Consider the following 448114-nt stretch of genomic DNA (forward strand, 5'->3'; position numbering starts at 1 on the left):
GAGATGCGCGCATTACCACTGTTTTTTGTATGTAATCAAAGAACATTAGTATTTAATTTTATTTTAAACAGTTTCATATTTGTACTCTTTTATATAAGATTGCATTATACACCACAGCTGTCCTGCGTCTCTAAGGAGGCTGATTTTAGTCGTAAGATCCTTATTTGTGTAGTAGGCAATTGTTTACTGTAGTAGGCCTGTAGTGGATATTTCCCCTACAACTACAACTGCCGTTTGTTGCTGACTAGCCGACCCCTTTTCGAATTCCCCAGCCAACGCCTCGTGGTCTAAGGTCGGCCCTTCTTCTACCTACAGCCACGCAGCACGCAACATCTCTGAGCACGCTCCTCACCAACCAGCTCTCTACTTCACGCTTGTAACGACGCTGCACCTTACCAGCACCAAGCTGCCCTGAGAGAGCGCATTGTGAGTTTCCTTTCTCCAACCCATCCTGAGTGTGAGACAACATCTCGAAACCCCATAGGCTCATAAGAGAAACAAAATTCAACTTAGGCTTTATTCTACAAGAATTCAATCATCCAGCATCAACAAAATGAAATGAAACAGTTACAATAACATCAAAACAAAGTAGAAAGATATACATATGTATATGTATATATAACAAATTGTTAATCCTTTTTTTCTATGATGACCTAGTGTTATGGGGTAAAACAATTAATTTATGCCTGTAATGGCTGATGCAGGAGCGTACCTAGACTCTATAGTATTTGGCACCAGGAGTGGACCCTTCCTTTGGCATATCAACACGGCACAGGTGGTATATTGGTGTCTTCTTCTCAACAACTTCACGGAAGAGCAATTATCCTCCTAACCGGCACATGTACTTGATAATGGACCCGGGAGGAACAGCACAGAGGCTAGGGCTGACAGTGTCCTAGCTGGCGATCTGACATACAAGGCAAGGAGTGCAGCAATTCACACAAACGTTACCATGAATAAAAAGCTGTAATAATACAGTACATTTAGAATATTGTCTAATTATTTTATTAGTAACTGTCAACATGCTATAATATTTGCACAATTCACACACACTAAGTTGTACATACATAGTAATTAACAAACAGATTACACAAGGCATCCTTAAAACACAAATATCACCATTGGAGTCATAAACAAAAAACGATAATAAATAATACTGAATACTCACAGGTAGCAGGTGACCAACTGGGTCAGAGGAAGGGGGTCAAGTGACACCCTGCACCTGCACTATGACTCGGTTCGAACTACCCTTGAGCACTTGCCTAGCTTGTACTATAGACGGGCAAGAGGAGGTCTGATTGAGGTGTACATGCATCTCCGAGGACACTACTCAGTCGAGTGTCCTTACCTGGAGCTGGCGGACGCTTGACCCACAAGGGGACACAGCTCAAGGTTAAAGAAGCCGCAAGTCCGGATAACTGTGAGAGGTGTGACCTCCTGGAGCAATATGCCAGAGAGTGTGGTGACGGCACCGAGTGTGAGCTCTTTCAAGACCAGACTTGACCAACACTGGAGCAGGTTCAGATACATTCAGGAGCCAGTGCATGCCTAGTACTTGCCAACAGTGCGTAACAGAGACGTAAACGAACGCCCAAGAGGCTAACAAGCCGATCAGTGGTACCCCGCTTGTGACAGGTACGGATGATGATTTCGTGCCATTAATCGCCACATACTGCTTGCGGTCATGTAGAAAGTCTTCTATCCACGCTAGGACATTTCCCCGAATTCCGTACCCTTCCAGTTTGATTTTCAGCCTTTCGCGGGGTACACTGTCGAAAGCCTTGGCAAAATCCAAGTAAATATTGTCGATATTACCACCCCGTTCCAGAATATGGGTCCAAATATCCATACCTTGAGCAATTGTGTTAAGCAGCAGCGCCCCGCCATAAAACCGTGTTGGCAATCCTTTACAAGGTTGTTTCGTAGTAGATGTTCCATCGCGGCATCTCTGATAATACTCTTAAGTACTTTACATAATATGCTGGTCAGGCTCACCAGTCTATAGTTGTTCGTGGAGTGACGATCGCCCTTCTTGAAGATAGGACTCACATAAACCACTTTCCATTCACTGGGGACCTTTTGTTCATCTAGGCATTTACAAAACAGGATCTTCAGGGGCTCGACAAGCTCGTTGCACAACTCTCTTAGCACTCTAGGATGCACCATGTCAGGGCCGGGACTCTTATGGACCTTTAGCTTTGACAGTTTATTTCTAATACCCTCTTCTGTGAACACAATGTGGGTCAGTGCTGTGTCGAACCGTCTGTCTTCAAACGCAGGAAGGTTAATTGCACCCTCTCTTGTGAACACCGAGGAAAAGCAGCTGTTCAATGCCTCAGCTTTATCCTGGTCAGAATCTGCGTAACTACCATCTTCAACCCTCAGGTCTGATACTCCTACTCGCGTTTTTAATTTCGACTTTGCATAGCTGTAAAACGTCTTTGGGTTTGACTTGACCTCGCTTGCAACCAGGCTCTGGAACTCCTTTTCAGCCCTTCTACATTCTATTTTTGCTTGGTTTCTGGCTCTTGCATACATCCTCCTGTCCTGCTCATCGTTTGACCCAACCCACGTCTTGAATTTCTGGTTTTTCTTCTTAACTTTGTCGACCGCCGCATGGTTCATGTGTAGGGATCCCCTCGTATTCCTAGAGGCACTGGGTTTGGTCTTGGGTATATATTTATCGATCAAATGGGTCACTTTACTAGTTATGATATTCAGTGTAGTAGCTGCGTTCTTGTACCTTAATGAGTCAGGCCAGTGGATATACCCCTCATCTCTTCCCTCATCCCGTTGTAATTTCCCTTGTAATATTTGCACCTTGGCCTGGCCTTAACTTGAACTAGGTAACAGTGGTGAGGTGTGACTGCTGTGTTACTGTGTAAACATATGGAATTGCAGACCACTGCCTGCACAGTCAGAGACGGTGCATACTGCAGTGCTGCACTTGCTTATTGGACAAAAGCTTATTTTGAGTTACCATATTCCATGTTGTGCATTGTATAATCTATTTAAATTTTTCATATGTATGTTTATAGCTCAGGTAGATAGTTATATTGTTTTTTAATGACTAGTGGGCATGAGCCCTTGTTGTACAGTAAATTACAGTACAGTACAGTACTTTATTATCGCCATTGATCGGATCATTACCCACTTGGGCGGTCGGTCACGTCTGTAAGTCCATTGACAATAGCAAGGTATCTTTATACCTTGGACGAGAGTACCCAGCCACGGTACCCATAACATAAGGTTAATTTTTATTTTACAGTTGTACATTTCGTATTATATTATTTTTTTGTAATTAAAGTTTTGTTTTAAGCATGGGCATTATTATTCATATATCATTATTGAATTAAGATTAATGAAGATGTCTATTCTGAAAATTAATGTTATTGGTTCTGCGTTCCTTTCGGGCCCCCTGAAGGAGCTGTAAAAAAATGTAAGGTTTATGATTATCAACATGACCTTGCTCCCAGTCACACTTCAATAAAACTGTCCCAATATTTGCAACAAGAATATAAAAATGCTGAAGTTGCCAGGGAACGCCTCTGATTTAAACTGTTACCATGATAACAACTGGTCAAATTTGGGACGATCTGTACCAAAAGTATATCGTGTAAACCTTCTCACTTGGTGATCAAATCTACCAAGGTTAATTATTTTGGGGACACACTGACAGACAGGCACACACACACAGGACCAAAAACCATACCCAGCCCCGCAGTCTCGGTAATAATAATAATAATAATAATAATAATAATAATAATAATAATAGCAGTAGTTGTAGTAGTAGTAGTATCTCAGTCTCCTGTACTGCACACATAAACAGAAGTACAGTAGGCCTACACCAGAAATGGTACTCTGTCTGATGTTCAGTTTACAAGAGTCTTACGCTTCTGTAAAAGTTAAGGGAACAATTAAAGACCAGATTTTATATTACCACTATTTATTGCGGAGAAAACATCAAATTAATTACAACCCAGAAATATAAGAGTGCAGGTTACAGAGGAAGATGTCGAGCATTGCGTTACACACTTTTTTGTGGTTCCTCCTCATCCTCAACACCCAAATTACATGTCAGGAACACAATAAACAACAGTTTTGGGATGTTCATCAACCGTATTTTGAAATAACATTTACATTCATGGGTTATATTACGTAAACTCAATTTAATCTGATTTTTCATTAGTCGTAGAGTGTGCACTACAACAGTCTGCATTGATCACTTAAATTATATCTTTTAGTTTTAAAGATTCTAAGTTTTGGTGGAATTATAACCACCTGCAAAGCTGGAGCAGTAAACTGACTCCTGCAGCTGCCACAGGACTCCATGTGTCTGAGGCTGCACGGAGCTCCACCCCAACTACAGGCAGAGGATCATAAAGGTCATATCAAAAGTTCAAAGATAACATAATGTACAGGAGACGTTAAAAGTGTATCTGGAGCAAAGAATCACTAATTTCACATCAATTGTGGACCTTTGTGGCGACTCTTAAGTTTCTTAACATACACAAATCACGTGGAATTAGGACACATACTGTACATCTTCCCAGTATAAATTATTTTTTCTTATCATCTAAGGGTTACCTTAAAGGTTCTCCTTCTACATAACACTTGTGATATGTTGTCACACAGACACACTGTAAATGTCTAATATATCCACAAAGGCTTTAAAGAGAGCTGCTTGCTATCTTTGAACCCCAGAAATGACCCCTTATATATAAAATCTTCTATACGTTCTCTCTGTGGTTACATAAATGATATGCGCGTCACAGATTAAGTTAATGTTATACGGTTCATGCAGATTATCTGAAAAAGAAAACAATAATGGCACTTGACAGAATATTGGTACCAGCAAACATGCAAACTCACTTGAGTGTGTAGTGCTCAAACAAAATGTTGCAGTGTGCTTGAAAGTGTAAAAAATGGATATCTACCATTATTAGACAATAACAACAGCCACTGTCGACGCAGGGCCGGGTTACACCACCACCACTCTGGGACTCTTGCTCAACTAGCCTCGCTGCTAATGTCCTCCATATAGGATGTTCCAACATCTGAATGTAATTTATTGGCCCACTGAAAAAGCGAATGAATTCTAAATTATTCCGTATATCACTATGCCTAAACTATAAAGAGAAGCATAATGGAAATCTGTTGACTATCACAATTGACATTCATGGAAGACATAAATGGAAAGGAACACGAGGATCTCTACTAATGATCCCTAAGCTAGGTGGTGGTACCCGACCCGCACATCCTCCACCCTTCCTGCACACTGGACCTGAGTGAACACAAGGGGGCACAAGTGGGCATATCACAAGGTCACACGGCACCTCATGGAAGACTCGGTACAGCTCCAACTGGACACAACAAACTTACGAGCAGGAGGTGAGAGACGCACCACCTCTTGTGTTGATAGTTGAAGGTGTGTGACAGATAAAGTATGATCAGGAATATGACAGACAAACGCTGAGCTGGTATAAATGACTTTAACCCCTTGAGTAAAATGAACCCCTCAGAAAGATATTTTAACGCTGCGAGGCCAATAATTTAGGTCGTCCTATTCAAGGAATTGATTCGTAGTAGGCCACTCAAAGGGCTAAGTCTTTGTATTCCGCTATTTAACGTGTTGTAATAAAAGGGCTAAGTAGTTGTACTCAATGAGTTAAATCGTCGTACTCAAGAGATTAAGTTGAAGTACTCAAGGGTCAAATCGTCACATTCAAACAGTTAAGTCGTCATACTCGAAGTGGTGAGTCGTCATAGGGGTTAAGTCGTGAGAGGGACAGGGTGATGATGAGGAAGCAGTAAGAAGGTCAGGATGATAATGAGCAAGAAGTAGGAGGGACAGAAAAAGGGAGGTGGTCGGGTTGTGGTTGTTGGTGACCAGGAGGAGCTCTGGGGGTGGCGGCTACGGCCTACCTACAACAGTACAACATTGTAACACACTCACAATTCTTTTTTTTTTTCTGATACACTTCTTAATGATTAGAAAAACATATCGTGAATTCACAGCATTTACAACCCTTACAGTGGAATAGCGTAGTGATTAGTAAAAAATGTCCTACATAGCGGCATTTTTCTAATATATTTTACCCCGCTGGTAGTCGATGCTTTTCACAATAAGTCTCATAACATACACAGTGAACCTGATGAGCTGCCTCCTCTCAGGGCCAGATGAATCATCTCAGAGCCAGCTGTCTCCTTTCAGAGACAGCTGCCTCTTCTCAGAGCTAGCTGCCTCTTCTCAGATCCAACTGCCTCCTCTAAGAACCAGCTGCCTCCTCTCAGAACCAGCTGTCTCCTCTCAGAGCCAGCTCTCCTCTTAGATCCAGCTAACTCCTCTCAGAGCCAATGGACATGGCACTGAAATCAACACAACTTTCAACAAAAGTGACGTAGAACAAAAATATTCACTTCGCCTACAGTATATCATAACTTATATGTATGGTATTTTACAACTTGCATGAAAGATATTTTATAAGTTGTGTCCCTATGTATGATGTTTTACAAGTTGTGTCTTTTGCGGGTTGAGGGTAGCAGCTCATCAGTTTACAGAAGTTTACGTAATGGCGCACTGTTGCCAACTCTTACAACCCAAAAAGTCGCATAAGATTGTTGTTATAATGTTATTACAGTACTGTGCTTCAACAACTAAGGTCTTTAAGTGCATAACAAAGGTTGGTAATTCCACTAGTCCAACAACTCTTAAAAAAATATGAGAGATAAAAGTCACAAAGATAAAAGTCCAAACTCATTAAACTTAATTAGTCAATATTAAATGGGTAGAATTTGTTAAACATTAATCCAGAAATCGATGAAATTCAGTAATATCATCCTGAAATTCCCTGAAATTATACTACAAATAAACCCAAAGTTTACTAAAATTACTCAAATCAGCTTATTGGTTGCGACTTTTCGCTAGGTTGGCAACACTGAGTCAAATAGCGCCATCATAACTCAGATCATGAGAGTCATTCATCCCATTTGGTGATGAAGGTACAATACAAAACACACAATCTGGTCAGTCGGTTCATCGTAATTTTCTTTCTACAGTCAATAAAAAAAGTCCTTGGTATTTTCTTGTTTTACTTATATTAATATTTCATTATTTCACAGTGAAACTTTTGCTATACAGGTATAACCTTCATTCTCAAATGGATGATGGATTCAGGAGACAAGAATACCTGAAATGCCTGTACGTGTGTAATTTGCCGGATAAGACAAATGTGGCAGCTCAGCTTAGCATGTTAAACTAATACAGTGAATAGGCTTGTATTTAATAATAATACCATGAAACTGAAAACCTTGATGCAGGGGTACCACAGCTCCTTAGCTATTTTTACACATGCCTAAATCAATACTTTGGTACGTTTGACACATGCCTAGATAAGTATTTTGATACATCGTGGCACCCCATTTGGTGTGAAGCTTATAAATTGTATTATCGTTCATCTTTTGATTTACAGTCACCATCAACATGACGCAAATTCAACATTTTTATCTCCAGAATCTAACATTGTTCTCTGCTACGCAAGATGGAAACCATTTCTGATCTCAAGCACTTTGTTTAACATTCTGTAAAGTCTGAAAACTTCAATGGCTAAATATCATATCAGCATATTTCTAGATTATGTTTTACTAATAAACGACCACTTATCTGAGCACACCGTTATCTGATGAGGTGAACTGGTCTCCTCTTGTCATACACTGTACGTGGACAACGGGTGTCCACTGACTGGAACGGCGGCATCTGATTGACAGATTTCCTCATGACACACGAGAAAAAGATTTAAATTTTTGGTAGAATTTTGTTTTTCTATCACAGATAATGATAATTTTCACTCGTGCGACATGAGTGAATCTGCCAATCACGCCGCCATTGCTGTCAGTATATACCCGTTGTCCATTTACAGTGTATGACAAGAGAGAGCCAGTTTACCATTGAGGCTCGTTATTGCTATACTGTATTTTTCCTTAACTTAAGCTACACTGTCAGATACATCCCCGTTGTTGATTCATTATTGCTATACTGTATGATAAATATTCATCAAATCAAATATACAACAAGAAAATATCAAACTGTTGCTTCTTGAATAATAAACCTTTTTAATCCTTGGGTCATTCAGTAAATGTCCTCTGAACGCTGCCAGAGAATTTTTCAAACTTTACAATTAAGGAAAATAAATACTTTCGCCTTTTAATATTTGTTTGTACTTGGCTTTTGAAATGTGATGGCATAAACTGATATGTTGGCGGATATGCAGCGAGCGAGTCTAGATGACACAGTTTAATACAACACCAAGACTGTGTTATTGCTTCAACAACCCCAACATACACACAGCCCCCTTCCCTTCCCCAATACACGCTGAAGTAACGTCTAGGCCAGGTCAGGGTAGGGTTACTGTAGGTTAAATTAGATTAGGCTAGGTCACGCTAGGTTAGTAAGGGTAGGGTAGGGTAGGGTAGGTCAACTAGAAAAGGTTATAGATTAGGTTGATTTACTTTAGGTTAGGTTATGGAAGGCAATGTTACGTTACGTTAAGGAAGGTGGGGTAAAGATAGGTTAAATTTGGTTAGGTTGGGTTGGGTTGGGTTAGGTTAGGTTAGCTTATGAATATTCCAGCGTTATTTATACACAAACAAGGGCTCGAGCGATAGCTGGGCTGCTACTGAGAATAACTGTTTTCAAGTTTCCACATTCACAATGTTCATCAACACGAAGCAAAGTAAAAAAAAAAAAAAATGATCATTATTACAATACATTATTTTGATAAGTAATGTAAACTATGTAGATTTTGGGGCCAAAAATCTTCGTTTCGATCTCCAGTTCAAATCTTCAGGACAAAAATTTCTGAAATAGTATTTTATCAAGTGCTGTTGCTTATATAATTATATTTTGTATCATTCTAAAGTTTGAAAACCTTTCTGGGTGATAATTTCTTGATTCCAAATATTTACCAAGATATGTTAGATATCGCATAAATATATAAAACGAAATCAGTCTCCATGAGCGTATATTCTTTTAAGTTTCTCTTTCTATCGTATCTCTGTTACATGTACAATACTTAGCTAATACTTCAGTTTAAAATACTTAAAGCAGTATAAAGTTATGTGCGATGCTAAATTATTCCTCCACTTTACCTAATGTTACAGATAAACAATAGTTAACTTCATTCAGGAGAATGACTAAGGTTGAGTCTGACGGGGCGACTCTCACTCAATTATACATGATGTTTACAAAATCCCTTGATGTTTGTGTTTACATAGATCCTTAAGGATGATACACATCAAGAACACTGTTATATAATCCATCACATTTTAAACCTAACTATATACGTATATTTCACCATGTTCACCGAGGCTTAACCTCGCAGGTGGAATTGTGAAGAACATATCTTGAACGTTCAAAATATGTTCTCCAGAAGTCAACCTACAAGGCTAAGAACAATACCACAGTTATGTTTCGAAAATGATGGAATACATAAACATTAGGGGGTTTTGTACTAAACATCGTGTTGCGTGACGAGGACTATGTTCCAGAGAACACAGCACTGAAGTATGACAACTCAGGGCTGCTGGTAGTGTGACAGATGACGCCAGTCAGAGCTCTACTTTGTGGTTCAGGTGTATGACAGGCTGACAGAGCACATACTGAGAAGATAACACCATACTGGTCAGATGTTTGGCAGAATTCGCGAGGGAGAGAACTTGTCAGGAAGAGAGCTCCTGAGGGAGAGAGCTCTTGGGGGAGAGATCTCGTGAGGAAGAGAACACTTGAGGGAGAGAGCTCGTGAGGGAGACAGTTCGTGAGGGACTCGGGGGGGCAGTTCGTAAGGGAGAGGGCAACTTAACCCCACTTACTTTTTTGCTGTTGTTAAAGAAATTCTCATATAGGTAAAGTCTTTATAACCACTGATCATTTAATACAATCCTAAGGTATTGTATTCACTAAGACTGTATGTTTTCCAAAACAAATTTTGCATCATCGGAAATTAACCCCAGCTTATTTCACTGAAGATTTACCACCCTAACGTTACATGGGTAGTTTAAGTTAGGCTTGGTTAGTACAGGTTAATTTAGCTTAGTACAGGTTAGTTTAGATTAAGTGAGGTGTTGTCCTAGTTTGTGTCATGCCTTCAGCCACAGATTCACAAGTGTCATCATCCTTCAGTGTTACAAAATTATCTTCCTCGTTCACATAAAATTTTACGAGTTAAATATATTCAGTACTTCAGAAACACAATAAATTCATTCGATAAGGCTTCGTCTAGGACATACATTTTTGGTACCATAGCAATACCTATTACTGTGGTATTAGTCAGTTTTCCAGAAGTCCAACACATGAGGAGGTCCTATTGATGCAGGGTCGTGCAGGAGGCGCTGGTGTCGAGGAAGAAGCCATCACTGCATGGTGTCATACTGGACCTTCTTCACCTTAAAGTACCTGAAGATGCCGTAGCCTATAACGGTGAGTAGCGTGGAGCCTGCCAGTACAGCTCCCACAGTCACGGGCACCATCTCGTCTCGGTGTACCCGGTGGATGCAATGCTTGGCTGCCCGGAGAGTAAGACTTTGATTAATGATGGGAGGGAGGGAGGGAGAGATGGATGGACGGAGGTAGGTTGGTAGGTAAGTACAGTAGATATATATTCAGCAAAATCATCATACAAGCTTACAATTGGTTCAGACAATGCTGGTATACAATTCAACATGTATATATAAACAACATAGGTTAAGGTTAGTTAGCGTTAGGTTTGGCTTGGTTAGGTTAGGTTAGGTTTGCGGTAGCGTGATTAATCTTAAGGTGAAAAAAGCTGGGGGTAATCATCAGCTGATCTCAATAAATTATACAAATCTAACCAAACCTAATCTAACCTATCCTAATTTATCCCAGTGGTGCATGGTGAGTATTACAACAAAGTGTGCTGTAAATAAGTTTTTAAGACAAATATAATAAAAAGTGATCCACAAAAATCTTTTATTTGTTTATTAAGTTATCTGGAAATGTCACTCTGTACTGCTCGTATTTTTCATGGTAAAGGTGGAAATTTTCTGGTCTAGAAAGTGAAAAATATCTACACTCAATCTACAAGCATATGCTATCAGCAATTTTGTAATATAACTGAAGTTACGTAAGAGTCTTTTTCCTCATCCTCTGCTGGACTTTTCAGCCTTTTATACCTTTGATCATCCGTATCATTTCTGGTGGGTACAGCAGAAGCCCACAAGTCGTCAAATCTCTATTCCCTGTCGTATTTAAGCTGCTGTGTAACATCGTTTACTTTCTTACAACAGTAATAATACATCATAGGTTTCACTTTATAGTACAGCCAAATTGTTTTGAAAAAAAAATAAAGGAACAGGAAGCTAAAAAAAAAACTATTATTTTCACAGTGGCATCAGTCCTAATTTTCAGAATTTTCATTAACATGCTGGAAAAATCCAATAAACGAGATGTAAAATTCCATCTAGTAGGCGCTACAGACGGCAGCTTTTTACTAATAAATTCATGTAGAGAGTGAACTCTTTTTGAAGACTTAAGAAAAATATTCTGCTAATCCATTTAGAGTTTGGAAAAAAATATTATACACTCCCAGATGTTAGAAAGGCTTTGCTGTAAGACTAAATTCAACACATGTACATAGCAGTGTGTAAAAGCAGCCAGAGGATAATATAGTCATAAGAACTTTGCTCATTACACTTGGTCCGTCATAGGTCTGTCCAGCCAATTTGTCTTGAATCTGGAATTCTTGAACTTTATTAACTACGTGTCTAAAGATCATCAGAGGTTTTTTCAGCACTCAAATCTAACAAACAAAATTACAACCTGAAAAAATAAATACAAATACTCACGTGTTCTGAAAATTTCACTATCACAAAAGGCCTGGACGCGGACCTCGTCAAAGTGCAGCGTAGCGGAGTTGTTGTAGCTGTCTTTCAGGGTGACGTCGTGTAGTAGGAGGCAGCGGAAGGACTTACTGTTGGTAGTCTGCCAGTAGGTGCGATCCTTCCTGCTCACCAGCGTCACCTCACCTCCACCTGGCACACAACAAGAGGCACTGTACATTTAGTATGGTGTTTGTGTTGGTCTGAGAGAGAGAGAGAGAGAGAGGGGGGGGGGATGTAATCAGGGACAAAAGAGAGAGAGAACATGGAGGCAGAGATAACAGGTAGATATAATATTAAATAAATCTACTTCTATCAGTGTGTTCAGATAATTGCTGTTACCTTAGACTTTTAACCACTTCAGAATGTCACTAAAGCATGTAATGTACAAATAGATATCCTCCCTCTATTGCAATTATTTAACGATTTCGATTCTAACAAATAATACTACAGGGTATTGAGTAAAAAAACAACAATCGTCACTGTTTTATATGTTTAAGTCTCTGAGGTTAGTACTCTTCAGACTGTCGCCCGTATTATTAAACATCTTCCTTTGTAGAGGGTCATCGTGTTTCAACCCGAGTTTTAAACTAAATGAGTCCTGAGGGACACCGCAGTACTGTACTTAACGGGGTGGTGTGGCGGTAAAATTAACTAATTCCAATAAAATTAATTTATAGTATTGGAATTTGTTAATTTTACAGCCACACCACCCCGTTAAGTACAGTACTGCGGTGTCCCTCAGGACTCATTTAGTTTAAAACTCGGGTTGAAACACTACGACCCTCTTCAAGGGAAGATGTTGTTTAATAATACGGGCATAAAACTCTTAATTAGTGAAGCAGTCAAGGTGCCATCTATATGTCACAACACTCACCAGGGGCAGCATCCTCGAAGTCTGGGTTACTGAGGTTGTAAGTAAGGCTGAATCTTGACACGAACCACGAGTCGGTGATATCATCCAGACCGAAGGTGAGTGAGAGGATGTATGAGGACCACAACACGTCCACCTGTGACACCTGGCCCACACGGTCACAGATGCCACCCACTCTGGCATCATCCGAAGGGGACACTTGATTAGTCTGCCGAGGAAAGTCATAGTGAACGATAATTTACCACCTTAAAAGGACATAATTACTGACAGTGGTGACGTGGAAGGTATGTACCGTAATTATTAATATACCATGTGATTACAAATTATCTTCACAATTTTAAATATTTAATATAAAAACTAATAAAGCTGCCTGATTATGTTTCGTTAATGTTCCTATAATAGTTGACAGAAATAATCTGAAAAGTGAAGATGGTTTACAAACAGCTGACAATGTGATAGAGGCATTGTGGATACAGTACACTGAACACTCACCCACTGATACACAATGTGGCCGGTACTACACTTGACTTTTCACTTCCCCATCTTAGGGTAGATACTAAATTACAACTAAACAGACTCTGGGTACACCCAGTGTGAACTACCGACCCCTTATGACAGAAGGCGAGTGCTGCAATAATGCTGCATCCACGTGTCCGCCGCACCACACAGAGATAATGTAGGTTATTACGAACCACTGATGGCAGTTGTGTTACCCTCCCACCTCTCAATGCAGTCAGTGTCTGTTTAATGTAGGTTCGGTTAATATACTGTCTGTAAACTAAACGCTTCTCAACCAACCTTGTATTCACCCTTCGTGTCCAGGTAGTAAACGGTGGCCTTGGACTTGAAGTAGGCCATGACGCAGCCAACACCAAACTCGTCCTTAACGATGTAAGTCCCATCATAGCGAGTGTAACCCACAGTTGACGACGAATCTGTTAGCCAAATTAACTCCAACATTAAAAGAGGGAAAACAATTATGCAGAAATACTTTTAGTCTGAACGCCATAAATGCAAAAAGAGAACTTGACTCCCATTCCATGTGTGTGTGTGTGTGTGTGTGGGCATGAATGTGTGTGTGTGTGTGTGCATGAATGTGTGTGTGTGTGTGTGTGTGTGCATGAATGTGTGTGTGTGTGTGTGTGTGTGCATGAATGTGTGCGTGTGAATGTGTGTGTGTGTGTGTGTGCATGAATGTGTGTGTGTGTGTGTATGTGTATGAATGTGTGTGTGTGTGTGTGTGTGCATGAATGTGTGTGTGTGTGTGTGTGTGTGTATGAATGTGTGTGTGTGGGCATGAATGTGTGTGTGTGTGTGGGCATGAATGTGTGTGTGTGTGTGATGTGTGTGTGTGTGTGTGTGTGCATGAATGTGTGTGTGTGTGCATGGATGTGTGTGTGTGTGCATGATGTGTGTGTGTGTGCATGAATGTGTGTGTGTGTGCATGAATGTGTGTGTGCGTGTGTGTGCATGATGTGTGTGTGTGTGTGTGCATGAATGTGTGTGTGTGTGTGTGTGTGTATGTGTGTATGAATGTGTGTGTGTGTGTGTGTGTGCATGAATGTGTGTGTGTGTGTGTGCGTGTGTGTGCATGAATGTGTGTGTGTGTGTGTGTGCTTTGCATTATAAAACTCAAGTAACAGTGACGAGTAGTTTGCTGCAGACATTTCTTCTTACACATCATAAACCCTAATCTTCAGCTGGTTCTGATACAACACAAGAGTCAACACACAGCACTTATCACAGCTGTCAACTCTCTCTCTCTCTCTCTGCTTTGAAACTTGGCTCCTTGGTAAAAAAATATCCTCTCAGCTGGGAATCATGTAGACAAAATTTGGGATCACTTCAAGATTAACCCCCACAGCATATTCACCTGAAGACTAACCACCCTAACACTAAGTTAATCTAACCCAACACAACATATACTTACTTAACATAATATAACCTAATCTAACCTAATCGTAAACCTAATCTCACCTTATCCCCTAGATATAGTTAGGGTGCTTAATCATCAGGCGAAATAAGCTGGGAGGGCTAATATTCAGGGAGGTCCATTTTTTTAAAAGCTTTGAAGTTAGTGTTAAAATCAAACCTAACATAACCTATCTTAATTTAACCTCCCCAGATAGCTTTAAGGTGCTTGATCAAATAAATAAGCTAGGGTTGGGATTAATCTTTAGCTCAGACCAGGAAACGGCTTCACTACAGTCTCTTCTTCGTCACTGTTAATAAACCTTCGACAGATCCATCTATCTCCCAAAAGTCAAAACAGCGATAAAACCTCACCTTTTTGAGCCATGGGTACCGGTAATTCCTCATACTCCATCCGGTCACTTCCTCCTCTCTTATAAACAACATTTCCTTCCGTGTCATAGTCGCCTTCATTATCACTTTCAGCATTATCACTTTCAGGATTAACACCTTCATCCTCAACAGCTTCATCTTCCTTCACAACAAGTGGATGGTGTAGTGTAGGCGGGGTGGTGGCGTAGACAACCACCTCTCTAGTACGAAGTTCATCCTCCACGTCGCCCCTCACCGCCTCCGCTTCTGCCACCTTCTCTTCATTATACCGTGACAGTTGAACAATTTCCTGTGGTTTTGGTTGTGACTGGTTGGATGTTACTTGACTGACATTTGATATGGTTGTAACATTTTTGGTGGTGAGAGCGGTGAGGGTTGTTGTGGGAGGAGCGACGTGTGTTGTAGTGGCAGCTGAGGACCCCGGCGCGAGCACAGCCACCACACCTGTCAGGAGACAACACATGATAAGACACTTAAGTATAATTAAGTTACTGTTTCTTCTAAGTCACTTGTCAGCTAACTAGCCAGTCATGTGGAGGTTGGTTCTCTGTTACACGCTGTGGACAAGTACTGGATATGTACTGATTCTCTGTATTGTCATGACAGATACTGACAGTAACAATAAGTTAATGTTTGCTTTAGAGACGTGTAGGAGGTTACTGGAGTGAGTCGAGAGGCGAGAGTAAATACCCTACAAGGAGGTGTGATCCAGGAAACACAATTCATTAGTACGGAGTGACTTGACAAGTGACTTAACACAACGATGACTCAGCAACTGGACACCACTAGACGTAACACAACGCTCAGCTGGTACAGTGTTGTGGCCAAGGTGTGAGAAGATTTGTCATAACCTGAGTGTTGGATGGTTTACCTCCATGAACCACACTGTGGATGGTTTACCTTCATGAACCACACTGTGGATGGTTTACCTCCATGAACCACACTGTGGAAGGTTTACCTCCATGAACCACACTGTGGATGGTTTACCTCCATGAACCACACTGTGGATGGTTTACCTCCATGAACCACACTGTGGATGGTTTACCTCCATGAACCACACTGTGGATGGTTTACCTCTATGAACCACACTGTGGATGGTTTACCTCCATGAACCACACTGTGGATGGTTTACCTCCATGAACCACACTGTGGGTGGTTTACCTCCATGAACCACACTGTGGGTGGTTTACCTCCATGAACCACACTGTGGATGGTTTACCTTCATAAACCACACTGTGGATGGTTTACCTCCATGAACCACACTGTAGAAGGTTTACCTCCATGAACCACACTGTGGGTGGTTTACCTCCATGAACCACACTGTGGGTGGTTTACCTCCATGAACCACACTGTAGAAGGTTTACCTCCATGAACCACACTGTGGGTAGTTTACCTCCATGAACCACACTGTGGAAGGTTTACCTCCATGAACCACACTGTGGGTGGTTTACCTCCATGAACCACACTGTGGGTGGTTTACCTCCATGAACCACACTGTAGAAGGTTTACCTCCATGAACCACACTGTAGAAGGTTTACCTCCATGAACCACACTGTAGAAGGTTTACCTCCATGAACCACACTGTGGAAGGTTTACCTCCATGAACCACACTATGTGGATGGTTTAGAACCACACTGTGGAAGGTTTACCTCCATGAACCACACTATGTGGATGGTTTACCTCCACGAGCCACACTGTGTGGAAGGTTTATGAACCACCATGAACCACACTATGTGGATGGTTTATGAACCACACTGTGAAGGTTTACCTCCATGAACCACACTGTGTGGAAGGTTTACCTCCATGAACCACACTGTGGAAGGTTTACCTCCATGAACCACACTGGAAGGTTTACCTCCATGAACCACACTGTGGAAGGTTTACCTCCATGAACCACACTATGTGGATGGTTTACCTCCACGAGCCACACTGTGTGGAAGGTTTGCCTCCATGAACCACACTGTGGAAGGTTTACCTCCATGAACCACACTGTGGAAGGTTTACCTCCATGAACCACACTGTGTGGAAGGTTTACCTCCATGAACCACACTGTGGAAGGTTTACCTCCATGAACCACACTGTGTGGAAGGTTTGCCTCCATGAACCACACTGTGTGGAAGGTTTACCTCCATGAACCACACTGTGCGGATGGTTTACTTTCATGAATGACACTGTGAATGGTTTACCTCATAACATAAACACCACGACCCTATATCTACAAGTAACAGGTAACACATGGTAAAATTTGCGAAATAATGTACACAGTTGTGCTTGAAGGAAAGATAGGTTGTACGTATACACAGGGTGGCTGATATGTACACATGGTGGCTGGCATGTACACACAAGATGGCTAGCTTGTACTTTATTCCCACCTACCGTGACGCACAACATTCCCTTTGTACATACTGAACGTGTGACTGAAATCAATAAACATTCTTCGGTAGTTTAAGGAGACATTTTGTCTTTACTGTCACACTGCCACGCCCCCTAACCCCCCTAACCTGCTCAAGGCACTGCAGGTCCCGGTAGCACAATGTTTTGTTGCAGAAATACAAACATTTATGTAAACTACTGGTTACTCCACTGACGGGTGTACTTACAACACACTATCCACATTTGCTCTATGCTGGGTGAACTACCACTGGGTGTACATATAACAGTACATGAACTACCACTGGGTGTACATATAACAGTGTGTTTACTGCCACTGGGTGTACATATAACAGTGTGTTTACTGCCACTGGGTGTACATATAACAGTATGTGAACTACCACTGGGTGTACATATAACAGTACATGAACTACCACTGGGTGTACATATAACAGTGTGTTTACTGCCACTGGGTGTACATATAACAGTGTGTTTACTGCCACTGGGTGTACATATAACAGTATGTGAACTACCACTGGGTGTACATATAACAGTATGTGAACTACCACTGGGTGTACATATAACAGTATGTGAACTACCACTGGGTGTACATATAACAGTATGAACTACCACTGGGTGTACATATAACAGTATGTGAACTACCATATAACAGTGTGGTGGGTGTACATATAACAGTACTGCCACTGGGTGTACATATAACAGTATGTGAACTACCACTGGGTGTACATATAACAGTATGTGAACTACCACTGGGTGTACATATAACAGTATGTGAACTACCACTGGGTGTACATATAACAGTATGTTTACTGCCACTGGGTGTACATATAACAGTGTGTGAACTACCACTGGGTGTACATATAACAGTATGTGAACTACCACTGGGTGTACATATAACAGTATGTGAACTACCACTGGGTGTACATATAACAGTATGTGAACTACCACTGGGTGTACATATAACAGTGTGTTTACTGCCACTGGGTGTACATATAACAGTGTGTGAACTACCACTGGGTGTACATATAACAGTATGTGAACTACCACTGGGTGTACATATAACAGTATGTGAACTACCACTGGGTGTACATATAACATACTGTGTACATGTGAACTGGGTGTACATATAACAGTATGTGAACTACCACTGGGTGTACATATAACAGTATGTGAACTACCACTGGGTGTACATATAACAGTATGTGAACTACCACTGGGTGTACATATAACAGTATGTGAACTACCACTGGGTGTACATATAACAGTATGTGAACTACCACTGGGTGTACATATAACAGTATGTGAACTACCACTGGGTGTACATATAACAGTATGTGAACTACCACTGGGTGTACATATAACAGTATGTGAACTACCACTGGGTGTACATATAACAGTACATGAACTACCACTGGGTGTACATATAACAGTACATGAACTACCACTGGGTGTACATTGTAACACACAGACGGCGGTGTTACCTTGGCCTGGAGACTAAAGGCATTATGTGAGGTGGACGGTGACAGTGTGCCGGGGTCATGTTGTCACGACAGCGGTCGTTATGCCAATAGTAAATCATTTTTTTATCACATGTATAAACATACAATCTTATGACGTGAAGCAACGCCCCACAACAGTTAGACCGCCCACAGGTCGTCCCATAGTAATTTGTGTTATATTTCTTCAAACTATAACAAAATGTTCTCCGTGTATTTATAGATTTATGGATAAAACTGCACCGACATAGCCGCGTCACCAGGGGTTAGGAAATGCCTCCTAACCTGACACACATAACACAAACTGTGCCACAGTCACCACCGTGGCTAGTGACACTGACAATCTTGCACTAAAGATACTAAATACCTAGATTCTACAATTTCTTACCTAAGGAGATGATCGCAGCCCACGTCGTCGCCATGTTGCCTCAGCTGTGAAAGTCAGCGGTGTGGGGGCAGAACACATGCGCCAACTGCTGCCACCAGACGAGCATTGATTTTATCTCTGGTAGAGTGGCGGCGGCGACGGCCTGCGTGTATTGCCGCTCTCCTCCATACAAACTATTGATGACTAGCAAGCATTAGCGTTTCTGTACTGTAGGAGAAGCTGTAGAAGCACATTCACCTGCCTATATAAATATACACACACTCCCTCTCTCTCTCTCTCTGTATATATATATATATATATATATATATATATATATATATATATATATATATATATATATATATATATATATATATATATATATATATATATATATATATATATATATATATATATATATATTGGGTAACAAAGGGACAGTGCTTCAACGTGTTGGACAGAATGACAGAATAATAGAAAACTAAACAGACTCTTATACAATAGTATAATACAACACACATGTATAACTATCACCATAAGTTACCACATCTAGAATAATAAAAAAATGGCAAATAGCAACAACGAAAAATGGCACCATTGATTAGGGTTGGAAAACGAATGAAGTTATTCCAACAGTCATTACGACAAGTAATTAACAAAGTTTTGACTCTCTGACCCCAAATCCTTAACCAACGTGTTAAGGATCACCCTTTTGGAGACTGAGCCAAATCAGAATTGTCATAATTTTCACAAAACGGCGATTATGGTCCAAAATACATTTTCTCTCGGAATTGAAAATTATCGTGGTTAATTGCATTAGTACATCCAGAACAAAAGAAAAAAGTCACCTTAAAAAATTTTCAGGTGACCTAAACCCTGAATTTTCACAAGCTTTATGATATCTGTATTAGCTATGACTATTACTTTTTATTTTTTAAATCATCCGGAATTGTGGCATATCTGGAATCAAATATACAAACAATAACGAAGATTACAATAGTAACTGAATGTGTTGATTAGTGTTGTGGACAAGTATGGTCTTTTCTTAACATTTGGCTTCACAACCTTTACTATTACTCATCACTGTCAGTCAAATCTTCCCTCAGTATACTGTATCTCTTTAGTTTTACTTATCTCACCTAAATTAATCTACCATGACAAACTAACTTAACTAAAACTTAAGCAAATCTAACATGCTCTGGTCTGGGAGATAAGCCACAATCGTACAATCATGGGTGGGCTAGAACTTGAGGATTGACGTATCGATTCTTTGCATGGGCAGGGGCTGGTTGCATACTGATAGTAGTAGGTATGTACTTAGGGAGAACAAGTAAACTACTAAACTTGAATTGTCTTATGAATCAGGGATGAAAAGTGACAGGCAGAAAAAAACGAGGCTAAAAGTGATAATTTAGCAGTTAAATAGGCGTTTTGAGGATCATATCAGACATATGAGGAGGCCCATGTGTTTGGTGGAGGGATCTACAGACAGGTTGGGTGCGAGATGCATGAAAATCTGTTTAGACAATTAATGAAGAAGCACCACACACATTGTAGTCAAATGAGGAGTAAGGTTGACGTAGACTTTTTTATTGTTCATAACTAAACAACCTCATGTCTACAACTGAGACTATTTTGTTGAATTGAGCAAGTTAATGTTACATATTTGAGTATAATTCCTCCAGGTTATTATGCCATTGAACGTTTTAGTGAAATTAATAGTGGAATTAATATCTGCAATGTTATGTGTTAACGATTATTATGTGACTCCATTTAATAAACTAACTGGGAATCGTACTCATTAAGTCTGGTACAGTTATCCTCTGAGTAGTAGTTGCTTGCTAATCAAAGTACTGATATAAGCTCATGAAAATTTAACTAAATGCAATTTAAGAGCTGCTGTAGTGGTATTAGCCTAGATTTAAAAACTGCTATAGTGTTACCTGCGAATTAAGAGTTGCTTTAGTTCCTCATAATGCTCTTTAAAAGTGAAGTACTTCCCTGTTTGGAGTACTATCACCCTGCCTGGTCCCAGAGATATATTAGAGACTGTCAGTTGATTAAAAATGTCCAAAGAAGGGCCCACCAGATTGGTGCCTGCACTACAGCATCTTAGGTACCCAGAGAGATTAGAACGCCTGAAGATGCCTATCTCATACAGTACTGTAGGTGAGTAAGGGGTAAATTACTAGACATCTATAAACATCTCAGAGGGCATGGTGTATTCCTGTCCCACTAGGGGTCACAGCTTAAAGAAGTCATATGTTCAAATACCTGTCAGGACAATCAGTCAGGGAATGTTGTAACAGCAGAGTGTGAGTTCATTCAAGACCAGACTTGACTAACACTGGTGCAGGTACAAATACATTCTGGAGCCGGTACATGATGCCCAGTACATGCCAACAGTGTAACAGAGACATGACCGATCGCCCAAGGGGTTAATGAGGATAAAGTAAAGTATTTGCTGGCGTTATAATCTATATATACCAAACTTAGACTTATCTACCTACCAGATAATTATTTATATTCTCTTTAAACTCTAATTAAGAGATAACTCCACCACTCTCTAAACTTCGCTTTGCAAAGTCTTTTGTTTATGGCTGGTAATTTAAAGTTTCTTATTGAAATATCACATTCTAAACTAAGTCATCAAACTCAGTCAGCTAGTCTACACTAATTAGATTCTCTCATCTGAGACGAGGAATTTATATTACAATACTTAAGCTCATTTATTTTAATTTCCACCATTTAAATGTTTTTATACTATTTGGAGAACATTGTAATTTACATAATTTTCAACTGCATCACATTAAACTCCATTTATTATTCTCCCTCTTAAGTTTGAGCATTTAATAGTTATCTGTATTGTCTGATAATTATATTCATGCAATAATTCCTTTGCCTTAACAGTAAACTATTCATGATTATTATTCAAATTGTCGTTTAAATAAGACCTTAAAAGAATTTGCATCTCTGTACCATATTGCGTGAGTCTCCCTTACAAATCCTCTGTATTGACAATATATAAGAAAATGTTAAAAGCGTAAATGGGAAACTAATTTGTTATGGCCTTATAACACTAGAGCATTACTCACATCACATTATAGTGAAGTTAACCACTTAATACTGAGACAAAATTCAGGCCAAAAGGCTGGTAGAAAGTCTTATATAAACTAATCCTTCAAAATATGTGAAATTACCTACAAATACAAGACGACCTAGAGGCTGTTGGCCTTAGTGACCACTTTATCACCTACTACAGCAGGAAAACGGTCAGGGGTAAGTCAAAACAAGACAAAGTAATCAAGATGCGGTCAAAGAAGAATCAAAATAAAGAAGAGCTCCAAAATACAAAAAATATTGATTGGTCGCCAGTGGCAAATTGCATGGGGAGGTTAACGAAGCCTCAGAAGAGTTCAAAACTAGTTTTACTGGCGTGTGTTGAGTAGCGGCACAATTTTGTTTGGATTCCCGAGGCGATCACTTACTGGATGTAATCTTAAAAGAAATAAATTCTGAAGAATCTCCAAATTACGTTCTTTCATTTCCATCTTAAGTTATATACTCAGTCCAACATAATTTTTATTTCCAACATTGCTATTTGAAATAGTCATGATTTGTTGAATTCTGCCACATAAACGTTCACTAATACTCATGTAGACATACTATTACTAATTAGAGACCAAGCGTAAGCCTAAGCAAAGGACCCTCCTGGAAATAAGCAACTGACAGCTTTGTCAGCTACCCTTGGTCAAGTTGCCTTACTGTTTACCATTATTATTCACCTACTGATTAGTTTATAAACATGCTTAGTCAATTGTAAATCTGTAGTCAATTTTACTGAATTATTATTATTATTATTATTATTATTATTATTATTATTATTATTATTATTATTATTATTATTATTATTATTATTATTATTATTATTATTATTATTATTATTATTATTATTATTATTATTATTATTATTATTATTAAAGCACGGTCATATAGGGTCTATAGAGCCGTCCTCGTGTGGGGTTCAATTGGGTTATGAATTATTATCGTCACTAAAATGTGATACATATTAGTGGCATAAACGGCAGACATTGTTTTATGTTAATAACAATATTTTATCTAAAACTGACAATAATTGAACTGCACTTAGTGTCTAAGTAGGGACCAGTTATTTGTAAGTGATGCGTAAAATGACAAACCATAATATAAAAACCATAATACTGGCACATCAGTTAGACTGCATTAGACCTATAACCAAACAGGAAATGCTTGCAGCAGGTGGAACTGCTGCCGACTGACTTATCATTGTCATTCACATATTAATGATATTTATAATAAAGGTAGTTTCCTACCTTCCTGGATATGTTTTTATTGCAAATTACACTATATTAATAGTCTGGTGCTTATGTAAATAGAATCAAATACATCCGTTATTTATTGAGCCATGAAAGTTACCCTGTCATAAAAGGACACCATATTGAGACTCTAGCCCATCCCCTATCACCCCTAGATTACGTGAGAGCTGCATAAATATGTATATATTGCTCAGACCTGTAGCACAAGCTAAGAATAATACTCTAATGTGCGGTAACACATTCTAAGCATAATTTTGTTTTGCCCTATGTATTTACAGGTATATCCTTGCTCAATACGCAATGATACTGTGTTATAACTGCACAAGAAACTCCTTAAAGCCCCCTATCGCTCTAGCCCTCAAAAACTCTCCTCAACACCCATAACCTGCCACTCCCTTACACACCGGCCTCTGTCGTCCCCCAGCCTCCCTCTTCCCCTCACTTGTGGATGGTTCGGATTTAGGAGTCGATACTCTCGAGGCTCACACCTCACGGAGAGGGTGGATTGATAACGCTGTGTACCAGTCGGAAAAGTCCCCAACTGTATTTCCAAAACGCGACGCCCTCATATAATGTTTTTCCATTCCATGTACCAATTTGATTTTGCGCTTGTTCATTCTTAAACTTTCCGTAGTTGTGCTTTATGCCCAAGTCTATAATTTACTCGGAGAGTACTTGCTAGCGGTCTTTGGCACATTGCCCACAAGCACGGGAGTCAATGCAGACCTTTAGGTGACGATGATCCAACAGGAATCCCCGAAAATCGTTTATTGCATTTGTTCATGGTTGTTCAAGGGAAAGGGGTGAATTTAGTGGTGAATTAATGCCCCAAACCTTTTCTCATCAGAAGACTAATTAGAGGGAGTAGAAAAAGTTGAGAATCAACTATGGGCTGTTGAGATCGCTCAAGCCTCACTCTGGTAAAAGACCCAGCCTATCACCTGCATCAATGGCGGGTAAATATTTATGGTAAGAGAATTATCAATTACGAACCTTGGAAAATCTTGCCTGTGACTCATCTTATTAAGCCCGTTTTCAGTCAGACTGGGAGTCGAACCTGGGGCTTCCGTCATCCACTTTATCATTGAGCCACCACACCACTACTGAAATGTATTTACGCTAGTGTCAGCACGTAAAATGTTTATATAACTACGGTTTTCGGGTAATATTAGCTTTGAAACCGTACAAATTCTGCCGGGGATAACCCTAGAAAGACGATAGAACCTTCAATATAGATAAAAAGAATTATTTCTTCATACACACTTGTCATCTTTCTTTCAAATTCTCATTTCACGTGAGAATGAGTTTTCTTCCCTTTGAGTTTATCAACGGTAGCACGAGTGGCTGACTCACTATTTCCCACCAAAAATATCCCTCTGGCAGAGCTCCCGGAGCCTCTATGCGGCGCGCATTGCCTCGCCTATTGCAACTTCCTGTAAATATTGTCATTGTCAAATTTAAAATAAAAATTTATCTACATTAACGAAGACACAGATCTAATATGATGTTACTGTAAATGATTTGTCTTAAGTGCTCATCACCACTGTGTTTATAGTCTTATTAACACCGTAACTCCTAAATGCGGATGATGATAAAGCAAAATTGAAGGGGGTAAAATCTTAATGGCTGAACAAACCGAACATATTATCATTCAAGTAATGCAAGTCTAATTAAAACCATTCAGGTTAGCTGCCAACTGATAGCAGAAGTATTAAACTCGAATTTCTCTCCGAGCAATGACTCTGTCACTCGGTAGAATTCATTCCTAACTTTCGTGTGATCTTGTACAGAAACAACTGATCTTGTCATTCTAAAGTAATGTTACGTTCAATGTACACCGCCCCCTATACCAAGCCATGAGCAATGTACACCGCCCCCCATACCAAACCTTGAACAATGTACACCGCCCCCCATACCAGGCCTTGAACAACGTACACCGCCCCCCATACCAGGCCTTGAACAATGTACACCACCACATCCCATGCCATGTAACAATATACACCGTCCCAATGTCATGCCATGAACAATGTACGTACAATGCCCCTCATGCCATGTCAATAAACAAAATATGAACGAAGCAAGGGTAAAAACAAAACAAAAAACAAACGGTGCAATCACTGACCCCATTTCGGTAACCACCTTTGATACCCGGCGATGCCACACTTCGTGCGACACTTATTTAAGGCGGCGTCACACTAGATTTTTATTGTCAACTTTTCCAATAATCGTCGAATTTTTTTCACGAATCGTCGACGTTGTCGTTGAATTTTTGTCAAACGGTGCAGACAAGTCTGCACTGACAACTTACGACAACTTACCGGCGTCAACTCAAGATCTATAATTGATACTACAAAGTTATAAAAAACAAACTAGTTTTTAATTAAAATATAAAGCTGAAATTATTATAAAGTAATTAACACTTTTCTTCCCAAGATTATTAATTATTAATAGGTTTAATTTCGTGATTTTAAAGGGATAAGAAAATGTCATTTGTTGTTTACATTTTGACCACGGGGGAATAACAACACGACGGAGCCAACAGATAATATAATTTCCCAATTGTGGACACGCCTCTCCGAAGAGTTCTTGGTGGAAACAGCCATGACAAAGCGTAAAATTGCTGTGCTTTCTTCGTCAGTTGGATCCATCTTGTTTGTTGACAGTTGTGGAACGAGGGAAACTGGCGAGTTGGTTCTAAACTCATGTGTGACGGTGCACAGCAAAAAGTTCGACGATTTTCTGAAAGTTGATAAAAAATCGACGAAAGAAAGCCAGCGTGACGCCGCCTTTGAGACGGAATGGAGAAGAGGAGAGATGGGGCGATGTACAATACTGTACATCCACACAGCGGTCGTGTTTGGCTTGTGACGTATCCCGAAAGGACGTCATGGTAAGTTTAATAACAACAAAAACAACAACTGTGTATTGCAAGAGATGGTATGACATCACGTTCGAAAAGTCTTCCTTCCATCTGAAATTGAAACTGAAACAGACTGTCTCTGTCTCTCCGTTTCTCTGTCTTACTGTCTGTTACTCTTTATCTGTCTCTCTGTGGCCACAAGTGCTTAAAACTTATAATATCGAAGACTATATTTGTCCCAGACTCTAGACCATTAATAATATCCTCAATATAACGCATGCTGTTGTTCTTGTGTTATAATATCTATCCAGGGTGTAATGAGGTTAGGTTAGGTAAAACATGAAAGGTTGGGAACGCAATTCGAGGGTCAGCGAAGTAGTTGAGTGGTTAGTGAAGTAACTGGAGGGTCGAGAAAGTAGTTAAACGGTCAGGGAAATAACTGGAGGGTAGGGAAAGTAGTTGAACAATCAGGAAAGTAATTGAAGGTCAGGGAAGTGTCTGCTTCTGATCCTTCCCAAATAATAAGGAACAGATATAGATAAATAAAACAGACAGAGGCAGATGAATATATAGACAGACATACAGATAGACAGGTAGACACATAGATATAAACAGATAGACAGGCAGATAGACATCAGATAGATAACTGGAAACTTCGATAGATAGGTTATGTACCGAGACCTATTTAAGTCCGTCATTGGCAGATACTTTATAAAATCTGTTTAATGTCATTAATTACAACACGACATCATCAGATTACCACCATCCATCCATGGCGACCACGAGACAAGATGAGAGATACTGTACAGCAATATAATTACATAACACGATTTATTCAGTGAGGATTTCAAATATTTGTTCACAGTTTCAGGCATAACTAAATACAAAGTGACGTCATGATGATTATACAGTATTGAACAATCGCACACATCAGTTGGTGCCAAGTAGGTTCCCCGCTCTCTTCCTCCAGCTGCGAGGGGCTTTTCTCGTCGCTGGCTTTAGATTGCCAAATTCCCTTGATTATCATTTATATACCAATTTTTCCTGACAAAAAATCCGTTCAATCTAAATCTTCATTAAACCAAAAAACGTCTTGTATGTCTTTTACAGTGAAGTTACATTGTTTATAATGTTTACTTCACGTGTTACACCATCTGGACTAAAGAGGATTCGTCAGTATGGGGGGAGCTGAAGCCTGCTCACCCGCAGTCACTCCTCACACCAACAGTTAGCATCCCGGACTTGACATAGCTGTGAGCGGGACCCACGGTGGCTCTCTGACGCTCAGTGATCTGTAACATTAACCAAGAGGTGAAGAATAAACTGTACGTAACTGTTGGGTATATATATAAAAACTGTTTTAGGAAGTGTGATTACAGGGTTTATGGTGGGGCGGTGAACTCTCTTTCATCCCTACCTTGCCCTCAGCTCCTTCTGCGTCGACAAGTTCCATCTGTCGACTAAGAATTCCACCCAACAAAAAGTTCCACCCGTCGACAAAAATTTCCAGGCGTTGACATCAAGTTCTAAACGTCGACACATCAACCTCAAGATGCCCGACAAAAGGTTTGCCGCAGCGCCTGAAAATTTGAACCTCAACTGTGCAGGAGAACCTGACACTCTGGAACCCCACATGGTGAGTGTTCCAACCCCACATAGTGTTCCAACCCACATAGTGTGTTGCAACCACACGTGGTTAGTGTTCCAACCCCACATGGTGAGTGTTCCAACCCCACATGGTGAGTATTTCAACCTCACATAGTGTGTTCCAACCCTCATATACTGTGTTCCAAACCCATATAGTGTGTTTCAACCCCACATATTGTGTTCCAACCCCACATTTTATTTCAACCCCACATATTGTGTTCCAACCCCACATGATGAGTGTTCCAACCCCACATGGTGAGTGTTCCAACCCCACATGGTGAGTATTTCAACCTCACATAGTGTGTTCCAACCCTCATATACTGTGTTCCAAACCCATATAGTGTGTTTCAACCCCACATGGTGAGTGTTCCAATTCATATTGTGTTCAATCTACATCCACATGGTTACAGTGGCACCTGTACTTGCCCAGGAACACTATTAAACAATTCACAGTTCTTCACGCCTGTTTTAGAAGCTCAGACAAACTTCAGCAACGGCCTACCTGTATATGTACGTCAGGAAGTTTTTTTACGCGAGAATACTTGATGATTAAACATCCTAATACTAAGCTAATCTACCCTGACCTAACATTATCTAAATAACTTAACCTAACCTAACCTGACCAAACCAAAACTTAACTAACCTGACCTAACCTAACCAAATCTAACCCCCATTTAACATTATGGTGTTTTAATCATTAGGTGAAATAAGCGAAGATTCCTAATTTTCGGGACATCTTTAATTTGTCTAGAAGGTCTTAATTCATATATAAATGATACTATAAACATCTTTACAAACAAGTTACGGAAACAGTATCATTACCACCAGCCTGGACAATATTTTTAAGACCATAGTTGTTGTTGATAACGTAGGAATGAATTATAACATCAACAAAACACCACCTTCCCAATACATATAGAGTGTCCCAGAAAAATGTCCCTGCCCCCCCCCCCAACCCCCTCACTTCCTGCCTGCTCCCTGCTTCCCTCCAATTCACAGTGTCTCAGGGAGCAGGCAGGGAAGTAGGGACATTTTTCTAAGACATCCTATATACGAGTAGAGGGTATATACTAAACTTCTTTTATATTTTCTCTCTTCTGTACGTATTTTTAATTATTTTTTGTCAAATTTCAAACAATATCTTGAGAATAGTAATATATAATGCTGAATTGAATATTTTGATACGAGATTCTAACATTATCCCAGTAAATTCGTTCACGGTGTGTGGTGTGACTCTGCTTGGTGTGATGTGACTTGTGTTGAATGTGATCCATGGATATTGAACTCCCCCCCCCCCCTATCCCTCCTATGAGATATAGGTTTGATCCATTTCTATCAACCCGGGGGATGGATTCAAGGGGTTCGGGGATGTATTGCGTGTTCGACTTCTTGTGTATGGGTAGTTTTGCTGCAGTAGGTAGATATTTAGGTGTTTGATTGAGCGTTGGCGGAGAGTTGCAGTATCGTCTTCATTACAAGTGATACCTTTAATTACCTTCACTTCCCTTAATTTAACCTCAGTTACCTTTCAATTACCTTCACTTACCTTAATTTACCTTCACTTACCTTAATTTACCCCAAGTTACCTTCAGTTATCTTAAATTACCATCAGTTACCTTCATTTACCCTCAGTTACCATCAGTTACCTTAATTTACCTTCAGGTTTCCCCGCAAGACTCAACTTACTAAACAATGTAGAGTGTTTGTCGCCGCCATAACACAGTCCATTAAGGTGCTGTCTTGCCAGGTGTCACACGCTGTTGTCGAGGTTGACGGGGCAGGTGTGTTGCATCCCTCCCCAATCAGTACCCCCTCCCCTCCATCTTCACCCCACTAAGAAGAGAAAGAAAAAGCGACGTGTTGACATATTTACTCTGGGCGCTGCCATGCTGGAGTCCTACCCATCTTACCGCCCCTTATTCACCCCCACCCCACCCCCCCCCTGCCTCACCTCCTGCCTCACAACAACACAACAAGATACTCGTACACCTTAATCTTGAGGGTACGACCTATCACTGTACATTTACACTCTTGTACGAATCTTCCAGGTTGACGGTGACGCTTCTAATCTAACAAAGGCTTGACTACCACCCCGTGAGGCATAAATAAATTGCTGGCAACCCTTAAATGATAAACTACGACTTTGTGTCTGTATATTCTTGGCCATTCCTGGGACAGTCACCCACAACACAGTATCTGGTGGCTGAGACACACACAGAAACTACTAAACGAACATGATAGGATAAAACTTTTCTACAATGGCTGTGATTCCTGACATAACCAACACCATTTTGTTTTGTACCCAAGACTAATGTATAGTAATAGTAGTCGCCGCAATAGAAAAGAATACGGACTCAGAAGTTGGCTCGACGCTGCTGAACCAACTTAAGTATGGCCCAAATCTCAAAAGAATTATGTAAAATACCAAATGTAGGTAAGTTGTGTAACCTTTAACATTCAACTGTTTGTTCCCACGCCAAGAAGAAGATGATGGATGAGCTCCAGTAGCGGTTTGTCAACACGTGTTGTGTGATCACGTCTGTATGAGGGTGTGAACCATCGCTCTACAGCCAAGGTTTTGACGTGTAACGACCTGACATTTCAAACAAAAAGGTGAAAACTTAAATAACTATCCCTGAGTCATTCGTTCAGCACAGAATTCAAAATTTTCAAGGTCACAAAATTCCTGCCCACGGAGACTGATATGACTGTGTGAGATTGGCCGCACATCAACACAAGTTTACTGTATCAGACTTGCCTACAGAAACTACTACACTGACAATTAAACAGCGTTAATACTCATCAACAACAATTAAAATAAGTCATTATAACTTTGGTGTTTAACATTTGAGGAAGGAACGTGATGTACTTTAACAGTTGTCAGGGAAGGAACATCTATTTGTGTCATAGTTTTTTACTGAAAGTCGTGATGGCGGAAGTGTTGACGAGAGAACAGACGGAGAGGTAAACGTTACCCGCCTCTCAGCACAACCTTCTACAGTAGTGTCGCCAGTCATAAAATAACACCATAGTTACCTGCCTCCGTTATGCTTTACCTCGTCTGTTTCTCTCCCTCACCTCAGCCTTACTCTTCCTCACTTCCTCCTTTCTAATTGTCCTTATTTCCTCACCGACTGACAACCAGTATATTATCTCATTTCCTCTCTCTCATATGTAAATGTCCTCTCACCTATTTTCTACTAATTCCTCCTCCCTTTTTTAATCATTCTCCTACTCCCTCCCTTCCTCTTTCCCCCCTTATACCATCTCTCTACCTACCCTACACCCCCCCCCCTCAGCACCAGGTGTAATAACCCCCCAGCCCCTTCTCCCTCCGATGTAAACATGCCGGATTTAACTCTTAACGCGGCAGGCACCACCCTCATCCTCACCCTGAGTGAGGCCCGCTTCACAAACCTGTCATACTATTGGTAGATGCGGGACTTCCGGGATGGACTGTGATTGGTGGACCCGAGATTATTAGAGAGGGACTGTGATTGGTGGATACGATATTTCCGGGATAGACTGTGAGTGGAGGGTTATTTCACAGGTAGTTGAGTGAGGGGTTAATTTTTATTTTTGTATTACTTTTTTTTTTTGCACCCAAAGCGATAGTGCTCAACTACTGTCATAGGGGTTGCTGCTTCGTGCTGGTAACCCCCTCCAACCCACCCAACGGTGAATGTCACCTGCAGCGCCGTCTACAAAACCTCTTTGTGTATCGGAGGTCTATGAGACTCTCTGTAACTGTGGTAAAAAACAAAAAGACTCATCACTCTCTAGTCTTATGTTGATCATACGATAATATTGTGTTTATTTTTGCTGTTTTAGGGGGGGGGTTTTTTGTGTGTGTGTGTACGTGAGTCTTAGCGGCTGTCTCGTCTGTTGTGTTAGCATCAGAGTGCACGGTGTTGAGGACATCCACTTCTCAGCCATACACATTAAAGTACGAGCGAGCAAGAGACGTATCAGAGAACACCACGACCTGTAAGAGACGTATCAGAGAACACCACGACCTGTAAGAGACGTATCAGAGAACACCACGACCTGTAAGAGACGTATCAGAGAACACCACGACCTGTAAGAGACGTATCAGAGAACACCACGACCTACAAGAGACGTATCAGAGAACACCACGACCAGTAAGAGACGTATCAGAGAACACCACGACCTAAAAGAGACGTATCAGAGGACACCACGACCTGTAAGAGACGTATCAGAGAACACCACGACCTGTAAGATAAGGTAAAACTATTGACGATAGTTTCCCGTGTGTATCACTGTGGGGTGGAGCAGAACACCAAGAGAAGTTGACTGCTCGCTCTGGCGATCTTTTATGGCACAAGTAAGAGGCTATTCTAACCACGTAGTTCTTGGTATCATTAAAGAATCAGTGTAGCTGGGTGGAGCTCCACCATGATTCACAACATCTGAACTGTGTGGTGCGTTTATGACCCTGACTACGACCTTCTTATAAAAGGAGTGTGAGGACTAAGGGGATACAGGCAGCTGTGAGGGGCTACAACCAGCTGTCACCACTAAGTTATTCGCAAATCCTATTTTATACACGCATAAAATTCCACAAAAATCTACGGCCATTACACTCCAACCTCACGATCACTGCCTTAACATATTTCAAGTGCTGAAACCAGGAAACTATGCGGATTCCGACATTTGCAATATAATTGCCCGGAAGAAGTTTGAATGTTTGTGTCCTAATGTATGTAAGGTTCCGCTCAGCCATTATTACATGTGCTTGCTATGGACTCGAGGTGTTCTGCTTGGCTGTACAGAAGTCACTAATACCAGGTTCATAAGATTCGCTTCCGTCACGTAAACTGTTGCCAACTCTAACGTCCCAAAAGTCACAGAGAAACTGCTAAAACTTGCCAACCTTGTCAAAATTACAACCCAAACTCCATCATTGATTGCTTAAATGAATCCAATAGTTTGCTTAACTACTTTAGTACATTCGTCTTCAGTGATAATTTCTTTTGATGTAACGACACTAAAATATTTCGATGTTCCAGTTATGATTCTTGTTGTTGTGGTTGTTGTTTTGTTGTTATCCCCGTAGGAAAATTAAAACCGCCATAAAAGTCTAAATGAGTTCATAATTACCGAGAGTGTTGGTGTGCACACAATGGGAACAATAACTTGATTTAACCAAAGATAACCGGAAATGCTTTGTTATAATGTTATGACTGCGCTTCAACAACTAAGCTCTTTAAGCTCGTAACAAGGTTTGTAATTACACTATGAAATCAGTATTTAAAAGTTATGAGAGATAAAACCCGAGAATGTTGTCGGAAACCTATTTCTATTGTGTTTCTTGCTGCTGAAACTCTACAGCTGTATTTGTATTGATATTATTGATGATGATGGTATAGTATATTATTACTGTTACAACAACTAAGGTCTTTATGTGAGCAACTAGTTTAGTAATTACATATTCATCAACTATTAAAAATTAGGAAAGATACTGTACATCTCTCTTATTCTATTATATTGCATATGTACACGTGTGCTTCCGTGTCAGTGTATAAAGGATATTCGTATATGCATTAGTTCAAAGGTACACTCACGTAATCGTATAAACTTGGGTAATCAGGAGTGCACATAAATGCACACGAGAGTATCATGTCTCTGGCTAGTAGTCATTGTTGTACAACATTCCGCAGCAACAAGTAAACACGCACACACACACCAATGTATGTAATAGTCATTTATGTCCAATGTATATTTTCAGCCTTCGGGCTGCAGAATTTTTTCAGTAAACCGTTAATTATTATTATTATTATTATTTACACACACACACACACACACACACACACACACACACACACACACACACACACACACACACACACACACATACACACACACACACACACACACACATACACACACACATACACACACACACACACACACACACACACACACACATACACACACACACACACACACACACACACACACACACACACACACACACACACACACACACACACACACACGAATGAGAGCAATGCACGCACATTCTCACTAAAATTGCAGTGGTTGCAAGGTGAACGTGCCGCTGTGGTATACTGTCAGATCTGGGGTCACTAAGTCTAAGGGGATAACTTAACTCTATTCTTAATTTCTAAGGGTTGCTGCCACCAGACCCCCTCTGGGCAGTATGTAGCTCGTTAGGTGGCGGGCAGAGTGGACTAGGCATTGAGTTAGGTTTTTCATTGACCAGCTCGATAAGGGGAAAGAAGGGTGAAACCATAACATGTCTTAACTAATTTATCCCTTATAAAACATACTGTAAAAACAATACAAGTGAGTTGGCCTTCCTCAGAAGAACAAAAAAGATGTTGGTTAGCCTGCTCGGCACCAGACGCCTTACATTAATTGCGTGTCATCCACATACTTATTGCATAACAATCCGTGACCTCCTTACCTGGGTCATTCCTTCTTACACTACCCCTTAACACGTCAGACTGCTCCACCTGTATGGAATATAGCACTGTAGGTTATCATACATAGTAGCACCATCTCAACACACCTGTTACATTCCACACCTGCAAGTATGGGACTCCTTGTAATTTCTAGGTATACCTCGTTCGCACACCGCCCTCGGTGGGTAGAGACGAGGGCTACACCAAGAGACATACCAGTATTGTTTCTATGCCTGGTATTATGTCGCTCCAAGTGACAACCGCGGAGTTTCTCAAGCGTTTCCTTATTTGTTCCTACTCATTTGGGGTGGTATGCTGGGAATCCACAGGTTCACAGTGGATTGGCATAGCTGGGAGTAGTCACCTCACATGGTGGGACGCTCACAGGGATAATGGCCGCCGCCCAGCAAGGCAATCCGACCCCGGGACCTGAGGTGGTGGTAGAACGGAGGACACTGAGAAATAATGCCTGATGGGCTGTTAACACCCACCCCAACACATCCCTATTTCACTTTATGCATCAAGCAAAGTTTTGAACTTTAATAACTGCTATATAAGCCCTTTTTTAGGGCGGGATGTAGCCAGATGGAGGACACTGACCTGAGGTGGTGGTAGAACGGAGGACACTGGGGGCAGTGTCCAGCCGCTCCTCACTGCATAGGCCTACAGTTTCCAATCTTCATTTTTACTTTTATTTCTTACAGTTCTCACATGAACACTTTCCTGTATATTGTAACCTCATGTCTTATAAACACATATTTTAATCCTAAATTACACACTAAGGTAAGGTTCTGGTTTGCTAGTTCGTGGGTAAATTCATTGGGTTATAATATCCACGTGGCACACTCGAGGCGGGTACAAAGGACGCTACCTTAAAACAAAAGCCGATGTTCATGGCGTGGGTATATCCACTTCACTTAAAACTGTAATTAGGGATCCTCCTCTCACACATGGCACTATTTGAACACAGACATAAGATTCTCTGATCACTGTACATGTCGTGGGTATACGTCATCCGAGGGTACGAGGTATATTCAGTTCACACCGATGCATACAAGATATTTCCTTTCAAATATAGTGTCTGGGTCACCTCCAACCTCTCACATAGTTCTGATACATTTACCCCTTTTCCAGATCATTGTTTTCATGTATTTTCATATGATATTTGTGGAAGTTATGTTCGCTACACGTTCACAGACGTAAATAATATGACCTTCAAACCACGATCCACACTTGCTCAACTGGACTTCCCTAATCATCTTATGTATACCTTGAGTTCTCCTTAATGCTATGAACACATACAATTAATATTATATTACTGTACCTGGGTACAATACAACACATGATTCAGTATCTTTGAGTAGGTGAGTTATCCTTTATCAAGGTTTCCCGTTCTCTGAGATTCTACAAGCGCGGAGGACTTGAATGTTATGTAGCGTAATATGAATTAAAGGGGGTTTTTAGGAATGACAATGATGTGCGCAGTACAGTGGGCAATGCTTATGTCAACAGGGCGATGGCGGCAGCCTAGGCAAGATTTGTTGCTACTTCCACAGTTTTCTTTTGTACTGACATAAAGGAACTTTCAGTTTAGCGTAAAAATATATGTTGGACTTCAAACACTAGTTGTGACATGTAGCTTCTTGCCATTTAAACAACGAAATACAAACTTTGAACCATTAAATGTTTCACAAAGAATTTAAGCCTATAATTATAGGTACTTTTAAACATATATAGACTATATACCATGTGGCAATGTACTACGGTGTCCATGGATTATGACTCATTTTAAAACTAATAACATCAAAAACATTATAGATAGAACACGTCGGTTTTATTATACGTCGAGCAACGAATAAGTTCTATCAATGGTAAATTTAAGATTATTAACTTTTAAAATGAGTAAGGTAATTTATGGCTCTACAGTATAACATTCTGGGTATAATAACAGTAAACACTTGAACAAAAGTTCAATGAACTTCACTTCATAAAACAAGTTCTTTATATAACCCGGAAAGGGCTATTTTATACCTAATTAGTGGCTGATATTAAAAGACAAACGATGTTTTTCCGCAGGAAAAACTTACCTTTTACTTCAGATAACGCTTATTATACTCACTGCCAGACCGTGAGCAATTTAACAGTAAAACTCGTCACATTATATTCGTAAATAAGGACTAATGTTGGATTAAAAAAATCACCTACTTTTGCGTGTGTGTGTAATAATAATAATAATAATAATAATAATAATAAACGGTTTATTAATAGAGTTGCAGCCGGTGGCTGAAAATATACAGACTTACATTTGATTTAGACATAATGATATAATATGTGTGTGTGTGTGTGTGTGAGTATGTGTGTGTGTGTGTGTGTGTGTGTGTGTGTGTGTGTGTGTGTGCGACCACCTGAAGATTGGGCACCCCAGCTTATATCACTTCATGATTAAACACCCGAACCTAACCAAACCACACGTACCCTAACGTAACCTAATCCAACCTGACCTAATCAAACATAACTTAATCTACCCTAACTTTATTTATTCTTACCTAACCCCTCTCCAGGAAGAGTCAAGGTGTTTTATTATCACGTGAAATAATCTGAGCGCGGCTAATCTTCAGGTAATCCGGAAAATTTTCAGTTAAGCAGAGCGAACCAGTCATTTATTTGTCTAAAGTTGTTATTCATTTTCAAATGTTCAGTGGAAGCAAAATTCATGTCGCTGTTGCCCAGTATAAGAATTAAGTGTATTTGATGTATGTTTGGTCGAATTAAGATTTTTCAAAGTGCAGGGCGAGTTTGTGGTGATGTGAGTGTATTGAGAAGAATCTAGTATGATGCAGCTGGTTGCTGGGCGTGCTTAGGTTGGCCTGCCAGCACCACCTTCCCACCCCACCCCACCCAGCCCAGCCCCGCCCTTGGCCCGCCCCGCCCCGTCTCGCCACACACCACTACCTTGCGAGTTCCAGTTGTAATCCACCTTTGTTTTTGTATTTTGAAAGAATTTACATTACGGTGAGAATTACCTGTTTCAGTTTAACAAATGGTCTTACTCTTACGTGCACAGAAGGCGTAAAATTACACTTCCTCGAGACCATCAATGCCCTGGATCCACCACAATATATATTATGTTAGTTCCTTCTGCTTTATATGCTGGGGGTCCGGGGAGGCGGACCCCCCCTCCCCTCCATTTATGAAATTAAGTAAGGCTAGGCAGGTTAGGTTCTGTTTGGTTCAGTACATTGTCGTTTCCATTCTCTTATTTAGTACCGTGCAAATAACACGTTTATGTTAAGCAACGCCACATACCCACATACAGGGTATGACTTTCATAAATATTCTTTTGCTAGTCAATCTCCACAGCTAAAAATACCCTTCCCGTTCTCTCTTACAGCGAAACTCCATCCAAGAAAATGACATTCTGATCTGGATCTACAATATGATCGACGAGGCTGCTAGGGTAGACTTCGAGTTTTTCCTGAAAGATGGCTGTATCCTTTGCAAGTAAGTATACTTCTCGCGATATCTCTCTTTAACTCACTAACTCAGAGAGAGAGAAAAAATTAAAAAGCACATTACATTGTGCTTAAATTCGGACCTTAAGTTTCCACCTTCTCTCCAAATAAGAATTCAGCTTGTGACGGCACCGAGTGCGAGCTCACTGAAGACCAGCTTAACCAACACTGGCTCAGGTACAGTAACATTCTGGAGCTGGTACATACCCAGTACTTGCTAACAGTGTGTAACAGAGACGTGACCAACCGCCCATTAAGCGGTTAACGGGCCGATCAAGGGGGAAGAGGATAAAAGTAAAACATGTACAAAAATAAATACGTAGCTATACGTCATATTGTTATTACTATTATTGTTATTACTGTTATTACAAAGATTATATTGTTTTTTAAGTGAAAATATATACCGGTGCTTACACCACGGTTCGACCTTCACAAGTGGCCTCTGTTTTTTGTAGTAAACAAAGTTATACTGTATATGTTACTACAGTATGTTTGGCGCGGGTATTTTCGTTCCCAGAATCCCTTGGCTCGGTTCCCTCGACTTGGGTGGATTCAACTGCATTATCTTGTATATAGAATCATATGATCAATTTAGTTTACATAATTATATTTATTAATTTTCTTTATAACATTTATGTTATCCTGTGAAATTTCTCCTTTTGAGTTGATTAATCATTTAGTGGCTATTATAATATCAGATGAAGCCCCTGGAAAATGAATATTACCGTCGTTTCATTAATATCCATATGTAATATTACATTCCATTACATAAATTATTATTCTTTATACATTTATACAATTCGACAAAAAAACGAAACAAACACTTTAATTAAACATAATAATTCACACACATTGACCCCAGCAAACACGCATGCTTGAACCCCACACACACACACACAAATCACCCAACATCGCAGGTAAAAAACACGACTTGACACACGCGAAAAAAGCATTAAGTGACGTAAAGAGAAGAAAGAGGAGGAAGAAACATGTTATTAATCTGTGAAAATTTACAGTGACGTATGTGTGTGTGTGTGTGTGTTTTATAAATATATGTATTGTCCCATTCTATGCGAACTTTTGTACATTATTTAGGGGTCACCTTAAAGATTAACAGTTGCCACCTGTGAACCCCTGATACGACCCCTGAACCACACACACACACACACACAGTATCCTGCCACCTGTGAACCCCTGATAGAACCCTTAACTCAGCCAACTCCTGTACGCACACTACTACACGTCCCAAACAACACCTCCATCCTTCCTTCAGGTTGATGAACCGCATCAAGCCCGGCTGTATCCCTGAAGACACTATCACGTGGGAAGGCGCCCGTAGCAAACAGATCAACATACGCAACTTCCTGCAGCAGGCGGAGGCGTATGGCGTGGCTAAGGCCAAGCTCTTCCACCTGGAGGACCTCCTTCACTTGAGACACATACCCAGAGTCACCAGGTGTATCTACGCTCTCGCTAAATTGGTGAGTTGTGAGAAGAGAGGGGGGGAAGGAGGAAGGAAAGAAGGGAGGCAAAGTGAAAGAAGAAGTGGGGAGGAAGGAAGAAAGGGAGGGAGGGAGAGAATGAATGTGGAAAGGAGAGTTTCTCAAAGTTACTAGGTGTAGGTATGTCCTCGTATAGGGAGAAGAAGGAAAAAAGCCAAATCTGTGTACTGTATATTGCTCAGTGGTTCGCTCCTACAATCACACAGAGTTCAGTCTTTTTTTTTTTTTTTTTTGCAAATTCGCTGAGTTGCCATGAGCCAAAGGTTAGCGTGAAGTTAGGCTAGGTTAGGTAAGGTTGGGTTAGGTTAGGTTATTTTAGGCTAGGATAAATGAAAGTATTTCAGATTAGGTTGGGTTAAGTTAGATTAGCTTTAGCTTAGGTTAAGTTAGGTTAGGTTTGGGATAGTTAAACTTCAGGTGGAAAAAAAACAGAGGGGTGGAGCAAATCTTCAGGTGATCCTAATACTAAAACATAATACACTATACAGGTGGCTCAAGATCCCAGCATGGGTGAGGACTGTCCCAAACTGGGCGACGAGCCGAGCTTCATGAAGGACGACCAACCCAAGAAGAAGGTGGATATCCCAGGACACAGAGATACGAAGGAAGTGATGGCCCAGCTGACGGCAGAAAAGCCCAAGGAGGAGAAGAAGGTGGTGAAACACTCCCTCTATCAGTGATGGGGAGGTGGGAAGAGAGGGGGAAGGGAGAAGAGGAGGAATGAGGAAACAGGGGAATGAGAGGTGGTGGAGAAGGGCTGTAGGAGAAGGCGGTGAACACTTCCTCATTTGTTTATTTATTTTAACTATGAAACAATATATCGTTAAATTAGTTGCTTATTTAACATTTTGTGATGATATTAATTATTAATCATAAGACTTATTACAGCAGTAAAGCTTAATAGCATATTATAAACTAACCTTAAACTGACTCACTGATTTTAGTTAACTAAGTGATATTGCTATTAATTACTGACTCTTAGATGTTAACTGACTGATACATACTTCATGGTTGCCTGACTTGCAACTTAACCAATAATTGACTCTCGTAACTCTTGATGGCTCGTAGTTTCATAGACCCAGTGGACGTCATTTTATCCTATATGTACAATCAAAGATAAAAGTCGTGTCGCGGTTTTATTAGAAGATTTAATATAACTCGTGAAACATTATGAGAGCCCTACCACAAGACAGAGCACACCAAAAGTTTAGTCCTTCGGCATATGTTTTCACCAAATTTCACGACACGACTTTTGTCTTTCATTGTCCGTGTCTCTGTCATCAATCCGGATCTTCATATTTCTCCTCCCAACTAACACATTATTTTGTTTCAGTCGAGTCCCAGTACAGTACCGACGCCATCTTGCCCTTTAGCTTTATGCCGTTAGCCTTAAATGCCATTTTTTTGTGTTCTTACAATACTAGTTAAGGGAGGCCATTTAATGTGCGCATTTCAGTGAATCCGGATGATTATCCTAAAATTCAATGTGAATTTTCTTGGATCCGGAGGAAATATATACTTTAGTTTTTGTTACAGTGAGTTTATGTGATACTAAAGCAGGTTGTATACTCGTACTTTTAAGTTTATTCTGCAAAGAAAATAGAAATATAAAAAGCATCCTGTCTGCCAGTAGCTTTAAGTTTATTTTAAACAGGAACAAATAGTAACATAAAAAATAATATATTCATTAGTCTTAAGTTGATGTACATGACAAAGTAAAAGTAGAGGAGAGAAAAAATATCTTAGATAATAGATCGTAAAGATAAGATAAAAGTTACGAGAAATCTCTCTGAGATTGTTTATGCTTAAGACTTAAATATAAGATGATGAACTAACCTTAAGATGACTCAGCTGCTGTAACACCTGAGTAAGGCGGACTCCTGGCTGGGGAAGATTAAAAAAAAATAATAAAAAATAAATAAAATAAAATAAAATCTAGATATGAATTAAGATAAGCTATAAATGCATATGATAAATTAAATAAATATACATATAGACACCACAAACAAAAGAAGACTAAACAAATAACAATAAAAGCCATAAGAAGGATAAATTTGAATATATAAATAAAAAAATTCTCCAGGAGTTTTAAAATAACTTGTGTTCTTCTGTGTGTGTGTGTGTGTGTGTGTGTGTGTGTGTGTTAGTCCAACAGACACACTATAAAGAAAAACACACATACTTCCCCCAAAAATGTCGTGTCAATTTTGAATCACTCACAAGACCGACCCCTTTGTATGCTGTCCTTATCATATGCCAGTCACTAGAAATATAATGTCATCAAATATGACCCCTTGTTATCATAATGCCAGGTGTCACGTGTCATATACCAGACTACCACAAACATTATGCCATATGTGTCACGTATTATATGCCAGCTATTAGTCAGACTGTCATCAATAAAATGTAAATAGCCTACAGATGTTCTTTGGTGAATTTCTCCTAACATGTAACCTCAACACATATTGATACATACAGCACAGGTAAATTACATCTACCAAATATACATATAGACTATTGTACAGTACATTTAGCATTATATAGGCCTACATATAGACACACATACATATACCATACATAGACCCACATATTGTACATCTGTCTATCTGTCTGAAACTTTGTAAACAAAAATGATAGAAATTACCTACATAATAAACATCACCAAATACATATTCACGTATGATAAATTTTTCTTTTTAACATATTAACTGGTTAGAAAAATATATAAATTAAAAGATAGGGATTAAAATTGACACGCCTGTAATTGTTTACAAGTTTTAAAGAAAATATTGAGTTGGTGATTAACAATACAGTTTATGATACAGAACTTATAAAGGAGAAGAAGAAAAAATTACAAGAAAATGGAGGTAAATAGAATAGAGTCAACATGGAGGAATTAAAAGAGTAAAATAAAATGGGAGAAATAATGAGATAAACTTAATAATTGAATAAAATAAATTAGCTAGAATGAAATAACATAATAAAACATAAGACCTAAATAAACACAACAAAATAAAATAACAATTAAAGAAAATGAAATATAGATACAAATAAAAATCAGAAATATAACTACTAGACGAAAATAAAATACTGTAAATGAATAAAAAAATCACACAAAAATAACAAATATATAAGAAAATGAGATAAAGTAAAAAATATAAATAAGAAATAATGAAAATTAAAATATCATAATAAAAAAGACAAAACACTAAACAATGGACAAAAAATAAAATAAGAATAAATCACAATATGAAAAAAAAAATACAGTAATAAAAGACGCGAAACATTCACAAAAATAATAAAAAATTAAAAATAAATAAAGGAAAATAATAAACCAATAGAAATTAAATATTGAAAGAATGATACTAAATAAACATACGAATAATAAAAATTTGAAAAGATAGTAACTATAATTACTCAAATTTGCAATATATAGATAGAAGATTAAAATATAAAAAGACAACAACTAAATATGAAGAAATTAAGAAAGATGATGATACTTAATAACGGATAAACGTGCGTGTGAAGTAAATAACATTAAATTGACAACATCTGGTACTCAAAAAAACAAACAGGTGTCTCTTCAACATCTGGTACTCACAATACTCAAAAATAGATGTCTCTTTAACATCTGGTACTCACAAGACTCATAAACAGGTGACCTTGCTGCTCACAACAAGTTAGTAGTGTGATAATCGTTCATGTGTTCACAGTTAGTTAATCTAAGGTGCACAGACAGTCACCAGAAGCCCCAAGTTGCAGTTAATTAGACAGTCAGCATCAGGTGGGCGCCATGACTACTTTATAACATTCATTAGAGTAAATTCATTATTCCACCTCTTCTGGTGATTGGAAATTCAACATTAAGAGACTTCACTGATTGCCTGAAGTGAATATATTCATGGTTTAATTACATCTTCTAATTACACGACTAATGGTGTCTGTAAAACCACTTCAGGCTGACTATTAAATGGATCCCCAAACACCGCGGTAAACTGATGCCTTTTACAGTGTTTCATCCTGTGAGCGATTCCGTTGACGCTGCTGTGTCAAGCTGATCACCTAATGCCACGCTGATGTTTCGCTTGATCTCTCCATATCAATACGTGATTATATAAACATATAACATATTAAATCACAACAAATAACACATAGGAAAAACTGATTGGGCATAGAGGACATTGTTAATATAGTACACTACTAGTCTTCATTACACGAGGAGGCACTGTGTGTCTAAATTCCAAAGTGGGTTTTTCTTTACTTTGTATCTACATTTATTTCATCCTGGCTAAATAAAATATTTCAATTTCAAACTGGCAAAAATTTTCTTTGTACACTAATTTGTACACTATATTTGGTTGTGGTGAACTTGTACTATAAAATAATTCAACAGAAAATAAAGTACTGTACTACATTTAGTATGTTTGTGTCTCCATCTTTGCTGGATTAAATTATAGATATTTTACCTAACCTAATACACTCTGGGTGTTAAGTGCTTATATACTGTGCACTCCTGGGCTGTCTGTTTAACTGTCTATTTGACTGTCTGTCTAAATGTCTTTATGGTTGTTTAGCTGTCTGTATAAGTGTCTGTTTAGCTGTTTTGTTTAACTATCTGGCTGTCTGTCTAGCTGTCTCTCAAACTGTCTGTATGTCTGTATAACAGTTTTTCTAATTTTCTGGCTATCTGTCTGTCTTTCTGGTTGTCTGTCTAACTGTCTCTCGGGCTGTCTGTCTGGTTATCTGTCTCTCGGGCTGTCTGTCTAACTCTGTGATAAAACTGCTTTGTCTTGCCTAAGTGTGTCTACATATATATCTCCATATTTAAGTGTCTTCATAGTTAAGTGTGTCGTCATTGATGAGTGTATCTCCACAATTTTTCAAGTACGTCTCCATGCACAGTTTAGCACTCAATTATTAGTGTTTTGACACCTGTGACATCTGTAATACACCTGTAACACTTGTAAGAAACGTGTGACACAGTCCTTAAGTGTCATTAATAACAGGCCTATATCCTTGGCCTTTTTAAAAAGGCATCTATAACTATGAAGATCCGTAACTATGAGGGTCCGTAACTATGAGGGTCCGTAATTATGTAGGTCCGTAACTATGAGGGTCCGTAATTATGTAGGTCCGTAACTATAAGGGTCCGTAACTATGAGGGTCCGTAACTATGAGGGTCCGTAATTATGTAGGTCCGTAACTATAAGGGTCCGTAACTATGAGGGTCCGTAACTATGAGGGTCCGTAATTATGTGGGTCCGTAACTATGAGGGTCCGTAATAATGAGTCCGTAATTATGAGGGCCCTTAATCATGTGGTTCCGTAACTATGAACGTCCGTAATAATGAGTCCGTAACTATGAGGGTCCGTAATTATGAGAGCCCGTAATTATGTGGGTCCGTAACTATGTGGTTATCTAGGCTCCTCCTCCTCCGAGATCCACCGCTACCACTGGCTGACACACTGGCGCAGGTCATGACGAGTCACCAGGTATATATATACAGTATATACTGGGCGAGGTGGCGGACAACATGCAGTATACAGGTTGGTGAATCATGGTAGATATCTGAGCTACTAACACCCGATATCTGACCTGCTAACACCCGATATCTGAGCTACCAGCACCCGATATCTGAACTGCCAACACCCGATATTTGAGCTGCCAACACCTTATAATTGAGTTGCCAACATCCGATATCTGAACTTCCAACACCTTATATCTGAGCTGCCATTATCCGATATCTGAGCTGTCAACACCTTATAATTGAGCTGTCAACACCCGATATCTGAACTTCCAACACCCAACATCTGAGCTGCCAACACCTGATATAGTCCAGGTGTTTCCCAACGCTACAACAACAAAGGCATGTACTGTATGAAATGGTTCCAACAGCATTTCTCTTATGTCGATTATTTCACGTAAAACCAACTTAAATCACAGTAAATGTAATGTAATTTTATCAGTCTTAATTAATTTCACCTGCTATATTTTGTCTTCGTGTTAAATCAGATAATAACTGTGAGGCTGATTTACCTAGAGAGATTAACAGAGAGATTAACTTATGTCCATGTGCCCAGGAAAACTTCGAATGTCCAATATTTTATTTAGGTAATCTCTCTCTCTCTCTCTCTCTCTCTGGCTAAAACTAACAAGTGTCTCATTAACTCTTCACTCAATATCCGGGTTCCAGCAGTCATGTAAGAGCTAAAAGCCATAAATAGAAGGTCCTGTCGCTCGATAAAAACTGTTAAATCTATACATTTTCTTATTACAATTTATTACTGCACTTCAACAGCTATTGTAAGGTACTGTATTTGGGGTATATACAATAGGTTAGTTCACAATTATTCCTACGTCGCGTAACACACACACACACACACACACTGATGGTGGTGGTGAGGACTCAGGTTTACACAGTTTACAGAGGTAGACCGTGGTGGTGTTGGTGGAGGGAAGGATGGCACGGCCGCTGTCGGAAATACTGGAGGATCCACAAGTGTACCAAGACCTAGAAAACAACCCTCACTCCTTCAGGTAGGTCTTCCTCCTGTCTCACCTGTCTCTCTCAACTGTCTGTAACACTTGTATCTAACCTGTGTCTCTCCTGTCTCATGTCCCTCACATCTGACTATCACACCTGTCTCTCATATGTTTCTCACATCTGACTATCTCACCTGTCTCATCTATCTAACTCACCTGTCTCATCTGTCACTCACATCTGTTCTATCTCACCTGTCTGTCTCTAGACTCTCGCCTGTCCCTCATTTCCTTTGCTAATAGTGTCTCTCGTTCAACCTAAAAATATTAATATTGTTCCTACGTCACCAGAAAAGTAAATAATATTGGGAACATCAAGTAATTATTTAAGGATAATGTAGTTATTTAAGGATAATGTAAGTATTTAAGGATAATGTGGGTATTTAAGGATAATGTAGGTATTTAAGGATAATGTGGGTATCTAAGGATAATGTAGGTATTTAAGGATAATGTAGGTATTTAAGGATAATGTGGGTATTTAAGGATAATGTAGGTATTTAAGGATAATGTTGGTATTTAAGGATAATGTAGGTATTTAAGTATAATGTAGGCATTTAATGATAAAGTAGTTTAGGGTCAAGATTAGCATACCTGTAAATTAGACTGATCACCACAGGTTCAAGGAAGGGGCAGTGATGATGGTGTCTACTGTACATCGGCCGCCTCACGTAGAGCTCCTCAAAGATCATCACGGCCGCCTGACAATAACAGGTCCTCTGGCTAACCTTATGGACGCTGTCGCTCACTCGCTTAACTTTACGTAAGTTTAACACCATAATTGTTGTTATTTTATGGCTGATGCTTTTTTGTTTGTATCTTGTTGATTTGTTGATGTGAATAATGAAGTTAAGACGTTAATGTTGATGTTGACAGTGACGTTGACTATGACGTGGACGTAGACTTTGACGTTGAAGTAGACGGTCACTATAATGTTAATTTAGGGAAAAGTTGGTTGGGTGAATCACGTAAAGAAGTTCATCGGTCTTTTTTATTATTGTGGTGAGACACAACAACAATCTTACTGATGGATGGAAGGGATTAAAGAAACAAGGTAAAATCTGGACTCGTGTTGAACCTTAGCGAAAAATAAAATATTACACAGAGCAACTCAAATTTATATTAAATTATATTGCTCCATCTTTTTATGCTTACACGGGTAGAGTACAGTGTAATAATAATAATAATAATAATAATAATAATAATATTAATAATAATAATAATAATAATAATAATATTAATAATAATAATAATAATAATAATAATAATAATAATAATAATTAACGGTTTATTGAAAGAGCATAGCAGCCGGAAGGCTGAAAATATACAATTACATAATTGGGGAATGGGTTTCGATTTACAAATAATATACAAGAAACATAAGTGATAAAAATAAGATATACAATAACTAGGTGGGGAAAAGCTCAAACTACGGGGCATTTCAACAAAGTGACAGTGCAAAAAGTAGGATTTACTGGGTGTGTGTGTGTGTTGTCTCCACTGTTACCGTCATATTCACCTTCATGTTCACCATCAGGTACAAGATAGTGACGCCCCCTGACGGCACTTACGGCACTCAGTCAGCTAACGGGTCATGGTCAGGCATGATGGGTCAGGTGGTGAGGAAGGTGAGTCTACCTGAGTCATGGTCACCCTAACTCTTACTCAACAAGGTGGGTAAACATACCTTGTCAGTTCAGTAAATATGTTCACCACGACAGGAGTTCAGTCCACGCCTCTGATAAAGTCACAGGTTCAGGAGCTTAATGAAACTGAAAGTGATATTAAACCATTTCATTATAAGAACACTCTAACTGTTCATCTGTTGTAATAATGGTTTACAGGGTAGCGTTTGAACACCTTTAGAATGAAGGTTTAGCGGCTATAGGATGATGGATTAATGTGGTTTAACATTTAAGTATGATGGTTAACACTTCACTACATCATAGTACTTGTGGCTACAGGAGGCTGACGTCTCCCTGGGACCCTTCGCAATATCGTGGAAGAGGAACCAGGCTGTTGATTTCGCTCATCACTACATCTTCGACTACGCCAGCATGATAAAGAGTAAAGGTCTGCCGGAGATTGACCCATGGGGCTTCCTGTTCCCCCTACAACCCAAGGTGTGGGCGGCACTATTAGCAGGACTGCTGGTGGCCTGGTTGGCAATACTGGTGCTGGGTCACAACCCCGATGGGTCCAGGAAGGTCAACAGGGCTTCTGACCTCTTTTTCCAACACCTGAGAATTATTCTTCGACAGGGTAAGACAACTAACCATTAATATAGAGAAATGTGAAAATGGTGTTGATGCCTCAAAGAAATCTTCTCGTGGCAGAACTATTCCTTGCACATTCTTCTGTGGCTGTGTTGGGTTCTGAGACTCACAGGAAAACCTCACAATGTGTCTTTAGAGTATCATTTGTGCACCATCAAATTTATTATTTCAAGCACTGTTAAATGTTAACAAGGCGAGGACGCCATAATACAGATGTTTGTCTGTCCCGTGAAGCTGGAAGACGCTGGCCACCGGAAAAAGTAGAGTGTGCTATGTCATCCTCATTAATAAAAAACAAAAAAACAATATTGTACTAATAGTTTCATTTTAATTAATCTTGTTTCATACAGACATGTCAGGAGTGAGGCGTGGAAGTGAGATGGTGTTGTTGGGGGGGTGGCTGGTGGTGGCCATGATGGTGACATGGAGTTACACAGGTAACTTGGTCTCCCTGCTGGCGGTGCGACACATCCCTCAACCCATCCAGACGGTGAGGGACGTAGTGCAGGATCCCAACCTGAAGGTCATCCTCGAACCAAAAACTATCGTGACGTCATTCCTCGAGGTAAGAAATACTGTTCAACATAACTGTTGTTACAATTTTTCCGATCGATATACCTGAGTTTTGTAGTATGGTGTGTGCCGGCCAAGTACTACGACTACTACTTCTAAAAATACTATTGCTACTGCTACTATATTTCCTCACTCACTAGAACATTGAATCTGGGGACCTGCGGGCGATGGGAGACTTGATGTACATAGGACGTGTGAAGTACCGCATCACCTCTACACTACTGGACGCTGTGGACACTCTGGTACGAGACGGTGACCACGTCCTCGTGACCATCAAGATCGGCTTGATCAAGTTTATCTCTGAACTCTCCTCCAGAACCGGTAAAAAATTAATTAATAGCTATATTGTAGTAGTGTAAGGTTAATTCTTCGGCTTGTAAAATACAGCGTAGATACTTTGGTTGAAGAATTATAGTAAAAATGTATTTCAGTTAGCAAGCTATTGTAAACAAAAAATAGTTCAGTTAACAAATCATGTATTCTTTGGTTGAAACAAAACAGCAAAATATTACTTGGTTGAGAAATTAAGACGAACAATATAATGAAATTTGGTCGTCGAATTTTAGTAATATCTTTATTACCAAATTATAGCAAAGAAAAACAGATAAATGTGAAATCTATAGTGTAATTTAAGAAGGAAATTAATAAACTCGGTAAAGTGAAATACTCACGTTGTGGACACTCTGGTTCGTGACGGTGATCACACCCTTGCCACCATCAAGATCAGCTTGATCAAGTTTATATCAGAACTCTCCAGGAAGACAGGCAAGCACAGTTGCCGAGATCTTAAATCAGATCTGTTCAATTGACGAAGATAATAAAAAAAAGTGACCGAAAACACAAATCAAACTCTTCGGTTAACAAAAGTTACTTCTATTAAAAAATATTCATGTATAATTTGTAATGTAATTTGTAAAACTGCTTGGCAATATTCTTAAGGTATGTTATTTATTGTTACCGCAGGTCGATGTGACTTTTATATTGTTCGCGAGAATTTGATCCACGTCTTCCAGTGTATGGTTGGCCAGAAGGGAAACCCCATAGTTCCTGCCATTAGTCACAGGTGAGTTATAACCAAGGTGGACCGGCTATCACTTCTTTCATGACTGTTTATAAAATGTGCAAAAAAAATATCATTAAAACATCGAATTTTACATTAATATCTGTTAAAATTGTTCTCTGCTTCCCTCAAGTGTCTGGCAATTTTTTTCTTAAAGCTTTTCTGTAATAACTGTGTAGTGTATGGAGCTATTTAGAGTCCATGTTTAAAATCCTTGGTAGTTGAAGCACAGAAACTGAATTCATAACACTGGATGGAAAATATATTCCAATAACAATTACAATTATGAGTTGACTATTGACCAGGGATTCCATATAGAGTTACCTAAGAAAGTTTGTGGTTCAGGATCCGCGCGCTGGTGGAGTCTGGCTTGTATGAGTACTGGCTTATGAGCAACATCCCCTTTATAGAAAACTGCCGCCGCTCACCCTCCAAGATCACTGTGGTGGAACCCCTGGCCCTCACCAACCTGTGGGTGAGTAGTAATATTACCTCACACACACACACACACACACACACACACACACATTAATACATGGTGTCTTACAGACTCTTAAGTTGTTATGTTATTATTTGAGAAAATCGGCCAGTGTATTTTCGGGGGTGGAGGACACAAGTTGTGCAAGTTATCAGGTTTACAGCAGATTCACATCAAGTTTAAAGCAGGTCTATACCATGTTTATAACAAGTTTACAGACCCTGTGTTTTTGTTATATTTCTTGAGCAGTGTAAGTAATCAGGCTTAAAGCAGGTTTACCGCAGGTCGAAAGTAAGTTTTACAGATTTATTGTAGTTTCACAACAGGTTTAAAACAGGTTAACAGCATTTGTCGTCCTTGTTATATTCCTTATTAACACTTTTGTATACACAGTAACTCATGTACTGTACAGTCTCCGTATGAACCTAACCTAACCTAACCAAACCGCTATCACTGCTGAGATACAGTAATTAACTCACCCCTGCAGCTCACTAATATTCGGTAAGTTCATAGTAATTTTGTTTACCCTTTATTTTGGTCGTCAGGGGATGTTCGTGCTGCTTGTGGGGGGAAACCTGCTGGCACTCCTCACCTTCAGTCTGGAACTCTGCATCACCAGAAAGGCTGGAGTCAAAGCCTCTTAGACGTCTAAGCCTCTTCCCCTGGATGCTTTACGTTGTACCACAAAGGAAATGTATATTAAAACTTGTATGGCAATGATTTTCGAATATTTACAAGTTTATACATGATGCTACTATACAAAGAAGAGGTCAGACTTTCTGCTGTGGCTACATCTGACCTTTTCTCTAATTAATTAAAAAGAGAATATCTTAAACCAATTTAAACCATTTTGGTGTACGGATATATATACATATATATATATATATATATATATATATATATATAATTTATATATACATATATATATATATACATATATATATATATATATATATATATATATATATATATATATAAAATATATATATATATATATATATATATATATATATATATATATATATATATATATATATATATATATATAGGGCTCCCCTGAATTTCGACTTAAAATTTTAATACTTCTTGTTGTTTAGCAAACGTACTGCAAACTCCTAAATCATAGTAAATATTGTATTGTTTCCTAACATTCACAATGTTGTCACACCAGTCGTAGGTCAAATGGGCCACCAGTCATTTACAGCCCAACCTAACCTGATCTAAGTTACTTGCTACCGTTATTATTGGAGCAGATTAAAAATGGCTATCAATATTACTGGGCCCTAATCCTACTGGCTAGGTTAAGTTGGGACCTATAAGAACGGTACACTGTGAAACTCTTACGTGCCAATTATAATAAACAAACTTAAAATAAATCCGGTAAGTAAACGCCTAAGTTCTCACAGCATTAATATTACCATGCACATCACTGCCACAGCTTCGCACATCACCAACACAGCCTCGCATATCACCAACAGCCTCGCACATTGAAAATACTGCTCCTCACATTACATTACCAACAGCCTCGCACATCACCACACAGCCTTGCACATTACCACACAGTCTTGCACAATCACATAAACACGCACACCTTGTGTGTGTCCATCTCCAACCTTAAGCCAAACCAACAAACATGGCAGACTTAGCGATATGTAATGAAGAGGGTAAACTGGAATCAAATGAGTTTATTAATCTTCAGGTAAATAGTAATTAAGCAGTTAATACTCACCAAAGTCTTTACTACTTACCAATTATACCAAGTTAAAGGCAAGAGTTATCAAGCGTTCTCCAACCCTCAGAAAACAAGCTGGGGGTTAGAGGAAACCTCCGTTTAACCAGTGATTGGAGGAAAAACGCACACGTGTGATTGTCCCTCAAGACGGCCTCACCACCCAATCAGCTGAGAAGTATAATATACAAGAGGGCGGAGAGAGCATCACCTGAAAATTTATCAGCCACGGCTTCGCAATGTACATAAGACGATTTCACGCAATTAACCGCCACACACTCCTTGTGGTCGTGAGTAAGAAAGTTCACGCTATAGAACGTTCCCCCAGAGTCTGTTAACCTTCCAGTTTAACTTTCAGCCTTTCATGAGAATGCCTTGGCAGTCTAGGTACAGTATATATTAAAACTGCCACCGCGCTCCGGATTCCTTCTACACAGCCAGTATCTTAAGTAACTGAGTCAAGTAGGGGCGTTCACGTTTAAAACCGTATTGGCATTCTTTTTTAAGGTTAGTTCGTTGTAGATCTCGTCAAATGCTCTCTCACCAACAGTCTCACACATTACCATCCCATCACCAACACAGCCTCGCACATCAACACAGCCTCCCACATCACTAAAATTTCGCAAATCAATTTCACAAATCAGCACATCACAAAAGTTATCTTGCGCTTAGGAAAGTTTTTAAATATTATTGCTGTAAATTAATGAAAATGATAATGACCCGGTCCTGAAAATATACACAATAGTAAAATATAAGTACAGTATACAGGGGTATATCGTACCTAGTTTGGACGTACGAGTACAAATTAATTAGATAATAAAACTATTTTGTTTATGATATCTGTCAATTTTAATAATAAACATTGTCGTACATTTTTTGAATTCATTTAATTTTCACAAAGCACATAATTTTATAAAGGTAGTTGTAGATGCTATAAAATAATACAAAAATACAGTTTATGATGTCATATCTAGAGGTGAGTTCTCATTATTTTGTATTGCTGTTGGACTAGTGTATTACTGACTTTGTTACACCCTTGAAGACCTTCCTTGTTGAAGCGCAGTAATAACATTATAACAGCAACAACATATATCTATTATACATCAAATTGTGTTTGTAATATGAGAATAAATGTTTTCAAACTGCATTTGTGTATTTACTATGAACCGTTTCCTACAACTGGGCAGACTTTTTGAAATTCTTAAAATTATATGTTTTACAGAAACCAAAACCTTGAGTTTGCTGTTTAATAATCTGGCAGTTGAAACAAAAACAAAACAAAAATGGATCATTGAAGATTAGCCCCCAGCTTATTTTACCTGATGATTGAACTCCATAAAGCTACATGGTGTTAGGTTAAATCTGGTTAAGTTTATTCAGCTTTCTATAATTTACCCTTAACCATACTTAACCTAAACATTAACAGTATATACATATTTATACAACATAAAACAATCGTGAAGCAAGGTGGAGGTGAGAGGCAATATAAGATTACAAATACTTAAGTGCGGAGCTGAGATGGCTGACGAGTAAGGCTGAGTATTGTAGAAGACGGTAGGTAGTCACTGTGCCGTAGGTTCCAGGATAGATGATCCTGTGGTCAATTCCCAGAGTGAACTGAACTCTCATCAAACTGGAGCTGATGAAGAAGACTTGTAGGAGGTGACGCAACAACCAGGATATGGAGAAGGGAAACCCCGGAGTGGTAACTAAGACTAGTCATACTCGTGTTTCGTCCCTAGATGGCGTTGCTCGTGGTGCTGGGTAGGTAGATCATGACAATTCGTGGCGTGGTTCGTAACAAATATAAGAGATAAGACTGGGAAGATGTTTACATGGCTGGTGTGTCACCAGCACACTGATGACATCTAGAGTAACACAGACAGGAGCTTCTAGGTCATGGGGTAATTTACTGGTATATTGTCGGAGGAATGATGATTAATATGAACAAGGATTTCGCAATGAAGATCAGTGTGGCGTATAAATGGGTTTCTACGTTTTTTGTTAGTTAAAGTTCCCAGTAAGGGAAACACTGTAAGGTGCTTGCGGCACTTCAAGTACATAGCGAATCATCATTAACTTAATATAATACAGTCAGACGAGAAATACAATCAGAAAAACGGGAAAGCCACACAGAAAAAAATTGGCTTATTACCCATTGGGTCAACAAGAACAGTGGTACAATATATACACTTATCTGCCCTTAACACTGGTACAATATATACCCGTGTCTGCCCTTAACAATGGTATAATATATACCCTTGTCCCCCTTAACAATGGTACAATATATACCCTTGTCCCCCTTAACAATGGTACAATATATACCCTTGTCCGCCTTAACAATGGTACAATATATACCCGTGTCTGCCCTTAACAATAGTACAATATATACCCTTGTCCCCCTTAACAATGGTACAATATATACCCTTGTCCCCCTTAACAATGGTACAATATATACCCTTGTCCGCCCTTAACAATGGTACAATATATACCCTTGTCCGCCCTTAACAATGGTACAATATATACCCTTGTCCCCCTTAACAATGGTACAATATATACCATTGTCTGCCCCCTAACAATGGTACACTGTATACCCACACACTTGGGACCGAGTTGTAGGACCTTGATCTAGTGGTTCCAGACTAACACACTGACACACATACACAACGATTACAATACCCTCCATCCTCGTCGTGGGTATCATTTCCCCCCCCCCCGGCCTTAACGTACACAGCCACAGCATACACAGCCTCAGTATACAGAACAGCATACACAGCCTCAGTATACACGGAGAACAACATACACAGCCTCAGTATACACGGGAACAGCATACACAGCCTCAGTATACACAGGAACAGCATACACAGCCTCAGTATACAGAACAGCATACATAGCCTCATTCTACATGGGGAACAGCATATCTCATACGCTGAAGGTGTAGAAAAGTCATTTATATGTTAATACGGTTGATCAGGTACACTAAAATCGTAATTAAAACACAAAGTTGAATTTTACGAATCCTTACATTTCCATAACTGTTGGTGAAGATAATAAGCTGAGTGCAGTAGTGGTGGGTGTGGTGGTGGTGGGTGTAGTGATGGTGGTGGTGGGTATTTAGTGAATGATGTGATTAATGATGGTGGTGGATTATTGGTGGTGGTAGTGTAGTAATTGTGGTGGGCCTTAGTGGTGATGGGGAAGTGTGGTGTTGGTGGTGAGTGTAGTGATGGTGGTGGGTGTGTGGTGGTGGTAGATTAATGGTGGTGGTGGGTGTAGTGTTGGTGGTAGGTGTGAGTGGTGATGGGGAGGTGTGGTGGTGGTGGGTGTGATGGTGGTGGAGTGTAGTGGTGGTGGGAGGGTGTGGTGGTGGTGGGTGTAGTGATGGTGGTGGGTGTAGTGATGGTGGTGGGTGTGGTGGTGGTGGGTGTGGTGGTGGTGGGTGTAGTGATGGTGGTGGAATGTTGTGGTGGTGGTGTGGTGGTGGTGGGTGTGAGTGATGGTGAGTGGGTGTTGTGGTGGTAGATTGTGGTGGTGGTGGGTGTAGTGATGGTGGGTGTAGTGATGTGGTGGTGGGTGTGATGGTGGTGGGTGTTGTGGTGTGGTGGGTGGTGTTGGTGGGTGTGATGGTGGGTGTAGTGATGGTGGTGGGTGTAGTGATGGTGGTGGGTGTGGTGGTGGTGGTGGGTGTGTAGTGATGGTGGGTGTGGTGGTGGTGGGTGTAGTGATGGTGGTGGGTGTGGTGGGGTGTGGTGATGGTGGTGGGTGTGGTGATGGTGGTGGTGTTGTGGTGGTGGGTGTAGTGGTGGTGGTGTGAGTGATGGTGGTGGGGTGTTGTGGTGGTGGGTGTAGTGGTGGTGGGTGTGTGTGGTGGGGTGTGATGGTGGTGGGTGTGTGGTGATGGTGAGAGTGTGATGGTGGGTGTGGTGGTGGTGTGTGATGGTGGTGTGTGGGTGTGTGGTGTGTGGGGTGTGTGGTGTGGTGGGTGTAGTGATGGTGGTGGGGTGTTGGGGTGTTGTGAGTGTGTTTGTAGTCACACACCCATACTCACCCATCCAACCTCTCCCACCAACCAGCACACATCCACCCTCACATCCAGCACCCATCCACCCTCACCCGCACCTATCCACCCTCACCCACACTCACACCCACCTTCCTCCTCCTCTTCACCCCACCGACTGTTTATCCCGGTCGGCTCCACCAAACTGATTATATTAAATCGTGCACTTTACACAAGCCCCCCCCCAACAGCACCCCAGAGACCGGGAGGGGACGCTAACTAACTGGGGTGATTTGTTCTCGCTGGACCTACCAACTTGGGGAGGGGGGTGGTGAGGGGGGTAGTTCGATTGGAAGGAAGGACTGTTAGGGAGAGGGGAGGGGGAGGGTATGTGGTTGGGGGATTCGGAGTGTAAGAGGGAGTAAGAAATTGTAGTTTGGAGGATTTGAATGATATATGGGAGGGAGTGGGAGGGGGAGGTGGGTGGTTAGGAGGGAGAGAGGGAGGGAAGGAAGGAGTTGGAGAGGATTAATTAGGAAGATTAGGAAAGATACATAGGTAGGGATTGGTAGAAGGAGATAAACCACTTGGAATGATTCGACTGGTACCGTAGGAGGGATTAGGTGTGAGGTGATTGGTAGAACTATAGCGAAAAATGGGATGGATGTAGGGAGTGATGGGGAGTGATGGGGAGGATATGGGGCGACAGACGTGGAGATTTATAGAGAGAGAGATTAAAATAAGAAAGAAAGAAGGAAAGAAGGAATGAAAAACGAAGAAGAGAGAGAGAGAGAGAGAAAAAGACATCCCCTCCCTTAACCAGTCAATTCTTAGTATAATTATTTGTTATTGGTCGTAATTTCCCTCATTCTACGTAACAGTAAGATTGTAAAATGTCTTGACTCTCTCTCTCTCTCTCTCTCTCTCTCTCTCTCTCTCTCTCTCTCTCTCTCTCTCTCTCTCTCTCTCTCCCGTATCTCCAGTGTCATATATCATACATTTTAAAATTCCCCGACCTGCAGGGAGCATTTCATAGTGCACAAAAGCTGCACATGTGACAAAAACACTCACTCCCGTTTACAACTAACCTCTGGGCCGTCACCAATCGAAAACAAATAAACAAATAAATAAATAAATACATAGATAAATAGAAGATAAAACAAAAATTGAATAGATGAAAATAGTCTAAAAATGTGTCTGTTTTTATTGATGTTTTCAATTGTTTGGGAATGGACAAACATAGGTGAGTTGAGTTCAAATACCTCTCTCTCTCTCTCTCTCTCGTTCTTCTTCGTCGTTTCATCCTTCCTCCCCTCTCCTTTCCCTCATCCCCTTCCATCTCCTCTCCTTTTCTTCCTTTTCCTTCTCTCCTCCTCCTCCAATTCCTCCTTTCCTTATTCTTCTTTTCCTCTTTATTATTAATGTTTATGTTTTTTCTTTGCCTTCCCCTTTCTCTTATATTATTCTCTCTCCCCCTCTTCCACCTCTACGATTTTATTCAGTTTACTTTCTCTTCTCTCTCTCTCTCTCTCTCTCTCTCTCTCTGGCAGCAATGATGGTTGTGACAATGGTGGTAATGATGGTGGTAGTGTGGTTGTTGATCATAGCGATGGTGGTAGTGTTAGTAGGAATATACTAACACGCTAATGGTAGCAACATCCCCTCTACCACCAGCATGATACATCGCCACTGTCACCACCACCACCAAAACCACTACTACCACTTACCACCAGTTCTTCAACCACTACCATAACCAGTACTAATCTTCATCTCCCCCCACCCCACCCCACATCACCATCACCCCCAACCCCCCCCCTCCCCACCCCTCGGCGATGGTAAACAACCGTAATGCAGTTTTTTACCTAAGACACCGTCAGTATCTCCCCCAGCAGCCTCACTGATCCCTAACAGAGAGTAAGAGAAGTTCCCTCACCGTCTGCCACCATACACAACTTGAGGTCGACGAGGATATAGGTGAAGTTCGTGAAGCGTTACAGCGTATTAGTGTAGTTTCTTGAGCTGTTACGAGCAGGGAGGGAGATGGGGAGGGAGGGAGATGGGGGGGGAGGGACATTGTTAAGGGGGACAAGGGTATATATTGTACCATTGTTAAGGGGGACAAGGGTATATATTGTACCATTGTTAAGGGGGACAAGGGTATATATTGCACCATTGTTAAGGGGGACAAGGGTATATATTGTACCATTGTTAAGGGGGACAAGGGTATATATTGTACCATTGTTAAGGGCGGACACGGGTATATATTGTACCATTGTTAAGGGGGACAAGGGCATATATTGTATTATTGTTAAGGGCGGACAAGGGTATATATTGTACCATTGTTAAGGGGGACAAGGGCATATATTGTATCATTGTTAAGGCGGACAAGGGTATATATTGTACCATTGTTAAGGGGGACAAGGGCATATATTGTATCATTGTTAAGGCGGACAAGGGTATATATTGTACCATTGTTAAGGGGGACAAGGGTATATATTGTACCATTGTTAAGGGGGACAAGGGTATATATTGTACCATTGTTAAGGGGGACACGGATATATATTGTACCACTGTTCTTGCTGACCCATTGATGTAGTGAAATGTTAACCATCATACTTAAATGTTAAACCACATTAATCCATCATCCAATAGCCGCTAAACCTTCATTCTAAATGTGTTCAAACGCTACCCTGTAAACCATTATTACAACAGATGAACAGTTAGAGTGTTCTTATAATGAAATGGTTTAATATCACTTTCAGTTTCATTAAGCTCCTGAACCTGTGACTTTATCAGAGGCGTGGACTGAACTCCTGTCGTGGTGAACATATTTACTGAACTGACAAGGTATGTTTACCCACCTTGTTGAGTAAGAGTTAGGGTGACCATGATTCAGGTAGACTCACCTTCCTCACCACCTGACCCATCATGCCTGACCATGACCCGTTAGCTGACTAAGTGCCGTAAGTGCCGTCAGGGGGCGTCACTATCTTGTACCTGATGGTGAACATGAAGGTGAACATGACGGTAACAGTGGAGACAACACACATTTCTCTTGTCCATTAGAACCGCAATATTTTGTACGGTCCTTCCATCCAAGGTATGACTGGAGGCGACACGGGCAACGATACACACACAGGTCAGACTGAAGCCAGCCGACCCACGCACAGCTATCTTGGTGTTGGCAAAACAATTACTACTGGCCGCCGCTACCCAAGCACCAGGCGGCAGGTAGTATAAATGTTCCTGACATACACGTATAAATGGTCAGTGATTGGCAAAAACGAACTGTGGTTGTATCTATCAATAAAATTAATTGCTGTGTGATTAATTAAACAATTAATCCAAATAAATGCATACAATAAATCCTTACAATCGACATAATATAACTTACATAAGTAGAACCTTATTGGTCATTAAACATGGTAAGTTTGGTGTAGATTTGATTACTCTTCATTTATTAGTTGCTTGTAGCCTTGAGGTGAACTGTTTACTGTATACCTAACTAGTGTACTTCTCTGCAACAGCTTTAACTAACAAAATAATTTGATTTTCTAGTGGACCACTCTCTTAACATATGCAGAGAGAAATCAGGAAACGTCTTTCCGTTGTAGCCTAATAATAATGAGTGAAAATTTTTGAAATGCTCTATTCTGGATGAAGAAAGATACGATTTTTTAACATAGGATATTTTTTTCTCAGAATATATTTAAAAAAAATAATCACATCTTCAGATGAAAAAATGGACAGGTCCTAGGTTTTAATTTTATCAGACTGCAACAGGCTTTCAGTAGAAGCTATTAATGCGGTACTACAAACTTCACAATGCAGATTTTATTTTTATGAAAATACTATAAAGCCAACTAGGTAAGCAGCAATATTGTTTAAACACAGAGATAACTGGACAGCATTGTAATATAAATATACTATTTATCGTCATCTCTCTGTTGAATTGAGCCCATAACCATCACAGATATTTTTTTTCTTCACTAAAGTTGCCTTGATATCAATCTCTGCATTATATACATAGCTGCTGGACACTATTAGTGTGGGTACTAATTCTAATGGGAAAATGTTACCATGGAGTACTTCCTGGATCAATATGCACTAACAATTTCTTATATGCAAATGGACGTTGTATTGTTATTGCAACCTCCCATGCTTTTTCTTCCTACGCTTTTGTATGTCATCAAAAATTTTAGATGAGGATAAGCACATGTACAGTACTTAATTGGGCATAAAGACTTAGCACGCTGTGAATGCACAGAATAAAATTCAGAAAGCCAGTCTTGCCAGCCACCACCTTGCATGTTTTGTCAATACCAACTTGGCCGTCATGAGTGAAGAGTGGCTTCTTTGTCCACGGCTGACGGAGTCTCCTCTCATAAAACCTCCTTGCTTCCATCCATCAGTAAGATTGTTTTTGTGTCTCACCACAATAATAAAATAGACTGAAGAACTTCTTTACGTGATTCACCCAACCAACTTTTCCCTAAATTAACATTATAGTGACCGTCTACTTCAACGTCAAAGTCTACGTCCACGTCATAGTCAACGTCACTGTCAACATCAACATCAACGCCTCATCTTAATTTTTCACATCAACAAATCAACAAGGTATAAAAAGAACATCAGCCATATAATAACAACAATTATGGTGTTAAACTTACATAAAGTTAAGCGAGTGAGCGACAGCGTCCATAAGGTTAGCCAGAGGACCTGTTATTGTCAGGCGGCCGTGATGATCTTTGAGGAGCTCTACGTGAGGCGGCCGATGTACAGTAGACACCATCACCACTGCCCCTTCCTTGAACCTGTGGTGATCAGTCTAATTTACAGGTATTTTAATCCTTACCCTAAACTACTTTATCATTAAATAACTACTTTATTCTTATATATCTACTTTATCCTTAAACTAATTTCATTATGATCTCAACATTACTTACTTCTCTTCAGTGTGAAAGTGAAACGTTAAAAGTTAAACAATTACGGAGGCTGATGTATACAGACAATATTTCTAGGTTGAGCGAGACATAATTGTGAGACAGACACGTGAGAGACAGGTGAGACAAGTGAGGGAGACAAAATAGAAATACAGGGGAAAGACCTACCTGAAGGAGTGAGGGTTGTTTTGTAGGTCTTTGTACACTTGTGGATCTTCCAGTACCTGCCACAGCAGCCGTGCCATTTTCCCCTCCAACACCACCACGGTCTACCTATGTAAACCTATTTAAGGCTAATGCAAACAGGTGTCTGAAAAATCATTAAGTTGAATAAATTTACAACTTTACATGAACGCTCAAAAACTTTACTGGATCTTAATTACTGTACTTTAAGTATTTTTTACATTATTTATACATATTTTAACTGTATTTTTTTAGTTACAGCCATACACATTAAAGTACGAGCGAGCAAGAGACGTATCAGAGAACACCACGACCTGTAAGAGACGTATCAGAGAACACCACGACCTGTAAGAGACGTATCAGAGAACACCACGACCTACAAGAGACGTATCAGAGAACACCACGACCAGTAAGAGACGTATCAGAGAACACCACGACCTATAAGAGACGTATCAGAGGACACCACGACCTGTAAGAGACGTATCAGAGAACACCACGACCTGTAAGATAAGGTAAAACTATTGACGATAGTTTCCCGTGTGTATCACTGTGGGGTGGAGCAGAACACCAAGAGAAGTTGACTGCTCGCTCTGGCGATCTTTTATGGCACAAGTAAGAGGCTATTCTAACCACGTAGTTCTTGGTATCATTAAAGAATCAGTGTAGCTGGGTGGAGCTCCACCATGATTCACAACATCTGAACTGTGTGGTGCGTTTATGACCCTGACTACGACTGTCTTATAAAAGGAGTGTGAGGACTAAGGGGATACAGGCAGCTGTGAGGGGCTACAACCAGCTGTCACCACTAAGTTATTCGCAAATCCTATTTTATACACGCATAAAATTCCACAAAAATCTACGGCCATTACACTCCAACCTCACTGTCACTGCCTTAACATATTTCAAGTGCTGTAACCAGGAAACTATGCGGATTCCGACATTTGCAATATAATTGCCCGGAAGAAGTTTGAATGTTTGTGTCCTAATGTATGTAAGGTTCCGCTCAGCCATTATTACATGTGCTTGCTATGGACTCGAGGTGTTCTGCTTGACTGTACAGAAGTCACTAATACCAGGTTCATAAGATTCGCTTCCGTCACGTAAACTGTTGCCAACTCTAACGTCCCAAAAGTCACAGAGAAACTGCTAAAACTTGCTAACCTTGTCAAAATTACAACCCAAACTCCATCAATAAGTACTTAAATGAATCCAATAGTTTGCTTAACTACTTTAGTACATTCGTCTTCAGTGATAATTTCTTTTGATGTAACGACACTAAAATATTTCGATGTTCCAGTTATGATTGTTGTTGTTGTGGTTGTTGTTTTGTTGTTATCCCCGTAGGAAAATTAAAACAGCCATACAAGTCTAAATGAGTTCATAATTACCGAGAGTGTTGGTGTGCACACAATGGGAACAATAACTTGATTTAACCAAAGATAACCGGAAATGCTTTGTTATAATGTTTTGACTGCGCTTCAACAACTAAGCTCTTTAAGCTCGTAACAAGGTTTGTAATTACACTATGAAATCAGTATTTAAAAATTATGAGAGATAAAACCCGAGAATGTTGTCGGAAACCTATTTCTATTGTGTTTCTTGCTGCTGAAACTCTACAGCTGTATTTGTATTGATATTATTGATGATGATGGTATAGTATATTATTACTGTTACAACAACTAAGGTCTTTATGTGAGCAACTAGTTTAGTAATTACATATTCATCATCTATTAAAAATTAGGAAAGATACTGTACATCTCTCTTATTCTATTATATTGCATATGTACTCGTGTGCTTCCGGGTCAGTGTATAAAGGATATTCGTATATGCATTAGTTCAAAGGTTCACTCACGTAATCGTATAAACTTGGGTAATCAGGAGTGCACATAAATGCACACGAGAGTATCATATCTCTGGCTAGTAATCATTGTTGTACAACATTCCGCAGCAACAAGTAAACACACACACACACACACACACACTGTCACTATGCTGAAATGCACTGTAGTTTGAGCTTTTCCCCATCTAGTTATTATCTATCTTATTTGTATCACTTATGTTACTTGTATTTTATTTGTAATTCGAAACCCATTCCCCAAATATGTAACTGTATATTTTCAGCCTTCTGGCTGCCAAGCTCTTTCAATAAACCGTTAATTATTATTATTATTTTTACACACACACACACACACACACACACACACACATACACACACACATACACACACACACACACACACACACACACACACACGAATGAGAGCAATGCACGCACATTCTCACTAAAATTGCAGTGGTTGCAAGGTGAACGTGCCGCTGTGGTATACTGTCAGATCTGGGGTCACTAAGTCTAAGGGGATAACTTAACTCTATTCTTAATTTCTAAGGGTTGCTGCCACCAGACACCCTCTGGGCAGTATGTAGCTCGTTAGGTGGCGGGCAGAGTGGACTAGGCATTGAGTTAGGATTTTCATTGACCAGCTCGATAAGGGGAAAGAAGGGTGAAACCATAACATGTCTTAACTAATTTATCCCTAATAAAACATACTGTAAAAACAATACAAGTGAGTTGGCCTTCCTCAGAGGAACAAAAAAGATGTTGGTTAGCCTGCTCGGCACCAGACGCCTTACATTAATTGCGTGTCATCCACATACTTATTGCATAACAATCCGTGACCTCCTTACCTGGGTCATTCCTTCTTACACTACCCCTTAACACGTCAGACTGCGCCACCTGTATGGAATATAGCACCGTAGGTTATCATACATAGTAGCACCATCTCACTTCCCTGTAGCACCACCTCAACACACCTGTTACACTCCACACCTGCAAGTATGGGACTCCTTGTAATTTCTAGGTATACATATCAGGCACCTCGTTCGCACACAGCCCTCGGTGGGTAGAGACGAGGGCTACACCAAGAGACATACCAGTACTGTTTCTATGCCTGATATTATGTCGCTCCAAGTGACGACCGTGGAGTTTCTCAAGCGTTTCCTTATTTGTTCCTACTCATTTGGGGTGGTATGCTGGGAATCCACAGGTTCACAGTGGATTGGCATAGCTGGGAGTAGTCACCTCACATGGTGGGACGCTCACAGGGATAATGGCCGCCGCCCAGCAAGGCAATCCGACCCCGGGACCTGAGGTGGTGGAAGAACGGAGGACACTGAGGGCAGTGCCCAGCCGCTCCTCACTGCGTAGGCCTACAGTTTCCAATCTTTCATTTTTACTTTTATTTCTTACGGTTCTCACATGAACACTTTCCTGTATATTGTAACCACATGTCTTATAAACACATATTTTAATCCTAAATTACACACTAAGGTAAGGTTCTGGTTTGCTAGTTTGTGGGTAAATTCATTGGGTTATAATATCCACGTGGCACACTCGAGGCGGGTACAAAGGACGCTACCTTAAAACAAAAGCCGAATGTTCATGGCGTGGGTATATCCACTTCACTTAAAACTGTAATTAGGGATCCTCCTCTCACACATGGCACTATTTGAACACAGACATAAGATTCTCTGATCACTGTACCTGTCGTGGGTATACGTCATCCGAGGGTACGAGGTATATTCAGTTCACACCGATGCTTACAAGATATTTCCTTTCAAATATAGTGTCTGGGTCACCTCCAACCCCTCACATAGTTCTGATACATTTACCCCTTTTCCAGATCATTGTTTTCATGTATTTTCATATGATATTTGTGGAAGTTATGTTCGCTACACGTTCACAGACGTAAATAATATGACCTTCAAACCACGATCCACACTTGCTCAACTGGACTTCCCTAATCATCTTATGGATACCTTGAGTTCTCCTTAATGCTATGAACACATACAATTAATATTATATTACTGTACCTGGGTACAATACAACACATGATTCAGTATCTTTGAGTAGGTGAGTTATCCTTTATCAAGGTTTCCCGTTCTCTGAGATTCTACAAGCGCGGAGGACTTGAATGTTATGTAGCGTAATATGAATTAAAGGGTTTTTTTTAGGAATGACAATGATGTGCGCAGTACAGTGGGCAATGCTTATGTCAACAGGGCGATGGCGGCAGCCTAGGCAAGATTTGTTGCTACTTCCACAGTTTTCTTTTGTACTGACATAAAGGAACTTTCAGTTTAGCGTAAAAATATATGTTGGACTTCAAACACTAGTTGTGACATGTAGCTTCTTGCCATTTAAACAACGAAATACAAACTTTGAACCATTAAATGTTTCACAAAGAATTTAAGCCTATAATTATAGGTATTTTTAAACATATATAGACTATATACCATGTGGCAATGTACTACGGTGTCCATGGATTATGACTCATTTTAAAACTAATAACATCAAAAACATTATAGATAGAACACGTCGGTTTTATTATACGTCGAGCAACAAATAAGTTCTATCAATGGTAAATTTAAGATTATTAACTTTTAAAATGAGTAAGGTAATTTATGGCTCTACAGTATAACATTCTGGGTATAATAACAGTAAACACTTGAACAAAAGTTCAATGAACTTCACTTCATAAAACAAGTTCTTTATATAACCCGGAAAGGGCTATTTTATACCTAATTAGTGGCTGATATTAAAAGACAAACGATGTTTTTTCGCAGGAAAAACTTAAATTTTACTTCAGATAACGCTTATTATACTCACTGCCAGACCGTCAGCAATTTAACAGTAACACTCGTCACATCAACAGCCAAAATGATTCACATATGAGATCATGCTCACACAACTAATTTCATATTGCTGAATTCGAATCTGATATTTGTTTTGTTCTATCAGACCAGGTTTTATAAAAAAATCAATAGGTACAAATATTTAATATTCCATCACGTGTCGTGCAAAAGATGAGATTATCTCATGTGACTGTGCTTTCATGACTAATTTCATATTAATGAATATTAATTGGATGTTTCATTCTACCATTAGACCTACTTTCTTAAAGAATAAAAAAAATAGTAAATATAGTAACATTATCGCGTCATGCAAGATACAATTTTAAACCTATCACAGATAAGCTCATAAAAAATTGTACCAAAAACATAAGTTCAAATCCTTTATAATGACAAAATATGAAGTTCTAAAAGTGCTTCTGAACTTTACTCTTTCTCTTGTACAGCTTGCTCTCTTCTCGTTGCAGTGTCCAGCAATTATTCGCCCATCATGTTAGGACTGAATTGTCCCTGATATCTGCTCTCCATTATGGCGATATCTTGATGAAATCTTTCGCCGTGTTCATCACTAACGTCTCCAAGGTTACCTGGGAAAAATTCAATATGAGAGTGGAAAAAATGCAATTTCAAGGACATCCTTGCTCCCAATGCATGATAATTCTGAAGCATGGTTGTTACGATTTCTTTGTAGTTGTCAGCACGATAGTTTCCAAGAAAATTCTTTGACACATTGACAAATGATTCCCATGCTTTTTTCTCCAGTGGGTTCAATGTTTTGGTGAATTCGCTATCATTAACTAGTATACGAATTTGTGGTCCATTCAAGACACCTGCTTTCAACTTGGCTTCGGAAACCACACCACCTAGTTTCTGAGATAAGTATAGAGTCCCAGCACCGAATTGATCCATAGCTTTGATGAAATTTTTAGCCAAACCGAGCTTTAGATGCAGTGGAGGCAAAAATATCTTTTCTGGATCTACAAGCGGATTGTGAGCACAGTTAAACCTTCCAGGCGCATCTCTTGGTCTTGTCGGCCAATCCTTTCTCACATAGTGCTCTGCATCAGCTCTGCTGTTCCACAAGCACAAAAAGCACATGTGCTTTGTGTAGCCACTCTGAAGGCCCAGTAGTAAACTGATGACTTTGAGATCGCCACATATCTTCCACTGGTGTTTCTCATACTCTATAGCGGCCAACAGAATTTTCATTGTTTCATAGCTCTCAGTCATTTTTGTTGCGTGTGCTATTGGGACAGATGGAAGCCGATTGCCATTGTGTAAAAGAACAGCTTTCAGAGAGTCTTTTCCTGAGTCTATAAACAGCCTCCAATCCTCTGTCTTGTATGTTTCAGACTTGCAGAGTTGTTGCATGAGAGATACTGCGTCCTCGCAATAACAAAGGTTGTTTGCCATCTTGAAAAATGCAGACAGCTGTCTATGTCGGTAACGCGCTGTAGTGATATGCACTCCATCTTCTAGCAGGTTACGCTGCTTTAGTCTGGATCCCAAAACTTCAGCCTTTTCTTTTGACAAGTTTAGGTCCCTGATGAGATCATGAAGCGCTTCTTGAGTAAATAGTTTAGGCCTGGTATTTTCAGAGTCATCCTGGTAGTCGTTTTCCATTGAGGTAGAGGTAGAATCGGAATCACTCAATTCTTGTTCAGTCGGTGGATTTGGGACTGGAAGTTCAGCACTGCGGTACTGGTCGGATTGCAGAAGCAATAATGGGGTACTGTACCTTGCCTTGTGTCTTGATTTTTATTCCCTTAATATTTGTGAGACAGAAGTAGCAGTCACTACTGTGCTCTTTAGGTTCACGCCATATCATTGGTACAGCAAACGGCATTCCTGAACTTCGTTTACCACACATCCACTCGCTCAGGTGGTTAACACAAGACTTACAGGCTACATGAGGTGCCCATTTCTTGTCTTGGTAACCCAAATGACATTTGAAGTAACTTTTGTAGTTCAGTCGAACAGCTTTTGTGATTGGTTTCTTGAGGCTACCAGGAGTGAAGGCACCACATGTAGCAAAAACTGTCAGCACCGTTCACACACTTGCGACGTTCCATGTTTTGTTAATTTCAGAGTAATTACAAATCATGCAGGTGTAGATATGCAATATCATGAATCAGCAAACTGAAACAAACAAAAAAGCACAAATCAGGACAAAATAATTGCATAAGTGGAGCCAATGAGCATATAAATTACTGTATGAATAGCATGGTACACTAAATATATAGATATGCTGGTTCTGGAAAACTGAGCCTGATACAGCTATACGAATGTCATAATTGAGTTCAGCACATACAATTACACTAGAATCAGACTGTTTTGATCCAGAACCATGAGAATTTTTTTTTTATGTTGACCAGTGTTATATTCGTAAATAAGGACTAATGTTGGATTAAAAAAAATCACCTACTTTTGCGTGTGTGTGTCTGTAGTAGTAATAATAATAATAATAATAATAATAATAATAATAATAATAATAATAATAATAATAATAATAATAATAATAATAATAATAATAATAATAATAATAATAATAATAATAATAATAATAATAATAATAATAATAATAAACGGTTAAAGTAAAAGTAGAGGAAAGAAAAAAATATCTTAGATAATAGATCGTAAAGATAAGATAAAAGTTACGAGAAATCTCTCTGAGATTGTTTGTGCTTAAGACTTAAATATAAGATGATGAACTAACCTTAAGATGACTCAGCTGCTGTAACACCTGAGTAAGGCGGACTCCTGGCTGGGGAAGATTAAAAAAAAAAATAAAAAATAAATAAAATAAAATAAAATCTAGATATGAATTAAGATAAGCTATAAATGCATATGATAAATTAAATAAATATACATATAGACACCACAAACAAAAGAAGACTAAACAAATAACAATAAAAGCCATAAGAAGGATAAATTTGAATATATAAATAAAAAAATTCTCCAGGAGTTTTAAAATAACTTGTGTTCTTCTGTGTGTGTGTGTGTGTGTGTGTGTGTGTGTTAGTCCAACAGACACACTATAAAGAAAAACACACATACTTCCCCCAAAAATGTCGTGTCAATTTTGAATCACTCACAAGACCGACTCCTTTGTATGCTGTCCTTATCATATGCCAGTCACTAGAAATATAATGTCATCAAATATGACCCCTTGTTATCATAATGCCAGGTGTCACGTGTCATATACCAGACTACCACAAACATTATGCCATATGTGTCACGTATTATATGCCAGCTATTAGTCAGACTGTCATCAATAAAATGTAAATACTGATGTTGTTTGGTGAATTTCTCCTAACATGTAACCTCAACACATATTGATACATACAACACAGGTAAATTACATCTACCAAATATACATATAGACTATTGTACAGTACATTTAGCATTATATACATATAGACACACATACATATACCATACATAGACCCACATATTGTACATCTGTCTATCTGTCTGAAACTTTGTAAAAAAAAATGATAGAAATTACCTACATAATAAACATCACCAAATACATATTCACGTATGATAAATTTTTCTTTTTAACATATTAACTGGTTAGAAAAATATATAAATTAAAAGATAGGGATTAAAATTGACACGCCTGTAATTGTTTACAAGTTTTAAAGAAAATATTGAGTTGGTGATTAACAATACAGTTTATGATACAGAACTTATAAAGGAGAAGAAAAAATTACAAGAAAATGGAGGGAAATAGAATAAAGTCAACATGGAGGAATTATAAGAGTAAAATAAAATGGGAGAAATAATGAGATAAACTTAATAATTGAATAAAATAAATTAGCTAGAATGAAATACCCACACACAACGCTTCCGTGACGCCTGCTGGACCACCACTCCACGACCCCCTCACGGAGACACGATGATCCTCCCCATACTGGCCAGATATTTTGTAAATAATATTGATTATGTGTTAAAGGAATATCCTTCCTTCCTTAGGCTTTAGTAAGCCCCTTTATAATATTTATACTGTATATACTTTTCACACTTGCCAGATGATTCTGGTGTCATTGTACAGGGGTACCTAGTGACAGCACTAGGATCCCGCTTCCTCTATCAAGGAATAAACAATTGAAATTGAAATTGAATTGAATGAAATAACATAATAAAACATAAGACCTAAATAAACACAACAAAATAAAATAACAATTAAAGAAAATGAAATATAGATACAAATAAAAATCAGAAATATAACTACTAGACGAAAATAAAATACTGTAAATGAATAAAAAAATCACACAAAAATAACAAATATATAAGAAAATGAGATAAAGTAAAAAATATAAATAAGAAATAATGAAAATTAAAATATCATAATAAAAAAGACAAAACACTAAACAATGGACAAAAAATAAAATAAGAATAAATCACAATATGAAAAAAAAAGAAAATACAGTAATAAAAGACGCGAAACATTCACAAAAATAATAAAAAATTAAAAATAAATAAAGGAAAATAATAAACCAATAGAAATTAAATATTGAAAGAATGATACTAAATAAACATACGAATAATAAAAATTTGAAAAGATAGTAACTAAAATTACTCAAATTTGCAATATAAAGATAGAAGGTTAAAAGATAAAAAGACAACAACTAAATTTGAAGAAATTAAGAAAGATGATGATACTTAATAACGGATAAACGAGCGTGTGAAGTAAATAACATTAAATTGACAACATCTGGTACTCAAAAAAAAAACAGGTGTCTCTTCAACATCTGGTACTCACAATACTCAAAAATAGATGTCTCTTCAACATCTGGTACTCACAAGACTCATAAACAGGTGACCTTGCTGCTCACAACAAGTTAGTAGTGTGATAATCGTTCATGTGTTCACAGTTAGTTAATCTAAGGTGCACAGACAGTCACCAGAAGCCCCAGGTTGCAGTTAATTAGACAGTCAGCATCAGGTGGGCGCCATGACTACTTTATAACATTCATTAGAGTAAATTTATTATTCCACCTCTTCTGGTGATTGGAAATTCAACATTAAGAGACTTCACTGATTGCCTGAAGTGAATATATTCATGGTTTAATTACATCTTCTAATTACACAACTAATGGTGTCTGTAAAACCACTTCAGGCTGACTATTAAATGGATCTCCAAACACCGCGGTAAACTGATGCCTTTTACAGTGTTTCATCCTGTGAGCGATTCCGTTGACGCTGCTGTGTCAAGCTGATCACCTAATGCCACGCTGATGTTTCGCTTGATCTCTCCATATCAATACGTGATTATATAAACACATAACATATTAAATCACAACAAATAACACATAGGAAAAACTGATTGGGCATAGAGGACATTGTTAATATAGTACACTACTAGTCTTCATTACACGAGGAGGCACTGTGTGTCTAAATTCCAAAGTGGGTTTTTCTTTACTTTGTATCTACATTTATTTCATCCTGGCTAAATAAAATATTTCAATTTCAAACTGGCAAAAATTTTCTTTGTACACTAATTTGTACACTATATTTGGTTGTGGTGAACTTGTACTATAAAATAATTCAATAGAAAATAAAGTACTGTACTACATTTAGTATGTTTGTGTCTCCATCTTTGCTGGATTAAATTATAGATATTTTACCTAACCTAATACACTCTGGGTGTTAAGTGATTATATACTGTGCACTCCTGGGCTGTCTGTTTAACTGTCTATTTGACTGTCTGTCTAAATGTCTTTATGGTTGTTTAGCTGTCTGTATAAGTGTCTGTTTAGCTGTTTTGTTTAACTATCTGGCTGTCTGTCTAGCTGTCTCTCAAACTGTCTGTATGTCTGTATAACAGTTTTTCTAATTTTCTGGCTATCTGTCTGTCTTTCTGGTTGTCTGTCTAACTGTCTCTCGGGCTGTCTGTCTGGTTATCTGCCTCTCGGGCTGTCAACTGTCTCTCGGGCTGTCTGTCTGGTTATCTGTCTCTCGGGCTGTCAACTGTCTCTCGGGCTGTCTGTCTAACTCTGTGATAAAACTGCTTTGTCTTGCCTAAGTGTGTCTACATATATATCTCCATATTTAAGTGTCTTCATAGTTAAGTGTGTCGTCATTGATGAGTGTATCTCCACAATTTTTCAAGTACGTCTCCTTGCACAGTTTAGCACTCAATTATTAGTGTTTTGACACCTGTGACATCTGTAATACACCTGTAACACTTGTAAGAAACGTGTGACACAGTCCTTAAGTGTCATTAATAACAGGCCTATATCCTTGGCCTTTTTAAAAAGGCATCTATAACTATGAAGATCCGTAACTATAAGGGTCCGTAACTATGAGGGTCCGTAACTATGAGGGTCCGTAATTATGTGGGTCCGTAACTATGAGGGTCCGTAATAATGAGTCCGTAATTATGAGGGCCCTTAATCATGTGGTTCCGTAACTATGAACGTCCGTAAAAATGAGTCCGTAACTATGAGGGTCCGTAATTATGAGAGCCCGTAATTATGTGGGTCCGTAACTATGAGGGTCCGTAATAATGAGTCCGTAATTATGAGGGGGTCCGTAATCATGTGGTTCCGTAACTATGAACGTCCGTAATAATGAGTCCGTAACTATGAGGGTCCGTAATAATGAGTCCGTAACTATGAATGTCCGTAATTATGAGGGTATCTAGGCTCCTCCTCCTCCGAGATCCACCGCTACCACTGGCTGACACACTGGCGCAGGTCATGACGAGTCACCAGGTATATATATACAGTATATACTGGGCGAGGTGGCGGACAACATGCAGTATACAAGTTGGTGAATCATGGTAGATATCTGAGCTACTAACACCCGATATCTGACCTGCTAACACCCGATATCTGAGCTACCAGCACCTGATATCTGAACTGCCAACACCCGATATTTGAGCTGCCAACACCTTATAATTGAGTTGCCAACATCCGATATCTGAACTTCCAACACCTTATATCTGAGCTGCCATTATCCGATATCTGAGCTGTCAACACCTTATAATTGAGCTGTCAACACCCGATATCTGAACTTCCAACACCCAACATCTGAGCTGCCAACACCTGATATAGTCCAGGTGTTTCCCAACGCTACAACAACAAAGGCATGTACTGTATGAAATGGTTCCAACAGCATTTCTCTTATGTCGATTATTTCACGTAAAACCAACTAAAATCACAGTAACTGTAATGTAATTTTATCAGACATAACCGACAATTCACCTGAGTCTTAATTAATTTCACCTGCTATATTTTGTCATCGTGTTACATCAGATAATAACTGTGAGGCTGATTTACCTAGAGAGATTAACAGAGAGATTAACTTATGTCCATGTGCCCAGGAAAACTTCGAATGTCCATTTTTTTATTTAGGTAATCTCTCTCTCTCTCTCTCTCTGGCTAAAACTAACAAGTGTCTCATTAACTCTTCACTCAATATCCGGGTTCCAGCAGTCATGTAAGAGCTAAAAGCCATAAATAGAAGGTCCTGTCGCTCGATAAAAACTGTTAAATCTATACATTTTCTTATTACAATTTATTACTGCACTTCAACAGCTATTGTAAGGTACTGTATTTGGGGTATATACAATAGGTTAGTTCACAATTATTCCTACGTCGCGTAACACACACACACACACACACACTGATGGTGGTGGTGAGGAATCAGGTTTACACAGTTTACAGAGGTAGACCGTGGTGGTGTTGGTGGAGGGAAGGATGGCACGGCCGCTGTCGGAAATACTGGAGGATCCACAAGTGTACCAAGACCTAGAAAACAACCCTCACTCCTTCAGGTAGGTCTTCCTCCTGTCTCACCTGTCTCTCTCAACTGTCTGTAACACTTGTATCTAACCTGTGTCTCTCCTGTCTCATGTCCCTCACATCTGACTATCACACCTGTCTCTCATATGTTTCTCACATCTGACTATCTCACCTGTCTCATCTATCTAACTCACCTGTCTCATCTGTCACTCACATCTGTTCTATCTCACCTGTCTGTCTCTAGACTGTCGCCTGTCCCTCATTTCCTTTGCTAATAGTGTCTCTCGTTCAACCTAAAAATATTAATATTGTTCCTACGTCACCAGAAAAGTAAATAATATTGGGAACATCAAGTAATTATTTAAGGATAATGTAGTTATTTAAGGATAATGTAAGTATTTAAGGATAATGTGGGTATTTAAGGATAATGTAGGTATTTAAGGATAATGTGGGTATCTAAGGATAATGTGGGTATTTAAGGATAATGTAGGTATTTAAGGATAATGTTGGTATTTAAGGATAATGTAGGTATTTAAGTTTAATGTAGGCATTTAATGATAAAGTAGTTTAGGGTCAAGATTAGCATACCTGTAAATTAGACTGATCACCACAGGTTCAAGGAAGGGGCAGTGGTGATGGTGTCTACTGTACATCGGCCGCCTCACGTAGAGCTCCTCAAAGATCATCACGGCCGCCTGACAATAACAGGTCCTCTGGCTAACCTTATGGACGCTGTCGCTCACTCGCTTAACTTTACGTAAGTTTAACACCATAATTGTTGTTATTTTATGGCTGATGCTTTTTTGTTTGTATCTTGTTGATTTGTTGATGTGAATAATGAAGTTAAGACGTTAATGTTGATGTTGACAGTGACGTTGACTATGACGTGGACGTAGACTTTGACGTTGAAGTAGACGGTCACTATAATGATAATTTAGGAAAAAGTTAGTTGGGTGAATCACTTAAAGAAGTTCATCAATCTTTTTTATTATTGTGGTGAGACACAACAACAATCTTACTGATGGATGGAAAGGATTAATGAAACAAGGTAAAATCTGGACTCGTGTTGAACCTTAGCGAAAAATAAAATATTACACAGAGCAACTCAAATTTATATTAAATTATATTGCTCCATCTTTTTATGCTTACATGGGTAGAGTACAGTGTAATAATAATAATAATAATAATAATAAAAATAATAATAATAATAATAATAATAATAATAATAATAATAATAATAATAATAATAATAATAATAATAATAATAATAATAATTAACGGTTTATTGAAAGAGCATAGCAGCCGGAAGGCTGAAAATATACAGTTACATAATTGGGGAATGGGTTTCGATTTACAAATAATATACAAGAAACATAAGTGATAAAAATAAGATATATAATAACTAGGTGGGGAAAAGCTCAAACTACGGGGCATTTCAACAAAGTGACAGTGCAAAAAGTAGGATTTACTGGGTGTGTAATAATAATAATAATAATAATAATTAACGGTTTATTGAAAGAGCTTGGCAGCCAGAAGGCTGAAAATATACAGTTACATATTTGGGGAATGGGTTACGAATTACAAATAATATACAAGTAACATAAGTGACACAAATAAGACATATAATAACTAGATGTGGAAAAGCTCAAACTACAGTTCATTTCAACATAGTGACAGTGTAAGGAGCAGTGTTTACTGGGAGTGAATACACTGATTTATTACAAGTTATTGATAATTTTTACAATGGTTGGGACTGGGCTGTTCTTATAGCGATCAGTTCGTGCACGTATGGGCTGAATGCGGTTGTGGTGTCGAACAGCAATTCTCGGACAAGGGATCTCAGGTGGTAGTAGGAGCCGGTGTCGGGGATGGTGTAGAAGCTTCTTACCAAATTTGCAGATGAGGTCGTGGTGATGGTCAGTGAGAGTCGAAAGGGTCAGTGTGTTGAGCGCTTCTTGATATGTGGAGTAGGAAGGGGAGAGAATAATCTTGCATGCCCTCTTTTGCACTTTTTCTAGGTGTTTACGTTGTGTGGTATTTAGGGAGGAAGACCAGGTGGGGGAGGCATAGGTGAGCTTGGGAAGTATGAATGTTGTGTAAACACTGAGGAGCTCGTGTGCAGGAACTCCGAGGGACTTGAGTCGGCGGAGGAGGTGGAGACGGAAACTGGAGGATTTGATGACTTCACTGACGTGTGGTTTCCAATTTAGTTTGTTGTCTATGGTGACGCCGAGGAGCTTCGTGGAATCTACAACCTGGAGTGTGTTCGGACCTAGAGTAATGGAAGGAGGTGGGACAATGTCGGAGGAGAGGTTGATGTGCATAACCATGGTCTTGGTATGGTTGATGGTGACATGGTTGTTGGTGGCCCAGTTTTGGAGATGTTCAATAAATCCTGAAGGGCGGTATAGTTGGGAGCAGAATTGTTGACGCTGATCCCAATGGTGGAGTCGTCGACATATTTCCAGCGAGCAGGGGTTTCTCTTAGGGCATCATTGATGAGCATAAGGAAGCAGAGTGGTCCCATCTTGGTGCCTTGGGGGACGCCACAGGTGAGTGACTGAAAGGTGGAGACAGCCCCTCGGAAGCGTACAGCTTGGCGTCGGTCACTGAGGAAGTCTGTAAGCCATGGTATAAGACTTCTCCGAAGCCCGAGGTCAATAGCTTTGTTGATGATTATATTGTGGTCGACTAGGTCGAATGCTTTAGTGAAATCAATGAAGGCGACAGCTACAGACGTTTTTCGTTTCTCGAGATGGCGGTATATGTAATCGAGAAAGCTGACAAGACAGTGAGTGGTGGAGGAAGTTTTCATGTTGCCAAATTGCTGAGGGTCTACGACTCCTGCAATATCAGCATAAGCCCAGTCGAACACAAAACTTTCACAGATTAGGCTGGGTATTGGGGTGATTGCAATAGGTCGTAGCTGATTTAAGGATTGTGGGCTGGTTGACTTGGGCACTGGTGATACATAAGAGGTCTTCCAGTCAGCTGGGCATCTGGCTTGACTGAGAGAAGCATTGATGATGGAGCATAGGGGTTTAGCAAGCTCCGGGGAGAACTCCTTGAAGAGTTTCATTGGTAAGTCAATGGGGGTGGTAGAGCGTTTTAATTTTAGTTTGTCCAGGCGTTTTGCTACTTCAAATTCTTCTACTAAGTCAGTGGGAAGGGGGGCTGGTAGGTAAGCAGGGAGAGTGGTTGTGTCAAGCCGGGGGAGCGTCTGGCATATAGTAGCGAAATGGTTATTTGTTTGCTCAGCTGCGTCAACATTAGTGAGATGGCTAAGGAAGGGGAGGGGGTGTGTCTTATTGTTTAGTCCACAGAGTTCTTTAAGCTTACCATACCATTGACTGATGTTGGTCTGCTTCAGGTGTTGTAATTTGGTTGGGTAGTGGGACTTCTTTGCAGTGCGTATTTCGCGGATGACTCGGTTGCGAAGGGACCTGTAGCGGATGTGGTCATTGAGATGAAAGGCTCTGTCTCTCTGTTGCATAAGTCTTTTGATCCGAGGTGTGATCCAGGGCAAGTCAGCTGGGTGAGATCTGACGGACTTCTCGGGGAAGAAGTGGTGGTGAGCTTCCGTGGTGGTGTTGGTATAATTTATCCATTTGGTTTCCACGTCATCCACGCTAAGTACTTCAGTCCAGGGATGGTGAACTATCCACTGCCCGAAGAGGCGCACTGCAGAGTCAGTAATCGGCCTGTAGGTCTTGATGTAGGGTCTCTGTACTTGAGTGGGAGTGGCAGCTGGGGACCAGAGCACTGATAAGTGTGTGCTACACCCGATAGGAGGCATTGGTTGAGGTGGTTGGTACTGGTCCGCTAAGTCAGTTAAGATAAGGTCGAGGGTATTTTGACCGTGTGTGGGGAAGGTCACAACTTGTTTTAGTGATAGCTGGTCCTGGATATCAGTGGTGTCAATTTCATTAAAATCCCCACATAATACTAACTTGGCACATGGGTACCTAACTCTGAGGTGGTCTGAGGTGGTGATGAGATGATTGATAAGAGTGTCTCTGGTGGGTGATCGAGGCGGATGGTATGCCACACAGATTATGATGGAAGCAGTGTTGCGCGGGTGGGCCCGTAGCACGACACGTACCCATAATGCTTCCACATCTGCTGGGACTTGAACATCCAGGCGTGACGGGCGTAGGTCATCTTGACAGAAGAGGGCAACGCCCCCTCCGCGTCTATGTGAACGAAGGTGATGAAAGAGTTGATATCCCTCAATATGACACGTTTCAGGCACAATTTGCCAAGCCTCACATATGGCAACGACGCTCGCGGCGGCTGACCTGACTGTAGTTGCCAGCTCGTCGAACTTGTTAGCTAGGGAAGTGACGTTGGATAGCAGTAAAGACGGGAGATCATACCATATCCGTGGAACTTCAGTGTGGTGGTATGGTCTGTCAGGGGTGGGTTTCTCCGGTTTCCTAGTGGAGGTTACGGTTCTAATGGGCTTATGTGTATGACGGCCTTGTCTACGGCTCCGCGCGTGGAATATGTTCAGTGACTTGAGTCGCGCGATAACACTGCCATCAGGATAACCGTTCCCACGCTTTAGATGGTACAGAGTGCGTCGGGAGTAAGTGATTGGTGGCCATCTGTTGAAATCTGTTGTGGGCGGACGGAAGTGTTTGTCACTGACGGCACTTTGAGGGCCACTGACACTGGTAGACATCTGTTAATGTTTGTCAGTCGTAAAGACCGTGGGTCCTTGTCCCTGGTGCTTGGGGTCGCCGACACAGTTTTCACGATATATGTAAACACCGCGGTGGTCCTTGTCACTGGCACTTTAAAGGTGACCGATAAAGTGCCCACTGTCTGACTTTTCCTTGGGGTGCACTATCGAGCACTGTATGATAATCACTTATTGCACTGATGACTTGAATGCTTTGCCGAGAAAGTTCCTTAAGTGCACTATAGGAACACTGCTCCGTAATCAATCGTTCACTAATCACTAGAATGTTTTGCTGAATAGATCCCGGTGTAGTAAGGCTGGTAGGGCGTTGGGGTATAGCAGGGGGAGTGGGCAGGGCCAAACAGACTCGGCCTGGCTGCTAAAACCGGGAGCGCCTTCCGGGCACGTCTTGTCTCACTGACGGTTGACAAGTGTGTGTGTGTGTGTGTGTGTGTTGTCTCCACTGTTACCGTCATGTTCACCTTCATGTTCACCATCAGGTACAAGATAGTGACGCCCCCTGACGGCACTTACGGCGCTCATTCAGCTAACGGGTCATGGTCAGGCATGATGGGTCAGGTGGTGAGGAAGGTGAGTCTACCTGAGTCATGGTCACCCTAACTCTTACTCAACAAGGTGGGTAAACATACCTTGTCAGTTCAGTAAATATGTTCACCACGACAGGAGTTCAGTCCACGCCTCTGATAAAGTCACAGGTTCAGGAGCTTAATGAAACTGAAAGTGATATTAAACCATTTCTTCATTAGAACACTCTAACTGTTCATCTGTTGTAATAATGGTTTACAGGGTAGCGTTTGAACACCTTTAGAATGAAGGTTTAGCGGCTATAGGATGATGGATTAATGTGGTTTAACATTTAAGTATGATGGTTAACACTTCACTACATCATAGTACTTGTGGCTACAGGAGGCCGACGTCTCCCTGGGACCCTTCGCAATATCGTGGAAGAGGAACCAGGCTGTTGACTTCGCTCATCACTACCTCTTCGACTACGGCAGCATGATAAAGAGTAAAGGTCTGCCGGAGATTGACCCATGGGGCTTCCTGTTCCCCCTACAACCCAAGGTGTGGGCGGCACTATTGGCAGGACTGCTGGTGGCCTGGTTGGCAATACTGGTGCTGGGTCACAACCCCGATGGGTCCAGGAAGGTCAACAGGGCTTCTGACCTCTTTTTCCAGCATCTTAAAGTTATATTTTACCAAAGTGAGCTGAGGGTTAATTTTACCGTCTCAATATTGGATATTGACTTTATTATATAAAATGAAGTTCAATACCTTCTGTGCTTTTTAATGTACAACTCTATGGCAGGTTGTTCCTTCATACAGATCTGACGATCAAGGTGAAACGTGGCAGTGAGATGGTGTTGTTGGGGGGGTGGGTGGTGGTGGCCATGATGGTGATGTGGAGTTACACAGGTAACCTGGTCTCCTTGCTGGCGGTGCGACACATCCCTCAGCCCCTCCAGACCCTAAGAGATGTGATAGAAGAATCTAACCTCAAGGTCATAGTCGAACCAAAGACTATTTTAACAGACCACCTTGATGTGAGTCATTATTGTGTCACTACTGAAACTTACCGAGCCACTGTATGTCATAATATGAACATGCTACTATTAATATGAACGCCACAAAGAGGTTGGGTAATAAGCCAATTTTTTTCTGTGTGGCTTTCCCATTTTTCTGATTGTATTTCTCGTCTGACTGTATTATATTAAGTTAATGATGATTCGCTATGTACTTGAAGTGCCGCAAGCACCTTACAGTGTTTCCCTTACTGGGAACTTTAACTAACAAAAAACGTAGAAACCCATTTATACGCTACACTGATCTTCATTGCGAAATCCTTGTTCATATTAATCATCATTCCTCCGACAATATACCAGTAAATTACCCCATGACCTAGAAGCTCCTGTCTGTGTTACTCTAGATGTCATCAGTGTACTGGTGACACACCAGCCATGTAAACATCTTCCCACTCTTAAATTAGTCTCTCTCCTTTAGATACAGTGGAACTTTCTGCCCCTGCATACCATTCTCTCCTTGAGTAGATAGATAGAGTCAGTAAAATCGTCATAAAAGTTCACAATTGGTTCAGCATGTATATTGGTAATGCATATCATATTCAATTTGTTTCCTGGTATCACAATTTCTCATTTACAGTATATGTTTATTTCAGAGTGCCAAGTCAGGCGACCTACGGGATATTGGAGACTTGGTTAATGTTGGTCGCATCAAGTATGAGGTGACTTCCGATCTACTTCACGTTGTGGACACTCTGGTTCGTGACGGTGATCACACCCTTGCCACCATCAAGATCAGCTTGATCAAGTTTATATCAGAACTCTCCAGGAAGACAGGCAAGCACAGTTACCGAGATCTTAAATCAGATCTGTTCAATTAACGAAGATAATAAAATAAGTGACCGAAAACACAACTCAAACTCTTCGGTTAACAAAAGTTACTACTAATAAAAAATATTCATGTATAATTTGTAACGTAATTTGTAAAACTGCTTGGCAATATTCTTAAGGTATGTTATTTATTGTTACCGCAGGTCGATGTGACTTTTATATTGTTCGCGAGACGTTGAACCACGTCTCCCAGTGTATGGTTGGCCAGAAGGGAAACCCCATAGTTCCTGCCATGAGTCACAGGTGAGTTATAGCCAAGGTGGACCGGCTATCACTTCTTTCATGACTGTTTATAAAATGTGCAAAAAAAATATCATTAAAACATCGAATTTTACATTAATATCTTTAAAAATTGTTCTCTGCTGCCCTCAAGTGTCTGGCAATTTTTTTCTTAAAGCTTTTCTGTAATAACTGTGTAGTGTATGGAGCTATTTAGAGTCCATGTTTAAAATCCTTTGTAGTTGAAGCACAGAAACTGAATTCATAACACTGGATGGAAAATATATTCCAATAACAATTACAAATATGAGTTGACTATTGACGAGGGATTCCATATAGAGTTACCTAAGAAAGTTTGTGGTTCAGGATCAGCGCGCTGGTGGAGTCTGGCTTGTATGAGTACTGGCTTATGAACAACATCCCCTTTATAGAAAACTGCCGCCACTCACCCTCCAAGATCACTGTGATGGAACCCCTGGCCCTCACCAACCTGTGGGTGAGTAGTAATATTACCTCACACACACACACACACACACACACACACACATTAATACATGGTGTCTTACAGACTCTTAAGTTGTTATGTTATTATTTGAGAAAATCTGCCAGTGTATTTTCGGGGGTGGAGGAGACAAGTTGCGCAAGTTATCAGGTTTACAGCAGATTCACATCAAGTTTAAAGCAGGTCTATACCATGTTTATAACAAGTTTACAGACCCTGTGTTTTTGTTATATTTCTTGAGCAGTGTAAGTAATCAGGCTTAAAGCAGGTTTACCGCAGGTCGAAAGTAAGTTTTACAGGTTTATTGTAGTTTCACAACAAGTTTAAAACAGGTTAACAGCATTTTTCCTTGTTATATTCGTTATTAACACTTTTGTATACACAGTAACTCATGTACTGTACAGTCTCCGTATGAACCTAACCTAACCTAACCAAACCGCTATCACTGCTGAGATACAGTAATTAACTCACCCCTGCAGCTCACTAATATTCGGTAAGTTCATAGTAATTTTGTTTACCCTTTATTTTGGTCGTCAGGGGATGTTCGTGCTGCTTGTGGGGGGAAACCTGCTGGCACTCCTCACCTTCAGTCTGGAACTCTGCATCACCAGAAAGGCTGGAGTCAAAGCCTCTTAGACGTCTAAGCCTCTTCCCCTGGATGCTTTACGTTGTACCACAAAGGAAATGTATATTAAAACTTGTATGGCAATGATTTTCGAATATTTACAAGTTTATACATGATGCTACTATACAAAGAAGAGGTCAGACTTTCTGCTGTGGCTACATCTGACCTTTTCTCTAATTAATTAAAAAGAGAATATCTTAAACCAATTTAAACCATTTTGGTGTACGGATATATATACATATATATATATATATATATATATATATATATATAATTTATATATACATATATATATATATACATATATATATATATATATATATATATATATATATATATATATATATATATATATATATATATATATATATATATATATATATATATATATATATATATATATATATATATATATATATATATATATATATATATATATATATATTGGGCTCCCCTGAATTTCGACTTAAAATTTTAATACTTCATGTTGTTTAGGATACGTACTGCAAACTCCTAAATTATAGTAAATATTGTGTTGTTTCCTAACATTCACAATGTTGTCACACCAGTCGTAGGTCAAATGGGCCACCAGTCATTTACAGCCCAACTTAACCTGATCTAAGTTACTTGCTACCGTTATTATTGGAGCACATTAAAAATGGCTATCAATATTACTGGGCCCTAATCCTACTGGCTAGGTTAAGTTGGGACCTATAAGAACGGTACACTGTGAAACTCTTACGTGCCAATTATAATAAACAAACTTAAAATAAATCCGGTAAGTAAACGCCTAAGTTTTCACAGCATTAATATTACCATGCACATCACTGCCACAGCTTCGCACATCACCAACACAGCCTTGCATATCACCAAGCCTCGCACATTGAAAACAACCTCGCACATCAACACAGCCTTACACATTGACAATACTGCTCCTCACATTACATTACCAACAGCCTCGCACATCACCACACAGCCTTGCACATCACCACACAGCCTTGCACATCAACAACACAGTCTCACACATTCGCCTATTTTTTTTTAAACATTCGGGGCAGTAAGTACAAGAGGAATCCCGAACAACAGGTTAGTTTAAAGCGACCCGGGAAATGGATTCATCAAAGCGGTTATTTGAGTTTAACAAATCCATTTGTCGGGTTACTTAAAAGTAACCCGATGTTCAGGATTTCTCTTCAGACTTGCTGCACTGAATGTTTAAAAAATGGGCTATTGACAACACAGCCCCTCTCACATCACCAACACAACGTCGCACATCACCAACACAGCCTTGCACATCACCAACACAGCCTCGCACATTAACAACACTGGGCTGAACTTAAGACAAAGGGGGTCCAGGGCTTTTTGGGTACATCAACACTTTTCGTAAGCCATGAGATCCAGTTCACCCAAATTTATATTTTATAGCGGAGATGGTAAACACTAAGAATAAAAATAAGATAATACTATTCATTTTACAGTTCAACTAACTTTATTCATCTGGATACTGAATCTACATACACGGATAGAATATATAGGAAAATATGAAAGACAACCAACATTACACAATCAAAGTAAAACCTTTTGAGCTTTCTCATATGGAAGTACAAGTAAGATTGGTGAAAGGCTTTTGCCTCAAGGTGGTTCGACTCAACTTTTTCAAAATATTCAATCTTCTGTGGTGGGTTAGAACGTCTCATTAGTTTTAATTCATTCAATCTGGACAGCTCCTAAAAGTATACACCAGAAAATCACAGTTATATATTCTTGTTAAAAAGCACAAGAGGTCACAATACAAACAGTTACATTTACCTTAATATATGTTGTTCCAGCTGTATGTTTACTGTGGGTGCACATCATAGAAAGTGGGATTTAGAGGTGCATTTTTATCGTCCCAGCCACCAGAAAATATGCCCATCTTTGTCGATCCCTGGGGGCCGACATAACATTCACAACCAAGGGCTATCACACAGTGCATTTGGTATTATATTGCATTTTCGCACCCCACATTCCTACCCCTAATCTATTACCATATTCGAATAAGACGTCTAATTATAAGATAATTTTCTTCTATTACATTACCGTCGCAAATATATAATAACGGAGATAGCATATCCAAAATTGTCTATTTTCTTCCATTAATCTTCCGTCATTATCGCCTAACTCACCACCCACACTGCGTGTCTCCTTCATAAATCATCACGCGCATGTGTTCCCGTACACGTCACCCGACCAATCAAAAGCTGGGATTTTTTGGCAAGCAATTACAATTTGTGGTTTAATTCGCTGTATTTTTTGCCCAATCAAAATCGATTTTTATTTTGGGTCTCTCATATTTCCAAATTCAAATTCATTTCCGTCCATGGAAGTGTGCGATGGGTGTCACTTCAATTATATAGAGCTGATTGCGAGTTTTTGGGGGAAAAACGAAGAAACTAAATCATTTTTTCCATCTCATGGTGTTCTCCCGACCTCAGTAAAGTGTCTTAAGTGAAAGAACGAATGTAAATATCGTCAAGACCAACATATGTGGCATTGTGGTAACTCGTCCCTTATCCCAAAGACAAAGAAGAGACGGCCAATTAGGTAAGATTCCATCTTATGGTGAGAGTCAGTTAAGTTTGGTTTATGTTTTTCCTATTGTTATTTTTTTATTCGCTTAGCCATTAATTTTTTTCGGAAAACGCCCCACGAAAAAAAAAATCGAGAAAAAAACCGGCCAATTTCCGACGGAAATGAAGGTCACATAATCGGTCTAAACACATAAATACACTGGAAAAAAATATTTTTTTTCTTTCTAACAGAGTTGGGTGCGCTTATGCAAATTTATATGCATTTTTTCTCCAACTTCCTTCCACCTTCCTCCAACCTTTGGTCAGATTTGCTTCTCAGAAAAGACAATCACATAAACACGCACACCTTGTGTGTGTCCATCTCCAACCTTAAGCCATACCAACAAACATGGCGGACTTAGCGATATGTAATGAAGAGGGTAAACTGGAATCAAATGAGTTTATTAATCTTCAGGTAAATAGTAATTAAGCAGTTGATACTCACCAAAGTGTTTACTACTTACCAATTATACCAAGTTAAAGGCAAGAGTTATCAAGCGTTCTCCAACCCTCAGAAAACAAGCTGGGGGTTAGAGGAAACCTCCGTTTAACCGGTGATTGGAGGAAAAACGCACACGTGTGATTGTCCCTCAAGACGGCCTCACCACCCAATCAGCTGAGAAGTATAATATACAAGAGGGCGGAGAGAGTATCACCTGAAAATTTATCAGCCACGGCTTCGTAATGTACATAAGACGATTTCACGCAATTAACCGCCACACACTCCTTGTGGTCGTGAGGAAGAAAGTTCACGCTATAGAACGTTCCCCCAGAGTCTGTTAACCTTCCAGTTTAACTTTCAGCCTTTCATGAGAATGCCCTGGCAGTCTAGGTACAGTATATATTAATACTGCCACCGCGCTCCGGATTCCTTCTACACAGCCAGTATCTTAAATAACTGCGTCAAGTAGGGGCGTTCACGTTTAAAACCGTATTGGCATTCTTTTATAAGGTTAGTTCGTTGTAGATCTCGTCAAATGCTCTCTCACCAACAGTCTCACACATTACCATCCCATCACCAACACAGCCTCGCACATCAACACAGCTTCCCACATCACTATAATTTCGCAAATCAATTTCACAAATCAGCACATCACAAAAGTTATCTTGCGCTTAGGAAAGTTTTTAAATATTATTGCTGTAAATTAATGAAAATGATAATGACCCGGTCCTGAAAATATACACAATAGTAAAATATAAGTACAGTATACAGGGGTATATCGCACCTAGTTTGGACGTACGAGTACAAATTAATTAGATAATAAAACTATTTTGTTGATGATATCTGTCAATTTTAATAATAAACATTGTCGTACATTTTTTAATTCATTTAATTTTCACAAAGCACATAATTTTATAAAGGTAGTTGTAGATGCTATATAATAATACAAAAATACAGTTTATGATGTCATATCTAGAGGTGAGTTCTCATTATTTTGTATTGCTGTTGTACTAGTGTATTACTGACTTTGTTACACCCTTCAAGACCTTCCTTGTTGAAGCGCAGTAATAACATTATAACAGCAACAACATATATCTATTATACATCAAATTGTGTTTGTAATATGAGAATAAATGTTTTCAAACTGCATTTGTGTATTTACTATGAACCGTTTCCTACAACTGGGCAGACTTTTTCAAATTCTTAAAATTATATGTTTTACAGAAACCAAAACCTTGAGTTTGCTGTTTAATAATCTGGCAGTTGAAACAAAAACAAAACAAAAATGGATCATTGAAGATTAGCCCCCAGCTTATTTCACCTGATGATTGAACTCCATAAAGCTACGTGGTGTTAGGTTAAATCTGGTTAAGTTTAATTAGGTTAGCGTTAGGGTGGCTAACCTCTGGAAGGGTTAATCTTCAGATGATCTGATAATGAGCAATAACAGTTTACACACAACTTCGTACTGTTCTCATACTTATAGTCTTAGTGTAGTTTGAAAGCCACTTTAACCACTTTCTTTACGTCACATCTTAAATGAGGTAATTAGTAGATATGTTTTCATTACCAGTCGAGCCAGTGATCATCGTACGAGTAATACTAGGATTCCCTAGATACGTTTGCAGTACGCGTTTGCGTTAAATTGCCCTAAAAAACGGACACCCCTGTTTCCATTTGCATGCAACCGTCTTTCTGTTAGCGGGAAAAGGACAAGAAAGATGGCTCCTAGTTCATCGAAGCTATGAGCCTTATATGAACAGGATGATTTGCTATTAAACATCCTGGGTTTGTATAAAATCATGCGTAAATCAAAGGAAAAACGGACAGGGAAACATTGATGGTGGGTTCATAGATTGCTGCTGAATCGGACCAAAATTGAGCCGTCAAAACTCTGGTGATAAGAAATAAAAACATTTGGTTATTATTGGATTAGCTTATTATCACACTGACTACTAAATACATTGTCTGGTGTATGGGAGAACCTTGTGAAGGGGAGAAGTCTGAAAATCTATATTACAACATCTGTCATTTGCTAGGCTATACTGAGTGACCTATTATTCCTGGCTATAGTCTCTTAATTTCACAGCTGCCTTTATGCTCATATTATCACATTGACTAAATCGTCTAATGTGTGTGTGTAGAGAAACCTTATACAGGGGGGGGGGATCGGAACAGCCAAACTGCGTGGGAAGGAACACATCCCTCGATGAGCTATACTAAATGACCTATTATTCCGGGCCATATCTTAATTTGTTTCTCATACAAGGATAATAATCATTCCTCTTTTTATCCTAGTCTCCACCTGATTTGGCAGGTGAGTGACTTTTTCGCCTTCAAGAGAATCATTAACCAATAAGAATTAGGATTATATGATGTTGTCATATCATTTCATTCATTTATGAGATCAGAATTTTTAGCTTGCATCTGTAAAAGAGACTATTGACTGTGCTGAGCTCTGAGTTTTTATCGCGCTCCATTTGTGTCTTTAGAGATTATATATAATTAGTGTTAGACAATGAGTGGTACAGACATCAGTAGTGATTTTCATGTCTCAGAAAATTTTAGTGATTACACACTAATAAGTGATAATGAAGGTAGTGATTCCGTCTTGTAATATGGGTAGGCATGTGTTTATACCCCAGAGGATTTTGCGGGGAATAGCCCACCCTTGCACAGGTCATCGACCCACAACGGGGCCTGGGTGGCGAAAAATAAGAGTAAAAAGAAATTAAAAATAGAAGAGAAAAGGACTAGATTTCATAGGACAATAACAGAATAGAAAGAATAAAACAGATCAATCGTGAGAAAAGTTATATATCTTGTGTTGCCAATAGTAAGAAGCAATTGAGACCCTGCAATTGTGTGTAAATGAGGCAGAAAGACAAATCAGCAACCTGGGACTTGGTCACAATTTTTGTGATGCCATATGGCAGCAGGGTCTACCATTAAACAACATATTATGCTTCTAATATCTTCCCAGGCGGTAGTACCTTCCACGTAATATGAGACCTAGGAATATACAGTATAATGCACACCCTCATTGAATATTCAAATATATTCCTGACCGATGTCATTCTCAATAAGATAGTGAAAGAAACAAATAACTACGGGGAATGTGCAGCCTTTTGCCTTTCGGGGAGGTCGCCCTATTTCCCAAAGAAGGGGAAACATGACTAAATATAGAATATCATCCCATTTACTTCTAATTAGTTAACATACATGCACATAGGTGAATAAAATATTGTATCGATGTCGCGCCCATTATCAGAGATAGGAAACAATTTTGTGTACTAAATTTTCCACTTACAATGTATTATTTGTTCGTCCACGTCTTATAAGGTAAGTTTATCTAAAAAATATATGTTTGATTTTGAAAAGAAATACTTTGTTATCGTAACTAAAGTAGAAATTTAATATAGAAATATTTAAGATTCGGGACCATGATAGAAACAGTTCAGAGGGCATTACATATTTCTTAAATTGCACTTGGTTCATTAAATATATCTTGTATTTGGGTTCATTCAAAACACTGCTGCAGTTTGAACACATTTATTACATCTTAATTACAGTTAACTGGACACATTGCATGATGCCTATCTGAACTTTTAGAATTATAAAAGGATTAAAGTGATCACTGCTAGGTTACACTTGCGGTCACTATAGCAGTTGTGCTTGCGTGTTGTCTGTACTGGTTGTTATCATGTTATTGCTGCGCTTTAACAATGAAGGTCTTTAAACGCATAACTATATAATCCAATGACAATAAAAACTTATGAGAAAGAACTCTGTAACTGTACTGGATAGTGTAATGAACAAATAAGGTGTAGTATGTGTGGTGGTGTGTGGATTCAGACAACACATACGTAAACGCGTTGACTGACACACAACTGATCAACATTTTACAAATAAAACTTTACTCCTATTTTGGAATAACATCAACTCTTAACAGATATAGTTCCTCTTCTTTGATTACATTAATCTTTTCTTCTTTTTTTTTACAATCATCAGTTTTGTACAGCCAGTTACCTATCTTTTATAAATAACTCAAACAAGATGATCAGATTGCCTTAACCGAAATACTATATATATTCGTCGAGTGAATTCCAAATATACGACACATTTTGCTTCTTAAAAATAAACAATATATCAGTCTTTTTACTTTAGATCTCTTTTTTTTTCTGGTGATTGGCACTTTGAACTTCACAGAACACCTTCACTAGTGAGGTGTCGAATACATTTAGAAGTTATATAACATATGCAAATAAGATATCTCCTGAAGATCAGCCCCTGTTATTTCACCAAATGGTTAAACGACTTATGGTACCTGCGGGAGGGTTAGGTTAGATTAAGTTGTTAAATTACGTTAGGTCAGGTTAGGTTATGTCAGATTAGGTTAAATTAGCATTAGGGTGGTTAATCTTCTGGTGAAATAAACTGGGGGCGAATTTTCAGGTGATCCCAAATAGGTAGCCCTTTATTCGATTAATTTTATTTAAAGTTTTTGGGGTTAACATATCGTAGACAAAAGTCACAGCGATACGAGAATGTTATCTTTGGTCAGTTATCGTTTGATTGAAAACATTGATTTATGTCAAACGAAGAGGTTTAGTTGAGACACTTTAATGGTAAAATTAAAACTGATAATATATCTGAATGAAACGTGACGTTATATTTTACGGTGAGGAATTCTGTCACCCGCTGAGATAGTTGACCCTTGGTGGTGACAGCGTGAGTTACTGTGAAGAATTAGTGAAGGTGTAATTATTAATTTGGTTCAGCGAAGTGTTCTAAGAGTCTGCACCGTCATTAGCTGCTGCGGTGAGGTGAAGATAGTTGAACGATAGCATAATGTTTTATCACCAGCTATCATGGTCATCATCTTCCCCGTGAAATACTGCCAGAGTCTATGAGGTCCTGCCACTGACACATCTGACGACGCAGAGTTCCAGGCAGAAGGTGAGGAGCGCCAACAGGTGTCCCACCCCCAGCAACACGCACATCCCCTGACGACCAAAACAAAAGATATATTTGTAAGAAATTTACTAGTGTAAACAGTGGGTAGGGATGGTTACGAGAAGACGAATGAACTACACATGAGGTTATGAACAATACAGAAATATTAGAGAATGGAACATGTGCGACAGTCAGTGTTACGTATAAGAAGTGAAAGTTATTTAGACGCCCAATTAAGGTCTTAGAAGGTGCACAGGTGTGTGTAAGATAACTTCATACAAATTTTACATGAATATGGACAATGCAAATACCCTAAATGTGTCACTATATGAAGGTCAGGGTATCAATAATGAATGTAAGAAGTACAGGACCATGAGCCTGTAGAAAATGCAATTATTTGATGCACTTGTGTGTGTGTGTGAGGTAATATAACTACTCACCCACAGGTTGGTGAGGGCCAGGGGTTCCATCACAGTGATCTTGGAGGGTGAGCGGCGGCAGTTTTCTATAAAGGGGATGTTGCTCATAAGCCAGTACTCATACAAGCCAGACTCCACCAGCGCGCGGATCCTGAACCACAAACTTTCTTAGGTAACTCTATATGGAATCCCTGGTCAATAGTCAACTCATATTTGTAATTGTTATTGGAATATATTTTCCATCCAGTGTTATGAATTCAGTTTCTGTGCTTCAACTACCAAGGATTTTAAACATGGACTCTAAATAGCTCCATACACTACACAGTTATTACAGAAAAGCTTTAAGAAAAAAATTGCCAGACACTTGAGGGAAGCAGAGAACAATTTTAACAGATATTAATGTAAAATTCGATGTTTTAATTATATTTTTTTGCACATTTTATAAACAGTCATGAAAGAAGTGATAGCCGGTCCACCTTGGTTATAACTCACCTGTGACTCATGGCAGGAACTATGGGGTTTCCCTTCTGGCCAACCATACACTGGAAGACGTGGATCAAATTCTCGCGAACAATATAAAAGTCACATCGACCTGCGGTAACAATAAATAACATACCTTAAGAATATTGCCAAGCAGTTTTACAAATTACATTACAAATTATACATGAATATTTTTTAATAGAAGTAACTTTTGTTAACCGAAGAGTTTGAGTTGTGTTTTCGGTCACTTTTTTTTATTATCTTCGTCAATTGAACAGATCTGATTTAAGATCTCGGTAACTGTGCTTGCCTGTCTTCCTGGAGAGTTCTGATATAAACTTGATCAAGCTGATCTTGATGGTGGCAAGGGTGTGATCACCGTCACGAACCAGAGTGTCCACAACGTGAAATAGATCGGAAGACACCTCATACTTGATGCGACCAACATTAACCAAGTCTCTAATATCCCGTAGGTCGCCTGACTTGACACTCTGAAATAAACATATACTGTAAATGAGAAATTGTGATACCAGGAAACAAATTGAATATGATATGCATTACCAATATACATGCTGAACCAATTGTGAACTTTTATGACGATTTTACTGACTATCTATCTGTCTACTCAAGGAGAGAATGGTATGCAGGGGCAGGAAGTTCCACTGTATCTAAAGGAGAGAGACTAATTTAAGACTGGGAAGATGTTTACATGGCTGGTGTGTCACCAGTACACTGATGACATCTAGAGTAACACAGACAGGAGCTTCTAGGTCATGGGGTAATTTACTGGTATATTGTCGGAGGAATGATGATTAATATGAACAAGGATTTCGCAATGAAGATCAGTGTAGCGTATAAATGGGTTTCTACGATTTTTGTTAGTTAAAGTTCCCAGTAAGGGAAACACTGTAAGGTGCTTGCGGCACTTCAAGTACATAGCGAATCATCATTAACTTAATATAATACAGTCAGACGAGAAATACAATCAGAAAAATGGGAAAGCCACACATAAAAAAATTGGCTTATTACCCAACCTCTTTGTGGCGTTCATATTAATAGTAGCATGTTCATATTATGACATACAGTGGCTCGGTAAGTTTCAGTAGTGACACAATAATGACTCACATCAAGGGTGTCTGTTAAAATAGTTTTTGGTTCGACTATGACCTTGAGGTTAGATTCTTCTATCACATCTCTTAGGGTCTGGAGGGGCTGAGGGATGTGTCGCACCGCCAGCAAGGAGACCAGGTTACCTGTGTAACTCCACATCACCATCATGGCCACCACCACCCACCCCCCCAACAACACCATCTCACTGCCACGTTTCACCTTGATCGTCAGATCTGTATGAAGGAACAACCTGCCATAGAGTTGTACATTAAAAAGCACAGAAGGTATTGAACTTCATTTTATATAATAAAGTCAATATCCAATATTGAGACGGTAAAATTAACCCTCAGCTCACTTTGGTGAAATATAATTTTAAGATGCTGGAAAAAGAGGTCAGAAGCCCTGTTGACCTTCCTGGACCCATCGGGGTTGTGACCCAGCACCAGTATTGCCAACCAGGCCACCAGCAGTCCTGCCAATAGTGCCGCCCACACCTTGGGTTGTAGGGGGAACAGGAAGCCCCATGGGTCAATCTCCGGCAGACCTTTACTCTTTATAAAGCTGGAGTAGTCGAAGATGTAGTGATGAGCGAAGTCAACAGCCTGGTTCCTCTTCCACGATATTGCGAAGGGTCCCAGGGAGACGTCGGCCTCCTGTAGCCACAAGTACTATGATGTAGTGAAGTGTTAAACCATCATACTTAAATGTTAAACCACATTAATCCATCATCCTATAGCCGCTAAACCTTCATTCTAAAGGTGTTCAAACGCTACCCTGTAAACCATTATTACAACAGATGAACAGTTAGAGTGTTCTTATAATGAAATGGTTTAATATCACTTTCAGTTTCATTAAGCTCCTGAACCTGTGACTTTATCAGAGGCGTGGACTGAACTCCTGTCGTGGTGAACATATTTACTGAACTGACAAGGTATGTTTACCCACCTTGTTGAATAAGAGTTAGGGTGACCATGACTCAGGTAGACTCACCTTCCTCACCACCTGACCCATCATGCCTGACCATGACCCGTTAGCTGAATGAGTGCCGTAAGTGCCGTCAGGGGGCGTCACTATCTTGTACCTGATGGTGAACATGAAGGTGAACATGACGGTAACAGTGGAGACAACACACATTTCTCTTGTCCATTAGAGACGCAATATTTTGTACGGTCTTCCAGGACAAGCATACACACACATACAACGCATTCTACCCGTGTAAGTATAAACAAGACGGAACAATGTAGTACAAAATACATGAAAATACATAGTATTTTTATATTTGCGTTGCTTAATTTAATGTCCAGAATTTCACTTGTTTCTTTAATTCCTTCCTTCCATCCAAGGTATGACTGGAGGCGACACGGGCAACGATACACACAGGTCATACTGAAGCCAGCCGACCCACGCACAGCTATCTTGGTGTGGGCAAAACAATTACTACTGGCCGCCGCTACCCAAGCACCAGGCGGCAGGTAGTATAAATGTTCCTGACATACACGTATAAATGGTCAGTGATTGGCAAAAACGAACTGTGGTTGTATCTATTAATAAAATTAATTGCTGTGTGATTAATTAAACAATTAATCCAAATAAATGCACACAATAAATCCTTACAATCGACATAATATAACTTACATAAGTAGAACCTTATTGGTCATTAAACATGGTAAGTTTGGTGTAGATTTGATTACTCTTCATTTATTAGTAGCTTGTAGCCTTGAGGTGAACTGTTTACTGTATACCTAACTAGTGTACTTCTCTGCAACAGCTTTAACTAACAAAATCATTTGATTTTCTAGTGGACCAATCTCTTAACATATGCAGAGAGAAATCAGGAAACGTCTTTCCGTTGTAGCCTAATAATAATGAGTGAAAATTTTTGAAATGCTCTATTCTGTATGAAGAAAGATACGATTTTTTAACATAGGATATTTTTTTCTCAGAATATATTTAAAAAAAATAATTACATCTTCAGATGAAAAAATGGACAGGTCCTAGGTTTTAATTTTATCAAAGACTGCAACGGGCTTTCAGTAGAAGCTATTAATGCGGTACTACAAACTTCACAATGCAGATTTTATTTTTATGAAAATACTACAAAGCCAACTAGGTAAGCAGCAATATTGTTTAAACACAGAGATAACTGGACAGCATTGTAATATAAATATACTATTTATCGTCATCTCTCTGTTGAATTGAGCCCATAACCATCACAGATAATTCTTTTTTTTTCTTCACTAAAGTTGCCTTGATATCAATCTCTGCATTATATACATAGCTGCTGGACACTATTAGTGTGGGTACTGATTCTAATGGGAAAATGTTACCATGGAGTACTTCCTGGATCAATATGCACTGACAATTTCTTTTATGCAAAAGGACGTTGTATTGTTATTGCAACCTCCCATGCTTTTTCTTCCTACGCTTTTGTATGTCATCAAAAATTTTAGATGAGGATAAGCACATGTACAGTACTTAATTGGGCATAAAGACTTAGCACGCTGTGAATGCACAGAATAAAATTCAGAAAGCCAGTCTTGCCAGCCACCACCTTGCATGTTTTGTCAATACCAACTTGGCCGTCATGAGTGAAGAGTGGCTTCTTTGTCCACGGCTGACGCAGTCTCCTCTCATAAAACCTCTTTGCTTCCATCCATCAGTAAGATTGTTTTTGTGTCTCACCACAATAATAAAAAAGACTGATGAACTTCTTTACGTGATTCACCCAACCAACTTTTCCCTAAATTAACATTATAGTGACCGTCTACTTCAACGTCAAAGTCTACGTCCACGTCATAGTCAACGTCAGTGTCAACATCAGCATCAACGCCTCATCTTAATTTTTCACATCAACAAATCAACAAGATATAAAAAAAATATCAGCCATATAATAACAACAATTATGGTGTTAAACTTACGTAAAGTTAAGCGAGTGAGCGACAGCGTCCATAAGGTTAGCCAGAGGACCTGTTATTGTCAGGCGGCCGTGATGATCTTTGAGGAGCTCTACGTGAGGCGGCCGATGTATAGTAGACACCATCACCACTGGCCCTTCCTTGAACCTGTGGTGATCAGTCTAATTTACAGGTATTTTAATCCTTACCCTAAACTACTTTATCATTAAATAACTACTTTATTCTTATATATCTACTTTATTCTTATATATCTACTTTATCCTTAAACTAATTTCATTATGATCTCAACATTACTTACTTCTCTTCAGTGTGAAAGTGAAACGTTAAAAGTTAAACAATTACGGAGGCTGATGTATACAGACAATATTTCTAGGTTGAGCGAGACATAATTGTGAGACACACACGTGAGAGACAGGTGAGACAAGTTGGGGAGACAAAAGAGAAATACAGGGGAAAGACCTACCTGAAGGAGTGAGGGTTGTTTTGTAGGTCTTTGTACACTTGTGGATCTTCCAGTACCTGCCACAGCAGCCGTGCCATTTTCCCCTCCAACACCACCACGGTCTACCTATGTAAACCTATTTGAGGCTAATGCAAACAGGTGTCTGAAAAATCATTAAGTTGACTAAATTTACAACTTTACATGAACGCTCAAAAACTTTACTGGATCTTAATTACTGTACTTTAAGTATTTTTTACATTATTTATACATATTTTAACTGTATTTTTTTAGTTACATCCAAATAATTGAATATATAACAAAACAATCTACAACAATCCATGTCAGATGTGAAAGCGGGTATCAAGCCTGAGGGGCCTGTTTGGGACAACTGGATGTAACACACTTAAGTCGACGGTCACATAGCGTGTTATAGAGTTTAGTGTCCACCAGCCACCTATACTGGCCTGACTGATGAATAATCTAAAACATTAACAGTGAAGATAATACAACAAGCGCTGGTGTTACGTACTGACGGGGTTAGCCTCCCTGTTTTTATTGCATATTTTTAGTATACCAGCTAGATGTTAGTAAATTTACAGCTGCGAGACATTTAACTTACGATCTTTTGAGATTGTGGGCCCCTTAGTGTTTCCCATAAAAGTTCAAAGCCTAAATATTCGTTGGTATTATTTGTTGTCTAGTTTACGTTGGCTCACCTAAATATTTGGAGCCCCAGATTATATCCCTTGAAGATAAACCACAAACGCTAGTTGGGGGGGTTTAGGTTAATTTAGTTTAATTTAAGTTATCTCCATTTAAGTTTATGCTAAATTAATGTTCAAATGAAATAAGCCTGGGTGCCTAATTAAGATGAAATAAGCGAGGATGATTAATCTTCAGATGATTTTTTTTAAGGGATTAGCCCACCAAGGCATAGGTCAATGACCCACATCAGGGCCTGGGGGCGAAAATAATAATAATAATAATAATAATAATAATAATAATAATAATAATAATAATAATAATAATAATAATAATAATAATAATAATAATAATAATAATAATAACAATAATAATAATAATAATAATAATAATAATAAAGTACCATAAATAAATACAAAAATTAAAAAAAGATCAATAGTCAGAAATGATATACGTATGTTGTGTTGTCAAAGAGAAACAATTGAAACCCTGCAATTACTTTTACTTTCATCCTCTTCGCCACTGATCGGCTTGTTAGCCGCTTGGGCGATCGGTCACGTCTCTAATTACTTTTCCTTTTCATTTATCCTCTTCACCAAAAGATCGGCTCGCTAGCCGCCCGGGCGATCGGTCACGTCTCTGTCACGCACTGTTGGCAAATACTGGGTATGCACCGGCTCCTGAATGTACCTGAACCCGCTCCAGTGTTGGTCAAGTCTTGTCTTGAAAGAGCTCACACTCGGTGCCGTCACAGCACTCTCTGGTAGATTGTTCCAAGAGTTTACAACCCTCACTCCGAAAAAGTTTGCCCTCACAGTTTTCTGGACTTGCGGTTTCTTCAATCTTGAGCTGTGACCCCTTGTGGGGCGAGCGTCCACCAGCTCCAAGTAAGGACACTTGTTTGTAAATGAGGCAGAAAGTCAGATCAGCAACCTGGGACTTGGTCACAATTTTTGTGATGCCAAATGGCAGCAGGGTCTACCATTAGACAACATGTTATGCTTCCAATATCTTCTCAGGTGGTAATACCTCCCTGTTTGATAGCTGCCTACTACCTACTACCTGTGAGTGCCCAATCTTCAGATGAAATAATCGAGGGTTCTTAATCTTCAGGTGATCCTTAACTTTAATTGGTACAGCACGATGAATTATCATCCTAAAATTTCAAATTTGCATTACCAATTAATGTGTCATTTACAAGTTTTATTCACTTTAGAAAAAATAATTCCCCAAATTGATGGTTTGTCCAATAAGCTTCAAGTTTAAACACCTCTTTTTGTTTTCTTTTTTTCTTTTTCCGGAACCTGATATAGTGTTAATTTATCTCACCGTATTACAGAATGGATATAGAATCCTTGGAAAGAATTCAGAAGGGAATGACAAAACTAATCCCGGGCATTAGGAACCTTCAGTACAGAGACAGGTTAAAGCATCTTAATTTGCACTCCCTCGAGAGACGTAGAGTGAGGGGCGATATGATAGAGGTGTATAAATGGAAGTCAGGGCTAAACAAAGGGGACATTACAAAGGTACTCAAACTATCCAAAAAGGAGAGAACTCGTAACAATGGATTAAATTAGACAAATTTAGATTTAGGCGCGAAATAAGTACACATTGGTTTAGAAATATGGTAGTGGACGAGTAGAACAAGTTACCAAACATCATCATTAACTCGATTACGATGGATAGCTTCAAACATAGGCTGGATGGATATATGAGCAATAGGGGTTGGGTGTAAATGGGACTGCCCAGTATGGGCCAATAGGCCCGCTGCAGTTTCTTCCATTCTTATGTTCTTATGTACAGTAAGTGCAGATCGCCCAAGCGAATACGAGCCAACAAGAACAAAAAAGTCTTTAATATCTCATTTCCTAAATAAAAATGGATGAAGGAATTATCTCCGACGTTACAAATACTGTACAGAAGCGTATAATTTACAAATGATCTTCCCGATTTTAAGCAATTACCGAATGTAACGAAATTAACTAACAAAGCTACTTTTCCTTCTGGCGCTATATAAAAAATAGTTATCGTTTCACCAATGCCAGCAGCTTCGGAATATTTGAAGAAAAGAATATGTGAGGCTTTTAGAAAGTTCATTATGCTACACAAAGTTTGGAAACAGAATATCGCTTTGATGTCTAGAGCTGCATAATTAACTCAAAACTGTGCTTCTGTCGCTTTCTTTTTATTAGAAATTCTTAAAATCGGGACAACCATTTGTAATCAACCAACATGGAATAAATTACTTTTGCGAGGCTCATCAATGGTGATTCATGGAAGACGTAACACGGGAGAACGTTTTAAGTAAATGTGTTTTCGCGGCAGCAACTGAACTCTCTCATTTTTTTTAGTGTTGCTGACTAGTGTAATCACTTATCTAGATTACTCGTTTGAAGACCTTAACTGTCGAAGCTCAGTAATGGGGTGTCCTATGTATTTCTAACACATTTATTTGTGTGATAAAGAAAAAAAGTTGTAAAAGAAAACTATAATTCCCGTGTTTGTAATTCACTGTGATTTAATAGTTATGTTTTTCTTTAACAACGTTGTTTTATTACACAAATGAATATGTCATATATACAATACTGGGACACCCTGTACATTATAATATCAACACTAGGATGTACCTGTGTGCTAGTCAAGTTAATGGAGCTGGTCGAGATTCACGAAAATCTTAGAGGTTAATACTGTTCTTAACTGTTTTTTAAAGAACGTATCTACATACTTAAGGCAGAAAACTAGAGTAATTCTGGGACCAATTGGGATGTTATCTCTGTCATAGCTAAAGTCCGCCACCAACAATATAATGTTTTTTGAGTCTCCAATTACAAAGAAAACTTGGTGTGCAAACCTTTGTCAAGAATCCGGGACCTGGATCGTGATAGCGTGTGACCAGCTCTGCCTTCAGCCTTCACTACCCACTTTCAGGACGACGTGCTGATGATGACGATGAGATGGAGAGAAAGAGAGCAGCAGCCGCCGCTCCGCCCTGTTATATACCCGCTGACTGAGCCGCAACTTCCTTCAAACGTGTGGCGTATTACCTGACATGCGCCTCTTGCGTCTCCCTTCGTGTCCTGTCAAGAAAAACATTTAGCAATACCATATAATTTTTTATCACTAAATTTTTATATGATTTTGTCAGAACCAAATCTGTGTCATTTACCCCAGACCAAACAGGGAGGTACTACCGCCTGGGAAGATATTGGAAGCATAATGTGTTGTCTAATGGTAGACCCTGCTGTCATATGGCATCACAAAAATCGTGACCAAGTCCCAGGTTGCTGATCTGACATTCTGCCTCATTTACGCACAATTGCAGGGTCTCAATTGTTTGTCTTACCTTTGACAACACAACATACATATATTGTTTCTCACTCTTGATCCTTTTTTTCATTTTTGTATTTATTTATGATTCTATATTATTATTATTATTATTATTATTATTATTATTATTATTAATTTATTATTTTTAGTTTTGTATTTTTTAAATCAATTTTACGTATCTGAATTATTATTATTATTATTATTATTATTATTATTATTATTATTATTATTATTACATTTTCGCCCCCCAGGTCCCGATGTGGGTCAGTGACCTGTGCCCGGGTGGGTTAATCCCCGTAAAAGAAAAAAGAAAAAAAATTAGCAATATCATCCAATAACATGAGAGAAAATGTGATCTTTAAGATCCAACCCTTGACTTGACACGATAATATCCACTATTTCTCTACCTAAATTTATGAATACCTACCACTTCGCCTATTTACAGATAGAAGCCTACAGAATCCACCAGCTACACGTATAACGTGCTGTATGACCTGGTCACTTGATAATAGTGTAAAAGCCTTTGATGACGTGGCAGAACTCGAAATGTCAACACTAAATATACGAGTTGTTGGAGGCGCAGTGTATACAACTGTGTAATGGCGCCAATACCTGCATCGCCTACACCAACATTTGCACCAACACCTACAATCCTACAATAAATCTTACACAACACTTATGCCAATTCCTGCACCAACACCTACACCAAATCCAACACTAACACCTTCAACAATATCCTTCACCAACATCAACACCTACACCTACAAGAAATAAGCAAACGTTCCTACTGCATAGTGTTCGTCGTCGTGTTGCCGCCTAGACGACACCAGGCAACACGTGAAGAGTAAGAAGTTACTAGGAACAACAGTGAGTACATTATCGCCACTGTTTACTATACTTATACTTTTTACTTTTATACTCTCTTGCTTGGGCGGTCGGTCACGTCTGTTACATACTGTTAGCAAGTACTGGGCATGTACTAGCTTATGAATGTATAGTATCTGTACCTGCGCCAGTGTTGGTCAAGTTTGGTCTTGAAAGAACTCACACTCGGTGCTGTCACAATTTTCTCTCCGAAAATTTACCCTCACAATTTTCTGGACTTGTGGCTTCATCAACCTTGAGCTTTGACCCATTGTGGGGCTAGCGTCCGCCAGCTCCAAGTATGAACACTCGACCGAGTAGTATCCTATGAGATGTTTCTCTCATTAATCTATTATACCTCTCTCTCTCTCTCTCTCTCTCTCTCTCTCTCTCTCTCTCTCTCTCTCTCTCTTTATATATATATATATATATATATATATATATATATATATATATATATATATATATATATATATATATATATATATATATATATATATATATATATATATATATATGGATATAGAATCCTTGGAAAGAATCCAGAGGAGAATGACAAGACTAATCCTGGGCATTAGGGACCTTGACTTTGCTTGGGAGATTGGTATCCCCGCATCCCCTGAGCAACGCTTTGTGCATTATACAGAATACCCGACAGCAGCACCCTTATCCACTACCTCCTAAGATGTCCCCACACACAACGCTTCCGTGACGCCTGCTGGACCACCACTCCACGACCCCCTCACGGAGACACGATGATCCTCCCCATACTGGCCAGATATTTTGTAAATAATATTGATTATGTGTTAAAGGAATATCCTTCCTTCCTTAGGCTTTAGTAAGCCCCTTTATAATATTTATACTGTATATACTTGTCATACTTGCCAGATGCTTCTGGTGTCATTGTACAGGGGTACCTAGTGACAGCACTAGGATCCCGCTTCCTCTATCAAGGAATAAACGATTGAAATTGAATTGAATTGAGTACACAGACAGGTTAAAGCGGTTTAATTTGCGCTCCCTCCAGAGACGTACAGCGAGGGGCGACATGATAGAGGTGTATAAATGGAAGTCAGGGCTAAACAAAGGGGACATTACAAAGGTGCTCAAAATATCCAACCAGGAGCGAACTCGTAACAATGGTTTTAAATTAGACAAATTTAGATTTAGGCGCGAACTTGGTAAACACTGGTTTAGAAACAGCGTAGTGGATGAATGGAACAAGTTACCAAATATCATCATTAACTCATTAACTCGAATACGCTGGATAGGTTCAAACATAGGTTGGGTGCTTATATGAGCAATAGGGGTTGGGTGTAAATGGGACTGCCCAATATGGGCCAATAGGCCCGCTGCAGTTTCCTCCATTCTTCTGTTCTTATGTTCTTATATATATATATATATATATATATATATATATATATATATATATATATATATATATATATATATATATCATGTAGATCCACAATGAAAACGTGGATAAGATATTACTAATATATTAATCAAGAATAGCCTAACCTTGAATGTAAATGGAAGTGTTTACTGCATTCCATGTAGCAAACGTAATGGAAATTATGTGGGACAGACTGGGAAAGCATTACAATTCAGAATTAAACAGCACAAGTACAATATCAGAACAGCTTCTGAAAGCAGTGCACTGTTCGTTCGTGTTAGGAACAATAATCATCCCATAGATTGGGAAAACAGCTTAGAAGTGTACAAATCATCATGTGTCACAGAAAGACTTCTGGTTGAAGCTAGTATGATTAGGGAATTGAATTCTATAAACCTTAGTGATGGTCAGTACAAAACTGATAATATGTTACACAAATTTATTTGTCAGTGGTCCAAGGTTAAAAATGCTTTGAAAGCATTGGAGTTAGATGAAGGATAGATGATTAGTGGGTCCCATATTTTTTACCTGACTTAACATGACTAGTCACGTCGCCCTTTCTTTTAAGCCCCCTTTGTGTGTGTGTGGTAGTGTTGGTGTGCGGATTAGTGGATGTCGTATTTATGACCTGACCTCATGTTTAGTAAGGTCACCCTTGATAAAATCACACAGGAAAAAGGAAAAATTTGAGCACCTTAGCTTTCGTCTTTATTCAAGACATCATCAGAGGCAACTGAATTACATGGACCAAGAGAAGCTTAAGTACACAGGGTGACCTTATTTCATGTAGATCCACAATGAAAATGTGGATAAGTTAAGTCTTGATAGAATCACACAGGGAAAAGGGAAACAATGGAGCACCTTAGCTTTCGTCTTTATTCAAGACATCTTCAGAGACAACTGAATTACATGGACCGAGAGAAGCTTAAGTACACAGGGTGACCTTACTAAACACGACCTTTATGTTTATGACCTTACTTTGTCAGGTCATAAACAAGACATACACTAATCCGCACACCAACACCACGCAAAGGGGCTTAAGAGAAAGGTCGACGTGACTAGTCATGTTAAGTCAGGTAAAAAATATGGGACCCACTAATCATCTATCCTTCATCTAACTCCAATGCTTTCAAAGCATTTTTAACCTTGGACCACTGACAAATAAATTTGTGTAACATATTATCAGTTTTGTACTGACCATCACTAAGGTTTATAGAATTCAATTCCCTAATCATACTAGCTTCAACCAGAAGTCTTTCTGTGACACATGATGATTTGTACACTTCTAAGCTGTTTTCCCAATCTATGGGATGATTATTGTTCCTAACATGAACGAACAGTGCACTGCTTTCAGAAGCTGTTCTGATATTATATTTGTGCTGTTTAATTCTGAGTTGCAATGCTCTATCAGTCTGTCCTACATAATTTCCATTACAGTTGCTGCATGGAACGCAGTAAACACTTCCATTTACATTCAAGGTTGGGGTATTCTTGATTAATAAGTTGGTAATGGTTGAGTCATACTTAAAAACAACATTAATATTTAATAATTTAAGGGACTTAACTAATGGGACAATTTCATTGCGATAAGGCAGTCAAAATCCTAGATTATGTTATAGTCTAAGATTGCTTTTCGTGTCCTTGTGGCAAGGTGGTAGCATTCCCTGGTCACACGCATAAGGTCGAGGGTTCAGTTCAAGTTAGAAGCTCCAAAAGTTGTTGGTAGCGAAAGGCAGAGCGGGGAAGATGACAGAGGAAGGAGCAGGAGGTTAGGAAGGGAATTGTAGTGGAAGAGATAGTGTCGTGGCTTTACACGACTGCGTTTATTTGGTTAGCTCTTAGCGCACGTATTTGGTTTTGTCTGTATTGGGTGTGTGATCCTCGGGTCACCACTCCTCCGGATTGTGTTAGTTCTCAAGTTTAGAAGCTCCAACAACTTTCCCTTAATACGAATTCGCAACCTTTCGATTTACAACAAGTACCTACTTTACTGCTAGGTGAACAGGGACCAAGGGGGCTAGGAAGAGAGTCCAAACAACTTCCGCTTGCCCGGGAATCGAACCCGTGATATCTTGCTTGCGAGGCAAGAGCGGCAAGAGCGGTACCGCTTCTACCACAAGCGCCCCTAGGTCGAGGGTTCGAGTCCTGGCTGGTGAGGTCGTTGATTATATGTTGAAAGTCCGCGTGCTATATGGACTAAATGATATATATATATATATATATATATATATATATATATATATATATATATATATATATATATATATATAGTTATTCGCGAAAATATTTTTTTACTCCGGGAACTTTGAACATTAGCCCACCCGCCCGGGCACAGGTAATTTTATAATGACCCACATCAAGGCATGGGGGGGGGGTGCGAAAATAAAATAATAATAATAAAATGAACAAATATAATTTTAAAATTAAATAATAATAGTAACAAAACAGTTTATACAATAGGACAAGATTATATGCAGATTGATTCGGATTGTTTTTATACTCAATTTATAAACTAAAGCATTGGCAGACGTTAATATAGTTATGAATATGATAAATTTGACAATGAACAGTAGACCGACAGAACAGCTGGACGGCCCAGTGACTGGTTCTTGGAGAGATGTTGCTTAGCTTTGTTTTTATTTTTAGTTTGTGGTGGTCTTGCGAGTGATTTATATAGAAACTCTGAAATTGCGACAGTCCAATTGTCATATCTTATTACAGTGGTCTGTTTGGGCGCCCTAGATGGTAAGTACATTAAAATTATGAGGTACAGTAGATTAGAACTCAAACTGAATAAGCATGAACTTTATCTCGCTTTCATTGGGCTCTTGTGTTTTTTTTTTGTGAATTCAACTTATTACATACCATTGTTTGTATACTTGCACTGTCTATGTACATGTTGAACCAATGTAAACTTTTATGGTAAAATTTCTAGAGAATAAACAGTAATTTGCCTAACGGCCGCCGTAAAAGACGTGGGTGGCCGTGACTGGGTAAAGTCTCCAATATCCTGAGTAGGATCCCTCTTTTTTCGTGATAGTCTTGACCAGGACTATTTTTAAGCCAATGTATCGGATACATTGTATCCAATTAGTTAAGTTTACGCGTCTCTGATGTGACAGACTCATTCTCAGTGACGCCAGAGATATAGATCTGAGGTGAGAACAAAACAAATGAATGTATTATTTTATGGGACAGATAATACTTAGTCGTGTTCGGAGTAAAACGTGTGTCGACAGTCGACACACGTATCCACTAACATACGGTACAGTATTTCTATCATTAGACGAAGTATAACATCAAGGCCAGGTCAAAGGTCAAGTAAGGTCACAGCTGAAGATCAAATAGTGTAATGATCAATCGTTTATACTATATATATATATATATATATATATATATGCAAGTAAATCACTGTGGGTGCGCGTGATCTAGGTATATGCTGATAGCAGTGTTTGGTTTACTAGTCACTAAAATGGAGTTTTAGAAGTTCAGAGAATTTGTTGTGGTATTTAAAAATTCGTTTAGTGCGCAGAGTGAGTTCGTATTTTGGTCACCATCAGTAGTGTAATTACAGGGTTTAATTAAACCATGAATAAATTCACTTCAAACAATCAGTGAAATCCTTTAATGTTGAATTTCCAATCTCAAACTGAGAAAAGTAATGGATTCCCAGTAATTTAATGAATACTTTAAGGTATCAATTACGTGCAGGTGATAATGACAGGCTAATTAATTGGAATTGTGGCTCCCTAATATTTATTACACAGTTAAGAGCGAATAATTAGTCACCAGAGGCAGGAACACTGAACCCGTGAACATACTGTACAGTTATATATAAGCATTCCTTGTTCGTCATCTAAATATTGTTCTATTACCGTCATAATTTGCCCTAATTGTAATAACTTAATCTAAGTTTTGTTTTTTATTTAAATGTAATATTTATTCACCTTAGTCGGATTTTTCCATATTGTAATAAATTACTGCAATCTAAATATCTTACTCCTCGCCTTTGTGTCAAATTTTCTTCGCTAGATTTTTATCCAAGCCTTGTAAATGATATGGCGATTAAGTTATGCAATAAACTGAGATTAGTTTTTGCAGAAAGTTAAGTACTGTACAATATTTTTTTTAAAGTGAGGTTAGGTTTTGTAGTCAGGTTAGGGTTTATAAAGTGAGGTTGACTTTTGTAAAGCGATGTTAAGTTTCGTACAGTAAATTTAGGTCTTGTAAAGTGAGTGTAAGTTTCGTAAAAGCAAGATGAGTTTTGTGGCAAGTTACCGTAGGCGTTTTGTCAAGTGAGGTTGGGTTTTATAGATAATGAAGTGTTTTTTAAAGTGGGTATAGGTTTTATAGTTAGGTTAAGTCTTACAAAGTGAGAGTTAAGTTTTTTAAAGTGGGTATAGGCTTTATAGTTCGGTTAAGTCTTACAAAGTGAGAGTTGAGTTTTTTAAAGTGAACTTAAGTTTTGTAAAGTGAAAAAAAATGAGATTTGGTCTTGTAAAGTGAAGTTGGGTTTTGAAGCGATGTGGGGTTGGGTTTTGTAAAGTAAGTTTAGGTTTTGCAAAGTAACATTAGGTTTTGTGAAGCTAAAATTTGTTTAGAAAGTGAGGTTAGGTTTTGTAGAGAGTGAGGCTAGTTTTTGTAGAAAATGAGGTTGGGTTTTATTGAGATTTGTAAAGTGAAGTTACTTTTTGTGAAATGGGGTTGGATTCAGTTAAGTGACGTTAGGTTTTATAGGAAGTGTGGTTGGGTTGTGCAGAAAGTGAGGATGGTTTTTGAATTGAATTGAAACAGTTTATTTAGCCAGAAAAACACAGATACAGAGTGGATAATAATTACAATATTAACATGGCTGAGCCAGTTGCGAACCTGATCTCTCCTGTAGGCATCTGACATATACTGTACTGTACATTTATCTCAAGGAAGTATTATGTAACATTTAATATCATCTGGAATAGTACACATTGCATGGTGGTAATAAGAACATCTCAGAATGTTACCACGGTTATCACTTCAATATTTATTTTTTTTATTTTTTTTACATTTATATTATAAGTATTATACATAAGCTACAGTGGAATTGAAAAATATAAATATAATGGGGAAGCAGTACAACATGGGTTGTACAGTATTAAGGTTGAACAAGAGGACAGAGCTGTCAGGATTTTTTTTTTTTTTTTTACGGGGATTAGCCCACCCAGGCACAGGTCACTGACCCACATCGGGGCGTGGGGGGCGAAAATGTAATAATAATAATAGTAATAACAACAACAATAATAATAATAATAATAATAATAATAATAATAATAATAATAATAATAATTCATAGTAAATAAATTTTATAATAAAAAATAAAAAAATAAAATAAAATAATAAAATAATAATGCTAATAATAATAACAACACTGTAATAATAATAATAATAATAATAATAATAATAATAATAATAATAATAATAAAGAACCATAAAAAATACTAAAATGAAAAAAGATCAAGAGTGAAAAACAATATATGTATGTTGTGTTGTCAAGAGTAGAGAAACAATTGAGACCCTGCAATTGTGTGTAAATGAGGCAGAATGTCAGATCAGCAACCTGGGACTTGGTCACAATTTTCGTGATGCCATATGGCAGCAGGGTCTACCATTAGACAACACATTATGCTTCCAATATCTTCCCAGGTGGTAGTACCTCCCTGTTTGGCAGCCGCCTACCAAATATATTTATTGCAATGATAATTTCTTATCTATTTACATGATAATTTCCGATAAAACGGTTTTGATGGTACAATAAGAGCCTAAATATATTTATTGCAATGATAATTTCTTATCTATTTACATGATAATTTCCGATAAAACGGTTTTGATGGTACAATAAGAGCAGGTATATATAGTAGGTATAACAAGAAATATCAAAACTTAGACAAAAGACATTTTTTTACTTTTTTACTTTTATCCTCTTCACCACTGATTGGCTCGTTTAGCCGCTTGGGCGATTGGTCACGTCTCTGTTACGCAATGTTGGCAAGTACTGGGCATGCACCGGCTCCTGAATGTTTCTGAACCCGTTCCAGTGTTGGTCAAGTCTTGTCTTGAAAGAGCTCACACTTGGTACTGTCACAACATTTTCTGGTAGATTGTTCAAAGAGTTCACAACTCTCACTCCGAAAAAGTTTGCCCAAACAGTTTTCTGGACTTGCGGCTTCTTCAATCTTGAGCTGTGACCCCTTGTGGGGCGAGCATCCTCCAGCTCCAAGTAAGGACACTCGACTGAGTAGTGCCCCTTGAGATGCTTATACACCTCTATTAGGTCACCCCTTGCCCGTCTGTAGTATAAGCTAGGCAAGTTCAGGCACTCCAATCTCTCAGGGTAGCTGAGGTGCCGAAGGGCAGGCATCAGTCTGGTGGCCCTCCTTTGAACATTTTCAACCAACTGACAGTCCCTAGCATATCTGGGGACGAAACGGGGTGACAGTACTCCAGATGGGGAAGCACTTCACTCTTGAAGATCGTTACGAGGGACGGACCGTCTAGATATCTGAACGACCTTCTTATAAGACCCAATAATTTATTTGCCTGATTTACCTTCTCGCAATGGCCCGAGAACTTCAACTCATTGTCAACATACACACCTAGGTCCTTCTCACATTCAGTCTCAAATAGTGCAGTTTCTTCATCCCGTTGGGACATATGATACGCCTCCTTACCGTTGGTACGCCCCAGGTGCATCCTCTTACTCTTCGTGACATTGAATCTCAGCAGTCATTTCTTTGACCATTCTTGGAGCCCACAGAGGTCCTTCTGCAGCTCTTCACAGTCCACTTGGTTCTTGATTACCCGAAATAACTTGGCGTCATCGGCAAACATTTATATGGAGGAGTGTACAACGTCAGGCATGTCATTTATGAAACAAACAAACAACAGCAGACCCAATACACTGCCCTGTGGTACCCCTTCTTGTGACAGGTATGGATGATGATTTTGTGCCATTAATCGCCACACACTGCTTGCGGTCACGTAGAAAGTCTTCTATCCACGCTAGGACATTTCCCCGAATTCCGTACCCTTCCAGTTTGATTTTCAGCCTTTCGTGGGGGTACACTGTCGAAAGCCTTGGCAAAATCTAGGTAAATAATGTCGATATTACCACCCCATTCCAGAAGAGATGATTTAAAGGAAGGGAGCGTAGTCTTTGCTCGGATGGGTGGGGGTAAGTTGTTCCACACCTTCACACCATGATATTTTATGGAGGTCTGGGACTGAGAGGAGCGCATGGGGGGTTTTGAAGAGTGAGGTTGGATTTTGTAGGTGAGGATGAGTTTTGTAGAAAGTGAGGTTGGTTTTGTAGGTGAGATTAGGTTTGTAGAAAGTGAGGTTGGGTTTTGTAGGTGAGGTTAGGTTTTGAAGAAAGGGAGGTTGGGTTTTGTAGAAACTGAGGTTGAGTTTTGTAGAAAATGAGGTTGGGTTTTGTAGAAGGTGAGGTTAGGTTTTGTAGAAAGTGAGTTTGGGTTTTGTAGAAAATGAGGTTGGGTTTTGTAGAAAGTGAGGTTGGGTTTTGTAAAGTGAGGTTTGGTTTTGTAAAGTGAGTTTTGTAAAAACTTGGTTGGGTTTTGTAGAAACTAAAATTGGGTTTTAGAGAACATAAGGTTGGGTTTTGTAGAAAGTGAGGTTGAGTTTTGTAGAAAATGAGGTTGGTTTTGTAGGTGAGGTTGAGTTTTGTAGAAAATGAGGTTGGGTCTTGTAGGTGAGGGTGGATTTTGCAGAAAGTGAGGTTGGGTTTTGTAGAAAATGAGGTTGGGTTTTGTAGAAAGTGAGGTTGAGTTTTGTAGAAAATGAGGTTGGGTTTTGTAGAAAGTGGGTTTGAGTTTTGTAGAAAATGAGGTTGGGTTTTGTAGAAAGTGAGGTTGAATTTTGTAGGTTAGTTTGGGTTTTGTAGAAGGTGAGGTTGGGTTTTGTAGAAAGTGAGGTTGGGTTTTGCAGAAAGTAAGGTTGGGTTTTGTTATAAAGAGATAATCTGTTTTGTAAAGTGAGATTGGGTTTTGTACAGAGGATGTTTTGTAAAAAAAAATGAGGTTAGGCTTTATAAAGGAGGGTTGAGATTTGGAAAGCGAGCTTAGATTTTTATAGAGGTTGAGTTTCATAGAGTAAGGTTTGTTCTTTATTGAATGTAAGGTTGGGTTTTGTAGAAAGTGAGGTTGGGTCTTGTAAAAAAATTTGGGTTTGTTAGGTTTAGTTAGATATACAAAAAAAAATTAGTTCCTTGACTGATCTTACTTTCCTACCATCTATTCTATTATTTTTTGTGCTAAATAAGTAATTGAAGAAAATTGTTGCTGCATATGCTAAAGCTTAAACAAAATAAATTGTAATTCAACTAAGTTTACATACTGTATAATGCAACACAGTGCCTCAATTCCTATTTGTTATTGATATTTATTGTTGACATCTGCACTTAAGGACCTTAGATGTTGAATTGAAGTGCAGTACAGTGTTACACTATGAGTATAACATCAAAGACCTTAGATAATGAGACTATATAATTCATAATAACTTCTTCATCAGGTCTATGCTTGGATACCTTACAATCTTAGATGTTGAAGCACAGTACAGTAATACATTGTAACAACATCAATATTAAATGTTCGCTTTAAGTACTCTATATGTTGAAGCACAGTAGTAATACATTATTGCACCAAGTAAATGTCTTTCTTACACTGTATTTGGTTGTTGTTGATGACCAGTGTAGGTAGCAGGTAGTAGGCAGCTATCAAACAGGGAGGGAGGTACTGTACTACCACCTGAGAAGATATTGGAAACATAAATGCATTGTCTGATGGTAGAACCAGCTGCCATATGGCAACACAAAAATTGTGACCAATTCCCAGGTTGTTGATCTGATTTCCTGCCTCATTTACACACAATTGCAGGGTTTCAATTGTTTCTCTTACTTTGAAAACACAACATACACACATAGATTGTTTCTCACTATTGTGTGTATGTGTGTGTGTTTCTGTGTAATGTTTGTGTGTGTGTGGGTGGGTAGTGTGATTTGTATGTGTGTGTGTGCGTGCTTGTGTAGTAGGTGTGTGCATGTGACGAAGTGTATGTGTGTGCAATGTGCATATACGATACAGTACTGTATATGTGTGTGTATTTATGGTATATATGTGTGTATGCATGTGTGGTGCATGTGTGTGTGTGTGTATGTGATATATGTTGTGTTCAAAACAAAATTGAATTTCTAATTCAGAAAAAAAAGACATTGAAATGTATTCATATAACTTTAAAATTGTTAGGATTATTGAAAGTTAGTTTCAAATTAAAGCCTTTATTTTGAGAGAGAGGTACACCTTGGATGTCATGGGAGTACAATGGTATATGCTATAGAGCAGCTGGCAGGAGTTGTGACACATCAAACAAAGCACCTAATAAACTGGCAGGACACCCTCAGTTCGGTCGTGATTTGATAAAACTTTGAGGTTAGAATTACTGAAATTACTGTAAACATTACGTTGTTAATCTCAAAAGCATTTTGAAAATTTAGTATTTTATTATAAACTTAAGAAAATCGTCAAGAAGTAAAGAATTGACAATGTCATCATATAAATGGAAATGGCACTTTTAGTGATACAATCTTTTCACAGTACAGTATATGGGGATGTTAATAAATGAATTAGTTCATCAGTTTTACCACATTTGAACACATGATGACAATAAAACTGCTTCACATGTTTAAAGAACAAAGGCTGACGACAGTAAAAACTATCAAATTGTATATATTCGGTCAGCCAACAAGTACATCAGTACAGCACAGGGTACAAATAGGTCAACCAAAGTCAGACTGTGCTATGTTCATACCACATGGTAGTGACATCTCAACACACAATTTACCTAGATGGTGATGACACATCACTAAATAAGTAGACCTCTGGAACCGATAACTATATCAACATATATCAATTGTGTTGTAATATTTATTAGCTGGTGGACCATTTAAGAATGATATTTTAATAGGAGGAAGAATAAATGGCATTTATAGCTTATAACCAGCAAGTAGACCATGTGGTACTAACAAGTGAATGATAAGCAGGCAGACCAGGTGGGTGCTACTGATTGATTAGCTAGTATACATAGAACATGCAGTATTATCAGTGTAACTAACACGTAGGTCATGTGGTTTCAATAATATATTAATATTCCAGTGCAATTGGTTACTTTGCCATCCAAATTAACTTCCAGTTATTAAAAAAAATATTAAATAAATAAATAAGAAATAAAAATTAATAACTTATGCACATTTAAGCCAAAAAATAATAAACATGAAGTATGGGTTTATTTAGAATTCAGCTGTACTTGTAAAGGTCAGTAAATATCCATGCATTGATGTGACAAAAGTTATCAACATATGTACAGTACATGAGCTGATGCTGATCCTTTGGAATCAGAATTATGAAACAGAAACATACACATATTTACAATGTTAAAAATATTTTATTTTATTTATGTAACTCCAATAAAATAAATAGTACAGTACTTGATTATTCCTCTCAAAATCTACAAAAGGAAATTAAGATTAGTCAAAAGTGTGAGCAATGAAGATATAAAATCTAATAAAAATTCTGCTGTGAAACTTGAATATCCTTGTAGTAAATATTAAATAATAGCTAATGATATACCTGTACACTAATGTTAAACAAATAAGGATAATGTGGGTGAAAAATCAGACAGCTATTAATGGATACTGTATTTTTAATAAAATTTTACTCTCCAAAACATGCTAAAATTTCCATAACTAATATACAAAATATACAAAATTAACATTTTCACACAACTGTTTCTCTCTTCCACTCACTAGACCTGTGACTAAATTAGTGATACAGTACTTTTAATAAAAAAAAAGAAGACATACTGTAATAGTATTAGGTTATTGAAAGATAAAGCATTCTAAGTTATAAAAATTATCTATAAGTGAATTGTCAGCATTTTCTTATTTGTTTTATCTGTGACAGATATACCATCATGGCTGATAGTTTCCTGTACATGAACATTTAAAAAGTGACAACTAATATCAGGTGAATATATAAAAGCTAAGGTGTTTTTATCACTGAGCTAAGAAACCAATGTTTGAGTTAGCACGAGGGTACATCAATCCGCATTATGAGAGGGCATATGGACAAAATATGTAGCTCTTCTTCTTCCCAAGTCTCTTAGATCTTACAAACCAATGAATCAAAATATGATTCAGAGCAAGACCTCAAAATAACCCACTCCATTATTGTTAAAAGAATGAATCAACTGAACCAATTGAGATTTGGAGTGACAAGAGCTAGCTACTTAGTTTATGCTCTGGCTAAACAACTATATACAAGGCTTGAAATTTAACAATAATCTTCTGAAACATTTAATAAAAACCTTTGTTATGCTTGTCACTAACTTGACTTTTTGTATTTCATTTCAATACAAGCCAGAGCGGAAAAAATCATCTTGATGCATATGGGTTTGAGAGCAATTCTCAGATACCAGTCTGTACCTGCTGTCAAGACTGACATGTGCACTCTAGCTATAAATTTTCTTCAAATATTACATAGTTATCACTTTAGTTTCAGTTCTTGAAACACTTAACTCCGTTTCATTCACACATCTAAAAGTTCAATTGCTGCTAAACTTTGTCAGTTGGAAGAAAAAATTTCTTAAATGGCAATTTGCTTTACCATCCTAAGTTCAAAGACAATTTTCATGTCCCTCTGAACATAGAGAGCATAAGAAGAAAGGCAAGAATATTACTATTAAATTTATTTAAGATTCATCATGATTCTGTATTCTTGTGAGATTCTAAAGATGTTTTCTCTTCTTCCTGTAGACTTGTAGGCTCAACAGGTTCTTGATCTTGTGATGTACTTTGTTCTTCACACTTGGGTGAATCTTTTTCAGTCTGTGTGCCAGCATCAACAGCAGAAGTTGCAGGCTGGAGGGAACCAGAAAGGCTGGCAATGTTGAGCATTTCCCTTAAACCCTGTTGAAAGAATTTTTTGTTTAGATGATTGATCCATTTGTGTGCATTATCATCACTGTATTCAGAAATTCACTTTTACTCTGATATGTTAATAATCCATAATAACCAGTTTTAAACAAAATATCTATTTATGTAACTGTTTGAAATTTCACACTAATCACATCATTTAACTGTGACAACCTTTACTTACACACACAAACACGCATAAAAAAAATTTTTAATTAAAAATCTTTTTTGCCCATCATGTTCTTTACCTGAATAATGTTTAGGTTTACAAACATTCAGTCCAAGGCTAAATTCATGAGTACCAGTGTGAAAAGAATGAAGATTTATCCAACAGATGTTGACTTATGAACTTTAGAAACATTAGGAGAGAGAGAAAGCAAATAATCATGAACAGAATACATCTGACAATAGAAAGAAAGAGAAAATGGACTGAGAATGATTGTTTGGGGTTCAAATTTTTTTCTCACTCTTGCAAGCATATTTCTCCATGGTAAAATGTGGATAAAAACAAGAGCAACACAAGACTCCCACCATTTACCATCATTCAGTTTTTTTTACCACTGTAACATACAAATATAGGGTCCCACTGAATGAGTAACCAATGTACGAAAATTGACCTAAACTGCACTTTTTCGGAAATGCATATCGCTTAAAAAGTGAGACTACATGTATTTGTGTGTTCTGCTATCGTGTTCACCTTTCACAATACACCTCAATGATTTTTTACTAGATTTTGTCTCTTACTTATTATAATTCATCATCCAACGCTCAGTAGCAAAGTTCAGCCTCAAATATTACTAGATAGATGATGTGCTTTCTGATCATACGTGCACACCAATGCTTCCAGGTTATCCTTCCTCTCTAGTCCAGTAATTTTCCCCTCTCCTACAACTCAGTTCTGCATTAAACACACTTTTTACCAAACTTTCATTCCTTATTTTCTCAATATGTTTACACAACCTTATCAAACCCTGATCACCTCTCTCTCTCTCAACAAACCTTACTTTATAATCTTTATATCAAATTCATCTGGCATATTATTCAGCCCAAAATGTTTAACTTATATCTTTTTATAATATTCAAAATCCATAATTCAAATCCATATAGTAATATTGGCTCAATAATGCCCCTATACTGTACAGTAAACCCTCTTCTAAAAGGGCTGTGCAATGAAACAAAAAAGTTCAAGTCCAAGAACCTTGAGATCATCCATTACAAAAATTCTTACCACTTACATATAATATAGTGCTACAGTACAGTGTATAGGCCTTGTATAGTATCGACTCCCCCAAAAATACTCGTCAAAAGATCAATAATTTATTAACGTCTTTCTTTGACACTCCCTGCTGCTGCTTACCACTTATTCCTGTTTCACTATTTGTTGTATACAGTAGTAAATTACTAATCAATGCACAGAATCAGATATAACTAGCATAAAAGAGTACATTCTGATGTTCAAATGTGACATAAGGAATGAGCCAGCAATTTACCTCAGTTTAATTTTTTTTCTTGTTTTTGTCAAGAGAGAGAGGGAACAGACTTGCAGAGGTCAACTCCTTTAGCAAGTTAGTCCAGAGCATTATGTCAAAGACTCTACAATCACAACCATCAAAAGGGATGCAAACAAATACAAATTATCATTCTAGTTATTGACACAAACTAACAATGTGTGTTATGTACCTCAAGTCTTTTTACTTTGTTTTCTTTATAAACACTGTGCTATAGCGTCATGGTAGATGAAGGTTTTGAGATGTTCATGCCATATTCTGTGGCAAAATCTTGTCTAGGACAATCAGTGGCTGAGGAGAGTTGCAAAAAAAAATATATTTGCTTATACAATATGTATGAATTCACAATTTTGTGTTGTACTTTGTTTACAAGTGTGAGTCATATTTCTCTGTAATATGGATTACCTTATTCTCAGTAGCCAACGCTGTGATGAGTCTCTGCTGCTGTTGACTTTCATCATCTCCGAGTGATGCAGCTTTCCTCATCACTGCCACCATTTCACTTATTCTCTCTATTTGTGCTGCAAGCTGAAGTATGGGGAAATTATTAAGCATTATTACCCTTGAGGCTGGTGGTCGCAGCCTATGGTGAGACATGCGTCATATTTATTCGTAAATGTCTTTCATAATCTGAAATTTTACCCAATATTGTATTACAAAAGTTTTAATATATATTTTATAACAGCAAAATATTACAAATATCTTTTTAAACCATTAACCCTTAAGCCCCGGGTTAGGGTGATGCTGGCAGTAACAACACCCATCCCCCACATGGGGATAAACCGATAAAAAATAAACTTTTCCCAAATTAATTACCGTCAACCCTCACTTTACGCGGTTAATTCAACCCACGGCGGCCCGCATAAAGTGAGAAACGCGTAAAGTGAACAACATAACATATGGGATTAATTGAAATAGAGACCGGGCCGACCCCCAAACTCCACTTTTTGACGACACACAACTATGTTGTAGTAAAAATATTATCTTAACTTTATGATGGTATGCACACAAAATTAATATAGAAGAGGTTAGGTTAGGAAAAATAAAGGTTAAGTTAGGAAAAATAAAGGTTGGGGTTAACACTTACGCTAGTAGAAGAGATGGGTCGGCGTACGGGAATGGAGGCTGGTTCCGAGGCAGAGGGCAGGCTACTGGCCCTCAGGTGAGTCACCATCACTGTCATCCACACTTGTCAGGGCCTCCCTGACAAATCCCTCAAAGTCATCATCACTGTCCCTACCTCTGTCACTATCACTGGCTTGGGCTGGCTGTGGTGGGTTGCGGGCGAAGAGCTCTGTTATGCTTTGCTGACGGCTGGTGTTTATGTTGTCGTGATAAACCTTGATGTAGGGCTCCATAGTCTGCAACAGCTGGGTAGTGAAGATTTCATACCTGTTTGCGTCAGGGTCGTCGGAAAGGAGGAGCTTGACTTTCTCGATACACTCGATGGCACCCCTAACATTGCTATGGGATAAGCGGTGTTCTTCTTGGGATGACGCACCACCTGCCTCTTCACTGACGTCATCATCATCTACCATCTCGTCGGTAGTCACATCAGGATCCCTTATCACCTCCAGGATGTCGTCGTTGGTGGTCTCGGAGAAGCCTGCAGCTGTAACACTCTGCGCAGCTTCTCTGGCAAGGTCCACTGCTACTGCAACAGTCTGAACCTCACCAGTTACAGATTGACTCTGCCTAACGGCCGGAATGCCTTGCAACACATATCTCCATGCGTGACGAACAGTTGCTACAGACAGCTGATCCCATGCCTCCACCAAGAAGTCCACAGCTTTCTTGATGTTGAATATTCTCCAGAATTGTTTTAAAAGTACTTGTTGCTCTGCCAACTGTTGATCCTCGTCGTCTTCGCTCTTGCTATCGTTGGTGGTGTCACTCAGGTTACGCAACTCTTCCCTGGTGTTGGTGTAGTCGTTCAGGAGCTTGAATTTTTTAGTAGAGAATGCAGCTTTTACATTACAGATTAACTCTTGGTCCATGGGCTGTAATATAGACGTAGTGTTGGGAGGAAGGAAGACCACTTTAACGTTGGGGTGACGATCTAACAGTAGGGGCGAGTGTCCTGGTGCGTTGTCAAGCAGCAACAAAATCTTGAATGGCACATTCTGTTGCTCACAGAATTTCTTCACATCGGGAACGAAACAGTCATCAAACCAGGAGAGGGACAGTGTAGAGAACATCCACGCCTTACGTGCGGTCAGCCAGTGGACATTTAGCTTGGTCATGTCCATGCTCTTGTAGGCGTGCGGCTTGCGTGCTGTGTGGATCACCGATAACTTGAGCTTACAGGTACCGGAGGCATTGGTGGTAAACAGGACGGTGATGCGCTCCTTCTGCAACTTCCAGCCCCGAATCTTGCTGGCATTCTTCATAACGAAGGTCTTGGAAGGTAGCTTTTTCCAAAAAAGACCAGATTCGTGCATGTTAAACACCTGGTCGTCGGTGTACTGTCCTTCCTCCATAATCTCACGTAAAAACGGAGGAAATTCCCTAGCCGCAACACGGTCAGCACTAGCTTCTTCACCACCATTGTTGATATTGGTGATCTTGTTCCTCTTCTTAAACCTCTGTAACCACCCAGAGGAAGCATTAAAGGGTTTGGGCTCTGTAATTCCTATCTTTCGTGACACTGCAGCATACAGTTCACGTGCGTACTCCTTAACAGAGCCCGTGTCCACCGCCATGTTCCGTCGCGCCTGATGCACCAAGTAGCTCACAAGTAATTTTTCCGTCTTGAGAAGCACCTGGTTGTGGAAATACTTGATCATAGAAGCACCTGTAGACTTTGTGATGTTCATGTGCTCCTTTATCTTGGCTGCATCCTTCTTAATTGTCCTGATCGTAGACTCGTTAACACCATGCTGGCGCGCGAGATCAACCTGTCTTGTTCCTTTCTCCAACTCTTGTATGATCTTATACTTAATTTCTTAGCTTAAGGAACGTCGTGTCTTCTTTGGCTTAGGGCGGCTGGGTCCAGGTACGGAAAGGTTTCTCTCTGGGGACGGTGGTCCAGCGGAAGCCATTTTACAGAACAATGGATGCACGATTACACGGTGTGGCCTGGAGGGATGAAACTGCCGCGGCTAGGTCAAGCGTCGTCTTTCCTCCCTCCCTCCCTCCCTCCCGCGGGTGGACACGTCATATCACTTTAAAACAATCACAGCTAGCAGCGGAGGGAGGTAAGGATGCATGGCCCAATTACAGTCCGATACGTCATATGACGTCACTGATAACGCAACAAAGACACACACTGCGCAACCTACTCGCGCCGCTTACACAACATGGCGGATGGCGGGAGAGGGCGGGAGAGATGGCGGGAGGTTTGGATCCAAAAATGGCGCGGCGCGAGATGACCGCCAGCCGCTCTCCGGGTAAAGGGGTACACGCACCGCGGAATGTGAGCATTCCGGTTTCAGCAGGGTACCGCGTAAACGTGGAATGTGGGACCGCGTAAAGTGAGGGTTGACTGTATAAAAAAAAAAGTGGCGAAAACAGGCGGACGTTTAGGAACGTCACCCGGGGCACGCTGGTCAGACGTTCTGGAATGTCATCCGGGGCCTAAGGGTTAAACAATTATGTTTTAAAAATGTTTTCCGTGCCAACAAGAAAACCAAACATGTTTTTAAGTTTGTATTTGTGAATATCTGTGCACATACACCCAGTCCTCGCTTAACATTGTTAACGTTGCCAATCTTTAGATACCCAAAATCCCGACAACGTTGTTTTACGACCCAACCGATTCGTCATAACGTCACCCAACACAGACTACTTTGTATGACGCGCCACCCTCTCTCATCTTGGCACGCTACGCTCTCTTGCGGAGCATCACAGCGTCCCCAAGCATTTTCTCCCCAGTCTTTGTTAAGCTTCCACAGCGTAGGTGAGTGCTTAAAGGTTTTTGCTATAAATGCTGCACTATAACCATTCAAAATGGTTAGTGTTAGTGATGCTAGTGAGGAAGAGCAAACAGCAGCCAAGGGGGAACCCCAGTCAGAGTGGGAAGGGGAGCCCCCTCCTGGTCTCAGTGACTCACCACCCTCCTCCTCCTCTCCACTACCCACCACACACTTGCTCCACCTCTGCCCATCAGTCAGTACAATACAAAATGATTGTATTATCTTATTAATTAAACATCAATTTAGTTCAATTATCTTTTGGGATGTATAATATATATTTTCTATAAAATTCCATTGAATTTATGTATACTGTATATGTAATGTATTTTATGGGGCAAAGGGAAGCTGGGGAACGTAACTAGCGTATTTTATCTCTTTCTTATGGGGAAAATTTGATTCAGTTAACGTTGTGTTTTACAAGAACGTAACCACGACGTTAAGCGAGGACCTCTAAAATTCAAGCTGATTGAGACCGAACCTCTTTTGATTTTTTAAATTATGGAATAAACTAACATATTATGTGTATACCGTATTTTTCGGCTTAGAAGACACTGCATCGTGGAAGGCGCACCCTGATTTTGGAAATGAAATTCTTATTTTTTTTTTCAGGTATTAGCCCACCTGGGCACAGGTCACTGACCCACATTAGGGCCTAGGGGGCGAAAATGTAATAATAAGAGGGCGTAGTAATAATAATAATAATAATAATAATAATAATAAAAATAATAATAATAATAAAAATAATAATAATAATAATAATAATAATAATAATAATAATAATAAATACAAAAATGAAAAAAAAATCAAGAGTGAGAAACAATATACAGTATGTATGTTGTGTTGTCAAAGTAAGAGAAACAATTGAGACCCTGCAATTGTGTGTAAATGTGGCAGAAAGTCGGATGAGCAACCTGGGACTTGGTCACAATTTTCGTGATGCCATATGGCAGCAGGGTCTACCAATATCTTCCCAGCCAGTAGTACCCGGTACCTCCCTACTACTGACACCAGTGAAACCGTTGCTTGATATACAGCCCTTTTGGCACAAGTACACACACCTCTTTGAATATCATCACTTAAGAACTGCTTATCAGTCGTTCATTTTCATCAATTTAAAAAAAAATCTGTATAAGAAGGTGAAATCTTTAATACAGTGCTCATTTTATACACCTGGTCACCTCCACATCTTAGGGGCTGTAGTGTTTACATTCTTTCTCTTGTTTTTGTCGGTATGACAACGATGGGAAATATTTTCCAACGGTAGAAGGTAAGCAAATGTAAACATGTATATCAACGTCTATATAAAACAGAAAATCTTTATTTAAAAACAAAATAAATGTAAAAAAAACAACGTGTTTTTTGCAAAACCAGTGACTGATTGGTTCTACATAATTATAAAACTGAAGAAAATAAGTCCTCCATTGTAGCTGTATTAAAATTAATGTAGAAAAATTAGTATGGTTGTTTTAAGTAATGTTATTTAATGTTAATAAATGGAACAATGGAAGTAGCTAACAATTAAGGGTAAAAAAAAAAGTGAGATCGCGTATGTAAGTGAGCACATGTGTAAACATATCATCATTACTCTACATAAGAATATGAAAGCAACACTTATTTACTGTTCATATATGTTTTAATTAATGTTTCTGAATTTCTTTTTGATTGAATTATTGTTTATGTGTGCAAATTGAACAATACAATTCATTAATAATACGAAAAATATTAAAACACATGGAGACAAGACGTCATTATTTTTGTTGTTTACAAAACCAGTGACTGATTGGTTCTACATATAAAACTAAAGAAAATAAGACCCTGGTTGTAGCTGTAGTAAAATTAGTATGGTTGTTTTAAGTAATGTTATTTAATGTTAATAAATGGAACAATGGAAGTAGCTAAAAATAAAGGGTAAAAAAAAAGAGAGATCACGTATGTAAGTGAACACATGTGTAAACATATCATCATTACTCTACATAAGAATATGAAAGCAACACTAAATTACTGTTCATATATATTTTAATTAATGTTTCTGAATTAAAAAAAAATATCTACCCACCAGTGGTAATAAAGTTGAAAACATAATGACAGCCAATGTTGTTGTGTGTGTGTGTTTTTACTTGGATGACGGTGTATTTAAATTTGGAAGATTTTACAGTCTAAATGGGAATCCAAATATGAGAGCCTACTGTAAATAGGTGTCCAAATATGAGAGCCTACATATAAAGAAACAAACATTCCTGCATTTGAGACCAGCAGACAACCTTTAGCAATTCCTCAATAGATGGCGCTGCCGCACCACTGCCATTAGTAAACAAACCACACAGCAGCAAGGGTTTATTTTTATTTTTTTGCAATATATCAACAATATTAGTTAAATCAATAGTTTTATAGTACTGTATAGAGAATACTTGTAATTGTTAAGTACTGTAATGAGGTAACAGTCTTTGTAAGGGGCTGATTTCAAAAACCTCTGCTACAACTCATCGACTAGCATCCTGGAAGACGCATGGTAATTTTCGAGGTATATTTTTGTCATAAAAAGTGCGTCTTTTAAGCCAAAAAATAAGGTACCCACTAAAAAATTATTCGGCACCCGTGTCATATTGTATCACGCCATAAGGGTGCCGAATAATTTTGTAGTGGGTGTACAATGTACTTTATATAACTGTACTGTATATTATGTGTACAACAGAAAATTTACCAACTTAAATAAACAAAGATAATAATTAATGCAGTGTATAAATACACTATACTGTATAATACACTACTGTACTGTAACAGACACAAGCATTGGAAAAAAATAATAATAATAGACAAAAGAAAAAATATGAGTAGTACAATAATGTAATGTGCAGGTGTACTGTACTTGTGCAATATTGGAATTACAGTACACACAAAGAAATTTCCAAGTTTTGGAATTTAAAGTCCCAGCCAGAAATCATCTGAATTTTATAGCTTTCCGATCTTTAGAATTTCAAGTATTCAGAGGTCCATCCGTATACACTACCCTGTATTCCATACAGTAATGCAAGCAAGTAATTGCCAATCCTTAAGTTTTTCCACCAATCCAACTCACTGATACTAATAAACTCACCTTAGCCTGTTCCTGAGTGTTGGGTTGCATCTGTTTTGAGTTAACTGTCACTAATTTAGCTACCTGTTGCCGGTATTTGGACATTATCAATTCCATAACATTCTGGTGTTCTTCAAGCGCTAGTCGTAATTCTTTATTTTCCTGCAAAAAGAAAATCATGTAGCATTTTTCTTCATATCATCCAACACTTGACAGCAAAAGTATCAAAACTTTAATTGTACGGGTAATTTCAACAAGTAGGACAGGAAGAGATCAGACAAGTGTTACTGTCAAATCTATTTACCAAGGTAAACTGATGGAAGTTATATGACACAGGAATGCACCCAACAGCAGGATATTACAAAAAGTGTTAGTTCAGGGTATAAATGAATTTTGGTTGGCAGCTTTGTGTGAAGAATAGACTAATCCAAAACTCACCTGTTGAAGTTGTCTGATGTGTCTATTCTCCTGCTGGATGGAGTGTATCAGTGCACTACGTGGTCGGTTATTAGCTGCCTCATTCAGCTCATTCATCTCCTCACAGTACTGCAAAAGTTACAATGCATCAACTACCTTAAGACAAAACTGCAGTTGAAAGGTGATGATTTTTAAACTGATACGACTCAAACCTAAGAGTCAATACCTTAAAGACAACAGTATGTTTCCTTTTGCTGCGAGATACACGGTGATGCTGAGAAGCTGTCATGACCAGAGGCGTTGCTGCAGGAGTGGTTGATGATGATGATGATGGGCATTGTGCTCCCTGGGATGGATGGGCAGGAGTTCCCCACCCTCGCATGATGGGTTACTTGTGCCACTGGAAGAGCTACCCATACACTCCTCCCTTTTAAATCCAGTTTTTACTAAATTTCAACTCACACTTTCTAAACATCATTCAAATCCTATGTCTTCAAAAACCTGAAATATTGTACTGATCTGTGTAAAAATAATCTTCTTTTTTTTTTAGTAAGTGAAATGAGCAAGCTACTCAAAATGAAGAAAAAACAACACACTAACTGGATGTCTTACTTTTTTATATTAAATATTAATAAGTTTAAGAAAAAAATGAGGTGAGAGAGATACTGTACAGGTATACAGGGTTTCACATAGGCCCCACACCATACTGTACAGGGTGTCTCATAAGTTGTGCACCATACTGCAAAGGGTGTCTCATAGATTGTGCACCATACTAATTATTTTTTTCAGATGATGGAATCATAACAAATCAACAAAGATAGCAGAGAAATTAACACTGAGGAAAAGCTTTATACAATATTTACTTATGGAAAACCAGTTGTTACACACCGATCACCTGCAAAAAATTTAATAAACAATGCTCATATGCCTGGGTATTGTCAATTAAATTATTTTGCAACTGTTTAGCATCTGACTTTCCACACATGACTAATAAGCCAATTCTTTCTGCTGCTGCTAATTTCTCTGCTATCTTCGGTGATCTGTTATGATTCCCTCATCTGAAAAAAGTAAAATGGAAGAGTATTAATTTTCCTTTCATAAGCAACCTATGAAACACCCTGTACAGTAAAGTGCATGACCTATGAGACATCTTCTGCATTACAAAAGAAAAGATAAAGGTCAAAGTAAACAAAGTGCATACTGTATTGGGAAAAGAATAAATGGATGAAAACAAAGAAGCGAGGAGATAAAACAGATATAATACACAAACTAAAGAAAAGAATAATGGAGGTACAATAATGAAAAAATAAATAAAAATAAAAGAGGATGAATGGAAGAATATGGAATACAGGAAGAGACACAGAGTACAGTGCAGGGGGTCCCTGACTTATGAAATCCCACCAATACGAACGGGGTTAAACTTGAAATTTACAGTATATTTTATTTACCCGAAGACTTATTTTTTACTTTCATTTATTGTATTTTGTCATTCTATTTCTTCTTTTGTCTTAAATTAAGTGAGTTTAGACATATATAAGGACTTAGACTATGATATGGTGAGATTTTAAACGTTGTTCTGTAAGTACAGTATGCACATAGCATGTGTTCCGACTTACATACAAATCCGACTTAAGAACGTCCTCAGGAATGGAACCCGTTCGTAACCCGAGGACCCCCTTTAATGGAAAGCTAGACAGTGAACTGAGAAATTAGACAGTGAAACAGGGGAAGAGAAAGAATAAAATAAGGGAAGAGGGAGTTGAAAAAACGAATGATAGGAGAAAGGGGGTAAGAAAAAGAAATACGAGTATATACAGTTTTGCACATATAGATATATACAGCATACACTATACAAATGGTCTTAAAGAACATGGCATCATTTGACAATTTTGCTTAAGAAGCAAATATCAAATTATATTACTCATTAGCACGGTAATGACTGATTGAACATTAAAACAAAAGCGTTAACAATAGCTGGACACATCAGTAGGTACAGCATAATACAGTATAACAGTACAGTATTAAGGAACGTTAAGATCAATCCACGGTCAACAATCAACTGACTTAATCCCTAAAACAACCCCCTCAGCAGGTTCTCCCCCTCCCCCCTTCAATCATTACAGCATGTTTCCCATACCCTTATTAAGTGTGAGGAAAACATGAAGAATCTGTAGATGGTAAAGAAAAGAGAAGATAAACATGGAAGTAGAAGAGGAAGAGGAGATAAAATTAACAATGGGTCCCACAAGCATTACCATTCATTAGGAGGAGCACTGTGGATACAGCACATTGTATAATAAGCATTCTGTGCACAAGGAGGCAGCATGGCCAACACTGCACTTGCCCAACTTCCCTTCTCCAACTATAAAACCAAGTACAAGTACTGTACTCATATACAGCTGGGTAACTAAGATTGCCCCGGGATTGAACCAGTGACCCTTATGACAGGAGTCAAGCCTTGTAACCACTCAGCTGCCACAATCAAAGATGAGATGAAAGGGAAGCTAATTACAGGTGAAGTGGAGGGGGAGGTGTGAGATATAAGGGAGGTGGGGTAGGAGGAGAGAGAGATACAGGGAATGAGTGTTTAAGAATAAAGCCATTAAGCATCATATTGGTAGTACAGGGTTGTATGTATAATACAGTACAGTACTCCTTCTACATGCTGCTGATAATAACAATACAGTGCATGAGGAGTGTAAGCAAGGAGGTCCATGTGATATTATTTAATACTCTACTGTTATTGTTATTATTATTGCAGTATATTTTTATTATATTAATATTATCACATCAGTCATAATAATAATATTAATATTACAGGATATTTTTATTTTTATTATACTAAGCCACACATACTGTACACATGGTCATTTTCATCTACAGTATATTGTACAGTATTTACAAACCACAAAACATTTGTAATATGGCATAGATAATTAATTATGGATCAGAGAGAGAGTGGAGGGAAGAGGGTGCAGGCTCGAGGACGGGAAGTGGAGGGAGAAGGTGAGGGCGTGTGTGCTAGAGCTTGACCAGTCATGAGGATACTAGGTGAAAGTTGCCTCCCTGCTGTCTCTTCCCACCACTACCACCACCCTGATGCCTCCCTCCCTCACTACCACCACCCTGATGCCTGCCTCCCTCCCTCACCACCACCACCACCCTGATGCCTCCCTCCCCTCACTACCACCACCACCCTCATGCCTCCCTCCCTTCCACCACCACCTGATGCCTCCTCCCTACCACCACTGATGCCTCCTCCTCACTACCACCACCTGATGCCTCCCTCCCTCACTACCACCACCCTGATGCCTCCCTTCCCTTGCTACCACCACCTGATGCCTCCCCTCACTACCACCACCACCTGATGCCTCCCTCCTCACTACCACCACCACCCTGATGCCTCTCCCACTACCCACCCTGATGCCTCCTCCCACTACCACCACCCTGATGCCTCCCCCTCACTACCACCACCCTGATGCCTCCCTCTACCACCACCTGATGCCTCCTCCTCACCACCACCACCACCCTGATGACCTCCCACTACCACCACCACCGTGATGCCTCCCTCCCTCACCACCCACCACCCTGATGCCTCCTCCCCTCACTACACCACCACCACCCTGATGCCTCCCTCCTCACTACCACCACCCTGATGCCTCCTCCTCACTACCACCACCACCGTGATGCCTCCTGTGATGCCTCCTCCCTCACTACCACCACCACCTGATGCCTCCCTCCTCACTACCACTACCACCACCCTGATGCCTCCCTCCCTCACTACCACCACCCTGATGCCTGCCTCCCTCCCTCACCACCACCACCACCCTGATGCCTCCCTCCCCTCACTACCACCACCACCCTCATGCCTCCCTCCCTTCCACCACCCTGATGTCTCCCTCCCCTTTACCATTACCTGGTTCCACCACCATCCAGGAGCCTCCCCTCTGTCACCACCATCAGCTACCAAATCTACTCCAGGTACCATCAACAAAACTACTACCATCACCACGACAACTACTACCATCACCACTACAACTACTACCATCACCACTACAACTACTACCATCACCACTACAACTACTACCATCACCACTACAACTACTACCATCCCCACTACAGCTACTACCATTACCACCACAACTACTACCATTACCACCTTAACTACTATCATCACCACCCCAACTATTATTCCACTATCACCAACATAACTACCAACTACTATTATTGTAGACCTTGATTCACTTTCAAATTCTTGCAAGGACTAAAATGGAAACTGATACCTGTACTGGATTGTTTAAAGAAAACAATGGAGACAATACATAATAACACATAATACTGTACGTGATAATTGTATTCTATGCCAGCGAATGTACACAGTTGCCGACCAAGTTCCCTGGACACTTGGCAATATGATAAATTAATCTGTGTGAGTCCATACACGTGGTTGTTTTATAGCTGATGATACACTACTATTTTTTACTATAAGTCATAAAAATAACAACACAACAAAACATTAATGTATATATTATTACACAAAATCTGAGTAATATATCTTAAAATCTCCTAATTCACCTTACCGAAATGCCTCTCACGTAGATGATCAAAAGAGTCGATTTTTATCTATAACAGTGCCTGCTGTTGTCTACGGTGAACAACAGTGTTATCCACTACTTAAAACCACAAATGTTCATACTGTATACTGTACATCCTTCACTATATCAACCAACATCACTCTGATCACACATCAATTTCAACTTCAAACAGCACCTTCATGTTGTACACACTCTTCACCTCACTGTCTTCTTCGTACAACAGTACCATCTCTGTTTCTATGCCACATATTGAACACCAAGTTAACTCCAAATTTCACTAGCACTGCAGCACCAACACCACATAAGTACAAAGTGCACGTGTCAGTCCTCTACTTTATATGCACAAAGTACCAGCACACGTACACCAACTGCATAATATACTGTACTGTTCAAGTAGTTTACAACAAGAAGTACCAGCACAAGTGTACAGTAACACCCACAACTAACATCATCTTCATTGTCATGATAATTTATCACCTCAATAATGATTAAAAACAGCTGGTGTGAACTACCCTATAGTGTTACGAGGATAATGACCACTCTATTTTGTGAGGATAACGACTACCCTATAGTTCTGTGAGGATAATGACCACCCTATAGTATCACTACATCAAGTGTGGGAGGTCAGCAGCATCACATGTTGTGGAGATGAACGTCCACCTCGTAACACAAGCACGCCAAACATGTTAACAGCCTGGTGACCACTTTACCAACTGCACACTGTTTTCACTCTTTTGTGATGAACAGCTCAACAGTCATAGACCAAATAAGAGGAGGTTAGAGGAACATTAGATCCAGTATGGTGAACAGTGAACAATAGGTGAGGTGAGGTGTGTGTGTGTGTACAGCACCAGCCCAGGAGCACCATCACCTCCTCGCCCTCTCACCACGACACCTCACACTACACTGACTCTTATGGTCAGTGTGTGTGTGTGTGTGTGTGCACACGCAGTCAGGAGCTCCCTCACTATTGCCTCCCAACGTTTTGTTCCACTTGCGATGATCTTGTGCAATGTTTCCACTACACCACCAGTGTGTGACTCACTACACTACCTAAAACACTGTGTGTGACTCACTACACTACCTTAACACTATATGACTCACTACACTACCTTAACACTGTATGACTCACTACATTACTGTAACACTGTGTCCCTCAGTACACCAACATTGATTCACTACATCACCTCAACAGTATAGGAGTCTGGTGACAAAATATGAGCACAGTACTATACAGTAATTGACTTTCACCATTACCTCGACAACCCCTAGACTGGTGCCACTATAGCAGTACTAACACCCTCCAGTACTGACACCCTCCAGTACTAACACCCTCCAGTACTAACACCCTCCAGTACGACACCAGTACTAACAACCCCAGTACTGACACCTCCAGTACACTGTCCAGACCACACCTCCAGTACTAACACCTCCAGTACTCACACCCTCCAGTACTGACACCTCCAGTACTCCAGTACTAACACCCTCCAGTACTAACACCCTCCAGTACTGACACCCTCCAGTACGTACTACCTCCAGTACTGACAGATTACTAACACCCTCCAGTACTAACACCCTCCAGACACCCTCCAGTACTAGTACACCTCCAGTACTGACACCCTCCAGTACTGACACCCTCCAGTACTGACACCCTCCAGTACCGACACCCTCCACCTCCAGTACTGACACACAACACCCTCCAGCTCCATTACTAACACCCTCCATTACTAACAACCCCAGTACTGACACCTCCAGTACAGACACCCTCCAGTACTAACACCTCCAACACACCTCCACTCCAGCACGACACCAGTACTGACACCCTCCAGTACTCCTCCATTACTAACACCTCCAGTCCATTAACAACCCCCCAGTACTGACAAGTACTAACACCCTCCAGTACTAACACTCCAGTACTAACACCCTCCAGTACTAACACCCTCCAGTACTAACACCTCCAGTACTGACACCTCCAGTACTAACACCTCCAACAATACTATCAGTACTACACCTTCCATTACTAACACCCTCCAGCACACACCTCCAGTACTAACACCTCCAACACCTCCAGTACTGACACCCTCCAGTACTAACACCCTCCAGTACTAACACACCCAGTACTAACACCCTCCAGTACTAACATCACTAACACCCTCCAGTACTGACACCTCCATTACTAACACCCTCCATTACTAACACCTCCAGTACTAACACCCTCAGTACAGTACTCCAGTACACACCTCCAGTACTAACACCCTCCAGCACCGTACTGACACCCTCCAGTACAACACAGTACTGACAACCCCAACTAACACCTCCAGTACTAACACCCTCCATTACTAACACCCTCCAGTACTAACACCTCCAGCAGTACTAACACACCCTCCAGTACTAACACCTCCATTACTAACACCTCCATTAACACCCCATCTAACAGTACTGACACCTCCATTACTAACACCCTCCATTACTAACACCCTCCAGTACTAACACCTCCATACTAACACCTCCATCTAACACCTCCATACTAACAACACCTCCAGTACTGACACCCTCCAGTACTAGTACTCTACTAACACCCTCCATTACTAACACCCTCCATTACTACACCTCCATTACTAACAACCCCAGTACTGACACCTCCATTACTAACACCCTCCATTACAAACACCTCCATTACTAACACCTCCAGTACTAACACCCTCCATTACTAACACCTCCATTACTAACAACCCCAGTACTGACACCTCCATTACACTCCAGTACTGACACCTCCACCATTACTAACCTCCATTACAACCCCCAGTACTGACACCTCCATTACTAACACCCTCCATTACTAACACCCTCCATTACTAACACCTCCATTACACACCTCCATTACTAACACCTCCAGTACACCTACTAACACCTCCATTACTAACACCCTCCATTACTAACAACCCCAGTACTGACACCTCCAGTACTAACACCCTCCATTACTAACACCTCCATTACTAACAACCCCAGTACTGACACCCTCCATTACTAACACCCTCCATCCATTACTAACACCTCCATTACTAACACCTCCAGTACTAACACCCTCCACTTCCACCAGTACTAACACCCTCCATTACTAACAACCCCAGTACTGACACCTCCATTACTAACACCTCCACCACCCAGTACTACATACTAGTACTAACACCTCCAGCCCACCCTCCAGTACTGACACCCTCCAGTACTACCAACACCTCCATTACTAACACCTCCATTACTAACACCCTCCATTACTAACAACCCCCAGCACCCTGACACACCCCAACACCCTCCAGTACTACACCCTCCAGTACTAACACACACCCTCCAGTACTAACACACACCTCCAGTACTGACACCCCTCCAGTACTGACACCCTCCAGTACTGACACTCTCCAGTACTGACACCTCCAGTACACACCTCCAGTACTGACACCCTCCAGTACTGACACCTCCAGTACTCCACACCCTCCAGTACTGACACCCTCCAGTAGACACCCTCCAGTACAACACCCTCCAGTACTCAACACCCTCCAAACTAACACCCTCCAGTACTGACACCCTCCAGTACTGACACCCTCCAGTACTACACACCACCTCCAGTACTAACACCCTCCAGTACTAGTCCAGTAGGTCCAGACACAGTACTAACCCTCCAGTACTTCACACCTCCAGTACTAACACCCTCCAGTACTAACACCTCCAGTACTAACACCCTCCACTACAACCTCCACTCCCAGTACTAACACCTCCAGTACTAACACCTCCAGAACTGACCAGTACTACACCCTCCAGTACTAACACCTCCAGTACTAACACCCTCCAGGACTACCACCTTCCACCTCCAGTACTAACACCCTCCAGTACTGACATCCTCCAGTACTAACAACCTCCAGTACTAACACCCTCCAGTACTAACAACCCCAGTACTGACACCTCCAGTACTGACACCTCCAGTACTAACACCCTCCAGAACTGACACCTCCAGTACTAACACCTCCAGAACTGACACCCTCCAGTACTGACACCTCCAGTACTGACACTCAGTACTAACACCCTCCAGTACTGACACCTCCAGTACTCACCTCCAGTACTAACACCCTCCAGTACACCTCCAGTACTAACACCTCCAGAACTGACACCTCCAGCACTGACACTCCTCCACTGACACCTCCACACTACCAGTACTGACACCCTCCAGTACTGACCCTCCAGTACTAACACCTCCAGTACTAACACCCTCCAGTACTTAACAACCTCCACTTCTCCAGTACTAACACCCTCCAGCACTAACAACCTCCAGTATTAACACCCTCCAGTACTAACACCCTCCAGTACTGACACCCTCTAGTACTGACACCCTCCAGTACTAACAACCTCCAGTACTAACAACCTCCAGTACTAACACCCAAGCAGGATATCAAAATACAGTGGAGCAGTTCACAGTGAAGGAAAGTCACTCAGTGTGAGAGTTGTGCAGACACTGGAATGAAGAGGGAGAGGTGGTGGGGGGTAGGTGGGGGTGGGGAGTTGGATAAGAAGGGGGTTTGTAGGAGGGTAAGAAAGGGGTGGAGAGGAGGATAAAGAGGGGGTGGGGAGGAGGATAAAGAGGGGGTGGGGAGGAGGATAAAGAGGGGGTGGGAAGGAGGGTAGGAAAGGGCAGAAAATGCTGAAAATAATAAAAATAACATACTAGTAGGGAAAAAACATAAGTAGCACACAAAGGCAGGAAGAACTTCTTGTCAACTACTCACTGTGGAAGACAACACAGTGTCAACTACTTGCTGTGGAAGACAATGAAGCACAGAGCAAGCAAGAAAGCACACAGCAGGAAATGCAACATACAAGAAAGGATTCGCACAACAAGCAAGGAAGCACAAGGGCTGTAGTGAAGCCACAGTGTAAAACAAATCACATAAACACTTAGGAAGTAGTGACAGAGATAGTGAGGAGAGAGAGGCAAGCACAGCAGAAATAAGAGTGAGAGAGAAGCAGCACAGTGATAGGAGACAGAGGCAGCAGTGAGGGAGATAGAGAGAGAGGCATTACACAAGACAAATACAATACTATAGAAGGAAGTAGTATAAAATAAGGAAACATATACACACAAGGGTAATAAATACGAGAAAAATTTAATATATGTAAGGAAAATGAAAGTGGAGAGGGATGGAGGGAGGGAGAATGGCACAAGTAGAAGCACAAGATGCAGACCAAGGCTGAAGCTACCATGTATGGAAGTGCTGTGCCTCCATAGTATGGCTTCCTGTACACACACACACACACACACACACACACACACGATAACCTTCACAAATAATCTCATTTTACACATGAAAGCCTGTGTACAAGTACTGTAGATCCTGTGTTTAATTCTTTTAAATTATTCCATTTCGGTTACTACTGTACTTCCATACCCACACTCTTTCATCTTTGAGTCACATCCTGACATCCTACATACACTTTTCACAATCATCCTGGGAATTAGTAAACATAAACAGTCTTCCTTGGAATCATTAAACATAAAGCAAGTGTTGCTAGCCCATTATTTACTATAGTCATATCTCTAAGAGTCACCTCCCATCTAACCTAACCTAACCTTCTCTAAACTGTCTCTTTATTACTTTGGTGTCACTACAGACTAAACACTGTCTTTGTGGGGCTTCTTTTTTTGTCTTTGATAATATTGATCGGAAATGTCGCACATTTATAGCCATGGAAGGATCAGCTTGGCTCGCTGACTGGGCCAAATTAGAGAATCTCCTATCTATGTCGTTCAATCATATACTAAATTTTAACATGTATATGGGTATATACAGGGTGTCCACAAATTATCTGAGCCATTATAAAACTTTTTAACCTCAAACAATGTCTAGCCCCCTCCAATAGCACAGACAATCAAGATACAGGTACAGCATTAGTCTTACACAGAAAGACATACAGTTCTGTATCATAAAGGTTTCCTTAAATTATCTTACATATTTTAAAACTTAAAAAGTAAACCCCAGAAATATTATATACAGTATAGATAGAACACAGTGCACATGATTAAGTCTACTAAGACAAGAATAAATTTATAACTTGTTCATCACTACTAAGAAAACTGGCATGTTTTATTTATTATATTTTTAAGGTTATTATGCTTTAAGAACAGTCAGATAATTTATGGACACCCTGATAAATCAACATTCACTTTATATTTACACTATTGGTGCAGTTCAGATATAATAAACACTCCTGGCACATATGATGACATGATAACTCATCTGGTTTAAAGGTACAGTACTTAGAAACACCCAACACCAATCAATACATTTAATGCAAATGACAAATTTAGAAGTTCACAAGTTACGAAATATAAAACACATTCGTAGATATGAAAAAAATTATGAACACTTGTTTCATAATTAAAAAATAAATACAAACAAATAAATAAAAAAAATCACCCTCTACAACTGCACAATAAGACTGTCCAAAAATAAGCCTGACTAATCCATTGTGGTGAACAACTAGGATCATGCAAAGGGCAACCAAGTACAGTACAGTTGCAGACAAAACTCCTTCAATTCTTTTGGCAACATTGGCACCAGCTTGAGGGTTGCCAAAGAGAGGGTAACTGGAATTTTATCACCAAAGTTATTTAGAATTATCTTTGAAATATATCATATAGTATTTCTTACTGCTACTATTAAAGGCATAATTTATCATGAAAAGCAACATTCACCAGCCCAAAACCAATCAACCAATCACTTAAATGAAGCCACAAATTTAGATACCAGATAACTGTCATGTACTGTATATAAGGAATTTGGGTTACATCTGTACAACCTTTATAAATGCAAACACTGATGTGGAAAACACAGATTACCAAGAAGGGAAAAAAAGCCAAGAGATATAAATACTGTAAATACTTTATACAGTAATACATTATTAAGTTGAAGGAATATATGAATAAAATATTGTGAAAAGAGGATATAAAAGACGTTATGTTAAAGAGTAAGAATAAGTATGTTGGAGAATGATAAGGATTACAGCCTAGGCACATGCATTAAAATGATCCTAATAATCATATAGGAAACACTGTTTCAGGGGACCAGCTCAATTAACTCTTATGACTATCTATTTGATATAGTAGATGCATACTGTAGTCTTGGTAATCAAAGAACCCAAACATTGCACTTCTCCGGTACATGTGTCTAATGTAACATTAATATACTGTATACTGCACTGTACATATACAACATGCCCTGAAAATTCACAGGGGTTAGGTTCTCAAAATGGCCACGAAAAGCCAAATCTGCGAATAATATTTGCTGACGGGAGGGGGGGGGTTGGTTGGTTGGTTACATGTTTACTCGTGTGCAAAAAAATGTACATTCCTTTCATGTGTTTGCCCTTAGGACAATTATTTCTTTACCTGTAAGTTATTGAAGTTTCCAATGTGTTGAGAGCATCAAGTGGTGAAATTTCATATTAAATAAAATTCTATATTGTTACAGCTATGATCAAGTTTTCATTAGGTGTAATACAGTACTATACATGTTATATTGTCCGTTTTAATCTTTGAAAGTGACTAGATGATGACCATGTAAAAAACACTATGTTCATGACAGAATACATCCACTTCTGTAATCATCCCCCAAATTTAGTGAACACTGAATGGTGGATCATGTCTGTACAATTTTTATCCCATCTAAGTGGAAATTCCAAAATTGGTATTGTAGAATTATGTAGTGTCTTTGAAAACATAAAGAACCAATCGCTCTAGTACTCGCCAAGCTTATTAATCAATGTGAATTATAGTGTGATTTTTTATTCGAAAACCCTAAATAATTCCCACACACTAAAAACTATTCACTTTCTCCAGTGTAACAACACTTGGCTGGTACATGTGTTTTTTAACTTTCATGCAGCCTGTTTCTCTGAACTTCTTCACCAGTTTTCATATCACTGATTTTGAAGGTTTCATACGACCACCAAAGCAACTGTTAAATGCAATTTGACATTCCCTAAAGGATGCATTCTTGATGTAATGTTCGACGAGAAACATGCGTTCTTCCACAGTGAGCGCCATGACGTGGCTGAGTAAAAACCATTAGACTACATTTATGCAAAACATTAGGTTCTTAACTGATATAGTTTTTAGTGCAAGGGAATTATTTTGGGTTCTAGAATAAAAAATCACCGTATAATTCAATTAAGAGCTTCAGGTCAAATATACGTACACTACTGTATCAATCAGCAATGTTTCAGAATAACTGAAATCAGATTTTCTTGTTCATTTTCTTTCATTTAATGTGCAGATGTACTTAACCAACCCTCGTGAATTGCATTTTACAGTACCAGTGCAGTGTAAACAAGAAGTAGCACACTTTCTTTCTGCAGTTGATATTTGCTATGGTGGGCATCAGGAAATATAAACAGAACTGTCCCAGCATAGTTAAAGCTGATACTGTAGTCCAAAAAGACACATTTTAAGGGTTCTGTCTTTGAATGGTTTTGGGTCATATTTTGACACAAAAATACTTCCAAATATATTGCTCTTCATACAAATGCTGATGCACTAGGTGAGAAATATTAACCCTTAGGCCCCAGGTGATGTTCCAGAACGTCCAACCAGCGCGTCTCGGGTAACATTCCAGAATGTCGGCCTATTCCCGCCACTTCTTTGGGGTGAAGAAGTTTTGATTTTTCGATTTATTTCCATGAAAAGGGGGGGGGGGTTTACTGCCAGCAGCACCCTAACCAGGGGCTTAAGGGTTAAGACAACGGCAATGTGATAGCTTCCTAATTTTTGACAGATAGTCTGTTATTTTAAGTGATAAAAAAAATCAAGACAGGATACATCAAACATACAGTACAAGAAATCCATACCAAAGCTTTCCTCACACTGCCAAGAGAACCTGAGACAGGAACACTTGTGACTTGAGTTATTGTGCAGATATTGTAATACCACACAAAGAGAATGTCAGAAGCATGTGATCATGTTATTACTTGTAGAGAAGGAGACTAAGAGAAATTCCTCCATTTAAGGAAGCAGCACTGGTGCAATACACAAAAAAGGTTCTCGATCAGGGAGGTCACATTCAGGGTCAGTCACTCACCCGTGCTCCCAAGGAAGCATCTCCCAGTGAGTGGGGATGGTAAAGTAACACCAATGGTGAATGGCAGCCACTACAGTCTCTGCTACCACAAGCCAGCAAAGTCCATTGAGAGCTGCTAAAGTTTGGCTGTAAAAATGGCTGCCAGCAGAGATGTAAATGTACCAAGGGTAGCCTGAAATGCACAGCACTCTGTCATTGCCACAGCGAGTGTTCAAGACAGTGCTTTAATTTATGAATATCATACATCACCTACATTAACACAAGAATTATATCATTCAATTAAAGTTTATTAATGAGAGGGTATTGTGCCTTTTGACATGTATCTAAGAGTGTCATATTATAATACAGTAATTAAGCATTTTGGTTATCATTAAAAAATGCTATGATCAGGCATATATGCTTTGGCCATCTTCTTGTAATGATTTCACACCAATTCAAAAGATGATGTGTAATGGCTTGACTTTTCTCAAACAAAGCATACAGTTCATAACTGAAACTGATATCAATTAACTGTGAGACAACTAACTACATTCATTACCTATTATTTCAACAGCCATCTTAATATAAAGTGATAATTACCGTACAAGCATCCTAATCAAAATTCTAAGTCACAAGAGTTTGTACACAAACTCAAATAAGTAAATTTCCTGTACAGTACAATACCTCAAAAGTGCAAATTATAGGTATTCTGATTGACAAAGGCTATTTTGATGCCCAAGTTGGTACCCTAAAAATATATTTACCTTGGTTATCTAACACCCTGCTAATTTTTAGTAGTATACAATACAGTACAAGTATACACTATGAATAGTGACAATAATGACATACAGTACAGAATTGGAGATTGACGGTGGAAGGTGACTAGATAAAAGTTCATACATGTGACCAGATAGATAGTGACTGTCAGTTATGAAACTTAAGGGTGATAATAAAAGTGGTTGGTTGAAGAGTAAATGTGAAGATAACACACTAGAGGGTGAAAACAGTGATAATAAGTCAGAGGTAGTAACAAAGGTAGCAGATTAAAGGATGGTAACAAAGGTGGGAAAGATAACAAGAGAAGATGCAAGATAGCAAGGGAAGGTGAAGAACAGATATTGCAAGATTGGGATAAAAACAAAAGTGGAAAAATAGGAGTTGATAACAGACGTGGTAAGAGAGGGGGACATTTATAGTATTGCAGTGGCAAGATGGAAGGACATAAAAAGGGGAGGTAACAAACATTGTACTGTATAGGGAACACAAGTCATCAAAAAATCACTTAATAAATGGCAAGGAAAAATTAAACCTTAAAACCGCACCTAAATTACAAGGTACACCCAGAAAAAAAAAAGTACAGTACAGTGATCCCTCGGTTAACTAACGCCTCGGTTAACAAAATTTCGGTTAACGAAATTTCGGTTAACGAATTACCTTCCATAAGATTCTTCACTTCGGTTAACTAATTCCTTACGAATTTTTCCCAACATCTTTTCGCCTGCTCACCGGCTATAGTATTGGTCCGCCAATACAGTAATCGGTTTTAGGGCTTAGTTTAGTCATTTTAACAATTATTTAAAATAATTGAAGTACAGGGAACTAGTTTTTAGCGTGCCAAACAGCCACTCAATCCACCCAAAATGGCGTCAGTGTGTCCCTGCTCAGTGGAGGAAGCTTCTTGCTTGAGACTCTCTTGAACATAAACTATTTTTACATTTTTACAGTACAATTATTGGTCATTCTGAAGTTTATTTTACATATTGACAATATATAATGCAGTGCAGTGTTGATTTAAAGAAAATAATCTTGAATTACACCAAGTGAACTAAAATTTTATGGGTGTGATGGCAGCATGGGGTGACTTCTCTTCCACCCCAATGCCTTCTCTTCTCCCTTCTCCTCCACCCCCATTCTAATTCCCAACATCATCATCATCAACCAGGAGCCTTCTACATGCACACCTCAAAGTAAGTGTACTTTACTGCATTTATTTTTAGTTTGTATGTAATTTTCGGTGAGCTGGAACCAATTACCCAAAATCCCATTGAAACAATGGTTTCAGTTAACGAAATTTTCGGTTAACGAATGACCTTCTGGAACGAATTGTGTTCGTTAACCGAGGGACCACTGGGGTCCATTGAAAATCGGAATGAACAATTACCTCAGACACATATGTACCTATTAGGCTGGTACCTCTGACTATAAGTGCCTAACATCCTTTATCATGTACTCTTCTTTGATTAAGACTAACAAAATAATACTAAATTTAATCTTTGTGTTAAAATCAATGGTCAAGAGCTCTGTTAATAGCACTGTAATTTAATGACAAATGATTTGGGAAATATTTGTGGCATACATTAGGAAAGGTTAGTTTGAGACCTGAACAGAACAGTTGCCATTTCCCAAATACTGTACAGTAATACTGTACAGTATGTATTTATGGAAGAAAACCAACATGTAGAAAAAAAGGCTGACTGAAATAAATGAAAACTATATAGTTTATCTCCACTACCCTTTTGTGGGGTCAATTTAATTCAAGGCCTTATTCTATACTAAATGGATAACCAAGCATATTCTCCTTACTCACAGAATCTTAAAGCATGAATGATCAAAGATTATATACAAAAGATAGGAAAGAGACTCCCACGACGTGTGACTGGGTCAACCAACAAGCAAATGCTCTGCCAAGGTTTGTTGTCTGACAGCGTTAAAATAATATTTGCGAGATTCAATGCACCTACAATATATTATTATTTTATCTAAAAATATGGCTGAACAAGATAGCAATTGACATCTTGAAGTATCTAGCAACAATAAGCATCTGGAAATACAAGGCATCCAGTCTCAATATAAGTAGTTAAACTGTGCTGGAAATTCAATAGATGGAATCACTGTTTGAGAGCACATTTTATGCTGTGCTTAGGGAAGACACTTTCCTATCTTCCATATATAATCTCTGATGAATGAGAGTGCCAGTTCATGGGATTCATTATAAATTCAGCTCTTATATTATGCAATTGAAACCAAAGTGGCATACTATATGTGTTGTAGCCAATTCATTCTCCAACAATCAGCCAACTCAAATGGTAGGCAGACAGAAATGAAACCACCAAGGAAACCCACTAAATGACTCATATCTCTTAAAATATGAAAGTATCTGGTAAGGAGAGCAGGTATACCAACACATTATCATACCCAGATATATCACAGCACTTCATCTTGTGTTCCAGAATGTAAAGTATGGCAAGGGTTGCAATACCTTTTTTGGTGGGTATACATGTACAGAGATAAGGAACATGAAATTCAAGAATACTGTGTTGAAGAATGGTGGCATGAATGTCATGCTGAATATTTATATATCTGAGGATGAAGGAAAGTGAAGAGAAATTAGAACAAGGAATCAACATCTCTGGTCAGAGGAGGCAAAAGAACCAACACATGACAAGCATTGACAGTGCCGACTCCTCTGTACAAAATAGGGGTACTTTACTCTAAGAGAATACAGTGTGTCTCAGAAAAATATATATTGTACACACTTCCTTACAGATTTTCGTAGCAATCAGGTGAATGGTTGTATTGCAACAGCAACTTTGCCCTTACTCACTGATGTGCAAAGTCTCCCACAAATGAGGACAATGTTGCTGTTGTAACAGAAATAACACAATCTCTACGAAAATGTGGAAGGCAGTGTGTATACATTTTTTTAGACACCCCTATTTATTAAGGGTACTCACCTCTTTCATGCTCTCAACTTGCTTGAACATTCCCTGAGCCTGGGACAACAAGGAGTCGGCTGAGGAGTCATGGTCTCGCAGGCGGGTGGCCAACTTACGAGCATCAGTTAGCACCTGCTGCAGCACCGACATCTTGTCTGCAACCAAGGCAATGGCATACTTAATAATTATTACAAATCATAGACATAATCTTTACTAATGTACAAATATACAAACTGGACCTCATGAAGATTTGGAACACACTCATTTCATCTGATGATTAAACACCCTAATACCTGTAGTACTAAGTTAAGTTAGGTTTGGTTAGCGTATTTTACCATCAAGTGAAATAAGCAGAGAACTGTAAATCTTCATTAGATCCAACAAGACTACTAATACAGTATAACCTAATATGCCTTGTGGTGGCAAATGTTTCCTTAAAATCAGTTTTGGTAAGAAAAGAACGAAAATGTTTCACTATGGTACCAGAGACTTCACTTTGGTGACCTGTAAATGGGGTGTTAGCCACATATACTGCACACTGTTGAAGAGGGTACAAGGAGAGATTAAGCTTCCAGAAAATGTTGAACTTTTTTTTTATTGCAAAATTATGAAATCTGGCACATATTCAGCTTAATTTCTTTGTGATTTTCCCTGAGATGAAGTTTGTGGAGTAGGAGCATACAGAACACCCTGTACAGTACTATATATCCATTTAATGTAAGGAAAGTTGACAGGTCTTGTTATCTTGGCCCTGGAGCATGTATGACAGCTTCATGCTTACATCAACAATTACAGTATTCATTTTGAAGCATAGAACAGAAATCTGGTGGGGAACAAGGAAGAATAACACTCTAAACTTACTTTTTAATTGGCAAATAAGTAGTGGTCTCTACCCTTCAATGTTTAAAGCAAACTGACAAAAAAAATGGCATTTAACTACAGTACACTATTTCTAATTCTAACAGGAATGAACCACTAAGCACTGCAAAATTTGAGTACAGTACAGTACAGTATACTCTACATCAATAAATGGTTCATCCCTGCAAAATTAAAGTGTTCAGTGATGGTATCTGTCTATTCATCAAGGGTGCAGAGTCTATGGCCTGTTGCCTCCTCTCAGGAATTTTTTTTTATTATTTTCCTTACTTTCTCACCAGATTTGCATTCTATAAATAATTAATAAACATTTTATTGAATATTCCAAAATACAGTAAATAAATCACTGTTATTATGAGCTACTCACAACTACTGTATGGATACTATATATCATAAGTCAAGACATTAATAAGGTTACAGTAAAATGCTTGATATCATGCATGCAATGTTTATAGCATTGTGGTATGAGTTGGGAAGTACAATACTGATGACCAAGACCTTAAAACACTGGCAGTTTTAAAACAACTGATATAATCTAACCAACCTAGCTTAATGTAACCTAACCACCCTAGATACCTAAGATTCCCCAGATGACCGAAACTAATACCATATAATCTTCCAACACAATATAACAACACATACAATCTCACAACACCATAATTCTCACAACACATACAATCTCACAACACCATAATTCTCACAACACACACAATCTCACAACACCATAATTCTCACAACACATACAATCTTACTACACCATAATATCACAACACATACAATCATACAACACCATAATATCACAATACATACAATCATACAACACCATAATATCACAATACATACAATCATACATAATATCACAAGTTTGAACAATAGTTGTACCATCACACCTGTACAGTACGGGTCCGACTAATTACCCAAATGTAGCCGCAATGAAGTCAAATAATGGTCCTACATGAATAAATCGGGTTACCAATCATTTCTCGACTAGTATTTGGTGTCACAAAGTAAAAAAAAATTGGAAAACGTAATTTAATTTGAGTTAATAGATCGCGTGCATGTACCGAGGGAGCGAGTAATTACCCAAATGTAGCCGCAATGAAGTCAAATAATGGTCCTACATGAATAAATCGGACTGCCAATCACTTCTCGACTGGTATTTGGTGTCACGAAGTCACAAAAAATTGGTAAACTTAATTTAATCTGAGTTAATAGATCGAGTGCATGTACCTAACCTAACCTAACCTAACACAACACAACTCAAGATTAAATTAAGTTTACCAATTTTTTGTGACTTTATGACACCAAATAATAATCGAGAAGTGATTCACAGCCCGATTTACGCTTGTACGACCATCATTTGACTTCATTGCGGCTACATTTTGCTACATTTGGGTACATTTGGGTAATTAGTCGGACCGGTACAGTACTATTAAAATTGCACTTATTTCATCTGATGATTAAATACCCCCAATGTTAAATGAAGGGGGTTTGGTTAGGTTATATTATATTAGCTTTGATTAATTTAGATCAGGCTAGGTTTGACTAAATTAGGTAAGATTAAATTGTTAGGGTACATGGGATTTAGTAAGGTTAGGTTCATTTGTTAGATTAATTTAGACAGGATTAAATTAGTTTAACTCAGGTTAGGTTAGGTTAGATTAGATTTGGTTAGGATTATAAAAGCAATTAATTTCATCATATAAAATACAGGAAGCCAAATATACTCCACACAAGATTCAGTTTCCATAGATTCTGGTCACAGCACACACATATCTAAGTAAGTAATATGTTGATCAGACACACAAACAAACACCAAGATAGTGTAAAGGAAAAGTAAAAGTTACTAATGAATGATCAACGTCATGGTGAAGGTAAGTTTAGAATCTGTCATTATCATAAGCTGTTGTGCATTATGTAATTATATAATTATATGTACAAATATTAAAATTCACTTATTAAAATGCCTTTGGTGACCTTGTGCTCAACCTTTTGTACTGCCCTCATTATTAAAGTCGTAATCTTCACTTCACCAAAAGTCTCTATTGGACATTAAATAACGAGAAAATTAAATAATATTGAGTGCTTAATGATAGCTCGTATGGCATTCATCTTATAACATAATTGTTTACTAAATATCCACCATACATACCGTACATCTGGATGCGATTACGTCAGGAGATAATATGGTGTCATGCCAGGAAATATGGAGAGGTGAGAGGCTGGTCACACAAGATGTCTGCTGTTGCTTCACTGTCAACACCAAAACAAAGCTAATTTGCTAGAGAACTATACATGTGCTAGTTTTATATTTTTACATCTTAAATACATGCGAGTTAATAATAATTGCTTTAGATTTCATGATTATAAGCTAAAAGTATCCATAGTGAATGTACAGATGTCTGATAACATAAATGATTCCCTCGATATTAAAATAATCATGTCGCATTCATATTTGCTTCATAGGTTTTACATTGTCAAGGTATGCAAAATTATGTTTTATTTTTCATTAAAATTAGTTTCAGAGAAAGAGGAAGAGACAATATCATTACTTCATTTTATCTTGAATGTTACAAATGTAAACATGCAGTGTTTTTATATTGTACAATAAGAATTAGTAACGTACGGGATTCCATTATACTATATATAGATATTTGTTTTATCTGAATCTCTCAAACTTAACTAAATGTAAAGTCAATGGACAGGGGTTTATAAGGATTTTAGACACTACTGTGGAGTATTGTTCGAATTCAAATGTTCATTTATATATTTCCGTACATTTGTTCAGACAACTCACCTGCCAGGATTCTATACCAACTCCCACTAGGGTAAGCCTCAACCCTTGGTGGATATATCTAAAGATGGCCAAGTCTTCTCAATTGGACCACTCTGGAAATGGCCCCCCAAATCCGCAGTTATCTTGAATACCGCTGCAAACCTTTAAATTAGTGCAATTCCAAGGTGTACCTGACCTTAGATTAACAAACATTTTTCTGTTGTATTTAAGTAGTTTACTGATTTAGAATTCCTTAGTTTTATTACTTTATGAATAAAATTATAAATATCATTAATTTTATAATTATGTGGTAGTCTTGACAGTATAATTCATGTAAATGCAGTACAATAATCTTATTGCACGACAACTCTTCTGTCAAAGTGTTAAAGTGGCTAATGTTATAAAATTACCCCAAAGATCATCACTAAATATTTTTCAAGTTATACACACTTACTAAATTTGTCCTAGCCTAACAAGACCTACAATGTAATTGTTAGGTTGGGTTAAGTTAGGTTTTGGTTGTCTTTTAAAAAAAAAACTTCCTTTACTAAAACTCATATGTTTATCCTCTTCACCACTGGTTAACTTGCAGTATTCAGAAGACTCAAACGTATTTGCATCGTTTTCAGTTCTTCACTTTGAATCTGCAACATTATAGCTAGATAGAAAGAAAAAAATATTTGTTGTCTATTATTAACATTAATCATTCATGTACAGTCGCGGTCAAAAGTCTTGAATACTTAGCAATATCCAGCATCTACGTCTGAGTTATACATATATGATTGGGTTATACGTTACTTGTCATCACATATTATGCCTGAACCAGAAATTGGGATAAAATTCTCCTTAACACCTAAGATATTCGGGTATTTAGTGTACACGCCAAATACTGTCAAGTGTTGAAGACTTTTGACCCAACTGTACCAAGTCCATGCTGCCTCCTGAAATGCAAAAACAAATTACAGCAAATGGAAGAAGTCCCTAAATTTATGTTTATGGGGTAAATTGTACATTTCATTCTTAGTTGTGTGATTTGAAGATAAGTTTAAAAAATGTAATACTGATAAAACAATAATCAACTCCAATACGGCCTCAGGTTATACTTTACCCTTTTCGTCCTATTGAAAAGGTTTTTGTTTTTTATTTGCAAGGCGAAAAGATAAAACTCCGAATTACCTGCACAAGTAAAATATGGATTTGTAATGCATATATATTAAGGTTCATTGAAATCTTCCCAATTCCTATTAGTTTAAATAATTTACGTGATTTTTGCTTTTCAGAAGGAGCTTATGAAGTGGAGTACTAGTCTTACAAGGAAGAGAAGAAATAGATCACAATGCTTGAGGACGATGACCCTAAGGAGTACCGCTGGGAGAGTGGATACGAGAAAACATGGTAAAGTAACTTACTAGATGGCATAGAATTAAGTAAAATGGGATAATATGTTATAACGGGTTCTAATTCTTTCACTAAGGTCCTTGCCTAGATGTTCCCTTTAGTCCAACATATAATGCTCCTCTTGGCGGTCTGACTAATTACCCAAATGTACCCGCAATGAAGTCAAATAATGGGCCTACATGAATAAATCGGACTGCCAATCACTTCTCGATTATTATTTGGTTTCATAGTCACAGAAAATTGGTAAACTTAATTTAATCTGAGGTGTGCTAGGTTAGGTTAGGTACATGCACTCGATCTATTAACTCAGATTAAATTAAGTTTACCAATTTTTTGTGACTTCGTGCCACCAAATACCAGTCGAGAAGTGATTGGCAGTCCGATTTATTCTTGTAGGACCATTATTTGACTTCATTGCGGCCACACTTGGGTACATTTGGGTAATTAGTCGGACCCCCTCTTGGTGTTATCTTGAACTCTGTTGTTAAGCAGTTCCTCTGGATTCCATCTCATATTGGTTTAATACACTGATGATTTTGACCAGCCAAAACTTGCTTTGAACAAGTTTCACTTATGCATCGGTCTTTGTTTGGATATTAAAATTATATCTTTCCGATGTTATTTGATGAGGTTCCAACGAATTTGATATTCAATCCAGCCGGAAATCAATAGTTTTTGAGATACCCCCTACCCTGCCGATCAATCTTAACTTTTTTGTGTGTAAATCACAAATAAAATACCAACCAGCAAAAGAAAACCTAACCTAACACTATTTTTCTGATGAAACTCTGCAATTGACATAAAATAATCTCTATCACAATGTTGGCACAGCTCTTTCCACCTGTTCAGCCACATCTGGTTATTCTGTTACTGAAAAATCGAATCTCCGCTCCCAACTCACCCACGCATTGTTCATTGGCTAAGACAAAAAACTCTTAAGAAAATAAGAAGTCTGCAATAGGTCGGTTGGCCTGTGCATGACAGCTCCTGTTAAGAGTTACTACCACTCTATCATTACTGAATCTATTTAGCCTCCTTTTAAAACTTTCCAGCATTCCAGCACTTACTACAAAGTTGCTAAGCTTGTTCCACTCGTCCACCACCCTATTTGTGAACCAGTTCCTTCCTATCTCCTTCTTAAACCTAAACTTATCCTACTTAAGTCCGTTGCTACGAGTCCTATCCTGCTCGGAGCTACAAGTCCTATCCTGCCCAATTATAAGTCTCTTATCGCTGTAGCCAAAAGGAAACTCCCACACCACCCCCCACACATGCACTCTAGACGTTTAAGAAGTCAATATAGCGGTTAGGAGCACCGTGATGGGTGGTCAGACCTTCTCAGTGAGACGTAAACAACAAATGGCGACACTTGTGACTGACCAAATCTAATAATATCGAAAATTAATATCTCGGTTATCCTTAATTTCCGGCGGAAATACCATAGAAGAAAATTTTCTTAGGATTGTCTAAACATTACGAAAAACAATTTAATAACAGCGAGAGAAAGACCGGTGCATGACAGAAATTTCACCCTTGCTTTTCCTGATGCTGGACCAAGGATTGCATCCCACTTGGACAATCGTCTGTTTTATGTAATTTTACGTAACGTAACCTAACCTGAGCTGACTTGACCTAATCGTACCCAACAACCTAACCTAACCTTGCCTGATCATGTAACTAAAATGGATAAAAATCACATAAAACAGACGATCGTCCAAGTGGGATGACACCAGACCAACACCTTCCCTCCTGTGTGGTCTTGTTCTCCCTGATGCTGGACCACCCACTCAGAGTGGTCTTAGGTTAATATCAAGAAGCTGCTAGCAGCTACTTATATATTGAGTCTTATATAGGGAGAAAGAAAAAACAAAACTAAAAATGCTATAAAATAAATTATTTTTAGTTTCAATTTCTCCTTCTCCATATAAGACTCAATATATAAGTAAGTGTTGGCAAATTCTAAATATTTACCTGGTCTTACTGTTCCTCCTCTGCTTCAGTCACTCTTCATCCCATTATAGTGATAAGAATGTGGCTAACAGTCTGTCCATCCAAAACTATGGTAAGAGCACTTTCCTTCTTGTTTCAGTATTATTAACAGACTTTTTTGTAATTTATCATTTCCACCACTTATTGGTTTACTGTGTAGTTGTTTTGCCTGTTCTTTGGTACAGCACCTTGTATTGGCCTTAATTGTCCAGTGCAGACATGATATTGTCTTGTGTCTCAATAGGCTGGGACACAGCTGTACTGTATATGGTAAGACTTGGAAGTAGATGTCCCACACTTCTCTTCGTGTGTATTGCTTATATTTTGGTGGTGCTAAATGAAATTGTCTTTGAATCTTATGAAGATTAGAAATCCCACATATTTTACCTGATGATAAGCACCCTAATGCTAAATAATAGGACAAAGTTAGATTAGGTTATGTTAGACTTGGTTATGGTAGGATATGTTGAGTTAGATTTGGTTAGATTAACATTAGGGTGTTTTAATCATTAGGTGAAATAAGCTGGAGTTCCTAATCTTTTGAGATCCTTGTCCCTTTAAGTCATAGTTGACCTTGTGTCCTCTACTGAGGTGTTTGCCACCCATTAGGTGTATTAAGTTAAGATACACCTACAGTTAATACTGATCAGAACTACAGTAATGCCTCAATTGTCCTACTGTGTGAAACCTCCAACCTCGTTAATCACAGTGTCACCTAATAATTTAGCATATACTGTATGTAATTCTGGGATGATAGCCAGATTGTAGTAATGTATTGCTACAGCACTCGCCTCCAGCTCTATGGGTCACCAGTTTGAGTTTAAGATACTCCCAGTTCACTTGGCTGTAAATGAGTTCCTGAATATATGATTGGGGAGGTGAAGACAGTTGAGTGTAGTGATGGCTCCACTGCCACTTGTGCACGGAAGGCTTAGTTTACAGAGTGCTGTATCCACACACACACACACACACACACACACACGCACACACACACAAATTTTTTTTTAAAGTTGTGTCTTAATCATGTTATGGGTGTAATGGTGATACAGTGGTTATACATACCTCTCAACATTGTGTGAAGAGTTCAGTCACCAGCCTGGGTCAGATGTGAGAAAGGTGTTATCCACTATATAACCATACCAATCATTTCCTCCGGGTACTCTGGTTTCTTCCTGTACAATAGTAACACTGGTCAATGAAGGTCATAGCAAAGTAATAAAGAACAGACTAACATTTTAAACTGCTAGTAAACTAATATGGAGTGAAATAATAAATTACAGAAAACTATGTCTTTTTTTTAAATAAAAATAAAACAGATTTAGGAGTCATTACACTGGTGAGTTATCACTCCAGGATAGATATTTATTTTCTCTTTCTCTGTCCACTCTTGAGGTATTCGCTTTTTTTTACTGGTTTTCTGTTTAATTTATTAGACCAAGTGCCCGAGCAAGACCAGGTCGGGGTGTGAGAAATAGTAATACACTGTATATGCATGTATAATAAAAAGAGAACTTAGTTTAAATTTTACAAATAAAATGACATGATGTTACTGTACCTAGCTTTAATAAATAACATGATGTTACTGTACCTAGCTTTAATAAATAAGTCTCCCCAGAAATTACTGTGTTATGATGTAGAAATTTTAATAACGTTCCTCACTATACAGGGAAGCAATACAAGAAGACGAATCTGGTCGGCTGGAGCCATCGGTGACTGAGATGATCCAGAGAGCAAAACGACGGAGACTGTTAGATCGTGAGGCCAGTGTGAGGCTGGGAATAATGCGTCATGTGTATATCATCCTCGACCTCTCTCAAGCAATGTCAGAACAGGACCTGAAGCCCACACGACAGATCTGCACTCTGAAGGTATAAATGTGATACAGTATTTGTATTTTCCCATTTTCCTCTTTGTTAATTCATACAAAAAATTAAACTGATTAACAAAATGAACACTATCATTGTGTTTGTGTGTGTTTGTGAGGCAGAGTTCAATTAAATAGAGAAGTGAAATAACATGATTAGTGTAGTCATTCAGAATACTTTAGCACTGTATTACCAACACTTTAATAACTCACCAGTACAGTACTGTACAAGGGGAACTTAAAAACTGAGGCGGGACATATATTCACAGTATTACACTCATGTCTGATATTTATAAGAAAGTGATGACAGTAAAAACTCACACTGCTTTAAATTGTGTTGCACTTTTCACCAATTAAAAAGAACAAGCGAAACTTCCATAAATGATGGCCACCATCCCTCCAGCTTTACTTCCACTGATGGTGACTGTCATTTAAGGTCTTTGGATATATTTTTCAGCAATTGAACCATTTTTTCTTATAAAACCAATTACATTCTATGTTCTGTTAATTGCTCATTCACATGAAACAAGAAAAAAGTGAAAATCTATTTTTTTTTTACAATGTTAAGTCATGCATTACAGTTTTCAATACAATCAACTTGTATTTTAGCCAACAAACACCCAAGTATAGTAAGGATAACAAAAATCAAACATCTTTCGCTTTATATTAGTGAAAGAAATAATCAATATGAGAAATAATAAGGCTGGAAAATTGTTCACTCTATTTTTTTCTAGTAGCTTTTGCCATATATATATATATATATATATATATATATATATATATATATATATATATATATATATATATATATATATATATATATATATATATATGTATATATATATATATATATATATATATATATATATATATATATATATATATATATATATATATATATATATATATATATATATATATATATATATATATATACATACTTTTTAATACTGTATTATAAAACTATATTTTAAAACAATTTTGCCTTTCAGTGTGATGGTAGATGCTCAGATGTTTATCGTATCCACAGAAGGGATGTTGTTACGCAATTCACACATGATGCTTAAATGTTTGAACAAGTGAAATATCTTGAAGTAAACTACTAATAAACACTCTAATAGACACTTATAAAATGCTTCAATACTTTTTGTCACTTTTTCAGGATGCAATCATTCTGCCAAATTCTAAAATAGACATGTTAGGCCTCACCATTTCTTCTAATATGTCATGAAAGCCACACATCCTCAACATTGCTAAAGCTGCCTCCCAAAATCTGGGAATGCTGTACAGATGCCATAGCTACTTCATTCCTGAGCAATTGCTTCAAGTTTATAAGGAATTCATTCGTCCTAATTTGGAGTACGTACTGCTCTCATATCTGGGTGGCTCTTCTTCTGTCCACCTGTTAGGTAGGGTGGAATCAAAGGCATTTCGTCTTATTATCTCTCTTCCTTCAGTTGATAATCTTTCTTCCTTTTCTCTTTGCCACAATGTTGCATCACTCTCTCTCTTTTACAGGTACTTTAACGGGCAATGTTCATTGGACTTGGCATCCTGTGTACCGCCGGCAAGGCTGTGGGCTCGTAACACTCGTCTTGCGTGCGGTGCCCACCATTTTTTGTGTATGTCGGTCAGACTAGAATAACCCGTAATAGTACATCCTTCTTTCCTCACACAGCCAAATTGTGGAATGCCCTACCTTTTTCTGTATTTCCATACTTCTACAATCTGTCTCACTTCAATAAGCTGGTTTTCCGGCATCTTCATGGTGTAGATTAATGTAATCTTTTTCTTTCTTTTTTTTTAATTTCTTTTTACTCTTATTTTTTTGCCTCCCAGGTCCAGTTGTGGGTCGATGACCTGTGCCCGGGTGGGCTATTCCCTGTAAAAAAAAAAAAGATAGCTCAGATATTTATAGTCACCACAGAAGGGCATTATTACACAATTTACACCCATGAGTTACAAATTTTTATACTGTAAGAAAAATATCGTAAATAATAAATAAATGAATTCTTTATAACCACTTACAAACACTTTACAGGTGAATATTACTGCACTATAGATAGCTCAAGTGCATGGAGTGGAGAGCAAGATATATTTTTAAAGGGGCTCATTCACTCCACCTTTTAGCTTGACTGCTAGGGTAACACTAACATTTTATGGCATCGTTCTATGGACAGTTGCCATGTAGCTAATTAGTGATGGATTACCATGAGACAGGAGGCCTACAGGAATGATGCGCCAAAATCTCAAACTTCAAACAGAATTACTCGATTTTTCATGAATTTTTTCTCGTGAATGGTGTGTCGGGGCATTTGTGCCTATGCGTGTAATGGTGTAATGCGTGTAATGGTGCTCAAGAGTGTTAAGCAATATATAGTTCATGTTTAAAAGGTATTTCCTCCTTAACCCAGGTCTTTTTTTCCAGCATGGTGTGTTACAATAGAGAAAGTCTCTCATATGATTTTTCTTTTTCTTAGATTCTTGAAGATTTTATCCAAGAGTTTCATGACCAGAACCCGATCAGTCAGCTGGGAATAATTACCACTCAGAACAAGGTGGCCAAGAGACACAGTGAACTAAGTAATAACCCACAAAGGCATCTTGATGTAAGTTTTTACTTTCTCTGATTTAAAAGACCTCAATACATACATAATTTTGTAAGGGTTTAAAGATGAAAATTTAACCAATGTTGACTTTTATTATAGGGCATGGGTCCTATGGTCCTGAAAGTAACAGTGTGGGTACAGCACACTGAATATACAAAGAGGCAACATGACCACACTGCTGTAATGTCTACTTCCTTCACTTCCCAAAGTACTGTCATCCACACTTGTCAGGGCCTCCCTGACAAATCCCTCAAAGTCATCATCACTGTCTCTGCCTCTGTCACTATCACTGGCTTGGGCTGGCTGTGGTGGGTTGCGGGCGAAGAACTCTGTTATGCTTTGCTGACGGCTGGTGTTTATGTTGTCGTGATAAACCTTGATGAAGGGCTCCATAGTCTGCAACAGCTGGGTAGTGAAGATTTCATTCCTATTTGCGTCAGGATCGTTGGAAAGGAGGAGCTTGACTTTCTCAATGCACTCAATGGCACCCCTTGCATTACTATGGGATAAGCGGCGTTCTTCTTGGGATGACACACCACCTGCCTCTTCACTAACGTCATCATCATCTACCATCTCGTCGGTAGTCACATCAGGATCCCTTATCACATCCAGGATGTCGTCGTTGGTGGTCTCAGAGAAGCCTGCGGCTGTAACACTCTGCGCAGCTTCTCTGGCAAGGTCCACTGCTACTGCAACAGTCTGAACCTCACCAGTCACAGATTTACTCTGCCTAACACCCGGAATGCCTTGCAACACATGTCTCCATGCGTGACGAACAGTTGCTACAGACAGCTGATCCCATGCCTCCACCAAGAAGTCCACAGCTTTCTTGACGTTGAATGTTCTCCAGAATTGTTTCAAAAGTACTTCTTGCTCTGCCAACTGTTGATCCTCGTCGTCTTCGCTCTTGCTATCGGTGTTGGTGTCACTCAGGTTACGCAACTCTTTCTTGGTGTTGGTGTAGTCGTTCAGGAGGTTGAATTTTTTAGCAGAGAATGCAACTTTTACATTACAAATCAATTCTTGGTCCATGGGCTGTATTATAGACGTAGTGTTGGGAGGAAGGAAGACCACTTTTACGTTGGGGTGACGATCTAACAGTAGGGGCGAGTGTCCTGGTGCGTTGTCAAGCAGCAACAAAATCTTGAATGGCACATTCTGTTGCTCACAGAATTTCTTCACATCGGGAACGAAACAGTCATCAAACCAGGAGAGGGACAGTGTAGAGAACATCCACACCTTATCTGCGGTCAGCCAGTGGACATATAGCTTGGTCATGTCCATGCTCTTGTAGGCGTGCAGCTTGTGTGCTGTGTGGATCACCGATAACTTGAGCTTACAGGTACCGGAGGCATTGGTGGTAAACAGGACGGTGATGCGCTCCTTCTGCAACTTCCGGCCCCGACACTTGCTGGCATTCTTCACAACGAAGGTCTTGGAAGGTAGCTTTTTCCAAAAAAGACCAGATTCGTCCATGTTAAACACCTGGTCGTCAGTGTACTGTCCTTCCTCCATAATCTCACGTAAAAACGGAGGAAATTCCCTAGCCACAACACGGTCAGCACTAGCTTCTTCACCACCATTGTTGATATTGGTGATCTTGTTACTCTTCTTAAACCTCTGTAACCACCCAGAGGAAGCATTAAAGGGTTTGGGCTCTGTAATTCCCATCTTTCGTGACACTGCAGCATACAGTTCACGTGCGTACTCCTTAACTGAGCGCGTGTCCACCGTCATGTTCCATCGCGCCTGACGCACCAAGTAGCTCACAAGTAATTTTTCCGTCTTGAGAAGCACCTGGTTGTGGAAATACTTGATCATAGAAGCACCTGTAGACTTTGTGATGTTCATGTGCTCCTTTATCTTGGCTGCATCCTTCTTAAATGTCCTGATCGTAGACTCGTTAACACCATGCTGGCTCACGAGATCAACCTGTCTTGTTCCTTTCTCCAACTCTTGTATGATCTTATATTTTATTTCGTAGCTTAAGGAACGTCGTGTCTTCTTTGGCTTAGGGGGGCTGGGTCCAGGTAATGCAAGGTTTCTTTGTGGTGGTGGTGGTGGTCCAGTGGAAGCCATTCTTATGGAACAATGGATACCGATATAGACGGTGTAGCCAGGAGGGGTGTAACTGACGCGGTAGGTCAAGGGGCTTGAACGCACCCGCGGCGGGGCACGTCATAGTACTACATTAAACCAATCACAGCTAGCAGGGAGGGAGGTAAGGATTCTTTGCCCAATCACAGTCCGCTACGTCATATGACGTCACCGATAATGCAATAAAGACATACACTGCGCAACCTACTCGCTCCGCTTACACAACATGGCGGATGGCAGGAGAGATGGCGGGAGGTTTGGATCCAAAAATGGCGCGGCGCGAGAGGACCGCCAGCCGCTCTCCGCATAAAGGGGTACACGCACCGTGGAAAGTGAGCATTCCGTGTTCGGCAGGGTACTGCGTAAACGTGGAAACGCGTAAAGTGGGACCGCGTAAAGCGAGGGTTGACTGTATCCTGAAAATCACTTTATCCGGCACCTTTTAATCACCATAGGTGCCGGATAACTGGGATTCTACTTTACTCTACTAAGGAACAGCCCTATCAATCAGTTCCCTAGCCCCATGAGTAGTGCGACGCTACCACTTGAGTAAGGATGGCATGGTAGGGGGTAATATCACACCTGGAGGCAACTGTATATAACGAGTGTTGCTGTGATCACTGCAATATACCGAAATGTGTTGTGCGCTAAAAATTTTACTGTACATACAGTGCTGCCGAGAGTAGAATATACAATACAAAGAAGGCGAATGATGTGGCAACAGTGCAATAAGTACAGTGCAGTACTATGACGGGAAGGGCTAACAGCGGAGAGGTGTTCCCATGGTGATGGGCTAAAGCCACACCTAAGAGACCCCTGTACTGGATTTGCAATACTCAGCAGGTAAAATTTTGTTTTACATAGGTTTTGACCATACTGAGTTGATTTCTGCCAGATTTTTTTTTTTTTTTTTTTTTAATTTTTTACATAGTGGTCACCAGGTTTTCTTGTAGTCACAGTTTAAGGGTAGATATTAGAGGCTATAATTCTAAAAAAAATTACAATATTTTCATATTATGTCAGCCCACATTAAGTCTCCTACTACATTATGTGCTGTGTTATCTGCAGTGTATCAAGAAGCTACGGGAGTTGCCTGCCAGAGGAGAACCATCACTACAGAACTCTCTGGAAGTAGCACTATCCTCTCTCCGCCACCTTCCACCACATACCTCAAGAGAGATCCTCATTATCTTTGCAGCTCTGACTACCTGTGACCCAGGGGAAATTGCAGCCACACTACAGGTACTGTATGTGGGTTTTATCTATAATATATTGAGGAACATCAAACAAATGTTATGTGTATTATATCAGTTCTTCAAATGTTTAATATAAGCAGGATTTGGGAAAACCATTGAAAAAATATTTAATCAGGCTCTGGAAAATATAGTACATACTCAGTGTCTATACTTGAACCTGTTGGTATGATACTGTAAATAAATCCATGTTATACAAACTTTGAACCCCCAAACTTATCAATAAACAAAAATCCAGATGTGTTTGGAGAAACATACTGTATATCCCACAGCCCTATCCTTACACCATCTTATCCATTACACAACCCTATCGTTACATAACCTTATCCTTGCACAACCTTATCTTTACATAACCTTATCCTAGCACAACCTTATCTTTACATAACCTTATCCTTGCACAACCCTATCTTTACATAACCTTATCCTAGCACAACCCTATCTTTACATAACTTTATCCTAGCACAACCCTATCCTTACATCATTCTCTCTTTGCATATCCTTAAACAACTTTATCCTTTACACAGTCCTATCCTTACCTAACCTTTTTCTTCTGCAACCCTATCCAAATATAACCTTATCATTACACAACCTTATCCTTACACATGCTTATCCTTGCACAGCCCAATCCTAACAGCCCTCTCCTAATACCACCCTATCATTACACCGCCCTATTGTTATATACTCTTATCCTTGCATATCCACTCACACTTCTCTCTTTGGCACTTCAAACTTTCATTAATCATCATCACTGCCTCCAGCATCTTTCCTCCTACCCATGTATTTTATACTATTAAGTTTTGAAATGTGTCAGATACTTTATGGACAATTTTTATTTCTGGTCCAAGTAGATTTAATGGTTTCATGTAAATACAGGTAACATGTTGTATCTCTTTGTCCTATTCAAATTCATGTACTGTAATATACATTACATGTGCAATAATTTCTCTGCCAGAAAGTGAAGGACGCAAATATTCGTGTGTCAGTGGTGGGTCTTGCGGCTGAGCTTCATGTGTGCAAAGAAATCAGCAAAGACACTGGAGGCTCCTTCTCAGTCAGTATTAATGACCTCCACCTGAAGGAGTTGATCCATGAACACTTAGAACCTCCGCCTGCATCTGTAAAAATGGATCACACGCTCATAAAAGTTGGCTTTCCACATCAGATTAATGCTGATGCTAAACCTGCTTTATGCATGTGGTAAGTAAGACCATTGATGCATTTACTTCTAGTTGGTAAATGAATTATTGACCCTTAGTAAGCAGCCTCATAACTGGAAGTAAGAAAGTGGAGACAGCAGCCATCATAACTGCAAATTGATTACCTGTATAAGGATGGCAGTCATCATCAGTGAACATTTCATGTCCCTTGAGTTTAATTTTTACACATATGAGCAGAAAAGGAAATCCTTAGTTTTTGGTTTAGGGTTAAAAGTTTATTGGGTATTATTTTTGTTAATTACTGTAATGTTGAAAAGGTAAATCAGAGCAGTTGCCAGATAAAAATGAAAAGTAAATAAAAATATCAATTTTTTTTTTTTTTTTAAAGAGTTGTTCAATAAGTCTTCTCCCCCAAGATACAAGAGGTACACTGTAAAACAAATTTATTATCTTAAAAATGCATAAAAAAATATATCAAATTTAAACTCTGGATTAGTCAAAAGACACACCAAAGTGCATCATTCTACCCATGTAGGGAAAGCTGTATGGCTTGTTTATAGATAATGGATATAGTTCTTAATACATTCAACCCCTTCACTACGGGGACACCACTTTCAATATTTTATATGGCTAATGCCAGACAGTTTTATTCAGCAGAGAGGGGACCCCATACACAAGGGGTTAAACGCTATTTGAAAATGTATCCATTTGGCTAACACTTTAAGATTTTGTTTCAGCCACCTGGATGATCTCCCTCTTCTTAACACTCGTGGCTATTATTGCCCCCAGTGTACAGCTAAATACTGTGACCTTCCTGCTGAGTGCCGTGTGTGTGGTCTCATGTTAGTGACGGCACCACATCTTGCCCGATCATACAGGTAGGACGAGTTCCTTCTTCTGTCATTTGTAGCAGTTAAGACTTGTTGGGTTTTGTAATAGCTGAGACTTGTAGGGTGTATACCAAGTGTCGTCATGGATTTAAGATGCTCCAAATTTTCAGGGTCATATGAATGCCTGGCAGCTGAAGTGTTGTCAGTAGTCCATAAGTAGTAAATTCAGTCATTAATTTTGTAGATGTTTGTGGATAGAGCAGAAGCACAGAAATAGAAGAAAATAATTTTAGATAAAGTATTGCTAAGAATGAATGGTGTTGTCAGAATTCACAAAAGAAATTTAAGAAGTTTCATTACTATACTGTAGATAAAAAAGAATGAAGAGTTTCATAATATTCTGTGTAGTAGGAAGAAGTGAATAAGATTTTTTCATAATATTATAGAGTGTGATGCTTATCTCTCCTAAACAAACAACTGCTTTGTCAGTGTGTTAGCCTTAATACATTCAGTAAAAGAAGTACAGGGTGTTTCATATTGGAACTAAACCGGTAGGGTTAGTTTGGATTAGTGAATAAGAGAATTTATTCATTTAATGTTTTGCAAATTCTCTTATTTCATAACCCTAACACCCTTAATTGATCAATAATTTATCTTATATCTAATCCAAACTTGACCCTAACCCTACCCTATTTAATTTCATTTATGTAGAACACCTGTAGACTTATAGCTTATAAGTACTGTCCAGTAATCTTTCAGTTAACCGGAATCTTCAATCCCCGCACTCTCCAATAGCCTAGGAAAAAATTGAGCATTCCGAAAAATTATGGGGAAAATCTCTCCATTCTGGGCATGGGAACGTATTTCTGAGGATTGCTTCATGCGCATTCCGAGATTTAAAAAAAAAAATCCTTTCTGGGCATGGGAACAAAATTTCGAGGAGTTCCAAGAGATTGCATCATGCTCCAACGTGTCCCCACGTGCCACTTGCGTGGGTGGGTTAGCTGCTTGGGTAACTTGAGCCTTGCTCATCCTTGGCATCCTTAAAAAGTGCTGATGGGTGCATCAGAGTGAAGTTTTTGCCGCCGAACACCACCTCATTCATACAGTCCATGGACCAGGGCATCATTGTGGCCTGTAAACATCACTACAGGTACTTCTTCTTGAATGTTGTTTTGGTGGTGGAACCAGTGTCAGAGGGGGAAAAAGACACTCTGAAGAACATCAAGGATTACAACATCCGGGATGCAGTGTTCAACTTCAAGGCAGCCTGGGACAAGATCACGGAGACAACACTGAGGAATGTGTGGAAGAAGCTCCTGATTGATGGTGGTGGTACTGCTGCAAAAGCTCTTTTACTGCAGGAGAGCGCAGACTTCAAGGGCTTCAAAGTGGAAGAGGCCCACACTCTTTTCCGTCACAGTGGTGACACTGCTGTGACCGAGGAGGATGTGGGCGAGTGGTTGCAGGTGGAAGCCTGGCTATGGTGTTCTCACCCAGGAGGAAATAGCAGCTGGTGTCATCAGGTCCTGTGAATACCGTAAGGACAGGAGAGGGAAGAGGAAAAGGATGACATAAGAAGAGATAGATAATTTACCCAGTACAACAAACCATCTATACTGATGACCCTCCGTTAACGAACTCAATCCGTTCCAGAAGGTTGTTCGTTAACCGAAACCATTGTTTCAATGGGTTTTTGGGTAATTGGTTCCAGCTCACCGAAAATTTCTTAAATTCAACAAAAATGGTAGAAAAGTTTACTTACTTTGAGGTGTGTATGTAGAAGGCTCTTGGATGATGATGATGATGATGGGATTTAGAATGGGGGTGGAGGAGAAGGAAGAAGAGAAGGCATTGGGGTGGAAGAGAAGTCACCCCATGGCGCCATTTCACCCATAAAATTTTAGCTTTCTGGTGTACTTCAAGATTATTTTCTTTAAATCAACACTGCACTGCATTATATATTGTCAATATGTAAAATATATTTCAAAATGACCAATAATTTGCTTGGAAACACAGAAAAAAAGCATTTAGTTGAAGAGAGTCTCAAGCAAGATGTTACCTCCAGTGAAAACAGAGAGAGACCAACTCCTGTTTGCTGTGCTAAGAGGCTGGATGCCGCGCATTAAACTAGTCACTTTACCTTCAATTATGTTCAATAATTGTTAAAATGACTAAAAAATTTAATATTAAACTTTTGAAATTATTGAATAGTATAAACTTCTTAATATTTACTAAAATAGTAAGTAATTTAAGCCCTAGAACCGATTAATGTATTGGCGGACTGATACTAAAGCTGGTTGCCCGGTCAGTGCAAGCGAAAACATGTTGAGGTCGGTTCGTAAGAACTTCGTTAACCGAATTGAAGATCCTTATGGAAGGCAGTTCGTTAATCGAAATTACGTTAGCCGAGGTGTTCGTTAAACGAGGGGTCACTGTATCATCATATGAGTACAGCATATAATGTATACAGTAGTATATTTTGTTAATTTACAATATATTGTATGTGTACAGAAGTGTTTGTATAAACAAATACAGCTCTGTGTCTGTCTACTTGAGATGTGTACTGTAGTTTAGACTCGGAAAACATTCCCCAGTAGTACTGTAAAGTACCCGGAAAAATTCTAAGGATGAAAAAAAATTTCTCCAGGCCCAGAAATTTCTCAATCCTGGAGCCTCTCTGCACCAATTAATGTGGCTAATGGGGAGATTACTATACTGTACAATATTTTCAGTTGGGATCCACAAATTCTAAGAACCAAAGTACAGTACAGTACAGGGGTACAGTATTTTCTGTGTTCAACAGGCATCTCTTCCCACTGAAGCACTTCGATGAGATAGTGGCAGAGGAGATCTCAACTAAGCATTGTTATGGTTGTCTGAAGCAGTTCACTGGATGCACTGCTGATAAAAGAGTAAGTTTTGTATTCAGATTTTAGATTAAAGCAATTTCTTAATCCCACTAGGACTGTATACTGTACATGACTTTCACCCCATACTGATGTGGTCAAAGAGGCATTATGTTTGTTTCCACATCCCACTCCATGGTGGTAACAGCAATCTTATGGTAGTGCAGCATTAGTCATGAGAAGGTACTGTAGTGGACAAGAACTTAGTGATCACATGTTACATTAGTTGCTCATATATCTCATCTACCTGTATTACCTCATATCATTAACTCTTTTATATTTTGCTTGTGAGTTTCCCCTTGCAATGCATATCATAAATGGTTGTTGGTCTTACACTTCAACATAAGAATATACTGATAATTATATAATGAATGCAAAGTCTCCTTGGTGATGGCTAATCTTATCTTACATTAGAATTCTACAGTACTTAAGAACTGTTAATTTTAACCTTAACCCTTTCACTACTGGATGCTACTTTTAATATCTTATTGCATTTGACTAATACCAGATGATTTTACTCAGCACAGAAAAACTCCTCATATCCAAGGGAGTTAATAACTTGGCTGAAAAGTTACATACAGTATCTTGGTTTGCTACTCCTTAACATGGTTCAACATGGACTTGTGGTATAGACAAACAGGTGTACACCCTTTATGAGAAAAAAAACATTAATTATTTTTGTTCAATACAAACCCACCAGATATTAATATGCAGTCAACCCTCGCTTTACGCGGTCCCACTTTACGCGTTTCCACGTTTACGCGGTACCCTGCCGAAACCGGAATGCTCACTTTCCGCGGTGTGTGTACCCTTTTACGCAGAGAGCGGCGCGAGCAGGGTGCGCACAAGGCCGCCCAGTCATCAAAACATTACCGAGTTCTTCACCCGCCACCCACCACAGCCGGCCCAAGTCAGTGATAGTGATAATGATAGTGAGGATATGGACTTATATGGACTTTGAGGGGGTTTGACAAAGAGGCCCTGCAAGCCTCTGTGGTGGATAGTGATACAATGATGTTGTGATACAGGTGAGGGCCAATAATCTGCCCTCTGCCTCGGAACCAACCCCCATCCCCGTGTGTCAGCCATCTTTTCTACTAATGTAAGTGTTAAAAACCTAATATTATTGATATTTCTCTTAATTATTAATTGTGTGTGCATACCATCATAAAATTAAGAAGTTATTTTTACTACAACGTAGGTATTGTGTCTGAAAAAGTGGAGTTTGGGGGTCGGCCCGGTCTATTTCAATTAATCCCATATGTTATGTTGTTCACTTTACGCGTTTCTCACTTTACGCGGGCCGCCGTGGGTTCAATTAACCGCGTAAAGTGAGGGTTCACTATGTAGATATAAATGTAGTATATGACCTATTTTGTAACCCAAGTGTTATACCCATTGTAGACACTAACACTAATACCTGTACATATATCCCTTCTAGCACATTTTTATTACAATATAGTAATGCAGTATTGTACAGTATTAAAATCTGTATTTAGTAGCCCTGCTGTTATGTTCATCCTTGATTCATGTGTGCTGACATAACCTACAGTACTTAGTCAACCTGCTGTAGGATAATGGAATTAAGTTCAGTGAACTAATTTTTTTTTTATGCACATAAACAATACTGTAGTGTCAATATAGCATTAAATACACTAATTTATCTAGAGTGCAATGTCTTACTGTTTGTATTTATATGTACAGTATGTATGTATGTATGTGACCATCCCCTTATTTTCCATTGAAACAAAACTGTAGTTTGCAAATGTCATTTTTCCTTGTGTAATGATTCTTCAGGAATGCTTATACAGTATATTATCATTATTGGTGAGGGACAACACTAGATCCTTTTTTTTTGGGGGGGGGGGGTTATAACCATATTTTCATTAATGGAACTGTTTATCTTTATGATTACAACAGTAATTTCCTCTCACTCTCTCACACTCACACACTTCTGTATACCATAAACATTACAACACCATTTTCCCTCTTCTTCCTGACTTATGGTATTCTCTCTTTGTATACCGGTACTGATGGCCCAAGTTTCCAAGGCAGACTCCGTCTGTTTCTTTGCTTCTTTTTAACCTCTCTACTTGAAAATTGAGAGGATTAGTTCTGTGTTCATGTTTTTAGAGCATGAGTCTCTAGACTGTTTTTACATTAGTCATCTGTGTACAGAACAGTTTTTTCTGTATGTTTATTAGTGTGAGAAGTATCATCTCTCCAGATATTTGACTGTTTATACAGGGTGTTCATAAATTATCTGATCCATTTAAAAATAAATAATCCCCAAAATATTATTTATAGAACATTGTGCATGTACGGAAATTTACTAAGATTTCTAGCTCTAATGCCTGGGCTGGGTCAGAAATGAGAAGAGTGTTATCCAGTGCGTCCTTATCAGACATCACATGTTTCTCTTGGTAATCCATTTTCCTCCCGTACTAACACTGGACAATAAAGGTCATAAAGTAATAAAGAACAGACCAACCACCCAAATTGCTAATAAACTGATAAGTGGTGAAATGATAAAATAAAAGATTACCTGGTATGACTAGTTCATCAAGTACTGTACAGTACAATATAATAAAACTGGCATGGTCTGTATACCATATAAACTTTTTTATATTAATAATTTTTAAATGTGGTCAGATACTTTAAATGTCACTCAGGAGTGGATGTTTACTATTGTCTTGGGAATTTGATTTGGTTCCAACAGCTTATTATTATTATTTTTTATATCACAAACAGTAGTAACTTTCATTTGATGAAACCTAAGTGATCACAAGGATTTTTTTTTTTTTTTTTAAGTTGAGAAACTTGGAAACTTAACATTGGGATATGTTTTTGGACTGTGTTGATGAGTTTTGTTACCTGGGTGACATGATCAGTGCCGGTAGGGATGCTGAAGCCTGCTCGGTTGCAAGGGTCAGAAGTGGCTGAGGGAAGTTTAGGGAGCTGCTGCCTTTACTGACAGTCATTCAGAATCACTAACCAGGAGTATTTTGTCAGCTGTAAATAATGGAGTAAACATCCCATACACTGCTCTCTAGTTTTACCCATTTATCTTGTAAGTTTTGGGTTAATAATGCCTCCAGCTATCATCAATTACAGTTCAGTATCAGCATATAGTTTAGTTAATTACAAAATAAGTTAAACAAAGGCAAAGGTTCCATATTTAAAAATATTTGTGAAAATACATCAGTTAACAAGAAAACTTATCTCTTTATTTTTCAGCTATATCATTTCTTGCAAAATGAACTTTAAAATAAATATTTCTTCGGCAGGTGTATGTGTGTAGAACGTGCAAACAAGTGTTTTGCTTCAACTGTGATATCTTCCTCCACGAAACAGTTCACTCATGCCCAGGATGTGCATCTAATCCTACAATATCCCAGTTTAATAGTAATTAGAAATATCCCAAAATACAGTACAGTACAGTAATTATATATCTCTGAGTTGTAAATCATTGATTATGTTCTGTATAGTCAACCAATGAAGAACTTCTCTTAATACATCTTAATACATAAGTCATCGTGTGCCATTGCAGGTTTAATATAGTGGAACCTCTAAAATTCAAACTGATTGTGATTGATCGGCCCTTTCTGAATTATAGAATAAACCAACAGAAATGATGTTTACTACAGTGTAACAATGTACAGTATATAAGTACTATACAGTGTTACAGAGAAACTTACTAACTTAAAATAAAGAAATGCAGCATATAAATACATTATACTATAACTGACACAAGTACTGATAATTTAAAAAATAAATAAATAAACAAAAGGAAAATTAAGAGTATGGTACATTACATTGGATTTACTAACAAAGAAATTTTCCAATTTGGGGGTATTTTCTGAGTTTTGAGATTTAAAGTAAATGGCAGAAATCATCCAAATTTTACAACTTCGACTTCCAAATATCAGCGGTCCTACTGTACGTATAACAATTAGCAAACTTAATGCTGGTGCAGCAGCAATGTGACATTTTATAAGAAAATATGAAAATATAAGTTGATTTTGGGTATCACATAACAGAAACAGTTGCTCTTGAATCCTGAATTATAAGAAATGATAATAATTAAAAGCTCTTTGGAAACTTAATTAAATACGAGGCAATGAGAAATGTAAGAACTGAGTTAGACACTCACTCACTGAAGATCATACGCTTACTTTAATGGAGAGAAATATACATCTATGCTAATGCAGTATATAACACACATCATCCCTTATACTGTTCTCTACTATTTTCCCACACATTTACCTTTTTTGTCTTCTTTCCTCATTTTCTTCATTGTTTATACTGTACTGTAGTTATTATGACAGTTATCATTATTTTCAGTAGCTATATAAATGATGGCAAAAGACAATTGTTTCACTATTATGAAGATACAGACAACATGGAGAGTTTACCGAAAATTTTCCATAATGTATGAGGAGGATTCTGTCTGTTGCACAGTACAGTACCTGTATTGATATACAGTACATAGTGACCATAGATTATCTGACCCATTTTAAAACTTAGTAACTTCAAGCTACCTCAAACAACAAGGGGTGCACTTGTGGAAATCAACTAATATAAGAAAAAGCTTTAGTTCTTTCTCATATAGTGTATATTGAAACCAGCATGTTCCATCTGCAATATACTAAAGGTTATTAAGTTTGGAAATGAGTCGGAAAATTTATGGACACAGTGTACAGTGCAGCTCTATAATGGGCTTACATTATTTAACAGTGGACTGTCAGTGTGAAGAACTGTCAAAGAGGAATGCATTACAGTATTGTACTGTACTGTGATTTGTATGTTTATTTATAAAACATTTTTCCTATCTAAAGTTTTATTATCACAAAGGACTATCCTGTAAATAAAAAAATCATCAACTTAAATGGGTGGGCAATTATCTGGAAGGTGGGACACATTACCATCTTAGTACTCTTGGGGTTTTCATGCACAAAATTGTGTTTGATCTAAATTATTGCTTTCAGGTTTTCATATGCAAATTTGCATGTGAAGTCTCCTTTTTGTGTCTAAGGACCCAGGATACATTGAATTACATTCCCACGCATTTTCTTGCAGCTTGTGCTGATTTCTTGTGTATCACAGTAATTTAATTTATTCATAACAGTGTTGTGATAGTTTTGAACCATGTCTTGTCTTGCAGGCAAGGGTGGAGGGGTGGGAAAATGTAAAAATGCAAGATTGCACCATTGCACCTCATAGTGACAGTGTTGTGCTTCTTGATGCCTCTCCCTCGCGAAATATTAATTTTTTCTCAGCTTTTCATCTATAACTACTGTTTCATAAATACAGTATGTATGCTTTATAATGGAATACATACAGTAAGGTTCATATTGCAGTCATGTGAAATAAAAAAGGTATAAAGTGGTATATAAACATTTTCATTAAGCTTAAACAAAAATTTTGTTCTACTCGCGCTTACATATAGAAATAATTATTTTATTGTGATTACTTATATAAAAGTGTTTGATGATAATTTATTTACAATGCTAATGCAACAACTCCCACCTTTTTATCTCAAATAGCAAGTTTAATGCCACTCATTACATACAATTATCTCTCATGTGGCGCAGTTAAGTGAGGTAAGGTGAGGAACGGGCCAGACCCCGAGTGTCTCACGGGAGAGCGCTTACTCAAAGCCAAGAGTGTTAGGTAAACTTTGCAGGCCATACACTTTTGTCGATGTAAAATTGTAAATGTTTAATTATAATTTAAATTAAAATTTTCCATTTTTTTATATAGGAAATAAAGGATACCTGTACTGTACTATACTTGAATGATGACTGTTATTTTGAAGTTAGGTTAAATAACAACAAATCGGTGTGCAGACATTTATTTAATATACACATTTACATAGCAAGAGAATTTCACGCTCTGGAAATAAAAATTATTTTTGTTGAAATGAAAAAATAACAAATTTAGCTGTTATATATTCCATATTTGATGAGACATGCAAGAAGCTCATTTAATGACAGTGCTTATGTGCTTTATTCAAACTGTTTAAGTCTGGCATTGACTGCGATGTTGTGTACCGCTCCAAGGTCGTCATCAGTCATCGCAGATCCAAGTTTTTATTTACTATTAATTTTCATCATAGGAAGTTTCTGTTCACATATGTATGTTAACCTGAACTACACAAATATCCTTTGACATGAAGCCTTTGATTTGGAAAATGCACAATTGTCAAGTTAGGCATAAAAATTTGTACCACTAACTTGAACTGCTTCAAAAACAATGGATCACATGGTAGGTCAATAAGTTGAAGTTGAAGGTCAATTGGGGATTTATCAACATCAAATGAAAAAGGAGACAGAACCAAGGACTTGTCGCTTAACTACTGTAGTTTGAAATCAGCGAGTAATTTTTTTATTTAAGTCAAGAGTACCAAAGAATGCTCTTTTAAGATGTTCATCACAAGAGTAATCTGCTGCAAAGTTGGCTAACTGCTTGTTATTACCTGACCAGATAAAAGAAGTAATTTTGTAAAAATATCTTATTGCTGTACTGTAATATAACTCCTGTACAAAGAACACCTTTCCTTGCAGTTTTGAATTCACTTCGTTCATATTAACGGCATTTTTCTCTTCTTTGATGCAGTCATTGCTGAATTATCATGCAAAGGTTATGGGTGATATCAAGATAAAATTAGCAAACTGGCACACAAAATATATACACAGGAGTGTAAAACAGATATATTGCAGTGAGAAGCACAGAGAAGAATGATGATATTTAAACTAAAATTACCTGTAAGTCTTGGAGAAAATACGTCATTTCAGATAAAGAATTAGCCTTCCATGAGTCACAGGCCATGACTTAATTATTAACTCTCAGCCTCTCACGTTGACCTAACGGGAAAAAATTTAAGTGCGTCTCGATTAAAAGTGACCCTAAGTAAACTGTGATCTGTTATTTGTTTTACGGTGTCCTAGACTACCCTAAATTATGGTTTGTGTCGGGTCACGACAGTCATATTAAGTGCATCATGCTGGAGACAGGTCTTGCTGTTATGACTTCCCAACTCCCACTCCTATTTAGGACTCAGAATGAATAATTTCTGGGATTAAAAAAATATAAACTTGCTAGACACAATGACAGACTGGATAGAATCATCTGACAGACTGTATTTAGCCCACCTCTGACCGCTGACACAACACAATTTTCATTCAAAATGAAGATTAAATCTATGCATAAAATCTTATGAAGAAAATAAAAGCAATTTTTTTTTTCAAATCTTTTCTTAATGCAGGGTGGCCAGAAGTGAGTTCTTAAATGCATTTTCTGTTCTTTCTTAATTAAGTCTTATTACTGCAAATGGTACGTTCTGTTATCGTATTCCAATTCCACAATAAGACCCCAACACACTCACTTTCTCAAGCAACAGATATGGTAGAAGGGAGGCAAAAGGTATGGTAATAGAGAGGCAACAAGCATGGTAGGAGGAGGGAGGCAACAGGTATGGTATGAGGGAGGCAACAGATATGGTAGGAGGAGGGAGGCAACAGGTATGGTAGGAGGAGGGAGGCAACAGGTATGGTAGGAGGAGGGAGGCAACAGGTAAGGTAGGAGGGAGGCAACAGGTATGGTAGGAGGAGGGAGGCAACAGGTATGGTAGGAGGAGGGAGGCAACAAGTATGGTAGGGGAGGGAGGTACTATGGTAGGAGGAGGGAGGCAACAGGTATGGTAGGAAGAGGGAGGCAGCAGGTATGGTAGGAGGAGGAGGCAACAGGTATGTATGGTAGGAGGAGGGAGGCACAGGTATGGTAGGAGAGAGGCAACAGGTAGGAGAGGCAACAGGTATGGTAGGAGGGAGGCAACAGGTAAGGTAGGAGGGAGGTAACAAGTATGGTAGGAGGAGAGAGGCAACAGGCATGGTAGGAGGAGAGAGGCAACAGGTATGGTGGTAGGAGGGAGGAGGCATGGTAGGCAAGTGGTAGGGAGGGAGGTAACAGGTATGGTAGGAGGGGAGGCAACAGGTATGGTAGGAGGAGGGAGGCAACAGGCATGGTAGGGAGGGAGGGAACAGGTATGGTGGGAGGGAGGGAACAAGTATGGTAGGAGGGAGGCAACAGGTATGGTAGGAGGAGGGAGGCACAGGCATGGTAGGGAGGGAGGGAACAAGTATGGTAGGAGGGAGGCAACAGGTATGGTAGGAGGAGGGGAGGCAACAGGCATGGTAGGAGGGAGGGAACAGGTATGGTAGGAGGGAGGGAACAAGTATGGTAGGAAGGCAATAGGTATGGTAGGAAGGAGGCAACAAGTATGGTAGGAGGGAGGTAAGGTATGTAGGAAGGAGGGAACAAGCCTGGTAGGAGGGAGGCAACAGGTATGGTAGGAGGGAGGTAACAAGTATGGTAGGAAGGAGGCAACAAGTATGGTAGGAGGGAGGCAACAGGTATGGTAGGAAGGAGGCAACAGGTATGGTAGGAAGGCAATAGGTATGGTAGGAAGGAGGCAACAAGTATGGTAGGAGGGAGGCAACAGGTATGGTAGGAGGAGGGAACAAGCCTGGTAGGAAGGAGGCAACAAGTATGGTAGGAGGGAGGCAATAGGTATGGTAGGAAGGAGGCAACAAGTATGGTAGGAGGGTGTGTGTGTGTGCAGAAGGTACCGGGAGGGGAGGGACGAGAGCTAGTGCCAAGACACTCCTCTCTCCCTCCCTCTCTGGCATATTGTGGTGGCACCAGTCACGGAGACACCACCAAGGTAGCAGCAGCATCTCGCCCACACACACACTGGTACATCAACAACACAAAGTAGTCACCGGTTGTCGCTCTCCATGTAAACTAATTTGAATAAGAGACTTTACTTTGTGCAATTATCGTCTTCGTTTTGGCGGGAAATCCTGGTGACGAAACGCTGTACACAGTATACAATCGATTTTGCTGCTTTAGAGAAGAAAAAAAAATAATTCTGCTGATAACTTTGCTGTGGTGAAAAGGAATAGTCAAACAATAAGCAGTAGTGACTTATAGATGCTGTTTGTGGTGAAGAAAGTTACATCCGCTAGTGTTTCTCAAGCCTCAAGGTTAATTTGACACAGTTCACTTAACCGACTCGTCAAGAAGACTGTGCACGACTCGTGTAGTGTTGTGGTAAATTCTTTATAATGTCTGGTTGTTAGAGTACTTGGTGACAGTGTGGTTGTCGCCAATTGGTGCATTTTACATAATAGTTGTTTATATGTAAAAGGTGAGAGTACACGTAATGACTCGCGGAGAAGAGTGCCCGTCTTTCGAAGCGTTCCAAAGTACATGTACCCTATTTAGAGTTGTTGCCCCCATTTTTTTATATCATATTCGCCACTTATCAGCTTACTAGCTGTTTGGGCGGTTTATCCAGTGTGTGTTACACGATGTTGATTTTATATATGTCTGTCCTTCAACAGCTAAGAACTTTAAGCACATAGTCTAAGTGGCGATCGGATAAAACCCCAACGGACAAAACCCCAGTCTCATATATAAAATATAAAATAAAACACTTTTATGTTTAGGTTAGGTTAGGTTAGGTTAGATTAGATTAGATTAGATTAGTGTTGATTAATGACAACCCCGTTGGGGTTTTGTCATGGAACCAGTCTAAGTAGGTTCATGCACTACATCAATGGGTATAAAAATCGTGAAACTATGGCTTTCCTGTTGTTTTGGCAATTTGTGTAAGTAAAGTGTATGTCTGCCACAGTAATTATTACGTTACCAGATGTAGATATTACAATTATTATATGAATGAATTACTTGGTATACTTAAAAAAAAAGGTATAATGTGTGTGGTGTAGTCGTCTCAAGTGTATTTATTCAGTAAAATTGTCATACAAAGACAATTGTTTCAGCATGCATATAACCACAATATACTGTATACACAGTGTACATAGACCCAGTAGACCGTGTAGGTGTAACACTGAAAGCACAAGCTGTTAGGTCATTCCCTATACCTATGATAGGCTTTGGGGAGAAAACGGAAGAAGGTAACACGGGAGATGGTGCAAGCCCTAGCATCAGGAAGACCATAGGCAGTTCTTAGCGAGTCAACCATATTATTGTGTACTAAAAAACTGTCATGCGATGGAACCCACAAAAACTGTATTACAACAGAGTTCTCACGAACTAAAGCCAAGAGCAATTTTATCTGTTGGACTAAAGGAAGACATTTAGATTAAGGCAGGAAAGGGCAGAGTTCAACCTTCATCACCACGACTCACGACACAAAAAATATTAGATGATTCACTTGTCACATGAACTTCATCATTTGTTTTCTTGTTACTAAACACAGATGATAATCGAAGGTCGTTCTTACTCTCAATTTTACTTCTATGTTTTTCTCAGCTGTCCAGATAATTTTGGTAAAGTAATAGTTGATATACTACTTCACCGTGAACCTCTCCCCCAAGTTAGTGTTGTAATACTTCACCACGAACCGATCAGCGGTGAAGAGGATAAAAGTAAAAAGTATGAACCTTCCCCCCCCCAAGTTAGTGTTGCAATACTTCACCGTGAACCTTCTCCCCCAAGTTAGTGTTGTAATACTTCACCATGAACCTCCCTTCCTCCCAAGTTAAGTGTTTATGATAGGTCACCATGAACCCCCCCCTAATTAGTGTTGTAATAGTTCACTATGATCTTGCCCCCTATTTACTGTTGGAATAGTTCATATAATACCGTTACTTGCTATTAAAATAGTTTTCCGAATGTTACAGGTACAAGTACCGTGTTGTGTTGGTGTCTTCTGTGAGCCTGGTGTGAGGCACTGACGGCAGTGTAGCCAACTCAAGCGTCAGGAGTCAGATCTTCCTACAACCATACATAATATTAATAGATAACCATAATGGGCTCCATTGGCAAGTTTAATGAGGAATTTTGGGTAAGTCTTTTAGTGCGTACCGGAGACATGACCGACCATCCAAGCAGCTAATAGGCCGATCAGTGGCGAAGAGAATAAAGTAAAGTATGTACTGCAACTTGTTTTATTCATCTCTAAAGGTGATGTTATTTAACTGTTCGTTTTATAAGTGATTTAATATTTATCATAATTTCACCACTTATCAGTTTACTATTCGTTCGGTCGGTTGGTCAGTCCAGTGTAAGTACAGGAGGAAACCGGAAGTAAACAATGATTTGTTATTTGGTAGATTCACAAATCTCAACACCCTTCCCACGTGTATCCATCCGGCCTATTATACCTCCATGGGTCCATGGTCCAAGCAATTCGAACTTCACTAGTGTTGCCAGACCTGGGAAATTTTTCTTATGTTTGGGGAATTTGAGGTATCGATGGGGATATTTGGTCTCAATTTGGGGAATTTCTGCACTGATTCAAAATTTTACTCAAATTGAAGTATTGTGGAAAAAAGTAAGAGATGAAAAGTGGAGAAGATACTCCTATATTTCCTTATTTGTCATATTTTGTTTCTGTTTAATATGCCTTCTCCACACTAGTGCCTTAGCTGAAATAAGTTTTCAATTGTTGGTAGTACATCGGTTAGGTAACGCGCGTATGTCTTAAGCTTATCTCTCTCCAATTTATTAAAGGTTCAAGCCAAGGGTTCGAGCCTCGGCCCGGACACACTTGATAAGGGTGTTAACCAGTGTGACACTAACAACGGATAGACCAACCGCCCGAATGGCTAGTTAAATGATAAGTGGTGAAAATGATAGATAAATAAGATAATCTAAAAACAAAACAAATGAACAGATTGTCAACACGACACTATTAGGAGAGCTTCATTCAAAACCTTAACGTTATTTAAGAAACAATCCTTTTCAGTTTTTCTGTTAGTGATTAACCACTGAAAACCATGAACTCATATGTATAATGCAAATGATTCTGACTAATACAATGAAGGTTTTGTATTGATGTAATAGTGAAATGTAACTTGGCCTGAAGGAAGAATGTTGAAATTATAATTTTTAAATTTCTTTTGATTATTAACATCTTAATCGTTGTTTAAAATTCACTCTTAAATCTATTTTTATGTTAGTTACAACTCAATTGCTTATGTAAATATGAAGTGTCTTTCAATCTTACCCAGATTATTTTTTTTGCCATACCGGTATTTTATATTTAGTATTACAGCTGTACATAATGTGTGCTTTATCATTTCGGTATTTGTTCGTTGTCTTAGAATTTATGCTTGGTTTTAGTATGCTGTAATATATATATATATATATATATATATATATATATATATATATATATATATAAAACCAAGCATATATATATATATATATATATATATATATATATATATATATATATATATATATATATATATATATATATATATATATATATATATATATATATATATATATTACTAACAGGTGGTTTTAATGATTTTTACCAGAAGTAGTTCTGGAAAAGGCATATGATAGAATGAAAAGAAAAAATTGCGGGAGGCATTACAAGTGTATAGGGGTGGAAGGAAGGCTATTATATGCAGTAAAAGCATTCTTTGAGAACAGCAGGGCAACAGTAAGAGTAAATGGGAAGGAAAGTGTAACATTTGAAATAAATGTGGGTGTTGGACAGGGATGTGTTATGTCCCTGTGGTTGTTCAATATAGACATGGATGTGAACTACCCTGTATTACACACTGGTGAAAGTGGTGATAATAAGCTTTCTTACAGCGCTGCACACATCTCAAATCCTGATTATAAGTGAACCAAGTTGCCGCTGTTCAGTATAATTGGTGACTGTTTCTATTTATTGTTGGTTTCTGAGCCTGGGATTCTAATGTGTTCAAGTTGTCACTGCCCATCTCTCTCTCTCTCTCTCTCTCTCTCTCTCTCTCTCTCTCTCCAACTGTAATCAACTGTAAAAGTAGTGTAACTTAGCACATGTGGTGCAGTAGTCTAAGTTCTCTTTGTTAGTGTGTCAACTTTCTCTTCGTTAGGCTCACAAACATACATACAATAAAGGAGATCTCGCACCCAGGATGGAGGTGAGGAAGGAAACTCACAATAGCATTTTCTCTACGTATATTGTATGTACAGTGCAGTAAGATGCTGGGGAGTTGCTGTGTGGTGAGGAGTTGCTGTGGAAGAGCTTATTGAGAGGCGGTCTTGTTGGCTTGAGAGCGTGATGTAGTCTGCCCTTCACATTGGCATTGGAGTCATGAGTTATGAGGTGAAAGAAGATTATTAGGGGTTGAAGAAAGGTGGTCAAACTGAAATACAGTAGGAGTGGAAACTGGGCTTAACCAGATCAATTCATCTTATCTATTGATTTTTTATCTTTGTTTTGCTCCCAAAGGTCGTCAAACCTTTGTATTAGTATTGGTTTATTTATGTGGTGCTGCTTATTATACTTCTTACTTCTGCTGCTATTATACTTCCTACTTCCTGTCCTTCACGGCGAGGCAGGGGGGTGTTTATATGATTCTGCCAGATCAAGAAACAAGGTGTGAAGTGAGCTGCAATGCTGATTGGCTGAGGCGAGGACGGCGGAGCGGTTATAGGGAGCGTAGGTCACTACGGTAGAATATTTTTTCCATGCATTAAGATAAACTTAGTTTTTTTGCTTTAAACATGTCTGGATGACTGATCAAAACTTGTGTTATTCAAATTTGGCCTATGCACAGTGAATATAATGTTTATAAATAATAACATATTATAAAGGTTATAAAAAGGGCTACACATACTTAAAACTTATTAACACCAACATGATAGCATTAAAACAAATAAAATAAATAAATGATTTTCGGTTAAAAATAAAACTGGTTTTTGCCAACCCTGACTGAGACAAGAGACAAACTAAGACTGAGACACCCGAGAAAATTGAGATTGTGTTCATGTCTACTGAGATGAAAAATTTCCTCCTCAGAATGTAGAGGTTGGAGACTTCGGAGGCTGGGACATTGTTGTTCAGCGCATGAAAGAAGCAAGCAAGATCACCGGCAACTACATTGACTTCCTAAAGCAAGTGTAGGTAGTTTACAGTCACACACAAACACTGTATGGAGTTTTAATGTCTTGAAAACTGTAAGGTAAATTAATTATTTTAAGAATATAGACAATCTAATGTAATGCAGTACTGTACTTCCCATACATACTGTAACTCCTCAATGTCTCCAGCACAGTTATCATATAATAGCTGATGATACTGTAATTAATTCTTATAATTTAGTGAAAGTAGGCCTCAAAGATCTGACTGCTAATTACAGCCCAAAATATTTTTTCGGGTATCATTTCAACACAGGGAGGTACTACCGCCTGGGAATATATTGGAAGCATAATGTGTTGTCTTGTTGGGTTATGAGATATTGGTTCACACTCAGGATGGGATGGAGAAAGGAAACTCACAATGTACTCACTGTATACAATTCAGTGGCGGCTCGTGAAAAAAAATGGAGGGACTGCAAGCCTCACACCGAGTCCCCACCAAACAATAAGCATGGAATTTCAGAACAGTACAAGCAGGAACAAAGAATATACACGCCAGTTTAACATCAGTGTTTATCAGAAATGTGAATGGCTCTGTGGTTGTGACGAGGCAAATACTTTATTCTGCTTTCCATGCTTATTGTTTGGTGGGGACTCGGTGTGAGGCTTGCAGTACCTCCATTTTTTTTTTCACGAGCCGCCACTGGTATACATATTGTATTGGATGTGCAATGCAGCTTGTTGCTGGGTAGGTAGCATGGCAATAAACATTGAGTAGAGAGAGCTGGGTGGTGAGGGTGCCCAGAGTGAGGGCATGCAGCTTGAGGGACGCCAAGGTCGCTGGCGGGAGCGGCAGCCACAAGGCTGGTGCGGAGGAGGTGTTGCTTGCTGGTGGCACTGGGTAGAAAAGAGGGTGGTCACAGGGGTGTCAGGCCTTATAAGGCGGGGGTAGGCGTGGGTAGATAGTTGACCCCCACAACGTGGGCGACGCTGGAGGCATAGGCTGGGGAATTCGAGAAGGTTCGGCACTTGTAGGGGAGGAATCCACTACAATACTCCCCTTCCCCTCCGGGCGCGGCGGGAGGCTGGAGGTTGGCAGAGTTAAGTGCCACATGTGAGGCAGTACGGGTGGTGCATGCCACATGTGAGACATAACGGTGAGGGCGTGGATGAGCTGGCCGCTAGGGGGGGCAACTCTGTCTATATACACGAGAACTGTGGGAAAAAAGAGGGGGAAGGAGGGTTGTGGAGGCGATGATTGTTGTGCTTCCCTCTTACAGGTACAGAGTCCTCAGATGCGCCTGATGGGGTGTGTGGGCCTGGGTCAGGAGCAGGGGCTGCGTCAGGGAGAGTGTCCATGACAGCAGCAGGGTGCAAGACAGTAGCAGGGGGTACCTGAGGAAGAAAAGAGGGGTGTGTGGGTCCGCGTTAGGAGCAGGGGCCACGTCAGGAGGAGCGGCAGGGGGTACTGCTGGGCCGGGGGCGGCGTCTGAGGCAGGACGGGTGTGTTGGGGTCGGTAGGACGTGGTGCTTGGGGCAGGAAGAGGAGCGGCTGTCTGCTTAGAGTAGCAGAGCTGCTCTAGGGTGTCTAACCTGCGGTGTAGAGACAGTAGCTGTAGAGCCGATGAGAGCTGCCTCTGCGTGGGTAAGCCAGTCTTCCATGTTGCTTGAAGACTGGGAGAGTGATCAGTTTCTTCTCCATCCTGTGTGAGTGCGAATCTCTGGGGGTCACCATTTGTGGGGTTATGAGATATTGGTTCACACTCAGGATGAGATGGAGAAAGGAAACTCACAATGTGCTCACTGTATACATATTGTATTGGATGTACAATGCAGCTTGTTGCTGGGTAGGTAGCATGGTAATAAGCATTGAGTAGAGAGAGCTGGGTGGTGAGGGGGCCCAGAGGAGGGCACGCAGCTTGAGGGACGCCAAGGTCGCTGGCGGGAGCGGCAGCTGCCAGGCTGGCCCGGAGGAGGAGGTGTTGCTTGCTTGTGGCACTGGGTAGAAAGAGGGTGGTCACAGCGGTGTCAGGCCTTATAAGGCGGGGGTAGGCGTGGGTAGATAGTTGAACCCCGCTCCGTGGGCGGCGCTGGAGGCGTAGGCTGGGGAATTCGAGAAGGTTCGGTGCTTGTAGGGGAGGAATCCACTACAGTCTAATGGTAGACCCTGCTGCCATATGGCATCACGAAAATTGTGACCAAGTCCCAGGTTGCTCATCTGAATTTCTGCCTCATTTACATACAGTTGCTGGGTCTCAATTGTTTCTCTTACTTTGACAACACAACATTCATAATGTATATCGTTTCTCATTCTTGATTTATTTTTCTCGTTTTTGTATTTATTTATAGTTATTATTATTATTTTTAGTGTATTATTTTTATTTTTAGTACAGGTATTTTGTTATTATTTTTTTAAATTATTATAATACCGGTAATAATTATAGTTACCTGTATTATTTTTTTTATTATTGTCATTATCATATTTTCGCCCCCAGGCCCTGATGTGGGTCAGTGACCTGTGCCCAGGTGGGCTAATCCCAGTAAAAAAAAAAAAATTACCAGCTTACTAGCCATTCAGTCAGTTGGTTTGTTCATTGTTACTTTGTTATGACCTTTATTGTCCAGTGTTGGTTTATGAGGAAACTGTAGCTCCCAGAGAAAACCTGCCATGATTGGAAGGGTCACACTGGATGACACCTTCCTCACATCTGTACTGTACCAACTACCACCCATCAGTTGATACATGAATCTACTGCCTGTAATTAAGCAGTGCCACTTGTGTTGGTTGTCCCAACTAACACTTAACAAGGAAGTTAAGATTCTGCAACCCTATCACTTCTTAAGTATGATGGCTTAATATATAATTCCTATACAGTATTTGTAAGGTGTGGTGTAACTGGACTAATATAACTTTGTCTATTAATACTGTAAGTGAAATTACTCATGGTGGGTTGTATTTGGCCACATTTATTTGGATGTAGTGACACCATAATGAACACCACTTCAATACAGTACAGTACAGTATATTACCATCTTAATCAACCTGGATGTGATGGTACTATAGTACCATCACATGGTTCCGAAATAACACATATTATGGTTCTTATAGCACTGTACTGTTGTACCGTAAAGAACATGACTTTGAAGTTTGGATGTGTTGACAGGGCAGCAGCTATGGAAACCTTCGGGCACTCACTGCTCAAGATTACTAAGAATTCACCTCTGCCTGACATGGAACATGGGCAAGTCAACCTTTTTTTGTTCTAAGTTCAACTGATTATGATTGCTGATCCCATACCTTCTACATGACTCATTGCATTTTTTCATATAAAAAAGGACATTTGAAATGGGTTTATTTGACGAATTCAGACATAATTGATTGTGCAGTATTTGGAATATACTACATTATCCTGACATTTTTATATCAGTTCTGTACCCTGTATCAATAAATACCTAATAGGGTATATAGTGTGTACCTGTAGAAGATAGTTTCTCTTTGTTAACAAATATATACTGTGCTGTACATCACATATTAGTTTTAAATACAGTACTGTACTTATACAGTATGTTGTTTGAAATGAATAACATTTACCTGTGAGAGCATAAACCTTTTCAAGTGTGATATGTTTTTTCATAACTTGATATTTTATGCTGCAGAATTTCAGGTATACAGGGTATATGATGGTATTTTAGTTATCAAGTATTGTTTATAGATATGAGTACAGAAAGGGAGATCAATTTTGTTTGGTTTTGTATCAAATTTGTGTTATGGTAAACACATCATTTGCAGTGGAATTTATACTTTATTAATCAGTAAATGAAACTTGGTTTAGTTATCCACAATGTAGGCCTCTTCTCATTAAAACAATTTGTGTTTATCATAAAATTTCATATACTGTACTGTACAGTACAAGTATTGGAAATCTAGACTTTTAATAGTGAATACTGCATAAAGTGTAGTGCAATGAGTAATACAGTACAGTGTAGTGCTAGTTTTGTATACAGAACTACACCGAGTAAGTTTAGGAGAATACAGTGTAGTGTAATGAATAATATGTACAACTATCATTAATTACTGAATAAATGGACAGAGATCTGAAGACATCACTTCAGACAGCTCGGGATAATGTGGAGTCATGGGGGCAAGACACCATTGATGCAGCTGTAGCCATCAACTCCCAGGTCACACAGCTTTCTCAGTACATTACAGAGGCCAAACAAACTTACAAACATACCAAGGAAGAGGCCAAGTAAGATTATTCTTGATTTTGAGACATTCTAAGGTAAGAAAAAGACCAGTATCACAAGAAAGATATGTGAAGATGAACAACATTAAGGGTGGAAATTAATTATATGAATAATTAAAGATGAAAATACTGTACTGTACTATACTTTATATTAAACTACCTGAACCTAAAATAACATGTTGTTATTTAGGAGCAGATATTCCTTTTATTAGTAAAATTTTAATATTTTAACCATAAAAGTGGGATTAAGATGTCTCAGGGATGTTCAGTATAGCAGGTTATTTATACTGTACAGTATAGTCCTTAGTTCAAACATTTTTTTTAAATAATGGCCACATTTTTTATTGTAAATTGTAGTACCGTATCTTGTTACATATTAGTAACTATATCTTTCTTTGAGTCTAGAATCCAAGAACAGTACAGTACTATTCTGTGCACTCACCATACAGTACAGTACTGTATTACAGTAGTATGGACTACCAGGTAGCTGGATGTAATAGCTCATTTTGAATGTACTGTACTGCATTGTATTTGTAAACATATGTTAGTTGGCTGCATCATCAGCAAGTAAGTGGTGTCCATGTTCCAGGCAGAAACAACAACAGGTTCGGGATGGAATGCATCGGGTACGACAAACTCAGCGTGATGTTCAGGTGAGTCATTCCATGCTAAAGCCCCTTCCATCTTTCCACTAACCCATGATTTAGTTGTTTTGGTGAAGATTAGGCTGTTAGTGTACATTTACATTTTGAAAGCATTGTAACATGATAATTATGAATTTATATTGAGAAAAATATACTGTAGACATTTGTAGAAAAAAAAGTACAGTAACTACAAGACAATTATTTTTCTATTTTATTGTTATCTTATGGTTGTTTACTCACATCCAGAATAAAATTGGAGGCTTGAAGGATGCAGATTCACTTAGAATGATAATGGATGCTAAGTGTAATGCTAAACCAAGGGAACTAGTGAAGGTAAGATCATTTATACTAAGTTTTAATTGTAGGAAGAGAACACAAATTAGAAGGAGAGAAGTAAGGCAAGTTTTGGGGAAATGAAAGGAGGCATGCATATGTATGTGTGTGTATGCTTAATAGAAATCAGAACTGTGAGAGCTGTATTATAGATGAATTGCACAAAAAAAAAAATTATAATAAGCTCTGCTATTAGGATGATATTGAACGAGTGAGGATGAGAGTTGATTGGTAATAATGAGGGTCAGTTGATGAGACAGGGTCAGTAAGTAAGGATGAAGGTCTTCAATTATGGATGATGGTCAACAGATGAGGATGATGATCAGCAAATTATGAGAGGATAATCAGAAGAGAATGATGATCAGCAAGTGAGGACAAGTGTTTGGAAATAAGGATAAGTCATTAGGTGATGTTGGCTGTAAGATCAGGATAAATATTGTCCATGTAAGAGTTAACAATACATAATTTCCTACAGCTCCATGAAGCCTTGAAAACCTTTCTGAATCCCTGAGAAATTTACAGAATTCCCTTTTGATATTTCAAGAATTTAAAAAATGAATGGCAGATTTTTAAGAAAACTTCATTCAGAGTAGCAGCATTCACAGGATTGTACCAATAAGGGCAGAGTTATGATAATTTATGACTATCACATCATTGAAATTCAAAAAAATTGGGAAAATATTGTAAAGGTAAACACTAATTATAAGACCTGCATTTGATTGATTGATATTTATTCATTAAAATTATCATAAAACTTTACAATTGATTCAGCATGTAGACACTGTAGGTATGCAGTTATACAACCAATATACTGTACTGTACTTAGTAAAGATATACAAACAATGGTAAACAGTGAGGCAGTTCAACCAAGGATAGTCAACAAAGCATGAACATTGCAGGAATTTTTCCAGGAGGGTGCATGAAAGCAAGACAAGACCTGACATATCAATTTATTCAAAACAGGTACGATATACAACCATATAAAAGTATGATAAAGTATAATCGAGTTACTTTCGAGTACTGTATGATCAACAATAGCACTTATCAGTACTATCACCAAATTATTTATCATTAAAATTATCATAGGGTTGACCTTAAGCATTAAAAACTAAAATAAATACAGTACAGTACAGTAATTCATGAGATATAATTAATCCTGAAAATCAAAGGATGCCCAATGCTAGTTGTCTCATGGTGGTGACTTGCTCAGAACATTAGCAGCATAATTTCAATGGTTAAATAAATATTGCAGGCGGCACTTACCAGCTCCAAAATGATCAATTACATCTTCAGTGTAGGCTTTTTTCTATCTAATAGCTTCTAACGATGCACACTGAACATGTACAAACCAGACAAGTGTTCAGTTGACATTGTTGATGGAAACTATGTCTTGACATGTCTCAGCATGCTAAATTACCACTTTACTTCACAAGTGGAGGCGGGAAGTGTCAAGATCAGTAGCGCTTCTCAAATAGCAGAAAACAAATCACACAACTTCAGAAGATCTGTCAGTGACAAGGTTGAACCAAAATCAGATGCAGTGTTCTTCTAGGAATGTTGACACTGTTCACATTTCAAACTGCAGCTCCTCAGCCAAATTATCAATGTCATAGATATTTAATTGACAATAATTTAAGAACTTGCTAATATTACAATAATTTACAAGGTACCACACATAATTACACTGTATTTTAGTATACAGGTATTGTGTACAGTAATGGTAAACCCTGCTGCCATATGGCATTACAAAATTGTTACCAAGTCCCAGGTTGCTGATCTGATTTTCTGCCTCATTTACACACAATTGCAGGGTCTCAATTGTTTCCCTTACTATTTACAACACAACATACCCGGTACATACTGTATATCGTTTCTCACTCTTGATTTATGTTTTCATTTTTGTATTTATTTATTGTTATTATTACATAATTATTATTATTATAATTATATTTTCGCCCCCAGGAAAATGGCTCGTGTGAGTCCTGTATTCAAACAGATAAATTGCCACTCCACAAATAATTATAGGCCAGTGAACTTGACCAGTACAGTGTGTAAAGTGTTAGAGAGCAATAAAATATACGCCATGATGCAACATCCCAGGGGCGAATCCAGGCCAGAGGGGGGAACCTGAGGGTCCAGACCCTCCCTTTCCATCAGAATATTCCAATACTTTTTCTTTCATGCAGTATTGTACTCAGATATTTTTGTATAGCAAAAAGTAATTGCTATTGACAACAGAATGTCTCCTAATGTCAAGTGCACATGGCTTCAAAATGGCCTCAAAATACCCACGATATTGGTGGGCTCGCTGCACTCGCCATGTTCCCCTGCCCACAACTTCTTGGACCCCTCCCTTATGATATTCCTGGATTCACCCCTGCATCCTTATAAAGAAATGCTATGGTTTTATGCTGAGATGTGTGGACTCAGATCCAGCATTATGCCAAGGCTTTTGACAGCGTACCCTATGAAGTACAAAAAATTAAACTGGAAGGATACAGAATTAAGGGGAGCATCCTAGCATGGATCAGTGACTTTCTTCATAACTACAAGCAGTGTGTGATGATTAATGGTACAAAATCATCTGTATTCATGATAAATGTCGTACCTCAAGGTAGTGTATTGAGCCCATTGTTGTTTGTTTGTTTTGTAAATGTCATGCCAGAAGCTATACACTCTGCTATACAATTTTTCACCGACGCTCAAATTATTCAGGGAGATTAAGAGCAAAATGAACTGTATAGAGCTACAGAAAGATCTTTGTCACCTTCAGAAGTGGTCAAAAGAATGGCTGTTAAGATTCAATGTCATGAAATGTAAGAGGATGCACCTAGGTCATACCAACAGTAAGGAGGTGTATCACATGTCCCAATGGGATGAAGAAACAATATTAACAGAGACTGAATGTGAAAAGGACCTTGGTGTAGATGTTGACAAAAGACATGACCAACCGCCTAAACAGTTAACGAGCTGATAAAAGTAAAAGAAAATAAATAAAAGTTTAGGGGAATGCTACATGACCGCAAGCAGTGTGTAGTGATTAATGGCACGAAATCATCATCTGTACCTGTCACAAGCGGGGTACCACAGGGCAGTGTATTGGGCCCGCTGTTGTTTGTTTGTTTCATAAATGACATGCCTGATGCTGTACACACCTCCATACAAATGTTTGCTGATGACGCCAAGTTATTTCGGGATATCAAGAACCAAGCGGACTGTGAAGAGCTGCAGAAGGATCTCTGTGAGCTCCAAGAATGGTCAAAGAAATGGCTGCTGAGATTCAATGTCACGAAGTGTAAGAGGATGTACCTGGGGCGTACCAACGGTAAGAAGGCGTATCATATGTCCCAACAGGACGAAGAAACTATACTATTTGAGACTGAATGTGAGAAGGACCTAGGTGTGTATGTTGACAATGAGCTGAAGTTCTCGGGCCATTGTGAGAAGAAGGTAAATCAGGCAAATAAATTATTGGGTCTTATAAGAAGGTAGTTCAGATATCTAAACGGTCCGTTCCTTGTATCGATCTTCAAGAGTGAAGTGTTTCCCCACCTGGAGTACTGTCACCCCGTTTCATCCCCGAGATATGCTAGGGACTGTCAGTTGATTGAAAATGTTCAAAGGAGGGCCACCAGACTGGTGCCTGCACTTCCGCACCTCAACTACCCTGAGAGATTGGAGCGCCTTTACTAGCCTAGCTTATACTATAGACGGGCAAGGGGCGACCTAATTGAGGTGTATAAGCATCTCAAGGGGCACTACTCAGTTGAGTGTCCTTACTTGGAGCTGGCGGACGTTTGCCCCACAAGGGGTAACAGCTCAAGATTGAAGAAGCCGCAGGTCCAGAAACTGTGAGGGTAAACTTTTTCGGAGTGAGAGTTGTGAACTCTTGGAACAATCTACCAGAAAGTGTTGTGACGGCACCGAATGTGCGCTCTTTCAAGACCAAACTTGACCAACACTGGAGCAGGTTCAGGTACATTCAGGAACCGGTGCATGCCCAGTACCTGCCAAGAGTGCGTAACAGAGACGTGACCGATCGCCCAAGCGACTAACTAGCCGATCAGTGGTGAAGAGGATAAAAGTAAGTAAAAGTAATGAATCACATGGTAATATTAATGGTTGAGAGGCAAGTGACATGGGCCACATATCAACGAAAGATGAGAACTATTGAGAGGTGACAAAAAGGTAAAAAAAAAATCCGATTATTGGTTGTGGTTTATGATGTGAAGGAAAATAAAGAAAATAAGATAATTTTGGTAGTTTGTCAGTCTAGAGGATATTGGCTTTAGGTAAAGATGATGATATTCTGCTTCAGGCAGCACATGTAAGAGAACGGGCAGTTGAAGCTACCAAAGATGCAGAGACCCAATACCATGAAGCCATAATCTACCACAATGAAATGGTTAATGCCTGGTGCACGTATGCCCGCCCTACTCTCAGCATTTTTCAGGTGTGGAGGCCATTTTATTTCTTTGTGTTCATAATGACCAGTAAATTATATTTTTCATGTAAAGTAATTAACTTTGACTTATACAGTACTACATATAATACTGTAATAGATAACAATAGTACACACTTGTTATTATATTAGTTTTCCTAGTGTGCAGGATGATAATGATTATTATAGAAATGAGTAGCTAGTAAATGGGCAGTTGTCTGGCAGGACAAGGAGGAGGCAAGGGTGAAGATGTTACGGGAATCACTGTGGAGTTTTGCCAATATCTGCTCCCTGCTAGCTGTAAACTTTGACCAGGTAAGCCATCTATGGTTTTTATTTTTATTTATTTTTTATGATTTCACCACTTTTCTGCTTATTCTCTGTTTGTATATGGGTGGTCCTTTCTTTGTTACAACATTCAATGTCCAATACTGTAATAGTACAGGAGGAAATCTGAGTACAGTACAGTACCCAGAGAAAACCTGCCATGTTTTTTAGGGTCACACTGGACAATACTCTTCTCATATCTGTCCTGGGATAAGGATTGAGCCCAGGACACAATAGTGATAAGCATGTGTTTCTTTTGTACATAACAAACAATTTTGAAACTCATCCCTAATACTTTATAGTATACATACATAGTAATACCCTGTATCTCCATTAGCTGGAATCCCTCAAACCTGGAACTCTCTGGTAGCCGTAATTTAAATTTTCTCAGAAAAATTATTCCCAAAGCCAGAATTTTCCGAAAAATTCTGGCTTTGGGAACGATTTTCCGAGGAGCACAGTTTCTGGAAAATTCCGAGAAAATATTCCCAGTACCCAAAAAATTCTGGGGATGGGGCTGCATTTTCCAGGATTCAGATATGAAAATCAGGCGCATTTTCCGGAAATTCCAATAAATTTTTTCTGTTACCCAGAAATTCCGGGGATGGGGGATATTTATCCAGGTTCGAGAAATGATGTAATGCGCAATTTCTGGAACTTCCAAGAATATTTTTCGGTCAACCGGAAAATTCTGGGGATGAGAGATTTGTTTCCAGCTTTGAGAGATGAAATAATGCATCATTCTGGATCTTCTGAGAAAATTTTTCTGTTATCTGGAAAATTCCAGGACTAGGGATTTTTTCTGGCTATGAGAGAGTTGTCTGGTTACCCGGAAATCTTTCATTCCCAGAAGTGCTCTGCACCAATTGTTCTGGCTGATGGAGATATCACTTTTTGTGAAGGGTGTAAGATTAACTGGTGGAAAGGTCGTGTGTATCCTTATATCTACAACATGTAATGAGATGATCCTTCACTTATAGAGTTTGGTTTAAAAAATCAGCTAGAATTTATACGTACACTCTTAGGTTTATAAAATATTTTGTATACCCAGCCTGTGTGTGTGTGTGTGTGTGTGTGTGTGTGTGTGTGTGTGTGTGTGTGTGTGTGTGTGTGTGTGTGTGTGTGTGTAAAAATAATAATAATGATAAATTAATGGTTTATTGAAAGAACATGGCAACCAAAAGGCTGAAAATATAGTTATAGAACATAATTGGGGAATGGGTTACTTGATTGACAAATAAAATAATCATACTATATAAGTAACACAAGTGGTACAAATATGATATGCAGGTACTGTATACAGTACAGTAATAAGGGGAAGAGAAGAAGATCATACAACAGGGAATTTCATCATAGTAATAGTACAAAAGTAAGAATGGCAGGGAGTGAACACAATCATTAACAACAAGTTGTTGTGTGTGGACAACAAGTGTACGTACTGTAGACTATAACAGCACTACTTTCCTCAGTCCACTTTATACTCTAATCATATCTTGAATCAGACACTTGCTGCCTCTAACTTTATTGCACTTATTCTTGCTTACCTCTTTTTTGTAATGAGGAATTTCAAAAGATTTAATGCAATTTTTTTTTAACACTTCACAATATTAACCATATACTAATGTTGATTCAATAAGATGAATGCAAGCTGAAGAACTGGTGGAGTTAGAGAAAAGGGAGATCAGAAATATACCAGCCAACTTAGCCACATGTTTTTGTAAGGTTGATTTAACATAAGTACAGGTAGTAGGCAGCTACCGAAGAGGGAGGTACTACTGCCTGGTAAGATATTGGAAGCATAATGTGTTGTCTAATGGTATACCCTGCTGCCATATGGCAGCACAAAAAGTTTGACCAAGTCCCAGGTTGCTGATCTGGCTTTCTGCCTCATTTATACACAATTGCAGGGTCTCAATTGTTTCTCATAGTTTGACAACACAACTTACATCTATTGTTTCTCATTATTGATCTTTTTTGTTTGTTTTTGCATTTATTTATGGTTTATTATAATTATAATAATTATAATAGTATATCCCTCCCAGGCCCTGATGTGGGTCATTGACCTGTGCCCGGGTGGGCTAATCCCCTTAAAAAAAAAATTTATATATATATATATATATATATATATATATATATATATATATATATATATATATATATATATATATATATATATATATATATATATATATATATATATATATATATATATATAAAATTAAATAAATAAAATCACAGCACTTTTCAATGCAGTATTGTACTTTCTATAGTTTCTCCATCCAATGATTTTTTATTCTATACTGTACTTGAAAATTCCCCTTTCATATTGTGACTTGGGACTTTTGTCAAGTTTTCCCAAAACATATGTGATACCACTTCTTGTCTTAGACACCCTTGAATAATTATTGGAACATGTGCTTGAAAAATTCTTCCTGTTGATTTAGCTGTCATAGACTGTACTGTATTCAAGTCTTTTGATGATATAATGCAGGATTGCTGGAATCATGAGTGCAGACACACACACACACGTTTACAAGTCCAGCTCAAACATTACCATATCTATAGTTAATCTATATGTTGACTCTTTGTTTATTATATTTTCGTTTTAAAAGCTTTTGTCAATCAAGTGACCCACTCCCCTATTTCACCATATGTAACCTATCACCTCTGTTCATTGTATATTTTCAGCCTTCGGGCTGCCATGTTATCTTAATAGACCTTTAATTATTATGATCATTATTACAATCTCTCTCTCTCTCTCTCTACTTTATTTGTTGTCAATCATTCTTACTGATGTAAATACAGTATAATAGATGGTTCTACTATGGTTATCCACTTCACATATCGTATCACCCATCAGTTTTCACAAACTACAGTGAACCCTCGCTTTACGCGGTCAATTGAACCCACGGCGGCCCGCGTAAAGTGAGAAACGTGTAAAGTGAACAACATAACATATGGGATTAATTGAAATAGAGACCGGGCCGACCCCCAAACTCCACTTTTTCAGACACAATACGTTGTAGTAAAAATAACTTCCTAATTTTATGATGGTATGCACACACAATTAATAATTAAGAGAAATATCAATAATATTAGGTTTTTTAACACTTACATTAGTAGAAAAGATGGCTGGGCACACGGGGATGGGGGGTTGGTTCCGAGGCAGAGGGCAGATTATTGGCCCTCACCTGTATCACTTGTATCACTATCCACCACAGAGGCTTGCAGGGCCTCTTTGTCAAACCCCTCAAAGTCCATATAAGTCCATATCCTCACTATCATTATCACTATCACTGACTTGGGCCAGCTGTGGTGGGTGGCAGGTGAAGAACTAGGTAATGTTTTGATGACTGGGTGACCTTGTGCGCACCCTGCTTGCGCCGCTCTCCGTGTAAACGGGTACACACACCGCGGAAAGTGAGCATTCCGTGTTCGGCAGGGTACCGCGTAAACGTGGAAACTCGTAAAGTGGGACCGCGTAAAGCGAGGGTTGACTGTACTCTACAGTATTAGTATTAATTCATTCTTGCTTAAAGTGGATAATTGATAACACTGATGGTTGATAAATTACAAATATAAGTTGATTTGATTTTATAGTAATTTTATGTATGCTTGTTGATTCTTTGTATCATTATGGTACATAATATACCATTTTTTGTTACCTTGTTTTAAATTATGGCTTTATTTTCAAAGATAGATGTTTATGGTCCAGCCATTGAATCCATTTCATGCATGTGTTACAGAAAATATTTCTACCTTAAAACTTGAATCATTGAAGTATGAAAAAATAAATTTACATTTTCCCAGCACCAGGAAAATATTCGATCAGCTTTACTGCGTGTGAATGTGGCTAAAGAATTATCAACATGGGTGGCTATCCACAGAACACTGCAGACACCACCCATGCCACTGGTTTACACGCCCACATCTTATACATCCTGTAACACACCATCACTCACTCCCTCAACGTCTGTTCGATCAACACTAACAGGTTAGTAATTTTCCTTGTTTAATTAATAACATGAAAGGGTAGGACAATGGTTATGAATTCTCATATTGAGGTTGAGACATGAAAATAGTCCCTTGAAATTGTATTCACTTTTCTTGATGGCACCTGTAAATAAATGAAGGAAATGTTAATATTGTACAGTACTGTATTGAACGAGGAAGTAATTATAATGTGTACAAGAAAAAATATCCATGGAGGAAGGGGTAAGGTTTGCTAATTGCTTCATTTATTTTCTGAAGTTAAGGATTATCACAACTTAGCAGGATACAATACCTGTATTGTGAATGTCTGTAGATGCCCAACAACATGAAGTAAGTGACATTGCAGGAACTATATTTCCCAAGGCATCAAAGAACTGTGAACTTTACCATATATAGATACTGTATATGGTATATAAAACAAAATTGATTCATTTAGACAATATTTGGCTAGCATTCTGGGCACTTGTACACTTAACTAGTACTGTACTCAAAACGAAATCCAAAATCTGTTAAGTGCTTGGTCCTATCTTTGCAGGGTTATTGAGGTCATATTATAATTAAGTGATTATGTTGTAATTATTTATTTAAAGTAATGTATACCTGTACACGTAATATACAAGTTTTGTACATGGATTTGTGAGAAAGAACTGCAAATACTGTACACTACTGTTTTAGGCTTCAGGGGAGAGGTTGCAACATAACTCCTCTTTAAATTATGTAAGACTGGTTTCAATTTGCTGATAAGTCAAACTCTTTTAGATCCTTACAATACAAAGAACTGGATATTAAAAGAAAGTAGGTTGAGGTGCTCTTGAGGTAAAATACCTAATATCATCACACACTTGGCAGAAATCAGTGTTATTTTGATATGTAACAGATAAAGAGGATGTAATAATGTGTTGTACTGTACTACTGTAACAAAGAGTACAATAAGGATAATGCTATCTACAAACAGAGGTGTCATCAAGCAGTAACAGCAGTGATGGATCAAGTCCTGTTCCAATGCATATGGCCCAGGCACTCTACCAGTTCTCTGCCCGAGTGAGTTACCCATCACTTAATGGTTATGGTCGCCCTGCATGTTTGAGGCTGACTGGCCCTAAGGCCACCTAGGCTTGAATTTTTTTAAGTTGTAGAAGCTGTTAGCAACACAACAATTGCACCCTGAATTAGCAAGCTATATGACCCAGGCTCGTATTAACAGTCAAATTGGCCTGACGGGAAGCCCAACCATCGGGAACCTGAAGCACGTGTAGGGAGACGTTATTTAAAAACATGCTTCAAGCACTATGATGGGTCAGGATCCCGATCCACCAGGTAGGGCTACCAGCATGTGCAGGCGTCAAGTACCCTAATAATATTTCCTTGAAGCACCCCAAAAAAAATATAACCAACAATAAAAAAAAATATTATCATATGACCAAACGAACATAAAAGTATTAAGAGGATATCTATGGGATATAGAAATATTATTCTCTGGTGTCTGTGAGGTTTGTTTTGAAGGCTTATATTTCACTGGTTGTTGGCCATACTGGGATGGCCAGTGGCTGGTGTGCCGCGAGTCAGCTGTCGTAACACGGCATGGAAAATATGGATAGCTGTGAATATAGCATACCGCTGTCTTTTAAACAGTGCATTGCTCTAGTTAGCCTCATTCAAGAGAAGGGAAAAATTTTACGAGAAAAGGCATCTGACTCCTGGAGCTGTAATAAGAATAGAAAGACTTTGTTTGTTTGCTGATGCACAGCTGCACGCTCATGATCAGCTGGGATTATTTATCACTTGTAAATAACTGACAATCTTTGAAGGTAAACAAGACTTACGGTTTTGAGTATATTCTAGCTCAATATATGAAAAGTTGAGGGTGAATTTTTTTTTATATTCATCGGGTCTGCCATAGTACGGGTACCCCCTCCTGATGAATTGTTCCAATGATCCCAATAAGAAACCTAATTCATCGGGATTGCCTTAAGGGTCTGTAGGCGTCTCTGAATAGCCAAACACGGCGGTTCTCCCGATCGGTCGAGTGATGTAACAACTAGGAATATGGCCCCCAGTGTCAAGGAATAAACCAAGAAGACTGGACAGCATGCCAAATGCAGTGGCTATCCTTTACCCCAGTACTGTATACAGTCCACCAATTGATTAACATCTAGGTTCCCAGTAACTGCTGGGTAAACCAAGGCAAATGGTTTAAAGAAACTTGCCCATATTTCTCTATGATGCAAGTTTATTGACCATTACACCACAGGTCTAACATACTTACCAATTATTTTAGTCACTTATCAGCTCACTAAGCAATTGGACAGTCTTTTGTGATGGATTTATTTATTTTATTTTATTTTTTGTCATCAGGCAGTGAGCATGTACAGTCAGTCAAAGGTGCACCGACCCCCACCCTGGATCTCGTGCTCGCAATTTTACCTGGCAATACTTGGTAAATTAAGGCTGTATGTAAAGGTAATTGCGATTGGTGGATCGATTTTCGGCTGTATCACTGTCAGGATAAATATTAAACAATCCAAAGGTAGAATTATTATAATAAACTATTCTTTGTTATTTAAGATCATGAGAAGTTTCCAAATGTTCGTATATTTGCTTAAATAATGAAGACATTATATTAATGAATTGGCAACTCAACTACAACAAGGAACGAGGACTGCCACAATATTCTCAGATCAAATTTTCTTCATTATTTAAGCAAATATAAGAACATTTGCAAACTTCCCTTTGATCTTAAATATCAATGAATAGTTTATTATTATAATAATTCTACCTTTGGTTTGTTTAATATTTATCCTGACAGTAATACAGCCGAAAATAGATCCACCAATCACAATCACCTTTACATACAGCCTTACTATACCAAGTATTGCCAGGTAAAAGTGCGAGCACAAGATCCATGGTGGGGTCGGTTCATCTTTGGCTGGCTGTACATGGCTCTTGAATGAACCTGAACATGTGTCATGGTGTCTTAATACATATGCTTGGAGAATATTCAGCTAAAACAGTGTTTGGAGAGTCAAACTGACAAAGAGGTACAGTAACAAAAACAACTATCTGTGCATACTTTGTGAGAAACAATATTAGACCATGGACGATAAATTTTGGTATTTGAGGGCTATCACTAGTCACACGTAAAATTTTGGACCATATCGACCCCCACTTGCACAGATACAGTAGTTGTTTTAGCTACTGTACAGTAATACACATACAGTACACATCAACTGTAAATTAAAGATCTTGGAAGTTTGGCAAAGTTCTGATCCAAGGAAAATCAACAGTTTAATAATAATGTCACTCATTGTCAACCAGCCTCTGATCACCAGGCATATGAACATTAACAATTTGGTCATTATGTTCCAGGTTAAGGTTATATCACTACATTGCCTCCTTTTTATACTGTCAGTAGAGATGTGCTGGACAGACTCATATTTACCTGAGGCCACACCTTCACCCCGGCCCCAACACACATAATGACCACACCTGTTTTCTTTCATATAGTCTTTCTTCTCACACTTAAAAAAAAAAATCTCTCTCTCTCTCATGCTGGCCTTATTGAAAGTAGAGAAAAAGTATGTACATAATGATAAAGCACAGATGTATACTTATGAGCATTTTATTTTTGGTGACCTAGTGTTCTTATGTAGCATGTTACATTACTTAGTTCTTTGTTGTGCAGTACAACATAGTACATAGTCTAATTAGTGGTAGTCTAGCTCACTAGTACATTACAGTATATTACATAGTCTGATTAGTGGTGATCTAGCATACCAGTACAGCATATTTCTAAAAGCTAATTCTCTGTTGTGTAACTCATCATTACAGCATATTAAATAGTCTAATTAGTGGTAGTTTAACTCACCAGTACTAGCAGGTTACATATATAAATTGTATTTACTGTGATTTACTATTGCTTTCTCAATCTAAGTACACAATCTCAAAATTTCAAACAATTATACACCTTCTTCCATATCCCTTCAAAGATGTTCAGAAAAATATTGTAGAGAACATGTAAGGCCTTTTGAAATTCCCTTTTACTTTTGTTTTGTTTTCTTAAATTGGTATAAATATGCAATAATAACCTCATAACTAAACATTTGTTGTCTTGGTACTGTATTGTATACGTGTTATAATTATTTTTATAATATAATGGGGGTATTATATGTTGTTAGCACATTTTTCTACACTACACATTAATTTTTATTTGACTGTATTACATCTATTGTTTTGTTATTGTATTCATTGGATCTTCTGAAGATTAAGAAACCCTGTTTATTTTTTACAAGATAATTAAATACTCTAATGTTAACCTAACCAAACAAAACCTAATGTAACCTAACTTTACCTAACCTAACCCTCCAATTTAGCATTAGGGTGTTTAATCAGTGGGTGAAATACGGTACACAGGGGTTCCTAATCGTCATAAGATGCCTTTCATTACATTTTTCAAGTTTTATTATAAAGATATATTGTATCATTTTGGTTCTGTTGCAGAGTGAGAGTGAAGTGTCACTTGTAGAGGGCCAGGTGATCACAGTCATGGACAAATCTAATTCAGAGTGGAATTTAGTGAGAACAAGTAATGGTGTCCTAGGCTTTGTCCCAGCAAAGTTCATTAGTTCTTCCCGTACGTACACAAAATAACAGCTGAATAGTCTGCTGATATTTCTGTTGTTATATAGGTAAAGTTCCAGACTTCATCTTTTACTGTTCTTGCATGGTAGTGCTTGTATTGTATTGATTTTAAAATGTTTTTTAACATCAAATTTTTAACATGTGTACAATTTTTATTTAATGTATTTGTAATAAGTTGTTTTATGTTTAAAAAATTAATTAAACAATTTGAATTCAGGATGACTCTGAAGTAACCAAGCAGTTCCGAAAAGTCGGTTATTATCGTAATACAATATGAAATATATTAAGATACTGTACAAAACTATGTTTGGATGCATTGCCAGGGAGGGGAGGGGGGGGTGGTGTTTGGCAGAACAGGAGGGAGCAGAGGACAACTCACTACCTCCCATGCTCATCAGCCCGCGATCCTTTTATAACGACAGTATACAATTACGCAATAATTCTCATATTATTTAGGTTCAATTAGTGCTGAGTTGGTAAAACATTTTAAAAAAATTATTAATTTTCCCCCCCAAAAAATCCCACACTCAATCCCAGATAAGCTATTGTGTCTATGAATATTCCCAGTCTCTTCTCATCATCTCTTAAGCACTGTTGTTGTCACTGCTCAAGGGAGTTGGTGCTTACCACAGGATCTGTCTTGAGCATTTAGTAAATAATATTGTGGCATATTTATCAGAACTTTATATTTACTTTATATATATTTTTAACCTCTTCGCCACTGATCGACTCGTTAGCTACTTATTGTAGTGTGCAGTATACTGAATCTCGATAAGCCCTGGTTTACTCACTGATCAGTTGTCTAAGTGCAAAAGTAGCCTGATCGAGCCATCATTTATCAATTAATTTTTAAATAGAAATTATAAATTAAAATGTTATAAGACAATGGTTTAGTAGTGCTGTTAATGAATGGGCCATGTAACTGCCGCACCTCCTGCCTCGTCACCCCATCTCTTGCCTTGTCACCTCACCCTTTACCTCATTAGCTCAGCATACAGTGTTACATTTATTTAGTACTATATTATTTACTTTATTATTACTGTACAATATGTTGTTTTAAAAAAAAATTGTTTGCACAGTAATTACAAATACTGTAGATTATTTTATGTGGCAGCCAAGGCAAGGCACAAAACTGAACAGAAAATTAAAGAATAATCGAACACAAAAATTCAGAAATTGTCGAACAATGTAAAAATATTCTGAACCCAGTTAATTCGGATTTTTTGGTAATTCGAGTGACCCAGAGCCCCATTTTCTGCCGAATCAACAAGGGTATAGTGGTGGGATTAGTGTAATATAAATTTGCCAAAAGTATTATTTATATTGTTATCCTTATGGAATCTCTGTACTTATACTGTTGTTTTGATAGTAATAAAATGAAATGAAAATGTACTTAGTTTTTGATCCATTCATTTTGTATGTACAGTATATCATCTGCAAATCCTAAAAATAGGTGGTGATGTTCAACTTGGAAACTCATGAAAGTGATAGATTGCTCCTTAATCTTAGGTATAGACTGTACTGTAGAGGCTAAGACATTGCATCAAGATGGGAAGCAACCAAAGCTTACAATCAATGAAAGAAATGGTCATATTATTCCCCACAAATTTTTAACATACTGTATTGAGATAAAGTTAAAAAAATAAAATCATGCCTGAAAATCTATGAAATGGTGATATTTTATGGTAATACTTTTGCCATAAAATATCACCATAAAATATCAAGCCTTTCTGTGCATCAATTTTTTTTTCAGCTTGCAATTACTTATTAGCTACTTATTCATTACGTGTACAGTATTTGGTTTTAATTCTTAGACATGGAGTCCCAGAAAATTACAAGGACCACTTTTCATAGTTGTACATTAAGAGTAACAGTATTAATGCCAATGGTACAGGGCAGTAATAACAGCAGTAATAGTACAGGGTAGTAGTGACAGTAGTAGTACAGTAGTAGTAGTACAGTACAGGGTATTAGTAAGAGCAGTAGTAGTACAGGAGGGTATTAGTAACTGTAGTAGTAGTACAGTACTGTACAGGGTATAAGTAACAGTAAAAGTGGCAGCACACTGGGCATTTTCCTCCCAACATGTTGGCAGTTTTTGCTGGCCACTGGCCTAATGGCCCAACAAGCAGCAGGATTTGGGCTGTTGCAAGAAATGGACAATGGTTTGATGAGCTTTGCTCATTGAGCACTAATCCAGTGCTCAATGAGCTTCGTATTAGGTGTTGACTATTTAAGTAACAATTGAAATAAATCAAGAAACAATAATAATTTAAAATATATCACATAAAACAGTGACATGTTTCTATTTATTCGTCACTTTAAAACTTATTTAGTTTTATTAAATCATTATTCAGGGTCTTCTTTGACCAGTCAGCCACCACCACTTGACATGCTTTACCATGGCTTCCCCAGCACCCAAAGCGTACCATTTCTCCGTCTCCTAGGAAGGTTATTTAAGTTGTGAAGCACAGCACAAATTAATAGAGAGCACTAGGGACTACCTGATTCTGTGGGACCACAAACATGAGCACTTCAGCAAAAACCTCCTGAAGAAAGGCAAATGGAAGGACATCGCCCTAGAACTGCAACAGGAATTCCCAGTGACAAAAAAAGTTTCTTGTTTTGCTGGCTGGCCAGTGTGCCACTGCCTTAATACAGCAGTAGGAGTCAAGAGTCATCTAAAACAGTGATGTCTTCTTCTCATTTTTCCCTTTCCCCTTACTCTCTCAAACTAGATCTGTTTCTAGAGCTAATATTGTTTCATCTATCAATGTGGATCTGTGCAGTACCTATATCTCCGAATGGGGATATAGTAAACGAGGCAACTGCAGAGAATGGAGGGGGGCCCGAGTCAAGACCAGAGACATTACAGAGGACAATTTCCGGCTTGAAAGTCATATACAGTACAGTACACTAATACTGACACATTCCTCGACAAGAGAGTGGAGTTTGAAACACTACCGAGGGTACATCAACCCAATATAATAAGTGTTGTAAAACTGCTGTACAAAAACAGGAGAATCGAACCGGAGGAATGGGAGTTGAATATAGATGGATATGAATCATTTACAAACCTTTCCCAAGAAACTTGCAAGGGGGGATGTGGTTATCTATGCTAGGCAAGATCTTAGAGCCAGCCAGGTGAGGGTGCAGGGAGAGGATGTTTTCGAAGAATCAAAGTGGTGTAAAATTAAACTGAAGGGGAGAGACTTACTCTTGTTGGATGTATCTACAGATCCCCAAACTGTAGCGTATCAAACCAGAGGAACTTAAGAACCTTAATTGACAATGTAACGGTGCAGAACCCTAACCACCTCCTTGTAATGGGGGACTTTAATTATGGCAACATCGACTGTAGAAATGAATCTACACCAAACGACCTAAATAATCCAACATGTTAAAGATCTGACTCACTACAGAGGGGAGCAAACACCCAAACCACTGGACCTCATCATAACTAATGAGGAGGGTATGGTGGCCAATCTGGAACACCTAGCCCCCGTTGGCACCAGTTCACCACATAACGTTGTCCTTCATATTTAACGGTTACTTGGTACATGACAAAACCAGGTCCAGGTTCAAATATTACAAAATAAATTACAACTGGATGATGGACGAGATGAGGAGTATACACAGGCCTGACTTACTAAGGAATAAGAATGCAGATGCTATGCTGAATATCATAGCCAGTAAAGTAAACCATTTGATCAACAATTATATACCAGACCAAGCCCAGTGCCTCCAGGAATACAAGGAGACCACTACACATGAATCATGCAGTCAGCAAAGTTAAGAAGAAATTTCAGGATTTCGAGATGTGGGTTCAGACAAATGATGAGCAGGACAGGAGGATGTATGCCAGATCCCGGAACCAAGCAAAGTCAGGGTGAAAAGGGCTGAAAAAGAGTTCCAGAGGCAGATTGCTAGCGAGGTCAAGTCAAACTCAAAGGCGCTTTTTACTGCTACGCAAAGTCAAAATTAAAAACGTGAGTAGGCATATCGGACCTGAGGCTTGAAGATGGTAGTTATGCAGATTCTGACCAGGATAAGGCAGAGGCATTGAACCAATTTTTGTCATCGGTGTTCACAAGAGAGGATGCGAACAATCTTCAGTGCACCATATCAGGGCCAGGACGCTTATGAACCTCTAGCTTTGACAATTTATTTCTTATAACCCCTTCTGTGAACACAATGTGGGTCAGCGCTGTGTCGATCCATCTGTCCTCAAACACAGGAAGATTGTTCACATCCTCTCTTGTGTAACTACCATCTTCAAGCCTCAGGTACAATACTTCTACTCGCGTTATTAATTTTGACTTTTGCATAGTGATAAAACACCTCTGGGTTTGACTTGACCTTACTTGCAACCAGCCTCTGGAACTCCTTTTCAGCCCTTCTACACTTTGCTTGGTTCCTGTCCTGCTCATCGTTTGACCTAACCAACACCATAAATTTATGGGTTTTCTTCTTAACTTTGTCACTCGCTGCATGGTTCATGTGTAGTGGTCTCTTTGTATTCCTGGAGGCACTGGGTTTGGTCTTGGGTATATAATTCTCAATCAAATAGTTCACTTTACTGGCTATGATATTCAGCGTATGTATCGGTATGTTGACAATGAGTTGAAGTTCTCGGGCCATTGGGAGAAGGTAAATCAGGCAAATAAATTATTGGGTCTTATAAGAAGGTCATTCAGATATCTAAACGGTCCGTCCCTCGTAACGATTTTCAAGAGTGAAGTGCTTCCCCCGGAGTACTGTCACCCCATCTGGTTCCCGAGGTATGCTAGGGACTGTCAGTTGGTTGAAAATGTTCAAAGGAGGGCCACCAGACTGGCACTTGCACTTCAGCACCTCAAGATTGGAAAAAAAATCCGAGTATCAATAATGCTGGGCTCTGTGTTGTCATCAGTAAATGTTTATAAATGTATGCGTGTACTGTACGACTTTTTATCCAATAAAATCAAATTGAATAAGAGCAAGAGCAATTTGTAATGACAATATTAATAATAATAGGCACACCAACACTAAAGATGAATTGGATGGTGCTCGTGGGCTGTGTATATAGACAATTCAAATATATAAAAAAAATCCACAATTATTTAAGGGGAACTATTTAATGGGATACAGGGTATTAATAATAGCGTTTCTTCAGAGGTATAAAACACTTCTGGCAGGACACAAATTGGTGAAAACTAAAGTAGTATATGTTATGTTATATCATATTCGCCACTTATCAGCCGTTTGGGCACTATCCATTGTTAGTACAGGTGGAAACCAGGGACCGGGAAACCTGTGGTGTTTGGTAGGGTCAGACTGGATATCACTCTTCTCACGTGTATCCGGGCCGAGGCTTGAACCCTTGTCATACGCGCGTTACCGATGTACTAAACATCTTCAAATATCAATAATTCATACCAATTGTAATTATAAAATAAAAATATTGTCTTAATAAAAAAAAATGGAGGTCGTAGTTTTATGTATAGAATAAATGGTCAAGTAAATTACTATAGCTTCTTTGTTCATCTATGAAAATCAGTGTTACCAATATGTTTGAAAAGTACTTTGGCTATGTTTGGCCGCCTTTGGCGTGTATTTTGGCGCAACGTCTATGTTGTCAATTCCCTGTTGTTTGTGGTAATTAGGCATGTATGGATTAAAGTGAACATTTATTAAATTTGAATTAAAAAAGACGTAATGAAACCAAGTTTATAGTGAAGGAGCCGGAATACGATATATGACAGCAAAAAATAATTCCAATCACATTTACCCAGAGCTCGTTTGAAATTGAGCACTCTATTGCATAAAAAATGTAAAACCCACGAGAATGAAACTGCTATATAATATAGTTGGAAAAACAGAAAGCTACTTAAGCATCAAAGGGAATATTTTCTAAGGCCATTGTACGAAAGAAAGACAAACAATAACTGGACTTGTGTATTCTTCTAAAAATGGAACCCTACATATTATTATTATTATTATTCACCAACACAAACTAGACAATTGAGGACAACGCTTGATCGGTCGGGTCAACAAACAGTTTATGATGTTTGAATGTGTCTGTTAACAAAACCAGTAAAGAGAGATGTGATTAACAATTCTGCTTTTTTCATTAATTTATAAAATTATATATGCTACAGCACCTCGATCAGTTACCTAAAGAGATTAGAACGCCTGCAGTTGCCTAGCTTATACTATAGGCGGATCAGGGTAGACTTAATTGAAGTTTATAATCATCTCAGAGGACATTACTCAGTCGGGTGTTCCCATCTGGAGCTGGCGGATGCCAGCCACACTGGTGGTCCACAAGTTAAGAAAATCCAGGCAAACTTTTTCGAAGTGAGAATTGTAAACTTCGAATATGCCAGGAAGCGTTGTGACAGCACCGACTATCGAGTGTAAACTCATTCAAGACTTGACCATCGCTGGCGCAGGTACAGATACATTCTGGAGCCAGTATACAGTACATACCCAGAGACAAAATATCTGTCCAATATCACTCCTTGTTCTGGCGCTATTAAGCCTGACTTGGCAACACTTTGCGCCAGACGTTGTCAATGGTGTGGCGTACTGGCGTTAACATCACGTTTATGTCCTCAGTCACTGTTCTGCTGTGAGTGTGTTAGGGTGTGTAGTAAGTGGTCGTAATGCAATACTTGTAGTTTATGAAGCTCTGACTGCTGCATCCCTGAAAGTCATACATTTGAAGTTATTTTAATGGACTTGTGAAAACCAAGACAAGATCTTCGTCGTCGACCTGAACTACTACAAGTGAACCACCGACGTCGGATATAAACTATTGTCGTCTGCTGGAGGGTCACTCAGCTGATTTCGACAGGTCAGTCACAGGTCGTATAGGCTCAGTAGAAGCTTGTTACTTACATATAACTGAAGTTGTTCCTATTACATTTTAAGTCAATTTGGTAATTATATAGAGCAACATCGATGTACATATTAACCCATATATTGTGTTTTCACACATAAACGTTGTTCACAGAGGTCGATCATTTAATTACCTTATTTACCTAATGGCCACCCACTAAGAGGTGGCCATGCCGAGGGAAGGAGGCCAGGGGCCTATGTAGGATCCTTCCATTGCTCTCGATAGGTTTGTTAGGGACCTTTTGAAGCCCAGTACTGTTCTTGTTTCCACAGCTTGAGCAGGTAGACCGTTCCATAGGTCTACCTGTTCAAACTGTTTACCTGTGTTTGTACAGGGGTATATATATTGTCTATTCACACGATGAATCATAACTAATATAGCAATTTTACCAAATGAATATCTATATATGTGGGCTTTGAAAAGGCATATCACATGTTACAGTGGGATGAGGAAGCACCATTAATGAAACCATATGGGGGAACGGCCTGGGTGTTTAAGTTGACAGCGAACTGAAGTTCTTGGATCATTGTGAGAAAAAGGTAATCAGGCAAATAATTCGGTAGGCTTTCAAGGAAGATCCGACACATACTGTATCCAACGATAGATAGTCCATCCCTCATGAACTCTTCCACATTGGAGTACTGTCATTCTGTTTGGCCCCAAGATATATGGTACAATAGTAAACACTGCCAAATGCTTGAGATTATCCAAAGGTGAGCCACCAGACTGATTTCTGCACTTAGGGACCTCTCGTACCAAGAGGGAGGTTACTGTATACAATACTCAGTCAAGTGTTCATATTTGGAGTGAGTAGCTGCCTGTCCTACTAAAAGTCACAGCCTCAAGGTAAAGAAGCCACTAGTTCAGAAAATTATCAGTTATCAGAGAGAACTTGTGTGGTATAAGAGTTGTGAACTCTTGGAATAATCTGCTAGTGTTGTGGCAACACCTAATTTGAGCTTATTTTAGGACAAACTTGACCAACACTGACGTATGTTTTGGTTCATTTTTATTTATTTAATTAATGGCCACCCACTAAAGACAGTTTTGCCATGGGAAGGAAGCCAGTGGTCTGTGGTAGCGGTCCAACGAATTACCCAAAAGTACCCAAAAGTATTTTAAATCAGGGTAAAATCTTAACGAATATATGTTTTACATCATTAAAACCTGATTAATAATGTTTTCATTGAAATGTAGTCAAATTAATGAAATAATAAACAGCGAAAAATGCTAAATTCCAAAGAGTCGCCTATCCAAAATGGAGATTTAATGACCGATGTTTCTGTTACTTTGGGATATTTAACATAGCCGTAGGATTTACTTTTCGGTAGGTTAGGTTAGCAAAGTGCATCACGATGGATCTGAGTTATCTCCCTTGTTCACGAACTCTTTGGAATTTAGCTTTCGCCAATACTGAAAGTTTTTTGCTGTTTATTATTTCATCTTACAAATTATTTTTACAAAATTACACTAAAAATATTATTAGACATGTTTTGTGTATGTATAACAGATATTCGTTAAGATTTTACCCTGATTTAATATACTTTTTGGTACTTTTGGGTAATTCGTTGGACCCATGTGGTAGTACCCCCCATTGTTATTGATAGTTTTGTCTTGGGCTATTTTAAAGCCCATTACTGTACTGTTCTCGATTCCCAGCTTGAGCTGGTAGACTGTTTCATACATCTAGAGCAAATTTTTTTCCCCGTGTTCATTCTACATGTTATGGCTCCTTGTGTTGATGGTGTGCGACATCACATTTTTCATCCCTTTCAAGGTTTTGAATGCCTTTTTGAGATCTGCTCTTTTGTGTCTTGTCTGAGGAGTTATTAGTCCTACTGCCCTCAGTCTATTTGGATTATCTTAGCTGCTCTGTGTTGCACCTTTTCAAGGGGTGCTAGGCCTTTCTGTTGGTAGGGTTTCCATGCCTGTATACCGTAATCCAGATTGGGATGTATGTGAGATTTATAAAGTTGAAGGCGCATTTTCCTATCTTTGTATTCGAAGGGAACTATGCTTTATAATGCCTCAAATATATATATATATATATATATTTTTTTTATATACAGTATACTCTTGTTCCCACTTGCTGCCCTGCCTTCAGTGACTGATCTATCACAATGCCTAGAACTTTTTCATTGTGTGCTCAGTATTTGCCAACAGTACATAACAGACATGACTGACCACCTAAGTGGCTAACAGGTCGATTTGTGGTGAAGAAAATATGATACAGTACATTATTGGATTGTTTTGCCAGTTATAAAAGGCACTGCAGCCTCCATAATGAAAAACAGCAGCAATATCATTTTGGGAAATTATTTCCAGCTGTTAACATAGGTTACTCACATGCTAATATCTCAGAAGAAAAATAATCGTCCTATTTGTATAGTATATCATAAAATATAGGAACTCTAATACTATGCTATATCTGAGGATTTGTGTAGGCTCATGGTGGCTCATTGTTAGGTCACAGTACCATGTGTATCATCAGATGCTCCAGTAAACAGATGCTCCAAGCAATTGCAATGTTTCACAGTCCTCCCAGACCAGAGAGGTGCAGATTTCTGCTAGGAATTAGAAGTTCGAAGAAGGTGCTGTATTGAGACACCAACTGTCTTCTTTGATGTGAGAATGCAAGATGTGTGAGAATAACGGCCAGATGGATGTTATGCAGCTTATTTCATCTTGTGTAAATTCCAACAACACTCTTACCTAATCATCATCTAAGTCCAAGATTGCAAATAAGAACTCTGCATGCTTCCCTGTTTGGCACTTGAATACTTTTGCTCTTTGCCTTACACAAGATGTAAGGGGGTACCCAATAAACTCATTCTTATGCTGCATGGGGCAAATTTGAATCTGCTAATTTATCTCTGGAAATGAAGTAAATCCAGAGCTTTGATGTAAGCTATGCCGATAATAAATGAAAATGAGCAGACAGCAGGTGTGAGTAATCTCTTGCTTTACCTAACCAATCTTTACCTATGTAACCTAACTTTACCTAACCTTAACTTACCTTTGTCTTGCAAATACAGTACAGTATACTGTACTGTATAAATATATATATATTTTTTCATATAAATCAAACCGTTAGTACAGCTCTTGAAATCTATGTAGATTTTTATATAGAGAGATAGAGCATAAAAAAAAAGAACATATAAGCTTTCGTCTCAAAATTCATATTTTTTCCAGTTAGTGTTATCCCAAGTTACACGAACGTTCGCTATGTGAATATATGCTGACACAAGTATTTTATTCTTAAACCTCTTTCTCACTATACAAAAGCTATGGTCCCTTAAGTAGGCAAATACTGTACTGTAATTGTCTTTTACTGCAAATTATATAGTGTGTTGCTTTGAGAAATTTTTCCTAGATAATCTAAGTTGGATGTCAATTATCTACTGATTATACCGTATGTAAATTATTTGTGTTGAATAATCTGGTGTTATCTCACAATATCATGCAAGGCACAATGGGCTTAATGTGTTTTATACGCTGCGGCTCTTGGCGACACAACCATCGCAGGGGGATAAAAAGTTTAACATTGAGTACTTCTTAGTTCCATATTCCTTGGCACAACCTATGGTAGCCTGCAACAATTTGTTTCCTATCACCTTCCAGTTGTTGCTTCATGTTATAGCTAAGGTTTGACCCAAGATTTTAGTTCTTAGTTTGATATTTGATGTACTGTACTGTACAGGGGTAGGAAAGGAATCATATTCATTCTTGGTAATGCAATTTCAGATATATATCTTTGAAATTGGATGAGAAAAAGCTGTCTTGTACCTGTACTACTGTGCAAAATTCAGAATAGTACTGTATCCCTATTCACATGTACACACTCACTCTGAAGTAGCTAATACACTACCATATGCATATTTTGTAAGCTGTGACTTCCTTTTTTTTATCTTGGGTGTTGTTGACACTGTAGACTTGAGTTAATGCAGTTGTACATGATCATGTTTCAGGATGTGTGGATGATTTCCCCTCTGAGGAGAAGACCTGGGAGCAGTAACCCACAAGGGTGGTCATTGTGTAAGGCTGATCAGTTATATCCTGTCCCTCTTGTAGCTCACGGCCACTTGCTGGGTCATCCTTGGTTGGTCTTGGTAGTACTATTCTTTACTTGGTTGGTGTTAGATAGTTTTACAGTACAGTATTTGATGGTTGCTTGGTTTATATTTGGTTAAGGAGTACAGTACATGTACCGTAATGTATAAGTATGATACATTTATTTATCTTAATACTCAACTGTAGTTATGACATGGTGTGAGTGATGGAACTGTTTTTCACATGTCTTTTTTAGTTGATTTAGGTAAATTAATATCATCTAGAGTATCAGGGAATGTGGTGATTGGTTGTACAGGAACTACTGTACTATACTGTAGTACAGTACAGTATATATAAATATTCTCTCCCTAAAAGGTTGAGAGCTACGGTAATTGATATTATGCTTGTTTTAGCACAAATAAGTTGAATAATAGTTTTAGATGGTGTTTACAGTACAATATAATACAGTTTACACTACTTTTATTAGTTTGGTTACTTTGTAACATATTAATCTGTTGTTTGTAACAGTACAGTATCTCTCTTTGTTGTTTGTAGTCAGTTGATGAGTACTGTATATGGCAGCAATATCTTCCTGTTGGAGATGTAGCCAGTTAATGGGTATGTTACAGCAGTATTTTCTTGTTGGAGATGTAGACAGTTAATGGGTGTGTTGCAGCATTATTTTCTTGTTGGAGATGTAGCCAGTTAGTGGGTGTGTTGTAGCAGTATTTCCCTATTGAAGATGTAGCCAGTTAATGGGTATGTTACAGCAGTATTTTCTTGTTGGAGATGTAGCCAGTTAATGGGTATGTTGTAGCAGTATCTTCCTGTTGGAGATGTAGCCAGTCAATGGGTATGTTGTGTATTGGAGTCTCTGTGCTTAATAAATCGTCTGGTGCTAGCCAAATAAAATATTAGAAAGTGGTGTCCCATAGTGAAGAGGTTAGATGATATGTTACTGTATCATCAATTTTATTTGCCTGGGAGCCAGTGTGCTTAAGTACCATATCTGAAGGTTGCAGTGTCTCCTTATTGTTGTGCTTATAGTACTGTACAGGTAGTGGTTGGTAGTGTTGTAGTACCTTTGGGATTGGAGATGACTGCATTGGTGAATAACTTTCTTTGTAGATGGTGTTTTGGGGAACATATACTGTACCTGTTCTGAATATACTACTGTACATTATACCTCTCCTATAATTAAAATTGGTATATTGTACAGTACAGTACTGTATCAGTAAAATGATCTCTGTTTGTTTAATTTTTTATGAATAACTCTCATGTTAAAGGAAACTTTTTTGGGAAATGTCATTTATTGTATGAAGATTAAATGTTAATCAGAATTATGTTTGTTTGTTCTTCTCCAGATGAGGGTTGTAGTACACATCTGTTTACCGGAATGGTAGGCGGGAGTGTGGGCAGGATACTGGGTGCAGGAGGGGCAACTCAAAATGCTCTTGAATATGGCCCCCCAGCGCCCACTGTCGCTGCTCCTCACACCACATCACACACTACACTGCACCCCACCACAGCAGCCACTGATCATCTCTCTTTTGTGGCAAGTGGAACGTTGAGTGAAACACTGTATTCTTCCCTTAAAAGTATCTACGACAGAATGACCAACTACACAAATTCTTGTCAGGCCAACTGTTCTGGTCGTGGCGAGTGCCTCAACGGTACCTGCTTTTGTCTGGTATGTTCAGGTATATTGATTTGAAACATAAAATAATAATATTACATACTGTAGGTGTGTAAGATGTTGATAAAAGTATTTTCTTCTCTTGAAGGTAATTAATTTTATGAAATAATTTACACTTTTTCATATTTACTGTAATGTACAGTGCAGTATTTCTGTTTACAGGTTCAGTATGAGGGAGATACTTGCAGGGATCCCAACCTTGCATACTTTATCAGTTTTGCCACTGTATTTTACCTCATAGCAGCAGTCAGTTTGGCCCAGCTGGTGGTGTGTATTCGGGCAGAGTATATGAAACAAAAGACACCGTCCCTTAGGCGGGCATGTCGAGTCACCACACAGAAGATGCTATATGTAATAACCTTTGTTGCTGCCACCCTCAGAGGAGTCTACTTTTCCTCTCCTGTAAGTATTAAGAATTATTAGTTTATGTATCTTAGATACTGCTTAGGTTTCCATTATTAAGACAGGTGATCATTAATTTCAAACAGGGAAAGAATCATTATTTTGGAAAATTTCACTTAAGAAAAATTACCTAATCTATTGATTTTTGTTTAGAGTTGGGGTCTGCATCTTTAACATCATATTGAAAGTGAGGAGTCATCCCCTCAGGAATCTTTGTTGATGTTTCATAATCTCTCTTTAAAAAATTCAAATAAAACTTAGGATTTTTAGTTGTATATTATTGTACTGTATTAAAGTTATTGTTGATCTGTCATACCATTGGAACTAATTTATTTAAAAAAAAAAACATACATTTTATTATTCTGTAACATTTATAGAGATTTTTATAAAATTTCTTAATAGTAATACAAGTACTTGTTTGACTTTTTTGTTCATAGTCAAATGCTGACCTGATGCTGGCACCATCCTTTATGAGTGCTTTCTACCCCATCATCCTCAGTGCTGGCTCCCTCATCGTCTGCTTTTGGGCTGAGGTAAGTACTGTAACATGCTAGTATATTATTGTTAAAACTTAATAGTACAGTACTGTACATATATTAAGTTAAATGTTGATACAGCACATCTATTGTGAATCTTATGACATTACCTTTTTCCTCTTCTGTCCTAGACAACAATATCACTTCACCCATCACCAGCCTCTTACTAACTTCCCATACATTATAACTTCTCACCTTACCTAGGAGTTTTAAGGCATGAGGTAATGGGCCTTAGGGACATTAGCTGCATGTGCTGTGCAGCATTGGGAAGAGTGCAGATAGGGCTTACTTTTAAGCTCCCCCTGGCTAGGAGTGCCTTCAGAGCTATTCCCTGGGAAGTTTTACACTTCTCACAAAACAGTGACATTTTGTGCCAGCTAAGGTTGATTTCTCGGGATTTTCCTGTGCACTACCTATCCTTAATAATATAATGATTTTTAGGTTAAGCTCAAGTTTAGGTAGATTAAGTTTGGTAGGTAGATATATACGACTCTGCTATCCTCAAGTATTAGCCCCAGCCTACCCAAGAACACGTGGTTCACCTTCATCACTCCTTGAAGCCGAGACATTTACACTGTTTTTTTATTTATTATTTTTTTTATAGTTCATGCTTCAGAAATTTAGGTCTTCAAGCACTTAATCAGAGTAGGTCCATACACTTAACAGCAACTATTAAAATTACGGAAAATAATTCTTCATAAAACTACAAATGATAAATTAATAATAATCCTGGAATCCATCGTCTGCATTTAGGGAAATAAAAGTGAAAACTTCACAAGTTAAATAAAATATATATTTCGTATTTTTTTTTATTGTTGACCTGTGTATTTGGGTATTAAGAATACGCGCTTTAAAGGCCAATCGGTGGAGAGGAGGTTAAAGGAACGCAGTAATACGTACTGTATACACATAACATTAATATCGCGATGAGGATAAATTTTACTATGACAAAGATCGGATGTACAGTAAGTTCCAAATATTGCACTGTAATCCAGTAAAGCTGGCGAGCCAGCCGTTATTAGTAACAATTGATAATTCATGTATTGTATATTTTGTACCAGTGAAAAGTTAAAAGTAATTGTCACCGCATATTTTCACGGGAGTATAGATATAGTTGATAAAGTATATGAATTTTGAATAGAATTACGCATGGTGTGGCTTAAGTGATAAATATTATATGTATGTTAGTGTTGTTGGAGAGGGAAGGCAAGGATGTGTGGAACGCGTCATGTATCGACCCAGGTGCGGCTGCACTCAGTGTGGGTGCACCTGTACTCAGCTGGGCCTCACGTCACGGGCCGTTTGCCGTTTTCCCAGGCCTTGAGGTAGCCATGACGGGGCTGATGATTGGTTGAGGTAGGGCTGAGGTGAGGGAGCAGAGTCAAGTATAGGCAGACTGATGAAGAAAGGTTGGCGGGGTAGGGAGGGATACTGCAGCTGAAGTGACAGTAGTAGATGGTGTAGGTGTGTTAATGTAGAATATTGTAGATCAACACACCTACACCATATGGTAGGCAAAGAAACTTGAAACGAAATTATTCTCACTAAATTAAAATCAAGATAAAAGCTATCCTCCATGTATTTTTGCTCCACAAAATCGACATTTAATTGGCATGCTGTATGAATTTTCTTATATACTGTACTGTGTGATTCTTCCATATGCAGTGAGGGCGGCAGGCTTGTGAATATACTCGCATATATCACCATGGTGATATATTCAAGTCATTGTTGACCGATGTTGAACTTAGAAATTTGATGCCATCATTTTAGTTAGTTGAAACTAATCTTGCAGGTTGTTAACTGTTATGACTACTGAGCAGAACATGTTTTGATAATGCGAGTTCTAAACGTATCTGGTGGTAAGCGAGAGTTGGATTTATATTTATACTTTTTTGACATTTACTTATCGTGGTTGGAATTACTATCATGCTTTTTTACAATTACAAATATTCCTATTTTATTTATACGTATCTACATAGTAGAAAAAAAACTTGTACCCTTGAAGTCATCGTTATCACATCCTTGGCGTGGATATCAGGGATTTGTGTTACTGAAGGGTTACACTACATTACTCTAGAAAAAGCAAACTTTGTTATCGATGAAAACCTGACTTGTAAGATTTTTTTTCCAAATTCTCCTTCGGTTAAACGTAGTTCAACAATTGAATTTTTTATGTCCACAAATTACACTCAAGTGTGTGACAGTTTTATACGTTTAATGTCGGGACGAGACAATTGTGTGGTGTATTGTGTTGTCAATACTGGTCATGTTAGGCGTGGATTAGATTTTTTTTTTAAACGCGTGTGGGCTTAAAAGTATATATATATATATATATATATATATATATATATATATATATATATATATATATATATATATATATATATATATATATATATATATATATATATATATATATATATATATATATATATATATATATATATATATATATATATATATATATATATATATATATATATATATATATATATATATATACAGTAGAAACTTGGAAATTTGACTGGTAAATACTAATAGGAAAATGATTCTAGAACTAAAAGCAAGAGCAATGAATTTCCGTGCCTGAAACAACAGACGGAAAGAAGAGTACTGTTCACTAATTTGGAAACAAAGATGAAAATACACTGATGCTTTCAGGAAAAAATATATATATTTAGTGAAAGAGTGTGGATCCCCAACAAGATATAGTGCATCAGACGTTCCCAGACAGTAAAGACTGGCGAGAATTAATAACCATCGACACTGACGCAATTTTGTGGTAGCTTTAATTTACCAGGTCACTGAAATCAAAAACATAACTGCTGCTGGGTAATTTCTATCCAACTTAGAGTATGTGAGAGAAATGGGGCATTGTTTTTTGTTGTGGCTGCCAGGTTTTATTATCGTTACCCACGCTAGAGTTGGAAAAGGGGCCGTAAACGATGATCAGGATTGGTGCTTTTGTTCTTTGGTGAGAATATTGTCCCAGACAAAATCCCGCTAGTCCTGAGACACCATTATGTAGAGTGGATGGTGTTATAGTGTGGGGTGATAAGGGGAGAGTGTTATTGTGTGTGGGGTGATAAGGGGAGTGTGTTATTGTGTGTGGGGTGATAAGGGGAGTGTGTTATTGTGTGTGGGGTGATAAGGGGAGTGTGTTATTGTGTGGGGGTGATAAGGGGTGTGTTGTGTGTGTGGGGTGATAAGGGGTGTGTGTGTGTGGGGTGATAAGGGGTGTGTTGTGTGTGGGGGTGATAAGGGGAGTGTGGGGTGGGGGTGTGTGTGTGTGTGGGGTGATAAGGGGTGTGTTGTGTGTGTGGGGTGATAAGGGAGTGTGTTGTGTGTGTGGGGTGATAAGAGTGTGTTGTGTGTGTGGGGTGATAAGGGGGTGTGTTATTGTGTGGGGGTGATAAAGTGTTATTGTGTGGGGTGATGGGGAGTGTGTGTGTGTGTGGGGTGATAAGGGGTGTGTTATTGTGTGGGGGTGATAAGGGAGAGTGTGGGGTGATAAGGGAAGTGTGTTATTGTGTGTGGGGTGATAAGGGGAGTGTGTAGGGTGTAGGGAGAGTGTGTGGTAGTAGTGGGAAGGGCTGCAGTGTGGTGGAATAGGGAGGGAGGGAAAATGGGTGGTGTTACATTATGTGGTGGAAGATGGGGAGGAGAGAATGGGTGGTAATGAGGTGGAATAGAGAGGGGAATGGGGAGTTGTTTGAGCTACACTGCAGCTACAGTGTTAGGTGGGGGAGTGGATGGTACTACAGCGTGTGGTTGAGGTGGTCGCCCCCCAACAGGACAGGTCTACCAGGATCAATACACCACTACGACGCACTGCCGTTCACGTCCGCGTTTTGTCACTCAGCAACACACTACTGGTTCACGCCAACACCTGGACTTTCGTTACTTACGATCATGAACAAGTCTATCAATACAAAGACAGGCCCACAGACTTCTATATGACGTGTGTTCTTATTGGTTGGGTAATGTAAACACAATTTGGTGATCGTGTTTGGTGTATAACAGTTGGTGGTGGTGTAAAACAGTAGGTCATGGTGGTGGTGTAAAACAGTAGGTCGTGGTGGTGTAAAACAGTAGGTGGTGGTGGTGTAAAACAGTAGGTGGTGGTGTAAAACAGTAGGTGATGGTGTAAAACAGTAGGTAGTGGTGTAAAACAGTAGGTGATGGTGTAAAACAGTAGGTGGTAGTGTAAAACAGTAGGTGGTGGTGTAAAACAGTAGGTGGTGGTGTAAAACAGTAGGTGGTGGTGTAAAACAGTAGGTAATTAATTGTAAAACAGTAGGTAGTGGTGTAAAACAGTAGGTAATTAATTGTAAAACAGTAGTGGTAGTGTAAAACAGTAGGTGGTGGTGTAAAACAGTAGGTAGTGGTTAAAAACAGTAGGTGATAGTGTAAAACAGTAGGTGGTAATTATTAAAACAGTAGGTGGTGGTGTAAAACAGGAGGTGGTAGTGTAAAACAGTAGGTGGTGGTGTAAAACAGTAGGTGGTGGTGTAAAAATAGGTTATGGTGGTACACAGAACATCATAGTAAATGCCACTTGCCTAGAGTATATGATGGGCGCTGGACAGTGTTTGGAAGCATCGGACGTATACAGTCAGATGCTGTAATTGTTTTACCTCCCTCCCCCAATAGCCGGAACCACGGCAAGTGAAGGCTTGGTGATCGGACAAACACCCCTCCCCCGTCTAAACGTTGCTAGGTGGTATTGGAACTATCGTGGCTGGCGATGTTGCATTGCGTCAGTATCGGCCTTCACTGGCTGTGGCTCCTGACTGTGTGTGTGTGTGTGTGTGTGTGACCTTTAAAGATGTAAAAAAAAATATGCCGAGGAGATATAATGCCGAACCTTCCTCAATTTTTGTATGTGTTTATTTTTGAGGAATTTATCGTTGACATAACACTGATTGTTGGGAAATAAGCACACCATAAATTTAACACATACTGTACACACACTACCATGAGTACACACACCAACGGTCACCTACACAAGGTCAGTTGATAAAGTAGACTATACTCTTTATTTATATAGTTGGATCACCTGAATATTTGTCGCCTCCCTCCAGTTTATTTCAATTTAAGATTAACCACACTGATCTAACCTACCCTGGCTTAATCTACCCTATCCTACCCTAACCTAATCCCTAGCGTTATGGTGGTTAATCTTCAAGTGAAATAAACTTAGGGGGCGAATTTACCAAGTCAGTTCAAAGACGTATGGATTATACCCAAACTGGCGGACAGTGGGAGGCAGAGGTAATCCAGCTTGTTACTTGACTGCGTTCCTCTCGCCCCGGATGGCATGGTGGTGTTTGTTGACCATGTATACCACGTCACACTCCTGTTTTAGGGAAATTACAACACTTTTATGACACACCGGTTAATGTTAATTATATTAAAATACTTGCCTTTGTTCTGCCACACCTGTTAATGTTCGTTGTATTGTGATTGGTGACCTCGATATCCATCACATACTTCTTGTTGTTTGTCATTGGCTGTTGTAATTATCAACACGATAACAAAGTTAACGTCAGTGAAGTGTAACCGGTAATCAAACATGAAGCGTAGACAGGCAACAGAAGGGTCTCGTGGAGTGTGGAAACTTTTGGTGTTTTGACTCGTGCTTCCCATATGGACGCTGCTATGCTTCACCTTGCACAGGATATAACGGGGTGCCTAATAAACTATCCCCGCGCTGCGTGAGCCAAATATAAATGTGACGGTGTGGAGTTGTGGTCATTTGGATTTTGCTGTGGCGGAAAATTTCTCGCCTGTACGGTAGTGGTAACCTTGTTCGAGCTGACGCTGGTGCTCTTACCTCGTAGGGAAGTAGTTTTTGTGTCTAAGGAGAAGCCAAGTGCTAGTTAGCACCTCATCCGTGTCTATGTTTTTCCCTTCCTTTTTTGGATTATGTGTTTGTGTGATAGCAGTAGCAGTGTGTGTATTTATGTATATGTGCGTGTTTATTTTTGTATAGTGGAGTGTGCGCGCGTTTCCTTTATCAGTTTATGATGTGTGTGTGTATTTATTGTTTCCGTACTTAGTGAGATTTTGTGGTTTGGCTGATAGCTCTCTGCATTTATGTGTTTAGGCAAGTGTGTGTATATATATATATATATATATATATATATATATATATATATATATATATATATATATATATATATATATATGCTTATTTCTGTTTAGTGAGGTGTGTGCTTGCTTGCTTGCTTATTTGAAAGATGTTCCTGACTGTTGAGGAAGTGAATATGTAATTATTAGATATTATAAGGACGAACTAGAATGTGACCTTTTGAGTGTGACTTAAGAGTGTCACGCTGGTGGCTGTTTACCTAATCTGGCTAGTGAGGGGGGTTGTGGCGACACCCCCTGTGTTGAGGTTTATTAAGGGCGGCTGGGCTAGTAAGGGTGAGGGTTGTCTGGGTAGAGGAAGGATTAGAGGGTGTCAGGGCTGAAGTGTGAGGGTGTTGTCAGGGCGTGGAGAGATGAGGGAGGTTTCGGGATGGGGCGGGAAGGTCCAACTTAGGGTATCGATCGACATGCCATATCTCAAGGTCCTCACCACCACCACACCCCAACGCCACCCGCCAACCACCCACGCCCCAACCACCCGCCCCAGCCACCCCGCCCCAGCCACCCGCCCCAGCCACCCGCCCCCAACCAACCACTCATCCAACCAACCACTCATCAACCAACCACGCCCCCAACCAACCGCCCCCAGCCACCCCGCCCCCCAGCCACCCAAGCCCCCCAACCAACCACTCCCCAACCACCCACTCGTCCAACACTAGCTAACTCATGCTTTTCATCGCTTGCTGCTTTTCCGCCCACACACACACACACTACAGCACCCTCCTTCTCCCCTCACCCTCCCTTCTCCCCTCCACCCTCCCTTCTCCCCTCCACACCCTCCCTTCTCCCCTCCACCTCCCCTCCCCTCCACCCTCCCTTCTCCCCTCACACCCTCCCTTCTCCCCTCCACACCCTCCTTCTCCCCCTCCACCCCTCCCTTCTCCCCTCCACACCCCTCCCTTCTCCCCTCCACCTCCCTTCCCCTCCACACCCTCCCTTCTCCCACACCCTCCCTTCTCCCTCACACCCTCCCTTCTCCCCTCACACCTCCTCTCTCCCCTCACACCCTCCCTCTCCCCCCACACCCCTCCCTTCTCCCCTCACACCCTCCCTTCTCCCCCTCACACCCTCCCTTCTCCCTCACACCCTCCCCTTCTTCCCTCCACACCCTCCCTTCTCCCTCACACACCTCCCTTCTCCCTCACACCCTCCTTCTCCCTCACACCCTCCCTTCTCCCCCTCACACCTCCTTCCCCTCCTCACACCCTCCCTTCCCTCACACACCCTCCCTTCCTCACACCCTCCCTTCCCTCACACCCTCCCTTCCTCACCCTCCTTCCCTCCACCCCTTCCCTCACACGCTTCCTTCCCTCACACCCTCCTTCCATCACACCCTCCCCCAGTTAGCGTTATGAGCCATCGAGGTCGACCGAGGTCACCCAGTGTGAAAGTGGACGGTGAGATTTGACCTATGTTACGAAATTTTGGCTGTGTTTATCGTTACAGGGCCGGTTTATCGTTACTGTACTGGGGCTGTGTGTTACTGTACTGGGGCTGTGTTTATCGTTACTGTACCTGTGTTTATCGTTACTGTACTGGGGCTGTTTATCGTTACTGTACTGGGGCTGTGTTTATCGTTACTGTACGGGGCTGTGTTTATCGTTACTGTACTGGGGCTGTGTTTATCGTTACTGTACTGGGGCTGTGTCATCGTTACTGTACTGGGCGGTCATCGTTACTGTACTGGGGCTGTGTTTATCGTTACTGTACTGGGGCTGTGTTTATCGTTACTGTACTAGCTGTGTTTATCGTTACTGTATTGGGGCTGTGTTTATCGTTACTGTACTGGGGCTGTGTTTATCGTTACTGTACTGGGGCTGTGTTTATCGTTACTGTACTGGGGCGTGTTTATCGTTACTGTACTGGGGCTGTGTTTATCGTTACTGTACCGGGGCTGTGTTTATCGTTACTGTACTGGGGCTGTGTTTATCGTTACTGTACTGGGGCTGTGTTTATCGTTACTGTACTGGGGCTGTGTTTATCGTTACTGTACTGGGGCTGTGTTTATCGTTACTGTACTGGGGCTGTGTTTATCGTTACTGTACTGGGGCTGTGTTTATCGTTACTGTACTGGGGCTGTGTTTATCGTTACTGTACTGGGGCTGTGTTTATCGTTACTGTACTGGGGCTGTGTTTATCGTTACTGTACTGGGGCTGTGTTTATCGTTACTGTACTGGGGCTGTGTTTATCGTTACTGTACTGGGCTGTGTCTATCGTTACTGTACTGGGGCTGTGTCTATCGTTACTGTATTGGGGCTGGTTTATCGTTACTGTACTGGGCCAGGTTATCGTTACTGTACTGGGGCTGTGTTTATCGTTACTGTATTGGGGCTGTGTTTATCGTTACTGTACTGGGGCTGTGTTTATCGTTACTGTACTGGGCTGTGTTTATCGCTACTGTACTGGCTGTACGTTACTGTACCGGGGCTGTTTATCGTTACTGTACCGGGCTGTGTTTATCGTTACTGTACCGCTGTATTTATCGTTACTCTACTTGGGCTGTGTTTATCGTTACTGTAATTGGGCTGTTTATCGTTACTGTACTGGGGCTGTGTTTATCGCTACTGTACTGGGCTGTGTTTATCGTTACTGTACCGGGCTGTGTTTATCGTTACTGTACCGGGCTGTGTTTATCGTTACTGTACCGGGGCTGTATTTATCGTTACCTACTTGGGCTGTGTGTTTATCGTTACTGTACCGGGCTGTTTATCGTTACTGTACGGGCTGTGTTTATCGTTACTGTACCGGGGCTGTGTTTATCGTTACTGTACCGGGGCTGTGTTTATCGTTACTGTACCGCGGCTGTGTTTATCGTTACTGTACCGCGGCTGTTTATCGCTACTGTACCGGGGCTGTGATTATCGTTACTGTACCGGGCTGTGGATTATCGTTACTGTACCGGGGTTGTTTATCGCTACTGTACCGGGCCTGTTTATCGTTACTGTACCGGCTGTTTATCGCTACTGTACCGGGGCTGTTTATCGCTACTGTACCGGGGCTGTTTATCGCGACTGTACCGGGGCTGTGTTCCCATTTGCTTTACTGTATTTGTAATGTGACCTAGCATGACTTTTATACAGTATATATATTTACGGTATATATTTTACTTGTGAGTTCACCTAACCCACAGGAGAGAGCACACGTAGATGGAAGAAGGATAACATTGGTGGCAGTGAGGTGTTACTTCTGAAGGCATCCGGGTGCAGTGCAATAACTTAAGTAAACATGAGATTCGTTTAAAGTACTATGCTAATAACTTGACTCATTACACAGCGTAACCTTGACCTGATTCTTTAATTGGTAGCTGGCTTAATATTTTAATCAGCATGTAAGTCGTAGTAATAACACTGCTAAGCCGCCTTCAGTAATATGGGTTTGAGACAGCGTTATGTTACACAACTCCCGCGGCTCACTTCCTAGAAATTGCCTACTATCTATTCCTATCGCACCGCCATGTTGCATTCGACTTTGTTTTATTCAGGGTTATGGTCTACCACTGTTGTATGCAGCTTTTGATCACCTGAAGATTAAATACACCTGCGTATTTTATATGTTGATTAAAGTTTAAACACAGTGACTCTATAAGGGGTTAGATTAAGTTAGTATGTGGGTGTTTCATCAGCAGGTGAAGTAAGGTAGGTGTCTATAGGTGATCCTAGCCTTTTCCCTACGCTGGTGACATTACTGGACGTACAATTGGCTCTACGGCATATAATTAAGGTTTTATAGTCGATTATGACATTTTCACCTGCCCAGAACAAATTATGGATCAACCAAGCCAACTCCACCCCACCCCCTCAGGTAGCATTAGGGTGGTAAATTTTTAGGTGAAGTGAGCTGTGGTGTTTAATAGTCATGTGATCTCATATTATGTGGAACTGTCTCTCTGAGTTTCATTTACCTATCTCCAGTATAAATTGTTATAAGTGAGTAAGTTCTTGTCACCAGAAATTTGCTGTGAATTACATCAGGAGACGATTCATTTGTTGAGGAATATTACACCATTGTTGAAGCTCGAGGAGTGTTTATAAGGTGTGCATACAAAACACCTTTCACACTAATGACAACATAACCTTACTACGATAGAAAAACGTACGTGTGTGTGTGTGTGTGTTCACCAGACTGGCCTTCCGCCTCACGGGCAGTTTACATTAACCAAGAGCTCATTTATCAACGCGATTACGATAACTCAAACAAAGATCAAATCAAAGAATGAGCGCCTCGCTATCCCCCCAGGCCAACGAGCACGTAACGCAACCAACATATCAACGAGCCCAGGGCATTGTTACCATGGATCAACGCACCTTTATGAACCAGTGGATGGACGGGTCAAAAATCACTGTACTACTGGATCAATGGGTCTACATCGCCAGAGGATCAACACCCTACCCTAAGTGTTCTGTCTGACCTATGAACGCTGTCTTGGCCTTCAAATCTCTTTCCTGTAGCTATGCCAGTGATGTGTGTGTGTTGCCACATGTAGGTGACCTCAGAGTAGCCTGGTCACCTACAGGGTAACTTCCGGCTGGCAGTGACCTTTTAACTCCTTGTGTGGACTCAATGCCCACCTCAAGGCGCTTCACCTTGACGGTGGTGACTACTGTGTGGTATAGTAGGAGATAGGCACACACACACACACACACAGAAAGGTGAGAGAGACGCGATCTGTGTAAACAACTCCTCATGTCCTTCACGTGGGCGGAGTGTGTGTGTTGGGTAGACTACGAGATTCTCGTTGCCTCTCTGCTTTTATAATGCTCACTTCCGCCATGTTACCAATTAAATATCAGCAGGAAACTCTTCTTGCATATAAACAAGGCTGGCATGTTCGAGTTGGTATTTTCGTGGCAACAATGCTGCAAAACACTGTGACGTGACTGGCTAGCTGGCACGGGGATTGGTCGGAGTTGAGTGTGTATGAGTGGCTATCCCCCCCAAGTACACCTGCCTGTACCCACAACATGCCAGACCCCTGAGCGCTAATGACGTCACCATGCTTACTTTTTCTCCCCACTATCTCCTCCCCACCATACCATCTCCCCTCCCCAACACCATCTCCCCTCCCTAACACCCACTTCCCTTCCCAGCAACATCTCTCCTCCCTAACACCCACTTCCCTCCCCAGCAACATCTCTCTTCCCCACCACCACCACCTCCTCCCACCACCACCTCCTCTCCTCCCCCACCACCACCTCCCTCTCCTCCCCACCACCACCACCTCTCCTCCCCAACACCACCCACCTCCTCCCTCCTCCCCACCACCACCACCTCCTCTCCTCCCCCACCACCACCACCTCCCTCTCCGCCCCACCACCTCCTCTCCCCACCTCCTCTCCTCCTCTCCTCCCCCCCCCTCTCCTCCCCAGTACCACCACACCACACCCCAGGCCGTCCCACACATCATAATCATCTTAGCTCCACACGTCTAGTCAGCCCACCCGCAAGTGATGGGTCGTCTGAGGAGCATATAGTTTCTTGGCTGTGGCAGGAGGCAGCGGCAATTGTTCACACACACACTATCACCACACTAGTCGCTTCAGTCGTAAACCAGTGTAATTCTAACGGCCCAAAGCCATAAGTAATCACACACAAACATATACTGGTGTAACTTACACCTAATTGCACTTGACGCAGGAAGCTATTAAGAACATAAGAATGGAGGAAACTGCAGCGGGCCTATTGGCCCATACTGGGCAGTCCCGTTTACACCCAACCCCTATTGCTCATATGAGCATCCAACTTATGTTTGAAGCAATTCAGCGTATTCGAGTTAATGATGATATTTGGTAACTTGTTCCATTCATCCACTACTCTGTTTCCATACCAGTGTTTGCCTATTTCACGCCTAAATCTAAATTTGTCTAATTTAAAACCATTGTTACGAGTTCGCTCCTGGTTGGATAATTTGAGTACCTTTGTAATGTCCCCTTTGTTTAGCCCTGCCTTCCACTTATACACCTCTATCAGGTCGCCCCTCGCTCTACGTCTCTCAAGGAGTGCAAATTAAGATGCTTTAACCTGTCTCTATACTCAAGGTTCCTAATGCCCGGGATTAGTCTTGTCATTCTCCTCTGAATTCTTTCCAAGGATTCTATATCCATTCTGTAATACGGTGGCCAGAACTGAACTGCGTAGTGTGGTCTCACAAGAGCAAGATACAGTTTTAGGATGACCTCGCTAGTCTTGTAACTAACACTCCTTTGTATGAACCCAAGTACTTTATTAGCCTTGTTACGAGCAAAAACATTGTTTACTTGGTTTAAGGTTCCTACTTATCATTACTCCTAAACTCTCTCGCAGTCGGATTTCTATGGCATCGTTGTTCATCTGGTATCTGGTTTCCTGTTTACATCTCCTATACTGAGTACTTTACATTTGTCGACGTTGAATTTCATCTGCCATTTTTCAGACCATTCGAAAAATTTGTTTAGATCTTCCTGTAGTTTTGCCGAGTCCTCGTCAGATTTGATAACACGTCCTATTTTAGTGTCATCAGCAAATTTACTTATGTTGCTGTCTATGCCGATATCTATGTCGTTTATGTATATAATAAACAATAATGGTCCAAGTACTGAGCCTTGGGGAACTCCACTTGTGACGTTGTCCAATGGGACTTAGTGCCGTTAATGCTCACTGCTGTTTCCTGTCCTGTAACCACGCCCTAATCCATTTAAGGATGTCACCTTTGATGCCATGAGCTTCTACCTTTCTAATTAGTCTTCGTGGGGACTCTGTCGAAGGCTTTACTAAAGTCGAGATATACCACATCATAATTGTGCCCCGTCCACCGATTCGAAAACTGATGAAAAGAATGTTAATAGATTAGTTAGGCAAGAACGTCCGCTTGTGAAGCCATGCTGGGAATCATTGATCAATCCGTGCTTCCAGGTGATTTCGAATAGAGTTTGAAATGATTGCTTCCAGTAATTTGCCTACTATTAATGTTAGACTGATTGGGCGGTAGTTAGAGGATAGTGATCTATCCCCCTTCTTGAAAATCGGTATTACATTCGCTATCCTCCAGGATTCTGGTACTACACCTGTTTTTAAGGACATGTTAAACAACTTTGCTAAGGGCATACTAAGCTCTTCCTTACATTCCTTTAATACTCTGGCAAATATCTCATCGGGACCAGGTGACTTATTAGGCTTTAATTTGTCTATTAATTGTCAATCACCACAATCACAACAACCACAAAGTACCTTTAATCACCTTCTTAACAACAGTCGCTACAATCATTTACCATCACAATCAAAACGGTCGTAACTTCCACTGATGATAAAACCTTGTGGGAATTATCGGTAGAAGGGTGACTTTTGGGTGTGTTAGGTGTGAGGTGAGAATTAGGAGGAGGTTGTGGTTTGGTGTCGTCGTCAACACCACGGCCTCACACCAGCTGGACCAGTGGTGTTGCCAAGTGCAGAAGTTGGTGAGGAGAAGTGAGGGGGTGTTGGGGGTGTTATCAGTATATGGAGGTATTTCCTCTTGTGTGTGTTGGAGGAGGAATAGCTTGTTTGTGTGTTGTGTTGGAGGAATAGCTTGTTTGTGTGTTGTGTTGGAGGTGTAGAGTGTGTGTGTGTGTTGTGTTGGAGGTGTAGAGTGTGTGTGTGTGTTGTGTTGGAGGTGAGTGTGTGTGTGTGTGTTGTGTTGGAGGAATAGCCTGCTTGTGTGTTGTGTTGGAGGTGTAGAGTGTGTGTGTGTGTTGTGTTGGAGGTAGAGAGTGTGTGTGTGTGTAGTTGGAGGTGTAGAGGTGTGTGTAGTTGGAAGTGTAGAGTGTGTGTGTGTGTGTGTGTTGGAAGTGTAGAGGTGTGTGTGTGTGTAGCTGGAGGTGTAGAGGTGTGTGTGTAGTTGAAGTGTAGGTGGTGTGTGTGTGTGTAGTTGGAAGTGTAGAGTGTGTATGTAGTTGGAAGTGTAGAGTGTGTGTGTGTGAGTTGGAAGTGTAGAGGTGAGTGGTAGTTGGAGGTGTGAGTGTCGTGGTTGGAGGTGTAGAGTGTCTGTGTGTGGTTGGAGGTGTAGAGTGTGTATGTGGTTTGACTTGTAGAGGTGTGTGTGTGTGTGTGTGTGTGTGTGTGTGTGGTTGGAGGTGTAGAGAGTGTGTGTGTGTGTGTGTGTGTGTGTGTGTGTGTGTGTGTGTTTGTGTGTGTGTGTGTGGTTGAGGTGTAGAGTGTGTGTGTGGTTGAGGTGTAGTGTGTGTGTGTGTGTGTAGTTGAGTGTGAGTGTGTGTGTGGTTGGAGGTGTAGGAGTGTGTGTGTGTGTGTGTGTGGTTGGAGGTGTAGAGTGTGTGTGTGTGTGTGTGTGTGTAGTTGGAGGTGTAGTGTGTGTGTGTGTGTGTGGTTGGAGGTGTAGAGTGTGTGGGGTTGGTGAGTTGGAGGTGTAGGTTGTGTGTTGCCCGAGGACCCGGCTGGCCTCCACTTATCCGTGTTTGCCTCTGGTACCACCCGTCTGCCAGGTCACCACCTTACTGCCAGATTACTGTCTAGATGCCACAACTGAGCCCGGGAGGTGATCAAACAACAGAAGGGGAGAGAGGGTGGGGTTTTGATGCTGGTTCATGTTGCTGTATGACTCCCGATGTGAAATGAAGCACATTAAGTAACATGGAGTATCGCACAGAGGTCTAAAACTGTTACCAGGTATGTATGGGATGGCCAACGCTACTTCAAAAGAGGATTTTGTTTACATCTTGGGAATACAGAACAGCTGCCCACCAGTAAAATTATTGTTGGTTAACATTGGAGTCGTTAGGTCGTAGTTGCGTCTTTAATAGATGGTTTAAAGACATTCTTATGCCTGGGCCCTCACAAGCTATCTTTAGGTTCTGCAGTGTTGCCTTGGGACCTTGCTGTGCTGCCCTGTGTAACCTTCCTTCTTGCTGAGCTTCGTCACAATGTGTGTGACTGGTTAGATCTGGTATTACTGTGTAGATCAAGGTATTGCCGTATTAACATTGTTTTACTGTATTGGGCTGGGTGTTGCTGTCTATCCGTCTCTGCGTCATGTTGTGTTGCGTAACGAAGCTTAATAGTGCTGGTTGTTGGTGTGTGGTGATGAGGGTTTCCATTATTTACCTCACCACCAACACCGCCGCTGCACTGTCTCGCTCTTGCCCTTATTTTAGACTCTTAAGTTACACTCAAAGTTAACCTTAACTACCTCAAGAGTCTAGCTGTGTGTGTGTGTGTGATGAAATGAGTGTGGTTTATGCACCACAATGTGTTGGGTCAGTATTAAAATATTGTTTCTTGTTTTGTTGCAGGTAAGGTTGGCTCACGTGTGTCCGCCCCTCCAGGCATGGTCCCGGTGAGTGTAGCTTTGTGTTGCTATACCTGTACCACACCTGTCACGACGCTCTGACACCCGTACCATACTTGTCACAACGTTCTGACACCTGTACCACACTAGGCCTGTCATTGTAGTCCCATACCATGACTCCGAGACTTTTCATGGTTACCCCATGTATACCATGCTTGCCTGACTGTTCATGGTGCTCCCATATATACCATAACTGCCTAGTGCCAGCCATTAATATTTTATGTCGGTGAACCTTTGTACATTACTGTATAACGTTTTGAGATTGTAAGTGAAATGGTCTCAGTCCATGACCCAACCCAGACCAGACCCAAGCCGACCCAAACCCGACCCAACTCAATTTAACTATTAGGATTGGGGCCCACTAGCACTGAAACGCAATCCTGACAGTTAGGTTAGGTTGGACTCTAGGAGGGCTGGGACCAATTTGACCAATCCCCATCAGATTTTGGCCACAGATAAGAAACAGGTCAAGATTACCGTGAAGGACTAAAGGAGGTTGGGTGAAAACAGTCTGATGTGTATAATCTGTACTGTACCCTCACACTGTATTTTACTGCGCTTCAGTCTGCATTTATTTCTCACGGAATGTCGTTGGTATTGTTGATACTCCCTTACCAAGCGCTGACGCCCTTACATCCTAGCACTGACCCCTCCCCCATTAACCAACCACATACGAATGGAGGAAACTGCAGCGGGCCTATTGGCCCATACTGGGCAGTCCCATTTACACCCAACCCCTATCGCTCATAATTATATCCATCCAACCTATGTTTGAAGCTATTCAGCGTATTCGAGTTAATGATGATGTTTGGTAACTCGCTAACCCTCTTAACGACAGTAGTACCACCATAACATAACCTAACCTGCCACCAAGAGGCTGAGGTAATAGGAGAGTTGCCACACTCAAGAGTCGTAGAGGGAGGCAAGTGACAAGCGCAAGTGTGGGGGGTGGGGATAGGGGGCACACAGTCCTTCACAGGATCTTGCTGCACACACACACACACACACACACACACACACACAACACACACACACATTACTATTTCCACCTCCCCCCAGAGATGACGTCGTAAGTACTTCCTTGTGTAAACTACACTGATGCATTGTTCTTGGGAGGTGAAGTCGCATCTGGCCTGAGGAGATGTGTTTGATGATTGTGGGATGGAGGGTGTTGTGTGTGGTGGTGTTGTGTGTGGTGGTGGTGTTGTGTGTGGTGGTAGGGGTGTTGTGTTGGTGATGATAGAGGAAGTGTTGTTGTGATGGATATGATGGAGGGGATGTTGTGGTGGTGACGGAAGGGGTGTTGTGGTGGGAGAGAGTATGTTGTTTAGGTGTTACAAAGAGCACTCGTGTCCAGTACTTATCTCTTGTTGCATTAAGAAATAAGTAGCTTGTCTTAAGCCCATTAACCAAGAGGAAGAATCTGTGTCAGGTGAGGGAGGGGGAGGTAAGAACCTGTGTTGAGGGAGAGTGTTCGTAATGTGGATAAGCTTGGTATGGCTCACTCACTCTTAGTGTGATTTTGTATTGACCACACCACCACACACCAGCTGATGTACTGACCAACCACCACACACCAGCTGATGTACTGACCACACCACCACACACCAGCTGATGTACTGACCACACACCACCACACACACACACACACGCTGATGTATTGACCACACCACCACACACCAGCTGATGTACTGACCACACCACCACACCAGCTGATGTACTGACCACACCACCACACACCAGCTGATGTACTGACCACACCACCACACACCAGCTGATGTATTGACCACACCACCACACACCAGCTGATGTACTGACCACACCACCACACACCACCAGCTGATGTACTGACTACACCACCACACACACCAGCTGATGTATTGACCACACCACCACACACCAGCTGATGTACTGACCACACCACCACACACCAGCTGATGTATTGACACACACCACACACACCAGCTGATGTACTGACTACACCACCACACACCAGCTGATGTATTGACCACACCACCACACACCAGCTGATGTACTAACCACACCACCCACACCAGGTGATGTATTGACCACACCACCACACTCACACCAGCTGATGTATTGACCACAACACCACCACACACCAGCTGATGTATTGACCACACCACCACACACCAGCTGATGTACTCACCACACCACCACACACCAGGTGATGTATTGACCACACCACCACACTCACACCAGCTGATGTATTGACCACAACACCACCACACACCAGCTGATGTACTAACCACACCACCACACAATCGCCACCCAACCCAACCAGCTCCACCAACCACCAGCTGATGTATTGACCACACCACCACACACCAGCTGATGTACTCACCACACCACCACACACCAGGTGATGGCCACCACCACACTCACACCAGCTGATGTATTGACCACACCACCACACACCAGCTGATGTATTCACCACAACACCACACACCAGCTGATGTACCACCACAACACCACTACCACCAAGTGAAGGAGGATGCTACACCTGACCTAAATAATGGATGAATTTCCTCCACCTCCTCGAAGCTGGAATTACAGGTGATCCTGCCCACCGTCGGGTTTACCCTAATAATATACCTTTTCACATATCCGTCTGAGACATGCTAACGGAAGTGATTGACATAAGTTATGAAGTCGACAGATGTGAACAATAAACCGACAGTCTACATCTAGTTTGAGAATGTAACAATTGGAGAATGACATACCACCAACAGTTATTTTACTGTAGATTGTCATTCGATATGTGTTCTGTCATTCGGTTATGAAATTTGTCAAATAGTTATGTAACAATGTCTCAACGGATAATGGAAAAGGTGTACTTATCAGTCTGGTAGATACATTTGTTTGTGCTGTGTGTGTGTGTGTGTGTGTGTGTGTGTATAATAATAATAATAATAATTAACGGTTTATTGAAAGAGCTTGGCAGCCAGAAGGCTGAAAATATACAGTTACATATTTGGGGAATGGGTTACGAATTACAAATAATATACAAGTAACATAAGTGACACAAATAAGACATATAATAACTAGATGGGGAAAAGCTCAAACTACAGTTCATTTCAACATAGTGACAGTGCAAGGAGTAGTGTTTACTGGGAGTGAATACACTGGTTTATTACAAGTTATTGATAATTTTTACAATGGTTGGGACTGGGCTGTTCTTATAGCGATCAGTTCGTGCACGTGTGTGTGTGTGTTTGTTTGTGTGTGTGTGTGTTTGTGTGTTTGTTTGTTTATAAATGATTGATATCAAGGTCGTATGAGGAATATGTAAGTGGAAAATTATGCAGGAAATGTGTTTGAGGTATGTGTGTGGTGCGCGCGCCGTTGCCATGACGACGAGGCCCGCTGAGTGCATGTGTACCGGAATGACTCACCTCAGTTGCCACGTCTCTCTCTCTCTCTCTCTCTCTCTCTCTCCATGATAATGTTACTATTAAAGATATTATTAATGTAAATTTAATTCCTTCCAATTTTTATGACAATTTAAAAATTGTTTAAGTGATGTAAATTAATGACTCGCCCAATAGGTTAAGAGAGGGAGTCAATACAAGGGGATGGTGAGAAGGACGTTGAATAGCCTGTATGTCTCAACCTTCTCCAGTGCTCTACTCTTGTAACATTGTACAGCCCTGTATGTGTGCGGAGGAAGAGAAATATCATCACGTAAATAACCAGTTAAGGTGTCTGTAATATAATCCCTGACGCGGATTCATAGTTTCATAAAGATTAATAATTATTTTGAAAACAAAAACAAAAACCGAAATAAGTTATAAAGTAAACAATAATATTGATATGACTGAGCCTAGTGAGAGCGGGTCTGTGTTAGTGGCACCTGATAAATACTAGTAAGTTAACTAGTTTACTGACACCCCCTGAGCTCAAGACTTGTGGTAGAAATTCTTTTCCAGCCGATTCTCTGGAACTCATAACCTGAAGGAACCCCAACTTTATTACATCTAATGATTAAACACCCTAATGCTAACCTAACCCTTCCATGAAGATTGCGACCCCTTTCTTCGTCTTGTCTCCTGTTAGTCTCACTATAAAATCAGTGTAGTATTATCTTCTATTCACTTTTTTTTTCTGTAGATCAAGCCTGTCAAGTAGGTAAATTCTTACATCACCGTGAGTTAAGATGAATCATACGAGCCTTTGTGAATCTGAGCCCCTCCCCTCCCCACGTCCGCAGCGCCACCACCATTGTGAAAGTTGAGGCGGCGGAGGTAGGTGCATGTGTACCCGGCCGCTACACCCCAACTCTCCCCTTCTCACCCCCCCTCGGCTCTGCCCCTCCCTCATATCTACCCCTTATCCTCTCCTTCTCCTCTCACCATCATCTTGGAGTGTTTGTTATGTAAGAGCATTGGAAGAAGACCTGTGTGAGTGGGTCTTGTGTGCTTGGCCTATATATCGGGTTGTGGTGTCGGCGGTTCTGTACTCTATGCTGGTGGTAGTTGACCCCAAGGCCCTACGGCAATATCAGATCACCTGAAGATTAGGCACCCCAGTTTATTTTTACCTGATGATTAAACACCCTAACACTAAATAGATTAGGTTAGGTTAGCATTAGGATGTTTAAATAAGCTGGGATGCCTAATCTTCAGGTGACCTCTTTATCTCCATTTATTTTTCAATATTATCTGTGACCTCTTTATCAGGGTCTTCCTTTGTCTTTTATCCATGTCGTAAGAGATTTGTTAATTTTTATCATCTCATCCTTCTCTGTACCTGTTAATGTGGTGCTCTTCCTGGTGAGTTGCTCTATTGGTGTGTGTGTTGTGTGTCCTTGGTGATGGTTGAAGGTGTTGCTGCAAGATGCCCCCCCCCCTCCTCCCTTCCTGCTCCAGTGAACAAACAACACATCTTAATGCTCCTCAAGGCAAGTGATGTGATGATGGGAACTACAACTACAAGCACTACTGTAGCTACTGAAGCAAAGTGTGAATTTTGTAGTTGCTTGTAGCTAAACGAACTGATGACCTTTTATTTACAAATCTTTCTCTTATTATTAAGTGCATCTGTAAACTGTAGTCTCGTGAAGTTCGTCATAATAACAGGGTGGTTCACACTCACTGGTAGCCACTAGCCCTGAAGAGTCACTAATATAACCGTTATCTATGACACACCGAGAGAGACAGAGGGGCTTAAGAATAAACATAAATAACTTTACTGTAAACACACAAAACAACTAATATACCATAACGGATAAATTAGTGATTACTCCGGGGCTACCAGCGATTGAATTACCCAGCATTTGTGAAGAGTTTAAGGTGAAGGACTCGTCACAATCAGTTTTATGCCTGCGAGCCCTCAAACTGTGGCCACAATCGTCACTCCATTGTTCTAACACTTCTTACGTGAATATAAAGTACACAAACAATCTCTCTTGGTTCTCATGAATATTGGAAGCCCCATGTTATTTCACCTGGTGATTAAACAAAGGGGGAAAGGCACGTTGTAGGTTAGCTTAGCTTTGGTTATTTTAGATTAGGTTAGATTGGAGTACAGCAGTACAGGAGGATTTAAATAAACTGCAGGAGTGGTCAGAAAAATGGCAAATAGAATTCAACACCAGCAAGTGCAGCGTACTTAATATTGGAAGAACAAATACTGTCAATGTATACAGCCTTAACAACATCAACCTAGAGAAGACGACTTGTGAAAGAAGTGTAAGTAATAAGAGTGCGGAGGTCATATTGCAATTATATCTTGCGCTAGTCAGGCCGCACCTCGATTATGCTGTTCAGTTCTGGTGCCCTTATTATAGAATGGATAGCAATTCACTGGAGTCGGTGCAGCGAAGAATGAGGAAAATGATTCCGGGATTTAGAAACCTTCCATATCAAGATAGATTAAAGAAACTAAACTTGCATTCCCTAGAAAGACGAAGAGTGCAGGGAGATATGATAGAAATATTTAAGTGGGTGAAAGGAATCAATAAAGTAGATATAGATAAAGTTCTTATAATATCCGAGCAGGATAGGACTCGTAGCAACGGATTTCAGTTGGATAAGTTTCGGTTTAGGATGGAGATAGGAAAAACCTGGTTCACAAATAGGGTAGTGGACGAGTGGAACAAACTTAGCAACTTTGTAGTAAGTGCTGGGACACTGGAATGTTTTAAAAGGAGGCTAGATAGATTCATAGACGATAGAGAGTGGTAGTAACTCTCGACAGGAGCTGCCATGCACAGGCCAATCGGCCTATTGCAGACTCCTTATGTTACATGGGTCGGTGGTTCGACTCGGTTCACCCAGTTATAACTGGTACAGTTGCGAAAATGTGGTACTACACCCCCTGTGAAGTAACCCGTGTCTTCAAACGGCAATGTCACAATAGTAGTATCACTCTTTATGAATTAATGGGTATTGGTTATGTAACGACTAACGCCATTGGTGGATAGGTTTGCTATACTGTAGGACTAGGTCATATCGGTTGGCCGTTTGGGGACACGGGTTACCACAGGGGATGTAGGAACACATTTCTACAAATGTGCCTAAGTTTACAACTTGGGGAACTGAAGGCGGTCGAGTGCAGTACCGGCTATGCTGCCTCCTTGGGTACTGAAGACTTCGTACACAGTGTGCTGTATCCACACTGTCCCGAATGGGCAGTCATGCCTATGGGACCCACTTTCACTTTTAGATTAGTTGAGGTCTTATTAGGTTAGGTTAGGTTACGTGAGGTTAACGTTATGGTGTTTAATTGAGGGTTCGTAATCTTTATGAGATATTGTTCTTCTTATCATTAATCGTCAGTTGGGACACCAAGATGATCTCTGTACCGAAGCTTATGATTAATCCATGAAGTTTATCATTACATAATTACAGTTTAAAAAATGTCCAGTTTAACAAGGGAATTAACGGAGTGAATTAATAGTTGGCCAAAGTTAAAGTGAACCCCAGTATTGCCTCACGCACGAAAGTGGTGTATGAGCCTTATATATTTTCCTCGTATTACAGTTGTGTAATTCAGATGATGACGTCGGCAAGGAGAGAAGTGTTGGATGCGTAGTATACTGTGTGTCGCTCGTAAGGTCGTGTTATAGTACCTGTTTCGTGGTGCTCGGTGCACTTAATTGCACTGTTGCGCTCAACACAACCAGGGCTGAGTATGGTACTTCATCAAAATTAATTTAATGAATTTACTGGTTGTCGCTTGAGTTTCGTTGATAACTTACCAAATTATGATCAAATATAATTGTTTGGTTTACTTGTTAGTGCTTATTACTGTGAAAAAAAAGGGTGTGTTGGGGTTAAGGGAATTCACATTATGTGGATGAAATTTCAGAACATTTGCAAGGTTTCAGTGCTTTTATGTTCTGCTGCGTGGTTAGGTTAAGTTAGGTTAGGTTAACCCGTCCCATAGATACAGCGTTAATTTTAAGCGTTTTCCTAACTCACTAGTAGTACCTGTGACGTCTCAAACGGTCCGCGTGTTGGTAGTAAGGATTGATTCGTGTAACTTAAGACGGAGGAGTTGGTTGTGTGGTATTGTGGGTCATTGTGACGTGTGTTGCTGTCCTCAATATCATTCTCAGGCGGAGGAGCTGCACGTGTTGTGTTCATAGTTGGTGTGTGGTGGAGGGCCTCGTCACTACACACTGTGTTACGGCGGAGGGCCTCGTCACAACACAGTGTGGTGACGAGGCCCTCCACTGTATCATAGCGTGGGGACGAGGCCCTCCACTGTAACACAGCGTGGGGACGAGGCCCTCCATCATAACTACCGAAACACGCTCACCACCCGCTGTTGTGTTACTAAATCACCCCAGGTTATTTGGATTTGCTACCTGAGGGTTAGGTTAGCTTAGAGTACGGTAGGTTATGTTAGGTTCGATAAGGTTATGTTAGATTAGATTAGGTTAGGTTATGCTGGGTTAGATTAATAATGAACTGGATGCCTTATCTCTCAGTGAGTGTGTTACGTTACCAGCTGTCCCATTCTTCTGGCCTTGTTTATTTTCATGTGCGTGTGTGTGTTTTTATCAACTTTAGAGAGGTATGTGGAGGGTGTTTATGGGCCTTGGGGTGTAGTGATAGATTGATATATAGATATTTAGTAAAATCGTTGTACAAGTCTACATTGGTTCAGTTTACATTGGTTCAGCATGTACTACACAGTGTTTAGACAGTGCAGGTGTACAGTAGTGAATTTTACATCTTCTCCAGAATTATCTTTGATATAGTAATTGTAATTTTTAAAATTATTGTTTCAATGACATTAATATTTTATAAAAGCAGTAATAGTGAATTGAATGATAATGATGTCACAGATATTAGGTGTATTAACATTAACACAATAATAATGATAATAATGAAATCATGATAACACTAGAGCTCATTAAAGTATTTATTAGTATAACTATATAAATATTATTAATACCAGTTAAAGAAGTCGACTTGTCAGCTCGGGAAGGAGGGAGCCGACCTCCTCACCACCTGCCCTAGATAGCTCAGTAGGTCAGCAGTGCCCCTACACTCACACCCAACACCCCTACCTTCCTCGATTAGTTTTCACCCTCACCCCCTACACACCCTCACCCCTACACACCCTCTACACACCCTCACCCCTACACCCCTCACCCCTACACACCTCACCCCTACACACCCCTCACCCCTACACACCCCTCACCCCCTACACACCCTCACCCCCTACATACCCCACCCCTACACACCCCTCACCCCCACCTCACCCCCCACACACACACCCTCACCCCCACACACACCCCTCACCCCCCACACCCCTCACCCCCACACCACCCCCCACACACACACACCCCCCCACACACACACCACCCACCCCCACCCCCACCCCACCCCCACCCCAACACACACACAGCGTCATATAACACTCTTGAGTGCATCTTACAAGTACCATGAAAGAGGCTGTGTGTGTGTGGGGTCGCTGTAGTTCCGGGTTTAATAAGTGCCGCCCCGGACTGGATCATCTGTCGGTCGCGTGGAGGGAAGGTGTGAGTGATGGAGGGGCTGGAGGGTATTCTGTTGGTGCTGTCCTGTTGTCTTCCTCTCGTGGTAGTCTGGTTGTCTTCCTCTAGTGTGTGTGTGTGTGTGTGTGTGTGTGTGTGTGTGTGTGTGTGTGTGTGTGAGTGAGAGGTAGATCTTCCTTCCCGTGAGTGGTAATATGGTGTTAGAAACTAGGGTAAAATGGGTAGGAACATTTTTATATCGTGACTAAACAAACCACAGTTTCTTGCAAAATAATATGGAACGTACAGTACAGTAATATTAAACTCCACAATGACTGTACTGTAATGGAGTGTTTTAATTGTTTATGGAGTCGACCTTCCAAAACTTGTATAAAAGCCCAGAATTAGTTGAGTGAAGTCACTTAATGAGACGGACACCAGGGAAAAAATCCCAGCACGTGACTGAGGGAGGGAGGAAAGGGACTGAGTCATCGTCATGCAGCGTCGTACAGTATTGCGGTCTGGTCTGGTCTGCCTCGGGCCAGTGACCGAAGGACATATTTATGAATATATAATTTACATGGTTCTTTATTAAACGTCTTATTACTCCGTATGTCTTTTACTTAAGTAAGCTTAAAGTGTTTTAGCACTAAAATGCTGCATTAAATATCCATATTGGCTTAAAGCTTACTTCCACCATTACTGGCTTAATGCTTTGGTAGTTTTTGTTTTGTTTGTTTTATAAGATGCTTCGTGCTTATCGTAAGACTAGTGTTATATTTTTATTAAGTTAATGTGAGACCAATATCAGTTTAAATGAGAAATAAGTCCTCTAGGCATGGCGGTCCGTTAGGGGCAATCCGGATACAGCACACTGAGGAGTTAGCCTTTGGTACACAAGGAGGCAATGTTGCTGACTGTACTCCATCTGTTACATCCTCAACTGTAAAGTTACTGGTAAGTACAGTACCCATTCACAGCTGGGTGGACGAAGGGTACCCCAGTAAATAATATAAATGAATTGTTAAATGTAGGAAGTATTTGTAAGGAACATAAATTTTTGTGAGTAAATATATGAGATGTGTCAATTTTAGTTAGTTAACGATGTTTTTGTTGAGTCGGTGAGAGTCGTTCATTCACTTCACATGACTAACTTAACTTCTGTTCCTTATACTCATCTTCGTCTGTCAGTTTCTTGTTGTTGTTTATCGTTTCCGTACACCCTTGTTACAGTGTGTGATAATATTATTTAGTGTGCGTCACCATAGCCAGGAAGGCATGAGTGGCAGAAGCCATTATAACACCACTCAATGATAATCTGTAACAACATTAAAGTACCGAGAGGTCATAGTTGAAAAATAAGCTTTAAAGTTTGTTGTAAGGCAGTGCGGTATTATGCTAATCATCTGTGTTTACTTAGGTGGAGGTTGTGATGGTCTGGTGTTGTGGTGGTTACTTCATGTTCGCTTAAGATTAATCCTACAACCATCCACTTTTGTGGTTATTATCAGTGTGGCGTGATAGTGGCCGTCCACCACTCGCTTGTACTGTATTGTTTACTCAAGATGTTGGGGCACCTTGGGATGATGCACCCACCATTACCATGCTGGCCATCAGTCTCAGCTCACGTGAAACTTCACCTTAATCCAGTGGTCGCCGCAGTATCTTGTCACTACCTGCCTTATCTCGTCTCATGACTCGGAGACTCACCCACGTGGGAGTCTCGTGTGTGGCCTTATTTCTACAATAGATATTCGTCAACAGAGTACAAATGTTGCTTCTTGTATTTGTCGTGGTCGTAAAAGTGACGTTTTAATAGTAGGCGAAGGTTCACTCGTTGGTAACCCCAGAGCATCGCTAACATATCAGTCATTTATAAATCGGATGAAGAAAACTCTCACATACATTACACAAAGTCAACATACGACACGACAGCGAGGGATTTGCAAATGGAAATCTGTTCATAAATACAGGTTATATTGGGGGAAACTCTGGGACTACCGGCGAGTGAATCATCCCGAAGAGCTGAAACAACCCTTCATTATTTTTTCCTTTTTTTTAGTAGATACTATTGGTGAAGTAAACTCGAAACGCCATAATTGGTTTGGATAATCATTAACATATTTTAATTAATAATTTTATTATGTTTGGACCTGTGCCGTGTTAGGTAGTGTCATTGACTCACACCAGATGTCAGTCCAACGCAACACTGTCAAGTGTAAAGAAGATACTCGTCGGGGTTGCCAGTTCAAGCCTGTCACCACAACACCACGGTATCTGAGGACCCGTGGCACACACACACCTTCCTTTGTTCTGAAGCCACACCTGCTGGTCCACCCCTCACACACTTGCTGGTCCACCCCTCACACACACTTGCTGGTCCACCCCTCACACACACTTGCTGGTCCACCCCTCACACACACTTGCTGGTCCACCCCTCACACACACTTGCTGGTCCACCCCTCACACACACACTGCTGGTCCACCCCTCACACACTTGCTGGTCCACCCCACACACACCTGCTGGTCCACCCACACACACTTGCTGGTCCTCCCTCACACACTTGCTGGTCCACCCCCACACACTGCTGGTCCACTTGCTGGTCCACCCTCACACACACTTGCTGGTCCACCCCTCACACACACTTGCTGCTGGTCCACCCTCACACACTTGCTGGTCCACCCCTCACACACTTGCTGGTCCACCCACACCTGCTGGTCCACCCTCACACACTTGCTGGTCCACCCCACACACCTGCTGGTCCACCCCTCACACACTGGTCCACCCCTCACACACTTGCTGGTCCACCTCACACACACTTGCTGGTCCTGCTGGTCCACCCCCACACACCTGCTGGTCCACCCCTCACACACCTGCTGGTCCACCCCTCACACACCTGCTGGTCCCCCTCACACACACCTGCTGGTCACACACCTGCTGGTCCACCCCTCACACACCTGCTGGTCCACCCTCACACACCTGCTGGTCCACCCCCACACACCTGCTGGTCCACCCCTCACACCCTGCTGGTCCACCCCTCACACCTGCTGGTCCACCCCTCACACACCTGCTGGTCCACCCCTCACCTGCTGGTCCACCCCTCCACACCCCTCACACACCTGCTGGTCCACCCCCACACACCTGCTGGTCACACCCCTGCTGGTCCACCCCTCACACACCTGCTGGTCCCCACACACCTGCTGGTCCACCCCTCACACACTGCTGGTTCACCCCTCACACACCTGCTGGTCCACCCCACACACCTGCTGGTCCACCTCACACACCTGGCTGGTCACCCTCACACACCTGCTGGTCCACCCCACACACCTGCTGGTCCACCCTCACACACCTGCTGGTCCACCCCTCACACACTGCTGGTCCACCCCACACACACCTGCTGGTCCACCCCTCACACTTGCTGGACCACCCCTCACACACTTGCTGGTCCACCCTCACACACCTGCTGATCCACCCCTCACACACCTGCTGATCCACCCCTTACACACCTGCTCACTCCACACCCTACTGACTCACCCCTCACACCTACTCAATCACCCCTCACACACCTGCTCACTCACCCCTCAAATCTACTCACTCACCCCTTACGCACCTGCTCACTCACCCCTCACTTACCCCTCACCTACTCCCCCCTCACACACCTGCTCACTCACCTACTCACCCCTCACACCAAAGCCACCTATATAAACACTACAACCACCCATTTATACACTACAGCTATCCATCTACATAATACAACCGTCAACCTTACTGACGCTACATTACAAAATTAACGTTAATATTCCTTCCCTCGTGCCACATACTGCCACCTGATCCAACACATTGGTAATACCGCTTCTTACACTCTACACACTGATGCCGCCCTCATTCCAAACTATGGGTGGACATGTTAGGTGAATTTATGGTACAAATGTGTGTGTGTGTGGTAAAGGTCGCACGTGTGGGGGGGGGGGACGTGTGTACAGTCACCGTGCCAACTTTAGCCATTCCACACATGTTGCCAGGCTCCCCCCGTCTCTTTATGCATAAATTTGCTCCTCGTCTCGTTTCACGCTTACCTCACACCTACCTTACTCTAAAAGTGAAAGTGGGTCCCATAGGCATGACTGCCTGTTAGGGACAGTGTAGATACAGCACACTGTATACTAAGCCTTCAGTACACAAGGAGGCAGCGTGGCCGGTACTGCACTCGACCGCATTTACTTTCCCAATTTGTAAACTTAGGTACCAGTTACAACTGGGTGAACTGGGAGCACACGGGAATCAAACCACTGATCCCTGAAACAGGAGGCGAGCACTGTATCCACTCGACCGCCGCGCTCCACTGCCTTACTCTAACGTTACGCTATTCTGAAAATGATGATCACTTGCGTTATTCTGGTGAGTGTGTTTCCTGAAGTGTTAACCCCCCCCCCCCTTCCCTCATCTGGTCGCCCTGCCTGTCTCCTGACGTGTGGAATTTTTTTTATTCCTATACTGTACTATAGTTAATTCTATATCATGAGTCATGTCCATTATTACTTTGTTGATGAATAAATGCTGAAAGTTTTTAGCTTTAAGTTGTTATTCCCTAAAATAAGGATGAAATATAATTTCTAATTTTATCAAGGAAAAAGAAAGGTTTGGCTAGATAAGTCTTGTGTGGTGTTGATCACAGGAGAGGGTAGGTAAGTAAAGGTGTGCTTTGTGTGCTGTCCAGGAGAAGGCGAGCGTCACAGAGGAGAGGGAGAGAGGGTGTTCACGAGTGATGAAGCCTCCTGTACGCTACCGAGCTTCCTGAGCCGACCATCTATGATATTTTTGAGGACGCCATTTTACCACCTGGGAGATTTCACCCGGTGGGCACAAATGGCGGTGAACAGGTGGTGGTGAGGAAGGTGTGTGTTGGACCACTCATGCATGCATGGCTCCCTCGTTGAAAGAATTTGATCTGGTGTGTTTTTGGCATGTGCGTTTATATTTTGGGGGGCATCCATGTGTACGTGTTTTTATTGTGTGTGTGTGTGTGTGTATATAAGCCAATATGCCTAATTGGTGATTGAATGTGTGTGTAACTGTGTTCAGTGTATGTGTTGTGTGTGTTTATTTTGTGTACGAATGGACGTATATGTTACCCTTTTGTTCATTGTCATTTTTGTGTGCTTGAGTGTATGTACTGTATGCCTATGTATGATGTATGTTTTTATGGAATGTTATGCATATTATGGATATGCAGAATTCTTTACAGTAAAGCAGTGTGTTTACACAAGTGTGCTGTGTATTCGCGTGTACACGTATGATATACATTACATGAACGTGTCTGCATGAATGTGTGTGTACGAATGTTTTATAAGCCAGAACCACTTGAGCTATTTACTGTTCGTTGCCACAAATTGGTAACTACTTCCTGCTTCTCACCCAAGTGTTAGACCACTTACCCTCCCCAACAGCTGGGAGTTTCTTGAACATAAGGAGTCTGCAATAGGCCGGTTGGCCTGTTCATGGCAGATTCTGTCGACGAGTTACTACCACTCTATCGTCCATGAATCTTTCTAGCCTCCTTTTAAAACTTTCCAGCGTTCCAGCACTTACTACAAAATTGCTAAGCTTGTTCCACTCATCCACCACCCTATTTGTGAACCAGTTCCTTCCTATCTCCCTCCTAAACCTAAACTTTCTTCCTGCTTCACACTACCTACAGTACACCTTGTTTGCGTGTACTGTATAGTATATGCATGTAAACTGATTTAGTAGTGTGAAACATGTATGGTGTGTGCGTGTGTGTTGAAAGAGTGTGTAGTTGGACACCAGAGTGAACCTTGTGCCCTGTCTCCTCTGTGGCCAGCGTCCCTCCAGGATGCAGACGCTCGTTGTTGTTGTGGGAGGTGTTAGCGATAGGTGAGGTGTAATAAAACACACAATACCTCACTATAGAACACAACGGGAGTGTCAGTCACACCTTGTACTGGAGGTTTAAGGGTGTAGTGTTGGCTTGTTCTTGTGATATATTTCATTAATAAATAAAGAAGTATGTGATTCACTTGTATCACCCATCACCTCTGCGCCTCTTATGAGTGACTAAACCAACCCACCCATGGAGCTGCCGACGGAGTTAAAAATGATCCACTGTGTCGCTCACTTGCCAACTGCTGCTGGTGATAGGCTTCTGGTGTATGCGGGTTTACGTTTTATAAATATACACAAGTTGTCGAAAGAGAAAGGTTGTCTTACGTGGTTCATATGTGTGTGTGGGAGAGCAACACACACATACACACAAAGTTCATTTACTTAATAAACTTATACTACCACCTGGTGTCGCTCTCAGTAACACCATAGACACATTATCATTCTTGTATTATGTAAGAAGTATTATATATATATATATATATATATATATATATATATATATATATATATATATATATATATATATGGTGAGAACGAGAAGGAAAATGTTTATGGTATCAGTGAGAGATGTAATGAATCGCTTCAGAGGGAATGTTGAGGTTCGCGTAATTGAAGTCGTTAGGTTTTACGATTATGTTATATCTGTGTTTTTACCAAGAGTAAGTGTCTGGCAATATTGCACCATAGGGCAGTCTTGTACCATAAGGCAGTCTTGTACCATAGGCCAATGTTGTACCATAGGGCATTAATGTTGTACCAGAGGGCAGTGCTGTGATGTGTGAGTCGCATCTGAACCGGAGATCATGTTCTGTGGATATTACGGATCACCTGAAGGTCAGGCGCCCTAAGTATTTACACCTGAAGATTAAATACTAACGCTAACTTAACCAAACCTAACTACCCCTCCCCCAGGTAGCGCTAGGGTGGCTGTTCTTCAGGTGAAATAAGCTGGAATTCCTAACCTTCATGAGATCCTTAATGAAGCTTTTGTGGATCTTGTGTTATTATAATGCAGGTGTGAGTGTGTACCATGATATTCGTCTTACAAATGCATATCAGTCTGGAGAGTGTCATGATCTGGTGACTTGCCCAGTTACAGTAGCTACTGAAGAGTTTAAATATTTTATTTTATTAAATTTCCAAGATGCACCAAGCTGTAATGAGATAATACAGTACCGTGTGTGGGTAGGTGGATAGTACAGCATCGTGAGTGGGTAGATAGTACAGCACCCTATGTGGGTAGATAATACAGCACGATGTGTGGGTAGATAGTACAGCACCATGTGTGGGTAGACAAGTAGTACAGAACTTCGGAGACAAGGGCTGTAGTTCTTGCCTGAATATTATCTAGTTCAGCTAATTTTATAACCTATATAAGAGTGCGAGTACAGACCAACATTCGAGGCAAGGAGTAACACAAGACCATCACCCTCGTGTATATTATGTAATGTACCGTGGAGAGGCGATGATTGTTTCAAGACAATCGGTGCTAAGAGGAGGAAGATATCTGATGATATGATAACTTATATATGTTACGATACGATAAGGTGTAATTATCTTGTGCATACACTGTTGACCTCACCGTGATGATTGTCACTATGGCTGCGTCTCTTGGTATCTTCTACGGGTAATAAGATGAAGCACTTTATATTTTCTTTTGCCTGTCAAAGTTAGATATAAGGATGGAGGCCAGGCGAAGGTACAGTATACATCCCCGGGCCACCTACCGTATCATATTTTGGATCCTATGAATGTTAGGAACCACCGCTTATATTTCCTAACGATATACGTATTGAGGAGCCAGGTTAGGTAAGGTCAGCATTGTGTTTAATCATCAAGTGAAAAGGCGAGGGTTGCTGACCCTTTTGAGATCCTATACTGTATTTCCACCAGTTTGACCTCTTTACTCTGTACCAACCTCAAAAAGTTTATAGACATTGCAGGTGTACAGTACAGTTCAGCATATATATATATATATATATATATATATATATATATATATATATATATATATATATATATATATATATATATATATATATATATATATAATTGTACACTCCAAGTATCGGTGCAGGGTGAGATCGACGACTTCCGAAACGATATGTATACACTGTGAAATGTCGGGGAGGTTGCTAAGTGTAATGTATCCTCATAACCCCTCCACTAGGTGTTGCCATACGGCTGACAATCAGTGTGTTTGTTTCTTCTTTTCGGATTGTTGCTTTGCGTCGACTGAATGATGAGCGAGGGTTCGGTCTCGGTGAACGTGGGTATAAAACAGAGGCAATATGAAGCAGTAGAGATCTACACATACCAGACGACACGGAAACCTCAGAGGGAACACGAGGAGCTATTATTGCCCTTCATAACGATGGGTTCGGCGTCACAGATATTAGCCGGCGGGTTGTTGTCCACAGGAACACCGCTGCACGATGGATTCGGCGATGCCTCGAAACTGGTGTTACAGACGACAGGTCTCGGAGCGGCCGTCCACACTGCACCATAACTCAGGGCCGCCAACATACGGCTGGAACAACTCGCCTTTCCCAAAATCTACCATCACTGGTCTCAAATTGTTCACACTACAGTATGCAACGATACTTTTTGTTGCGAGTGTACACTCGAAACAGTATTGTTACACCCCCTTAGTAGCCGGAGCCATAGTCAGTGAAGGTCGAGACTGACACAATGCCACATCGCCAGCCACGATAGTTCCAAAACTACCCAGCAACGTTTGGACAAGGGGGTTGTCCGATCGCTAGGCCTTAACTTGCTGTGGCTCCGGCTCCTGGGGTAATTACTGCTTCTGACAGTACAGTGTACTGCACATACATTGTGTAGGTATGTAATTACCAAAGTACCTAGACAATGCGGGTCTACAAACAATGGTAATCAGTAAGACAATTTGACCATAATTAGGTTAATATAAGCTTAAACATTATTTTGCACGTATAGTTCCATAAATGTAAGAAAAAATAGTCAAAAGTTTCCCTTAAACGCTTAAAGAGAGTGATAGTGTGTTATAACAACGCCATATGGAACTTGAAGTCATTGTTATGGAAAAGTGAAACCAAGTATAGGCGCTTGAGTGATCGTGCTTGTGAAATTGATCATTGTGATATGACGGTTATTGTGAGAGAGAGCGAGCGAGAGAGCGAGAGAGAGAGGGAGAGAGAGAGAGAGAGAGAGAGAGAGAGAGAGAGAGAGAGAGATTACTGGTTAAGGTGGCTGGGCCCGAGAAAGCGACAGTGAGAGAAAAGTGAAACTATGAGGTGAGAAGGTAGTGGTTGCGGGCGGCAGGGTGTCTAGAAGTGCGTGGTGGAGTGCAGGTGCCTTACCTTACTCCACTTGTGTTGCGTTGTGTGTAGACCAACTGATGTTATTACCCGCGGTATGTTTTAACTCGAGTGCTGGTAGGATTTACATAACCCAGTCTCGTTATTGGGTACCATCAGGCGAAACCCATAGACCACCTGTGTTGAGAGAAGCTTAGATGAATAAACCGGCTCAGAGACTCTTGAATCAAACTGTTCTCAAAGTGGAGGTGTTTGTCCTTATAAATTAACCTTGGTGTTGGGTGTTGTGGCTCTTTGAGTTATAGTGGTGGTAATTGATGGTGATGCAATGTTGGGACGGTGATGGCGGTACAGTGGTAGTACTTTCTGGTACAATGGTGGTACAGTGATGATATATGATGACTATGATGGTGGTACATTGGTAGTACTTTGTGGTACGATGGCGATATATGGTGGTGATACATTGATGTTGGTACAATGATGACAGAAGTGATGTTGACTATGCAACAATTTGGCTCGTATTAGAACTTTCTGGGTTATTTCATATTATTTCTGGTGAGGTTGCGTCCCTACTTCGTAAACATTTCACGAAAACTTTGTTGTTGGAGTCCCTTATGAGGTAGACTGAACACAAGACAGTAAGAGTTCCCCACGAGGTAGACTGAACACAGGAGGACAGTGAAAAGTCCCCCACTAGGTAGACTGAACACATGGCAGTGAAAAGGCCCCCACGAGGTAGACAGAACACAGGACAGTAAACGTCTCCCACGAGGTAGACTGGATACAGGAGAAGTGGTATAATGGATATCAGTTCCGGGACTGTTACACAGCCTGGAAGACTTACCATTTGTAGTGGTGGTGCCTTCATTCGTTTGTTTAAATTGGCTTCAACAGGGGAACTTTAGGAAGTGACACCGAAAAATATGTCAGGATCGTATGTGACTGAACTGAAAGAACAGTATAAGGTTATCCATCAATGACTTATGATATTCGTAAAGGTCATTTTCCAGTGAAATTTAGCCAAGCTATTTTTAGAGGCACGCTAGATTTGGTAACTTGCTCCATTGTGTATTCTAAACTTCACAAACTAAAAGAAGTCAATAACAGCAGTTGATCATGTAATGATGATCTTCGTTGAATCATACATAGGTGTTTATTGTAATATGACTCATTTGTGTGTTACCAGTTTAACTTGTATATACTGGTCCTTATTTTGGAATCAATTAATTGTGAAACATTTAACCTCATGCAGGGACAAACCATAACAAGTTTCCTCTGTAACAGTGTATATACTGTATAGTTAAGTTTCACAGGCTGGAGCTACAGCCTTATCCAATTTATATATCAGTTTGTAAAAAATTTCTTGGGGGGGGGGGGGAAGATTCTATGGTTGTGATGGCCAATTAGGAGCAGTGTGGATATACAACAGACTGAGCACTCACCCTCAGTATACAAAGAGGTAATATAGCTGGCACCATTCAACCACCATCACTCCCACCAACTAAAGTCAGGTACCCGTTCACATGCGGGTGGACTAGGGTTACCCTGAGAGCAGGCCATCAACCTTAGGACAGAAAACAGGGAAAGGCATAGACTGGGATGGATGAATGAAACTAAAATATGGGTCCCCAGAGAGATAAAAGCCTTATAGGATTGGGAAAAACAGTCCGAGAATGTTTCGAGTGGACGACTGTGGTCGCCAACCCCCAGATATGGGGATGGTATTCTTATTAATTAATATCAAGCATTGAAAATTTGTCTTACAGTAAGAATTAGATTTAATGTTGATAATTTATTAAGAAAATATTCTTAAAAAAAGGGAACAGTTTTTGTATGGAATATTTAAAAGAATTTTAGCAAATCAGTGAATGAAAGTACAGGTTGACAATCCCTTATCCGAAATCCTTGGGACCAGAGACATTTCGGATTTTGGAATTTTTCAGTTTTCAGAATGGTTAAATTTTTTATTTTTTTATTTTATTTTTTTTAATGTGTGTGTATTAGCCCACCCAAACCCAGATCACTGACCCACATCAGGGCTTGGGGGGCGAAAATATAATAAAAATTATAATAATAATAATAATAATAATACAGTAATAATTCATAGGTCTAGGTCGTGTTTCTCACTTTTGATCTTTTTTCATTCTTGTATTTCTTTATTATTATTATTTTATTATTGCAGTACTGTATTATTGTTATTATTATTAATTTTATTATTTTTATAATTATTATTATTATTGTTATCATTATTATTTTATTTTGGTGTATTTTTAAAAATTTTATTTACTATGAATAATTATTATTATTATTATTATTATTATTATTATTATTATTATTATTATAATTATAATTATTATTATTATAATTATTATTATTATTATTACTATTACATTTCTCCCTCCCCCCACTCCCAGGCCCTGATGTGGATCAGTGATCTATGCCCGGATGGACTAATCCCTGTAAAAAAAAAAAACCGGTTTTCAGAGCTTTTCGGTTTTCGGAATTTCGGATAAAGGGTTGTCAACCTGTACTGTACTGTAGGGAAATTACAATTCTAGGATAACACTTTAAATCAGTCTTAGTTCCTTTGTCTACCCATTTTTATTGTGCTACCATTTCTGATAAGCAGTTGATAATATCATAAGTACAGTATAAAGGGGGAAATATTTACTTAATTACTCTTCATGTTGGTTTGGCAACAATGTGTTATGACTTCTTACTTTGCAAGTATACTGTGTTTCATGCTTAAAACATTTATATCACTAGTGCTGTACAGTATTATATTTTTTGCCAACTTTATTTAATACAGTTTCACACTCTTTTGTATATTTACTATTTTATATTTAATACTGTATAATCATGAAATTTCTTCTTCCAGGCATTCCACTTGCGAGACATCCGATGTGAAAGACCAAGATTCCTTAGCAAGTCCTTTTGTGGTTTCTTGACCTTCAACATTGTCACATATTCACTCCTGGTGGCAGAGATCCTCCTCACTAGGCAGACCAAGACACAAGAGGAGAGGGTGAGTCTTTTTTACTTAGACTTAGTACAGTAAACACTTCTCCAGAAGCACAATAGGCTTTCATTTGCTCAAGGGTATAGCTATGACCTTGTTAGTGTGGTAAATTAAGATTATAGCCTTTAGTATCATTTCTTTGATGTAACTGTTGCTGTTGTAGATAAATATGTAGTGTACCTCTCCCCTTGGTGTCTTTAAAAAAAATTCCGAGTTGAGTACAGTACATCTACTGTACTTGTGATTTTTTTCTAAGTAGAACTGGCAATTTTTTTAAATTAAATGTGTTAGTACTGGAGTAACTGGAGAAAACCTGTGACATTTAGTACAGTTACACTGGATAACACCCTTCTGAAGTATGTATGTCCCATGTCTGGGATTGAACCTAGGATACTGTAGTGAGAGAGATACATGTTAAGGATTTTACTGTATTACTGAAACATTATTCCATAATCTGTTGTATGTATTTATCCTTTACAGAGTTTCTTTAGTCATGTGTTCAATGGCTGCTATGCTGTCTTGCTCTTCATAGTTGTGGTCTTCTTCTTAATCTATGGAGTTGAAGTGTACTTTAAGGTGAGCAGGTACAGGTATTATCATAATTTCTGTCTTATCGTGATGGTGTAATATCTTTGAGATGTAAGTGTGAGCTACTAGTTTGTAATATATCTGCTGTTTATGATATACAGTACAGTACTGTATTAGTGTTTTGTGTATTTTCAGTAAACATTTTGATGCTACATTTTCAAGTGTTTCTCTTGTTTAAGTACTCATTAGCAATACAGTGAAGCAACTAGCAAGTGAATCATCCTGCATTACTTGAAATAATATCTAGCCTACACCCCAGTATTTGCTATAATATAATACATATATCAACCTTTATATTTGTATACAAATATAATACTGTACTGTGATAGGTAAAACTCAAGACGAAAGCTAAGGTGCTCCGTTGTTTCCCTTTTCCCGTGTGATTTTATCAAGATATATATATATATATATATATATATATATATATATATATATATATATATATATATATATATATATATATATATATATATATATATAGTATATATATATATATATATATATATATATATATATATATATATATATATATATATATATATATATATATATATATATATATATATATATATATATATATATATATATAGTATACACAGTACTGTACACACACACACACACAGAGGGATTGGCCCACCCGGGCACAAGTCACTGACTCACGTCAGGGCCTGGGGGGAAAATGTAATACCTGTAATAATAATAATATTAATAATAATATTAAGTAATAATAATTAATAATAATAATTCAGAAAAGTAACTTTTATAATAAAAAATACAAAAAATTAATATAATAAAAGAATAATGATAACAATAATAATAACCACACTGCAATAATAATAATAATAATACTGTAATAATAATAATAATAATAATAATAATAATAATAATAATAATAATAATAATAAAGAACCATAAAGAAATACAAAAATTAAAAAAAAGATTTAAGAGTGAGAAACAATAAATGTATGTTGTGTTGTTAATGGTAAGAGAAACAATTGAGACCCTTCAATTGTGTGTAAATGAGGCAGAAAGTCAGATCAGTAACCTGGGACTTGATCACAATTTTTTTGATGCCATATGACAGCAGGGTCTACCATTACACAATACATTATGCTTCCAATATCTTCCCAAGCGGTAGTTTGGTAGCTGCCTACTACCTACTACTTGCTGCTAACTATCTTAAGTAATTATTGTACAGTTGTATAAATTTTCAGGGAGAAAATTTTAAACTGTTAAAAAGGAGTTATATCTGTAAGAGGGTTTCCTTTACATTCTGTTAAGCTTGATAATTATCACAGATTTTTAGAACATGGTTTATGAAAATGGATATTTGTACACTATACGGTACTGTACTGTAATAATTATGGCACTGTATTTATAAACTGTTAAGCTACTTAGTGCATTATTTTAATTTTTGATTTGTAGTTTAGTAATGAAAGTAAAAAATTATAAAAACACATGAATCGAAGAGCAGATTTCTCATTAATTTTAACAGTGGCATTTAGAAAAATCATTATAGTGATGTTCCTTTTATTTTTAGTAATAAACCTGTAATACCACAGTGAACTGTTCCATGACTGCAGTTTGATATATGTACCCAGTATAATATTAAATAAAAGAAATTTCATAATTTTTACGGTATAAAACTTTTCTCTAATAAGTGATCCTCTATATCAGAGGTTCTTAAACTTTTTGCCTCTCACCCCCTCTGCATAAGTCCTAGATCCCCCACCCCCTGATGCAAACCTTGGTTATTATAGAGTTGGAAGGATGAGCAATTGTGTACAGACGTGTTCAGTTCCTGACCAGACTTTTCCCTTTGACCGCTCGTGCGCCCCCCCAGTTTAAGAACCACTGCTCTATATTGTGTCTTGCATGAGAGAAACAACCACATACTTATCTCTTCACTTCATACTTATTGGCAACTCCTACATGCTATTGGGTAAATAAACCTTTTTTTCTGGTTTATTGCTGAACTTTTTTTTTAGATTGATGAACATCTTTGTGTTAACCAGAATTTAAAAGTATTGTCTCTTAAGATTTTGGGAAATGTGAATTGTGGTTTAATTGATGTGAGCTTCTGTATTGTAGGTACGTGGGGGCTTCGTGAATGACACCATTATTGTGGGCAACGTCCATTCCCGTACCCCTCCCCAGGACCAGCACCTCCCCCCTCTCCTTGGATCGGCTGCTGATCCAGATTCCCCAGCTTCCCCATCCTCTTCATCCTTACCACCATCAACTCCATATGATCCTCCCACATCACCCTCCCCAAAGAAGGTCACTTCTAAATCAACATCAACTCCTATTAGATCATCAGGGGAGCAAGAGCAGGACCCATCCACCCAGCGCCTTGTTCCAGAACAGGTGTGTGTGTGTGTGTCTGTGTGTAATATTCAAATGAATATGTTTCAGTGGTGTTTTATTAGAAATTCACATATACGCCCAATACAACCCCATGTCCTTTGGTAAAAGTTTTAAAATTTTCAGGTTCCTGCTATTATTGTTGGAATGCTGAATAACCTGTCTCATATTATTTTCATTTTGTTACTGTCTTAGTATTATTATTTGATCTTCAGTTTATTGTGCATGTGAGTGTGGGGTGTTATTGTCCAAAAATGTAGGGTAGTGTACAGTAGAACATTTATTTTGTGGGTTAGTATTGTATTTGTATTATGTGTCTTGAATGTTTTACATAATTTCTAAAGTTATTAATGTACTAAAAGTGTTTTGTTGTGATCAATGTAACTCACTTGCCTTGTTGGCACTTGAGAACATTACATTAATGGACTTTTATTGCAGATGGCTGGGGAGTTTACCGCCATAGCTCCACCACACCGAGGCATTGACCAGTCACAACTACATCAGTCACGATTTGGCTTGGTGTTTCAAGCCTGTATGCTCATGATCACAGTCTGCTTCCTCTTCTCAGATGTTCTGGGAGGATTTTGGAAAAATAGGTATGAAACACTTCTTATATTTCTAAGCAGACTTTTACCATTTTTTGTTTTTGTTATAGAGCTTTTTCATAAGCCCTTCATAGTACAGTGGTACTGTAGCACCCTCTCTTGCCATCTGAGTTATTTGGTTCAAACCCTGCAGTGACATCGGTTCATAAATACTGGTTATTTTAACAAAATTCTGGGGCTAACAGCGAGTGAATCACCATGTACAGTATAATAAAAGACTGTCTCTCTTATTTGCTGTAACTAAAGCATTGGTCTTTTACTATACAGGGTGATTCACTCACTGCTAGCCCCAGAATTTTGTTAAAATAGCCATTATTTATGAACCGATTTCCATACTTTTGAGTGTTTGCCGAAACATGCCCTTTACATTATCAATAGTGCGAGTCATTTTTAAACTTCTATATCCCTTAATTAGGCAACCAGCAAGAGAATTACCCTGTAGTAAAAACCTTAATATCCAAAACATGGGTTCTATAGATTCGTTCCTGTAAATTTAATTTTGAAAAGGGAAATAAGAGAAGGTAAGTTTGAAAAAATTAAAGTTTGATACAGTATACTGTATACACTGTATGTCAAAACTACATTTAATTCAAGATAAAGTATTATGCACCAATAGTTTTGATGATAGTGTGGCTGTAGCTTCAAAATTGTAGGTCTTTAGTTGAACTGTCATTAAGTTAGGATAATTTTTTCCTAATTCCCAATCATTATCCATATACAGTACGAGATATAAGAGGCAGCACATGATTGTTTTTGAAGAAGTGATTGAGTATGTAGTACATCCCTTTCTTGGTCCTGTGCATCGTTTCACTTCCCAAGAAAAATATTCACGAAGATAATAAATTATATACAGTACAGTATTTTGAATTTGGGATCATTCCCTGTTTCTAAGTCTTGGCGGCATCAACAAATATTTCCACACACAGTACTGTACTTGTGTCCATTTGCTGCTCCTACCTCACCAATAAGTGTGATAAGACTAAATTTTAAATTCTTTGAAGTTTGTGCTCTGTTTAAAAGCCCAATATAGTGATATAGAGTGTGAGTTAGATGCAAGGGATACAGTAAAAGATAGAGATTAAGGATAATATGTACAGTCCTTCCAGAAAGTATCGTTAGCTATGGGGTTGATGTAATTTGAGGTTTTCTGAGCAATGTTAATTGACTTGTTTCTGAACAGTTGGTAGCACTACATCCATGACCTTTGAGCATGAATGAGGATATACGTTTTTGAATGGTACATACATTAATATAGCTTAATGGAATAATTGTTATATTGAAGTATCAAATTTGCCATACAAATACAGTATGGCTCCCTCCCCTCAATCATACCCGCATCTCTCGCTGTTGCCCATATGGCGAACCAACCTCCCAACTTATGATGATGCACTGGGGATCATATCCAAGCATTTCATCTAGCGTTTCAAATTGTACTAATGGAAAATCTAACCTTACTTTTGGGGGGGGGGGGACTGTACACCACAATGTTAAGTAGACCATCACATTGGCTGTGATATGAAGTTGTTGAAAAAAAAAAAAAATATTTATAATAAAGTTATCCCATATGATTATGCTTCACTTGGTAACTAAATCTAGCTTGTAAACTATTTTTTTTATAAGATATTTTTCACAAAAGAAGTGTTTTATTTAAGTTGAATGATGTACGTAATTTTTTGGGTGTTTAATGATTGAAATGTAAGAACCTTATATTCATTACCATTATGTAAGAGAGTTATAAGTACCTGTAATGGGGGTTAATCAAAGGTTAATGAGATAATTTTGGTGAAATATTTTGGAAACCCAAATACTGTATTAGTGACATTATTATTTTTAGCTATATGAGTGCTTTGTCTTTGACTGTTTCCATACTAAATGCTGTAATTTATATTCTTTCACAGGGTTCCACTCATGTCTAGAAATGCATACGACATCATCTTTCGTGTGGTGGAGCTCGGGGTGGCTCTTTGGTTCCCCTGTGTCTTGTGGAACTGTATGTCCCCAGAGCAGTTGTGGATCCTCAATCCCAAAAAAATTCTCAAAAAGCTGGATATTGACAGATCACTGGAGCTCGGGCAGCCTATACCCCAGACCAGTAAGGATTTATTATACAATACCATCTTTCATTTTTATTACAACTTTGAATTTTATGTTTAACTTTTAACACTGTAGTCATTTAAATATTAATCAGTTGAGAAATGGTCAAAAATAAAATTACAGTAGTCACACTCAGGAAGTTGTATAATTCAGTAAGTAAAAGTGTGAATATTATATTGTTAATTTATTTATCAGCTTCCTTCTTTTTAGCCTAGTTATTGAAAATCTTGTTGCCCAAGGTCCACATTCTTCTTTTTAAAGAGTATCAGTAAGACTGAAGTTTTATATGCACAGTCCAACACGAGTTGCTTGAATTTTCAACTTGGGTATTAAGTCATTCTGAAAATTGGTTTTTGTCTGGAATTCCAGCTTTGAAGTGCTTTCTTCGTACTGTAAATAGTTACCTTTAAATGATTACCCTTTATTGATATTCGTCACCTGCATTTACATGTAAGTTAAAAAAATGTAATAAAAATTATCTAATAAAGTAGGAAAGAAATTCTTTGTAGTCTTGTTCAGACTGAATATGCTATCTACATAAGTCTTTGAAGAAAAAAATTAACAAATACTGTAAAAGATACTTATTATGAAAAATATGAATTGTTATACAGTAATATCAAAGATAGTGAATACCTGTACTATGTTTACAATAGATATCTACTTCACATACTTCAGTATAGTATAAGCAATTTACCATATAGTAAGTGACCATGAAGACTAATATCTTGACAACACTGTAGGTGAAGCTGATGGGAGTGGAGAGTGTTGGATCTGTTACGACACAGAGCGTATTGATGCAGGACCTCTCATCCAACCGTGTGACTGCCGGGGTGATGTTGGTGCTGTGCATCATCATTGTCTCCGTAAATGGCTCATGGAGGTAAGAATGAACTGTTTATTTATAGCTGTGTGACCCAGTTCTAAATACTGTAGACTAATATTGACTGATTCATTGACTCACTAAGGTAAGCTTTAGCCTAGTCTTTGCTACTATACGTTATACATTAATCTACCTGTTAGCCAGAATCTTCAATCCCTGGAACTTTTCATTACCCAGAAATTTCTTTTGAGCATTCTGAGAAATTCCATGAAAAATCTCACCATTCCAGGCATTTAAACAAATTTCCAAGAGATTGCATCATGTGCAAAGCACGTGGGTGGAAAGGAACAGAGTGCTTGTGAGCAACTGTTGTATGAGATGCCTATGATTGGCTGATGTATCTCGCAGCCTATCTCCTCAAACTCTAGCATCATGACACTCTTACTTCATTGTCTACTGCCATTGTACAAGCTTGTTTGCTTGCTCACTGCTGTTTTCACATATGATCTGTGTTATACATTACTGTACTATACCAGGATACAATCAGCCAAGAATACCGTTAAAGCAGTATTAAGATGTAAAAAAGTGATACTGTACAGTTATGTATGCTGTACTGTGTACAGCCAACAAAAAAAAATTCTGCACCCTTGGTCTGATGGCTTTTGCAATGATCACTAATTGAGGCCATCTTCATTTGGAAAAGTTGGTACTCCCAATTGAGTGATGCATTGTATAACCAATATGATATATTCCATATATCGTGTACTGTATAGTTATTACACAAAAATTAACAGGAATACAGTACAGTACATATAAAACCCATGTTGTTCAGAATTCTTGGTCCGGTGCAGAATTTTTTTTTTTGTTGACTGTGCATTCAGTGAGTGTGTAAGTACAGTACTGAATGCACAGTACTGTACTGTACAGGGCAGAGTGGACAGTGTATGCCTACTGTAGGCTAGTGTGTAGAGGGTATATGTACTGCATACAGTGCATGTACAGTAGCTAAAACAACTATCTGTGCAGGTGGGGGTCGATATGCTCCGAAATTTTACGTGTAACTAGTGACAGCCCTCATATACCAAAATTTATTGTCCATGGTCTCGTATTGTTTCCCACAAAGTATGCACAGATAGTTAGCACCAGTTGCCACAGTAGGTGGTACAAAAAAAAAGGCAGGCCTGCATCACCAGCACAAGAAGACTGCATATGCTGGTGAGTACAGTATATGCAGTGGTACAGTAGGGTCGGGATATATCGCGACTTTATATAACGATTTTTTATATCGCTGCTCCCAAAATTATCGACATTTTCCTATACTGTATATAGCCATATATTTTGTTTTTTCGCAAGGGAAATCGGGCAGGAAATATTTCAAATGTACCGCCATGGCAAACAAATGTGTTATTTGCTCACCAGAGGTGCCACCATGGCTGCTCACCCACACATTCACACTCGCCCGCTCAGTCTTTCTGAGTGGGTGACGAGTAAGCAGCCTACTGCTGCAGATAACGACTTCTAAGGTGAGTGTAAATGGATTGCTAGCGACGTGAAAAGTGAAGTTAAGAGAATGGAAAGCTTAATGGAAAAGATTTTATACTGTAACTAATATTTTTGGTTTGTCTTTTATGATTGTGAGGTTTGCAGTGTGTTGTCTGTTGTTGTTGGGATGGCGCGTCAGCTACCGACTCTGCTCTAGATTCTAATTTCTAAACCGAGTGTAAATGGGTTGCTAGTGACATGAAAAGTGAAGTGAAGAAAATGGAAAAGATTTAATACTATAAGTAATATTTTTGGTCTTCGTTTATGTAGTTGTGGGATTGTCAAGTGAGGGTGGCAGTGTGGCGTCTACCACCAGGTCTGGTGTTCCCAGAATGGTGCAACAGCTGCCGAGTCTGGTGTTCCTTGATATTGACATTGAAATAGCCTGTTGTTCCCAAGTCTAGTGTTCATTGGTGCTTTAGTTAGGAAGAAAATAAACTCATTAAGTTTAATCACTTTTTGGAGCCTCCAGAACCTAACCCTATTTTCCCCATTGATTACATGTAATTATATATCGCTATTACTCTGTACTGTATAGCGAACATCGTTGGACCGTATCTCGCGATATATCCCGATCCTTCTGTATAGTATTTTGTTTACATGTACTGTATACTGTATGTGTATAGTAGTGTTTGCATAAACCAGTGCCACTCTGTGTCTGTTCATCTGCAGTTAAGCCTCCGTAACAATGGTGCTCTCTCTACCAGGTGCATAGTTTAGATGCGGAAACATTTACAAGGGCCCGGAATAGTTCCGTAAATGTGCATTTTTTTCTGGGGATAAGAACAATTGTCTCAAACCCGGAAACACTTTGCACCTATTGTTCCAGTTAATGGGAATAATACTATAGTTCATATTGTTGTCTTAAAATTTTTTTTAGGAAAGATTAAGGGATAAGGGAAAGAAATGTTGGGGGAGAATCTGTAAATATGAATAGCAATACAAAACCATATCCAGGAAGAGGACCTGGGCATGATAGATAATAAAAAAATTTTGTTTGAGGAACATTTGCACAATGAAGCAAACAACATAAATCATTTGATAGACATGATCCAACCAACCTTCCTGTCTTGCTGGGCAAAAAATCTCAGGTGGTAGCCATTGAAACCTGTAGATACTCCAAACTGGATACAGTAATCCCGTGTATTTCTCTGGAATTACGTTCCTGAATTCCCCGCGAAAAGCCAAAACCGCGAATACTCTTTTAGGAATCACTGTACCTGTGGCCACCAAACAGCTCGGGTAGGACATGCATTTAACCACGCCATGCTCTCCACTCACGGCCCAGTGGTCACACTAATCACTGATGCAATGTACCGGCATTTACTAACATTATTTGAAACTAATCATATTGTAGTATAATAATGGAAAAACGAAAACACAGTTATATACAAAAAACATTTATTTACATGTTAATAAAAATTTTTATATTTCGCTGAGGTCGGCAACACCCGCATTGCCAGCCTCTCCCTGCTGTCCCGGCGTCTGCCCGCCCTCACGCAGTCACACCAGCCAGCCAGTCCTTTTCCACCCACATTCCTCCACTTGAAGACTTGTATTCTGAGAAAAGAGACAAATGAAGTGTCAGTCTTCACCACATCTCGAGCCATAGTTCATACCACCTCTGAGCTTGTCCAATAAAAATATTTTTTCCATTAAGGTCATCACTATTCTTGATCTCTTGGTCACTTTAGAGTCTGCTAGTAATATTTGCCTTTGACGAGGCTGGCTTACATCCTGGAGCCATGTGGAATGCACGTGGGAGGACGAACAGAAGAGATAATTACAGTAGCGAATGGTCAAAACTGCAAAAAAAAAAAATACGCGAAAAACACGGGATTACTGTGCCATGGTTGGTAAACTGGTGCACATAATACTGTATAAAGCATGAATACTTAAAACTAGTTGGTAAACCAGTTGTTGGGGAGAGATGGATTGCTGTAAACCTCAAGCTTTTTTAGTAGAATTTGTATTTCATATGTGCTGCTAGTCACATGAACAGTAGGAGGCAGATACAAAATCCTCCCTAATGGCAGTTGTCAGTTTTTTTTTTTTTTTTACAGTATACTGTACTGTTTATCTTCAAGTGTTCTTATATTTGGCTATTGTAAGGAGCGGACTTTTTCTTACTTCATACTTATTCTTCTTTTCTATTCTTCAATACTTATAATCTTATTTCAAATATTTCTTATATTTATTCTCTTCTGTTATTATTCTTCAATATATTTATATTCTTTATATTCTTCTTTCCCTTATACTTATTTATTTATTTTCTTGCTCATATCTATCATTTAGATCAATCTTTTCAGGTGTACATAGTTTAATAATTTCATATTCTATGTCTTTCTCTCTAGAATATCTTGTTCTAGTTATATTCTAAACCATGGATTAGTCTGGGAAACCATGTCATGATTATTATAATAATTATTATACTTACCACAGTAGCCTGCCACCACCCAGACTTTTATTAGAATATAACATATCTTGGTGAACTGTTAGGTAGCGTGTTAGCGAGCTTCTAGGCATGTGAGTTACGAAGTTATTTTCTGAGAACCATTGTGTAAAAGGAAAAGACTGGTGATACTTGTAGTTTACTTATCCAATATTTATTAACATAAGGAGTCAACAAGGTGTTACTTAAGTACATTCAGACCAGACTGGACCACTTAGGTCTTACTTTGCACATAGCAGAATAGATATTAATTTCTTGATTGCAACATTACATACTCATTATATTACTCATTATATTACCTCATTGTCAATACAGATGATTACATAACACACTCGACAAAATCCAAAATTAAGATAGTATCAAACACATACTGTTAGTTCAGAATGAACAACGTGGCACTTTAACTAGCATTCAGTGGTAGTACACCTGGTTGGTGGACTCAACTCCTATAATCAACAGTACCACTGGTAACACCAACATTCATGGGTTCAATACTTAATGTGGGATAACTATATTTCTGCTAGTTAATCCCCAATCATAGATACCAATACTGCTCAATACATATAGCCAAGATCAATGGACCGGACAACAGTCACAAGACTGAGTCCACTGTTCGCGGGAGTTGTTTACACCGACAGCCGAAGCTCGCTCGCAAGGAGCGCACGACATTCCCTGGGTAATCTTGTCCTCGGATTCTTATCTCGCCATATTAAAGACATCCTTCAAGGACCATCTAGCCCATAGGCGGCTACCGAACCTCAGTAGTGGTGCCAACACAGATAGTGCCTGGAGATGCGTTGAGGAAGTCACGAACGTGTTAAAGTGGTCCAACTTCAACTATACATACGTCTGGCAACGATACAGACGACACTTACTTTACTCGAATTACTTGGCACATGATTATTTCACTATGTTAAAACATGAACACTGATTTTCACAAAATTGACTAAGTTAAACTGACTTAACATGGCGGCGGGAAAAGTCGTTCACATACCTAGAGATGCGTTGAGGAAGTCACGAACGTGTGATTTTTCCTTGTGCATCCTTATATACGTGAGCCTGGGGCAGTTCCGGCCCATGCATACATACCAGAAAGGCTAATTTCACCAACAACAGAAATTCTATTCACCTCGGTCGCTGTACACTCAACTATGAACATCAGTGTCATGGGTCAGGCTAATTTTCCACGTCTATCCCTATAATTAATCTAATCAGAGATTGAGTCTGTCAGGAAAAAGTGAAATGGACGTTAAACACGCACTAACAACTCTACTTACAGGAAACCACAAACCACAGCCAAGGAATTCTTCCTGAGAAGAGCCGTTAGGTCTTGGAGATTTTGAGTTTGACAGAATCTTTTCAGGAGATCAGTGACTTTCTAAAATAGACAACTGACACTAACTAAACTACAAACATCCGATTCTCTGATGTTTGGGCATCAAAATAATCTAACTTCAGTAGCACTTGGAACTCATGGCTATCCCCAAGGACGATATAAGGATATGCCACTCATACTGACAAACTTGACACTCACTTACTTAACAAGTTTTACTAACAATAAGGACAGTTGAATCTTTCAACATCACTCACAATGGCTCTGGATGTTCCAACTATAATCAAACATATCTAAGTTGCCTCAACATATGCAATCTCAGTTGCAATTTCAAATTCTGTGTCATTACTAAGGAATAACGAAGTCTCAGGTGCACTCTGTGATTGAGGGAAAACGGAGGACTCGGGCGTCCTGAAGCGATGAAAAAACGGACTCCTCAGACTGGGGATTCAAATAAAGAAATCATAGCTACATGTTTTGTGGGCTGTTGAGCGTAATATGAATCGTCTGATTGTACGTTAACTGACGTGTACGACCTTGGTCATTACACTATCATATTAAGTAAATAAAAGCAGAAATAAAGAAGAATATATGTAAAGAAATATGTAAGGGTTTGCAAGTTATGGTAATACATTTATGTGCCAAGTGTGTCATCATCTTGTAGAAGACTATCTATCCTGAGGTTTTGAGCAAAATTCAACTTTACTGACCAAAAAACATTTTATTCTTTGGAATGGAAATTAACATGTTAATTACTTTAGTCTATCCAGAATAACACAAAAATCCATAAACAAATTAAAGGTGTTGAATAATTAATGTTTTCATAATTAAGTTTTTCTGAGAATTATTAGTACTAGTACACTACTGTAATTCTAATTGATTACAGCTACTCCTCGACTTACGACATACTCGACCTACAACCACCCAGACATACGACCGCCTCAGTCGTACAAAAAATAAAATAAAATTACGTGTTTTTGAGTCCCAACGTTAGTGATTGCGCTGTGTACTGACAAAATTTTCGTTTGTACAGTATAGTCTCGGTTTACACAGTCAATTAAACCCGTGGAGGTCCGCGTAAAACGAGAAACGCGTAAACGAAGTAACAGAACATATGGGATTAATTGAAATTGAGACTGGGCTGACCCCCAGACTACCCTTTTTCCGACACAATACGTACGTTGTAGTAAAAATAACATCTTAATTTTATGATGGTATGCACACACAATTATTATTTAAGAGAAATGTCAATAATAATAGGTTTTTTAACACTTTCATTAGTTGAAGAGATGGCTGGGCACACGGGGATGGGGGTTGGTTCCGAAGCAGAGGGCAGATTATTGGCCCTCACCTATATCACCTGTATCACTATCCACCACAGAGGCTTGCAGGGCCTCTGTCAAACCCCTCAAAGTCCATATCCTCACTATCACTGACTTGGGCTGGCTGTGGCGGGTGAAGAACTCGGTAATGTTTTGTTGACTGGGTGACCTGGCGTGCACCCTTCCCGCGCCACTTCCCGCGTAAATGATGGAATGTACAGCGTAACTAATAATTGCTGGTCTGGCCAGGTGCTGCGTAAATGACCAACCGCGTAAAGGAAATCCGTGTAAATCGAGACTATACAGTCAACCCTCACTTTACGCGGTCCCACATTCCGCGTTTCCACGTTTACGCGGTGCCCTGCCAGAACCCAGGATGCTCACATTCCGTGGTGGGTGTACCCCTTTACACGGGTGAAGTATAATTTTTTTAATTTAGCTCATAAAATTCATACAAATTATCCGGCCAGAATATAATTTACATTGCTGGAATTCTTACAATTTGATGATCATTTTGAATATAAACATCATAGATTTTGCATTAGACATACAAATTTTAGATGTAATGTTTAATCTGAGTAAATGTGTTATCTTTTGTGAAAAATATATGACATTTATATTCAAAATATTCCTGGTCTTACAAGGAATCCAGCAATGTCAATTATATTATCCTAACTTTAGTTTGAGGTATTATTTATTACTATACCTGGTTTCCCCCCCAAAATTTCTCAGAGGGAAGAGCCAGCAGTGTAGTGTGAGAAGAGGGGGAGGGAGTCGTGTCCATTATTTGAATGGACATTAACTTGGCGACTGTATTTCTCTATTTCTCTTAAGTATTAATTGTGTGCATGTACCATCATAAAATTAAGATGTTATTTTTACTACAACATAGTTATGTGTTGTCAAAAAGTGGAGTTTGGGGATCGGCCTGGACTCCATTTCAATTAATCCCATATGTTATGTTATTCACTTTACGCGTTTCTCGCTTTCCGCGGTACCCTCCAGGTTACATTAACCGCGTAAAGTGAGGGTTAACTGTACTGTAATTCCCTTTAAAATGGCTGGTAAGCGTTAAAGTGAGAGTTCTAGAGAGTTCTCGTGGTGCTGAGAAGAAAAAGAGACACCCAGAAATTTATGTGGTCCCTCAGTTAACGAACGGTTCGGTTAACGAATTACCTTTCATAAGAATCTTCAATTCAGTTAACGAAAAAAATTTGATTAACGAAATCCTTACGAACATCACGTTTTGTTGTGAGCATCAGCTGATCAGCTGATGGGCTAGTCTGCCAATTCAGTAATCTGTTCTATGTTTACATTCGTTTCCAGTGGAGTAAATATCAATAAAGTTGTGCTCTTTAATATTTTTGCATTTTTTATATTAAAATTGTTAGTCATTTTAACATTTAATATATTGATAATATATGCAGTACAGGGAACTAGTTGTTTGTGCGCCCATCAGCAGCTTGACTCAGCCACAAGGCGTCAGTTGGGCTTTGAAAACAGCGGGGTGAACATCTATTTTGTTGGTGTCTTGGATATTTTTTAATTTTTCATTGAAATTATTGTTCATTCTGAAATTTAGTTAACATATTGATAATATATAGCGCAGTGCAGTGTTGATTTAAAGAAAATAATCTTGAATTACACCCCGTGAACTTAAAATTTTATTGGTGAAATGACGGCATCAAGCATGGGTCCCCTGAAAGGTGATTTCTCCTCCATCCCCACTTCCTTCTCTTCTCCATTCTCCTCCACCCCCACTTCTAATTCCCATCATCATCATCAACAGGAATCTTTTACATACACACCTCAAAGTAAGTGTACTTTCCTGCATTTTTTTTTTTATTATTATACTTTTTGTGTACTTTTCGGTGAACTGGAACCAATTACCCAACATCCCATTGAAACAATGGATTCGGTTAATGAACAACCTCCTGGAACGAATTGTGTTCGTTAACCGAGGGACCACTGTATAGCCACTCTTGTTGTGTGTCATGGGAGCTATTTTATGTGAATTACGTACTGTATTGGCAAAGTGGTTAATGCGTTTTAGTAGGCTGTGTCAGCATTTTTTTTTTAATTTGCATATGTATGATTTATTTATTTTTATTTATTTTTTTTTTTTCAGTGTGCTGAAAACTCCTCAGAAAATTTGTCATGTAAGGTATGTGGGGCAGTGTACCAGTTGGAGAAGGGCCAGGCATGGTGGATTGGCCAAGGTTTCACGGCACGGCACTGGCTGCAGACTGCCTCCTTGGTGACAGTCATGTGTGGCACCATAGCTGGTACTTGGGCGGTTGTACAGATGTACGAAGATGCTTATATTCGATCACTGGCTGCTGGGGCAACACTTTTGATCATCTATGTTTGTTTAAGGTTAGAAAACCCAGTCCTTGTACAAAGGAAATATGTGTTTTCACTATTTCTCACTTATCATTACACAAATTTTTCTTGGCCTTAAAACAATTATTTTACTGTCACAATTACTTATAAATGTAGGTAAGCCTGGAAAGCATGTGTTTGTGCCCACATTGGTCATAACATGACAAGCCATCCAACTAAAAACAAATGAAAATGGGAAAAGGATGGCATTACATACAGTACTTCATAATACCACAGTGTATCATAGTGAACTACATAAATTGTAAAAAAAACTTATCATTTGAAGAGGCAGCTGCTCAATGGTCTTTGCAAGTATTTTTGTTCAACATTTTGATAACAAATGTCTTAATGATTATTATGATACAGTACCTCCAAACACCAGTTGACACTCATAAACTTTCCATAAAAGTTATTAATGACTGTGATTTATTTCGTTCACATTCCTTTGAGGCTTTTAGTAACTGACTGGGTCCTGAACATTATCTAGTTATCTTATCCTAATACCTTTTGACAAACTGGATAATCTTTAATATGATTGATGCTTATGTAGAAGAAATTTAATTTGGTGTTGATAAAAGTAGTTACCAGTTTCTTCCATTCTGACCAATCAGGAAAAATGTCTTATCCACAATAAACCACTGGCACTATAACTCACCAGATTAATGAGATAAATCATACCCACTCACTGGCCAATGACCCAAGTTGCTTCATCCAAATTTCAACAGCTCAAAACACTGCTTGCATCATCCAAAATTGAGTTTGGACTTTTTTGGTTTAATAAGGCTATAGAATGAACAAGATAACTGTATATGAAGATTTTATGGCCTTGCATGGTTCAAGGGTTTGTAGATGTGTCCGAGACGAGCCAACCTGTGTCATTGGTCCATGATAAGGTTAATTTATCAGGACCTGAGGAATACACTACAGGTACTGTATTTCATAACTTAAAGAAGTATTGGAACATGCTGCATAAAGATCTTGTGCATTTCATAGTTAATTTTCTCTCCATTCATCAAAACTCACATTACTTGAATGTTAGTTTAAAAAACAAAAAAATTTCCAAGCTTACATATAAATCTCCTTTAATTCTTAGCATTTTTACTTTCATAAAACTACAATTTGACATCATACATAACCTGAATTGCAATAACATGATAAACACTTCAGAATTTAGAGTATTTATCACAATGAGCAGAAGCACTCTGATAGAAGGGTACAACTTAGACTTTTCACCTTGAGGGGCTGGTTTGTAATTCTACACTTAAATATAGTTGTTAACATGGTGTTTTGTTGTGCTTACAGTTGGATAGTGTGACTGTACTGATACAGTATTAATTTTCATACCCCTGAGGAATAAAGAATAATTCTGTATTGTATTCATTATTCTCTTACAACTATATCTTTCACAGCACTTTTGTGAATTACCCCAGTATGTAATTATAGCGCTATTTTCAGTGGGTTCATGCTTGCTTGTAAGATATCTAATGCAGATCTAATTGTACAGGTTCTTGGGTTTTAATACCTTCAGTGCATACCAACGGGCAAGATATTCAGCTGTTAAAATCCTGGGGCGTCATTTTGCCCAACGTGACCATGGCAACACTTCAGGGGAATCAGCAATTCCAGGAGCAACAGCTAATGTTGCCACCATCAGTTCTGAAGTATCTGTTGATATGAATGCTACTGGTGTTCCCAAGATGCCACAGGCTGCCATCTAAACTTGTTCCCTGGCGAGTGGTGGTGACAGAAAGATTCCATTACGGTAAATAGTGAATAGTTTGTTGATAGTGTGAGTGAGAAACTGTGCTTTAGACACTTTGAAGGAATTATGAACTGCCTTCGATAAATAAGTGAATGCTGGCATTCTCTAATGATCCAAAGAGTAATATCAATTATATAGTGAATAGTCATCTCATAAAATAGAATATAGACAATGGTGAAGCTACTCCAGTGAAGAGAGAATTATACATAATAGTGATAGAAGTCCTTAATTTTAAGGCTTGTTTATTGTCACCTCACTAGGGAGGTTGACACTGGTGTGAAACAAGGGATGCCGATGTGATTTATGGTAGACACAATAGGACTGTACCAACTGAAACTTTGACTCGGTAATGAGAGTTGAGATGAAGTATTTGTAATCATTTCAGTGAATAATCCTCATCACCTGGACTTCGATTTAATTACTGTGAGTGCTGTGCATGAGAATTTTTGTATTATGAATTGAAAATTTTAGGGATTATTTCTTCTGTAAGGGTTATTTAGTTTTAATTATGATTTGGGGATTAGGGTGTCTTAAATAAAATAAACGATGAATGGAACCTGCATCATTTAATATATATAATATACGTACATGTAGTAGGAAACTTTGGGTGAAGTTTCATGATACCTGTACTTGGATATTTTTCCAGTTGTCTCTCTGACATAAAGTCCTTAATTTGTATTCACAAATAAGCTGTGTTGGAGAAGACACGGGACAAATGTGTGTACTTGTATGTGCACACACACACTTGAATTAGTTAGCCGCAAGAAGAACTATAGGTTGAAGCTCCCATATCCAGCCACTCCCACAAAAGTCATTGTTTTTAGAAACTCCTTTACCTGGCAAACCACCTAAAGAATGGTGCGGTCAGATGATAACACGAACGAAAATTCTACTACCCTGTGATCCTCACATCGAGTGGCAGTATATATCGTAGTTTCACCGGTTTGCTGCTAATGTTTTAGTGGCCTGCCAATCAGTTCATTTGTTTGAATTGACAGCTGAGGGTGGTGGTGGTATGCTTATTTAAGTGTCATCATTTTATTCTACCCTTATTGGTAATTACAATACATGTATACTGTACCATTTTTCTCCATCTAAAACACTTATAGGAAATTATATACTACAATGTGTTTATGTACAGATATACAGAGTATCGGTAACCTGTTACATGTACTGTACAGGTACATAAGAAATATGATATAATAAATAATGGTAATTTCCTTTATCTGGTTTGGAGTTGGTCCCAAAGTTGCCAGCAATGGGATCTTCAACCTCTATAAAATGCATTCTTATATCATAGAACCCAAATTAGATAGTTTGGATTCTTTGCACTTCTATGAAATTATGATTTATAAGTTACTGTATTCAGAAGTACTTTACATTTCAGATCCAGATTTTACATCCGAGTAAGAACTGGAATCTCATCTTTTTCATTTGAGCTTTTACTCAGCTTTTTTATTCATTGGTAGAATGACATATAAAGAAGATACAGGTCTCATGCAATCTTCACTATATTTAGATCACCCTACACCTGTATGTATTTATGGAGATTACCTTAACACTAAAGCTCAAATAGTTGCTGATGAATCTGCAAATTGATATAGCTATGATGTAAGTTCTCCAACTGTCTATTTATCTTTAGCAAGTGAGCCTCAATTTTTTGTATTTTTAGTTAGGCTGTGTGAACTGCCCAGTACCAGCTTTCGAACAGGAAAAGGCATTTGTATACTGCATATACAGTATACTCTATGCACGCCCACACGTACACATTGCAAATTTGTATTTTGCTCTTTTCATTTATCACAGTTTAATTTTAATGACCAACATATATGATAATCACAATGTTATTCATTTTTTGCAGTGCTAGTGTAAGGAAAAATTCAAACCACACATGTGAATTACTTCCAGCTGAGCAAAAATCTTTTATGCATTCTTATATTTTTTACATGCTTATTGTATTAATATAATTAGTGCGGTAAAAAAACAGTTTAGATGGTGGTGGTGACGACTAGTTGTTGCAGGATGGTGGTGGGCAGTCGGTTGACAAGAGACACACAACTCTCAATTGCAGATTATACTGTATTCTATTATATATATATATATATATATATATATATATATATATATATATATATATATATATATATATATATATATATATATATATATATATATATATATATATATATATATATATATATATATATATATTTTATTATTGGTTTATAAGTGCTTCATTATGATAAATCATCTCAAGTACAGTACAGTACTCCCCAAATTCCCAGACAGGACTGCGTCAACCCTTCATACTGTACAGTACATTGTTTTTATGGGAAAATTAGTTTTGCAATTACAATTTTGCAAATCACAAGGGTTTTCAGAAATGGAACCCTTGTGGTGTGTGTGTGTATATATATATATATATATATATATATATATATATATATATATATATATATATATATATATATATATATATATATATATATATATATATATATATATATATATATATAAAGGAAAGAGCTCTCAAGATCAAAATGGAAATGTCAAGAAGTGGGAGAGTTTGAAAAATTTAATATAGAGAATTAATGAGTGAAGGGAATATTCAAGGTTAAGTCTAAGCATAGTGTAAAACTACATCACAAACATCTGCTTAGAGCTTGAATGTGAGAAGCAAAATATGTTAAGAGCCTCCTGACTCTCAAATTGTTTTTTAACTAAATTCTTTTGTTATAAGCAGAACAACAACAAAAGCAGTTAGCAAGTGAGTGAACAGTGCCAGTACAGGTACTTATGTCTCCTACCCTTATGGAGACATGTAACATTTAGCTGTCCCTTGTCCGTCCGTCACAGTTTTTGTCAGCAGTACATCTCGAGATATGTTTATCACAAACAGATTCAGTTTTATGAGTCAGTGTACTGATATCAGCTTAAACCTTATTCTATTTTAAGTGCTGTTCATCAAAAGTCTAGGAAGGTCAAAGGTTAATTCCTTGTCGATAAGATGTCTCTGAAACCATTCAACCATCATAATAAAGTTTTATTGGCTGGTGTATATTTTTTAAATGTGATGAAGACCAATTTAAAGGTCAATCGTCCATCACATTTATCCCAGCAAGATTGCATAAGAAATATTGATTCCAGCCAGAACAAATTTGGTATGTAGATGCTCTAATATCAACTTAATTAAGGTACCTATTGAAAAAAGTCCCAAAAGACTACGATAAATCACAATACAGAAAATATTGAAAGTTAAGGTTAAATCATGTGTTAATTTAATTTTTTGGGTAGTTGTTGGGGATGCTGTCAGATGTAGCTGATAGTTATTCCTGATCCTCCACCTCGTAGTCAAATGGTAAGATATTTGTCTGTACATACAGTAATTGCATTCTTAAAGATTTATTTACGATAAGTCCTTTGGTGTTTGAAAATAAAAGAAATTATATATTTATAAAGTGCTGTATACAAACATTTGATCCAGAAGTTTACTAATTTTTATAGTAGAATTAGATAAATATGTAAAATAAAATTATTTTGAAATTCATAATATGGGAGCTTTTTTTTTTTTTTTTTTACTTAATTGTCGAGTCTGATAACAAAGAAATTGTAACGAGTATAGTGGCTCACTTGTTACAGATTAAAAGAGGTAAAAGGATGATTTTAACTCATTAAAGATTCATTCCTTAATGTGTACAGTGTTTTTAACATTCTTTCACCTTCTTACTGTTAATCTGTGACAAAACAAATTATACCTTTAAGTGTTATCTGTTATAAATGGTTAGTTTTATTTGAGTTTGTATTTATCATTCAGTATCTGCAGGTGAATATAAACATAGCTAATGTCCATTGAATATTAACAACATAATGTCTATAACTGTTCATAAATCTAGGTATGTATATGAAAAGGAAATAAGGATGACATATCCACCTATGACTGCCATCATCAGTCAGGTTGTGAAAATTGCTTTAATTTAATGTTTTATATCCCTGAGAACTAGTTGTTTTACGTATATGACCACTGAGCATAAATTACTGTGCTGGTAAAGGGAGAAGTATATACTGTATAAGGGAACCATTTGTAAGGTTTGTTGATGGTTGATGTACATGAAGTGACCAGGGGTAGTTCTGTGATAGTGACAGGGGGTAGTTAACCTAGATGGAATAGTACCAAATGAATAATGTCTTTTAAGCTATTATATTTTGTAGGAAATTTGTGAGATTTCTTGAGATGTCTCTTTACATTACTTATAATGATCTGCTGGTGTGCAGGGTGTTCCAAGTTGACATCCTCCATGTTAATTTGCTTTGGCACATCCATAAAAGAAATCTGAGACACTGTTAAGGACTTCCTTTGTTGACTAGCTGTGTATTTTATAGCAAGTAGCTTAGGGCAGTATACATACAGACCTATCTGTTATTAATACCTTTTAAGAATTCATTCCTGGCTCTTGGGATTATTTCTTAGTTTTTTCAGGGAACTAAACTTAAATAGTCTTTCTGAACAGGCTAAGATTCTCATCCCTTGCCATTACACTGTATATAATATACATAAATTGTTAAATATTTTCTTTTCTTTGGTCTTATACATTTGATGTAACAAATGTACAGTATTTAGCAATCGAGAATCACATCATACGTGATTTAATCAGTGTCATTAGGGAGATGAACTTTTCTTTATTATAATCTTTTTACAGTAACACTAATTACAGAATGTAATTATGGTTGCAATGTGAATGAATGGATGATCTTAATATGTTAATCCATTGGATTTTCTCAAGTTAATGTTGATGGTTAATATATGAATAGAGATAGATAAGTAATAAGATGATTAAACTATCCAGCATTTGAACATACAAGAATAAGCTGAGATTCATCACAACTACAGTACTGTAATGTGTTTGGTTGATGGCAACTTTTTCTCTTATCTCTGAGTATCTTACAATATTGACAGTTATGCCATACAAATATTATTTAAAGCCATTAGGTTATATTTTCTAGTTACAGTGTATGTAAGTTTGATGAGATTAATGAATACATAAAACATGTTGCTATATTGTATGTAATGATAACCTAGTACTGTATAGTATATTTTATACGCATTCCTTTGCTTTCACCCTTTGTCTCATCTCGTGTGATATTCAAAAAATGCAATTAAGAAATGTCAAGTGTAAAGGGAGATTACTATTTATTAAACACTGCAAAAACACTAAAGAACCACACTGTTGGGACAATTTGAGGGGATTATATCGAACGATTTACATTTTTACAGTACAGTACTGTATTTGCATAAGGAACAAATTATTCTGTCAGACCAGTCGAGCAGTTTACGAGTTTCAGTTTCATCAGTGATCCCTTTACCTTAGTGGAAAATTATAATATGCTTTTGCCAACGTTGGGAGCATTACATGTTTGCCTTTTCTGTTTGTCCATCCATCTGTTCTTGTGTCTGTCTAGCCGAAGTTTTTCTCCTTAGACGGAGCATATGTTTGACAAATATTTTCAAGTTACACAGGTTGGACCTCGCTTATCTGGGAAGCTTGAGACCAAACCAGTTATGTGACACTAAAATAAGTAGATTAGCAAAAAGGCAAAGAGAAAATTGTACATTATAAGCCTACTGATAGCTGGAAACTAACGACAGCCAGATTCAAACACCGTCCCGAACCATTGAAGCTGCCAGACTATCGGGTCCCAGATTAGCTGGGTCCAATCTGTATCATAGAGTTGGGATAGTAAATTTGACCACTTGGAGACCATCTCTAAACTTACACCTGTATGTTCTTCAATTGTACTGATACTTTGTAGCAGTTGCAGTTTTAGAAAACAATAATTCTTTCAACTTCAGTTAATTTTTCATAACAAAGGTGTTTTGTATTTTATTTAATGGAGGAAATTTTTTCAAGATTGATAACAGTATTACAATTTTCCATTACTACATTTTTGTGTGTTTAAATGTTCATGTATGTATGTGTGTGTGGATGAATGTAAAGGTGTGCATATTGTCATTGCAATATTACATTGTAAATAGTGTTATAATTTTTTTTTTGTACAGTACATGTATTAAAGAAAAAGGATGATTTCAATCATACATGGTACTTATATTACAAACATGTAAGAAGTTGGGCTTTATTTTAATAATCTTCAAAACACTCCTGATGTACCTACAGCTGAGTTGGACATGCTTCATCATTGTAGTTTTGCTGCACATCTTTCTGGGAGAAAGGTAGCCATACTAATCAGTATATTAGAATTTTTCTCTTAGAAGGGCAATAGCTCATGATGCAATGAGACAAATAATTTTTAAACAATAATAAAAGAATAACTGCCAGACAAGTTTGTTTGTATTGATTATACTTTTATAGCCATGTAGGCTATGCTGTAGATAGTTCAGGTATATCTTTTTTTGTAACATTTTGCGCATATATATATATATATATATATATATATATATATATATATATATATATATATATATATATATATATATATATATATATATATATATATATATATATAATATATATATATATATATATATATATATATATATATATATATATATATATATATATATTAATATATATATATATATATATATTATATATATTAATATTACAGCATATATATATATATATATATATATATATATATATATATATATATATATATATATATATATATATATATATATATATATATATATATATATATATATATATATACTATATCATATATATATATATATATATATATATATATATATATATATATATATATATATATATATATATATATATATATATATATATATATATATATATATATATATATATATATATATATATATATATATATATATATATATATATATATATATATATGCAACCTCTGCATTTATGCAAAACTCTATTTTCTGTAGTTAAAATAATCTCCAGTGTTCGTCAGAGAGAATGGACACTATCCCAAGATGCCAGATCATCAGTAGTATCAGGAAAATTAGGTGTACTATGTGAAGAGGTGTACAGTACTGTATTTCCCAGCACATCAGACACTGCCTAAAATGCCACAACTTCATTAATGCATTCAAATCTTACTCTGCCTTGTATTATAAATTACCTTAGATTAATAATCCCCCTATGGTTTTTCTTCCCTAAGGAACAAATATTATTGAAATTAATATTGTGTCCATTTTACTCAGGGTTTATGTGGTTTAGTTGTAAAAACTTGCAAACTATAAGACAATGGCAACATGTAAGCTTTGTTTATATCTATCGATAGCATCGATTTTGTACTTGCTCAAACATTTGCAATGACTGACTACAGCATTAAAATGCCAAGCTTAAAAATACTGTATAAACAGTACATTTATATGTACTGTATACAGTTCATTTAAAGAAAAAATCTTTTTTTCTAGATTACCAATAAATGTTCATAATTACCAATACTGTACTTTATAAAACAAAACAGTGTTTCATAATCTGGGTGCATAGCTGAGCCACAGTTTATTTCTGTACTGTATATTATTTCTTAAGTTACAAAGCAAGTTAAATGAAGCCTGGGACTTGGTCACAATTTTTGTGGGGACATATATTCTTTGACTTTTCCATTTTTTATTCACGGTTTCTGTGCTGGTTCATATTTATTTACTAAAGTGGTTAATGTTTTAAAGCAAATTCTATTGAAATATGAATGACAAATGAATAGAGGGAATTAAATGAGGTAGGTTAGGGAAAGGTACTTTGAAAAGGTATGTTTTATTTCCGTAGACTTTATGTACGATTAACCGACCTTTCTGATTATCCGTCGGTCCCTTCCCCCGTAGGTGGTCGGTTAATCGAGGTTTTACTGTAATTGGAAGTTAGGTGAGTGACATCCTTGCAGCAATGCTTCATACAGGAGCAAGAGTGTGTGTGACACGCTCTGCTGCTGGGTGAGTCAGACTACATACAGCTTCTTGGCTTGTCATCTATAGAAAAAATTAAAGTAAGCATGAAATGGAATAGTATTGTTAATGTTTATAAAATATCAGCGGACTTAAGCAATGCATCCTGATGTTCGTGTAAAAATAAAAATTGCTTTACGGTATTCTTGGGGTAAGAAATATTTTTACTCTAGATGTTTTTTGTTAAGACAGCTGGTTAACCTGGGTAACTGTCCCTAAACATTATGATCTTAGTTTTAGGTAGGGTCCTCATCCTCCTCGGGTTACCCTCCGGTATGTAAGATGCAGAGACTTATGGAAATTTTTGGGGGTATATTTGGCAAGTACTGGACTTAGGGCCCACATATGGCATTGATTGTCACTGTTCTCTGCCCAGCCAACATCAAGGCTACCTGCACTTGGCCAATATACAGTACACCCTTTAAATACATAAAATTTTCTAGGTACTGATGATAATCTTGTATCTTAAGATAATATTGTTCATTCTCTTCTACAGACTGGATATAATTGTAATCACATAAAACAGATTTTTATATACCAGTACATGTTGTGGTCATCACTAATATCAGCAACACATATAAACAGCACATTCTGTGTACAGTACAGTACTGTACTAGTGATATTTGGGTAAGGGATTCATAAACTTTATTTAATCTTTGAACATGCATTGCCAGTATATTCTTCCACAATATGTACCAAATACTGTATAATAAAATTATGAATGATTCAATAAAATGACATCTCGGCATACTGTTTCACTGTCTATTTAGTTCTTGAAGATAGATGAAGTTGGATCCTTATTGGTTGTCAAACTAGAGCAAGTTGGAAAAAGAGATCCTCACTAAGACTGAAGAAAAGTGGCTGATAGAATAGAGGGAGTAGCTAAGAGAGCTATGCTATGGTTGTGGCAGGGCCACAAGGTGACAGAAAAATTTAGGTTCTGAACAGGTCTTGCAGCAGCTAGGGACTGCAGAAATGTTGAAAAGGTTACAACTAGTACATCAACTGATATGGGAGAGAAGGAATATCGGGATCAGTTCAAGTGCAAGAACAATATGTGTAATCGTGTTTGGAGTTCCTGAGTCAGTCGTTGAAAGTAGGTAAACACGAAGTGGGTAGGACAGAAGCAGGAAAATATGCCCTACTCTCACTGTCTCTCAGGATAACAGTACAGAAAAAAAAAGTGGGAATTTACCCGCCAGACTAAAAACTTAGCAAGGTAAGCAGCATTTTGGGACATACTCTTAAGTCCAGATTGCATGATAGTGCAGAGGGAACCATACAAAGAACTTTTGATGTGCTTGAATCAGAAGGGGGAGGATGAAATAAAAAAACAGGAATGAACATGGGTGGTTACATGAGCATGGAGGGGAGCCGGAGTTACTACTAAGAGCAGAGACGTTACCGACAACAAATTTTTGCTTGAATGTCATGTACACTTATACTGACATGTTCCTTGATAAGAGAGAGGAGTTTGAAACGATCTCCAAACTGTGGCCCACTAAATGAAAGGAACTTAAAGCCTTAATAGACAATGCGGCGATGCTCAACCCTAGCCACCTCATGGGGGACTTTAACTATGGGGACATTGACTGGAGAAACGAGTTCACCCCAAATGACTTGAATAACCCTGCTACTCTCCTTGTAGAAACTCTGAGAGATAATTTTCTGTTCCAACATGTTAGACGCCCGACACATTACAGAGGGGAGCAAACACCCAAACCCCTAGACCTCATCATAACAAACGAGGAGGGTATGGTGGCCAAACTGGAACACCTTGCCCCAGTTGGCACCAGCCTCCATATAGTGTTGTCATTCGTAGATGTTCCATCGGGGCATCTGTGATAATACTCTTAAGTACTTTACATATTATGCTGGTCAGGCTCACCGGTCTATAGTTGTTCGTGGAGTGACTATCGCCCTTCTTGAAGATAGGACTCACATAAGCCACTTTCCATTCACTGGGGACCATTTGTTCATCCAGGCATTTACAAAACAGAATCTTCAGGGGCTCTGCAAGCTCGTTGCACAGCTCTCTTAGCACTCTAGGATGCACCATGTCAGGTCCGGGACTCTTATGGACCTTTAGCCTGGACAGTTTATTTCTAATACCGTCTTCTGTGAACACAATGTGGGTCAGTGCTGTGTCGAACCGTCTGTCCTCAAACGCAGGAAGGTTAGTTGCATCCTCTCTTGTGAACACTGAGGAAAAGAAGCTGTTCAAAGCCTCAGCTTTATCCTGGTCAGAATCTGCGTAACTACCATCTTCAAGCCTCAGGTCTGATACTCCTACTCGCGTTTTCAATTTCGACTTTGCATAGCGGTAAAACGCCTTTGGGTTTGACTTGACCTCGCGTGCAACCAGCCTCTGGAACTCCTTTTCAGCCCTCCTACACTCTATCTTTGCTCGGTTTCTGGCTCTTGCATACATCCTCCTGTCTTGCTCATCGTTTGACCCAACCCACGTCTTGAATTTCTGGGTTTTCTTCTTAATTTTGTCGACCGCCGCATGGTTCATGTGTAGGGATCCCCTCGTATTCCTAGAAGCACTGGGTTTGGTCTTGGGTATATATTTATTGATCAAATGGGTCATTTTACTAGTTATGATATTCAGTGTAGTGTCTGCGTTCTTGTACCTTAATAAGTCAGGCCAGTTGATACCCCTCATCTCTTCCCTCATCCCATTGTAATTTCCCTTGTAATATTTGCACCTTGGCCTGGCCTTATCTTGAACTAGGTAACAGTTAAATCTGAATGACTACACTGTATGGTGACTGGTGCCAACTGGGGCAAGGTGTTCCAGTTTGGCCACCATACCCTCCTCGTTTGTTATGATGAGGTCAAGTGGCTTGGGTGTTTGCTCCCCTCTGTAATGTGTCGGGTCTCTCACATGTTGGAACAGAAAATTATCTCTCAGAGTTTCTACAAAAAGAGTAGCAGGATTATTCAAGTCATTCGGGGTGGACTCGTTTCTCCAGTCGATGTCGCCATAGTTAAAGTCCCCCATGATAAGGAGGTGGCTGGGGTTGAGCATCGCCGCATTGTTTATTAAGGTTCTTAAGTTCCTTTGATTTAGTGGGCCACAGTTTGGGGATCTGTAGATACACCCGACGATAAGTAAGTCCCCTCCCTTTAATTTAATTTTACACCACTTGGACTCTTCAAAAACATCCTCTCCCTGTACCCTCGCCTGGCTGGCTCTAAGGTCTTGCCTAGCGTAGATAACCACACCCCTCCTGCAGGATTCTTGAGTTAGGTTCGTAAATGAGTCATATCCAGCAATACTGAACTCACATTCCTCTGGGTCGATTCTCCTGTTCTTGTACAACAGTTCTACAACTCCTACAATATCTGGTTGGTGTACTCTTAGTAGTGTTTCAAACTCCTCTCTCTTATCAAGGAACGTGTCAGTATTAGTGTACATGACATTCAAGCCAGAATTTGTTCTCGGTACTACTACATTTTCGCCCCCCAGGCCACGATGTAGGTCAGTGACCTGTCACCTGTGCCCAGGTGGGCTTGTCAACTGTGGCATGCAACCCTGCCAACCTCCAGCCTCCCGCTTCGCCCGGAGGGAAAGGGGAGTATTGTAGTGGATTCCTCCCCTACAAGCGCCGTTTGTCGCTGAGTAGCTGAACCTTCTTGAATTCCCCAGCCTACGCCTCCAGCGCCGCCTGACGGAGTGGGGGTCAACTATCAACCCACGCCTACCCCCGCCTTATAAGACCTCACACCGCTGTGACCACCCTCTTTCTACCCACGGCCACCAGCAAGCAACACCTCCTCCTCCGCTCCAGCCTGGTGGCTCCCGCTCCCGCTGGCGACCTTGGCGTCCCTCAAGCTGCGTGCCCTCCTCTGGGTACCCTCACCAACCAGCTCTCTCTACTCAATGTGTGTAACCATGATGCCTACCCAGCAACAAGCTGCATTGTACATCCCATACAATATGTATACAGAGAGCACATTGTGAGTTTCCTTTCGCTCTTTTATGGGCTTTACAACTACTGTCTCTACACCGCAGGTTAGACACCCTAGAGCAGCTCTGCTACTCTAAGTAGACAGCCGCTCCTCTTCCTGCCCCAAGCACCACGTCCTACCGACCCTAACACACATGTCCTGCCTCAGACGCCGCCCCCGGCCCAGCAGTACCCCCTGCCGCTCCTACTGACGCGGCCCCTGATCCTGACGCGGACCCACACACCCCTCTTTTCTCCCTCAGGTACCCCCTGCGACTGTCCTGCACCCTGCTGCTATCATGCACCCTGCTGCTGTCATGGACCCTGTTCCTGATGCAGTCCCTGCTCCTGACCCAGACCCACACACCCCAGCAGGCGCATCTGAGGACTCTGTACCTGCCGCGAGGGAAGCACAACATTCATTGCCTCCACAACCCTCCTTCTCCCTCTTTTTTCCCACAGATTTCGTGTATCTAGACAGAGCTGTCCCCCCTAGCGGCCGGCTCATCCACGCCCTCGCCGTTATGTCTCACATGTGGCCTGCACCGCCCGTTCTGCCTCATGTGGGGCACAAAACCCTGCCAACCTCCAGCCTCCCGCTGCGCCCGGAGGGGAAGGGGAGTATTGTAGTGGATTCCTCCCCTACAAGCGCCGTTTGTCGCTGAGTAGCCGAATCTTCTCGAATTCCCCAGCCTACGCCTCCAGCGCCGCCTGACGGAGCGGGGGTCAACTATCAACCCACGCCTACCCCCGCCTTATAAGACCTCACACCGTTGTGACCACCCTCTTTCTACCCCCGGCCACCAGCAAGCAACACCTCCTCCTCCGCTCCAGCCTGGCGGCTCCCACTCCCGCCGGCGACCTTGGCGTCCCTCAAGCTGCGTGCCCTCCTTTGGGCACCCTCAACGCGTGTAACCATGCTGCCTACCCAGCACCAAGCTGCATTGTACATCCAATACAATATGTATACAGAGAGCACATTGTGTTTCCTTCTCCATCCCATCCTGAGTGTGAACCAATATCTCATAACCCCACAGGCTAATCCCTGGTGTTAACCCTAAACTCCACCTCTACCTTAAAATCACCTACCACCACTTGTAATCCGATATTTTGAGCAAAGAGTTGGACAATATTTTACAATCTGGGTAGGTATTTCGCAGGCTTTCAGCGGGTGTGTTAACATGCGCAGGACGTATGTTTTTTTTTGTTCCGCGCATGAGGAGTATTGTAAAACGGTAGATATTTCACATGTACAACTGGCACCTGGCGCTGTGTGAGACCACCAACATTAGCGCAGGTATAGATACATTCTGGAAGGTCAACAGTGCGTAACAGGTTACAGAGGTGTGAGTTTGAATGACTGCTCAACCAAGTGGTTGACACTTGACAGATAAGTGGCGAAGAGAATAAGTAAATATATATATATATATATTTTTTTTTTTAATGCGCATTTTGACTAACGAACTTGACTGAACATCATTTACTTACATCTTGAGTCAGTTGCGAAGTTGAATTTTACAACACGTAATTAATATAGACGAATAACTTAAGAATTCAAATCAGTATGAAAAACTTTGTACGGTATTTATAACTTGGATTCAACTGAAATCTTATTGTCCATCAATATAAGTGAGAAAGCTGGTGAATAAATTTCCATTAAACATGTAAAAATCATAGAATGATAGTTTTTATTTGTTATTTTAATTTTCGTTTAAATGTTAAACATTATTTATTCTCCAAATAGAAGTTAAAAATTATTTTTTCCATCTCACCCCCACAAAAAAATGGTGTTCCGTATTTTGAAATTGAAAATCTGTATGAATATTATCTATATAGGTCATTTATCTTAGACAGCCTTTCGCTAACACTGACTGTAATGGTTATGTTCACTTCACATCACATCACCTGGCACACTCCTCCTCAATGGTGGTGTTCGAAGGTAGCGTAATAAAGTGGCTTCGTTTCATAATCAATTTAATTATTGTTTTTTTTTGTTCATTTATGAAAATCACAATATCAAATCATATCATTATGCCGTTAAGACACACGTGAAACAATTATTTTGAAATTTATAGACAGATTAGGTGTAAGAAAAGAAGTTAAGAGTTCCTCCCTGTTCCGGACACATAGCAGCCATTTGTTTACAATCGTCAGCTGAGGGACAAAGAGATTTACTTCTTCATTGACCATTATTAGGCTCTATCAAATTGTGGCTGTTGTTAGTAAAGAAAAATATTATCAGAAACTTGTTATTGAACAAATTTCTTTAGTCTCGGTATTGATAATGGTTTTAAGAAACATCTTGTAGGTGGTCATTGGTGCTAGGAGTTAGATCATAATATTGCTGGCCACTCTCCCAACGGCATTAACCACATACAGTACAGTACAGTACATATATATATATATATATATATATATATATATATATATATATATATATATATATATATATATATATATATATATATATATATATATATATATATATATATATATATATATATATATATATATATATATATATATATATATATATATATATATATATATATATATATATATATATATATATATATATATATATATATATATTATATTTTTTGTTAGGCAGTTTGCCTTTTTAGGATAATCTGCATGTTATATCATAGGTAAATTTGCACTTCCACCTCCCACTGTTAGAAAGTAAAAAATATATTTTTCTAGTGTATTTGTGTGTTTAGACCGAATATGACCTTCATTTCCGTCGGAAATTGGCCGTTTTTTTTTTATCAATTTTTTTTTCGTGGAACGTTTTTCGAAAAAAAATAATGGCTAAGCGAATAAAAAATACACCAAAACACACTAGAAAAACAAAAACCAAACCTAACCTAACCTAACTATCTCACCATATGATGTAATCACCTATTTCTTACCTTATTGGGCTGGTTCTTGTTCGTCGTTGGATTCCGAGATTCTTACACAACGGCACATATGTTGGTCTTTGCGATATTTACATTCAGTCTTGTACTTAAAACACTTTACTGAGGTCGGGAGAAAACCATGCGATCGAGAAAATGCTATAGTTTCTTCGGTTTTTTCCCCAAAACTCGCAATCAGCTCCATATAATTGAAGTGACACCCATCACAGACTTCCATGGTGGGAAATGAATTTGAATTTGGAAATATGAGAAACCCAAAATAAAAATCGATATTGGTTGGGCCAAAAATACTGCAAATTAAACCACAAATCATATTAATTGGTTGCAAAAAAAAAACCAAGTTTTGATTGGTCGCATGACGTGTACGGGAACGCATGCGTGTGATGATTTATGAAGGAGACACGCAGGAGACACGTAGTGTGAGAGGTGAGGTAGGCGATAATGGCGGAAGATTCATGGAAGAAAATAGAGAAATTTTTGGATATGCTATCTCCGTTATTATACATTTGTGACAGTAATGTAATAGATGAAAATGATCTTAAAATTAGACGTCTTATTAGAATATGATAATAGATTAGTGGTAGGAATGTGTAATGTGTAAATGCAAAAATACCATATCATAATTTTTAGATGTAATTTATTAAGGGGTTTGTAAAAAAAATAATTGGGTTCCTTTTCAAATAATTTGGAATTATTTTACTTTTTTGAGATAAACAAATTTGATCGTGTATATGTATGTATATTTTTTTTTATTTGATCTTTTTCAGTAAATTAATACAGTTTGAATATTTAGAATGAAAATTCATTCTCAGAAATGAAAGTAAAATTGTGAAAATAGAAAATACTGTTAAGTTTAGGTGTGTATGCTTAATATATTCATACAATGAAATATTTATCAGATTATTAAAATTTACTGTGTAATCTACAGTGGCAAGCAGGTTGTGGCGTGCATGCATCTGGCATTTTAACACTTTAGGTGTGTTGGTGGTACATCGGTAACGCGCATAACTCTCACCAATATGTCAAGGGTTCGAGCCTCGGCCGGAAAACACGTGAGAAGGGTGTTATCCAGTGTGACCCTACCAAACATCACAGGTTTCCCGGCCCACGGTTTCTTCCTGTACTGACACTGGATAGAGTGCCCAAGCGGCTAGTAAGCTGATAAGTGGCGAATGTGATAAAAAAAAAAAGGCAGAAACATCATTGGGAGCAATTTTTGCATGAACCACTGATTGTTTGTGTAAATTGGCCAATGGTGTGGAGTAAATTTTATGTAATGGGAATAACAAATTTCACTCCTCGCCATTGCATTATGCGCGGGGTCGTGACGGACATAAACAACTAGCTGAAATATTAATAAAAAATTAATCTGAGAAATTAATAAACTTCCGGTAGTCTAGAGGCCTCCCTATTCTCTTGATACACTCCTGCAGGCAAGAAGGAACTGACTCTGCCAAGTTGTGGATTATTTGTGGGTCTTAATTTTTCCACTCCTCACGAATGGCTGTTTCCAGCTTCGGGACAGTATTTGTGTCAGGCAATTGCTTGGGCAATCACTTATGAAGTCTACCTGACAGTCAACAAGCCATTGTATTACAGATTTTGCAGTGTGACATGGGGTAACATCCTGCATAAACACATCAGCGCGGCATTTTTGCACCCATCCTTCTCTTAACTCCTTGAACACATCCCTCTGCCTCTTATGTAACAAATTTTCTAACAACGAAGTGAAGTTGTGGAATGCATTCACTTCATTAACATTACTGAACTCAGTACAGTGACCCCTCGGTTAACGAACTCAATCCGTTCCAGAAGGTCGTTCATTAACCGAAAAGTTCGTTAACCGAAACCATTGTTTCAATGGGTTTTTGGGTAATTGGTTCCAGCTCACCGAAAATTTCCTAAATTCAACAAAAATGGTAGAAAAGTTCACATACTTTGAGGTGTGTATGTAGAAGGCTCCTGGATGATGATGATGATGATGGGAATTAGAATGGGGGTGGAGGAGAAGGAAGAAGAGAAGGCATTGGGGTGGAAGAGAAGTCACCCCATGGCACCATTTCACCCATAAAATTTTAGTTCTCTTGGTGTATTTCACGATTATTTTCTTTAAATCAACACTGCACTGCATTATATATTGTCAATATGTAAAATATATTTCAAAATGACCAATAATTTGCTTGGAAACACAGAAAAAAAGCATTTAGTTGAAGAGAGTCTCAAGCAATATGTTACCTCCAGTGAAAACAGAGAGAGACTAACGCCTGTTTGCTGTGTTAAGAGGCTGGATGCCGCGCATTAAACTAGTCACTTTACCTTCAATTATGTTCAATAATTGTTAAAATGACTAGAAAATTGAATTTTAAACTTTTAAAATTATTGAATAGTATAAACTTCTTGATATTTACTAAAATAGTAAGGAATTTAAGCCCTAGAACCGATTAATGTATTGGCGGACTAATACTACAGCTGGTGGACCGCCAAATGCAAGCGAAAACATGTTGAAGTCGGCTCGTAAAAAACTCGTTAATCGAGGGATTGCTCGTTAACCGAAGTTAAGAATCTTATGGAAGGTAAATCGTTAACCGAAATCTCGTTAACCGAGGCGCTCGTTAACCGAGGCGCTCGTTAACCGAGGGACCACTGTACTGGTAATTAAAGGACCTTATGAAGCTCATAGCCCCACTTGTTTACGATCATATCAGAGATTGTAGAGCTAAATTATTTTGACATCATTATCATCATCAGGTTGGGTTTTTATCTCCAAAGCTCTCAGTACCCAGTCGCCCTCTTAGCTCTTTCAACGTCACATTACACATCCATCTCACTGTGTCATTTCAATTTGCTCAAGCTGATGTATGCCGTCCTCTTTAATTGCCATAAATCATTTTTCTTTCAAGCGAAAAAGTGGTTCCCCTCTCTGTTAATAAAGCCCCTTGACTTGTAACTGAGCTAGCTTTGGCACTATCTCCATCACTGTGATCTTATCACCGAGGTAGCAGAGCTCTTTGAAACAGTCCAGGAAAATTTCCTCACTGTCAAGCTTTTCCAGTCTTGCTCAACAACATGATAACCTGCACGCACTGTACACGACTCTTACAGTCAGTGACATACTGCAGTTTGCCATTTACACCACTGCACCTCTTGTGTATGCATCTTTTGCACTCACTGCACATTACTGAATTACTACCAACACATTTCTTATACTGGATGGGGGGAGTCCCCGGGTTACGAACGGGTTTCATTCCTGAGGACGTTCTTAAGTCCGATTTGTATATAAGTCAGAACACATGATATGTGCATACTGTACTTAAAGAATAATGTTTAAAATCCCACCATATCATAGCCTAAGTCCTTATGTGCATCAAAAATCACTTAATTTAAGACAAAAGAAGAAATAGAATGACAAAATACAGTAAATGAAAGTAAAAAATAAGTTGTGGTAAATAAAATACAGTACTGTAAATTTCATGTTTAACCCCATTCGTAGGTCGAGGATACCCTGATTAGCCATTCCACTTCACTCATGCCAATAATCAACACTGTATTCTTTTTTTTTCAATGTTCACTCCCATACACTTTGACTTCATATCATCCTTCCACTTTTTAAGTTTCTACACTGTCTCTTCAGTACATACTATCTGCTCTCAATGCCAAGTCCTAGGTACTCTATGCAACACTGCCCAGGGCAGACCTGTCCTAAAATCATACATAATAGTGCCTCCAACACCATGATAAACAGAAGGGAGCTCAAGACCGACCCATGGTGGACCCCTATTTTTGTCTCATTAGCTGGAATAATTGGTGCAGAGCAGTTCCGGGATTGAGAGATTTTTGGGTAAGGAGACTAATTTTCTCATCTCTGAAAAAAATCACACATCCCTGGAATTTTCCCGGGTACTGGGGAAAGTTTTCAGTCTTAAACTATGCATCTTGCATGGACAGACACAGAGCTGCATTTATTTACATAAACATCACTGTACTGTACAAGTGTAATTTGTTGAAAATAAACAAAATATACCATTGTACTGTACAGTTGGGTCTGGATATATCGTGAGATAGGGTCCAAAGATGTTCACTATATACTAAATCGTGATTTATAATTACATGTAATCAAGGGAGAAAATAGGGTTAGGTTCTGGAGGCCAATAAAGGTGACTAAACTTGACTTAACAAGTTTATTTTCTTCCTAACTAAAGCACCAATGAACACTAGACTCGGGAACAACAGACTTTTCAATATCAATATCAAGGAACACCAGACTCGGCAGCTGACGCACCATCCCGGGAACACCAAACTCGGCAGCAGACGCCACAATGCCACCCTCACTTGACAATCCCACACCTACATAAATGAACAAACCAAAAATATTAGTTACAATATTAAATATTTTCCATTAAGCTTTCCATTCTCTTTTAACTTCACTTTTCACATCACTAGCGACCCATTTACACTCACCTTAGAAGTCGTAACCTGCAGCAGTCGGCTGCTTACTCGTCACCCACTCAGAAAGACTGAGCGGGCGAGTGTGAATGTGTGGGTGAGCAGCCATGGTGGCACCTCTGGTGAGCAAATAACGCATTTGTTTGCCATGGCGGTACATTCAAAATATTTCCTGCCCGATTTCCCTCGCGAAATAAATAAATTTTTTGCTATATATTGGAAAATTTCGATAATTTTGGTAGCCGCGACATAAAAAAATTGCAATATATCCCGACCCTACTGTATACACTATACAGTATTGTACTCACCAGCACATGCTGTCGTCTTAATCTTGTGATGCAGGCAGGTCAAATGGTGATATGATGGGCCTGCCTTTGTCCTGTATCATCTACTGTAGCAGGTATTGCTAACTGTCTCTCTCCTCTCCCTCCATGAAAGAAGGATTGTACTGTACATACACCCTATACACACAAGCATACACTGTCCATTCTGCTATGTACTGTACTTTACATATGGTATTTTCACACTTACCAGTACAGAATGTATAGTACGGTATACTGTATGTAACTGTAATCACTTTTCACTTCTTAACACCACTTTAATGATATTCTTGGCTGATAATATACTAGTACAGTACTGTACAGTACTGCATAACACATATATATTATGCACTCTGAGCCTACCCACCCACCCAGCACGTGTCCCTGCATTGGAAACATGAGGCAACCTCTTGGAAATTCGGTCCCATGCCCAGAACGGAGAGATTTTATCAAAATTTTCCGGAATTGCGCATGATGTAATCCTCGGAAGTTTGTTCTCATGCCCGGAATGAAGAGATTTTCCCAGAATTTCTCGGAATGCTTAAAAAAAAATTCCAGCTATTGGAGAGTTCCGAGGATAAAAAATTCCATAACAGAGAGATGGCAGTAATACTGTACAGTATTTTCGAATCCTAATACAATTCCATAACAACTTGAACAAGACAATCTCAACCCCAAACTTTCTCATTGCCCACTGTGGTACCCTGTCATATGCTTTGTTGAAGACTATGAATACAATGTACTGTACAGCTTTCTCTCCTTCCCTAATTATTTCTCTTGATTTACCTTGCCATAAATATTGTCTCTGTAGTACCCATGCCTGACATGAACTCAAACTGTATTTCATTAATGTCTGCTTTCTTCATTATCAGAATTTATCACTTTCCAGACCTAACCTATTTAACCCTACCTACAATAATGAATTTAAATTATTTGACCATTTGTTAATTGAAGTATAGGTGGGTCATTTTGGTTTGGTTCTAAATAGCCCAATACTTCCAGACTCAGTCATACACAGACAAGATGTCATTTCCATGATGATTTGCATCTTATGATATGTTTTGCTATGATTTTTGCTGATATATTTGTTTCAATACTGTACTGTAGAATAAAAGCAAGGAGAAACTATGCAGGATTTCTTTAAAAGTAACAATTTGAATAGTACGGATGAAACTTGCACTCTTGTTCTGTTCTTGATCAGATTGAGTTGACAGAGCCAAACCATTTATGGAAGAAAACAAAACAAACCGAAGTTAAACTAGAAATCGTTAGGTAGTTTTAGTTAGGCTTGAATAACTTTGTCTCGTCTCATTAATGGCTTTACTTGATGCTTAGCCTCTTGACACAATCTTGGATTCCCTGTACAGTGTTTACCCAGAAATAGGTGGATCATAGCTGTCACCCGTATAGTATGCCATATTTCACATAGTACTAATGACAAAGTTCTCTTATATTGTATATGTGTTTAGTTTACACTTGGTTATTTTACCACTTTGTCATAAAGAAAATGTGAATTGTAATACTTTAAATAATTGTTGTACATTACGTACTGTGTTTATAAAGGTTTGTTGTCATATCTTCATTAAGTCACACACACACTAAGGTTTTAAATTTTTTATGCACTCTTTTAAAATTTCCTCCTGTTTTCAAAAAAAAAAAAAAAATTATCATTATATTCCATACCTAAACTTTTTCTTGTATCATACTTAAAATTTAATGTTTTTTAGGGTCTCAATGTTCAAATATTTTAGTTTCAGCAGCAACACATGTTCTTTGTTTTTGTTTCCATACAGAGCCACAGTGGATAAGACAGATTCATCATGGCAGATGTTTCATCTATAGAACATCCCACATTAAAAGTGAGTTGATACCTATTGTGTTATGTACTCATAGAACCAGTTGACTTACTGTACTTGCAAAGCTCTTTAAACAATCAATTTCTATGCACTGATCATAGTTCTTAGGTTAGTTGTGCATGTCAGATTTATCCACAAACAATTCAGCTATTTTAATTCATTGGAGAAACTTGCTTCAGTGAGTCAAATGACTCTCTATTTAAAGAGTGAAGGTTTGATGATAATATTCTCATGCAGTAGTGTAGTTGTGGATTAATATTTTTTGGGGGGGATATTTAACATGTTTTATTTCTATGCACCTTTATAGCCCAGGGTAGTTACACTGACTCAGCATGACAGTAATGCCTTATCATGCTGCCTAAATACTGTACAGTACAGTGGTGATGCTACTACTTAGAACATAAGAATGAAAGCAACTGTAATGGGCCTATTGGCCCATACTAGGCAGCCCCGTTTACACTCAATCCATATTGCTCATATATCTGTCCAACCTATATTTGAAGCTTCTCAGTCTGTTGGAGTTAATGAGGGTATTCAGTAACTTGTTCCACTCATCCACTACAGTACTCTATTTCCAAACTAGTGTTTACCTATCTCACACCGAAATCTAAATTAAGCTCACTAGTTAGATAGTTTAAGAACCTTTGTTATGTCACCTTTATTTAACCCTACCTTCCATTTATACACCTCAATCATACCGCCCCTCACTCTATGTCTCTCGAGGGAGTGCAAATTCAGATGCTTTAATCTGTCTCTGTACTCAAGGTTCCTAATGCCCAAGATTAGCCTTGTCATCCTCCTCTGAATGATTTCTAGGGATTCAATATCCATTCTATAGTATGGTGACCAAAACTGAACCGCATAATCCAAGTGAGGTCTCACATATTCGAGATACAGTTTAATTTTAGGATAACCTTGCTAGTCTTGTAACTAACACTCCTTTGTATGAACCCAAGCACAGTTGAATCCTGGTTATCCGGCACCTACAGCATAATAAAAGGTGTACAGTTTTGGGCCCTGAACATTTGTGCTGAAGTAGTACTGCCGTCCAGCTCAATTCAATGCCAATTATTGTTTAGAAAGTACAGTTCAGGTATTTGTAGATCTGGATACACAGCCCTGGCACCATTATCCAAAAACTGTACACATAAATAACTTAACTAACGAACAATTGGTCACTGAGACCTATGGTTGGTTGTCATACACATTGCTTCATTGCTTAGTCGCTGTATAACAAACAGCTTTTTAAGTAACTTAAATCCTGAAAACTTAATAAGTAATGCTTTCTAATTTATGTTTATCTTAAGTTTTAGGTCTTGTATTTATGAAGATATAGTACAGTACAATACAGTACAGTACAGTACAGTACAGTACAGTACAGTACAGTACAGTACAGTACAGTACTGTACAGTATATGAAAAGTGTCATTGTATATACCTGATAAACCAATTTCAATTTCAAACAAAAAAATAATAATCGATTCTGGAGGCATGTTATGCTTGATATTTCCTATATTTTATCCTTTTTGCCTACTGTGGTATTGTAGTTTGTTGAAGATTATGAGTTTAATGGGGCATCTCACCTATGTGGAGTTACAGGAAAGGGAGATTTTTATATCACAGGAGGAGACTTAGCTTATTGAAGGGGGTCAACTACAGAACTGTTTGTATTTTGGTGTGTTCAATAATTGTAAGTACACTAGTGCACAGTCTGTATAGTCATATTAAATAAGAAACTGCACTAAGATTATAGACCTATACTCAGCCTATACTGTACAATATATCTGTCCAATTTATATCTGAAATTTCCCAATGAATTCAAGTTAATGATGGTGTTTGATAACTTATTCCACTCATCTACGTGTCTGTTTCCAAACCAATGTTCACTAATTCCCTCTTAAATTTAAATGTTTTTGGATTTAAAACTACAGTATTGCGATGTGTTCACTCCTGATTTTATAATTTAAGTACACTACTGTAGGTATATCACCTTTACGAACATATTGTATCAAGACCACTGTAATGCTGCCTTTGGGTGCATTTTAGAGAAACTTAAATATAATTTGCAGTCAGATGAACTCTTCATATTTTTTAAAGAGTGTCAGCCTGTTTGTATGTTGAATACCTGTACAGTAATTTACTGTATATGAGACTGTATTGTACAGTAGTGGAATGAGAAGGGTGATATACTGCTTTGACATGGGCTTTATTATTCCATGATTTTTGCTGCTCTGGTAAAGTGATGTTCTCCCACATCAGAAATCAATGATTTTATCTTGGGAACAGGTGTGTTGTATATTTATTTCTTGTTGGAAGTAATTGTTCTTGGATACAGGCAGTCCTAGGTTATATACAGGATCTGCTCCTACGGACGTTCTTAAGTCGAAAATGTACTCAAGTCGAACCACATACCCTATGTGCATGCCGTACTTATAGGACAATGTTTAAAATCCCACTACTGCATATGATAGCCTAGCCCTAAGTCCTTATATATATCTACAATTACTTAATTTGAGAGAAAAGAAGGAATAGAATGATAATTTACAGTAAATGAAAGTAAAAAATAAGTCACCAGGTAAAGGTAGTAGGCAGCTATCGGACAGGGAGGTGCTTCTGCCTGGGAAGATATTGGAAGCGTAATGTATTTTTTAATACTGTAGTAGACCCTGCTGCCAAATGGCATCACAAAAATTATGACCAAGTCCCAGGTTGCTGATCTGACTTTCTGCCTCATTTACACACAACTGCAGGGTCTCAAATGTTTCTTTTTCATTGACACCACAAAATACACTATACTGTACTGTATATCGTTTTTCACTATTGATTTGGTTATTTTTTCATTTCTGTATTTATTTTTTATTCAATCTCCCCCCCCCTCCTCCTCCTCCTCCTCCTCCTCCTCCTCCTCCTCCTCCTCCTCCTCCCAGGCCCCGATGTGGGCTGGTCACCTGTGCCTGGGTGGGCTGATCCAAGTAAAAAAAAAAAAAAAAACTTTATGGGACCTCGTTCATATTGGTGGATGTTTGTAAGGTACGTAACTCGAGGACCTGCTGCATATTTTTATTTCAATAATTGAGGCATATGTCAAGAGGCTCTCAACTGACAGACTAACATATTCTACTAGACATCTGGATTAGAAGGTGAGAATAATTTTACTTCATGTGTGTTTTAGGTACCATACGATGTGCTGAACAAGAAATTCCGGCTGGCACAGAAAACTTTAGACCGAGAAGTTTGCCATGTTACCTCTGCCGTAACTGAACTGGAGCGAGTCCTCTTCACAGACAGCCGCAGTGCCTCACAAATATCATCTTTACTTGGTGGCGTTGTTGAAAAATTATCTTCCTTCAAGCGTAAGGTATGGGTGTAGGGTATTGTACTTATGTTGGTATTCGTAAAACATTCTTTCCATAGACAGTCACTTGGAAGGAATTTTTTTAGTGAATTTCATATTCAAGAAAATTTCCTTTCCTTCAAACAGGACAAATTACTGGAACTTGAATGAAATACCTGTATTTGGACCATCCCTTCAAAAATTCTTTCATAAATTTATTGTCTCATGTTGATTGATTGTTCTGAATAATGAAAAATACAGTAAGTTGAGCAAAGTCATACTATATTTCTATAATCATAATGTAGTCTGATTTATTGTGGTATCAATAACCTTAACCTTAACAATTTCCTGCATCTGTTATGATATTTATGCCATCAATACGTCACTAGTGTACTATGATGACACGTTCTTGTGATCTCCCCCAACTGTTGGTAAATTTTTTTTTTTGTGCCTGCCAGGTTATTTTGAAATAATTTATCAAAAAATTCAGCTGAACTACTGTACAATATTGGATAATATTAAGCTATGACTTTTTTTGTGATATCTAAAATTAAATGGTGTATTTCTAGATATTTTCCCCCATTTCAATGATGATAATCATATCTTGCATAAATGATTTTTATTAGAGGTTATGTGCAATTCAAACCTTAACAAACCTTCCTAACCTTGCCTATGTGTGGGTTTGTAATCTACAGCCAGCATTTATTCTGGCTGTAGGGGATAACCCTCATGCATTGGTAGGGCTTGGAAGGTTTGCCAGTTTTGAATGACGCATAGTCTAATTGGTGTCTATACAGTAATACCCCGCTTTACGCGGTTCTCGTTTATGCGTTTCTACATTTACGCGGTACCCTGCCAGAACCGGAATTCCCACTTTACGCGGTGCATCTGGTGCATCTACACATATACGCGGGTTAAGTATAATTTTTTATTTAGATCATAAAATTCATACAAATTACCTGGCCAGAATATAATTTACATTGCTGGAATTCTTACAATATGATGATCATTTAGAATATAAACATCATAGATTTTGCATTAGACATACAAATTTTAAATCTAATGTAAGAATTTTGTTTACTCAAAGCAAATATGTTATCTTTTGTGCAAAATATATGAACTGTATATTAAAAATATTCCTGGTCTTGCAAGGAATCCAGCAATGTCAATTATATTATCCTAACTTTAGTCTGAAGTACTATTTATTACTAAAAATGTAAATATACTGTTTTAACCCAAACATTTCTCTGGTAGGGAGGGAGGGAGGGACCCAGCGTGCGTGGGAAGAGGGAGGGAGCCTGAGGTGGGGTATTTTGATTGACAGATATTGTTTGGGTGAAGTATATATTTTTTATTTATTGAAGATATTTGTTTTAGCTCATAAAATTCATACAAATTACCCGGCCAGAATATAATTTACATTGCTGGAATTCTTACAATATGATGATCATTTTGAATATAAACATCATAGATTTTGCATTAGACATACAAATTTTAGATCTAATGTAAGAATTTTGTTTACTCAGAGCAAATATGTTATCTTTTGTGCAAAATATATGACGTGTATATTCAATATATTCCTGGTCTTGCAAGGAATCCACCAATGTCAATTATATTATCCTAACTTTAGTTTGAGGTATTATTTATGACTACCGGTATACCTTAAAATCTAGTGTTTTCACCCAAGCATTTCTCAGTTCTCAGAGAGGGAGGAGTCAGCAAGTGTGGGAAGAGGGGGGGGGGTGGAGTTGAGTCCATTATTTGAATGGACATTAACTTGGCGACTGTATTTCTCTTAAATATTAATTGTGTGTGTATACCATCATAAAATTAAGATGTTATTTTTACTTGAACATAGGTATTGTGTCGGAAAAAGTGGAGTTTGGGAGTCGGCCCAGTCTCTATTTCAATTAATCCCATATGTTCTGTAATTCCATTTACGCGTTTCTCGTTTTACGCGGACCTCTGCGGGTTCAATTGACAGCGTAAATCAAATCGGGGTATTACTGTACAGTACTCAGAAATTGCTGTGCTCCACACACTTGTTTTCTTGAGTGAAAACTAAAAGAAAAAAGATAATGTGCAAGAATTGATTTTCACCACTGAATAGAGGCAAAAAATGTGATCTAAAAATATTTACTAATTTTTTTATACAGTATTTAAAAATTTTAGAGCACCATAATGGGCATAAAACAAAAATGAATGCAACAGTTTTCTATATATTATCCACAGAATAGCCCTACAGCAAATGTGAAAATGTGGTAAAAAATGTGGGTTTGTTTAAAATTATGAGGCTCCAACGTACATTGCTTTTTGTGGAGGAACAGGGTTACCAACAGGGGATTTCAGCTTTTCAGTGCAAAAAATTCTTTATGCATAGTGGAGGAAAGAAAAATTCTCTGACCGGAAGTAATAATTGGCAGAAGAGAATTTTTTAAGAGAACCAACACTTTGTAGGCATTTTTCAGAAAGGAGAATGCAATACATTTTAATTTGGATTAAACTCATTAATATTGCTATTTACTGTTCAGTTATGATTACAGTATTGTTATTGTTTAGAATTACTGGCATTGATTGCCTTCAAGTTCTTAAAAACAAATTTAGTGTCCTACTATTGAGTGTGAGATTTTTTTTGTAGAAAGAATATAGTCAATACTGTACTGTATCTCCAAATTTGTGATGGTAGTTGTGGGAAATTTACTTTGATCTATAGCTTCTGCACATGTGAGGCTAAAGAGCTGGCGAGAAAACTACTGTAAATGGTAGTGGAAGTTCTTACTTGTGTCAAGTTTCAGGGTCCTTATTAATAAATTTATTAAAGAAATATGTACTTAAAAGGTTGTGTATGTTACAGGCAGAAGAAGCTACCCAGGAGGAGATGGAATCTGGACGTGTGGTGAAGCGTCGTGTAGATCATCTGAAAGACCATGATTCACTCAGTCCTTCGGTGGTAACAGAATGGAAACGCACTAGACTTGATCGATTGTTAGTGGAGTATCTTCTTCGTGCTGGATGTTACTCAACAGCCACCAAGGTCAACTGAAAAACTATAAGACATGAGGAAAATTCTAATGCTTATAGTATCTACAGTACTGTACTTTCTTATTATTACTGTACAGTGGTCCCTCCATTAACAAACGGTTCGATTAACAAAATTTCGGTTTGCGAATTAGCTCCCATAAGGATTTTCAGTTCCATTAACGAACAAAACTTCGATTAAAGAATGCCTCAGGAGAAACACGCTTTGTTGTGCGCTTCAGCTGATCAGCTAGTCCGCCAATACAGTAATCGGTTCTATGTTTACATTCATTTCCAGGGGATTAAATATCAAGAAAGTTGTGTTCTTGAATATTTTTGCATTTTTTATATTAAAATTATTGGTCATTCTAAAATTTAGTTAACATATTGATAATATAGACAGCACAGGGAACAGATTTTATGTGCCCATCAGCTGATTGAATCAACGCTTCTCAGTTTAACTGTGTTTACAGTGGAGTGAACGTCGAGTTTGTCGGTCTCTTGAATATTTTTCATTTTTACATTCAAATTATTGGTCATTCTGAAATTTAGTTAACATATTGATAATATACAGTGCAGAAATTATTATGAAACATGAAGAAGGCATTAGAACCAATGCACTCTGTAAAGAATATAGCATGTAATCAACTACTGCCTCTACAATCAGCTGTTTGATATGTAAACAAAGCTGCTGGGAATACGACATATACACCTCAAAGTAAGTTAAAATACAGTATTCTATTGTTTTTTATTTATTATTGTACAGTATACTGTACAGTACAGTACTGTATTTAGTTTATATTTATGTTTTGTTAATTCTATTACTGGTATACTGTACTTTGTATGTATACTTTTTCTGTGAGTTGGAACCATTTACCCAATATCCCATTGAAATTATAGATTCGGTTAACAAAGTTTTTGGTTAACGAACGACTCAGTGGAATGAATTGTGTTTGTTAATCAAGGGACTACTGTACTGTATTATATTAATTTTAGAAACTACTTTTTCTTAGATTATATGCCTCTGGTAGCACTCATAAAACTAGGTCATATAGAGGGCAAACTGATGATTTATATGTTTACCTTGTGGCTACCGTACCTTGTGGCTACCATACCTTGTGGCTATCATACCTCCTTGTCATCATACCTTGTGGCCACCATACCTTGTGGCTACCATTAGGGTGTGACAGTTTCCCCAACTTTGTCCTACAATGCTGTTCAAAATTTTGGTGCTGCATATTGACATAAAAAATACCCACGTGCAATTTTTTGAAGATTCATGCATATTTGAGTGAGCACCAGCAATTTGAAAAATAGCGATTTTGCTTATACGGCATACGCGCCTATATATGAGATTACACAACCATCATAAGGGATATTAACACAAATCATTTGCCTGTCTTAATTAAAAGCTGTTATCACTAACACAAAAAAGTTAATCATTCTTATTCTCTCATGGTTTTATCATATTTTCACAAGGTATTATTTCTCTAGAGCAAGAAACCATGATTTCTGTTTGGAAACAGATGATCGTTTGCGCTGATTAGGAACGCGGAGTCTGTCATTTTCAACTTCTTGAAGGACTTTTTGAAAGCGCTCCTCATCCCTGGCAACATTAAGAAAGTCATGGCAAAGTTTTACACCACGCTCTGCAGCCTCATTGACGACCTGAAGCTTGTCCACAACCCGTTTCATGTTCAGGTAGTCGTCATGATCCGCCCATTCACTGGCTGGACTGTGGAGAAACTGATAGGGCATGCCTAAAATGGTGAAGAACCGGCTTGAGTCAGGCCCAATTAGGTCCACCAGGGCAGTGCCACTTTCTGGGACGGGGGAAGATATGGCTTTCCATAGCCCCCATGATTGAGCCCCACTCTCTTAGTTACTTCAGTGCCTTCATGGCAAAGAAGGGCCTTCCTCATCTCCTCTTTTGTCCTTTCTTGTACTTGGGACGAGAACAAAGCCAGTGGGGCCAACTCCTCAGTTAGGTACCAAGTGTGTCTACCGAGTGCCACACGTGCTTTGTCAACTATTGTGGCGTCATATGGGGCAAATTCAGCCAAGGTTTCGACCAAATTCAAGTCATTCAGTGGCGCACTTGCTGGAACGGGGTAAACAATCTACCATGGGACATAAACAGCGACTGTGAACACAGAAAACCGTTCTAACTTGCTGATTTGACTTTTAGTCACAACCTTGGCTTTGGGAAACTGCTCTTTGATCTGGCCTGACAAAAGAACGATCTTGAGGGTATAGAGCAGTTTAGCCATCCACCTTGCTTTGTGAAGTGCGCTGGGGTAGATCATCGTGAAGTTCACTGGCTCGGATTCTTTAGTTGCAATCAGCAGACAAAGCTCTACCAGCTCCTTGTAGTCGTCATGCTCAATTCTGATTTTGAATTCATAATTCCAGGATCATCAGTCCGTCTTCTATCCTCATTCTTTTTCATAAGCATCATGTAGTCTTTGTCATAGTAAGTTTTAATCACCCGGCCAATATTGTTCTTGCCTGTAATGGTCGGGATATTCGCCTTCTGGTAATGCAAAAGCACATTGTCAATGGTGGCAGATAAAGCCTGGGCCCAATGCATATCCCGAAGGTTTGCTAACAGACATAGTAAGACCTGCCTATTAGTTGGCAGTTTGCAGCCCTTTATTTCCTTTTCTTCTTCTTGGGGTACGGTGCCCAATAACATTCTGACATACTCATCGTCTTGCCGTGTATCCATGATTAAATTCTCTATTCACAACATCAAATCACTGTCAAGGGAAAAGAAAAGAGCATCATTAAAATTAAATGCAATAAAATAATACGTGGAAAATTTGTGGGTCAGCGTTCCAGACCCGGAAATGAAAATCTGATAAAATGTGCTATTTTCACACTTACAATAACTTTATACCATAAGATTTTAATAAAGAATCCATTATACATGAGTATTATACAGCACTAGCATTATTAATATATAATTATTATACAGGAGCACATATTAACCATAAAAATTAACATTATAAAAGGATCAACCTACAGTGTCTAGCCTAAGTCACCAAACAAATATAGCACAATGCTGTGGCCTATGCCTTTCAGAAGCTCCTCCAAGGTCTTTCTCGCATTCACAAAGTCCAGACATGGGTCTGATTCTCTCCATCAGCAGTTGCCTGGTGGACCTTCCATAACTGTGATGGAAACAGGAGAGGAATCCTTCTAAGGCATACTGGGGGAATTACTCCATCAGGTAGAGCTGGTGCTTGACACATGTGTGATATTGAAATAGTCCACTAAGTTTTCCACATTAAATTAGGTCATTCATGTATCATGGCCAGAGGGTTGGACAGGGATTTGTGGATTCAGGTAGTTGGCAGAAACCAGTCAGGTCATTAATGTAACAGTCTTAAGTTATGTTTATACCATTTCGTATGCAAATGAGATTAATTTCAACTCAGATGGTAGATTATTTTTATTTTTAAATACTACAAAGTTCACAAAAACAGTATATTCCCACCAGAGAATATACCGGGGTAATTTATGATTTTATTAAATTTTCACAGAGGGGGTGGGGGGGGGTTGTCCTACTTTACACTTTAACTGAGGGGTTTTGTCCATTACCTGGCCATCATACCTTAAGGTTACAACACCATGTGGCCATCATACCTTGTGGCCATCATACCTTTTGGCCACCATACCTTGTGGCCATCATACCTTGTGGCTGTCATACCTTGTGGCTGTCATACCTTGTGACTGTCATACCTTGTGGCTGTCATACTTTGTGGCTGTCATACCTTGTGGCCATCATACCTTGTGGCCATCATACCTTTTGGCCACCATACCTTGTGGCCATCATACCTTGTGGCTGTCATACCTTGTGGCTGTCATACCTTGTGACTGTCATACCTTGTGGCTGTCATACTTTGTGACTGTCATACCTTGTGGCCATCACACCTTGTGGCCATCATACCTTGTGGCTGTCATACCTTGTAACTGTCATACCTTGTGGCCATCACACCTTGTGGTCACCATACCTTGTGGTTACCAGACCTTGTTTCTGTCATACCTTGTCGACATCATACACACAAATACGAACTTCCATATATACCAATAAATTCCTTCTATTGTCAAGGCAGCATGTCTTTTTTTCTATACTAGTGAATAACTTAATTAATTTTCTTTTGTCATGAATATTACAGTTAGCAAGTTCACGTAGTATAGAAGGGCTTACGAACTTGGATGTGTTCCTGGTTGCAAGAGAGGTGGAGCAGTCATTAGGTTGCCGTGACACAAGCAAGTGCCTTTCCTGGTGCCATGATAACAAGAGCAAGTTAAGAAAGCTCAACTCCTCCCTGGAGTTCAATGTGCGGATGCAAGAGTTCATTGAACTTATCAAGAGTGATCGTCGAATGGAAGCTATCAGGTGAGTGAATGAAAAGTTAATAGCCTTGGATTAAACATACATGATAAGATGAATGAGAAATACTTCTTACAGAAAAGGTAATACTGTATAAGTGAATAAATAAATGATATAGATAGAAATCTTATATGTATGAATCATTGGTGTGTGTCCTGTAAACATAAAAAAATTCAAACTGTTTAATATCATTATTATGCACTTTTATATTGCATAATTTACATTAATATGGCAAATGAATGCAGGACATTTTTATAATACTGTACTAGCATTTCACACCAACACTGTTTCCATGACAGAAATGACTTAAGTTGTCCCATGGTGAGGTGTGCAGATATCTTGTGTTGTAAATTAGAATCAACTCTAAACTAAATCATGTACACTGCACTAAACCTCTTACTGCATTACAGTAAAATCCAACAGTAATGTCTGGTTGTGAATTATGAAGAGAGTTTTAGATATAGAGGAAAGGTCTTTAAAACTACAAAAGAGTCAAACACAATGGTGAATTAATATAATACCTATACTGTTAATTATAACCAGTACGACCTTTATAGCGATACAATTTATACATGACCTCTTTACTGGTGTGATTCCCAGCCAAGACAGTTTGTGGTGCATCCTGTACACTGATCAGCTGTTAATTAATCAAAACCTAGTCTAAGGTAAATCATACATACTATTGCATAAGAATATACAATACATTGACACACAAGCATATAATCTAAGCATATAATCTTACATTTGGACACATAAATGCACATTTTTACATAAAGCCACAAACACATGCTGTACTTGTATGCCATAGACACACAAACACGTACTGTACTCCTATGTACAGTCACACACACACACACACTGTCAATCCTATGTACACAAATACAGTACTCATTAATATATCTTGTTGGCTACATTAAAAAAATATACATGTTCTGTACCTGAATTGAATAGATGCACATATGCAGACACACTCTTCTGTTTAAGCACGCATAATCCAATACATACACTAACATTATACCTGCAGTATGGTCTTGCTTAATGAGTGATAAGTTAGACAAAAAATGGTTTAATGACCTTAGTTTTTTACTGTATGAAAATATAAATAATTAAATTCTATTCAATTAAACAAGCAAAATTTCATGGGAAAGACTGTTTACCTGCCTGCCTGGATCCTCAAATGACACATGCCAGTTTCCTCAAAATTAACCAACTGTTTTCTCACTCAAGGTGACACCAAAGAGGTAATTAGGTAACTAAAGAAACTCAAAATAATCCTCTTGAAAAACTTAATGACCCAGCTCATCATTGTATCTCAAGTTCTAAAAGATTTTAAAGTTATAAATGGATCAGTGAACCATCCAGAGATTGTAGCTTTACTTAGATGAGTCTGAAGGAAACTCAAAATGACTGATCAATGAAAACAGATGACTGATCCATGATTTGATGAGAAAGCAAATAAATCACAAACAGAGCCTAATCTCCTTGTTGATTCAAGAGCATTCTCTTACTTTGATGGAGTAGCCAGTACCAGATACACATCTGTGGAAATTAAGGAGCTCTCACGGTGCCCTTTATCTTTACTCTAAAGCATCCCAACAAAGGGAGACAAACCGATGTCTTTTATGAAGGAAAAAATTATTGAAAGTTAGGATTCTTAGCTATTTTCTTATGATGCTTGCAGTTGTGAATTTAGTTTGGTATAAATAGATAGACAAAGAGGAACAAATCAAAGCTTGTAATCAGTATTATGATGAATTGATTTACTCAGTTTACTATGGTTTTGATGATACTTGTGCTTTCAGGCATGCAAGAAAGCACTTTACAGGACAAGAACCTGGGCATTTGCCCTCCATACAACGATGTATGGCACTCATTGCTTTCCCAGCCAACACAGGTAAGCTCTGTTTCAAGATATTAATTTTTTTTAATAATTAAGTCATTAGTTGAGATGTTTTTTAAGTAAGGTACTGTATATCAATGGATACTCATAGAGTTACAACAGGACACTGGCAAGTGGAGATATTTGCTTATGCACAGGGAAGATTGAATGGGGACAAATTTGTCTTGTATTTGATAGATACATTATTACCCTACCCACAACTGTGGGGCAGGGTATTGCTTTAGGTTCTGTTTCTCAGTCAGTCTTTCTACTGTCCCCAAAATAACTTGAGAACTACTCTGCATATTTGCACTAAATGTGATAAGGGTGATCATTATATGATAAGGTGCACATGATAAACTTTTGGTGGATATTGCAAAAAATTTACCAGGTTTTGCCATGGTAATAGAATATTTCAGGGATTAAAGAAAACAATATCATGATACAGTCTCCAGCAGTGATTACAGTCACTTGCAGTCATAACATCACTTGTTCAATTTTTACCTGCCATGGTAATGGTTTGTGGGTAGGCTTTGCATCTGTTTGGCTAATGTTTGATCAGTGATACAAAATAATTTTTGCACACAAAAACTATTAGAGATTTTTATAAAGCAAAAATGTTATTCATAGCCTGTGTCCACCCTAGGGATTTCAGCATATGTAATTTATCATATCCTGGTGAACCCATGTTATTCAGCCTACCATCTTTGGAGGGTTAGAGCCCATTATAACTCCTAACAGTAGTGGCTTAGGATTAACCAAGCTTAAATGGGGTCAATTATATAGCAGCAAACTTTTTGGGTCATGAGCAGTGGGTATTTCCCTAATTATATTTAACCAAATGTGTTATTCTTCAGATGTCACTCGATACAAGGAGCTTCTATCAGATGTACGATGGGACCAGTTGATTGAACAGTTTCGAGCTGAAAACTTGAAATTATATCAGTTGTCATCACAGTCAGCATTCTCTGTTGTTGTCCAGTCAGGGCTGTCTGCACTCAAGACTCCTCATTGCTATAGGGTAAGAAAGGAAAACTATTTTTATGATTTATCACTTATCGGTTTACTAGATGTTTGTGCAGTTGGTCTGTTATTTGTTATGACCTTCATTATCCAGTGTTAGTACAGGAGGAAATCGAATACTGCAGTAGCACCCAGAGAACCCCTTTCATATTTGGTAGGGCCATGCTCGAGAATACCCTTTTCACATCTGACCCATGCTGGGGGTTAAACCCAGGACACAATCGTGAGTGGCATGTACCATCAGCACCCTATCCTTGAAGCAGATTTCTCACAATTACTCAAATTTACTGTCAGATATTCTGGGTAATTTTATTTATTTATTTATTATTATTTTTTTAATATACTCATTAGTAGATTATTTTCCACTAAATGATGGATTGTACTGGACACATATCCAGACAGACAGGATAGAAACATTACACTTCTTTGTTGTCAAACTATTAATTATTCCTTATTCACCACTGTTCCTGTAATTCCATGGACATTAGGTACTATGTACACTCACCACAGAAAGTATCTGCAGGGTGGGGTCCAATAGATGTCAAAGCGATACATCCTGCGACTCCTGTTGTCTCAGTAGGGTTGTCAAAATCCTTCATCCGGTGCCTTATATTGTTTGCAAAAAATTTTGCACATACTTTTTGTAGCTAGTGTACTTGGTAGTAAATACTTCACATTTGTTAACATTTACAGGCCATTGTACTGTATTATATGTCACACCATAAAAATTTCTGCCTCATCATAGAAATAATAACATTTTTAATGCCTGAAACTTTAGTACCTTTATTATAGAACTGTGTTATTAAGTATTTAAAAAAAAATTACTCTTCAGACACATTCAGTAATTGTTGACAATTGAAAAATGTCATTACACCTGGTAAAATATGTTAGTCTGTCGGTTAGGAGCCTCTTGAGTCGGATCTTGACATATCCTCTCCATGTAGCTTGATTTTGACAGATGCTTTCAGCTGCTATAAAATATATCCCTGTTCTTGACAAGATCCTCTTAATCCCATCAATCCATCTTGTGCTGGGTCTTCTACCACTTGGTTGCCTCACATGTATATGCTTCAGGTCATCTTGTTGGTGACATTCTCTGAGGTATTTCTTATACTAATTATTACTTGTTTCATTATTATTTCAGGGAGCTACTGGTCACAACCCAGACTGTCCTGTGTGCCAGCCCTCTCTTAACTCACTAGCTTCACCTCTCCCGTATGCCCACTGCTCACAGTCTCGTCTTGTTTGTCACATTAGTGGAGAACAGCTCAATGAAAACAACCAACCACTGATGCTGCCCAATGGATATGTCTATGGACAGAAGGTTAGTTTCAGGAGGTTACAGACTAACAAGAGTAATATGTGTGTGTGTGTGTGCGTGCGTGCCATAAACAACTGTTTATTGAAAAAGGTTGCAGCCCGAAGGTTGAAAATATACATTGGACATAAATGACTTATTACATACATTGGTGGTTTAACAAAAGCCTTCATTAGAGAAAGGTGAAGGAACATATACCGTGAACATACAGATTAATATTTACACATGTAGATCATGTGAGCTGAGGTGTTGAACAGCAGACACGTAGTGTAATAACTCCCCCACAGATGGCGTTATGAGGGGCATCACGTGGAGTACTAGTTCCCTCACAGGTGGTGTTATGAGGGGCTTGACGTGGTGTAGTAATTCCCTCACAGATGGTGTTACGAAGGGCCTGATGATGTAGTAGTTCCCTCACAGATGGTGTATGAGGGGCCTGATGATGTAGTAATTCCTCCCACAGATGGTGTTATGAGGGGCCTGATGTGGTGTAGTAATCCCCTCACAGATGGTGTATGAGGGGCATCACATGGCATAGTAATTCCCTTACGGATGGTGTTATGAGGGGCATCACGTGGTGTAGTAATTCCCTCACAGATGGTGTTATGAGAAACTTCACATGATGCTGTAGCAAGTCATTCACTACGTGGTGTTGTGCATAATGGGGACACCACGTGGTCTGTTGTCACAGGACTTCACTCACTCAAGTGGGTGAGGTGTGGTCCCAGGCCTCTCTATCATGGAGTCTCAGGGGAATTATCACTGGGTACCTGGGACCTCACTGTGTGAAGGTTAGCTTGGCTCAGACTCAATTGCCGAGTTGTTTTTCACTGACTTAAGCACTGTTCACCACTATTCAACACTAGTTCCATTCCTTTCCCAAATGAAATAGTAATTTCTGGCAAGAACTTGTTGATATTCCGGTGGGGAGGAGGGTTCAGGGGAGGGAGCTGGTATGGGCCAACATAACAGTTGACGTGGCTGCTGCTGAGCAGCGCCAGGTGCGTCTGACCCGTCTTGACCCGTCGGTGGTCAAGGGTGAAGTGTGTGTGTGCGTGCGTGCAAAAGGGAAAAATAATAATTTGAAATTTTTTTTTTTTTGCAATTAAGCAATGATTTACTAAGTAAAATAAATGAATATGAAGATTGTATGGATTTATAGAGAAATTTGTGTGGAAAAAAGATTACAGTTCTGTACTGTACATGAATATTTGTGAAAGAAATAATAGATAGTGTACAGTAAAGCCTCGAATAACGACATTAATGTGTCCTCCAATATTGCAGTGTAAGGTGAATTGTTGTATCGCGAATCATTAATTACCATTAAAATAAAGCAATAATAATGAGATGCGTTCCCAAGTGTGACTTTTTCATATCTTTTGTGTGGCCTTTTACCATCTTTTCCCCCAAAACACTACAATTAATGAAAATTGCAAACTATATTCTTTAAATACTGTTTCTGAATGCACCTTATACAATATAATGAATAATGATATGGTCACACAAGAGGAGATGGGACGCCATTGTTTTCGTTTGTGTTTACAGCTGGGAGTCCGGGACGATAGTTCTACACGAGAAATTGAAGAAATAAGACCCTGGTTGTGGCTGTAGTAAAATGAATGTAAAAATATGAATACTATATATGTTTTAAGTAACGTTATTTAATTTTAATAAATGGAACAATAGAAAAAAAAGAGAGGGATTGGGAATGCCAATATATACGTGCGTATTTAAGGATACCACGTCATTTATTTTTTTAAGAATATGTACAAAAGATTCATTATTATTTATTACTGAATATGTATTTGATTGAATTAATCTTTATATATGCGAAATGAACACTACAATTCATTAATAATATGTAGAATATTAAAACACACGAGGATAAGAGACGGCATTGCTGTCAGTGTTTACACCTATAATGTCAGTTATCCACCTGAAACTGAAGAAAATAAGACCCTGGTTGTTGTTGTAGTAAAATTAATGTAAAAAGTATGTATATTTTAATTAATGTTATTTAATATACGTACAGTAGAAGTAACCACTGATATTAAAGAAAAAGTGAGACTGATAGTGGAACGAACGCCAATGTATACGTGCGCACTCAAGCAAACAGTCATTTATCTTAAGAATATGTACAAAAGATTCATTATTGTTATTACTGAATACATGTATTTGATTGAATTAATCTTTATGTATGTGAAATGAACAATGCAATTCATTAATAATAGGTAGAATATTAAAACACACACGAGGAGACAAGACGGCATTGTTTTCGTGATGGTTCTACATAAGAAACTGAAAAAAATAAGACCCTGGTTGTAGCTGTAGTGAACTTAATTTAAAAAAATTAAGTAATGTTATTTAATGTTAATAAATGGAACACTAGAAGTAGCTAACCACTAATGGTAAAGAAATAAAGCAAGACGATTGGGAACGCCAACGTTTGAACAGTAAGTGCGTATATGTGAAAACATATCGTCATTTCTCTACATATGAATATGAAAGCAACACTTAAGTACTGTTCATGTATGTTTTAAATATTTACGAATGTAATTCAAAAATTCTACTCGCCAATGGTGGTAAAATCTAAAAAAAATTTTTTTTTTTTTTTTTTTTCGGGCACAGGTCACTGACCCACATCAGGGCCTGGGGGGCGAAAATATAATGATTATAAATAATAATAATAATAATAATAATGTCTATCATTATTATTATTACAACAATTAATAAAATTAATAGCAAATTAATAAAAATAAAAATAAAATAAAAATAATAATAATAATAATAATAATAATAATAATAATAATAATAATAATAATAACCATAAATAAATACAAAAACGAAAAAATAAATCATGTGAGAAACGATATACAGTACATTATGTATGTTGTGTTGTCCAAGTAAGAGAAACAGTTGAGACCCTGCAATTGTGTGTAAATGAGACAGAAAGTCAGATGAGCAACCTGAAACTTGGTCACAATTTTCATGATGCCATATGGCAGCAGGGTCTACCATTAGACAGCACATTATGCTTCCAATATCTTCCCAGGCGGTAGTATTTCCATGTTTGGTAGCTGCTTACTACCTGCTACTTAAAGACAGCCAATGAATATTGTGCGAGTTTTTACTCAGATGACGAAGTCATCAGGTTTAACTCTGGCTGAAGCTGGTAGGTTCAACTCTGGCTGAAGCTGTAGGTTCAACTCTGGCTAAAGCTGTAGCTTTCCATAAAGCTTTTGCTGAAACTGTTACTGAACCTGAAGTTGAAGCTGCTGATGATGCTGAATTTGATGGTTTAGGCCTTCGAATAATTAAGCTGTTGAAAGAACCTTGCACAGCTGTTTTCTTTTCTCATTATACATCTTTATGTAGAGGTCATTTGCATTTATTTAAATTTTAATGCTTTGGTCTGTTAATGGATCCACTTCAGAAAATATGTTCATTGCTTGCTCCATAAAATATCCACAGACCTCTCACGTTTTTCATATCGTTTTAACACATCTAGTTTCTCAGCTAAGCTTATACACTTTTTATTAGCTTTTGAAACAACACTACCATTACTTGCTCATGTTGAATAGGGATGCAAAAATGCTGTAAGAAACCTGAGAAAGTTTTTCTCCCATTCCTGTTCCAGATGCATGAAAACAAAAGGTCCGCTAAGCTCAGACTGTTGCTTACCACTCATTAGCCAGGCAGCTTCTTTGTGCAAGGCGCTCTTCATTGTTTACAGTAATTTTATTTTTAATAATACATATCAGGATTTAGTTATTATTTATATGAAAATTTAATTTTATTATATTTTTATTATATTTTGGTTGTAAATACGAATGAAATAAGCTCGTAAGTTGAATTGGGTCCTAAATTAACTAGGGTTTTAAATATGAAAAGTTGTTGGTCAAACCGTTGTTATCGGAGGCTTTACTGTACAAAGAAAGATTCAGTGAGAGTAAAACCCAAGTAAATATCAATAAATATCACGAGTAAAACCATTTAAGAATAATGAAGGAACAAGTAAGGACAATGACTTCAGAAAATGTAAAGACAGACTAAGTAAGTTTAATAACAGACCACATAGGATTCAAAAGACACAGAGTGATTTTAAAGGCAGACTAAATAAGTTTAAAAAGACAGAAGAGTTAAATTCAGTAAACAATCCATAGATATGTGATTAAAATGATTGATTTTTCAAATAAAGCTCCAATTGCTTTTGGCATCCATAACAATCATTACAATTTATAGATGTTTATTGTTTGATGGTTGTTAAAGAAAACAAAAGCGAGTGAACCAAAGTTACAATTCATATGAGTTGGTTGCTGTTAAATGACTTTACCACCTCACTAGTAATTTTTTTTTTGTTCAGTGTATAATCAACCAACATTCAATTAACCTCTATAAGTTGAAATGGATGCTAAGAATGCAAAAAGTAGATGGGTCTTAATCAATAGGTCAATGCCCCAGGAATATGTTATAGTCCTCCCTGAACCATCCTACTTCATGAAACCTAACATTGTAACCTGTACTGTAATTCCATATTTGGTAAGGAGTAAGAAATTAAAAATGGGTGCTGTAATTAGGAAATTCATCATTTTATTAATTCAGAAATGGCAGTACTGTACAGGTAAAATTTTGAGCATGGAGATTTCAATTTGTTTTATGACATGAGTGAAGTTTATCTTCCAGAACCGTGGATATTTGTATTTTTATCGTAGTTAAAATAATAAAACAGTTGAGTTAACATACAAATATTTACTAATGTTTTTAAATTTTGGTTTACATTTACCAAATTTTTTCTAATGTGAAGTAGTGTCTCCAATGCTAACAGTACAACAGCCATCAGTGAGAAAAGTGGATTGACGTCAGAATCACCATTTCAGTGGTAGCTACAGTATAACATTCATCCGTATATTTATTATTTATTTGGTATATTCAGTAAAATACCAATTAAGTTTACTAAATTTAATTTATCTTCCTTAGGCTCTTCAGCAAATGGCCAGTGAGAATAACGGCACCATTGTTTGTCCGCGCTCTCGTCAGACATTCAACATTAGAGATGCAGAAAAAGTGTTTGTCATGTGAGAAGATGTGTGTGATGCTCACATGATATTAGCAGTTAAAATGACAGTTCTTGTGAACAGAATTTATTGCTCATAAATGTGGCCATAATAATAAGGAAACTCTTTAACAAGATAAAATAAATTACTGATATTGGTTTGTACTGTACTGTCATGTACTGTATTCAGGTATCTTAAATTGTTGCTATTTTGTGCGCTGATTTAAACTGCAATTTAGATGAGTGTGTGTTAATGCAGAAACATGGTTAAACATTTGTATACACTCATACAGTACTGTATGTGCTTGTACACACACAAGTAAACATACACATTTACAGTATATACATACACAGAAATATGCTGTATATGCACATATACAGGTACAGTACAGGTACTCTTGTTTTGGTATTGACAAAGGAGAAATTTAGCTATAATTACAATCTTTTGTTTCACGTGAGATTTTGATAATGTGACAAAAGAATATTAAAGTGTTTTGATAAAGGCAACTAAAGAAAAATGGTATATTCATGATGAAAGACTATTCACTGATGAAGTTAAAGCTATACTGTACTTCTGTGACTCCATGCTTTTCCTTGACATCTTTAGTCTTAATATGTTGACCAACAATGTATGATAAAGTTTGCTATATTAAGGACATATGGCTCATCATTTTGTAATCTAAAGTCATTTCAGATGTGTGCATGTCTGTTCCCTCGCCATAAATAAAATACAATGAGAATCATTTTGAAGGGACACTTGGGTCTCTTCTTTGTCCATATTTTCAGTGAAGTTAACAAGAGAACAACTTTTGAGATGAGGTTTTTATATTGTCAGTAAGTTTTGCATCAAGGATGTACTATGGACTGTAATGTACCTCTAGAGCAGTGGTTCTCAACCTTGTTTGCCCCATGCACCCCTTTCACCATATGTCAGAATGTCATTCCCCCCTCCTTTCCAAGATTGTCTGCCTCAAAAAGTGCATTCCAAATAATATGCATATAATACTGAAAATCCCTTATTTTTTTCCATATTAGTATCAGTTTGAAAACCTGAGGGGGGAAATTCCCCCCTGGTTGAGAACCCCTGGTGTAGAGTGTAGCTCATAGTCCTGTTGTAAGTTGTTAAGCAGCACGACTAAGCAGGTCAGGTCTATTTTTTTTTAAGTTTTATATGAATAAGCATATCAATAATGTCAGTTGTGAATACTGTATTTGTAAATTGTGAGTTGATTACTATTGAAAAAAAAGACATGCATGATTCCTTTATTTTATTGCATATTAAACTGTCATAATGAAAATAAATAAAAATTTTATTTAACATTAAGAGGTGTTGTCATGCAAAAAATTAGAGTAATATAAATCCATTTCTTTACTTTAGCATGTGTAGAATATTTTCTTGTAGATTTGTTTTCTGCTTTAATATAAATAAGTTAATGTAGCACATTGGTTTGCTGTAAAAATTTAAAATGTCATACTAATACTTTTTTAGCCTTTGAAGCTTAGTAAAAAAAATTGTGGTAAAATATAAATGTGTTTATTTTAAGAGATTCAGCTCCTGATTTTGTAGCAAATTCTCATTCCCCTCACAAGAGTGTGTATGCTGCTTCAAGGCAGCCTTTGTTTATTATGAGAACAAATGAATTTTACAGAAAATACAAGAATAAAGACAAAACAGGAATACTGTATTATTATGGCGGAGTAATAAATTCAGTAGAAAGTACAGTGCAGGTGTTTATTATTTTGAGATGAAGTGGACAATGCAATGATGTACCATTGCCAAAAAAACTGTTGTGTACTGCAATGAAAGGAGAGATTGTTCAATTTGTACAGTAATTTAAAACTTAAGGTAATACTAAAAAAAATACTCACCTTCATGATTACTTATGTTACCAAGCCAAAATATTGGCTGCTCACACTTCTGGCATGTTTAATAACTATTTTTCAAGAACTTTATATGCATTATTCTGTTGTTTTATTTTTCTGTTTCCTCACCAGAATCTTATATTGTATTTTATACTAAAGAATACTTACCGTATACTGCAGTTGTAAGCTATCTTCTTTATTAATACTTTAATTGAATACACCAACAAAACATTAAGAACTCCTCAGGTATAATTTTGTAGTACAGTACAGTACAGTACCAGAAACTTTTTGACTGTAGAAAAGGTCGAGACCCACTTGTGTTATTGCTGTTAATATGAGCAGTGATGTGTATGGAGGAGGTATTACTGTATCAACCACTTACTGTTTCATGGGAGGAAGTGTACAGTATTGGATTTAGGAAAATGAAAAGTTCCTAACTGGGGTAATACAGGTACCATTATAATCTTGGGGAAAGTCATACAGGCTGTCTATAAAATATCTGACCCATTTTAAAACATAATTGCAAAATAAATATATTCTAGATAAAACACGGTATACTTACATGTAAATGTCTTTTAAGATTAGAATTTTTTTTTTAGTTGTTTGTTGAGTACAGTATAATAAAACTGGCATGTACTACTGTATCTATAATGTTGAGGTTATTAAGTTTTCAAATAAGTTTGCAAATTTATGGACACCCTGTATTAAAAACTAGGTACAGTATTAATTTGGCAATGTCTTGTTACATATTCTTACTCTATAGTTAACATACATTTTTTATTACATATTTCAAGCAGTCTTAGGACAGATCAATACTTTCTTTTGTAATACAGTTCAGGTACTCAATATGTCTTTTTTTTATTTGTTATTGACTGTCTTTAACTACAGAACAGTAGTAGAGTTTGACAAAGCATGTGTAATATGTTAAACACATGAGATTGGTAAAATAGCCCTTCTAAAAAGGTGGAAACAGTGTATCATATGTTCATGAATGGATTATACTCCCAAATAACACCTGCATTTAGTAAAAATAGTAATTTCTTGTAAATGATGTATGTGTGTCATTCATTCTGCACAGAGTAGATGAATAATAACTCGAGTGTACAGTGGTCCCTCGGTTAACGAGATTTCGGTTAACGAGTTGCCTTCCATAAGATTCTTTACTTTGGTTAACGAGCAATCCCTCGATTAACGAGTTTCTTACGAGCCAACCTGAACATGATTTCGCTTGCATTTGGCGGTCCACCAGCTGTAATATTAGTCCGCCAATACAGTAATCGGTTCTAGGGCTTAAATTCCTTACCATTTTAGCAAATATCAAGAAGTTTATACTATTCAATAATTTTAAAAGTTTAATATAAAATTTTTTACTCATTTTAACAATTATTGAACATAATTGAAGGTAATGAAACTAGTTTTATGCATGCCATCCAGCCTCTCAACACACCATACAGGCATCAGTCTTTGTATCTTTTCAGTGGAGGTAACATCTTGCTTGAGACGCTCTTCAACTAAATGCTTTTTTTCTATTTTTGCAAGCAAATTATTGGTCATTTTGAAATTTATTTTACATATTGACAATATATAATGCAGTGCAGTGTTGATTTAAAGAAAATAATCTTGAATTGCACCAAGAGAACTAAAATTTTATGGGTGAAATGGTGCCATGGGGTGACTTCTCTTCCACCCCAATGCCTTCTCTTCTCCCTTCTCTACCCCCATTCTAATTCCCATCATCATCATCCAGGAGCCTTCTCCATACACACCTCAAAGTAAGTGTACTTTTCTACCTTTTTTGTTGAATTTAGGCAATTTTCGGTGAGCTGGAACCAATTACCCAAAAACCCATTGAAACAATGGTTTCGGTTAACGAGTTTTTCGGTTAACGAGCAACCTTCTAGAACGGATTGTGCTCGTTAACCGAGGGACCACTGTATATACAAGTAGGTATCTGAAGCTTGGCAAAAAGAGAGAGAAATCATAAAATGAGGGACCAGTTCCCTTTTATTGATATCTTCTCAGAGGCAGATGGGGGGAACAAAAGTATTGTATTAAATGTGTAAGACCGAGTTGATCAGTTTGCACAAAAACATTTGAATGTATAGAACCAGCCATGATATACTTGTGATCATTCATTCTGCGTAGTCTGTAAAGGATCCAAAGATGTTCTAGTTAATTAGGCCAAGGGAAAAAGAGTCTGCAATGTATTAATTCTATTGTTTTATCCTGTATAATGAAAATAGATTGCTCTTAGTTAGTACATATTTTCTTGTGAAAAATGCTAGATTGATGAAGCACCCGAATATCATACAGGTAATTGCTGTCATATTATTGAGAATATATATATATATATATATATATATATATATATATATATATATATATATATATATATATATATATATATATATATATATATATATATATATATATATATATATATATATATATATATCACTGTAGGTGTGCATGATCCAAGTATATGCTGATAACCACAAGAAAACACGAAGTTCCCAAGCGCTTTCGTGTAATTCACATCTTCAGGGGTGAGTACAGACGAAGGAGAAATGCTTGACAAGGCTAATATATACAGTAGAGGAGAGAAGGTTGGGTCATCTTGCCCTATGACCTGACTACGGACAGCTGCTGTGCTTCGAGATGGCATGGTAATTTATTTATTTTTTTAAAGAATATGAGTAAGGGTCACTGCCTTGTGACTGGAAGATTGTGGACACCTGCTGTCCCCTAGGGACCTGATCTCACTCTCCTCTACTGTATATATTATCCTTGTCAAGCATTTCTCCTTAGTCTGCACTCACCCCTAGGGGACAGCAGGTGTCCACAATGTTCCGGTCATAAGGCAGTGACCCTTACTAATCTTCTTAATAAAAAAAAATTGACCATGCCACCTCTAAGCACAGCAGCTGTCCGTAGTCAGGTCATAGGGAAAGATGACCCAACCTTCTCACTTGGTTACAAATCTTCTTAATCACAAAATTATCCAGTTTGTACATACCATTACTCAAATTCATGTTGACAGATTCAGTATGTTTAATGAGACTGGATTCTATAATGTTCCTACTGACAATTGAATTAAAGGTAATATTGAGGAGGCAATGCTTATTATATCTCATATGAACTGAGCTAATCATGGATTTTGCCGAGTTATTTGGCTTGTGAGTCTTGATTAGACCGTGCATGTATGGCAGTGGAGGGGACGTTGAAGAAAAATGTTTAATGAGATAATCTTTACCTCAATAGAAACTTAATTTTTTTTTGTTAAACTGAGTGATAACTGTGTTGAGAGGATTATTTATGAGCTTAGAATATGTTGCAACATCACATAAAAGGTCATTCATTTTACAAAAATAATCATCTTTGTTTAAAATCGCTACTGTGTTGGCTTTATCTGCTTTACTAACATGTAGATCCTTATTTTTCTTAAGGGCTTGGATTGCTTTGGTGAATCTTTCTGGACAATTTGGAACACAAGGCTTAGACATAGATGCATACACAACACCTTTACACATGTTCACTTCTTCATTTGTCAAATTACTGAATTTCTCCAAATTGCAGAATGCTGTGGCTATATCAACACTATCGACTCTCTTGTTAGAGCCATCTAGACTTAAACCATAACTGAGGGCACACAAGGTATCATTGTCTAGTTGTTTAGAGGAGAGATACACAGTTGTGATTGGCATCCTTAGTCCAATCACTATTTCTAATAAGGAGTGCCAATTTGTGGTCTAGCTTAGCTTGAAGATCAGAACGCTCACATCTCAGGTAATCGAAACAGTAATCCAACATGAACTTTTCCAATCACTTGGTATGGTCATGTTAAAAGCATGCTTTTTCTGTCTTACAATACGGAAAGCTTCATCCACTTCAATTTTCTTTATTTAAGTGTTTCTTTAGGATGATATCTTGGAAATCATCAAAGGGGCGATCAGACATCTGCAGGACACGTTGTGGGAGGATTGATCTTGGCATGACTTTTTCACTAAGGCATATCTGGAGAAATTTCAAATGTATCTTCAATTTGTGGGCCTTGATCATCGAAGAGGAGTATTCACTAACGAAAGGAGACAGTCCAGGACAGCTTGTAGAGAAGTAGAAGAAGTGGCACATAGAATCCATTATGTGATCCAAGTACAGTGATCCCTCGGTTAACGAATTACCTTCCATAAAATTCTTCACTTCGATTAACGAAAAAATTTTGGTTAACGAATTCCTTACGAATTTTTCCCAACATGTTTTCGCCTGCTCACCAGCTGTAGTATTAGTCCGCCAATACAGTCATCAGTTTTAGGGCTTAAATTCGTTACCATTTGAGTAAATATCAAGAAGGTTGTACTATTCAATAATTTTTCAAGTATATATATATATATATATATATATATATATATATATATATATATATATATATATATATATATATATATATATATATATATATATATATATATATATATATATATATATATATATATATTACTGTATATATATATATATATATTACTGTATATATATATGCTTGCCATTGAAACTGCAACAACACTGGAGTTTATTCAAAGGTAATTCCAGACTATACATCTAGAATCGTAGAGTGAGGGTGTGAAAATAATATTACAAGTGTAGTACCTGTATATAAAACACAAATGCGTGTTACAGCTTTATTTTGCCAGATCAATAGAGCGGATTAATTGGTGTTCATACACAATATATAATAGACTATGATATTTTCCTACTAAAGTAGCATACTATTGCAGGTGTATTGTTGGAATCAACCTGGATAGAGGGAGCTGATGTTGAATGGACTAACAACACTATAATTTAAGTACTTTGTTGAAGAGCTTGAATTGTTCACAAACAATAAGTGCTACTCCAGTTTCTTTTTCGTTCTCTTATCAGACTCTTCCAGTATTTTGAAACATTACTAATATAATTTGTAGTTGATTTTTAAGCTATAAAATTAGTTTTGTATGCTATGATATATTCAGTTATATTTGATTTTATGTCATTAATATTATTATAAAACTTTTGGGGCTACTGTTATGTTATTTTTATATTTATTATATCAATATCAGAAGGATAATTGGAGGGTGCTTCATTATTTCAAGATTTAATCGAGCCATTACATTTTCAGTTACAATGTATACTTACAATGTATAAGTTCCAAGTACATTTATTTTCTCTGCAATGTATCCATAAAAATATAACTTCCTCTATTATTGTTAAGGGCATTCTACTCAATAAAGTCTTTTCAAAACCTCTATTTTCTGCTCCTATATATTTTTGTATACTCTAACACATATTCCAAGATATTTGTTTGTGGATTTGTGGATCTTAATATTCAACAAATATGTTCTGTAAAAATATATAACTAATCTCTGTAAATTTTACAAACAATCTGTTAAATCAACAGATATTTTCTGTCAAAATATATATAGAATCTGTTAATTTTCTTTATTTTTTTTTAACTGTGGCTTTTATACAAATCTAACCTAACCCAACCTAACCCCCCCTCAACCACCAACCGCCATCACCACCCCCACCCCCAATCCAACCACTCGCCCACCTCCAACCAACATCACTCCCCCGTTACCCCTTAACCTAACCACACCCCCTCAACCACCCCATCCACCTCCACTTCCCACCACCCTCCTAACCTGAAAGAAATCTGAAAAAATCTGAAAAAAAAAAATCTTAACAAATCTGAAAAAATTGGAAAAAAATATAAAAAATCTGAAAAAAAAAATCTGGTAGAAAACCTGAAAAAAAATATAAAAAATCTGAAAAAAAATCGTAAGAAATCTGAAAAAATCGGAAAAAATTGGTGTTGGGGTGTGGGTGGTGGTTGGAGGGTGGGAGGGGGAGGGGGTTAGTGGTGATGGTGGGAGGGGTTGGTTGGAGGAGTATTACCAGTATTTCCGAGGGGTTAAAAAAAATAGAAAACAAGGTTTCTACTGATCTTTAACTGAATGTGAATATTCAAACAATGAAAACATCAAAAATGGTAGTTACTGTACAGTAGTTTCCTAAAAGTTATAACCATCTAATCTTCTGCAATAAGTGACAGCACTGCAAATTGCTGAATTATGCAAAAGTACAGTAATGCCTATCCCAGTGTGGATTAGCCATGTACCTGATGAACTCTCCAAGTGCTGCAGCAGCACGGTCTCTCAGCTTTTCACCCTGCTGCAATCAGGTATATTAGAAACAAGTTATACAGATGGTTACTCTTCCTCAAAATAAAGACCAGTCAGTGGTGTACACACATACTATTTTTTAATGAGTAGAATGGGGAGGGGGGTTAAGATCTCCATTATGGTTCAAAGTGGATGTAAACAAAGTCGCAAGTGCTTTTATCTGACATTTTACAGAGGAAGTATATGCCAAGCACATATCTGTATTGCCATGAGTATGTGATTTTCCCTTTTCTTTTCTAAATTATTCATATGTAAACCATTAAATTGTTCATCTACAAAAATGAAATGCCATAATTATAGAAATGAGGCTGAGTACCTTGACCACAACACTGAGGATAAATGAAATAACTTCTTTCAAAATTGCAGTAAAATATTATCCTCTTCCTGAACACATGTATGACACATTTTTTTTTTAATTCAAGATGTATGTCACATAATACCTTAACATAATAGTTTCACAAACACACAACTAAATCTAAAATAAAACATATATTTACAAATGTTTTGAATTTGGCACTACAATGTTAAAACAACAAATACAGGCTTTGGTGTAGATTAATACAAGCACATACACAACACACAACTATACAATTACTCAAAACATGCATGAGATCGTTAGAAAATCCCTGGGATCAATTATATAAATTAATATAAAAAACAAATGTATGTGGCTCAAGAGCAACAATTGTACCTGCAATCTCACAAATTTACATACAATTCATCTCATTATGATACATCTTTTAGTTAACAGTCAGGTACAGTGAAGGTATATGCAATTATGAATTTAAAAATAAAAATCCAGATGAGATGGCAACTTGAATGAACCTGAAATCTTCTTCATAAGATTTCTCTTTGTACAATTTGCTTCACAGGACTTCCCTTATGTACAAACTCTTAAATTGATTAAATCTATTTCTTCACTGCCCCTTATTCTATTTTCCATCTTTCTATTTTCTACTTATTGCCTTTGTCTTGATAATATTTGGACAAAACTGCTGTCAATCATATTTAAAGTTTAATTATTCTTTTGTGAGGCAAAGATACTGAAAATGTAATTTAATAGCTAGATTCATTGACAGCTTTGAAATACTGTAGATTCCACTACTGCTAAACTATAAAAGGCACTCGAGGTTAAAATAATAACTTAAATGCCTTGTAAATTGTAATAAAGACTAGCTAAAATCTTAAGTAAATGTGTAGAATCTGTTATTGAATGAAATTGTTGGCATAAATAATAAAATAGATAAAAGCTGATGACCAACTCAAAGTTCTTTATCTCGAATACTGTATGTCTATTGAGACAAGGTGAGGATTCATAGACTCAATTCATCTTATTCAATCGTGATTTCCATAAGTTCCTCCAAATATCTGAGGGACACCCAAATACACCAAAAAAAAATAGGGTATTAAAATGGAGGGAACATTAATATAATCACACACACAAAAGGATGTATTGAAAATTATATACTGTACTGTAATCCTCTTGCAGAATAGCATTCTTTATCTCACAGAGACATGTTATAGAAGTCAACATGAATTGTATCATACAAACTTCAAAGATATAAAACCTCTTATCTTGTAGATTTGTCCTGAAGAAAACTGAATCTCCAAACTTGGTTCTTCAGCTAGCATGGAGTACTGAACGTAAGTCTTCTGGCAAGGCCATGAAGAGTGTCTGTAAATGATCATGAAGTTTGTCGCGAGTGTGTTGGTCCACACACAGAGAGTCAGCTGTGGTTAACTTAGCACGTAGTCTTAGCACCATATCCACCACTTCTACCTCACTCCGACTACACACCCATCCACCTAAGTCCTGCAATTGTTTTGAAAAGAACATATAATGTTAGTATTTTGTATTTTTATAAATTAAGTAAAAAATTACTGAGATACGTAAAATCATTGAAAAATGTAAATAAGCTTCAATTTAAGCTTAAAGATTCTTTGTTTTTGATAACAGCTTTCTGATCCCCCCTATCAGGTACTCAGTGTGGGAAATTATAAGCATTTCAACATAACTTGTACAAATTCTCAAACAGATGCAATATCTAACAAAAAGTCTATGAGATATGTTCACCTAAACTATATTTCATTACTGTGCATACAATTATACAATAATTATTAATTTTCCACATTATGTACAAAAAAGAAACTTGAGTAGAAGTCTACAATAGCAAGGTAATGATTATTGAAATACCTGAGCATAAGGTAAAATATGCAGATGGCATTAAAGATAAAACCATATTTGAGTGTTGAATTCAACCTACCCTGAGTAAAAGATAAAAGAATAAGGATAAAACATAGGAAATGTGGATGGGTATGAATGAATGAGTGCGGGTGAGCTAAGTGAAAAATAAAAGAAGTAAAGGGCCATGAGTGTAAAGAAAGAGGAACATAATATTTTTCTTAATGTCATCTAAGATCAATATACTGTAAACTTCATGTGATCAATTATATTCTGAATGGTGTTCAGTTCTCAACTCAACTCAATTCCTTAACTGTACTTTCACTAAAAACTATTTTCATCCAAAGTGTCCCACAAGATATATCAATCCATATATCCATTACAAAAAAATGTGGCTAAACTAATTAAATATTATATTAGTGGATTAGTTCTAATGCTGACACCTACTGCAACTAGAGTTACTCAATTACTTCCCTGTATGATATATAAACCATTTTGCAAGTTAGAATACATTACAAATTATCCACAGTAATATCCTAGAATCTCAGTATTAAGTGTAGTTAAACTTAGATGTGAGCACAGATAAACATTTTAATTACAGTATTTACTGTAATAACACATACAAAATCACAATTCTTATCCAAAGAATTTAGATTGTTACATTATTAAAGGTACTCTTCAAGCCTACTGTATACGTATATCCCTGCATTCAAGGCAGTGTGTTTCATGCAGATTCTGTGTCAATCAATCCAACTACTGTATACAGGTATTATATAACACACACACACACACACACATGAAATGCCACTTACTGCATTGCACAAAGCCTGAAGATGTAACTCTGAAAGCTTAGCTGACACCTCCTGATGACGTGCATTGAACCATACAGAGAAGTTGACGGAACGGAAAAATCGACGGTATAAACCTTCCCAGTCCCCACGAATGCCACTGGTCAACTGTGGTCCATACAACTCTAGGGTGGCGAGGAAGTCATCTGGGTTGAATGGACGTAAACTTGGTATTGCCTGTATCAATAAGAAGGTGGGAATTAATAACAAGGCAAAATAAAATATTTACATTTTAAATCCTGTCAGTATAGCATACAAAGGGCATAGAGATAAAACCAACACACGACATCAGGTAATCACCTCTAACCCACGAATGCATCTCCCCTCTCTTATGGGAAATTAAGTTTTATATATCACAGTTTTGCATACTGCAAGGGTTTTGGGGAGTGAAACCTTTGCCATAATCAAAGACGACCTTCACTAAGAACAGCTCCAAGTTTCTTTACTATGTTTCTTATCTATTCAATGGCAACTCAAATAAAGTGGGTAAAAAGTTGGCAAGGCAGTTTCTGAACCTGAGTATGCAAATGTGTAAAGAAGACATTTATATAGTGTCTATTAACCTAAAATAAATACTATGTCAACAATGAAACCCTGATCTTAAACAAGTACAGAAATTTAGGTGTTGTGGGATGGTCGTAGAAAATATTTTTCACATTACGTATTTTCAAGTCCCTAAAGATGATCCAATACCTTCAACAAACAAGTACCAGTATGTTAGCCTGTCTGAAGAAAGCGCACTTAATGACCCACACAGCCCTGTCTCCTCCTCTGCTTCATCCAATTAATGTAGTCTCCATGCTTATATTAAAAAATTATTGAGGCCCCGTGTGTATTCAGTGAATACATTAAAGGAATGTGCACAGTAACACTTTATTTATTATTCATTATTGATTACTTTTACTGTAATGTATTTCATTTTAGAATTTCTATGTACCGGGTACTATTTTCACCTTTTCGACGTACGACCAAATCGAAAAAGTGTTAGAGGAGGAGTGTACATACTTTAGACATATTTAATCAGCTACAGACAAGAAGAAACTGAAATCGGTAAGACTCCACAATGACAATTTCAATCTGTGCCATTTACCTTTATGAGTCAATCTATATTTAAAGAAAGTAAATTATTGATTTAAGGCAAACTCTCGGAAATAAAAATGGTAGAAACAAACCTTATATGGAGATATATTCTTTTGCAGGGGCATAAGAGATGCAACATATCGCTCTAAAGGAATCATGAATGACTGTGTTAATTCCAACAAGTGACGCCTCAGAAGAGCGCTCTGCACCTCCACCGGTCGTCCAGTTTGTACGCCCTTCAGCAGCCGCTTCACTAGACCCTTAATCATAATAAAATCTCTTAAACAGTAGAGAAATATATACTGTATATATAAGTCTTTACTGCCATAACTTATTTCATTAGCATTCAGAATATTATCATGAATGTATACATTTAATTTTCTTAATAGATCTCAGACTCTCACTTTACAAGATCCTAATTGATGCAGCTTTACTGAAGCCATAATAACACATATTTTGATAGGTGCCAATTTGACATCTAAAAATGCGTGCTGTACACAAAGGTAATTTCCTGAACATTGAACTTATTAAGAAATACCATTACTGCACTGTTCAAGAAAGCTTACACTAACCGTTTAAACTTAACTTACTTTATCAGCCTGGAGATGAGGTTTATACTTGGTGTACACCCCAGGCTTCTGCTCCACTGTTTTAAGGGCAGATGCTTTCTTTAGCTTGTGTTTCTGAGTATTTGGTGAACCTGAAACATTTAAATTATATTGTAAAATAGCACAAGGATTAGTGGAGCATTACATGTTTACAAAACTGTGTTAGCAATTCATACATATGTTTAAGTTTGATAACTGACTGTTTATCTACTGGTAGACCCCCCTGACATTACCAATCACAGGCAGTCCACAAAAAAGGGAATTTACAATGAATTTGGTTGTTGTAACATCAACATCTGTATAAACAACATCTACAATTACTTTAACTCACTGATGTTATGGCTGATGACTTGTGTTCACCAATGGCTATGACCCTGTAGTCACACATATAGACAAAATACAAGAGAGAGAGAGAGATATACACTTGAGAATATAACATCTAAACCTTTACTGAAGATATATAAACACTAACATATCATAAATAACAAATATATTAGCGATACTCTGGGGCTACCAGCTAGTGCACAACTGATATTCACCTGATTTCAGACATGAATACACACCTGTATTATCTCCTATTCTAATGATATGTGGCCAGTGCTGGAGAGTTTTGGCAAAAAATGGGTTTGTGACTCCAAGAATAACATTTGGCGGAGCTGAGGTGCGTGTTGTGTACTCTTTAAATTCAGAATCATGGATGGTGAAGAATGGCCGGTAGTCACCACTGAACTTGAGAGGAGTGATAAGGCTGGAAAAAAACAATATGATAAACCTTATTTGTCATGACACATAGAGTAGGAGAAGTACTGTACTGTATTATAAACACAAGAATGAAGTTTTTCCTAAATGAAGGAAAATTTAAAAAAAAAATAAATAAATAAAATAAAAAACTGGAAATGTTAACTGTTTACAGTTGCTATAAAGATGGTTATCTTGTGCTGAGAATATCTTTCATGTTAAGACAAATTACACAAATGATAGCCATATACTGCAACAAATAAAAAGATGCATATTTTACTATCATCACAAAAATCATACAAAATACAGTACAGAACAGTTCACATCATAGTATACTCACATAACTGAAAAAATGTAATTGTACTTTGTTCTGGGAACCACACGCAGAACCATTGAATCACAGAACCGTGATATATGTTTACATGTTAAAGGTACTTGATCATTCTCGAGCTCGTACCAAAGTCCCTCTTTTTTGCCCTTTCAGCCCCTTCACTCTCCTAATTTCAACGAAATTGTTCCCTCGTTAGCTGCTATTTTTGCATTCAATTTGTGTTGTGTAGTATTGTACATTACTGTACCAGGACACAATCAAACAATAATACAGTGTTACGAAATAAAAAGTGATTACAGTTATGTATACCGTATTGTACATTTAGTAAAAGGGAAACACAGGGAGCACCTTTGCAATTGTCTTTATTCAAGACAGCTTCAGGTCACGAGACCCACAAATTCCTCACCCAGACAATGGGTGACCTGACATTGCATCAAGTCAGGTCAGCAACATGAGACAGACTAATCCCCTACCCCATCTTCATCGCAAGTGTTAAGACGTAAAAAGTGATGGCATCTAAATATTACATTCAACAGAGTGGACAGTATGCCTACTGTAGGCTCAAGATGACAGGGTATATTGTATATGTACAGTAAAGCCTCCGATAACAACGGTTCGACCAACAACTTTTCATATTTAAAACCCTAGATAATTTAGGACCCAATTCAATTTACGCCCTTATTTCATTCGTAATTACAATCAAAATATAATACAAATAAAATAAAATTTAATTTTCATATAAATAATAACTAAATCCTTTTGTTTTCATGCATCTGGAACAGGAATGGGAGAAAAACTTTCTCAGGTTTCTTACAGCATTTTTGCATCCCTATTCAACATGAGCAAGAGAGCAAGTAATGGTAGTGTTGTTTCAAAAGCTAATAAAAAGTGTATAAGCTTAGCTGAGAAACTAGATGTGTTAAAACGATATGAAAAAGGTGAGAGGTCTGTGGATATTATATGGAGCAAGCAATGAACATATTTTCTGAAGTGGATCCATTAACAGAACAAAGCATTAAAATTTAAATAAACACAAATGACCTCTACATAAAGATGTATAATGAGAAAAGAAAACAGCTGTGCAAGGTTCTTTCAACAGCTTTATTATTCGAAGGCCTAAACCATCAACTTCAGCTACACCATCAAATTCAGCATTATAAGCAGCTTCAACATCAACTTCAGGTTCAGTAACAGTTTCAGCAACAGCTTTATGGAAAGATACAGCTTCAGCCAAAGTTGAACCTACAGCTTCAGCCAGAGTTAAACCTGATGACTTCTTCATCTGAGAAAAAACTCGCACAATATTCATTGACTGTCCTTATGTTTTAGACTTTACCACCATTGGTGAGTAGAATTTTTGTTTTACATTCGTAAATATTATTTAAAACATATATGAACAGAAAATAAGTGTTGCTTTCATATTCATGTAAAGAAATGACGATGTGTTTTCACATGTACGCACTTACTGTTCATACGTTGGCGTTCCCAATTGTCTCGCTTTATTTCTTTACCATTAGTGGTTAGCTACTTCTAGTGTTCCATTTATTAACATTAAATAACATTACCTAAAACATACATAGAGGTCTTACTTTTCAGTTTCTTATGTAGAAACATCGTCACTCACGAAAACAGTGCCGCCTTGTCTCCTCATGTATGTTTTAATATTCTACGTATTATTAATGAATTGCATTGTTCATTTCACATATACAGTATAAACATTAATTCAATCAAATACATATTCAGTAATAAGCAATAATGAATCTTTTGTACATATTCTTAAGATAAATGACTGTTTGCTTGAGTGCACACGTATACATTGGCGTTCGTTCCACTATCAGTCTCACTTTTTTTTTAATATCAATGGTTACTTCTACTGTACATTAAATAACATTAATTAACACATACATATTTTTTACATTAATTTTACTACAACAACAACCAGGGTCTTATTTTCTTCAGTTTCTTATGTAGATCCATCGTCACGGGTTTAAACACTAACAAAAACAATGCCGTCTCTTAATCTCATGTGTTTTAATATTCTACGTATTATTAATGAATTGTATTGTTCATTTCGCATATATAAAGATTAATTCAATAAAAAATACATATTCAGTAATAAACAATAATGAATCTTTTGTACATATTCTTAAAAATATAAATGGCACGGTATCCTTAAATGCGCATGTACAGCTACTCCTCTACTTACGACCTACGACCACCCAGACATACGACCGCCTCAGTCATACCAAAATTTTGTCAAATTACGTACCCTACAGTATTTTCAAGTCCCAACGTTAGTGATTGCGCTGTGTACTGAAAATATTTTCGTTTGTAATTCCCTTTAAAATGGCTGGCAAGCTTAAAAGTGAGAGTTTTGTGGTGCTGAGAAGAAAAAGAGACACCCCTTTTAGATTTCTATGTATTATTTAAGCATTTTCGACTTACGACCTGGATTTGGGTCCCTAACCCCGTCATAAGTTGAGGAGCAGCTGTATATGTTGGCGTTCCCAATTCATCTCTTTTTTTTCTATCGTTCCATTTATTAACATTAAATAACGTTACTTAAAACATATATATTCATATTTTTACATTAAATTTACTACAGCCACAACCAGGGTCTTATTTTCTTCAATTTCTCGTGTAGAACCATCGTCCCGGACTCCCGGCTGTAAACACAAACGAAAACAATGGTATCCCATCTCCTCTTGTGTGACCATATTAATATTAATTTATATTGTATAAGGAGCATTCAGAAACATTATTTAGAGAAAATAGCTTGCAATTTTCATTAATTGTAGTGTTTTGGAGGGAAAAGAGGGTAAAAGGCCAAACATATCAACATTTCTTATGTAAAGGGTTATGATGCCATAAACATGGTCACAGAGTTGGGCGGCGAAGAATGTCACAAGGCGGGAAATTTAGGGGTAAGTCTTGCTCTTCAATATGGTCTAAAACTTCATCATAACAAAGTTTCAAGTTGTACTTCAAAATTCCCAAATATATTGACTCTAGGCTCCTAGACTATGGGTACAAACTGAGAGGAATTAACGTAAGAAAAGTATTAATGTGAATGAATGAAAAGATGAGCAGTGACAACAACATTGAAAGATGAATGTTTACACACCTCCTTACATTACAGATGACACTAATGCTGTAAATACTAAGACAGCTAGATCATCACGAACCTTATCAACGTTTGTACAGTGTTAGCAGCAGTTGTTGGAGACATTGCCATAACCACCAGAGGTTCAGCTGTTAACACCAGCTCCCACAACAGGTTCAGGTGTGGTAACACTGGTGCCAATACACGGAATGCCTGTTAGTAAATAATTTCATGTACCGGTAGTATATTGCACCACACAACTTATCATTCAAGTAAGTATACAGTAATTCTATTTTTGTAGCTCCTTGTAATTCATGGAACTGAGTTAAATATAAATGTCAGTTATACTCTGCAGTACTTAGCAGGCTCAACACCTGTAATAACATTAGCATTCATTTCCTCCAACATTTCATTAAACCATGAAGATATTTCACTAATACCCTGGATTGTAATTTAATAACATCAATTTAATTTAAACACTACAGTATAGCTATATGGTTAATTATATATCAATATACCTTCCTTTATAAATAAACTGGAAAATTCTGAGGAAACTGTCATCTTACATGGTATAACTCTTGTTAATATGATACTGTATCTGTGCTAATCTTTCTGAGACCATTAAACTGGTAATGAATGAACGAATCTCTGGCATGAAAACATAAGAGTACAGTACCTCTGTCTCATGAGGAGTTGGCACAAGGACCGTGAGAGGACCTGGTGAGGTGAGAGGAGGGGAGGGTGGTGTCAGCGTGGCTGCTCCTGGTTTATCTTGTCGGCTTGGTATTCGTACCTGCATAAAAAAGTTACAATCAAGTACATTTCGATAGGAAACCTGTAGGATTGAGTGTGGGTCATATAAAGGAATAAATTATGTTGGTGTTTACCTTTACTCTAAATATTGGGTTTTGTTTTGTTCTATTGCAGATGTACATGGATTTATGAGTTGAATAAAGCCTTGATTACTGAAGGTGTTTGATCGCATACGACAATTTATTCAACTTATATTCTACTAGCAACATGGAAAGCATACTAAAAGCTGTCACAGCCGAAGAATATCGTGAAGAGTTAGTACGGGATGCCTTCATCAACGGACTGTCTTCTGCTCTCACACTCTCACAAGCCTTTGATCAAGCTAGAGGCTTGGATCTTGCACAGCGTACTTCGGAAGCCTTCCAGCCACTAGGCCCTGTCATTGCAGCAGCTTCAGGATGTGTGGAGGAAACTGTTAAGTCACCGTTCACTAATCAACAAGATGTACGTCCAGTTGAGGACTTCACACTTGCTATTATGACCACTAAGAAACAATGTTGGTTTTGTGGTGGCAGTCTTCATTTACGGGTAAGATGTCCAGCTAAAGATAGTGATTGCTCTTCATGTGGAAAAAGAGGGCACTGGGCAAAAGTCTGTCAGACTAGGGGTAAGAAACAGGTCAAGGGATCAATTTCATCTCCTACTCTTTGTGCCATCTCAGCTGTTGTTCCTCATTGCCTGAATTGCTCTGCTACAAACTTAAAGGTAAATGGAAGAAGAATCTCCGGCCTTATTGATTCGGCAAGTTACAGTATGAGAGTTTCATTGACAAGAGAGTGGCCCATCGGCTTAAGCTTCACATCAAACCCGTGATGTTACTCTCGGCATAGATCTTCAATTACCATAGAGTATGGGGACCCAGACCTGAGCTCAAGATTTCCAACATTGGTAACAAGCCTGTATGTAGCCTGGCATCAGCAAGTATGTCGGCATCACTGTTATTTGCAAACATGTGAGGAGATGCAATGCTGATAGCCACCAAATCTAGGAAGTTTAGCCCTGATGCCCAAAAGTTCATTACCAAAGGTGGTGATTGCAAGAGATAATTCAGGCTGTCACAGAAAACGAATGTGCATCGACTACTCTTCTACGGTGAACCTTTACAACAATCTCGACGCATATTCATTGCCAAACTCTTGCTAAGTGCCATGTGTTCTCAACATTTGATCTAAAGAGCGCATACCATCAACTACGCATAAGCGAGTTTGATAAACCCTTTACAACATTTGAAGCAAATGTGTACCATTTAGTGTCACTAATGGTGTTGCTGTTTTTCAAAGAGCCATAGACAAGTTCGTGGAGGAGAATCTATGTGACACATTTCCCTACCTTGACAATATACCATAGGTGGTCGGGATCAGAAAGAACATGATGCAAATCTTGAGAAATTTCTTGCTGCTGCTGAGGAAAGGAAGCTGACATTCAATACATCCAAATCTACAATATCAGCAACATCGATCAATCTTCTGGGTTATCAACTTGGAAATGGTCAAATCAAACCAGATCCTGAAAGGCTAAAAGCACTGCAAGAACTTCCACCACCTACAAACTGATTGGTTCTTCAACGTGTACTTGGTATGTTTGTTTATTATGCTAAGTGGATCCCGGAGTTTTCAGACAAGGCACGGCCTCTTTACAAGGCTAAATCTTTTCCTCTGGACCGTGAAGTGCTCACAGCTTTTGATGACTTTGAATTAAGCAAGTCGGACAGTAGCCTTCATGTCTCGGATGTTATCTTCTCGCATTGTGGTATGGCGAGTTTTGTCCACTCTGATCGAGGAAGTGCATTTATGTCTCGTGAAGTGAAAACTCACCTCGCTAGTCGTGGAGTGGCATCCAATGGCATAATCTGGAAGTCCATATGTTTAGGTGCCAAATCTAGAGATGTTCCAGATACTGAATGGGAGGCTCTCCTGCCCGAAGCACTTCACTCGATTAGATCATTGCTCTCAACAGCCATCAACGTGACTCCACATGAGAGGTTTTCAATTTTCCGAGACGATCTTGTCAGGGTACATTACGACTCCAGGTCCTGTCATCTTATGCCGATTCGTCCACTCAAGCAAAGGTGACCCTTTTGTTGATGAGGTGGAGCTCCTCGAGGCTAACGTGATCTGTATACCGAGGCCCAGTAACTTGTCTGAGTCCATTGTAGGAAGGATCGAGTGGTTTCTAAACCCCTAAACTTCCTTCTTCTTTTGTTATGGAAAGTTACTTAAAATTAATTAAAGTTAATCTAATTCATCTGTGAAAATTTTAATTGTTACTTTAAATTACAGTAACCCATATTTCAAATTTTAACTACCGTAGTCGAGGTAATGAAATTAATCATTTATCGGCAAAAATGTTGGGTTAAATAAATATCATTTAATCAGCAGAATGTAAGTTATTAACCTAAATTAACCCAAACCTGGTTTCCAATTTAATTATCCAGCTTCTATAAATATCCAATTAAAATAAAAATGAATCAGATTGTTGTCAACTGTGTTTTCAATAACAATAATTACCTGTACTAAAGTTCCCAAGAGAGGCAGACTGAGGGTGATGCCGGGTGTGGGAGGCGGCCACTGATCAAGGTGATGACACGCTGCCTCCAGACTGGCCTCACCCATATCAAAATATTCTGGAGCTACCAAATCCAGAACTGTTGTGAAGAGGGACACCAATGGCAGGTGTGACAACAGCACCACACTCTGGAGAATTATGAACAAAGTGTCATGAATGTATTTAGAAAATAATATTAGTTCCTGTTATCATAACACACTCTTCAACTACAAAAACTACAAAGAAAATTGAGACAAATACATACACTTTGAAAACACACTGTTGAACTCACCTAACTCTTGTACACCCTGGTAGTGATTTTTTGCCTATGATCAAGTTAGTAATTAAGGCATGAAATTTATATATGTAGTGTTCTAAATAAAATTTTTTTTTCAATCTTCAGCTCACCTTCTGGAAGTATCCTCGCCGTAGTGTTCTGTCCTTCACCTGTCTGAAGTACACGTAGCCGTACAAGTAACCATCTTCTGTCTAAAATCAAAGAGACGTTTCATATATAAATAGTGTAGCCTACTAATAAATTCAAAATGCGAAGAGATGTATCTCAAAAGGGCATAAATAAGAATAACAATACAGCACAGCGGAGTACATAATATATCAAATGATCTCAGACTCTTGGGGTACAATACAGTATAGTCAGGTTCCCCTGAACAAGAATTCAATATAGCGGACTTTGAATTTCTATTTGATTTAACAAGCAAAATTACCAATGAACAAGCATGCATTATCATTAATGGAGTGGGGCCAGTCATGCCTTGTCTTTGTTTGAGTGGCCAGCCAGAATAGCACACGTGAATAGCTGTTTTCTACACTGCTGTGAAGTCAGTGGTAGGCTCAAGGTACATAGTAGGTTAGGTAGCACCACTCCCACAGAACTCTGTAGTGATCTGAAAAAAAATCTAAGCTTGCGTTGAAGTTTTGTTATGGTATTAAACATTGCACTGGCATAAAAGATTGTGTAGATTTTTTTGTTTTATTGCAATTGGAGCCACTGATACAAAATAAAAACGAAAAATTAAGAATTCATCAGTGATTTATTTCAGTACTGCTCATTGGCAAGCTATGGATGCATCACATGACTCTGCCCCTTTGTTTGTATTGTCAACTGTGAAGGTGCAATTTCTAAAACGATCATGATAAAATATTTTTTAGCAATGGTAGTTTGTGCTGTAGCTTCAAGCAGGGTAAGGTGGACAAATAATAAGTTAGTGTCTTTTCATGGATTTCCACAAAGTCATAAGCTTGCAAGAAAATGGGTAGTAGCATGAAAAAGAAAAGACATCTGGAGCTTCAAGCAAGTAAAGCCTTGGCCTTGTAATATGTTCTATGCTTATTTTTTCTTTTTTTTTATTACTTACAGATGGTTTTAACGATTTACAGTAGTTTTGGAAAAGCATATGATAGGGTGAACAGAAAAGCATTGTGGGAGGTCATGTAAGTGTATGGAGTAGGAGGAAGGCTATTAAATGCAGTAAAAGCATTCCATGAGAGCAACAGGGCAACAGTAAGAGAAAATGGGAATGAAAGTGAAACATCTGAAATATATGTGGGTGTTAAACAGGGATGCCTTATGTCCCTGTGGTTGTTCACTATATTGTACTGTATACAGTAAAATACATGGATGTGAACTACAAGTATTATACAATGGTGGGAGTGGTGATAATAAGCTGATTATAAGGGAGCCAAGTTGCCACTGCCCAGTATAACTGGTGACTGCTTCTGTTTATGGCTGGGCTCTGAGCCCAGCCATAATCCAGGGGAGCCGAGTTCTCTCTTTCTCCAACTCTACTTAAATGAAGTCTTTAATACTTTTAACTGGAAAAGTAGAATAGTTTTTCCATGCATTAAGATGAACTTAAAACTTATTTTTGGCCTTTAACCCTTAGGCCCCGGTTGACATTCCAGAATGTCCGACTAGCGCACCCCGGGTGACGTTCCACAACGTCCGCCTATTTTCCCGCTTTTTTTTTAAAGTTGCTTTTTTTCTCGATTTAACCCCGTGGTGGGGATAGTGCCAGCAGCACCCTAACTTGGGGCTTAAAGGTTAAGCCATTTGGCCTTTTCACAGTGATTTTTTGAGATGGAAAGGAGGACTGTATAAATGATTGCTAATTCATCCTAAATGTAATGTTTATGATTATTAGCATATTAAAAGTTATACTGTTTAACCCTTATGCCCCGAGTTAGGGTGCTGCTGGCAGTAACACAACCTAACTAACTAATTTAGATAACCTGGGATACTCGTACAAAGAGATATTACAGTGGCAAAGATCATTCAAAATTAAACTCATGGATCCATAATATTAACATATAACACTTGTACAAGCTACCACAAGCTCAATGTACAAGCATAAATACTGACTGTTTCTAACTACAAAATACAACTTTGGCATAGAATGACAATACAGCTACTCCTCGACTTACGACATACTCGACATACGACCGCCTCGGTCGTACCAAAATTTTTTCAAATTATGTATTTTCGAGTCCCAACGTTAGTGATTGAGCTGTGTACTGACAAAATTTTCGTTTGTAATTCACTTTAAAATGGCTGGCAAGCTTAAAAGTGAGAGTTTTGTGGTGCTGAGAAGAAAAAGAGACACCCATTTTAGATTTTCTATGTATTATTTAAGCATTTTCGACTTACGACTTGGATTTGGGTCCCTAACCCCGTAGTAAGTCGAGGAGCAGCTGTACTGTACAGTACCTGTATATTAGTAGGACAGGATGAATTATACTGGTGGATGGCTGGGCGAGTGTGGAGAGGTATGGACTGGGGGCACTGGCGGATACGGAAGTGGAACTGCACATTGCCCATGAGACCAGAGTTGCTGTCTGGAAAGGCCAAGTAGCATATATTTGTACGCTCTCGTTCTGTCAACTCTCTGTCCCCAGGGTAGATCATCTGCAAACGAAAACAAAATATTCATTAAATAGGTACAGGTACTTATAAATTGTACATTTTTTATAAGTACAGTACACTAATAGTCGGCCAACAGCTCTCATATACTGTACTATTGTAAGCAGACATGTTATGACTCCCCCACAAATGGAATCGATTGTGATTACTGTACCTTGCAAATTCATGATTATGATGACATTTAAAATTAGATAGCAAAATAAAACAATATATAATCACTGTCATAAAAGGTGCTTAATTCTATACAGTGGTCCCTCGGTTAACGAACACAATTCGTTCCAGAAGGTCGTTCATGAACCGAAAATTTCGTTAACCGAATCCATTGTTTCAATGGGATATTGGATAATTGGTTTCAGCTCACCGAAAAGTACATACAAAGTAAAAAAAAAATGCAGTAAAGTACACTTACTTTGAGGTGTGTATGTAGAAGGTTCCTGGTTGATGATGATGATGGGAATTAGAAGTGGGGGTGGAGAAGAAGGGAGAAGAGAAGGAAGTGGGGATGGAGGAGAAATCACCTTTCAGTGGACTCATGCTTGATGCCGTCATTTCACCAATAAAATTTTAAGTTCATGAGGTGTAATTCAAGAATATTTTCTTTAAATCAACACTGCACTGTGTTACATACTGTATTATCAATATGTTAACTAAATTTCAGAATGACCAATAATTTAAATGAAAAATGCAAAAATATTCAAGACACCAACAAAATAGATGTTCACTCCACCGTTTTCAAAACCCAACTGACGCCTTGTGGCTGAGTCAAGCTGTTGATGGGCGCACAAACAACTAGTTCCCTGTACTGCATATATTATCAATATGTTAAATGTTAAAATGACTTATAATTTTAATATAAAAAATGCAAAAATATTAAAGAGCACAACTTTATTGATATTTACTCCGCTGCAAACGAATGCAAACATAGAACAGATTACTGAATTGGCAGACTAGCCCATCAGCTGATCAGCTGATGCTCACAACAAAACGTGACGTTCGTAAGGATTTCGTTTATCAAATTTTTTTTCTTTAACCGAATTGAAGATTCTTATAGAAGGTAATTCGTTAACCGAGGGACCTGTACAGTATAATTGTGTGTGGCGATAACACTCCCCCTGTCGGGTTACGCTCGAAATTACTGCCTACCATTAGATTCACTCTCCGACACCTTCCAACAGGCAGTCTCGTTGCTGGGCGTATTAACACTGAGTCCTTTGTCTTCACTTTAACACTTTGCACCAGGCCATCTCTGCTCGGTAGTGCCTCCAGTACTCTCCCTAGCATCCACTGACTCCTGGGGAGGGGTTGTCCAGAGATGATCACGATATCCACAGCGTTGAGATTACGGCGAGTTTTGAAGAATTTTGTCACTGACGTAGTGTTGGGTGATATTCCTTTACCCACCTCTTCCAAAATTGGTCCGCAATGAATGGGCATGCTTCCATCTTCGTCGGTACACTTCTGCCATGGAGCGATCGTCTCCGGTGGACAGTGTCTCCGGGTTCATCCTTATTATGTGAAGCGGCGTTAGTGCTTCTAGATCCTTTGGGTCGTCAGACAGTGGGGTGATGGGCCTTCCGTTGATAATCTCTTCTACGGCGCAAAACTAAGTGCTGAGGCGCTCATCGTCTAGTGTCTGGGTGCCCACCACTCCCTGGAGGACATTCCATATAGTGCGGATTTGTCGCTCCCACACTCCTCCCATATGAAAGGCTGTCGGGGGATTGAACTGCCATTCTATCTGTTTCAGTAGGAGGGCATACCCGACCTTGTCACTTTTGTTCCAGCCGCTCACCGCCTCTCGTAACTCTCGGCTAGCTCCAATCATGTTGGTTCCCCTGTCAGACCGAATAAGCTTGGGAGGTCCCCTGCGGCAGGTGAATCTTGTCAGGGCGTTGACGAACGAGTCAGTGTCGAGTGAGGTGAGGACTTCTAGGCTCTGGTGGTCAGGCAGGTGAACAAGCATCCCCATCTCTTTGCCCGGGCTCGGCCTTGTTTAACCACAAAAGGGCCGAAGCAATCAATTCCAGTGTAGGTGAACGGCTGGCCTTCTGGGCGCACCCGATCTTCTGGCAGGTCAGCTTAGCGTTGGTGGGTAGGCCTCCAATTGCTACTCTGACAAGTCACACACGTTCGTATTGTGCCGTGTACCTCTCTCACAAGGAGCCCCGTAATCTTGTTGTCCCTCGGCAACAGTATGGGATTCTTCTGGTCTGGGTGGAGAGTGGCATGTCTCAGTCGGCCACCTACTCTGATCAAATCGCCCATGTCTAGATGAGGGTCCAGCCGACTTACGTCGCTACCTCTCACGGGTTGTCCCTGTTGTAACATTCCTATTTCTCGGGGGAATCCTTTCCTTTGCATAAATCTTAAGACGGCTAATTTCGCATCTTCCAATTCGCTGACCTGGAGTCGATTTTCTCGGTGATGTTTGTTCTTTCGCTTCCCAAGCCGCCATTCAATAAACCTTCTTATTCAAGCTACGCTCTTCAGAAATCGATGCCACGAGGAGTACCTGTCCATAGCTTATCGAGAATACCCTCTCCCTGGTCAGCGTTCGTCGTCAGCACCGTGGTTTCCTTCTTCACCTCTGGGTCTCCGTCTGTGAGGTCGGGAATCCTCAATGGACTCTTTGGCCAACTGTCTTCTTCCAACAAGAGGAAAGCAGGTCCCCAAATCCACCTGCCCTCCTCATTGAGCTCTGCTCCATGTAGTCCATGACTAGCACCATCGGCTGGGTTCAGTTCCGACATCACGTGGAGCAAGTGTTCTGCATTGGAGTCCTCGTGTATTGTTGCTACTCGATTGGCCACGAAGGAATGGAAGCGTCTTTCAGTGTTTTGTATGTATTGAAGGACTGCCGTACTGTCTGTCCAGAACACTGATCTGTCTATATGTAATTCAAGTTCTCGCCGTAGTTGTTTGCCTGCCTTGGCGGCCAGTACTGCCGCACAGAGCTTGAGTTGAGGTATGGTCTGCTGTTTCAGAGGGGCTAGCTTGGCCTTGCCACACACGAAGGAGACATGGTGGGTTCCATCTTCACACGTGGTCCTCAGATACGATACAGCTCCATACGCTTGTTGGGAGGTGTTGCAGAAGTGGTGTAGTTGCACGGCAGCCACTGGATTTGCATCCTTGAGTTGTAATACCCTGGAACGTGTACCCATGATAGGTGAGGAAGTTCACCCAGCCATTTTTGCCATATCACCCTTTTCTGTTCAGCCATTCGTTCATCCCACCCAACACCTCGTCTACACTCATCTTGGAATATGATTTTGGCTCTTATGACGCTTGGAGCGATGAGTCCCAGTGGGTCATAGATGGAGCTGACCATACTCAGAAGGCCTCGTTTCGTCTCCGGTTTCTTAGGGATCTGGACCTGGACCACTAGTTCGTCCTTTTCCAGGTCCCACAAGATTCCCAACGCTCATTCAGTGGGGAGCCTGTCGTCTTTCAAAATTACTTCCTTAACCCCCACGGCTTTCTCTGTCTATGGAATTCCCTTGAGGACTTCCTTTTGATTACAGACCCACTTCGTAAGTCTGAATCTGCCTTCTTCAACAGCGGTCTCAGCCGATGGGTAATTATCGTTGCCGTCCCCAGCGCATCTATCGCGAGAAGCAGATCGTCAATGTAAGTTACGATTCGCTTTCTTGATGTCGTCATGGAGACTTTCTCCATAATCTTGGAATGTTCGTTGTAGCGCATACCTGACGCATGAAGGGCTCCACACACCTCCAAAGAGATGTATTGTCATTTGGTAAGTGGTGGGGGCCCCTGAAAGCTGGTCGTCTGTCCACCATAAGAATCGTAAGACGTCTCGATATTCGGGTACTACTCGCACTTGATGGAACATTGCCTCGATATCAGCCATGAGTGCCAACTTTCCTTGTCTGAATCTGATGAGGACTCCCATCAATTTGTTGTTAAGGTCTGGCCCTTGCATCACCTGGCTGTTCAACCACATCGACTCATACTCGGCTGCACAATCAAAAACTATTCTCACCTTTTCTGGCTTGTTGGGATTCAACACAGGGTGATGTGGGAGATACCAGGTTTTCCCAGGTGCAACACCGAGTTCTTGACGTGGGACTTGCTCAGCATGTCCCTCGTCAATTAGACGTCTTATCTCTTTTTTATACCTCCGAGAGAGCCCTGGGTTCTTCAGGAGGCGTTTTCTCAATCCCGCCAATCGCTGTTCGGCAAGCTTCTTATTCTCTGGGAGTCCTGGTTCTTCATGGCGAAACGGGATAGTAAGTTGGTAGTGTCCGTCCACTTGAGTAATTGACGTTGACCACTGCATCAGGACTCTCTTGTCTTCAACAGAGACGGGATCACCGTTACTGTAGGCGGAGTCGCATTCCCAGAAGTGCTCGACTTGTATTTCCAGATTTGTCTCCGAATTTAGCGTTGCCATTCAGACAAAGTGGTTGATCACGGTATAATCATGGCTCACCACTCCAAGCAGTCCATTTATAGTCCAGCCTAGAAGGGTGCGTGTTGCAAACGGCTCTCCGTCCTTCCCGGTCCTTGCTTCTAACGGTGCTAGTGTTTGTGGTACATCCAGATCTATCAGGAGATCCACTCTTTTCAGTGCTTGGCGTAATGCAGTACCTCGGAGGTGTTCCCACATGGTGACGTCTTGGGTGTCTGCGACCGACGCACTCAGAGAAAACGGTAGATTCTCAACAACAATGACCTTGAGGATAGTGATGGATCGGCTCTTTCTTGCTCCTACACTAGCCACCTTTACACTGATCTCTTCAGTGTTTACACTATTTCTTTCTTTCATGATCGTGTCAATAGAGAGGTAACTGGCCTTCCCTGTGCCAGCAGCCGGTAAGCTAGACTACGCGTGCAGTATGATCGGTTGCTGCCTGAATCCAAGAGAGCTCAGGTGACCACTACTCCTTTCGCCTCTTAGCTCTTCTCCTCCACCCTGACTTTTACTATTGGAAGTGCGACTCTGCTGGACCCTTGTAGTCACAACTCGCAATCGTTGGGTTCTTCACGCCAGTCATCAATTCCGTTGTTGGTTATGGTTTCCATGACCCATCTATGCGGATTTCCTCTAATCGTGGTCACCAGCACGTTTTGTGTACTCCCAGTCTTTTTCCCCATGGTGCTTGTACCGGCTTCGGTCTTCCATGATTTAATTCCACTAGTTGCCGATTCCGGTGGTGGCATAATGGCCTTAGGTTGACTCATTTTGGGTCGCTTGTGGTCAGGTGATATGTCTATTTGGTCGGCGACCCCAGTGATTGCTCTCTTCACCCTTTGGAAACTGGTCTGGTGTTGTCCTCTTTCAACTTCGCCCCGTTGGGCCTTACCACTGCTCGTCAGAACTCTCGTAAAGTGCAGAAGCCTCAAGTGTACTCCAGAGCATCCATCAATACCACATACCATCTTCTGGCTGCACTCCATTATCCGGTGATTATGACCCAGGCAGGCGAAGCAGTGACGCTCTTCCCTTATGAGGGAAGTTTGCTTTCCCGTGGACATGCTGAGGAATGTCCGGCACATCCGCGGAATAACGAGCAGCGTTCATCGTCCATTTCTCTGGTTGTCTTTATTCCTGATGTCACCAGACCCGCAAGTTTCTTTCTCGACAAGGATTGACGTGAGTCTGCATATATTCTGCTTGGTTCCTCCGGTCCTTGTCCCTTTGGGGCCTCCTCCGCCTTGTCGACCATATCCATTGTGAATTCCAACATCCACTCGATCCCAGGAGGCTTCCCCCACTTCCCTTTGTATTTATGCGTCTTATCCACATAGTTGAATCTCTCAACTAACGCGCTTATTGATTCATACGTGGCAATCTGATGTAGTTCTCCCATAACCTTCAAGTTCCTCACGCAATTCCCCAGTTCGTCTGAGAAATGTTGGTGGCCTTTTGTGTCATTTAGTCTCAAAGTTAGCCCTCGCAGGGCTTTCTTTATTAGCTGACAAACGTAAGTGTGCTTGTTGCCGTGACGTTTCTCTAATATGTCCAAAGCTTCCTTGTACCCTGCTTTGGGATCTTGAATTTGCAGGCATCTCCGCAAAGCGTCCTTAGCAGGGCCAGCATAGGCGATGAGAAGTGTCTCTAATTTCAAAGCATCAAGTATCTGCGCCATCCCAACGTGTCGCTGGAAGGCTCGCTTGAACTCCCAGTATTCACCACAAGTTCCTCTGCTGAACTTTGGCGTAGGCCTTTGGGAGAACCTCATATTTTCTAACAGTTCTCTCACCCAGTCCTCGGAGGATTGTCCCTTTGGTCCTTCATCAAAGTTATTGGTTTCGGTGAGCGAGCTTGATGCTCGGAAGTACTTCTGAACTCCCCAGGTGAGATGTTCCCGGCTCCACGGTTAAGGTGAGCGCCGGGAATTCTCTTGGAGTACACAGCTGTCACAAACACTACTGACTTACACAATGTTACTTAGCTGTCACAACCCTTTATTTTCTAACAGAAAGGGCACTACACACACACACACACACACACACACACACACACACGCCACGCCACTTATGCTTGGCGATCTAGTCTGGCTGTACGCTTTGATCACTATCTCTCCCACGTGTTTGCACGAGCAATATTGACACTGAGGCCACTCCTATCTGACACGGGTCCTTGCGGCCTGTCCATAATGAACGGTAACACTCCCGCGCGCTTGTCTGAACAATTTTGGCACAAGACCAGTCTTTTCTGACACCAGTTCTCGAGGTTGCTGGTGCGGCTATCCGCAATGAACACTAACACTCACTTAACATGTGGCCGGCACGCACAATTGTGTGTGGCGATAACAGTTGGAGTAGTACTGTTTATGTAATTGAGTGATTAATATTATAAGTATTTTTGAAAGAAAAATGTGTGTGTGTGTGTGTGTGTGTGTGTAGGTTAATTTAAGTTTAGTGTAAACAGTGAGTGTAATCTGTGAGTACTGCTAATAAAAGCAGTAGTGTAAACTCAAGGAAACATGTAACTATATTTTGCACTCGAAACATTTACTATATAGGGGTCCTGGCACTGAGGAGACCAGGAAATAGAGGTTGAAGACTTGAAGCCAACAAAACACTCCTACTCTGAACCATGACGCTAAAAACTGGAATGGGCGTCTCCCACCTGGCCAAGGACGCCAACGTGACTATAACTATTTATGACTACGCAACACTATATTGTACATGACAATGGCATGATAAACTATACTTCTGACAGAATTGTGTAATGCAAAAATAAGTACTCTTGAAATACAAAATGGCCTCTGTCGTAACCAATAATCCTAGAGCGCTCGCTCTAATTTGAAAATAACTGTTCCTCTACCCACTCGCTGTCAGCACTTCACAAAGTTGTCCATGCCATGCTGCTGACATTCACACATTCAACACATTCACACTCCAGTCAACATCCATCCTCTCTGGTTTACCTTGCAGTGTGTGGTCAGGGAACAAATGCAGTGCTGAATGAAAAGTGAATGAAGAGCAGAGATAACGGAACTGTATCTCAAGGATATTTGTGGAACGCTACAGTAAAGGGATATTAAGTGACTAGGAGTTGTGTACTAGAGCTGTATTGGTAATGAAGACATGACAAAGACCAACGATACAATATAAAAGTTGAAAAATTTATTGGGCATGAATCGGTTTCAGATATTATTCTGAATTTAGAGAGAGAGAGAGAGAGAGCTGAGAAAGACAAGCCCCACAGTCATAGGTAGCAGACACTTTCCTTTACTATACATTATGAAGTAGACCCATAATCATACAGCCAATTATAATTTTAAAAAAATGTACATGGTAAATGTATACTGTACAGTTTAATAAGCGTACGAAGGACTGGAGCGAAACGCCTGAGTGGACGTACTCAAGTCTCACTTATCTTCTCATCCGTAAACAGTCATTTACGTCATCAAATAAGTCTATCTCCTCTGCTTTTAAAATAATACTCAGGAGAGATCATTAACGACACTCAAAACATAGGTCGTATTCACAAATATTACTGATAATTGTTTGTCAGTCTATGTTCGCTATCACGGCAGGCCAGGGGTGCACTTATGCCCATCAGATTTGTTTATCAGCCATTAAGACAACGTTTTAGCGCTGATAAATATTTTACCACAACACTACCTTACAAATTATATGCCATTAAAAAAACATAAACTTATTTAAAATAACAGTCCATATAAACAGAAGCATATGTAATCATTCACGCCGTAATATAACACCTATCAATTATTAATACCCCAAGAAAAGTAACCAGTAAAACTACATTATATAAAACACCAACAAGCTGAGGCGCGTACTTGTGGGAGTTCCATGTGATGCAGGGGGGGTAAACGTCACGCGTGACGGTGAATATCTGTTCGGGAAGCCTTACCTAGTGTGGCAAACTATAAATACAAACAATAAATTGAACACAACCAACAACGAGAGACAATGAGTAGCGACAGTGACCATAAATGCAAAAAACTATTAATACAATACAACGCTCTTGTGCATTATGCAAAGACCCGACACCGCACCCTTATCCTCTCGCACCCTTATCCTCTAAGTCTATGGAGTCCCCACACACAACGCTTCCGAGACGCCTGCTGGACCACTACTCCACGACCCCCTGACGGAGACACGATGATCCTCCCAATACTGGCCAGATATTATGTAAATAATATTGATAATGTGTTAAAGGAATATCCTTCCTTCCTTAGGCTTTAGTAAGCCCCTTTATAATATTTATACTGTATATACTTGTGACACTTGCCAGATGCTTCTGGTGTTATTGTACAGGGGTACCTAGTGACAGCACTAGGATACCGGTTCCTCTATCAAGGAATAAACTATTGAAATTGAATACAATACAAAAAGCAAACTATGTACGGACACAAACTAAGAATACAAACTATGAACACAAACAATGACTAACAATCGGCAAAATATAAACGCAAACTGTAAACATACACAGAAATTAATTATGAATACAATAAAACTGAATATAAACAACAGTACATACTAGAGCAATTGCAAACTATGAACATAAAACAAAAACACGACCAGAAAACCCTCAGGCCACCATATCATCCATCACCCAGACTGACGAATCACGTAAACACATTAGCTCCCACGCTTACCCCCAGCCCCCTCTCCCTGACAACCACTCCGGGAGGGTGGCTGATACAAACATGTGAGCGACGACCTTCACTCTCGTGGCCAACACTACACATGGTCGTAGCATAAACACGTGGACAACATTACACCTTGTATAACACGTGAACACACTTTCTGATGATTGTTTAACACCAATCTTATTCTTATTTCAAAATATTTTTTTTATTACACTTCCCACTTTAATCCATTGCACGCACTGAATAATCTTCGGGGCTACATTAAAACAAATACTGCCTATGACCACTATATTCACAGATGACGTTGATACACCTAAAAGGTATTTTCTAGTCAAGTATGAAGATCCTGGTTTTGTGGTACTTCCTGTAGAATAAGGAACTATGCAAAAAATGACAGATGCAATTGCTCTAATGTTCCAATTGACCATAGTGACGAGTTTTAGTGGGCCTAGAACACTAAGTAAGAACCGGGCAAGTAAGTCATCCAGTAAAATCCTTTCAGAATTTTGACCAAATCGTGGCGTGGAAAATCAACATAAAAGTTTTTTGTGATATTTGTTGTAGTATATTGTCTTTTTATTCTCATGTCCTTGACCTTCTGGTGTTTCAAGCGCTAGAGAATTCTTAAGTCCAACTGGTGGTTCTGAGAAAAAAATATTATTATTATTATTATTATTATTATTATTATTATTATTATTATTATAATAGCTCAACCTAGGTGAAGCTCTCAACCATTCCCGGCCCTGACACACTCTCCTCTGTACACACCAGTTAGTCAACATCTGTAGTGAGGGTCACAGCCTACACACCTGCGTGCACATACCAACATTCATTGACTGGAACTTGTGTACAGTAGATAGGGGATGTTTGCTTGCACACAGCAAATTTGTTTTAATTGCTAATGATTATTTCGTTTAACGAAGCAAATAAAGTTCTGACCACAAACAAACTGGCATGAACATCTAATTATATACGTTTTATGCTATATCTAATTACTTTAACTTTTATCTTCAAATGAATAACAATGAAAGTGCAAAAGAACTTAAAATACATCTGCAACGAACAATCACCCAGGTAATACACAGCACTAACATGATCTGCCACAATTGGTAGTCTTATTGATAAAAGTAACACAATCTATACACGTAGTTTACTTATTAACATCACACTTTTTATCAACATTTCGATTGGTCTAATATTCACCCTGCGTGGCAGTGAACAGTGACATTACCCACATGAATCTGATATATTGTGTATGTGTGTGTGTATATATATATATATATATATATATATATATATATATATATATATATATATATATATATATATATATATATATATATATATATATGCTGTCAATGAATACGATGTATTTCTTTGTGTATGAACCTCTGTCCTGCGTGGCAGAGAGGGGGGCAATCTAATCTGACTCTGACCTATATGTACTGTCCATGAATATGATGGCAGTGAATAGTGACACTACCCACATGAATCTGATATATATATATATATATATATATATATATATATATATATATATATATATATATATATATATATATATGCTGTCAATGAATACGACGTATTTCTTGTGTATGAACCTCTGTCCAGCGTGGCAGTGAGAAGTGTCAAGACCTGACTGAATTACTCGGAATAGGCAAACTGTACTCCAGGATTTGTCAATAATTTTGCTAAACTAAAAAAAAAAAGAGAGAGAGAGGCCTGAGAGCTTGGAACTTTGACCCTGACCTTCAACAGATGACCAAATTGCGAGGTTTCTTTCTTAGATAAAAATACAAAAATACAATTTACCTGACGAACTTAACACACATAGGTTCAGCTTTCTTGTTATATGCAAAGTTGACCATTACCTTTACCTCGGACATTTAGTAATTTTAAGCTTACATCTACTTTAATAAAAAGTCTAACCGAGCCGACAAATGTCTTCAAAAACCGTCAATCGTTTGTTGCAGCCCGCACTGCGAGCGGTAATGGTGGAATTTAGGATAACGGTTGTACGGAAAAATGGTTGACATGAACACAGAGTTAACTAGTTAAGTTGAAGGAGTGAGGCTAGCAGTGTTGATGGTAGCAGATCCGCTGAAACGGAAGGGGGCACAAATTAGAGTAATAAGAGTGGTGAGGGCAATTATGGAGAGTGATAAGGGTAACGAGAAAAGTGTTGTTGTGTACTAAGCGAGGAGGCGATGGTGAGCCAGCCCGTGTCATAATGAGGAATAAGGCGTGTACTGTATATGTTGAATTGGCTCGATGGTCAACCCGGGCCCCTGGATGACAACATTAAACATACGGCAGTACCTCTCAACTGATCGCTCTAAACACACCTAAGGCTTTCTACTCCATCTCTCATCTGACCTGTACCCTAGGCGCAGTCTCATGTACATAATCTGTTGAGATCGAGTCAGGGATTGATACTCTTTGTAGTGGGGGTTGTCACCGGTTACAGCGTCATAGTGGCGTAGTGTGGCGCTACCCCGTTGTTGCAGGTGTGTCCAATGTTCGTCGAATGCATCTCGTTGTGCGGCGTGTATGCGAGATTTGAGATGATTCAGGGAGAGGGCGGCTTCAATATCTTCTTCTCGAGTCGCTTCTTTGGCAAGTTGATCAACAGTGTCACAGGCTGTTATTCCTAAATGTGACGGGATCCAAATAAACTTGACACGGATGTCATCAGGTGAGTAAACACTCACAAGAGGTCAGGGTATAAGACGTGGCCTCTTAATCAATACCACGTGACTCAACACTCACCCACAACATACCTAAACTAATTTCCAGAAAGTCTGACACTGTCACGTGGTATTCCTCGTATACGATGATCATTAAGAGAGGCATGTTAACGCAATGGGTACGCAGAACGAATCTTTCCGTGATGACTACATCCCTGAAAACGATATATATGGATCCGTTATGTTAGCTGTTACCGTACATGTTTTGGATATAATTACACATAAATTATAGGTATATGAGATACTAAGTTCCAAAGTTGTACACTGGATAACAAAACAGTGAGAGCACTGAAGCCTCAAGAAACCAGGAAGATTTGGTAAGTACATCCTATGAAAACTAAGACAATGATACTTTGTGAAGACAGTTTGATGCAATATTCTTGATTCCATTATAAAGAACAAAAAATAAAAGAAATTATAACAAAGCAAGTTTACATTTTGATTTATTATATTGAAACATCTTCGGCAGAGTACATTTCTGGACTACCATATTGGACATTACAAATTCCTCGATGGACTATCTATAAAAACAGGCTCAGATCACCCAACAGCAATGCCAAGGTTATGTAAAGAGGTCTACACTCACGCGTGACAGCAATTTGTGAATACGACGGATGAGGTGTTTGAGGGGTGAGGTGGTTTATGAGGGATGAAGTGGTTATGAGGGATGTGGTGGTTATGAGGGGTGAGATAGATAACGAGTGAGGTGGTTATAAGGAGTGGCGTAGTTGTGTGGGGTGAGGTGGTTGACCCCACATGCACCTACTGTACACACACACACCTCTGACTCCCCCCCCCCAGACACACACCTGACTAGCCACACACACACACACACACACACGTAAATTTACCACACAATCCTCTGAAGGTGAATCCCCCTTCTGCCTCTCTAGAGTGAAAGTGAAGACGCCCAGGAAGTGTTGCCAAGCGTAGGAGATGCATGATAGGCACGAGTCATATCTTTGTATGACAACTTCCGTCTTCAAAATGTATGAAGAACTACTTTTATTCATGTAGTACGAATCAATTTTCCTCCATGAATGAATGTAAAGAAAAAGAAAAACGTTTATCTGGTTATTTTCTTGAAACATGTTAACGTCAACCTATACAAATTAAAGACTTAGGGTGAAGTTATTACGTAGAGTAAGTTTCTGTCTGTTGCCTTCTTGGGTTAATTCTGGAATGGTGCCGCCACGTCGCTGATGATAACGCTACACTGATGGGAGTAGCCAGGTGCGTCAACAGGTGGCCGAGATGGTCATTAACTCCAAGCTTTAAATACCATGCACTGATGTTGCTATACTATACAACCCACACAGTGTCTTCCACAGTAAACATGTCACAACTTATCTTTATGTTAATTCCCCTCTACTGATATCCTAAGACATTTTCACGCCTCAAATTATTAAGGATAACTAGCACCGCGTGGCACAACAATCTGAAAATCTTCATGATTTTTGCTGCAGATAAATTTTGCTAAAGAGGGTTCCTGTAAGGTAACAACCACCTTAGTGCAATAAACATAATGTAGCCAGGTACGTCAACTGGTGTACTGTACAGTGTTTCTAATAAGCTTGTAAAAATAAGCATCTGACAGCTTTGTCGGCTATCCTTGGTCAAATTGTCTTACTGTTTACCAGTGTCGTTTACTTGCAGTCTCGGCACACGGGAAGCTGCTTACTGCCACAGACTACGTGTACAGTATACCAATATCGTCTATATATTCATGCTAACCTGCATAGCTGCAGCACATACAGTGTGTGTGTGTGTATATATATATATATATATATATATATATATATATATATATATATATATATATATATATATATATATATATATATATATTCAGTGTACCTAGTACTGGTAGATAAACACTTGTAACAGTAAGGTAATTCGACCAAGGATTCGCTAATAAAGCCACCAAATGTTTGTTTCCAGTACCGTATGGGTTCCCTCTGATGTTCATTTCGAAGCCCCAGTGGTCATCTTCATCGTAAATAAGAACATTGTCTCATACAGGAGATACATCTGAGCTTACAGCCTCCCCTACCCCTCCCATCTGGTCCACACGTGCACAACGATTTCACACACACCCCAAGAGAGATCATGTCTCTGCCCCCTATTACTTGAGACATTTCTCGCTATCTCACGCACTTCCGTTGGCAGGCCACCACGTTTAAAGTTCTCTTCATCTTACAAAGTCCAGGACACAATTCTTACGCCTACATCTGTTGTGGATACACCCCGTCTTCCCACTCACTGCCACTACACCGACGTATACTGTATTGTACATACACTCAATCTATTGGGTATTCTGAATAAATGGACGGAAATGGGGATCAAGAAAGAAGATAATCTGCTCATTTAGTGTTTTGAAACCCTGACACCGTATATAAATATTTATCATTCCAAATCCTACCCCGTTTTGTTCTATTTATACGATATCACCCGTACAACCTTTCCATTCCCCCTACACATAAAGTACACAAACAACGTGTGCTACATTCCATTTCTCACCATACTGGTTATCCACACAACAGGTCCCAGTTTCTCACCTGGGGCCGAGGTCGCTGTGGTGTAAAATGTTAATTGGATGGAAAGAGAAAAGAGAATGTAGTGTTTCTTGAACATAATCAAATTTTCATTTCAATTCTCGTAGGTTTACTATTACTGATTAGCCTCGGCAAAGGACCCTACAGGAAAGAAGACTAATGGCTTTGTAGATCTAATTGCCTTACTGTTTGCCATTGATTGTATACCCGCACTGTTTACGTCACTGCTAACTGTATACCTGCATGGCCATGTTGACTTAATACCTGTGTTTTCCACATGCATGCTCAACTGTATACCGTACCTGCAATATCTATATCCATGCTGAACCAATTGTAACGTGAATGACGATTTTACTGAATTAATTAAGATCTATTCGTGCGTGTAATCTATCGGGCCTGTCTGTGTGTGGTCTGAAGATAACATACATCACCTAGCCTAACAGAACCGTGAATCTGCATCTCTCCGGCAACACAAATTGTCCCTGAGTAAATGTTACGACCATCTGCGTGAGTGTTAGAGCAGCAAATAGCTTCCACCAACAATCTGCGTGAGTGTTAGAGCAGCAAATAGCTTCCACCAGCACTCTGAATTTGTACTTCGTGGTGTACTGTGGTAAAGTGAACGTGTCTCTTGAGGTGTACTGTGGTAAAGTGAACATATCTATTGAGGTGTACTGTGGTACTGCGGGCCGTGACTAGCCCCAGAATGACGTCCCACAATCTCCTCCACCACAACTATTCCCGATATGTCTCTGAAGATGTGACGCTGGGCAAGCATTCCACCAACGCCTTAAGTGAAAACCAGATAAAAAGTAATAACCCAGAAAAAAAATCAAAGATAAGCAAAATTCGCCCAATTTCTACCGTCTATACACAGTCAATCCCACGCTTCAACAACCATCACCCATCTCCAACACCTTACGTAAGAGGGGCGGCAGCAACACCAAGGACACCTCCTGGGTACCGTTCCTGCCTTCCGTCACTCACACCATCATCCACTTAAGGCACCAAGGCCAGCCAGGCCGGGCAAGCACCTAACGACAGTGAACAGACAAACACGTTTTTGCCACGAGTCTCCCGTTGCGCGTTACACAAGTATAAACACCAGATATACTGTATGTTATTACTCAAACTACCGCTCATGTAATGTGTACAGTGCATTACATTAACCTAAAATATTTAAATTAAGATAACGAGTCTGCTATCCGTATACATTATATAAATTACCTAACGCTTGACTTATACAACACCCACATAATGTTTATCCTTACAACACTAGTCAATCATGCTCGTCATTCTTTATACCAAATTCTCGCCGAACAAAACCTTCATTATATTTCAGACTGGAAAAAGTATATAATGAGTATCGGTATCCCTGGTATAAAATGTGGGCGGGCAGAGATGTCTGGGCGAGTATACAGTAGTGTGTCGCTCTGCCTACCCCGCTGATCACAACAAATGGAGGGAGGGTGACCAGGCAGTGCAGCCAGTGCTGGTGCTGCATTATCTTGATGAGTGTGGCCAGTGTCACGTGACCTCTCCCTCACCTCCACCACGGCACTCTCCTGCACTCCCCACCAGACATATACACACACACACACGGGCGAGGATACACTATGGACACTATAACATGATGAAGTAAATAATAGCGTCTACCACACATGGTGAAATGAAACTTGTCAAATGTTGTGTACTGAATAGATCAAAATTACATAACTGTAATCATTATTAAGACCATCGCAATAGCGTAGTACAGGAGAGTTTTATGACCCACCACAACTAATCCGACTGGCCTACAACAACGGTGGGAAGCCCTCACACAAACTCCAACTACCCTTAGTACTACTATACAGTGATAAACCTAAAACTTTACTGCTTTAGGTTATACCGTATTACAAGTAGCATGTGTTACGCGGACTTGAATAAATATCTGGCTTTGTCAAGTGTAATAGTATCATGATACAAATGTCTGGCAGGGGCAACAAGTCAATAAAACAGCTCTGACGGAACTAATTCGGATTTCTGTTTTGACCCCACGTACAACAGATCCCAAGACTGAACACAGTAATGCTCCTGCCACCTCGCCGAACACTACCTCCCTCGATCACGCCAAGGACCATCTTATCCTTGGATCATTCCATCCACCTGACCCGCCACAATACTCAACAGTTCTCCTGCCAAGAGAGGATCGTAAAGTGAGTAAGAGACTGATGACACTAGGTTGAGGGTACTGGAGGATGGAACAGTAAATGTAGGATGCGGGGCAACAGTGTGTATGGTGACAGTAGATTGTTGTAAATTTACAATGAAGTGAAATGACAGTAGTATTGGCTAACGGAGAGAAGACTAAAAAGAAAACAGTAAAGGCAGAGTTGTCATACAAGTGAGAGCAACGACAATAAAGAGTGTGTTACATACACGGCAACACACTATTTTAATGGAGCTGGGAATAAACATTTACTTCCTGTTAAAACGCACCCCTTCTATACGTACACTAGCCAGATCAGTATACGGTATTTACGTAATGCCGGCAGCTGCCTACGACAAGCTGTGAAATGATCAATCTCATCTAGATGGAGACGAGTTAACTAACAACATGTATGCAGTAGCTATCTAAGCAAAAAAAAAAAAATAAACACACACATACATATATATATACATACACACACACACACACACACAACGAATCCCTGACTTATTATGTAACAGCAGACAAAAGTAGCAGGATGAGGAAGTAAGAGGCGGATACGAGTGAAAGGTTTTAATGAGGGACTCAAATCACTGTGTCGCTCACAATGTGAAATTGATCCCTAAAATAGCATAAGAACATCGAAGCTACTAGTACGAGTAATTACAAGTAAAATTTTGAGACGATATTAAATACTGTACACAATAGTTACCGTTGATCCTGAGTGAAAGGGAATGCAAAATTTCAACAAGTCGTGGAGTGATTTATGGATAAATCTCAAAAGACAGTAAGTGAATGTGATAGCAGAGATATGCTGACTGAGGAAAATGGGCCTGAGAAATAAAGGAAAGTAAACTGAGGAAGAGAAAGGGAGAAATCCAAGGAAAGAACCAGCCAATGAGAACGCGCCTGCAAAGCTCAATGTAAAGTGTGAAGGTAACAAAGACATATAGTGCACAAAAAATATATAAAAAGAGGATGTAAACACAAAGTTCAGCACTAGATTCAATGCAGTTCTATACATAAATTATCTGACCCATTTTAAAACTTTATAATCTGAAATAACCTTAAGCAGTAAACAGAGTAGGCGACACGGGGAAGTCTACTATGCCACAGTGTTCTATTTATAATGTTTTGGGGTTATTGAGTTTTGAGATAGGTCAGATTACAACAAAGAGAAAGGGTCGTAATAGCAAGTCTTTAGAGAGGTCACAAGTCAGGTAACGCAGTAACTAGCGAAATTGAAACAGGTATCACATCTCGGAGCGTTACTATTTAGACTGGAAATATAAGGAATATACTGTGTGATTGATAATACAGTGTAGTGGGATGGGAGATAACTATATATATACTTAGGCTCTTTTTAGCCTATGAAATTTTGCCCCACAGGCGCGGGGCTAGTTTACTGGGCATCCCCTCGCATCCTAAGTAAGGCGAAGTGTCATAGCATTACAGCTCCCAACAGGGAAGCATGCGGTCATAAAAGAGTTCATGCTTGCTTTCTTAAACGTGTAGAATTTAATTTTTTATTTTGCCGCTTACAGCGGCTACTTTATTGTGCGTGTAGGGTTGTTGGTGGTAGTAGTACCGCGCTTGCTACTGTGTCCCGGGTTCAAATCTCCGACCCAGGTCGGAAGTGAGGTTGCTATTCAGTGACCCGACTAGACATGCAGATTCTCTCCGGGTAATCCAATTCCCTCCTGTAATAACACTGGACAACGAAGGTCGTAACCAAAAAAAAAGTTCGACTACCGGTCAGCTGGTAAAATATTCTTGGGGGAAGTTGAGAAGTTATATTCTGGAAGAAATGTTGGACCGGTTGCTAGACTGGAGAACGCGGAGAGGATAAATCTGGCAGGCAACATGACGGCCCACTGCCCGCTTGGTGGATTGTGCGTCGTGTCAACACGGGTCATCCATCACTGTCCCTCAAGTTTTTTTTTTAATAACCATTATTTCTCGAAGACAATGGACGGATCTCTGGTAATTCCTAGACGGAGTAAGGATGATTGATTCAACGTCATAAGTGGTAAGTCAAGTGAACGACTTACTAAACCAAACAACACTACACTGGCCAGTTGTATCCATGCTGCCGGGCGTCGTCTCCCGCGCCTCGCTGACGTCACCTAAACCACTTCTCACACGCAACTCAACCCAAGCACTTTATCAATCCATTCGCCCACTGCGTCACACACGAGAGTCGCCAATATTTGGCATTCTTATTCCTCTTGGCTAGCCTGATTTCAGCTCAAAATATAATTTATGAGTCGAAACCACACGCCGAGAAAAATTTATAAATAACATCCTGTAACATTTCATAAGGCTAAACATAAACAGGTGTACATTTACCCAAACCATGCTAATCACACTGACAAGTCTCACTTCAGCTATAAACGTGAGTGACAGTAACTCTTGCCTTGTTTTATATCAACGCATATGAGCAACCCAGAAAAACATGTAAAAAAAAAATGTCATAAAATTTTGTTGCTGATGATGGGAGGATTCACAATATTCATTAGCTCTGTAAATGTAGTAAGGTTCCACTATCAACTCAAGGACAAGGATAGTGTGTGTGTGGAGGGGGGTGTACGTGTGTGCTGAGGGAGGAGGAGGTACATTTTCTGAAATGGTGAGAGAAACGGAATGTGAGAAGCAGCATCCACTTACCTTAACAAAATTAATCTCAACATACTGTAATGGTTTCCCCTCGTGAAACGAGGATGACCGGCCCAAAGGCCACCTCGGCGTGAATTTGTTTAAGGTGTAGAAGCTGTCGCCAACACAACAACCATACCCTATGTTAACGAGCTGCATGATCCAGTGGCAATGAATAGTCCGAGAAGATCGGACAACTCGCCAACTGCACTGGCTAACCATTACTCAGGAATACGATCCGCAAATCGATTAACATCCAGGTTCCCAATTACTGCTGGGTAGACAAGAGGCAAATGGCGTAAGAAACTTGCCCATAGTTTCACCCTGCCCGAGGATCGAACATGCTATGTTTAAAGTGCAACGCTTTGTGAATGAAAATTACAAGAGGAACACAGCTGACCATTAAGGCTTATGGGCCAAGTATACAGTAAATATCCAAGGTAACTAACTGGCCTTTCTCCGTACTCATACAACACGTTGACATTGTGAGAGGCTTTCTTGCTTCCATAACATCAGCTGACATCCTTGTTCGTTCACAAATATTATGGCTCCCGCTCTTGGCATGTATTCCCTTTCACTATTGCGTTTGCAGGGGCTTGTCATATAAACATTCCACAAATCATTATCTTTGATATATTTGTTTTAATATTGTTTTTAATTATATTTTTTTATTTTTAATACTATTACGTATATATATATATATATATATATATATATATATATATATATATATATATATATATATATATATATATATATATATATATATATATATATGCTGATAACCACAAGAAAAAGAAAACACGAAGTTCCCAAGCTTTCGTGTAATTCACATCTTCAGGGGTGAGTCACTGAACTGTAATGATTATCATATACCCTACAGTGATTTACTTGCATATATATATATATATATATATATATATATATATATATATATATATATATATATATATATATATATATATATATATATATATATATATATATATATTTTTTTTTATATTTGCCACCGAGGGGGCTAGTTTATTGGGCACCCCCTTGTCATCCTGTGCAAGGTGAAGCGCAAAAGCGTTTACAACGCCCATCTGGGAAGCTTGCGCAGTTCATGCTTGACTTCATGACTCATGCATTAAGGGCGTAAAAGCCTGAAGGGTCATGGGTTTTGTCAGCAAGTTACATAAAGTGACAGAATGATGAGTGTGTGGTGAGAAAATTCCCGGTACAATTTATCTATTTATGACAAAGCGTGGCAGGTCCCTAATAAGGTCAAGTGCCAGGCCTGTCTCTAGGAGGAGGGATATCTGGTCAGGGAGGGAAGAGGTGTTGGTAACAGGGTCATCAGTGGTTTGTAGGTAAGAAAGTCAGGAGTTACCCCGGAAGTTTGGGTAGGGCCCCTGAGAGCAGAGACTGGGGTGTTGGGCGTTGAGGTCCCCCCACAAGGAGGGTGATAGTTAGTGGTAGGACAGGTACAGTAGAGGTGGAGGGAGGCACAAAGGCATTGCCAATATTGAGGGACATACCTTTTAGTGTGATTGTGGTGGCGTGTACGTCGGTAGTGTCGGCTTCAAGTGGGACGTCGAGAGGTGTGTGTAGGAGAGGTTAGATGTTTCTTTTTTTCGCGTGGATCTCCAATGTACCTTCTAATAGTAAGGGGTTTGAATTTCAATTTTGTTCGAAGTCAGAACTATTACCTCTTCATATTTGGAACCGATTGAAATTCCAGTCGGGATATATATTATGTCTCAAATTTGAAATAAGTTGTTTATTGTTTAGCTAAAAATAAGAAAACAACACGAGTGTGGCTCCGGCTGCTCTTGTTAATGCTGTTCATAATTCAGATCTTATAAATACCCAGTAAACCTCTAGCAACAAGAAATGAGTGAATTGGGACATTAACTTATCAGTGACAAGTTACAATAAATCATCACTATCGCGCTAGTATTGTACTTTTACAACTCAGAGCAGCTTCATTAACATAACATAACATACCGTTGTAGCATTATCAGACCCTCCATACTTACATAGGGTCAATATTATTTTGTCAACAAGGTTAGCACCAGAAAAAATATGGTTCAATTCCATTTTTTCTGGTGCTAACCATGTTGACAAAATAATCTTGACTTTTGCGCATTATACTGTATGCCATTGAAGAAAATGGCATGTGATTTTCAAAAAAATTGTAGACCCAAGCCAAAGCAAAAAATAAACTTATCCTATCATACTGAAGGACACCATGGATTCTCTAAACCATATAAATTTCAAGACAGTGGAGCAAATAATAATGAAGGAGAAGCACCTTGAAAATTTAGAAACGGGTGAAAAGGGCCAAAAATGAAGGGGGGGCAGAGGAGGGAGTTTGGGGGCTAGAATTGACCTACATATTGTCTGTAATTAGTGACAAGGAATATCAAAGCATTCGGCCAATATTTAAAGCCCCTTGTATCTCAACCAGACGCTCCCCTTAAAGACCTTCATTGTTGAAGTGTAATAATAACATTATAACAACAACCGTGCCCTGGACATAATCAAAGGTTAAAAAAAATAAATAAAACGTGGGAATTTCGAGTATTTACAACAAATCAAAAGTTAATAGATTCCATTACCCAAACAACCAAAACATAGTGACTAGTGTGAAAAAAAATAAGTACTGTACAGAATATACCGTACTGCAAAGGTCTGGCGTAGTGCGTCACTAAGGTATATTGTACATACTACCTGTACATAGCTCGTCACAGTTCACACTTGTTCAGTTGCCGCGAGATTGTCTCCTTTGCTGAGCGGCTTTGTTCCACAACCAATAACTGTCACTCTCTCCCTTGACATAGTTCCCGCCTAAATCATCACATTTACTGCCACTCATGGATAAAGCTAGACCAGAACAATTTCTGCATCATCTGGATAAGGCCAATCCAATGAATGTTATCATCTTTTGGGTTACACTATTCTAAAAGTACTACAGTATACCGTTCAACTGTACTGTAAGAGTACAGTATTAAGCATTTTCAATCGCGAACGCAAATGTGCCAATGGAAACAGCAGTGTACATTTCAATGTGACCTATTTTTCATGCTAACGCAACCACTAACGCGCGAATGGAATTCTAGCTTAAGCCTAAGGGAAGATGAGCAGGAACAGGACACATTCATGGCTAAACATTACACTAAAATGTAGGGCAAGTGTGGGCGACTCATGACACTGATGGAGCTACGGTCTAGTCCAGTTTATGATTCTGAAGTACCCTGAGCTGAACATTTTAATTCAAATTAAATATTGCACTCTCAGTATCAGACTGTTCCATGCTATTAACTCAAGTGTAGATGTATGATAACCCCCAAACTCGAGGCTTAATGACAATAAGGCGGGAGGGACTTGTTGACTTGTTACCTTGTACACTCATGCATCATTGTTGTGACAGCAAACTGTTACATTATTACCCTCAACAGGCTAAACCTTACACAAAGTCACCTAACATAACATAACACCTAACATAAGTTTATATACAGTGGCCAAGTAAACGTAAATTAGTCAGTACAATACAGTACGCTGAAAATACAGGTACACAAAAAGTTACCACCCCTTATAAATATCTGTACTGTACTTATTAACGAAGCTTTACTTCACATCGCAGCTGCAGTGGAAACATGGCATACAGTACTAGTTTGTGCGAAGCACAGCCATACTGTTTTGGCAGACAGGTTGACCTTCTGTTGTCTCTGACTCTCCTGCCTATAAAGCATCCTCTTGATAAGTCTGATCCTATTGTTTGATGTTTCTCACCATGAAAACAACAACACCCACTGCTAGTTGCACACTTCCTTTTTCCTTCTCTTGATATTTTTTCTCATATCACTTCAGAGCATCTTCTATTACCCTAATCACTTTGGAACTCATTTCTCATTTAGAGGCGTCATCCCCCACTGAAAATTTGTAATCCATCATTAATCACCTGAAATGCTTGAACCATGAATTTCCTTGTGAAATATCGACCAGGTGTTTCTCTTTCATACTTATTCACGTCTTTAAATTGCTCTCTGTATTTCTAATTGTTTTGTTCTTTATTAGTTAGCTTTTGTGGATGGGATCCAAGAACTAGTGAAACATAAGCTTCTTCAATTTCATTGTACTGTAGTGTACAGTACATATACACTCTCAACAAAAACTTCTCGAACACCTGGACACGATAGATGTGAAACTGAGCAGAAAGGGGCTTGTCGTCTCGGAATGGTTTCAGATTGCATAGTGCTAATAGCATTCGAGAAGTTTTTGGTGAGAGTGAACATGTTCATGTATCCTACTTCCTTGGATAGGTTGTTTATTTCCTTCTTCACAATGAGGATGACAGCTTTAATACCTCCGAAGCTGTAAACACATCCCATATTAACTTCCCTCACACGTCATTCATACACTCCTGGGTAACCTCAGCCCTCTTTCTTCCCTTTCTCTCCGTCGCAATGCTGCTTCACTCTCTCTCTTTTACAGGTACTTTAACGGGCAATGATCGGTGGATTTGGCATCCTGTGTACTGCCAGCAAGGCCGCGGCCTCGTACCAATCATCTTGCCCGCGGTGTCCACCGTTTCTCTGTGTATGTCGGTCTCACTTGAGTAACCCGTTTTAGTACATCCTTTTTTCCTCACACAGCCAAGCTGTGGAATGCTCTGCCTTCTTTTGTGTTTCCACACTCATACAATGTTTCACTTCAAAAAGCTGGTTTTCCGGCATAATCGTGGTGTAGATTAATATAATCCTTTTCTTTTCTATTTTTAATTTATTTTTACTCTTATTTTTTTGCCCCCTAGGCCCCGTTGTGGGTCAATGACCTGTGCCCGGGTAGCCTATTCCACGTAAAAAAAAAAAAAATTACCAAAATTCTCTCACAGAAGGCTTGTCTTTCCCCATCCGTGGATCAATGAGTTGACACAGGAATTATTGATGAAGGTAATAGCATAGGTCTTATGGACAATGATGACTCCTTGGCCAGTGGTTACTGGGTAACAAGAATGAAGTTATATTTGGATAGAAATACAACTTAAACATTAAGAAACAGGTCACTGAGACTGATAATGAGCTGAAGCATTATCTTTTGCAGTACAGTGTACAGTTTACAGTATTAATAAAATATTGAAACCAAGTTTTTTCACCTCGGAAAAAAAAATACTGTACTGTAGTTACATACCAATTCAGTAGTAACAAACGATGGTCAATGACACTAAGGTATCTATACCCTGTATAATGAAACATTGGTGCTAAGCAAATACCTTCCATAATTTATTTGCAAAATATGAACAAGATGGTAAGTGGCACACCAAATTAAGGCACACCAAATAGCTTACCAGTAATATTTTTTATATATCATGTTTCTTCAGAAAAATATATCAAGTTTAAAAACTTCAATATAAATGAAACAGATATCAAGAGTCATTATACAGGCTGGACCTCGCTAATCCGGGAAGCTTGGGACCAGACCGGTTCCGGATTACCGAAAATTCCAAACCAACGAAGCCGAGTTAAAAAATAAAGGCAAAATAATGCATAAAATGTACTATTACCAGCACCAATACAGGTTACATCAGCATAAATCTAACCCAGGCTTACTGGAACTCTTTATGACAAAGTGTTAGTGCAATGGCACAAGTTTACTGTACTGTGACACAGAAATAAGTAGATTATCAAAAAAACAGAGAGAAAATTGTATATTATAGGCCTACTGATACCTGTCCCGAACCATCAAAGCTGTCTGACTATCGGGTCCTGGATTAACGAAGTCCAACCTGAACTGTATATATATACAACACAAATCAAATCTGCTTTTGGAATTACTGTAACTGTGGGGACCCATTGTGGTTCCAAATAAAAATTTCTGCTATGGAATAAAACAAACCTTTACCTTTCCCTCTACTTCAAAGCCCTGCATGCTTTGGAGAATCCAAATTGTAGGTAGTGGGGGGAGTTATTTTCATAACTGATCATTTTTGACAGAAATGAAAGTCAAATTCAATTAAAACATGATGAAAGATAAAAAAAATTTATATATTTTAGTTAGTAACTTGTGGATGTGCACAATCGAATCATTACCTACATGATTTTTCCAATACAAGTACTGTATACAGTACTGTAACTTAACATCTGGCTATGTAGCTACCAGGAATTCCCAGCTAGTAGACACTTCCAGGTTAATTTATGTTAAATATGGTAGGTTTGGTTAGGTATGGCATGGAAAGGTCTATCAGAAGGGTAGCTAATAGTAGAGCAGAGAGCTAACACCAGTAGTTCAATTATGTTCCTTTTTTCCACACATGTTCTTTGGATAACAATAACTATAAAAATGAAGACAACTTTTTATTTTAATTATAAGTATTTATTTATTTGTTTTTATAAAATTGCAAATTACAGCAACCAAAGAATCTGATAAAAAAATGGTGTTACCAAACCTAATGAAATACTGTATAAGAAAATTATCATAGAAAAATAGTTCTATCGATTGAGTGTAGTGAATTTCCGGAATTCTGTTGTTGCTGTTTACTGCAATATTGCTTTTTTTTTTCTATCTACAATCATAAATCACCTGTAGTGGGCAGGGTATGAAGGATGAGGGAAATTGTGGGGTAAAACATGGTGAAAAACTGATCATATGTCATTAAAAATGATGTCTGCACATGCTTTGTATGTGAAGAAATTAATTAGTTACAGTAAATATTCCTTCAAAAAATCTGCGGTGTTGGTGCGTGTCATCTCTCTTTGTTTCTGTGCAACAACCAAGCCACTCAGTCCAAGTGTAATCTTACATCCACATAAAAACATAAAATTACACCAACCCACTGCAAGAAAATTGCTTTCATTAGCACCAGATATGAAAGTATGTACTTTGTGTTTAATATGGCAGGTGGGTCTGGGGGGGACAGAGCCCCCTGGCTTAGAAGTTAAGTAGGTTTATTTGGTTGGTTAGGTTCTTTGGCTCTGTACATTGTCATATAATTTTTATTACCCATTAACATCCAAAGAACATGTGGACATAATGAATGTAATCGAACAACTCCTGGTGTTAGCCACCTGCTACAGGACTACCATCAGAAGCATTTGTCAATAGATGATGGAAAGTATTTACTTATACCGAATATCCTAAAAAAAAAAAATTAACTTTGAACTCACCCATTTATAGCGCAGCCCGTCAGCCAGAGAACCACCTATGAGCCAAAGTACACACTAGGTCTATCAGTCACGGAACCACCGATCAAAAGCTTCCTTGCAACTGACCAATTGGGAATTCAGACAAACTGGGTTTAACATTGATTTACAACTAACAATGAATGATAAGCGACATATTAACCCATGTCTGTATGGAATGGATAACATGTTCATCGGCCACCAGGGGTAGGGCTTTTGTTATGGGTAAGTGTGTTTAGCGTAAACTCACAATTTAACTTTTGAGGATCTATGCATATACAGCACTGTAACAAATACTTTGAAAAACTAAATTACGAAATTTTAATTTTTTCCACCATTCAGGGGATATCTTTGAGGTAAAAAATAAGTTTTCCTCCACAGAATATTTTTCTAAAATTGCCAGTTAATACGAATCAGTGTTCCAGAGTATTAAACCAAGTGTGAGCTTCAAGTCCGGGCTTGACCAACACTGCCACATGTTCAGGTTGTCAAAGAGTCTGCTCATGTCCAGTCCTAGTCAACAGTGTGTAACAGAAAACAGACCGACCAGCTAGTAAAGCTGATGAGTAGTGAAGAGGATAAAGTAAAGTAACTGGATAAGAAGCTGTTGTAAAGAGCGAGTTTCCAATCTTAACTCTTACCTCCATAGCCTGTCCCAGCTCCAGATCAAATGTGACGACACATATCGCATGGACCCAACGGCTGAAATTATCCCACGGCAAGAGAGGAGTATCCTTTTCATCATTAGGCGACATATTATACTAAATTCCACTCGTTGAGAGGAACGCCTTACATGCCTCTCGTCCTCACCACCGTAAACAAAACACTGACTGAGAGGAGTGTTGTGTTCCTCTACTCACAGGTGGCGCGAAGTGTGTGACGTCATAATACGTTTTCTCCTGCTAGGTTTACAGTAATACACTAAATATTTACCTTTATTGTACAAACAGGTAGTAAAATTCAATTGTCAGTAGGAACATTATAGAATCCAGTCTCATTAAACATACCGAATCTGTCAATATGAAGTTGAGTAATGGTATGTACAAACTGGATAATTTTGTGATTAAGAAGATTTGTAACCAGGAGAAGGTTGGGTCATCTTTCCCTATGACCTGACTACGGACAGCTGCTGTGCTTAAGAGATGGCATGGTCAATTTCTTTGGATTAAGAAGATTAGTAAGGGTCACTGCCTTATGACCGGAACATTGTGATTTGTGGACCCCTGTGACCGATCGCCCAAGCGGCTACCGAGCCGATCAGTGGTGAAGAGGATAAAAGTAAGTTAGAAAGCATTAGGGTGGTTAATATTCAGGTGAAGTAAGCTAGGTACTGTATCTAATTATCAGGTGATCTGTTCAGAGTACAGTACTGTATTAAAATTTTATATATTAAATACAGAGCTGTTATTGATAAGGAATCTTATTACAGGTACTATACTGTATCAGTATATTGTAGTACCATATCACTTTTTAGATTGTCTAAAAAGAAAATGCATACAGGGTATACTATAAGCAAATAGATAATAGGGTATTTATAGTTTACTGTATGTTTATGTAATATGATAATATGGGTAGTTTTGTAGACCTTCGGCCTGTTACTAGATAAAGAGTGATAAGTCAATGGGCTTATAAGTAAGATTAGAGAGGTTGTGCTCTCTTGTTGCTGAGCTTTTAGTACAGTACCTGTATGTGGTGATCAAGTTTCTCTTGAGAAGGGTAAGTCATTTTATATTTTTCAAAATATGACTAAACGTATTAGTAATATGTTGACTGTTACTAATATGTTTAGCTCTTATTGCAGATGAGGGACCTAGGGATCACAGTTAATATTTGCAGGGGCCCAGGGATCACATATAATATTTCCAGGGGCCCAGGGATCACATATAATATTTCCAGGGGCCCAGGGATCACAGTTAATATTTCCAGGGGCCCAGGGATCACATATAATATTTCCAGGGGCCCAGGGATCACATAATATATTTCCAGGAGCCCAGGGATCACAAACAATATTTCCAGGGGCCCAGGGATCACATATAATATTTCCAGGGGCCCAGGGATCACAGTCAGGTTTTAGAAGGGACCCATATTCTAACACTAGAATCTTATGGACAATTTAGTTACACTGGCTGACACAGCTGTGTTATGAGCTGCAGTTTATGCATGCAAATAACTAATGACTCTCCCAGCCTTTATTAATCAAGATGATCCCCTTCTGCTTGGATACTGTCATGAGTGTCGTCCCAGTTAGCAGACTAAAATTCTACACTGCATGACACATTATCAGATTAGTATCACTGAAAGACACACATTATCAGATTAGTTTGCAGTACAATAAAGAAAATCTGAAAGGCCAAGTGTGGTCATTCAGGAACATAATAATTAAAGTCTCTATCTCCATATGTCAGCTAAAAGATAAGTTATTATGGATGACAAGGTAATATTCAATGAGTGTGATTCTGTGTGGTCAATTTTCAATACTCTGAACTTTGTCTGGGTGTTGTTAGAGCCGATTAGGTACAACCTATGAAATATATTACACTATCAATATTCTCCACAGTCAGTAATGTTCAAAACTAAGAACTACAATAACTTTACCTCATACAGTATAGGTACAATGAAAACAAAAACAAAAGGCTAACTTTAAAAATACTGTACATTTATGAATCCTCAAGCCAAATATTAAAAGTTTTCTTAATGTGATTCTCTATAACTTTTCTTTTAGCTGACTTATGGAGACAGAGACTTTAGTAAGCAAGTATCTGTACTCTATGCTGTAAAGGATATGAAAATTAAGTAAGAGTAGAGTACAGTTATTTCCCATGTATTTGTACTAACACTGTTATTAACTCTTTTCACACTAAAAGTCAAATGATAAATGGAGCATATCTGTTCACACAATATTTTCCAACTTACAGACACCTTATATCATTTTATAAACATCTTCATTATAATGATGTAATTTATGTCTACTCTGAAGAAAGGAGTTACCCCCAAGAGTCAAGATATTCAATGACTGATAACATTTTATTTCTAAATGAGATAATTTCTGAATATAATATTGCTTCAGATACATTGACTGAGTTAGTTAGTTATTTGAAAGTTCCATTTATGCTGAGGCAAACTTTATATCATATACAGTACAATATTATATGCCTAGGTCATATTTTATAAATTAATTGCAGGTGATGAGAGTATAGTATTGGGTTCAGAAATGGATCTAAAACAGCGCATTGCACGGTGGATGGAAGACCACCGTGGCCTCATTGTGGTGTTGGTAGTTCTTCCTCTCTCCCTTATCTTTGATGCTCTCATACAACTAAGACTTTGGATCATCCGCAAATTTATCTCTGCTCCTGAAAAACATGATGAACGAGTTAGAACAATTCAGAGTCAGGTAACTATACTAAGATCAATGTTCAATTGGTCATCTGAAGTGTGTAAAATATTAAAGAGGGTCCCATAGGCCTGACAGCCCATTAAAAGTGGAGTGGATACTTTACTATAAACTGAATAGCGTACAGGAACCTCTCAATTTGCTTGATAATTACATTCATGAAAATGGTCGTAAAAAAAAATGTATATATATATATATAAATCAAACAATGTAAATAATGGAGATTAGGGGGTTTCATTATTAAGACAATATACTGTACCCAGTATTACACCAGTGAAAAACTACAGTATACACATACCAGGAAATATAAAATACAGTACTCTGGGTCTTTGCTTGTATCACAAGCATGTTGATGGTAACATTTTAGTGAGTTTGGTGTTCGATCCATGTGCTCAACATTCCTTCTATTCTCTCCATAATTGAACGTCAGGAATGCAAGGATTTTGATGCACTGATTATATGTCCACTTTTGGAACTTTCCTTGATCTTCTCTGCATTATCATTGATAGTCTGTAAAGTAGAATTATTAACTTCAAGGGCATGTGTAATATCAGCTGTTTGCCTACGTCTCATAATGTTTGAGCACATTCATCTTAATCTCAATGATGATGGCCTTATGCTTCTAACACCACTGGTACCAGGAGAACTTAACGGGTGCTTTGGTGGCATGATGCAAGGGGCAAAACACATGCAATACTGTACATTATACAGTACAGTATACTATAGCACAAAATACTGTAGCACTCCGTTACTATACTGTATACAGTACTGTATCCGTGCACTAAGGACTGCAAGGCGGCAAACTGCATACCCACTATGTGTACACACGCTTCTCGTATGGCACTGGCACTGCAACACCATCGTGCTGCTAGCCCAATGATAATGTTTGTCAGTTGCCTGATTATTCCAAACATAAATTTAAAAAAAGTGTAAATAAACCATGTGCATTACAGTATTCTAAAAATTGAAAGGTTCCTGTATTAGCCTTTGGTATGCAAGGATGAATGTGGCTGGCACTGCACTCAACTGCTTCCACTTTTAATTCTTTATTTTTTTTAATAATTTCACCACTTACCAGCTGTTTGGGAGGTTGGTACAGGAGGAAACCAGAGACCAGGAAACTTGTGAAATTTGATAGGGTCACACTAGATAACACCCTTTTCAAAATGTGTCCGGACCAAGCAGGAATCGAACCCTTAACATATTGGCGAAAGATAAGCACATTACCGCTGTATCGTATCACCAACACTTCCCAACCATAAATTTAGGTACCCATTTGGCCTTAGGTGCAGACCATTAATTCATGTCAGGAAGCAAATGCTGTACAGTATCCACTTACCCATTGGGTCCCTAAATTATTTTTGTTTGTACTGAACATAAAATATTGAATATTATACTGTATTATAAAATAAAAATTTTTAATGAAGGATGGCGCTAACGCTACACTGTATATGAATGTAACAAGTGATTACAATTTGTCTGAGAATAGATAAGCCTTTATTATTTTAGTATTTTATTTATCATATTGGTACAGAGTATATCACAATTTTGCCCTGTTGGTTTTCATAAAATTTGGACACATTAATTAATATTTCAGAACTGAAATTTTACATATTTCAGGTATTGAGATGGAATAAACATCCAAAGGCAGAAAGAAAACTGATGTGCACAGCCCGTCCAAATTGGCAGTCTTTGTCCACAACTTTTTTCAGGAAGGTTGGTTAAAAATATGTAAAAAATGTATCAAGTGCTTCATTTATCAGGGTTGACAAGCATTGCTCAAGATAATTATAAAGTATGTACAGTATTTACATTGATAATTATTATTAATCAGTCAAGATTCACAACCACATCTCTCCACTTCAAAAGTTTTTGTTACCTGCTCTTGCTTATTCGACTTTTATACTGTAGTTACTTTTTTTGTCAGTGTTTAACATTCATCACAAATGCTTCAAAGGCCTAATGTAATAGAAGTTACAGAAAGAGAGAAAGACAGATGAATAAAAAACATTTACCAGTAGGTAATCTTTATTTTATAATGTCAGTCTTTTCTTGTGTCCATTCTTTCTAACTTACCCTCATGTACAGTATGTGCTTGCTGAAGCAGCCTCCATGTTTAAACCTGTCTATTTTTCTTTTCACCAATTTTCAACAACTTTACTGAAGTGAGAACCAAACCAGCTTGCAGGATTTTTCTGCCAGTGTTTTAGGAGTTGTTAGTCCTATATCTCTTATGGACTATATTTTATGGAATTGATGAATGCAATATAATTTGATCTTACAGGATTTGTGTCACAAGATCAGCATTCCCTTATATGACATCCTAGAACTGAGAGAGTCCCACATGACCATCCGAGTGGAGCCCATGGTGAGCGTAGGTCAGGCCACAGCTTTCTTAGTGCCCCGAGGCTATACTCTGGCTGTGTGCCTGGAGGTTGCAGAAGCTACCTTAGGGGGCCTGGCTATGGGTGTTGGGATGACCACATATTCACACAAAGTAAGCATCATTAGATTTTCATGTAACCAGTACTGTATAACTGAAAAGGCTTTTAAAAATAGAACTTTCTTCAAATACAGTATTTTGAATAACAGTGTAAGTCAGGCACCACTAACATTTATGTAGTATTTTAAGAGGTTTTTATCTTCAATACAGGTAACCCGATTTACGTAATTTTGCTTTAATAATGTTGATGTCTTAAGACCATCTCCCTATTTAAGATTAAAAAATTGCATGAACAATGGTCATTGTCTGGCCAAAGTGGCTGACACACAGAATATGGAATGCATCTCTCACTGAACTTGTCATCTGCAGCATCATCTACCCACGTGCTACCACGCTACCACCTGGTGCACTATAGTCCTGCACTTTGTTCCATGGTGATCACATCTGCCTGTGATCATGTAACTCAGTTTTGTTGTTGTTACTTATCATCGATTTTTTTCCCCATTCAGTGAGAGGACATCACTAATGTCACTAACAGATTGTACTCTGTTTTGGTGACAGTGAAGTGACTTTTGCTGTCTAGGGTTAAAGCAGTTTTGGAATAGTGTATGGGTATTTTATTTGCCTCTGGAACCAAACTAATTATTTCCATTTAAATAAATTAGACTATAAGTTTCAATTTGATAATTCATGGTGTTTTCTGGTGGCTATCTAACCCACAAGTTATTGAGACTTCACTGTACAATACTTAATTCCTTCATACCTGAGGGATTTTGTAACTTAAACTACATACAGTATTGTATTTGTGTAAGATTCCTTGTTTATATGAAAACCTTTCCAGCACATACCTTGTAATACTATACAAAATTGTTATTACCTCAGGTGAAGGTACAGTACAGACAAGGTGGAGTGTAGAGATAAGTTCCTGTTAATACAGTACTGTGATACAGCAATCTGTATTTGGAATTCTTAAAAATAAATTGGATAATTTTGTTCTGTTTTATGTTGGTAAATTTCTCACCTAGACAAAGTTTTTCTTGTCATATAAGTACAGTTGTACAGGTGGTGTACTTGAAAACTTTGCTTTAATTGATCGATTACTGTGGACAATCTTAAATGGTGATCAATTACCTGTACTACTTATCACATCAGTCAAAATTTACACACCCTATCCATCCCATATGGCGAGTGGAATTTTGAATAGAGGCTAAGGTCCGGGTGATTCTACATTTAGGTGAGATGTAGAATGAGAGGTGTGTTTGTGTGCTGATTTGGATATTCTCAACACTGTCATGACAAAAACCTGCAGAGAAACACTCGGTCAGATCGAAAGAATACATCAGGACTGGTTTGATGAAAATGACCCAGTAATCAATGCACTCATCAATGATAAACGTGCTGCTTTAACTTCCTGGCAGAACAACCCTCAGTCTCGGACCAAAGCTGATACCTTCTGCAAGAAGAAAGCTGCGGCCCAGCGGGAACTTTGCAATCTAAAGAATGACTGGCTTAAAAATGAAGCACATGAAACATAAAAATTTGCAGATCAGCACAAGATGTGAAATTTTTCAATTCCACCAAAACATTTTATGGGCCAATAACTCTTGGTGCAGCCCCCTCCGCTCATCCGACTGTAACTCCATAATTAAAGACGATGAAGGCCTCCTTCAGCGCTGGAAAGCGTACTACCATTCACTGCTCAGCCGAAACACTGATGTGGATGTCCTGACTACCCAATAGGTCCCTCAGCATCCAGAGCTGACCCACCTCAGCTATCCTCCATCCCTGGATGAGGTAGTTACTGCCATTAAACAGATGAAAAATAACGAAGCCTCAGGGCCTCATGGAATCCCAGTCGAGGTGTATAAAGCAGGAGGACCTCTGCTACCAGCCGTCTCCATTCTCTCCTGGAGAATACATGGGAAAAGGAGGAAATCCCCCAAGCTCTTAAAAACGCCTCCATCGTCAATATTTATAAGAACGAGGAAGACTGGTCAGACTGTTGCAACTACCGCGGGATCTCGCTGGTGTCCGTAGCTGGCAAGATTATTGCCCGAGTCCTCCTAAACAGACCTCTTCCTGAGACGGAAAACGTCCTCCCAGAATCTGAATGTGGCTTTAGATCATCATGTGGCATTACTGACATGATCTTTGCTGCCCACTAGATACAGGAAAAGTGCAGAGAACAGGACCCTGACCTGTACAAGGCTTTCATCGACCTAACCAAGGCCTTCAACTCCGTCAACAGGGAAGCCGTCTAGTGGACCTTCAGCTGTTTTGGCTGCCCCCAAAAATTTATTGCCATTGTGAGGCAACTCCACAATGGCATGAATGGCAATGTCCTGCACAATGGCACCCAGTCTGAGTTCTTCACCATCCAAACGAGGGTTAAACAAGGGTGTGTACTGGCACCAACTTTCTTTTCCATTTTCTTGGCTGCCTTCCTTACCCATGCCAGTGCCAATTCAGCCGGCGGGGTGGGCATTGAGTACCAGGTGAAGGGGGGTCTTTTCAACATAAGATGACTCCAGGCAAGAAAAATGTGTCGGCAACTTCCATTGCTGAACTTCAGTATGCAGACGACCTCACCCTTGTTGCTCACTCTGAACACGACCTACAGAAGGTCCTGAACACCTACGCATATGCGTATGCACACTTCAGCCTTGAGGTGAATATACAGTCGGGGTCAAATGTCTTGAACACTTAGCAATATCTGGCATCTACTTCTGAGTTATACATATATGATTGGGATATACTGTACTATTAACACTACTTGTCATCACATATTATGCCTGAACCACAAAATAGAATAAAACTCTCATTAATATCTAAGATCTTCGGGTACTTACATGCCAAATACTGTCAAGTGTTCAAGACTTTTGACCCCGACTGTACAATAGGTAAGACATATTCTCTTTCAACCTGCCCCTGGTTCAGACACACATCCATTCACCTTAATGGTACTACCCTCTCCCACTTTCGGTATCTCAGCTCCCACCTGTCCACCACCGAGGACATCAATGAAGAGATTCAGCATCAGATCAGATGTGCATTTCAAGCCTCTGGCAGACTCCGAAACCGTGTCTTCAGCTGTAGGGAGCTGAAATTATCTACAAAGTTACACGTATATTGAGCAGTGGTCCTCTCTACCCTGCTATATGGCAGCAAGACATGAGTCACATCCAGGAGGTACCTCAAGGCACTTGAAAACTTTCACCAATGTAGTTTACATTCCATCCACCGAGTTCACTGGGAAGACAAGAGAACAAATGCACGTATTCTTGCTGACATCAACTGTAGGAGCATCGAGGCTACCATTATCCATGAACAACTATGCTGGACTGGCCATGTTACCCGCATGGTCGACAGTAGACTGCCAAAGCAGCTATTTTACAGTCATGTAATGAATAGTAAATGTAACGCTGGCGGGCAACTGAAAAGGTACAAGGAGAGTCTAAAGACAAACCTAAAAAACTGCCAAATTGATTCCCCTCACCTGGGAGACGATTACTCCACATCGTAACGCTTGGAGGAACACCACACGAGAAGGTGTCAATACTTTCAAGTTAGCCCGCCTGCAAACCGAGGCAGACAAGCGTCAATGCCGGAAAGACGCTGCTGCTGCCCATCTCGCAGTAGATGGAGCCATCCACATGTGCAACTTCTGTGATCGACTCTGCTGGTCCCGTATCGGCCTCTTTAATCACCTTAAAACTCGCCAATGAAGGTGACATCCTTAATAACTCATATCATTGTATCATAGCTGGAGGATCGTCATACTTGATTCCGAGTGACAGCAAAGTAGTAGTAGTACACCTTTTCACATATCCGTTGAGACATTGTTACATAACTATTTGCCAAATTTCATAACCGAATGACAGAACACATATTGAATGACAATCTAAAATAACTGTTGGTGGTATGTCATTCTCCAATTGTTACATTCTCAAACTATATGTAGACTGTCGGTTTATTGTTCACGTCTGTCGACTTCATAACTTATGTCAGTCACTTCCGTTAGCATGAACGAACAGTTACAGTAACAATGTTTCAACGTATATGTGAAAAGGTGTAGTAGTGTGTGTGTGTGTGTGTCATACCAAGATATTTTATGCTTTTGACCCTTGGAAGAAATACCTTTTCCACTTTACTTGCAGGGACCATTGTAATGCTATAATAACAGAAACTTAGGAAAATATAAATGAAAATTCAACATCACCATGTAAGAAGTATGGAGAAACAAACAATGTCACAGGTAGGGATACATTCTGGAACCAGTGCATGCCCAGTTTTTGCTAACATTCCATAACAAAGACGTGACTGACCACCCAAGCAGCTAATGAGTTGATCAGTGGTAAAGAGGATAAAGTAAAATTAAACTAAAAGCCACACAAATCTGGTTATTAGCCTAGGCCCTACACTTAAGTTTTGTCAACACAGGATCCAACCCCACACAAGTGACACATTTTATCAAAGATGGGGGATAAAAATTCATTCAAGTTTTCTTGTTTTTCCATTTTTTTTTACTGTTACTATCCACCTTGTCATTGTGGCTGATCCTAATTCATTGCTTTCATCATGAGATATCAAGTACAGTATTGTAAAAACATGAACAAGTGCTTTGTATTAGGTTAGGTACACTAGAAACCAAAATTATTTTGTGAATGCTCAAAGAGTTAATGTTGGTCTTGAAACTTTTTATCTTCTACTGCTGTGTATGAATAAAATAATTTAGGAAGAATTTCACATTTCAGGTTTTTATTTACATTTAAGGTTGGTGGCTACCGAGTTCTTAAATTCTAGTGACCGAATGAAAAAAGTAATGTGCTGTACTGTACTTAATTTTGTTTTATTTCCAGATTGGACTGTATCAAGAGGGTATAGTGGCTTATGAGGTGGTTCTGGCAGATGGTTCGCTGGTTAAAGCCACCAAAGACAATGAATACAGTGACCTTTATTACACATTGCCCTGGTCACATGGCACACTTGGGTTCCTAGTAGAGCTGGAGCTAAAAATTATTAAGATAAAGGTGAGTTGACACACTTTGAGTCATAGTTTGGATGATGTTGCAGTTAAACAGCAAAAGTAAGATACATCTGAGTACAGTGGTCCCTCGGTTAACGAGCACAATTCGTTTCAGCATGTTGCTCGTTAACTGAAAAACTCTTTAACCGAAACCATTGTTTCAATGGGTTTTTGGGTAATTGGTTCCAGCTCACAGAAAATTGCCTAAATTCAACAAAAAATGTAGAAAAGCACACTTACTTTGAGATGGGTATGTAGAAGGCTCCTGGATGATGATGATGATGATGATGGGAATTAGAATGGGGGTGGAGGAGAAGGGAGAAGAGAAGGCATTGGGGTGGAAGAGAAGTCACCCCATGGTGCCATTTCACCCATAAAATTTTAGTTCTCTTGGTGTAATTCAAGATTATTTTCTTTAAATCAACACTGCACTGCATTATATATTGTCAATATGTAAAATAAATTTCAAAATGACCAATAATTTGCTTGGAAACACAGAAAAAAGCATTTAGTTGAAGAGAGTCTCAAGCAATATGTTACCTTCACTGAAAAGAGAGATAGACTAACGCCTGTTTGTGTGCTAACAGGCTGGATGGCGTGCCAGAAACTAGTTTCTTTACCTTCAATTATGTTCAATAATTGTTAAAATGACTAAAAAATATTAATACTCTGTATTAAACTTTTAAAATTATTGAATAGTATAAACTTCTTGATATTTACTAAAATAGTAAGAAATTTAAGCCCTAAAACCGATTACTGTATTGGTGGACTAATACTACAGCTGGTGGACCGCCAAATGCAAGTGAAAACATGTTGAGGTCGGCTTGTAAAAAACTCGTTAATCGAGGGATTGCTCGTTAACCGAAGTTAAGAATCTTAAGGAAGGTAACTCGTTTACCAAAATCACGTTAACCGAGGCGCTCGTTAACCGAGGGATCACTGTACAGGTATTAAGAAACTGCTAAATCAGGCAGCGTTTTATATTTGGGCAATTATTACTTTTTTTAATTTGACTAAATCTTCTCATTTAAGAGTACTGTACTGTACTAAGAATAAGGTTACAGGTTTTATCAGAAAATAAATTCTGAAATTATATTGAATAATAAAATTGATTGCAATTTCTTAGCTATAACAATACTTATTGAATTCTGACTTATGTATGTTTTTTGTGTATTGATTATACTGTAGTACATGATGCCACAGTTAATGTACCATAAGACATATAAATACCCCCGAGATGCTAATGTAAAAACAGTAATTATATCTTATTACTACAAATAAATGCAACTGGCTTGAACATAATTTTTGTGGATACTGTACTGTATAATATTATGTTAAGAGTGAATGAATAATTTCAGCCTCATCTTAAACTGGAATATATCCCAGTCAAAGGCCAAAAGCAGTATTGTGACATGATGCGGGATTTGTCTGGAGCATTAGACAAAAATCGCCCCACTCCTGATTATCTGGAGGCTACTGTTTACAACAGAGAAGAAGCTGTTATTATGGTTGGGAATTTTGCTGATGTACCAGATACTGAACAACATAAGGTAATTATACATTAATTGAAGAAAAGCTCTCAAGGATCATGTTTTAGGATCTTCAATGGTGTATAATTTTTCCGTGTTTCTTAAAGCTTAGCAGCCCTTCTCCTTTTTTTATTTTATTTTTATTATACTATCATAGTCACCCCACTATCCCACTTTACTAATCAAGGTGTTCACTCAGGGATATATGTAGAGATGTTGAAGGGGTACAGTATATAATAAATTAAAGGAAAAGCAGTACAATTAAAACTCTTTTAAGTTAGATACTATGCAAGCCCTTTTGTTTTCTGGGATGATGTCTCTGAAGAAATTCATTAAAATTTCAGATTATATGTTAATTACTTGACAATAATGAATAAACTTAAAATTTTCAGATCAATCGAGTAACAGCTTGGCACAAACCTTGGTTCTATAAGCATGCAGAAGGGTTCTTGAAGACAGGTAAAGATTATGAATATATCCCACTGAAGGACTATCTCCTTCGCCACAACAAGTCAATATTTTGGGTGATAGAAACAATGATTCCTTTTGGCAACAACCCAATCTTCAGATTCTTTCTTGGTTGGCTCTTGCCACCCAAAATTGCCTTCCTTAAATTCACCACCACACCCGGTGTTAGAGCAATAACTTTTACAAAGCAGGTAGGTCCTATTTTGTATTTTTTTTAGTTCAAGACTTTGTTCCTCTTTGTTTTGTACAGTATTTCTTTGTCTTTTTGGTTATTTCTTGGAGTATTAACTGTAATATCTGAATATCATTGTTTCTACTATATACATAAAATGTTGAGAGTTTATTAACAGAAATTTGAGGTGACAAATAATTTATGTTGTATACAGCACAGCCTCAATTTCACCTTTGGGTTCCATTCCTACATAACAATGCAGACACCAAATCTGCAGAAATAAAGGCTATAAAGGGGGAAAATGGGGATGTATACTGGACCCTGAATTTCCATCCCTAAACCCAATAAATTTAACAATAAAAATCTCTAACTACAGTACTGTACTTCATTACAATAAGGATTGAATGCAAATTTTTTTAAACATGAAAATATATGCAGGTACTGTATATACCACATTAGTTCGTAATACTTAATCATCATGGAAGGTTATAGCTCGCTCAATCTTTTAACTCTTATTAGAATTTTCACTTTCTTGTCATAAGTGTAGGCACCTGGCTTCCCCTTCACACAGCTTAATTTGTTTAGAGCCATTGTAGCAAGTATTAATGATGATACCGAGAGATAAAAGATGAGTGCAATCACGCACTGTTACTGTACAGTATACATGTTTGGGGTGCTGGTGGTAGAGTGGTGCCGCTCTTGCCTTCGCAAGCGAGATGTCACGGGTTCGATTCCCGGGCCGGTGGAAGTTGTTTGGACATACTTCCTAGCCCCCATTAGTCCCTGTTCACCTAGCAGTAAAGTAGGTACCTGGTGTAAATCAAAAGTTGCGAATTCGTATTCAGGGACAAGTTGTTGGAGCTTCCAATAACTTGATGACATAAAACCATTGACTCTTCAGGCTTCTATGCCCTTAACTCATGAGACATAAAGGCAAGCATGAACTTAGCATGCTTCCCTGTTGGGCACTGTAAACACTTCTGCTCTTCACCTTACACAAGGATGTAGGGGAGTGCCCAATAAATAATTAAAAAAAAAAGTATACATGTACTGTGATATATAATGGACAACAGATGTGTTTACAAGTGCTGAGAGGATCTTAGAAACTGGTTCTCCTAAGATTTGTTATTTCATCATTTTTCTCCATGGCCTAAATTTATTTTTACATTTTTTCTACAAGTGTTTCCATATTTTATTAGAGATTTCATTCATGGTACAGAGAATTTTTTCCATAGAAATTAAATTTATCTGATGTTTTATGTGTTTCACCCAAAACTTCAATTGTCTTACACAGTTGGTACATTACCTTATTGGAGGGCATTCAAGGTTTACCACAAGGAGGTGAGGAGGGTTAGGCTGATTTGAATTTGAATTTACAGTACTGTACTGTATTTGAAATTTTTATCTGAATACCTTTTTGGATAAACGAAGATTACCTTTGAATATTGAAAAAAGAGGAGTAAGAATAAAAATTTTGGAGTGCGTACATAGGATAATGAGGGATACCTGTATCAAAATTGTTTAGACTGATGTTTAACTATTCTGTGTATTTTGAATTCATTGTACAAATTTAGCTGGTCATTTTTAGGTGTTCCAGGATATTGTGCTTCCAATGACACAACTAGAAGATCAAATTGACAAGAATGAGGAACTCTTTGATATATATCCCATTCTGATATATCCTTGCCGCATATATGACCATGGACCCCACAGGTAAATACAAAAATGAATATGCAGTAAACCCTCAGCTAGTTTGAGTTGTGTGAGTTGCGTGTTCGTGATATGCATACTGTATAACACTTCTTATATTATTGTGACCGTAAATTCAAAATAACGACCTTAGTTCTATGGAACAGTAGATGTGATACTATAGATTATAACAATACCTTATGTAAATTATGAAAAAATCTAAAATTTGCAAAAATAAATTGAAAAGTAAATTTTAATGAGAATCACTTTGACTGTTCAAACCTAGGCAATACATACAATAAAATTAAGAGACAATTGGTTTTGCTTGTTTGAAAAGATTACGTAATATAAAAAAGTGTCTAATGCCATGTTGTTTCAGAGGTCAGCTCCGTCCTCCTCGTAGGGAGCAAATGGTGCCAGGTGCTGACTATGGAATGTTTAATGACCTTGGAGTATACGGGGTGCCAAGAGTGGTTAAAGAAAAGAAACGTTTTGATGCTGTTGATGCCATGAGAAAAATGGAAAGGTAAGGTACATAAAGAAAGTATGCTCTGTACATGTGACTCCTTTTTTCACTTTTGCAAACCCCTCTCATGGCTATAGTAAATATACAGTATACAGTATTAGAAATAAGTTAAAAATTCTCACAAACTATTTATATCTTAACAGGTGTTTTTAAGGAATATTATCATGTGGAACATGTTGGCAGGGTTTTAAAAATATTTGTGACTGGAGTTTTGTGTATAAATGCTATTTTGTAAATTACAGCCTAACTTTTATTCCATATCAGGTAAAATTTTAATGAAAATATTTTGTGAAATAAAAATTAGAGGGTGAAATAAGAAATCCCACTTTTTTGCTAAGGAAAACGAGACAAATCTATGAAGTTTCCCTATTAAACATTCCCTCTGCCAGAGCCTGCCATGTTCAAGAGGCAGAGACACTGTCCAGTTAGATCATTGTAAGCAGCTTTTTGCCCAGATGAACCAGGGTTATTGAAAGGAACCTTTGCGAGCTACATACACACATAATATGTACAGTATTGTGTGTGTATAAATGACACAGTACTTAATAAAATCTCCCTACTTATATGACTAAGCTTTCCAGTATGCAGTTCATGATCGAGCTTCAAAATTGATAAATGTACAACAGCCTTGGGTTATTTGTGATGTTTTTCTTATTTTGCAGCTACCTAAATTTCAGTACAGTAATATCTCTGTTAGTTGGAATCCCTCTTAACCGGAACTCCCCTAATAGCAGGAATTTAAATTTTCTCGGAAAATCGTTCCCAAAGCCGTAATATTCCGGAAAATTCTGGCTTTGGGAACGATTTTGCAAGGGGCACATTTTCCCAGTACCCAGAAAATTCCAGGGATGAGGGATATTTTTCCAGGTTCAAGAGATGATGCACTGTACTGTAATATGCAACTTTTCCATTACCCGGAAAATTCCAGGGATGATGGATTTTTTCCCGGCTTTGAGAGAATCGTCTCGTCACCCAGAAGTCTCTCATTCCCAGAAGTGTTCTGCACCAATTGTTCCAGTTAACAGAGATATCACTTCTACTACCATTTTCCTGTAGCTATACCGTATTGCTGGAAGTATTTGCTGTGCTGATATACAGTGGGGTATGCTATAACGAACGGATCCTACTACGAATATTCCTATAACGAACGGTTTTACCTATAAAATTGAGAATGCTATAACGAACGAAACTCCTACAACGAACATTATTTAAAAAAAATTTTTTTTTTTTACTAATTTATTGTTTTTTTATTACAAGTATTAATGATATTGGCTATTTCAGGGGTTTAGATGCATATTTATGCACTTTTTTACAATTTTTACAATTTTATATTATATTTTTCAGTGTTAAGTGGTTGTATTTGGTGGCCTGGAACGGATTAATCCTATAACGAACGAATGCTATAATGAACAAGGTTCTAGAACCAATTAGATTCGTTATAGCATACCCCACTGTAACCTCTTATTTTGTGCCATTTCCCTCAAATTTACTACATGCACCACCTAACAAGATGTCTAAATGCTCAGCCGCAGCTTTTCCTTCTCCAATTTGAGTGAGAAACATTTAATTTAGAAGAGAAAGTTAAAAGTTTGTATGAACTTGACTGTGAAGTACAGTATATCGGTTTTATAAAAAAAAATTATTTCCTAGCTATAAAATATGGCATCTTTATATACAGTATGGTTTACTTCCATCTCCTAAATTACCCTCAGATGTAAGTAAACCACACATATCTTTGCCCTATGTATGAAACCGTAGTGTTATTATGGTAATTCAGCAAGCCAGGATTTTGATGTAAATATTAACTTCAGACATACCTGTATAGTATCTTTAAATCCATGCTGATAAGAAATAAAACTATCAGTGATTCCACAGTAGGTGTGTGCAGAATTCCAAGTAAGGATTGTGACTTAGTTTATGTTGGTGAGACAGGAGGAATTTAGAAACTGGTATTAAAGAACATAAGTATGTCTTTATGACAGGGAATGCCAACAATGCGGTATTTATCCGTCCCTCTCAAAATAACCTTGCAATAGATTGGAATGCAAGCCAATTATTTTACAAATGCAATGATTTTAAGAAACATAGGATAGTGGAATCAGTTTGTACAGTATCAATAAATATAAAAACTATAACTTGAGTGAAGGCATGTTCAAGCTGGATCGTGCTATGAGAGTCTTAGCGGTCAGGTCCTTGCCTGCGAATGTGTTACCTGAAAATGTCAAAAGTGACTGCCGTGGTGATGCGTCAAGGGGGTTGGGGTCAGGTGATATCGTGTGTATCCAATAAAAAGAGTTTTTGTAGTGATGAATGTGTCAATACTTTGTTGTAACTCCACTGAGGAGGGCAACAGTTGTCGCCGAAACTGTTTGGTATAAATATATATTCAGTAGTACCCCGATTTACGTGTCAATTGAACCCACAGGGTACCGCGGAAAGTGAAAACCGCATAAAGTGAACAACAGAACATATGGGATTAATTCCAATAGAGACTGGCCCGACCCCCAAACTCCACTTTTTCCGACACAATACCTATGTTGTAGTAAAAATAACATCTAAATTTTATGATGGTATGCTCACACAATTAATATTTAAGAGAAATACAGTCGCCAGGTTATGTCCATTCAAATAATGGACTCAAATCCCCCCCCCTCTTCCCAGCTCACTGGCCCCTACCTCTCTGAGAAATGATTGGGTGAAACACTAGATTTTAACGTTTAGTAATAAATAATACCTCAGACTAAAGTTAGGATAATATAATTGACATTTCTGGATTCCTTGCAGGTCAGGGAATATTTTGAATGTAAACTTCATATATTTTGCACAAAAGATAAAATACTTGCTTTGTGTAAACCAAATTATTACATTAGATCTAAAATTTGTATGTCTAATGCAAAATCTATGATGTTTATATTCAAAATGATCATCATATTGTAAGAATTCCAGCAATGTAAATTATATTCTGGCCGGGTAATTTGTATGAATTTTATGAGCTAAAAAAAATAAAAAATTATACTTCACGCGTATATGAGTAGATGCACCGCGGAAAGTGAAAGTCCGGTTCTGGCAAGGTACCGCGTAAATGAGAAATCGCGGAAAGTGAAACCGTGTAAAGCGTGGTAATACTGTACCTGTATATACATATATTTTTTCTCTTAATAAGTAATACTTTTCACATAAGATTAATATTTTATTTGGGAAAATTAATGTATTAAAAACTAAACAGTAGAACGTTGATATAACATGAGATACATTCCAAGTGAGGTCGCTTTAAACAGAATTCGCACTAAATCAAAGTGTTGTTTCAATGGAATAATTTAGTTTGGTACTTAAGAGAAACACAAAATGCTAAAAAGACTGAGCATCTACCTAGATGCACCTCTGCCCATCTCCTAGAATAAACAAAACATTGTATTTGTAGTATTATGCTAAAACAAGCACTCATAAATCAACACGGCTAAAATTAAGGTGCGCGAAATGGTCTGTTTACTAGCGATCAGCCTCTCGTGTGACTCGCCAAGCACTTTCACTTTCCTCTCAACTTAGTTTTTAATTACTTTATGCTATCAAAAATAGATTTTTACTCAACTTTACTGAGGCAATTCATCCTCGACCAGCTCATTATCCAAATTGGCCCCCCTCACTTGAAGCACAATTTCCTCGCTGCAGTGCTTCCAGCACCATGATTTTCTGCTCCAGTGTAATTGCTTGCCCTGATTTCTTGGTCTTTGGGGTAGTTAATGATGTAGTGGCTGGCCCCTTGGGCATAGTGGCGATGGTTGATGCACGTGTAGGAGATAGTGTCACACAATATGTCCGTTCACTAGAGCATCAGTGCGAGAACTGAGGGTGCGTGAGGGTGTGGGAGGGTTGCGGGCAGCTTGCCCAGAGATGCGTCTGGCAGTAATCATAAGGCGCAAAATTTGAAATAGTGTGTATATCCATATGATGCGCCAGATTGACTCGCGTAAAATAGGAAAGATTCACTTTAAATTAATACAACGTTCTACTGTACTACAATTGTGCTTGTGTTACAGGTTCACTGAAGAGGTGGGAGGCTATCCATTCCTGTATGCAGATACTTTTATGACTCGGCAGGAATTTGAGAAGATGTTTGACCTGATGGCATATGATCAAGTGCGACGTAAATACAATGCTGAAGGAGCCTTTCCACACCTCCATGATAAGGTGACCCTTTATAAAGTGAATTATACAATAGATAGCAGATGTTTCTTTTGTCATTTGTTTTTATTTGATTTTTACTCAAAATTTTTATTTTTGTCATCAAATTATCCAGACTAACAATTGATCTTTTCAATTACAGATCAAACCAGAGATAGATGTTGTAGAAGTTGGGAAACAATACATGGATCCACTGTAGAATATTCTTTCATATATTTATCTTACTATCTGAAGGCCTTTAAGCGGTCATAATCCCTAGTCACAGTAATCTATATTTAAACCAGTGGATGAGAAGCAGGAGACTAATGCGATTTTACAGATTATATAATTATTTTCTTTTTAACTATTCTTGTTGCATCTTACAATCCAGGTCAATTGTTTATTTGTGAGTGTTCAGCTAAAGTGAGGAATTACATACAAGTCAAACTATTTCACAGTTAAGCTTAGTACAAGTTACCCTTATTTGGTACATCCCTCTTACATTAGAATCCCAGTTATCCAGCACCTATGGGGATTGAGAGGTGTCAGAGAGAGATTTTTCAGTTAGTTGAAACTCACTCTTATAATCCCCCAATAAATCCTACAATGCACAGTGCTACAGGTTGACCTCGCAAATTCATTTCAGTACAACAGACTTCTTTAACTATAAAATAAGAAAAATGAAGAGCAAGGGTTTGTTTGTGAAGCTGTGGGCTATAAATGCGTGGGCAACTCGCCAGCCCAGCCGCCTTGTATATTGTTACATGTAATTCAACTTCTAAGTTTCAAAAAACCTCCTGACCTAATATGTACATGTATTTTAATTATAAAAGGAGTGAAAATTTACTGTAATGTTTCACTTTTATGTATCGATACAAATTCGTACATTCGATGGTAATATTTCTCGTATTAAATTTAGTTAAACTGGTGATAGGGTATCGGTAAGTAACTCGTCTATTTGCTTTCCCATTTTGAAGTGCAGCTGTCTTTTCACATTTGACCACTAAGTGAGGTCCATTGACACTAAAAGGTTGGGGACAACTTCTCTAGGAAATGGAGTGAAAAGAGGAAAGGGGATAGACTGAAGTAAATAAATAAGTTGGAATAGAGCTTGTAAGTTTATCTGAAATAGCTAGATATTTTTTTATTCACTCTCTATTAGAGTACTGTACTGTAAAATCTACTTACATTAATAAGGTCCATGATATAAATACCATTTTATTAAAGCTTTACGGTTTATTTATACAATGAGCCGTATACACACCAGATATTCACTAGGTATAAATAGGGAGATAATAAAAGTACAATACTGGTCAGTAGTGGAGGCTGTGTTGGGAATTCAATGTTAATGGGGAAACAAAATTTAAGTGTGATGCTAATAGAAATAGACTTCTGTTGGTTGGCATAACACCTTTGAAATATATTTATAAATGAAATGTACTTTAGTTACATCTTGGCTGGCCTAACACCATTAAAATGAAAGATTAGTTGTAAATGAAGTTGTCTGAAAATATAACAGTAATTTTGTAGGAAAATCAATAGATGTAGACCTTTAAGTATCACAAATTTTTGGGAGAAACAGGTAAGATCTTGTATGAAACTACTGGAAGAGAATACAGTAGTACAGTATTTAGAAGTTATCATCAAGCAATTTCATTATCATAACCTGCCGCAATTGAAAATAATGACCAAGATAACCATATCTTTTCTCCCAATTTTTAATGTGTGCCTCCATATTTTATAATAAATAGTGAGTGTTCATGTAGTAATATAACAAAGTTAGCTTAGCCAGGTTAGCCTTTTTGGAATATCTGTCATTAATATTTTTATTATTGTGAAGGCATCTTATGCTTTGGCACAAATTTGAAAAAGAACAATTTAGCCAAATTTAGCTTTGTGATATTGTGAGTGAACACAGTGGCACAGGGAATGTGAGTACAAAGGATATGAATATCTTGATTATTCATGCACTCAATTGCATGCATTTTTTTTTTATTTTTCAACAGGTTAATAAGATAGAGGAAGACAAAATTAAATTTCATGGTGATAACCAATAAGTACGGTATACATTAAAGTGGGAGATTGAACACCTTTGTGGAAAGCTTGCCCTGGATACTTTATAATTAGATTTTGATTGACACTATCGTACATTTAATATACTGGGTACCTCTCACACACACAAAATAAAAAGAATAAATTAATTTCACATCTAATGTACTAAGTCAAGCTTTCAGAAGAGTTGCTGAAGGTCAGGTGCTAGTAATCATTGGTGAGAAGATACTGTATTTGTATGTACATTTTTGCAAACCTTTACTCAATAAAGGCTGCAGAAACTGTATACAATACTATTTATATTTTTTGTAAACTAATAAAATACAATGGTGACAAAGAATTGATGATATTTGTGTTCAGGGTTGAGCTAATCATACACAAGGCTGTTAGTAGAGAAACTTACTCTCATTATGTCATTCATAGAGCTGCTAAACACAACTAATGAAACAAATTTGATCAGTGTCTCACAATATTTACTTATAAAGTGCTTAGTCCTCAGTGTCCTTTCCATCCCGGGAGAAGGAGGAAGGGAGATGGTCTTAGGAATGTAAGCAAGTTGTGAATATGATAATTTGATAAATTCTAGCCACATTTTATGGAGAAATTTATAACGAGAACTCAGAGGATTTCCATAATCAGGATTTTCTGTCACGTTTGTCCAGAGCGATAGCCACATGGACTGTAGTGGCAACCTTTTTAAAAAATAGATGAATGACTGTAATAGACTACCTGTAATTGTCACTTTAAGCCCATAGTCTAAATTGTTTATTATGGTGAATGGGGAATCGGAAATTGTAAAAGTTAAATAGGGGTAGCTAGTGATCGTACAGCCTGAGGCTGCATAGCATTCAAGTGATGTGATGTAGCTGTTGAGGCACAGAAGAGGAATGTAGGTTTTCAAGTCCAACATTGATAGGGACATGGGAGAGGATTGGAAGGAGATACAGAATCTTTCTTCCACTGGGTGAGATCTTAGGGTACTCTCCTTTAATAAGTTTGACAATTTTTTGCTTTGAAATACCTTCAATAGTCATCTGGAATAAACATATATGGGAGTTATAATATGCAAAATGTAACCTGCAATCTAAGATATTTTGAGTACTGTACCCTGTGCTCTACAGTACCTGTACTGTATATTTACAAAATTCCAGGGCTGTGTGTGTGGTGGGGTATGAATTGTTCAGTCAAACAATCTCCTGATCTACAGGCATGGATTTAATTCTTAATTTCCTATTTTTTTTTTTATAAATTGATACTCTATAAATTTTAGTTAGTTGTCTTCCTCTGGTGCATTGAAGAGCATTCTAAAGTGACTGTCAGGAAAAAACTACAGATTTCACATTGTTCTAAAGAATTGTTTTATCAATATTTTGCTGATATACTATCCTTGAAAAGGGCCCTAGAAATTTATGTATCAAGTATCAGTAATGTGTGCAAGTTTGTATATAACTAATGTATTGTCTGATTTAAGATTTGTATGAACGTCATTTTGAGTATGGTATGTACGTAATAACATCCAGTACAGTAAGGTACCTGGTATTGTATTTGTGTCAGTTATGCTAATTCTGGTTGAATGGATCAGGCCTGTATGTGCTGAACTTATTACAGTATTTCATGTTTACCTATAAATACTATATGTAAATGAATGAATATTTAAATGTCAAACAGACAGTACATAAGTTAATTTTTCTTAAATGAGTGTTGATTTTCAGATATCTACAAATGAAGCTGGGAAAAACAGATATTACATTTTCACTGATATGCAGTACATTTTATCTAAGTACCTGTAGTGCATTACAGTATACCTTGATGATATACGTTTCTACTGTTCTTTTTTTTTTTAGACTCTTTCCCCTTTGCCTATGTATGAAAGATCTTTCTTGTTATATAATACTGTAAAAGTACAAAATTTGTGTCAAATTGTATAAAACTCATACCGGGTACAGCATTTGATCCCCTAATGTACAGTCAACAAAAAAATATTCTGGACCTTTACAGTGTTGTACAATTGCTACAAAAGGTATCTGCAAAATATTTGGCTACACAATATGACACAATGGACGTAGGATTTTGACAACCCTACCGAGCCAACAGGAGTCACGGTGTTAATTTTGAAAATAATCGGACCTCACCTTGCAGATGCTACCTGTAGCGAGTGTACAATATGACACACCAGACCGAGAATTCCGAACAACACTGATGAATATGGCATATGTTGGTAGCACTGCTTTCTAGAGTTGCCAATTACTCTTTATTTTATGTTTACTGATATTGATATTGAAACAGTTTATTTAGCCAGAAAAAATACAGATACAGTGCTGATAATATGAACAATATTGACATGGCTGAGCCAATTGAGAGCCTGAGCTCTCTTGGGTGTTCAGTGTGTCTGCGTCCATGAAGTGTGATGACTGATGCGCATGTTCTCTGTGAGGTTTTCATATCAACTAACAAATAACATAGATATGACTGGAATATATGACTTTGATTCCTGCTGTTTCCTCTGATGCTCTGCCATATGCAGACTGAACCAGTACCATTTCAAACATATTTGTTACATTTAAAGTAGCACAAGTCGTCTGGTGAAAATCAGTGTTACACTGTTAAATAGCATTGGCATTAGCATTGTTTTATGAATATTACTAACAATTAGCCCCAGTTAAACTCCAATTCTTATCATGTGTGGCATAAAAAAGAGGTTTCATAATGCATTTGCTTCTTTACAGCAACTCAGTTCCCTCTGTGTAATATTTTATGGTTTACTACATTACAATTTTTTTTTATTGGATGAGGTCTTGTTTTATTTCACTCTTAAATCTTACTTTATATGAATTATAAGATATAATACTGAGGACTTACACTAAGTCGCTGCATCTCATAATATCTGAAATTCCTATAAGACAACTCATTTACTAGGGTGGCAAATATTCTTACAACACAGTATGTGGGTGATACAACGTTGTATATAATGTTATAACGTATGGTTTTTGTGCGGGTTTTATATGCATTCCTGTGTATTTCTCTGTACGGTATTAACTATACGTGATATACAGAATACATCGTATTGGTCACACAATCATGGGTACCAACCTTACCAAATGAATATGGCCTCGGTCACATTGATTGTTGCGAAGGCCATCAGACCCAGGAGTGCAGAACTTTTTTTGTTGACTGTACGTACATTAAAATTTTTCCAGTCATCAGAAAACAATATAACAGCTGGATTCAACTTGACAAGCCTGTAAATGAAAATAATAGTTCACAGTTATACAGTACTGTACAGTAATGTTACAATATAATGAACATACATATATTTTCATACTTAAGTATTGAAAAAAAAATTGAAGATGAACTTTATCATAGATGAGTGGTGTGATGATAAAATGAAAGAAACTGACATGTAACCATAATCAGGGCTGGATAAAATTAATTTGGGGTTTTGACAAAACCTCTGAATGTGCAAGTGTACAGTACCTGCATGTGAATGGGGCACTTTATGAGTTGAATCCTCCAGAAGCTAGTGACACAGTTGCAATGAACATGCAGAGAAGTATCAACTGCCTAGTTAATTTCTGACACTTTAAATTAAACAAAAAAGGTACAGTACCTGGAAATCCAGTTTTGACTATAGGTGTCCGAAGGAGCCATACTGGCCTGTGACTGTGGTCCTTACTTTACCCGGCCCTGCTCACAATTGAGTGACTTTAGGTGTTAAGGCCAAGAAATGTATCAAAAGATTCTTGCTTAGTGACGAGACTGCATAATTAAGATGGAAGAGAGGGTCAAGCTGCAATTACTTTTGTTGAATAGCAAGCCGATAGCTATTAAAGTTGTATACAAAGAAAATGTTAATACAGTACTTTGGTTCACTTTCTTACTCCCAACTTGTGAATACTGCATAAGAATATAAATGTATTTAGTTTCATAACCGATTGATTTATTAAATACGGGTAAGTTGTATTTTCCATTTATTCAAGTTCAAGGACCTAATGATTAAAAAGTTGATACTGTAGTAAATTTCTATACAGTACAATAGGTATTTACTTCTTTTTTCTCAGAAAAATAAAATTGGAGGTGGGTGATAGATATATGATGATAACGGTTTGTCTTACTTGATTTTCCTTTGTCTGTAACATCCCATTCCTCTGGGAAGTTCCCTTCCTGAAGGGGTGGTCAAAACAGAGGAGTCTGCAGGCTCCTATCTCTACATTACATACTGTAATCAGTATACTGTACATTTTGCCCTTTCCATTACTCATGCCCCTCACCCAATCTCTTCTCTTTGGCCTAATTGTTAACTTGTTGCTTCTGTTAGCAGCGGGAAATGTACATACTGTAACCTAAAAAATAAAAAAATTAATAAATATATTCTATAATTTTTTTCATACAGTATACATACTGTATTGTTCAGTGCCCTTTTATATGTAATGAATGAATGAATGTTATAGAGTGACTTCTCAGATACAAGTATGTACCAGCCCAGTCCTTTTGATATTAAGGATTACAGTAATGCATATATACGTATATTCTGTATAGTACTGCTACGATGGCCCCTTCACTTTGCCTTGCAGTGCAATCTGCTGCATCGTGAAATTCTTATCCGTATGATATCACTGATTTTATACACCCAAGTCCCATGACACACATCTTGTTTCAGTGGATGATCTTGATCGTAAAGCTTAATATATTAAAATAAAGAACTACAGGCATTCAAAACATGTGAAGTCACACTTCCCATCGTATATAGTGTAGTAACATGTTTACAAATTAGGGATAAGGCTATCGTAATACAAAGGGGTTTCTCGGTTCATTACATTAAAATTAATTCTGTACAATCCATAATTGGTTAAGAGCATGGTACATGACTCCCGTCAGGAATCGGGTCACCAATCAGGAAGAAGGGGCAGCAGTAGTAAGGATACACAAAGGGCAGACAAATAATCAGGGACTGGCGAGGTCAGAGCCCCTCGGGATGTGTCTTGGCCACTGGGCAGTTGGAGCTCTTGCGGTGCTGGGCATCGATCAAGATTGTCCAAGTCTACTGATGTGATGGCTTTTCCGTGGAGTGAGTACGGTGACACACAGAAGTTGTGGCGGGAGAAGAGGGGCATCTCTAAGGCGAGCGGGGAGTCTAGCACCCACCACAGCTGGCAGGAGCATGGCACGTAGTTTTCTGCGACAGGTAGAAGGACTAGAATCTTGAAAAGTGACAATGATTTTTATACCCCGATACACCATGCAGAAGAGGCATATAGGGTAGTATTATCTTCGTCACCCTATACGACCTTAAACCTGTCTGACTATGTTCTAACGCATGAACCAATTTCTTATGCACTATTGGACACTGTCATGAATCCTCACAATGATTTGCATCTTGATGAGTACCATAACAGCAGCACCTCAAAATTATGATACTGTACTTTGATCCAGATTTTGGCAATTTATGACTGGATAAAATTTTGGTTAATCTCCACATTTTACTTGAGGGGTTAACTTTTGCCATCAATATGCAAAGTAGACCATCAGTAATTTAAGTATATGTAACTGACTATATTATCGAGGCAATTATGCAAGTAGAGATCTTCTTTTGGGCCACTGGAGGAAGAGTCGAGGAATCTTACCTGCAACAACAGAGCGGATGTTAGCATGAATGCGGAAGGACTTCTCACGGCTCACTTGCAGGAAGTGGTTGCCTCTCACGATCACAGCATCCACGTTCGACTCCTCCCGCACCTCCAGCGACTCCAGCATATCAACCTGGAGAAGGACTTTTAATGATTTATTGCTGCCAAAATAATGGTTAAGAGAAACAGGCTTCTTAACACAACCTAACAATGATACAGTAGTTTAAGGTTCACTAGAGGTGTATTGTGTTATGTTACTGACTATACGTTGTGGCATTTTCCGGGTTATTTAAGATACAAATATGTTCTCACCTTGTTATTAAGGATGCGTAATTCACCAACGTTCTGCAGGCCCTCAAACGCCAGGTCGCGGAACACCCCAAGATCAGACTCTTGGATGGAGATTTGCGTCACGTTCCTTAGTCCTCTGTCGGAAGAAACAAGGAGGGATTCTACTTCTCATTTGACTTGAATCACGGCAAATTTTTCTTTTATTTTGGTATCTCACCGCTATTTTGACTAATTTAATTTTATCTGCGTTACTCCTCAATCATAACTTAAATTTTCTCAAGGCTACTTTCACTCAGTGTCTTTCACAGAAAACTTCAACTGAATCTCATTCCCTCAAACAAAAGTTAAAAAACATATCCACCGACTTATCCTCGTCAAATGCAAACATATACAACTGAAAATGATATCACACATTATATAATTTTGACGGGAATAAACTTACGCAAACAGAGGTACACAATTGCAAATAAAAAACCTTACTGTTAATCGATTCATCCATCAATGTTGCCGCCACAGTAGGATAAACTAGAAGAGAGAGCGAAAGAGAGGGATAGAGAGAGAGAAAGGGAGACAGGAGAGAAAAAGTGTTTACAACAAACTTTGCTGAGGTGTTAAATGTGAAACAGATGGGCCTCGCCTCGGGCTGACTCGCTCCCTGTGAGGTTCAGAAGATAGTCTCCAGCCGTCCAGTGGGCTAACAAGTCAGGGAGCTAATAAGTCCTACATTAGACCCGAAACACGTAAGTTTTTATATGGTTTAATACCCCACTCTACTCAAATATATCATATGTAGTTGTTAATAGTAACATATGTAATTTGTACTCTGCAGGTTTTGACTGAATAAAGAACAATCGAGTCCTACATACAAGGGTCTCATTATCCCACAGTCGCTCATTGGGCGGTTACAATCAATGTATCTCTCAATCTACGTATCCATCTACTTATACATCTATCTGTGTTTAGTACGGTAATTATGTTGCTGTGACAGCACTGAGTGTGAGATCTTTCGAGGCCAGACTTGACCAACACTGAAGCAGGTTCCAATATATTCAGGAGGCAGTGCATGCCCAGTACTTGCCAACAGTGCGTAACAGAGACGTGACTGACCACCCAAGTGGCTAACGAGCCCATCAGTGGCGTAGAGGATAAAAGTAAAAGTAAAATAAAAGATGTTTGTGCGAATTTTAAGTGCCGTAAGGTGTTATATTATCTTTTCCTGGAAAAGGAATATTATATACAATACAGTACACTCGTATTTTTAATTATTGTATATCAAAATTCTATTTGCACCTTCCTTTCTCTAGTGCCTCACCCTCCTACCCATTTTCCTTGCCCTCTCCAGTGAAAAATAAAGCTGCCTACATCACATACACACACCCACCTGAACTCACAGCCACTCTTGGAAGAAGTTGGGATGTTTTTACAATACACTATCATGTGCATATTGCACTCATCTATTGTCGGCCAACCGTCCTCAATGGTGAGGCAAAATTTTCTTTACGTACCATGGGCTAACACAAGAGTAGCACTGTAAAGGCTTAAGCCCCGCCTAACACAGTGTGGCCAATTAAAAGACAAGATGTGTAAAAACTGATTAGTAAAAGGCCTGGTGAATGGACAATAGAGTGCCTCCTCAGGCACTAAGGGGCCTATGTGCATTAAAATTAGTTTGTTTAGCTTAGGTAGTTTAAGAGAAAACAGTGGTCAGTGGGAAGTTTGTAGCAGATTGTACCTGATGAGTTATTCCTTTGTTAATGTCGGGCGAGGTATCGCTAGATCAGGCACACAATGTAGGCCTGTGTCCTAAATAACCCTCTCATAATAAATTGTGTAAGGAAACATACCCCTTTCTCTGGCCAGTTTATTATAATGCTGAAATACATAATGCATTCCCAGCTGAAGTGACGGGGAACGAAAATAAACACCAGTTCTAAGAAATTAATAACCATCTTTCAAGAACGACGGGGAGGCAAAAGAGGCTGATTGACATCTAACTTTAATTATCCTCCTTATAATGACCAATACTATACCTTGAAGTAACATCTGGGCAGAGATGGGAACATGGGAAAATATAAAAGTGCTGTACAGTATATTAAATAAATAACAGATAGGAAGTAACAATACCTGTATCTCTCACCTAGTATTTTCCCCTCCCTAGTAACTCCTCCCCATTACCTACCCCCCCCCCCATCCATTAATGACAGTTCATCACAGGGACCTACCTGAAGGTGTAGGGCCTCAGGGCGTGGAGGTCAAGGCTGTGGAGACGCAGGAGGCCGACGCCCTCCAGGTCATAGAAAGCGTCAGACTCAATTACCTGAAGGAGAAAGTTTTGATATCTTAGAAGACAGGGGGCGAGTTTTAACAGCTCAGTAGAAAGGTGGTGAGAGCTTTAATACCTCAATAGAGAGATGGCAAGAAGTGAGAGCTGAACACCTCAAATGACAGGTTAACACCGACATATTTATTCCACAAGACACTGACCTTAACCCAGGAGGGCAGGTAGAGGAACTGGGCTGTACGGAGGCCAGAGAATGCCCTGGCTTTGATCTTTATGAGCGGATTCTCTTGCAGTAGGATCATGCCGATGTTTCTACTGCCGGCGAACACGTATCTGCAACACCAAAATTTACCTTGCTCAAACTGCGGGACTTAATTGTGGATAACCTGAATGGTGCCCCCGCCCCCTACAGCTTGTTTCACCTGATGACTGAACACCCTAATGTTGCTTGGAGCTTGGATTAGTTAACGGTAAGCTAGGTAAGAGTGGGTAATTAAGTTAGGTTATGTTATGTTAGATTAGGTTATTCTATGTTAGGTTAAGTTAGGTTACGGTATATAAAGTTAGGTTATGTCCGATTAGGTTTTGTTAGGTTAGTGTGTTTTAGTCATTATTATAACTTAAATGTTATGGGAGGTAATCATCAGGTGAAATGAGTTGGGAGGTGGCGACTTTTCAGGTGATTCCTAGCCTAACTTACTAATATGACCAGTCACGTGTTGACCCGATATGACTGTCTAACCGTTAGACAGTCATATCGGGTGAACACGTGACTCTAACGTGTAGTTTGAGCTAACCGAATTAGATACCCGACTTGGGAATAGGGAAACACCGGATCTAATCAACAACTTGTCCTAAACTTGACCTAGGCATGACCTCGAAGACCTGGTCATGACCTGGGGGGTGGGGGTGGGATAGGGAAAAGCAAGGACACTGTTTATAGTCCTTGGGGGGAAATGGTACTTACGGATGGATGGTTGCGATGCGGTTCTTGCACAGGTTGATCTGGTTGACATTCTCGAGCCCGGCGAACGAGAACTGTGGCAGCTCCGTCAGCGGGTTGTTCTGTTGGGAAGGAACAAGTTCTTGATTAACTCCCGAGTTTGATGACTTAATCCCTCAAGTACGACGAATTAACCCGAGTACAACTACTTAACCCCCGAGTATGATAACTCAATCCCCCAAGTATGATATATTAGCCCCTCGAGTACGATGAATTAAGCCCCTGAATGCAGTGACTTAACCCCTTGAGTATGATGATTTAACCCGTTGAGTTAACAAACAACTCCTAAATACTGTATTGGGCTAACAAACAGCGCCCAACGCCTTTAAATTAATAACCTCTCTTATAAAATTCAACATAGGTGGTTCTGGATAGGATAGCTTATATTAGGTTAAGTTATGCCAAGTTAAGTTAGGATTACCAGAGGTTATGTCATCCTCTGCCACACAAAACATAAAACAACTTACGAACGGTTTTAGAGAATTAAACTAAATACAGGAAAAAAATAATAGTTAGTAAAATGTTGATTAAATCAGATTAGGAACAATAAAACAAATAAAAACAAATAAGCAAGACGGTGCGATAAATATTGGGATGTAAGCATGAATTAACAAAAGCGGATTCTTAAATGACATAAAACGGATTTGGGCGGATGAAGGTGGACAATAAAAAAAAAATAGTCTGCCTGTGATGAGATGCATTATTTACACTAACCTTTATGGGCAGACAGTAGCAAATTTACGAGGTTTACTTATCTGCTGTTGACTGTCACGAGACTAATATTGTACGATCAAATCTTTATTTAGAAACCTATCCCGCCGTCTTCACAGTTCCTCACTATCAATAGCCTTTTTCCTCATTATTGAACGTTACTATTACTATTCCTGCTATCAGTAGTTTTCACGATCACTATTGTTCATTATCACTATTTCTCACCATTATTATTATTCCTCACTATGCTTCAACATCACGCCTTCCCCAACAATATATATATATATATATATATATATATATATATATATATATATATATATATATATATATATATATATTATATATTACGCTCTATATAGCTCTATATATATATATATATATATATATATATATATCTTATATATATATATATATATATATATATATATATATATATTTATTTATTATTTTTTTTTTTTACGGGGAATAGCCCAACCCGGGCACAGATAATCGACCCACAACGGGGCCTGGGGAGCGGAAAAAAATAAGAGTAAAATAAATTAAAAATAGAAGAGAAAAAGACTACTGTAACTGCACTGTATTAACCAACACCACGAAGACGCAGGAAAACCATTTTTTTTTTTTTTTGAGGTAAGACAGATTGTAAGAGTATGGAAACACAGAAGGAGGCAGGGCATTCCACAGTTTGGCTGTGTGAGGAAAGAAGGATGTACTATAACGTGTTATTCAAGTGTGACCGACATCCACACAGAAACGGTGGGCAACGCAGGCAAGACGAGTGTTACGAGCCCATTGCCTTGCCTGCGGTACACAGGATGCCAAATCCACTAAACATTGCCCGTTAATGTACCTGTAAAAGAGAAAGGGTGAAGCAACATTGCAGCGAATAAAGGGAAGAGAGATTATCGACCAAAGGAGGATAATTAATAAGACGAAATGCCTTTGATTCCACCCTATCTAACGGTTGGACAGAAGAACCACCCCAGATATGAGAGCAGTACTCCAATTTAGGCCGAATGAATCCCCTATAAACTTGGAGCAACAGTTGAGGAGTGAAGGAGCTACGGTATCTGTACAGCATTCCCAGCTTTCGGGAGGCAGCATGAGCAATGTTGTGGATGTGTGGTTTCCATGACATATTAGAGGAAGTGGTGAGGCCTAGCAAATCAAATTTTGAATTTGCCAGCTATCATTGTCACTCTCACTACTCTAGCCAATAATGGCAGAAAATGCTGTATGGTGGACCTCGCCGGAAATAATGTTGTGTAGCAGGGACAGATCCAGGAATATCAAATGGGGGAGAGGAGTCCAAGGAGTTGTGGGTGGTGAACCATGGCGAGTAGTAATCAAAGTGTTAGCAGCGTACCACAACTACAGTACATACATCTGTATTATCTGGTATACATAAGTGGTGACAAATGTGATTAGTGACTTCCTGTAGTAAATGTCTCTGAACAAAATTGATTTATATTTCGAATTTCACGATAATTTTTTTGTCTTTTTATTAGTTACATGTTTAACAAGTATATGAACAAAGAGATCACTATTTTTTTTTAATTCAACCTTTACTTTTATCTAAGTTACATCAAGCCATGCTTTTGACAGCAGTAATTACAGAGTACCTAATTTTTCAAGTTTGTTTTGACGCCAGAAAAACAAGCACATTCAACTTGGTACATTTCTTAGTTTCTGCTTCAATAATGTAACATACACCACTGCAGACGAGCATCGCGGAGCAACACACGTCCTTTGGTTAATTTGACCTTTGAATTGTGGCTGTGACCTTGACCTTCAACAAATTTGTGGGTATATTGGCGAGGTGGTTGTTGTACTGGGTTGGCAGTCCAGTGGTCCCGGGTCCAATTCCTCATTCAGAAGTCAATAATTATGTGGTTGACTAGCGGTGTGAGCCATATCACTAACAAATATCCAGACGACAGGGGATATTAAACCCCTCTTATCACCTGTGTGCAATATGTGACCCCAGGCCTATGTACTGACGGACTGGGTTGACTCCATGGCTACTAGTTAACACTGTAGTTTGAGAATAGATCACACTGTCGAGGTAAACTTTCGCGTGTACCTCACATAGTACATCGTCAAGTGGATAAAAAAAAAAAAAAAAGACTTTGTGTTCTGTTCTTCACCTGGAGATGACTCGTCCAAAAATTGTAAAGTATCCGTCTAGGAGTTTACAGATGACCAATTTATCGATAAGTAGTTTACGGAGCACTAGGTTATGGAGAGCCAGCTTAAGATACTCAGTTGATAAATAACCAGTTTACAGAAGACCAGTTTACGGATACTCAATTTACGAATGTCTAGTTTACGGAGGGCAAGACACTCAGATGCAAACCCCAATTCACCATTATTTTTTTAAATGAGAGAAAAAGAGAGGAACAGATTAACTTACCCACAAATCATCAAAGAGCATTCGTTTTCGACTAAGGTAGAGGTCAGATAAAAACACACGATCATGCATCATGAAACTGACCTTTTAAAACAGGCGACGCCAAAGCGAGGATCTAAATTACATGTCTGTAATCACGACCCCAGCAGTGATGTCAACCTACAACTTAAGGGCCCGGCACCAGATCCTCAGGGGTTCGTACGATGAATATTCCTCGTAAATGAAGTTGTAAGAATTCACCTTAACTGGTTGGCTCAAGCTAAGGTACCAGAACAATATGCTTACTTAGCACCAGATAGGCTTAAGGTACACGATATTTTTCATCAAACCAAGTTTTTTATATACATTAACCAATTAATGGACTGTAAAGCATTACAGGAAGCTCCCTATCGCCTTCAACTATGGATAAAGGAAGAGATGCCCAGATTCAACGTTGTGAGATGCAAGGGAATACACCTTGGTCGGACAAATGGTAGGAACGAGCATCTCCTGTCCCAACGTGACAAAGACACCTCAAAAACAAAATAAATGTAAGAAATATCTAGGTGTTTATAGTAACAACTAACAGAAATTCTCAGATTATTGCGAGGTGAATTTTTCTAATAAACTAGCAGGACTAGGAGTACTGTAATTCTGTTTGGTCTGTAAGGTATGCCAAAGATTGACAATTGCCTGAGAACGTCCAAGGAGAGCTACTAAACATACCAAGATAGAATGGACTGTAGTATAACCTGCGTCACTCACCCGTAGTATTTCCTGTTTCATTCATCTGCAGTATAACCTGCGTCACTCCTGTAGTATAACCTGCGCCACTCCTGTAGTATAACCTGCGTCAATCTCCTGTAGTATAACCTGCGTCACTCACCTGTATGGAGATCTCCTTCAGGTGGCCAAGGCCACGGAAGGCAAAGGGCTTGATGTCCCTGATCTGGTTGTCGTTCAGGGTCAGGACCTTCAGCTGGCGCCACCTTCGGAACATGTCAGTGGTGAGGGCCGCCAAAGCGTTTCGCGAGAAGCTCAGGTCCTCCACCGTGTCATGCAGATTGTCAGGCACTCTCGTCAGCCCCCCGCCGTTACAGATCACCTGAAGAGGAAGGGCGGGAAGAAGGGGAGTGAGATGCTGTTATGCATCGTGAAGAATAGGTCCCTGAAGGTGCGCGTTGGACGGGATGAAGGAAAAGAGACGTAGAATGACAATGAACGAGAAGAACTATAGTGAAGAGGCGAATGGCGAGTAGCAATGAACACGAAGAAAATCTCAATACATGTCCTCGTATAAAAAATAATATACTGCAACACATACCTATGTTCTTAATATAAAATACCGTGTATCTGTATCTTCACACAAACACACGATTATTCTTCGCATATATCCCTATTTGTACCTACACACACAAACCAATAACAAGCATGAATATCTCAACATTAAAGTACAGTATACATACACTGTATACCCCCCCTCCCCCCCACAAGTACACACATGCGCACATATCCCTCAAGTATATACCTCTACATATCTTTACACAGTTGTGGCCCAGAGGGAAAATAAATCACTATTTACTACAAACTAAGTTACAACTTCACAAACTAAATCACAATACAAAACTTTACAGAGAAGTTGGTGAGCGATGTTTTTTGGAACACGTAAATAAATAAAACAAAAAAGTGAGACGAATGTTTCCATAAATTGTTCGTCACGGTTGATTACTGTGGGGTGAAGGCTGGGTGAAGGCTGGGGGTGAAGGCCGTGTGAGTGTGTGAGAGCTGAGGTGAAGGCTGAGGGTGAGAGGCTGAGAGTGAGGCTGGGGGAGGCTGGGGAGGTGAGGCTGGGGGGTGAGAGAGCTGGGGGTGAGAGCTGGGTGAAGGCTGAAGAAGGTGAAGGCCGGGGGTGAAGGCCAGGGGTGAGAGCTGGGGGTGGTGAAGGCTGGGGGTGAAGGCTGGGGGTGAAGGCTGGGGGTGGGGAGGCTGGGGGTGAGAAGGCCGTGGGGTGAAGGTTGGGTGTGAGGCGCTGGGGGTGAGGCCGTGGTGTGAGAAGGCTGCCATGGGGGTGAGGCTGAGGGGGTGAGAAGCTGGGGGGTGAAGGCTGGGGGTGAAGGCTGGGGGTGAAGTCTGTTGGGTTACTAAGGGCCGTGGCGTCTATCATCCTCCGTGACTATTGCCTTGGTCACTCAACGGTCACAACTCCACTCTTGATTGGTTCGAAAAGGCTAAGATTAATGAACCAATAACGGACAAGAACCAGAGACGAATCGGCGAATCAGCATCCATCATCGAATTAATGAATATATAAAAATAAAACAACTTTTCATCAGTTACAGGTTACGAGATATAACACAACCCTTGACCTAATTCATTGGTGGTCAGAAGCCACTTGTGTAAACCTGATGACTTGTGGCGAGGCGGAGGATCGCAGTGAGTGTATTGGACTAGAAAACCCGACATATATACCACTTGTATCTCTAAGTCACTTCTCGTTAAATATGTGTTGAAAGATCCCCACAAGGGCTCTCAAAGCATCGATGGTCGAAGGAGAAAGTTTATTGGTTCCTAGGCTGGTCGTCTCTTATCTTGATCTTAGCTTTTGCAATATATGTCTTTTTATTCCTTCCTATAATAACTTACCGCAGGGAGAAAGATGCATTTTTTGGTTTTGTATTTTGTCTTTTATGGTTTGTTTTTACCTCCAGAAAGTTTACAGTACCTGGTATCTTGATGTCTCTGGTTATTACGCACAGAAAGCTTGGTGTATCTGGCTAGACATTCGGACAGCTTGGAGTGTTTACTATCACATTCAAAAAATGTGAAAAGCGTAAAGTATCTGGGGTGACGTTCAACAAAATGGCTGCCTTATCTTTTTATCATTTAATCACGTAGATAACAGTCGTGAGTGACCGCCTTAGGACTTTATATTACACTTGCGAGTTCTTGTTGGAGAGACATCCAGCGTGTCAAATTTACTTCCTGAACAAAGACTCTTCCACTACGATGTGAACAAGACCTGGTGCAGCATATTTTACGTTAGTGTCTTAATTGCATGTATGTTATGGTTCTGTACCTGTATTTCATAACTAAACTCGTATTTGTAGTTGAGATACAAGATTCTGAATTTGAATTAGTATATTCTTAGAAACTTGGAGGAAAATTACATTGCTGAGACCCATTAGTGTGACGAAATACACACCACTATATCACCGTATACGTTCATTTGATACCAAGTGACGCGCGCACAAAATAAAAAAAAATCTCTCATACTTTCCGCTTGTATTCATAATTTATTGTAAATTATTCACCCAGGAGGAGTAGCGTGGACAAGCACACACACGTACAGAATTAAATCATATCTATGTAAATCTTCCACTTACCCTAACTCTCCCTGTTGTGGTTTGGCTCTCTCAGCTCTGAAATGACTCTCTTAGCTTCGACGTGACTCTCCCAGGTCTGAACTGACTCTCTAAGCTTCGAATAGAATCTCCAAACATTGAACCGACTCTCCCAGCTCTTAAAGTGACTCTACGCTTCGGCCTGATTCTCCCAGCTCTGAATTGGTTCTCCCAGCTCTGAACTGACTCCCAAAGCTTCGACACGGCTTTTCCAGGTGCGATATGACTTTCCCCAGTTCCGTTTTGACTCTCAGCTGGCAATACTGCGGGTTGGAGGAGGGTTGGAGGGTGGTTTGGTCTCGTGTGGCAACGCTGTCGGGAACCAATATCGGCGTTCTCGAGGTTCAAGTGGAAGGTAATGAAGCCCAGGGTATTACCGTGGCCTGGGGATGGTTAGTGGTTATTGCTGCTACTCACTGCCCTCCCTCTCTCCCTCTTCCCCTCACTCTCCCGCCCCCCTCCCCCCACTCTCTCTCCCCCTCTCTCCCTCTTCCCCTCACTCTCTCTCCCTCTTCCCTTCACTCTCTCCCTCCCCTCTCTCTTTCTCTGTTCACCTATCATCGCTCTAACAATCATCGCTCTAACAATCATCGCTACTACTACGTCTACTTAAATGAGTGGATAGTCCGAGCCATCAAAACTACAGCGACTATCCTTAAGGGATGTGGAAGTTCTAAGACAAGAGAGAGAGAGAGAGAGAGAGAGAGAGATTCCCTTGGTGCACACAGGCCCCCAAACCTAACAGTAATGGTGAGTGACAGGAAAAGAGACAAGGTCGCGTAATATATAGAGTACATGTTGGTCTTCAGAAAGCCTTACACCCGCCCAACATTCGTCACCACCCAATATCAACGCATCAAAGCAGCCTCAGATATACACGAATAGGGATCCCTCTGAAATACTTGTACTATAGGCCTGTATACAGCTCCTTCAGGGCACTTGGCTCGGAGGGTCAGGGCCAAGAAGCCATCGTATACCTGTAAGGGATATTTTATTATATCTTTTTTTTTTCAAACGCAAGAGCCATTGAGAATCCTCGTCTTGTGTAAGCTATGGATGGACGAAGAAAACAGATACACACATTTACCTTCATGACCATCTACTTCACTTCATGGTAAGACTGGTAGTTAAGACCCGGTGTTCATGGGACGCTCAACACTCATTAAACTCGGAGTGGTAATTACGGTAATATCATCAACATGCAGACAGTTATAACTTCTGACATCAGCCGCGTCTCTTCTGCGAGTTACTGCTCTGCTTAGGTAATATGTCGCTCTATCTGGTAACACACTCTAGTGACGCCCTGCCCTCTCTGGTAACACACTCTAGTGACACCCCGCCCTCTCTAGCAGCACACCCTAGTGACGCCTCCCCCTCTCTAGCAACACACCACTAGTGACATGCCCCCCCTCTGGTAACACACCCTAGTGACGCCCTGCCCTCTCTGGTAACACACTCTAGTGACGCCTCCCCTCTCTAGCAACATACCTAGTGACGCCCCCTCCCTCTGATAACACACACTAGTGACGCCCCTCTCTCTAGCACTCTAGTGCGCCCCCCTCTCTAGCAACACACCCTAGTGACATGCCCCCCTCTCTGGTAACACACCCTAGTTAAGTGACATTTGAAACTAATCACGTCGTATGTCACCAAATCACTGATGCTGTCGGTACTGAGAAGAACAACTGAGGGGTATTTGATGTATAAGTCCCTGGCTGTCTCGTGGGTATGGTATACATAGTCGATCAAATAAAACTCTCTGTACTCGGGATGATTGATGAATGTCAGATGAACACTACGACTCCTGTTGTCTTCGTCCGTGGTGCCATATTGTCTCACATGATTTTAGTAAGGATAGTTTTTTGGATCGATGTGTCGTTGAGTTATTGGGGTGTCTTTCACAATGGCTGGGGAGGATATAATATATACTAATTTAATTTAACCTAACCTAACCTGATCTAACCTATCCTGGCCTGTTCTACCTAGATTACCTTTACCTATCTAGATTAATCTTACCTACCTAAATTAACCTTACCCATCTAGATTAACCTTACCTACCTAGATTAATCTTACCTACCTAAATTAACCTTACCCATCTAGATTAACCTTACCTATCTAGATTAACCTTACCCATCTAGATTAATTTTACCTACTTAGATAACCTTACCTACCTAAAATAACCTAATGTATTCTATCTAAATCGACCTATTCTAGTCTAATCTACCTAACCTAAACTAACCTATTCTACATAACCTAATCAAATGTTCAGATGTAAACAACAACAACAACAACAGCAGCAGCTGGCCCTCTGCGTCCTCTGTCGTCATGGCAACGGGGAGTGGTGTGTGGGGGGGGAGGTACTGGATAGCTTTGGTTGTAGTTGAGTTGGGTCAGATGGCAGTTGTAGATGTGGTTAGGTAAGGCCAGTCGTAAATGGATAATGTCGGACGTAACTGGATGGCGTCGGACATGCTGGATAGTATCTGACGTAACTGGATGGCGTCGGACGTAACTGGATGGCGTCGGACGTAACTGGATGGCGTCGGACGTAACTGGATGGCGTCGGACGTAACTGGATAGCGTCGGACGTAACTGGATAGCGTCGGACGTAACTGGATAGCGTCGGACGTAACTGGATGGCGTTGGACGTAGCTGGATAGCGACGGACGTAGCTGGATAGCGTCGGACGTAACTGGATCGCGTCGGACGTAACTGGATAGGCTAAATAGTAGGGAGGAAGCGTTTGTATAGCCCTATAGACAGGGTTAGACATAGCTTTAAAAAGTAAGCCAAATAAGCAAGACATATCTGGGTAGCTTTATATCCTTCCTCCCCTATCCTACTCTCCCTCTTCCTTTCCTTTCTCTCTCTCCTTTTCTCTACCCTCTTCTATCTCCCTTTCCTCCTCTTTTTGTCTTCCTCCTACTTCCTTCCCTTTCCTTCTTTCTTTCTCACCCCCTCCTTCCTTTTTCTCACCTCTCTCCCCCCCCCTCCCTCATTTCTCTACCTACCTCGCATTACAAAAACTTCCTTTGATTTTCACAGGGACGTTTTCCACCTTTGGGGAGTCTGATGCCACTGAAACTCGCATAACTCTGGTGGTAGTGTGATAGTGGGGGAGCTTGTGTTCTTACTGGGGGTGGGGAGGGGTGGGGAGAAGGAGGGGAGGGGAAAGGGAGGGAGAGGTGGAGGAAGGTAGAGGAGAAAGAGGAGGAGGATGATGGGGAGGAGGATCTGGAGGAAGAGCAGGGGGAGGAGGGAGAGGAGAAGGAGGAGGGAGAGCAGAAGGAGAAGGGAGAGCAGGAAAAAGGAAGAGAAGGAGGCGAAAGGAAGAGGAGGAGGAGAAAGGAAGAGAAAGGAAGATGAAGAAGGGAATGGAGGCAGAGAATGGCAAAAAAAAAGAGGAAGACGAATGAAAATAACAGGAAAACGAGAAAGAAACACCAAGAATAAAACAAGGGGATAATTTAGATATATGAGAGAGAGAGAGAGAATAAAGAAGAGAATAAAGAGAAAATAGTGTAAAAAAGAAAGAAAAGAAAGAAGAGAAAAAAATGAGTAAAAAAGAGAGAAAGGAATAAAAAGGAGAGTAAAATAGAAAAGGGAGAGAGAGAGAGAGAGCTCAATCCAGGTGCCTCTTGCTATTACCGTCACTTAGCTCCTCCCCCATCTTGGCCTCCGTCAGGGCAAATAATTCACTCCCGTCGATAATTATCTAGTTTGGAGTCCTGGGCATACTAATTGTCAGATTAATACCAAACTCCCTCAGATGCTACAGGTGAGGGGTGAGGGGGGAGGGGGAGGGGGGAGGAGGGAGGGGAGGGGAGGTGGGAGGAGGAGGAGAAGTGGGAGGTATGGGAGACAGAGAGGGAGGGAGGAGGAGGAGAATAGAAAAAGAGAAGGAAGAAGAAAAAAGAGAGAGAGAGAGAGAGAGAGAGAGGAGAGAGAGAGAGAGAGAGAGGTGTTGTCACAAGCACTCTTCAGGTATTGTCAGGTGAGGGAGACGTTAAGGAGGGTGAATGGAGGGAAGGGGAAAGGTTAAAATGTGAGCACCAGGGAGGTAAGCAATGGAGAGTAAGGGAGTAGGAAGGGAGAGAGCAAATTTAGGGGGAAAGTGGGAGGGCATAGAGGGGAGGAGGGCATAGCAGAGGGAGGCAGGGAGGCGATGGCAGAGGTAGGTGAGGGCATAGAAGAGGGGAGGAGGGCACAGCAGAAGAAGGAGGGCATAGCAGAGAGGAGGGCATAGCAGAGGGGAGGATGGCATAGAAAAAGGAAAGGAGGTAGAACAGAGAAAGAAGGGCATAGCAGAGAGAAGAAGGGCATAGCAGAGGGGAGGAGAATCATCTTTGCAAGGGGAAAAAATTCAATCATCTTCTGTCATCATTGATTCACTTAACTAACCAACTGACTGACTGCTGAAATGTACCCCAGGTTAATTAAAATCTCTATCGTAACAATTAAGATAAGGGTGCAGTCCAAACGTAACCTAACCATTAAGACGGGGATGCAGTCAAGTTAACATATATTAGGTTACATTAATATATGGCCCGTTAGGACTATAGGACATCCGTAGAAGTTTTTTGTTTTATTTATAAATGTCTTCGCTACGTCTGGTCTTCACGTCTATGTTCTAAAGTTCATAATTTAATGGAGTCTTCTTCATTAATATGTAGTACATCTTAGGTAATATGTTTCATCCAGTAAGTCTCCACGAACGTACATCACCCCGCACGCGTCAACCAGCCAATCAGAATCAACATGTTTCCTCCAATCTGTGTTTATGAGGGTTATGCAGGTTAGCGTGCAGTTAATATACCCGAGGCCAGGTAAGTGAGATGGAGATATTCCCTTAAGCTTACCTGTAATCATTTTAAAGGCTGTGTGCTGAGTCTACCACTATCAGGGGGAGTAAAGTGGCCAAATTAAGACCTTAACAGTAACGATAACTACTGTGGTCATGACGGGGATGATGATGATGGTGATGATGATGATGAAACGCCGAGAAAAGAAAAGAAAAATTAATATTGTAAGAAGAAAAAAGGACATTTATTACACGAAATAAAGAGTAATTTTCGGAGCTAGATTTTTTGGGAAAGAAGTGCAGGTGTGAAAACAGAGATCGTTATTATAGGCTTCACGAAGATGGTGGTGATAATGTAGAATATGAGAGAAAAGAGAATAACTTCATGGAAATCTGAGAGAAAGTTGTACAAGTTCTTGGGATGTCACTTGGAGGTCAACCTTAGTGTCATGCGTGGAGGCTGTGTGACCTTTCTTATTATTTGAAGGTCATCTTTTTTTTGCATTATATACAAATTAATTACAAATGCTGGGGGGGACCTGTGGGCACCCTTAACGTCCTTGGAGTGAGGTCGACCAGTATGAGTGAGGTGCACGCTTGGGGGGGGGGGTGACCTGTGGGCATTGTCATGCCTGGAGTGAGGTGCACGCCTGGGGAGGGGGGTGACCTGTGGGCACCCCCAAATGCCAGTGAGGTGCACGCTCTGGAGGGAGGGGGGGGTGACCCGTGGGCAAATGCCTGGAGTTGGGGGAACAAGCACCCTGTTGGTCATGCCTGAGTGAGGTGCACGCTCTGGGGGAGGGGTGACCTGTGGCACCCTGCTGGGGGTCATGCCTGAGTGAGGTGCACGCCTCTGGGAGGGGGGTGACCCGTGGGCACCCTTAAGGATGCCTGAGTGAGGTGCACGCCTGGAGGGAGGGGGGGGTGACCTGTGGGCACCCTGTTAGCGTCATGCCTTGAGTGAGGTGCACGCTCTGAGGGGAGGGGGGGGTGACCGTGGGCACCCCTGAAGGCTCATGCCCGAGTGAGGTGCACGCCTGGAGGGGGTGACCGGCACCCTTAAGAAGGTCATGCCTGGAGGAGGTGCACGCTCTGGGGGGGGGGGTGACCCGTGGGCACCCTGTTGAAGGTCATGCCTGAGTGAGGTGCACGCTCTGGAGGGAGGGGTGACGTGGGCACCCCTAAGTGGGCAAGCGTCATGCCTGAGTGAGGTGCACGCTCTGGGGAGGGGGGGGGTGACCCGTGGGCACCCTGTTGAAGGGTCATGCCTGAGTGAGGTGCACGCCTGGGGGAGGGGGGGGGTCTAATGAGGAGTAGGGGTGGTGAAGGTGGGGAAGGGAGTAACCTCACATTAGCGTCATGCACGGGTGAAGGTGGGGAAGGGAGTAACCTCACATTAGCGTCATGCACGGAGGAGGTACAACCCGGAGGTAACCTTATATTTAACGTCATGCAGCCGAGGAACAGGATGACAGAGGGGAGGGGCCAACACACTAAATACTGCCAGAACCATCGTCCCTACTCTTCCTCCCTCCCAACACACACATACACACACGTAAATAACTCCCTAAACTGGGATGTAAAATTATTAGACTAGCTCCAGCCTGTCAGGTACGAGAAAGAATAAGTAGGGTAAGGCAATGCTTTTTCCGAGGTGCCTTCAGTTAAAGCAGGGGATTAATAAAACGTGGTGGAGGAATGAGGGGTAAGGGGGGGGGGGTATTGGCCAGGTGTGCAAGGACGTACAATATTTAAATACATGTACACAGGAACAGAGTACAGTATCTGGTTTTGTATACTCAGAAATACAATACAAAAATTTGGTGCATCATCACGGAAATAAAGTACAGTGTTTGGATGTGTCCGAGATACATTCTTCAGGTATGTGTACACTGAGACCTTTTTTTTTAAATATGTGTTCATGGAGAGACACTTACGACTGAAGTGTTCAAGAGAAAGTACTGTATTAAGATATTCGACAATTCTCACACGTCAATTTAACATTTCCAAAAAAATGTATCTTGGTCTACGACTCGTGGGTAAAATAACTCATCTGAACCCATGACTCAGAAATAAGATACAGATTCGATAATTTTGAGGAATATTGATTCATCAGATGGCAAAAGATGCTCTGTTATGCTAGGCTGAGTTCAAGAGTTTAGTGAAGCATCTTACAACACCGAGACCAGCAGCCCAGTCAACCATCTCACCAGAGTCTTTCACTACTAAACCTTAATTACTTTACTCACATCTCATATTTTGTACTTGCAATATTATAATAATGAAACACTGAAGAAAATAGACGATTACATTCATATACAAAAGCCCAAGTGCGTAAACTGAAGCCTGATAGATGCCATGACAGGTAACATTTTACACAGTATAATGTAGTTTATTTTCTTGTTGTTTATATTCTGTGGTTGCCTCGGTAGGTAGGCCAGATGGGCTCGTGGCTTTACACCCCAAACCATGATGTCTCTCTACTCCGTCTAAGACTTAGCTGACTGGTCGGTTTTATCACTAGACTACCAGATCATCACTCACTCTCTCTGTCTCCCTCTCCACTCGCTTTCACTAGATTTACGTTCATCTGAGAGAGTATTGCGCCAAAAGATGTTTTTCCAGTTATCTTTCACGGTTTTAATATTATATTTAGTTTTATGTGAAAGATGTTAGGACATGTCATCACTATCAAGGGTCGTACTGTACCTCTGTAAATTGACATCAAGTGGGAAGCGCAGTCTCATAGGAGGGTCTCCAGACAACACAACTGAAATGAAAGTCTTTGTGTGATGGTCCTCTTCCTGGTAAGAATTACCCTCATACGACCCCCCCCCCCCAGCAACCGGCACATCGATCTGACCAATCAGTGAACCAACATTAACGTCAGTAGGCCACTCGACACACAAGGTCTGGCTCGTGTAGGTCGTGACAACTTGGGTCCAGAGGATCATCTTGCATGCACAGGATCTGGTGCTCTGTTAATCGCGCGGGCGGGAACCAGCTTGGCGTTAAACACATCACAGACTGTGTTGACGGGTCACGTGGCTTATACCAAGAAGTAATCTACTTGATGTTGAAACTTCGTGAAAATATTTTCCATTCACACGCGGGAGATAAAAACTTTAAGAGTTACAAGAATGAATTTAAATACTTAAGAGTTCAAGTTTGGCTGCAAGAGCTTATGAATTAACTTATGACACTGAACTGTATCTCAAAATTTTCCTCTTATGTAGAAGAATACATTTTAAGATGCCACTTTGTACTCCCATTACTTTTAAGAGGAGGCAGGAATGAACAATAATTCACTATATTGACTACTTAAGTTAGGCTTTACGCAGTGGTTCGTTCCTGCTAAAACTAGACAATCCAGTGTTATATTTTGTAACCGATGACATGCAGGTCATGGGTTACTTGGGGCTGTACAGTGGGAAAACAAAGAATTGGGAACAAAAAACGCATCTCAAAATTAATTCAACTCAAGAAGAAAAATGTGTCGGCTTCCTTTCATTGCCGTGAGTTAAGTAACAAGTGCTCGCTGCGACATTTGATCTTACAGTGTTAGGTGTGTAGATATACTGAAATACTCTGAGCTGAGACGAGGTGTAAACACGCACACAGAAGCGCTCATAACACCTTGATGGTCTGTTCCTCCCTCAGGTAACATCTGACTCACCTGACAACACCTTACGTCACCTAAAGTTACCCCTTAAAAATCCATCTGTGTTCACCTTATTTTCTTTTACACCCTCCAGTCGGTCATGCCATTTTTACTCGTGGATATAGAGAGAAGGTCAGCCGAGAGTCGATTGACCAATTAGATTTATATTGATCCAGTCTGACGATACGACACTCCATACTGAATAACATATGACAAGAAACAACGTAACATTGTTAGGGTTTGGTTGGTATGAGAGAGAGAGAGAGAGAAAATGTTTCCCCCCGTCTTGTAACCTCGTCTGGGCGTCATGAAACAGGCCAAGCACTCGGACACGTCTAAGCTAAACCTGGACTGAGGCGGTCATGAATAATGTTCCTCTCTCTCTCTCTCTCTCTCTTCTACCTTTCACCTCATTATCAGTATTCCTATTCCCTACCTTCTTTTCATTTCCCTCTTTCTCATCTTTGTTTTTCCTACCTGAAGCTTTATCAATTGTGCTAAATCTCCTCATTTTAAGGATACCTCTTCGTGTTTAATACTTCCGATGTTTATTATGTTTTATACTTCTTATTCTTGGAATTTTTCTGTACATGTTTCTTTGATTATTAACCGTATTGTGTATTTGTGTCTAATTATGATCTTACAATACACAAATTGGCCTCGATAAAAAAATATTAATAATTTGACTAGAAAAACAATATCGTAAATACTTTGACTTAATTAAATGAATATTGCTGATAATTTGACTTACTACCAATTACACTAATATTTGACTAACAAAAAATTCATTGCTGATTGTTATTTTAATTAACTAACTATATTACTTATATATTGACTAGACTAACAACCATATAGTGAGTGAGAGAGAGAGAGAGAGAGTGAGTGCGAGTGCGTGTGTGTGTGTGTGTGTGTGTGAGTCAGACACTGGCGCCCACCTGCTACCCTTAACGCCTTTGTTTCGTGAATTCCCAGGCTCCCTGCTGGCTGATCGCTACCACACACACACACACACGGAAGACGTAGACGAAGGTGTGGGACAGGTGGAGGAGAGGAGTGCTATCTTCCTACTCCTCTTCTTCACCCTCCTCCTCCTCTTTCTCTTCTTCACCCTCCTCCTCCTCTTCCCCTTCTTCACCCTCCTCCTCCTCTTCCTCCTTGACGATGCAAGACTCGGGGAAAGTATCATACATGCAGTCTTTCAGGTCTTGGATGTGTCAAATGTGATCTTCGTCAGGTGGGAGAGGTCTTAGATACAAGGTTACGGTGGGTGGGTGGGTAGGGGCGGCTTCACCTTCTTCTGAGTTCTTGGCTTTGGGGTAAAAGCCTCCATATCTGGGCTTTGATGTCTTGGGAGAGAACTTCTTTCATCTTCTGAGTCAGGGTCGTATTGAAGTGAGCTTAAATGAGTCAGGGTCGTATTGAAGTGAGCTTAAATGAGTCAGGGTCGTATTGAAGTGAACTTAGATGAGTCAGGGTCGTATTGAAGTGAGCTTAAATGAGTCAGGGTAGTATTAAAGTGAGTTTAGAGGAGTCAGGGTCGTATTGAAGTGAGTTTAGATGAGTTAGGGTCGCATTGAAGAGAGTTTGGATGAATCAGGGTCGTACAAAGATTCAGGTTAGTTAATACACTCATTCAAGTGTAATCCAAAGTTTACCTACGTCATCCAGTTTTTTCCTATCTCATCCAGATTTCCTTTAGATCATCCAGGCTTCATTTAGGTCACCCAGGCTTCATTTAGGTCATCCAGTCTTCAATTAGGTAATCCAGGCGTCATTTAGGTCATCCAAGCTTCACTTTGGTCATCCAAGCTTTATTTAGGTCATCCAGGATTCATTTAAATCACCCAGGCTTCATTTAGGTCATCCAAGCTTCATTTGGGTCATCCAAGCTTTATTTGGGTCCTCCAGGCTTAATTTATATCATCCAGGCTTTATTAAGGTCATCCAAGCTTCATTTTAGTCATCCAGGCTTCAATTAGGTCATCCAGGCTTCAATTAGGTCATATAGGCGTCATTTAGGTCATCCAGGCTTCACGTTGGTCATCCATGCTTCACTTTGGTCATCCAGGCTTCAATTAGGTCATCCAGGCTTCATTTAGGTCATACAGGCGTCATTTAGGTTATCCAGGCTTCACGTTGGTCATCCAGGCTTCACGTTGGTCATCCAGGCTTCACGTTGGTCATCCAGGCTTCACTTTGGTCATCCAGGCTTCATTAAGGACATACAGGCTTCATTAAGGACATACAGGCGTCATTTAGGTCATCCATACTCTATCTATATCACTCCAATTGTTTCTTTACCAGGTTACCTCTTCCTCCACCTCCCTCAGACACTTCCCTTGTCATACCAACACTTCCTCCCCCTCCCCCCCCCGCCACCTCTCCTCGACGAGTTAATTTACTTCATGACAGAACAAATATCTATGTCTTTCTCATGCTCGGTAATGGACGTATGATTTTTTTTTTATTCCTTGGGTTCTTTAACTCCTTTACTAAGTTTCTCACAACCTTTCTTATTTTTCCTCCCAGTTCCCATTTATTCTCGATCGTTACGAGCGTCTTGAACGATATCTAAATTACTTCCGAAGACTTCTTTGAAATCGGTGACACACACGCAAGAAAATGATTCAGGCGCGCGCATGTGTTTGCTCTCTCTCTCTCTCTCTCTCTCTCTCACAAACACATAGATCTGGTCACTGCTGGTATACCTGCTCTTTCTCCTCAAAGTTGTTTTGTGTGTGTGTGTGTGTCACACACACACTATCTCATTGGCTATCTATCAGTCTTTCCTTTCCACGCTCTCTCTCTCCCTCATTCACACCATGACCATCTCTCCCTCCCTCACACCATGACCATCTCCCTCCCTTCCTCTATAGTTTACACCTGTCTTTGTCCACCAGGTACTCTAAGCCCAGGGAAAGAAGGTTGCCTCACTCTTTATATCTGTTCCTCTCGCTTCACCAAGTCCAAATCTCCCTCTTCTTATTTCCTGCTTTTGTTCTGTTTTTCCTCTGGTTAAGACAAAAAGGATAAAGAAGAAAAAGGGATGGATAAATTAGGTGGATGACGTGGGTTGTGATGAAGCTGGACTTGAAGGTAAGGTTAAAGAAGTAGGTTAAAGTTACTCCCTGGAGACTGAGACAATAATTACTGTTGTGTTGACAGGAAGTAGTAAAGTAGGTACAAATCTATCTCTCTATCCATCCCTAAATTATCACCTATTAACCTTTAAACTATCAGATGTTAACCCTAATCTACCCCTTAAACTATCAATCAACTACCCCCTACCCTCTCTTCCTTCCCTCCCCCCATTTACTGCCTTTCCTTGGTCTCTGTGTGTATTAGGTCGATAGTTGCCTTTTATCTACAGTTTCCCGGGACGTGCTGAAGATAACATGAAGATAACAGTTCGCCAAGACCTCATTAGTTCGCCAAGACCTCACTAGTTCGCCAAGACCTCACTAGTTCGCTAAAAGTTCAGGAGTTCGCACTGATGGTCTCGTGTCTCTTGCCTCAGTTCTTTCGTTCTTTTATATTGTTCTCTCTCTCTCTCTCTCAATCCTATTCCTCATAATTCTTCTCTCATGTTTTTCAATTTTCCCATGTTCTTATCTTCCATCTCATTCCTCACTTCACTCCTCCTCCTTCCTCTCCATCAACCGCACTCTACATCCACACCCCTCCTTCTCTTTCCTTCCCTCATGCTTTCCTCTTCATTCCCCACCCTCCCTCTGCTTCTCTCAACACCCTCCCTCTGCTTCTCTCAACACCCTCCCTCTGCTTCTCTCAACACCCTCCTCCGCCCCTCTCTCTCTCTCTACTGCTGACGGTGGTACAGGTTTCCCCCGGGAGGTGTGGTGCTCCTGTATGCAGATGGCGACGCGTGATACTGGCGCCCACCTGACCCACCTACCCCTCCCCCTCCTCTTCCCACGGCCCTGGCCCTCTTAGCACTGCACCCCCTCTTTTACGCCCAAGTTCTTTTCGACCTATTCTCAGGGGGTCTTGCTTTTTTTTCTTTCTCTCTTTTTTCTCTCTACGGGGAGGAAAGAGAGACAGCTAGAGAGAGAAAGAAGATGTGGTGTGTGTGTGTGTGTGTGTGTGTGTGTGTGTGTGTGTGTGTACCCGGTTGTATGTGGTCTATCGTGTGGCTTTCATAGGTGTGGATTGTCAAGAGTTCATGGAAGGCTTTTGGGGAACATACAGTGATATTAATCTTTTGTTTACTACATAACTTTTCCAGCACAACAGTACCAACTACAGTCTACATAATCAACTATCTACTATGCAATTAATCACCCCATTACATCACCAACACCACCTGCAATCACTACTTTATACACTCAACCAACCAACCAACCAACACCTTTAACTATCACCTACAAAATCAACCACCCCCCACAACACCCCTACATAACTCCCACTACACAACACCTATGGGGGGGAGGGGTATATACCCTATCACAGTATTTCACAGTGAAATCTTGCCAGTAAGTTACCCATCACGACCGTAGTGAGTCAGAGAAGAAGATATCGTGTACAGATCCAACACCTAGTCACACCACGAGAGGCTGATAACTACTTCAAACAAACAAACAAACAAGGAAAACAAATAAAACAAACAAGCTACCGAGGTTTTACAAGTCACTGGAACCTCCTGAAGTGGCAAAGTTCAGAGTAGAATGTTAGGGCATTCATCAAAGCTCCTTCGGTGACGCCGTGCGGTCTACTCATTTACATACAGTCGTTATTCACAGTGAGTTAAGAGACTTGTGGGTCAGGCAACTCCGAGGTCATCAAATTGGTCTCTGCAAATATTATCAATCACGTAATATACTCAATGGATGATTTAGTTAGGAATTACTTTCTTGAAAATTCTTTTAGAGTGATGTAAAAATACTTGGTGGCATTTGTTAAGAATATTTTGTCATTAAAAAAAACGGATTAAATTCCTCAGGTCCGATTGGTACTTCTGTGTAGGATGAAAAGTAAATCAAGATCAGTCAGAGATGAAGCTCGATACACCTTGTATACAACACCCATTACACTATCCCTACACTACACCAACCATACACCCCCTACACAACACCAACATTCCCCACACACCCCCTACACCCTCTACACACCCCCTACACATCACCAACACCCCCTACACCCCCCCTACACAACACAGCGTCCGGCTCCACTACACAAGACCAGTATGTAAATGAGGAAGGGAGGGTGGGCAGTAAAGTCTGGCTATCAACTAGTAAACCGTGTGGTACTGCCGGGTCAAGCGTCCCCTGTCTGACCTCCCGCCTCGACCTCTCACAACCTCGCATGACCTCATATAACCCCGCACAACCTCATCTAACCTCGCACGTGCTCACACAACCTAATATAACCTCGTAATACCTCCTATAACCTCGAACGACCTCATATAACCTCGCACGACCTCATATAACCTCGCACGACCTCATATAACCTCGCACGACCTCATATAACCTTCATATAACCTCGCACGACCTCATATAACCTCGCACGACCTCATATAACCTCGCACGACCTCATATAACCTCGCACGACCTCATATAACCTCGCACGACCTCATATAACCTCACACAACTTCATATAACCTCGCACCACCTCACATAACCTCATGTAACCTGTTAAGACCTCCTATAACCTCGCACGACCTCATATAACCTCACACGACCTCATATAACCTCGCAAGACCTCACACAACCTCACAAGACCTCATATAACCTCCCACGACCTCACATAGCCTCGTACAACCTCACATAACCTCGCACGACCTCACATACCTCGCACGACCTCACATATCATACGGCTCCAACAAGACCTGTAAACCAACACCAAACGCCGCACCCCTTAAGTGACCAAATTAATCCACTTAAGGGTGTGGGTCAGAATTCAGAAAGAGTTAATTTTGTCCCTTAAGTGATACCCAGTTTAGGGTATCACTTTAACTTAGGTCAGGCAGTTAAGGGCCTTCAGTCTACAGTTAAAGGGACTATTCAACTTTGGAGCCTTTGAGGATAATGGTTTAGCCTTTTATGGACATTGGTTTAACCTTTTATGGACATTGGTTTAACCTTTTATGGACATTGGTTTAACCCTTTGAGAACGATGGCTTAATTGTCGCCGGCTAGGTAATCGATGACAGGGATCACACATTCCCCCGTTTGGCTTAATGGCTAGAGGGAAGAAGTACATGAGGTGGCTTTTCAGGGATTAAACCAGTTTGTCACGGGAGGAGGTATGCAGGTTTGATTTTTGAATGGAAAACCAGTTTTATTTTTTGTAATGAAGAAAGTTTACCACAGAGTTAGGTTTCAGACATACGCCAGTTTACAGCTACCCTTCAGACATACAGTTTACCTTACAGGTCCCTTTGAGATACAAGACATAGTTGAGGGGGTGGTGAGTGGCTCTGTGAGGCAGTAAGTGTGAGGGTGAAAACAAGTGGTGAGGAAACAGTGGTGTGGTAGTGGTGTGAGGGGGTGGTGGTGGTGTGAGAGTGAGTGGTGTGTGAGGTGGTAAGTGTGTGAGGTGGTGAGTGGTGTGAGGTGGTGAGTGAGGTGGTGAGTGATGTGGGGTAGTGAGGTGGTGTGAGGTGAGTGGTGTGAGGGGGTGGTGAGTGGTGTGAGGGGGTGGTGAGTGGTGTGGAGGGGGAAGTGAGTGGTTTATAGGACAATCTGCCACCCTGGCCACCTATTCACCTAATAGTCCAGCCGCTCATCCAACTCTCTATCTATACAAGTCTTCCTGTCCGCCCGCTGCCCCCCTCTCCCACCCAATAGCCGCCCCTTCACCCCCTCTCCCACCCAGTAGCTGCCCCGCTCTGCCGCCCCACCCAGGTGCTGACCTAAACTACTATGAGCATCACTCAAATATTAAAATTACAGGTGGTCCAAAATGAAGAACTAAGATTCGTCACAGGTGAAAGATACCCCTTCACCAAAACCACAGCCGAGATACATAGAGACCTGAGAATAAAACCCACCAACCAGCAGCTGCCCACCCTGGCCAGCAGAATCTGGCAAAAGATAGAACGATCAGAGCAAGAACTCCTTCAAAGACTCCCACCAGATAACGACAACAACCATACATGGTTCCCAAAAAGTCACCAAATCTCAAAAGGTCCATTACCACTCCCGATCTACACGGCCAGGCAATAGACAACCTCCCTAGACCAGCATCCGCCAGTAGCGTCGGCGGAATATGAAATAAGGTCCTTAAAACACCCATATATGGGACAGGGTAGGATGTCTAGTGCCTGTACCGACAGACAATAACTAACCCATGACACAACCCTAACACACCATAAGCTTAGCTAGGCGGTCAGCCCGCCCTCTCTTACCTCCTCCTAAATTTCTTCAAATTCCGAACTATAACTTCCTTCCCCCACCTCTAATCTTCTTTCACCCCTCCTTTCTCTACAAAAAAAAGGGCGTTGAGTGGTGGTGGGCAGGGAGACCTAGAGAACGTTTACACTTGTTTCCGTAAGCCCGTGTGTGTGTTGAGGAAGGATGATGAGATGCCCCTGTGAGTATGCAGACACAGAGTTTTCCACCCACCGTCACCAATTGTTTTGACGGCGATAATCAACATATTATTGTAACTCCCAGAAACTTAGCCAGGGACAGTAACTTACCGCATTAATCTCCCCGCCACACCACACAACAATGGCCACCACCTGGGTACTACCTTGGCCACACACACACAACGTAAACAATGGTAGCTCCTCCATACATAAACGGGGTATTGTAGTTCATTCATAAACACTTCGCTTCGGTGTAATATGATCCCCCACTTCATTTATTAGTGGTAAGTTGTTCTTCTTCCTCTTATTTCCTCTTTTTTCCCGCATCTTCTCTCGGTTTTTCTTCTCCTTCTTTACTTATTTTCTTCCTCTATTTTTATTCTTCAGACACAAGAGAGCTATACGTGTAAAGAATTTCTTGCGCCTAACGTAAAACAGTCTCACAACGCCAGGCGAATGCCAGCCTCTAAAAGTGTAACATATACTACTGCCTTAACCAAGAGATCGTCTTCGCAATATTTATACGCCTGAGTGTGAACGCTTGAGACGCTTTCCGGCCGCCAGACAGCTTACAGCAATAAATAAAGCAGGAGGAGGAAAAATAATGCGTATTCATCCAGAAGTGAGACGCAAGGCAGCTACAGGGGGTCACCATCCATCTTAGTGGTTAGGTAATATCAGCTGAGGTGCCGCCGTGACCCCTCCCCCCGCCCCGAGAGTCGCGAGCTGTCACCCTGAAGGCCATTATCTGCCTCGTCTCATAGCGCACACCTAGGTGAAGAACAGCCCAGTTTCCCTTGATTCATGACTCCGAGTATTGAGGCGTCGCGGGGAAGATTTTTTTTTCTGCGACAATTTTTTACTCTTTGTTTTTTTGGAGGTGTATATTTTTGTTTTTGGGGGGGGGGGCATATTTTAAAATTTAAAATACATCAACTACTAACGAGGAAAAGTAAGTACAGCAACAAACTATTAACGAAAAAAAGGAACTTATAAACTAAAGCACAAGCGTAATTCGCAACTATTAACGAGGACCACAAACATTCGCTCAGGTAACGTGAGAACTGAACATTTATTTCATCCAGAGTGCATTCAATTCCCACCCAGTACCCAGGAAGGCATTATCCCAGGGGCATATAACTAATGCCCCGCGCGTCAAAGCCTCTCGATAACGGAGATAACACGACAACACCTCAGATTTATTCCTTAGTACTATAAACTCACTGACTCGTTATCAAACACGAGACCATTCAGAAGTGAGAGAAAACAGACCAAGAGAGACATTAAAGTTGTAAAAGTCTGGTTAATGTTTCAGTTAAGTCAGTAGGTGAGGCAATATTATTTTGACGTTACTTGTGTTTCTTTTTCAGTCTATCTATGACCTTTATTTGACCTTATTTGACCTTTAGAGCGTATTGGTGCTTCCTAGCTCTTGTAGTCATGTGATATAATTATATAGTTCAAGGGTCAATGTGTTATATAACTCAAGGTGTAAGTGTCAGTCTTTCCTCTATAATTGACCCCTAAAAAATCATTAAACTTTCGACTGTAATTTGTTTTGTAATTAGTCAGGTAACTCACCTTGGTGTCGGAGAGGCAGAAGCAAGCATCAGGACAAGTGACGACAGCAGCCGCCTCTCGCAACAGCAGCGTCGCCGTCACCACTACCACACTCGTCCCGACCCCGAGCATCCTGCGGGAGGGAGGAAGTCAGTGGTGATATACATACAGACGAATAACATTTAATAACAATCGTACAAATGACAGTGATGATGATCCTGTACCAAGACAATAAACTTATGAAAGATACACAACTTCAGAAACAGTTCCTAAAATAGAAATTACGCCGGTAAACACGATTTTCTCTTGAACTTTATGTTAAAAAGAGCGATGATTAACGTCCAAAGTTAAACACATCTTAGTTCGCTAGAATATACAACCAAAAATCAATCTGTTTATCATAAATTTGGTGCAGGCTAAGAAGTAATGACGTCACTCGGAGTTACCCCCTCCACGTAAACAAACAGTTGAGCATCTGGAACCCAGCCGCCTACACCCACACACCAGACGCCGGGGTGAGCTATAATTGACAACAGACAGACTAACCTTCACGCTGAATAACTTATAACTATCAATGAAAAGATAATTAATCCTTTTCTCTCTCTCTTACACACACACACACACACGAAGCTCCTCGGCGTCACCATAGAAAACAAACTAAATTGGAAACCACACGTCAGTGAAGTTGTCAAATCCTCCAGTTTCCGTCTCCACCTCCTCCGCCGACTCAAGTCCCTCGGAGTTCCTGCACCCGAGCTCCTCAGTGTTTACTCAACATTCATACTTCCCAAGCTCACCTATGCCTCCCCTACCTGGTCTTCCTCCCTAAATGCCACACAACGTAAACACCTAGAAAAAGTGCAAAGAGGGCATGCAAGATTATTCTCTCCCCTTCCTACTCCACATATCAAGAAGCGCTCAACACACTGACCCTTTCGACTCTCACTGACCATCACCACGACCTCATCTGCAAATTTGGTAAGAAGCTTCTACACCATCCTCGACACCGGCTCCTACTACCACCTGAGATCCCTAGTCCGAGAATTGCTGTTCGACACCACAACCGCATCCAGCCCATACGTGCACGAACTGATCGCTATAAGAACAGCCCAGTCCCAACCATTGTAAAAATTATCAATAACTTGTAATAAACCAGTGTATTCACTCCCAGTAAATACTACTTCTTGCACTGTCACTATGTTGAAATGCCCTGTAGTTTGAGCTTTTCCCCATCTAGTTATTATATATCTTATTTATATCACTTATGTTATTTGTATATTATTTGTAATTCGAAACCCATTCCCCAATTATGTAACTGTATATTTTCAGCCTTCTGGCTGCCAAGCTCTTTCAATAAACCGTTAATTATTATTATTATTATTTATCACACACACACACACACACACACACACACACACACACACACACACACACACACACACACACACACACACACACACACACACACACACACACACACACACACACACACACACACACACACACACACACACACACACACACACACACACACACACACACACACACACACACACACACACACATACACACACGGGTTCCTGCGTACAGTACGTCACACAGCTAAACAGTGGCTCTAATGCTGGTTATCTGGGATCACCTGAAGATTAATGACCCCAGTGTATTTCACCTGATGAATAAACACCCTAACGCTACCCTGGAGTTAAGGTGGTTAATCTTGAGGTGAAATAAGCTGAGGTGTCTAATATTAATGTGAAATAAGCTGAGGTATGTAAAATAAGCTGGTGCCTAATATCAAGGTAAAATAAGCTGAAATGTTTAATCTTGAAGTGAAATAAGCTGAGGTGTCTAATCTTGAAGTGAAATAAGCTGAGGTGTCTAATCTTGAAGTGAAATAAGCTGGTGTCTAATCTTGAAGTGAAATAAGCTGGTGTCTAATGTTCAAGTGATCCGATATCTGATGGTGATACAAAGGCCAGGAGGACGTCAACCCAACCATGGCAGAGGTAACTAAGATGACAGAGAAACGAATCTTGATAACTGTACGAATATATCTGATAAAGCGAGTGAGTTCCAATCTATATAGGTCCCAATCGCAATGGTTCTTAGTTGTAAGGGGTTTTAGTTCTAATGGGCCTAGTTGTAAGAGGTTTAAGTCCTAATGGGCACAGTCTAGTTGGGTTAAGCTACTAGGGGTGAGCTAAAACTGTGGGTATCTTGGGATTGTTGACTATTTCACCCGTAGTTTACCGTAAACATAAACACGAAAGGAGAACATCCTATTTTAGATTTACCGACGGCCATTAAACACACGTACAGTACAGCCACATCTTACCAGCCTCCACGAGTTAGTTAAGACCAAGTGCGTCACACCCTAACACTGAAACTATCATACAGTACTCAACAGGAGTCTTCACTGTGTCAAGGTAGGGGGGGGGGAGGAGGAGGAAGAGGAGACGGAAGAGGAAGAAGATGAGGAAGAGAAGGAGGAGGAGGAAGAAAATGCGGAGGAAGAAAAGGAAGAAGATGAGGAAGGTTAGGAGGAGAAAAATAAGGAGGAAAATGATGAGAAGTAGCCGGAATATGAAGAGGAGGAGGAAGAAGAAGAAGAAGAAGAAGAAGAGGAGGAGGAGGAGGAGGAGGAGGAGGAGGAGGGTTTTAACTATGCCTTGTACACAAACAGTCAGCATGAGGGACGTACAGACAGGTTCAATTATACCCTGAGCTTCCTGTGGCTTGATTATATCGTTCATGAGGCTGAGGAGTCCTGGTGGTCGAGTCCTCCCGTGTTAGTAGACGGTGAAGGGAGTGTTGATGTACTGGAAGGGAAGGGAAGGGAGAGGCGGAAGGGAAGGAGAGGAGAGGAGGGAAGGGATGGGAAGGGGTGTAGTGTGTGAAGAGGATGTGTTTATAGACGTGAGTGTTTAGTGTGTTTATATACGTGTGTGTTTAGTGTGTTTATAGACGTGTGTGTTTATAGACGTGAGTGTTTAGTGTGTTTATAGACGTGAGTGTTTAGTGTGTTTATAGACGTGAGTGTTTAGTGTGTTTATAGACGTGAGTGTTTAGTGTGTTTATAGACGTAGTTTAGTGTGTTTATAGACGTGTGTATGTTTATAGTGTGTTTATGTGTTTAGACGTGTTTTAGTGTTTATAGACGTGTGTGTGTGTGTGTGTGTCAGGTGTGTTTACAGCTGCCGTGTCCCTCAATGCCAAGCGTCCGGGGAGGAGGTGAGCCTCTTAGGCTTATCTGGCAAACAAAGCAGGTTGATACATATTTAACTCCTCCGATTGTTCAAACCATGGGGATGAGGGTGTGTGTTGTGTGTGTTAGAAGCCTGAAGATAGATGGGAGGGAGGGAGGAGGGAGGGAGGAGGAGGAGGAGGGAGGGAGGAGGGGCCTGAGGAGGGAGGAGGGAGGGGGAGGGAGGAGGGGAGGAGGAGGAGCCGGTAAGAATAGACACAGTGAATACGTCTTCCCGGAAACACCCTGTACCTACCTCACCCTCTGGCCTCCTCTCTCCTCCTCACCCTCTCCTCACCTCACAGTCTCTCTCCGTCTCTCTCCCTCCTGACCCTCTCACCCTCTCCTCACCTCCTCGTCTCTCTCCTCACCTCTCAGTGTCCCTCTCTCCCACCTCACTCTCACAGCCTCTCTCCTCACCCCTCACAGTCTCTCCTCCTACCTCCACAGCCTCTCCTCACCTCCTCACCCAGCCTCTCCTCCCTCACCTCTCACAGTCTCTCTCCTCACCTCTCACAGCCTCTCTCCTCCTCCTCACCTCTCTCTCCCCTCCCACCCTCCCACAGTCTCTCTCCCTCACCTCCTCACAGTCTCTCTCCTCTCTCTCTCTCCCTCACAGTCTGCTCTCCTCACCTCTCACAGTCTCTCTCCTCACCTCACCTCTCTCCCCACAGTCTCTCTCCTCACCTCATGTCTCTCCCACAGTCTCTCCTCACCTCTCTCACCTCACAGTCTCTCTCTCTCTCACCTCTCACAGTCTCTCTCTCTCACTCTCTCCCTCAGTCTCTCTCAGTCTCTCTCCTCACCTCTCGCACTCTCATCCTCACCTCTCTCACCTTCACTATGTAGGAGGAAACACCATCATCACAATGTTGTTAAGACAGGAGGTTTGATTAAATGGTCCAGTCCTAAAGGTTCCAGTCCAAATGGCCCCAGTCCTAATGGTCCCAGTCCTAAAGGTTCCAGTCCAAATGGCCCCAGTCCTAATGGTCCCAGTCCTAACGAACTCCAGTCTTAATGGTCCTTTATCTAATGCACCCTGGTCCTAATAGTCAGGTTAGATTAGGTTGGGCCGTATTAGGACTCGACCCATTTGTCTAGCAGGTGAAAAGGACAGGTTCATTACACACCTGATGATCTGTTGTGATTTTGTTGACACTCTTGTTATCTTTCTCAGTCTATATTTCTCATCATCCATTGATAAAATTTTCTACCCAAATAAAGTCATAAATTAATTGATCTTTGACCCTAAAAGACGGTATTATACTTCTGTTCTACTTCACAAACTATCTATTACAAATACTAATATCAGTGTATTTAGGATTGGGAGCGTCATTCATAACCGAGCAACCAATAAGAGATGTGAATGAATTACGTCCCACCAGAGAATCAGCTGAAGCGATGAGACGAGATCGACTGGGAGGAATCACACCCTGGACAGGCATAGTCAGCTGATCACCGGATGTAAACAAACCACCATTACACTCGTTGACGACACACCAGAGAGAGCTACACTCCGAGAAATGACAATGTTATGTAAATATCCCGATAATGGGCGTGGGTTAGGGTGATGAGAGGGTCTTGAAGCTATTACAAGACGTGTTACAAGCTGATGATGGCGATATAAACAAACAAACATACACACACAAATACATATATAAATACAACTTATAGACAGACAATTATCCACACACACACACACACACACACGTACACTCAGACAGACAACAACAACAAGGCTCCAGCAAACAAACTTATACATACATACACATACACACACGTATACACTCAAGCAGGAAACAACAACAACAACAGCAGAAACAAACACACTCGGAGGCTGGGGACATATAATACTGAACACCACAACAGTACTAGACAACAACTGCTATACCACCTCCATCCTGCACCAAAATAACACTTCTTGAGGCTTGGCTGGGGTCAGGTCTCTCTCTCTCTCTCTCTCTCTGTCTCTCTCTCTCTCTGTCTCTCTCTCTCTATGTGGTCTCTGTGTCTGTCTGTCTGTCTCTACTTCTCTCGTGGTCTTGTGTCTCCCTTCTTCTTGCCTGTCTACATGTAAACTCATTCACAACTTAGGGACTCCAAGGACCCAGCACACACACACACACACACACACACACACACACACACACACACACACACACACACACACACACACACACACACACACACACACACGACGCTACAACAGTGAGGAGGCGGGATCTAGAGGGTGAGAGAACCTATATCTACGTTGCCCATAAGAGTGCGAGTCACCCCCACTAGTGTCTCTCTTACTTAGGTCTCATACCCCGTGTGTGTGTGTGTGTGTGTGTATGTGTGTGTATTTATCATTACATTGTGTGCTAGTGCAATATACGTTTACCTGTGTGCACATTGTGTGTGTTACTTACACTTGTATGTACTTAGCTTATGCATTTATACGCCTGCGTCAATATACAGCATTGTTGATTCCCCACTGTGTGTGTGTGTGTGTATGTGTGTGTGTGTGTGTGTGTGTATGTGTGTGTGTGTGTTTGTGTGTGTATGTGTGTGTGTATCTTTGATCAGTGTATAATTATCAACCAGCTCGTGTTTCCTCTCTCTCTTCTATTCCCCCTCCTACTCTCTTCCTCCTCTTCTTCACCTCCTCCTTCTACCCGTCTCTTCGTTAACCCTCCCGCCTTCCTCTCCTCTCTTCGTTCACCCCTACTCCTCCTCCTCCTCCTCCTCCTCCTCTTCTTCCTTCTCTTCTTCCCTTCGTTCTCCCTTCCTTCCCTTTCCCCCACTCTTCGTTCTCCCATCTACCTCATCCTCCCCTTCCTATTTTCCTCTCTTCTCTTCCTGTACCATCCTTCCCTCTCCCTTTTCCGTCCCTCTCTCCTATCCTTCCTGTATTGCATTTATATAATTTTTTTTTCTTCACAACTTTGCCACTCGTCAAAACTGCATTAAAAGAATAAATATGATTTCTAATATACGTATAGAAAGTATAAAAGAAAGTATACATGGATGTTTTATACTTGCTATCACTTCTTCTTTGTTGTTATCTATACATTCATCTCTCTCTCTCTCTCTCTCTCTCTCTCTCTCTCTCTCTCTCTCTCTCTCTCTCTCTCTCTCTCTCTCTCTCTCTCTCTCTCTCTCTCTCTCTCTCTCTCTCTCCCATAAACAAACGCATCACAGTTTATTGACTTGGTGTTTACGTTTCCACTGATGACTGTGTGAGTTGTGAATTGTACCGACCCTTTACCTACAACCTCCTGGATCCTTTTGTGTCACTTCTGTTTGGTCTTTCTGTGGTGACTCTAAACGATGGCCTTAACACCCTCTCATTCCTATACTTCCTCTTTCTTTTATACATTATCTTCTTCTCATCCCATCAGAGAAATAAATAAACAGATCCTTCCTCCGTTTGTTTCTTATGCGTCCACCTTTCTCTGTCCTCATACACGCCTCCTTCATCTGTTCTCGTACACGCCTCCTTCATCTGTTCTCATACACGCCTCCTTCATCTGTTCTCGTACACGCCTCCTTCATCTGTTCTCATACACGCCTCCTTCATCTGCCCTCATACACGCCTCCTTCGTCTATCCTTACACACGCCTCCTTCCTATGTCCTCACACACGTCTCCATCTATCCTCACACACGTCCACCTCCCCCCGTCCTCACACACGCTTACCTCTTCCTCCCTCTGTCCTCACACACGCCTCCCCACACACACACGCCCGCTTCCCCGCCCTCCTCCCGCCCTCTCAGTAGCCCGTCCTGATTGCAGACCCGTCCGCTGGGCCTTTGCACATCATGAATTATGAGACCACTTATCGCTCCAATATTTCAAATAGCATAGTTCCCCCCTCCCCTCTCCCTCTTTATCCCCCCCCGTGTTCTTCCAACTCCTCCCCTTATCATCAGGACCTCTCATCTCTCTTCTTCCTCTGCCTCCACTCCCCACCTTTGTACCTCCCTTTCCTTTCTCTTTGTCGTTTCCTTCTCCTCCCAATTTCACATGTCCTTGCAGGCACCCGACCAATCGCTTGAGGGATCTCACAACCAATCACAACTTGAGGAATCCCACAACCAATCACAACTTGAGGAATCCCACAACCAATCACAACTTGAGGAATCCCACAACCAATCACAACTTGAGGAATCCCACAACCAATCACAATTTGAGTAAATCCACAGCCAATCATAACGTTATGTTTTTGTCGTTGTGACTTATTTTCCAGTGACCTTCTGTAACCTGTGTTCATTCCTCCTCTCCCCTCCCCTCCCCTCCTCTTTCCCCTTTGCCCTTCTCTCCCTTCCAATTTGTCTCCCTCTCCCTCTTTACTACCCTACATGAGATCTGACGCCTCAGGATGACTCTCGACCTAACCTTAACCTAACCTAACGTAATGTAGCCCAACCTGAGAAAAGTTTAATTGAATTAGGTTAAAGTTTATGTCTGGTTAAGTTATTCTCAATTACGTTAGGTTTAAGTTAGGTTACACACACACCTCCAAAACTGAATTATAATATTAGTTAAAAATAAAATACTTGGTAGGGTATATAACGAGAGGAGAGGGTGAGAGAGATCGCGGGCCATCAGAAACCTGCCAGAGCTGTTTTGTTTACATCAGCTGAGGAGGAAGGTTTGACCCAGCGCTCTCTACCATCAACATGAAGGTGGATTATGTTAATGTAGGGAAGTGTAGTTACTGTAGTATTTGCGGTAGTTTAAGTGCGGTAATTGTGGTAAATAAAAAATAAAAAAATAAAAATAAAATAAGCTTAAATAAAACTAAAACAGAAAAATAAATCCTCTCATACCTAGCCACCAGCCTGGAATCCGAGGATGAAGACAGCTGCGGTAATGAGGATTTAACAGCACAGCACAGCACAGCACAGCACACAACACGACAACACTACCTCATATAAACACACCTTAAGGGCCTCCCCACGACACACTTAATACACTCGGTACATTCTACACTAGTACAGTATTAGTGCTGGGTATTACGCCCTCCTCATCCTCCTCTTCCCTTACTGGTCAAATGGGCCCCGAGTCTTAAGAATGCTTAGATTAAACTAACCCACAGTGCCCCAGCTTAACCTAACCTAACCTAACCTAACCTAACCTAACCAAACCTAACCTAATCTAACCTAACCTAACCTAACCTAATCCTTATACATTACCTCATTTATAATCATTCCATATTACGTCATTTCCTGTCATCATTTATCTCTGTTATTGTTATTTCATGTTATTTATCTTTTATCACATAGTTAGTGATTTATTGGGTATAATTTTGGGGGGACTTGTGTGATCATAATTAAGGTGAGGATTAGCGACAAACACCTGAGGTTAATTAATTATTCTGGAGGTATTAATGATTCGATTCATATTCCTGTCTGTCTGTCTGTCTGTCTTGACTGTGGTAATAGAGGGGGACAGACAGACACAGAGAGACAGACAGACAGACAGACAGATATAATACTGTGGCCTCTAATGACCACCGACTGCAACATAAACACGACAAATACTCACGACAAGAAACAAACAAAGAAACAAACAGACAAACAAACAAAATCTTTTAATTTATAAAATGTATTCGAGGGCAGAGTACAGTACGGGGTGATACACTGATACCTGCAACGTAATGGTGCAAGGAAAGATTGTGGTTCTGTCTGTTTTTGTTTCTGTCTTTACCTGTCTTTGTCTGTCTGTCTTTGTCTCTATGCCTGTCTCTCTGTCTGTCTGTCTTTGTCTCTATGCCTGTCTCTCTGTCTGTCTGTCTTTGTCTCTATGCCTGTCTCTCTGTCTGTCTGTCTTTGTCTCTATGCCTGTCTCTATGCCTGTCTCTCTGTCTGTCTGTCTTTGTCTCTATGCCTGTCTCTCTGTCTGTCTGTCTTTGTCTCTATGCCTGTCTCTCTGTCTGTCTATCTTTGTCTCTATGCCTGTCTCTCTGTCTGTCTGTCTTTGTCTCTATGCCTGTCTCTCTCTGTCTGTCTTTGTCTCTATGCCTGTCTGTCTGTCTGTCTGTCTTTTTGTCTCTGTGCCTGTCTCTCTGTCTGTCTGTCTTGTCTCTATGCCTGTCTCTCTGTCTGTCTGTCTTTGTCTCTATGCCTGTCTCTGTCTGTCTGTCTTTGTCTCTATGCCTGTCTCTGTCTGTCTGTCTTTGTCTCTATGCCTGTCTCTGTCTGTCTGTCTTTGTCTCTATGCCTGTCTCTCTGTCTCTGTCTGTCTTTGTCTCTATGCCTGTCTCTCTCTGTCTGTCTGTCTTTGTCTCTATGCCTGTCTCTCTGTCTGTCTGTCTTTGTCTCTCTATGCCTGTCTCTCTGTCTGTCTGTCTTGTCTCTATGCCTGTCTCTCTGTCTGTCTGTCTTGTCTCTATGCCTGTCTCTCTGTCTGTCTGTTCCTTTGTCTCTATGCCTGTCTTCTGTCTGTCTGTCTTTGTCTCTATGCCTGTCTCTCTGTCTGTCTGTCTTTGTTCTATGCCTGTCTCTCTGTCTGTCTGTCTTGTCTCTATGCCTGTCTCTCTGTCTGTCTGTCTTTGTCTCTATGCCTGTCTCTCTGTCTGTCTGTCTTTGTCTCTATGCCTGTCTCTTGTCTGTCTGTCTTTTGTCTCATGCCTGTCTCTCTGTCTGTCTGTCTTTGTCTCTATGCCTGTCTGTCTGTCTGTCTGCCTTTGTCTCTATGCCTGTCTCTCTGTCTGTCTGTCTTTGTCTCTATGCCTGTCTCTCTGTCTGTCTGTCTTTGTCTCTATGCCTGTCTCTCTGTCTGTCTGTCTTTGTCTCTATGCCTGTCTCTCTGTCTGTCTATCTTTGTCACTGTCTATCTATATCTTTCTCTCTCACTCTGTTTCGGTTTTTCTTTGTTTTTTTGTTTTTTCTTTTTTTCTCTATTTGTGTTTTTCTGTCTCTCGTTCTTTGTTTTTCTCTATTTGTTTCCTTTTTTCTTTATATCTCTCTGTCTCTCTCCACGTTTCTCTTCCTTCCTTCCCTTTCTCCCTCCCTCCTTTCCTCTATCCCTCTTACTCATTCATCCTCCCTTTCTCTAACCCTCTTATCGAACTACCCTTCCTCCCTTCCTCCTATCCACATACTCTCCTCCCTCCCTCTATCTCTCCTATCCTCCTACCTACCCTCTCTTCCCCTCCCTCTATCTCTCCAATCCACTTACCCTCTATCCCTCCTAGCCTCCACACCCACTCCCTTACCTACCATCAGACAACTGCCCCTTAACCCTTGCACAAGTGACCCCTCGACCCTTGTGGCTCTAATGGTGCTGTTACGTCCCTTTGAACCCCCTGTTAGTGGGTCGTCCAGGCCACTAATTCTTTCCCCTTCCCTCCTGACTATTGGACCCATCCCCCACCTCCTAATGGCTAGCCTCGTTACCCACACACACACACACACAGTCGGGTTACACACATACACACACACACACACACACACACACAGGCGAGTCTCCCATCCTTTTCTTACTGTTCACTCGTTGCATGACTCCCGGGGTTATTGGTGTGTGTGTGTGTGTGTGTGTGTGTGTGTGTGTGTGTGTGTGTGTGTGTGTGTGTGTGTGTGTGTGTGTGTTTCTCTTCTGTACACCATTACACACTCTTCGTTATGTACATTAAGGTCAACTCTATGTACAATTGTTTACTTAAAGTGGCTATAAATCTCACTCCTTGTTTAGTGTTCTTGGATAAATACTGTTTGTCTTATGTATAAATAAAACAGCCAACTTCAACGTAAAACACACACACACTCAAACCCTCATTCCTAAACACCTGACTTAGCTTATAACTGGAGTGTATATATTAAACTGATTCTAAACCTTCATAAAATCCCGTCACATTTCCCACTTGAACATAAGCCTCTGCCATGATAACTCTGGACGCTGTTGACGAATACCATGAAAGAGGTGACCACAATACTTAGTTCCTTATGTGTATTACTGACTCGCCTCTAAGCTGGGATAGAGATACAATACATAAAAGATAAAATTAACAATGTGGGATTTAATATTTTACTTATCATTTGATCATAATAAGAACATTAACATACATTTACAACATATAAAAAACCTCCATATATATAGGACCTCTCTCTCTCTCTCTCTCTCTCTCTCTCTCTCTCTCTCTCTCTCTCTCTCTCTCCATAAAATGTTAGTTGAGGGTTTGACATCTAACGGACCCTCGATATAATGGACTTTCATCTCTATAGAGTATCACTACTTGGAGGTTTCACATCTAATATACCATCGATATAACGGATTCTCCTCTCCCTATAGTCCGCTAAATGGAGCTTTCACGGCTACTTCCATGTCCCTTAATACGTAATGTACAGTTGTGGACAAGTTTCCCTGGACACGTGGTGATATGTTGCATGTAGGTGAAGGAATTAGAATTATATATTATTTTCGCAGTTCTTTCTACAGATCTGACCTATATGAGGACAACCACCATAACTAGAAACTCCAGAAGCATAATTATTGTCAGTTTCAAACACGACAGAAACCACTTCCTTCTCTGTCTGTCTGTCTGTCTGTCTGTTATTGTTTTTCTCTTCCACATAAGCTAAGTCAGTTTCTCTCACAAGCTATCTCGGTTTTATCTTTATTTCTAATTCTCTTCACCCCTCTCTCTTTCTTTCTATTTTACTATCTCTCCTTCTCTCTCTCTCTCTCTCTCTCTCTCTTCCTCTCCTTCATCATGTCTCTCTCTCTCCATTGCTTCTCCATTGTCCATATGTCAGTCTTTATATGTCTGAGAAACTGTCTGTCTGTCTTCTGTTTATTTCTCTCTGAAACTTATATATCTGTCTCCTTTTCGTTGTTTCTGTCTATTTTTCTGTGTGTGTGTGTGTGTGTGTGTGTGTGTGTGTGGTACCCCCTCTATGTGTGAGACGTAGAGGTAATAAGAGTCACTAACATGTGTTTTGGTAAGATATATACTTAATGGTTAGTAACACAGTGTTTCTTACCTGTATCCTCGTGTTATTGTGTTACTGTTGTGTTTGTGTTTGTTGTGTTTGTGTTTCTTCGTTATTGTGTTAATGTGTTAAAGTAGTTTGTGTTTCTATGTAAATGTGTGTTTTGTATTTCTGTGTTTTTGTGTTGCTGGATGTGTTATGTTTGCTGCTGATGCTTATCTAGATTAAGTTCCGTTAAGTTAGATTAAGGTTAAGTTAGATTAAAGTGAAGTCACGTCACTTTAGGTTAGGTTAGGTTAGGCCCCATTTGTTCAATCATCTCACGTACACAATGCCACGAACCTAACCATACACACTAAGCGACAATACCTTCTCGTCTCCATCCATTACCCATTTTTCTACGGTAATTTACTCCACTGGAAGTCAGGGGGAGAGAAAAACTCAATAAATTAGGCTTCAAAGAGCAGGTGGAGGGGGGAAAGAGGGGGGGCATAAATCCCGGGTGAGTGTGGCCCCGTGGGGGATGGCGGAACGTGACCTGCACACACAAGTGGACAGATACCCGGGGCCACCACTACTACCCGGGGCCCCCATTACTACCAGGGGCCACTACCACTACCCTGATCCCTGGTGACACAAGTGCCACTTCCTGTGTTACTGCTACTACTACTACTACTGCTACTACTACTACTACTACTACTACCACCACTACTACTACTACTACCCTGGTCACTTATGATACTGGTGCCACTACTCGGGGCTCTTGTGATGTGAGTGCCACTTCCCGTGCTGCTAATTTACCAGTCTTAAACGACACTAAATCCCACTACCCTTATCGCCATTTCCTCACTCACTCACGACACTACCTCTAGTAACCCAGTCGTCCCAGAGGTTGTCGTTACTACCTCCAACCACCACTACTACTCCTTAACCACCATTACCACTACCCTAATCCACCACTACCCCACCAGTCCTCCTTGTCACTATTAAACCATCTCTCAACAAACTACTGCCACTAACCACCACTACCCCAATACTACACCCCACTTTATCGCCACTTAACCCTCAGTGCCATTACTCCTGCACCCCCACAGTGCCATTACTCCTGTACCCCCACAGTGCCATTACTCCTGTACCCCCACAGCGCCACATTCTGTACCCCCAGCACACCCTGCACCCCACAGTGCACACATTCTGTACCCCATTAGGTGCCATTACTCCTGTACTCCCACAGCAAGCACATTCTCCTGTACCCCACAGTGCCACATTCTGTACCCCCACAGTGCCATTAATTCCTGTACTCCCACAGTGCCATTACTCCTACCTCCCCACAGTGCTATTACTCCTACTCTCCACAGTGCCACGTGTTCATGTTCATATCTTGTTATTGTTTAGAGTTATGACGCTGGTGACACATTGCGCTCCCCCAAAAAATGTGCTGCATGTGTGTTTTATGACCTGGCGGGTGACCTCTGACCTTGACCTGCATGACCTAGTTATTACTTGACTTCTGACCTTGATCTACATGACCAAGCTACTACTTGAACTCTGACCTTGACCGACATGACCTAGCTACTACTTGACCTCTAAGTACAAGATCTCTTTATCACCTGACTCTTGACAACATGACTGAGACCTATAACCTCCTGAGTATGATAATTAACCCCTTGAGTACGATAATTAACCCCTTGAGTACGATAATTAACCCCTTGAGTATGATAATTAACCCCTTGAGTACGATAATTAACCCCTTGAGTACGATAATTAACCCCTTTAGTATGATAATTAACCCCTTGAGTACGATAATTAACCCCTTGAGTACGATAACAACCAAAACACATAAATGACACACACACACACACACACACAGTCATGAACAAGATATTCACAATAATTATATAGACCTGAATCAACATACAGGTAAATACTTATGCATTTATACCTCAATTATATATTTTTTACGTTCATTTACACTTACGATGTAAATAAAAGTCTGTAAAATAATTTCCAGTTAGTTAAAAAAAGACCTTTCAATGTTTATTTATTTTTCGTTGAATGTTTTATACTTTGTTTATTTTGCTGATTATCACACACACACACACACACACACACACACACACACACACACACACACACACACACACACACACACACACACACACACACACACACACACACACACACACCCTCTCATCTACGTCTATTTCGCCTACTCTCCACCCCATCCCCATATCCTCCGCCTCTTCTACTCCCTCCACCCACCTACGTCTAACCCTCCACCCTCTTTATCCACCTCCACTCCATTTCCACCCTGACACCATACTCTCTATCCCCATCATCTTCTTCCCCACGTCATCCATCTCCCCGCCGCCCACCTCCTGGGGTATGGGTGGGTGAGCCCATGACTTGCCAGTAAACAACACACTGAGCTGTTTTTACGCCTTACAAATCCGTGTCGGCTATTACTAAGGTCCCCCCAGGCTGTGTGACACGCATACTGACTGACCAGGGGGTGGGAGAGGAGGGTGGGGAGCATACTGACCAGACCAGGGGGTGGGAGAGGAGGGTGGGAGAGGAGGGTGGGAGAGGAAGGTGGGAGATGGTGGAAGGACGTGGGAGATAGTAGATGAAGGCTGGAAGAGGGAGCAAAATGAGGGTGGGAAAGGAAGGAAAAGGAGGGTGGGAGCGGCTGAGAGAGAGAGTGAGGACGGGTGGTGGTTCAGGAGAGGTGAGGGTGGGAGCGGCTGAGAGAGAGTGAGAGACAGACGGTGGCGATGGGAGAGACTAGAAGAGAGTGGGACGGGAGGCTAGACGTGTGTAGGAGAGGCTAGACGTGTGTAGGAGAGGACGGGTAAGAGGAGGTGACGGTAGTAAAGGAGCAGAGATAGAAATTAAATGATGCTAATTTAACGTATCGTATGTAGTTAAATTTGACGCATTGTAATATTAATTTTATATATGAAAGTCAATTTTGTGTTATAGTTTAAGTCAACCAGCTGGGTACATTCGTATATCTTTAGTTATGAGCAACATTCATCCTAGGAACCTTTATAAATCTGCCCCCTTGCTGGCGAGTGTTTACCTTACCCGGCTGTATACGAGGTAAGATGGCTGTTGTTAGATATATACCACGAACATGATGGCCACATCACTCATATTATTTTTCTTTTTGAAAACTGACGAACCGAAATCTGTAAATTAACCTAACCATACCTGACGATCCTATATATTTATTTTAAGTTAGGATAAGTGTTGTAGGCCTGTTTCACTTGATATACAAGTAGTTTTAGCTTTCGTGTTCACGATTCCTTCTCAACACTGAGAATGTTGGTTTCCCCGGACTAGGTACAGTTTCCTCCACATGAACGTACCACAGCCTGAGACTGTGTTAGGGCTCGGGTACGAGATGTAGCAACGCAGGTCTATAGTCAGGAGCTGAATGAATGGGCGTGAACCATTGAAATTACCTCGCTTGCGTGGCCACACATCAATGCTGAAGAACGCTATCACATGGATGCTTTCCTTGTTTATGTTATGCAGCACTGTTATGTAGCCACGACCGAGTGACTAAGACTGAACTACAGGGGACCAGCAAACATATTAATCCAAAGTTTCAATCACAGACTACGTTCATGTGGCGGTGTGTCCATAACTATACAGACGACACTTACTTGAGGCGGTGATTGTCGCTCCTCTGGTGGTGAGAGGCGGAAGCTGACGAGACAACACTCGATCTGTTGAAAAGAAATTCGATTTATTTAGTGAAGGAACTTTAGTGGTAACTATTGTGGTTAATTGAATGGATAATGGGGGTAGGAATTAAGGGACAGTCTAAGGGTTAAGGGATAAAGGGTAAGGGTTAAAGGACAACGGGTAAGGGTTGAGGGATAGGAAAAAGGGAAACATTAGCTTATGGGATAGACAAGGTTAAGGGCCAAGCTAAGGGTCAAGGGATAGGTTAGGGTTAAGGGATAGGCTAAGGGTTAAGTAGCAGGATAAGTGTTAAGGGATGGGCTAAAGGATAAGTGTTAAAGCCCAGACTAAGAGATAAGGGCCAGACTAAGGTATAAGGCCCAAACCAAGGGCTAAGGGCTAGAATAAGGGTTAAGGGCTAGACTAAGGGTTAAGGGAGGAGGCAACAAGTAGACAAAAAAAGATCCTTGCGAGGCTGATGGATTCTTGCCGTGATATACTATTGAGTGTGTGAATACTAAGTAGGTCTCACAGAGGTTATGCGTGTGACCAAATAAAAATATACAGTCACAGTGGTCTTACATTAACCCGGAAATATGACTGCGGGAACTTCCAGGAAATGAAATAATCGAGAAAATTCTTCATCTAATCCTCACTGGCACGCGATAGGAGGTCGCAGGAATCGACTGGTCAATCTGAAACGACCTTTGATGTCCTTTGTGTGGTAATTCTAGGGTATAATAGTCAGTACTGGCATGATCCTTAGTGATTGGAAGCCACCATCACCTAATGACCAATCAGAAGACACTTGTGATATATGAAACAACGTAACTGCCAATCACAAGATACCTTTGTCATTATGATATTGTGGTGGCCAATCATAATCAGACTCTTAAACAACCAATCAGAGGCTTTGATTTACGTGGTGGGGAATATTAGTGGTTGAATAGTCTTGTAGGTCGTTTAATGCAGGGTGGCCCACGGTGGATCACGGCAACACTTCACAACCACCACTACCTCTCTCACGTCTCTTACTAGCATTCACTCTTAACCTCCTTCTTACTCCCTGTCTTCTCTCTCTCTCTCGTCCCCCTGTCTTTCTTTCTCGTTCTTGGTTGATCAGTCTTATTTCTTTCTCTCTCTCATCTCTCTTTCATCCATCACTACATTATACCTTCTATCTATTTATAAAGTTCACCTCTCTCTCTCTCCCCTTGTCATCAACCCCCTCTCTGTCTCTGTCTCTCTCATTCCGTCTCTCTTTCTCAACCCACCAATACTCATGTTTCATAGGTCGGGGGTAAATGAGAGACAATGTCAGGATAATTAAGGGTAATTGATTTTCGATTGGGTGATCAGAGTCCGTAGTTAGTAACATTCTTCAGGTTAACATTGTCCCCTAACTGGTGCTAAGAGAACATATCTAGTTAAGGTAGATTAAGTGTTATTTTGATGCCATTGCAGTATATGTGATGAAATTTGTGTCATCAGTGTTAGTAGAGTGCCATCAGTGTTAGTAGAGTGCCATCAGTGTTAAAAGAGAGTGCCACTCAGTGTTAGTAGAGTGCCACTGTGTTAGTAGAGTGCCATCAGTGTTAGTAGAGCCATCAACAGTAGGTAGAGTGCCATCAGTGTTAGTAGAGTGTCATCAGGTGTTAGTAGAGTGCCATCAGTGTTAGTAGAGTGCCACTGCGTTAGTAGAGTGCCATCAGTGTTAGTAGAGTGCCATCAGTGTTAGTGAGCTACTGTTAGTAGAGTGCCATCAGTGTTAGTAGAGTGCCATCAGTGCAGAGTGCCATCAGTGCAGGTGGAGTGCCACTTCAGTGCTAGTAGAGTGCCATCAGTGTTAGTAGAGTGCCATCAGTGTTAGTAGAGTGCCACTGCGTTAGTATAGTGCCATCAGTGTTAGTAGAGTGCCATCAGTGTTAGTAGAGTGCCATCAGGCAGTAGAGTGCCATTGCGTTAGTAGAGTGCCACTGGTGTTAGTAGAGTGCCATCAGTAAGTAGTAGAGTGCCACGTTAGTAGAGTGTCATCAGTGTTAGTAGAGTGCCATCAGTGTTAGTAGAGTGCCACTGCAGTAGAGTGCCATCAGTGTTAGTAGAGTGCCATCAGTGTTAGTGGAGTGCCATCAGTGCAGAGTGCCACTAAAAGCAGAGTGCCACTGTTAGTAGAGTGCCACTATGTTAGGTGTGAGTGCCATCAGTGTTAGTAGAGTGCCATCAGTGTTAGTAGAGTGCCACCAGCAGAGTGCCACTCAGTGTTGCAGAGTGCCATCAGTGCAGAGCGCCACCAGCAGCAGTAGAGTGCCATCAGTGTTAGTAGAGTGCCATCAGTGTTAGTATAGTGCCATCAGTGCTAGTATGCAGTGCCATCAGTGCGTGAGTGCCACCAGTGTTAGTAGAGTGCCACTGCGTTAGTAGAGTGCCACTCAGTGCTAGTATAGTGCCATCAGTGTTAGTAGAGGCCATCAGTGTTAGTAGAGTAGCCATCAGTGTTAGGTGTAGAGTGCCATCAGTGTTAGTAGAGTGCCATCAGTGTTAGTAGAGTGCCATCAGTGTTAGTAGAGGTCATTGTGTTAGTAGAGTGCCATCAGTGTTAGTAGAGTGCCATCAGTGTTACTAGGAGGCCATCAATTTCACTATAGTGTTAGTAGAGGCCATCACAGTGTTAGTAGAGTGCCATCAGTGTTAGTAGAGTGTCATCAGTGTTGCAGAGTGCCATCAGTGTTAGTAGAGTGCCAACAGTAAGTTAGTAGAGTGCCATCAGTGTTATAGAGTGCCATCAGTGCTAGTAGAGTGCCACTGCGTTAGTAGAGTGCCATCAGTGTTAGTAGGAGTGCCATTGTGTGTTAGTAGAGTGCCATCAGTGTTAGTAGAGTGCCATCAGTGTTAGTAGAGCATCAGTGTGGAGTGCCACTATGTTAGTAGAGTGCCACTGTGTGTTAGTAGAGTGCCATCAGTGTTAGGCAGAGTGCCATCAGCAGTATAGTGCCATCAGTGTTAGTAGAGTGCCATGTTAGGCGCCATCAGTGCAGTAGAGGTCACCAGTGTTAGTAGAGTGCCATCAGTAAGTAGTAGAGTGCCATCAGTGTTAGTAGAGTGTCATCAGTGTTAGTAGAGTGCCATCAGTGTTACTTATAGAGTGCTATCAATTTCATCATAGTGTTAGTGGAGCATCAGTAGAGTGCCACTGTGTTAGTAGAGCACATCAGTGTTAGCAGAGTGCCATCAGGTGTTAGTAGAGTGCCATCAGTGTTAGTAGAGGCCATCAGTGTTAGTAGAGTGCCATCAGTGTTAGTGCAGAGTGCGTCATCAGTGTTAGTAGAGTGCCATCAGTGTTAGTAGAGTGCCATCAGTGTTAGTAGAGTGCTATCAGTGTTAGTAGAGTGCCATCAGTGCTGTAGAGTGCCACTGCAGAGTGCCATTGTGTAGAGTGCCAGTGCAGAGGCCATCAGTAGAGTGCCATCAGTGTTAGTAGAGTGCCATCAGTAGAGTGCTATCAGTGTTAGTAGAGTGCCATCAGTGTTAGTAGAGTGCTATCAGTGTTAGTAGAGTGCCATCAGTGTTAGTAGAGTGCCATCAGTGTTAGTAGAGTGCCATCAGTGTTAGTAGAGTGCCACTGCAAGCAGAGTGCCATCAGTGTTAGTAGAGTGCCATCAGTGTTAGTAGAGTGCCACTGGCGTTAGTAGAGTGCCACTGCAGAGTGCCATCAGTGTTAGTAGAGTGCCATCAGTGTTAGTAGAGTGCCATCAGTGCTAGCAGAGTGCCATCAGTGTTAGTAGAGTGCCATCAGTTAGTAGAGCTACCAGTGTTAGTAGAGTGCCATCAGTGTAGAGTGCCATCAGTGTTAGTAGAGCCACCAGTGTTAGCAGAGTGCCATCAGTGTTAGTAGAGTGTCACTGCGTTAGTAGAGCCATCAGTGTTAGTAGAGTGCCATCAGTGTTAGAGTGCCACTGTGTGTTAGTAGAGTGCCATCAGTGTTAGTAGAGTGCCATCAGTGTTAGTAGAGAGTGCCACTGCGTTAGTAGAGGCCACCATGTGCGCGCCATCAGTGTTAGTAGAGTGCCATCAGTGCTAGGCAGAGTGCCATCAGTGTTAGTAGAGTGTCAATAAAAGTTAGCAGAGCGCCATCAGTGTTAGTAGAGTGCCATCGTGTTAGTAGAGTGCCATCAGTGCTAGTAGAGTGCCATCAAAAGCTAGCAGAGTGCCATCAGCGTTAGTAGAGGCCATCGCGCAGTAGAGCGCCATCAGCGTTACTTAGAGTGCCATCAGTGTTAGAAGAGTGCCATCAGTGTTACCAGAGTGCCATCAGTGTTACCAGAGTGCCATCAGTGTTAGTAGAGTGCCATCAGCGTTAGTAGAGCGCCACTCAGTTTCATCACAGCGTTAGCAGAGGCCATCAGCAGCAGAGAGTGCCATCAGCGTTAGTAGAGTGCCATCAGTGTTAGTAGAGCACGAAAAGCTACTAGAAAGTGCCATCAGTGTTAGTAGAGCGCCATCAGTGTTAGTAGAGTGCCATCAGCGTTAGTAGAGTGCCACTGCGTTAGTAGAGTGCCATCAGTGCAGTAGAGTGCCATCAGTGTTAGTAGAGTGCCATCAGTAGAGTGCCATCAGCGTGTTAGTAGAGTGCCATCAGTGCGTAGAGTGCTACCAGTGTTAGTAGAGCGCTAACAGTAGAGCCATCAGTGTTAGTAGAGTGCCATCAGTGTTACTAGAGTGCCATCAGCGTTAGTAGAGTGCCATCAGTGTTAGTAGAGTGCCACCAGCAGAGTGCCATCAGTGTTAGTAGAGTGCTATCAGTGTTAGTAGAGTGCCATCAGTGTTAGTAGAGTGCCATCAGTGTTAGGCGCCATCAGCAAGTAGGAGTGCCATCAGTGTTTAGAGAGTGCCACTAGTGTTAGTAGAGGCCATCAGTGTTAGTAGAGTGCCATCAGTGTTAGTAGAGTGCCATCATGTTACTTAGAGTGCCATCAGTGTTAGTAGAGTGCCAAAGAGAGTGCCATCAGTGTTAGTAGAGTGCCACTGCGTTAGTAGAGTGCCATCAGTGCTAGCAGAGTGCCATCAGCAGAGTGCCACTTGCCAGGTAGAGTGCCATCAGCAGTAGAGTGCCATCAGTGCAGTAGAGCCATCATGTTAGTAGAGTGCCATCAGTGTTAGTAGAGTGCCATCAGTGTTAGTAGAGTGCCATCAGTGTTAGTAGAGTGCCATCAGTAAGTAGTAGAGTGCCATCAGTGTTAGTAGAGGCCACTAAAAGTAGTAGGAGTGCCATCAGTGTTAGTAGAGTGCCATCAGTGTTAGTAGAGTGCCATCAGTGTTAGTAGAGTGCCACCAGTGTTGCAGAGCCATCAGTGTTAGTAGAGTGCCATCAGTGTTAGTAGAGCGCCATCAGTGTTGGGCAGAGTGCCATCAGTGTTAGTAGAGTGCCATCAGTGCTAGTAGAGTGCCACTCAGTGTTAGCAGAGTGCCATCAGTGTTAGGTGAGTGCCATCAGTGTTAGTAGAGTGCCACTCAGTGTTAGTAGAGTGCCATCAGCAAGAGTGTCACTGTTAGTAGAGTGCCATCAGTAAGCAGTAGAGTGCCGCAAGAGAGCAGAGTGTCATCAGCAGAGCCATCAGTGTTAGAGAGTGCCATCAGTGTTAGTAGAGTGCCATCAGTGTTGTGTAGAGCGCCACTGTTAGTAGAGTGCCATCAGTGTTAGTAGAGTGCCAGTGTTGTGCAGAGTGCCACTGCGTTAGTAGAGTGCCATCAGTGTTAGTAGAGCGCCACTTCAGTGTTAGTAGAGTGCTGCATTGTTAGTAGAGTGCCATCAGTGTTAGTAGAGTGCCATCAGTGTTAGTAGAGTTAACAGTGTTAGTAGAGGCCATCAGTGTTAGTAGAGTGCCATCAGTGTTAGTAGAGTGCCATCAGTGTTAGTAGAGTGCCACTGTGCGTTAGTAGAGTGCCATCAGTGTTAGTAGAGTGCCATCAGTGTTAGTAGAGTGCCATCAGTGTTAGTAGTAGAGTGCCATCAGCAAGTAGTAGAGTGCCATCAGTGTTAGTAGAGTGCCACTAGTGTTAGTAGAGTGCCACCAGTGTTAGTAGAGTGCCATCAGTGTAGTAGAGTGCCATCAGTGTTAGTAGAGCGCCATCAGTGCTAGTAGAGGCCATCAGTGTTAGTAGAGTGCCATCAGTGCTAGTAGAGGTCATCAGTGTTAGTAGGAGTGCCATCAGTGTTAGCAGAGTGCCACTGCAGTAGAGTGCCATCAGTAAGTAGAGCACACCAGTGTTAGTAGAGTGCCATCAGTGTTAGTAGAGTGCCATCAGCAGTAGAGTGCCATCAGTGTTGCCACTGCGCAGAGCCATCAGTGTTAGTAGAGTGCCATCAGTGTTAGTAGAGTGCCATCAGTGTTAGTAGAGTGCCACTGTGCGTAGTAGAGTGCCATCAGTGTTAGTAGAGTGCCATCAGTGTTAGTAGAGTGCCATCAGTAAGTGTAGAGTGCCATCAGTGTTAGTAGAGTGCCACTGCGTTAGTAGAGCCATCAGTTAGTAGAGTGCCATCAGTGTTAGTAGAGGCCACCAGTGTTAGTAGAGTGCCACTGCGTTAGTGCCACTGTGTGTTAGTAGAGTGCCATCAGGTGTTAGAGCATCAGTAAGTAGGAGTGCCAACAGTGTTAGTAGAGTGCCATCAGTGTTAGTAGAGCTATCAGTGTTAGTAGAGTGTCATCAGTGTTAGTAGAGTGCCACTATGTTAGTAGAGTGCCATCAGTAGAGTGCCATCAGTGTTAGTAGAGCATACTGCAGCAGAGTGCCATCAGTGTTAGTAGAGTGCCACTAGTAGAGTGCCATCAGTGTTAGTAGAGCACTGTTAGTAGAGTGCCACTGTTAGTAGAGTGCCACTGCAGAGAGTGCCATCAGTGGGGTAGAGTGCCACTGTTAGTAGAGTGCCATCATGTTAGTAGAGTGCCATCAGTGTTAGTAGAGTGCCACTGCGTTAGTAGAGTGCCACTCAGTGCTAGCAGAGTGTCATCAGTGCTAGAGAGTGCCATCAGTGTTAGTAGAGTGCCATCAGTGTTAGTAGAGTGCCATCAGTGTTAGTAGAGTGCCATCAGTGTTAGCAGAGTGCCACTGCGTTAGTAGAGTGCCATCAGTGTTAGTAGAGTGCCATCAGTGTTAGTTAACGCGTTAGTAGAGCGCCATCAGTGTTAGCAGAGCGCCACTGCGTTAGTAGAGTGCCACCAGTGTTGCAGAGTGCCATCAGTGTTAGTGGAGTGCCATCAGTGTTAGTAGAGTGCCATCAGTGTTAGTAGAGGCCATCAGTGTTAGTAGAGTGCCATCAGTGCGGTAGAGTGCCATCAGTGTTAGTAGAGTGCCATCAGTGTTAGTAGAGTGCCATCAGCGTTAGTAGAGTGCCATCAGTGTTAGTAGAGTGCCATCAGCAGGAGCGCCACCAGTGTTAGTAGAGTGCCATCAGTGTTAGTGGAGTGCCATCAGCGTTAGTGGAGTGCCATCAGCAGTAGAGTGCCATCAGTGTTAGTAGAGTGCGTTAGTAGAGTGCCATCAGTGTTAGTAGAGGCCATCAGTGTTAGTAGAGTGCCATCAGTGTTAGTAGAGTGCCACCAGTGTTAAAGAGGCCACTAGTGTTAGTAGAGTGCCATCAGTGTTAGTAGAGTGCCATCAGTAGTAGAGCATCAGTGCAGTAGAGTGCCATCAGTGTTAGGTAGAGTGCCAGTTAGTAGAGTGCCATCAGTGTTAGTGAGTGCCACCAGTTAGTAGAGTGCCATCAGTAGAAAGTGCCACGTGTGGAGTGCCACCAGTGTTAGTAGAGTGCCATCAGTGTTAGTAGAGTGCCACTGTGTTAGTAGAGTGCCATCAGTAGAGTGCCATCAGTAGAGTGCCATCAGTGTTAGTGGAGTGCCACCAGTGTTAGTAGGCGCCACTCAGCAGCAGAGTGCCATCAGGTGGAGTGCCACCAGTGTTAGTAGAGGCCACTGCGTTAGTAGAGTGCCATCAGTGCTAGTAGAGTGCCATCAGTGTTAGTAGAGTGCCATCAAAGTGTTAGTAGAGTGCCACTAGTAAGTGTGTAGAGCGCCATCAGTGCAGAGTGCCACCAGTGTTAGTAGAGTGCCACTGCGTTAGTAGAGTGCCATCAGTGTTAGTAGAGTGCCATCAGTGCTAGTAGAGTGCCACTTCAGTGTTAGTGGAGTGCCATCAGTGTTAGTAGAGTGCCACTTGCGCAGAGTGCCATCAGCGTTAGTAGAGTGCCATCAGTGTTAGTAGAGTGCTACCAGTGTTAGTAGAGTGCCACTGCGTTAGTAGAGTGTCATCAGTGTTAGTAGAGTGCCATCAGTGTTAGTAGAGTGCCATCAGTGTTAGTAGAAAGCATCAGTGTTAGTAGAGTGCCATCAGTTAGTAGAGTGCTATCAGTGTTAGTAGAGTGCCATCAGTGTTAGTAGAGTGCCATCAGTGTTAGTAGAGTGCCATCAGTAAGTAGAGTGTCATCAGTGTTAGTAGAGTGCCACTGCGTTAGTAGAGTGCCATCAGTGTTAGTAGAGTGCCACCAGTTAGTAGAGTGCCATCAGTGTTAGTAGAGTGCCATCAGTGTTAGTAGAGCCACTGTGTTAGTAGAGTGCCATCAGCAGTAGAGTGCCATCAGTGTTAGAGTGCCACTTGTGTGTTAGTAGAGTGGCTCACTTGAAAAGTAGTAGAGTGCCACTATGTTAGTAGAGTGCCATCAGTAAGTAGAGTGCCATCAGTGTTAGTAGAGCAAATAATAAAAGCAGTAGAGCATCAGTGTTAGTAGAGTGCCATCAGTGTTAGTAGAGTGCCATCAGTGTTAGTAGAGTGCCATCAGTGTTAGTAGAGTGCCACTTCAGTGTTAGTAGAGTGCCATCAGTGTTAGTAGAGTGCCATCAGTGTTAGTAGAGCACCAGCAGAGAGTGCCATCAGTGTTAGTAGAGTGTCATCAGTGTTAGTAGAGTGCCATCAGCAGTAGAGGCCACTGTGTGTTAGTAGAGTGCCACTGTGTTAGTAGAGTGCCACCAGTGTTGGGTATAGTGCCATCAGTGTTAGTAGAGTGCCACTAGTGTTGCAGAGTGCCATCAGTGTTAGTAGAGTGCCACTAGTGTTAGAGTGCCACCAGTGTTAGTAGAGTGCCACTGTTAGTAGAGTGCCATCAGTGTTAGTAGAGTGCCACCAGTGTTAGTAGAGTGCCACTCAGTAAGTAGTAGAGTGCCATCAGTGTTAGTAGAGTGCCATCAGTGTTAGTAGAGTGCCATCAGTGTTAGTAGAGTGCCATCAGTGCTAGTAGAGTGCCACTGCAAGTAGTAGAGTGCCATCAGTGTTAGTAGAGTGCCATCAGTAGAGTGCTATCAGTGTTAGTAGAGTGTCATCAGTGTTAGTAGAGTGCCATCAGTGTTAGTAGAGTGCCATCAGTGTTAGTAGGTAGAGCTACTCTGCGTTAGTAGAGTGTCATCAGTGTTAGTAGAGTGCCACTGTTAGTAGAGTGCCATCATGTTGCAGAGTGTCATCAGTGTTAGTAGAGTGCCATCAAAGTTAGTGTAGAGTGTCATCAGTGTTAGTAGATGCCATCAGTGTTAGTAGAGTGCCATCAGTGTTAGTAGAGTGTCATCAGTGTTAGTAGAGTGTCATCAAAAGTAGAGTGCCATCAGTGTTAGTAGAGTGCCATCAGTGTTAGTAGAGTGCCATCAGTGTTAGTAGAGTGCCATCAGTGTTAGCAGGAGTGCCATCAGTGTTAGTAGAGTGCTACTGCAAGTTAGTAGAGTGCCATCAGTGTTAATGGAGTGCCATCAGTGTTAGTAGAGTGCCATCAGTGTTAGTAGAGAGTGCCATCAGTGTTAGTAGAGTGCCACTGCGCAGAGCAGAGTGCCACTGTGTTAGTGAGTGCCATCAGTGCAGCAGAGTGCCATCAGTGTTAGTAGAGGCCATCAGTGTTAGTAGAGTGCCATCAGTGCGGTGAGAGTGCCATCAGCGCAGAGCCATCAGTGCTAGTAGAGTGCCATCAGTGTTAGTAGAGTGCCATCAGTGTTAGGTAGAGGTCATCAGTGTTAGTAGAGTGCCATCAGTGTTAGTAGAGTGCCATCGCGCCACCAGTAAGTGAAGAGCGCCATCAGTGCAGAGAGCGTCATCAGTGCGGTAGAGCGCCATCAGCGTTAGTAGAGTGCCGAACAGTGTTAGTAGAGTGCCATCAGTGCGTTAGCAGAGTGCCATCAGTGTTAGTAGAGTGCCATCAGTGTTAGTGAGAGCGCCACCAGTGTTGTAGCAGGAGTGCCATCAGTGTTAGTAGAGTGCCATCAGCGTTAGCAGAGGCCATCAGTGTTAGTGGCGCCATCAGTGTTAGTAGAGCGCCACCGCGTTAGCAGGAGCATCAGTGTTAGTAGAGTGCCATCAGTGTTAGTAGAGTGCCATCATGTTAAGCATCAGATACCAGTGTTAGTAGAGTAGCAGAGTGCCATCAGTTATCAGTAGAGCTAACAGTGTTAGTAGAGTGCCATCAGTGTTAGTAGAGTGCCATCAGTGTTAGTAGAGTGCCATCAGTGTTAGTAGAGTGCCAAATAGTGCCAACAGAGTAAAATCAGAGTGCTTGCAGGTACTGAGGGATGCAAGTGTCACCATCTATTATTGAGTGAGATAAATGTGTTGTAAGTGAAGGCACGACAAGAACTTCCTCCTTACTTCAACACTTATTTCTGAGGTTCTTACATATATATTTTCGTATCACTTGAAGATTAGCCCTCTCAGCTTATTTCACTTGAAGATTAACCACCCTATTTTTAAGCTAAACTAACTTAAGCTAATCTAAGCTAATCCACTTCATGTAGCGTTAGTGTCATTAATCTTCAGGTGAAATAAACTAGGGTATTTAACCTATAGGAGATCCTTGTGTTCCAAAAGGTGTGTATTTAACCTGTAGTTTTTCAGGTAAAGAATAACACGAGGTTGTAATGGTCTATCGTGTTTATCCTTCCTGCAGCTGACACACTCTATGGTCTGATGTTACCACTGTTCACTTTGTTATCCTCGAGTGAATTAATTACACTAATACGTGTCATAATCTGTTTCCAAGGAGTTTACTGGTGATGTACTGTAACTGTACCGGATGTTGAAATAAGATGTGTAGTTTTTCAAGCACATATTGTAAAGTTTGTTTTTATGCTATCTGTATCTTTTGTTTTAGATTAGAATGAGTGAATGAGTGTGTGTGTGTGTTTGTAACTATGTGCAGGTATACACGTACCTATGTATATTCATGTGTGTGTTATTGTGCGTGCCTAGACGTGAATGTACACTCAGGGGGTGGGGGTGTGGATGTCTGTTCTAGGTTCACACCCTGGCCGGTCTCACGGCAGGTCTCCAGCGTTCATCCCTGTTAGCGAACATAAATATTGTATGTCTGAGTGTGGGTAGATCCCGACTCTCGCCAGCCACTCTGTATATTCACCACGCTGGCTTGGGAGTCTCTCACTCCCACGTTCAATTTTACACTAAGTGGAGAGCGAACTCGAGTACCTTACATAAGTTACGACAAAACACAGGGATTCTCAAAGGACCTTATCTTAAAATTTTCCTTAACTAAAAATGTGAAAACGTATCAAACTGACTCACTTAAAATATAAAGACATATTCTCAGACGTTCCTACGATAAGTTTCTCTCAAAATATGTATTGAGAGAATGCCTTTAACTGCCTCGCTTAATCTATGGTATAAACAGAAAGGCCTAAACAGCTTCGTTATTACACACAGTATAGAACTATTATCAATTACCATCAACTGAGGCGTCGTCTCCAAAACACACACACACACACACACACACACACACACACACACACACACACACACACACACACACACACACACACACACACACACACACACACACACACACACACACACACACACCATTCCCTTGGATACGGGGAATAGAATGACCCCAAAAATCGCTCTAAAAGACAATATACTAGAAATATATTATTATTATTACATACCGATATATCTGCCTACAGCTGACTCCTGCCCTATGATATACTGACACGCACACAAACACACACACACACACACACACACAAACACACACACACATAAACAGACATACACAGACGTACACAAACAATAACAAAACAATTACTACCCTTTTTAATTAAGTGGATATGGCATAATAAATTGACACTCAACCCAACAGAAAAAAAAAAACAGACATACGAACAGATAGACATGAAGATAGACATGAAGATAGACAGGAAGACAGAGAGAAAGATAGACAGGAAGACAGACAGGAAGACAGACAACCCATCGTCCCAGCATACGTCTGTCTGCCTGTGTCATACAAAGAACAACATTGATGAAATTCTTTATCAGATTCATGAGTTTTGTACGACAAATCCTCACTACACCTTCATAGATCATCCTGCCTTGCCAGTCTTGTGTTGCTTGTGTGCTGCTGTGTGTTGTGGTTTTGTGTTGTGTTTGTGTGTTGCTGTAACGTGTGTGTGTTGCTGTGTTGTGTTGCTGTTTTGTGTTGTGGTGTTGTGTTGCTCGTGTGTTGTGTTGTGGTGTTGTGTTGCTCGTGTGTTGTGTTGTTGTGTTGTGTTGCTTGTGTGTTGTGCTGTGTTGCTATGTTGTGTTGCTGTGTTGCTTGTGTGTTACTGTGATATGTTGTTGTGTTGTGTTGCTTGTGTGTGTTACTGTGTTGTGTTGCTTGTGTGTTGCTATGTTGTGTTGCTGTGTGTTGCTTGCGTGATGTGTTGCTTGTGTATTGTTATGTTGTGTTGCTGTGCTGTGTTGCTTGTGTGTTACTGTGTTGTGTTGCTTGTTTGCTGTGTTGCTTGTGTGTTGCTGTGACGAGTTGCTGTGTTGCGTTGCTTGTGTGTATGTTACTGTGTTGTGTTGCTTGTGTGTGTGTTGTGTTGCTGTGTTATGTTATTTGTGTGTGTTGTGCTGCTTAGGTGTTGCTTGTGTGTTGTTGTGACGTGTTGCTGTGTTGTGTTGTTTGTATGTATGTTACTGTGTTGTGTTACTGTGTTGTGCTGCTGTGCCGTGTTGCTGCGTTGTGTTGCTATGTTGTGTTGCTTGTGTGTTGCTGTGATGTGTTGCTGTGTTGTGTTGCTTGTGTTGCTGTGACGTGTTGTTGTGTTGTGTTGCTTGGTGTTACTGTGTTGTGTTGCTGTGTTGTGTTGCTTGTGTGTCTGTTGCTGTGTTGTGTTGCTGTGCCGTGTTGTTGCGTTGTGTTGCGCTGTGTTGCTGCGTTGTGTTGCTGTGTTGTGTTGCTGTGCCGTGTTGCTGTGTTGTGTTGCTGTGCCGTGTTGCTGCGTTGTGTTGCTGCGTTGTGTTGTTATGTTGTGTGTTGCTTGTGTGTTGCTGGGACGTGTTGCCGTTTTGTATTGCTTATGTGTAGTTGTATTGTGTTGCTGTGTTGTGTTGCTATGTTGTGTTGCTTGTGTGTTGCTGTGACGTGTTGCCGTTTTGTATTGCTTATGTGTAGTTGTATTGTGTTGCTGTGTTGTGTTACTGTGTTGTGTTGCTTGTGTGTTGTGTTTATGTGTTGTGTTGCTTATGTGTAGGTGTGTTGTTTTGCTGTGAGTTACTGTGTTGCTTGTGTTGTGTTATTTGTGTTGTGTTACTTGTGTGTTGTGTTACTTGTGTGTTGTATTGCTTGTGTGTTGTGTTGCTATGTTGTGTTACTTGTGTGTTGTATTGTGTGTGTGTTGCTATGTTGTGTTACTTGTGTGTTGTATTGCTTGTGTGTTGTGTTGCTATGTTGTGTTACTTGTGTGTTGTGTTACTTGTGTGTTGTGTTGCTATGTTGTGTTACTTGTGTGTTGTATTGCTTGTGTTGTGTTGCTATGTTGTGTTACTTGTGTGTTTACTTGTGTGTTGTGTTGCTATGTTGTGTTACTTGTGTGTTGTTACTTGTGTGTTGTGTTGTGTGTTCTCTCTCCTTTATCACCTCTCTTGTTTACAATTCTTTGTTCTCTTTATCTCTCTCTTCCTATTAATCTCTCTCTCTGATAATTCTGATTGTCTCATTCTCTCTCTGTCTCTCTCTCTTCCCAGTCGCTTTCCCAGTTTCTCTTTGTCTCTATATCTCATTCTCTCTCTCTCTTCCTCCCTCTCTCTTTTCCTCCCTCTCCTTCCTTTCTTTCTCTCTCTATTTCTCACCCCCCTCTTTCTTTTCCTCCCATTTTCCCCTCCCTCTTTTCCACTTTCTCCCTTCTCTTTGTCGGTCTGTCTATCTCTCTCTCTCTGTATTTCTCATTCTCTCTCTCCACTCACTCTACTCTCCCCCAACATTTCTCATCAAGGTAAATTGGAATGGTGAAATCTGGGAAAGCTGGAACGGACAGGTATCAGGAATATCCCCGTGAGGTGTAGGATGACGGCTGGACCTACAGGTGTCACTTTCACCAGGCCACGGTACAGTTCCTGGCACCATTCACCAGGCCACGGTACAGTTCCTGGCACCATTCACCAGGCCACGGTACAGTTCCTGGCACCATTCACCAGGCCACGGTACAGTTCCTGGCACCTTTCATCAGGCCACGGTACAGTTCCTGGCACCATTCACCAGGCCACGGTACAGTTCCTGGCACCATTCACCAGGCCACGGTACAGTTCCTGGCACCATTCACCAGGCCACGGTACAGTTCCTGGCACCATTCACCAGGACACGGTACAGTTCCTGGCACCTTTCATCAGGCCACGGTACAGTTCCTGGCACTATTTACCAGGCCATGGCATAGCTCTTGGCACCATTCACCAGTCCATGACATAGTTGCTGGCACCATTAACCAAATCATGGCACAGTTCCTAGCACCATTCACCTGGCACCATTTAATAGGCCACAGCAGTATCCCTGACAACGTCCGCCAAGGCAAAAGACGTGGTGGCACCTCTCAGGCAGCATTGTGGAGCCTTAAAATCTTGGCCATGAGGAGAGTCTTAACGTGCAGTCAGTGGTAGAAATTCTTACACCGTTCACCAAATTCCGAGACTTCAAGAGGCGAGGCGGTCGAGTGGACACAACACTCGCCTATTTTCCTAAGGGTCGGTGGTTCGATATCGGGGAACTACCAGACCATCCATATAAAAATGGTCACCTAAATTTACAGTTGGAAAATGAAGACAGACAAGTGCAGTATCGAAGGGTTAAGTGTAGAGTGTGTGGCAGAGTGTGTGGCATCCAAACTGTCCCTAGGTAGTCACGAGCCTAGAGCACCCACATCCAATGTTCACGTGACTGAATGAGTGTTATGATATCTGTGTTTATTGTTGTACTTAAGGGAGTATTACTAACCACTTCCGTACGGGATCCCTTCTGTGCTGAATAAAATATTAAAAGTGGAGTCCCCCGGTTAGTGAGGGGTTCCGTTTAACATTCACAAAATATTATCTACTCATGACGGTCTTGTACTGAACAATAGGTGGAAGAAGTCGGTTATATAGGAGGTTAGTACCGTATGTATGTACAGGTATGTATGTGGTCAGCATGCTCGCCTCGCAAACGAGCGCCCCCGGGTTCGATCCCCGGGCAGGGTGAAACTATGGGCAAGTTTCTTTACGCCATTTGCCTCTGTCTACCCAGCAGTAATTGGGAACCTGGATGTTAATCGATTTGCGGATCGTATTCCGGGGCAATGGTTAGCCAGTGCAGTTGGCGATTTGTCCGGTCTTCTCGGACTATTCCTTGACACTGGGTCATGCAGCTCGTTAACTCAGGGTGTGGTTATTGTGTTGGCGACAGCTTCTACACCTTAAACAAATTCACGCCTAGGTGGTCCTTGAGCCGGTCATCCACGTTAAATGAGGGGCAACCATTATTATTATTTTTGTATGTATGTATGTATGTATGTATGTATGTATGTATGCCGGCAGCATTACATTCTTGACATAGATTATTAATTCAAAATGACAACCCCAAACGCTCTTATGTTTTCAGGGTCAAAATATAAACAAGACATAATAGAAGGGAAACAAACATCGCCAAAGAACTGAACCCAGGAGCCTGTATACAGTATATTAGCCCACTGCTCTAACCATGAGGCCACGCCACCACAACGTCCACCCCCCTTTTTCTGCTGTACGAAAATAGTTTGTTGTAGAAATTTCTCCCTTTTTTTCCGGTTTATGCATCAGGTGATTTCCATTCTGCAAAAACAAAAGTGAAAATTCATTTATGGTATTTTTTTTCACTAAATTTCTCTCAGTTGGTATGGTGGAAAGTTTGAATCTCTTAAAAAAATCTGAAAATTACTTATTGAGAAAATGTGGAATGAACACAACCTGGCACCATTCACCAGGCCACGGCACATTAAACTTCTTCTAAGTCAACAAACTGAGGCGGATGATAACCTACATCCGAGACCTAAATAAATAAAAAAAAACACCTGTGGTTGATGATAACGTACACCCTAAATCAATAAAGAAACTGTGGCGAATGATAACCTACACCTTAAATCAATAAACGAACCGTGGAGGATGATTAACCAGTGTCCCATGTCATACACCAACTAAACGTCTCGTTATACTATCTGCCTCTATTTTAACTCCTATTTGTATTGTTTATCATAATTTCCCTGATTGCGATTCATTACTCCTCTGATTATTTTCTTCTCATTATTAATTCTATTTTGTTCATGACTTCTCTTTAGCTCTGATTTGTAGCTTGGTACCATGTTGTCATATACACACGGACAAAACACACACACACACACACACACACACACACACACACACACACACACACACACACACACACATCTAAACTCTAGCCTCAGAACACTTCTTTACGCAACGACCTAAGACACATTTGCTTTCTAAAGTCGGGTGGACGGAAGAGTCTCTATCCCCTGACAAATTAGAGCTATGAATCCAGCTGCCGCCACCAATGCGCTTCTCCTTTGTCACGCCACGATGTAAACAAAACAATCCAGACCGCAAGAAGTGAAACTACCGAGGAAATATAAAATAAGAAGAAATCGTGAAGTTTAATGACAACGGACTACGTAGACACTACTGAAACAAAGTGTTCCAACTACCAACTATTTGCTCCCTGATGTTCTTCGTTATTTATTTACAAGACCTGTAACACCACTCACCAAGACTTAAAGTTTAACAATTAACGACATTTTTTTTTTAGCTATCAATATATACATAGTTTAGTGTGTAGATAAAGTTCGGGTGTATTTTTTAAACTTCTGTAACTTTGCATGCACGTATGACATTAACACTTTGTATATACCATCATTCATGTTATATTTTCACACTATCATGTTAAACAAGATAGAACAACGCCGTAAACTTTGTTATATTCTAAACATTACTCGATGTTTTCTTTTGCTTTTATTCTTTTTATTCTCTCTATTTGATTCTTTCTTCCCCTTCTCTCTCACTTCTTCTACATTTGAATTATAAATAGAATATCTCTCTCACTACTCTGAAATAAGATACAGCCATTATCAGACGCAACACAAACTCTACGGTGATATCCTGCCGTGTTGAACTTAATGCTTCTATATCTTTCATTAAATAAAATGAAACAAATTGTGAAGAAAACTGATAGAATTTGTCTTATCTGTGCCATTTATACTGTTAATACAATATGTGTGTGTGAATAAAGTTATTAAAGTTTAATAAATACACACGGACTTTCGAAACATTCCGTTAACATAATATATGAAAATATGTACCAGCGACTGAAGTAAGTGACGGTCGCTAGAAGAAATAATAGCTGTATACTGGATGGGACCCAAACTTTCAAAGGTTTGTAACTTAAAACCTAATAAGTAGAGATAAAGGAGCGCAACTAACTGGTACAGTTGAGCTAAATTTCGAAAATAATCTCCAAAATGGCATAAAATTGCTCTGTGACTCTAATACCCTTTAAGCACCAGTAACGAGACAAATTCAGTTAAAAGAGTCTTAGAGAGAGAAAGATATATATATATATATATATATATATATATATATATATATATATATATATATATATACTGTATATTCATAACCACATTCCGGTCATATTATTATTATTATTATTATTATTATTATTATTTCTCTCTCTCAAACACTTGTTCACGTCACCAGTGGTCGAGCATTGCACCTCCATCTTTTCTCACCCCAACCTCCCTGAAGCCTGGCTCTAATAGTCTTAATATTTCTTGAGAACGAAAGGCATTTGTTCCCTCTCTCCAGCCCACAAACTCCTCACCACCACCAACACCCAAAAATTCTTATTTACGAATCCATATGTTGTAAAAGTTTGGATATATAGAATGTATTTTTTTTTATCCTCGTCATCTTAAAGGGAAGGTTCGTATATGTCTCTGTTGTGTGGTTTATATGAATGTAAAGGTGTGTGTTTGGGGGGAGGGGGGGTTTGTTTGTGTGTAGGGGGATTATGTGTGTGTGTGTTTTAGGTGGTTGTTTGTGTGTAAGGGGTTTGTTTGTATTCACGTGGGCATGTTTGTGAGTGGTTGTTTGTGTGGGAGTATTGGTGTGTGGGTGTTTCTAAGTGAGGTGTATTTGTATGTGGGATTGTTTGTGTATAAGAGTGCGAGTAGATGATGTGTTTGTGTGTGGGGGTATTGTGTGTGTGGGGTGTTCTGTATGTAGTGGTGTTCGCATGTGGGGTTGTTCTGTATGTGGGGGTGTCTGTATGTGAGGGGTGTTTGTGTGTGGGGGTGTTCATGTGAGGGTGTCTGTATGTGGTGGTGTTCGTATGTGGGGGTGTGGGGTGTTCTGTATGTGGGGGTGCCTGTATGTGAGGGGTGTCTGTATGTGGTGGTGTTCTGTATGTGGTGTGTGCCTGTATGTGGTGGTGTTCGTATGTGGTGGTGTTCGTATGTGGGGTGTGTGTGGGGGTGTGTATGTAAGGGGTGTCTGTATGTGGTGGTGTTCGTATGTAGGTGTATGTGGTGGTGTCTGCATGTGGAGGTGTTTGTGTGTGGTGGGGTGTTCGTATGTGGTGGTGTGGTGTGTTCGTATGTGGTGGTGTCTGTATGTGAGGGTGTTCGTATGTGGTGGTGTTCGTATGTGGGGGTGTTCGTATGTGGTGGTGTTCGTATGTGGTGGTGTTCGTATGTGGTGGTGTTCGTATGTGGAGGTGTTTGTGTGTGGGGGTATTTGCGTGTGTAAGAGGTATTGATATGCAGATAAAAAAAACCCCACACAGGTGTCCTAATCCACTAGACCCACGCGTCATACTACCAAGCAAGTTGCATGCCAGACTACATAATCTTCACTATGGCCGCCAGGTATAACACGGAAGGCCCCCGGTAATTGCTTCTCAATCCCTGAACTAACACACACAGGTCAGACGGTTAGTTATGTATTACAAGCGTTTACTCTAAGCCCTCAATAACGATTTACCTCAACCATTACGTTAAGACATAATAGTTTGTATATCTATTTTATTTTTTAGTGTATGTATACTTTTGTGTATGTGTGTGTGTATTTTTTAGTCTATTTGTTGTGTGAATTCTTCCGTCCAGCACCACAGCCAGAAGTCGGGAATATAAAACACTGTACAGTAATAGAAACGGTACTAGCTAGCAAACAAGCAACAGAAACACAAAACCGGTAACAGTAACAGAACTAGCAGTAGCAGTGAGCGAGAGTAAACGGCATCAACGAACAGAAGAACCATGAAGCAACAGCGAGTCAGAGAGAACTTCGACTTCTTCATCATCAGCTGAGAACTACATCGAAAGCCCATCCTACAAATGAAGAGTGCCAAGCGTGGGCTGCATAATATAACCCAAGTCCAAAAGCTACTATAATGAATCACAACTGTCAGGATTCACTGTGTTGTTGTTGTTGTTGTTGTTGTTGGTGTGTGTGTGTGTGTGTGTGTTGTGTGTGTTGTGTGTGTGTGTGTGTGTGTGTGTGTGTGTGTGTGTGTAAGGTCCAGACACTACCTTAATAGCACCAGTAAATCTCTCCAGGAGTCACTATACATCGACATATTGAAGTAGTACGTGCTGCCACCCCCCCTCACCCATACCTCCCCTCACCCACCTCCCTCACCCATACCTCCCTCACCCATACTTCCCTCATCCATATCTCCCTCACCCATATCTCCCTCATCCATACCTCCCTCACCCATCTCCCTCCCCGTGTTCAACACCAAGGGACCAGAGTCTCAGAGATTCTCACGGTAGATACTTTCCCTTAACTTGATTCTGAAATGGATCTCATAAATACTAGGCAACCTAACCTAACCTAACCTAACCTAACCTAACCTAACCTAACCTAACCTTCACCTATTACGTAAGAAAAATTCACATAACCTGAAGAAAAAAAAACCCCCGAATTTCCGCTCTTAAAGAAACAGGTGATGTATACTATCTACTGTACATTACCTATCTTGTGTAGTGTCAACAAGACCGTCGTAAGCTGAGCATCACAGAGGCTTCTTCATTGACCTCTCGTGTTACAAGTCCCGGGTTTTGTTGACATCTGTTGAGTAGTAGGAGTTAACTTAGTGTGGAAGTCAATAGCAAATGTGTTCTGGCCGCCCGGACCAATAATATAATAAAGATTTATTGTTTAGGTTAAGGCCTGTCTATAAAAGTTACAGGTGAATACTGAAATATCCGTAGGTTACAGTGTGAACCTTTAACAACCTACTTAGGGAATCAGAACTACACACATACGAGGGCACTAAAGAACTATTTCACTTTCTCTTAAATAATAAATTCGTCCCCTTAAGAACCTTTGTGTTTCATATCGCATCAGAAAATCCTAATCCCTGAAAAGAATTCATTTATATGTTGTCTAGGAGAGCAAACTTGTATTACGGTGCAGAACTCGTGCAGTGTCCTTCACCCAACACAGCCACCCCCTCTCCTCCCAGGTAATCACTCGCTATAATACCCGAATGAACAAATAAATGAATAACCGGGCTGGGATTCCTGCACACAAAGGCTGGCACGGCAGGGTTGGGCTGGGCTTGGGCTTGGAACGGGTGGAGTCGGCGGCAAATTGAGTCATTTGTAAAATGCGTCTCTTGGCGGTGTTGTCAGGCTTGCCACGCGCCGCACAGGGCTGCCAACACCCCCGAGCCTCTATCTCACACGTCTTAAAATTGTATCTTTGACGCCTGTGTGAGATGCTGCCTGCTGTTCTTTTGTTCGTGTTTGAGCTCTAATGTTCTCTTTCCAGTCAATTTTTGAAAGCCTCGGAGATATTATTTTATCTGTAAACACGCAAGGAGTGAACATCTCTACTTGAAGGAGGAGGAGGAAGAAGAGGAGGAGGTGAAGGATGTGTACTGCGAGGTTTTTAATAGATTTGTCTTGGCTTACACTTTGAGTTTCCTGTGGTGTGGATCCTCTCTCTCTCTCTCTCTCTCTCTCTCTCTCTCTCTCACACACACACCCACACAACAAATTCTAAAATGTGAAAATGAATATATAGTAAAAATATATATATACAGTATATTCCAAGATTAATATTTCAATTAGCTTCTTTTCTAACTGTTTAACGAGCTAGAACCAAGGCAACACTGGATTAACTATCTGTATCAAACGAAAGGAAGGGGAGTGTTCAACGAGGCTCTCATATGATAAACTACTCTACGTTAAGAACATAAAATCCGGCACAGTTTATGACATAGATGATATTTTGGTGAGGGATTACCTACTTTGGCTGGGAGGTGGTAGCTGAGTAGATACACCACTCGGTTCCAGTACTAAGAGTCACTGGTTCGCATACGGGGTTACTCCCAGTCGACCCAGCTGTGAATGGGTGCTTAACATTTCACCTTAAGTCTGTGTATGTATATTTTCTGTGTATATTTTTTTTGTCTCTCTGTCTGACTGTATACCTGTGTGTGTTTATCTGGTTTTCATATACACACATACATGCATACATACACTCATCCCCTTCCCTTCACACACACATAAAATTAACCCTCCCCCTCCCCCATATCCACTCCCCCCTCCCCCACATCCACTCCCCCCCCCATCCCACCTCCCCACATCCACTCACCCTCCCCACATCCCCTCACCCTCCCCACATCCACCTCCCTCCCACCCTCCCCATCCACCCCTCCCCCACATCCACTTCTCACATCCACCCCTCCCCACATCCACCCCTCCACTCACCCTCCCCACATCCACCCCACCACACCCCCCTTCCCCCACCACACACAGAAGGGGGAGGAGGAAAAAGGAATCACTAGCTGTCATGGTGGACGATTTTTAAAGACAAGATGAAGGGGGAGAGAAAACACACCACGACAAATATTATTGAAAGGGGAACTAGATATAAGATAGAATAAACGGATGGAAGAGGGATGGACGGAAGAGGGGAAGGAGGAGGGATAGAAGAGGGGAGGGAGGAGGGATAGATGACGGAACGGAAGAGGGATAGAAGGAGGGAAGAAGAGAGGCGTAAAGGAGGACGGAAGAGGGGAGGGAGGAGGGATAGAAGAAGGAACGGAAGAGGGGAGGGAAGAAAAGGGATGGTAGGGAAGGAAGGAGGGATGAAGAAGGATGAGAGGGAAGGAAGGAGGGATGAAGAGGTACGGGAGAGATTTGGAAGAGGGATTGGCGGAAGGAATGGAGAGGGAAGGAAGGAAGAAATACGGGAGAGGAACTGAAAAGAGATGTAAGGGGGAAGAGGCAAAAGACGGAAAGAAGACAGAAGAGGGACAGGAGGAAGTATCTGACAGAGAGAGACAGGACGAATGGTGAAGAAGGAAAAACAAATAAAAAATGACATGAAGGAAAAAAAACGTCTTAAAAGGGATAATAAAGAGGAGAATGTATTTAAATGTGATAAAAGAAGGAAAAATTAGGTAATTAATGAAGGGGAAGAAGACATATGACACGATAACTATTAGGATAAATGGTAATGGGAACAACTGCGTGTGGTGAGAACAAGTGTGTGTGGTGGGAACAAGTGTGTGGTGGGAACAAGTGGGTGTGTGTGTGTGTGTGTGTGTGTGTAGTGGGAACAGTGTGTGTGTGTGTAGTGGGAACAAGTGTATGGGTGTAGTCGGAACAAGTGTGTGTGTGTGTGTAGTGGGGAACAATTGTGTGTGTGTGTAGTGGGAACAGGGTGTGTGTGTGTGGTGGGGAACAGAAGTGTGTGTAATGGGGCAGCCAGTGTGTGTAATGGGAACAAGTGTGTGTAGTGGGAACAAATTATTGTGTGTAGTGGGAACAAGTGTGTGTGTGTAGTGGGGAACAAGTGTGTGTGTGAGTGGGGAACAAGTGTGTGTGTGGTGGGAACAGGGTGTGTGTGTGAGTGGGAACAAGTGTGTGCAGTGGGGAACAAGTGTGTGTGTGTGGTGGGGAACAAGTGTGTGTAGTGGGAACAAGTGTGTGTGGTGGGGAACAACTGTGTGTGTGAGTACTGGGAACGAGGTGTGTGTAGTGGGAGGAACAAGTGTGTGTGGTGGGAACGAGTGTGTGTGGTGGGAACAAGTGTGTGTGAGTGGGAACAAGTGTGTGTAGTGGGAACAAGTGTGTGGTGGTGGGAACAACTGTGTGTGTGTGTAGTGGGAACGAGTGTGTGTAGTGGGAACAAGTGTGTGGGTGTAGTCGGAACAAGTATGTGTAGTGGGAACGAGTGTGTGTGTGTGTGTTGGGAACAAGTGTGTGAGGTGGAAACAAAGTGTGTGTGATGGGAACAAGTGAGTGTGATGGGAACATTTCTTCCCTTCTCTAATCTTCCTCTTCCTCTTATCTCCCTCCCTCCCTCTCTCCTCCTCCAACTACTTACTTTACCCTCTCTTTCTTCTCGTCTTTCTCCTTACTTCATTCTCCCTCTCCTTACTCTCTTCTTCTCCCCCTCTCCATTATCCACCCCTCAACTTCCCCTACTTTACCCCTCCTTTTATTCTCACCCTCTATATCCCCCCTCCTCTCTCCACCCTCCTCTCTTCATCTTCCTCTCTCCACCTCCTTACCCTCCTTCTCTCACCCTACCCTCCTTCTCTAACCCTCCTTCTCTCCCCTCTCCCTCTCTCCACCCTCCTTCCCTCTCCTCTCTCACCCTCCTTCTCTCCCCTCACCTCCTTCTCTCCCCTCACCTCTTCCCCTCTCCTCTCTCACCCTCTTCTCACCCCCTCCTTCTCTCCCTCCTCTCTCACCCCTCCTTCTCTCCCCTCCTCCTCTCCACCCTCCCCCCCTCTCCTCTCTCCCTCTCTCACCCCTCCCTCTCTCCTCCTCTCCTCTCTCCTCACCCTCTCTCCCTCTCCTCTCTCTCTCCCCACCCTCCTCTCTTCCTCTCTCCCACCCTCTCTCCTCTCTCACCCTCCCTTCCCTCTCCCTCTCTCACCTCCTTCTCTCCCCTCTCCCTCTCTCCCCCTCCTTCCCTCTCCTCTCTCCCCTCTTCTCTCCCTCTCTCTCTCCACCCTCCTTCTCCTCTCCTCTCTCCCCCCTCCTTCTCTCCTCTCTCTCTCTCCTCACCCTCCTTCTCTCCCCCTCCTTCTCTTCACCCTCCTTCTCCCCTCTCCTCTCTCCACCCTCCTTCCCTCTCCTCTCTCCACCCTCCTTCCTCTCACCCTCCTCCTTCTCTCCCCTCCTTCCTCTCCTCCCTCCCTCTCACCCTCCTTCTCTCCCCTCTCACCCCCCAATAAACGGATGTTATACTCCCTGGAAATAGTGATGAATAATGTCCACACTACAGTGATGGCAAGAGAGTGAGGATGGTCAATGGGCCCCGTCCATATAGGCCCCGTCCATATAGGCCCCAACCTAACCTAACCTAATATAACAGTGAATGAGACAGACAGACAGTGAATGAGACAGAAAAACAGTGAATAAAGAATTACATAAAAGGGAAGAGGAAGAAAAAGGTGATTTTATTTCGTGGGAGGACAAAGGAAGAAGGAGAAGGAGAAGGAGAAGGAGAATTGTGACACAGAATAAAATTGAAATAGAATGATGGACAGAGAGAGAGAGAGAGAGAGAGAGAGAGAGAGTGGACAGGTGGGTCAGTGTAGGAGACTGATCACCTGGCTGCACCGGACACAATCAATCTTAGTTTGCAAGTCCACGACCTCACTCCCAAGTCCACCGGGACCCCACCTCTGTACCGCGGAAATAAAGGCGCGTGGGGCGTGGGTGGTGGGGGGGGTTTGGAGTGGAGGTGTGGGCGGATGGGGTGTGAGGAGGCGTGGGGGTGTGGTGGGGGTGTGGGGCTCAGGCAGCATGGGGCGGCTTGGGACGTGAAGGACGTTGGGTCGTGTGGGGGAATAGGGAGAGTGGTAGGGAAGAAGGAATGTGGGGGCGTGGGGAAGGAATGTGGGGGCGTGGGAAGGTGTGTGGGGGAGTGGGAAGGCGTGTGGGAGGGTAAACAGGCAAAGTGTGTGACGGAGGGTATTGAAGATGTATTGGCAGGCGCTGTGATAACAAGGGAGGGTGCTAGTGGGCGTGTGGATCAGAGGCGTGTGGGCGTGGAAGAGGCGTGTATAAGGGCGTGAGAAGGCGTGTATAAGGGCGTGAGAAGGTGTGTGTGTGTGTGATGGCGTATGTGGAAGGGGTGTATAAAGGCGTGTGGAAGGCGTGTATAAAGGCGTATGTGGAAGGCGTATGTGGAAGGCGTGTATAAAGGCGTATGTGGAAGGCGTATGTGGAAGGCGTGTATAAAGGCGTATGTGGAAGGCGTGTATAAAGGTGTGTGTTATAATTCTCTCTCTCTTACTAAAGGCAAAATCAACCAATCAACGTATGAACAAATGAACGGGATAAATGATAGAGGCGAACAAAAGAACTAATAAACAAGAATAAACAAGTGAACAAAAAAATGAAGTAAAATAACAAGAAAAAATGAACAAAAGGTAAAAAAAAAATAATAAAAAAAAAACTACCAAACAAAAAGACACAAAAACGTAAACACACGAAAGAGAAATAAACAGAGATAAAGAAATAAACGTCTCAACACAATGGTCAGAGGATGAACGAGGAACTAATAAAGTAAAGGAGATTAATGAGTCGTTTGTCACGTTAAGTAATCCCGTGGTGGTCAATGTTTTCTGGTGGAGTCATTATTTAATTTACTCTGAAGACGTCCGTGTGTGTGTGTGTGTGAGAGAGAGAGAGAGAGAGAGAGAGAGTGATCGTGTGTCAGGGTTAGATCGGATACACCTGAGGTTAGGAGGAAGAGTAGCAGAGGAGAGAAGGTGAGAGAAAGTTTCTTCCTCTCTCTCGCTCTCTCTCTTCTCTTTATTCTTATCTATCTATCTATCTATCACCTATCTCTCTCTCTCTCTCTCTCTCTCTCTCTCTCTCTCTGCCAACCTTAATATTTACTCTAGTGTCCTTTGTCCACCGCGAGTTATTGTTCATTTTATCGCCTGT

The 448114-nt window shown here is 39.6% G+C and overlaps 13 protein-coding genes across 34 annotated transcripts; 8 read left to right on the plus strand and 5 right to left on the minus strand.

Moving 5' to 3' along the window:
• Nucleotides 1–3929: 3929 nt before the first annotated feature.
• LOC121876081 lies at nucleotides 3930–19459 on the minus strand. Its single transcript, XM_042380999.1, has 6 exons — nucleotides 19346–19459; nucleotides 15053–15514; nucleotides 13565–13701; nucleotides 12770–12974; nucleotides 11860–12045; nucleotides 3930–10559 (listed from the first exon to the last, which is right to left on the minus strand). The coding sequence occupies exons 1-6, from the start codon at nucleotides 19377–19379 to the stop codon at nucleotides 10408–10410; spliced, it is 1176 nt and encodes a 391-aa protein (XP_042236933.1). The 5' UTR covers nucleotides 19380–19459; the 3' UTR covers nucleotides 3930–10407.
• Nucleotides 19460–27733: 8274 nt separating this feature from the next.
• On the plus strand, nucleotides 27734–40352 carry LOC121876168 (myophilin-like). Of its 2 annotated transcripts, XM_042381116.1 has the most exons (5): nucleotides 27734–27864; nucleotides 27968–28175; nucleotides 38027–38136; nucleotides 39421–39628; nucleotides 40138–40352. In XM_042381116.1, exons 2-5 carry the CDS (start codon nucleotides 28092–28094, stop codon nucleotides 40327–40329), a joined length of 594 nt encoding a protein of 197 aa, XP_042237050.1. In that variant the 5' UTR covers nucleotides 27734–27864; nucleotides 27968–28091; the 3' UTR covers nucleotides 40330–40352. The 2 variants fall into 2 exon arrangements, with proteins under 2 accessions (XP_042237050.1, XP_042237049.1); XM_042381115.1 differs by having other exon boundaries at nucleotides 27734–28175.
• Nucleotides 40353–44747: 4395 nt separating this feature from the next.
• Nucleotides 44748–51294, plus strand: LOC121876167 (glutamate receptor ionotropic, delta-2-like). Its single transcript, XM_042381113.1, has 10 exons — nucleotides 44748–45516; nucleotides 46078–46187; nucleotides 46807–46950; nucleotides 47725–47815; nucleotides 48152–48449; nucleotides 48814–49028; nucleotides 49177–49357; nucleotides 50000–50099; nucleotides 50442–50571; nucleotides 51120–51294. Exons 2-10 carry the CDS (start codon nucleotides 46111–46113, stop codon nucleotides 51216–51218), a joined length of 1335 nt encoding a protein of 444 aa, XP_042237047.1. The 5' UTR covers nucleotides 44748–45516; nucleotides 46078–46110; the 3' UTR covers nucleotides 51219–51294.
• A 21586-nt stretch (nucleotides 51295–72880) lies between these two features.
• LOC121876166 (glutamate receptor ionotropic, delta-2-like) lies at nucleotides 72881–82418 on the plus strand. The gene is made up of 10 exons (XM_042381112.1): nucleotides 72881–73211; nucleotides 73792–73901; nucleotides 74483–74626; nucleotides 79054–79144; nucleotides 79481–79778; nucleotides 79901–80118; nucleotides 80751–80931; nucleotides 81129–81228; nucleotides 81571–81700; nucleotides 82244–82418. The coding sequence occupies exons 2-10, from the start codon at nucleotides 73825–73827 to the stop codon at nucleotides 82340–82342; spliced, it is 1338 nt and encodes a 445-aa protein (XP_042237046.1). The 5' UTR covers nucleotides 72881–73211; nucleotides 73792–73824; the 3' UTR covers nucleotides 82343–82418.
• A 6500-nt stretch (nucleotides 82419–88918) lies between these two features.
• On the minus strand, nucleotides 88919–99450 carry LOC121876164 (glutamate receptor ionotropic, delta-2-like). 3 transcript variants are annotated; one of them, XM_042381111.1, is made up of 10 exons: nucleotides 99261–99450; nucleotides 95726–95867; nucleotides 95266–95409; nucleotides 93338–93428; nucleotides 92703–93000; nucleotides 92405–92580; nucleotides 91548–91728; nucleotides 91250–91349; nucleotides 90779–90908; nucleotides 88919–90388 (listed from the first exon to the last, which is right to left on the minus strand). In XM_042381111.1, the coding sequence occupies exons 2-10, from the start codon at nucleotides 95800–95802 to the stop codon at nucleotides 90290–90292; spliced, it is 1296 nt and encodes a 431-aa protein (XP_042237045.1). In that variant the 5' UTR covers nucleotides 95803–95867; nucleotides 99261–99450; the 3' UTR covers nucleotides 88919–90289. The 3 variants fall into 3 exon arrangements, with proteins under 3 accessions (XP_042237045.1, XP_042237044.1, XP_042237043.1); XM_042381110.1 differs by having other exon boundaries at nucleotides 92363–92580; nucleotides 95726–95830; nucleotides 99261–99446; XM_042381109.1 differs by having other exon boundaries at nucleotides 92363–92580; nucleotides 99261–99445.
• An 11855-nt stretch (nucleotides 99451–111305) lies between these two features.
• LOC121876057 (FGFR1 oncogene partner 2 homolog) lies at nucleotides 111306–143509 on the minus strand. Of its 2 annotated transcripts, XM_042380941.1 has the most exons (6): nucleotides 143365–143509; nucleotides 140355–140491; nucleotides 122946–123053; nucleotides 122529–122669; nucleotides 115926–116048; nucleotides 111306–114006 (listed from the first exon to the last, which is right to left on the minus strand). In XM_042380941.1, the coding sequence occupies exons 1-6, from the start codon at nucleotides 143369–143371 to the stop codon at nucleotides 113800–113802; spliced, it is 723 nt and encodes a 240-aa protein (XP_042236875.1). In that variant the 5' UTR covers nucleotides 143372–143509; the 3' UTR covers nucleotides 111306–113799. The 2 variants fall into 2 exon arrangements, with proteins under 2 accessions (XP_042236875.1, XP_042236874.1); XM_042380940.1 differs by lacking the exons at nucleotides 140355–140491; nucleotides 143365–143509 and adding an exon at nucleotides 123151–123378.
• A 1201-nt stretch (nucleotides 143510–144710) lies between these two features.
• On the plus strand, nucleotides 144711–164925 carry LOC121876058 (general transcription factor IIH subunit 2-like). Of its 2 annotated transcripts, none has more exons than XM_042380942.1 (9): nucleotides 144711–144988; nucleotides 145269–145383; nucleotides 149042–149243; nucleotides 151720–151848; nucleotides 155014–155187; nucleotides 156151–156395; nucleotides 157093–157233; nucleotides 159992–160100; nucleotides 163382–164925. In XM_042380942.1, the coding sequence occupies exons 2-9, from the start codon at nucleotides 145325–145327 to the stop codon at nucleotides 163505–163507; spliced, it is 1185 nt and encodes a 394-aa protein (XP_042236876.1). In that variant the 5' UTR covers nucleotides 144711–144988; nucleotides 145269–145324; the 3' UTR covers nucleotides 163508–164925. The 2 variants fall into 2 exon arrangements, with proteins under 2 accessions (XP_042236876.1, XP_042236877.1); XM_042380943.1 differs by lacking the exon at nucleotides 144711–144988 and adding an exon at nucleotides 145106–145172.
• Nucleotides 164926–168715: 3790 nt separating this feature from the next.
• On the plus strand, nucleotides 168716–194003 carry LOC121876060 (proline-serine-threonine phosphatase-interacting protein 2-like). Of its 7 annotated transcripts, none has more exons than XM_042380945.1 (12): nucleotides 168716–168851; nucleotides 170807–170970; nucleotides 173932–174032; nucleotides 177155–177232; nucleotides 178082–178240; nucleotides 178827–178890; nucleotides 179128–179214; nucleotides 183533–183667; nucleotides 183881–183970; nucleotides 187793–187976; nucleotides 188931–189016; nucleotides 192473–194003. In XM_042380945.1, exons 2-12 carry the CDS (start codon nucleotides 170935–170937, stop codon nucleotides 192620–192622), a joined length of 1170 nt encoding a protein of 389 aa, XP_042236879.1. In that variant the 5' UTR covers nucleotides 168716–168851; nucleotides 170807–170934; the 3' UTR covers nucleotides 192623–194003. The 7 variants fall into 7 exon arrangements, with proteins under 7 accessions (XP_042236879.1, XP_042236878.1, XP_042236880.1 ...); XM_042380944.1 differs by lacking the exon at nucleotides 168716–168851 and adding an exon at nucleotides 168858–169208; XM_042380946.1 differs by lacking the exons at nucleotides 168716–168851; nucleotides 173932–174032 and adding an exon at nucleotides 168858–169208.
• A 5166-nt stretch (nucleotides 194004–199169) lies between these two features.
• Nucleotides 199170–266438, plus strand: LOC121876061. 3 transcript variants are annotated; one of them, XM_042380952.1, is made up of 13 exons: nucleotides 199172–199451; nucleotides 203465–203531; nucleotides 204911–205236; nucleotides 205405–205644; nucleotides 206082–206177; nucleotides 242701–242847; nucleotides 243322–243417; nucleotides 245521–245796; nucleotides 246232–246389; nucleotides 248297–248490; nucleotides 249233–249372; nucleotides 258090–258337; nucleotides 259848–266438. In XM_042380952.1, exons 2-13 carry the CDS (start codon nucleotides 203474–203476, stop codon nucleotides 260059–260061), a joined length of 2193 nt encoding a protein of 730 aa, XP_042236886.1. In that variant the 5' UTR covers nucleotides 199172–199451; nucleotides 203465–203473; the 3' UTR covers nucleotides 260062–266438. The 3 variants fall into 3 exon arrangements, with proteins under 3 accessions (XP_042236888.1, XP_042236886.1, XP_042236887.1); XM_042380954.1 differs by lacking the exon at nucleotides 245521–245796 and having other exon boundaries at nucleotides 199170–199451; XM_042380953.1 differs by lacking the exon at nucleotides 203465–203531 and having other exon boundaries at nucleotides 199174–199451.
• Nucleotides 266439–273921: 7483 nt separating this feature from the next.
• On the plus strand, nucleotides 273922–302555 carry LOC121876079 (E3 ubiquitin-protein transferase MAEA-like). 5 transcript variants are annotated; one of them, XM_042380995.1, is made up of 9 exons: nucleotides 273922–273945; nucleotides 281481–281546; nucleotides 284715–284900; nucleotides 287731–287910; nucleotides 292076–292299; nucleotides 294096–294187; nucleotides 295030–295193; nucleotides 296340–296519; nucleotides 301491–302555. In XM_042380995.1, the coding sequence occupies exons 2-9, from the start codon at nucleotides 281508–281510 to the stop codon at nucleotides 301590–301592; spliced, it is 1167 nt and encodes a 388-aa protein (XP_042236929.1). In that variant the 5' UTR covers nucleotides 273922–273945; nucleotides 281481–281507; the 3' UTR covers nucleotides 301593–302555. The 5 variants fall into 5 exon arrangements, with proteins under 5 accessions (XP_042236929.1, XP_042236928.1, XP_042236931.1 ...); XM_042380994.1 differs by lacking the exon at nucleotides 273922–273945 and adding an exon at nucleotides 274126–274224; XM_042380997.1 differs by lacking the exon at nucleotides 273922–273945 and adding an exon at nucleotides 274263–274281.
• A 7438-nt stretch (nucleotides 302556–309993) lies between these two features.
• LOC121876285 (protein DENND6A-like) lies at nucleotides 309994–352069 on the minus strand. Of its 2 annotated transcripts, none has more exons than XM_042381325.1 (11): nucleotides 351868–352069; nucleotides 324614–324811; nucleotides 322297–322377; nucleotides 321852–322037; nucleotides 319208–319324; nucleotides 318614–318744; nucleotides 314923–315107; nucleotides 314342–314451; nucleotides 313844–314011; nucleotides 312636–312848; nucleotides 309994–311454 (listed from the first exon to the last, which is right to left on the minus strand). In XM_042381325.1, exons 1-11 carry the CDS (start codon nucleotides 351979–351981, stop codon nucleotides 311263–311265), a joined length of 1695 nt encoding a protein of 564 aa, XP_042237259.1. In that variant the 5' UTR covers nucleotides 351982–352069; the 3' UTR covers nucleotides 309994–311262. The 2 variants fall into 2 exon arrangements, with proteins under 2 accessions (XP_042237259.1, XP_042237258.1); XM_042381324.1 differs by having other exon boundaries at nucleotides 314342–314457.
• A 392-nt stretch (nucleotides 352070–352461) lies between these two features.
• Nucleotides 352462–371480, plus strand: LOC121876287 (delta(24)-sterol reductase-like). Of its 4 annotated transcripts, none has more exons than XM_042381327.1 (11): nucleotides 352462–352504; nucleotides 354409–354620; nucleotides 356241–356336; nucleotides 356905–357117; nucleotides 361923–362093; nucleotides 363448–363639; nucleotides 364011–364277; nucleotides 365847–365971; nucleotides 366327–366473; nucleotides 370511–370661; nucleotides 370798–371480. In XM_042381327.1, exons 2-11 carry the CDS (start codon nucleotides 354438–354440, stop codon nucleotides 370852–370854), a joined length of 1602 nt encoding a protein of 533 aa, XP_042237261.1. In that variant the 5' UTR covers nucleotides 352462–352504; nucleotides 354409–354437; the 3' UTR covers nucleotides 370855–371480. The 4 variants fall into 4 exon arrangements, with proteins under 4 accessions (XP_042237261.1, XP_042237262.1, XP_042237263.1 ...); XM_042381328.1 differs by lacking the exon at nucleotides 352462–352504 and adding an exon at nucleotides 352840–352942 and having other exon boundaries at nucleotides 365856–365971; XM_042381326.1 differs by lacking the exon at nucleotides 352462–352504 and adding an exon at nucleotides 352841–352942.
• A 3034-nt stretch (nucleotides 371481–374514) lies between these two features.
• On the minus strand, nucleotides 374515–421849 carry LOC121876288 (leucine-rich repeat and immunoglobulin-like domain-containing nogo receptor-interacting protein 1). Its single transcript, XM_042381331.1, has 9 exons — nucleotides 421790–421849; nucleotides 405979–406090; nucleotides 385875–386093; nucleotides 381850–381947; nucleotides 381086–381215; nucleotides 380824–380918; nucleotides 378623–378737; nucleotides 378308–378443; nucleotides 374515–377859 (listed from the first exon to the last, which is right to left on the minus strand). The coding sequence occupies exons 2-9, from the start codon at nucleotides 406087–406089 to the stop codon at nucleotides 377570–377572; spliced, it is 1194 nt and encodes a 397-aa protein (XP_042237265.1). The 5' UTR covers nucleotide 406090; nucleotides 421790–421849; the 3' UTR covers nucleotides 374515–377569.
• Between the last annotated feature and the right edge of the window lie 26265 nt (nucleotides 421850–448114).

The sequence above is a fragment of the Homarus americanus genome, unplaced genomic scaffold (assembly GCF_018991925.1).
Source record: "Homarus americanus isolate GMGI-L3 unplaced genomic scaffold, GMGI_Hamer_2.0 scaffold34921, whole genome shotgun sequence".
NCBI lineage: Eukaryota > Metazoa > Arthropoda > Malacostraca > Decapoda > Nephropidae > Homarus > Homarus americanus.

What these genes read in the sequence shown, in the direction of transcription:
- LOC121876081 (XM_042380999.1), bottom strand. Translation starts at nt 19,379, where the DNA reads ATGGCGACGACGTGGGCTGCGATCATCTCCTTAG. An exon ending in GGCTGCGATCATCTCCTTAG is followed by an intron (nt 15,515 to 19,345) that starts GTAAGAAATTGT and finishes GTCTCCTGACAG; the next exon opens with GTGTGGTGGCTGTGCTCGCG. An exon ending in ACACGAAGGGTGAATACAAG is followed by an intron (nt 12,975 to 13,564) that starts GTTGGTTGAGAA and finishes TTTCCTCGGCAG; the next exon opens with ACTAATCAAGTGTCCCCTTC.
- LOC121876168 (XM_042381115.1), top strand. Translation starts at nt 28,092, where the DNA reads ATGCCCGACAAAAGGTTTGCCGCAGCGCCTGAAAATTTGAACCTCAAC. An exon ending in ACACTCTGGAACCCCACATG is followed by an intron (nt 28,176 to 38,026) that starts GTGAGTGTTCCA and finishes TCTCTCTTACAG; the next exon opens with CGAAACTCCATCCAAGAAAA. An exon ending in TCTACGCTCTCGCTAAATTG is followed by an intron (nt 39,629 to 40,137) that starts GTGAGTTGTGAG and finishes TACACTATACAG; the next exon opens with GTGGCTCAAGATCCCAGCAT.
- LOC121876167 (XM_042381113.1), top strand. Translation starts at nt 46,111, where the DNA reads ATGGCACGGCCGCTGTCGGAAATACTGGAGGATCCACAAGTGTACCAA. An exon ending in TGGGTCAGGTGGTGAGGAAG is followed by an intron (nt 47,816 to 48,151) that starts GTGAGTCTACCT and finishes TTGTGGCTACAG; the next exon opens with GAGGCTGACGTCTCCCTGGG. An exon ending in GAGAATTATTCTTCGACAGG is followed by an intron (nt 48,450 to 48,813) that starts GTAAGACAACTA and finishes TGTTTCATACAG; the next exon opens with ACATGTCAGGAGTGAGGCGT.
- LOC121876166 (XM_042381112.1), top strand. Translation starts at nt 73,825, where the DNA reads ATGGCACGGCCGCTGTCGGAAATACTGGAGGATCCACAAGTGTACCAA. An exon ending in AACAACCCTCACTCCTTCAG is followed by an intron (nt 73,902 to 74,482) that starts GTAGGTCTTCCT and finishes TGATCACCACAG; the next exon opens with GTTCAAGGAAGGGGCAGTGG. An exon ending in TGGCCCTCACCAACCTGTGG is followed by an intron (nt 81,701 to 82,243) that starts GTGAGTAGTAAT and finishes TTTGGTCGTCAG; the next exon opens with GGGATGTTCGTGCTGCTTGT.
- LOC121876164 (XM_042381110.1), bottom strand. Translation starts at nt 95,802, where the DNA reads ATGGCACGGCTGCTGTGGCAGGTACTGGAAGATCCACAAGTGTACAAA. An exon ending in TTTTAACAGACACCCTTGAT is followed by an intron (nt 91,729 to 92,362) that starts GTGAGTCATTAT and finishes TGTTTATTTCAG; the next exon opens with AGTGTCAAGTCAGGCGACCT. An exon ending in GTTCCTGCCATGAGTCACAG is followed by an intron (nt 90,909 to 91,249) that starts GTGAGTTATAAC and finishes TTTGTGGTTCAG; the next exon opens with GATCCGCGCGCTGGTGGAGT.
- LOC121876057 (XM_042380940.1), bottom strand. Translation starts at nt 123,306, where the DNA reads ATGCGAGGGTGGGGAACTCCTGCCCATCCATCCCAGGGAGCACAATGC. An exon ending in ACACTCAGGAACAGGCTAAG is followed by an intron (nt 116,049 to 122,528) that starts GTGAGTTTATTA and finishes CCCATACTTCAG; the next exon opens with CTTGCAGCACAAATAGAGAG. An exon ending in CGTTGGCTACTGAGAATAAG is followed by an intron (nt 114,007 to 115,925) that starts GTAATCCATATT and finishes TTCTTTCAACAG; the next exon opens with GGTTTAAGGGAAATGCTCAA.
- LOC121876058 (XM_042380942.1), top strand. Translation starts at nt 145,325, where the DNA reads ATGCTTGAGGACGATGACCCTAAGGAGTACCGCTGGGAGAGTGGATAC. An exon ending in AAACCTGCTTTATGCATGTG is followed by an intron (nt 156,396 to 157,092) that starts GTAAGTAAGACC and finishes ATTTTGTTTCAG; the next exon opens with CCACCTGGATGATCTCCCTC. An exon ending in GATGCACTGCTGATAAAAGA is followed by an intron (nt 160,101 to 163,381) that starts GTAAGTTTTGTA and finishes TTTCTTCGGCAG; the next exon opens with GTGTATGTGTGTAGAACGTG.
- LOC121876060 (XM_042380945.1), top strand. Translation starts at nt 170,935, where the DNA reads ATGGGCTCCATTGGCAAGTTTAATGAGGAATTTTGG. An exon ending in ATTGACTTCCTAAAGCAAGT is followed by an intron (nt 174,033 to 177,154) that starts GTAGGTAGTTTA and finishes ATGTGTTGACAG; the next exon opens with GGCAGCAGCTATGGAAACCT. An exon ending in CATACCAAGGAAGAGGCCAA is followed by an intron (nt 178,241 to 178,826) that starts GTAAGATTATTC and finishes TCCATGTTCCAG; the next exon opens with GCAGAAACAACAACAGGTTC.
- LOC121876061 (XM_042380952.1), top strand. Translation starts at nt 203,474, where the DNA reads ATGATTTCCCCTCTGAGGAGAAGACCTGGGAGCAGTAACCCACAAGGG. An exon ending in GAGTCTACTTTTCCTCTCCT is followed by an intron (nt 205,645 to 206,081) that starts GTAAGTATTAAG and finishes TTTTGTTCATAG; the next exon opens with TCAAATGCTGACCTGATGCT. An exon ending in AGCGCCTTGTTCCAGAACAG is followed by an intron (nt 245,797 to 246,231) that starts GTGTGTGTGTGT and finishes CTTTTATTGCAG; the next exon opens with ATGGCTGGGGAGTTTACCGC.
- LOC121876079 (XM_042380995.1), top strand. Translation starts at nt 281,508, where the DNA reads ATGGCAGATGTTTCATCTATAGAACATCCCACATTAAAA. An exon ending in TATCTTCCTTCAAGCGTAAG is followed by an intron (nt 284,901 to 287,730) that starts GTATGGGTGTAG and finishes TGTATGTTACAG; the next exon opens with GCAGAAGAAGCTACCCAGGA. An exon ending in GTTACTCAACAGCCACCAAG is followed by an intron (nt 287,911 to 292,075) that starts GTCAACTGAAAA and finishes TGAATATTACAG; the next exon opens with TTAGCAAGTTCACGTAGTAT.
- LOC121876285 (XM_042381324.1), bottom strand. Translation starts at nt 351,981, where the DNA reads ATGTCGCCTAATGATGAAAAGGATACTCCTCTCTTGCCGTGGGATAAT. An exon ending in AGAATATATCTCCATATAAG is followed by an intron (nt 312,849 to 313,843) that starts GTTTGTTTCTAC and finishes TTATTGATACAG; the next exon opens with GCAATACCAAGTTTACGTCC. An exon ending in TTCAGGCTTTGTGCAATGCA is followed by an intron (nt 311,455 to 312,635) that starts GTAAGTGGCATT and finishes AAACAATTGCAG; the next exon opens with GACTTAGGTGGATGGGTGTG.
- LOC121876287 (XM_042381327.1), top strand. Translation starts at nt 354,438, where the DNA reads ATGGATCTAAAACAGCGCATTGCACGGTGGATGGAAGACCACCGTGGC. An exon ending in TAAAAATTATTAAGATAAAG is followed by an intron (nt 362,094 to 363,447) that starts GTGAGTTGACAC and finishes GAATAATTTCAG; the next exon opens with CCTCATCTTAAACTGGAATA. An exon ending in TATGACCATGGACCCCACAG is followed by an intron (nt 365,972 to 366,326) that starts GTAAATACAAAA and finishes ATGTTGTTTCAG; the next exon opens with AGGTCAGCTCCGTCCTCCTC.
- LOC121876288 (XM_042381331.1), bottom strand. Translation starts at nt 406,089, where the DNA reads ATGCTCGGGGTCGGGACGAGTGTGGTAGTGGTGACGGCGACGCTGCTG. An exon ending in TCTGCCTCTCCGACACCAAG is followed by an intron (nt 386,094 to 405,978) that starts GTGAGTTACCTG and finishes CTTCCTCTTCAG; the next exon opens with GTGATCTGTAACGGCGGGGG. An exon ending in TACGCATCCTTAATAACAAG is followed by an intron (nt 378,444 to 378,622) that starts GTGAGAACATAT and finishes GTCCTTCTCCAG; the next exon opens with GTTGATATGCTGGAGTCGCT.